General features: G+C 40.5%; 16 protein-coding genes and 1 pseudogene across 23 annotated transcripts; 10 read left to right on the top strand and 7 right to left on the bottom strand.

Moving 5' to 3' along the window:
• Window positions 1-126,361: 126,361 nt before the first annotated feature.
• LOC135699868 (putative mediator of RNA polymerase II transcription subunit 26) lies at window positions 126,362-220,371 on the top strand. 2 transcript variants are annotated; one of them, XM_065220238.1, is made up of 7 exons: window positions 126,362-126,543; window positions 127,276-127,562; window positions 215,245-215,429; window positions 216,410-216,626; window positions 216,699-217,248; window positions 217,336-217,367; window positions 217,481-220,371. In XM_065220238.1, exons 2-7 carry the CDS (start codon window positions 127,529-127,531, stop codon window positions 219,658-219,660), a joined length of 3,198 nt encoding a protein of 1,065 aa, XP_065076310.1. In that variant the 5' UTR covers window positions 126,362-126,543; window positions 127,276-127,528; the 3' UTR covers window positions 219,661-220,371. The 2 variants fall into 2 exon arrangements, with proteins under 2 accessions (XP_065076310.1, XP_065076301.1); XM_065220229.1 differs by having other exon boundaries at window positions 216,699-217,367.
• Window positions 220,372-220,644: 273 nt separating this feature from the next.
• LOC135700143 (uncharacterized) lies at window positions 220,645-240,600 on the top strand. The gene is made up of 5 exons (XM_065220564.1): window positions 220,645-220,847; window positions 220,932-221,009; window positions 240,039-240,122; window positions 240,198-240,348; window positions 240,451-240,600. The coding sequence occupies exons 1-5, from the start codon at window positions 220,733-220,735 to the stop codon at window positions 240,503-240,505; spliced, it is 483 nt and encodes a 160-aa protein (XP_065076636.1). The 5' UTR covers window positions 220,645-220,732; the 3' UTR covers window positions 240,506-240,600.
• Window positions 240,601-240,715: 115 nt separating this feature from the next.
• Window positions 240,716-245,048, bottom strand: LOC135699966 (prolyl 3-hydroxylase sudestada1-like). Of its 3 annotated transcripts, XM_065220293.1 has the most exons (6): window positions 244,794-245,048; window positions 242,476-242,706; window positions 242,212-242,412; window positions 241,941-242,156; window positions 241,402-241,880; window positions 240,716-241,339 (listed from the first exon to the last, which is right to left on the bottom strand). In XM_065220293.1, exons 1-6 carry the CDS (start codon window positions 244,909-244,911, stop codon window positions 240,866-240,868), a joined length of 1,719 nt encoding a protein of 572 aa, XP_065076365.1. In that variant the 5' UTR covers window positions 244,912-245,048; the 3' UTR covers window positions 240,716-240,865. The 3 variants fall into 3 exon arrangements, with proteins under 3 accessions (XP_065076365.1, XP_065076367.1, XP_065076376.1); XM_065220295.1 differs by lacking the exons at window positions 240,716-241,339; window positions 241,402-241,880; window positions 241,941-242,156; window positions 242,212-242,412; window positions 242,476-242,706 and adding an exon at window positions 242,913-244,478; XM_065220304.1 differs by lacking the exons at window positions 240,716-241,339; window positions 241,402-241,880; window positions 241,941-242,156; ... (1 more) ...; window positions 242,476-242,706; window positions 244,794-245,048 and adding exons at window positions 242,913-244,478; window positions 244,560-244,740.
• Window positions 245,049-247,741: 2,693 nt separating this feature from the next.
• Window positions 247,742-249,157, top strand: elm (calcineurin like EF-hand protein 1 elm). The gene is made up of 2 exons (XM_065220539.1): window positions 247,742-247,918; window positions 248,360-249,157. The coding sequence occupies exons 1-2, from the start codon at window positions 247,852-247,854 to the stop codon at window positions 248,860-248,862; spliced, it is 570 nt and encodes a 189-aa protein (XP_065076611.1). The 5' UTR covers window positions 247,742-247,851; the 3' UTR covers window positions 248,863-249,157.
• Window positions 249,158-249,197: 40 nt separating this feature from the next.
• Sec23 (transport protein Sec23) lies at window positions 249,198-479,135 on the bottom strand. Of its 3 annotated transcripts, none has more exons than XM_065220251.1 (4): window positions 479,132-479,135; window positions 260,630-262,859; window positions 260,454-260,471; window positions 249,198-249,649 (listed from the first exon to the last, which is right to left on the bottom strand). In XM_065220251.1, exons 2-4 carry the CDS (start codon window positions 262,853-262,855, stop codon window positions 249,560-249,562), a joined length of 2,334 nt encoding a protein of 777 aa, XP_065076323.1. In that variant the 5' UTR covers window positions 262,856-262,859; window positions 479,132-479,135; the 3' UTR covers window positions 249,198-249,559. The 3 variants fall into 3 exon arrangements, with proteins under 3 accessions (XP_065076323.1, XP_065076318.1, XP_065076325.1); XM_065220246.1 differs by lacking the exon at window positions 479,132-479,135 and adding an exon at window positions 262,916-263,068 and having other exon boundaries at window positions 260,630-262,857; XM_065220253.1 differs by lacking the exons at window positions 260,454-260,471; window positions 479,132-479,135 and adding an exon at window positions 262,916-263,067 and having other exon boundaries at window positions 260,630-262,857.
• On the top strand, window positions 263,559-290,033 carry MED27 (mediator complex subunit 27). 2 transcript variants are annotated; one of them, XM_065220474.1, is made up of 6 exons: window positions 263,559-263,773; window positions 263,838-264,101; window positions 264,172-264,259; window positions 264,324-264,545; window positions 264,622-264,757; window positions 289,830-290,033. In XM_065220474.1, exons 1-5 carry the CDS (start codon window positions 263,595-263,597, stop codon window positions 264,754-264,756), a joined length of 888 nt encoding a protein of 295 aa, XP_065076546.1. In that variant the 5' UTR covers window positions 263,559-263,594; the 3' UTR covers window position 264,757; window positions 289,830-290,033. The 2 variants fall into 2 exon arrangements, with proteins under 2 accessions (XP_065076546.1, XP_065076538.1); XM_065220466.1 differs by lacking the exon at window positions 289,830-290,033 and having other exon boundaries at window positions 264,622-264,884.
• On the bottom strand, window positions 265,039-289,774 carry LOC135700043 (retinaldehyde-binding protein 1-like). Its single transcript, XM_065220435.1, has 3 exons — window positions 289,757-289,774; window positions 265,961-266,156; window positions 265,039-265,886 (listed from the first exon to the last, which is right to left on the bottom strand). Exons 2-3 carry the CDS (start codon window positions 266,133-266,135, stop codon window positions 265,060-265,062), a joined length of 1,002 nt encoding a protein of 333 aa, XP_065076507.1. The 5' UTR covers window positions 266,136-266,156; window positions 289,757-289,774; the 3' UTR covers window positions 265,039-265,059.
• Window positions 298,547-299,827, top strand: LOC135699744 (formylglycine-generating enzyme). Its single transcript, XM_065220061.1, has 2 exons — window positions 298,547-298,623; window positions 298,692-299,827. The coding sequence occupies exon 2, from the start codon at window positions 298,698-298,700 to the stop codon at window positions 299,730-299,732; it is 1,035 nt and encodes a 344-aa protein (XP_065076133.1). The 5' UTR covers window positions 298,547-298,623; window positions 298,692-298,697; the 3' UTR covers window positions 299,733-299,827.
• On the bottom strand, window positions 300,063-301,281 carry LOC135699751 (uncharacterized). The gene is made up of 2 exons (XM_065220073.1): window positions 301,178-301,281; window positions 300,063-301,106 (listed from the first exon to the last, which is right to left on the bottom strand). Exons 1-2 carry the CDS (start codon window positions 301,203-301,205, stop codon window positions 300,148-300,150), a joined length of 987 nt encoding a protein of 328 aa, XP_065076145.1. The 5' UTR covers window positions 301,206-301,281; the 3' UTR covers window positions 300,063-300,147.
• LOC135699941 (juvenile hormone esterase) lies at window positions 318,509-406,542 on the top strand. Its single transcript, XM_065220272.1, has 7 exons — window positions 318,509-318,682; window positions 372,213-372,335; window positions 372,406-372,707; window positions 372,770-373,479; window positions 373,538-373,716; window positions 373,783-374,066; window positions 405,984-406,542. The coding sequence occupies exons 1-7, from the start codon at window positions 318,554-318,556 to the stop codon at window positions 406,171-406,173; spliced, it is 1,917 nt and encodes a 638-aa protein (XP_065076344.1). The 5' UTR covers window positions 318,509-318,553; the 3' UTR covers window positions 406,174-406,542.
• Window positions 411,603-413,970, bottom strand: Polr3C (RNA polymerase III subunit C). Its single transcript, XM_065220047.1, has 2 exons — window positions 413,750-413,970; window positions 411,603-413,026 (listed from the first exon to the last, which is right to left on the bottom strand). The coding sequence occupies exons 1-2, from the start codon at window positions 413,894-413,896 to the stop codon at window positions 411,650-411,652; spliced, it is 1,524 nt and encodes a 507-aa protein (XP_065076119.1). The 5' UTR covers window positions 413,897-413,970; the 3' UTR covers window positions 411,603-411,649.
• On the top strand, window positions 415,693-416,948 carry nac (GDP-fucose transporter nac). The gene is made up of 2 exons (XM_065220020.1): window positions 415,693-415,893; window positions 415,960-416,948. The coding sequence occupies exons 1-2, from the start codon at window positions 415,814-415,816 to the stop codon at window positions 416,885-416,887; spliced, it is 1,008 nt and encodes a 335-aa protein (XP_065076092.1). The 5' UTR covers window positions 415,693-415,813; the 3' UTR covers window positions 416,888-416,948.
• On the bottom strand, window positions 416,929-418,049 carry TBC1d7 (TBC1 domain family member 7). Its single transcript, XM_065220034.1, has 4 exons — window positions 417,858-418,049; window positions 417,615-417,799; window positions 417,149-417,553; window positions 416,929-417,081 (listed from the first exon to the last, which is right to left on the bottom strand). Exons 1-4 carry the CDS (start codon window positions 418,042-418,044, stop codon window positions 416,965-416,967), a joined length of 894 nt encoding a protein of 297 aa, XP_065076106.1. The 5' UTR covers window positions 418,045-418,049; the 3' UTR covers window positions 416,929-416,964.
• wfs1 (wolframin ER transmembrane glycoprotein wfs1) lies at window positions 425,273-428,674 on the top strand. The gene is made up of 3 exons (XM_065220133.1): window positions 425,273-425,497; window positions 425,715-427,872; window positions 427,934-428,674. Exons 1-3 carry the CDS (start codon window positions 425,401-425,403, stop codon window positions 428,397-428,399), a joined length of 2,721 nt encoding a protein of 906 aa, XP_065076205.1. The 5' UTR covers window positions 425,273-425,400; the 3' UTR covers window positions 428,400-428,674.
• Window positions 439,891-512,293, bottom strand: MFS17 (Major Facilitator Superfamily Transporter 17). 2 transcript variants are annotated; one of them, XM_065220327.1, is made up of 4 exons: window positions 511,560-512,293; window positions 449,466-449,878; window positions 441,103-442,466; window positions 439,891-440,901 (listed from the first exon to the last, which is right to left on the bottom strand). In XM_065220327.1, the coding sequence occupies exons 2-4, from the start codon at window positions 449,548-449,550 to the stop codon at window positions 440,641-440,643; spliced, it is 1,710 nt and encodes a 569-aa protein (XP_065076399.1). In that variant the 5' UTR covers window positions 449,551-449,878; window positions 511,560-512,293; the 3' UTR covers window positions 439,891-440,640. The 2 variants fall into 2 exon arrangements, with proteins under 2 accessions (XP_065076399.1, XP_065076391.1); XM_065220319.1 differs by lacking the exon at window positions 511,560-512,293 and adding an exon at window positions 479,831-480,400.
• Window positions 512,294-526,438: 14,145 nt separating this feature from the next.
• LOC135700062 (RNA pseudouridylate synthase domain-containing protein 1-like) lies at window positions 526,439-545,518 on the top strand. The gene is made up of 4 exons (XM_065220454.1): window positions 526,439-527,368; window positions 527,436-527,679; window positions 542,539-544,802; window positions 544,872-545,518. Exons 1-3 carry the CDS (start codon window positions 527,132-527,134, stop codon window positions 542,958-542,960), a joined length of 903 nt encoding a protein of 300 aa, XP_065076526.1. The 5' UTR covers window positions 526,439-527,131; the 3' UTR covers window positions 542,961-544,802; window positions 544,872-545,518.
• Window positions 545,519-551,193: 5,675 nt separating this feature from the next.
• On the top strand, window positions 551,194-552,410 carry LOC135699417 (uncharacterized; annotated as a pseudogene).
• Window positions 552,411-563,871: the final 11,461 nt, after the last annotated feature.

Below are 563,871 nucleotides of genomic sequence, written 5' to 3'. Positions count from 1 at the left end.
TTGAATCAACTGGGGAATAGAAGAGAAATAACGCATTAGTGAAAGTGACAAAGGTGCTACAGTTTGACACGATGGTGACATCTTTTCACTTCAACAACAGTCCTGTAATGGAGCCGCCAAATGACTTCTCCGATTTGCATTAAAAGTGTTAAAACCTAAGTAGGGTTAACTACCCCATTTTCGGCCTATTAAGCACAACCCGCACTTAGTATTTCTTAATCTAGCGTAGTTTAGCACCAAACGTAATGTTATTATTACTGATGGCTTCCAAATTTATTTGCCTTTCTGCACGCACCGTAAGATTTGATAAAGAGGAACCAATCGTTGAGATATTGTCAAAAGTCTAACACTGCTTCTTGACGCCAAACTCGGCCTACGGATTCTAAACTCGTTCTAACGCATTTAAACGCCATTGAAACGCAAATAAATTCACTTCGGCCTATCGGATGAAGATAAAAATTGATTCGGTCAGAGCGCTTCTTTTGTTTTTGGGAATAATGGGTGCAAACCTTCATATCACGCCTTCTGATTGACTTCGTTCGGTAGCTTATTAACTAAAGTATCGTACCAAACTCATAATTGACTTGTTAACTCAGAAATCATTGAATTATTTTGTGTTGTCTGCACGATAGGCCCGAAATGGGCGATTAGGCCGAAGTAGTTCTCTACCCTGTCTCAAAATCATTTTGCTGATTTTTAATTTTTTTTTATTCATTCATTCCTTTTTTCATATAATTTATACTTATAAAATAAGGTTTAAGGCATTTTAAATATTTTTTTTAAAAGCATTAATGCGTACCAAAATTAAAAATAAATTCATGTTTTTTCACTCTAAAAGATTCCATAGTTTTGAAAATTGAAAAAGCTTGCCTTTCTTAAAACCTTTTTTATTTTATTTTTTTATAAACCGGTCAAGGAAATTTTGAGGTTACACTTCCATTACATTTTTACTTAAAATAAAATATAAACATTTTTTGGGAACAGAAAGACATTATTTTCTTCTGCAACTTTGTATCAGACGTCATTTCGATCAGGAATGCCGTTTCCGCGTTACAGCTTTTAGAATAAATTAATGGATGCCATTTTGAAAATTTTACATGAACAATACCAAAATAATACCACACAGGTATTCTTTTGATATCCAAATATCACTTTTAGTTACTGACAAAGTATTTTGCATGCAGTTTTTTCGTAGTACTCTTTGGTCCTGGTCCTATCGAAGATGAACCTCGATCTAGAAAGGATCAGCATGTGGAATAGCGCTTCTTTTTCACTATTTATCATTCATATGTAACCACATTGTTAACGTCACTTTCACTTCTGGCGTAAAAACTGATGAGGATGAAAGAGATAGTGTTTTCATCATGTTTAAATCACGAGCCAAATAGATCATCTCACGACCGCACATATAACGAACTGTAAAGTCAAGTGATAGCACGCCCAACAATGCATTAGCTCCTAAATAACATTGACAGATTCTTTAAGTAGATTTTTTCTTTGCACCCCCATGGACATGTATGGATTCTTCCAGCTATTTCCAACACATAGTTCGATAAAAGAAGCTATTATCTAGCATCTAATACGGCAAATTCGGCAAGAAACGGATTTGTAGCCAAATTATTAATGAAAGAGAAAGTGGAAGAGGTGGATCGATCAATGTTACTTAGGACCTAATGCATTGTTCGGCTTGATAGTTTTTTCGAAGGGCCTATACGGTAAATGAATATGACTCATATTTGAATCCCGATCACTCAAATTCGCAAAAAAGTAAGTCACTCATAGAATGAGTAAATGTTTTCTCAAATATGATTAAACGTCACTCATATATGATTAAATGTCACTCAAACTCTACGAGTAAATTTTTGCGAGTTTGAGTGCATGGTACTCAAATATGAGTTAGTCTCATTTGCCGTAAAGTTTGTTTTGACGGGAGGATTGATTGCACGCTATTTTTAAACAACCCACATTTTAGTAGGATCTACTCAGATCCGTCAAAAGTAGGGCTACCGAAAATTGAGCAAACTGACAAGATGACAAATGAATAAAATCGGTTGGATTCGGGTTGATGTTTTCTATTCGTCATCTTGTTAGTCTAAACTTTGTTTACTCAATTTCGTGTACCCTACTTTTGACAAATATGAGTAGATCCTTCTCAAATTTGGGTTGTTTAGAAATAGCGTGTGTACCGTGTCGACCCCTCCTTTCACGCAAATATTAACATTTTGCCTGGGACTTTCCAGTGGAGTGAAAAGATAAGAAACTATCCACTTTGTTTTACGAAATTCGACATTTGTTTATGAGGGTTTCCTATAGAAGTGAACAGTTGCAGAGTCGTCATCAACGCGAATGGTTTCACCAATACCAAAACAAAGTTATCAAATAAAGTTCGTGGGCCATAATTGAAAACAAGCATCAAAATTACGTCCCTAATGTTCGGTCCATAGATATAAAGCGCTGAAAGCGTTAAATCTTTTAAATTAGCAGGAAGAGTGAAAAGTGAGATATTCATTTATTATTCTAGCATGCTACAAAAAGGTAAGTCCCTCCCCTTGGCTAGTTTTTGCACCTTGCTGTTGGTGGGCGGGTTTAATTTCATGCTAGTGGAGTGTTGGATACGGTAGGTTTATGGTCGGCGTTGCTGGCTCATGCCACGATAGAATGGCGTCATGGGCAGGCAATGGGGATTACTAAGCTTCCCCTCTCTGATAAACCACTGCATGAGAGAACCAAAGATCTAGTCTAGCAGTGATAGTATCACACTTGTTACTCCTTCAATTGAGAGCCGCGTCGTAGTACGCTTACGTATAGGCACTGACGTTGGGTGTGATACTGGCGGGTTTTGCCGCAAATCACTCTTATTTTATTTATTTTTACGCAAATAGATTTATTTGGGTTTGCAAGGCAATTATACTATTGAAATATTTCAGAAAGTGCCCAACGGTGCTCCTTCTATTTGCGTGACAAGCTTTTATTGTTGTTTTCATTGAAGTATTACTCAGGAAACAATGTTAAACATCATGTTTGTACATGGTATTGTAACTAATGCTTCATTTTGATTTGGGATAAGTGTTTGAACTATGGCTCGGGATTTCCACTGTGGTGTGCTTCTATTGTGACATACCCATATGTATTTTTGTGGTGCCACATAGTGGAAACGTGAGAGCGTATTTGGAACATTTACCCTATACAATATACAATTTAAAATTAGCTTGGAAACTAACTTCAAAGTGAAGCATTTTAGTCACTTGAAGTTGTCACCTGGGACGAACAAAGATATAATTAATATATGTCAAAGCCAGAAGTACTTGCAACACGTTAAATTTTAGTTTAAAAGCATGAGTTATGATTGTGTAGGTTGATTAGAGATTTTAGTTATTTATTAAATAAACTTCAATTAGAGAATTCAGAAAGTTAATTAACATAAGAGATAGGGGGCGGGGGTCCGCTTAGGGAGGCGACTTGCCTATGAAGTTGTATAATAAATCTTCCTATTTAGTGGATTTGTTAATGACAGACAATGTCAATAGCGAAAGTCATATCTTCAACCAGGCGCTTACGAACAAGTGAAGTTTTAGGAAAGATGTGTTAAATATGTTGATAGGTTTGAAATAAGAATTAGGATTGTTGTGCTTTAGTTTTTGGTAAGGTATTGTAGCAACCTTGTGCACACTGTCCTACCCCTAGAAGAGGATTATCCCTCAAATTTTTTTTTCCCGCATGATGAGCTGTCACTTTGACAAGTCTGCGTTCGTGCACATCCGGTTAAGCTCCCCGTCAGAGGTTTGAGCTAACTTCCGTCGCGGCGTGTTCTCTATTCTCAAACAGACTTCCACACAGTACAGACAAATAAAATTTCTCTCTATTAAATATAAAAACGTGTTCGTGTAAAATCGCCTCCGAACGTCGCGAATAATACCACAGTATTTTTCAGCAGTGGGATCTACTCGGATTTGCTACGATCGGCGCGGAATCGTAGAAATCTCCTGACAACGGTTCAAGTGGAAGAAATCGAGAAACTTGGTAGGAAAAACCACGGATTCCAACGCGTTAATCGGAATCCATCAGCGGAAAGTTCCGTCAAGCGAAATCGACGTGAACTCTATCGAAAACGGGTGGCGTAGCACTACACCCAGCGTCTTGAGGTAGCAGTAGTTGAATTGAACGAAGGGCAAGCGTCATAATGCCTCGAAGTAAGCGACGTTCTCGGAGCAGCACGAGGAGGAGAACGAAGAAGAAGAAGCGAAGAACGATGACGAAAAAGCGAAGGACGACGATGAAGAAAAAGTTAAGGATGAAGCCGGTGTTCGAGAGAGATTCTTCCATCCGGAGGAATTGAAACAGTTCAAGACCAACAATTGAAATGGCCTTAACTCCATTTTGTAAACAAACTTTGTAAGGCCATTTTCTCGCGAACCGAAACCTTCATTCGCAAACCTAAACCACAATCGGGTAGAGGAGAATTTCCCCTACCTGTTCTTTATGTTGGTTTACCTTTGCGGACTTCGGTTCGCGACAAAATGGCCTTACAAGGTTTGTTTACAAAATGGAGTTAAGGCCATTTAAATTGTTGGTCTTGAGTTGATTCCAGTTTTCAAGGAGGGTAGTGGTGTCACGGAATGGAGCTCTATTCGTGGAGTGAAAAATCGACATTGCTTTACGCGACGTGCCGACTGGCAGGAGCCGCTCAGCAATGGTTTTTGGGAGTCCGTCAGCGGATTTTGAGTTGGTACTGTGAATCGAACCAGGAGATGTACAAACGTCGCAGTTTCCCGCCAAGGACCAACAGCCAGAAATCCACATCCACAGTGAACAATTCGACACCGAAGAAACCGCAAGAGGAAAACCGAACATCTAACAGTGAAGCGATCCCGAACAAGCGAAACGATGAATGTTTTAATTGTCACGGAACGGGACTTATTTCGATTAATTGTCCCCAACCTCAGCCGAGATGCACTTTGTGTAAGAAGGTTGGACACGACGAGCAGAACTGTTTCAAGCGGAACCAAGGCGAACGTCAACAATCAAACGAATCGGCAAACCAGTCATCCGAAGCCAGCGGCAGCGGTAGCAACCCGGCGTACCCGATCAGTAAGCAGAAGGAATCGAAGCAACCAAACGATTGCAAGTTTCTTGAGGTGGATTCCAGCTCGATGGTGGCGTGTGGCGTCATCATTGGTGGACGGTTGAAGACGATAAAGGCGTTGGCTGACTCAGGTTGTCCGGTGAGTTTGATCAAACAATATTGTGTTCCTGATGATATTGAGCTTAGTAAGGCCAGTGATAGGGACCTAGTAGGTGTGAACGATTCGAAGATCCAAATAGTAGAAGCGTACTCGACTAGTATTTTGATCGATAGTTGTGTTTATGTCGCTAATTTAACAGTAGTTACCGACAACACGATGAAAGTTGACTTGCTTGTGGGACGAAGATTTTCAAGACAATGATTTCCGCGGATTAAAGTTTTGTCGCGAACATTCATATGACGTTGAAGTGATGAGGAATGTTTTTGATGGCGATGATGTTGATAGTAGTATTTTGCTTGTCGATGAAAAAGTTGATCTCGACATCGGTGATACAATCGAAACGAAATCGCTGAACGGTAAGGTTTACGAACTTTTCGAGCGTGATTATTTGAACCGCGAAAAACGTCGTGAGCCTTTGGTAAAGCATTGCGTGGAGATAAAGTTGAAGGAAGATCGTTACTATAATGCGACTCCTCTACGTCTTAGCGATTACGAACGTAAGCAGCAAAACAAAATCGTGCAGGATCTGTTGTCCGATGGAATTGTGCGTGAAAGCGAGTCTCCGTATTCCAGTCGCGTGGTTTTGACTCGAAAGAAGAACGGTGAATACCGTCTTTGCGTGAATTTCAAACCGTTGAATAAGTTAGTCGAGCGGAATCACTTTCCGTTACCGATCATTGAAGATCAGATCGTGAAGTTGCAGGGTCGTAAATATTTTACGTCACTCGACATGAAGAACGGGTTTTATCATGTTGACATTGCGGAAAATTCGAGAAAGTATCTTTCATTCGTAACGGAGGAAGGGCAATACGAATTCAATAAGTTGCCATTCGGTTATACGAATTCTCCATCGATATTTGCACGGTACGTGATGAAGGTTTTAAAGGAGTTCGTTGATACGGGTGAGATAGTTGTATTTATCGACGATATTCTAGTAAGTACGGTTACTATTGAGGAACATTTTGATTTGTTATCGCGACTTTTTTGTACCCTATCGGATAATCACATCGAGCTTAACGTGAAGAAGTGTTCTTTTTTAAAAACCGGCGTGGAGTTTCTTGGTTATTACGTAACGTTTAATCAGATTCGTCCGAGCGATCGACATATTGAGAACGTGAGTAACTTTCCAATAGCAACGAACGATAAAACGCTTCAACGTTTCTTAGGATTAATGAGTTACTTTCGCAAGTTTATTTATCGGTACAATTACATCGCGAGCCCCTTATACGAGTTACAGAACCGTCGCGGATCGGATTTCAGGTTCAAAGCGAAGCATTTTGAATCGTTCGAAAGGCTTAAGTAAGCGTTGATATCGAAACCAGTTCTTAGCATTTACAGCCCGAAACTTGAAACGCAGCTTCATACGGACGCATCGTCGAATGGTTTCGGTGGTATTCTCGTACAGCGTCAAACGTACGATAATCAATTTCATCCGACTATGTTTTTCTCGCGTAAGACAACAGCGGCCGAATCAGTACTTCATTCTTTCGAACTCGAAACGTTGGCTATCGTTTACAGCCTACAACGTTTCTGCGTATACCTCTTTGGAATCCATTTTACAATAGTGACTGATTGTAATTCTCTTAAAGCAACGTTGGATAAGAAAGACGTGAATCCGAAGATTGCGCGTTGGGCTCTTTTCTTGGAACAATTCGATTATACGATCGAGCATCGTCCCGGCGCGAAAATGCAACACGTGGATGCATTGTCTCGTATGTATTGCCACGTGGTAGAAGAAACAGATGTGTCATGTAACGTTTTTGAAAACGCGTTGTACGTGAACCAGATTAAAGATCCAAGGATTGTTAAGATCAAAGCTGATTTATGTACAAATTGTAATAGCGAACCCCGACTACTTTTCCAATAGGGCCTGTGTAGAAAAACGCTTATAAAATAAACATTTTAATACATTGCAAAAACGGCTTGCTTGATTGCTGTGGTGTCTTGGGGAAAGTTGTGCAAAATTAAAATGCGATTCTTGAAAAAATATATTTTATGGAAAATGCAAGAATCTTGAAATTTTCAAAAAACAATAACTTTTTTGTTCTAAACTTTGCCATTTAGTAGCAAACATTATGAGCTTCAATGAGGTTTAAAACGAAAATTTTCAAAAATGCACTTTTTGAGAAAATATTTTTTTAATAATAAATATATTTTTTTTCATTGATAAAAACGATTTTTTACAGTGTTTATTTTTTACACAATTGCCAAAATAATATCTACAACTTTGCTGAAGACACCAAATCAATCGAACAAAGCATTTCGGCAATATATATTTTTTAACTCATTAGTACTATATTTACACAGTCCCTTTTCAAAAAGTAGTCGTGATTCAATATGAAAAACTGAGAGCACAAAATGGCGCCTTTACTAAAGAGGAACAACTGTGCAAAGTTTCAGCGTAATTGGAAATGATCGGTCAGGATCGATTTGCGAACCTTCGTGAAATGCCTCATATTCGAATACCAACACGACTCAATGTATGACGGGACTCCTTTTTCCACCACTCGATGGGTTATTTTTTAACACGTGGCAGATTATCCTTCACCGGCTCACACATTAACACTCTTAGCACACACTCACACATTCATGGGACTCAAATTAGGTTAAATGATCATCAATCAACTGCGTCGTCCAAAATGGGAAGAAAATGTATCGAACTAGGTCGTCGCTCCCACGCACTTACCTGAAGGTACTTTCTGCCAAGTCACGAAGGTAATCCGTAATCAATGGTTACGGGATAAACGTCTGTCCGATCGCTTCCTTATGCAACGGTTCACACAGCACTGTGGTACCCTGAAATAAAAAAAAATGAAAACCTATCGTTAGTATAAATCCTGTATTCTCCTTTATTTCATTCCCTAAACAGCCAATGAAATTGGAGAATTCTCGCGTCACTTTTCAAAAGGTCCTAAGTAACAAATATAATCAAATCGAGTTAAGCGATACAAACTATTACTCTTCTATCAGTGTATTTACTTTCATTTATTTAAGATAATCATAGGTCAAAAATTGTCCAATGAACAGTTTGAAATGATGGGTACATGATTGTTACTTCGGTCATTCGGACTGCCTAGCATGATTGGTGCTCATTTTCCAAAGGCGGGGCCAATCTAAAGTTAGGTACTCCTCCAAGCTGGAGCACATGATTTTGATGCCGATGCTGCAAAGCTTGAAGCGAGGCAGCAGTTTGTGTTTTGCCAGTTCGGCACTCAGCTTGGCAGCATCCTTCACGGCGTCCGTGCATTCCGGGACCAGTTGTACCTGGTGCACTTCAATAAGGACTCCACCAGTGTGGCTTCTCTGCGCAGATTCACGCGCGGTTCAACATCGTGATTCAATGGGAGCAGTATCGCCCTCGGCACCGTGACGTGATACAGTGCACTAATTGTCTGGCATTTGGGCACGGTACGAAATTTTGTCACATGAAGGCTCGTTGTGGCAAATGTGCTGGGGCTCACAATACTACCGCCTGCAAGAAGGAAGAAGAAGCTGAACCTAAGTGCGTGAACTGTGATTCCAACCATCTGGGCAGCGATAGGAGATGTCCCAAGCGAGCGGCCTTCATCCAGATCCGACAACAGTCTTCCACGAGGAACCAACCTGGTCGCAACCGCAATAATTGTGCTCCTTATGTCAACAAGGACTCGTTTCCTGTACTTCCGGCTCGTCGTATGCCACCGTTCAGTTCAGCATCGCCTGTCGAGCCACTCACAAGCGACGAACTAGTGATCCTCGTGACTGAGGTGACCATAATCTTACGCACCACCAAGACACTACCTGAACAGCTTCGTGCAGTTATGACACTCGTGCAAAAGTATGGACCGTGAAGCCATCAAAATAGCCAACTGGATCGCTTGCTCGCTCAAGAGCAAAATCATTGAGTTCGTTGATTTCCTTAATGAACATAGCATAGACATCGCTGTCATCACCGAAACACACCTGAAGCCGGAGATAAATGTTCACCTCCCCGATTTTCGGCTCGTAAAACTAGACCGGACCAGCTCCTGCGGAGGAGAAATATTGGCTGTCGAGTGCTACCGAGCTTCCAGCTGAAGATGATCGAAGCGATGGGTGTGGAAGTCTCCACTCCTGTCGGCCCTATTACCATCATTGCGGCCTACTGTCCCAAACAAGTCACCATCAGAGACGGGTGGGTAGCAGACCCTCGGAGAGACATCATCAGACTAACTCGACACCGTGAGAAGTACATCATCGTTGGCGACCTGAACGCCAAACACCAGGCTTTGGGCAACAGTCGACGCAACCAAAACGGCACAATTCTGAACGACGACCTGCAAGAGGCTCACTACACCATGTTAGCGCTGGACTCTCCCACCCACTTGAGCCGGTCTGGCGTACACTCCACCATCGACATCTTCGTCAGCAACATGGGAGACAACATTTTGCAACCTGTGACCCACCAGGAGCTGAATTCGGACCACTATCCGGTGGTGGCCAATGTGGGCTCATCCGTCAACCGATTCCAAGCTTCCCGACGCAACTACCATCGCGTCAGCTGGGATCAGTTCCAACACTGTGTTGACTCCACTGTCCTTCCGGAGACGCCCGAAGAGGTGGAACGGTGTCTGCATTCCATCGAGGAGGCGATATCCCAGGCCAGGGAACAACACGTGCCAGTATCCAGACAGGTGAGCAATACTTTGAACCTTGACAGATCTACCAAAGACCTTATAAGACTCCGTAACACCATCCGAAGGCAGTTGGAGTTGCGCCAAATCCCATCACCTTAAACTCCAAAGGATCCAGAACAAGATCCTTAGGATGGTCCTAAACAGTCCCCCGCGGACTAGAAACTCTGAGATCCACCTCCTGGCTGGAATTCAGACATTAGAAGAACGGAGAGTATTCATCCTGGAAAGGTTCAGAGACACCTGCCTGAGATCAATTCATCAGATCATACGTGATCTAGCACGTTAAGTTAAGTTATAGTCGTAGTTAGGTAGGTTATCACTTTTTTCAATTCAAACAAAACACACCCCCAAAGGGGTATTCTGTAAACTAGTTGAGAAACGCTAATATTAAATAAGAATATCAAATTAAACAAAGATGAAGAGCCAGGTAGGCTAATCAATTAAAATGATAAATCAATGTACTATCATAATCAACAGAAATGAACAGAATTTTACTACTACTATTTTGTAGTGTCAGGTACGCTATTTCGTAATATGTAAAAGGGAATTCACAAATCGAGTTTCATTAAAATACATGGCATGTTAAGAGATTGAGCTCGTGAGAGAGAATTTACTCTCTCAAATTCCATTTCCGCACCGGTGCATTACATTCACTTATAATTCTCGCGTCACTTTTCAAAGAGACCAATGTAACATATCCACCATTTTGAGAAAATCGACAGATTATTATTTTAACTGTTTAAAAACAATACATTTTGCAATATTTTTTAATGAAGTCAGTGAATAATAACTTTGAAAATTCAGTAGAAGCGCTAAAATCACAATTTTACTTTGAATTTCATACTACAATATAGAAAAAAAAACACATAGGAGGTTTTGACAAGTCAAGTTGTACATCGGACATGTTACATTGGACGATTTTTCTCAATGACCTAATCAATGGGTGTTACATTGGACGTTTTATCTATATGATACTAGATTCCCTTTCAGTTTCGTGGAGATTGACGCGCCCTTCTTAACAAACCATCCTGTAGGAAGCTTAATAAGTATTGCGAATTGCGTTATTCGATTTGTTGGATCGTATCGTTGGAAGGAGATTCTTAAATTCCCGTGGATTTCGCGTAAGTGCCTCCCACCCCACCGTTTTTGGCCCTTCATACAGCGATATTGTGAATTCAGATCGGTAGCTCAAATTGATCTTGCTATTAAGTGGAGCTGCATACAAGACAAGATCTTCGAAGGGATGGTGGCTACCTTACATACATACATACATGATACTAGATTCCCTTTCACATATTTCAGAGTAGAGTACCTAATCAAATAGGATGTTTCCTAAAAGACAACAACGTGCACTTCTTCACGCATGATTTGCCATCTAGCAAGCCACTGAAGGTGGTTTTGCGTGGATTACCGTCGTTCGAGGCGGCTGCGGTGAAATCCGAGCTGTAGCGGCTTGGGCTCAAACCTGAGGCCGTGTACCAGATGAACTGGCGTTCCTGGTGCATTTCACGAAGGGATCCACCAGTCTTGCGGCTCTGTGATCCAAAATTCAGGTTTCAGGTCACCATCAGTTGGGAGCATTACAAACCCCAACATCGTGATGTTACGCAGTGTATGAACTGCCTCTCCTGTGGCCATGGCACCAAAAACTGCCATATGAAGACAAGCTGCGGCAAGTGTGCAGGAACTCACTCAACTGCGTCCTATGAGCAAGTTGATGACATCGAGCCAACGTGTGTCAACTGCGGTGGAAACCACCAAGCCTCCAATCGCGGATGCCCCAAGCGAGTGGAGTTCATTAATATCCGTCGGAAGACTACAATCAACAACCAGCTCGGTCGCCTCCGTAATCATCGTTCGCCTCCTGTACTCACGGAAGTCCAGTACCCAGCTCTCCAGCCCCGTCGACATATTCTGAACCTAGCCCCGCTTCCGCTCAACAACCAACAAGCCAATCCTGAGAGTATCCAAATGATTCCCAACAGTCTCGCTTCTGCTGCGGCCCAGCCAATTTCAGGTTCATCCACCGCCCCTGGTTTATCATACGCTGGTGCTGTCTCAGGTGAGCCTGTCGAAGATTCTCCGTTCACCTCGGAGGAACTTGTGACGCTCGTGGCCGAGGTCATCATCATCATGCGCACATGTAAGACTCGATCTGAACAGCTACACGCTGCCCTGTCCCTTGTCACTAAGTATGGACCGTGAAGCCATCTAGATCGTAAATTGGAATACTTGCTCTTTGAAGAGCAAAAACATCTAGTTGGTTGACTTTCACAACGAACGGCACATCGACATAGTCCTCATCACCGAGACTCACTTAAAGCCCGAGCTGAACGTCTTCCTTCCCGACTTTCGGCTCGTAAGGCTTGACCACACCAGCTCCGGGGGTGGGAGAGTGGCCATCGCTGCGAGACGGAACATCAGCTGCCGGATACTACCAAGCTTCCAGCTGAAAATTATCTAAGGCGTCGGAGTTGAGGTGAACACATCGCTTGGTTCAATCACCATCATCGTGGTCTACTGCCCTAAACAAACCATCATTAGGGACGGCTTGGCCGCAGACCTCCGAAGAGACATCATCAAGCTAACACGACGACGGCAAAATTTCGTCATCGCTGGCGACCTGAACGCCAAGCATCAAGCCTGGGACAATAGTCGGCGAAACCAGAACGGCACAATCCTTTACAACGATCTGCAGGAAGCCCACTACAAAATCCTGTGTCCGGACACTCCCACCCGGTTGAGTCGATCCGTAGCTCATGCCACCATCGACATCTTCATTAGCAACATTGGCGATAACATCTCTCAACCTATCGCCTGTCAGGAACTGAGCTCGGACCACTATCCGGTGGTGGCCGAAGCAGGTTCCTCGGCCAATAGGTTTCAAGTTTCCCGGAGAAATTACCATTGTTTCAACTGGCAGCAGTATCAGCTCTGTGTGGACACAGCAATCGATTACAACGTCCCACCGGAGTCGTTCGAAGAACTCGATCAGTGTCTGCAAACCATCGAAGAGGCGATATCCCGTGCCAGGGAGCAACACGTACCAGCGTCTTAGTCATACTCTGAACCTTGATAACCCAACCAAAGATCTTATCAGGCTCCGTAATACCATTCGTAAGCAGTTCCAGCGTTCTGAGCTGCCCAACTTGAAGACCAATGTCAATAGGCTAACCAAAATTATCCAGGCCAGGATGGTGGAACTCAGAAATAACTATTTTGCCAACAAGATTCGTTCCTTCCCAGATTGTGCAAAACCATTTTGGAAGATGGCCAAAATTTTGAAAAATAAGTTGGCCAACATTTTCTGATTTCACATAATCTTGGTCAAACCATGGTGAACCCCCATGAGCCTGCCGTACTGGAGGAAATGTGTCGAATCGCTGAAACCCCCGTAGTAGTGCATGATGATAGTAGACTATCGGCTGATGAGGTGATAGCAGCTATTAGAAGCAATAAAAACATGAAGGCCGCGGGTATCGATGGTGTAGTCAACCTTAAGTATTGATTTCTTCAACCATCTTGCCCTTATCTTCAACAAATGTTTGGAGCTTGGCTATTTCCCTGCATCCTGGAAGTTAGCCAAAGCGATTCCAATACACAAGCCTGGCAAAGATCCTTCTAGTGCCAAAAGCTATCGCCCCATCAGCCTCTTGTCCTCCATCTCGAAGCTATTCGAAAAGTTGATACTCAGCCGTCTGCTCGTGTTTTTAAATGATAATAACATCTTTCTCAAAGAGCAATTTGTGTTTAGGAAAGGCCACTCTGCCATCCACCAACTCGCACGAGTTACTTACATTATCAAGCGGAATAAGTCCGTTTCCAATACATCTGCCATGGCATTGTTGGACGTCGAGAAGGCGTTGGCCTAGTGTACAAGCTGCATCGATACAACTTTCCGATCGACCTAGTGAAGATCATCAAAAACTTCTTGTCGGGCAGATCATTCCAGGTCTACTTGAACTATGTCCCCTCTGATACGTTCAACGTTCATGCAGGGGTTCCTCAGGGTAGCCTGCTTGGGCCTATTCTATTCAACATTTTCACGTCAGACGTTCCTCCCCTGCCGGGTGGTGGCATCCTGTCAATGTTCGCAGATGACACCTCCATCATCTATAAGGGTCGAGTGATCCGCGCTCTGGCGAGTAAACTACAATCAGGCCTGGATGTTCTGTCCGACTATTTCAAGGGATGGAAGAGTTGTATCAATGCAGCTAAAACACAAACCATTCTGTTTCCACACTCGAATTCACCTCGACTTGTTCCATCTTGATAGCACTCCCATTTAATGGTCGAGTGAAGTAGTCTACCTTGGTCTCACCCTCGATAGCAAATCCACCAAGTGTAACATCTTGATCAGGTCGCTCTACCCTCTGATAAACAGGAAGACCACCCTGTCCCTCAAAAACAAGCTTGCTGTCCACAAGCAGATCATTCTGCCGGCTATTGAGTATGGTATGCCAATCTGGGAGAGTTGGGCTAAGTGCCACCACCTGAAGCTTCAGAGGATCCAAAACAAGATCCTCAGAATGATCCTTAACAGTCCACCGCGAACTCGTAATTCTGAGATTCATCACCTGGCCGGTTTTCAAACACGCGAGGAGCGAAAGACGTCCACGCTGGAAAGGTTCAGAGTCGCCTGTATGCGATCAAACCACCAGATCATTCGTGATTTGGCAACCTAGTTTAAGTAGTTAGGTAGCTTCCTGTGCCCTAGTAGGTAGATTATCATTTTTTTTAAATTCAAACGAAAACAATCCCATTAAAGGGTATCAAACGCAATCATCACATTAGAATAACCAATTAACTAGAACAAACATGAAGAGCCAAAGGCTAATCAATTGAAATGTTAAACCAAATGTTGAAACATAAAAAACAAAAAATAAACGTAAATTTTACTACTCACATATTAATCTAAATGCGTATATAAAGGTACCAGACATATTTTGCACTGCACTGTCCTCTGTGATCTATTAACGGAAAACAGATTATACGTAGCTTTCGATAGATGTCACTGCAAACGACAACAGTGACATCTGATGAAACATGAATGCAAATGCTTCACAAAATGATTAATTGTGAAATTTTTGAACTATAAATCATATTCCAAATCTCCTTTTTCCCTCTCCCCATCCATACAATTGTCATCCACTAACCTCGAGAAGACCGCGGTAATCGGTTCAAATCCTTTAACTTTAGATTTAAGACATTAATTATGTAAAACGCAAATGATAACTTGGCTCTGTAAAGTTTATTCGATCACAATTTCAGTTGTTTCATTCTTGTTATGTTTCGTATGCAAAGCGATATGCATTTACTGGAAAACGACCAGCGGCAACTTTATCCTGACAGAATATGAGAATGACATGATAAACTTTCTTCGTCAATAACTATGTCAACAGTTTCCTTCAATCTTCTTGCCTGACAACTACCGTTCTGATTCATATTTTGAACACTTAAGGCACTTATCTTTGAGGAGCTTCGAATTTCGGACACGTACGATAACATTCACTGTATAATCTAATTTTATTCGATTTCATACCTACGTTATATTTCGTTAATCTTATGAGATTATTAAATAAATGCATAAAACTGTCTTATCGTCTCTGTCTTTTCAACGTAAAAAAAATGTGATTGATACGTCGGACACTTTATCTTTTAAGAATATTGTGTAAGACCACGGGGGCTGATTATAGGAACAAGCGTGATAGGTTTTTAATGTTTATATAATATAGGTGTATAGGTATTTCAAGAAATCACCATTGCACCATTTGTTTAAGGCAATACATCTTCAATATTTTATCTCGCCGTTACAATGCATGAGCAAATCGAATTAAAATCTTTTGTCATCTCGATTGGATCGTGCTGTTATATGGCTGTCAGTCAGCTTTAAACGACTATTCTTATTATGATACTCACACTTAGTTGCGACCAAATTTACGCCTCGTTAGTTGCACTAATTTGAATTATTCTGAGTACAACTTTGTTCACCGAATTAAACACCACAAAAATACCTCAAGGCAATGATTTCTCCACCATACAGCTGAACACTCTTGATAAGGACTAACTTGATTTCACCGTCACGTCGCTCTTATAAAAGGGTTGTGATGAACCAATCTGCTCCGCAGCGTCGAATTCCGATAACGTTATCAAACCCACAATCTGGTACCGGCGAGCAGGGCTGAGCTTTGTCATGTCATTGACAGACTTTTACGCGCTACAAAATTGTTTTTCACATAGTCTTTCATTTTAATTGATCCTCAAAAAAAACCTTCATCAAAATCTCATTTATTTTTCGTTAATGACAAAGATTCACCTGGCAGCAAAAGGTGTAATTTCGTGCATTCTGTAAGAGAGTGTTTACTCATTCGTATGGAGAAATTTCTTAAAGCATAGGTAACTCAGCGCATAAATTTCTCCCAACGAATGACTAAAAGTCATTCACTCTCTGAGTCAAATTCGTTTTCAGTGTAAGCATTTGGCGACAAAAATCTATTTTTTGGGTTTGATTTCCGGTGGTAAATAAAGAAGTTGATTGTTGATTGGTTTATCGGTTTTATCAGCTCAATTTGAAATATCGATAACAGGCCTGTCATGGTGGTTACACATCGTTGCTTGATTTTTTTTTTATCAAAACTTACTTGGAGCAGTTCCACGCCAAACGACGAATCGATCAGACTCGACCTTCTCTAATGTGTATGAAAGTTTGAGTAATTGTTTGTAATGGGTAATGATTCACATTCTTGCTAAAATTCGGGCCATTCAGATCTTGCAAAGTCTCCAATGGCGTCCTTGAAATTTTTTAAAAAAATGGTATCACGAAGACAGCTTTTTTGATCGGAATGACGGCGTAGACAAAGTTGTAGAGAAAAATAATGTTTGTCTGGCAAAAATATTCATGTCCAGTAGCGTCTGGTAGATGACCTTTTCGTGGTGCGTTACTGGCATTAAAATATACCAGGAAGCCTAGTCCGAACTACTTCAAACTAGGGTAACAGGATTGTTTTGTAATCAAAGGAACACATATTAGTCCTTTTTACTTTTTATGCCTTCAAGACTCAGCTTTGTCCATCGAGGATGATCTTGAAACAAGGGAAAATTGAGTTAGGTAGTTATCTTTTAATCTACGTGATTCATAATCTATTATTCTCTGTTCCCTAGTTGGAAGTGGCTAAGACTAGGATTTTGATGCATGGTCAGGAATCCATTTTTGACTGACAAAGGGGCACATTTGGAGGGTGTTCCAATTCTACGAAGAGTATAAAAAGCGGGACCTTACAATTAGAGTCGGATCCATGCGATAAAGGCAAGAATGATAACTGAAAAAATATCGAATACTTCAACATTTCTCAATAATGATGGAGTAATACGACACTAAACTAAGGACACGAGGTACATCACAATGGATGACATAACTGGTCGCAGTTGGTTTATGCCCCAAACAGAGGAAACAAATTTTCAAAAAATATTTTTTTGACGTAGGATTGCGTCTTTTGGGGTGCCATTTAAAAAAACCAAAATCGACCACCCACCTCCGAACTTGAACATGAATCCGGTATTGGACTTCCGATCCGAAACTTTACCAGCCCAATCAGCGTCAACAAAGCATTCCAGTTTCTGGTCTTCATCAGCTCCTAGGTGCAACTCATGGTCGACCGTCTCCTTCAAATAGCGAAGTACCTTCTTGGCTTGAACCCAGTCAGCCGGCGTTGGTTTCGTTACACGACGTCCTAGGACAGAAGTAGATATTGCAATGTCTGGACGACTGCTTATGGCGATATACAACAGAGCACCAATCAGACTTTGGTATTGATCCTTCTCCACAAGCTCAGAACTCTCCTCCTGCTGCTGTTGTAAATAGGCGCTCGCCATTGGTACCCGTGACGCATTAGCCTTCTCCATTCCAAACCGGGCAAGAATCTTCTTGATGTACGATTTTTGGTTGAGCACATAGCCGCTACTTGCCTTACGCACTTGAATCCCCAAGAAACACGTAAGGTCTCCCAGCTCGGTGATCTTAAAATGTTGCTCCAAAACATTCACCAGCACTTGATACTCCGGTTCGGTATTACAAGCAACGATGAGATCGTTTACGTACAACAACACATATACGTATTGACCGTTGGACTGCTTAGAATAGAGACAGGGTTCCGCCTTTGACTGCTGAAACCCGACTCCCTTGAAAACAGAATCTATCTTCCTGTTCCAGACTCGGGCAGCCTGATTCAGTCCGTATAGGCTCCGTTTGAGAAGGCATACAGCAGTTGTATCCTCGCTCTCATACCCGGGAGGCTGTCTCATAAAAATCTCCTCTGCAGCTCACCGTACAGGTATTTTTTTTTTCTTTATTAAAGAGATTTTTAGCCTTTGGCTAGTTCATCTCTATCCCGTACAGGTATGCCGTCTTAATGTCAACGTGTCTTGCCAACATTCCACGGTTACTCGCCAGCGTCAGTACCGCTCGAAAAGTGGTTTGCCTCACCACCGGCGCAAATACCTTCAGATTACATCCTTGGGCGACGAGCCTTGCCTTGAAACGTACCACGTTCCCGGTAGCATCTTCTTTGCGCTTGAACACCCATTTCGAACCGATGGCTCTCCGGCCCACAGGTAGCCTAACTATATCCCATGTATCGTTTTTGTGCAAGGAAGCCATCTCCTCTGCAATTGCTGCTTTCCACTTGTCGCTCTCAGGGCTCGCCATGGCTTCTGCATAGCTTCTTGGTTCACCTGCTACAGCTGCAGCTAGACCAATTGATTTTCTGAACCTCACTGGTGGGACTCCAATGTTTGCCCTGGTAGATTTACGCAATTCCACCGGAACATCTTCCAGCTCCTCCTGAACCGATGCATTCTCAAATCCTAGAAAGCCCAAAGCATCATCGAATCCGAAATACTCATCATTCGAATAGAAGTCCTGATCGTTACATTCGTCCTCCGGTCGAAGTTCCAAATGATCCTCTTGCTTGGATTGATTTTCCAAACGCACGATCACCTCTTCTTCAACGTCCTGAACAGCTTCATCAGAATATTCAGAAACATCGGAGTCTTCACAAGTAGGACCGCTCTTGATTTGCGTCGTCCCTTGATCGAGTTCTACAAAACGCACATCTCGACTAACCATGATCCTACCAGTACGCACATCCAGGAGCCTGTATGCTTTGTGTTCAGAAGAGTAATCCACAAAGGTGAGTTTATTGGCTTTAATATCAAACTTATTCTTTTTCTGAGGAGGAATCCACGCGTAGGCACCACACCCGAAAACTTTCATACCTTTCAAATCGGGCTTCCGCCCGAACCAAAGCTCAAATGGAGTTTTCTAGACAGCTGCAGATGGCAGCCTGTTTTGTATGTAAGCGGCCGTATTGACTGCTTCTGCCCAAAAATGCTGTGGCAACTCTACGTCCAACAACATACACAAACCCATCTCGTTTAGCGTACGATTTTTCCGCTTCGCCACCCCGTTCTGCTGGGGAGGGGGGCATACCCGGCAGTGAATTCGGGTTTGATTGCCTCTTCCGCATAACATTTACGAATACTTTTGCTGGTGTACTCACCCCCTCTGTCCGAGCGTATGGTCTTGGGCTTCTTACCTAGCTGGTTCTGAGTGAATCGGACATAGTCCCGAATCTTGTCTTCGACCTCTGATTTTTCCTTCAGGAAATACACCATAGTATACCTACTATGATCGTCAATCATGGTCATATAGTACCTACAGCCGCCGGGAGTCACAGTCATTGGACAGCACACGCTTTTTTTTTTTTTTTTTTTACACTTCCCGAAACTGATCGGTAACGGAACCGACTGGGCCCATAACCTGTCGGAATGGCCACAATGGAAAAGGAAACTCGTATCACGGAAAGAATAAAAACACGTTGATTACTGTTTGCAAGAGAGAACACGAATAAGGTTTTATTTACCGTGAATAGAAAGGGATTATAGTTTCTCTTCGTCGATGATGTTGTCGCCTCACGAGGGGCTCAACACATCCAAGCAATCTAACACCATCTGATAGAGCAAGCTTACTTTATCGACTGGCATTGTTAGTTTGCGTGGCAGTGTTTTGATTCTCGAGAATTCTTTGTTTAAAGAAGTCATTGTTTACGTTTGGTTGTTCCACCTATTTCAATTGTTGGTCTAGAAATTTGGTCAATAAAGGGATGCAACTTCGTCCTATCGAAGATGAACCTCGATCTAGAAAGGATCAGCATGTGGAATAGCGCTTCTTTTTCACTCTTTATCATTCATATGTAACAACATTGTTGACGTCACTTTCACTTCTCGCATAAAAACTGATGAGGATGAAAGAGATAGTGTTTTCATCATGTTTAAATCACGAGCCAAATAGATCATCTCACAACCGCACATATAACGAACTGTAAAGTCAAGTGATAGCACGCCCAACAATGCATTAGCTCCTAAATAACATTGACAGATTCTTTTAGTAGATTTTTTCTTTGCACCCCCATGGACATGTATGGATACTTCCAGCTATTTCCAACACATAGTTCGATAAAAGAAGCTATTATCTAGCATCTAATAGGGAAAATTCGGCAAGAAACGGATTTGTAGCCAAGTTATTAACGAAAGAGAAAGTGGAAGAGGTGGTGGACCTAATGCATTGTTCGGCTTGATAGTTTTTTCGAAGGGCCTATACGGTAAATGAATATGACTCATATTTGAATCCCGATCACTCCAATTCGCAAAAACGTAAGTCACTCGTAGAATGAGTAAATGTTTACTCAAATATAATTAAACGTCACTCATACTTGATTATTTTTTTTTAAACTTTATTAGAGAGATTTCTAGCCGTTGGCTAGTTCATCTCTATGTATATGATTAAATGTCACTCACAGGCATCGAAAGCTCTCAATTAATAACTGTGGAAGTGCATCTAGAACACTAAGTCGAGAGCACGCAATAAGCTAATTTGCGATAAGCAATAAGCTTGAAATGCGAGGAAGAAGAAGAACAGCCTGACATAAGAGGTAAAAATCCAAAAAATAATTCAAAAAAAAAGTTCCCACAATACTATTCCAATACCAAAGTATGATAATACAATACCAAAACAATACCACACAGATACTCTTTTGGTATCCAAATACCAATTTTTGTTATTTACAAAGTATTTTGCATGTATTTTTTTTGGTATTATTCTTTGGTATTTTACCTCCTATGTCATGCTGGTGCAACGTTCGGAAAAACTCAAAAACTCAAAACTCATGCATGAGCTTATGAGACTATGAGTTTTGCCTCACAAAATTCAACGTCGCAAAAATCACCGATTAGTTTTCAGGTTCAAAAATTCATTTATTTATATTTTGGCGTTATTTATTGGAGAACTAACAAAACAGGCATAACCATGGTATCAATTGACGTTTGAGTAGTTTTTATGAGTTTAAAGTTGGAATTGTTTTTCGACGTTGCGAGTGTCAGTGCAAGGAACAAGCAGAGGAGATAACTTCGAAGAAAAAGAAAGTTGCACTTACCAACAAAAATTAAATAAACGCCCTATTCAATGCTTAAATCAAAAACAAATATGCAACAGAAGGATGTTTATGTTAATAAATAAAATACAAAGAATGATTAACTAAAATAAACTTCAATAAAACTATTGTTTTGTTACTAAAAGTATAGCAACCCTATTAGAAATTACATGTCGAATTCCGATAACGATATTACATAGCAAATCCACAAACTCGTACTGGCGAGCAGGGCTGAGCTTTGTCATGTCATTGACAGACTTTTGCGCGCTACAAAATTGTTTTTCACATAGTCTTTGATAGGATTGATCCTCAAAAAAAAACCTTCGTCAAAATCTCATTTATTTTTCGTTAATGACAAAGATTCACCTGGTAACAAAAGGTGTAATTTCGTGCATTCTGTAAGAGAGTGTTTACTCATTCGTATGGAGAAATTTCTTAAAGCATAGGTAACTCAGCGCATAAATTTCTCCCAACGAATGACTAAAATTCATTCACTCTCTGAGTCAAATTCGTTTTCAGTGTAAACATTTGGCGACAACAACATATTTTTTGGGTTTGATTTCCGGTGGTAAATAAAGAAGTTGATTGTTGATTGGTTTATCGGTTTTATCAGCTCAATTTGAAATATCGATAACAGGCCTGTCATAGTGGTTACACATCGTTGCTTGATTTTTTTTTTATCAAAACTTACTTGGAGCAGTTCCACACCAAACGACGAATCGATCAGACTCGACCTTCTCCAATTTGTATGAAACTTTGAGTGATTCTTTGTTATGGGTAATGATTCACATTCTTGCTAAAATTCGGGCCATTTAGATCTTACAAAGTCTCCAATGGCGTCCTTGAAATTTTTCAAAAAAAAAGGGTGTCACGAAAATGGCTTTTCTGATCGGAATGACGTCGTACACAAAGTTGTAGAGAAAAATAATGTTTGTCTGGCAAACATATTCATGCCCAGTAGCGTCTGGTAGATGACCTTTTCGTGGTGCGTTACTGGCATTAAAATCTACCAGGAAGCCTAGTCCGAACTTCTTCAAACTAGGGTAACAAAATTGTTTTGTAATCAAAGGAACACATATTAGTCCTTTTTACTTTTTATGCCTTCAAGACTCAGCTTTGTCCATCGAGGATGATCTTGAAACTAGGGAAAATTGAGTTAGGTAGTTATCTTTTAATCTACGTGATTCATAATCTATTATTCTCTGTTCCCTAGTTTGAAGTGGCTAAGACTAGGATTTTGATGCATGGTCAGGAATCCATTTTTGACTGACAAAGGGGCACATTTGGAGGGTGTTCCAATTCTACGAAGAGTATAAAAAGCGGGACCTTACAATTAGAGTCGGATCCATGCGATAAAGGCAAGAATGGTAACTGTAAAAGTATCGAATACTTCAACATTTCTCAATAATGATGGAGTAATACGACACTAAACTAAGGACACGAGGTACATCACAATGCATGAAATAACTGGTCGCAGTTGATTTATGTCCCAAACAGACGAAAAAAATATTCAAAAAATATTCAAAAGATATTTTTTTGACGTAGAATTGCGTCTTTTGGGGTGCAATTTAAAAAACCAAAATCGACCACGTTACGAAAAGTGGTCAGGCTTTGACCACTTATAACTCTGTCAATAGCGGATGGATATTAATTCTAAACAAGCCAATCGATTGTAATGCCATCTACAAATCTAATAAACTTCTAATATATAAATAAGATTTTTTTATACTATGCCAATATGGTCTAGATCTTGCACTACCAGGAAAAAAAAGCACTTCAAAGGATTAAGAACAAAGTTCTGAAGAATATTTTGAAGTTACCGCCCTGGTAAAGTACTACAGAAGTACATAGAATTTTGAATGTTGAGACTTTAGAACAAAATGTCCATCAAAATAATTAATAATTTCAGGGAAAAAATATTCAATTGCAACGATTAATTCCCTTTATACTTAGATAAGATATAGTTCTTGTTTTTAGTTTGATGTCAAACTACAAAACAAAAAAAAAAGTTTTTTACGGCATTTAAAAGGGCGTATGTAATTCTCAATATTTTGACAAAATTAAAGGTATGTTATTTTTTAAACTCGTATAAAATCAATTTGAATTTATTCATATTTTTTACTATATTTGGGTATATCTTTTTTATTAAAAGAGATACAGGCAACAAATTCCGGTAAAAAAAATTCGTCTAAAAGAGTTTTAAAATTCTCTAGAAGATAACATTCATGAGAAATTTCAAATAAAAAAGTTATTGCTAAAAAACTATTTTTTCCAGGAACACCCTAAGTCAACTCCGAAAAAATACTCTAAAATGAGAACGATAAGAGATAGAAAAAAATTTCTTCGACAAAATTGCTTGCAATTAACTTAGCGACAACTTTTTTAAACAACACATGTTTTTATTTTGTAAAACAAAAAAGTTAGTTTTAAAAATTCCCTTATTTGAGGACCACCCTGACGTTTGCAAACACCAAAAGAAGGGAATTTTTAAGAACAAAAACTTCTTCGAAGACACTAAATGTCCAAATATTGAAACAAATGTACTAGCACATTTTATATAAATTTGTCATTAGAGTGGTCCTATGAAATCCATTTTTTGCCAATAACTTTTTTATTTGAAATTTCTCATGAAAGTTATCTTCTAGAGAATTTTAAAACTCTTCTAGACGAATGTTTCATACTCAAATTTGTTGCCTGTATCTCTTCTAATAAAAAAGATATACCCAATTATAGTAAAAAATATGACTAAATTCAAATTGATTTTATACGAGTTTTAAAAATAACATACCTCTAATTTTATCATATTATTGAGAATAACATACGCCCTTTCAAATTCCGTAAAAAAACTTTTTTTTTTGTTTGCCCCAACCAGAGATATTAACATTTGAAAAGTGCATATTTTTAGTATAAAAACATCAATAATTCTTGATCGGCGAAAGATATTGACAAGTTTTGTGCAGCAAAAACTTGCGCCTTCTTAAGATCTAAAAGTTATCTCAAGACACCTTTGCTGAGAAATTTGAAATAAGAAAACTAGAACAAAAAAACTGTTTTTTCAAGAGCCACCCTAACTCAACTCAAGAAAATAGCTCTAAATCGGCCAATTTAAGAGATACAAAAAAGTTATCTTCAACAAAGTTGCTTGAAATTTGCTCAGCTATAACTTTGCCGAAGAATGTATACCTTAATTTATTCAAACAAAAAAGTTAGATTTTTGATTTTAATGATAATAGGAACCACCCTAGAATTCATTGTCATGAAAATGAGGGCCTAACTATAAGGAATAACTTTGTAGAAGAGACTTTTAGTCTAAAGTTTCAGTTTCAGGCTCAAAACATATCATTCCACCTAAATCTGCATTCTGGACCACTGTGCATTGTTCGGACCTACCTCTCCTTCCTGCATGACCAGCCATCATCAACATGTATTCGCGGAATCACCAAAACCAGTGCTATTCTAATGCTAGGACTACCAAAAGACAGAAATCTCCTGCACGAAATTTTCCTGGACGTCCATGAAGAACTTGGAATTACTCGAAACGACGCCTTGGCAGACCTGCAATCCTACCGTACATTCCTGTCCAGTGAACGCACGCAACGGCTACAATCTACTAGGGAGGCCGCCCTCAAATTTTACAATCCTGTAAATTTTCAACGCCGCTGACGCACCTTGAGGAAGACTCATTATTTCTATATAACGATGCTCGGCATGAGACTGAGGTAACTAATAATAACAATGACCATACTTTATCAACCGACGTATTTCCAACAATTTCTTCACACAGACAGAATGCAACTGAAATTTTGATTTATTGTCAAAATTTCAATCGCATGAAAAGCGCAGCTAAAATGAAGGAAATTTATCAACATTTATTATGCTCATCCTTTTCGGTCATTCTGGCAACTGAAACAAGCTGGGACGAAAGCGTAAAAAGTGAAGAAATCTTTGGAAATGCCTTTAATGTATTCAGAGACGACAGAAATTTTCATGCAACACAGAAGAAGTCAGGTGGTGGAGTTCTTATAGCTCTTTCGGCCAATTTTAACTCAGAAATTATCTTTACACCAAAATTTACAGAATTTGAGCATATTTGGGTGAAATCACACATAGCCGGTGAAACGCACGTGTTCGCCTCAGTGTATTTTCCACCAGACCATGCTCATAAAAGCACTTATGAAGCCTTCTTCCAAAGTGCTGAACAAATTCTATCTGACCTTCCTCCTGATGTTAAAGTTCACGTCTATGGAGACTTTAATCAACGCCATGCTGACTTCATTCTGGACTCTGAAAATGAATGTATCTTACTCCCAGTCGTTGGGGATAATGAAACATTGCAGTTCATTTTTGACAAAACTGCTAATTTAGGACTGAACCAAATTAACCACATCAAAAACCAACAAAATTGCTATTTGGACTTTTTACTAACGAATATTTATGAAGATTTCTGTGTCACCGAATCATTAAATCCACTGTGGAAAAATGAAGCGTTTCACACAGCAATCGAATATTCTTTATTTATGCGATCAACTGAATTTAGCTATCAGTACTGCATTTGAAGAATATAATGCAAAAACTGAATGTGAAATAAAGTCCTGTCCGAAGAACTTCTTTAATTACGTAAAAACGAAATTAAAATCTGACAATTTTCCTTCAATAATGCATCTAGACGAAAATGTCGGTGATAGTTCGGAAAAAAAACTGTAATCTATTCGCAAAATTTTTTCAAGAAATTTATACGACATTTTCTGAAGAAGATCGTGACCGCGATTATTTAGCATTTTTCCAGAATTTTCAAGGGACATTGGCCTCAATCAACTTCAAGTGCAGGACATTTTGCAGGCTTTAAAAAATTTAGGTGCCTCAAAAGGTCCTGGACCTGACGGAATTCCTCCAGTATTTATTAAATGTCTAGCAATGGAACTCACTGCTCCATTGTTTTGGCTTTTTAATATGTCCCTGGAATCCGGAACCTTCCCTAAAATTTGGAAAAGCTCATTTCTAGTACCTATCTTTAAATCTGGTCGAAAATCTGACGTACGTAATTATCGTGGTATAGCCATTATCTCTTGCATTCCTAAGCTTTTCGAGTCAATTATCAACGAAAAATTATTTCTCCAAATCAAAAATAGAATTACTGACATGCAACACGGCTTTTTCAAGGGTCGTTCGACCTCGACCAACTTACTTGAATTTATAGACTATTCATTGAATGCAATGGATAATGGAAACCACGTAGAAGCTCTCTATACAGACTTTAGCAAGGCATTTGACCGCATTGACATACCAATGTTACTCTTTAAACTGCAAAAAATTGGAATTAAGTCAGTGCTCCTGAAATGGCTTGAATCATATTTAACTAACCGCCAACAAATAATTAAATTCAACGGAAAGAAATCGAGCCCAATTCAAGTCACTTCAGGCGTCCCCCAAGGCTCTCATTTGGGACCTCTCCTTTTTATTCTATACGTAAACGACATATCTTACATTCTCAAAAAACTTAAATTGCTTATTTATGCCGACGACATGAAGCTCTTTTTGGAAATAAGAAATGAAGAAGACATCAATATATTCCGGAATGAAATACACATATTCTACGTATGGTAATTGAATGTAAAAAAATGTAACTTAATATCATTTAGTAGAAAAAGAACAACTTCAAACATTTCAATTGCATTAGGAAATCAAACTGTAGACAAATGTGAAAGAGTTAGGGATTTAGGAATTATCTTAGACTCTAAGCTAACTTTCATAGACCATTACAATACAATTATTCACAGGGCAAATAACATGCTAGGCTTTATCAAGCGCTTTTGCTATAACTTTCAGGACCCTTACACAATTAAAACACTATATATTGCCTATGTGAGGTCAATACTGGAATATTGCAGCATTGTATGGTCTCCATTTTCAATCACGCACGAAGAAAGATTAGAATCAGTACAAAAACAATTTCTATTATACGCTCTTCGTAAATTAGGTTGGACTTCATTTCCTCTTCCATCATATGAAGCACGCTGCATGCTTATAAACATACAAACATTAAAAGAGCGTCGTGAATATGCAATGGTTTCATTTGTAAATGATATCGTTTCGCAGCGAATTGACTCAACAGAACTTTTATCAAAATTAAATTTCCATGCACCCACTCGGCAACTCCGAAATCGAAATTTATTTGCCATAAAACATCATCGCACAAATTATGCAAAATATGGGCCATTAAACCGCATGATGGCCTCTTACAATAAACACTGCGAAACCATTGACTTTACAATGTCTCGGCATAAACTAAAGCAATATTTTTATTCCATAAGAAATAACAACTCATAAAAGAAAAGACAAGAAAGCTGACATTACTTTTTTTTATATAAATATATATTTAAGAAAACAAAACTGTATTAGTTGTACTAGTCTACGTTGGTTGGCGAAATAAATAAATAAATAAATAAATAAATAAATAAATAAATAGATTATAAAATAAATGCATAAAACTGTCTTATCGTCTCTGTCTTTTCAACGTAAAAAAAATGTGATTGATATGTCGGACACTTTATCTTTTAAGAATATTGTGTAAGACCACGGGGGCTGATTAAAGGAACAAGCGTGATAGGTTTTTAATGTTTATATCATATAGGTGTATAGGTATTTCAGGATATCACCATTGCACCATTTGTTTAAGGCAATACATCTTCAATATTTTATCTCGCCGTTACAATGCATGAGCAAATCGAATTAAAATCTTTTGTCATCTCGATTGGATCGTGCTGTTATATGGCTGTCAGTCAGCTTTAAACGACTATTCTTATTATGATACTCACTCTTAGTTGCGACCAAATTTACGCCTCGTTAATTGCACTAATTTGAATTCTTCTGAGTAAAATTTTGTTCACCGAATTAAACACCACAAAAATACCTCAAGGCAATGATTTCTTCACCATACAGCTGAACACTCTTGATAAGGACTAACTTGACTTCACCGTCACGTCGCTCTTATAAAAGGGTTGTGATGAACCAATCTGCTCCGCAGCGTTGAATTCCGATAACGATATCAAACCCACAATCTGGTACCGGCGAGCAGGGCTGAGCTTTGTCATGTCATTGACAGACTTTTACGCGCTACAAAATTGTTTTTCACACAGTCTTTCATTTTAATTGATCCTCAAAAAAAACCTTCATCAAAATCTCATTTATTTCTCGCTAATGATAAAGATTTGCCTGGCAGCAAAAGATGTAATTTCGTGCATTCTGTAAGAGAGTGTTTACTCATTCGTATGGAGAAATTTCTTAAAGCATAGGTAACTCAGCGCATAAATTTCTCCCAACGAATGACTAAAAGTCATTCACTCTCTGAGTCAAATTCGTTTTCAGTGTAATCATTTGGCGACAAAAATCTATTTTTGGGGTTTGATTTCCGGTGGTAAATAAAGAAGTTGATTGTTGATTGGTTTATCGGTTTTATCAGCTCAATTTGAAATATCGATAACAGGCCTGTCATGGTGGTTACACATCGTTGCTTGATTTTTTTTTTTTATCAAAACTTACTTGGAGCAGTTCCACGCCAAACGACGAATCGATCAGACTCGACCTTCTCCAATTTGTATGAAACTTTGAGTGATTCTTTGTTATGGGTAATGATTCACATTCTTGCTGAAATTCGGGCCATTTAGATCTTGCAAAGTCTCCAATGGCGTCCTTGAAATTTTTCAAAAAGTTGCAGAGAAAAATAATGTTTGTCTGGCAAAAATATTCATGTCCAGTAGCGTCTGGTAGATGACCTTTTCGTGGTGCGTTACTGGCATTAAAATATACCAGGAAGCCTAGTCCGAACTACTTCAAACTAGGGTAACAGAATTGTTTTGTAATCAAAGGAACACATATTAGTCCTTTTTACTTTTTATGCCTTCAAGACTCAGCTTTGTCCATCGAGGATGATCTTGAAACAAGGGAAAATTGAGTTAGGTAGTTATCTTTTAATCTACGTGATTAATAATCTATTATTCTCTGTTCCCTGGTTGGAAGTGGCTAAGACTAGGATTTTGATGCATGATCAGGAATCCATTTTTGACTGACAAAGGGGCACATTTGGAGGGTGTTCCAATTCTACGAAGAGTATAAAAAGCGGGACCTTACAATTAGAGTCGGATCCATGCGATAAAGGCAAGAATGGTAACTGTAAAAGTATCGAATACTTCAACATTTCTCAATAATGATGGAGTAATACGACACTAAACTAAGGACACGAGGTACATCACAATGCATGAAATAACTGGTCGCAGTTGATTTATGTCCCAAACAGAGGAAAAAAATATTCAAAAAATATTCAAAAGATATTTTTTTGACGTAGAATTGCGTCTTTTGGGGTGCAATTTAAAAAACCAAAATCGACCACGTTACGAAAAGTGGTCAGGCTTTGACCACTTATAACTCTGTCAATAGCGGATGGATATTAATTCTAAACAAGCCAATCGATTGTAATGCCATCTACAAATCTAATAAACTTCTAATATATAAATAAGATTTTTTTATACTATGCCAATATGGTCTAGATCTTGCACTACCAGGAAAAAAAGCATTTCAAAGGATTAAGAACAAAGTTCTGAAGAATATTTTGAAGTTACCGCCCTGGTAAAGTACTACAGAAGTACATAGAATTTTGAATGTTGAGACTTTAGAACAAAATGTCCATCAAAATAATTAATAATTTCAGGGAAAAAATATTCAATTGCAACGATTAATTCCCTTTATACTTAGATAAGATATAGTTCTTGTTTTTAGTTTGATGTCAATTGTTATACTGAAATGCCTGAAGTGAACCAAGGCTGATCCTTTCATGAAGACTCGATGGTCCCATGATCTCTAACAGACTTGCTGGAAACATAAATTTCATGTTCATACCAACATAAAGGTACAGCCTAGGTCCTAAAGGCAACTTATTCCTCGTCCATAAATTATTTTAATATAATGTGAAAAAAAAACCATTATCTTTGGTCAGATTATTTTCACATGATGTTAATATTTAGGGGGGGGGGGGGGGGCAGGCCGCAGAATATCAGTGTCCATGCAGCTTAAGGATTTACACCGTTAGAGGTTAACCTCAACCGGATGAACTTTTCAACAGTACAGTGGTACTATTTAACATATTTTTTTTATTTCTCCTCGATCAGGGGCGTGGCCTGTGCTTAATTTAACATTTTTGATTACATTCAAAATGTTTTTTTGTTACTTCATACGTGAAGTTTACGATTTTCAGAGTTGGGTGGAAATGCTATCTAACATGAAACTTTAGTGTGATAATATATTACCTTGAGAAAGGTCTGAAAAGAGTGGGTTGTTAGTTCCGCTAGAGTACGGCAGATGCCTGTAGATTTGAGGAAATACTTCAAGTCTTCTCATCGATTCATGTATGCGTTAGGTAAAGAAGTGTGCGTTTGACTGTACTGTCATATTAATAGCCTTTCGCTCATTTTCAACTTCTGTTCAATTTTTATACTGCCGTACTCTAGCGGAACTATCAACCTACTCTCATCAGAAATGTTTCTAGCTAATAAATTATCACATTAAAGCTTCATGTTAGATAGCATTTCCAACCAACCCATTTTTGATTAATTGTTTCCGAAACAAGTTTATGAGAGGCGCAAGCCATTTAATTTTTTTTCAGCATGTTTGTCAAGGGCGCTAGCGACTTAAAATTTTACGATTTTGATCATTTTTTCCCTGAATATGTTTATCAAATGCACAAGCCATTTCAGATTTAACATATTTAAAAAAAAATTCCATGAATTTGTCTACCAGGAGCGGTAGTAATTTTTATTAATATTTGTTTTTAATTTTCCCTTTGTTGGGTACGGTTCTTTTGGGAATTGATGTGTGTTGTGAATGGCTTTTCAGTCTTCATAAAATCAAAATACTGCTATTTTCTGTTTTGTCCAACGTTTCGGTCCGTAATTATCCGTAATGTTAATATTGAGTCCCTGAAGATGAGTCCCTGAAGGAGGACCGAAACGTTGGACATAAAATAAAATTACAGAATATTGATTTTGTCGAGACTGAAAAGCCATTTACAACACACTTTAATTTTTCCCTGAACGTTTATATCAGGGGCGCTAGCCGCTTCAAGTTTTAAGATTTCTATCAATTTTCACCTGAAAAGGTCTACCAGGGGCGCAATTTATTTCAAGTTTTTTTTTTTCCTTGAACATGTCCCCCAGGGCGCTAGCATTTAACGTCGTTTTCATCATGTTCTCTGATCATGTTTACCAGGAATGCAGCCATTTAAAAATTATTATTTTATTATATTACATGTATACCAGGGGCGCAAGACATTTTTTCGTAAACTCGTCTACCAGGGACACTTCAAATTGAACGATTTTAATCATTCAAACATGCCTACTAGGGGCGCAGCCATTTCAAACTGAACATTGTTTTCAATTTTTTCCTGAACTTGTCATTTAAAATGTACCGCTTTTTCAATTTCCACCTGAACATGTATATCAGTGACGCTAGTTATTGGATTGGATTGCAATATTTTACATATTTTGTAAACTTTTTTTTCGGTTTGGAACTAAGTAGTCGTCGACTACCCACAACCATAGCACTGGCTGGTATGCAAAGAATACAAACATTGTTCATCGTAAAGTGGAGATCCGTCTAAAATCAAGGCTACACTTTTGCCAAGGGCAAACAGCGGGGTAATTTGCTTGCCGCTCGACAGACGACCATGCGCATCAAACGAAAACCGTTCTTTTCAGGGCGATAAAAATAATTTCCCTTAAATCAACCACATCACCAAGCGGCGCCGGTGGTGTAGTGGTAAGCGTGATTACCTCTCACCCCAGCAGGCCTGGGTTCAATCCCAGTCGGCGCCGCCGGGATGTTCTGAGGCATAGCATCTCTGATCACGCCTTCCTTCGGAAGGGAAGTAAAGCCGTTGGTCCCCGGTTCATGAGTTGATGGGTCGATAGGTAGGGTCCAGGTGTGGGAGCTGCCTCCCTGACGTCGGTAGCATTGGTGCTCAGCACGGAAAACAAGATCGACGGAAAACAAACCAAAGGAAAAAAAAAAAAACCACATCACCAAAACGGTCCTCTTGAGGATCATAAAACATCAAAACGGCTCTTTTCAGGGCCACCACAATATTCAAAGAAAGAGTGAGTTTGGAATATTTTCTAACACAAGAATAATTACACATGAACTGAAAAAGAATCTTCTTAGTAATAAACGGAAAATGGACACTTATATGGCTGTCGGTCAGCTTTAACCGAATATTCGTATTATGATACTCACACTTAGTTGCGCCCCAATTTACACTTCGTTAGTTTCTCCAATTTGAATTCTTCTGAGAACAATTTTATCCACCGAATTGAGCACCACAAAAATACCTCAAAGTTCTTCACCGTACAACTGAGCAATGTAGATAAAGACTAAAACCGAGCTTCTGCTTGTGATTGCGATGAACTAATCTACTGCTTCTTCTTCTTCTTCGCATATCAAGCTTATTGCATATCGCATATTAGCTTATTGCGTGCTCTCAACTTAGTGTTCTAGATGCACTTCCACAGTTATTAATTGAGAGCTTTCGATGCCTGTACCATTTTTGCATTAGTATAATTGTGTGGCAAGTACAATCACACTCTATGCCCAGGGCAGTCGAGAAATTTTCCAACCCGAAAAATTCCTAGACCGGCCCGGGAATCGAACCCAGCCACCTCCAGCATGGTCTTGCTTTGTAGCTGTGCCTTTACCGACTGAGCTAAGGGAGGCCCCACTGCGCAGCGTCGAATTCCGATAACGATTATAACACACGGTTGTTCAATTTGAAATATCGATAACAGGCCTGGCCTGGTTTTTAATCAAATCTAACTAGGCGAAGATCACCAAATCGTGAAAACGGCTTCCCATTTTCTGGATGATTTTATTAGCTTGACATATAGACATCACTAACCAAAAAAAAGTTATTTTTTTTTGCCGTAAAATGGAGAAGAAAACATTAAACGCCCTGATAATTTCTTGAACGTCCTTACCCCCCAGATCATCGTGGAAATACACCCTCGGGATGTTTTGCTTGTAGGGTAACTGATGATGGTTGGACCTATTTAGGCCGGTTTCGCACGACGTCAACATTCATATCGTATTTTTTTTTTATGAATTCAACATATAATTATGAAAAATGCGTGATTAGGGGAAAGATCTACCTTTCTTGTTTCTAATAATAACATAAAAAGGTAAATATTATGAACAAATGATTTTATAAAACGTTTTTATTCAGCAAAGAATTATGATGTTGGTTGGACCTATCCTGATCTTGGTTGGACCTAAAAAATGATGATGGTTGGACCTATTTTTGCAAATGCTAGTTTAGCCCATATTTGTTCAAAATCTTTGTTTAGAGCTTATTGGTATCATGAAAAAATCCTTTTTATACAGTTTTTATGAATTTGCTATTTAAAAAAAATCAAGAAATTTGAGTTTAACTTCGTTTTTTAAAAAAGTTCACTTTCCACGCATTAGCTATTCATCATGGCTCATTTTCTCGGAAATCATTGACCCGATTTGGGAATTTTTTAACGTCAATATATAGGTATTGTGGTCCCATTGGAAGTTATCGAATATTTTTGGAATCGGTCTACTGGTTCCGGAGATATGGCCGGAACAAGTTCCAGGGTATATGGAACATGGACCTAATTTTGACATGGAAGGAATAAAACCTATCATGCTACACTTCACATTACTTCCAAATTCGATAACAAGATCAATAACAAAATTGAGTGCCTTGGACCACATTGGCCACTTCCGGGCATGTTCTGGGTGCCCCCGGGGAATTTAGGGGCTTAAAATGACAGAATATCAGAACTCAATTCCGATGGAATCCCTCCTTTAAATTTACGCCCAACTAGTGACTCAAGGTCTTTAGCAGCTTCCAAGATCTTTTTGGTCGTCTTGGGACTGCCAGAAGCAGCGCGCATACAAACCCAATCCCCTAGCTGGTTCTCCAAATCAACACTCAATACTATTTCCCTTCCATATTTCTTGCCGTGGCTTCCCTTAATTTTTGCATGAAGTGTCGTTTTCGAAATATTGTACCTTTTCTGTGCCTAATACGCGGTAAGTGATTTATTTCTTACTAAAAAACAGTCTCTTGAAGATTTTCGACCGTATAACTCTTTTCTTTAGCCATTTTTTTCAATCGAAGAAACTGATCACTCGGTCAAAACGGAATCGAATTTCAAATCAGCTGCGCATGAAGGATGTACACAAACCGAGCGCACCTAGCGGCCGTCTTAGGAAACACATAGGTCCAACCATCATCATGCGTAGGTCCAGCCATGATCATATTTATCTATTCGAATTTCGTCAATTATTCAAACATTTTAGTGAAACCAATGGATAAATGACGTACTAACGTATTTTACTGCATGAAAATAAAAATAAATGTAAAAAATATTACTTTTTTGTATGTTTGAAAGTAAGGCATGATGACGAGCTAATGCGTGGAAAGTGAACTGTTTTGAAAACACATTGAAACTCAATTGTTTTGAAGTTTTTTCAATAAAACACCCATGCAAATTGAAGAAAAGGAGTTTTTTATGATAGTAAAGTGATCTTTGAAAAAAAAATTAGCGAAGATTGACTTAACTAGCGATTGAAAAAATAGGTCCAACCATCATCAGTTTTTGGATAGGTCCAGTTACCCTAGTTCCGCCTTGGTTCTTCCTTCGCAAATTTGGCAAGAGTGGAAGTACGCGCGGAGATTAATTGGTCTTCTTTTTATTCGTCGTTTACCCGTGGAATATCAACCGGATGCATTTCAAACATCATAACCAGTACGTTTTGCACATTAAAACAATAAAACTCGGATTTTCGGCGCAAGACGTTATGGTAAGTAATAATGATAATGGAAATTAGATTTCAGTGCATTAAATAAACTGAAAACTTAAGTCATCTTACACTCAACTTGAGTGAAATCTAGTCAACATGTTCTTCATTTCTTTATTTAACGTCGGTATCCGTTCTGCAACATTGATGACAATCGAATGTGCAGGAAGGCAGCTTCCACGCCTGCGTAGGATATCGCACCCATTCAACACACACATGGGCCGGGACCAACGGCTGTACTTCCCTATGCCTCAGAAAAATTCCACCGACCTCGGCTGGGATCGAACCCAGACCCATTGGGGTGAAAAACTTCAAGGGACAGCCCTGTGGGGTTGTACGCAATGGTGACGTAGGACTACGTGGTCTTATATAATAAATGTTATTTGTTAACTGCAGCAGGAGCTTGTGTTTTGTGTAGGAAAAGGAATTTGAGCGAGGTTCCTCTGTTTATACTCTTTAGTATGACTATGATTGCCCTGAAAAGAACCTGTTGATATGAATTTTAGTTGGGACATAATCAGATATTTAACTCTTTTGGAAAATCTTGCCGATGATAGTGCAGGCTTAAGACCTTTGGAAGATGATGATGGATCAGCAAATTGAACCGGACAATCCCATATTCTTCGATTCAATGTATGGGCACTCGCAAGAGTCTTTGCCCGTCTGAAGCTGGACAGAGGTTGAACTGGTGTCTAAGACAGGTTAGAACAGGCCGCAGAATATCAGTGTCCACCCAGCTTAAGCTCCTCCCCTTTTTAGTTTTTCTCGTTAAACTCCTTCTCTCAACAAGTTGGTCAATCTTGGCCTTTAGCAAAAAGACGTTACTTTTTTCGGTGAATTGATGTGCCTGTCTCACGTCATGATTCTTCTCTTAACAACTAACAAAAATAATTTAACCCTCGAGTAGGTTTAAAAAAGCCGAGTCACTCTTTGCTCGACTGTTGAGCTGTTCAGTTCGTTTTCTTTTTCGCTCGAGTTCTCGCTTCGATTCGGTTTGTGCTGTCGCGTTGCGCCGTGGAAGCCAACACGAAACAAATGGTGCGTAAACGTACCAATGATTCAGCAGCGGGCCCTTCAAAGAAGGTGGTAATCCAGCACAGCGCGTCGCAGGATGACGCCGGAAAACGGGTACTGCAAGCCAACCAGTTTGCGGTGCTCCCCGAAGAAAATGGCGATGGTGACGTCGTTCCCATCGCTGCAAGAGAGCGGATTCCCCCGCTTTTCACGCCGGAGAAGGATGTTGCCAAGCTGCGTGCCGAACTGGCAAAACACAAGCTGCTGCCTCGCTTCAAGCTTTGCAGCATCGGCACCAAAATCATGTGCTCCAGCCTGGAGGAGTACAATCAAACAGGATGTTTCCTAAAGGAAAACAACGTTGACTTCTTCACGCACGATCTGCCATCGAGCAAGCCACTGAAGCTGGTATTGCGTGGATTACCGTCGTTCGAGGCGGCTGTGGTTAAATCCGAGCTGGAGCGGCTTGGGCTCAAACCTGAGGTGGTGTTCCCAATAAACCGGCGTTCCAACCACAACACCAGCTTCCGTGACCAGTTGTTCCTGGTGCACTTCACGAAGGGATCCACCAGTCTAGCGGCTCTGAGATCCAAAATCCGGGACCTGTTTCAGGTCATCATCAGTTGGGAACATTACAAATCCCAACATCGTGATGTTACGCAGTGTATGAACTGCCTCTCCTACGGCCATGGCACCAAAAACTGCCATATGAAGACTATCTGCGGCAAGTGTGCTGGAACTCACTCGACTGCGTCCTGTGAGCAAGATGATGACATCGAGCCAACGTGTGTCAACTGCGGTGGAAACTACCAAGCCTCCAATCGCGGATGTCCCAAGCGAGTGGAGTTCATCAATATCCGTCGGAAGGCTACGATCAATAATCAGCCCGGTAATCGCCTCCGTAATCATCGTTCGCTTCCTGCACGCACGGAAGTCCAGTACCCAGCTCCCCAGCCCCGTCGACATGTTCCGAACTTAGAACCACTTCCGCTCAACAACCAACAAGTCAAGCATGTGAGTATTCCTAACAATCGAACAGTCCAGCATCGTCTCGCTGCTGCTGCTGCCCAGCCAATGCCAGGTCCCTCCACCGCCCCTGGTTTATCATACGCTGGTGTTGTCTCAGGTGAGCCTGTCGACGATTCTCCGTTCACCTCGGAGGAACTTGTGACGCTCGTGGCCGAGGTCATCATCATCTTGCGCACCTGCAAGACTCGATCTGAACAGCTACATGCTGCCCTGTCCCTTGTCACTAAGTATGGACCGTGAAGCCATCAAGATCGTAAATTGGAACGCTTGCTCCTTGAAGAGCAAAAACATCGAGTTTGTTGAGTTTCTCAATGAACGAAACATCGACATTGCCATCATAACTGAAACCCACCTGAAGCCTGAAACAAACGTCTACCTTCCCGATTTCCGGCTCGTGAGGCTAGATCGAACCAACTCTGGAGGAGGAGGAGTGGCTATTGCAATAAGGAGAAACATCTGCTGTCGACTGATGCCCAGCTTTCAGCTGAAGATCATCGAAGCCGTAGGGGTGGAAGTTTCTACTCCTATCGGCCCCATCACCATCGTCGCGGCTTACTGCCCCAAACAAGTCAACATCAGGGACGGATCGGCAGCAGATCTGCGACGAGATATTATCAAGCTAACACGACGACGGGAAAACTTTATCATCGCTGGCGACCTGAACGCCAAACATCAAGCTTGGGGCAACAATCGGCGCAATCAAAACGGCACCATCCTGAACAACGACCTGCAGGAAGCGCAGTACAACATCTTGAGTCCGGAAACTCCCACCCGGTTGAGTCGGTCCGGTGTTCACGCTACCATCGATATCTTCATCAGCAACATGGGCAACAACATCGCTCAACCTATCACCTATCAGGAACTCAGCTCGGACCACTACCCGGTGGTGACTGAGGTGGGATCCTCCGTAAATCGATTTGAAGCTTTCCGACGCAACTATCATCGTGTTGACTGGGGTCAGTTCCAACATTGTGTCGACACCGCTGTAGACTACGATGTCCAACCGGAATCGTCCGAAGATGTTGACCGGTGTCTGCGCTCCATCGATCAAGCAATTTCCCGGGCCAGGGAGCTACATGTGCCAGTATCCAGACAGGTGAGTAACACTCTGAACCTTGACAGGCCTACTAAAGACCTCATTAGACTCCGCAACACGATCCGTAGGCAGTACCAGCGTACTGGGCTGCCTAACCTGAAGACCAATTGCAACCGTTTGAACAAAATCATCCAAGCCAGGATGGTGGATCTCAGAAATATCGATTTTGCAAACAAGATTCGCTCTCTCCCAGATTGTGCTAAGCCATTCTGGAAATTGGCAAAGATTTTGAAAAATAAGCCGAGGCCCATTCCTCCCCTTTCCTCTCCTAACCAAAATTCGGACCCATCTTTACTAATAACCCCATTTGAAAAGGCCAATGCTCTTGGACAACGCTTTTAAAATTCACATAACCTTGGCCACGCCATGGTGAGTCCCCACGAGCCTGCAGTATCACAGGCAATGGCTAGTGTCGCTGCCACCCCCGTAGTTGTCCCTGACGAAAGTAGAATATCGGCTGATGAGGTGATAGCAGCGATTAAATCAACAAAGAACATGAAGGCCGCTGGTGTCGATGGAGTGGTCAACCTCGAGCTGAAAAACTTGAGTGTTGACTTCTTCAAGCACCTTGCAGTGGTCTTCAACAAGTGTTTAATGCTTGGCTACTTCCCTGCATGCTGGAAGTTAGCCAAAGTTATTCCAATTCACAAACCTGGCAAAGACCCTACCAGTGCCAAAAACTATCGCCCCATCAGCCTCTTGTCCTCCATCTCGAAGCTATTCGAAAAATTGATACTCAGCCGTCTGCTGGTGTTTTCAAATGATAATAACATCTTTCTCAAAGAGCAATTCGGGTTTAGGAAAGGCCACTCTACCATCCACCAACTCGCACGGGTTTCTAACATCATCAAGCGGAACAAGTCCGTTTCCAATACATCTGCCATGGCATTGTTGGACGTCGAGAAGGCGTTCGACAATGTCTGGCATGATGGTCTAGTGTACAAGCTGCATCGATACAACTTTCCGATCTACCTCGTGAAGATCATCAAAAACTACTTGTCGGGCAGATCATTCCAGGTCTACTTGAACAATGTCTCCTCTGATACGTTCAACGTTGATGCAGGGGTCCCTCAAGGTAGCCTGCTTGGGCCTATCCTATTCAACATTTTCACGTCAGACGTTCCTCCCCTGCCGGGTGGTGGTATCCTGTCAATGTTCGCAGATGACACCTCCATCATCTATAAGGGTCGAGTGATCCGTGCTCTGGCGAGTAAACTACAATCAGGCCTGGATGTATTGTCCGACTATTTTAAGAGCTGGAAGATTTGTATCAATGCAGCTAAAACACAAACCATTCTGTTTCCACATTCGTATTCACCTCGGCTTGTCCCGCCTGCTAACGTCAAGATCCATCTTGATAGCACTCCCATTGAATGGTCGAGTGAAGTAGTCTACCTTGGTCTCACCCTCGATAGCAAATTGCTATTCCGATCCCATGTGGACAAGACATCCACCAAGTGTAACATCTTGATCAGGTCGCTCTACCCTCTGATAAACAGGAAGTCCACCCTGTCCCTCAAAAACAAGCTTGCTGTCCACAAGCAAATCATTCTGCCGGCTATTGAGTATGGTATGCCAATCTGGGAGAGTTGTGCAAAGTGCCACCACTTAAAGCTTCAGAGGATCCAAAACAAGATCCTCAGAATGATCCTTAACAGTCCACCGCGAACTCGTAATTCTGAGATTCACCACCTGGCCGGTCTTCAAACACTCGAGGAGCGAAAGACTTCCACGCTGGAAAGGTTCAGAGTCGCCTGTCTGCGATCAAACCACCAGATCATTCGTGATTTGGCAACCTAGTTTAAGTAGTTAGGTGCTCAAGTAGGTAGGTTATCAAATTTTTAAATTCAAACCAAAACAATCCCACAAAGGGTATCCTGTAAATTAGCGCTAAACGCAATCATCACATTAGAATAACCAATTAACTAGAACAAAGATGAAGAGCCAAAGGCTAACCAATTGAAATGTTAAATCAAATGTTGAAACATAAAAACCAGAAAATAAACGTAAATTTTACTACTACTACTACTAAAAAAGCCGAAATTTGAAATTTTCGTTCACTTTCGTTTCAACCTTCACCGACGACACATTTACCATCATATACAATGACCGGACGCGGCAAGGGAGGAAAAGGACTCGGCAAAGGAGGAGATTTAACCTAAGTTGGTCGTTACTGGTATGAGATCTACCACTACTAATCCAGTACCGACAATCATTTGGATTCATTTGTTGTGTTGGGGTAGTTCTAGTTAAGTAGTGCGTTTCCAATGATATTCCAGTCGAAATACAAGAGAATCAACAAAAACCGCCTGGGTTGTACGCGCCTTGGTTAATCTGAGGGCAATCTAAAGAGAATGAACAGAGAACCCCGCTAAAATTCCTATTCGGTAACTCGCAACAACTCAAAATTGAGTCGAACATGCTCATTTCAGTGGGAAGTATGGCTACTCAAAAGTGAGTAGACGCGCTTTTACTCAATTTTGAGTAAACAACGTTCTCGCGCAGAGTGAGCCAAAACCATTCTGAGATATTTTCAGCCGGGAAGTTTGTTTTTTTTTGTTCTGATAAAAAGTTGAAATTAGCAGCTCCAGATTTATTTAACAGGAGCTGAAGACGACTGAAAACCGTCTCAGCATGCAATTCCTACCAGGCTTGGGAATTGTCAACCTCATGACGATAAACTATGTAACAACGACAACAACAAAAGTCAACGCTCATCTGACAAGCACGATGCAACAAAATTCTGCTTGAAAGACTGATCTACGGGCTGTCTCTCGACGAAACATTTTCTATTCTTGTCTTGCTCTCATTTGGTCACGAAACATCTGTTGCGTAACGTTTTCCAGAATGACTTAGTTGTTTCACGTACGTCGGACGACAAGATTGACCGAAACTGTCGACATGGTTATTGACGAAATTTTCTGTCATGTCATTCTTCCATTCTGTCGCGACAAAACTGCCGCTGGTCGTTTTCTAATAAACGGATTTCGCTTTGAATGCGAGACATAACAAGATATAAATAACTGGAATTGTGTTGTTTTGACGTGATTTCACCTCTGACTCGAAGTAGCTTGAATCTTGGCGCTGAACTTCGTGTTTGCAATGATGGGTATTTTTGGAACGGACATAACTGAAAGCTGCCGACAATCGATGTTTGGAATCCAAGATGGCGGCGTCCGGTTTTAAAAAAAAGTGGGAAATACTGCCAAATACCCTTCAATATGTATATTTTCGGAATCGGGATGACGTCTAGAGACCGAAAATCGATGTCCAGCGCCATCTGGAAATCAAAGATGGCGGCTGCCGATTTCAGAAAAGTGGGAAATACTACCAAATACCCTTCAATATGTATATTTTTGGAATCTAGATGACCTCTAGAGACCAAATATCGATATCCAGCGCCATCTTGAAATCTAAGATGGCGGCTTCCAATTTAAAAAAAAGTGGGAAATACGGCCAAATACCCATCAATATTTATATTTTCGGAATCGGTATGACGTCCTGAGACCGAAAATCGATTTCCAGCGCCATCTTGAAATCAAAGATGGTGGCTGCCGATTTCAGAAAAAGTGGGAAAAACTGTAAAATACTTTACAATATGGATATTTTCAGCTCAAAGACGACGTGCAGATGCCGAAAATTGGAATGCCGAAATGGCGTCAGCCATCAATTTTCCGTCTAGTGAAGGGTATTTGACAGTCGGACATCGATTTTGAGCCTCTACATATCGTCCCCATTCAAAATATACCCATATTATGGGGGTATTTAACATTACTATCCAGTTTATCTGCAACCAGAATCTGCCATCTTGGAATTCAATATGGCATCGGACAGTAATTGCTAATCCGTAGATACCACCGCGAATCCCAAAATACCCACATTCATGTGTATTTGACAGTATTTCCAACTTTTCCTGTATCCTGTAGCTGCCATTTTGGATTTCAGGTCACTCATTTTCTATTTCTAGATGCAACTGTGAAATAACTGTAGGTTATTTGACTGTATTTAAATCTTTTTCTGAAACCGGAAGCCGCCATCCTGGATTTCAAAATGGTATCGGACATTGATATTCGGCATCTACATGTCATCTCAAAAATCTATATTATTGGGTATTTGACAGTTTTTCTAAAGCCAATGGCCGCCATCTTGCATTACAAAATGGTGTTGGACATAAATTGTAGTTTTTTTTTCCGAAAATACCCATGATGAAGAGTATTTGGCAGTTTTTCCGAATCTGAGAGCCACCATCTTGGATTTTAAAAATGGTATTGGACATCGATTTTCGGCATCATACACGCGTCCTGTACCGAAAATATTCATATCGTAGAATTTGAAAGCTTTTCAGAAAACAAAGGCCGCCATCTTGGATTCCAAAATGGCGTCAGCCATCAATTGTCGGGATGTACACGTCGACCCAGTTCCGAAAATATCCATCTTATAGGGTATTTGACAGTTTTTTTTTTCTGAAGTCACTTGCCACCATCTTGGATTCAAAACTGGCATCAGACCTCGATTTTCGGGATGTACGCGAAGTACTTGTTCCGAAAATACCCAAATTTGATAGTTTTTCTGAATCTGAGAGCCGCCATATTGGATTACAAAATAGTGTCAGACATATATTTTCGTCCAACCCGTTTCGTAAATAATCATACATATTGTAGAGTATATGACAGTTTTTCAGAATCTGAGAGCCACCATGTTGGATCAAACAATGGCGTCGGGCATCGATTTTTGGTCTCAAGACGTCATCCCGATTCCGGAAATACCCATATTGAAGGGTATTTAGCAGTATTTCCCACTTTTTCTGAAATTGGAAGCCGCCATCTTGGATTTAAACATGGCGTTGGATATCGATTTTCGGTCTCGAGACGTCATCCCGATTCCAAAAATATACATATTGAAGTGTATTTGGCAGTATTTCTCACTTTTTCTGAAATTGGAGCCGCCATCTTAGATTTCAAGATGGCGCTGGATATCGATTTTTGGTCTCTAGACGTCATCCCGATTCCGAAAATATACATATTGAAGTGTATTTGGCAGTATTTACCACTTTTTCTGATATTGGAAGCCGCCATCTTGGATTTCAAGATGGCGCTGGATATCGATTTTTGGTCTCTAGACGTCATCCCGATTCCGAAAATATACATATTCAAGTGTATTTGACAGTATTTCCCACTTTTTTTCTGAAATTGGAAGCCGCCATCTTGGATTTCAAGATGGCGCTGGATATCGATTTTCGGTCTCGAGACGTCATCCCGATTCCGAAAATATACATATTGAAGGATATTTGGCAGTATTTCCCACTTTTTTCTGAAATAGGAAATACCAATATTGAAGGAAATTAACATTATTTCCGGCCTTAATCTAACCTCCGTTTTAGAATGGATGGTTTCTTGTCGTGATCCTCCTTTTTAAACAACCTATATAGACTTTGTCTCAGAGAACAGAATGAGTGACATATGACTAGAATAGATAGTCGCGACTGGATGGATTCTTGATTTTGTCGTGGTGATCTTGTCGTGCGACAAGAAATTGTTGTTTGACGAGAACTTTCCAGGATGACCATTTTTTAATGTATCTTGTCGTGCGTCAATGACAAACGCGACAATTCCCATATCTGATTCCTACTTACCTTAATGCATTTCGGCCTGTGTTATGCAATAATTTCACCGTTTGCTAGGGTGTTTCCTCCGACACGGCTGGTATTTTTTTTCTAAGTCCCGGATTTGGCTGACTGAGTGCCTTTTACTCAATTTGACATTTCTCGTTTACTCAGATTTTGACAACCTAATGCATCAGACGAAATTGAGTACGATCGACTCACCCGGTGAGTAAGCTGAAGTAAGCTTGCACAAAACACAAGCTCCTGCTGCAGTTTACAAAAATATTTATTATATCATTCCACGTAGTCCTACGTTATCATTGCGTATAACCCCATTGGGCTGTCCCTTGTAGTTTTTTTTATTTAATAGCGTAATTTAGAAGGATAAAAAAAGCTGGAGTTTGTAGCTGGATTATGACTTACCTCTTGGAGCTCCTAGGGATGAAAAACAACGAGTTCTGGATTTTCAAATGCACGAAGCCTACTATGATCAAGTCGACATAGAGTGTATGTCAACTTGAGTTCCATATACATTTCTACCGAATCATTAACACTCAGAAAATATTCAAATCTAAATAGTATAAAAGCTACGCTAAATCGCAACTCTCCCGACCGACGCATAGCTCGGTATAAAGGGAGAAAATACATACTTAGTATAAAAGTTGTTTATACGGACGCGAGTATAAATCCATGTTATGTCCCTTTTGTATAGTTTGACTTTATGCTTGAGTTGCTTATTCTGGATATATCTGAAGGGTGATAATAATTGTTTGTTTTCTTTCACGGTTAATTAAATAAAGCAACTAATTATTTTTATTTCGAGAGAAAATTACAATATAATAATTTGTTACAGCGTAGCGAGTTTCAATCGATGTTCTGCAGAAGGAAGTCGTTATATCACTGCAGGATCTTCCATTTGGCCATTGCGCATCAGGTGAAATCGATCGCAGTTTATCAAAGGTGTCGTAAGGCATAAAAGCTCTGACAATATCCGATATGGTACGCAGGATCTTCCACTCCTCGCGAGCCAGACCTGGGAGAGTCACTGCAACAAGAATTTTCTTAGTGCGGCCTTCCGTGTTGATGTAGGTGCATTGTCTTTTGGTATAGGTATCTTCCGGCAGGATGGCGTGGGCCAGTTGCAATCCAACATCACCGTGGTGTCCAATCTGTGGAAAATAGTTCCTTATTGATGACACTAGCGTAGTGCACTAAGATTCAGATCCTAAACGCTTCGACATTGGCCAATCCTCAAGCAACTGATCCACGTTGCCCTTGGGACCGATTCATATTCGACTGTTTCCATTCGGGTTGCGCAGCATGCTGGCAATGCAACGCTGGTGTTCAACCCACAAGTGGTTCTACTTCCGCTTACTACCCAACCGTTGGATGTTGGTGTATTAACGATGAAAGCCGAATCACCGAGTGAATCACTTCTTCTGCGTAAAACGCAAACTAAAACCACGAATTAAAAGGAATACTTTAGTTGAAGGAATTAACTGCGGGTGACCGAGGGGGTTATGATGTTTTTCAACATACAAACATCCAAATTCTAAATTAACGGTATACACTGAACGAATCCCAGCCCAATATTCGGACTTAGTATAATTTTAAAGAAAATTTTAATCGGATCAATGTATAAACAGTGCTTAATCATAAAATGATTAAATTTTAATCTACGTACGTTTAGTAATAAATTTGAGTGAATACAGCTCATTTGCTCATTTCACACTTTCTTAAGCTCATGACTGTATACCGCACACCTCTATTACCTCGTTGTAAGTGGCTGTCGAATCCCATTGAATTGAAGTCGGAGCTGGGTGCTCTCGCGCTCTTCTGCCATGACCCCATCCTCAATGCTCAGCGCAGCGGGGTGTCGTGTAACAAATCAATAAGCTGCTCTGCTGGACATCAACATTGAATAGCAATAAGAAACAAACATCGCTCGTTCGCATCACTTGGTCCCAGCTCGTCCCAAAAAAAATGCTACAATTTCACTCTCACAGCGGGTAGGGAAGGGACGGTGATGTCGACAACGACGACGACTGTGACGACTTGCAAAATGCTGTGAAGGTACGTCCAGATGAAAAATAAACAGAGTATTTAGATTATTTCAGCTATTGCGGTTTGAGTAATAGTGGAACGCCCCTTTTTGTGTGTGTTGTTTATTTTTTCGATTGTTACTCCACATAAAGAGGTGAAATTATGTAATTCTGATCTGCTGACATGATGATTCAAATAGCAGTATTGCACGATTGAGGTGACTAGGTAAAGGGGAAAAGTTCGATCGTCAGACACTCCGTGATATCGTGATTGTTTGTTATAGGAGGGCACTTATCGATGTTTGCGAACAGAAAGTGGTTGATAAAAAAGTCAGTCAAATGAATAGGAGTGTTCATACTTTGCTGGACAGTGTATTTGTATTTATCAAGGCCTTGGTGTTAGCACATACTCGCATTTGTCATGGTAGCGCCACTAAAGCGTTAAGCAAGCCACCACATTTCGATCTTATCAGTAATTCCAGTTCCTTTTCAGGTCAATTTAGTGGACGTCAGCTCTTAAAAACGATTAGTGGTCAGGGCATCCCACTGGAGACACATACCACATCTGACGAATACAGAAAAAAAAGATGTTGAATATTACATCCAAACTGCTGCACATTGGTTATTCCACTTGTACCACAAATGAAGTGACAGACGGAGCGGCTCGAAAACTTTGGTGACGAACCTGCTATTGCAGTGTACCACATGGCGACACTACTGCTGGATTGCACTAGCATTTTCACCAAATGTACTAGAATGTTTTGGTTCTATCTCTTTCACTCTACTCAACACTGAAATGCATACAAAAATGACGAAATGATACACTCTTTGCCAGAGTTGAAAAATGTTGAACTTATATTTTGAAAATCACTATAAGATACACATCAGTGCAAAAATGTTCACTGAAATTCATTCCTTGCTTTCTTGACGCAGGTCACTATGATTTGACGTTTCAGAGAGTTTCTCCCTTTCGGTTTGTTTTGTTGTTATCTTTTTTCATTCAACACGCGTGAACTCTTGTTGTTCATCCACGGTTGACAGTTTTAGCAACAATCAATACGAAACTAACGATTTTAAATTGGCTCACTAATCCTGACCAGATAGAAAATTACTGTCCTGGGCAAAGTTGTTCTAGAGATTATAATATTTTCGCTGGTGGAGAGTAGTTCAGAATTTTCTCACTACGTAGCGCTAGAATACATGTGAAATTATCGCATGTGATATATCTCGAGATCATGACCAGATAGAAAATTACAGTCGTCGACAAAGTTGTTCAAAAGGTCAAGGCCTTTTCGTTGGTGGACAGTAAATAGTTCAGCGTTTTTTCACTTCGCGGCACTAGTATACATGTGAAATTCTCGCATATATAAAATATTTCTAGATCCTTACCATATAAAAAGTTACTGTCTTCGGCCAAGTTTTTTAGGAAGTTCAGATCTTTTCGTTGGTGGAGTAGTTCAGAAAATTCTCACTGCGTGGCGCTAGATGCAATTTTCGCATATTCAATAGCTCGAGATCCTGAGCAAATAGAAGTTACTGTCTTCGGAAAACTTGTTCAGAGTGTCAAGTAGTTTTGGCTGGTGGACAGTAGTTCAGAATTTTCTCACTACACGGCGCTAGTATAAACGTGAAATTCTCATATAAAATATCTCGAGCTCCTGACCAGATAGAAAGCTACTGTCTTAGGCAAAGCTGTTCAGGAGATCATAGCTTTTTTGCTGATTAACAGTAGTTCAAAATCTTCTCACTAGGTAGTGCTCGTAAATATGTTAAGTTCTCGCATGTGATACATCACTAGATCCTGACGAGATAAAGAGTAAATGTCTTTGGCAAAGTTTTTCAGGAAGTCAAGATCTTTTCGTTGGTGGACAGTTGTCCAGAATTTTCTCCCTACTCGGTGCTAGTATACACATCCAATCCTCGCATATACAATAGCTCGAGATCCTGAGCAGATAGAAAGTTACTGTTTTCGGCAAACTTGTTCAGGGGGTCAAGACTTTTTGGCTGGTGGACAGTAGCCTAGAAATGTTTCACCACATGGCGCTAGTAAACGTGTACAATTCTCGCGTATGCTAAACTCGAGATTCTGAACAGGTAGAAAATTACTGTCTTCGAAAAAGTTGTTCATGAGGTCAATGTCTATTGCTTGGTGCACAATAGTTCAGAATTTTCACACTATGTGGCGCTAGTATACACGCGAAATTCTCGCATGTAAAATATCTCGAGATTCTGATCAGATAGATTTCTCTAGTGGACAGTAGTTCAAAATTTTCTCACTACGTAGCGCTAGAATACACGTGAAATTCTCGCATGTGGTTTGTTTCGAGATCCTGACCAGATAGAAAGTTACTGTCTTCGACAAAGTTGTTCAGGAGGTGAAAGCATTTTTGGCTGGTAAACAGTAGTTAAGAATTTTCTCACCACGTGGCATGGATGTACACTTCTCGCATATGCTATATCTCGAGATCCTAATCAGATAGAAAGTTACTGTCTACAACAAAGTTATTCAGGAGGTCAAAGTCTTTTGGCTTGTGAACAATAGTTTAGAATTTTCTCATAAACTCTAGGCTTTAAACTCCTGAACAACTTTGTTCAAGACAGTAACTTTTTATCTGGTAAAGAACGTGAGATATTTTATATGCGAGAATTTCACATGTATACTAGCATCATGAAGTGAGAAAATTCTGAACTACTGTCCACCAGCCAAAAGACCTTGACCGCCTGAACAACTTTCTATCTGATCAGGATCTCGAGATATAGCATATGCGAGAAGTGTACATGTATACTAACGCCACGTGGTGAGAAAAAATTTAACCACTGTTTACCAGCCAAAAAGTCTTGACCCCCTAAACAACTTTGCCGAAGACAGCAACTTTCTAGCTGATCAAGATCTCGAGCTATTGAATATGGGAGAAAGGCACGTATATACTAGCACCGCATAGTGAGAAAATTCTAAACTATTTTCACCCAACAAAAAGATCTTGACTTCCTGAAAAACTTTGCCGAATACATTTACTTTCTATCTGGTCAGGATCTAGAGATATTTTATATGCAAGAGTTTCACATCTATAGTAGCGCCGCATAGTGAGAAAACTCTGAACTACTGTCCACCTGCGAAAAAGCCTTGACATCCTGAACAACTATGCCGAAGACAGTACCTTTCTAACTGGTTGGGAACTCGAGATATTTTATATGAGAATTTCACGTGTATACTAGCGTCGTGTAGTGAGCAAATTCTGAACTATTGAGCACCATGTAATAGGCTTTGATCTCCTGAAAAACTTTGTGAAAGACAGTAACTTTTTATCTAGTCAGGATCTCGAGATATATCACATGCGAGAATTTCACATGTATACTAGCGCTAGGTAGTGAGAAAATTCTGAACTACTGTCCGCCAGTGCCAAGGCTATGATCTCCTGAACAACTTTGTCAGAGACAGTAACTTTCTATCTTGTCAGAATCTTGATATATTCCATGTTGTAATCAATTAAGTCAAATCCCACGTAGTATGGTCACAGTTTTCGCGGTTTCCATTTACATTTTCCCTATTATACGCATTTTGTAGGTGTTTACACTGTAATCAAAGTTTAGCTTGTTTAGATCAAAACAAGTTTTTTGAGGAATACTCGTTGGTTTCAGATCGATTGGTAACTCAGCAACAAAATGGCAATGGAAAACTCATGTGTGTTGTACAAAGTACAACAGCGCGAGTAACGGAGGGTTAAAGGCCTACATTTTTTTTACGGATCTTCAAAAGTTTTGTTCGGTTGTCATTCCCCGCCCCTCCCCCTGAAACGTGACATAATTAGGGAACGGACCATCATGGGATTCAGTTTGTGTATGTTGTTGTGGCACATGATATGTTTGATTCCTTTCAGGTCAAAGTTAATCCAAAACCCCTTAACGCCGGATTTTGTAACAAAGGCAAACAATCACTTAAATATAGTCATTTCCCGATCTTGTCAGACTGAGTCGAACGATGTATGTTACTCGTCCTCGGATCGAAAGTCGGTTTTCCAAGCGGTTTATGCAAAATAATTTGCAAGATAGGTAAAAAAATATGACTCCGGATAATCGAGTTATTTTCTCCGGATAATCGAGCCTCCGGTTAATCGAGCCTCCGGATAATCGAGTCCGGCCTGTATCAGGAAAATTGCTGGATCAATAGAGAATGTGAAAAACTTCAGGGAATATTGTGCTGACATACCCCAGAAATCTATTTCTTCCAGATATTTCCCCATCTTCTCCTTGAAGTATCTTTCGACAGTTCTGTAAGCCCTCTGGCGTCCGACTTTTTCCAGAAGTTTCTTCCAATCTACTTTTGTAAGTTTCTCCCAGTGTCTGGTGAAAGTTTCTTCCGTCTTCTCCAAGAAATTCAATTGAAGTTCTACCGGATGTATCTTTCGAGTTCTCCCAGAAGTTTCTTTCGTGTTCCTCTGGAATTTTCTCCATAAGTCACTCTCCGTAGGTATTTTTTTCCGACTTATTGGAAGGTTTTTACGAGCTTCGCCTAACTTCCCCCTGGAAATGGTACCTCCGGGATTGGCTTCCGATTTCCAAACTTTTCTGGCTTATGAATTTTTTCCGAAAGTTTCTAAAAAATGTTGCCAATATTTGTCTTGGAAGCAAGGTTGCAAAGACTCATTTCAGCTAAAATAATGTTTTTCGGAATAATAAAACCAAAAGATGGTTTGATGGCATGTTTTACTTGTAACTTACAAGAAGAGGTTACAAAGTATGCGTTGGAAACATAAAACCTGTAAATTTTGCTTTCTATGAGTCACAATCAGCGATTTGCTGATCGCTGAGTGAGTGAGTGAGTGAGTGAGTGAGTTTGTGAAAAATCGCTGATTGTGACTCTCATGAAGTGAAATAAACAGGTTAAATATGTCAAACACATTCTTTGCAACCTCTTCTTGTATCCTACCAATTCAAAATTTGATCATGGCATCTAATTATTTCATAATTTAGAAAAACATTGTTTTAGCTGAAATGAGTCTTTGCAACCTTGCTTGGAAGATCTCCATCGGATGTTTTTTAGACATTTTTTAGAACTTCCTTCAAACTACCTCCACAAAATCTTCTTTATTCTTCCTCTGGAAGTTTTGTCGGTACCATTAAGAGACTAATTCAAATATTTCCCAGAAGTTTCTTCCGACTTACATGAAAAGTACATCCTTCGATTTTAGTTCAAAAGATTGAAAAAATAAAATTCGACAGTGAGCATTAGGGTGCTTCATTCTGAAAAAAGTGATGAATTTCTGATGGGCCACCCTCCAGTTCGATTCATAGCCCCAAAATATGAACCTGTGCAAAAATTGGTAAAGATTGATGAAGGTTTAGAGGTCGCGCCAATGATTTGAAATTTGTATGGGAATTACTATGGAAGAATTTAAAAAATCGCTTATATCGCTATAACTTTGCTTCTACTTGTCCAAATGTCGAAAAAATTTAGTATGTTATTGCTATGGCAATAAACAAAAAGCCTACAGTTGCTACGCTCAGTTTTGCAGCGTATCAAGAATTATAAAAAAGGGAAAAAATGGCAAAATAGGGTAAATTGACAGATGAATATGTACAAGGCAACAACGCCAATTTCATCGTAACAACAACAGGCTTGTTGATCATTGTCATGACAACCACATATTTTTTTTTTCAACGTTTGGACAACTACAACCAAAGTTAGAGCAATGTAAACGAAAATCAATAATTTCCCATACTAATTCACCAAAATCTCCATACAAAATCCAAATCATTGGCGCGACCTCTAAACCTTCATCAATCTTTACCATTTTTTACACAGGTTCATATTTTGGGGCTATGAATCGAACTGGAGGGTGGCCTATCAAAAATTCATCACTTTTTTCAAAATGAAACACCCTAGTGAGCATGCATAAGGGCGTATACGGGATGATCGATTTTCTTCATCGATTTTCTCTTTACATTGCTACAGCTAAGCGAAAGAATTTTCTGGAATTTGTTCAATGTAGTGTTGTAACAGATTGTATTGGCTTTCAAATGCACCAGCAAACGCACCGAGAATCGTTAATCCAAGTGAATTATTTACAAAAAGGAAAAATCATCGCGCTTAAGCTCTTATGCATGCTCACTGTCGAATTAATTAAACTAGTGAATACCGATAAATACCGATTTTTTAATCATTTAATACCGTTAATCATGAAAACAATCTGGCCACGCTGATCCACATTGCAAAACAAACAAACTGCAAATCACTTTCAGGGCCTACGTTGATCAATCAAACTTGGTGGAAAAAGAAGGCGTAGTGATGCTTTACCTTTTGTTTCAGTTTATTAGTCCGAGAAACATTTGAAGCGATTGATCTTAAACCGAATACCTTCTGGCGCCGGTCATCAGAGAGCGGGTGGCGGCATCGTTTTGTTTATTTTTTTTTTTTAAACCACTTTCTGGTCATCTTTCCCTGCGGTCCGCCAAACTCCGGCGTCCTCTCTATGACACAACGCGGCGGCACGGCATTCGAAAAGTAATGTTTGGCAGAGAAGGTAGGTATGGGTTTAATATGGACCGCCGAAGAGGGCTACCGCGAATTTTGCGCAATGTGGGAATTTTCGGTGGGCAAAAAAGTTTATATATATTAAGGTAGGTAGCCGAAAATGAATCGACTTACCCAGCGTTTTTTTTATGTCGCGCCGGAAATGTGTGAAATTTTGGATGCCTTCTCACGCGATAACCCAGATTTTTCCCATTCACGAGAGAAGGTTAGGAAAGGTGAGTGTTACGTGGTCATAAGATGAAATGGCGTATCGTAGCTGCGCCAGGTAAAAGGTTTTTTCTTCTTCTTCTTCTTTTGGTTATGAGATTGAATATTCAAACGTTTCTCATTTCAGCACATCAGACGGTTGGTTGATCCGATATCAGGCAAATTTTATGATCGAAAGAAGCAATTCACCGAAACGGTACCAGAGGCATTCCGCCAAGTTGTTACCCATATCAAAGATCGCCTAGTAACACAATAACCTCCGAATTCGTTTCAATGAAACCCAGAAGTATGCCGTCAGCAGATGAAAATCATGTATAGGTACCACGCAATCAAGCCACATCATCCGGTTCATCAATCCCCCTTTCAACCGTGCTCCAGCCAAGAAGTGCAAGCATAATTTTCATTGTGCTGTAGCTATCATCATAAATAAATATTTACATACACACAACCTGCCCTGCGGGGCATTCTTTCGTGTCGCGATCCCTTCCCACGGTTACGTAATCCCTCAACTTTGTAATTTTAATTCAATTAATGTTTATAACCAACCATCTTCAACGCCCGAGGCAAGAGCGAGGAACAAACGAGGGTCTCATCACCGTCGTCGTCATCGTCGTTGGCGCTGCTGCTGGCTGATGCTATCGAAAGAATGCACCTCGACCTTAAAGACCTGACCGGGCATACAAAGCAAGTTCGGTTGGGTTTGTCCAGCTGATTATGCAGGTAGTCATACAAGCAACACAGCATCCATGTCACCTCACCAAGCACTCTATGTCCCAATGGCTGGTTATATGAAAACATCATACAGAGGCCTTCGTCGATGTGATGTTCATCCCTGGATTCGTTAATCAATGGATAATCTGCTTCTTTATTTCACGGAGAGAAAAAAAACCAAAAGCACGTGTTCAAATTCCGACGAAACCTCAATCTGGCAAGACATAAAGCTACATCCATGTGAAATTTGCGAAAAAAAAACGAGATTTTAATTACGCACCTCAGCAGAACTATACCCTAACGAGCAACGAGAGTGCCGCTGCTGTCGATTTGCAATTCAAATTACTTCTGGAGGTCATCGAAAGAATCTTTCGTCAGTGCGAAGCGATCCAACGATGGCTTAGTTAAGTGATGTTCTGCGCCAAAACTGCGACTACAACTCCCGTGTACTTAATATGATTGATTGTAAGGCTGGCAGCAGTCAGTTGCGGGTTGGGTCCACGGGGACCCAGAGTAGTAATGAACTCGTGGTCCAGATTTCAGTACCGCTTGCATGTGAACATCAGTGACTCGATGGGAGAAAAATGAGTTATAGAACAGCAGGCAGTTAGTTAGATGATGCTTTTTTTCCGACTCTAGTTTAGCAGTCGAATTATACACGCGGTAATTACACGCATCAAGATGACGTGCTTCGAGCGGCGATGGAATGAGTACAGTTGAAGGTCGTCTTTGCCGAGTTCATCACAGATGTGAAAGTTGTAACCGCTTGTGTCAGTGACAAAAATGTTGCGGCTGTTCAAATTGGCCATTTTGATAAACCAAGTTTTGAATCGAGGTTTCTTTCTTTATCGGATCTTTTAAGCTTCGGTGATTTAAAGGCTTTCAGCAATTTTGGGTCAAATTTGGCAAGTTTGGAACAAAAATCATCATCTTGTGTTTTCCTCGTAGATTCTAGTTTGTTGATTTATTATCCAAGTCTAAGTGTACATCTTGAAAAATGTTATAAGTTCATCAGCTTCCTGGACGTCATTACGTCCCTACTGGGGCTTATGCCGGCCCTCAGCTTAGTGTGCTATGAACACTTCCAGCATGTATTATTTTTGCATTAGTATAATTGTGTGGCAAGCATGGGCGTAGCCAGGATTCAAATTAGGGGGGGGGGGGGCAAAAAAACTATATTTGGAGAATTATGTCAGACCCCGATAAGCTGAACGCCATTATATCAAATACTATTATACCGGACGGACTACTAAGTCAATCATCATTTAATCGAAGCTGAATTTTCCCAAGCAGAAAGTGAAAATTATTTTAAAAAAGTACAAGGGTCTATTGCTAGGGGCACGAACGGAAGCTTGACGTAGGACCGCTAGTGGACGGAACAAATATGTTGATCATTTAGTTCTTTTAATTGATTGATAATCCGCAACTCTTTCCGTTTTTTAATTGGGGATCGTGGGAAAATAAAAACAAAAATCTCGAATTTGGAAGAACATGGTTTACAAATTCGTTCTATTTTTGCAGCTTAAGTGCGGGTACAAATCGATTGAACTGTTTCACCACGGCGTAGGTATATGAGCAAATCAGTCTTCGTTCTATTTTTGCCAGCGGTGGTAGTGGGGCCGATAACCCATCACCATCCCTCTTCAATGTAGGAGCTTAGCAAAAATAGATGACGACCGATTCGTACCTTCTCAATGTTCCTTGCTCGCTTTCTCTTTCTATATACAATTTTCATACTGCCGTACTCTAACGGAACTATCAATTCTAGACTTTCATCTCCTCATCTATCGTATAAAAATGACCACTTTAGTCTGTTATTTGAAATTAGCATCTCAACTATGAATTAAACCTACCTTTTTTGTTGCAGAACTGAACCAATGACCAGTTTGAAGGTTGAAAATTCATAATTCACATTGCAATTTCTGAAGTTAAAATATTGGAAACAACTTAAATGACCATCACTTATTTTTACCTTGATTTACCTTAATTTGGATTTCATAAGATTTGTCACCACAATGAACAATTAAAACTAGAAATAACTAAAAAAAATATTTTTATTTCCGAGTTTTGGCGGTCTTGAAAAGAAACATTTTACTATTTTAGGGAATTGTTGGTATATTTGATAGTGATAAAATATTAAATTATTAGTACAATATAACGCTTCGTAAAATATACTTATTTCAGAATCATTCTTCTCTTATCTTCAGAGAATCTCTCCAGCGCTAGTTCCTCAAATTTTGAACGATCTTTTTTTATCATCTGACGATGAACACTCAGCAAGCAAAGAGCATTCAAACGCTGTTCAGCCATTGTGGACCTCAGCCAGGTTTTCACCCGACGCAATGTGCTGAACGAACGTTCGATGGTGCATGTTGTGCATGGTTGGGCGAGTGCAATTTTGATTGCTTTCGCAGTGGCAGGGAAGAATGGATGGGCTTCAGCAAGAAGATCTATAAGATCAAGCTCTTCGATGTTTTTGCCTTCTGAGTTCATGCTGATGTAATGCTGGTACCACAACTCCGCCTCTCCAGAAAAATGTTCAATATCATAAAAATTTACGAAAGACTTGGTTTCGCGCTCGAAGTCCTCAAATGTCAGTTTCAACATGTTTGCAGGATGCAACAGCGATACTGAATAAGCAGGAGTATTATCTTCACCGAACCGTGTTTCCAACGACATAATAAGGGAATCGAGGTAAGGAATCATCAATGCTCGGTTCCAATATTCCTTATCTGAGGATGCAGGTGGGTTTGCCCTGTGTTTTTGTCGCTGCGTGGTTCTTGGTTGAGTCATTTGAATATTTGCTTTCTCAGCTGTAAGACACGCTTCTGCCAAAAGTTTTTCGGTCACATTATCGGATTTTTCACGATGGCTTCTAATAATGCAGATAATATTCTGTACGTGTCTTTTGCATTTCAGCATATCCACTGATTTTGACTGCATATTATTTACTACTGGCTCAATCAATGCAGAGTATTTTGCAATCACCTTCAAACAAAACACGAATTCTGGTCTTGCAACAGCGCTATAAAGCTGATAAGCGGTTTTGCGAGTAGCGCTGTTGCCTTCCTGTGAAAGCTTTTCAAGAGCTTCAATTATGGCATCGATATGCAGGTTAAAAGCTGAAATGCTTTTGTATTTCTGAGACCAGCGAGTCTCACAGAGGCTGGGAATGTTCGGAATGTATTTCCTGCGAATCGTGGATTCCTTAAAAAAATTGATGATATCCTTCACTGTGTTCCGAACTTGCGACACTTGGTTCAAGTCATTGACCACAAGATTAAGCTTATGACTGGCACAGTGCACGAATATAGCTTTCGGAAATTGTTCTCTCAAACGTTTTTGTACGCCATTGTCTTTCCCAGCCATCGTTGAACACCCGTCATAACCCTGGCCCACACATTTCTCAGGGTCCAGACCAGTGCTTTCGAGGAATTTGGCAATACTGGTAGCAATTGTATGAGCGTCCATTGCATCTAGCTCAACGAATCCCAAAAATTCTTCACGGACTTCATTTTTTTCATATCAAAAAAACGAACACCAACCGACAACTGCTCTTTCCCAGAAATATCGCAAGATTCGTCAGCCAGAATGCTGTATGCCGCAGCCTGTTGTACATCTCCGATTAGCTCATCACGGACGACGTCACCACAGATGGAAATGAGCTGGTTTTGGATGTGTGGCGAGAGATAAGTAACGTTTTTCTTTGCATGAGAAAGATGATCATTCAGATCCGCGTCTCCTGATTCTGCTCTGAACTGAATCAGGTCTTCAAAAATTCCGGTATGGGTTTCTTAACCACGGAATGGCAAATCGTGAGTCCCACAAAATATAACGGTTGAAATAATAGATTTTATAATTTTCCTGTTTTCCTCCACGGATTTCTGGTGAGCCTAGATCAGTTGAACGTTAACAGGAATATTTTCCATCAAATTTTTGGCAGCCATAGATGCTGAATTGTGCCATTGAGACTGCATATGGTTCTTGCAAGATTCATGCATATGTTTGTATTTTGTGAATGGACGAACAATGAAGGCTCCCAAAACACCCTGGATCACAGTTGGTGGGAAGACCACGCAGAAAAGACACAGTGCTCCTTTAACTTCCTTTGAATAGACAAGCCATGGAGCGAACGTTTTAAGCCAACTAATCAAAAACTTCCGTTGGGGATCAATTGAATCCCCAGAGAAGTTATAACTTGCTGGAGGTACCCAATGGCGTTTCAATAACTCAATTTTTTCAGTCATCGTCATCGTAGCAGCATTTCCCATCCACATGCCCACATCACGTGGTGCTGATTGGTGTTGGGAACTCCCCACTGACACGGGTATCACATCAAGCTCCTTAACAACTTCGAAAGACATCGAAGACGATGTCGATTGAGGCTCATCTTCGATTGCGGAAATTTTATCACGTTTTCGTTTCGAGGCAACTGCATAGTAAACATTTTGATTAAGTCATTTAATCCGTAAAGGTCGAACCTCGCATCTTCAGAACACTAGATCTCGATGGTGTTTCATTGGAGAATTTCAAAATCAAGGCGAACATTTGTATCGAAAAAGATCCCTTCAATCCAATTTGGTTCCGCATTTCATTATAACTATTCAACTAAAAAATCAAAGCCAATAGGATTATGTTGAAGCTATGCTTAAAGCCATGTTCTGGATCACGAACTTTGGAAATTGGTTATCACGGACTACACAAAATTACTAAATTTTGGGCCCCCGATTGCGGACTACGACTCCATTACTCTCATGAATCTAAACTTGATTGTGCAACACTATGCACAAGTTTGTTGGAAAGTTCCCAAACTTAAAAAAAAAAATGTGAAATTCGGAATGAAATTGTGTTCGGGATAATCACGTTTTCATATGAAGATAAAGTTTAAAATTTTCTAATGTAGAGCTGGGAAAACTTTGAAATTTTAATATAATATAAGAACAGCTTCCAAAATAGTCGCATGACGTCCTAATGATTTATGTTTACCATATTTTAACAGGATGATCACTTCTCATGAAGTAATTTCTATTCTTCTAAAAAAAATCTGTTTTATCCAAACTGGTGCACATGACCGCTAAATATAGCTGTTTAAATTATCGTTTTGTTGATTTTCATGGCAATGTCTAATAAATTATTGTTATCTCGCTTAAGCGTGGAGAAAATATGCTAAAAGCATGTTAATTATAACACAACAATATCATTAATATGTGTGCGAAATATTTATTTATTTATCGGTTAATTACACAGGAACAAACAAAAAATTAATTCAAAATGTAGATTTATCAATGATTTTATTAGTAATTTTTGTAAAACGAGCCTTTAAATAATCGTGCAATTATAAATGTTAACAAAAAAAAACTTGATGGTGGTCGATTGGCCCCTGATTTAAGATTCTTAGCTCTTCAAATTCACCAATCAGTCGCTTTTTTAACGTACTTTTCGTTCACGTACCCTCCAAGTTGAGAATCGAGGTGAACGCATGAATGGTCATCCTTATCGAACGAATGGCAGTTCTTTGGGTACGTATCTTTCAGAAAAAAATGAACCTAACTAATGAACGAGAACCACTTCGAAGAAAATAAATAACAAACATAATCAGTCTACGAGAATGAACAAAATGACTCGGTGGTAGGTGCTGGAAAAGGTTGCTTCTCAGTTCTCTCACACTGACACAGTCTTGTTCGCAGGAGCGTAAGCAACCGGTTTACTGCATTGCAAACAGAAAATCAAAGCAAACCGTTAGTTAAAATACTGAATGAATTTTATTCATTACAATGCGTTTCCCGCCTCTCCGATTTTATTTCATATTCTCTTTGCTCTATCAAGAAGTGTTTAACGCTTATTTTCGCTCTATGGATTTTTTGTTGTTCTATGTCATGCCTTGTTAAGCAAGGCGTTAGTTTTTCATAATCATCTCCAATAGGAATAGCATTTCGCGCGCTAAGTTTGGGTCATACGCTGAAGGTAGGATTTGGTTAATCAGTCCTGTTGAATATATTATGTCGATATATAAAAAAAAAACTCTATTTAAATGCAGATACGCTCCTAAGGCAAGATGATTTGAAAGGGATGTGGATTGAATTATCGATAGAGAGCATATAGCATATGTTTAATTAATGCATTGTTTTGAACATGGAAAGCCGATGTGTATATAAAAAAATAAACAAATACAACTACACTTTAAAGGGTCACTGTTTGTACATTTTAATTAGGATATGGAAATGTAAAAACTACAAAAACAACCTCAAAAAAGTACTGAATAAATATATTTTTTGAAAGAGGTTTTTTTCAGTGAAACACCTTCCGAGTTCCGTTGTGATCATTTACGAATTAAAAAACAAGCAAAAGAAAATGCTTACCAACATCGTCGGATCCAGATGCCATATGCGAGCTTCCCACCAATCTTGGTACTATATCAAGCACCTTATCAGTGGACGATGTAGAAGATACTGCTGAATGGAACTCATTTCCTATTTCGGGAATGCTTTCGTTTTTTCGCTTTGAGCTAGCTGTAGCATAAAATTAAATAATTTATTAATTTCTTACTACGCTGAAAATAACAGTCAGATACTGACAGCTGAAAAACATCCGAATATCCATTTACGGTTTCTTTCACAACACTGCACAACTATTTTAATCCAGAAAAATCTGCTGATATTTGCGAGGCGTTCTTAACACCCGTTAATTAAACCGGTCAATTCGACCAAACAACAAGCACTTCTTTCACTACCAGCACTAACATGCTCGTCAATTAAATGGAACCGAACGATACCGACAATGTAGTGGTGCAAAGTTCATCGGTGAATTTTCTGTCAATGAACCGTCTTTTCATACAGCGAGTGATCCAAGGTGCTTTCTATCTGGTGATCCGGTTCGTATAAACGGTAATATAGGAAAATATGAATGAATGTATTTTCAGAAAATTAGATTAAATAAATGCACAGTTTTCTATGACGTAAATGGAAACGAAATGCTCACGAAATTCCATTACCATGCCATATAGTTCAAAATACACTTATAAATAGTATGTTATTAGCGGTTTTATTGTTTCTCAGCATGAGTAACATCAAATACCCTTCAATTCAGGATCAATGCTATGAAACATAAAACAGTGCTTATATTCGTGAATGTGAAACTAACAGGAAAAAAGAATTGCTTCGAAGCTTTGTTTTTGAACGAAAATAGTTAATTACAGATCTAATTGAGTAAAACATTTACGAAAATCAGGGTTGATTTCAATCTTTAGAGAATAAGACTGTAAGAAAAGAGCAGTTGATACATGGTCTATTATTTCAATTCAGGCTGACCATTAAACTATTTAAAAAATAAACATAAACATAAACACATTTATGAGTGTCCTTTAGATTTTTCATCGAAGCAGAGATCAAGGGTAACCTAAAAAATAAATAAAAGGGAAAAAATATATTCCAAAAAAATGCCACCGATTAGGGGGAGGGCATTTGCCCCCCCCCCCCCCTGGCTACGCCTACTGGCAAGTACAATCATACTACAGACAACCATAATGTTTTTCATTGAACACAAATTTAGCGGTACGCCTCTAGTGTTGGGAATGGAAAATCTTTGTCAGTGGTTTGTTTACACTTCTATAGAGAACACCCGGTGCAAGTTTGATCAAAGCAGTCGATTGCGTTCAGAAATAACGTCAAATAGAACTTGAAATAAGAAATGGTCCGGTTCCAAGCTGGCTAAAGTGCAGAAGATGCCGAAAACAACAGTTTGTCGAGTGCTCAAAACCTACAAGGAAACCCTGAGTGTGGAAAGGAATCAGCCTACCTACGAAAAAAAAACTGGACCCAGGGATCGTCAGCTGTGCAGCAAGGTGTTGAGGTGTGTTTAAGCTAACCCCAGTCTTTCGATCCAAGATGTGGCCAGAAAGTACAACGCCAACTTTCAAACGGAATGGAACATCCTTCCCAGGGAAAGATACAAGTCGTATAAAGCCAGTAAACATCCAAACCAGCAGATGAAGCAGAATTCGGTGGCCAAAAAGTGTGCAAGGCTCTTGTACGACCGTGTTTTGACGAAACATAAGGGCTGCACTTTGATCGATGGCGAAACATACACGCTCATTCATTTTTACTCTAAAGTGAGTAGAAATCCACTCACTTTCGGTAAAAGTGGAACTACTCTAAAGAGAGTAAACCCAAGTTACTTACTTTTGAGTAATGGATGCATTTGTCAAATTCAGAGTAACTTCTACTCAGTTCCGGTTTTCGGGAAATTACTCAGTTCTTGTAAAATATATCGGTATTTAAAATGAGTAATTTGAATTGACATTTAGAGAATGTGAGAAAAGTAAAAAACATATTTATTAAAAGATAAAATAATAACATTAAGGTTACATCTCGTTACATTGCAAAGATACCATTAATGTTGAAGACTTCTCATATGGAGAACATTGGTACGTCAGTCCTCTTGCCGACAGGGAATTTTTCGTACTCCTGAAATGAAAGTTAATTCGAACTTTCTACATATCATCGATCACAAAATCAGTTTAAAGAAATCTACCTTCTGGCTTGTTGATATAAAGTCGAGTATGAAGTACAAAGTAATGCTGGCGATTGAATTGCTCCAGACATTGAGATCATTCGAACGTCTCCCGATTCTACACAATAGTTGATTGGCATCTTGCCTAATGTTCCTCTTTCGCCAGGTCCAAAATTTCCTTCTGCTGCAAAATCCACACATCCTCTTTGTTCTGCAATGGTTCCTGTTTGGTTTCGAAATAGTTGGTTTCTGAAGATGCTGCAATGCTCTTCGATGTTGATTCTACAATTTTAAATTATTATATCTATAGGAATTTCATGATTGAAGAAAAAAACGGGGACTACAAACATTTTGTAACTCTTTGACAAATGCACGATGAGTATTTTTTTAGATGGTTACTCTAAAGTGAGTAATCATTGATTTAAGATAAACAGAGTAAATGCTACTCAGTTTGCTAAATCAATGTTACTCAGTTTTTTTAAATTTTGAATAAAAATACCAAACTGAGTAGAAGATACTCACTTAAGAGTAAAAATAAACGAGCGTGTACGTCAAACTCGATTTTATGCAGCTTCCCGGTAAAAAGTTGTGGGAGTGTGCCGGGAAGATTCAAGTTCGTATTTGCCGACAAGTTCGCGAAGAAGGCCATGATTTGGAAAGAGATTTGCAGTTGTGGCCTGAAAACGAATTCATTCGTCACATTCTCGACGATGACATCCGAAGTTTACATCGAAGAATGCCTGAAAAAGCGTTTATTGCCGTTAATCGGCAAGCATAGGAGCAAAGTCATCTTTTGGCCCGATTTGGTCAGCTGCTACTACTCCAAGGTGCTTCTGGAGTGGTATGCTGCCAACAAGATCGATATTTTCCCCAAGCTAATGAATCCTCCGAATTGCTCGGAATTTCGACCAATCGAAAGCAGCGACTTCGACGAAGCGGCGGGGCAAATGCGGGTAAAATGGAAGAAATGCGCTGATTCCGTGTCCGTTTCCACTGTGCGGGCGCTGATGGGCTCCATCAAAAGGAAGGTTCAAGATTTCGTTCGAGCTGGAGAAATGTAATGGACTTTTTAACACTCCGTTACTCGCGCTGTTGTACTTTGTACAACACACATGAGTTTTCCATTGCCGTTTTGTTGCTATGTTACCAATCGATCTGAAACCAACGAGTATTCCTCATAAAAACTTGTTTTGATCGAAACAAGTTAAACTTTGATTACAGTAAACACCTAACGTGGGATTTGACTTAATTGATTACAACATGGAATTTATCGAAATCCTGACCAGATAGCAAGTTACTGTCTCCGACAAAGTTGTTCAGGAGATCCTAGCCTTGTCGCTGGCGGACAGTGGTTCAAAATTTTCTCACTACGTAGCGCTACAATACATGTGAAATTATCGCATGCGATATATCTCGAGATCATGACCAGATAGACAGTTACTGTCTATCACAAAGTTTTTTTCAGGAGGTTTGGTGCTCAATAGTTCAGAATTTGCTCACTACGCAACGCTAGTATACATGTGAAATACTCATATAAAATATCTCGAGTTCCCAACCAGATTCTCCTCGGCTAGGGGCATCTCACTCTAAACTTTGTATTTCTCGCATTATACTCAGAAAGTTCTTACTGATATCTAAGATACCTGCAAATACTTAAAAATACTTAAGAAGTATTTAGCGCTAGTTTGTTACCACCGTTGCTAGACAGATTTCATTCGATTATTTACCAGGTGTCTTCCGAGAATTTGTGTGTTCGTATTTAGAAAAATCAAGTATTATTTTTTAATTTATTCCTTTTTTGAAGGAATCGGAGAGAAGACCATTTTGATTCAAGGAATATTACATTGCCAAACCGATTCACATGTCATTCAAAGGAAGAATAAGGAACTATTTGGAAAGTTACTATGGAAGAAACTGCGTGTGGAAGCAAATTCCCTGAGCAAATGTTTTATCCCAAAACAATGTCTCCATAAAGATCGATTTTTCGTCCATTAGGTTCTTGACCGTTGGACGATAACTTCAGACCTTTACGCTGATTGAAGCTGAATAAGAAGTTGTGAAAGCTTTCTGCACCATACGCAAAGCTCTATCTCCTATAGATTGCCGCCGAATAAGAAGAGAATCACATTTCCTCGGATTTGGAACCTTCCATGCTCTCTGCTTGAGGCTTATTAGGGTAGAGAGCTACTTCGGCCTAATCGCCCATTTTGGGCCTATTTAGCAGAAAACATCAAATCAAACCATGATTACGGCGTTAACAAGTCAATTATGCGTTTGGTACGATACTTCTGTTCCAAATCTACCGAACGAAGTCAATAAGAAAGTGTGATATGAATGTTTGCACCCATTATTCTCAAAAAACAAAAGAGTGAATTCAATTGCGTTTGAATGGCGTTTCAATGCGTTAGGCCGAGTTTAGAATCCGAAGGCTGAGTTTGGCGTCAAGAAGCAGTGTTAGATTTTTAACAATATCTCCACAATGTGTTTCTCTTTATCAAATCTTACGATACGTACGGAAAGTTCAATAAATTTGGAAGGCATCTGCAGTGAGAATATTCCATTTTGTGAAAAACTTCGTTCTAAAAATAGAGGTAAAAGGCGGGTTGTGCTTACTAGGCCCAAAATAAGATCTAAGCCTTAATGAGACTGGACATGGTCAAACCAACGCTCCGTGTTAATCTCAGAACAGTCCTCTAATTGATTCTATCATTCATCAGAAACGGCTATGTGTTAAAACTTTAATTTGGACTGTTTGGGGAATGGTTTGAAATAAATTCATACATTTTAACTTAGGATTATTTTACATGAAATTGGTACAAATAAGTAACGTGTTGGAACTAAATCGTTTTATTTGGTATATCAATGGTTTATTATAAATTATAATTTCAGAACAGATTAATAATTTTCTTATCCTTACTTACTGGTAAAAGTGAAAAATTCATGTACCAGCACAACAAATTGCTGGTAGTTATGTTTCATTGGCCTCTGGCAAATAACCAGTGCAGTCTTAACATCCTTCGCCGGCTTAAAGCCAAAAAAAATATAATCATGCAGCTTGCTGATAGTTCTTAGCCGAATTGACATTCAACATACGCTTTTATTTTGGCAGTTCAGTTTGAAATCTAGTTACACTACCGATCATAAGATTTAGGACACCCCAAAAAAACCATGCAAATGTGTTTTGTTCAATGATCTCTCATTTTACGTTCAATATTCGATCTCCAAAGGTTATTCTACTGCTTTTATTTCAAAATTTGGCCAACTCAATTCTGAAAAAATCAGTCACGATTCTTCAGAGTAATTTTTTAAAAATATTGTAACTTTGGATGAACTTTTAGCACAAAAAATTTGAAAACTATACTGAACAATTTGCCTACGAGGAAAGTTCCATTCAATACCTTTCAAATGATCCAAAGAGAACGAAAATTGGACGTAATATGACAGAGATATGAAGATAATCAATTTGTCATGTTTTTTTGGAGGTGTCCTTAAACTTATGATCGGGAGTGTATGAGTTCGGACGACAACGGCACCTTTAACCTCCAGGTAAGAAATATAATTCAAAAGTTTGATATCGTACTAAACAGCCAGTTCGAAATCATAAATAATTCGCTATCCCTGCTCTAACTGGTTCGCTGAAAGTAAAATGTTTTTGAAGAACTATTTCATAACTATAATTAAAATACTTACTTATAAACATGATCACACTACTTCATTTAATTTAAAACATATTGAAACTAGTATTATTATGCTTTAAACGTGATTAAAAGTAATACATTGACGGAATATACAACAACAAACAACTACATTAGTAACCGGTCACTACGATTAAAAATCCAAATCTCAAAATACTTGAAAATACTTAAGAATACTTATCAGATACTTGAAAATACTTGATTGATACTAGAGCTATAGTTTAGAGTGGGATGCCCCTAGGTTTTCAGCATAGTTGTTCAGGAGGTCAAGGTTTTTTCGGAGGTGGACAGTAGTTCAGAGTTTTCTCATTTTGCGGTGCTACGATACATGTGAAACTCTTGCATATAAAATATCTCTACATCCTGACCAGATAGAAAATAAATGCATTCGCAAATTTTTTTTCAGGAAGTCAAGATCTTTTTGTTGGGTGACAATAGTTCAGAATTGTCTCACTATGCGGCGCTATATATATGCCTTTCTCGCATATTCAATAGCTCGAGATCTTGATCAGCTAGAAAGTTGCTGTCTTCGGCAAAGTTGTTTAGGGGATCAAGACTTTTTGGCTGGTAAAAAGAATTTTCTCACCACGTGGCGTTAGTATACATGTACACTTCTCGCATATGCTATATCTAGAGATCCTGTTCAGATAGAAAGTTACTGTCTACGACAAAGTTGTTCAGGACATCAAGGTGCTAATATACATGTGAAATTCTCGGATATAAAATATCTCAAGTTCTTGATCAGATAAAAAATTACTGTCGCCGGCAAAGTTGTTCAGGATATCACAAAATTTTTACTCGTGGACAGTTGTTCAAAATTTAGTTTCAAAAAGTTGTTCAGGAGGTTAAAGCACCGACAAACCGACATGAATGACCATAGCAAAAACAATCAAATTTCTAACCAAAGCACACTACTGACATCTGGCTCCGTGTTTGCGGGAAATATTTAGCTAAGCCATAAACTCACATGCAAAAGTTATGAATTGGTTCGTTTCTGATCTATTCTGGACAAATTATTTTATCTAGATCAATAAATCCTATGGTTTTGACAGTTCGGATCACTACACATTTAACACACATAAAAATGTCATGTCGGTTTGTCGGTGGTTAAAGTCTATTTTTGGTGCACAATGTTTCAGAATTGTCTCACTACGCGGCGCTAGTATACACGTGAAATTTTCACGTATAAAATATCTCGAGATCCTGACCAAATAGAAAGTTACTGTCTTCGGCAAAGTTGTTCAGGAGGTCAAGGTCTTTTGGCTGGTGAACAGTAGTTCAGAATTTTCTCACTGCGCTGTACTAATATACAAGTGCAATCGTCATATATGCTAGAGTTCGAGATTCCAAACAGGTAGAAAATTACTGGCAAAGTTGTTTAGGAGATCAAAGCTTTTTTGCTGGTGAGCAGTAAATAGTTCAGAATATTTTCGGTATGCGGCGCTAGTGTGCATGTAAAATATTTGTATATGCTATAACTTAAGGTCAGGAAGTAACTGTCATCGTCAAAGTTGTACATGCGGCAAAGTTCTTCCGGTTGGGGAACATGCAAATGTGTTCTGTTCAGAACTCGTCCAATTTTTGATCTCCTTAGGTTATTTGAATGGTATGAATGGTGTATAACATAAGGGTTCTACTACTACTTTTAATTTCAAAAATTTTTTCAAGTCAATTCTGTAAAAATCAATCATGATTTCATTTTGAAAAATAGTGTAACTTTGGGTGAACCTTTGGTATACAAAATTTGAAAATGATATTGAGCAATTTGCTTCTTCGCATTTCCATTCAAAATCTTTAAAATGTTCGAAAAAAAAAATGAAAATTGTACGTTTTAGGGCGTGTCCTTCAACTTATGATCGGGAGTGTACGGTTTTATAAATTTCTCCATTCAACTGAGCAAAAGTGCCTCACTCTCTGAGTAGACCTCTCGATAAGACATTTTGAAATTAGCTTTAAATGAAAGGGATACTCTAAACATTCATTTGGTGGAAGTTTCAGTGATATTGATCCTTTAAGATAATCGGAGGCGAACCAGCCTAAGGCTGAAAGCCTCCTAAATAAAGCTAAATTAATTAATTAATCCTTTAAGATAATGTTTTTTTCCATCTGAGATACGTATTACCACTAATTTATCAGAGGTATACAAGTGGAACGACTCACCCCAATTTATGGTATCCACAAATCTGCATGAAAATCTTCACCAGTAAAAGAAATCCAGAATATATTTGTCTTATCCCACTAAGGCTGATGTAAATTGTATTTTTATTTTATGATATTTGATATGCGAGAATTGCCCGCCAAGTACATTTCTAGCTGTTTCTCGTATATCCTAGCGCGCGTATTGATAAAATTCTGTACTGTCAACCAACGAAAAAGTTTTGATCTACTGGACAACTTTGCCGATGACAGTTTAGCAGGTCTTGCAATATATCTAATGCGAGAATTGCATGTGTTTACAAGCGCAATGATGAGAAAAAAAAATTGAATTTCTGTTCACCAGTCTTGGCTCCCTGAACAACTTTGCCGAAGATAGTATCATCATAGAGGTAACTCTAAGACCTGAAGGTCCCGAAGAAACGTGCTCAACTTTTTGGCTCAGCTCTGGTACTATCTTCGGTCCCAAGCTAATCGATGCACCCATCGAAACATAGGAAAATCCACGAACCCCACATTTTATCTGTCAATCGATGCACCCCTCGAAACATAGGAAAATCCACGAACCCCTCATTTTATCTGTCAAACTTTCATAGCAAATCAAAACAAACATTGTGTAGTACTCGAATTTCGACTAGAATGGGGTACGTTAATCGATTTGCTTGGGACCAATAGGCTAGTCAAGTAGTGATCCAATTTTAAATCGATAGTTTCGTTTTGACTGGATCAGGATCTCATGATATTTTATATGTGAAAATTTCACGTGTATACTAGCGCCGCTTAGGAAATTCACAATTATTGTACATCAAGCAATAGGTTTTGACCTCCTGAACAACTTTGTCGAAGATAGTAACTTTCTATCTGGTCAGGATCTCGAAACAAACCACATGTGAGAATTTCGCGTGTATACTAACGCCACATAGTGTGAAAATTGTGAACCATTGTGCACCAAGCAATAGGCATTGACCTCATGAACAACTTTTTCGAAGACAGTAATTTTCTACCTGTTCAGAATCTCGAGCTATAGCATGAGCGAGAATTGTTCACGTTTACTAGCGCCACGTGGTGAGAATATTCTAGGCTACTGTCCACCAGCCAAAAATACTTGACCCCCTGAACAAGTTTGCCGAAAACAGTAACATTCTATCTGCTGAGGATCTCGAGCTATTGTATATGCGGGAATTGCATGTGTATACTAGCACCGAGTAGGGAGAAAATTCTGGACAACTGTCCACCAACGGAAAGATCTTGACTTCCTGAACAACTTTGCCAAAGAGATTTACTCTCTATCTGGTCAGAATCTAGTGATGTATCACTTGCGAGAACTTAACATGTATACGAGCACTACCTATTGAGAAGATTCTGAACTACTCACCAGCAAAAAGGCTATGATCTCCTGAACAGCTTTGCCTAAGACAGTAACTGTCTATCTGGTCAGAATCTCGAGATATTTTATATGAAAATTTCACGTGTATACTAGCGCCGCGTATTGAGAAAATTCTGAACTATTGTGCACCAAGAAATAGGCTTTGATCTCATCTGCAACTTTTTCGCCGACAGTAACTTTCTATCTGGTCATGATCTCGAGATATATCACATGCGATAATTTCACATGTATTGTAGCGCTACGTAGTGAGAACATTCTGAACTACTCTCCACCAGCGAAAAGGTTATGGTCTCTATAACAACATTGCCCAAGATAGTAACTTGCTATCTGGTCAGGATCTCGAGATTTTCCATGTTGTAACGAATTAGGTCAAATTCCACGTAATACGGACACCGCTTACGCGGTTTCCATTCACATTTTCTCTATTATCCGCATTTTTTGGGGGTTAACTCTGATAAAAGTTTAGTAAACAAGTTAAAAATTTTTTTAAGGAATACCCGTTGGTTTCATATCGATTGGTACCCAGGTAACAATTTGATGCTTAACAAGTGTTGTTTAATCGATTTTAATTCAGCCTTAGATTGAATAATTGCTGTACATAGACCACGTTAATCTTTGTTCAGCTTTTAAACATCTAAATCTGGTGATTTTAATCAGTCAAAAGCTTAACAGTAATATACATTATAAGCTGTTTAAGTCATTAAATAACAGTCTGTTCCAACCCTTGTTCAGCCTTCTGGTTTTATTTCAAAAATAATAATGGAAGACCGCTTCATATCTTATGCATTAATATGGAACTGCTTTAACTTGTTGCTGACTAATTGGATTTACATATTTATATTGTTAATATAAGTCTAAAAATTACCTTTGCATTTCGGGATTCGAACCGGCAGTCGCTGATTCACAGGCGTCAACCATACCTACTGTACCATTTAAGCATATGTGTGGCAAAAGGTATGATCATTAGCTTGAAGCACTTCAAATTTAAGTTGAATAACAGCAATCGGAAGTATTGTAAACAAAAACTGGTGACAGTAAAACATTCCTCTCATTTTCAAGTGCAGTTAACACAATGTGTACACAAGTACGTGATTTAATTCGATGATCATTAGGATGCTATTTTAGTGTTATAATTGAGTAATATTTTTGGAATTTTTGAACAAAACACAGGAATATAAATGTATAATTCCGACGTCGACGCAGCCCACATCTACCTGGAGCTATTCCTAAAAAATTCCTTTTCGGCTATCAAAATATGTAAAAGGCATTGCTGATTGGTGGAGTTGTGTTAAGCTTAAATAAGGCTTGTTCAATCTTTAGATCAGCTAATTTATTGAGGTTGGATTATGGGGATACAATTCACTTCATGCACTACTAATCAACTATATATTCAGCCTGATGTTAATCAGCTTTGTACATCATAAATCAACCAATAATCAGCTTCTGTTCTTAATGTTCAGCTCGACTGCAAAATGGCAATGGGAAACTCACACTGTTGTACAAAGTATAACGCGTGAGTACTCGTGTTACAAAAGTGGGCGCGAGTAACGGAGGGTTAAACTTATTGAATGACGAATTACAGGTCTTTTTGTGCGTCCCAATTTACTTTTAGTCAGCCTTTAGTACCGTCATCTGTGGTGCGCAGACTCAATTCTCTTGCGTTTGACGTTTGAACACTACCGCCATCTGTTGAGTGTACTATCAACCGGTGGAAACTAACGATTTTAAATTGGCTCACTACTTGACTAGCCTATTGATCCCAAGCAAATCGATTAATGTTTTGATTCGCTATGTAAGTTTGACAGATAAAATGAGGGGTTCGTGAATTTTCCTGTTTCGAGGGGTTCATCGATTAGTTTGGGACCAAAGGTAGTAGTAGAGCTGAGCCAAAAAGTTGAGCACGTTTCCTTCTGGTCTTAGAGTTACCTCTAAGGTACTACCCATGATAGTGTTCTCAACAGATGGCGGTAGTGTTTAAGTGACGATGCTTTACAGTGAATTTTTTTTTTCAATTCGTTATGTTTGACTGTGATCATGCCCAGGTAAGTCGAGAAATTTGTTAAAGAGGTGTATCGTCCATTCCAATTACCGTCAGGGGAGTAAATGAAGTTCTTAAGCGCTCAATTTTTGCACGATAATGCATCGTAAAGGCATCGTTTAGCCAAAATTGAACGCTCAGAGACTTTATTTAACCACCCGTTAAACACCCTACTTAGTCTTCCAGATAACTGGAAGGAGCTTGCTTGAGTATCTATAATTTGATGCAACTCGCTATAACAACCGTTTTCCCTGGGCTGAATCGCAAGATGCGATCGTATATACCATTAGAAATGAGATTCAGATCACCTACCAGAAATGCCTCAATTCTAAATAACCTCTTTCGTTTGACAGCTATTACGAAACCGCCAATCAGGATGTTTTGCCATCGAACGAATCGAGCGACCTCGGAGAGCGTCCTCCTCGGGCACCAATAATTGCCACATTCAGCCATTCGCCAAACAAGGTAACTAATTCTATACAATTTCGCCCGATGCTTTCTTCCAACCTTCCAAAATGCCGATTCAGCCGGCCTGCCTCAATTGAACGACCAACTTGAGTTAATCATCATAATTTATTTGATTATTGTTTGGAGGCCTCCTTAAGCCGATCACCCCGATGCCATTTTGGCTCTCTCGAAATTGCTTGCTCGAACTTGGCTGCTCCCACCCCCGAGCTCTCGCCGTCCCAGCCAGCTTCTGTTGGTGAACTTTTCGGTAATCGATACCGTTTGAACTTCTTACCGAACGTTGGCGGTCTTCCGTCCCCATCAACATCAGAAAAAAAGGGTTTGTTGTGGAGTAGATTCCAATCCCACCAGAAAACACCAAACACGCCGACGATCGACGTCCCCGAGGGTGCACTTCTCTGTGAAGAGGCGCAGTCAGCATTTTTGGTGTGAAATAAGCATCGCCATCGCTCAAACGAAAAGCCGGGGAGCTTCGCTTTGAACGTTTGGTGGCGTCTCAAGTGACCAGCCGGCCATGGTGTAAAATGAATAATTTTTGTGCTCTGTGGTGTGCAATCAGTAGAAGCCCAGTTGGGAATAAATCCTTTTTTTTTTGAGTATCTTTTTCCTTTCTATTGGAGAGAATTTTAAGCTTCACCGAGACACCACTCAGTGCTAGACCGTACTCTCGATATTTTTCCGACCAGATTTCTGATCGATAATTCTGGATTTCGATTGTGACCCATCCAATTCATTGTCACGAGTGCAAATTCGATATTAGTGAAGTACAGTCATTGCAGTAGCTAGAAAATGTTGCTGGAGAGATCCTAAGGAGCCTGTTGCGTTTATTTTGTTGTTATTAAACTAAGGTCAGATTGAGGAGGGGCGACTCTATCTAAGATGCAGGAAATTTTTGCTTTGCTGCTATGAGATGTACTCGCGCTATCTATTAAATAGAAGATGCGAGTCGATGGGTTTAGATGCAAGAGATGGAAAAAGATTTTTCGTAGGTTGATTCACTAGTGTGAGATTTTTCCACCTTTTAAAATCGAGATTTAGATGTGTCGCACTCCCTGAGAGAATTTCCAGAATATGCTATATCTTGGGATCCAGACCATATAGAAGGTTACAGTTTTCGGCAAATTTGTTCAATGGCAATTAAGGATTCTATCACTACGCGGCTCTAGTGTGCAAGTGAATTTCCTGAATATTCTATATCTTGATATCCTGGCGATATAGGAGGTTTCTGTCGTCGGCAAATGTGTTCAGGTCATGGATTTACGATTGGTGAACAGAAGTTCAGAATTTTCTCACCGCGTAGTGAGAAAATTCTGAACTTCGTCCACAAGCCAAAATTCACTTACCTATTGAACAACCCCAAGTCTGTAACAATATATAATGCAAGGATCCCACGTTATAGTATTGAGAAAATTCTGAACTTCTGTCCACGAATCACCTTTTATATCACCTGGATCACGATATACTCCGAGGAGGACCGGACAGCACACATGTGTTGTACAAAGTTACAACAAAGTGTTACAAAACTTGGTGGTCAATCTTTAAATTTGATTATATTTATTTTATTACAACGCTTGGGACCTCGATTGGGGGAGCCTCAAAAGCTTACTCATTTTTAACAAGCAATGATCATTAACTCAAGCCAGAGTTAGATAATTCCATATTTTTTTTTTAATTAAATTGGCTTTGAAACATGGCAAAGTAAGGCCTGTACTCGAAAAAAATTCACCAGACAAAAGTGTTAGCCAAAGATTTATTTTAAGTCGGATTTTCTTTAAACTTTCTGGGAATGAACTAGGGGAATTTACGTATTCTTGGAAACCTAAGCAGCGACCTTCTTTCTATAGCCTTTTTCTCTAAGGAACGCACACATCTGCAGTATTGGTTTGTTTACAATCTTTTGCTGCCAGCTGCTCTGACAATTTCAGTCGAAAGAATTGTCAAACACTGTTTTGAAACGCTTTTACAAAGCTCCAATCTTCTCTAGTGAGAGCGAGTATTGTCGGCAACCAGTTTTTCTTCGGCAACCGTTCCATTTGAACTGCATGTAAATCTGCTGTTCTATTATCGGCAACTCGAAATCAGCTACAATTTGTAGTGCGTGTGTTTCATTTCAGAAAACCTTGCTAGATTGCTTTTTTCTCAGTGGTAAAAATATAGTCAAATTGAAGCTGAAAGCATAAAGAATCGTTTGCATGCATTCAGCGAAGTGTTTTCGTAAGAAAATCCAGTGAAAATAGTGTTTCAATTTGGGTTGCCGAAAATAGTCCGGCATGCCGAAGCCGTCATTTCCCCTAATACATATGGATTATGTTTCGGCATAATTACTTTATTCATGATGCCAGCAGGCTTGCTTCCACTCAATTGCTATAAAAGGATGATTTTCTGAATTTTGGAATCATTAGATGTTCTAATGATGTTTTGTACTTGTTGAATACAGGAGGAGGTTGAAAGGCGGGTGTTTGACGCATGGAACCTGTCAAATTCGCTTTCAGATAGTCGCAATAGGCGATTTTACGACTCGCGAGCGCTCACTCTGAGTGAACGCTCACGAGTCGTAAAATCGCTGATTGTGGCACTCTGGAAGCGAGGTTGACAGATTTTGTGTGTCAGATATTTGCCTTTAAGCATCTTCTTGTATCTAATAGGTGCAAAATATCATTGTTAACGTCTAATGATTTCAAAATTCAGAAAATAATTTTTTATAGCAAGTGAGTGGAAGCAACCCTGGATGCCAGGTCCGGCCAAAATAATGTCTCGCCTCCGTGGGACCGCAGGAAGGTCAACAGATGCTTCTGGAGGCACTCGGTGTGGTAAATTTCGCTGTTGATGGTACCCATTGTGATGTACGGTTTACTCAGTTTACCGCATTGGCATATGGCCTGCCAGAGCAAGTATTTTTTTTTGGCGAATGTGTCCACTTTCTTCTTCCTTATGTCTTCCGGAACATCAAACCGTGATTTGGCAACGTAGAACTCCAGCCCCGGTATCTGCTTTGCGTCTGCCTTGATGTAGGTTTCGTCATCCATAACCACACACATCGGTTTCGTTAACCACTCTCGATACAGCTTCCTTGCACGGGATTTGGCTGCCGTGTTTTGTTGATCACGCCGGTTCGGTGCCTTCCGGACCTTGAATACACGAAGCCCAGCTCGTTTCATGGTTTGCTGAACGAACCAGGCGGAACACTTTGCCATTAGAGCCGCGTCGCGAATCGAAAGGTTCGGATTACGCTTGAAATAATCCAACACCTTCCGGGCCTTCACAGGGTCAGCTGTCTTCGAATTTTTTTTCCACTTCCAGCCCGCCGCTCGGTCGTCTGGGACTCCTTAAACGATTTTACCACCCGAGACACAGTTGTATCGGTGATTCCCAGTTGTCTTCCGATCCATCTCATGGTCGCAGTCGGATTTTCCATGACGGCGCGCAAAATTCTACAGCGATTTTCTTCTTGTTTCGATGACATCTCAGTAACTACTGAACCGATTGTTATGAAATTTTGCACATGTAAACAATTCACTCCAAACTAGTTATATCCAGATTTTCATCAATTTTTACCGAAGGATAAAAAAGTTACACACGGATAAAAATTGTGTATTATTTTCGAGTACAAGCCTTACCAAGGGGTAAGTCACTCAACACATTGTGCCGCAATTAGATTCAGCACAGCTTGGGCACATCCATCGGCACAATCTCGTAGGCATTTGATTGCTGTAAATAAAAGTAGAAGGGACTGTGTCTAGGGGCACGAACGGAAGCTTGACGTAGGACCGCTAGTGGACGGAACAAATGTGAACATTTAGTTCTTTTAATTGATCAATCATCAATTATCTTAACTCTTTCCGTTTTTTATTTGTAAGCGTATCAAATTTGTAGTATTTATTTCAAAGATAAAGTTTATGAAGAGAATCCAAGGGACTGTCAACTTGAGTATTTTCGATTCATCCACCCGACTTTAAAAGGTGTATTTTGATTTTTTTGTTATTTATGAATTTTTAAGTTTTGTGCATTTTGGTATTAAAGAGTATTCAATTAACCGCTCACAGGATTTCCTTCCGAATTACATGAATGGGGCGGGGCGGAAAGTATCGTTTGCAGCGTTGCCAGGTCATTTTCAGAAAAATCTGGACCAGGTAAAATATAAAATCTGGAAAAATCTGGAATGCTCCAAAAAATCCTCTTTTTAACATAATGCTATTGAAATCAAAGTGATTTGCCAATCTCCCGTAAAAATAGGTCAGTATGATCATCTGGAGTTTATTTAAAGTACTAGAATGGTTATATAAATTACATGTTTAAATAAATAATATGAAGCAAATAACTTGTTGGTATTGCTAAAATCATCCAAAAGTTCAAAAGTATTGACACGGTGTGCCCAAAAAGTTCAAATATCCATAAAGCAGCATTTAAAATATTGAGTTAAATGTGGGTAAAAAACAGCAAAAAATAAGGTTAGAATTGTTTTTTAAACTGTAACATTTTTAAAAAGAATGAAAAGAAAAAATCAAGGAAATTTGATGGGATGGATTTTTGAACTAATAGTCCATGTAGTCCTTACTAAGTTTTAAATAATTCTATTATTACTCTGAGGTTGATCAGATTTACAAATTAATTCTTGACATCATACAACACACAACACCCAGCAGACCAGTAGGCAATTTTATTTTTAAGCAACACTCACCGGGCTGAAGTGGGAATCAAAGCCTAACATCGTGGAACTCACACACAGTTTACCTCCACTCCACTCCACTCTTCGCATGACCATTACGAATAAATTAATTAGAATAATTTTATTATGTATATTACTAAAATAAAAGTCTGATAGCTTCATTTTTGAAGTCTCAAGAACTTCCTGCGTCCCAGATCATGAATTTTTTGTTAGTCTGGATTTACTTGGAAATCTTTACAGGATATCTTCGCCTTCTTTTTAGTTCAATTAGAATCATCCTAGAATTCTATCATTTTTTTTTCTATACTCCCCTAAAATAATCTTGAAAATATATAAACTTTTCCAGTAACATTCTAAAGGGTCACGCACATTAGATCCGGATCGGACGCGTTGCGGCAAAGTGACAGCTAAATCTATTGTCTAACTGTCAAATTTACGTCAACGCAACGCAAACGGATCTAATGTGGGTGGGCCTTAACAGTTCTTAGCATTACCTCTTGTAATCTCTTATAAATCACTCTCCATTTCCACAACTCCCTCAAATTGGTAATAATTTCCAAGAATTGGCTCAATTTTGTGTCCATTTTTCTCTATGAAATTCTTAAAATATTCTTAACAATTTTCTTGGTACACTTTTCAGAATGACCGTCACACTCTTCTCAGACCCATCCGATAATTCCCTTTAAACTGCTTCGTAGGTAAGGTCAGAATTGTTTTGAAATCCTTTTCAATATTCCTAAGTACTCAAGTACTTTGTCAAAATGGTTTTGAAAGTCTCCTAGAAATTGTGCTTAAAATTTTATTAAAATTAGTCTCCATAGAAACATTGGACAGAAATCCGTTGAAATTATTCTCACGATTCGTATCAGCATACTCCTTAAGTTTCGTTATAAGAATTTTCTATGATTTCTCTTCCGGATTGTATTCCCTTTATTGACAAAATCTCCATGGGATTGTCATCAGAGTTGACAAGACAATTGACACCGTCTTCAACCAGAGGTTGCACAGACTCAATATTTAACGCTAGACAACGGACAACACACCACACCCATTAGACCAGTAGGGAAATTTTCAGGTTGTAAAAATTTGCAACGGCTGGAGCGGGAATCGAACAACCAAAGTAGCTTGAAATTCTCCTTTGATTTCACAAAGAATTCGCCGCACACTTAATTGTGAACTATTTTCAGAATAACCTTAAAATTCCAATAATGTCCAACGTTGATGACCCTTTTTTTTTTTTTTTTTTTTAGTTATAGTCACTTTAACACTCTTGGGTCATTCGTGACTTTTCCGGGGGTGAGATTTGAACTCGTGACTTTGGCGTGAGAGGAATGGATGTTAACCACTGCGCCGGAGTCGCCCCCACTGATGACCTTTAATAATTAAAGTAGCAAGTTTAGCTTTTTATTTGTTATAAGAGGGTAAATTAATTTCAGTGATATTTTTAAAGCAACATGTTTAAAAAATCTGGGAAAATCTGGAACATATTTAAAAAATCTGGAAATATACGTTGTCTGTCTGTGTATCTGGCAAGACGACTAAAAATCTGGAAAATCCAGATAAATCTGGAATACTGGCAACGCTGATCGTTTGTGCAGAATATGTAAAAAAGGAGGGACTTCGAGAGATTGAACTCGTGAGAGCTAATTTTCTCACAAATTTGATTTTATTGGCTTTCTGGGGACTGAATATACACCCAGAGCGAATTATTCTCACTTCTCTCAAATTCTATATGGATTTTTAATACTTCCTACCAGCGTGTTCTGGAAAATGGTCGGACGATGAATAATCTCACCAATACATTCAGGCCTACAATTCCACATCTTCTATAGAGACCAGGTTGAGCCTTGATAGCTAGCTGCTTGCGGGAACTGATGACCTTGACAAATGTCCAAATAATACTCTTAACAAATGTATGGTGGTCCTGAAAAAGAACCATTTTGTAGTGATGGTTGAATAATGCTGAGCTGAGCACGACGAGCTACTGATTCCGATCCTACCCGACTAGATGGAAATAACAAGATTACATCACCGTGTGTTACGTTGTTAAACTGTTTTTCTTTAACAACGATTGTTATAAACTAGATGCAGGATGTTGTTAAAATATCTAAATTTATAACAAAATTTACTCGAGTCTTAACAAAAGAATAACATATTATGTAACAATCCTATAAAAAAAATATCAAACCAAATTAAATTTTTTTAAATAATTTTGCTGGTTTATAACATAATGTGATACATCGAATAACAGACTTCTAACACGCTGAGTTACTGGAAATATGTTTCTTTAGAACAAAATTATAATGAAATATGATAGATTCTAAAAGTGGTTTTGTGATATAGTGTATAATATGATTCATATATAAATAGAAACGCGTTTATAGTAGTTAACTGTTGGTATTTATTCTTAACATGGATCAGACCATCATGTTTACATATTAAAAGATAATCATATGTAAGTAAAAAACACATTAAACGACAAAGCAAGATAAAAAACGATTCTTCTCAAATTAGAAGGATGTCGGTAATAAACTTAAACAATTTCTTTAAAATTCAAAATCAAATAATCAAACTGTTGCAAACATGAATCACTTATTGCCATAGTAGGAAATAACCCGGGCCATTAGCCCATGGCAATCCTTTGCTTTGATTCCTGCGACAGCAACCGAATCTCCTTGGTACCGGCGATGCTCTACAAAACGTGCTAGAAGAGAAAAAAGTTTTTAAGTTTCACGATGTGGGTGGTTGAGTAAAAATCTTACATTCAATATACGTAGATTTATTCGGATCGAGGCGAACCTTCTCTGCATACTCCATTTCTTGAGATCGTACGCCTCCTTTGCGCCCATTCGGATTATTAGACGTGCGACCGGTAACTGTCAGATTTTGCAGTCCTTCGGGGCAAATATCAAGCATCAGCAACTTTACAAATATATAGTTCCTTCCTCCGGCAGTTTCCGAAAATTTCCTCAATTAACCCTTATCCGGAAATCCTTCCATCTCAGTGAAGACTTCATCCCGTGGCGTTCCAAGCACTTTCGCGTTCAAAGCATCTGTTAATGTAAGGCAACGAATGTTGCTTTCCTCGTTTAAACGTTTCAGCTGCCTGTTTTGAGTTTCCAGAATGTTGTTTTGCAGAATCAGGTTATCAATTTTTGACTGCTGTCCGAAAACACAAACTGTAAGCATTTTAAAAAATGAAAGAAATTTGTAACATAACGTTTAATATAATATAAATTATAATCAAATATAGATCAACTGAGATGCAAAAAATCTACCTACCTTCCGAATGGGATGTAGCCTCAAACATAGGAGCTGGTAAATACGTGTTCTGCTCAAAATCATCTGATAATGTTCTGATATCTGATTGTGGAGCTGATGAGCTTACCATGATGGTGCGGGCATATGTTTTTTTGCTGGTAAGGGATTTTTCACCAGCAACCAAAGCACTCACTGGGCCATATTCATCCGTTTGAGCACGTTGATCATCATTTCCCAATGAATCTGAATCGGACCGGGAATGCTGCAATGGTGAGCTCACTACACAGCCATCCCCTTGGATTGGTTTACTTTCGGAACCGTTGTCATCCCCGTCGCTCTTCATGTCAGAAATCCAGTCTCGAAGGAGGTTCGTACGGATGTCCAGTTGATGTTGGTTATCGTCGGCTTCCATATCAATCAATGGTACACGAATCGCGGCCCGTTTTGCTGCCAAAGTTCCTGCCGTGGTTGGCATTCTCGCTAGTTTCTGATTTGACGGGATTGACGTGACGGCGCGCCGTTTGGTACATGGAATAGCTGCTGTGCTTGCCATTTCCTTATGATTGCCAATCTGCTGAGTTGGTCTGGCCATTTTGTTTCGCACCTGTGGCTGAAAGAATGTTAGGTTAGATTTGAGGTTAAGGTGAAGAATCAAGTATTACCTGTTTAGGCTCCAGCAAAAACTCCAAATTTTTAGTTTTTGCCTCATTCCGAATCTTTTTCACCTCCTTTTTAGTCACGACCTTTTTTGTCACTGTTCTTTTAGATGTTTTTCCCATTTTGCAGGATTAATAATACACAAAATTACGCTAAAAACTTCCAACAGACTTTGCGGGGCAAGCACGAGAAGAAACAATGACGCTCTCTGGCTGGTGGTGGAACGGATGACAGCAACGATGATGCATGGTTGCCATCTATTTTATTTATTTTGAATTTGGAAAAAAAAATCGATTTTCATATTTTTTAACATATTAAAAGCAGTATTAAAAATATTCACGATTAATCATATTTGCGCAAATAATGGTAGAGTACTTTTTAAGTAGGTCATATGTCCTTTCGTCGGTTAAGGAAGTCGCTAGTTTCTTTTCCTTAATACCGCCACATAAGCATTATTTGGTCGGTTTGATGAATGGAATCATAAGCTGGAATAGTGAACTAAATATTGCGTTACGTTAAGTATAAGATACCACAGCAAGAAGTAGAGCACTTATTACGGCTGTTCGATGTGATCTCATCAGATAGCAGCCTTCCAAAAACTTTCGATACTTTTAAACAGATGTTCCCAAATGAGTATGAAATAGAACGTGTTTTTTTCTGCCATAACTGCCAATAGGGGTAAAATCGAGATATATTTTTTTCCGTTAGTGATCAATATCATTTAATTTTAAAATATTGTGTATTTCAGGAATAGTGGCACACCCAGTACAGAAACTGTGTGTCCTGTTACGAATTGTAATTCAACGCAAAAAGACTTTTTTGTAGTCTTTTCTTTGGAGCATCAGGCTTGGGAAACCGTTTTGAAATACTCAAAACTTATAAGAGATTACGAGAAACACATTATTGATAATGACATCTGTGACATAAATAGAGGTCTTCTGGCACAGGAAACAATGTCACGTGAGGATTGCAAGTTCATCACCCTTTCAGCAAACGAGGACAGCACTGCAGCATACAAAAGCACAACCAAAAAACCTCTATATCCTCTATTTCTAACGATCAATAATTTGCCTCCTCAGTTGAGATTTGATAAAAACAACCTCATCCTTGGTGCTCTGTGGTTTAACGCAGGAAAACCAGATATGGCCTTGTTCCATAAGAATTTCATTCAACAAACTCGACGACTTCGAGATGGAATTAAAATTGGATTAGAGTACTACAAAATACTAGTTCTCCAGGATTGTTTGGATTCAGTTGGTAGATGCGAAGTTCTCTGTTCAAAGTAATTTAACGGCAAATTCGGGTGTACTATGTGCCTTCACCCAGGAAAAGTGATGAACAAGCAAATCCGCTATCCCTATCAACAATCCAAACTTAGAGATAATCAGACCACAAGAAAACTCATGATGCAAGTTCATAATTCAGAAACAAAGGAACCTGTTCTTGGAATCAAGGGCTTGAGCGTTCTCACTGGCATTCCAGATTTTGACATTATCAAAGGGTTGCCACAAGATTACATGCATTTGGTAAACTTGGGTCTCATGAAGCTAATATGGGAACTACTTCTAGAAGGGGACGCTGAGAACAAATCGCAACAATACCATATCGGAAATTATAAAGCGTTGATAGAACAAAGACTACAGGCTATTCGAATACCAAGCAGCTTCCCAAGGCGGATAAGGAGTATAACCGAACATGCCAAATTCAAGGCTAGCGAATGGGAAACGATACTTTTCCACTGTATTTACCCTTGTTTCAATGACTTGCTCCCACCCAAGTATATGAGTCATTTAATGCTTTTGAGTACAAGTGTATTCCAGCTTCTTGAATTCAAAGTATCCAGAATCACACTTTCCACATGTGAAAAATACTTAGATCTGTTTGTAAGGGATTTTGAAAAACATTACGGAACGAAAAATATGGTGTATAATGTGCATTTACATGCATTACCCATCTTACAAAAACCGTTCGAAACCTTGGGGCGCTTTGGAATTCGTCATTGTATCCGTATGAAAATGGAAACAGCATGCTTATAGAATTTCAGACCTCGAAAAATCATCCTGTCCTTCAGGTATCACATAAATTCTTATTGAACAGGATATGCCATCAATGTTTGGGTATCAAGAATTTGGAGTCCCCAGCATCATAACGTAGAGTTTAGTAACAATAATCGATATATATTGCCGGAAAATGTGGAAGTCGAGTTAGAACTAAGAGATACAATTTTTTGCGAAATCGGAAAGTATTATTACAAAGGGATTAAAGTATGCACCAAAGATTTATGTAAGAGCTTTAACTACGATGATTCATTCATTTCTCTAAATGGTGTTTTCTTAAGTATCCATCGGTTGCTAATCGATTCTAGAAAAAATGCTTATGTTCTAGGAAATTTGTTATTTACAACAAAAGTTTTCGAAAACATGTTCATCTATGAGATGACAGAAAATCTAAAATTAGCTTGTATCAATGATACACTTCGATTATGTGTAAGTGTCGAAATACCAAATAGGGAAGGTGAGAGACGGGCAACCAAATATATTTCTCTTTGTAAATCAAAAACTCAAATTGATTAAAGTTCCAATTCCAAATAAGCAGTATTAGTTATTTGTTGAACGAAAATAGATCAAATTTTGATATAATTCTGTTCAAAAAATAATAGAGATAATAAATATTTATTGTATCATGATAAGATATATTTGTGTTAGAATGTTTTTGAGTGATGATGGCTCTGATCTAAATAATATCATAATAAGTTATTCGTATCAAATATTGTTAAAATTTTGTTATTTTTCTGATATGCTCTTCTAGTCGGGTAGCCTAGCGGTGGGACTTCTTCCTCCTTCTCTATGGTTGCTCATATGAGCTCTGCAGCTTGTTGGCAGCCTTTCGTTGTTGTTGTTGAAAGCACTCCTGCTGCTGCTGCTGCTGGACTGGACACCACCACTTACGGTGATTGAATGAGCACCGTTCAGTGGGACCGCATCGAATTCGATTGTTAAGTCTGTGTTAGGGAATGCGTTGTTTTCAGACATTCGGTGATAATTTTGATCACCATTGCAAAAGTTGGACATTTGGTATTTTTCCATAGTGACCTATTGAAAATTAACTAAGTGTTCATTTTAGCAGATTGGTAGAGATCTTTTTTTTTTTCCCTTGGGTTTGTTTTTTCCGTCGATCTTGTTTTCCGTGCTGAGCACCAATGCTACCGACGTGCCAGGAAGGCAGCTCCCATACCTGGACCCTACCTATCGACCCATCAACTCATGAACCGGGGACCAACGGCTTTACTTCCCATCCGAAGGAAGGCGTGATCAGAGATGTTATGCCTCAGAACAACCCGGCGGCGCCGACTGGGATTGAACCCAGGCCTGCTGGGGTGAGAGGTAATCACGCTTACCACTACACCACCGGCGCCGTTTGGTAGAGATCTATCTGTGGAGATTTATCTGGCCCTGATGTTTGTGTTGGTAGAGGGAAAAATGTAAACTTTGCGGGAGACGATGTCTTAACACTCGAAAGCAATTTTGTGAAATATGAAGTAAAATAAATCCTAGTTAGTTCTGCATGATGATTTTGTTTGATTTTATTTATTTGTAAAGTCGCCGGGAAATACCAGCTGGCGATTTGTTTTTTTATGATAACTCCCAAATTGAAAACAGGCAAAAACTCACAAACAGGCTGCTTTTTCATGGTATACAGTGTGATAATTCAATAATCAATAAATTATCTCAACATTTAGTGGCGAACCATTCATAAATTTTGGTTACATAAAAAAAATTCTATAATCCACATTAAATTTCATATGTAAGCGCCGATTGAAACAATCTTTTCGACGTCACTACAAGGGTTAAACGAAAGAAACGAATCGTGCGGGATGAAAGCCGAGGAAAAACTAATTGCACCAATATATTCAGGCCTACAATTCCACACCTTCTATAGACAGGTTGCGCCTTGATAGCTAGCTGCTTGCGGGAACTGATGACCTTGACCAATGTTCAAATAATATTCTTTAACAAATTTTTGGTGGCCCTCAAAAGGACCGTTTTGTAGTGATGGTTGAGTAATTCTGAGCTGGGTGTTCAATACGGATGAGGCTGTCGAGTTGTGTGTCGTTTGGAACGAGGGTGACACGCTTGGCATAGATGACCGACCCGCAGCGACTCACGAAGAGCTACTGATTCCGATCCATAGCATAGCGGTGCAGCTTCTTCCTCCTTTGATGGTTGCTTATGTGGGCTCTGCAGCTCGCTGCTTGCAGGCAGCCTTCCGTTGTTACTGGAGAACAATTTTCAACGCCACCACGCCGAAAGCACTGCTACTGCTGCTACTAATTTCGACGATCGATGACCACCACACAGTGGTGTGGTCGTTGGGAGCGTGTGGTTCTGAGTATGACGATGAGTGTGCAAAATATTACGCAATTCCATCCTCCCTATTCGCACGCACCCGAGGATCGGAGGCGAATGCCACTTCGACTTGTTTCGTCTACTTACTACTCTCTGAAGCAGCATATGCATGTAGGTAATTGGTGGATTTGTTAGTTAATTCGATGCTTTTGGGCAATGCTGGACATTTACCAGTTTTTCAATAGTTTCTTGTTAAAAATCAACATTCGGAAGCATTGTGCGATGCGTAGCCATATTTCTGATCGATTGGTGATAAAATTATTGAAATTGGACCAGGGGCAGCTGAGTTATTAACGTTCAAAACCTTTCTTAATTTGTTACTTGTTCCATTTTCGGTTTTCACAAAGTGTACCCCCATATATAAATGAAGACGTAGTTCTACGTCAAAATTTAATTTCATCAAAATTCAAGAAAATAAATTTCCATTGAAAAAATTCAACAAATCTTCTTATATTGTCAAAATAGAAAAATACTTAATCCAAATATAGTAAATGTTTTGAGATCAAGCTAATAAAGCTTTGAATATCCCGAATTTTAAAATAAAATCGTAATTCAAGACCTTGGGAAACTCACCTAGATTCTGAGACTTGCAGCATTTTTCGAGAGGAAAATTCTTCGAAATAAGCAAGCAAGAAGAAGTTAAGATTTTAAAATTTAGAAAAATCTTGACTTCCCAGTCATAGGAATATCATGAAAAATCAGTTTACAATTTAATCACGCCGGATGTTCAAGGTAACGGATTTTGAATGTCGAGATTCTGTTTTAAATAGCTGGAGATGCTTAACGTCGCTTTTAAGAGAGTAGGCTCTGCCTTTGAACAAGTTTTACGTGCATTTTCTTCACTTAGATTTTTTTTCTGCGAGAGAAAAATAGGAAGAAGATTTCGGCATATTTTTTTCTACAATCTGATAGTGATTTCCGAAGTGATTCAAAGCTTCAGACGGCAGCAGCTGGATCCAATATACAGTGGTGGACATTAAAATAGCACAATAGGCCGATTTTCATACAAACCACACAACTTTGGCATGTTGCAACTATGTTATGTTATGATCAATTGAGCTGAAATTTTAACGTAGAACTACATATATGCTCAATTTTGCGTGTACGTAATATCAAATTAGTGGAAGCGCTTGCCGGAAATTGACGGGCTTCTTGAAAATGGCCAATAAAATAGCACCTTTATAATTTGAAATTTCCGAAGTCTATTGTTTCGGAAATTTTTGACCATAGCGTAAATAACTTTCTTAAGCAAGCCGTCGTTTATTGGCAATGTGGTTGAAAATTTTAAAACTATAACACTTCGGAAATTTCGAATTATAAATGTGTTATTTTATTGACCATTTTAAACCAGCCCGTCAATTTCCGGCAAGCGCTTCCAATAATTTGATATTGTGTTCACGTAGAATTCAGCATATTTGTTGTTCTGTGTCAAAAACAAAACATAATTGCAGCATGTCAAAGTTGGCTAGCTTGTATGAAAATCGGCCTATTGTGCTATTTCAATGGCCACCACTGTATATAATTCCACGAATAGAGTACTCTCACACTACCCTGAGAGACCCACATATCACACCGGTCCAGAAACCGTTAACAAGGAGTTCAAGCGAAGAGTCAAGAAGGAGCTCCGAAAACAAACTCCTCCACTGAACGCCGATGTTGTTTCGTTTTCAACGACATCACAGAGAAGCGACCCACAAGTGCTGATCCTGAGGACTCCTTTAGTGACATTTCATATTAGATGTACCAGATATGGATGATGGAAATCTGAAAATTAGAAAAAGATCACAGATACAGGACTACAGAAAATCCTCTGTGATGAAAAGGAAACCCCAGGAATCAGTGGGGTACTCCGCTTTCTGCAAGTACAAATCGCTTGCCAAATTAAGAACTTCTTGGCGAACTTCGACATCTTCTGCGTCCGGAGGTTCTCGAGAACATTATTATTATTATTATTTATCTTTATTAGGGAGGCTTTCAGCCTTGGGCTGGTTCGCCTCTTCTCGAGAACATCACACTTATCCTTGGCAGTCACATACAGGTTTCCTGGAATCTGGTTGAAGTCCTGGTCGACTTCTGGTCGTACAACTTTACTTTTTGCGACCGTATTCTGTTTCTCGTCACGGTTTGGGGACTTTTGAACCTTAAACGTACCTAGGCCAGCTCGAGTTTTGGTATTCTGCACGAAAGTCTTGCTCACATGCAACTTTTTAGAAACATCTCGAACTGAGGCGTTCGGTTTCCGCATAAAGGCCCCAACCACGCGTTTTTGATCGTTATCGTTGACCTGACGGCTTTCTTTTTCCGGATCTTCGCATCCAATCAACAGTCAGACGTTCTAATTAAGGGACTATGCTGTTTTTGTTGTAATGAAGCCAAGTTCACCTTCAAGTAGTGCTAAACAGTAACACGAATAACTTTTATTTAAAGATCGAGACGATGGTAGTACACAAATAATAATTGATTCGATTGCCTGTCGAAATTGTATTGAACATATTATAAGTTTTGTCTAGTAAATTTCATTACTGTAAAAAAAACTGTTTAATCTATCATTTCAACGTTTAATAAGAACCCAACAACAGTCAGAAAATCACTGCACTTCACACTACGTGACCTTTACTGCAATCGTAATTTTTTTTTATTTTTTCTTTGGTTTGTTTTTTCCGTCGATCTTGTTTTCCGTGCTGAGCACCAATGCTACCGACGTGCCAGGAAGGCAGCTCCCACACCTGGACCCTACCTATCGACCCATCAACTCATGAACCGGGGACCAACGGCTTTACTTCCCATCCGAAGGAAGGCGTGATCAGAGATGTTATGCCTCAGAACATCCCGGCGGCGCCGACTGGTATTGAACCCAGGCCTGCTGGGGTGAGAGGTAATCACGCTTACCACTACACCACCGGCGCCGTTAATGCAATCGTAATTAACCATGGAGACAAAATGCATACACCCAATGCTCCCCAAAGTGCAATATATCGTGTCGAAGAATCAGCAATGCAGATCAGCAGTGCAAAATCTCTTCTGCAGCAGCAGCAGCAGACAACCTGGTGCCACCATACAGCTGGTAGCCGAGGTCACAAAATTGAATTTATTAACTCCAATAACCAACTCACAGCCAACCCTCCGCCGTGAACCTACTCATGTTCCATTGTGTCCGGATATTTTTCCGGTGCGTTACAAAACTCGTAACGCCTTCGACAGCTCCACGCCGCGCAGCCCTCAACAGTTTCATGCGAATGATCATTAAATGTCATTAATTACCCACTCGACGCTCAACGACGCGACGTCCTAAGCCCAAATGTAGAAGCAAAAAACTACAAAATGTGGGTGGAGCAGGCGGGGGGGGGTGGATACTCGACAATTCATTGTTCTGCCTGGCTTCGGCACATACAGACGCTCCTAAATACCTACAGACAAGTAAGGCACATTAACTGGAGTCTCGACGACGTCGGACGACGCGAGGAGGGCGTGCAGAAACATAAGAAAAAGTAAGAAGAAGAAAAAAACTAGATATTTCCACGACATTAGTCAGTCATTTAGCAGCCGGGGCAGTAGGATATTGTGTTGACGAGTCGAACCTGAAGAATCGAGCAGTGGTGGCTGCAGCACTTTACCGGGGCACACCGATTGGGTTACCACCACTGCGCTTGGCTATGGCATAGTGGGAGTGTGGGAAAAAAAATTAACTCCGGGCCGAGTGATGCTAAAAGGCAGTTTGGTTTGGTGGCTGATGATGCCTTCAGCCAACTCCGTACAATCAACAAGCGACAAACGACGACGAAGAACGATGCTATAATAACGGTGTGGTGCAGCATGGAACTGAACATGGCAGAATATGGTAATCATGGCAGTTTAGCACAGCTTGGTTAAGCAATTGTTTGTCTTCACCAATTTGAGCTTTTCTTCTTTTACATTTTTCCCACCCATTCCGGGATGCAGAATCGTTCTGAATGGGCTGGCGATGGGCTTTGGAGGAACTTGCTTGGGAGGAAAATTCCGAAGCAACCGGGAGAGCCACGTTCAATCGATATTTGAACAAAATTGACCCAAGCAAAAAAAAAAGTTGTTCAGATGGATTAGACCTATCCTAGAATAAACAGTTCCGATCACAATTCACTAATCATGTGGCGCAAGTGGTCATTATTTTCTAGTATTCTTTAACTCAACGTTTTGACTAGATAGAAGGTTCCCTTTCCTCGACAAAGTTGTTCACATGGACTAGACCTATCCTAGGGTAGACAATTTAGCTCAGATTTCCTTTAAAAATGCAGTGCTAAAATAAACAATTCGACAGTGAGCATTCATAAGGGCCTATACGCGATGATCGATTCGCTTCGTCGATTTTCTCTTTTGTTAATAACTCGCTAGATTTAACGTTTCTCGGTGCGTTTGCTGTTGCTTTTGATAGACAATACGACCTGTTACTACTCTGCATTGAACAAATTCTAGAAAATTGTTTCGCTTAGCTGTAGCAATGCAAAGAGAAAATCGATGAAGAGAATCGATCATCGCGTATTCGCCCTTATGCATGCTCACTGTCGAATTATGAAATGCTCCATCCAAATTGGATAAGGTCACGTCAGATCGATTCGTCATTTGACCAGGAACTGCTCATTATGCAGAACCACTTAGTCGAAGACTGCAAATCGATTCGAGTTCTGTACAAATGTGGATAAACGAGACTGTACCACTGAACTGGCATGGATGCAAGTTGCTCAGGTAATTAATCGTGTTCAGTATATATTTTTTTTGTTTATTATAGAGGTTTTAAACGAAACGGTTCATTCGCCTCTTTGAAATTATTGGTCCTTATTTTAAATCTTATCAAATAATTTACATTTTTCAAAAATTTAATGATTTTTACTTCTTCTTCTTTGTTGTTTCCTAAAGCCAGACGGTTCTCATAATGATTATAAAAAAACTTTTATTGCACTAAACCATTTGATTACACTTCTCACTTAATGTTAAAACTGAACTGATTGAATTTTGCCTCAGCGGTCATACTTATGCCCTACTTCTGCTAGCACTGCATAATTCTAATTTCTGCTGACGCTTGATGCTCGATGAACTGGAGTGGTTGCGTGGTCCGATGTGTTGCTACGCGGTACATTGATGGCACCGCTAGTTTATATGGAAATGTGTTCCGTGATTCCTCCGGGGGGTGAAGAAAGGACGTCCTCGTCCTTGTTGTGCTTGTTGTCGGATGTGACTTCTGATGACTTCTGCCTTTTGTTCCTTGACTTTGATTGTTGAATCTTGATGGTGAACTTTCGTTTCCGAAAACACACATAGATGATTACTCCTGTTATAGTGACTGTTGAAATTGACAGCCCTCCTAGCATGCCGAAAATCCAATTTTGATGATTGTATTGCTTAAGGTTAATAAATTCCAATTGATGTCGGTTCTCCTTGGTTAAGATGCTGAGCGTTGTAATGTCATGATGTTCTATAGTTCAGTTGATTATTAAACTGGGAAATGCGCCTTGCAGTTCCTTGGTACTACCAGATTCTTTTTGTGATGTGAAAATCTGGTCGTTTATTGTTATACTGCAATTGAAAAATTTTATCAAAAAATTTCCTGAAAGGGTCCTGTTGTGTGGTCCACAGCTTGAATCCATGTATAAACTTTTGGCGTTATTGATAAGAATGCTGTTGTCCGAAATCAGACTAGTAAACGTGTTAATTTCCTTCATTGCATTGCAATGGCTTATGATTCCCGTAATCATTGAGTGTGTGCAGTTATCCTCCAATAATTGCATGTATGTTGTCCGTTGAATATATTCTTCTGGGTTTGAAGTGGTAAAGATGTCATGATTTGATTTAACTACAAATGTTGGTAGGTTGGTAATGATGGTATCGTCGACGATTAGCGGAAAGATTTGGATGATTTCTGATTGAGATTTCTGTAGTTCTGGTATCTCCAGAATGTATAGTAGTAAATCGTTTTGTGTTGCGATTTTCGGGTTCACGTAGTCCAATGCTTGTTCTGGGTATCGTGTCTTAATTCCTTGCTCATGCAATAGTGATTCAATATGTAAAATTTCCTTTAAAGTAAGTAGTTTATTGTTGGGTAGAGAAATACGCGTTCTAAGTATTGTGTCCTGGATTTCCGTGATGATGCTATTAAGGGTGTCCATATACAGCAGTAATTTGATAGCTTCACATTCCTCGAGCAAGATTTTGTTTTCCAAGTTCTGCTGAGCAATAAGTTGATTGACTGTATTGCTGATATCGGCAATTCTATTTGAAATCATTTGGTTAACTTGAATTTGTCGGTTATTCTCTTGGATGAGATCGTTTGTTGTTCTATTAATGATGCGGAGGTCATCTGCATCAGGGCTTCCGGCTAGCCACTTCCAAGCTGATCCTAGGGCATCCCAGCGCCTTTTCCTTTTCCGTTCCGCTGGTTTTATCTGCAGAAGGTTACTATGCAGCTCCCTACTCTTTCGTATGACCAACTGGGAAATTGGTAAATTATCGTCTAATTTCCTAGCTATTTTGTTAATTAGATTTACATTTGTTTCAATGACGGTAATATTTATGGGATGGACAATTTTTATCAAGCCTGTTTGAATTTTGCATTCCTTGTGTTGTACTAAAAGTATTGGGTCCTGATGAAGGTTCCGTATTTCCATTTTTGATTCTGTGGTTACTATAACAGCCAAGACAATGATGATAAGGTAGCGGCATCGGTATATTCCAGTGTTCTGTAATTTAGATTTCTAAAGTTAGGACGTTTTCTTCAGCCTTTTAATTTTGTTTTTCTGTCTTTTAATGTTTCGTTCGTTTTTTAATGTTTTATGGGTAATATCGTGTGCCTTAGTTTTATTTGCCCTAGGTTGTCTTTTTGATCTGATATTAGGGATTACAAAGACTTCCTGATTTTCTGCGATTGTGGGGGGGTCTTCCTTATTCGTATTTTGTTTCCTTTGTTTGTTTTGTGACTTATACATGTTTATCCTAGCTTCTCGAAAAACTTTTTCGGCATTATTGACTATGTCGATTGGATTCACATTATTGTTATTATTAAAGACTATCTCGTTTGGGGTGAAGGAAGTTGCAGAATGAACTGAATTATTATATAAGGCTACAGATAATTTTACTATAGATTTTGTTCCCATATTTTCAAATTTGTGTTTGTTACTGTTAAATATTTCAATTATAGTTGAATGTGTCCTTTCTATCTGGCCATTAGACTCAGACGACGATGCATAGGCTAAAGACGATCCTGCTTGTAAAATAAAGTTCCTGAATTGAATGGACTGGAATGTAGTTTCATGGTCTGTTATTATCAGTTTTGGTATGCCAAAGGAAACGAAATGCTTAGTTAAGGCTTTTTGAACATCAATGAGGTTTTTAGTTTTCATATAAAATAGTTGTACATGCTTGGAGAAAGAATCAATGAGAGATAGAAAATTACAATTGTCCATTATAAAAATGTCCATGTGTACGCGTTCCATGGGCTTGTCAGTGATAGGACGCGGGGAGATTTTAATATTATACGGCTTGCGCTCATATTTATGCTTGTTACAAATCTTACAGGAATTGATGTACATATTAACGAATTTATGCATTTTTGGAAAGTAATAAGAACGTTTTAACTGCGACATTACTTCTGCAATGCCTCTGTGGGCTCTCTCGTGTTCATTTACTATTAAACGATTTTGTCTTTCCTCGTTCTGCACGTCTTCGACAAGGTTACTTGCAAAAACAAAATGACCTTTCTTGTCAAAGTGTTGTTTGAATGATTCTTGAATAAGAAGCATGATAGGAGGGGAGGTAGCTCATCGATTCTTCCGGTTCGCCTCCTAGCATCGTGCTATAAGGTACCAGGCGATAACCAGGGTAGTTGATCGATAGCTCGATGACGTCATTTCGTTGGCGTCTGCTATAGGAATTCTCATAGCAGGCGTTGACGATGGGACGTTGTCGAGTTGTTGAATAGCAACTATCGTGGTAACTCACCGATTACCTGTCGATCTGCCAAATTTGGAAAGACGTCTGCATTGAATTGTCTCATATAATAATATTCCGCCCACTATATCACAAGAAATTGCGAGTAGCTGAGTGGAATGGAGATAAGTTAAGCATTGGGTACAGGACCAAGTCTCCCCTGGGTGGTGCCAGAAGATGAGCGCAATAGAATCATCAAGTTGCCATAAGGCACGGAATGAGACTATTGAATGGCTGGGTAGTCAAAGTCTTCCATTCGTTAGTCATTTCAGGTGGATTAGAACAGGTTTAGGTTTAGGGTGGGCGTTGGCCAGATTTGAATTTTTCAGATATAATCCTAAATAGGACCTAGATTATTTAATACACTAGTAACCTCAACTTCTGTCACAATGTTTCATTGTGACTAATCAACACTCAATGGGTAAAATATCAAATTTGCGGTAAATTTGAAAAAAGGGAACTTGAAGTGTAGAGTGCACTGCCCACTGGACGATTCTGAAGCCTGACCAAGTGAGTGGGTTACGGGTTTATTTGATTGTACGTCATTTCCAAGTTATATATAGATACATTCATACCATTGGCATTTTGTATTTGAGATAAGACAGAGACAGGATGCGGAGGGGCCGCTTAGGGGGAGCGTAACCCATGTTATGGCTTCCATTTATTAAATAGTTCAGATAGGCTGGAAATGATAGGTTCATGGTGAGAAAATGTACCATATGGTGCCCGTTCACTGATCAAAATTAGATTCAAATCGTCAGGCCCTGCCCTGGAATAAGGGAATTGACGATGATTTGTCAAGTTTCATTTTGCATTTGCATATAATTGTAAGTTTAGGTTTGCTTTTGTAATTGTAAGATAGATAGTTTGCCTCAATTGAAACATTGAGTTAAACATGACGAATCATACCTCTAAAATAGTAGTAGTTACAGTGCCGTATTATCTAACTTTTGTTTTGTTTGTTTACATATAACTAATACTAATACCTCCTTATTTTCTCTCTAATTTGTCTACTATGTCCCACCATCACGATGAGAGATGAGCTACCGTACATGGTACACGCTCATGTACACTCCCAAAATAGTATGCCGCAAGTAAATATATCACAGAGGCAACTAAAGATCCAGAAACAAAAACCGAAAACGCTGAACGGCAGATTGGTTTACAGTGGTCAACCAGGGTGTGTGCTGATAAATTACAAAATTACAATTATGTACATCATTATTTCATACATCAGCTTGAATTGCGTTGATCGATATTACATTTTTTTTGGCTGTGCACTACACCACCGGAGCCAGCAAAGTTCAACAATCCATCGTTGCTTATGCCTTTGTTGTCGTTTGGAACCAGTTTTGCGAGGTAGGTGACGATTGTGCGTATTTCTCGCGTAAATTTTGAAAAGGGCCTAGCCTGAACAATACGTAAAGAGCAAATTGAAACATTGTACGTCGCGTGAAAGTGGAACTTAATGAAGGCCTAAGTACTTTTTCGTGGTTTTTAGTTTTCGGATTTGAAAGATCGTCGGTTACAGTGGCCTGCTTACTGAGCAGAAAAACGCGGTCCCAGGTCCTTACATATCAAAGAGATTTATGGTAAAATCGCTTGTGTATCGTGTATTTTGCGAAACTCGTTGTTGTCGTTGGTTCCGGGTTTGAATGGATACACAAATTTGAGCAACGGTATTATGTGATATGAGGGGCTCGGTGGCCTTAGAGCAACCGTTTTTGCTTACTGAGCAGAACATCATGAGTCTATTCTCAGGCCCATCCACAATCAAGATTCGTCAATCGTTTTATTTGTTAATATGACTACATGGTAATAACAGCAACTCGGTGATTAAAAAGGTGCTCGTCTGCCTAGTGGCAAACGTTTTTGCTTACTGAGCAGAAGACCGTGGGTTTAGTCCCAAGCTCCTTCGCGTTATATGATCGTTAGGACATCAATTCAGCTTATCGTTTACCAAAACGAACCCTGCTGCAAACCCAACCCTCTTATCCAACATCCCAGTGATTCCTCGTGGAAGTGCAGAGGTGTTCTCGGCTTCCATCAAAGCGAGTGTCATGTCAACACAATCCTTCCCATTCCTTTCTTGACCTGTGTTCGGGCGCGGCCGGCGCTGGTATTGCCTAATTTAAGATCACCAGTTTTTACACATTGAGGATGATTGCTAGTCCCAAGCATCGTCTATTGGTTCTCTGTGTAATTACAGCTGATCTGGCAATAACAGAGTAGCAACCGTGGGCGGTCAATCAAGCTCAAGCTCAAGCTCAAGCTCTTGAATAAGAAGCATGATAGGTTCGGACGCTAAAATAGCCGTTTGCTTACCATTATGATATAGTTTCAAAAATTGTGTTATGTCCTGCGTCGTGAAGTTGGGTTGTGTTACGATTGTCCTCTTATGGTTTCCAAATAACGTTTCCTGGATAACTGCGGTAAGCCCTGATGTCCGAAATATTAGTTGATTCTTGTAGTAGTTTATTGGTTTATCTACAAAGTGGATATAAAAATCATTAGAATCTTCTCCAGAGTGAATTGTATCGTTATCGTCGGATGGTTCATCTTCTATAGATATGGTTGGTTGTATGTCTTCATTGGTACCTAAAATGGAAGATTCTGCGTTATTATCAGTATAAAATTCGTTTAAATTAGCCTCGACTGGGCGCTCGGTAAGCGCGTCTTCTTTGCCTGCAGTGGAAGAATTTGTGTTACTTTCGATCTTTGTTTCGTTATTGTTAATCTCCAAAGGACGTCGACTTAAGGCATCGGCTACTACATTAGCTCGTCCTTCCTTATACTTTACGTCATAGTCATAATTTTCAAGGTCCAATCTCCATCTAAGAATTTTGGGGTTTTTGTCAGATGTCTTGATAAATGTCAATGGTTTATGATCGGTTACGAGGGTGAATTTGGCACCATAGAGGTAAGCTTTAAATTTGTTTACAGCCCATTTTATGGCTAATGCTTCTTTTTCATTGGTAGCATAACGGGACTCTGTGTCTGTCAGTGTTCTTGACGCGAATGCTATAGGCCTTTCAATACCTTTTTGCATTTGCGAAAGCACTGCACCCAATGCGTGGTCTGACGCATCCGTTGTTAAAATGAACGGTTTGTCAAATTGTGGGTATGCTAGTACCTGATCGGTTGAAATGATGTTTTTTAGTGAATTAAATGCATTTATGTATTATTAAGGTAGTATCCTTTTTTAAATACTTCGTCATATATCTAGTAATTTTTGAAAAATCTTTAATGAAACGACGGTAGTAGCTTGCTAATCCAAGAAACTGTTTTATCTCTTTTTTACGTTTACCAGAGGCATCTGGCTTTTTTGGTACTACCCATATCGGCGAGGAGTATGGGCTAGTAGAATGGGAAATTATACCGTTATCTAACATTTCTCGGATCTGTTCTTCAACGTCCTTTCTAAAATGGTGTGGATAACGATAACTTTTGGTGTAAACCGGAGCATCATTGTCGGTTATAATTTTATGTTTTATAGCAGTGGTCGAAGATAATTTTTCTCCTTTGCGCAAAAAAACTTGTTGGTTTTTTAAAATCAGATCAATTAGTTTTGATTTTTCTAATGAAGATAGATGATCAGTCCTGATGAGTTCGCCTATTTCCTCGTAATTCAATTTATGTGTTGATTCCATGGGGATAGGGTCAATTGTTTCGAAATTATTTATTGTGAGTTGGAGACCCGAAAATTCTGGTGGTTTCTGTTCAGTACTTAGAATGTTAATAGTAGTTTTAAAATTCTCTGCTCTGTATAAACCCGGTTTCACAAAGGAGTTGCTATTCAAATTTTGAAATTCGGGGACAAACCAGTCACCATTATTTAATGTTTTCAAAGTTACTGTGTGATGGTATTCAGGTGTTTTAGAAGGGAAGAATTTTAAAAATTTAATGTTTTCTCTTTTTAATAGTAGTGTTTCGGCTTCAAAATTAAGTTTTGACTTAAATCTTGCAAGTGTTTCTGCGCCTAATATACCGTCAAAAAATTCATGAAATTTAAATTCATAAAATGATAATGGAGGGAGGTGCTAAAAATTTTTTAGTTTTCCCTTATTTTCAATTGCATGATTTCCAGAAACATTTGTGATAGAAGTACTTATGGGTTTTGGACGAGTGAGTAAACCTGGGGAAATAATATTTTTATTTGCGCCTGAGTCGATCAAAAGTTTGATAATTTTGTTTGTTTCTGGGTGTTTTACTTCAAGATAAGGGAGAAAATTCATGTTTCGTTTTGTGTATTGATTTTCATTTGAAAATTTACTGCACCCTCTTGTTCTGATTCGTTTTCTGATTCTGAATCATGTTCAGAGTCCAATTCTTGGTTATTTATGAGTTTTTTATTGAGTGTCAATCGACTTCTGATTGAGGGATCGATTTCCATAGGTGTTGTTGAAGATTTAAATTCCGGTTTTTCAGAGTTTTCAGAATTCCTTTTAAAAGTCTTTTCTGAGAATGTTGAATTCTGTTGATTTTGGTTTTTAAATTTTTGTTGATTTTGGTAGCTGAGTTTTCTTGAAGGCAATTTATCAGACATACATGCTGCGGTTAGTTCTTTGGATTTGAATTTGCAGAGGAATGCGTAGGCATCCTCGATGTCGTTTGGCCGCGCGGCCTGAGCGTACCCAAAATAGGGTTCTCTTAAGCTGGCGATAAATGCAGCTAAGCAATCTTCATCGATAAACTCATTAATAGCTTGCCAGCTATTCTTGTAAATTTCCTTTTGCTTTGCCAGCGTTTTTATGTTTTGAACTAGGTCTTTCGTCCTTTGGTAATATTTTTGGACAGACATTCCGTCACTCATATGGTTCTACCAAAGTTGACATTTGTACGTGGACAGCTCTTGTCTGTCCCCGAGTGCATTCGTCAGAATTTCTTTTATGGCATTAAAGTCTTGCGGGTTACCAGCAAGGCAAATAATGTCTTTCGCTTTTCCTTGAATTTTGTTTGTCACCGCGGTGACGTACATATTGCAAAGGGTATCATTAACGCGATCCTTAAACAAATTTAAGGTATTTTCGGCTGTTGTCAGCCATGCCGGCAACTGTTTCCTATTACCCTCAAACACAGGTAAGGATTTAATAGGGTCTGGAATTTTATATAGGTGCTCCAGATTCACACCAGTATGATTTTGCTGTTCTGCGGGTGCTACGTTTTGCAAGTTGTCGATCACTCGCTGCTGACGGTTTTGATTTTCATTCAACTCTTTTAGCTGCTGCATAATGCATAATGCATAATGTTATATGTGAGTTAATTGCTCCATTTCTGAGGATATTTCGAGGTTTTCAATTAAGGGTAATGGAAACTTAATTGGTATGTGAGAATGCTCTCCTGATTCGTGGGAAGAATCGCTCTCTTCTGAATCAGAAGATTCTGATCTGGAGAATAGTTTTCTTGCTCTTTTCAAAGCACTAATCTCACGTTTGAATTTTGGCATTCAGGGGTTTTTTTTTTATTTAGAATCAGACGTTCTCTTAGAACTCGTCTGAATCTTCCAAAATAACAATTCTCTAAGAACTTTGCTAATTCTGGTTAGGAAAAAAGCTTCTCTAAGAACGGCCTTATTCCTTACGACAAGTTGAACTGACTTTTACGGTACACCTCTCTCTCAGAACGGGTATAACGTACAAATCGATTTTAATTTGTCGTGCGATGAGAACACAAAAGAGGTACTCACCTTGGTTGCTGTCGTGTGTCGCGGGTTCCTCTGTTGTCTGGTGACGTGCGGCGAAGCCTCTACTCCAACCACCACTCGGATGAAATCGGATGTTTTCACTTCTCACTGTGTTACTCGCGGGCCTACTTTAATTCGGATTTACGAATCCGTATTTTTGCACTGTTTTTCACGCACTTTTTAATAAAGACCGGACGGCTGCGCCAATTACGAGACGGTTCTCATAATGATTATAAAAAAAAACTTTTATTGCACTAAACCATTTGATTACACTTCTCACTTAATGTTAAAACTGAACTGATTGAATTTTGCCTCAGCGGTCATACTTATGCCCTACTTCTGCTAGCACTGCATAATTCTAATTTCTGCTGACGCTTGATGCTCGATGAACTGGAGTGGTTGCGTGGTCCGATGTGTATCGTCACCAGCTGTATCTGGTCCACGTTGAGAAGAATTCAACGTGTCTCAAGGATCTGCAGAGCCCTGTTCCACATCGTGCTGAAATAAGATCAGTACAAGCCCGTTCACCGTGACGTCACCCAATGCTCCAACTGCCTCCTGTTCGGGCATGGTACGAAAAATTACCATATGGTCTTCCGTTGCAACGATTGTGTCAAGCAGAACGCCCTCGACGCCTGTGAGATGATAGAGAACGCTTACTTAACATGCGCCAATTGTGAGGCTGCTCATTGGGCAACTAGCAAGTCGTGCCCAAAACGTGCGAAGTTCATTGCAATCCGCAAAAGGGCCTCCAGGCAGAACCAATCAGCCCGCAAAAGAGTACCGGAGAATAATGGGTAGTACTTTTCTGCCATTCACCAACGGCGTCCAATTCCGGTGCTTCCACCGCTTCCAATCAACAACCGATTTGCTGCTGCTGCGGTGCTCAACCCTCCGGTATACACGAATCGTCAAACGTTTGCGGCAACCGTTGCATCCCACAGTACCTCCCCCCCTCTGGGACTATCCAGGCGTCAGGATGATGCACCACCACCGAACAAAAACACAGATGCTCAGTTCACAGTGCCAGCGGAGCAACTGGTGATCCCCGTATTCTCCCAGCTTGTCACACGTTTGCACAGTTGCAAAACCCGTTACACTTTGGGCCTTTTCGTATGACCTCTGCAGTGTTGAAGCTAGTCAACTGGAACACTTGCTCGCTCAAGAGCTAGAGCATCGAGTTCGTTGAGTTTCTCAATGAACGTAACATCGACATTGCCATAATAACTGAAACCCACCTGAAGCTCGAACTTAACGTTCACCTTCCCGGTTTCTGGCTCGGGAAGCTTGTCCGAACCTATTCTGAAGGAGGAGGAGGGTCTATTGCGCTAAGGAGAAATATATGCTGTCCATTGCTGTCCCACCCCTATGATGGAAGTTTGTATTCCTGTCGGCCCCATCACCATCGTTGCGGCTTACTGTCCCAAACTAGTCAACACGACGGCGGGAAAACTTCATCATCGCCCAAACATCAAGCTTGGGACAACAGTCGGCACAATCAGAACGGCACCATCCTGAACAACGACCTGCAGGAAGCGCAGTATAACATCTTGGGTCCAGACACTGCCACGCGATTGAGTCCGTCCGGTGCTCATGCCACCATTGACATCTACATCAGCAACATAGCCCACATCTCGCAACCAGTTGTCTACCAGGAACTCAGCTCGAACCACTATCCGGATGGTGGCCGAAGTTGGTTCCTCGGTGTCAACTGTGATCAACACTGCTTCGACACAGCCATCGACGACGATGTCCAATCGGAGACGTCAGAAGACGTTAACCGGTGTATGCAATCCATCGAGGAGGCGATACCCCGGACCAGGGAACAACACGTGCCAGTATCCAGACAGGTGAGTAACACTCTGAACCTTGACAGCTCTACTAAAGGCCTCATTAGACTCTGGGACACCATTCGTAGGCAGTACCAGCATAGAGGTAACTCTAAGACCAGTAGGTCCCGAAGAAACGTACTCAACTTTTTGGCTCAGCTCTGGTACTATCTTCGGTCCCAAGCTAATCGATTCACCCCTCGAAACATAGGAAAATCCAATAACCCCTCATTTTATCTGTCAAACTTAAATAGCGAATCAAAACAAACATTGTGTAGTACTAGAATTTCTAATAGAATGGGGTACGTTAATCGTTTGCTTGGGACCAATAGGCTGCAAACTGCTTTCAGACAGCCAATGGAAATTGGCAATTTAATCCCATCGACGATGTCGATGATGATCGGTTCGTCAAATGGTTGCGATGGTCACTCTCGGAAATTTCTTCACAGTGACCGAGCTGCTCGTACTCAGTCATGAACTCGACGTATTGTTGCTTCAAATTCGAATCTTGTGCTAACCGTCTCTCCAAGATGTAAAACCTCTTAAGGGTCAGTGAACGGGAACTTCTTAATTTACTGACATTCTCCTTGAGAGGCAATTGGACGACGTACCTCCCAGTTTCGTCACGACGGTTGTAACGGCTCACACGTTACGAGGCCAGAATCAGACAACTCAGCTAGTACACCGCTGAATACGATCGACTCACTCATCGTCGGTGGCTAGACTCGCTCACTAATGGGAACTGGCAGAGCCACCTACCGGAATCTCGGCCGTCCGTGGTGTTGCAATCCTCACTGCTTCGTACCGCTGTATCGGCGTTCGGTCAAGGCGGTACCAAGTTGAACTATTGAAGAGTGTGTGTCCGTGGAAGCGGCGGCGAATTCGACGGCCAATTAGCCAAGGCACAGTTGGTGGACTGAACCGACACTCGAACGTGGCGGGCAAAAATAGCCGAGCAATCGATGGTGCGTATCCTTGTTGGCGTCAATCGAAATTCGCACCCGGTGTCCTGATGATATACGCGGTCAACTTTTGCACCGAATTCCCTTCGAGCCGAAGAGAGGCTAAATTCGGTAGTTGGCTTCCGAATTCCTCTCGGGAAGGCGTGGATGACCTTCGAATGGCCCTAGAGGGGCGAATGCTGGCACGACGACGAGGACAGGCCTACAAGCCGCCGAACTTCTGATTCGTCCCTAGTGTAGCGTGACAGGTCGCTATTCACTACACCCGGTGGGAACACCTTCACTTGAAGGATGATTGGTGTCCTTCAAGGAGAATTAATAAACGTTCGCATTACAAATATGAAAAAACGTGGCACTAGCACATAGTTAGGTTGTTATATAATGCAATATTACCTGCGACTCGAGGGAATAGTACCCGTGCGGCAAAGCACAGCAGCACGGTTTTTTTTTTCGTCTTTTCCTAATTAAATTAATTAAATTCAGATTAATTTTCCAAAACTACATGGTATTATTTTTTTTTACTCACTATTCAATTAAAAAAACTAATGCACAAGGGCCGTTTAATTTTCTCTTTTTTTCCACCTTTAACTTTTACTGAAAATATAATTCTAATTTCAAATTTAATTTCATTTAATGACACTTGTCCAATAACACTCACTATAGTTCCTGATTGGCATTCACTCACTGCTTTAATGCACTAACTGACTTTTTTCTGGTACGTCTGTTCTATTCGCCGATCAGATAAAGAAGAGGTTGATCATCGCCTCATGGTATCTATTCACCCCAAACTTAACCGACGCGGTTTCCCAGGCTTTTGTTCTCTCGGAATGTACATAATCAGTACGTCCTTGAGCTGGCTATTCGTTATCATTTCTTAGGTAGAGAGATGAGCCAAATACGATTACAAAACGAGTTGTTTTTTTTTAAATTTTGTGGTTCAACCTTCCACCACTAGAAGCGCTCAGATCAAACGAAAGTGCAAGAATAACCCTTGCTATTCCCATGCTTCAAATTAAATATTCTGCGGCATGGGGCAAAAAAATAAAGTAAGTTGTACATAATTTTAGCCTGGTATCATTTTGTAACATCGTTACACGGTGTGTTTCTTGAAAATGTTGCTCACACTCTATAGCTTCCGAGGATGGTTCCACACTTGCAACTTCTTCAATTTCCCAGAACCTCTTGACAGTTCGATCCAACTCCTCAAGGGTAAGTGAATGCGAATGGACTACTGCATCGGACATTGTGTCATCGCAAACCCCACCAACGACCCAGCCCAGTTGGGTTTCTCGCAGACTTGGGAGATGATCAGCCAAATGTATGTCTCCTGGCAGTAGCAATTTCAAGAACAGCTGATTTTCGAGCAACATATCTACCTTTCCAGTCTCGTAGAACATTGGATCAGCAAGCTGGATACCAGGTGGAATCTCCCATGGACATACATTCACCGTGGAAGATGGCAAATCCGCCGTTACTCTTTCAGTCACCAAACACTTCACGTTGGCATTGAAACCAGAATACCTTGAACCACGCAACTGCTTGACGCATGGCTCCTGTTGTTCTTCTTTCTTCTGCGGTTGGGTTGATGGTTTGGTCTGTTCTTCTTCGGGTGTCGGCTTAGGTTTATCCTCAGCGTGCAACAGACTATGATGCCGGCGCTTGCATTTGTTGCAAGTTCTGTCTGACGGACAATTACTACCACGATGACCCTTCCTTAGGCAGTTGAAGCACAGGTTGTTCTCTCTTACCTTGACTACTCGTTGCTGAATCGACAATCCTTTGAACTCCGAGCATGTATAATTGAGATGACCTTTTCCACAAAAGTCACATCTTGATTCCGAATCCGTGCCAACTGCTGTGAGGGACCTTTGACTTTGTTTGGTTGCAACTGCGGATGGTTTAGCTTATAAGTGAGGCTGCTTTGTGGATGAATTATCGCATCGCTCCATAGTGAAGCACTCTTCCTTAAGATACTTCATCATTTGATCATACCTGGGAAGATCGCCGTGCTTGACCGTGTGCTCCCAGCGCCTTCTGATGTCTCTGTCCAACGCGGCTGCAAGGACATGCACCAAGATGAGCTGCGATACTCCTATGAACTCCTGCTCCAGGAACTTCAGACTCTCGACGTGTTTAGAGCATTCATCCAACAAACTCCTCAACTCCTCGTAGGTTCCCTTGGACATCCTCTTTAGATGCAGCAAACCATGAATGTGTTTGTCAATGGTATGACGCTTGTTCTCGTATCTCTCCTCTAAGATCTCCCAGGCACGATTGTAGTTGCCTTCACTGATGGTTTTTGCATCGATTATACCAGCTGCACTTCCCATCAAAGCTTTGTCGAGATGATATAGTTTGACAGCTGGGGGATCAGGAGTTTTATCCACCAGGTCCTTAAACATTACCTTAAACTTTGGCCAGCTCTCGTAGCGACCATCGAAAGTGGGAATTGGTATCTTCAGAGGTTGGTGAACAATAATGGGAGCTTGAGGATGTGCGGTGGCTATGGTAGCTCCAAGCGCAGCTGTGGTAGCTTGCAGCTTAGCTAGTTGCTCCTCGAGCTTTACGGCTAATTTATCCTGAAGTTCATAGAACTGCACATAGTGCTGGTCGTGGTCTGCTAGATCTTGAGCAGGGACTAACGGTAAGATGCGTTAATTTAGGTCATTGTAGTCCTTCTGAACAGCATCTAGCTTCTTAATATAGTGTCGAATCTGGGCCTCACTTAATTGAGGTTCTTTTTCTTCATTGTCGAACAAATAGTTGAATAATCTGGTTGGCTTACCTTAAGCCAAACCGCGATGATGGACGAGAACGTCTACTTGCTCTGATGCGGTAAGATGCGTTCATTTAGGTCATTGTAGTCCTTCTGAACAGCATCTAGCTTCTTAAGATAGTGTCGAATCTGGGCCTCACTTAATTGAGGTGCTTCTTCTTCATTGTCGAACAAATAGTTGAATAATCTGGTTAGCTTACCTTTAGCCAAACCGCGACGATGGACGAGAACGTCTACTTGCTCTGACTTCGCCATCTCTTCTTGATGGTTCTTCTTATCCTTCACTTTTGGAGTCTTCGGTTTACCCACTCCTTCAGCTTTCTTCGACATGACCAGAGAATCACCGAAACAATCCACGCCTTATGCCCGAACCAAGCACGGAAAACAGCCAAGTCTATAATCACGGTGCCTGGGCGGAAATTGGTGTCCTCGTGGTCTCACGTCACTTAATTTTCTTCAGTTTGATATTTTATTAGATGGCGTCTTTTTCGCTCATCAAACACATTGCCTTCTTTTCTTCTTGTCCAACACTTACAAAATGGCGTCTTCATTGCCGGTGGCGGAGTGCCAGTCTTCACAATTTTCGCAGTTCTTCCGAAATTCAATTTCACTTCACACCATCGAACATCCGGTTCGGTAGGACCATTTAATGTTCAGTAGCGGACTGTAATTTCTCACAAGGAATTTCGGAAGGACATTTTGATGAAAAAATAACACTTAACTTCTGTACTTTACTCATATATTTACGCTAATACTATAAAAAATGAACTGTTCGCGACGAACGCTAGTGAGCTTCTGCTTGCACGAATGAAAAGCTCGGTTTTGCTCGGTAGCGCCAATCTTCTCCTCTCCTTCGGTGCTTTCAATGTGTTGCCAAGTTGATCATAGTAGGCCGGTCGCATAAAAAGCTCAAATCAAAAATTTTCTTCGAGCTGTCATGACACAGCCCGAACAGAGGTTCTTCTCGGAATATTCTCCAAAAATTCTTACCAAAATGAGCTTGAAATTATCCTCGGAATTTCCTTGAAATTTTCCCCAACATCACTTTGGAATTTCATTCAAAATTTGATTCTCTCGGTATTCTTTTCGAAATTATCTTGGAACTATCTGCAGGATTCACTAGAAATTATTCGTAAAATTTTCATGGAATCATCACCAGAAATCATTTCTTTTGGAACTTGTCTTCAGAATTCTTCTCGGCAGTCAAGTTTAAGTTGGCCGTTCATTCACCAAAACGTTGTAGTTTTTTCTGCCAGAAATGTTCAATAAAGCTTGCCCCTCCATCCACCAGAACTGTGCAATGTTTACGTCAGGAATTTTCAATTCAGCTATCGCCTTCATGCAGCAGATTGTTGCCAATCTTGCACCAGAAAATTTCAATACAACTTGCCCCAGAAAATTTCAATTGACCAGAACGATGCAAATTTTCCACCGTTAATGTTCAATAAAAATTGTTCTCCAATCTTCTGATTGGTGCAGATATCTGTTTTCCATTTTCCACCAGACATTTTCAATATTATTAAAGATTGTTGCTCTTCTGAGCAAAAGGATGCAAATTTGAGACCAAACATTTTCCGAAAAGCTTGCCCATCCGTTCACCAGAATGGTGGAGATTTTCCTCCAGTAGTTTTCAATATAGTTTAATTTAAATAAAGCTTGTGCCTTCATTTACCAGACCAGTGCAAGTTTTCCCCCAGAAATTTTCTGATCATTTCATTTATCAGAGCGATACAAATTTTGCACCAGAAATTTTCAATAAAGCATGTTCTTCCATTCACCAAAAAATGTCAGTGAAGTTTGTTTCACCATGCAACTTTGTGGTGCAATTTTCAGGCTTTGCCTCTTCATGCAAATTTTCCACCATAAATTTTCAATGAAGCTTGCACTCATCAGAACGATGCAAATTTTGCACATGAATAAACCTTGCTTCTACAAGTGTTGCGAACGTTCCACCAGAAATTTTCAGTTAAATGTGCACCTCCAAATGTTTTACATGATTCAATTTTTCCACCAGAATTATTCATTGATGATATTTTTACACCAGAATTATTCAATAAAATGCTTTTTCTACAATTTACCACCACAAAGGTGAATTTTTTCAACCTTAAATTTACCCTGTTCTTTTAACTCTCCATGAACCACTTTGAAAAAAACAAATTACACCAGATTTTTTTTTTGTATGCACCACTGTGGTGCAATTTTTTGACCAAAAAATTTTATTGAAGTTTGTCCATTTTCAGACACCGTCTCAAAGGAATTGATGCAATAAAAGGTTTTCAGTGCCCTTATAGTATGAAATGAATTTATTTACCTTCAAATCAAGTTATCAAGAAATTAAGTTATTTTATATCATAATTTGGAAATGTGGAAATACACATCTTATATAGACGCATTTCGCGCCAAATCGAATCGAAGCTGGCAGCACCCTCTCAGATGTCAATAAAATTTTCTGGATGTGTAGACTATGAATAAATAAGCAATTTTGCATACTCAGTTTTTCCAAAATTTAACTAGACTAACATTTGAGAAGGGCCAAACTTTTTCTGCCGATCTTTTTTCAAAAGAATATTATGGAAAAATGACAACTCCAACAAAAATATGTTGTAAGGATGACTTTTAGGAAATTGACCAAATTATCGAGAAAAAAAATACTGAAAAGAATTTCATTTGAGATGCAACCGAAATAAGTTACGGGCCATATCGTCAACGATGGTAGAAAAAATACATTCTATGGGATATAACCACGAAATCGATGAAACGATGAGCATTTATGAGTCATGCCGTAGCGTGATATCTCATAATAAAAGTCCAGTTGTGAAAAAACGCCGATCGGTTGGAAATGAAGTAAATATCCAACCGTCAACTAGTGGGCAGCAGCATAGTGATGATCCAGATCCATCAATGAGTGACCATCAATCCGTAGATGAGCTAGGTAAGAACAGTCATCCTGATGATTCTATCAAAGCGGCAGAAGATGAACCAAAAATATTTAACTTGATTGGAAAAAGGAAAAAATAGCATGTATGAAAATAGGTTTGAAACATTGAAAATATATAAATAAATGATATATGAAAAATCTTGTCTTTTTTCTCTCACATATTATCAAATTTTGTATCAGTAGTAGACAACAAAATAAGGGAATGATATTTTTTTGACAAGGTCTACATGTCCAAATAGTTTTATTGAACTCTGAGAGGGTGCTGCCAATTCCAAATATGATTTGGCGAGAAATGCATCATGAGCCCTTTTCATATGAAATTCTCGATAAATCAAAGTGAACTTAAGTGCTGATTAGACAAAATTGAATCGCAAATTGAGCTTCATTGGATTCGGAGATGATTTTGAGCTTCACTGGTTTAGTTTCGTGTGAAAATGGCAAATCAAAATAAAAATCAGTTCAGACATGAAAAAATTTTTGTAAGAAAAACTTTTTTTCCTTGAAAGTGCCCATCTCGCGATGTATGGACGGATGGTAGTGAACATAATTACCTATCTTGAGGCAAAGTTTCGTCCAAATCAAACATGGCCATTTTTTTTTTAAATCGACTTTAAATTTGAAAAATCGATTTTTTTCAGTGTAGGTCTCAAATGAATTTTTTCCAGTATTTTTTTTCGATAACTTGGACAATTTCCTAAAAGTCATCCATACAACACATTTTTGTAGGAGTTGTCATTTTTCCATAATATTTTTTTTTTGAAAAAAATCGGTGGAAAAAGTTTGGCCCTTCTCAAATGTTAGTCTAGATAAATTTTAGAAAAACAAAGTATGCAAAGTGGCATATTAAGTCAAGGTCCACACATCCAGAAAGTTTCATTGAAATCTGAGAGGGTGCTTGCCAGCTCCGAATACGATTTGGCGCGAAATGCGTCTATATAAAAGGAGGGACAATTGCCCCCACCTTGCCCCACCCTGTGCACGCCGGTGGTGCCAGTAGGTATGCCTAGTCACAATGTTGGACGCCGGAGAGGTGGCTTCTTCGGTGGGAGGTTATGTCCCGGCACCTTACACGAGGTGCTGGCGGGTCCTCTCAGGATTCTGTGACCCTGCGGGAACGATCGGGGTACGAATCCGGTTGGAACTTGTTCAGGGGACTGATTTTACCGCTATTTATTATTCCAGCAGTTGGTAGTGTACTGTGGTATTGTGTGGTGTACTAAACCTATGGGTATTAAATTGGCAATTATTATTCAAATTCAAACATACAGAAATACATCAACAAATGTTACAAACGGTAACAACAACTTGAAGTGGTTGCAGAGAAACAGGTCTTACAATTTTTTGGCACATTAACCACTCCTCCGGGGATAGTCTGAGCATGTCCGGATTTGGCCATTGTAGTTCTAGGCACTAGTTATAACTACTACTACATTCTTCGCATTTTTCTAGGGATTTTTTTCATCAAGCCGAATATGATGCATCTATAATATCACATATCATCGGATTTGGAACGGTTTTGTTCGATAATATAAAAACCTACGGTGATCAAAACCCGAAATACATGAACCGCAAATGGAAGATTTCCCGTATCGTCGGATTTGATTAACAACGTTAACTGGACGATCGTAAAATACTAGCATGATCACTGTGGAATAAAGGTTCATCGCTTACACTCCGCATAGCAAATGTTACTTTGCATTGCAATCTTTTGTTTACTTTCCTTGAGCGAAGCGGTTGGTCGATCGCGTCAAAGTCACAGCGTGTGCGGTTGGTCTTTTTTGCCATCATCAACCATGTTCTTAGAGGTACTTTTTTATATCAAACTTACCTACTTCTGCCACTCGGCGCGTGTGAAGTAGATTTGCATAAATTTACATACAATCATCCATCTTGTGTGGACTTTTCTTACACACCAAAACGGCACCAACCGTGGTCCAACTGTTGTTGCTGCTGCTGCCGTTGCCGTTAGGGCTTTATGATTAATATGATGAAATTGTAGCATGCAATTATAAGTCGCAAAATAGTTATATTTATAAAAAGTGGTACTTGACTCCGGCGAGGCGAGAAATATGAGCTGTGTCTATGGTTTGGTTCGTTTTTATCCGAAACGTTTTTTTCGTTAGTAGGCAATTTGCTCGTCAAACAGACACAAAGGGAAGGCGTCTCGAAGCCCATCCACTTTGTCAAATGGGTGACATTATCATCTTAATGGTGCGCTTATCTTGAGGAACAGATAAATTGACCCTTCAGTTCAGTGCGAAGACGGAGCGCGTATGAATCAAAACTGAAAATATTTATACGAGAAGATGGACCACCACGTGGTGCAAGAGTCTTTGCTGCGGACTCCTCAATCCATCATCTTGTACTTCGTTCCGTACTCCAAACTGACAGCTCAACCTTCTTCTCGATTACTTAATCCACGGTGCACCAATCCATATAGCAGGTCCATCATGGTGGCTGGATGATGGCCTGAATCGAGTCAACAAATAGAGTGAGAGGTTGCATTCCATTCTCCATTCGGGGCCAAGTAGACTCGGTGCTTATTTGCAGAATTTCACGTTTTATCGGTAATAAATTTTCCCATCCCCATCGGGATGTGCAATATGCGCTCGTCGTCGGATGGTTTCTCTTCTATTGCAAGCTGCCGTTTTATTTTTTTTTATTTTGGGATGATGCGAAGAACTTGTTCGATAGCGTGAAATTGATGCGCTTGTAGGTAAACCCGTTTGGTGCAGGTTTGTGATCAAACTACATTGCAACAGAACGTTTGAAGAAGAGTGGTCCATGCAGCGATGCATCTCTGTCGAAATTGCTGGATGCTTATCAAGCGGTGAGAGTGATTGTAACACACTTGCTGTGGAATCTTTCAAGTCGAGACGGCTTCACTAGTCAGGTGATGTAACAGTACTAGTTAGTCTGAAATCAGAAAGTCGTGAGCTCTATTTGAGAAAAAAAAACATAATTTGAATACGTTTATCGGCATGGAATTCGCAAGACAGGTCTGAAGTTTCAAAAACCTGGCTCTACTTTGCCATACGTTGAATTTCATTCAATCTGTCAGTGTTCCATCAACTTCAATCCAAAATTGATTGGAAGGATGAAAGAACATCTGGTGAAGTATTAAACAAATAAATCTAGAATACTGGCAACACTGCCTTCCAGCGCCAATTTCACAATTGTTTCTTGTTTCAAAATGATTAAATGCAGCGAAAACACCAAGACGATTTGGTGGAAATTCGCATTTTTATGATACTGTGGACTAACCAGGCTTTTCATGAAACTGGAAGCAGAAGAAACCAGTACGTTTAAATCATAAATTGGTACCGAATGGGTTAAACCAAAACTAACTGTATATTTATTAAATAGCAAAGTAAAATAACCCAACAAGCTTTTACAGAAAGACATTCAATTATTAACAAGTTACAAACAGGAGCACAATCAAACAAGTTTTGATTTAATTCCTTTTGATTAGAATTATTGTTAAATTTGGGACTTGAATCATGATTTTAGATCTAACTCCGCGATCTTGATAGTAAGTTAGTCCGAGATTTTGGAAAATAAATGTGTAAGTGCTACAATTCAGTTGCTTCTCTCTTCTTTTCTTCTTTGATTCCAAACAATTACTTTTCTCCTTCGTTTCACTTCATACTACTCTCCTACTTCGCTTTTCTTCACGAATTGCTTGCTCTTTCTACCATCTTTACCTGTGTAATTTGTTATTCTACAGTTCTTTTAATTTGTTATTCTAGTCTTCGACCTTGTGTTGCTTAATCTTTCTTTCACCTGTGCAATTTGTTATTCTAAAGTTCTTGTAATTTGTTATTCTAGAGCTTTTTGTACAAATCCGTTTCATGTAGGAAATTAAGCATTCGTGTTGTTCTTTCTTCCGTGTTGTCCAGAGCTTCACGTGGACTGGTGCTGATGTCATTTTTCCTTCTCTCTTCGTCGTATTTCCTGCACTCAAGAATGATGTGCTTTACATCCAACACCGTGCCACAACATTCACACACCGGTGGGGCTTCCTTCTTCAGAAGAAACATGTGTGTTAGTCGTGTATGGCCGATTCTCAGACGTGTAAGCATACGCTGGTCGGCTGAACTTCCTCGTTCTGTCCATCTGTGCGTGTCGAATTTTACCTCCCTCAGCTTCGATTCTGTTGTGCTAAACCACTGCCTATTCCACTGACCACGTATCGCATGTTTCACCGCTTTTATCGCATCCTCGCTTGGAATCGGTACGTCGATGGCTGGTTGTCTTCTAGCCTCATTGGCTAGTCGGTCAGCTTCAGAGTTTCCCCTGATGCCGGCGTGTCCAGGGATCCAGCAGAAACGGATGATTTTGCTTTGCACGATTATCTCTACTTCCTGCACCCAAGGGTGCCGCGAAGTTCCAGCCTCCAAAGCCAAAAGGCAGCTTGCGGAGTCCGTGAGAATAACCAACTCATTTTGGACATTAGGGATGGTGGCGGCCATTTTAATAGCGTAGGCCTCCACAGAGAAAACACTACATTCCTTCGGAAGACTGTAGGTCCTAGATAGCCTTTCGTTGAAGAATGCAGCTCCTACCGTGTCTTCACACTTGGAGCCGTCCGTGTAGACGATGGTTGAACTACGGAAGCGGGTTTCCAGTAATTTTCGAACAACTGAACGAACTTTCTCCGGTGGGTCTCCAGCGCGTATGCTTCTTTTCACATCCCACACTATCGTCGGTTTTCGTGCGTGCCACAAGCGATTGCTCTGCCTCACGAGTGAACCGACAGCAGAAAGCGTTGAACCGGTTAATTCTTGGAAGCGATTTGAAGCGCGTGTAATCAGTGGTAGGGTGCTGCTGTTTGGATTCTTTGCGAGCATTCGGATGGCAATGCGTACTGTGGTCTGTGCTGCTAGCAGTTCGAAGGGTAGAGTCCCAACTTCGGCCATCACCGAGTTAATCGGGCTCGTCACGAATGCTCCGGAAGCGAAGCGAACCATTTTGTTGTAGGCAGGAGCGAGAGTCTGTAAGGTTGCTGGCCCTCCTCGACTAACAAGTCCAATCCCGTAGAGCAGCTTCGCAGTAACTATGGCTGACCCAACTTGCAGCAGAGAAGTCCGATTGGCCCGTGGAAGTTTTGCACCGATCATCAAAATCCGTAACCGAGATTCGCATGCTTTCTTAACCATATTGCAGTGAGGTTTGAAGGTTAACGTTCGGTCCATGGTTACACCTAAAATCCTTAGCCGATTGGTCTTCGGCACGGAAGTTCCCTCGATAGAGATATCCGGCACGGGATCCCGTCGTGCGTTCGGACTGCAGTAGAAGACATGTGACATGTGTCGTATGAGAAATTGGTAGAGTTGCCAGCCTTCTTGATATCTACGTTTGCTAACCACTGCGCCACTAGTGTTTTTTAGCCTTCTTGATATGTTGTCTTCGATAAAACATAGAAAGTACGCAGCCATTCTCTCTCGCATAGTAAAGATTATCAAGGTGTGAGCGTATTCAGTTATGCAGGTAGTACTAGACCAACAATTGAAATAGACGGAATAACCCATAGAGTTTCCACCAGTTATTATAGCTCTATAGTCTGAACGTAGTATAACCAACAATCAATACAAAACTAACGATTTTAAATTGGCTCACCACTTTAGTAGCCTATTGGTCCCAAGCAAACGATTAACGTACCCTATTCTAGTTGAAATTCTATTACTAAACTATGTTTGTTTTGATTCGCTATGAAAGTTTGACAGATAACATTAGGGGTGTGTGGATTCATGCAGAACATGCAGGGGTGAGTGAAATAGCTTGGGACTGCTTGGGACCGTTGTTCTGGTACTGAGTGAGCCAAAAATAATAATGATTTTCTTCGGGACCCAGTGGTCTTAGAGTTACCTCTATGGTATAACGAATCAAAACAAACAAATCGTTAGTTTCGTATTGATTGTTGGTATAACCAACCGGTGGAAACTAAGGATTTAAAATTGGCTCATTCCTTGACTAGCCTGTTGGTCCCAAGCAAATCGATTAACGTACCCCATTCTAGGCAAAATTCTAGTACTAAACTATGTTTGTTTTGATTCGCTATGCAAGTTTGACAGATAAAATGAGGGGCTCGTGGATTTTCCTATATTTCGAGGGGTGCATCGATTAGCTTGGGACCGAAGAGAGTACCAGAGCTGAGCCAAAAAGTTGAGCACGTTTCTTCGGGACCTACTGGTCTTAGATTTACCTCTATGGTATAACATCTTAAACAGATTTTCAAACAAAAACGAACCAGTTACACATGTAAAATCCCTCAACTCTTTTCAGTTGCTTAACAGCGATATAAATGTGAAAAAGCTTAGACGTTCACCTCTTTGTTTACCCTTTTGTTCACCTCAAATATTCACAAGCATTCCAACAAGAAGCTCACTGAACTTCCGACGAGCAATTCAGAGATCTTCCGACGATAGGTTCAGTAATCTTCCGATAAGAGGTTCACAGACCTTCTGAAGAAAATTTCACAGAACTTCCCTGAAGTCCGCAGACTTTCATTAAAGATGCCTGAGGCTCCGACGAGAAATTCAGAGTATTTCCGTCAAGAAGATTAGAATATTAGAGAGAAAAGTTCCCAGAACTTCCGGCGAAAAATTCACAAACTTCATTCGATTTCCCTTACGTTCACAGAACTGAATTAAAGTTTCCTGAAGTTCCAACCAGTTAAACCAACAATCAATACGAAACTAACGATTTTAAATTGGCTCACTACTTGACTAGCCTATTGGTCCCAAGAAAACGATTAACGTACCCTATTATAGTTGAAATTCTATTACTACACTATGTTTGTTTTGATTCGCTATGAAAGTTTGACAGATAACATCAGGGGTGTGTGGATTCATGCAGAACATGCAGGGGTGAGTGAAATAGCTTGGGACTGCTTGGGACCGTTGTTCTGGTACTGAGTGAGCCAAAAATAATAATGATTTTATTCGGGACCCAGTGGTCTTAGAGTTACCTCTATGGTTAAACCATAGAGGTAACTCTAAGACAAGAAGGTCCCGAAATAACGTGTTCAACTTTTTGGCTCAGCTCTGGTACTCTCTTCGGTCCCAAGCTAAACGATTCACCCCTCGAAACATGTGAAAATCCACTATCCCCTCATTTTATCTGTCAAACTTTCATAACGAATCAAAACAAACATTGTGTAGTAGTAGAATTTCGACTAGAATGGGGTACGTTAATCGTATGATGATGATGATGATGATGATGATGATGATGATGATGATGATGATGATGATGATGATTTTTTTTTTTTTGTTAATTACTTTATTTGTACAGGCTCAATCGAATAAACATGATGATGATAATGATGATGATGATGATGATGATGATGATGATGATGATGATGATGATGATGATGATGATGATGATGATGATGATGATGATGATGATGATGATGATGATGATGATGATGATGATGATGATGATGATGATGATGATGATGATGATGATGATGATGATGATGATGATGATGATGATGATGATGATGATGATGATGATGATGATGATGATGATGATGATGATGATGATGATGATGATGATGATGATGATGATGATGATGATGATGATGATGATGATGATGATGATGATGATGATGATGATGATGATGATGATGATGATGATGATGATGATGATGATGATGATGATGATGATGATGATGATGATGATGATGATGATGATGATGATGATGATGATGATGATGATGATGATGATGATGATGATGAATGACGTAAAACCGGACACGACATAACTGACATATTTTCGTCTACCCGGGTTCCACCGAGTAGTTCAGAGGACCTCCCAAGAGATGTTCAGTGAACTTCTGAAGAGGAATTCACAGAATCTCCAACAAGAAACCTAGAAAACTTCCAAGAAATAAGTACAGAGAACTTCCAACGAGAAATGCAGAGAACTACTGACGATGAATTCCGAGAACTTCCTACTAGAAAATCACAGTACTTCCGACGAGGAGTTCATCCAGAAGAGCAGCTAAATCCATCCCGAATAGGCAACAAGTTTCTTGCCAAACATGGAACATGAAATAGGGGTTATACAGGAGGCTGGCAACCTGTACGTTTGACAGTAGGCAACATCACAGGCCTAACGTAAAATCGTGTTACAAGGAGAAAGACAAGAGCAGATGATAGCATCAAAAACATGGTCAGCGAGTCGGATTTCATCAACGTAAACAGAAAAATGACATTTGATTCTCGTGCATATGTGTATGTGTGTGAGATCGGTGAGAGCAGATTTTGTTTTGGCTGTGTTCTTTTTGAAAATCCAAGATCCATATTCAGTGACATATCTTAATAGTTCATAATAATTTATTATCGTCAACGTCAAAGGTGATATGACCGGGTGTCTGCTGGAGAACCAGGAACCTGGAATTTTCGGGGAGTTTTCAGGAAGTCCAGAAAACTTCAGATTAATTTGAAGATGTTTAGGGGCTGTCCATAAACTACGTAGACAGTTTAGGGGAGCCCCCCGGTTGACAATTATCCACGGACCATACAAATTTTAAACAAATTGTATGGACAATTGTCTACGCAGGGGGAGGGGGGTCGAGAATCCCAAAAAAACTGTCTACGTAGTTTATGAACAGGCCCTTAGGAAAGATTAAAAAACTTCGGAACAGGTCTGAATACTTTAGGACACATCAGAAAAAAATTCTAGAAACTTTAGAAAAGTTTTAAAAAGTTGATAACATCAACGCCATTTCATTAACTTCAGGAAAAAAAATTAGGGGCAATAAAGATGTTCCAAGAACAAAGAAGAATGGGGTCCGAAAACATCAAAGAAGTTTAGAGATCTTTAAGGAAGTAACGTGAACGTCAGAGCAGTTTTGGGAACTGTAGGACTGTTCCATAAACATCAGGAAAATTGCAGGAAGTTTTTTTTAAAATAGCGAGAAGTACAGGAAAACTTAGAAAACTTTATAGTTTTATTTCAGGGAAATAACAGGAACGTAGAAGAAGTTCTGATTATTTTATGATAGTTCCGAAAACATCAGAGTAGTTCTGAGAATTTCAAGAACGTCCAGAACTTCGGGAAAGTTTAAAGATCTTCAAAAGTAAGTCCCGCTATCCAGCACAGAAAAATTCCTGACTGGCTGAAAATGCTCAAATGTTCATGAAACATCTACAAAGTTCCCTTATCTCCATTCTTGAAAATTTTCTTAACTTCTACGAAGATGCATCAGATTCTTCCAAGTTCCATTATCATCCATTTTTTGTAAGTTCTCTCAATTTGACCAATATCTCAGAACGTCTATGAACTTCTCAAAGCTTCAAAAAAATCCTTGAATATGTACAATGAATTTTCCTAAACATCTGAGCAAAACAAAGTTACCTATACATCCAGTAAGTTCCTAAATCAAACCCTGAAGTTCTTAAAAGCATGCTCTCTGAGGATTTACGAAATTCACTGAGCTTCCACAATGTCGGCTGAACTTCTACGAAGTTTCAAAATTTCAGCACTTCTATGAAGTTTTACGAAGATCCTCGAATTGCTACGCAATTCGCTTAGTTTCTACAAAGTTCTCAAAATTTATGTGAAGTTCAATGCACTTCTACAAAGTTTCTGTGAAGTTCACTGAAGGCCAACAAGGGTTCCTAAATTTCTACGAAATTTGATGATCTAAATGCACTCGCAAAAAGTGAGACACATTGATTAAGCTTGTAACTTTTTAGCGTGTGGGTAAACATTGATGTAATGTTGACTGAAACTATCTAAGAGTGTAATGTTTACGCTGGCAGAATTGACCACTTTGTCAAGCAGTTTTGGCGTGACTTTCTGCCAGCGATGTCACAAAACTGGACGAAATAATTTCTATTTTGTTATGAAACGCACAAATTTTGACTACTTTTCTCGAGGTTCCAGAAGAAAAAATCTCAAAATAATGTTTTATTTCAAAGTTTGAGTGGCAGTAAACGTCATTTTAAGTGCTCGAATAAAGTGGTTAATTGTATCACAATCAATGTCAAGTGGTTATCAAGGATCGCATAGGAGCAAGAGCAAATCTGCCGAAAAATCTTATGCGCCGTCGTGGAAAATCCGACTGTGACCCACAGATGGATCGGGAACCACCTGGGAATTCATTCAAGGAGTCCCAGACAACCCAACGAAGGGCAGGCTGCGGCAGAAACCCACAGACAGCTGACCCGGTGAAGGCCAGGAAGGTGTTGAGTATATTCAAGCGTCGGCCGAATCGTTCGATCCTTGATGTGGCGAAGAAGGCGGATGTTTCCATCTGGTGTGTCCAAAAAACGATGAAACGTACCGCCATCGACTTCCACAAGGTCCAGAAAGCATCGAACCGGAAGACATTCAAAATACAGTGACCAAAATCCGCGTCAGGAAGCTGCACCGGGAGTGCCTGACGAAACCGAGGTGCGTCGTGATAGACGACGAGACTTACATTAAGGCGGACACAAAGCAGTAGCCGTGGCACGAGTTTTACGTTGCCACATCACGGTTGGCCGTTCTTGAGAAGGTAAGGAAGAAGAAGGTGAACAAATTGGCAGGCCATCTGTGGGTGCGGCAAGATGAGCCAGCCGTACATCACAACGGGTACCATCAACGGGAAAATCTACCGGGACGAGTGCCTCCAGAAGCGCCTCCACCCTTCCTCCCCACTCAGGGTGTGGGGATGGGAGAATTTCACTCCCGACCCACTAAACCTTACCCTGTGCGCTTGGCCCTTGACCTCACCGGAACCGCCCGAAGGCATTACTTCGTGGGAGGGGCCGCTGTAGCGCTATGGCGCCTCTCTAGCAATACTCTAACGATCTAGTCGGGCAGTAGGTAACTGCTGCTCGGCTCGCCACTGTCGTTGTAATACCGAAACTATGTGGGTAACCGCAGTCACCACCGCGCTCCAGTTCTCGGTGGTACCACACATCCTAGAAACGATGTTATCCGGACTGGTATCCGCTCCGCATATCGCTAGCATAGCGCTCGATACTGGCTCGAAACGTGGACAGGCGAACACGACGTGTTCGGCGGTCTCCTCGACACCAGCACATGTGGGGCAGATGGGAGTACTTGCATGTCCGAACCTATGCAGGTAACTCCTAAAGCAGCCATGGCCTGACAGGAACTGTGTCAGGTGGAAGTTTACTTCTCCATGGCGCCTGTTGACCCAGCTTGATACGCAAGGTATAAAGCGGTAAGTCCACCTCCCCTTTGTGGAGTTTTCCCACTCCGATTGCCATCTCGCGGTCGACACAACTCGCGCGTTGTTGCGCACCCCTGCCTGTGGCAGTCAATATCCAGTACCGCAGCCCACGCAGGGCCGCCGTATCTGAGGATAGATACTACGACCCCAGCGAGGAGCCTGCGCTTACTGGCATTCACTGCCGAGCTGTTTGACATCATACGGGATAATGCCCCTACAGCCATAGACGCTCTCTTGCAGGCGTACTCGACGTGGCAGCCGAAGCTGAGCTTATCGTCGAGCATAACCCCCAAGAGTTTTAGAGAGCGCACAGACCTAATTGTGCTTCCGCCGACTGTCAACGTCGCATGCTGCACTGACATGCGATTGTTGACTACGACCACTTCCGTCTTGTGATGGGCGAGCTCCAGTTTCCTGGTTCTCATCCATTCCTCCACAAGCCTGACGCAGTGGGCCGCTGTCAGCTCTACCTCCTCGAGGGATTCCCCGCAGACTACCAGCGTGACATCGTCGGCAAAACCTACAATTTTCACGCCTACCGGGAATTTTATCCTCAACAGTCCATCGTACATGACGTTCCATAACACCGGGCCCAGGATGGAGCCTTGTGGCACTCCTGCGGTGACTCTAACGCACCCTTCCTGTGGTCTCATGGAGGCGAAACGCTGTTTTGGCTGGATTTGGCATCCTATTACTACGAGCGGCCGGTGTTAGACTGGTACAGAGACAACAATGTTGTTTTTGTACCGAAAGACGTCAACCCACCGAACTCACCGGGTGGGCAAAAGTGTCAGAAAAAGTCGGCCCCACCATAGCCCAAAACCTTATGAGTGGTGTCAAGGGCAAGGTGCGGGAATTCGGTTATGGCACTTCATCCAGGTATTTCAAGCACTTTAGAGGTACCCGTTTTGCCCGCGAATCGGTTCCGGAAGATTCCTTCAGAGAAATAACGTTTTCTCCTGGACAAACACAAGCAGCATGCTTTAAAAATAAATTTTTCGGAACAGGTTCCCCTCGACAAGGAGGCATCGGACTTGTAGAAATATAGACCTGTGCACGGGTGAACTTTAGTTTGTTCATCTACTGAATTTTTTTTTGGCACAACAGTGGGGCCCTGTTTACTAAAAATGAACACATGAATAATGCTCGCGTAACATTTGAAAAGGGCTTATCAAGGACTGCGTCTAACCAGAGCCCAGTCTAGAACTGTCAATTGTGTGCAAGTACTGGTCTAAATTAAACAAGAAAAACAACAGTTGGACATTCCGGGAAAACCCCTTGGTCGTTTTACCAGTCGTGAACCAGAGATCTGATACACCGTGTTTTTTTTTTTTTTTATTAATTGGAAACTGAGTACTAAATAGACACACGACGGGTAATACATAATATATCAGCTGGATATTTTCAGTATCCAAGATATCCCCCAGGAAGCCCCTCTGCACTTACTTGAACCATGGCCTGAGTTCTGTTGATCATCATCATCAAGGAACTCTTCCTATGGCTACCTCGTGCTGACGTTGACAAAATGGACAGTATTTGCGGGCCGTCCGCCCGGAACTATGTAGAAACTTCAAACATAGCCTTGAGCGATTAAAGCCTGCCAATTAGGACGTCACATTGCACTGGAGTGATTCGTCAGGTATTAAACGACAATGCCCAAAGAGCACCCACACCAATGCGTTGCTATTCGCAATGCAATAACTTTGCGACCGAAGGTAATAATAAGCGAGCAATTGGGTTCGCTAGTTCTCTTGAACAGTTATTCAGCAACAGGGTCTGTCCCAGGTCTTTTTTTGATGTCAAGCTCATCGATGACTTCTACTACTTCTTTTGCGGAAAACTGAATAACGGGTAGGTTGATGTTGTGCGAAGGAACGTGAGCAAAACAATCGCGCCTTGGTACAGGTGATACTTTACTAAAAACGCTCTCGAAGAACATGGCGAAAAGGTTTGCAGCATCCACATTTGTATTAGCCTGGGCATCATTGAAGGTAACGTTGCATGGGATGGGAGAAGATGCTTGCCGCTTTTCCACGAAATCCCAGAAGCACGATGGGTTTTGTTTTACGCTGTCCTGGATCCTGAGTAAGTACACACTTAGAAATACCTAATTTTACACGTGACGGAATCCATCTTTGACATAAAGGAAAAGACGTAAACAAACATGTCATGTAAAATTAAGTGCTCCGAGGCTCAAAAGTTCGTTACTCGACGAAAAGTACGTTTGATTGAGCTGAATTTCGCGTCTATTATGACACAATTTTATGTCAAATTTGACGTTCTTATATGTCAGTTTCAGAGCACCTAAATTTACATGAATTTTTCAAAGTGTGTAGTTATCGTACGTCGATAAAGGAGCAGCTACAAAGCAAGACCATGCTGGAGGTGGCTGGGTTCGATACCCAGTTATGTCTAGGAATTTTTCGGGTTGGAAAATTTCTCGACTTCCCTGGGCATAGAAGTATGATTGGACTTCCCAAACAAACATATCAAAGCAAAAATAGTACCGGCATCGAAAGCTCTCAATTAATAACTGTGGAAGTGCATCTAGAACACTAAGTTGAGAGCACGCAATAAGCTAATAGGCGATATACAATAAGCTTGAAATGCGAAGAAGAAGAAGAAGAAGAAGAAGAAGAAGAAAAAGAAGAAGAAGAAGAAGTAGAAGAAGTTATCGTACGTGGATAATAGAATTGTTTTGTACTGCAGCTCTTTTTCGCGAAGGTAATTACGATCGCTCTCAGACCTCGAAAGGAAGAAACGGTGACGTGCTTTCCTCATGTCGTTTTCGTTTTTACTACACTACACCGGTGTAGTGTAAGCAGCAATAAGTGCGAGTCATTGACAGTTCATTATCATTTGTTTGTAAACAAAGGTGCAACCGATAGCTACACCCTAAATTTTTTCGGTGTTCTGCAGTGTAGCACCGGTGTAGCTACACCGAAAAAACGAAAACGACATTAGGATGTTCGGAGGTCCACCATGGCTTGCTGAAATCTGAATTGAACGATCGTCTTTTCCGAGGAACATAGTCGTTAAGCACTGCATAAAGCTTGTCATAGAATGCTGATAATGTTCTATCCAATGGCCCGGTTAGCGGTAAGGAATCCCAGTCAATGGCAGCTAGAGCCGTTTTCAACTGGCCAAAATCAGAAGAGCGGAAATCATAATAAAGATTATCGTCCGACTCGTTCTGTACTACTAAATCGTCGATACTCTCATCGAACAGCAAAACAAAACGCACGTGGTGATTGTCTACGGGCAACAGAGGCGTGGTCGGTTCAATGAGGTCTAATCGTCTGGAAGACTGACGAATACAAGGTCGAGAAGCCTTCCGTTCGCATTCACATATCGGTTAACTTGCTGCAAACCAGTAGCAAACATAGTTTCAGTGAGTGCCTGTTCATGCTCGGAAGAAGCGTTCAAGGGAATGAAACCATTTACACGGACGGCGACTTGCTCAAGGTGGTCACAATTCAACAGTGGAATAACCCCACAGTTGAGATGAGCTTTGACCGCAATTAATACTCCTCCTCCGCGAGAATGCTGACTAGTCAACGCACTACGATCACAACGGTAAAATGTATAGTCGGATGAGCACTATCAATATCGGCTCGAAGCCAAGTTTCTGTGAAGACGAGCACATCGTAGTCGCAGCTGGAAAAAAGCAAACGTAACTGCATAATTTTGGTTCGCATGCCTCTAACATTCTGATAGTACACAGAAATGAGGCGTTGAGAAGATGTTTTTTTTTTTTTCGTTTCGAATTCAGGAGCAGCGGGGGGATTATTGCCCTGGCATTGATGGGACGTTTTAAGGCTGACTGGGCTTGCTGTGCGGCCGGAACTGGAACATCTGTGATGCATCGACGTGTGGCTGAGTGGAAGTGAGTTGCTAAACTTATCGTCGAACTTCGAACTGAAATTGATCACAGAGTTTCGTGATTGTTTTTTTCGGCGATATTGATATACCTAACCACGAAGACTGAAGATTGAAGGTTAAAATCCAACTACAGACCCAGGTACTCAAGAAAACGGAACATCCATAAAAGTGGTCAATTCGTAAAAATGATCTAAATATTGATTTTCGTATGCTCATCTTATAAAAGTTGCGCACCAAAAAGCATAAAGGCATTTTCGGATGCCCATGTGGATTACCAGATTACATATTTTAGTTAGTGAATTTATCAAAAAACTGGTGAAACCTTTAAGAAGTTCTGATTGTTAGAAATGCGGGGAAGTTAAAAGATCTTTAAGCAAGGCAATCTAATAGATTTCAGGAAAATTTACTTTACAGCGAAGAGCTTTAGGGTAGTTCCATTAAATTCAGAAACCTAACAGTAATTTACATGAACTTCGGGTAAGTTCTGAAAATGTTAGGGCAATTCCATGAATATCAGGAAAACTGTGAGTACTTGTGGGACATTCCTAAAACTTTAGGTTCGTTTCGAGAACTTTATGGCAGTTCCATTTATTACAGTAAAATAAAAAAAAACATCAAGGAGTTCCGAAAATTTAAGGATAATAAAAAAAACTTCAGGGAATGAACTTAAGAACAGTAAGAAAACTGCACAGAAGATCCATGGAAGTTTGGAAATCTTTTGGGTAGTTCCATTAGTTTCTGAACAATTCCAGGAACATCATCAGGAGAACATCTAGAAAGTTCCGTAAACATCAGGAAACAATAGAGATCTTCAGAGTCTGAGGAATGAAAAGAAGTACTGAGATTTTCAGGAAGTTTTACAGGCTAACTGTGGGAACAAAAGGTAAGTTCCGAAAATTCTGGAAATTTTTGTGAACTTCAGGCAAACTTCAGGATTTTCAAATTGGTTTCAAAAACTTCAGGAAACTACAGGAACTTCCAAGAAAATTTTAGAAATTCAGGGATATAATTTCAGAGATGTGTAGATAACTTGAGGAAAATTGACATTTTAAAGAACTTCCAAGTACCGCAAAGAAGTTAGACTAGAGAGCTTAAGAAAATTTCAGAGATATTAATGGCACTTCCAATAACATCATAACTTCGTGAAATTCAATAAATTCCAGACTTTCAGGGAAGTTCGAAGATTTGTATGGGTAAGGTCCAATAAATTCCGGGCAATTTCATAAACTTCAGAAAAAACTTCTAGAATTATGTTGACAGTTCTATTTAGTTCAGGGTAATACCAAGAACTTCAATAGAATTGATAGTACTTCAGGAATGCTTCGACAGCAGAAGGACTGATCAGAGAAACTAAGAACAGTCCAACTAATTTCAAGGAAATTGAAGAACTAGAAGAAAACTAAGAAGTTCCAAGAAACTCAGGGAATTTCCGTAACTTTATCAGAAACTTCATCAAAGTACCAAGACCTTTATTGAAATTTCAGTAACATAAGAGATGTTACATGAGCATCAGGAAAATGTGCAGTTTAAAGAACTGCAAATCAATGCTTCAGCAACAATCAGATTATGTTCAAGAAAATCGCGAGATTTTTTAAAATGTTCAGAAATCTTCAAGAACGTTTAGATATCTTCAGAGAAGTATATAGGTTTCTTGGTAGTTTCATTATATTTTGGGAAGTTCTCGGAACTTCGTAGATGATTAGAGATCTTCATATCAGTTTCATTTATTTAAGGAAAATTGCAGGATATTTCAAGGAATTCAAAGGAATTATGGGATATTCCTAGAATTTCATGAATTTTGCGATGCTTCAGAAAAAAATGCGAGGTCTTCAGGAAATTTTAATAAATATGATTAAAATTTCCGGAACAATAGAAAAATTAATGAACTTCAGGAAAGATTCAAAACCTCACGGAAGTCCAAATAAAACTAGGTTTTTTAGGCGAATTGTCTACTTTTGTGGATGTTCAAAATCTTCTTGAATCTTGAATCTTTTTTATGAATTGATCACTTTTAAGCATAGTCCGGACCTCCCGAAAGACCGGGCTATGGCCAGCAGAGTTCGCATGCTGGTCCCAGATCCAAGTTCATTAATGTAGCATCAAAATAAGTGATTTAAAAAAATACGAAGCTCTAGGATCTTTTCTATGAATTGGCCCCCTTTACGGATGTTCCGGATCTTTCGAAGGACCGTTCCATGGCCACCAGAGTGCACATACTGGTTTCAAATCCAAATTCATTCATGCAACATAACAACAAGTTGATTAAAAAAAATCTAGATCCTTTTTTACTAATTTCCCACATTTATGGATGTTTCGGGTCTTCCAGAGGAATGCTGTGCTGTCCCTTGGGTTCACATTTTTGTCGCAGATACAAATTCATTCATATATCATAATTTACAAATGAACAACAAAACAAACATTTCATAGATAGCAACGCTTGGGCCGGTTGCTATCGCGCTGCTATATTTGTCAACCCGCTGTTCACCGAGAGGCAGATTGTTATTTCCCGCACATGAATAGCAACCCCCAGTGCGGTTACTGCGTTATGGTGGAGGTTGCTAAAATAGCTTAAGCAACGCATTGGTGCGGATGCTCTAATAGCAGATCAGTTTCATCAAAGAAACGCCGTTAGGTTGTTTATCTTGAGATGGAAGAGAAGAATCTCAGCTAGTTGAATGCTTCCAAAAGAGTGACCGAATACGAATGCCAAGTTTCGGACAACATTCAGCAGAAACCAGATCACTCAAAGATCGAAATCGAACATACCAATGCAAGAACAAAGACGCTGATACCACGAAACATTTTGGGTTGGGGTGCCGTATTCTAATAACAACAAATTCAAACTTAAATTTTATTATTTAATAACGTTAGCCGCGGACGTCAACCAAAACAAACGAATATATATATAATACAGTTAGAATAAATTAAGCCAACAAAATCAATGTCAATCAATGTTGCAATATTTTTGTAAGAAGATGGAGTACTCCTTCATTTCTTAGATATCGGATAACGGTTGGCCCTAAATTCGTGCCCAACGAGGAATCATTCTCGGAATCATATCTCTGCCGCTATCGAAAGCTTTCCATGATTTCGTTATTTTCAGCAATCTCCACTATTTCTTCCGCCTCAATAGTCAGCGGTGTTCTATCTTAGCACAGCTCTAGGCACAGCTTGTAGAGCGGATCAAATGAAAGCCTTTTGATATGGAACCGGACGGATACAGATATGCCACGCATTTCGCAATTGCAGCACAATTCTTGGATGATGATACGATATTCTTGGATGCTTCCTCTACTTCTGTAAACATTCATGGTGGTAAGAGATAATCTATGATAAAATATGCAGGGTTCCAAATCAGCTTTCAAGTTATAGTCAGCCAGCTAGTCAATATTATGGGACAGCCAGTTCTACGTGTTAATCAAATGGAAGTGGCCCATGATTGTGGGTGAACCACAATACTGGGGTGACTGACGCCAAATAAATTTGTCCATCTCGAGGATCAGATCAAGGAAACAAGAACGAGATAATTTCTCACACAAGCACATTGATTTCACACCAGGTTTAAGAGCGCACAATTAACAACTACACTATAAAAATAAAAATAAATGTTACTAGGATGAGAAGAAAACCGAAATTTAAAATACTTACAAGGGATGTCATATTACTTAACGAGTATAAGGACTAAAATTTAGAGTGGGATGCCCCTAGAGCTGGAATAATTGTGCAAATCTTAATGCAAAGAATAGCTTATGAAACAGAATTACCCAGACTATTATTATTTTAGAAGAATTGTTTATTGATTGCGTCTTAAAAACAATTTTAGTTAGGGCACAATACATATTTTCCAAGCAGTTATTGACATTCAGCATGCAGCCTTTGCAAGCCAAATCTTTCCGACTACTCCCAAACATCCTATCATGTAATGTTTCTTGTACATCGTGCAAGCAAAACATCGAGTTATTACTTAAAACACACTTACTGTGAAGATCCGAACAAATCTGCAATATCCGACGACGTCGGCGACGACGAAGATGATGCTGATGATGAGAGGGAGTGCGAGTGAGGGAAACGTAAAGAGCAACTAAAAATACACGCTCATACTACGAGATCCAAGCTGATCTAAGTTGCTTCGGTTCGCTTGATGGGCTCCTAAGCCTTCTATTATAAAAAAGAAAAAGAAAAAGAAAAAGAAAAAGAAGAAGCAACCCGAAGATCGCGCGCGCGCACACGAAGAAGAGATTCGCGCAACAACCCCCAAACGGCGGCAGCAACATCAATATGCCTTCTTCTCCTAAGCCTGCCTGACTCACTGCCTTGTAGCACATTCAGCCAAGTCAAGCCAAGCGCTGTTGTGGGGTGAGGAGGCTTAACTCTTCCTTTCATTTTCATCTGTGGGCTCATTCCGATGCTAGCCGTAGGAAAGTGCAGTCGATTCGCGCCGTAACGTCCGCCGCCGTAGTCTGTCTTGTTGTTCATTTTTCGTTCTGGCCGCCACTGGCCGCCTCACCATAATATACTCGCCTATTCAATCAGTGTGTGGCGCAATTCAGCATCACAATCGGTCCCCCTTTTATCGCGTTGGAGATTCACCACGGATCAGCTCGTGAGTAGAAGACGGTGCGGTAGAATTTCAATCGCGGAACGACGACTGCAAGTCGCTCCAAAGTGGATTGTGGAAATCAATTATTTCGACACCTGGAAGGCACCATCGGCGGTGGAAAATACAAAACAGTAGTGGTAGCAACTGCGGTAGTAGCAGCAGCAGCAGCAGCCTTGGAGGCATAGTTTTCTGTTTCAGTGCTTCAAATGGGAAAATCTGTGTGATAATTGTGTATCAAGCCAAGAAGAATCAAAACCGGTGGGAAACACTCATAGAGCAGTGAAACGACAATTAGTCAAAGCTCCCTTTTACACGGTGCAGTGCAGCGAACAAACACGAAAACAGTACATTGGAAAACACGGAAAATTGTGACCAAATTTTCTCACACGTACCACAAGTGCTTTTAACAACTGAAATTGTGCCTCCAGACTGCCGCCCGCCGGAAAGAACAAATTAATGCGATAATTATCAACAAACTAACCGCCGAACGAAACAAGCAATCGGAATCAAAGTCGTTCAAGCCGGCACACGCCCTAAGATCTAGATTAGCAAACGACAAGTGGTCTATCTACCGAACCAGTGTTGATGCGGCTCCACGTTGTCTGAGATCAGTTACGACTCGGACGGTGCTTAGAACGGTAGTCGCGCGCGCTCGTTTGGACGGAGATTGAGAGAACCCGAATTGAAGTGAATTTCTGTTTGTTTTGCCTTTGATTGTAAAGCTTTATTTTTCAGGACTTATTTTTATAGGATTACTCATTAGTTATCTTGACGGAGTGAATGAGAGCTCGTGAAGCGGTTGAAACATATTGCGCAGGAGAGAGTGAAGAGTGAATTATTGAATCTAGAAAAAAAAAACGCAAAACGCTGACTGAAAACGTTAGTGAAGAAGTGAATAATACCTCTCCAGGAGGGATTGGTTAATGTTGAACCTGCGGAAGGTCTGTTAAATTTCGACAAAGGACATCGGAAACCGAACACGACAGCAATGGACGCATCAGCAAAAATACTACTTTTCTCGGGTAAGTCGATGGTGTTCAATATTTGCAATTTGTTTCTAGCCATGACATGTTGGTAGTGGGGGTAAATCGAAAATCTGAAATTGCAACCGTCACGAAAAGGTGTAAGGTTTTGAACGCTTATAACTTTGTCATATATAGGTGAAATTAAAACCCAAACACACCAATCGACAGGAAATAACTCCCAGAATCTGCTACAGTAATCTAAAAGAAATGTTAAAAATTTACAAAATAAAAAGTTATAATTTTATCACTGTTTCAATGAAATAAATGTTCTCCCCAAACCAAGTCGTCATTATCGAGCACCATTTGGTTGCGCATCGCTTTGTTTGAACATGTAAAACTATATAAGAGGTCTGCTGTAGTTCCTCCGCTTAGGTAGGTTTCTGTGCTCAAGTAGGTAGGTTATCAAATTTATTAACTAGAACAAAGTTAAAGAGCCAAAGGCTAACCAATTGAAAGGTAAAACCAAATGTTGAAATTTAAAAAAACAGCAAATAAACGTAAATTTTACTACTACTTCCTCCGCTTATTAAAGCTTCGGACGGCGTGGCAAGCAGAAGCAGGAGCAAATCAGGTAAAGGTGGATTTTTTCCCTCTGCCTCTGCTGAACATTACCGCAGTCAGGCTAGAGCGCTGCTGTTGTGAATCCGCTCATTTTCGCATCGGACGGACGGTGCGGTAGAATAGCAGCAGTCAATGTGATAACGATGGGATTGAGAGGAAGTGGAATTTATGGAGATCGAACAGTTCGTCCAGTTGGACCACACATATTTTACAGAAAGAGTTATTGAGACTGTTTTTGGTCCCGTTCAAATAATATGAAACGCGACAAATGTTATTTTTATATAATAAACCCCCCGCAACGACAACCTAAAAAGAATTGACGTGAATTTTTTCACCCGTCAAAAAAGCCAACAATTCAAGTTGAAAGAAGATTTGCATGTCATGTAGCTACAAAATAGTGTAGAACATGTCTGGTACCTCTTTATATGCAATTAGATTAACATCTGAAGTCTATCCTTTTTTACATATTCTGCACAGAAGAAACTTTCTGTCCCGCCCCATTCATAAAAAAACGTCGAAAAATCCTGTCAGGGGTGGGGCTTAGAAAGTATTTTCTGTGCAGAATATGTAAGAAAGGAGAGTTCTGCAGAAAAAGGAGGGACTTCGGAAGTTGTAAACAAATTACAGATACATTACTGTAAGAATTGTCAAAATCCTAAGAATTAACACGCTAATGTTCGTGAGATTCTGCTTGAATTTAATTTTGATGATTTTGGGACGTCCCTGTGTTGAAGTGGGATCCAGAGGGACGGTAAAAATGCAGTTACATATTTAAGTAGAGCTTTACATTGTTGTTTGTTACAAAATTCATGCACCAAGTGGATTAGCGCGTTTCTGTGTTTTTAATTCGGTTCGGTCCAACACAAATTAAACTTCTGAAAATGGATTGGAGCGTCTTTCTGTAAATGCAAGAACGGCAAAGAGATAAGATATATTTCCTGAATACTTGTAGTTCAAGCTCCTCATTACGTGCTTAAGAGGCGGATAAATTTGGACGTTAAGCTGTCCAATGAACATTTTTAATTATGATCCTGCTTGGATGGACGAATTTTTGATTGCTTGAAATAGCAAATTATGATTAAATATTGTACATGGACCAAACTTTCTAATTTTGTGAAATCACAACTCTGAATATCCAATAACGCTGATTATGCTGATGGAAAGAAAGTGAGGGGGCAATACCAAGTAACCAACAAGCACATAGCATATGTGGAACTCGGTCATCAAAAATCGACCCCATTTCAGTGATTTCAAGTGGTATAGAAAGACATCGATCTGTCAAATTGATTACAGAGGAAATGGCTCTAATGTTGGCCTATGGATCTAAGATTGGGCCCATCGCTAAAAATATACTATTTATCAATTTTATCTAGATGAACGCGCCATTGGGACGGTACTAATGGATATTTTTGGCCGCTATTGAAAATTTAGTCGATTGCTGCATATATGTATGGGCCCAAATTAGGGTCATTTAGGCCGACATTACATCCATTTCCCCTACCAGGTGTAAAATGAAAAAGGAATCAAGGGGGTAGTCAATTGTATTAAAATAATAATAACCTGGTTTATAATTCTATGACTTCTTAGCACTTCTGAACTTATGTCTTTGTTTATCGTTAACTATTTACGTCCTCTATATATAACTATATTGCTGGATTTAACAAATTCATCACGTTGCTGTACACAGGAAAAAAATTATTAACGTTTGCATTTAAAAAAGTAGACATTATTCGCCGATATTTAATGCAATGACCTGCCACCCAACGATGGATCCTGATATTTCATTGTAAGCTACTATATGCTTACTGTTTACTGCCAAATTTCGCAAAAAAGTGAGGAAACTCCACGCGAATAATTGTCTACTTCTTTGAAATTTAAATTCGCGCGCGTATATTTTTTTCAATTTTTTATCTGTATCTTTTTTTCGTTAAACTTTTTCTAACTGATTGGAATCAATTGCTTAAAACTTTGATTTAATTTGGATTCGTATGAGGAAAAATGCGATCGCGCAAACTAAGAGTTTACTGCATACATTTTGAAGGCCAGTGAGAAGCAGTAAAATTTTGAAACAAGTGTCTCGGTTTATGCGGAAAATATACAGTGTCTTTTGCAAGCAGGACGATAAATCAAATCGAGCGCTTCGATACCTGTAATACCCATGGATTCAACCCTTGATATGTTTCTCAACTGCGGCCAATTGATTTTTTTGCTCAAATCCCAACACAAAGATCTACTCCAATTACTTTGTACTAAAAAACGTGGAAAGATTGATCAGGATCAAACTTTTTTCCACCACTATGGCAGAGATCCCAGGCCGGGACTCCCAGCTAGTTGTCTCAAAATTACCAGGAACGGCTATTTTTTCTAGCAACATTAAGCACTATTTAACAAAAGGAAGGTAATCGTTTGGATCTATTTCACGTAAGGTAACTGCACCAGTTTTGACACTAGTGTAGTGGTCCAGTTTTTGGCACTAAGGCCTAAATCAAATTTGAAATAAATTTTCATGATTTAATTTGCGTAGACTTATGGCAAACCATATGTATCTGTATCGAAAATAAAAACAGAAAATAATGTAAAAATGTGAAAATTACGTTAGGGCCAATTCGAGGACCTAAAGTGCCTAAATCTGGCACATTTACCCTAATTTTATCGCTAGCATTTGACGTGACGACATCTGTGATTTCTATATGGGGGTACACTTTGTGAAAACCGAAAATGGAACATGTAACGAAATTATGAAAGATTTTGAACGTTAATAACTCAGCTGTCCCTGGACCAATTTCAATAATTTCATCACCAATCGATCAGAAATATTTCTACGCATTGATCGCAATGCTTTTGACTGTTGAAAAATGGTAAATGTCAAGCATTGTTCAAAAGCGTCCAAATAGCTTACAAATCCACCAATTACGTACATGCATATACTGCTTCCCCAACACAGTCCTCAGAAAATCGTTTCTAGACGAAATATGTCGATGTAGCATTGCTGCTTCCCCATCACTGTCATCAGAGAGTCGTTAGTAGACGAAACAAGTCGAAGTGGCATTCGCCTCCGATCTTCGGGCGAATAGGGAGGATGCAATTGCGTGACATTTTGCATACTCATCACCATATTCAGAACCACACGCCCCCAACAAACACACAAAATGCTATCTAGAGTTATACTCTTGTAACCAAACTTGGAAGCAGTGGTGCAAGTGATTTTGATCCATTCTCTTCATCGACTTTCTGTTTCGTTAATAACTCGACGGCAAACATATTCATTGATACGTTTGTTGTTCTGGATGATAGAAGAGCATAGCAGAAATAGTTCGAAATAGGTTAGTGAAGCTATGGTCATCAAAAGAGGAAATCGATTAAGATAATTGACTTTCACCACTCTGCTTCTAAGCCCCTTATTTCACCGCTTTTGGTTCTTGGGTTACACTTGCTGTTTGCAATTCTGCAGTTCGACATTTTCGAAGGACCATCAAAAAACTATTTTCTAGGGATGCCCAAAATTCAGATTATTTGATTAACGATTAATCGTAAAGGTTTTTCCACGTAACCGACATCCCTTCTTATTTCTACTCGTTTGATTTAGCGCAGTAGAGAAAATAAATAAAAGTACTAATGTATCTGAACAGGCATAGAGAAGATCCATAACGTAAAACAGGATCTTAAATTCGTCAAAAAAAAAGTGTTAAGCGTCTGTCTGCTAAAAATCTGCTAAGAAGCTTTAGCTGGGTGGATTCATGAATCATGTCCGATTGACAAGGGACAAAACCGTAAAAAGAGGAAGAACTTCAGCTGATATGCCCTTAATTGTTGCTTTCGGCCTTATAGTACCTAGCTGACCGAAGCTCCTGCTGCAGCTAACAAATAACATTTATGATATAAGACCACGTAGTCCTACGTCACCATTGCGTACAACCCCATAGGGCTGTTCCTTATAGTTTTTTCTAATTATAAGAATATCTGAGTTTATTCTATCACTGTTTGACATATCTGTGTGCTCTAACTCACTATCATTAGATTGTCTGTGGAAGGTTATCAATGATCCCCATGGTAGTGATCACTTACCAATTATTATTTCAATCAAAAGTGATCGTCTAAAAACAGATCAGTCAATTCAAGTTCCTTTTGACCTCACGAGGAACATTGATTGGCAAAAATTTGTATCGACGGTAACTCTTGGTATTGATTCTACCGATCCTCTACCACCACTGGAAGAGTATCGTTTCTTTACCGAACTAATCTACAAAAGCGCATTAGAAGCTCAGAAACGACGTGTTCCAAGTGCATCCCTCAAAAGAAGACCCGCCACCCTTGGATGGGATGACGAATGCACAAAGTTGTATCTTGAGTAATCCGAAGCCTTTAAAGATTACCGTAGACATGAAAGATCTGAGCTTTTATAAAAGTATCTAAAGCTTGAAAAAAAGCTTAAAAACTTACTAAAAGCAAATAAACGAAATTACTGGCGTACTTTTATCGAGGGACTTTCTAGAGAAACCTCGATAACAACGCTTTGGAGAAAGGCTCGCTATATGCGAAACCGCTAATCTTCCAATGAGAGTGAAGAATACTCCTCGCAATGGATATTCGACTTCGCTAAAGAGGTTTGTCCAGATTCTGTTCCAGCACAACCAACTTTACGGGATACAGCCCAAAGTAACGGTTCTCTGGATGAACCATTAACGATTCTGGAATTTTCAATGGCACTTCTTCCATCGAATAACTCTGCTCCGGGAAGCGATATGATCAAATTCGACCTTCTAAAAAAACCTCCCCGATATCGCTAAAAGACGATTACTTAACCTATATAATTCATTTATGGAATTCAATATAGTTCCATCAGCATGGAGACAGGTTAAAGTAATAGCCTGGGAAACCAGCGTCTGATCACAATTCTTACCGTCCGATTTCTATGTTATCATGCCTGAGGAAATTATTAGAAAAAATGATCCTATTAAGACTTGACCATTGGGTTGAATCAAACAATCTACTTTCAAATACGCAATTTGGTTTCCGAAAGAGTAAAGCAACAAATGATTGTCTAGCGATGCTTTCATCTGATATTCAACTGGCCTTTGCGCACAAGGAGCAATTGGCTTCAGTCTTTTTGCATATTAAGGGCGCATTTGATTCGGTTTCCATAGACATATTGTCAGAAAATTTGCGCAGTAGTGGATTACCCGGTATTTTGAATAATTTCTTGTATAATTTGCTGTCAGAAAAACAAATGACCTTCAATCTAGGTCAACTGATAACTTCTAGAATAAGCTATATGGGCTTACCCAAAGGTTCATGTTGAAGTCCCTTACTTTATAATTTCTATGTCAAAGATATTGATAACTGCTTAGATAATCTATGCAGGCTTAGACAGCTTGCAGACGATGCCGTGGTTTCCATGAGAGGTCCACGTGCGGAAATCTTGCAAAGACCATTGCAAAATTCCCTAAATAATCTGTCTTTCTGGGCAAGTAATCGTTTTCACCGCAAAAAACAGAATTGGTAATGTTTACAAGGAAGCGGTTCCCATCCCAACTGTGTCTAAATCTTTTGGGCTCCGCAAAGTGTCACACACGACTGAGCCTAGTAAATAAACGAACTAGTTTTAAAAACATTCGTCCAATAAACACTCACGCTGTAGTGTTCAAAACTTGAAGTTCTGCAACAGTAAAAACATTTAAATTTTCGGACTTCAAATATTGACCTAAATTGTGGAAATCAGTTTGAAAATCTCATGCGATCTTGGAGAATCTAATGTTTATTGAATTTAGGTGTTAACCGCTTTTCTGCCTTTGAAATCGTGGCCATTTGAATAGCTTCATGTTGCCAGGCATTAGCGATCGTTAGTTGTAACGAAAGGAACTCGGTGGTTTAGCAGCGACCAATTTTGCTTGCTGAGCATAATAATGTGGATTCAATCCCATTTTCTGGATCAGTCTTTTTTTTTTATTTTTTTTTTTTTTTTTTTTTTTAGTAGGGGCGACCCCGGCGTAGTGGTTAACATCCATACCTCTCACGCCAAAGTCACGAGTTCAAATCTCCCCCCGAACAAGTCACGAATGACCCAAGAGTGTTAAAATAACTATAATAATAATAAAAAAAAACAAAAAAAAAATGTTTTTAGCCCGCAAACTTGATTTTCTACGAATCAATTTCATTAGTTTGTGTTTCATTGTAGAACGTTCTATGGATCATTTGCAATATGTTATGGGTAATTCGTGCAACTATCAATTGAACACTTGTTTGATTTTTTGATATTAGTATATTCCAGATATTCTGAATATATAACCTTCGACTTAGCGTAGTTTCCAGCACTTGAGTCCTGGTGATGCGTCTATGCTCTGTTATTGAACGGATTTTCCACGCATGTTTCCTTTTTATCTCTATAATGATGCGGAAAATAAATGTCCCTCCCCTTGGCTAGTTATTTAACCTGGACGTTGGTGGGCGGGCCTAATCTTATGCTTCATTGTGGAGCAATGGAGACGGTTGGTTTAGGTCCGGCATCGTTGCGCATGCGATGAGGATTACTGAGCTTCCCCTCTCTGATGAACCATTGCATAAGAGAACCAAAGTTCTAGCCTGAAGTGATAGTATCACACTTGTTACTCCTTTATTTGAAAGCCGCGTTGTAGTACGCTTACGTATAGGCACTGACCTTTGGTTGCGATATTGGCGGGGTTTGCCGCAAATCACTCTTATTTTATTTATTTTTACGCAGATAGATTTATTTGGGTTTACAGGAGAACTATACTATTGAAATATTTCAGAAAGTGCCTAACAGTGCTCCTTCTTCTTGCGTGACAAGCTTTCGTTGTTGTTTTCATTGAGGTATTACTCAGGGAACAATGTTAAACACCATTTTTGTACATGGTTATGCAACTAACCTTATATGTGCTTCATTTTGATTTGGGATAAGTGCTTGAACTATGGCTCGGGATTTCCATTGTTACATAACCATACGTATTTTTGTGGAGAGAAATAGTGGAAACGTGTGAGCGTAGTTGAAGCATATACCCTATGTAATTTAAAAATTAGCTAGGAAACTAACTTCAAAGTGAAGCATTTTAGTCACTTGAAGGTGTCATCTGGGGCGAACTAATATATATCAAATATAGATCAAAGTCAAAAACAACTTGAAACACGTTAATTTTTAGATGACATTCACAAGTGCAGGTACTTAATAAAGCATGGTAGGTAGATTAGAGATTTCAATTATTTATTAAATTAGACTAGAGATATCATAATCATCAAACGAACTTAAATAAGAAAATTTAGACAGCCTAGTAGCATTAAGTGGATTAACAGAAGAGTTAGGATGCGGAGGGTCCGCTTAGGGAGGCAACTAGCCTTTAAAGCAACTGGCAACTAGCCTTTTCATGTATTGTCTGATTATTTTGATTATTACTTTAAAATATCAATTTGGTATATATGTGAAACGGATGAATCAGTGGGAGATGGATTTTCGGTTTCTTTACATTTAGCATCACTATGTTTCATTTCCTCATAACCCCCCAATAAACGGCCTCTTCAATCCCTTCCTTTTCCCATGGCGTTCAAGTGGTCCGCATAGACTATTCAGCCATTACCCGTCCTTTATACTCGGCTTTGGATTGACTTGCGCTCCCATTGCCCCACCAAACGCTGCAAAATGAAAATGAAAATGAAATAATCATGCGGAAAATAAATGTTTCATTCTTTCGAGAGATTTCGGTTTCTAAAAGATAACACACGAATTTATACAGATTTACAGATAGTAGAGCTGGAGCATTCTGCCAGATTATGTTCATGTATGTTAATTTAGAGTGAACATGTGAGTAGTACAAGCATTTCCTTTCTTTCGACGGGAGCATATAACTAGTTCTTCTCAGCATACTAAGGAATTTAACTATCTTTGAGTGGATACTTTCTACATGACTGTTCCATTTTAGATTTTGTTGAATCAATAATCCTAAATATGCATGAGTTTTTACTCTTTCTAACTGGTTTCTAGAGACATCTACAAAAATTGCCGAGCATATTTTCTTCTGATCTATGTTCGTCTGAATATTATTTATCACACTAACTACAGCACTAGTGGTGTTTGAACGTGACAGGAATCCGAATTGATTATTGCTAGTCAAATTATTGCTAACAAAAAGTTTTTCGAACGGCTTGGACAAATTGGAGAGGATCGAAATCGGTCTATAATTTTCAATACAAGATTTCATACCTTTTTAGAGATGGGCGTAACACGTGCTTTTTTTCATTGTTCTGGGAACACTCCTTCTATCACTGAGCGGTTGAACAAAGTAGTTAACATTGGAAGAATTGTATTGGCATTCTGTTTAACAAATTTTACTGGTATTATATCTGCACCAGCAGAACATGAGCTTTTCATCTCTCGTACATAGTTTCCTAATTCATTGACCGAGGCCGGTAGTATCACGATTGATCTAGATAAGCTTCTATTTAATGTGCATACTTGATGTTGGGTATTAAATTGTCTTAGAAGTGCTGTTTGAAGCTTACACGGTATGTTAAAAAAATGTTCATTCAAAGCATTACATATTCTAGTCTTATCGGTTACGACTATGTTTTCCACAACTATTTCAGTTATGCATTTCTTGATATTTGAAGATTTTTTTATGAAATACAATGTCATTCATAATGTTCCATACTTTTCCAATGTTTTCACGATTGTTTTCTATGAAAGCTACATAATATTCCTTTAGCCTTATTGTCTTAGTGACAAAGTTTTTTTTTTGTGTGCAGTAATTTTGTTTAATTTGAGGATTATTAAGCCATTCTAATGTTCATCGATAGAGCTGTTCTCTTAAACCAATTTGGTTAAGAACATAGTCATCTATCCAAGGTGCTCTACGTGAATGTTTTTGTTGGAGCTCAACCCGTTGTGAGTTGCTTACAATTATATCCGAAGCTAAGATGCAAAACTCATTCAAATTTATTGCTTGTGGAGCCATCCGACAAAGGTCTAAAGAAGCTTGTTCAAAATTGCACTTAGTAATTTCGATAACTGTATCCTCTCTTGTGGCATTCGGGAAGCCACATAAGTTTAAAATATGAACATTGCCCTATGATCAGTGAAGCTGATATCATGCAATCCAACTGCGAATTCATAATTAGTCATATCTGTTAGTCCATGATCAATTATTGATGCTGACAAGCTATTGCCGTAGGTAAAGCTGGATGCATCTGTACGGTTGAGAAACGAATATCCATTTGATGTGACCATTTATTGATACTGAATAGAAACGGGACTTAGTAAATTGACATTATAGTCACCTACGCACAACATTCTCCATTGTGACTCTCCAGTAGGTTGTCTAAAAAGCTTATACTTTCTGTCACATCAGCACGAGGTGGTCTATAAATAACTCCGATTTTAAGTTTGGAGAACGAAGCGCAACTACAATTAAACTACCCTCAAGAAACTCCTGGCCGCACGGAAGATCATCCACGTTTCTCTAGTGAGATTCTTGTTTATGAAGACTTGCGTATGTTGACTCTTTCTATTCGGAGATGAACGGCTTAGATAATGCTGCTGGAACGGGTGCGGGAACCGGTCCAGCAGCATTATCTAAACCAATCTCATCAAGGTACAGAGATTTCCCCTTACGCGCTCGGAGAATGTCGTTGCGGACCTTAAAGTTGTTGAACTCGACATGTAGGGTAGGGAACTACTTCGGCCTAATCGCCCATTTTGGGCCTATCGAGCAGAAAACTTCAAATAAATCCAGGATTTCAGAGTTAACAAGTCTATTATGCGTTTGGTACGATACTTTAGTTAATAAGCTACCGAACGAAGTCAATGAGAACGCGTGATATGAAGGTTTGCACCCATAATTCCCAAAAACAAAAGAAGCGCTCCGACCGAATCAATTTTTATCTTCATCCGATAGGCCGAAGTGACTTCATTGGGGTTTCAAAGGCGTTTCAATACGTTAGGCCGAGTTTAGAATCCGTAGGTCGAGTTTGGCGTCAAGAAGCAGTGTTAGACTTTTGACAATATCTCAACGATTGGTTTCTCTTTATCAAATCTTACGGTACGTACGGAAAGGTAAATAAATGTGGAAGCCATAAGTAATAATAACATTCCGTTTGGTTCTAAACTGCGCTAGATTAAGAAAGACTAAGTGCGGGTTGTGTTTAATAGGCCAGAGATGGGGTAGTTAACCCTATCATGCCGTTTTTAGCACGTCGGGTCCTATCAATATCAGGAGAGTACAACTGCACCCCGACAGCAGCAGCGATTTTGGTAACGATGATGGTTTCGCTGAGAGCGAGAGATTTAGGCACACCGTTGATGATGAGTTCATTCCTTAACGTAGCTTGCTCGGCCATTCGCAGCCGCTTTTGGATGTCACTCACAGATGAATTCAGCGTTTTGAGTTGACTATCATGTTCCTTCATTTTAGTAGAAACTACCATACAATCTGGGCGGCAATGAAGTCCTGCGAGGTTTTTACTTCTTGCACAGACTTCTCCATTTCGGTTCGAGCTGCAGTGAGCGCACTTAATGACGCACTAAATTTCAGCATCATCTGATCAGTCTTCTTCAGGCATTCCATGTTTACCTCACACTTCATTAATCTTGTTGACAGAAACTCGCAGAGTTTTTATGGATTGGAGTAACTCATCCATTGTTTCATTGTTTGTCTGCGTGGACTCACATTGAGTTGAACAGTAAAAACAGTTATTTTTCTGCACCTTATTGTAGCGTGCCTCAGACAAACCAGCACACTTCATATGCAGAGAGTTGCTGCAAAACAAACACTTAACACTCTTTGCATCGGCCTTTGTTTCTATATTACAGGCGTGACACTCATCCATGGCTGTTCGTTTGTTACGGCCACTCATAACAGTAGTTGTGTTTGGGGGATAATTGTAATCCTTAAATTCACGATTGAACACAAATCGTAGCAAGTAATGTTCACTAAATTTCTACAGATCACAGTGAGCTATATCAAACGCGATGCTTCAACTTAATTTTAGTGGCGGTTTTATCGCGAAATTGCAGAAAAATCGTAGAGCGATCGGTAATATGGTATCACTCTCGAACGCGTCACCACTACTCTCTTACATTCATTTACATTCATTTGCCTCTAACTTTTTTCAACAACAGAATTCCGTCAAATGATGTATGAAGCTTTTGTAGGTTTTGATATTAGCTACAACTTGAAAATAACTCAAATCTGTATTTCTTATGCATTACGAACCAGAGTGAACAAAACCGACCATTGTTTTTAGTGAATGTAAATTACATTCACTGATAAACAATAACAAGTTCTTCCCGCAACAACTAAAATCTGTATCTTTTATGCATGACAATCTACATGCATAAAAGATACAGATTTGAGTTGTTGACTAATATAAAAACCTGCAAAAGCTTCATACATCATTTCACGGAATTCTGTTGAAGAAAAAAGATAGAGGCAAATGAATAAAAATTAATGTACGCAATGAATGTAAATGATTTTCCATGCCTGATTATAACTCATATCCATCCACCAGATGGAGTGTTCCTGCCTTCAGAAAAGTTGTTCAACTGGACAAGACCTCTCTACTACCGCTCATCGCAAGCCGTTCACATTTTTTTAAAGATTCATTACACTGCGAACTCAAAAACTTTGTTATTTTTTTTTCCCTCGATTTGTTTTCCTTCAATCTTGTTTTCTGTGCTGAGCACCAATGCTTCCGACTCCAGGGAGGCAGCTCCCACACCTGGTTCCTATTTATCGACCCATCAACTCATGAACCGAGGATCGACGGCTTTACTTTCATTCCGAAGGAAGGCGTGTTCAGAGATGTTATGGTTCAGAAAAAGCGCAACACGAGAAAAGGGCCTATCATTGTTGATCGATTCTCTTTTGCGAATAACCCGACTGCAAATGAATTTTCCATTCCGTGTGTTGACTCAGGCACAAGCTAACATCATCTTCTATCGAACTGTGCTGCGAGCTTAGCGAGAAATTCGTTTATGTTGTCGTGGTAAACCGAAAAGAAAGTCGATTAAGAGAATCGATCAACGAGGATAGGCCCTTTTCAAATGTTACGCGAGAGAACATCCCGGTGGCGCTGACTGGGATTGAACCCAGGCCTGCTGGGGTGAGAGGTAATCACGTTTGCCACTACACCACCGGCGCCGCTTAAAAAAAGGTTTGTTCTGGAAAAGTTTGGAAAACAAGTTGTTATGTAATAGAAGCAGTGTTCACTCGGCTGTCGACAAAAGCAGGCCACTCTCGATATGTGCTACGCGATCGTCTGTTTTCTCGGCTGCAACCATTGTGTGGTCCTCCTCATTGTTCTTCATCAGCAGTTCTTTCGGTCGATGCGTCGTCGACTTTCGAAAGCAACCGTTTCGTGATGAGTGTGTGAGTGCTGATCACGTTTTGCGTCCATTGCTGCAATGGAAGCGCTCTGACCCCCCGTTGGCGCAACTGCCATACAATGAAATCACTGGAAGCGGCTCCAGTTCTGATGGAGAAGGAGGCTTTTGGGATAGCGGAAGATAACGTGTTTATTGTGTTGTACCTTTCGATTATAGTTTTAAGATGTATTGTATAGTGACCAAGAATCCTCGGCTCTGTAAAGTTAATTCGTTTAAGCCTTATCAAATAAATTAATAAACAACAAATGTAATAGCTTGCTGATCTGTGCTATGGGACGGACTTGCCATGAGCGGCAGTCTAGCAGTACATAGTTGATGCTAATTTGCAAATAATATTATTCTATGGGTAACTCAGGCCCTTGTTCAGAAAGAAGGATCCTACTTTCTGCAAAATCGTTCAGCTATGCAACTTAAATTTTCTGAAAAAAATTAAAAATTCCAGAACAATTTCCATAAATGTGTTTAAAGGTCATACAAATAGATAATATGAAGTAGCACAATGCATTCTCGGAATATCTCATAATTCCTTAGTACTTCAATTCCAGCAATCTTCCTCAAATTAAGGAACTGCTCCGAAGAGCTCTGATCTCACATCAAAGTTCTGTAAGATAAAGTTGCAAATCTTGAATGAAGGATCCTGTCTATAGAATCAGTTTTATTCCAAATGGTTGAAGTTTTGAGAAATTTTAATTTTTTCAACTAAGGTCGAACTTTTGCCTCACCTTACTCTAACAGTAAAGCTTCAAGTTGTGGTTTGAAAGACGATGGAAAATTTTTGTGATCCTGAATTAGAAATACAGCTTTATCCGATTTCGATCTAGAAATACAGTTTGCAAATGCGATGTAACGATTGAGCTAAGTCCCTCTCCTCCATGAATAACAAATTGTCACGTTTCTTCGAACCCTTTGCCTAACTTAAAGCTGAAATTTAGAGTAGATTTGATTGAATTGTACTTCAAGCTTAGCGTGGCAATGGGCTAATAACGTTAGAATTCACATAACATTTTTACGATAGTCAGTTTACTAAAATAACTGTCTATCTTCTTATTAACCAACTTCGTCAGGAAGCAGGAGCTGATGCAAAGTTCACGAGATGCTGGAGGTTGACCCCGAAAGCTCCCAAGCCCCCGCAACTTTCCATCCATCTCATACATTCCCAAAAACAATCCCACCGGCGCACTGTACGTGCAAATCAATCACATCCACGAGCGACAATTACATAAATTTGGCCTGAAATAATACACGAGTTCAAAGGTCAAATGTACATATGCCAGCAGAGCTGCAGACGTGCTGGGGTCTCAAATGTGCACACCAGCACCGTCGTCACTTGAGAAGTCACCATGAGAAGCACCTTCCTAGCGTTCCCATCGTCGTCGTTGCTGCTTAGCCTTATGAAGTCAGTCGCAAAACAACGGCCACGTCGAAAACTGCTTACATCCCTAATCGCAGGGCTTCGTTGCCTCCCGCTGTTGGTTGGTATAATTTTTCAAAAACCCATAACTCCCCTGTGGCCGTCCTGGCAGCCGGCAAGATTGCGAATCGTGCGGTGATTTGAATCAACCACCACTCGACATCTAATAAAATAGAAGCGAACATGATTTATAAAACGTAATCCATTACAGATGAAGTTCCCTATCATTTATCTCCAAACGAGGGGGGCGCCGGCTAGTCGATCTAGAGACTCCCGGCACCATCCGTTCCATAGTCGTGACGTTCAATTTTTTTTCCCGCAGCTGACAATCGGTTGCATAACTCATCGTTGGATGATCATTTCTTCAATTTCTTCCCTCCATTAGTGCACCTTCGGTGGGCAAATAAAACCGTTCAAGGAAAGCGAAAGCTTTTCCTCTCCGCGAAAAAGGCGTCCTTCAAGCCACTCAGCTTCAATTTGGATGGTCTTGAAGAAATCCACTCCACGGCTGTCAACTTCCCATCACCTCTGCCGATGGCCCCCATTCGGTTCAGCGCCAATTTTGATCGTCCGTGACCTTGAGCCGTTATTAAAAGTCAAAAATGATTCATATTCGGTTGCTCAATCAGACGCGAAACATTATCTGCAGCAATTATTTAGCTCACCCCCAACCCACCAACGGAACCGACGACGACGATCGAACGGTTCCTCTTTCGGTTCAGCAGAAACACCACCAACAACGGCTACCATTAGCGCCTGTAATTAAACAAATTTACTTGACTGACGCCGCTGCCGCTTGACCGGAGCTTGCCGGCTTGTTGTCGGAGCTTTATGATGCTGTTTCGAACAACCAACGCTACCGAATTATGAGCTTGCTTGCGTCACGAGGAGAATTTGTAGTGCATTCGAACGGACGCCCATTGAGGAAGATCGAATTCGGTGATAATGTGGTCTGAAAAGTGTGACGAAGGTTGATCGGAAAGAGAACAGGAGCTGGGCGCAAGTAACGATGTACGTCACATGGGATGTGACAAGAAGGTGCGATAGCGTGGGGATCTAATGAACTTTCTCTCACACAAAAGTAGTTAAAGGGCTCTTATTTGCCCGTCATTATCGAATGCAAAATACTAAGTGCATCAGCTACAACCCATTCAATAGGGAATATGGATTTTAAATTAAAAAATACTCTTCTAGTATTCACAAGTCTCGCATGTAGAAGTCTTCAGTGCATAACGATGTAACGCATAACTTACATAAGCGCATTCCTCCCCTGTGCCCAATTATCTCCCAAATGTACAAAACAACATCTCGGCGATAGCCATGTGCAGCTTCTACGGTAATGAGCAACCATTAATTTTACACCAAGCGTTAATGTTCGAATCCCTTCGTAGCTTGTGCACGCTCATCCCCAACAACCCACATGACCCTCTAGCACTTTAAAGGGCTCCGTGGCCTTTACGACCCTTGACCGAAAAATAATGTCCACGCTTTTTTCCCCTCCATTTCCCGGTTCACTAGGATGCAGAAAAAAAAAACCGAAGACCTCTGCGGTAGGTTCATATCATAATAGTTAGGATTTTCCCACATCTCACACCTCGGTCGGAAGAGCATGCGAGGCATTTCTACGTGCATAATGATCATGACGACCGCGACGACGACGACGGCTACCCAATTGATGATGCACACAGCTAAAAAATTAACCGCATCCAAGTGCGTTGAGAGAGATAGAAAAACAAAAGTTGATTAATTGTGAGCGTTTGATGCGATGCGGGCCAGTTGCACAATCCGAGGTTATTAGTTAATATGTTTTGTTTTACCAGATTGATTGGTGTTAGTAGAGTTTTGTTATTTTTTTAACTTTCGCTAAATAAGCCGCCCAGTTAACTGCCCAACAAGAAACTGATCAACACGTTGTTTGTAAGTTTTCTTAATTGGCTTCTATGGGTAATTGCAACAGAAGTAATTGAGCTATTGCTAAAATAAGCAGCAAACAATGAGACGATTACATTGTATCGAGATTGGCACTGGGGAAGATGTAAGATCGGATCGAATCGAGTGGGTTAAATATTTGGTTGATGCATGGATAAATAGATTAGTAGACTTGAAACCGTTTAATTAGCTGACTTTGTAAGAGACACCAATTCTCCAGAAGATTTTAAATAGAAATCCTTAAAACTGAATTAATAGGTTTCATAAGACTCTTGGTCAGCGAAATAAAGTATCGAAATTCATAAGTGCATTATGACGAATTAATTTCAGAAAGCTGCCTTATGACTAAATATCGTACCATGAGCGCTTCTAATATACCTTTAGCGTCTTCACCTCCCTAAGCGTTGACAGACGTGTGGTGTAGATACACTGAACCAATACGACATATTCTTGTTGTGTGAAAGTCTAGTTAACTTGCGATTTAAGAAAATCCAATGAAAATTGTAACAGGTCGGGTACTCCCTGCCCAGCACTAATGACACCCTCCTGTACCCTCCTCATCAGGGTCGGCATATCGCGGTCAAGAAAACTCTCAATTTTTTTACACACACAACAAACACTTCGCTACAGGTACCTTTATTCTTCCCACTTTCTTATTGTCTATCTCCTACCTCGTTTCACCTAACTTCTTCTTATTCTCCGCAGCCACTCCTTCATCTTTCTCAGTTTCCTTCTGGTCACTTTTCTTCAATATTCACACTCCAGTCGGTTCCTTGCCTTCGAACCCTCGACTTGGTTCTCAAGCCGGTCGCGTACTTTGGTACTTTCCGCGACGGCTCTTCTATCTCGCTCTTTCTCTCTCCTCGCTATCCTCGTGGCGTCTAACGGTCGATGGGGCGTTTGTTCAGTATTCCGGATACCTTGGTATCGGGGTCTAACCGCACCGTATGCCTAATGACGGACACTACGGGGTCTGACCACACCGATTGATGAGATCCTTGGTCAGGCCAGTTTGTCCTGTATTAGTTTGTCGGGAGTTCAATCTTAGGCCCGTCCCCTTCCTTGCAATTTTTCACTTTGCCTTATTCTATACCCACTAGATTTTAATGAAAACAAATTCTTCTTTAACACCGATCGCATCACTTACCACAATGTGGGTCCTGATCTTAAAATAGAAATTGGATGAGTGCGCGCGCGTGTGTGTGTGTTGTGTTTGTGTATTATAATCGCTCTACCAAAAAACGATCCCTGCGTGTGCGTGCAACCTTTCCCCACATCCAACATCCCAGTGATTTCTCGTGGAAGCGCAGAGGATTTCTCGGTTTCCTTCACAGCGAGTACCACGTCAACACATTCCTTCCCATTCCCTAGTTGACCTGCATTCGGACACGGCTGGTATTGCTAAATATTAGATCTCCAGTTCTTACACATTGAGGATGAATGTTAGTCCCAAACATCATCTGTTGGTTCTCTGTGTAATTGCAGCTGATCTGGTAATAACAGAGCAGCACCCGTGGGCGGTCAATCTGATGTGATTTTTTTAGTTTGTCCGATATCAGTTTGTCCAGCTGGGATCATCGTCTTGGTTATCGTCTTGGTTCGAATTCCACTGCTTGTTGTGTTGTTTCTTCACCTTCAAAACAAAACATTTGAACTGTCAGATTAGCGTGTTGCCAAGAATGCCATTATTCACAAGCAATCAAAGTCAATCTGATTCGGACGTTTGCATTAAAAAAAATGAACTTTTTTCGGATGGTGACAAAAAAAAGCTAAGAGAGATAATTTCTTTTGATAAATTTTCCATGGAAGGTAATTATTTAAGCTTACTTGCAAAAAAATTCTAAGCCCTTGCGGGCGGCCTTCCGGCAGTTAACCGGAACATTCGCCATGGCAGACGAAAACATGCGTGTAGGCATGTTTTTGAGTTCTTTCTTCGTTTTATTTATCAATTCCTCCTCAATTTTCACGACAAAATTGTTGGAGTAGATCTTACGCTTCAGGTTAGCCCCGAAATTCTCGATGGGACGCAGCTGGGAGCAGGGCGTCACAATATCAGCTTCAATCGACCAAATCGATGCGACGAAGAGACTGCTGGCTTTCTGTTTCTGTTAAAGTCGAACAGCTTCGCAGCATTCTAGAACCTCAGTCGGCGTGCACAAACAAATGTTCAATCGCTTGTCTCTCTTTCTCCCGTCGCTCCATTGGTCTTCCTTTCAAGCTTCGTCGAAATGGATGAGCGAAAGAGCGCTCGACTTTGATAGTTTTCTCTTTCATGAAACACATCAACAGAGGTTTCATGACGTATATGACGGAAAATGAAATAACACATTTAAAGCATTTCTCATGTCAAAACACTTGAAGATTACACGTCATATTTCTAATTTATCTTCCATCCATATATTTATCTAAAAAAAATGATCGAAAACGGGACATAACGCATTTTAAACAAATTGAAAGAGCGGCGATAGAGTGTTCGTGAAAGGGGATTGAAAGCCATAATGAAGTTCGTTTAACTAGAAAATCGACGTTATTTACATTGAAAGCGATGAGCAAAGCAACGACGCGAAGTTCCACAGCCAGCCTTTCCTTCCAAGCGTCCTTCTTTTTTATTTTCGTTTCTTGCTGATAGTCTAGCTAGGCGTTATAGAAATGAAGCGTCGAACACGTATGTATGAGAGAAACAAAACACGAGTTCATTTTAGAGCTTCGAAATTGTAGAGCCCTGGCTGGGAGACGTTGAGCGGGTTCGCCGACTTGGGTACCACATCGATATTCAGCCGCTCCATCTCCTCCAACGATCGCTTCGAGTAGTGGGCCGACGCCAGATCCGGCCAGAACACCGCGTCTTCGCCCTTATGGTATTTCTTGATGAAAGACACAACTTCCGGCAGGCAATTCGTATTATAAATTTCCCCGTTCACGGCCAGTCCGGAGCGAAAGAAGAGCGGCTTTGACATCCCCTTCTCGCTGATTGTCAGCCACAGCAGCACCTTTTTGCGAAACTTGGTGTGTGTAATGAACTTCACCATCGTGGGGGAAGTAAAATACGAAGTGCCCTGCCAGGCGTTCCCATCCAGGGTGAGATAGGTCTCGTCGTCCATCACAACCACCACGTCGCGATTCGCCGGGAAAAACGAGTTGACCATCTTATTCAGCCACTGCCGCTGCGTCATTGTCTGCAGCTCCGAAACCAGTGGACGTGACTTCCGCTTCCTGACATGTTTGTTCATGTTCGCCAGGTACTTTTTCACTGTTTGGCCGGTTGCACCGACCTCCCGGCCAAGCACACGCAGCGATGTAGCCACTTTTCCCTCGGTCTTCCTCTTCAACATCCTTTGGAGCTTCGTGTCGCTCAGGGTCGTCGGTCGTCCGGAACCGGGCTTTCTTTCGATGCTTTGATTGTTGTCTAATAGTGCCAAGATGTTGTAGATGCCGGAACGGGCGTATCCGGCGTCCACAAAGTGCCGCACGATGTCCGTTTTCGACGCGGTAAGAGTTCGACTGATAGAGCTGTCAAATTTTGTCTGCTGACTCATGGGTTACTATGATTGATGCTGCATGGGTAGTTTCATCAGTGCGGGTGAAGGTAAACCTATGAAAAATCGACCATTTTTGTCAATTTTTTTAAATGCAAACGTTACATGACGAAAAATAAGCGCAAAATAAATTACTCGATGAATCAGGGGGTAAGTCACTCTACCACCTTGTGTTAAACACATCATGCCCTCTGACAACCCCTCCTTCCCCCCTGTGTGACATACGCCATTGGCTCGACGAAATGATATTCCAACATCCCACTTGACGATATAGGGGAGATGACTCTAATATTGCCTATGGATCTACGATTGGGCCCATCGCTAAAAATCTGCTATTTTTAAATTTTATCTAGATGAACGCGTCATTGGGACGGTACTAATGGATATTTTGGTCGCTTTTGAAAATTTAGTCGATTGCTGAATTTATGGGCCCAAATTAGGGGCACTTAGGGGGCACTATTACCAAATATTCGGTGCTATGCGCAGTAAAGTCAATGAGTTTTACTTGGCGGCAACCTCATCGGATTATAGATTATCGTTCTGACTGAAACTTCAATTCGTCCGAATGTATCCAACTCCGAATTAGCTGCTGGATACTCTGTTTACAGATGTGATCATAGTAATGCAACCAGCCAGTTCATACGTGGTGGTGGTTGTCGTGAACTCAGATCGAGGTTGCCAGCCTCGATCTTTTGTCACTGGAACGACGCCAGCCAAACCATCCCACGTTGATCAGCTACGTCCATGCGCTTTAAAATTAGACACAAGAATGCGAGACGAGCAACTAGCCAACCTGAATCAGCTCGATGAACCAGTCATCCATCCTTTTGCACTCTTCTATCCCAGAGCATCATAACAATCATTTGTTCTATCTCCCTCGTCTGATGTCTGATGTCGTCTCGAAGCCGATCTTCGTTTTCCATGACACGCATCACATTTATGTATTCGGAGCTTTCCGAAGCTCATACTCAACTGCTCTCGGCGCATATGAATCGTCCAGTTATGTCATGTGTGTCGACCCCCAGTGTTTCCAAATGCACTTTGACGACTTCACACGAAATTAAAGTAAATTAATTTTTATTTTATATCAACCATATCACATACACTACAGTGGTGTTCTGATAGCTGTTAAAAATGCTCTCCCTTGTATGCCCGTCGCTCTATCAAACCAACGTTCATCTTGAACAGATACACTGAAAATGTATATTCGTTATTAATTTAAAACTTCAAAGTTACAGCATTAGATGGTTACATTTCTCCAGTTCGAACGAAATCTCGAACCTTCCTCTTGATGGAGCTCATGAGCGCCCGCACAGTGGAAACGGACACGGAATCAGCGCATTCCTTCCATTTTGCCCGAATTTGCTGGATGTCCTTGACTGCTCCACCGCTTCGTCGAAGTCGCTGCTTTGAAATTGCCCAGAATTTTTCGGTTGGTCTAAATTCCGGGCAATGAATCCTCTCATTAACTTGGGGACAAAATCGATCTTGTTGGCAGCAAACCACTCCAGAACCACCTTGGAGTAGTGGCAGCTGGCCAAAGGACGACTTTGCCCCTATACTTGCGGATGAACGGCAATACACGCTTTTTCAGGCATTCTTCGATGTAAACTTGGGATGTCATCGTCGAGGATGGGACGAATGGTTCCGTTTTTAGGCCACAACTGCAAATCGCTTGCCAAATCATGGCCTTCTTCGCGAACTTGTCGGCCAACACGAACTTGAATCTTCCCGGTACATTGACCGGGAAGCTGATTAAAATCGAGTTTGACGTTTTTCATCATCGATCGAAGTGCAGCCCTTATGTTTCGTCATGTTTACTGGCTTTGTACGACTTGTATCCTTCCCTGGCAAGGATGTTTCGCACCGTTTGAAAGTTGGCGTTGTACCTTCTGGCCACAACTCGGATCGAAAGACCGGAGTTGGCTTTAACGCACCTCAGCATCTTGCTGCGCAACTGACGAGCCCTGGTTCCAGTTTTTTTCGTAGGTTCGCTGATTCCTTTCCACACTCAGGGTTTCCTTGTAGGTTTTGAGCACTCGACAAACTGTTGTTTTCGGCATCTTCAGCACTTTAGCCAGCATGCAACCGGACCACTACGGATTTTCCAGGTGTTTGTGCACAATATTTTTCTTCTTCTTTCGAGTTCCATTTGACGTTATTTCTGAACGCGATCGACTACTTTGTTCAAACTTGGATCGATTGTTTTCTATAGAAGTGTAAATAAACCACTGTCAAAGATTTTCGATTCCAAACACTAGAGGCGTGCTAGTGGTGCACGAGGGGCGTACCAATTTACTTTTAGACAGCCTTTACATGCAAGCTACACGGCGCATGAGAACGACCCAAATTTGAGTTTAGTTCACTCATAATCGCCAAAAGTGCAGGAACTCAGCGATGAGTAAATTTGTCTCATGGTTTCCTGTAGAAAACCTAAAAAATCTGCCAGAAAATGAGGAAATTCACGAAAATTTTATTCAGTCTCGGAGTAGTACCAATAGACTGAGTGCATCCAATATTTACTATTCTCAAATTCGGGATTTTTTCCCTGGAAAAACTTGGGAAAACATGAGACAAATTTTACTTATCGTTCCTGCACTTTCGGCGATTATGAGTGAACCAAACTCAAATTTGGGTCGTTCTCATTCGCCATGTACCACAATAAATCAAATTACTGGTCGCGGTGGTTTTATGTCAGAGAAAAAAATACATGCAAGCAGCAGAAAAAGCAAACGAAATCGAATTACCGTTCCATGAGTGCTTCTTATTTGCGTTTAGCCATGTATCATTTCTCGTAGCACAGATAGAGCGATGGATATAGCACATATCTGGCTGATCGCAAGGTTCATGATTCGAGTCCGGTCTGAAGCCTTTTTTATTTTTTGTCTGTCCTTCCAATGATGAAGTTATTTTTACCCATCCTCACTAACACACTTCACATTTTTCGGTCCATACAACTAAAACTTGTGACCCGCTGGTTGGGTGTAGTGATAGCGAGTGTGACAGCTCTAACGAAACTAGCTTCATACAATGCACAAATTAGTTTCGTTGCAGAAAATATGTAGAAACGAAATTTTATTTTCAATGCAACTACACTAGCAACTGGTCACTTCGATGAAAATAAACCAAGATTGAAAATACTTAAAAATATTTTAATATTAATTTTAATTAATTTTGAGAAATATACCGTCACTATACATGATCTGAAACGAGAGGGACGACTCTATCTACGATGCAGGAAACATTGTGTTTTGCTGTGGCTACCCGAGCAAAGTTAGAGATCAAATTGAAATCAGAATTTGTTGTTATGATGTAACTTATTTTGAATACTCCATTTGATCTCATTTTGGTTGACTTAACGGTTAACACAGCAAAAATGAGAGCAAAATTTTACACTGTTGAATCAAACGGAAAACTAATTCTGCTTTCAATGAAATCAATTTGATTACTGATTTTGCATTCATAATGTTTTACTTAATACGGGCCTGTCGTAAATGGTTAGCATCCATGCTTCTCATGCTGAAAGATTTGAGCTCAAATGTCACCTCGGGCTAGTCACGAATGACCTAAAATGTGTTAAATGTGTTAATGTAAAAACTAATAAACAATAATCGTTAGTTCAACGACAGATGAGCTTTAATCAAATTTTAAACAAGAAATTAACAGCAGAACTTCAAGTTAAGTTGCTTTGATTTAAAAAGTCTTGACTGCATAATGAAAGCACAATATGATATCAGACTTCTGTCGCGACAATTGAAATCAAAATGAGTTTTCATTATGATAGGAACTGCAAACTTTAATATCGATTTGCTTTCATTTTGTTAACCGACTTTGCTCGGGTAGCTGCGCGTACGCTGAAAGAAGATTTATCACGATTTTGAAGATTTCCTGCAAAAAGATGATGCGCGATGCATGTAGATGCGAGAAATGCAAGAAGATTTTTCGAAGATTGATTCGCTAGTGTGAGATTTTTTGAGCATTTAAAATTGAGATTTAGATGTATAGCCCCCCTCGATCTGAAAGGCCTTCGTTTTCTGAGTACAACGATATCTTTTTCAGTCCCATTTACTTCAACCTCGATTTTTAAATCAAGATTTAAAGCAAAATAACTACTTCACCGTTTGACACAAAACTAGCAGATTGACAGCTCGCTTCCATATAAAGTAACACCGAGAGGCGCTCAGACGGTGATTTTAGCTAATGTAATGAGCTGTAATAATAATGTAATAAGCTTATTTAAAATAGTTCCAGTGCTCAAAAATTGTTGAAATTTTGGATTTCGGTTCTATTTGACTTCTCGTTTGACATGCCTCAATACCCCTAAAGAACCCAATTGATATTAGGACTGTGTTCCATTTGGTGAATTTTCACTTAAATTTGACAGATGGAAAATTTTCAAATAAACCTGCTATTCCAGCAGACTCATTTCTGACAGACAAGGAATCAACTGTGACAGACGCTTTCTCGAAAATCGGCCGATCAATAACTGAGGGATTTTCGAACATCTTAATTTATTTTCGAAGCGTCAAATTTAAGTGAAAAATTTCCAAATGGAACACAGCCTAGATCTAAATTTTAGAGTGGAATGCCCCTAGGATGAAAGTGTCTATTTCGAATCTAAATAATTGCTAACTGAGAAATATAAGTGACGATTGACTCACGGAAGGCAACCCTAATAAAAATTGTATGGTTAATTTGCTTAACGACGTGTTCTGGGTATCATCCAAACCATTTGCGGAATAGTTCAATGATTTGGGTTATCGTTCGTTTATGGTTATTTTTTATTAGGGAAGCTTGTGAAAATTGGGTTGTTTAGGGGTATTGAGGTAAATACATATTCGTTATTTGCATTATAAATGGAACTGAAATCTAAATTTTCATCAATGTTGGTACACTGGAACTATTTTAAATAAGTACGATTACATTAGCAAAAATCATTATTTTAGCGCCCCTTGGTGGGACTCTGTATGAGAGCGAGCTGTCAACGAATAGATTTAGTGTCAACGATCAAAAGTTTAAATATTGATTTTAAAATCGAGATGAATGTCTACAGGATCGATGAAAATATGGTTGTACTCAAAAAGTGAAGCTCTATCAGATGATGTATAAAAATCGGTATATTTTTCGAAGTTAAACAACCCAATTGTTATGAAGCGCTATATGTCAAAGTACACTGCATTTTATTTTGCACCGGTATAAACTCGTACACGGAACCGAAAAATTACCCAAAATTTAGTTCTTTTCACTCATCTCCCATGTTCCGTTCAATAAGCTAATTTTCAGTAAACCGATTATAGTAGTTTACATTTGACTACGGCAAAAATAATTACTCGTGAGTATTTTCTACCCAAACTTAATATCAATTGACTCAAATTTGAGAATATCTCATATACTCACTAGTAGCTTATTGAACGATAGTCATGAGAAACTCGAATCTCTCGTTCCATTTTTGACAACAACAAAGAGTGAGGGTGGAATGCAAAACTCAAAATTACCAAAAATTAAGTAAAAAGAACTTAAATTTGGGGTAATTTTTTTCTCTGTGTAGCGTTCGGTTTTGCAATTATAGGGCTGTGTATTAATTGCCGAGTTAAATTTAACTCGTGGTTAAAAGTGACATTTCGAAAGATATTTTCAATGTTCGAAAATCCCGGTGTTATCGATCGATCGGTTTTCAAACAGAACTCAGCCACGGTTGTCAAAATTTAAATTCTAGACTGTCAGAAATAACCACGCTCGGATAACTTTCCATCTGTCACTTTTAACCACGAGTTAAATTTAACTCGCCAATTGGGACACAGCCTGATTGCTCCACAAAAGACAATTTCACAGCAACCTGCTCAAGTAGCTCGCATACATCTAAATCTTATTTTGCCATCGATTTGAATTAAAGCTAATCATTTGATTTTGTTACTCTTTTCCATTTTAGGTAAGTAACACCAACACAAATCGTGGATCTGAGAAAGTCATACAGTTCAACATTCAGGTATTCAACCAGTTCACAATAAGAAATTTATGTTTAGTCAACTTGCCAGTCACTTGTCTGACACTGATATTCCATCGATGCGATTAGATGGTGAGAATCACGACGTTGATGCTGACAATTGCTAGACAATTGGCTGACTCCTTTGTTAGAACCCTCCCAGTGATGGATGTGATGACCGGAGTCACCAAAATTTACAGCTACAACGGTCGATAAGTTGTCATGTTGTAGTATAGCATAGTATAGTATAGTACCCAAGTAACATTTTTGTTTTTATGAGGGTTCTGTAGACCATGATTTAGACTTGTAGAAAGATTTAAAGCCTCGATAAAACTTGCAATATTTCTTTGGTATAGTATACAATCAATTCTCTTGTCTCTTAATTTTGACAGCATCTTTAAAACACAAAATGGTTTTAGGGTATTAAACAATAATGAAAGTTTGGAAGTACCTAAAGGACCACGCACTTATCACGTAAGATTAAAAAAAATAAATGTTCCAGGCTTCATGGCGGTCGACAGACGCTCCCAAAACACTTTTAAAACGTTTGTCACGGTCGATTTGGCCACATCCAGCAATTTTGCCAACTTGGCGTGTAGGATCGTCGGATTCTCTTGCTGCGCGAGCAAAATTTTGACACGCTGTTCCTCTGGCTTGGACGTCATTTTGAAAACTGGAGAGCGAACGGTGAAAACTCATCATAGCAACCATTGTATATACATTCAACTTCCAAATGTAGCATTTCAGGTTTTTTTAATGGATTTTTAATAGAAATACACCAATTTGAAGTTGACCAATTTTTGCGCTTTCCAGACTTTATTTAATAAAAAATGAGTGTTCCGGATTAACGGTACTCAAACTTTTTAAAAAGTTCTTCAAACCTTTCTTAATTTCTCTGAAGTTCTCGAAATTTATCTTGCACTTAAGGTTCTCTAAACTTCTCTAAAGTTCTCCAAACTTCTCTAACATTCTACAAACTTCTATAAAATTCTCTAAAGTTCTTCAAATCTTTATCAATCTCTCTGAAGTATTCAAAATTTCTCCAAACTTTTTGCACTTAAGGTTTACTAAACTTCTCTAAGGTTCTCCAAACTTCTCTAAACTTCTTCAAATTTTCATGGAGTTCTCTGAAGTTCTGCAAATTTGTTGAAAGTGTTCTAGACTTCTTTAAGGTTCAATTTACTTTGATGCTTTTTCGAAAAATTCAAGAGCAGTTTTTTTCGACGCATTAGTTCAGATTGCAAAATGCTCGCACTATTCGATTCCTTTTGCTATTCTACACAAAATGACGCGAGCTTTTAGCAATCTGAAATAATGCGTCGAAAAAAACTGCTTTTGATTTTTTCGAAAATGCATCAAAGTAAATTGAACCTTAAAGATCTCAGAAGGTCTCTAAAGTTCTTCAAACCTCTGTGAACTTCTCTGGACTTTTTCGAAATTTTTTGACCTTTTTCGAACTTTTCTGAAATTTTCTGAACATCTCCAAATTTATCTGAACTTCTCCAAACATCTCTAAAGTTCTCCAAATGTATCTGAACTTCTCCGAATTTCTCTGATCATCTCCGAGCTTCTCTTAAGTTCTTCGGAAATCTTCAAATTTGTCCGAACTTCTCCGAACTTCTTTAATGTTAATTATCAATAATTATCACTGTCTAGCATGCTCAAAATAGCACGTACATTTTATCATGGTCTTTAAGCAGCATTCAGAATCGTCACACATATTTATTATGTTGGAAAATAGGCGAAATATTTAATAAAAAAAAGTAGAAGGGTCTGTGCCAAGGGGAACGAACGAAAGCTTGATGTAGGACCGCCAGTGGACGGGAACACATGGGAAGAGCATTTAGTGCTTTTAATTGATCGATCATCTTTTATCTTAACTCTTTCCGTTTTTTAATTGTAGGCGTACCAAATTTGTAATATTTTTTTCTAAGAGAAAGTTGATGAAGAGAATCGATCAAAATCACTTGCACCCCTGCTTCCATGTTTGGATACAAAATTACAACTGTGGAGACCATTTTGTGGGGTCGTTGGAGGCATGTGGTTCTGAATATGGATAAACAGGCACAGATAAATTCTATTCCAACTCTTTACTGTAATAAACTTGTTGGCCCTGAAAAGGGCCGTTTTGTTGCCAAAGTTAGTGATGATTTAACCTTGCATGAAAACAGTGATAAAATTATCACTTTTTATTTGTACATTGGACAATTCTTGACATTACCACTTTTTCAATAGTTTCTTGTTGAAAATCATCAATCAAAAGTAGTGGTATTGATGCGTGGAAATATGTCTGATAAATTGGTGATAAAGTTATTGAAATTGGTACAGGGACAGCTGAGTTATTAATGATCAAAATCTTTCATAATTTTGTTACATGTTCCATTTACGGTATTCAAAAAGTGTACCCCATAGAAATCACAGACGTAGTCCTACGTCAAAAAATTAAATGTTCGGATTAACGAACCCGTTCGGTAGTTGGTGCATTACGATACTCCATCTTCTTTTATTTAACGTCGGTCTCTGTTCCGCAATCTAGTGCCAATCACCGACGGACATCGATTGCCATCCATTGACGGCAATCGAATGTACAGGAAGGCAGCTTCCACACCTGCGTAGGATATCGCACCCATTCAAACACACATGGGTCGGGTTCAACTGCTTTACTTCTATTCCGAAGGAAGGCGTGACCAGAGATTTTTATGCCTAAGAAAAATCCCACCGACCTCGGCTGGGATTGAACCCAGACCCATTGGGGTGAGAAAGCGGTCACCGGCATTAGCTCAAAGCTGAAACCATGCTATCCGGTTAAATGATGCATCAACTATTCTGTAATACCTGGGACATTGCGACTTTTCCGGCCGACTGGATGCAGTGCATCTTAGTGAAGGTCCCAAGGAAGGGGGATCTGACTGTGTGTGACAATTGGCGAGGCATCATGTTACTGTGTATTGTTCTCAAAGTTCTGTGCAAAGTTATCCTGAATCGGATATAGGAGAAGATCGACATGGCTCTCCGGTGGCAGCAGGCAGGATTTCATGCCAGAAGATCTTGTGTGAACCATATTGTCACGATCCGCATCATCCTGGAGCAGGTCAATGAATTCCAAGAGTCCCATTATTTGGTATTCATTAACTACGAAAAAGTTTTCGGCCGACTCAATCACGAGAATCCGTGGGGCGCCCTGAGACGCAAGGCAGTCCCGGATAAAATCGTCAACCTCATCGAAGCGCAGTATCAGGCAAACCGGGGGCTGCTTTGGCAGCCTATCACCACGAAGCATCTCAACGACTTCGATTACCACCAAATCGTTGGATGTCAACACGGGCAACTCTTCCAACTTTACGGTAGCGCGGGTAGCAGTGGAGAAGGTCGAAAGTTTCCAATATCTTGGCAGCCAAATAGCGTTGGACGGCGGGACCAAGAACGACATAGGTGCATGAATCAAGAAGGCTAGGGCTGCCTTTGCGAGTTTACGAAACGCATGGAGATCAAACCAGATAAGTCAATGCACCAAAATCCGAATCTTCAACTCGAACGTGAAATCTGTGTTGTTATACACCAGCGATACGTAGTGTATATCAGCGGAGAACTCATTCATAAGCTTCAGGTCTTCATCAAACGATGCCTGTGGTATATAATTCGTAACTTGTGGCCTCACAACTGGATCTCGAATGCCGAGCTCCATCGTCGATGTCATCAGAAGCCGATGGCAACAGAAATTCGAGAGCGAAAGTCGAGGTGGGTCGACTTCCGAAAGTGGAAGTCTTTCACGTTGACCCTTTGTACCTCCGGGTGTGTATTTTGAGTTGGGGAGTTTTTGATATTTTGTTGGGATTATCCTCTGAAGTCTCTTTGAGCTCTTCACAGAGATTTTTTTTTAATTCTCGTATACATTTCCTCGCCACCGCCTTAAAGTTCTCTTCAGAATTTCCATGTAATTTTGCTTATAACTACAATTAAATTGCCCAAGTATTAATCTAAAGCTTTCCTTCCAAAGCCTTCCAATTTATTTTCAGAATTATTTTCTAGTCTCCTCAGAATTTCTTTAGAATACTTTCCAGAATTCCCTAGGAGTTTTCTTCGGAGTAACCTTTGTCTTAATGAGGCTTTGGATATCTTTTTGAGATTTCCAACTTCAAAATATTAACTTGATTTTCGCCATCCCTTACTGTGTCCCGCACTTTGCGTAGAAGCTTGCAATACGGCCCGCCATATGCCTTCAGCTGAGCACCACCGAACTAGGAAGTCAAAATAAACACACTCCTTTGCGACACAATATGTAAAGTTTGATACAAAATTAATGACATTAAAATGATAAATAAGCATTTCTCACACAACAAAGTACTATAATTGACATATCTCACGCTGTAGTTCAACTGCTCAAATCTATTAAAATTACTATAATTAAAGCAAATGCTAAAACAAACACATTCATTGCCCATAAAATCACGGTTTGATTAATAAACAAAAGCATGTCCAACCACTCACTGAATTCGAACGAGAAGCATTTCAAACACCGATCACCATAAAACCTTGCCGCAAACCCAATCTTGTTCCATTCGACATTTAACATTAGAAAATTCCATTGGCCCGAGTTGCGCAACCTTCGCATTCTTTCTCATCACTCGGTTCAATCGCACAAGCGAAACTAAAACTGTCCGGCGCTGATGATGACCGACAAAAGCATGGCTGTAGTCGAAATGACCGACACCGTACATAACGTTCACATGGCGGTAGGTACCTGTCGGCACCGACAAACACGATGGAAAAGCAAATCCAAACAAAAACAAATCGGCAAAAATCGAAGATGATTCACCAACCGCAGACTCTGCGGAGCCCCGATAATTGATGGCGATGATGGGAAAATTGAAAGCCGACGAAACTGCGATTGAATGAGCGGCGGATCAACGGCCGATCGCCCGCCGGTTCAACCACAAATCGAGACCATTGATTGTAGTCGTAGGTCAGGAATTTGCCTGTCTGTTTCGGTCGAATTCGATTTGGTTAGTTAGTGATGATACGAATCACTTCGATTTGGTATGCGATCACGAGAGAGAAAAACGGGGTCGATTGTGCAGAGTGATGTGATAATGAACGCGACAGTCGGTTCCAGTGGAGTTAACTGTTATAAGGGGTTCGTCGCGAGCACGCGCATCGCAATCGCCGCAAATTGATCAATGAAACCGTGGGAAAACAAGTGTCTTTTGCTCAGAAGCCGGCTCGTGTTGTGGCATTTTATTTGTTAAGTAAGATGGTTACGGTTGGTGGATTTACTGGATTTGTGTGTGAAAGTCGAGACATTTTCCAACGCCAAATATTCCTGGACCGGACCGGGAGTCGAACCCAACCACCTCCAGCATTACCTTACTTTGCTCCTGTGCCTTTACCGACAGAGGTCACCAGTTCAATATAATAAAATAATGTAAAGCCGTATTTGACAAAGTTGGTTTGGAATCTAGTCTGTGACTTCTGTGCGAAGAACATTCTGACCTTAGCCTAAATGGTAAATGTAGACCAAGAAATCTAGTTTAAGTAGAAGACCTCATCCTGCTAAACAACTTTACCAATGACAGCAACTATTGAGAATCTCAACATGTGGCAAAGAATATAAAAGGCTACTTGCGGAACGGTCGCAAGGTACAGACAGATCATAATTTTAAACGTCTTTCTTCAAGACATCAAACCATTAAAATACTTTTCCAGCTCAAATTTTGCATTCTGGACCACTATGTGTAGTCCTGGAAAGTTTCGAATAGACCATTTATCACCGACAAACATGCAATTTGCAATTACAGCTCTTATTGATAATGATTACTGGTTCCCATTTAGTGCTGCGGGATCATTCCTCGCTTCATTTGGTCTAGCCAACTCAACAACCTATCATTTTCCCATTGATCATAGAACAAACAAAAAATCGATCACTTTCAGCGTCACTGCTTTTAATCGATGGGATCAATTTTACGGCAAATCATACTTTGTGCCCATTATAGAGTCTAGCAACGCTCTGACAAATCGTGTCTCACCGCGCCCCCACCCACATCCGCGCACTCAGCTGACAAATGGTGAACCAATTGTACACCTCGTCCAGTCCAGCAAATCACCGATTTCCACTTCTGCTTCTTAACAATTCGTTCTCATCATCCACGACGATGACGATCAAAACAACACAGATTTGTAAATTAGGGTGGGTCAACTTAGCAACCCCCTGCTTTCCACTATTCTTACGATGTGTATTGAAGTCCCCAACAACGGTGTCAAGTTTGAACGAATTTGATTATGATCTACACTTGCGGGAGAACATAAGAGATGAACTAGCCTACGGCTAAAAATCTCTGTAATAAAGATTAAAAAAAAAAACTTGCGGGAGAATTTTAAATTTTGTATGGGAAAATGTATGGGAAACGGAACGGAACTATTCATATGCTTGTGAAAAATAGCTCAATTTCGACCTAACCTCGGACTTCGATTGGGCATACTAACAACTTTGTCGAAGACCGCAAATTAGATGTGGACGATACGCTCATGAACTGAGCTAAAGAACTAGTTCACCATGATGAACTAGTGAACGAACGCTCACCCGCTCAGCTAGGTGTACCATAGAGGTAACTCTAAGACCACTGGGTCCCGAAGAAAATCATTATTACTTTTGGCTCACTCAGTACCAGAACAACGGTCCCAAGCAGTCCCAAACTATTTCACTCACCCCTGCATGTTCTGCATGAATCCACACACCCCTGATGTTATCTGTCAAACTTTCATAGCGAATCAAAACAAACATAGTGTAGTAATAGAATTTCAACTAGAATAGGGTACGTTAATCGTTTGCTTGGGACCAATAGGCTACTAAAGTGGTGAGCCAATTTAAAATCGTTAGTTTCGTATTGATTGTTGGGTGTACTGAGCGAAAGCCTGAACGGGAGCTGAACGATAGCGTCTGTCTGCTATGTGACAGTTGAGCTAGAGCTAGTTCAGTGACGGGAGCAGTGTTGTCACATCTTCAGATTTTTCTGGAATGGTACAGATTTTTAGACAATTTTCAAAACAGAAATCTTTAAAACAGATTACAGATTTTTTTTAAAACAAATATTGTGTCTTTCACGAATATTTAGACTATAGAGACGAAATTGAGGGAGCTCGTAGATGGTTCAAATGTCAAAAGCTACCACCTTTCCCTATTTACGTCATGTGTCTTGATCATTAAAATTTTGTAAATAAAAGAAACGTCAGTTAACATCGATGTTCAACTAAAAACGTAACTATTTCATAAATACTATTGCGTAAAATGGCATCTATTATTTCCGTTGTGAAAGATCAGAGAGCGTCAGTGAATACCATATATCATGTTTTATATGGATATTATGTCCTTGGATTGTCCAAATCGAGGCTAGCAACAATTTATCACAAACACAAGTCCACAATCACAAATTGGATCATGCGATACGAGGAGGACGGATTCTATTCTCGCCGAAGTTACGAAAGGGATGCTGTGAAATTCTCTCCCGAAAAACGACAATGGTTGATAAACCTGTATCTACAAAATCCTACGCTATATCTACATGAATCTAGAAAGCGGTTCCAGCAGGAGTTCAAGACGACAATATCTATTTCATCCATTTGGCGCATCATACATAACACTGGTTTGACCCTGGGACGGGACTTGATATCCGAGCCAGTTGCTGATTGGTCGATTTGACAGTAGCAATCGTCTGATAAAAAGAACATAGGGATCATATCAATCTGCCTGGCAGTGATGCCGGAATCATTGTTGACGTCAATGGCGTTGTTAATTGTTTATATTTGCGAAAGGAAAGTTGGAAAATAGGGTCCAGGGCGTGCTTTAAGAGATGGATATTCTTGTTTGTTTATGGTTGTTTTTATTGTGTTAAACAAAAATGATGTACAAGGTGTTAAGCTGCGGTAGAAAGTCCGAATCAAATTAAAATTAAAATAGAAAAATCATTTTTCAATCCTGGCATCATTGGTCAACTCCGTCAAACACCATGCACTAATTTTCGACGGGCATTCATTAAAAACATTAAGAAGAGTGAGAAGCTGGATTGTCAAGTCCCGTCCCGGGCTTGACCTGGAAATGTTTGGAACGTCGTGCAATTCAAATCAAGGAAAGTGATGTAATCCGTTTTTTCAACGAAATTTCGTGCATTCAGTGGGACTACCACAACCTCGTCTTTTTAGACGAGGTTAGTTTCGATAACAGATCCATGTTACGCTCCAGGGGCTACGGAGTTCGAGGCCACCGCTTAGTGTTTCGAGGAGAATTTGTGCGGAAGCCTAGGGAATCCTTGCTTTGTTTCATTGGGCAAAACGGAATGCTTGAAGCCTTCTCTACCAACGGAACATTCAACCGACTAAACTTTTTTGAATGCTGCCGACGATTTGCTCTGGAAACGGGCCATGTTCAGTGCTATGCGGGTAGACATTCCATATGGATATTGGATGGAGCAAAAATTCACTGCAGTGCGAAAATCATAGAATATCTTCGATCAATTGGAATATTCCCTATCTTTCTACCTGCGTATTGCCCCTTCTATAACCCTATTGAAGTCGTTTTCGGATTATGCAAGCGACAAACTCAAGCTATCTATCAGGAATGTGTAAAGAAAGGAATTAAACCAGTAGTAGCTGAAGTGATGGCTACCTTTAGAAATTATAACATGTCTAACTTATTCAGGAAGTGTGGTTACCTGAGAGGAGGAAAATTTGATCCTTCGGTTGCAGATGTGTCTGATTTCAAGAATATTGAAACAGACGAATGAAACATAATCAATGCAGAAAAGTTCTAATTTCATTGATCTTTCGTATTTGAAAACCAATAAAATAGCAAATATAGTAAAACAATGTATTTGTCTTTATTCATTAAAACAAGTTATCTCAACTCTCAATTCCTCCATGTCAACTACCTGTCCAGCAATATGTCGACTGAACTCTCCTTCGGAAACTTCCATTGAAGTTTCCATCGCACTTATGAATGAATCACTCATGCGTCCACGCTGCTCCAATGCTTCGATGCGATGCTTCACGAATGAAAGTTGTAGCTGCATATTCTTGGCTACCACCTCAAGTGAGGAAAACGCTTCCTTCAGCGCTGTGATCTCTTCACAAAACGACGCATTTACATTGTGAGCTACAGCCAACCCACGCTTCACACTTTTAATTTTCGAACCGTCCTGTGTTCTGAAAAGATGTTGCAGATGTTCTCACGCGTATGAGCTGGCGAAGCAAGTATGGCTGATGCCCACATTGTCCATGCCATTTCGTGTCCATCCCAAAGATGACCATGTCGTTGACGCAAATCCTTAGATAAATCGACGACCACTTGGGTTGAGGCTGCTCCTGCCTTATCGCGCTCAGATGGGTCAATCAAATGTTGCTTCACTGAATTGAAAATCTTACGGGAACTTACGGACAGTGAATAAACATGCAACAGCAGCTGAATTTCTTTTCCTTTCCAGTTCTGAAGCAACGTGGTGGTCAGTTTGTCCAGCGAAGTGTACTTACGATTTTGCTTCTCGTAAAAAAATGGCAAACCTCACCAAATCTTCTTCTTCCGGAGAATCCTTATCCATCCATGCTGGCACCGTGCTTCCATCGTCTTGCTGATTAAAAATTACTTCTCGAAGTAGATGTGGTCTGCATAGCTCCCATAATTTCGTCTTAAAGTCATTGAGCGACTTTCCATCTACATTCCAGTGCGCAATATGAGCTCCGGAGGACTGACCTTTAAATTCACGCAGAAACACCAGCAGTCGACAGTTGAACAACGCTGGAGATTTGTTTCCTTTCGGCTGAGTTACGTGCTCAGGTGCATCAGGCTGCTCATGGCTTGGATCACTGTTGGGGTCGCTCCAGTCATAGTCGAGAACCTGAACGTCTTCGAATAACGGGTCATCGAGTTGATCCGCCATCGGGTCTTCGTTCTCATTGCCATCCTCCTTGTCTACATCCTCACCATCATCGTTACGGGATGCCCTTCTGGAAGCCATTCGTTCCTTTTGCAGAAGGTTCCTACAAAGATGATATTATTACATCGGTTGAATTTTAGTTTGCAAATCACCAATCTTACCAATTTTGTTGTAAAACAGTTAAAACAGTTTAAAATAAATCACTTAAAAGCTAACTTTTCGAGCGGCTTCAAAATTTCACGAAAAACAAACAACAACAAACTTTTTTTCATTTTTTTTTTCACTCGATTTCCATTCTGTCAACAATGTTCAAGATGTACGTAGAAAGGTGAAAGAAGTGAGAGCGAAATCGATAGCGAAATATCGTAACGACGAAATTGATATCGGTCGAGTCTAAATGAAGAAAAATTTCGCAATATGCATGTGAAAAATAGGTCAATACAGATGCATACAGGTTTTGGGAATGTCGATAGCGTCTATTTGATGTGACAGCTAGTTGTACTGAGCGAAAACTTGAACATTAGCTGACCGGTAGCGTCTGTTTGCTATGTGACAGCTGATCTAGAGCTAGCTCACTGATTCACAGCGCCAACGGAAGCTGGACGAGAGTGTTGCTCAGAACGAAAAATTGTTCGACAGGGTCATTGAGTTTTTTTGCTTTTGCTTGGATCTTCCCCTTCCAGTAATGCATGGAAAGAGCAAATCAGTTATGAAAGTTCGCTTGCATGCATGCTATCGATCAGTAGGCACTTCTGAATTACGCGTTGATTGTTCAATTACAGACGGCCTGAGTTATAGATTTAAAAATGTCGATTTGGCGTATCCAAAATAACTGTCAATGCGTGTATCTAAACGGGCAGATCGACTGTCACGCTAATTTGTATAGGGAAGTATTGTATTTTTCCTGGTGTAGAATAACATTTTCAAATTTAGGAAATCTTACTTATTGTAGCAGAAGAAATTCTCTTTTCTCGTTTTCCATCTAGTGCAACTTTTTAATACTGCACGCATCGAGACGAAACTTTCACCACTAAAACACGTGTACTTTCAAAACAAATCGCTGTTAAAACATTCCAAATCCGACCACTAGAGGCACTGTTATAAGGCTTTATAAGACAAACGTGACGGGTTTAATTTTATTTAAATTTCGCGTGACGTACTTAATGAATGTTCCCTAACTCAATAGTTCCAACTGGATCGGTTTCTTTGTGGTGAAATAATAGGTTTCTCGATTGTACATAATCTTCTCTTCAGAGAATCAATACATGTAGGATCATAATGTCTAGTTTTGAATGTTCCAAGTAAGCGTCTGTGAGAAACATATCAGGTGAATTGAATGTTGTGATAGTCAATTTTAAGAACCGTTCCAAATTTGGTTCTGATCGGAGTTTTTCGCTTCGAAATTTGACTACTAGAATGGTTTCCTGCTGGAACTGGATCAACAAATCACGCTGGATACGGTCAGTGGCATGCAGTTAATGCTGTTAATAAAATAAATATTAATATTTTATTACATGTATAAAAATCCACACAAAATCAGATCAAAGTTGAATCCACACGTCAGATAAGCAATCAAATTAAATATGTATAGCAACCAAGCAAACAAACTATCACTAGATATTTCATAAGTACTTACTATTACTATTATTTCCACATATGTATAGGTATATCGATAGAAATACAAAGTTTATAGTGGGATGTCCCTAGATTCGTCCTTTTGTCCATTTCGACTCTCCATTCAACCTTTTTTTTCATTTCAACCGTTTGTCAACTCGATATTTTATCCATTCGTCTTTTTTTTCCACTAATTATCCCCGATCGATTAAATTTTCATAAATCTCAATACCCGTCCGTACCCGACACGAAACCGATCCAAAATATCCAGCTAAAAAAACTGCAATTTTCGAAATGCTAATCAAAAATTAAAACTATTTAACAACATATTTATTTTCGAGTCATCGTTTCGTATTCAGTATTTTACAGAATAAAGGAGTGAATATGAGAGTAAACATTAGTTACCGGTAGGCCAAAAACGCTGGTTAAGATGCAAATAATATTACCCGAACCCGACCCGTACCCGACTTGTTCGTTTATTTTGTTACCCGTACCCGACCCGAACCCGACATATATATTTTTTCAGATACCCGTACCCGACCCGAAACCGAAAATTTAATTTTTGAATACCCGTACCCGAACCGAACCGGTCGGGTACGGGTACGGGTCGGGTTTCGGATAAAAATACCCGTACCCGACCATCTCTACTGCGGAGTCACTCGAAATGATTGTCACAAAAATTCAACTAGTACCTTAAAAAAAAAATTAAGATTCGTTCGAACGATAAAGTATTAGGATCAACACTCAAAATGTTATAGGAGAAAAGTTGGCTTCGGCAACACCTTAACCTATTATCGTCAGGGGGGGGGGGGGGGGGGTAAACAACGTCCTCGAGAGCTTAATTTTGGCACGTGGATACATTGTGTTTCAGAGCAACTATTGGCCAAATTTGCGTGCTCTAGGACTTTGTTTACCCCCTTGACGATAATAGGTTAAGGTATTGCCGAAGCCAACATTTCCCCTAGTAGGGAGGGGCCCTACTTAAATTAAATTGTTAAGTGAATCTTTAAAGGCTGGCCACTTTTATTCATACCAATGAAAAAGTACGATTAATTCTTTGAAATAATCACTAATGATTGTAAACATCCTCAAAAAAGAAAACTTAAACATCAATATAAACGGCTATGAGGGAAAACAGCAAAAGCTTATTTGACCGTTTGACTTGATAAAGAATGTACTCGTAAAAATGCAACAGACAAAAATGACCAACCTCCTCTCGTAGGCTAAATGCCCGCACCTTGGACTTAACGCTGTTAACCTATGCAACACTTGCGTCATTTTTCTCACACATTTGCATCCACTCTTTCTTCGAATCTTTGTCCTTTTTGAAGACCTTCCCTGTTTTCCGGAGCTTGCCCTTCATAATCGCCCAGAATGTTTCTATTGGGTAAAGATCTGGCGAGTTTGGCAGATTTGCCTCCTTCGCCACAAAAACAACATCGTTGGCTTCGTACCAGTCCACCGCCGGTTTCGCAAAATGGCACGATGCCAGATCCGGCCAAAACAGAGTGTCACCTTCGTGGGACCGGAGGAAGGACAGCACGCGCTTCTGGAGGCATTCTTATTATGCCGGTCGTTATGTACGGCTTGCTGAATTTGCTGCACCCACAGATCGCCTGCCACACTAAGTACTTCTTGGCAAATTTTGTCGGCCTTCTTCTTCCCGAACATCTCCAGAACATCCAGGCGGGACTTGCCGACGAAAAACTCCAAGCCGGGGATCTGCTTGGCGTCCACTTTCATGTACGTCTCGTGGACCATTACGATGCATTTCGGTAGCTCCAACCACTCGCAGTACAGCTGCCTGGTGCGGGATTTGGCCACCGTTTTCTGTTTATCGGTTCGGTTAGGCGCCTTCCTTACCTTGAAGACATGAAGTCCGGTCCGCTTCATTGTCTGCTGGACGAACCAGACGGAAGAATTGACCTTCTTAGCCACGTACCGAATCGAAAGGTTCGGATTGCGCTTGAAGTGATCCCTCACCTTCCTTCCGTTCACGGGGTCGGTTGTCTTCGCTTTTCTTCCGCTGCCAACTCACCACTGGGTCGTCGGGTTCTCCTTGAACGACACGGGACAAGGGTAAATTGTCCACCTATGGGACTGGACACGACCACTCTCATAATTTTTTTGTCGAAGCGCTTGGAAGCCACCTCGATAACCACTTGACAGATTGTGGCGATATGTTGCACATGTAAACATTACACTCTAAACTAGTTTTATTCAAAATTTCATCAATTTTTACCCATGCAATAAATAGATATACGCACGAGTACAAACTTTATTGATCAGTAATCAAGTAAAAACACGAAAAAAAATCGAATCGGAATGTTCAATTGACTCTGTTACCGTTTGGGTACTTCGCCCTATGGAAAAAGCTCGAGCAGAGCGATAGCAGTGCTATTGGCGTTGACGGCACCGTCGAAAAATTTGCTCTTTCAGCATATATAGACAGTTTCTTATGGGAATTTTCGGTGGAGTGAAAGGATAGTACAAAGTCCGCCATGTTTCACGCACAGTCTGACGATTGCTTATGGATTTTCTCATAGGAGTAAAGAGCTACAGAGTCGCCGTCAACGCCAATAAACAGCGAGCACTCAACCGAACGAGACAGCAAACCAGTAGTATACTGCTGTTCGGTGCGCTCATGGCTGAGAACCATGATAGTTTATAATCTTTAATTTTTGATCTAATGTTTGCTTAGAATTAATGATATTATCAGTCATATTGTTGCAAAAACTAAACAGTGAATGAATAGTAGAGCACTAATGGCTCATTCATATACATAAAACAGATAGGAATTAGGGAACTGAATTACATAAACTCCAGTATGAACGGTCGAATTAAATACAGAAACATACCAACTGTTATACACCTACACTTAGCATACAGAAAACAACACCCACCACCCGGATCATGGAGGAGAAGGGAAATTTGGAATGGGACTAATGGATCAAGAAGGAAAGGGACATTTTGGGAAAAGGGAAATATACTGCTACCGGTCCGAAGAATAGCACTAATTCTTTTCCACGCCAACCTTTGAGAGAACAAGTTCACCAAGTTGAAGAACAAAGTGTAAAAAAATAGTGAACAGTCAAATACGGGTGGAAAAAACAAAGCTGCCTAATCTATTGAAACCGTAGAATCAGGACCCATTGAGTTTTACCTCAAAACCGGGTGTAAAGCCTGAGTCAGGCCACGGTCTGTGAAATCAGCCCGAGAACGCACTAGGCCAGGTAGTGCTCGATCGACCGGCTATACGTGCCAACGAGCCGACGTTCAACCTTGGTAGGAAACCTGGTACCGCGTCCTCGTGCCATCCTGAGAACCTCGTGCCATCCTGTACTGATACCACTGTCCGTGGCAACCGTGCCATTCATCGCCCTCAACCAGCAGTCCCCTGCGTCCAGCGCAAGTGACGCCGACGCCGCCTACGTGCAGCAATATCAGCGATCATCCGATCGCACTCGTAGCCGCCCGTCCGATTCCCAGCAGCAGAGATCCACGTGCCGGCCGGCCCTTACACACACACACACCTCCAGAATTTGTAATTAGGTTTTAATTAATAAAAGTTAAATAGTGAAAGATTAGGTGACCGTGTTTGCATTTGCTGATCAGTGTCCCCTATTTGTCCGGAGCCGACCTTGAGAGCTCCGTCTCTCAAGCTACGTAACCTTCGTAACAATGTACATAAGATGCGCAATCGATATTTCCTTACAAAAACTGGGTCTGACAAAGCTAGACTCCGTGAGCTTGAGTTGGAGTACAAAGTCATTCTTTCTGCAACACATGAAAACTATTTGCTCAGTATTCAGTCAACCGTCAAGCAAAATCCTTCACGCTTCTGGGACTTCATCAAGAAACGGAAAGCTGGAAATGGAATCCCTGGCTCAGTCCACTTCGATGGAACTACTTCTCGGTCAAGCTCAGAAGCAGCCAATCTTTTTGCTACTTTCTTCGAGAGCGTGTTTAGTAAAGCATCACCCGTGCAACGTCAAAACTGTTTTGAACAGATACCGTCCCATAACATTAATCTACCGTGTATACAGTTTTCTCCAGACGAAGTACAGAAAGTTCTCGATGAGCTTGATTCAAAGAAAGGACCCGGAACAGACAGCTTGCCTCCTGTGTTTTTGAAGAACTGCGCCGCTACGCTGGCGACGCCCATCGCTGCTGTTTTCAACCGCTCGCTCCAAGACAGAACGTTCCCAAATGCATGGAAAATGGCGTCCATAGTACCGATCCATAAATCCGGAAGTTACAAGTGTGTCACCAATTATCGAGGTGTATCCATACTTTGTAGTCTCAGTAAGGTATTTGAGAAACTGATCCACACCGTTTTGTACAGAGCTGCTGCACCGATCATCTCCAACAGTCAGCACGGCTTTATGAAGCATCGTCCAACAACATCGAACTTAATGTTTTATGTATCAGCGATATCCCGTAGCTTAGAATCGAAGCAACAAGTGGATTCGGTTTATGTTGATTTTGCGAAAGCGTTTGATACAGTACCGCACAATCTCATCGCTGCCAAAATGAACCACATTGGATTTCCGACATGGATCACTGAATGGCTCTATTCATACCTGTCTAATCGCAATGCTTTCGTGATGGTGAATTCCGCACGCTCCAGGACTTTCAACATACCATCTGGCGTGCCACAAGGCAGTGTTCTCGGTCCTCTTATTTTTATCATTTATGTTAATGACCTGTGTGACATGCTCTCATCATCCAAACTTTCTTTTGCCGATGATCTAAAATTTTTCCATGTGATTGTTTCTCCCACTGACTGTGTCGCGTTGCAAGAAGATATACATCGTGTGATAGTCTGGTGCGGTGACAACGGCATGCGCGTAAACAGCAAAAAGTGCAAAATAATATCCTTCACTCGCTGCAACAACGTTATTCACCATCAATATTACATGGGGCCGGATTCTCTAGAACGTGCAATTTCAATCTGTGATCTAGGTATTACGATCGATTTGAAGCTAAGGTTTAACGAACACATAAACATCGTAACTGCTAAAGCATATACTGTGCTTGGTTTTATCGTCGTCATGCTTCTGGTTTCACCGATGTTTATTGTCTCAAGACGCTATTCTGCTCGCTGGTTCGCAGCATTTTAGAATATGCTTCCCCGGTTTGGTCTCCATTTTACGTTACGCATATCCTTGCGGTTGAAAGGATTCAGAAAAGTTTTATAAGGTTTGCATTGCGTCAGCTCCCCTGGAATGATCCAGTCAATCTTCCAAGTTATCCCGACCGATGCAAGCTGATTGATTTGGAATCCCTCTCTGCCAGGCGTCTCAAATTGCAACGACTGTTTATCTTTGACCTCATAACAGGAAACGTGGACTGTCCTGAACTTCTGGAACTGATTCCATGGAATACTCCTCCTCGACGATTCCGTAATTCCCCGTTACTTGCAATTCCATTTCACAGAACGAACTTTGGATTCAATAATTGTTTTAATTCTTGTTTGTGTTCCTTTAATGATGTTTGTAGCGAGTTTGATTTTATTTTGACCAAACATGTGTTTAGTGCTAGAATAAGGCGTTTAGATTAAATTAGGTTTTAAGTAATGAGTCTGTACGACGTAGTCGAAGATGGTGATCAAATAAACACCCGTTCGAAATCGAATGTATCTTTTTAACCGCAATAGTATAATAATAACTTTTTTCTCTCAGAAGTCGAATCGATTTGCGGTCAATGAAAATTTGTTCTCCATAGTATTCCCAACCTAAGTTCAACTTTTGGTCAAATTTCTTTGAATTTTTGACAAGCAAATTAATAGTTTCGTTCCGTTTCCTATACATTTTCCCATACAAAATTTAAAAATCCCTCGCAAATCCAGATCATAAGCAAATTTGTTCAAATTTGGCACAGTTGTTTGTTACAGATCGAAGTAGCACTGGAGAGAAGGCGATTGTGATCCGCGATACAAATTTGACCCACCCTAATGTGTATATATAGGATTGCGAAGTCGCGCAAGTCGCCTGGAGGCAAACTGTCTGGCAGCCACCGCACCGTTTATGATCCATCATCGCGTGCTCCCTCCCGACCACTATGGTCTTTGCATTTTTTTTTTGCGATGACAGCCGTGAGAAAACTGTGTACCTCGACACGGTGTTTGGATTTTGTTTTTTTTTTTTTTTTGCTGCTGGAAGAGCAAAGCGTTAGGTCTCCAAGCTCAATTTAAGTATCCGCGCCGTGCACGATTATGATACGCAAACGTGAAGCCTCAATCATAAGAAGAGTGTGATGAAAAAATGGTTTTCTTTCGAATTGAATAGCGTGGTGAGAGATGGCCGCGTATGACCTTGATTTCAACAGTCGCCACCCGCCGCGTGTCAAAATGTCGTGGGGTGCGCGCGATTGCACCCTGGGCCACCCCAACAATGGTTGGTTGGAAGTATAGCTTCCGAGGGGTCGTCGGATTTTTATTCGTTATTGGAAGTTTTGAAATGCATATTTCAGGGTGATCTGGCAAATCTCTCAGGATGACAGCGATTGCGGGATATTCAAAAAATCGTGTAAATATTATCAGTTTTAAATTATTTACAAATCTTTAAAAAAAATCATAACCCATATGGTAAAACTGGTTTAACCATAGATTGAAAAATCCAACGATTTTGCATACTTAAATCAGATTCAACCGAACGCCCCTCGTCTGTGCAATATCTCCACTCCACGCAGACGGATCGCGTTCGTACGCAAATCACACTTTTATTATGTTGCATCGCGCCATTCATTCTACTATTAGTCAAGTGGTTACACAACCATAAATCACACTTAATCATCTTTACGAGTAATACGGCCGTAAAGTTCCACCGTGTAGCCTTACGGTGCATTCACACAGTCCGCCAGCGGTAACCTAGCTACAATGTGGTGTTGATCAACCTTTCAAACAGCAACCGAAGGCAAAGGAGCTCTCCGGCTGTCTAAATAGGATTTTAATTTGTGGCGAACCTCTCTCGAAATTAAGCCCGAAATGGGGCTTTATTGGGATCTGGTCACCAGGGGGATAGGATGATGATCGTCATGGTGATTGTAACTCGTACGACACGAGTGTCGTATACTAGGGGTGATGGGGCTAAAATGGACGCCTTAAGGAGATTGATGTTGTTTATGATAGAAATAAGTGTATTTTTAGCGTCTAGAGGATGTTAGTTTATCTGATGTTTTTTTGCTATACCATATACAGATATTAACTTAAAAAATTTAATATCCTACATTTTTAAATCAAAATCCAAAAATGCTTTCGCGTTGCTTTTTTTTGTGATGTGGAGCAGAAGATTATTTAGTAGTAAAGCAAAAGGCCGAAGGAAGACAAGCCTATGCCCTATCAGAGACGTGTTGGGAACCCACGATCTCTGCTATATGCAGTCAATTTATGTGTTTCTGCAAATGCTGGTACACGCTAACCCCGAAGTACCCATTAATGAGTAAAAAAGTACCCATTTCAAAGAAAAGTGGCTTAACTCATGAAATGAGTAAAACCAACTTTACTCATTAATGAGTATTTCACGAGTACTTCATTAAATGGGTATTTTTTAATCATCGTGTTGTTCGGTAATGGGGAAAAAGTACCCATTTTTTAGAAAAAAAACAAGCCTTTAGGACTCATTACCATCAATAATAAATACGTCAAAATTCATCTTAAAATCATTACACAAAGCTCAAATTAAAATAATCAAACAAATCACTTTTTTTATTAGTGCAAATCAAGCAAAAATTAATTGAATATTTGATCTATAGATTATAGATAGCTGCCGATGCAAGTTCCCTGAGGTCTGCTTTTGTCGGTTTGCTGCGGTAATAGAAGGGTTTTTTTATGCGATACTTGTCCATCCTATCCTCCTCCTGCACTTGCTTTACTTCCATCGGCTTAACATCCGGCAAATGGTCATTAACTTGTCCAGCTTTCTGGGGGTGATACTACAGGATGTCTGCCTTCAAAGCTTTTAATAGAAGCTGTATTGAGCCACACCAGCACCATAATGGAACAGGATTCAGATAACCTGAAACTAACGCAGTGCATCCGGAAACAAAATAAGATAATGCTGAATGAATTACAGAAAAATCAAAATAAACGAAAAATATTCTACCTTTCAGTTTTCCGTACTCTTCTGGGTTCAGTTGGTCTTTTAGGGCTTCCATTTTCTCTCTAATCCCGTTTTATATAACTGATTTGCACTTGCGAAATGCCGTCACTTTTGCACTGAATCAATAATGAATCTCTTTTAGTCATGTGTATTCCAGAACAGGTTTTCAAAGAAGGGGAAAAAGTACCCATTTTTCAATATTACGAAAATACTCATTTTTTGACATTTTAGAACCAGTTCTAAAAATGTGTACAAGATACTCACTTAATGGGTACTCTAGAGTTAGCGTGTATAAGAATTTATTTTCTTTCTCTTTTGTCTCTGTTCATTAGTTTTTGTTAGTCTTGTCACCCCGTCTCGATGAGTCTCGTCGTCGCCCACTGGTCACCATAATTGGTCGGACTCCAGGCGAATCTAGAACCGCACAACCGTTCATACTGGCGACAACGCTCTGATAAGACAACGAAACCCCATCCCCAAGCTCCCCCTCGATCCTATCCTTCAACAATGTACCCTACTAGCCTCGGGTAAGCCGCGAGTGTTTGGTGCAACTATTACTAGACAAAGAAATCAGCGAATTTTGTTATAAACAATGAAAAATGAATTATCGGCTCCGTAAATCTAACGCAATTGAGCCTTCAAAATAAACGTACTAGATAAATAAAAAATAGTTAAACAGCTGAAAGTTAAGTGGATCTAGATAGCATGTTTGAAATACGCGAATTACATTTGAAAAAGATCTCAGTTAAATGATCAATTTTCATGCTGTTTGATTTAACTTGACTCTTGATTATTTCATCTTTCATTGTCAAATGAACTTATTTTCACATTGAGCGAAGCTGTTTGCACCAAATTCGCGCAGTTTTTCTGATATTCCTTGATTGTTCACCCGGTTCATTTAAGCGTATGCGTATCAATGACGTTTATACAAGGTTCGGGCCAACAGGCAGCTTGCTGATGTTAGAAGCAAAAAGATTGTAAACATTCCTGATCACTCAAGTGACGACGTCACTCAACTATAACATTCCATACTGCGAACAGTGAGATTTACGTCACTGCCAACAGCTGTTTCGTGTAAAAAGCTAAACATAGCAATTTATCGCAATTTAATGTCGGATGGATTCTTTGGGTATTTTTGGAATCGGGGTGACGTCTAGAGGTCGGAATTGATGACCCATTTGTAAATCCATGATGACGGCTTCCGAATTCAGAAAAAAGTGGATAATACTGACGCCGACCCATCAATATCTGGGGTGGGACGTGCTGTCAAATCAGCCTACTGATCATTCTTGTATGAAATTGGTTCCAAACGTAAACAAACCCTGTAGGTTTCTTATGGCTTGTTTACGTTTTTTTTGAAGGGGGCCTCATAGCCTAGTCAGTAAAGGCACGGTATTACAGAGCCGGAGGCGGCGGGTTCGATTCCCGGTCCGGTCGAGGGAATCTTTCGGGTTGGAAATAGAGTATCATTGTGCTTTCCACACAATATACAAATTCATGCATTGGTATTGATTGGCATCGAAAGCTCTCAATTAACAACTGTGGAAGTGCATTTAGTAGAACACTAAGATGAGAGCACGCAATAAACTAATATGCGCTAAGCAATAAGCTTAAAAAGCGAATAAGAAGAAGAAGAACGTTTTGAACCAATTATGCGAAGTAGGCGATGATTGTTCGTATTTGACAGCCACCTCCTCCCCTTGATCGATATGCACGGTTAGAAAAAAAGTACCCAAAATTAAGTTCTTTTCACTCATCTCCGGCACTATAGTGCAGGAACCCAAAAGTAGGTAAAACTGGTCAAAGTAATTTTCATTTAATTGTGTGCAGTTCGTATGGAATTTTCCACTGGCTTTTTAACCAAAAGTAAGTTAGTTGTACCCAACAGTAGGTAAATATGATTATACTCAACGTTGGGTTCCCACACTTTACTACCCCTGTTGGGTGGTTTTGCTCCTCCGGTTTTGAAAACATTAGAAGGAGAAAAGGAGACAAACTATTACTATTATTTCTAGATAGAGCTGGAATTAGGGCGTAACAGCTTTTGTAAACAATGACTTCTATCGATGATTTATAGAAATTCAAGGCTCTCCCACGCAAACCAACATCCTCATCAGGTAGGGAAAGACTTCCCCTGTCCGACGGTTGTGGTGGTCTGCGTGGGCGTACCTTGAGTTCCTAGAAATCATTGATAGAAGTCATTGTTTACAAAAGCTGTTACGCCCTAATTCCAGCTCTATCTAGATTTATCTTTATTAGGGAGGCTTTCAGCCTTGGGCTGGTTCGCCTCCATGAAGGAGACAAACTAGTCAAAAGTAGGTAAAAGTAATCTTTCCGTTGGGTGCTTTTTTCTTACCGTGTGGAAGATTTTGGAATCGGGGTGACGTCTACACTCAAAAAATATTGAAATCTAAATAGTATAAAAGTTACGCTAAATCTCAACTCTCCGTACCGACGCAAAGGTCGGTATAAAGGGAGAGAATGCAAACTTAGTATAAAAATGGTTTATCCCTGCCATAGTATAAAATCGAAATATACTTTCAATGCATACATATGGTTTATTCCAGGGAATATATTTTCTGCTTCTTTTTTGTTTCATGTTGAATATTATTGTTTTCAAATCAAAATTAATGTTGTCTTAGGAAGGTACCTAAATATTTTTTTTTTAATATTTATTATTATGAAAAACACGTACAGTTTTGAAATTTTCTTTTGGCGAACTCGTACTAACGCAGTCTTACTAAAGAAGAACTAACTGTCTAGCTGATCACATGCGTAGTAGAAATCCTGCTTATCGACCGGGACCGACACGTTCTCAACATATGCGAGCCCAATAAGTCCAACCCGTTGTCCTCATATTTGGTGGTATTATCGACACAGCGCCACCAATATGATAAAGCTTACGGTGTTTCAATGCATTGAGTAAATAGTACTTGAGCAACTTCTGTTAGCAGACTCTGACCTTGACCGAATGATTCGTCAAAAATGCTGTGAGAACCACATTTTGACCAGTGGGATAATCCATCGCTGGGAGGCAACGTCCCGAGCGAACGTTGAACGCGCCCACTGAAGCGATATTCCATTCGCAGTCCTGTCCTTATACAAAAGTGTATCCTGAAGGAACGGTAGGGTAAATTCTTCGTCAACATTCGGATAGGCCTCGATTGATTTGACGACATGACGGTGGGCGATCGGATTGATCACCAGATCGGATTACTCGATTTTGATGAAGATCACGTTCGGAGTGTAATATCTGGGAATGAGAAGCGAAGCAGGATATTTTACACGTTGTTTTCTCGGGAACTAGAGATTACATCCATTGAGCAAATTACGGTCTACTACCGGGAATATAGAATTATCTGGATACTGCAACGATCAATTCCTTTCAAGCGATGATCTTTAATAATAATTTAAAAAATACTGCTACTCAACTATCCTGGCACACAAGTCAAGCTATCCAAACCAGCAGGATTGGAAATAATCAAACAATTATAATTTGAATTGCATTTATATAAAACACCAACCGCACGACACCAACGCGAGATAATAGCAACAAGGAAATGATTACGAACGACTACGAGCGCCATCGCGTTTGATTTTGTAATTGTTTATCATTTTAGTATACACTGATCGAATTCCACTACGATAATCGGACTTAGTTTAATTTTGACGAAAGTTTTAATCGGACCAATGTATACATTTTGATTAACCATAAAATGCAGAAAATTTAATCTTTATTCGTTTTGTAATATTTTTGAGTGTATAGAACGAAAATCTTCCAGTTTATAAAAAGTGGGAAATACTGTCAAATACCCACTAATATAGGTATTTTTTGAATTGAGATGATGTATGGAGAATGAAAATCGATATCCGACATCAATTTGAAATCCAAGATGGTGGCTTCAGATTTCAGAAAAAAAATGGGGAAATACTGACGCCGACCCATCAATATGGGTATTTTTGGACTAGGGGTAACGTCTAAAGATTGAAAATCGATATGCGACGCCATTTTGAAAACCAAGATGATGACTTCCTGGTTAAGACAATGTGGGAAATACTGACAAATACTCATCAATAAGGGGGTGATGCACATATTATGTCACGCTCTCAAGATGTCATCTAGAGAATGGAAATCGATCACCGACGACATTTTGAAATCCAAGATGGCGGCTTCCGGTTTAATAAAAGTGGGAACTACTGTCAAACACCCATCAATATGGGTATTTTTGGAATCGGGATGACGTCTAGAGAATGAAAATCGATATTCAACGCCATTTTGAAATACAAGATGGCGGATTTGGTTCAGAAAACGTGTAAAATACTGTCAAATATCGATCAATGTGCGTTGTTTTGGAATCGGGGTGATATCTAGAGAACGGAAATCGATGTCCGACGCCATCTTGACATTCAAGACGGTGACTTCCGATGTCAGAAGAAGTAACAAATACCCTACAAATGGCGTCGAATATCGATTTTCAGCATTTACGTGTCGTCCCAACAAACATTGAATGTTGAATAAGAGCTTATTCAGGCAAACGTAAGCTTCTTCAGCTAAAAAATAGCTTATTCAGCTGTTGATCAACTCAAATTGTTTGTTGGGGTCCTCGTTCCGAAAATACCCATATCTTAGGGTATTGTTTAATGAAAACCAATGGCCTCCATCTTGGATTCCAAAATGGCAAATTTCAAATGGCATCGAATAACGATTTTCGGCATCCATGCGTCGTCCCCGCTTCAAAAATACTCTATTGTAATAAAGTAATGAAATTGGGTAGCTAGCGGAAAGCTTAAATAAAACAGCAAAAAAAAAGGTTATCTTCCATTATTCCCTATCGTAGGATATTTGACACTTTTTATGACACCCGATGGCCGCCATCTTGCATTTTAAAATGGCGTCGGATATCGATTTTCAGCATCCACACGTCGTCCCCGCTTCGAAAATACTCATGATATTTGACACTTTTTATGAAACCCGATGGCCGCCAATTGGATTCCAAAATGGCGTCGAATATCGATTTTCGGCACCTTCACGTCGCCTCCGTTCCAAAACATCCGTATTGTAGGGTATTTGAGACCTCGGCAACCGATATTGTGCCAATACTATCCGAATACTATGTTTTGGTGCCTGACGAGGCGACGCGTGACGAATCGAATGAGCCCCGAATTGAAGTGAAAGTGGAAAAACGAAGAAAGCAGTTTTCGAGTCATTCATTGCGTCAATTGAAACAAGTCGTTGCTGCAAATGAAATGAACTGATGATCTTGACGAAAGAAACAAGCGATAGCCAAGTCATGTTGAACAGGAGGAATGTACGTCGTGATTCGATATCAAGAAACACAATGTCTTACACGAAAACGATATTGCTAGAAATGAAGCGATTCTGCGGAGGGCCAATTTTCTTTTCTTTGTTTCGAAAATGCAGAACCCTGGTTTCCGCCATCGTCTCAAAGTTCCGTGCCATGATGTCAATGTCATCGGCGAAGCCAAGAAGCTGGATGGACTTCCTGAAGATCGTGCCACTCGTGTCTATCCCAGCTCTTCTGATCACACCTTCTAACGCGATGTTGAACAGCAGACATGAAAGTCCATCACCTTGCCGTAACCCTCTTCGAGATTCAAAGGGACTCGAGGGTGTCCCCGAAACTCGAACAACGCACATCACTCGATAAATCGTCGCCTTGACCAATCGCGTCATTTTATCCGGAAATCCGATCTCGTGCATAATCTGCCATAGCTGATCTCAATCGATTGTGTCGTATGCGGATTTAAAATCGATGAACAAATGATGTGTGGGCACGTTGTATTCCAGGAATTTCTGCAGAACCTACCGAATATCAAAAATTTGGTCCGTGGTAGCGCGGGCACCCATGAATCCCGCCTGGAACTCTCTTGCAAATGGTGACTGGCGGTGGCATAGAGAGTACCTTGTAGGCGGCGCTCAGCAGTGTGATCGCGCGGTAGTTGCAGCAATCCAACTTGTCGCCCTTTTTGTAGATTGGGCGTAAGACACCTTCCATTCACTCCTCCGGTAATATCTCCTCTTCCCAAATCTTGGCAAAAGGTTTTATCTATCAAATAACTGATCTAATTTAAAAAAAAATTAGTCAACTTCGACAGACATTGCTTTTGATCATTTTCAGTCGGATTAGGTTTTATCTGTCAAAGAGCTGCTCATGTTTTCAAAAAGAGAGATTTATATTTTCAACATTTTTAAGTCAATTGCTGCATAACTTTTATCAACCAAAAAGCTGCTCATCGTGTTTTTAGAAGGAGTCATCTCCAATAAAGAGACATTGATTTTGAGCATTTTCAGGATTGCTGTCATTTTGAAGGAGGAGTCAACATTGGAGTAACTAACGGGGGTGTCAAGAAGGAGTTTAGAAAGTATTTTTGTTCCGATTATACAAAACAGGAGGGGCTTCGGATGTTAACATAAATGCATATGTACCAGACATGTTTTGCAGTGTCCGGTACTCTATTTTGTAGTCTGTGAAAGGGATTTATGCGATTTTTGACTGCACTGTCCTCTGTTAACAACTAACGGAAATCAGTTTATCCGAATTTCCGACAGATGTCACCACAAATAACAGTAGTGACATCTGATGGCCATTAAGTGCAGAAACCATTTCCATCAACCATTTCTCATGGATGGCAGAAAATTTCATAACATAAAAACACTTTGAATGCAACAACTCAACCCGAGCAGGAAAAAATAACTTATTAATACCAAATTCAGGTATGAAAATTGCATAACTGGCAACTTAAATATGGTATTAGTGAGGCTGACATAAGTGGTAAAATACCAAAAATAATACCTCAAAAATGTTCTTCGAATAACGAACTAATAAATAATTTAGTTTTAAAATAACAAACGGATAACAGACACTTTTTTAAATGCCAAAATACCATAGTTAGTTATTCTAAAGGTCTTCTAATACCAATTCAATAACTCTTTTAAGTGTTTTTGCCTATAAACTGAAATATCACATTTTGTTATTTTGGTATTCATTTCATATTTTGCAAAATATTTCGATAACTGAATAATATCAAAACAAGGTTTTATACCACAAGCATACCAAAATCTGGTATCATACCACATTAAGATATTCATTTGTTATCGATTATATAGCTATAAGTTCCTGCTCGGGAAGGCGAGAGTAACCGTCAACAATGCTGATGATGGTACAGCACGCAACAACCACCCTACTGCTTTCTCTCTGAGATGACTAAGTTGGTCATGACGAGAGGAGCAACACAATACTTAGGTAAAGAATAATTGCATTAAAACAATCCGTCAACTGGAAATGCTTCCGACAACGTGGAGTTTTGAGTATTGATGAAACGTCGCTAGAACTATTTCACAGCCGCAGACAGTATATTTATGAGCAAGTCAAACGCGCACTTTTTGGCCTGTACATCGTATGAGTTAAGTACAGAAGTGTGCATTTGACTAGTACTTTCGCATTAATGGCCCTTCGCTCATTTTCAACTTCTAGTCAATTTTCATACTGTCGCACTCTAACGGAGCTATTTACCTACCCTCTTTGGACCATTCTCTAGCTAATAAATTATCACACTAAAGCTTCTTGCTAGACAGCATTTCCAACCAACTCTGAATAACTGTAGGAACTTTACAGAAGTTCTGAGGAATACAAGAAAATGCTGAGAATTGTAGTGAAGCATCATAACAAAAACTGCGGCAAGTTAACATCCTGAAAATATGGGGAGTATACTGGAAGCTCTAAGAACCTCATGGAGTGACAGCTTACACTTCCAGAAATTCAACCGAGACGCGCGGTAGAAAGCCTGATGGAAGCTCCCAATCGCCCCAACCCAGTCCGGCATATCGCAACCTCCGTTCATCACAGCCGTCTCGGTGCTGTGGTTGGTGGTGGAAAGGGAGTCTTCCACCATGCTTGCACAGGCAAGTACTGTTTTGATTCGAGCTTTTCGTTGCGTGACGAGTTTTCCCGCACCCAGGTTATCATTAGCTGTCCGGACCATGATGAAGTGAATCCTGTTGCTGCTGCACTTCGGACAAATAGACGCATCGCAGGAACGAACGATGAGTATTTTCAACCGGGACGCACCGTAGAAAGCACTCGTCCTCGGTTCCTCTAACTCAGTCGTGCCGATGCCAGCCAGCGTACATCAATGTCGTCCCGGCCCTGAGCTTAGATGTGGATCGGGGGTCTTCCAACTTGCTATGTCAGGCAAGTACAAATATTATTCTGAACATTCGCTGCCTGATGCTGAGTTGAATTTCAGCACTCTGGATGTCACCGATCGAGGAAATGCTTCTACTCCTGTTAATTGGAACCTGGGACGCGCTGTAGAAAGCATTGTGGAAGCCCCCAATCCCTCTGACCCAGTCCTGCCATCTGCCGCCTCCAATCTTCATAGTCGTGCCGGGCCTGTGGTTGGATGTGGAGAGGGGGTCTTCCAACCTACTCACTACGGCGAGTATCCACTTGAGATTGTTCATGTCCATTCGCCACCTGATGTTTCCATGACTTCCAGGGAAAACGCCTTACCTCGTGCGACCACCGATCGTAGTAAACACGACGTCATTTTCTACTACCAAAACGTAGGCGGAATGAATTCTGTTTTCCTTGACTACCATCTAGCTGTATCGGACCGGTGCTACGATGTCATCGTTTTTGTCGAGACTTGGCTCGACTCTCGAACGCTTTCCATCCAGGTGTTCGGATCCGAATACGAGGTTTTCCGCTGGGACAGAAATCCGAAAAACAGTCGAAAATCTACTGGAGGTGGTGTTCTCGTGGCAGTTCGTCCGGGTTAAATGCGAGAGCTATTGAAAACGTCTTGTGGAACTGTGTGGAACAAGTTTGGGTGGCCGTAGAACTGAGCGATCGCACACTGTACCTATGTGCGGTGTATATTGCACCTGACCGGGTTCGTGACAACGAACTTATCGATACCCATTGCCGGTCCGTTTTCACCATAATGGAGAGTGCGACACCAACTGATGAGATAATCGTTCTGGGTGACTTCAATCTACCCGGCGTTTCCTGGAAACCATCTCACAGCGGCTTTCTCTACCCAGACCCTGTACACTCTGTATTTCATACAGGATCAGTTAGCCTTCTCGACTGCTATAGTACAGCAACACTATCTCAAATAAACCACGTAGTCAACGAAAACAACCATAGCCTGGACCTCTGCTTCGTTAGCGTTCAGGACACCGCTCCTTTCATCTCCACGGCACCTTCTCCACTAGTAAAGCAAGTACATCATCACCCTCCCTTGGTTGTCACTGTTGCTGACAATCACGATCGGGTCTTTGACGACATTTCCACGACCGTGTCATACGATTTCCGGAAAGCCGATCACCGTAGTATCGTCAACGTGCTATCTAGTATAGATTGGGAGAGCATCCTCGATCCTGATAATGTTGAAACCGCTGCGCAAACATTTTCACATGTCTTGGATTATGTCATTGACAGGCACGTTCCGAAAAGAGTTCACCGTAAAATTTCTCATCCTCCCTGGCAGACGAGTGAACTGCGTAGGTTGAAGTCGACCAAGAGAGCCGCATTAAGAAAATTCACTAAGTATCGTACGCTTTCGCTGAAACGTCACTACGTTAGGCTCAATTATGAGTTCAAGCGAGTTAGCCGTCGATGCTATTCGCGATATCAACGAGGGATTCAGAGGAAACTCAAGTCGCACCCGAAGTCATTCTGGAATTACGTAAATGAGCAGCGCAAGGAATCCGGCCTACCTTCTTCAATGGTGTTGAATGGAGCAGTTGCTTCCACTCCTCAGCAGATCTGTCGCTTGTTTTCTGAGAAGTTCGCCAGTGTTTTCACGAATGAGAGATTAACTGACGAACACGTTACCCTAGCAGCTAGTAATGTTCCACTGTACGGTCAAACACTGCACTATGGGCAAAAATGGGTCCAACATTACCCAAAATTCAATATCTCAACAGCACGCTGAATTCCGGTCATAAAAAACAACTTTTCCGAAGAGAAACCGTCCGAGGAATCGATTGCACGTAGTCCCATAGACCGGAGAGCCTTGTAGATATGTGTTTTGGACCATTTTACCCCATTTTCCCCTTCTTTTTGGAGGAAATGTTTTTTCACAGCTCTATTTTTCGTAAAACATAAGCACTTTATGCATGGTTTTAGAATACTATGTCTTTAAACAACAGTTCATGGGATATAAGGGGAATACGGGGTACAGTTTATAGGGGAGTAAGGGGTTAAAGTGAAAATAAAATCAATGTTTTTTAATACAGAATTCATTTTTTTTTAATATCATAATATTTTTTCTGAAAAAAACTTTTAACTAACTTTCATTTGGTATTTTGAGTTCCGTCATCGAGCAAACAGTTCAAAAGCTATAAATTTTTGAAAAAAATCGAAATTTTTTTTTTTACCACCCTAATATATAAATAGTCACCCTAATGACAAAATAAAAACCACGGGTCTAATTTGTTGCGATTAGGAACAAAACTACCAATTTTTACAAAATTCTGAGAACCACTATATCGTTTTGCTGTATACAGACAAAAAAAGTGAAAACTCGTTTAAAACAGATAGCACTAAATTAAAACTTATTTAACCCCAATTAACCTTAAAATTTCGAAAAAAAAATCTTATTATTGCAGGCAACCTTTGGGTTCATTCAAACAATCGCATCGTTCAACATTTTTATGAATTAAAATAAATTTAGCGAGGGTTCACTTTTACCCCTTACTCTCCTATAAAGTTTACCCCGTATTCCACTAATATCTCATGAACTGTTGTTTAAAGACATAGTATTCTTAAACCATGCATAAAGTGCTTATGTTTTACGAAAAATAGAGCTGTGAAAAAACATTTCCTCAAAAAAGTAGGGGAAAATGGGGTAAAATGGTCCAAAACACATACCTTCAAGGCTCTCCGGTCTATGGGACCACGTGCAATTGATTCCCCGAACGATTTCCCTTCGGAAAAGTTGTTTTTCATGGCCGGAATTCAGCGAGCTGTTGAGATATTGAATTTTGGGTAATGTTGGACCCATTTTTGCCCATAGTGCACTGGGTGCGATGAATGTCAACGTCGAGATGATTTCCACTGCCGCATCACAACTCAAGTCGTCCTTCAATCCAGGACCCGATGGCGTTCCATCCGTATTCTTGAAAAAGCATATCGCCAGCTTGCTGATGCCCATGCTTCACTTATTTCGATTGTCACATTTCCATCTTGTTGGAAATTCGCACATATGTTTCCTATCCACAAAAAGGGCAGCAAACGGGATGTGGAAAATTATCGTGGAATTACGTCGTTGAGCGCAGTTTCGAAGTTATTCGAGTTAGTCATCATGGAGCCTCTACTCTCTCATTGTAAGCAGTATATCAACACTTGGCTTCACTTCCGGTCGTTCTACTTCCACAAATCTGCTGTGTTTGACATCGTATCTTACGGAAAGCATGGCAGAGAGGACTCAAACAGACGTCATATACACCGACTTGTCAGCTGCCTTCGATAAGCTAAACCATGCCATCGCGATTGCCAAGTTGCATAGACTTGGGGTCAGCGGCAACCCCTTGCGATGGTTTCGTTCATATCTCACTGATCGGCAACTTATGGTTGCCATTGGTGACAACCGGTCCAATATCTATCTAGCTACGTCAGGAATACCTCAAGGAAGTCACCGGGGACCTTTGATTTTCTTACTCTACTTCAATGACGTGAACTTGGTCATCGAAGGCCCACGACTATCGTATGCAGACGATCTTAAAATCTACCTACGAATCCGCTCGATTGATGACTGTCACTTCCTTCAACGTCAGTGTAATTTGAACCGAATGGTGGTTAACCCCCCTAAGTTTTCAGTGATCACTTTTACTCGGAAGAAAGAACCAATCACATTTGAATACAAACTTATCGGCACTGTAATCGACCGTGTGAACCATGTGAAAGATCTGTGTGTTATTCTGGATTCTCAACTTACGTACAAGCAGCACATCTCGTACGTTGTCGACAAGGCGTCTAGGACACTGGGATTTATCTTCAGCAAAGAATTTCTCCGATATCTACTGTTTGAAGTCACTGTACTGTTCCATTCTGGAATATGGTTCTGTGTTCTGGAGTCCAAACTACAACAATGGTGCTGAGAGAGTTGAGTCCGTTCAACGCCGTTTTCTTCGATTCGCTCTGCGGAAGCTGCCTTGGAGAGACCCGTTACATCTGCCCAGCTATGAAAGTCGTTGTTAGCTGTTTGATCTGGAGCCTCTCCGAACTAGAAGAGACACCTCTAGGGCCCTGTTCATTGCGGACACTTTACAAGGTAGAATTGACTGCAGTGCAATCGTGGGGCAAGTCAACATTAACGTCCCCGTGCGCTACGTAACAACGTTATGCTGAGATTGCCACTTCAGCGCACAAACTATGACATGAACGGTGCAATAGGTGGGTTGCAACGAGTGTTCAATTGAGTCTCGGGCATCTTCGATTTCCATATGCCTCGACAGCTGCTACGAAGATACTTCTCATCATTCTTTTCTGGCACAGTTAACCGTGAATGATTGTGTGTTTTATTTATGTATTTTATTCTTAGTTTTTATTTTTTAATTACCTATAGAAGTTACTTAAATCATCATTGGGGCTATACACAGCCTGTTGATGCAGACAAATAAATAAATACATACAATAAAAAAAGAGAACATCAACGAAGTACCATTAATTATAAACATGCGAGAACTTTTAGCAGGCACCGATACCTTCAAGAAATTCCAGAGAACTTCCAAGAAATTTAGATATTTTTTGATAATTCTATGATATTCAGCGAAGCTCAGAGTACTTTGAGGACGATCAGATAACTTCAAAACATTTACCTTAAGGAAATTTGCATCGGCTTAGTTTCGTGGAAATATGGGATAACCCGAGAATTCTAGGATTCATCCGAAAACTTTAGAAGCATCAAAATACATATATCAGAACATTTGCCGGAACATTAAACAAATTTAGAAAACTTTAGGAATGTCCAGATAAGTTCTGGGAAAATTGAAGACTTAATGCAAAGTTCCGTGAGCATTTATAATGTTTCTAAAACTTAAGGAAAATCATGGAACCCAAAAGGGTGCATGGGTATTTTGTCAAGCAGGTTATTTTTGATTTTTACTGATTTTAACGAATGTCTACTTTTCTTAATGTTCTAGACTGGACGAACAATGTCTACAATTTATATTATATCGACATTAAATGGGTAGCATAATAAGACATCTGCGGGCTTTACAAATTGCCCAATAGTTCAGGGATTTTTCTTAAGAATATTTTAAAAAGGTCCACAAAGGGACGAGAATGTATTGCTAAAGATCTGCATTTTTAAAAATGGGTGTTCGGTTCCTTAGTGCAAATAATTTAAGGGGCGATAGAAGATCATATTTGAAGTAAACATTTGTTCTACGCATATGATAAATCTCAAAGATTACTGAGTTATTGAACTTTTTTTCTGTTTTCGTCTATGCATAAATTGGCTTTAACTCAAAAACTATGCGAATTTAGCACTAAATTCTTGCCTCCATTGGACAGCTTGGTAAATTTCCTACTTAATAGTGTCATTTCTACTTTAAGTACACACTAAGATTATTTTACCAAAATCTCAACAGCTGAACGTTCGGTAAACAGTTCGGTGATTTTTCACAGATTTCCTGCAATTTTTCAACGAATATCTGTGAAAAATCACCAATTGTTTACCGTTGAGATTTCGGTAAAATTTCACAGATTTCGGTAAAATAATCTTAGTGTGTAAGCTGCATTTAGACACATTTTAGGGATAAACGAGCCTAAAACTTGTGTTTTCCTACGGATTTCCCCTTATTATTTAAAAAAAAATACGAATTAAAACGTATTTTTTGTCTAACCAAAAGGTGCCTCTTAATGCGCTCTACAACTCTCTCTTCGACACAAATTTTCTTTCTTTTTTAGTTTTGTCGCAATTTCGTACTAAACACATTATGGGTCGTTAATTAACGGTTGCGTAAAACACGAATTCAACCCCACCTTGCGTTGTTGCTGACGTCTGTTTGCAGCGCGCATAGCACACTTGATCGCCACGCGGAGTGACGGTCTGATAAGTGTGACAAGAAAAACAATGCTGTGGACGGTTCAATTGAACGCATGATGTAAATTGAAAATGTTCTGTTTTTTTTCTCGATACCAATGTAGATCAGTTCATTGAACTAATTGGGTACTTTCCAATGATTAATCAAATTGAAACACTGATCATCGTTTCTTTCATATATTTTTAAATAGTTGCTCTATGTGTCCTCCATTTTCTTGGATGCAGTACCTGAACCTCGTTCCGGTCTCTTCCACAAGGTTAATATTATTCATCTTCTCTTGTATCTGTTCGCGTGTGTTGATTGTCACCGAATACACATCTTCCTTTATGCACCCCCATAAAAAGAAGTCCATGGGAGTCAAATCCGGACTCCTTGGGGGCCAAGCAATCGGCCCATTCCGCCCAATCCACGGTTCCCGATAGTTGGCGTTCAGAAAATGTCTTACCACATTTGTGGAATGAGGTGGGGCTCCGTCCTGTTGAAACACCAAGCGCCGTCTCACAGCTAGTGGGGCATCCTCCAGAAGAATTGGAAGCTCGTTTTCTAGAAATTCCAAATACTGTTATACACTGTTTAGCGAACCTTCGATAATGCTGTCGGTCAGTTATACCCGGCCATACATTGACGGAAAACCGGTACTGTGTTCTTGTTTCTTTGACCACTCTTGGCTTTTCAGTTGCCCACGTGTGGTCATTGTGGGTATTGAAGTATCCTGCACGGGTAAAGGTGCTCTCGTCCGTCCAAAGACGTCAACAGCAACGCACGGTGGGGTTGAATTCGTGTTTTACGCAACCGTTAGTTAACGACCCAACATGATGTGTTTAGTACGAAATTGCGACAAAACTAAACAAGATAGAAAATTTGTGTCAAAGAGAGAGTTGTAGAACGCATGGAGAGGCACCTTTTGGTTAGACAAAAAATACACTTTAATTCGTATTTTTAAATAATAAGGGAAAATCCGTAGGAAAACACAAGTTTTAGACTCGTTTATCCCTAAAATGTGTCCAAATGCAGCTCACTTAAAGTAGAAATGACACTATTAAGTAGGAAATTTTCCAAGCTGTATGATGGAGGCAAGAATTTTGTGCTAAATGGCATAGTTTTTTAGTTAGATTTATAGCATGCATAGATCAAAACAGAAAAAGTTCAATATCTCAGCAATCTTTGAGATTCGATCATATGCGTAGAACAATTTTTTACTTCAAATATGATCTTCTATTGCCCCTTAAATTATTTGTACTAAGGAACCGAACACCTTGTATGGTTTTTACAGATTTTGCCCGTAGAACTCTTAAGAACGATATTGCAAAAATAACATCATTTTAAGTTTTAGAAAAACTCTGAATATTCCGATTGTCCTGAAATACGATTAGCAATAAGAGGTGCATGATCAAAACAGTGATATTTGACGTTTTTGCGGCGAAACAAGCATCTGCTCATTTTACCCCCACCTCCCCTACCTGTATGATGATGATGATGTACCATCATACGTATATGTTGCAAGCGCCAAGCCGCCGCCCATCTCCAGTGAGCAAAGACACATCAACCCTCACGCTTTATTGACACTATCCAACCGACACGCGGGGGTTTATTGAGGAACGGCCGCACCGTGAAGTATGAATCATGTCTGACGGATCTCGCGGTAATTTAGTAATTATAGATGTTATGAGGTGGATTAGTGATTTGCCGGAATGAACGTGTGCGTGTGTGTGTGTGTGTGTGTGTGTGGGCTATTTAGAGGAGACACCAAGATGAGAAGGAGTTTAACGATCGATGTGCAAGGTTTATTTTACTGTTGTTTTTTTTTTTGGGCATATGGGCCTTCCAATCTCCGAGCTGCTGCAGGTTGCAATGCACACCGAGATGACTAACGTAATTGCTGGGAAATGACACCGAATTAGGCGTGAAAGGGGCACCGTTGGTGCCGGTGGAAGTCTTCAACGGAAGCTTGAAGATATTTAGGTGGGATTAGCTTAAAGCTTTCCTAATCAAAAATACTCACGACTGGTTTGTAGATGGATGAATCATTACTTCATCTCCACCACTGCGTGTTTTCACTGAAGGTGTACTCAGTGGTGTATCAGTGAAAATACGGATAGTGGAAAGCCACCGACATTTAATTCCTCGCGGAACGTCAGCTAATAGGAGTTATTATTTTTCAAGTTTTGACATGTTATAATTTTTATAACTAAGTCAAAATTATATAACAAATTGCACTTAAGGCGACTATTTTAATATTTTAATATTTGAATATTTTTTTAATATTTGAATAGATCAAAGTATGCTTTGGCCACGAGTGGATGTGTTTATTATTGGGCTGTCAATTTTTTCGCTTGTTTCCTCTAAATTTTCAAAATATTCCTAATAGTTTTGATCACATTAACCCGAACTATGTGAAAATATGAAAGCAAGCGGCTAAAATCTACTGAACTAGGAGTTTCACGGACTGAATAATGAAGATTTCAAGTTTTCTGGCATCAAATTCAAAGTCGTAAACATTGGAAACATTGAGTAAGATCATTCCATTATACTGTACTCAATATTGAATATACCATGCATTACGTTACATATAAATTCACTTAGCTCGGAGCGTTTAGAACGGTATGTCTTCGCATCCTTCCACTCTTGTAGATTCACGATTTATTCAAATTCGACACATTCCAGGGATCTATCATTTGATGTTCTGCTTATAGTCACCTGAAGTCTCGAAGAGAAAATCTTAACGGTCTCATTCAGATCTTTGACAGGTTGCCCTGAAAATATTCCATAGACAGGAAAACGCCGCCGTCCACGGACCGTTGAAAAACGTGCAGCAGTGGCGACAACGAACTGTTCGTTTTGAGGAACGCCGATGGAATTCCGTCAGGACCCGGATTGTACGACGAATTGAGTTTCGAGGAAGCCCTGGAAAACATCTCGGGATTGATGTCCATTATGTTCATGGACTGGCAGCCAGTCGGGCATGGTCGTCACTCAGTCTCTCGTCCGTGAAGAAACTAGCAAAATTTTCAGAGAACGGCTGACGGATATCTTGCGTAGATGAGGCCAGGCTACCATTATGTATCATAGACGATGGCAGACCAGCTTCGTGACGTTGTTCGTTGACAAACTTCCAAAACTGCTTGGGACGTAACTTAAGCTTTCTCTGCAATCCACGTTGATACTGAAGAAAGCACCGTTTCGCAACTCGTTGGTATTCGTGATTAGTCCTGATATAGTGACGTTGGAGCAGCGCCTTAGAGCAGCGCTCGTTATGGATTTCCGTCGACGAAATTCGCTCATATGCCCCATGGTCGTATGATGATGAATCTTTTTCGGAACGTGTCTGTCAATGACATGTATGTATGTATGTATATAAAATTCAACTTCCACTGTCCGGCAGTGTTTTTATGGAAGAAAAATGTTGGCATTATTATCTATTATTATCTTATACCGATCCCATTGCAAACAATTTTAGCCCGGAAGTTCAAAGGTGATAGCTCTGTTGAGATTCAGTAATCCATTTCAGAATGCCTGGTCACTCACATCCATTCCACTTTTCGATGTTTTTCGTATCTCTTCTTGAATCCCCGTATTCGATTTCAGTTCGTTAAAATTGTTTCAAAAATTGTATAGAAATTCAAATGGAAAAGTCTCAAAAGACTCCACCAGTTGCTCAATATTATCCAAAGCCGTCACCAAACTTCCTTCTCTCATTCTTTGCGAGTATGCGCTATTTTCACTCTTCTTCTAAAATTTCATAAGGCACTTCACCCAGGTTTTTCAAGCACTCTAGAGGTACCCGTTTTGCCCGCGAATCGGTTCCGGAAGATTCCCTCAGAGAAATAACGTTTTCTTCTCGACAAATTGCAAAAAAATTAATTTTTCGAAGCGGGTTCCAAGGACACATTTCAACAGTTTTTTGTATGAATCACGAACACTTCAAAACACGTTTGAAATCATCACTCGCGTTTGAAAATTGCATAAAATCATAGAACTGCATTCGAAAAAATACAGCTGCAAAAACAAAACACGTATACTTTTCACCGCGGCCTACCACGATCCAAACGTGTCTGTCAATGATATACACTCAAAATAATTGACACGTTTTTGTTGCTTGAAAAATCACGTAGAGTGTCACATTTTCCTGTTCTCACTATTGTACTTGGTGTACAGAGAATTTACATTCGTCACTTATATATCAAAAGATTTTCCATTCGAAGCCACTGAGATTTTCGTTGAAACTTATGTGATTTCCACGTACACACTTAATCTAGCTCGGTAAAATCTCCAACAGCCGATTACCTCGGCATTTACTTTAGCTGATATATCTGCAAAATATCTGTTTGGTAGCTGATGTATCAGCAAAATGTTATTTGTTAGCCGAGTCTCGGCAAATGTTTTACTAAATCTCAGCAAAATATTTTGCAGAACTGCTCGGGTTGGAATCATGGCGAAAAAATTTAAGTGTGCTTGTGTGTTTCACGTAAATCTTAAGTGATTCGACCCGCCTTTAGAATGGTTACATGTCAATGTTAATTTTGTTGGCTTAACTACAAATTGTAAGTAGAATGGATTGGGATTTTTCATTAGCAATAATTAAACATATGCTCCTTTATAGTTTCGCTGAATAATTGACGGCAAGGAGTACGGAGGTTTGAATTTGAGTTTAGTTCACTCATAATCGCCAAAAGTGCAGGAACTCAGCGATGAGTAAATTTGCCTCATGTTTTTTCAGGATTTTCCAGGGAAAAATTCCCGAATTTGAGAAAAGTAAAGATTGGATTCACTCAGTCTATTAAAGGGTGATACGGTCAAAATTTGGTCAATATCAACTTGACGTATTTCTTTCAATTTTGCATTTAAAAAACCTGAACACCCCTCATTTTGAAGGTGTGTGTGTGTAGAATGTTGCTCCTATTTTGATTTTGGAATTCACTCTTCAGTTGTCAAAATGCCGTCCAAGCAAGAAGAGCAGCGTATCAAAATTTTGCTCGCGCATCGCGAAAATCCGAGCTACTCGCACGCAAAGTTGGCAAAATCGCTAAAAGTTGCCAAATCAACCGTTACAAATGTAATTAAAGTGTTTGGGGAACGTTTGTCGACAGCCAGGAAGTCTGGATCGGGGGGAAATCGAAAACCGGAAGCCGCTGAGACGACAAAGAGAGTTGCCGGTAGTTTCAAGCGAAACCCTAACCTCTCTCTCAGAGATGCCGCAAATAAGCTGGGTGTATCGTCTACAACCGTGCATCGAGCCAAAAAACGAGCCGGACTATCGACTTACAAGAAGGTAGTGACTCCAAATCGCGATGATAAACAAAATACGACGGCCAAAGCGCGATCCCGGAGGCTGTACACGACGATGCTGACGAAGTTTGACTGCGTGGTAATGGACGACGAAACCTACGTCAAAGCCGACTACAAGCAGCTTCCGGGACAGGAGTTTTATACGGCAAAAGGAAGGGGAAAGGTAGCAGACGTTTTCAAGCACATGAAACTGTCAAAGTTCGCAAAGAAATATCTGGTTTGGCAAGCCATCTGTACCTGTGGCTTGAAAAGCAGCATTTTCATAGCTTCCGGGACTGTCAACCAAGAAATTTACGTGAAAGAGTGTTTGAATAAACGTCTGCTGCCTTTCCTGAAGAAACACGGTTGTTCCGTACTGTTTTGGCCGGATTTGGCATCTTGCCATTACGGTAAAAAGGCCATAGAGTGGTACGCCGCCAACAACGTGCAGGTGGTTCCCAAGGACAAAAACCCTCCCAACACGCCAGAGCTCCGCCCAATTGAGAAATACTGGGCTATTGTCAAGCGGAACCTAAAGAAGACCAAAAAAACTGCTAAGGGCGAGCAGCAGTTCAAGGCAAACTGGCTTTCTGCGGCAAAGAAGGTGGACAAGGTGGCTGTACAAAATCTGATGGCAGGGGTCCAGTGTAAGGCCCGGCAATTCGGATTTGGAAAAGCGGAAGCCTAACTGAATATTTTTCCTGAATTTTATACTAATTGAACTTGAAAAAGAAATTTAATTTGATTTTTTAAATAAACGATTTCACCGATTTACACGCGTTTTCCCTTGACCAAATTTTGACCGTATCACCCTTTAGTACTACTCCAAGACTGAATAAAATTTTCGTCAATTTTCTCATTTTCCGGCAGATTTTTCAGGTTTTTCACAGGAAAACATGAGACAAATTTTACTCATCGCTGAGTTCCTGCACTTTTGGCGATTATGAGTTAACTAAACTCAAATTTGGGTCGTTCTCATTCGCCGTGCGTTTAGGCTATCTGATTTGTTGGTCTGATTCGAGCGGACTGCTCGATAATTTTGTCGGATGCAATGTTCGGATGCGTTCACACTTTTTCGGCATGATGATTAAGGTCATTTTAGACTATCTGATTTCTTGGTCTGACTTTGACCGCCGCCATAATGAAAAATCTGCTCGAATTTACTTTCGACACATTTTGTCGAACCCCCCTGTTTGCTGGAAGTTCAATAAATTTCTCAGTAGATCTCCGAATTTCTCTAAAGTACTGTGAATTTCTTTGTGGATTCTTGGATTTCCATAAAGTTCTGCAGATTTATCTGAAATTCTTTTAAATTATTTGAACTTTGCTGAAGTATAAAAAATTTCTCTGAAGATTTACGAATTTCTCTGAAGTTGTGTAAATAGTTCTAAAGATCGGCGAACTTTCCAGAGGTTCTATAAGTTTTGCTGAAGTTTCTAAAAATGTACGAACTTTCTGAAGTTCTACGGACTTCTCTGAACTTCTTCAGATCTATCTATTTCCAACTTCCATATAGTTCTGCAAAATCTTGGACTTTCGTAAGATCTGCAAAATTTCTTGCAGTTCTGCAGATTTCTTTTAATATCTACTCTTCTGAACTTCTGCAAATATTTTTAAAATTCTATAAAGTGGTCTGAAGCTCCGTAGTTATATTCTCAAGATCTACGAAAAAACCTTTGAGGCTCAATAAATTTCTCAGTAGATCTGTACATTTCTCTGAAGTTTTGTAAAATCCTCTGTAGGCTTTCGGGCTACCCTGAAGATCTGAAAATTTCCTTGCAGATCTTCTAAATTACCTAAAGTTCTCCAAATTTCCTTTCCTTCCTTTATGTTTCAAATGTTTCTCTCAAGATCTTCAAATTTCCCTGAAATCGTTTAAATATTTAAAAAAAATCGAAGTTCTGCAAGATCCATTAAAGATTCTAAAAATGTATCAGAAAATCTGCACACTTTCTTTTATTTTATTTATTTATTTGTCGTCAATCAGTGTAGATCGTTTTACAATTTAACTTAAACGCTAATTGTTACAATTTTACTTCAAGTACTTGCAAAACATTTATATTTTATTAGCTAACCTCGTGAAGAAAGTTTTTTTAAGCGTACTTTTATTCATTGTTATGTCAATATATTCACAGTATGTATTATAGCAAGACATCATTCTATTCAGTGGGCTGTTTTTGGCATAGTCTGTTCTTTGATTGTTGATGCTAAACAAATTTCTATTCCGCAGTGAGCAAGTGGGAGCATAAAAATTGATATTTTCCAAAATCTCTGGGCTGTTAACTCTTTGCGAAATCACATCGTTTATAAAAGCAATCATTGCGAACTCTCTTCGCATTTTGAACTCATCTAAATTAATTAGCATACAACGCAATTCATAAGATGGAAGTGGAAAACTCGTCCAACCCAACTTTCTTAGAGCAAACAACAAGAACTGCTTTTGAACTGATTCAATGCGGTTTACATGTGTAGGTATACAAATTTATTTGAAGATCTATGACCATTTTTGTAATTTTTTGAGAAGTTCTGTAATTTTTCACAGTTCTGTAGCTTTTTTCTGAAGATCTACGAACTTTTCTGATGCTCAATAATTTTTCAGTAGTCCAAACTTCTGTGAAATTCTTTACATTAGACTGTAGATTCTTGGACTTGTCTGAAGTTCCGCGAATTTCCCTGAAGATTTGCAAAATTTACAAAAGATTTACAAATTGTCCTGAAATGTTTGAGCTTGCTTGAAGTTTTCATTTTTTCTCGTGTGAATTTTTCTTAATTTCTTTTAATTTCTGTAAAATTTTCTGAAGTTTTATAGTTCTGTTCTCAAGATCTACGAACTACCCTGGCGCTCAACAGTTTTCTCAGTAGGTCTCCACACCTCTCTGAAGCTCTCAAAAATTCTTAGTAGGCTCTCGAACCTGCTGTATGGCACGCTTATTCTTATATAATACATGCTTCGTATTATATAAACTCTGTTTTGTTGATGATCAAAGCCATTACGGAATCTTCCGGCCAATCACACTGGAAAATAAAAATCAGTCAAATCATACACAAAGCAATACTGAATAGTGAAATCGGCTAGGAATTTGGTTAACGTTGCTGCTGGATTCCATCAAAACACATATCAAATGTTCTTTAGTGGTTCAAATCCGTGAAATTGTAGAAAAAGGAAAATATTTTCATCATTTCGACAAATTAAACTCAAAGCTTTTGGCATATTCAACTTCAATACCATAACCGTACGCTCGTATCTATCTCGTGCGCTTAACTCTACTCATTAGGTTCTGGACAACATCTGGCTGCACCTTCTTCTGTACGGAAACCCACTTTTTCTTCATGTCTTCCTCAGATTTGACCTCCTTGGGATGCTTCCGTAGTGCCTGCTTCATAATAGCTCAGTATTTTTCGATGGGCCTTAGTTCCGGTGTGTTGGGGGGGGGGGGGGTGTCATGTCCTTGGGTACGAAAGTGACCCCGTTGGCTTCGTACCACTCCATGGCAACATTTGATTAGTGGCACGAAGCTAGATGAAGCTCGTAGGGCCCTCGTGTTGCTTCAACAGAGGAAGCAGATGCTTCTGTAGACACTCCTTGAGGTAGATCTCCCCGTTTGCAGTCCCGGTAGTCACATACGGCGCAATCCGTTTGCCACATGAGCAGATCGCTTGCCAAATCATGTATTTTTTGGCAAACTTTGAAAGTTTCTGCTTCCTTACTTCCACCGGAACTTAAAACTTGTGCTGGGCGGTGAAGAACAGCAGCCCCGGAACCTTCTGAGAGTCCGCCTTGACGTAAGTCTCATCATCCATGATGAGACAATGAGGCTTCGTCAGCATCTGGGTGTATAGTTTCCGGGCAGTCTCTCCCGGTCCTTGGCTCTCTGAACGAAAGACTTGGACAGATTCAACTTTTTAGCCACATCCCTGACCGAAGCATTGGGATTCCGCTTAAACGCTTTCACGACACGCTTGTGATGTTGATCACTAATAGAACGCATTTCTTCTTCCGTTCGATGCTCAGAGTTTCGAAGTTACGTTTAATCACACGACTCACCGTTGACTGCACGATTCCGAGTTGTTTTTTTTCGTTGGATTTGTTTTCCGTCGATCTTGTTTTCCGTGCTGAGCACCAATGCTACCGACGCCAGGAAGGCAGCTCCCACATCTGGATCCTACCTATCGACCCATCAACTCATGAACCGGGGACCAACGGCTTTACTTACTAGGAAGGCGTGATCAGAGATGTTATGCCTCAGAACATCCCGGCGGCGCCGACTGGGATTGAACCCTGCTGGGGTGAGAGGCAATCACGCTTACCACTACACCATCGGCGCCGCTATTCCAAGTTGTTTTCCGATGTCCCGATGAGAGAGTTGACGATTTTCCAGGTGCTTGCGCAAAATCAATTGGCGACGTTGCTTTCCGGGTGACGCCATTTTTTCCAACTTTCGAAAAACTGACAGCGACAGAAATACAATGTATACAATACACTCTAAACTACTTCTACGCAAATTTTTCAAGAAAAAAATACCCACCTACATGGGTAATTTTCTACAGCGTTTTTTTTTTTCGTGATGCAATTTGATGTGGGACACCCTTTAAGCGTTATTTTCTAGTAACCTCGCTTTAATCCTAGAATTTACAGCCACCATAACACCACAACCCTTAACTTTCCAGCTATTAGCAGCATTCCTATCGCAACGAAAACCTTCGCAATAGTCACCGAACACCTGATCGATACAAGTAGGTTGGAGACGAATTTGAACAATTTTAGAAGCCAATTCATCTCTTTTGAAATGTAATGATCATTTTTTCATTAGCACCCTAATGTGTATATTTATAGAATTATTTATTTTTCAATTCTTTGGGGAACAACCCTAGGTTTGTGGAAGGGGCCAGGCCAGGTCATACGAAAAACACTTTGTTTCGACTTCCCTAAAGAGGCCCCAGCTATTTTCTTCATAAACCACCTGTTAGTACGACCTAACCTCTCAACTACCCATGACCCTTATTAATAACAAAGCCAAACAAAGGAGAGGAGCCGGTGACATTGATGGTTCCATAATAGGAATATGGAAAAAGAATTTAATTGTGCAGCATTGCACGCGCTCCTTCAAACTGAATCTGAAGAAACACTCTTACTATGACCCAACGACGACGACGACGACGACGATGGTTACCCAATTCCTGAACATCGTTCTTCGTAGCATTTGCTCTCTGTGCTGACGATGACGACCCTGTTTTTATACATGCTAACACGAGTTTGGTTCGAGGTTCGAAATGTGCAGTAAAACCCAAATAAAAACAACCCCAAGGCACACGCGATTCACAATTAACCCCACACAAAGTGCAGCAAAGCACACGTAGCGCATCTTCAAATTCCATTTCCATTCCAAATCAACCGACATCACCATGCAACTGCAATGAAGAAGCTGCAGTTACGAAAATCCACAACACTGTGTGGCATCATAGAAAGGTAGATGAGTTTTTTTTCTTTGCTCAAGCTGTCTTAAGTTTGTAATAGACATTCCAGTTCAAACGAAAAAAAAAACTGCATTAAAATGTAGGCTAGCAGATGCAGGCAGATCTATGAAAACCATTGGCTCGCGCCGTGCTGATGAGATGGCCTATTCAGATCGGCCGTTGGAAGAAAAAAAATCCCCCATGGTGCTAGTTCGGTCAGTCAAAACCCTGCAACAACACAGCCCGGATGAGTGTTTTCAATCAAAATGAAGTTATGGCCTGGCGTGGGGCCTGCCACCTGCCTGTCTTCAGCGGGGGGAAGCGCTTAATAAAATCGAATAAAGTTATACAAATCAGCCGTTGTGCAGTCCGGGTCGATTTTTTTTCAGGTTAACAGCAGAGTCCTGAGCAAAAATTAGCATGCTTATGGCGCTGAATCGGCTTCAAATGGGTGTAGATGAGAAAATGGAAATTGTTTTAAGTCAGAGTCCATGATATATAAAATTGCCGATACATATCCAACATCAAGCCAACAACAGGATATTATGTTCACCATTTTTAACAAACGTTTATGTTTTTAAAACTAGAAATTATATTCGCAAGTCACTTTTTCCCACAACTCGAAACAGCTGGATTCCGATTCTATTAAATCATACCGCACTCGTAATAACATTCTCTGTGTTGCATATTATCGGCAGCAGCCCCGCGAAGGAGATATAGAGATAGAGAGAGAGTGAGAGTGCAGTCACGACCGTTTCCATTGCCGAGAGTCACACCATCACAGCCAGCACGGGGAAACTTATGAAGATGCACCCTGGTGCACGATGAAGCTATTTGAAGCTATCTTCGGTCCAACCTTCTCCTAGTCGCGGCACTCGCTCGCAGATGACACATGAATAGATCGTGCGGAGGCGGAAGGCTGAGAGCTAGCAAACTGCCGGAGCTGATGACGCGACAGTTGAATGTCAAAATATAACCTATTCCTCGTCGAGATTGCGGCAGGATCGGATGGCTGGGAAGGGGCAGGAGTGCCGAGTATCATCTCACGGAAGAATACCTACCTATAACAGCAAACGGTCCTCGAAGTCATGACTTGCGCATGCAAATTTTAGCATTATCCACCGCTCGTGGCCGGGACTGGGGATGGATGCTGAATGGTAAACAGGAGGCGACGTCAGATGATCCGTGCTCTATTGTTATACATAGTTTCCTCAAAAGTGAAGTTAGGTGAAGAGACACATGTTCCCATGCATTTACCCTAATGTTCAAAACTAAAGCAGTTAGGACTTTTCTAATTGTTCCTATCTTAATCGCTTTAGTCAATACGGTATATACTGGACTGATGCAAAATTTGACTTTTTTGCTCCACAGTGCTTAAATGGTTTCAAATTGGGTCCTGATTAGCATCCCAAAGTTACAACTCATTTGGTTAGAAACAGACTTCGCACAAGCCATTTGAAGTTTGCATGTTAATTACTATGGGAAATCTCAACTTTTTGTTCATTGCCTTCTAGTCTTTTTCCATATTGAGCTGCGAAACAGTTCGATAGCCATTCTTATAGAAAATTTTCTCAGCTACAACTTTGCTGAAGATCGTTTCTATGTATTTAAAACGAGACAGGAAAAAGTTATTAATTATTTAAGAGATTGGTAAACTTATGACATGATCAAGCAGCTGCTCTGTAGGCAACACTGTATTTTACAGTGTGACATAGTAGCCATGATTTCTGTGTCCTATTCAACGCCCCAGAAACACCAATGTTGCCTGCTGAGCAGTTGATTGAGCATGATCATAAGACATCAGCGCATTGAACCATTGATAACTTTCGATGCTTGCATTTAATCAAAAAGTGATCTTCAGCAAAGTTGTAGCTGGGAAAATTTCCAACAAGTACAGTTGAAAGCTTTTGAAGCAGACCGATATGGTGAATTATTAGATAGACATGAACAAAAATCTTGGTTTTACCATAGTAATTCCCATACAAACTTCAAATGGTTTGTGCGATTTCAGTTTCTCACCAAATGGGTTCAAATTTTGAGAGGTTAGTCAGGATCCGATTTGGAATCGTTTAAGTATTGTGGAGCGAAAATTTCAAATTTTGCATCACTCTAGTATATACGTAAGAATTTCTTTTGAAAGGAACTTTTTAAAATGGCTAATTTTCCTTAGACGATGTATTCACTGGTAAGTCCAAACTAGAAGTGATCTACTCGACCCACCCGTGACTATCTAACAATCTAACATAAATGCTAAATTGATGAGGTCAGCTGGGAACAGTTGGTGTTGCCGCGATGTCTTCCATCTAAAGGGTGTCCACAGTTAAATCACGTTCAAAAATTTGTAACATTTTGCCGTTTGGGTTAATTTTAATGAAATTTTTAGCCTCAGCTTGTATTGTTTGCACTGCGTGAGTTTCATTGTGACGTTTCTAGTAGTTTTGAAAATTCAGTCGAAGTTACAGCGCGGGCGTGAGAAAACACTCACCTCAACAACCCACATCTTTCGCACCAAGCCAACGGAAAGAAGATAAGAATCCAACAATCTACTGTTTCTCGTGTCATAAAACGTTTCGGAGAACGTTTAACTGGCGATCGGAAGCAAGTGAGTGCAAGAAAAAGTGTTCCGTACTGCGTTTAAGACCACAAGCGAGTGGTTGCTGCCTTCAAACGCAAACCCAACTATTCCGTTCGGGATGTCACGAAAAAATCTGCACATGACAAAAAATTTCGTGCAGAAAGCCAAGAAACGAACAGGACAACGTTGTTTCAAGGTTCAGAAAGCATCGAATGGCAATGAACGACAGAATAGGACAGCTAGAACGCGGGCACATAAGCTTTATACACAAATATTGACAAAACCACACTGCTGTATCATGGACATACTTAACATACTTAAAAACGGACTTGAAAACAAATTCCGGGAAACCAGTATGTGACTGCAAAAGACAAGTTCGATGTTTCAAAGTCCCTCAAGGAAACAGCAAGTGTCAAAGTTCCTCAAAAAATCATGATTTGACAGGCGATTTGCTCGTGCGAAAAACGGAGCAAGCCTTTCGTAACAATTACAACCAAATGTCCAAGTCTACATGAATGAGTGCCTAAAGAAACGACTGCTTCCGTTTCTCAAATTTTTCAACGTTCCTATAATTTTTTGCCCGGATCTAGCCTCTACATGTCACTACTTCAAGGACGTTCTGGAGTGATACAAAACGAACGGGGTCAATTTCGTGCCGAAGGATCTCAATCCACACAAAACACACCGGAGTTGCGGCCGATCGAAAGATACTGTTGTCACTACCGAGCAGGAAATGTTGAAATCATGATTGAAAGCAGAAAAAATACCGATTCAACCGTTGTACAAAACCTTATGAGTGGAATGGTAGGCGCTGCGTGGGAATGTCAGTTTGGGTCATAACTGTTAGTTTGGGATATCATGAGACAAGTATATACCAATCCTCTGTCAAGAAGGAGGGTTGCTGAAGCCACCACCATTGGTGGTGCCAGCAATGCAGCCTGCAGTTTTTATGCTATGTTTATATGGGCATTGACGATACGTATGCGTTAAAAAATGTTGTGTGAATAATCATTAATGAAAGTTGAATTTTTCATGATTAGCTTGCCTGTTTTTAAAATTATTACAATAAATATTTAATTCCTACATGTACGCGCTTGTTGAACATTTATCACGATTATTTTGCCGCGCAACATATCAAACATCTTTATGGACGGAGCATAATTACCCAATGTTTGCATCAGCTGTCTTAGATTGGCAGATAATCGAGCGAAAGAACCAACAACTTTGGCTTCAAGCTAAGAGGAAGAAGTGACAATTGGCTTCTTCCTCTTTTATTTCTATCTCTATCTCTATCTCTATCTTTATCTGTCTCTATCTCTATTTTACGCACATGAAATCGGCCAATCAGGAGCTGGTTCACATTTGACAGAAAAGTGGTTCATTTTCGCCCCCGTATAAGGCTGTCCACGAGACAGTTGCGATCAGCTGACTTTTTTGTTTACCACGAACTTTTGACAGATCACAGTAGAACTGAAAGTTCACTCTCATATGAATTTCTGCTGTGTTTATGTTTACATTTAGCACCATTAACACCAGTCACTCACACACTCTTGATTTCTAGCTGTCAGTTCCACTGAGAAACGTCTCTTGGATTACTTTATTGTCACCTCTTCTCTTAGGCTTCAAGTAGTAATCCTATATATGTACAGAGATTCGCGTCAATATCTTTCGCCGATCAAGAATTATTGACATTTTTATACTAAAAATATGCACTTTTCAAATGTTAATATCTCTGGTTGGGGCAAACAAACAAAAAAAGTTTTTTTACGGCATTTGAAAGGGCGTACGTTATTCTCAATATTATGACAAAATTGGAGGTACGTTATTTTTTAAACTCGTATAAAATCAATTTGAATTAAGTCATATTTTTTACTATATTTGGGTATATCTTTTTTATTAGAAGAGATACAGGCAACAAATTCAGGTAAAAAACATTCGTCTAAAAAAGTTTTAAAATTCTCTAGAAAATAACATTCATGAGAAATTTCAAATAAAAAAGTTATTGGCAAAAAATGGAATTCATAGGACCACTCTAATGACAAATTTATATAAAATGTGCTAGTACATTTGTTTCAATATTTGGACATTTAGTGTCTTCAAAGAAGTTTTTGTTCTTAAAAATTGCGCCTTCTTAAGATCTAAAAGTTATCCGAAGACACCTTTGCTGAGAAATTTGAAATAAGAAAACTAGAGCAAAAAAACTGTTTTTTCAAGAGCCACCCTAACTCAATTCAAGAAAATAGCTCTAAATCGGCCAATTTAAGAGATACAAAAAAGTTATCTTCAACAAAGTTGCATGAAATTTGCTTAGCTATAACTTTGCTGAAGAATATTTACCTTAATTTATTCAAACAAAAAAGTTAGATTTTTGATTTTAATGATAACAGGAACCACCCTAGAATTCATTGTCATAAAAATGAGGGCCTAACTATAAGGAATAACTTTGTAGAAGAGACTTTTAGTCTAAAGTTTCAGTTTCAGGCTCAAAACATATAATTCCACCTAAATCTGCATTCTGGACCACTGTGTACTCTTCCTCATCGTAATCGACGAGATCATGGTTGGAGCCGTTGACCGTTTACTGAACCGTGGGTTGCTGTGGCAGCCTATTACTATGGAGCATCTCAACGTCTTCGATTTGGCTGATGATGTTGCGTTATTAGCACAACGGCGCCTTGCCTTGTCGACCTTGTCGAACGCGCATCTGAAACAGGTCTAACCACCAGCGTCAACAAGACCAAATTGTTGGATGTCAACACGGAAAACCGTTCCAATTTCACGGAAGCTGGGCAGGCAGTGGAGTAAGTCGAAAGCTTCCAATATCTTGGCAGCCAGATAGCGTCGGACGGCGGCACCAAGAGCGACATAGTTGCACGGATTAAGAAGGCGAGGGCTGCTTTTGCCAGTTTGCGAAATGGATGGAGAGCGAATCAGATCAGTCGACGCACCAAAATCCGAATTTTTAACTCAAACGTGCAGTCTGTGCTGTTATACGCCAGTGAAACATGGTGTGTATCAGCGGAGAACACTCAGAAGCTGCAGGTGTTTATCAACCGATGCCTGCGGTACATAATTCGTGCCTGGTGGCCCCACAATTGGATCTCAAATTCCGAGCTTCATCGTTTGTGCCATCAGAAGCTGATAGAGACAGCAATTCGTGAACGGAAGTGGAGGTGGGTCGGCCACACGACGGAGCGGATACGAAATCTGCAAGCAAGCACTGGACTGGAATCCAGCAGGACATCGCAGCAGAGGCAGACCCAGAGGCTCGTAGCGGCGGAGCCTAAACAGAGAACTTAAGAACGTTGACCGAAATTTGACTTGGGCACAGGTCAAGGCCAAAGCTAGTAATCACCCAGGATGGAAATCTTTTACAAAGGCCCTTTGCACCCCTGGAGGTGCGCAGGATCATTAAGTAAGTAAGTAAGTGTTGGCAGCTTTTGTAAACAAACATATCACGTTGCCAAATCGTCTGATAATATTTCCGCAAATCTCTGTATATAGGATTACTAGCTTCAAGCAAAATGTTCGTGGAAGACGTTTCTGCCACCGGAGTGCTATATACCTCCGGTAATCTAAGCGGCTTTTCATTTAGATCACCGTGGCCCATTTTAATTTGACTTTCTCGTAGCCCTAAATCAAATAAACTTACCTTACCAATCAGGCTAAGGCCTTGATGTCCTCTGCTGTCCGAAGAAGTCGTCTCCACACTACTCGATCCCTGTCCACACTTCACCAGCCTCGTAGTCTGCGAAGGTTCCGCAGGTCGCCTTCTACTTGATCGATCCACCTTGCCCGCAATGCGCCTCTTCTTACTGTTCGTGTTAGGTCGCTTTCGAGAACCATTTTCACTCGGTTGTCCTCCAGCATTCTTACGACGTGCGCACCCCACCGTAGTCACCCAATTTTTACAGTGTGGACGATGGATGGTTTTCCCAGCAGCTGTTGCAATTCATGGTTCATTTGCTTCTTTCACGTTCCGTCATCCATCTGCACCGTAGATGGTACGCAACACCTTCCGTTCGAAAACACCAAGTCCAAGTCCTTGTCTCGTAGCCGTAGAGGACCACCGATCTCAACAGCATCTTGTAGATAGTCAATTTCGTGCGGCGAGCGTCCTCCGGAGTCCAAAGCAGGCACGATTCCCTCTTTGAGCTTTTCTGCTGGTATCATTTTTGACGGTCACCAGTGAGCCCAAATACACGAACTCGTCGGCCACCTAGATTTCGTCACCGTCAATCTGAACTCGGGTGGGAGGCTAACATTGTCTTCCCTAGAACCTCATCCTCACATGTACTTCGTCTTCGATGCGTTGATGGCAAGTCCAATGGCGGATTGGACTTGCCATCAACGCATCGAAGACGAAGTACATGTGAGGATGAGGTAGCTTCAGCTTTCAGTCTGATGTACGTTTCCGCCGTCGTCTCAAATTTCCGTGCCATGATGTCAATGTCATCGGCGAAGCCAAGAAGCTGGATGGACTTCATGAAGATTGTGTCACTCGTGTCTATCCCAGCTCTTCTGATCACACCTTCTAACGCGATGTTAAATAGCAGACACGTAAGTCCATCACCTTGCCTTCGAGATTCAAAGGGACTCGACTTGACCAACTTGACGTCAAGGTTTGTTTCGATAAGATGATATTACTCAGCATTTCAACTCAACAGGAAAATGTTATCATAAGCTTCAAACTGTATCAATATTTCCTTGCGCTGAACAACAATTTCTCAGATAACATCCAACTTGTGGAAGATGAAAAATGTAATGTTCAGGAATGCCGTGATATTCAATCTAAGACGATCAATTAATTCATTTCATATCGCTTGAAAAACATTATGTTGTAAATTAAGAAAAAAAAATATCCAATTGCAAACCTATGATGATGTAAGATTTTCCCAGTTGATAATTATGTTTTTTTGATGAGATAATTGATAAGAACTTAATAATAACAACAGAATCCAGAAAATACGTATTTGACTAATAATCATGGAGTTATTTTCGGAAAAAAAATATCGATTGACTTTTCACTCAGATTTCAATGCCTCCTATCTGTTTCCTTCTTAAAATAACAGTAAAAACTGTTTTGATTTTTACAGTTCAAAATGGTTCGAAAATCATTACGTCTTCGACAGACATAGCTTCAAACTACGGCAACAGGATTGTTTTGTAATCAAAGGAACACATCTTAGTTCTTTTTACTTTTTATGTTTTCTTGATATTGACATGAATGGACTTTGTCCACCGAGGATGATCTTGAAACAAGGAAAACAATGAGTTAGGTAGTCATTTTTCATCTACGTGATTCCTAATCTTGTATTCACTGTTCTTTAGTTTGAAGTGGTTTAGACTAGGATTCTAATGGATGGTCATTATCGGTGTTGTTGCTTGAATTTATAGCGAAGGAATCCGTTTTTGACTGACAAAGGGGCGTGCCTTTGGAGGGTGCTGCATCACTCGGAAGGGTATTAAGAGCGGAACCTTTCAACTGCAGTCGGATCCTTGCGATTTTAATTGGACTATTAGAAAAGCGAGTTTCTGGTAACCTTAATTGGTTGGATTTAAAACGGTCAGATTACCGGGGGTCCACGGTACTTCATCATTTATCAATAGTGATGGAGTAATACGACATGTACTAAACTAAGGACACAGGGTATACCACAATAGATCAAATGTCTGGTCGCAGTGGATTTATGTCACGAACAGATTTTAAGATTAAAATTTAACATGCACAGATATTGAGGATAAGAGAGATGGATATATATTTTGTTCCCACGTGTGAATAATTTTCAGTGTAAAAAATCAGAACGATTTGATGAATTTTAATTACACGGGAATAATTGCAACTCTGCAAAAAAATTCGTTTAAATCTCGAAAAAAAAAACAAATATTTAATAAGATGTTTATTGACCATTTACCTACCACTCACTTGAAGGTCAGGCCGAACCACTCCATAAAGAAGCGGTAGCTCAGGGTAGCACCGGCTGTATGCAAAGGCATCTCGTGGAGGGATGTTAGAGGAAAATAATTAACCTATCCGTTGCCGTCGTTGCGCATCGCAGGTTTCGCGGCTGCTTTGGCACGCGATCCATCCCGGGCGGCCTCTGGGGTCATTTGACTGCTTTTAACCCCACGGGTCATAATAGACAAAACACATAATTACAATGCCCTGCTGGTGGTGGCGGTGGCAGCGGTGCCGGTAGCTTCTTCACTACAGCGAAAGGTCAAACCTAAATGGTTAGGTACCACCATTATTGGCCGTTTTGCGAATTTGGTAACGAGCGATTGTTCATCGGAGAATAGACAATCGTTGTTGGAACAGTTTTAAATGAGTTTCTTGTTAATATGAATCAATATGTTCGTGATACGACGAGCTTAATTTTGAACTCCACAAACTCCAAGTGCATGCAAAGTAATGGAAAAGTCATCCTAAACAGTACAACCGTGACATAACCGATGTCATCGCCATCCCGTCGTTCTCCTTCGTCAGTGGCTGTCCTCTTCATGCCAACCTGTCACGTGATACAACCAGGCGGCATCATATTGGTTGTGCCTTTCTTTTACGAGCGACGAATCCACGAGACTGTCAAATGATATGCAATTCGCTTAAAAATACATATTTGCCTGTGACGTGATAAGCTCCCATGCCGATTGTAGGTAGATGGATAGAAAGGAAAAGATTGTCGTTATTGTACAGCGAAATCGTGATAACCGGAAGGTTAGTTGAAAGGGAATGAGAATAGCACTTGGTTCGGTATGAGTTGACTCAATACGTGATGTGGGCTGATGGGAAAACTGCTGCTTGGGAATAGTTAAGCGCATAACATACTTTACATAGTTGTATTTTTTGGTAGCTGATTTTTTTTTTCAATTGTGATTTCAACAAAGATATCATGATGACAAAAGTCTATAGTATGGAATTTTGATTTTTTTAGATATCCGGGATTAGTAACAAAATGTACTCTTCAGAAATCTATTCTACCTCTAGCAACTTGAAGACTTTTCTTGGTCCAGATTCCGGCGGGTACTTCCCAAAACTGAGCCGATTTTCTTTCTAGGTGACGATTTGCGACCTCTAGGCTGCTCGCAGTTTTGGCAGCCGCCATATTGGACGCCATTTTGGATTTTTGGACTTGAAAAAATTCCCAGTTGTAGAGCAAGAATGAATAAAGATTTGACAAAAAACTCAGGTCTCTAACTCTTACCAGTTCCCTGGAAAAAATCCAAAGTTTAGGTCAATTGAACCGGAAATCCCCCTTAAATATTGTAAGTTCCGCGATTCCCCTACGCAGCGCTGATTTTGCATCTCTTTGACGTTTCTATACATTCTATCGAGGGAAGTATTGTGATTGAGGTTGAACTTTATTTTTTGAGATTTAATTAATTTTAAATTAGTTTGCGTATGAAAAGTATAAATCAAGAGCAAATTTTCATTATGTCGTAAGTAACATTCGCACCAATCCGAGAAAAATAAAGTTTTGTTTTGATGACCGAAAAGTTATTCCTATTTTCAATTAAACTCGTATAATCTCATAGTGATAGCAATGTTTAACATATATAGCAGGGTTCTAATCATACAAATGCAATTCGCTAGCTTTCATGTTAAAAAATACTGGTTTTTAAGTCAAAAGCTATTATACGTCGTTTGGTGGCCCCTATTGTTACTTAAGTCAAAGTGTATTTACCAGGATATTCGGGAGAATTATCAATTACGTCTCCTTACGTGCAGCCCATTGATCATTTTAGGACCACCGAAATCATCTTAGCAACAAACAGTTCGATTTATTCACTTTAATAATGAGAAAGCGAAACGACGAACGTACACTTTTCACGGGTTTCTCAGCGCTGTTACTTAAGTCAAACGGCATCTCCATAGAAATCGGGTGACTTAAGTAACATCTAAAACTATTTTGATCGGAAGGTGATTACGTCAAAAAGCAATTTCACTGGTAAATAAATTTAAAAATGGGATGTGATCCTATATTCGGACAGAATATAGTGTAACAGCAGGAGCATCGATTGACACTGATAGCTCGACTTGGTTTACCTTTGTTACTTTCGACGTAATGAAAATTTGCTCTTGAAATCATCAATCAAGTCAGGCATATTATAATCTTTTACATCAATTTTAAAATGAGGAACCACACCTGGAGCTGCTAATAGTTTTCCGTAATCCGATGCCATGTTAAATCTAAATCGTAATTGAAATGCAGCTGAAATATGATAAATCAGTTTAAACCAGACATTAATCCAAAGACACGAATGCATCAGCAGATGTTAAGTGTCGGCAATAAAAAAAACAACAACAACAACGACATTAATCCAGACGACAATTCAATTATCAATATGGTAGATTGATTACGCTTCATAATCGTTTTTGTCACGCTTTGATCGGAAGGAAACCAACAGAATTGGAACAAATTTTCTCTGACGACGCTGTCTTAGAGAAACCAGAAGGAACTGACATTTTGTCACTGTCAAACCGACAACGGCCAATTCAAATGTGCAGTGTCCGGACTGTCAAAACCAAAGGATTTTTTCCAGAATATATCAGACACGAACCAATTCATAACTTTTGCATGTGGGTTCATGGCTTAGCTAAATATTTCCCGCGAATACGGAGCCAGTTGTCAGTTGTGTGCTTTGGTCAGAAATGTTATTGTTTTTGCTATGGTCATTCATGTCGGTTTGTCGGTGATTTTGTCACGTTTTATTTGGTGTATTTTTACATAAGAATGCCGTACATTTCAAGGGAAATCTTCAAATAAAGACTACCGATACGGTTAAAAAAGTATTCGTTTTACCGGGACGCTAAAGCAGACGACACTTTAAAGTCGTTCGAAGTAAACACAAAATTGCGGGTTGCCAAACCTTGCAGACAAAATAACTTGTTGGCCATGCAACCAGATTTACTTTTATTTTCACCGCGCGTTTCTTATAAAACATCGCCTCTGCCTGGGACCAATCGGTTAGTCAAGTCATTGGCGAATTTTAAATCATTAGTTTCGTATTGATTGTTATATCGACCATATTGGCCACCCACGTTCCAAATTCCCCCGGGGAAATGGCCAGAGACTCGAACCAAAGCGATCATGTGACATATAAAATAACAAAAATATTCAATACCCAGATCAACTTTGTTCATATTGTTGGATGATGGAGCATTCATCCATTCATCCAAACAACCTTAGAAATAATTCGGATACTGTTTCAAAAAGATACGATGATGTTTTTGGTAGCCAATTTCAAATGGCATTGTCTATAATAGGGTAAATGTTGGCTTCGGCACCCATTGACTGTTTTCGGCAACCAAAATTTAAACGTTAATTTCACTATGTTTTCCCATCAACGCACTTCCCTGAATGTGTCCAAACGATTGTTTAGCCTTTCAGCTTCAATCTGATTATATTTGAACGATCGAGCAATCCAGTAATGCTACATTTTTCTTCAAATAAAGCATACGCACTACAAAATGGGGTTGATTTCGAGTTGCCGATAATAAAACAGCTGGTTAACACGCAGTTCTAATGGGAAGGTTGCCGAAGAAAAAGAGGCTGCCGACAATAGTCACACTCACCTGAGAAGTTTGGAGCGTTGTAAAAACGCTTTCAAAACGTTTTGAAAAATTCTGTCGATTGGAATGGATAGAAAAGCAAGCAGCAGATGAATGTAAACAAACAGACACATCATATATGTGCGTGACGCTGAGAAAATGCTAGTAGAAGTGCAGACGCTGCTTAGATTGACGAAAATACGTAAATTCCCCTATGTCACAAATAGAAATACTCAGAGGGAGAGATGGGCGGCAGCAGGGTTTTGTATGTAAATTATCATGCAACCCTTGCTAGAAGCTAGTTCTGATGAGGCCCGTATATAGCCAAAAAGCTGAAACAACGTGCCTATCGTTACTTGGGTAGTTGAAATATTATTATTTATTCTAAACTAAATACTAGGGGAAATGGATGTAATCAGACCCCCTTCACTCTTTGGAATTTATAGAGACAGATAACAGCGCCAAACGGTTTGTGACGAGACAACGTTGAACTGCTGCGTTGTAAGAAAACACGCACACCAATATCTATGCATGTACGAACCCACACAACTGAGCGGACGGGTACAGTGCAAATCAAAACACGAAGTGGCGTCATCACTCATTCAGCTTCGGCTATTCCCGTTTGCGTTTGTTTTCATCGACGTTGTCAAATACTTCCTACGTTATAAAATAGGAAAGTAATGATTATTCCAACGTAATTTTTGAACGGAATGCTTGTTGCGTTGGCCAAAGAAGATGGCATATTTTATTACGTTTAGCAATGATTTCGATACGGTGCATTTCCAGTGGCTGGGGTGTTGGAATAATTCTTTAGAGAGAGGGAAGGGGTTTTTTCCCATTTTTACATCTATGCTTATTAAGAATATGTTCAACAACAGCTCCGCAAAACATCAATTACTATTAGAGATTTGCATCTTACTGATACCGGTGGTATATTGGAAACTCTTTCGCTCGAAAGCAAAACATATATACATCATGATGCGCGCTTGGATGTGTGATTGTCTTCTCAAGTGTTGCATATAAACTGGTAATGATTGAAAATCGAAGCAATCACAAACAAGTAAGAATCTTGCTATCGCAATATAACGAGGGGTGCGACACATCTAAATCTCGATTTTAAATGGTCGAAAAATCTCACACTAGCGAATCAATCTACGAAAAATCTTTTTTCATCTCTTATATCTAAGCCCATCTACTCGCATCGCTCTCCACCTTTTTGCAGGAAATCTTCAAAATCATAATCAATGGTGTTTCTATCTATTAAGCGCGAGTGCATCTCACGACAGCAAAGCAAAAAAATTAATGCATCTTGGATAGAGTCACCCTCCTCGCAATATAATAATGATGACTTCGAGGACGATATCGTCCTCTTCCCTCGGCTGATCATCAACGTCCGCGTTGACATCTGCCATGCTGACACCTGTCAATTATTGAGCCTTCGTGGTAAAGTTGGCGGGGAACGCTTAACAGTTTCAATGTGCACTCAACAGATAGCACTGCGATCACATAAGGGTGGTAACTATATGCCTTATATGAGGAATTGATTAGTGGGATATCTTGTTAATTAGATATCTTTGGGATAATCCTTATGGGCGGGGTTGCAGCGCACGTATGAGCGGCGCGCTTCGACCGTCATCAAATGAGAATTTAACATAAGCGCGACAATAATACATTACTTCAAAAATGATTTTCAAACGGTTGGTTTTGTGCCGTTATTTGAAGTAGTTGTTCCTTTGTTGGCCGTAGTAGCAACCGGTCAGCACTCGTGTTTCTTTCAGTTACCGTGGGAACGTAATTTGTGATTAGCTACGGTCCCTTTCAAATTGTCTCATTATTTATGAACGGCCCTTATATTTGAAATGACGTTTCACTCATCTGGTGATTTCCGATTTATAGTCGAATAATCGATTAACGAACAGAAAGTAAAATAATTGTAATCGGTTATATCATGTCGATATTAGTGAAATTACTTCTGGTATTATCAAACACCGAGGTAAAAGATCGTAAGAATTCCATAAGAACCACTTATTAATTTTAGTCACAAGAAATCAATATGAATTTCATAGATTTGCCTTATGAAAAATAATGTCGACAAAAAAATAATTATACGGAGCAGACCGAACCGTGGACGTTGTTACTACGGGTCCTGTTCCTGTACCACTCGTCTTTCAAAGTTTGGGTAAACGGGATGGCTAAAAGCGTACAAGAGCTACCTTATGTAAGACGAAATTTTTTCATAAGTCGCGCTTATGAAATTCATATGTGTCGTTTATAAGTCGAGCCTTATGAAATTCTTAAGTCTATTTGCCTCAGTGAATGTATTTACGTACCCGGCTCTTATGTGGTGTTTACATATACGCTGGTTCACTAGCGCTAGTGTACTAGAACTGTCAGTATCTAAAAGCATGATATTTCAGAAACAACTGTTATTCGCGCTAGTTTATTGAGCTGGTTCAGCTAGTGAACTAGCATAAGTGTAAACAGCCCGTTATTGCTGATGTTGTTCCTTTACATCATTCTCTTCCGCACACTCCGCAGCTCTCCACCTCACAGCTCAGCTCCGGATCCGAATCATCGACCCGAATAATTCACTGGGAGCTGTTTAGGATGACAGCTTATGGACCCGTCCAGGATCCTGTTTTTCTCTCGATTCTTTACGATTCAGCTCCGATGATGATATGGAGCTGAAGCCGAGAATAGTGAGAGCAATTCTGCTGGAGAATTATGCTGGGTTTAGACAGGCCAAGTCAATTGATCAAGTCAGTTGAATTCAACTGACTTGAACGCGAATTGAACGTGTAAACCGTGCCATTCAACTGACTTGATCAACTGACTTGAATTGAAAAAAGTTGAACCAGGCTCAACTTTTCAAGCCAATTGAATTCACCTGAGTTGATCATTTGACTTGCCTAGTCTAAACCCAGCTTTATGGTGTATTCAGATCTGAGCGGAGTAAAATTTGCGTTGGCATGAGAGAGAGAACTAGTACTTTCCTCTCTCTCTCTAAACAATGGAAAATCTTCAGAATAATGCTTGATCAACTTGAGGTATTTAGCGGCGCCGGTGGTGTAGTGGTAAGCGCGATTACCTCTCACCCCAGCAGGCCTGGGTTCAATCCCAGTCGGCGCCGCCGGGATGTTCTGAGGCATAACATCTCTGAACACGCCTTCCTTCGGAATGGAAGTAAAGCCGTTGGTCCCCGGTTCATGAGTAGATGGGTCGATAAAAAGGGTCCAGATGTGGGAGTTGCCTCCCTGGTGTCGGTGGCATGGGTGCTCAGCACGGAAAACAAGATCGACGGAAAACAAATCAAGGAAAAAAAAACTGAGGTATTGAAAAAAATATTCAGAGAACTTTATTGAAATCTTCGATTAGCTGGAGATCTTTCAAATACTTTTGAAATATAAGATAAACATCATCTAAAATTTTGACAAGATCATACGAATATTACTGCATCAACCATTTCATTTTTCAAAAGTTTTTAAAATTATTTCTCAACAGAAAATCCGTAATCATCAACAATGTTATCTAAAATTCAACGACGTTTCCTGAACTTGTATAACCTTCATATTCTTTATTTTAAACAAAGTTTCTAGAACTTAAACTCAGTTCCCTAAACTCAGAAAAAGAACCCTGAACTTCTTCCCAATCGATTGAACTTATCCAAAGTTCCCTGAGCCTCTATGAATCATCCTGAGTTTATGCAAAGTTCTGTGAAATCTGGGAAAGATGTGTCCATTTCTATGAAGCTCCCTGAACATCTACGATTTGTCAATAGCTTACACAAACTACAACTGAATTTCTATCAGGAGTTTTGAACTTGTACATACATATTTCCTATAACTCATACATTGTTCCCTGAATATCTCATTATTCCCTAAAGAGAAGATCTCCAATTTCAAACTTCTACGAACTTCTACTAATTGTCCTGACCATATAGGCAGCACAAAATTTCCAAAGTCAGGCTGGAAGTTCCAAAAAATCCTGAAGTTCTTTAAAGATTTCTGAACCTCTACAATATTCTTTGAGCATCTACAAAACTTCCAGAACTCTTACAAAGTTCGCTAAGGTTCTATAAAGTTGACCGAGCTTCTGCAAAGTTCCCTGAACTTTTACAAAATCCCTTGCTCCCTATGAAGTTTTGTGCAGTTCTTCGAATGTCTATTAAATTCGCTTAGCTTCTGCATAGATCGCTGAACTATTTCAAAAAATCCATAAATATTTTGAACTTCTACGGAATTTCGTAAACTATTCCAAGGCCAATCTTTTAAGAAGTGCCCTAAAATTGAAAGAAGGTCCCGGAGGTTTAATAAGGTTTAATGCAACATAAAATGATCCTTGAACTTCATCGAAGCTCCTAAATTTGTACAAGTTCCCCGCTTCTACGAAGTATTCCAGAATGTTTTCGAAGCTCTTTTAATTTATCTTAAATTCCCTTTGTACGGTTTCCGAGATGTTCATACAAAGTTGCTGAAGTTTTAAGAAGTTTCCCAAATTTCTTAATTTCGTTAAATTTCTACAAAGTTTGATGACAAATTTTCTACGTTCTTCTGCGTTTTATGTGTTTCTACTAAGTTCACTGAATTCCTACGAAGTTCGCTGAGCTTTTACTCAGCTAGCTGAAGTTCTTTATATGTTGTAGCAAATGTTAGGAACTAATCATAAATTATGTTATTTCAAAATTATATTTGGCTGAAATGTTAATTTTAACATAAAAAAAAATAAGTTGAAGTAATGAAATTGGGTTGTTAACGGAATGCTTAAAAAACAGCAAAAAAGGTTATCTTACACTTAATTCTACTTAATTAATTTTGGTATCCACGACAGATACGTATTTCGACTATAATGTCATTCCCACTAAAGACTTATCAAAATCTAATCCCCTTATCGCAAAATAGTTTTAAAAAAATACGCCTAAATGTGGGCAATTAACATCAGTTTGTCACAGTAAATCATTTCTATAATACAAAATCGTTAATTTTAACGAAACCTGATTTCAGATTCGGATTCAGCGACCCACAGTTAAGTAAAAAAGTAATTTCGCCATACACAGCACCAGAATAAATGATCATTATGATCGGATTTTGAGGAACAAAAATTCCAAACAAATTATCTTATGAAAAATGTATTATTAAGAATCGAAAATTGAACTGCGTAGTGATCAACTTCACCACCATCAATGTGACCATAGAACCTTGAAGGTACCATTGTGCATAGAAAATGGAGCTTTGCTCATACGATCATTTAGCAAGAATCTAAGAATAAATAATATCCTTACTAACCGTACAATTTGCTTTCCGTCCACTTTCAGCGCTCTTCCTAACGACAGCAATCATCAGCAACGATGGCCAGGTCCACTCCGGACCGCGTTACAGTCTGGACAACATGCCCAAAACCAGCTTCACCTGCCGGGACAAAATCCTCGGCGGTTACTACGCAGACTCCGAAACCCAGTGTCAGATGTTCCACGTGTGCGTCAAAGTGTCCGGAATTGGCGTAAGTTACCGATGGGACTGTGGCATTCCTGCATTGCCACACCACCACCGGACGACGAGTATCACTGCTTGTTTTGTTTTTGTACAATCATCATCACTTAACTACTAAAACCAAACACTAATCAACCCCTCCCCCGTCAAATGCTTGACCTAGGTCTACATACTTCATACACAAGATGAAACAGAAGCGAAAGGAGACAGAGAGAGAGAGAGAGCGTGATCGGCACGATTTTCCCTAGAGACTCGATTGACCTTTAAAACCAGATGAGCGAGAGTCGGACGGTTTTTGTCCAATTTTGGTTGCCTCGCTGATCGACGATCGGGAGCTTAAACTCAGTGTCTCCAAAGTCGTTAATTGATTAGGGAACTGTTGTTCGGATCGATGAATCTGCCCTTGCGGTCCGATCATAAGGTGCTAATTTTCATTGCATAACCAGTTCCCACGGTTGGCATGGCTTAAGAACGGTCCACCGAAGCCTTGGGAAGGCCATCCAACTCGATTGATTCTTCTTAAGGCACCTTTTTTGCATGCCCATTGCGCAAAAGAACCAACACCGGCATCGACGCGGCGACGACGACCAAGACGACGCGCTTATTTCACACCTCATTTTATAATCACGACCACCATTGTTTTCAACGCTCGCTCTCTAGTACACTATAGGAGTAGGTAAATAGACCAGCACTGCCAGCAGCACACGCTCATAAGGCACGCCACGACCGCGCGCTCGCCCACCCAAAGACCCAAAGACCCACACAGAGCGTATCAACCAGAGACCGCTTGCATCGTGCACAAGCTCCGCAATTTAAATTTTTCTCACGAATTAATCTGTTTTTCTTCTCTCATTTTTCTTCCCCTCTGTTAACTGTATGGCTCTATTGTATTCTTCCCATGCCGCGTGTTTTGGAAATTGATCTGCGTGGGCGCACGTGGCCTTGTGCAAAATTGCGCCACCGAACAACCACTACTCATTTTCCCAACAGGTGCAAGACTTCAGATTCCTTTGCCCCAATGGTACGGCTTTCGATCAGGAAGCTCAAATCTGTGCCGATTGGGGCGATGTCGACTGTGAAGCAGCCACGCTCTATTACGGCAGTGACAATTTCGACCTCTACCGACTCGGATCCGGTTTCGAGAGCAAACGGGCTCCATTCGCCGAAGAGGAGGAAGCCACTTTCCACCTGCAGCGGGCAGAAACCAGTGGGTGCCCTCAATTAGCCGTGGAAAGAACCAACATACATTCAACACTGATTACTTTCTTTTCATATACAGATGACGCTAGGCGTAGCAAGCAGTACATCGTGAATCAAAGCTCAAAGCCTCAGCAAACCCCTGCAGCAGTACAGAATTTCAACCAAATCCCTTCGGTTCAGAGACCCCAGCATCATCGACAACCTCCGGTATATACGACTAGGACCAGTACCACAACGACGACGACAACCACGCCACCTCCGTTCACGACAACTGAGAATTACAACAACAACAAGGCGAACAGCCAATATCAGAAGCAAATCCAGCAGAAACATCAGCAACACAAGCAGCAACAGCTAATTTATAATCAGCAACAGCAAGCCCAACAACAGCAGTATCGACAGCTAACTGCTCAAGCGGCTACAGCTACCCCGTCCGACCATCGTCGTCCTGACGAAAATCGATCCACCACGCCGACTAGCTTCGTCAACAATCAGAGACCGCAGCAACAGCAGCCACAGCAACAACAGCCACAACAACAGCAGCAGCCACAGCAACAACAACGCCAGCAGCAGCCACAGCAACAGCAACAGCAGCAGCAACAACAACGCCAGCAGCAACCACAGCAACAGCAACAACGCCAACAGCAGCAACAGCAGCAGCCACAGCAACAACAACAGCAACAACAACAACAACAGCAACCACAGCATCAGCAACAACGCCAACAGCAGCAGCGTACCGATTACAATAGTAAATATTCAAATGGCCACGCTTGTCATCATTATCACCACTACAACCTCGAATCACTCATCCCTGGCAATGCCGTCTCTTGTTCGATTATGTTTACTTGTTCCCTTTTACAGATGATGAAATCTTCCGTGGATCGCACAGTTCGCACTTCTTCAACAACCGCAACAACGGAAAGGAAGACTTCGAAGAGGACTACATTCGGAAGCCCGCGTCCAGCACAGCTGCTCCGGTTACGACACCCGCCACCACCAAGTCTCAAACACGAGGACGCAACCGTGGTAGGGGAAGCGTTCGGGCCCACAACCTCAACATCGTTCGGAACGATGTCAAACCCACTCCCCCACGGCAAACACGACTTCAGTCAACCACTCCGGAAGACTTCGTAGATGTACCAAAGATTCCAAATTTCAACCGCGGATCCAACAACTTCCGTCAGCAACCAACGACCATTCTGCAGCCCCAGAACAACACTCAGGTCAACTTCAAGGAACCACCGGCATCGACTCCGGTGCCATTCTCCCGAGCAGGACAACGACCCACTCAAAACTCCGGAACCAACCGAAACGGTAATGGTTTCTTCCAGCAACAGCAGATCAACACCACTCCAGCAAGGACTCCACTGATTCCACAGTACCAAACTACTCCTGCGCCATTCCCTCAGCAACAGCAGCAGCACCAGCAGCAACAGCAGAGATTCCCTTCAAGCACTCCCGCTCCCGCTCCCGTAAGGGACTTCCGGATCTCAGTGTCCACACCAGCCAGTCATATAAACGAACAACTGGGTAACTTCAACAATCAACCGCAGTTCTTCCATGGAAACTTCCCGAATCCATCCACCACAACCCAGCTACCGAATATCAACTTCCAGTTCTTCAACCGCAATCCAAGTAACGATTTCCGAACATCCTCCACCACCTCTTCGACAACTACTGTCGCACCTGCTCAGCAGAACTTTAACTCCAGAATTACCCAAGCGCCTCAGTTCTTCAATACCGGCTTCGAAAACAAAGCTACCGAACGGGCGGTCACCGAACTGTTCACAACAACCCAGGAACCTCAGCGAAACCGTGCTCAACCACGCACCTTCAACGTAGAGCAAAGCCGTCTCAGTCAGTTCAACTACAACGAGTACCAAGGCAGCCGTACCAGTACCACTACTACCACTACCGCTGCCCCCACTACCACCGTAGCATTCGAGAGCTACAAACCATCCACCTACAACCCGCTCAGCTATCGACCACAACCTCAGCAACACACCATCCGACAGCATCCACAATCCCTGCAGCAGAACCCCTATGACCCCAGAACGACGGCCGCTACTCCCGTTTCAAGCACCACAACTCAGCGGCCAACGGTCACCAACGAACGCTACCAGACGATTTCCCGAAACAGCAACGACAACTACACGCCTTCGTCGATCAAGAAATTCTCCACCCTAGTCCCGAAAGATCAGTACAACCCAACGACCTTCAAACCGAACGCCCTTAGCAAGAAAGCCCTGCTCCAGTTCATCATCCAAAAGCCCGATAAACCTCAGGAAAAGATCAACCCCGCCCCACCTCGAAGCACCATTTACGTCCCGACCGTCCCACCAGTAACGTCCACCACAACCACTACCACCACTACTTCTGCACCTCCAACCGCACGAAAACAGCCAGTCAACTACTTCCAACAACCCCAGCAACGCCCGGTCCCTACAACCACCACCACCACCACCACAACCACCCAACGCCCTGCCATCGAAGCCAACGAAGACGACGGCCAGTACCACCCGGAACTGTACGAAAAGGACTTCTACCGAAACCGCGTCAAGGTCAAATTCAACCAGGACCGCAAGCAAACCCACGATCCCCTGACCTCCTCCCGGAACAACTTCTTCCAACAGTCGACGCCCGTCTCGCAGTCGCTGTCCTCCAGCGACGAAGACGAAATCTTCCGAACGGCTCACTCCCAGAACATCGCCGCCAGCGGTAACGACCTCATCCTGGAACGGGCACGTCAAGCCGCTGCCAAGATCAATGAATTCCTCTCGTCCTCGTCGGTGAAGCCGACCGTCCCGGCCGCCCCTCCAACCAAGAAGTCATCCGCCGCCAGTAGCAGTAAAGTCAGTCCACGACCATTCTCCAAAGCTCCAACGATTCCACCGAACGCCACCAGCACAAAGAGACCTGCCGGCGATAAGGACGAGTATGACTACGCCTACTACGACACCGGCAGTCCCGATGTACCGGAGTACGACATCATCGAGGACTTCGGTCGGACGTCCAGGAAGTCGGCGAAGAAGACGAACTAAGGTCTGCGAGTCACAGAAGAAGTCGCCGAATCACGAGGATGCTACCGAAAGCGGGGAAGGGAGGGTGAGCAAGGGAGCGAACGAAGCGCAGTTGTATAGATTTTAAATTAATTTAAATTAATTCTTTATTTTCAAGTTTTCTCGTACGAAAAAGAGCGGGATGCGATTTCCTTGTTTTAGGGTGAGTGAGAATCGCGAGCACCCGGGATGCAAAACACACTGCCATTATTGTGATTATCACATTGATTTTTTTTTTGCTGACATTCATCCAAAAACGACAACCATTTGGGTTATGGTTGGAGGATTCAACCAATCGTTCTTGTTCATAGTGCACCGAGCAGACAATACGTATAGCGCGAACGAGAAGGTACAGCGACTGGGCCAACTGGGCAAAACGAAGCCAGTATTCATCAGATGATTTTTATTCTATTATAGTTACCATTCCTCCTATCATCCAAACGAAATTTGCTATCATCCGTCATTCTGTAGAAGTGTTTCATTAAATTATTACTTTTAGAGAGAGAGAGCGAGAGAGCGCGCGCGCGAGAATCTTCCTCGTTGTAGACACTGAATCCTTCCAGATGAACTGTAATTTTACGCCTTACTTCTTCGTCTGTCCAACTAAATCAAATAAAAACAATTGTAAATATCTTTCAAATGAAAGCGAAGTGTACGACATAAGACAAAATAAAAAAATAACGATTATTAAAACAGTTTACGGTTTTCTTTTGTCTACGATCCGAACATTTCCCGTACAGCAGAACCTATGACGTCATCATATGATAAAAGTGATACCGTATAGGATAACAGATCTGTGTATGACATCCCGGAATAAAGACTTGAACGCAATAAACATCACTGTCACTTTCAGGCGCTTCCAGCGCTCGCGGAAGGACAATACGTAACAAGGATTCCATCGGGGAAGGAAATGGTCTATATAAGTCAACATCCACCGTGGCTTCCCATTCAGTAGTGTAACGGATACCGAGCGTGGAAGGAGATAAATACCGCCCAGTTACAGTCTGCAGTTTGTCGAGAGTACAGTGAGACGAATCTGTTTCCATTTGAGGAAATGGAAATAGGTAGGAAGTACCTCTGGATTGGAGGAATGCTCCAGCTGGCAGTGGTGCTGCTCAGCTGCCAGCAGTCGACGCTGGCCAGCCCGGATGGGATTAATTTCTATAAAGGTGCATTTGTCAATTCGGTGTAGTGTGAAGGCTGTGAAGTGTTTGCTAATCCTGTATGTTGTTTCTGTATCGTTGCTTCCGTAGATTGGCTTCGCGGTAAGAACGAAGACGAGGAATACGCTGCCATGATGAGCGCAGAGGAGCTTAGCGAGCCGAAATTGTGTACGTTAAAAAGAAGATTGCAAGAGCTTTCGGTAGCCGTTTGTTTGAAGAGGCTCAATTTTTGTAGCTTTACGGAGCCGAACCAATGTGCATCGTGTCTCAAATGAAGTTATTGGGTTATTCAGCTGATTGTGGTCAAGTCTTGAACGTACAGGAATTAAAAAAGCAGTATAGTTTGTTCAAACAAACCAAAATGGTCACCAACTGATGTTGTGAGTGATGTTACTCTTCAACGAAAGCTTATCATTCGTTGCTATACTGTTTTGACCATTTTAACAGTTGTTGATAGAGAGCCGTCCAAGTCATCCGTTGTATATTCCTGTATTCGATTGAGAAGGATTTTGCATACAATTTTTTATGTTGTAACTATTGGAAAACAATCAAAAGACGTTAGTAATTACCTGGGTGCTGCGGAGTCGTTCGATTTTATTTTGCAAGCCAATGGAAAACTGCTTGAATTTTTTTTTAAGTTTAACATTGTCTTGCCCGTTTTCAGTTGATTCCTGACAAAAGCTCTGAGCCAGGAGGGCTCAAGAACCCACGACTCTATCAAAGTTTGTTTACATACATGTTTCGCTAAAGTATGCTTTACTGCAATTGCAATTGCTCTGCTGTTTTTTGTCTTTAAGATTAAAATGAAGAATGTGTTATGAAAAAGTATGGATCATTGATATGCACAGTTCGAAAAAGTAGTGTAAATTTCTGTTCAATATGATGCACATAAATGGAGCGTCACATATCATATAAGTTTACATTATATATCATGTAAAGTTTTGACACATTTCATGCAATTGAGCAAATATTGTATACAAAAGCCCATCTTTGTAAACAACATTGTTTGCAAGTTGTTTGGTTGCGTGAAATGAAATACAAGTCTACGTGATTGAATGTTTACATCACAATTAAAATTCAGAATTGTTATCTGTGTGATATTACAATACTTGACGATTGATAAGAACAGTGACTGCAATTGTTACTTCTGAATAGTTGGCTTCCGTTTGACAGTTCACACTGGCTCCCAAGTGACAAGCACATTGAGTGAGTCCGCAATACTCCGGTAACTACTCGTTTTTGTCAGCCCCCTTTTTGAAAATCTTTACTAAGGTTCTACGAAACCCATGCACTTTTCAAGTGGTCTTATTGCATCAGTATACTTTAGTATACTTTAAACAATCATCTTGAAGGTAAATGAGAAAGTTTTGGAATTACGGTTCGTGCGAAATTATTGAAAGATAAAAGTCTGGTGCGGGTCATTACTGTCTTGATTTTACCAAAAACTGTTTTCAAAACAACGAAAAATATTGTGGGTGGGATAAAATTCAGAGGTTCGATATAATTCAAAGGAGTTAGTAAATTCAAAAATCCTTCAAACTCCATCGAAGGTTGTTGGAACTACGCTCTCTGTAAGTTATCTTATCTTGCCTGCGTCATCTTGAGACTTTTTAAAGGGCCGATCGATTTTTGTCGCCGACTGTCTCGACTCATTGTATCTGAAACAGCAAACTAGACAGGAGATACCTTTTCATCCGCACTGAATTAAGGCAATTCATCAACGAAAAATAGGCCCTTTCTCGTGCTAAGTAAGCAAACCATGATTTTTTTAAAGATTCCCATGCAAAAAATAATCCCAATACATCTTTCTGTTGATTTTGATTTAACAAACCTCTTCATCACTGTTCAAAGGTTTATGGTTTCAACGTTTTTATTCTTTTTCTTTTAACGTAGGACTACGTCTGTGATTTCTATATGGGGAACACTTTGTGAAAACCAAAAATGGAACATGTAACAAAATTAAGAAAGATTTTGAACATTAATAACTCAGCTGCCCCTGGACCAATTTCAATAATTTTATCACCAATCGATCAGAAATATTTCTACGCATCAATAGCAATTCTTCCGACTGATCATTTTCTACAAGAAACTATTGAAAACGTGGTAATGTCAAGCATTGTCCAATTTACAAATAAAAAGTGATAATTTGATCACTGTTTTCATGAAATAAACGTTATTCCCAAACCCGAGTACCAATTGGTTGCACATCATTCTGCTTTAACCAGAAAAGATATAAAAGAGCGATGCTGTCTAGCCTCAACTCATTTTCGCTTCGGACGGCGTGGTGAGCAGGCAACAGTTGCAGCAATAGCAGCAGTAGAAAGGTTGTGGCAGGTTAGGTAGTCCACTCTTCTACCTCTCAAGCAACAATGACTGGTCGTGGCAAAGGAGGAAAATGTCTTGGTAAAGGAGGTGCCAAGCGCTATCGCAAGCCCAACAAACAATTGAGAGCTCTTATAAAACACCTGAGTTTATCAAACGTTGAATAATAGCTTCCAGAGTTGAACAAGAATGTAGTTGTATTGCCATTTGATTAAAAGTTTTAAAAGCTGTTGGAGCACTCTTAAATGATTGTTTACGTTCGGTTTAACTATATGCTTTATAAGACCTACGATAACTTTTATAGCACCTTAGTTAAACTGATTCACAAGAGCTATACAGAACGTGGAATAAACGCATCAAAACAAACCATTGGGAGCTCTTATAAAACACTTGAGTTGATCAAACGTTGAATAATAGCTTCCAGAGTTGAACAAAAATGTAGTTGTATTGCCCTTTTTGGTTAGAAGCTTCAAAAGCTGCTTGGAGCACTCTTAAATGATTGTTTACATTCGACCAACCACCAACCACAATTTTGTTGCTAAAAATAGCACAAGTGATAGGCACGTTTATATGACCATAAGGCAATGACTGCAAGAGAAGTCACTCAAGATGAGCTTCATATACTTCTCTCATATGATCAAAATATGTATTCAAGAATAGAGCAGATGGAAACAGAAGCGGCTGGCAATCCGGAATTATGAGTTCGAATCTTGCTTCGAGAAACCCTCGGTCAAGTAGAGGTAAATTATAAATAGGTGTTATTAATAAATGCAAACATTAATTTAAGACATATATCATATAATCAACGATAACGTTTCTAGATAAATTCTCTCAATTAATTATTAGAGAGATTAATTGAAAGAATGTCAATCAAAGATTAAACAGATGCTTGTTACTACTTCCTTCATGATCACAGAATGTGAATTATGGCACAATTACATATTTTTTCAATGTGAACAAATAAATTAAATTAATAAAAACTGTACAAGCAATTATTTTGGCGTACCATGACAATTTTTAAACTAATTTTAATCTGTGAATATTGTGAGTACTTACACAACGGTTATTAAGGAGTCATTAAAAAGTGCTATAAACGCTTTTCACCGCTTGCTGTACAATGATTATGCAACAAACGCCTCTTAGGTTTACTCTCTACTAAATTTCAAAGCAGCTGTCAAAAAGTGTCTACAAACTTTGTATAAGAGCTTTCGCCAAAACAATAAAGCTTGAGTTTAAATATGTATCTATAAACGATGTATAAAAGCTGCTTCTATCCGGTTGTTAAGGAGTCATTGAAAAGTGTTATAAACGCTTTTCACCGCTTGCTGTACAATGATTATTTAGGGGTCATAAAAGAGTGCAACAAACGCCTCTCAGGTTTCCTCTCTACTAAATTTCAAAGCAGCTGTCAGGAAGTGTCTACAAACGTTGTATAAGAGCTTTCACCAAAATAATAAAGCTTGAGTTTAAATATGTATCTATAAACGTTGTATAAAAGTTGCTTCTACTCCTATACCGCGTAGACATATAATGCTGTAGTTGAACAGGTTCTCCAAACCAGTGTAAACAAGAGTTTTACAGAAGTTGTAATAAACTAATTGTACAGTTATTATTCAGCATGCAGTTGAATAAAATCACAATGGAAGCGTTTCTTCAACAAGAAATTGATTTTGGGTAAACGTTTTACTGAATACGTTAGACAACACCTTTGTGTTGCAGTTGTATAGGTTCTCCAAACCAGTGTAAACAAGGGTTTTATAAAAGTTTTGGTGAACACATTGTGCAATTATTATTCAACATGCAGCTGAACAAAATCAAAACGAAAGCGATTCTTCAACTGGAAATTGTTACTTGGGAGGTTCTTCGGGATAACCGCCATCCGTCGTCTGGCTCGCCGTGGCGGTGTCAAACGTATCTCCAGTCTGATCTACGAGAAAACTGTTACAAGTTCTCCGGTAGTGGTAGAGCAGAACTACCATGGGGCGGACTAAGACTCAAACACTAAGGCCAATTGCACCATCAAATCTTCAAAGGAACACAAATCATCATTTTGTAGTAGCAGCGGCGACGGTGGTGTAGTGGTAAGCGTGATTACCTCTCACCCCAGCAGGCCTGGTTTCAATCCCAGTCGGCGCCGCCGGGATGTTCTGAGGCATAACATCTCTGATCACACCTTCCTTAGGAAGGGAAGTAAAGCCGTTGGTCCCCGGTTCATGAGTTGATGAGTCGATAGGTAGGGTCCAGGTGTGAGAGCTGCCTCCCTGGCGTCGGTAGCATTGGTACTCAGTACGGAAAACAAGATCGACGGAAAATAAATCAAAGAAAAAAATCATTTTGTAGCTTATATTTGGTGCCCACCATTGGCCCCTTACATTGTGTACATTTATGCTCTCATTGTATGCCTGTTCTTTCCAACTAGTCCAATCTGTCTAGCTAAAGTTACTCACGGTACCGTGGACGTGACCTATCAGACTGCCGACTTCTTCACGATCTCTGCCCGTTCGTACGCTCGGCGCTCGTCAGCGCACCTCCTGCGCACTTTAATTAACAAAACATTAAAAAACGTATATCTTATAGTCAATATCTTAACTCCTGCCGGCGAAAAACAGAAGAAAACTTTCGACGAAGCGCATCACGGGAGAGATGAAAGTCGAAAACAGATGCAACTCTGTTGAATGTTCTCTGCAGTCCACAAATCGCACCGTACGCTCCATAATTTGTGCGATGTAAAGGCAGTCTTAGCATAAGGTTATTACGAAGCAGTCGGGATTGAACATTCAGGTCAATTTGCCTCAGGATAGCCTCACAATCTGTCCTTCCTTGTAGGATATCGACCACGGTTAGGGCTCTGTTTGTGTCTCTTCTAGTCCGGAGAAGTTCTCGGTCGATAAGTTGACAACGGCTTTCGTAACTTGGTAATCGAAACGGATCGTTCCAAGGCAATCTACGCAACGCAAAACGAAGAAAGCGACGTTGAACAGATTCAATTCTCTCGGCACCGTTGTTGTAGTTTGGGTTCCAAACCGCTGAACAATACTCAAGCGTCGATCGAACAAGCGAACAATAGAGAGATTTTAGACAGTAGAAATCAGTGAAGTTTTTAGCTATCCTAAAAATGAACCCTAAAGTTCTTGACGCCTTATCAACAACATATGCAATGTGTTGCTTGAAAGAAAGCTGCGAATCCAAGATCACACCCAAGTCTTTCACCTGATTCACGCGTTCGATTGTCGAGCCAAGCAGGTCATAGCTGAAAATTATCGGTTGTTGTTTTCGTGAGAACGTAATAGCGGAGCATTTGGCTGGGTTCACTACCATTCTGTTTAACCTGCACCAACTAGCGAATACATTCAGTTGACGTTGAAGAAAGTGACAGTCAGCAATGGAGCAGATTCGTCGGAGGATTTTGAGGTCATCTGCATATGATAATCGAGGAGCTTCGATGACCAGATGCACGTCGTTGAAGTACAGTATAAAAATTAACGGTCCCATGTGGCTTCCCTGAGGTATACCTGATGTGGCGAAGAAGCTAGCTGATCTGCAATCTCCTATGGCAACTTTTAGTTGCCGACCGGTAAGATATGATCGAAACCAACTCAGAAGATTACCGCATACACCGAGCCTGCCGAGTTTAGCAATCGCAATAGCATGGTTCAACTTGTCGAATGCTGCGGATTGGTCTGAATAAATAACGTCCGTTTGAACACGATCCGACATGCTTTCGGTTATATACGATGTGAGACACAGCAGATTGGTAGTTGTAGAGCGGCCGACAGTAAACCCATGTTGATCAGCACTCAAATACTGCTTGCAATGGGACAGCAACGGTTCCATAATCACTAGCTCGAATAGCTTCGAAACGGCACTTAACGATGTAATTCCTCGATAGTTATCCATAGCTCGTTTCCTTCCTTTTTTGTGGACGGGAAACATTTGCGCAAATTTCCAGCAAGATGGAAATATGCCACCTGAGAGAGACATTCGGAACAGGCGAAGAAGCGGAATTAACAAGCTAGCAATATGTCTCTTCAAAAATACAGATGGAACTCCATCAGGTCCAGGATTGAAGGATGACTTGAGCAGAGTCACGGCTTTAGAAATCATTTCTGCATTAACATCAATTGCACCCAGCGTTTGATCGTTTACTGGAACGTTCCTGGCAGCCAGGTTAATATGATCGTCAGTTAGTGTCTCTTTAGTGAATACACTGGCAAACTTTTCGGAAAAAAGGTGGCATATATCCTGAACAGTGGCAGCAACTTCTCCGTTGAATTCCATAGACGATGGGAGGCCGGATTCCCTGCGTTGCTCGTTCACGTAGTTCCAAAAGGATTTCGGGTGTAGCTTAAGTTTGCGCTGGATGCCTCGTTGGAAACTTGAAAAGCATTCACGACTGACTCGCTGGTACATGTGATTCAGCCTCACATAATGTAGTTTCAGAGGAAGCGTGCGATACTTCGTAAATCTTCTCAATGCTGCTCTCTTGATTGACTTCAACCTACGTAGCTCTCTCGTCTGCCAGGGAGGGTGAGACACTTTGTGGTGAGTTCTTTTCGGGACGTGTCTGTCAATGACATATGCCAAGACATGTGAAAAGGTTTGCGCTGCAGCCTCAACGTCATCTGGATCAAGGATGTTCTCCCATACCATGCTAGACAATACATCAATGATGCTACGGTGACAGAAAGGACCTCGGTAAAGGCATTGTCGCCTGTTACTGCTTTAGAACCACCAACAAGTGGTTTGCCTGTGAGCGAGCCTTCATCGTGGCGCCGTTTTAATGGCGGTTGACGCATGAAATCAGAGTTTGTCGGAGTTGTCAATGCGATTCGTTTTGATAGCTGAGCGATCTGCTGTTCTTGCTTAGCCATTTCCTTCCTAAGCTCAGCGTGTGCGATTTCCTGTCTCTCGGTGATAGAATTAATCACACTGCCAAACGACGAGACGGCAGTTTTGAATCGAGCACATTTCATCAGCTTCGCGCGCTTGTTACACATCCAAAACAGGTTCGGGCTAGTGTGGACAATGTTCAGAAAAGTTTTATTCAGCTTTGTGCCGCCACACTTTAGGTGAATCATCCTGTCGCAAAAAGCCATGCAGGAGACGCCTTTAACTGGCTTAGCGCATTGGTCACAGGCGGAAGTCATGCTGACTCAGTTTCCAAAAGTGATTTAGAAACAGCGGTGGAGATGCTCTAATACGCAAAGAGGAATTGGATTCTCGAGATCGCCCAACACTTGTCATGTACAATATGTCCGATTGGATAATTTTTTCACTGTTTTCATAACACAAAATCTAATAGCGAATTCGTTTATTATTCAGTTCCAACCTGGATCGGGTATCAAGATTGGGTCTGCTTGTTTTCTGACAAATGTCAGTTTGCTCGTTTGTTTTTAAAACCTAGCTCAGGTTGAGGTTCGCACTGACAAAAAGTTCGGTTTCGCACTGGGTTGGAACTGGTTCCAACCCCGATAATAAACGAATTCGCTATAAGAGAAGAGGTGACAATACTGGGGCGAAAATGAACCACTTTTCTGTCAAACGTGAACCAGCTCAAGATTGACCGATTTCATGTGCGTAAGATAGAGATAGAGATAGATAAAGATAGAGATAGTGATAGAAATAAAAGAGGAAGAAGCTAATTGTCTCCTCTTCCTCTTAGCACAAAATATGCTCTAATTAGCCGATTATCGTAACGAACTACACTTTCCACTAACAACCAGTACAATATTACAAGTATACCGAACGGAAAAAAAACGAATAACGATAGCCCGTGTGATAAAAAAAATGACAAATTTAGCAGCGCAAAATCACGACGATGTGAATAACAACAACTCTATATTCCACATTTCACGTTGTTCTACTAACTTTAGTAGAAGAATTACATTACATTTAAATTAATTTGGCTCCGCAAAGCTACCGCATGTGAGCCTTGACAAATAAATGAAATATAAAAAAAAAAACTAACCCATCGTGGGATCGTTTCCTCCTGTCATCGGTCCTGGTTAACTGGACTTGCTTCCAGTTTGCTATCGGTATCCACTGAATGGCGGTGGCGGTTCTGAAGCGCACCAACGAATCCTCGGGATCACGCTTCCGATCGGTTTCGCCTGCCCTAACGGCGTTTTTCGTGCCTGACGGAAAAAGTAAATGCCCGCCAGTGACGGCAAGTTGGTGGTTTCAAGATTTCCCCTTACCGGTAGTGATTAACGGGTTGCCGGTTGCTCTCGTATCCGCAACTGCAATGGCCAAACTGCTTCCAACCGCTCGTTTGCTCTCGGCCAAATGGTTCCGATCGGTACCGCCTGCCCTGATGTCGTTTGTCGTGCCTGACGGAAGAGGTGAAAGGATTTCAGTGACGATGTGTTAACGGCTTCGACTCGACTCTGTTTTACAGGTTCTGATTAACGAGTTGCCAGTTCCACTCGTGTCCGCCACTGCAACAACAAGGCAACTTCTCACCGCACGTTTGTTGTTGGCCAACGTTGTTGGGTGACGTCAGCGTTCTGTCTCGTGCCAGCAGATACTCGGGACCAAGCCTCCGACCGGTGCTGCCCACCCGTATGGTGTTTTTAGCCGATGGTTACCCTACCGGTGACTAATGCCTCGTGTTTGCCTCGCAATGGACAAACGACTTCTTCGTCCAGTGTTGGCTCCCCAACTTTCCGAAAACTGCAATTGCGAATGAAACCGGAATCGTGCGAGCTGCTGCTGGAAATTTTCCTACCGGGCGGTATCGCCATAAAGGTAACTCTAAGACTAGAAGGTCCCGAAATAACGTGCTCAACTTTTTGGCTCAGCTCTGGTACTACCTTCGGTCCCAAGCTAATCGATTCACCCCTCGAAACATAGGAAAATCCACTAACCCCTCATTTTATCTGTCAAACTTTCATAGCGAATCAAAACAAACATTGTGTAGAAGTAAAATTTTGACTAGAATGGGGAATGTTAATTGATTTGCTTGGGACCAATAGGCTAGTCAAGTAGTGAGCCAATTTAAAATCGCTAGTTTCTACCGGTGGTATCGCTGTGTGCGTACCTTTTGCTCGCCGTTGTTCGCCGGGCTGCTTTGCATCAACCTGGTCTATACAAGGTGTGTAATTGATGGCCTGTGCGTATTGGTGCAGTTCGTTTTTCACTCGGCTTTCAGTCGGCTTCGCACGATTTGCTTCTTCCGTACGCTCAAACACGCTCGTAGTTACGTCATAATGTTTGTTTCAATCAGCGTTTGCATTGGAAATTGAATATGAATTATAGAATTTCTGTATGAAGCCAACATATATGATTTTTTTTTCCACTGAATTTTGAGATAATGTATTGATTATTTTATTAGCACACTGTATACCAAGAAAAAGCAGCCTCCTGGTCAGTTTTTGCCCGTTTTCAAGTAAGTAGCTACTATAAAAATACAAAACGGCTGCTGATATTTCCCGGATACTTTACAAAAGCATACAAGCAAGAGCAATCATCATGCAAACATATCTAGAATTTGCTGTACTTCATATTTCACAAATTTGCTTTCGACTGCTATGACGTCGTGGTCATCCTCTCCAGCAATGTTTACGTTTTTCCCTCTACCAACACATACGTAAGGGCTAGATCTCCACACCTTGTATAGACCAGGTTGGCTTTGCATCGCCGCTTGCGAAAAGGCCTTTTCCTTCGTTGAGCGGTACTTCTGTATGACAGTTTCGATGCGCGTTTTGAATTGTCGGTTGGCGAGGGTTGCTGAATTTATTTGCTTAAATGCTAATGATGACATACTCCGGTAAGGTTCCGGTAACAAAACACATGTAAAACTAACTACATCGTAACAAAACACGAGGTGTGCTGAAGGTGTTCCTGAAAAAATTTGATCCGTGATGCTGTCACCTACTCTGAACACGCCAAGCGTAAGCGGCCATGGATGTCGTCTACGCTATGCGACAGACGCACTCTGTACGGTTTCGGACGTTAAACCATCACCAACTTTGGCAACAAGCTTATTACAGTAAAGAGTTGCAATAGAATTTATCTGTGCCTGTTTGTCCATATTCAGAACCACACAAAATAAAATGCTCTCCAGAGTTGTTATCTTGTAACCAAACTTGGAAGCAGGGGTGCAAGTGATTTTGATCGATTCTCTTCATCAACTTTCTCTTTGAAAAAAAAAATTACTACAAATTTGATACGCCTACAATTCAAAAACGGAAGTAGTTAAGATAATTGTTGAACGATCAATTAAAAGAACTAAATGCTCTTCACATGTGTTCCCTCCACTAGCGGTCCTACGTCAAGCTTCCGTTCGTGCCCCTAGGCACAGAACCTTATACTGTTTTCACAACAATCACCTCTCTCTCTCTAAATAGGGTACGAACAGCCCCTAATTGTGTCCGATGACTTAAAATCCCAAATGGAATGTGTAGTATTGGCACGATGGGTTTATTAATTTGCAACAGACTTTCCAAGATGCATTATTCGAACAACGCCATCCTCGTCTGGGAACGGTAAGTTTATGGCAAATAACAACTTCGAATGCCGGGTGGCTGCATCAACTTTAAGGCAAACTGCCTTCTGCCGTAATTTGGCAGACAAAATTTGCCTTATGATTTTAACTAGCGCCTCTGTGGATTAACGGAGGCACAGTGTTCCAGGCGATTCTCAGACCACACGCCTTCCACGGTGAGCCCAAAAGCAAATTGGCACCTTCTCGTTCTGGATACCTTATGCTGGGTTTAGACTAGGCAAGTCAAATGATCAACTCAGTTGAATTCAATTGGCTTGAAAAGTTGAGCCTGGTTCAACTTTTTTCAATTCAAGTGAGTAGATCAAATCAGTTGAATGGCATGGTTTTCACGTTCAATTCGCGTTCAAGTCAGTTGAATTCAACTGACTTGATCAATTGACTTGCCCTATCTAAACCCAGCTTTATGGAAAGCTTGGACTCCTTTACCATTTGCCACGTACCCTGCAGCATATCGCCCCTAGTGGAGTGTACTTTCAATGGTTTTGCACGTATTGCCGTTTTCTGTTCCCCGTCACTAGCCTCCTCGACAATATATAGCCTCTAGGCCACTTCCGGGTGGCAGGCATTTAAGTGCCGTTTCAAGTTCCCCGGATTGAGCACCTTTTATACGTAGACGCATTTGCGATCCGCGTCTGTATTAAACTGACTATCTCGCCGCGAGTATTAAACTGACTCACCGTGAACGTTCATTGAGGCTTGCTCTCTTATCGGTTCACAACAGTTTGTAAAGAGCGATGAGAATGGAACGAGAGTGAATATAAGGCAGCACGAGTACTATTTGTACTAATACTAATGAAGACTCGCGCACAACTCGCGTTAATGACATCGTTCGTTCAGGACGGTAAGCGCTTTCGAGTCGTACGCTGCGAGTATCAGTAACCTTGATACCATGTATTTTGATGACGCTCTATCTGTGATTTCCCTCTCACATACTACAAAATATAGTACCTGACACTGCAAAACAGTAGTAGTAAAATTTACGTTTATTTTCTGGTTTTTTATGTTTCAACATTTGGTTTAAAAATTTCAATTGATTAGCCTTTGGCTCTTCATCTTTGTTCTAGTTTATTGGTTATTCTAATGTGATGATTGCGTTTAGCGCTAATTTACAGGATACCCTTTTATGGGATTGTTTTCGTTTGAATTTAAAAATTGATACTTGAGCACAGGAACCTACCTAACTACTTAAACTAGGTTTCCAAATCACGAATGATCTGTTGGTTTGATCGCAGACAGGCGACACTGAACTAGAGGTGGGCAAAACAGCTCATCTGGCTGAGTGGATCAAACCCATCCACCTCACTAAAGGGAGTCGATTCTTTTGAACAGCTCACATTGAAATTATAGAAATTATGACACAAATTCAAAATCGGAAAATTAAATAGTCGTTTCGGTGCTTAAGACCGCATAAAACTGTAAAAGTAGTCTAACCTAATAAATCCGTACCTTCTCAATGTAAAACGCCACTAACGCAACAACTGATCAACCATCGCGTAATCCAAAATGCGCGCAAAATGTGCCAACAACATATCAGTAAAAACAAAAAATGTATGCGAGAGCTACACCTATGTATGTCATACGCGATGATATGATTCACATCGTGGCACAGGATGTTACGCCTTTTCTCAAGCTATGTGATCCAGTCTACATACAGATTTTATTTGTGATGTTAATTCTCTAGCAGAATTTCTCTCACTATTCTCGGCTTCAGCTCCAGATCATCAGCTCACATCCGGATCTGGAGCTGAATCGTGAAGAATCGAGAGAGAGAAAAAGATCCGAAGAGCTGGACGGGTCCGAGAGATGTCAATCTAAACAGCTCCCAGTGTCGAGTAGATGGTTCGGATCCGGAGCTGAGCTGATAAGCTGGAGAGCTGTATTTCGCTATTCGGTTATTTGCTTTTGTGCTTATCATCCGCTCCCCCAGAGAATGATGGGAGGAGAGGTGAGAGCACATATGCTGGAGGAATAACATCAGCAATAAGAGCCGGGTACATGAATAAATTGGATAATACCAGTAGAAAATTAACATCGTATAGCACATGTGCATATGTTCCAAACAGCCGCTTGGAAGTTTGCTTTTACCATTGGTGCTGACGATCAGTAGGCACATAGTGTATAACGTGCGCGATTTGGTTTACGCGGTGACTGGTTTGAATGGTTTAGACTTGTGATATCAGTGAGCTGATGAGCTACGGTTCCTAAAAAATGAACCACGGGTCATCAGCTCACTTTAGAGAATCGGGTCTATAGAACAGCTCGGGAGCGGATCGCCCATCTCTACACTGAACCATTCCAGCGTGGAAGTCTTTCGCTCCTCGAGTGTTTGAAGACCGGCCAGGTGGTGAATCTCAGCATTACGAGTTCACGGTGGACTGTTGAGGATCATTCCGAGGATCTTGTTTTGGATCCTCTGAAGCTTTAGGTGGTGGCACTTAGCACAACTCTCCCAGATTGGCATACCATACTCAATAGCCGGCAGAATGATCTGCTTGTGGACAGCAAACTTGTTTTTGAGGGACAGGGTGGACTTTCTGTGTATCAGAGGGTAGAGCGACCTGATCAAGATGTTACACTTGGTGGATGTCTTGTCCACATGGGATCGGAATAGTAATTTGCTATCGAGGGTGAGACCAACCGGTAGAAACTAACGATTGTAAATTGGCTCACTGAATGACTAGCCTATTGGTCCCAATCAAATCGATTAACGTACCCTATTCTAGTCGAAATTCTAGTATTACACTTTGTTTGTTTTGATTCGCTATGAAAGTTTGACAGATACGGAGGGGTGCATCGATTAGTTTGGGACCGAAGAGAGTACCAGAGCTGAGCCAAAATGTTGAGCACGTTTCTTCGGGACCTTCTGGTCTTAGAGTTACCTCTATGGTGAGACCAAGGTAGACTACTTCACTCGACCATTCAATTGGAGTGCTATCAAGATGGACCTCCACGTTAGCAGGTGGAACAAGCCGAGGTGAATTCGAGTGTGGAAACAGAATGGTTTGTGTTTAAGCTGCATTGATACAAATCTTCCAGCTCTTGAAATAGTCGGACAGAACATCCAGGCCAGATTGTAGTTTACAGAGCACGGATCACCCAACCCTTATAGATGATGGAGGTGTCATCTACGAACATTGACAGGATACCACCACCCGGCAGGGGAGGAACGTATGACGTGAAAATTATGAATAGGATAGGCCCAAGCAAGCTACCCTCAGGGACCCCTGCATCAACGTTAAACGTATCAGAGGGGGCATTGTTCAAGTAGACCTGAAATGATCTGCCCGATAAGTAGTTTTTGATGATCTTCACGAGGTAGATCGGAAAGTTGTATCGATGCAGCTTGTACACTAGACCATCATGCCATTCATTGTTGAACGCCTTCTCGACGTCCAAGAATGCCGTGGCAGATGTATTGGAAACGGACTTATTCCGCTTGATGATGTTAATAACCCGTGCGAGTTGGTGGATGGTAGAGTGGCCTTTTCTAAACCCGAATTGCTCTTTGAGAAAGATGTTATTATCATTTGAAAACACCAGCAGACGGATGAGTATCATCTTTTCGAATAGCTTCGAGATGGAGGACAAGAGGCTGATGGGGCGATAGCTTTTAGCACTGGTAGGATAACTTCCAGCATGCAGGGAAGTTGCCAAGCTCCAAACATTTGATAAGGGTAAGATGGTTGAAGAAGTCAATACTCAAGTTTTTCAACTCGAGGTTGACTACACCATCCATACCCGCGGCCTTCATGCTATCACCTCATCAGCCGATATTCTACAATCATCATGCACTACTACGGGGGTGTCAGCGACTCTAGTACGGCAGGCTCATGGGGGCTCACCATGGTTTGGTCAAGATTATGTGAAAACAGAAATGAAATGTTGGCCAAGAGCATTGGCCTTTTCAACTGGGGTTATGAGTAGGGATGGGTACAAGTTCCGTTCAACAGAGGAAAGCGGAGGTATCGGTCTCGACTTATTTTTTCAAATTTTTGGTCATCTTCCAAAATAGTTTTGCACAATCTGAGAGAGAGCGAATCTTGTTGCTGAGTTCCACCATCCTGGCCTGAATAATTTTTGGTTAGCCTATTGACATTGGTCTTCAAGTGGAGCAACCCAGAACGCTGGAACTGCCTACGAATGGTGCTACGGGAGCCTGATAAGATCTTTATACCCCGTTCACATTACAGCCTATATCACGTAATATAGGCTGTCTTGTAATGAGCACTCATACATAGGATTTCCAGTGAAAACTAGATGTATGAGTGCTCATTGCAAGACAGCTTATATCACGTGATATACGCTGTAATGTGAACGGGGTATTAGTTGGGCTGTCAAGGTTCAGAGTATGACTCACCTGTCTGGATGCTGGTACGTGTTGCTCCCTGGCACGGGATATCGCCTCTTCAATGGTTTGCAGACACTGATCGACGTCTTCGAACGACTCCGGTAGGACGTCGTAATCGATTGCTGTGTCCACACAGTGCTGATACTGCTGCCAGTTGACACGATGGTAATTTCGCCGGGAAACTTGAAACTTATTGGCCGAGGAACCTACTTCGGCCACCACCGGATAGTGGTCCTAGCTCAGTTCCTGACAGGCGATAAGTTGAGAGATGTTATCGCCAATGTTGCAGATGAAGATGTCGGTGGTGACATGTGCTCCGGATCGACTCAACCGGGTGGGAGTGTCCGGACACAGGATGTTGTAGTGGGCTTTCTACAGATCGTTGTACAAGATTGTGCCGTTCTGGTTTCGCTGACTATTGCCAACAATCAATACGAAACTAACGATTTTAAATTGGCTCACTACTTGACTAGCCTATTGGTCCCAAGCAAATCGATTAACGTACCCCTTTATAGTATAAATTCCAGTACTACACTATGTTCGTTTTAATTCGCTATGAAAGTTTGACAGATAAAATGAGGGGTTAGTGGATTTTCCTGTTTCGAGCGGTGAATCGATTAGCTTGGGACCGAAGATAGTACCAGAGCTGAGCCAAAAAGTTGAGCTCGTTTCTTCGGGACTTTCTGGTCTTAGAGTTACCTCTTTGCTATTGCCCCAGGCTTAATGCTTGGCGTTCAGGTCGCCAGCGATGACAAAATTTTGCCGCCGTCGTGTTAGCTTGATGATGTCTCTTCGGCCGAGCTGTCCTTAATGTTACCCAGACAACCAGAAGTCGTATAACAATGTACAGAAAGTATCGTAAATAACTGCAGTTTAAGTCAACATCGCATATAAGTATGACATACATCGCATTATGTTTAAGTAAAATCATATAGAATGCAAATTTCCGACTTATATACAACGAATCTTTTTTTCATCGTACTGTATCACAAATTAAATCGGATTACATCGTAAGGTTTTTCAAATTGAATTTGTTATTACAGATTGAATCGTATATAATGTCAAATCAACTCGTTTAAAACGAAATTAAAATTTGCACGTATATGGCCTCCACTTTTGTAGGTATAGGCCCTTTTTTTGCATTCTATACGATTTGTTTGTTTGTATATATGTTTGTATATCACAAAAACAACTTTGCATATACGTACATTCTGGTTGTCTGGGTAGTTTGCTTGGGGCAGTAGACCGCGATGATGGTGATTGGATCAAGCGATGTGTTCACCTCAACTCCGATGGCTTCGATAATTTTCAGCTGGAAGCTTGGTAGTAGCCGGTAGCTGATGTTCCGTCTCGCAGCGATGGCCACTCCCCCTCCCCCGGAGCTGGTGCGGTCAAGCCTTACGAGCCGAAAGTCGCAAAGGAAGACGTTCAGTTCGGGCTTCAAGTGAGTCTCGGTGATGACGGCTATGTCGATGTGCCGTTCGTTAAGAAAGTCAACACACTCGATGTTTTTGCTCTTCAAGGAGTAAGCACTCCAATTTACGTTCTTGATGGCTTCACGGTCCATACTTAGTGACAAGGGACAGGGCAGCATGTAGCTGTTCAGATCGAGTCTTGCAGGTGCGCATGAAGATGATTACCTCGGCCACGAGCGTCACAAGTTCCTCCGAGGTGAACGGAGAATCGTCGACAGGTCTACCTGAGACAGCACCATCAGTGTATGATAAACCAGGGGCGGTGGATGAACCTGGAATTGGCTGGGCCCGAGGGGGACGACTCTATCTACGATGCAGAAAAAGATTGTGTTTTGCTGTGGCTAGCTGCGCGCACGCTGAGTAGATAGAAAGAAGATTGATGACGATTCTGAAATTTTCCTGCAAAAAGATGATGCTCGATGCAAGTAGATGCGACAAATGAAAGAAGATTTTTCGAAGATTGATTCGCTAGTGTGAGATTTGTTGAGCATCTTAACTTGAGATTTAGATGTGTCGCCCCCCTCGGCTGGGCCGCAGCAGCAGCGAGACGATGCTGAACTGTCCGACTGTTGGGAACCATTTGGATACGCGCAGGATTGGCTTGTTGGTTGTTGCGCGGAAGCGGGGCTAGGTTCGGAACATGTCCAGAACTTCCGAGGCGAACGATGATTACGGAGGCGACCGAGCTGGTTCTTGATTGTAGCCTTCCGACGGACATTAATGAACTCCATTCGCTTGAGACAACCGCGATTGGAGGCTTTGTGGTTTCCATCGCAGTTGACACACGTTGGCTCGATGTCATCAACTTGCTCACAGGACGCAGTTGAGTGAGTTCCAGCACACTTGCCGCAGTTTGTCTTCATATGGCAGTTTTTGGTGCCCTGGCCATAGGAGAGGCAGTTCATACACTGCGTAACATCACGATGTTGGGGTTTGTAATGCTCCCAACTAATGATGACCTGAAACAGGTCCCGGATTTTGGATCTCAGAGCCGCAAGACTGGTGGATCCCTTCGTGAAGTGCACCAGGAACAACTGGTCACGGAAGCTGGTGTTGTTGGTGGAACGCCGGTTCATCTGGTACACCGCCTCAGGCTCGATGGCAGATCATGCGTGAAGAAGTTCACGTTGTTGTCCTTCAAGAAACATCATATTTGTTTGTACTCTGCCAGACTGTAGCACATCATTTTGGTACCGATGCTGGAAAGCTTGAAGCGAGGCAGCAGCTTGTGTTTTGCCAGTTCGGCACCCAGCTTGGCAACATCCTTCGCCGGCGTGAAAAGCGGGGGAATCCGCTCTCTTCTTGCAATGGGAACGGCGTCACCATCGCCATTTTCTTCAGGGAGTACTGCATATTGGTTGACTTGCAGTGCCCGTTTTCCGGCGTCATCCTGCGACGCGCTGGGCTTGATTAGCACCTTCTTTGAAGGGCCCGCTGCTGTCTCCTTGGCACGTTTACGCACCATTTGTTTCGTGTTTGCAAGTTCAAGTAAACTTACCAGAACGCGAGACAGGGGCGACACTTCCACGGCGTAACGCGACAGCACAAAACGAAACAAAATCGAAACGAGAACTCGAGCTCAACAGTCGAGCAAAGAATGAGCCATGAGTTGAGGCTAGACAGCGGCGCTCTTTTATATCTTTCCAGGATAAAGCAGAATGATGTGCAACCAAGTGGTGCTCGATTATGACGACTGGGTTTGGAAAGAACGTTTATTTCATAAAAAACAGTGATAAAATTATCACTTTTTATTTGTACATTGGACAATGCTTGATATTACCACTTTTTCAATAGTTACTTGTTGAAAATCATCAGTCAGAAGCATTGCTATTGATGCGTAGAAATATTTCTGATCGATTGGTGATAAAATTATTGAAATTGGTCCAGGGGCAGGCGAGTTATTAATGTTCAAAATCTTTCATAATTTTGTTACATGTTCCATTTTCGGATTTCACAAAGTGTACCCCCATATAGAAATCACAGACGCAGTCCTACGCCTAAAAACTAAAAAGAGCAAAAAGATCACTTTTACATTGCGAAAATTGTTAGTTGGGATTAATCTTCCAATGATAAAATTTTACCCTTCTTACTAATATAAATTACGATGAGAAAAGATAGATGAATTCTCATGTGATTTAAGGTAACGCATTTTGGAATTTTTAACACTACTTAGTTAGAAACTGGAGCCGAGATGTCCCGGAGCATGGCCGGATGTGGCCAGTATAGTCCTGTGCTCTGGTTATTACTAGCATTGAACTGGTTTTTGAATGCTCATGTCATTTGATTGGTTTAATTTATTTCAGGCAGCATTTAGTTTAATGGCATTTACAAACCAGAACATGATCCAGCCATACATCTCCGGATCCATTTCAATATTCCAAAAATATTCAAAATGTTCAATAAGACCATAGTACCTTGCCCCACCCAAATCTTTTTGAAGGTGGACGCAGCTCTGATGATTGTAAAGAACATGATCACATGTCACAAAACTTTAATTATATAGTAGGTACCTATTTATATTCTATTCTTCATTTCATGCAACTCAGTCTTCTACCGAACTCCGCTATCGGGCTTCACCGATTTCAATCTCAACAATGCTTACGACAAGCGTACCTTCAACAAGTACAAAAGTAAGTAATCCGAAACCTCTCCCTCAATCTCCAATGACAAATACCCAAATCCATTCCAACCCCCGCCCATTGCAGATATGATGCTCAACAAAGACGCCCCCGAAGTGCTGACCGAAGACCGCGAAGAACCAAGTAAGGGAACATCACGCATCTTTTTCTCGCGGATCACCCCGAAACGAGATCCGGGAGCGATCCTCAGCTGGGCCATCCCCGCCGCCAATAGGGTGTATGTTACGCTAGCTTGAATTCGATGTTATTCTTCCGTCAAAAAAAAATCAGTTTCAAATTTTCCAATTCATTCAAATAATTCTGACTTACCCTCTTGCAGACGTGTCATCAACACTAACTATCGGCCTCCAGGAATCAACCGCCCGGCAGCTTAAACGACCCGCTCCACCGTTCGTGAATCCTCCACAGTACCCCACCATTTCTACAACCACCGCGGATGATCTACACTTGACCAAACAGTAAACAAACAAAAAAAACGGATGTTATCGTTGTCACTTGCTCGTGACGACCACTTTGCCACGTTCTCCGCCTCTGTAAGGCCTCTTCAAAACCAAGTGTAACAAATTGACAAATGTCAACATCAATATGGATTTTAGACTAAGTTCTGTTCTGTAAATAAACACAAACACACACTCGTTCAAATTAGGGAGTTCAAACACATGCAAACGGATCGACTGGCACCAATTTGATGACCCCCTCCCCCCTTTCCAACCACCAGCTCGTCTGCCTCTGCTTTATTCAGTCTTCTGCTTGTTTCCACCTTGCTTACCGAACCGTTTCCTCAAAAACTTAAGGATCGAGTTGAAGGAGAAGATCACCGGAATCATGATGGGCAGGAACAACGGAATGTAGATGGCGTACTTTTGCTCGCTGGGGAAGTACAGCAGGGCCAGCATGCTCGGATCGAAGAAAGCTCGCTCGGCCGACACGTATGCCCGCCGCGCTTCGGCAGCAGCCTCCGCCAGTCGATTGGCCAGCAGGTGCTGCTTTGCCAGAATGATCCGCTCGTGGGCATCCTTGATGGCCGCTCCGACCTGGTCGTTGATTACGATGTAGTCGATTCCACCGAGCAGCTGAATCAGCGACTGCAGGGTCAACGTTGCCGAGTGGATTCGGTAGATGGTGTTGGAGCGGACAAAGTTGTCCACCTCCCAGATGCGGGGTTCGATTGAGTTGAACGGGATTATGCTAGAGTCTAGTAGGGGGATCTAGAAAAAACAAAAACCTTTAGTAAAAGCTAGGCTAGATAGAGTTCTGCGACGAAACTTACATTATTCTCGAGATCGAAAATCTTTCGCAACTGGTACAATAGCACTGGCATCACATCCTGGGAGCTGATGTAGATTTCAGCATTGCCCGACGGGTTCTCCATGCACTTTGCGATTGCATCCTCGGAAGGATTCGCCAGCACGATTCCGCCCCATTTGGCCGAAGTGAACGCTTCTACGTTGTTGGTGGAAGCACGGCTGCCATCTTTGCGGTAGATTCGTAGAGGAGCAAGTCCGCACGGAGGAACGTACACCACCAGATGGATCGCCGGGTCGTTTGAAATTTGATTACCCAGCTTCTTCTCGAACGCCGTGATGACATGCGGCAGGGCATCCTCCTGAATGGCATAGTGTCTGTGTAGTTTGCCTTCGTCCGGAATCTGCTTCTGGGGATTATGAATCTCAACCTGGTAGACCCATTGGGTTTTTACCGTGAAGTTGGCGATCGTTGACAGGCCATTCAGAAAAGGGATAATGTAGTCTGGAAAGTTCAATTTCTGTAATCTGAAACTGTTGAAGCCCAGTGTGAATTGAAACTTACTTTCGGCAGCAGCACGGGCATTCCAGTGAATCTTCTGAATGTCTGGCCGAGGATTCAGCACCGAAATCAGTATCTCGTAGTGCGGTTGCATCGGTGCCGTATTCAGCCTCAGTTGACGACCCTTGCTCGTTTGCATGTCCCTCGAACCCAGGATAGCTTTGAGCTTGTACTCCTGAAGTATCCATGACGACAGCACTTGATAGATCTTCAGGGAGGCTGGAAGAAATATTCGTTTAGTGAAATGACAACCCAAATGACAGTGAAAACCTACTGGCACTCTCGGAAATGAAGGCCGTCCGTTCGGAAGTCACCAGAACATCGTCTTCCAGTTTGCCCCACTCGATGAGTGCAAACTCTCCCAGACCTAGGGGATAGCGCGTTAGGATTGCAGCCTCCAACGCTGCTGGAGTTTTTGTTGATTCAGCAATGGTCGGATCTAGCGAGAATTCCTCCAACTGAAGATTGAACACAACTGGAATAATTTTTTAACCTTTAGTCAACCGTCAATAAGTCGTTTGTTGAACCTAGAACTCACAGTTGTTCTCAAACTTTTTGCCAAGTTCAAACAGCAGAATGTCCCGCCGTTCTTTGGACTTCGTGAACAGTCCCATTCGGATGGTAGCTTTGATGGGGACGTCGTCCAGTGATTCAATTTCCGAATACGGCAGTGGGACGCGATAGACTTCGGTGGTTTTCCACCACATGGGAACGCCAATCACGATGATAACCACGACGAAGGCCAACGTGGCGTAGAAGTGGATGGAGTCTGTTGAGTACGTGTGATAGTGTATGAAAATGTACGTAGCGATAATTTTGCCCTTAGTTAAAATTATGTAAATACTACGCTAAATGTACCAGATTTTGAACCAAATAGAAACGTCAGATTACGCCAGCTTATGCGAAACAAGCATTCGTAATAGGGATAGTTCTCTGAGCCCAATTTCCGGCCCCACAAACAAATCCAAACCAAAGTTTCGTCTCAATCAAAAGCATACGCATCGTTTATTATTTACTCCCTATAGCTACAAGCCAGAATGTACGTGTACGGATGACCATTTCTTCCTCCGGCCTGCTCCTGCTCCAGGAACACATTCTTCGACACGTACTTGGTAAACTTGGTCGTTCCTTCGGCCCTATAGACCAAATTCAACACGTTGTCCTTCGGGTACACGGTCAACAGGACCGGATCGGCTTCGTCCGGTTCCTCCGAGTTGCTGCTGGGATGCTGCTCCCCATCCGGGACGAGATAGGTCACCACGCCCACATTTTCCTGTGCGTTCAGATATAGCAGCACATCCAGGGTGCAATCCGAGTAGGACGTCGGATCACCGATGACTGTGTAGCAGCTTTTCTGCCAACGCTGCAACTCGATGGCACAGGTGGGTGATTTGGCCTTCGGACCGGCCAGGTCCAGCTCAGTGTACTCGTGTAGCAAGCGGAAAATGTCCCGACTCGTGAACAGTTTGTACAGGTCCGACAGGGGACCGGACTTGACGGTGCTGAAATCAAGAATTTCGTACTTCCGCAGATGGGCCGGACCTTTGATGACCCACCTGAGATCGGTGCTCGTTCGGAGAGTTTCGGCCATCACGTCGAAAATATCCGGATTGAGGAACTCCCCCAGCGATATTTCGGAAAACATTTCCACCTTCTTTTGAACATTGTACTTGACTTCATCGATCAGGAAGACGTTGTTAATCCACTCGGGGAGTTGCATCCCATCCGGTTCGGAACCGAAATAGTGAGTGTCGATGATTATGGAAGAATGTGGAACACTTTCCTGGTCGACGGGTCCGTGGAACCAACCGTTGATCGTCAATCTTGGATATTCGAAGGTCGTTACTTCCCCGACCTGGTGAAAGGACTTCTCGCAGACTTTGAAAAAGACCAGCTGATTGTTCCGAGGGTATATACAATCGGTCACCGGGAACACGGGAAGGATATTCTCATCAGCTTTGAACAGCTCCAACGCTCCACCGTGTTCAGCCGACCACTGCCGGTGACTCTCCCATGGACTCAGATAAAACACGAACGCAATCCTTCGATCGGTCAACAGATCGTCGTGCACCAGCAAGTAATCTCCCGCATTGTACATCGAACACGATGCCGAAACACTACTCAACCGGATCCCAGTCAATTCCTGCATCATCGGAAGCACCTTCTCTTTCAGATTTTTGTAGAACCCAGCCAAAAACTTCTTCGTTACCGCACACAAGTCCATCGTTTGGTAGAACTCATACAGATCCATTTGCTTCCGCTTCCAATCCATCTCGGTGAATTCCCGTTCCAACTCACGAGTCACTTCGCATTCCTTTTCGTTTTCCTCTAAAAATCCCTGCAAAATAGCTACCTGAAAAGGATCACTTTTCAGCTGGTAATCATTCCCCCGTAGGGCTTCGTTCTTAGACCAACTTTGGTTGAACTGTTCCCGAAAATCCTCCTCCAAGTATTTCCCACTAATAGCAACCGACGGTTGGTCCAATTTTTGTATTTTGTTGCGACTGATTTCCGGCTCATCCTCTGCAGCCCTTTTGAAACCTACAACGAAAAAGACACCAATGGAGATTCGCTTGAGAATAGATTTTCTAGAAAAGGATGCTTGAAGTGAATCACACTCACCCATCATTTTTCCAGACTTTTCAATGACGCGAAATAACACTTCTTGAACTTTCTTCACATATGAGAAGTAAACAGTTTTGGATAGAGATAGGGTACTTTTGAGTCGGATCCGGCAAAAATGTTGGTATTTTCGTGTGACAAGTTGGAAAATCTTACTTTTCTAACATGCTCGAGTGTCATAATTTATCAGAGATTATCACTTTTTAAAGGACTTTATTACCGATTGGCACTTACCATCTTCCGAATCCAATGTTTTCGTGCTCTCTTCCGCCGTTGGATCCTTCTCCTTCAGTTCGGCGTCCATTTCACCGGAGGCTTTTTCCTTCAACCGAGCACTTTCCGTTTCATCCATTTGGATTTAATGAAACTATCGATGGTAATGCCGCCACAAGTAGTGGAAATTAGCTTCTGTAATTTTTGTCTAAAACTCGGAGAAAATAGAAGCCGCTCCCAGAAAAAGTGAAACGAATCGCGTGTTTTTGGTTCTAGCTTTTTGACAGTTCGTTGAATTCGAGTCGCATCATCAGCAGGGCCGCATTTGGAATGATCGTGTGGTACGAAACGATTCCGAAGGGCATCTAGTCTAGAAACCTTTGAAGCGGTGGGAAAATTGGAGCTATCCTCCCAATCCCGAAAATTTAACACCAAATTTAAGGGGCAAGCAGTCGAAACGACAAACTTTTTCATACAAGTGTTCATACAAAAAAATGTTTCGTTTCAACTTGCGCAATTGGGCCCAAATATTCAACATCACTAAAACGGATTGCAGGATCATAATCAGTTAATCAGTGCTTTATCGTGTGCTTAACTGAAAAACAGCAAACGGTATTTTTTACCAAAAAATTCACATAACTTTCTTTTTATGGCATAGACCTTGACATAGACCTGTTGGCTCATAATCGCCCGAAACCTTCATCGGTAACAAACAAAATCTACTGAACACTCAAAAAATATTGAAATCTAAATATGTAGTATAAAAGTTACGCTAAATCGCAACTCTCCGTACCGACGCAAAGGTCGGTATAAAGGGAGAGAATGCAAGCCTAGGCTGTGTTCCATTTGGTGAATTTTCACTTAAATTTGACAGTTCGAAAATAAATTAAGATGTTCGAAAATCCCTCTGCTGTTGATCTTTCTATTTTCGAGAATATGTTTGTCAAAATAGATTCCTGGTCTGTCAGAAATAAGTCTGGTACAAAAGCAGGTTTATTTGAAAATTTTCCATCTGTCAAATTTAAGTGAAAATTCACCAAATGGAACACAGCCTTAGGGCATCTTTAGCGGTGGTCTGTTCTAGATTTAAATCTATGTCACTTTTGGACCAGTCAAACTAAAATAGACCAAGGTAAAATATAAAAAATGTGAACCTTCACACTGGTTGGTCTATTTTTAACCGCTCTATTGTAGCCATTTTGTATCTTGTTCAGTACTCGTTTTTATCTTACTATACTCGACTCGGTAGATAATCTTAAAACTACGTGCATTCAAACCGCAATTTTTCAACAAAAGAACGATAATTGAAATCCAGAACGCTCCGAACAATAGAATCTTGTAACCGGTGAAAGGCCGGTCTAGTTTTCCTGCAACATCATTAAGTTTCTGCTGGGACTCGAGTGTTCAGTTGAACAACATTGTCAACGCCACCCTCCAGAAGTACTAGTCACCGGTGTTGGATTATGCTTTTCACGTGAGTTATATCGTCTTTTAATTATTATTCTTTTCTATCTAATAGGAAATAATCTTTCCAGTTCTCTGCCCGTATGGTCAGCACTTGTAATCTGAACACCCGCTTCGAGAGCATCCTTAGAAGTGTACCGAATATTTGCCCATTGAATCCTGGTCGGCGGAGACAAGCCAGACAAATTTTGGTTAATTCGGGATAAGGACACGGAAGTGTGCTTCATGAGAAATAATTTAATTATTAACGTTAGCGACTTTCGAACGGATGGTGTTTGTGTGGGTTTTGTGAAATATGTGACATCGTCCCCCCATCGTTCCAGATTCGAGACATTAAATAGTTTTGACGAACCGATTCCCCACTGCAGCATCCGAATTCCGGGCATACTTTTCATCGAAGACATTTCTTTCGGAGACATTTCTTTCCCTTCGTTGAAATTTATGCCCGGAATTCAGCTGCAGGTTTGCTAAATCTCGATGAACATTTCAAAAGTCCTATGTACTTTGATCGATTCTCTTCATCGACTTTCTCTTTCGATATCCACGCCCACATTTCGTGCTATTTTTGCCACAAAGTTTTATAGCAGAAGTTACTATTTTGCGCTTAGAACATTGAACACAGCAGGGAATGCTTTTGATGTTGAGTTATTAGCGACAGAGAAAGTCGATTAAGAGAATCGATCAATGAAGATAGGACGTTTTGAAATGTTTATCTAGAAATAATCTAGCAAGCCTGATCTCCCTGAGAGGATCCCCTACTACATTTGACAGATATTTTGTTTTCATTTTGTTTTGCCTTGCCGTCGTGCTGAATCTTGCGCTAGAAAATCGATGTTCCGGATGAGAAGGCTCTGTCGAGAGCTCTGTATCTTGATCAAAAAGGCTTCGAAGATCGAGCTTTTTGGCTCAGCTCTGGTACTATCTTCGGTCCCAAGCTAATCGATTCACCCCTCGAAACATAGGAAAATCCACTAACCCCTCATTTTATCTGTCAAACTTTCATAGCTAATCAAAACAAACATTGTGTAGTAGTAGAATTTCGATTAGAATAGGGAACTTTAATCGTTTGCTTGGGACCAATAGGCTAGTCAAGTAGTGAGCCAATTTAAAATCGTTAGTTTCGTATTGATTGTTGGTATAAAGCTTGCGTCGAGTGAAAATAACTCTGAGTTTGTTGAAAAAATGCCTGTGTATTATACATCTAAGACGACGCCATTTGTGATTTTTCCGAGGCTTAACCATAAAATGAATAAATTCTAATCTACCTTCGTTTAGTAATATTTTTGAGTGTGCATTTCCCTCATCGGACGTGAACCGTCTGCCAGCCCTATCCTAAAGCCGGGCGAAACGGGCGTTTCTGAATGGCCCAGCGATTTTTTTTTATTATGTGAACGCACGGCTGCCAGCTGTCGTGTTTTACAGTTGTTTTTTTTTTCTCAAAAACACTCGCCCCCCTTCGGCTTTTGGAGCTCGTCATTCGGTCAAAGTCACGACAGCTAGTTGGAAGTGACTGGTATTGTGGTCAGCAAAGATTAGGGTTCAGTGTTTTTTTGCTTGTTTGTGCCGAATAACAACCTTTGAACTTGAAGCTTCTCGTCAACATAAACTACCAGTTATGGGAAATAAATCGTCACTGCTGCTCCGGGAGGAGGAAATTACACAAATTCACGAGGAAACTGGATGTGAGTATCGAGGAGGGGCGGTTGGGGGCGGTGTTCCGTCGGCCTTGGAAAATTCCCAATCAATGCTGGGTGTTTGCAGTTTTCATTTACTGCTAATGGATGGGGCTTTGTACCGACGACTCTTCGTAAAACGGTAATAATTGGGGACTTTATTGTTGGGAGGTGCTGTTCACTGTGTCGAGGTGACACGAGTTTGATAAGTAGGCCTACCTGTGTGCTATGGTTTCAATATTCGAGGACTTGAGGTGCCTTATCATCGGTCGCTTATCACAGCGATGTGTATTCACCTAGTACCGTGTAGTGGATTTTGATTGGCGTTTTTAATTACGTTGTCTGAGAGGCGATGTGTGCAATTAGCATGTTTGCTTGGTGGATCATTAGCTACCACAATTGCTAAGCACGATCTCACGTGATTGGTTTGTTTTGTTTTTTTTTTCGCAGTCACCCCGAACCAGATCGAACGTTTGTATTCGCGTTTCACCTCACTGGATCGCAGCGACTGTGGAACACTGACTCGGGAGGATTTCCTACGGATTCCGGAGCTGGCCATCAATCCACTGTGCGAACGGATTGTCCATTCGTTCTTTGCCGACAGCAGTGATGATCGGGTCAACTTCCGCCAGTTTACCCAGGTGCTGGCCCATTTCCGCCCCATCAAGCCGAACAAGGAGAATAAGCTGAACAACCGTGAGGAGAAGCTACTGTTCGCTTTCAAGATGTACGACCTGGACGACGATGACAACATCTCGCGGGATGAGCTGCTGAGCATCCTGCAGATGATGGTCGGTGCCAACATCAGTCAGGATCAACTGAACAGCATCGCCGAAAGGACGATCGTCGAGGCGGACTCGATGGGCCAGGGCAAGATCACGTTCGAGGACTTTTGCCGTGCCTTGGAGCGCACCGATGTCGAGCAGAAGATGTCGATTCGGTTCCTGAACTGAAATCGACGCTCGTGGTGTGATTGGTTTGCCAATTTGGGGCAATCTTAGTTCACAGTAGATGTTCGTTTTTCTTTCTGTTTCAGGGCGGTAGGAGAGTTTTTCGTTTTAGTTTTAAAGTTGGAACTAATACACACGACGAGCGCTAAACAGATATGGGGGAAGATGGACGATTGTTTGGGGATATTTCCAAAGAAGAAGATAATTAAATGTTTGTGATGTAGTAGCTGCATGGTGTAAATAGTGGAATAAAAGAAAGAGTATTACAAATAAATAATTAATGTGTGTGTAACCAAAACCAGGAGCCGCGATTTCTTTCGAAAGAAAAGTCATTCACGGGTTTGACCCTTCTCAATTTATTTACTCAAACAGTTATACAGTTTCGTTTTCAACATATAAATCATCTAGTTAAATATTTTCATCAATTATATTTCCACTTGCTCGCTTATTCGCTTCATCGACGACTTGAATCGATGGCGGTCTGCGCTGAACACTTCTCGATCTTTAATTGAAAAGCATCCCGTCGCGCACATTTCTTTATCTTTCTTCTTCCTACACATATACCTACCACAAGCACAAAGATTAAATTGACGCTGAGACAACCACACAATCATGTCATCGGAGTAGCTTGATAAAATGGGATAGTTATCTGACACACTTTTAAATGGGGACGAAAGCGATTGGCAAAATCCTTCCTCTATTAGGTGGTGGAGGAGACGGCCAGTTTCTTGAGGTGTTCCATGAATACTTGTAGCGACACGTCGTCGGTGAGGACCGGAGCACCGCCATCCTGTTGGTGGGGAAAAAAAGAAACATTCGTTATTTTTATTTTAAAGGCATGCTTTTAATCCCATAGCCATTACTGGAATGTTTAGCAATTATGTATCAATTTGATAATTTATGCAGTTTGTTACTGAACCACTATGAAAAGTACCATAATTTCGCGTAGTTTTGAAAAAATACCAAAATAATGTGTTACGTGGTTATGTTAAATTGAGCTGAATATGTAGATAGGTATTATTGACTAGTGAATGGAAAAAGCATACGTTTAGGTGCCACGCGAAATTATGGCTTTTCGGGGTACTTACGTAACTTAAAGACTAAACAAATGTTGATTATTCTTCTGGCACCTAAGAGGATCGAATCTACGATTACTAATAACTGGAGAAAATTTAAATAGCTTTAAAACCTTACTACTTGATATTGAATACGAAGATTCCAAGCATTTTTGTTGGTGCAGGATTTAGGCCACCCGCTAAACAGAAACCTACAAACGAGATCAATCCGCATAGATCAATACGACGAATTGGGGGAAATGGGACAAGGCGGTCACTCTGGCCTATGGGCATCAACGCACTTCACAAAAATATACCTAGTATAGGGGATGTTTTTCCTTGATTTGTTTTCCGTCGATCTTGTTTTCCGTACTGTGTATCAATGCTACCGACGCCAGGGAGGCAGCTCCCACACCTAGACCCTACCTATTGACCCATCAACTTATGAATATGCCACTGGAGGCGATGAAGCAGCAATATGTCTCTTCAAAAATACATATGGAACTCCATCAGGTCCAGTATTGAAGGATGACTTGAGCAGAGTCGCGGCCTTGGAAATCATCTCAGCATTAACATCAATTGCACCCAGCGTTTGATCATTTACTGGAACGTTCCTGGCAGCCAGGTTAATATGGTCGTCAGTTAGTATTAGTCATTAGTGAATACACTGGCAAACACTGGCACGGAAAAAGGCGGCATATATCCTGAACGGTGGCAGCAACTTCTCCGTTGAATTTCAATAGACGATGGGAGGCCGGATTCCCTGCGTTCACGTAGTTCCAAAAGGATTTCGGGTGTAGCTTAAGTTTGCGCTGGATGCTTCGTTGGAAACTTGAAAAGCATTCTCGACTAACTCACTGGTACATGTGCTCAGTGTCTGTTTTTATTATTTACCATCACGCACAAGGAGTACTGTTTCAACCCACTGTAGATGAATTGCGTTCAGTTTGAATATCTTGGCTGTGACGAACGAGCAAAACGAACAAATGAGTTCATTATACATCATCGAATACGCGTTTGTTGATATTCACCAGTGCTTGATTATCCAACCAAAAATTGTCAAAATCAGAAGCGAACAAAAGTTCACCCGTGCACTCGTCTATTAATGGACGACTGCACCGATGGATTTGAGTTCACTCACTCGAGAAAAAGTGTCCATAGACGAGTGCACGGATGGATTTGAGTTCACTCACTCGACAAAAAGTGACACAACAGCGGGGCCCTGTTTACTAAAAATGAACACATATGTGTTCATTTTTAGTAAACAGGGCCCCGCTGTTGTGTCACTTTTTGTCGAGTGAGTGAACTCAAATCCATCCGTGCACTCGTCTATGAATCATAAACACTAAATGTCCATGAATAATGAACATTAAGTGTTCATGATTAGTAAACATTGCCCGCAGCTTGTGTCACTTTTTCACGAGTGAGTGAACTCAAATTCATCAGTGCAGTCGTCCATTAATAGACGAGTGCACGGGTGAACTTTTGTTCATCTACTGAACAAAAATTGGCACAACAGCGGAGCCCTGTTTACTAAAAATGAACACATGAATAATGCTCGCGTAACATTTAAAAAGGGCCTATCAACTTTTGTTAACAACTTGCTAGGTCCTTTTCACCAGAACCGAAGTACGCCCACGCAAACCAAGAGCACTATCAGGAAGGGGAGAATTTCCCCTACCCGATGGTGTTGTTAGTTTGCGTGGGCGTGTTCGGTTCGCGCGAAGAGGACTTAACAAGTTTTGTGTACAAAAGTTGATAGGCCCATTTCAAATTTTATGCGAGATTATTCATGTATTCAGTTTTAGTAAACAGGGCCCCACTGTTGTGTCAATTTTTATTCAGTAGATGAACAAAAGTTCACCCGTGCACTCGTCTTTTAGGTACTGCAGTGTGACGTCATAAATGAACTCAGTGTTATGCCTTGTTCAGACTGGAGAGTTATAACAACAATCAATACGAAACTTACGATTTTAAATTGGCTCACCACTTGACTAGCCTATTGGCACAAACGAAGTGACAGACGACTTACTGGCGAAGAAATCCATTTAAATAATGTGGTTCACTGTAATAGAATTTTCTTGGAAGCTTGTGCCATCATCCACCAGATGGGTTAGTTTTTTTGTTTTGATTTGAACAAAGTTGATTTTGTGTACAATGATTCTTTGACAGTGTGCAAAGAGTGCGTATCATTTTGTCATTTTTTTTATGCATTTCAGTTTTGAGTAGAGTGAAAGAGATAGAACGAAAATATTCTAGTACATTTGGTGAAAATGCTAGTTCAATCTAATAGTAGTGTTGCCATGTGGTACAATCCAGTAGTAGTGGTGTTGCCATGTGGTACACTGAAAAATAGCAATAGCAGGTTAGTCACCAAAGTTTTTGAGCCGCTCCGTCTGTCACTTCGTTTGTGCTATTGGTCCCAAGCAAATCGATTACGTACCCCACTCTAATCAAAATTCTAGTACTACACTATGTTTGTTTTGATTCTCTATGAAAGTTTGACAGATATTTAAAATGAGGGGTTATGGATTTTCCTATGTTTCGAGGGGTGAATTGATTAGCTTGGGGCCGAAGATAGTACCAACCGGTGAACACTCGTGTTTATTTCAGTTACCGTGTGGACGTAATTTGTGATTAGCCCTGGTCCCTTTCAAATTGTATCATTATTTATGTACGGTCCTTATATCTGACATGACGTTTCACATTCATCTAGTGATGGCCGATTTTCATTCGAATAATCGATTAATTAACATATTTTTAATCGGTTATATCATGCCGATATAAGCATTAACTTCTCCAGAGGATCATCACCGATCGTTTCAAACATGTGCTGCACTCTTATTGGTGGAAAAATGGCAGCACAGTGAACAAAAAATATTCGATTAGTTGTTAATCGAGTAATTAAAAAATGGGACATCTCTGATTTTGGTGTGATTGTTTTGCTAAAAAAGTGCGCAAGATTTCATCTCTACCGAGGGGGCAGCCAAACGACAAAATTACCTTGCATACGGGGGGTATTCATTGGATGAAAGGGACCGCGAAAGAGGACACAAAAATAGAAAGTTTTTCTTCCGACAGTTTCATCTTAGTATTCATCTTTGATAGTACCAGAGCTGAGCCAAAAAGTTGAGTACGTTTCTTCGAGACCTTTTGGTCTTAGAGTTACCTCTATGGTTATAACATGTTATAACGGTTGTCAAATAATTACAACACAGAGACCACCATCAAGATAGCGCTATAACATGTTATAACTCTGTAGTCTGAACGTACTATTAATCGGCTTAACCTTTTTGACAGTTCAGTGGTACTGTTTACAAGCACTTAGTCGTTTTTCCGAAAAAAAAATATTCTAAAATTTCCGAATTTTAACATGAAAATTGTCGAGGAACAGTGCGTTGAAAGGAAGTTGCTTGTGGATATTGCAGAAGTGTGGTTTACATCTCACTGCAGTCTGAAAAATTATCGAGAAAATCCACCCAAGAAAAAAATGACTAAGTCCACGCAAACAGTACCACTGAACTGTCATCAGATTGAGGTTAACCCCGACGGTGCAAAACCTAACTGAAAACAACTCAGGCGATATTGGAAGATTGCCGCAAAAGCTCAACGCAGATGTCGCAACTGCATGATGATGATAATGTTGACAGACTGCATATAAAATTCGTGAAAATTAGCATTAAATCATAATTTTCATCAAGCCTGCGTGAAATCCTTCCAATATAACATTCGAATTGGAGAAGAAAATGTTTTCACGATCAGACTGATGTGCATCTTTAACTTTTCCAGGTGAACTTTCATAAGATATATTCATTTCATTTCACGGCTCCATCAATGCTGCATCGTACATATGATGGTAAACAGAAGTAAATTGCTCAATTACTCAAAATAAAGATGATTTGTCATCTTGTTATCACTTTGAAGACCATCTACCATCATTTTATAGCATGGTGCGTTTTCCGTCGAAAATTGTGAGTATCAATATTTTTGCCTTAAAACGGCCAAAATGAACATTTATTGAATATTGGCGTCCTATACAACCAATTCTCCATTACCACCAGCATGATACAACCTTTCCTAAGTAAATTCACTTAATTTTCACTTTCATCTTAGTGGAAATCGCACATATTCACTATTTTCCGAAAAATGCAGCTGCGCAGGAGGTAACCTCTACCTGTGGGTGCAAACTTGTTATGCATAATTTTCCATGAAAACATCTCCGATCCATACCGAAATAATAACAGTTAGTTTGCAAGCACGTTTTCTTACACGATTCAAGCAAAAGTTTCCACCCGAAATAATAAGTTTTTCTTTATGTACCGATTTGCCCCAAAAATCGTCTGTTTTACTTGGAGAATTTGGAAACTATCCTCCTTCTAGTAGTTCTTACTTCGAAATATAGGTGGCGAAAGCTTGCAAAAGTTTCACTGCAAGACGCCAATTGATGAATCTACGCGAAACCACAGAGAACAGACGTTCAAGCTCGGTCAGAAACTTGTGTAAAATAAGTGGGAACGTCGCCGTTACGTGGTGTTAACATCTCCTGATTTTCTCTAAAAATTTTCCACTTTCGACCAATTTGTCGCTAGTATCGATAAATTTTCTGTTGAAAATTGCCACTTGGCGCTACTAGCACTTAGTGTCTAGTGTAATTTGTGCAACGCCAGCGCCATCATGTTGTCAAAGAGGGTTTTTAAGTGGGGAAGTCGCCGTTAGTGGCGCTTAAGTCAAATAGGAATCTTTACACAAGTTTTTAGAGAAATTTTGTTCGAGCCTCCATGTCTGTTCTCTGTGGCGAAACTGCACCAGTGCATGCGACACCTAGGTGATGAAATGATGAAATCCAAAACCACAAAAGTGATGATGTACTAAAAAATATTCCATACGATTTGACAGCTAGCAAAACGTCATTATCATTTTCACATCATTTCCATCTGCTGGCCAACCGTAACGTAGATTCATCAATCGAGCCACGAATGAACAAAAACAAATGTTGACTTCGATACTCAAAGCACAGACAAACAGACATAACACATTGAATATTTCTCACTGTAAAACATCGTCGCTAAAACCACAGACAAACAGACATAACACTCACAATTTGTTCATCGAACATGCATTTAACGGACAATTTAAAAGTATAGTAGTTGGTAGCACCGCCACCTGTGGCGCTCATAGTCGAGTCCCTTGCGTTTGACGTTTACACACTACCGCCATCTGTTCTGCGTAGTGCCCACCACAGTGTACTCAACAAATGGCGGTAATGTTTTAGTGACGATGTTTTACAGTGAGAAATATTCAATGTGTTATGTCTGTTTGTCTGTGCTAAAACATTACCGCCATCTGTTGAGTACACTGTGGTGGGCACTGCGCTGAAGAGATGGCGGTAGTGTGTAAACGTCAAACGCAAGGGAATTGCCTATGCGCGCCACAGGTGGCGGTACTACCAACTACGATACTTTTATATTGTCCGTTAAATGCTTGTTCGATGAACTATTTGCGAGAGTTATGTCTGTTTGTCTGTGCTCAAAGGTTGCCTTGATCAAGATAATGTTTTTACGTCAACATTCAAATTCATGCAGGTAGTTTGTCTATATGTTTAGGTTGTCTTTCTTCTTTTTCAGCTAAGTTGAGTATTAGGTTTTGTACCGTCGGGGTTAACCTCAATCTGATGACAGTTTAGTGGTACTGTTTACGTGGACTTAGCCGATTTTTTCTTGGGTGGATTTTCTCGATAATTTTTCAGACTGCAGTGAGATGTAAACCACATTTCTGCAATGTTCACGAGCAACATCCTTGCAATGTGCTGTTCCTCGACAATTTTCAAGTTAAAATTTGGAAATTTTTGAAATTTTTTTTCGAAAAAACGACTAAGTGCTTGTAAACAGTACCACTGAACTGTCAAAAAGGTTCAGCCGATTAACACTGAGTTCATTCGTGACGTCACGCTGCAGAACCTAGTTAGGCAATCGATTTTTTCCAGGCCTCAGCGATATTGTGTTTTTTGGTCACGATCAAACTCCAGCTGATGTTTCCGGATTGCATTGTGAAATTGAAAAAGTTGTTCGAAGGGGCAGAATCAGCGAATGAATGAAATTTCTTATGAAAAAAAAAAATCTAAACTTTGTAAGGAGAATCCCGAAATCATTACAATGCCATAATAAAGTATCAAATATTCACACAGCAATAGTTTTTAATAAAAATAAACCGAATAGATTATTTAAATAAAAAAGATTGATTATTTTTGTTTTACGAAATAGTTCGGTAAAAACTACCGAACCGCTCGGTAAAAAACTACCGAAACGTTCAGTAATGTTGACAGTTCATCAACAAAATTGTTTACGGATCGTTCGGTAGTCTTTTCGATTACCGAACTGATTACCGAACGTTCAGCTGTTGAAAGTTCGGTAAAAAATTACAGAATACGGTAAAAATTTCTAAGTGTGTGCGCTGTAGTTGTCGAGAAGGCTAATAGCATAGAGGTAACTCCAAGACCAGATGGTCCCGAAGAAACTTTTTGGCTCAGCTCTGGTTCAATCTTCAGTCCCAAGATAATCGTAACCTCTCGTAACATACAAGAATCCACGAACCCCTCATTTTATCTGTCAAACTTTCATAGCGAATCAAAACAAACATGGTGTAGTACTAGAATTTCGACTAGAATGGGATACGTTAATCGATTTGCTTGGGACCAATAGGCTAGTCAAATAGTGAGCCAATTTAAAATCGTTAGTTTCCACCGGTTGATAATAGCTCCTGCGTGAAATGTTGAGCTATCAGGATCTGGATACAGGAATCCACTATGAGATGGACTCCACGAAAGGCCTGCTAGATTGAAGTCACCTAAAATGAATATCTCATCAACTGGAGTGGCACCATAGAGGTAACTCTAAGACCACTGGGTCCCGAAGAAAATCATTATTATTTTTGGCTCACTCAGTACCAGAACAACGGTCCCAAGCAGTCCCAAGCTATTTCACTCACCCCTGCATGTTCTGCATGAATCCACACACCCCTGATGTTATCTGTCAAACTTTCATAGCGAATCAAAACAAACATAGTGTAGTAATAGAATTTCAACTAGAATAGGGTACGTTAATCGTTTGCTTGGGACCAATAGGCTACTAAAGTGGTGAGCCAATTTAAAATCGTTAGTTTCGTATTGATTGTTGGTGGCACTCTCGATTACTGTGAAAACTGACCGACAGTGTGTATCGATCAGGTGGAATGTACAGAGCGCATAGGAATAGTGTGCGATCACCCAGATTGATGGCTATCCAAACCTGCTCCACATAGTTCCATGAATCGTTCTCGATGGCCTTTGCCTCCAACCCGACACGGACTGCTACAAGGACACCTGTCATAAATAAGTCTGGCGGAATACGAGGTGTGTGGCATATATTAGCGCTAGTGTAAGCAGGTCTTAACTTGACGCTTAACGAGTCAGCAAGCCATGTGTGCAGCCCTCCGTTGTAAGCGTAGCAGTTCAATGCTGGTAAACAGAGGTATCTATGGCAACGCATCATAAACACACACGGGCAACTCTCCACTCACTTACGAAACCAGCTCTTCACAAGGTAAGTTGCACAGGAGGGTTATTTGAAAAAATTTCCATCTGTCGAATTTAAGAGAAAAATCCCGAAATGGAACACATCCTTAGGGGTATTGAAGTAATTGCAATCAGATTATGTATAGTAACCGATATACCCAACTGATGTGACGGAATCTCTGATTTATCAATTCTGCGATAAAGATATTCAAGCCCGTTATTTGCTTAATTTGTCCAGATTATGAAATTCATTTTTTTTTTTCCTGTGATCTTGAAATTGTCATAGACCTTCTACAATTGCATGAAGTTTCGAAAAAAAATCGAGATTCAGTATTCTGACTATTTTACTTTATGATCTAGATAGTTTTCCAAGCCTATGATGTTAAAAATCGTCTAGGAAAATGTTCAATCCCTCAACATTTTTTTAAAGGCCAGGCAATTAAAAAATATTTGTAAATCGGGTATTTGTTCAAACATCAAGAAAAAAATTCATGTTACAGAATCTTGAGTATTGTAAGTCCAGTTTTTGTTTAAATGTCACATCCAAGATCAGAAAATGTTTTCTATTTTTCATGAGCATTGGTCAAGGACTGTAAACTTATATTCCAAAACTCTAAAACTAATCCCTGAATCCGTAATTTTTCACGATCGAGATTTTAAGTTCTAGACACATTCATATGTTCTTTTATGTCCGTGATCTTCCATCCTGGAAATTTTCCTCGTTCCAGAATAATGAGATTTTTTCTTAGACTGCGATCTAGAAAAGTTGTCTAGCTCTACGGTTACGGTTAGCGATATTGCAGTCAATTTTAATTGTTTATGGGAAAGTTAGAAGATACAGGCATACCTCGATATAACGTAACCAACCGGTGAACACTCGTGTTTATTTCAGTTACCATGCGACGTAATTTGTGATTAGCCCCGGTCCCTTTCAAATTGTATCATTATTTGCGTACGGCCCTTATATTTGAAATGACATTTCACATTCATCTAGTGGTGGCCAATTTTCATTCGAATAATCGGTTAATCGATTAACGAACCGAAAAGTAAAATATTTGTAATCGGTTATATCATGCCGATATAAGCATTAACATCTCCAGCGGATCATTACCGATCGTTTAAAACATGTGCTGCACTCTCATTGGTGGAAAAATGGCAGCACAGTGAACAAAAAATAATCGATTAGTTGTTAATCGAGTAATTAAAAAATGGGACATCTCTGATTTTGGTGTGATTGTTTTGATAAAAATGAGCGCAAAATTTCATCTCTACCGAGGGGGCAGCAAAACCACAAAATTGCCTTGAATACGGGGGTATTCATTGGATGAAAGGGACCGTGAAAGAGGACACTAAAATTGAAAGTTTTTCTTCCGACAGTTTCATCTTAGTATTCATCTTTGACGTAACTGTCACTTTTGACTTCCATAATTCCATTTAACAATTGAATCATATACATTAATATTACCAATAGATGGGAGATTATCTCATCTGTCCGATGGTGTTATTACTTTTCTTGTTTGAATAATCGTTTGCGAAAAATCGGCAGTGGAAGTCAAAAGTGACAGTTACGTTATATCGAGGTATAACTGTACTGATAAGTAAGCACATATCATCGGAAAGAGGACGTGTGTGTGAGAAAATTTGCGAACAAATCTAAGGGCACCGGTGGGATTCGAACCCACAATTCCCATTCAGTACACGGGTGCATTGCCAATTATACAACGGTGGACCTATGAACGAATTAAAAGGAAATAAACTAACACACTCAAAGCTGTTCATAAAATAGTCACATTCGAAGTGTTTTTTTTTTGCTATCGAGCATGAAGCTTTAGTGTGAATTTATTAGCTAGACAAAGGTCTGAAGAGGGTAGGTTGATAGTTCCGCTAGAGTACGCAGTATGAAAATTGACTAGAAGTTGGGCCATTAATGCGACAGTACTAGTCAAACGCACACTTCTTTACCTATCTGATGCATTCATGGAGGAAGTGCGCGTTTTGTGGAATAGTGCTAGCGACGTTGCATCACTACCTAAAGCACCACGTTGCCGAAAGCATTTCTAGTCGATGGTGTGTTATAATGCAATTCTTCTTTAGCTAACTATTGCGTTGCTCCTCTCGTCATGACCAACGTAGTCATCTCATAGATAAAGCAGTAGGGTGGTTGTTGCGTGCTGTACCATCATCAGCATTGTTGACGGTTACTCCCGCCTTGAGTAGTTACATTCAAAGCGTTTTTTGTCACTTCATACGTCTAGTTCACGATTTTCAGATTTGTTTGGAGATGCTATAAATAGGTTGCAATCAAATTCCTGGTTCAGTGGCCACCCTGGAATAAGTAATTGGTCGCCATTTGCCAACTTTGGCGACAAAAGGTCGTATGAATAAAAATAGTTTACCGTCCTTTTCCCGTGCTTTTCTAACGGAACTCTTTTATTCATATGTCCTAAAGACTGCAGATGCTGCTCGTCGAACATTTCAACAGGGATAAAGTGTACATTTTTCTACAGCGCACAAAATCGAAAATACACAGGCATAACTTTTGTCATCGTCTGTGCTCCATCGAAAGTTGTGCTTCGGAAATATGAAAGCGGTAGATACAGCATGACTATTTGTCTAGGAAGAATGCGTCCCAAACAAAAATAATATATTACCAATAATTCCCTAGCGATGGTTCCTGTGCTGTGTAGCCTACCATTTTAAAATTACGTTACCCCTTCTAACTAAAAATTCTGTTAGTCTAGAATGGATGCCTTGATGATCTAGTTTAATGGTTAGTCACAATGCTAAATGAGTTTACAAGCAATCGATGGGTTATGGCGGTCCAACATTCCAATATCTAAGAGTTAGTGTGAGTGATGTCGTATGATACCCAACGGATGAGTTACGGGACTGCTACAGCAATGAACCAACAACGTCTTCTACCTCAACTTGATCCCACACACAATCACCGAAATACCCGAAATAGAGAACAAATCAAAATTGATATCTACCGCCATGGGAGCAGCCGTCTGAACCCACCCACAATGAATGGAGTTGTTGTGGAATTTGCAGCACCGTAGTCGAACATCCAGCAGGGAGAGTCAGGGTCCAGTCAGATAAAAAAAAAACGAAATCAAACACACTCAGTCACACACAGCTTCATTGTGGCGGAAGCAAGCAAACTCACCTGACCATACGCGTACATGTTGTTATGCGTCTGCGAGGGGTTCACCTTGGACAGCAGGAAACGGGCCTGCGATCCGCCCTGCTCCGTGTCGATGTACCGCGGCATGGGGAAGCGGGTTTGCAGGATTTCCTGGGCGTCGTCCACCGGCGCCTGCAGCAGCTGTTTGAAGTTCTCGTACTCGGGCATGTCCTGGTACTTGCGACTACGCCACTGGGCAATGGTTTCGCCGTGGAAAATGAGAATTTGGAAGAAGGTATCCATCAGGAGGATCCGATCCGGCTGGATGGAGGAAGTGTCCAGCAGTACGGGTTCGGGAGGCCCGTTGAAGGAGTATGAGTACAGGATAGGTTGGATCATGATTAGGGACTGAGTAAGATCTTCTCTCATGAGCATGTGACGGTAGAAGGTGGTTTCGTCGGGAGAATTGTTGAAGACCTGCAGGAATTGGGACCGACGGAGGTGGTACATGAACTGTGGGAAGAGGGAGAAATTTTCCGCCAGCCGGAAGGTGTTCGGGTCGTCTTTGCTGTATTCGCCGAATTTCTGACAAAGGCGGATGAGTTGCCGATCGACCCAACGGAGGGTGTCCGGACCGTCGTCAGATTCTGCTCTGTAGACGACCATTCGAGACATCAGTACAGCAGCGGCTTCCTGATCGAATCCGGCACTGATCATGTGCAGGTTGGAGGTTGCGTCAGCCCAACTTCGCGCCACTGTTGTGACCCGAATCCGCCGTTGTCCACTGGAATGTTGATACTGACTAATAAACTGGAGACAACCTCGTCCGCCCTGCGGGATCGGAGCCGCATGTTGATTGGCGACTTCGAAGAAAAATGCCATCGTGCTGTTGGGGGTGATTGTGCACAGCTTCCATTGGGCCGTGTTGCCCATCCCGATTTCCGAATCGGAAACGGAAGCGTTCTTAACGTTTAGCGACACGCACGATCCGATGCCGCCTTCGATCTTCAACTCTCGCGAACATTTAATCTCCAAGGTTCCGTTGAAGGCCATCTTTAGGTCTCCCTTCTGGTCCACGGCAAATACTCTCTGGTAGGTTTGTTTGAACAGGGACGAGTTGAACGAATCGCCCATAACCATGTGACCACCGGTGGAGTTACAACACTGCTTCATCTCCATCAGGCCAGTTTGATCCAACGCACAGGAGTAGATGTCGATGCAGTGCCCGTTGGTGGCCGTCCTCAGCGCTAGCGATTCATAGTGTTTAATTGCTTTCTTCATATACTTTGCATTGTCCTTCTGGATGTCGTGATGCGAACGGATCGGGTGCTTCAGTTCATCATCAACAACTTGACCGGGTCCCTGCGAGCATGGTCCTCCGAGGAACGTCATGATCCTTGCTCCCGTATTCGGGTAGGTACATTCCAGTAGACCAACGGCAATCGACAGAGCCGCACCAGAAGATCTCAGGAATCGCTTTCCTTGCGGAACTGGCCACGGATCTCGCTGCAGTTCTCCCAGTAGGTCAGTCAGTGCCATGTCGCACTTGTGAAGTGGCTGAAGGAAACGATTCGCTGGTGGAACCGGCCCAGCAGGCACACGCATCTGCTGCTGTCCCTGGCCTGGCTGATTTGGACCCGGACCTCGTCCGATTCCCAACATATCCTGAATCTGCTTAGCCGACAGATCTTTCGTTCCACGGAATACGTAGCTTTTCGAGCAACCATCGGTTCCCAGCTCGTGGACCTGAACCATCTTGCCGAAGGTAATCAGCCCGACCAAGGCATTGGCCGGAAGCAAACTAAGCGACATCTGCAGCGAATCCTTTAGGGCGGTCAGTTCCTCCTCGTCCATGCAGGTGTCCACCACGAACAGAAACACCGGCGGTAGGCACGGTGCCCGAGTAATGGTGTACTCAATCGTACTGAATCCGGCAATCAGTTCCGCCGGCTGGTGTTGCTCGGAAATGGCCGCATACTGCGGTGGGAACGGGTTCCTCTGGAAACAGAAGTTACACACCCACAACTTGGCCCGGTAGTCCACCTGGCACATCGGGTTCAGAATCGCCCGGCAAGTAGTTCGGGTGCATACGACCGGATCGTACATGATCGGTGGCAAATCCGGTCGTTCCTTCAACGGCTGGTACAGGCAACCCAGTGGGACCACCAACCGGCTAGTATCAATCCGGCTCGATGGCCAAACGTTCCACGTAAACCGGATGCCATCGCGGTCTTCGTTTTGCTGGATGAATTCTTCGTACGTCGTCATCCCTGTGGAGAGGGGAAATTCAGGGTCAGGTTCAGAAATCTCGGAGTTCAACCGACCTACCTTTAAATTTTCACCGTTCTCCGGTGCACCAATAACAGTTCGCAACTTTTCAACACTTTTCAATCAAATTAGCACAAAACCAGCATAATTAACTGGCCAAAAACTTCCAAGAGTGCCACTTGGAATCGATTGCTAAGGAAAAAAGTCCACGACGAAAGCGAGAAACACGTCAGACCGTAGCTGTCAAGCGGTTTGCGTTTTCGCTTTTTCGCCACAAACACGTCACTTTCGCCCGCGATGACGCCCTTCAGAATTGAATGGAAAACTCGTGTATCACCGCGGCTCTCGTATTGTTTATGTTTATCCTCGTAAGTTCGGCACAGTCAAAAGCCGATCTTTGACGTTTGTTCGTTTTTGATGGGCGAGCGCAGCATTTACTCGCACAACTTTTCAAATAGTCCTATCGGTTCTCTTCATCGATTTTTCTTTCATTAATAACTCGGCTACAAAAATGTTTCCTGACGTATTTTTCATATATGATGCTGAATCATAACACTTTTCATTGAATTGAGTGTCGAAAAATTTCCGCAACTGCCTTTCGACGGTCATGGCGATTCAAATGGAAAGTCGATGAAGAGAACCGATCAGTATTGGTCTATTTAAAAAGTTGTGCGAGATTTCTTTCACCGGTTTACATGTTGTTTTGCGGGAGAATTTAGTGTAATTTTTCAAGGTGATAATGAATTTGGAACCGATCAACAATGCCCTGTCGCATCTGCGGATGCTCCGGTCCAGTGTGGGACAGGTTTTCGAAACGCTCGGCAACGGCGTTCGAGCCGAACACGGCGAAGAAGGCAAGGAGCAAAAGTTTCTCCAGGAACTGCAGGAGCTACTGAATGGGGTCAATTCCAACTTGCGGTGAGTTGAATATGATTCAAAAAGGTTGTAAGGGGTTTGTAATCAATTTCAAGTTGCAACGCAGGGAGTTTGAAACGTGCATCAATGACTTGACGCCACCGCAGGGGCCGTTCAATTTGGCCAACACGGCATACCTCTCGTTGGAAACCAATCTGGAACGGCAAGGCCTGTATCCGCATCTGGTGCAGAGCTACAAGTGGCACGACAAGCTGCACGAGTACAGTACCTTTGCATCGACACTGCTGCAGCAGAACTCACTCAAGCGGTCCTACTACACAAACACCAAGCGGAGGCGGTCACTTCCCTCCAGCCACCTGGCAACACCTCAGTAAGTTTGATAAAAAAAAAACATCCCTCAATTACCGATAGTTCACAACCAAATAATATTCTTTTCCTAGAACGGTAGACAACCTAATCGGCAGCATCCACTACCCGAACATGAACCTGAAGATTGTCCGCCCGTTCATGACCAATGCGATTCTTCACGTAAGACACATTTCGAAACCTAATTTCAGCAAAATAAAAATGAACAATATTTCCCCACCAAAAGATCACAATCGCCCGCGTCCTGCGAGCGGCGGTCATCCTCAAGGGTCTCCTAATCGAATGGGTCACCGTCAAGGGGTACGACGAGTCCCTGTTGGATGGCGTTGACGAGCACTGGACCGTGTCGCGGCATCAGGTTTTCCGCAAAGTGCAGGACCACGCCCACGCGGCAATGTTGCACTTCTTCTCACCCACGCTGCCGGAGCTGGCGATTCGAAGTTTCATTGTAAGTTGTGCCCCTCAAGACAAAGTTGAGCAGAGCTTATACTTAACGTTTTTTTTTTGTGTCTTCCCCACCGCAGACATGGTTCCGAAGCTACGTGACACTGTTTGCCGATCCGTGCAAGAAGTGCGGAAAGCATCTGCACAATACGCTGCCACCGACGTGGAGGGACCTCCGGACGCTGGAGCCGTTCCACGAAGAGTGCAAACAGTAACGTAAGTTAGCTATTCCCATCCATTTTCTTCCTTAAGTTCGTGTAATTTTATTTTGAGCAATTTTTCGGGCTCGTTCACAAAAAAAAAAACAAAATGAAATCAATCAGAAGGTGAAGATAGTTTGAAACCTACCGGATGAATCTTTATCACAGCCCTGTGTTCTTCATGCTAAGCAATAATTAACAATCGACATTGGAGCCTTGTAAACTTATTTATTACACTCTACAAGAAAACGGTTACATGAAAAAACTTATCCTATAAAATAGTACAATCCACTCCCACCCCCCACGTGCAGTCAGCACTCAATCCACCTCCAGCTTTCGAAAGCTTCCCGCCAAGCCGTACGTGCTGTTGTCCTTGAACCCGGAACATCCGTTCAAATTCTGCTTCAACGAACTGACCGATCCTTCCCGGGCGGCTTCCGGATACATTTCCAAATGTACGGTCATATTGTCATCGTTCAATATAACCGGTCTGTGCGCTTCCACCTCGGCCTTCCACAACCGGATCATTTCCTCCATCGGCGTAACACCTCCGTACTCCTTCGGCAGGAGGCTCTTATCCATCTCGATGTCCTTGATATCGGTGTACAGTCGGACGCGGTTCCTCAGCTTTTCCGAAATCAACGTCAGGCCCCAATCGACGGCAATCTTCAGCGCCGGATTAATGTTGCACCCATGCATCTCCCGGTGCCGCATCGGCAGCAGCCGTTCGCCATTCTTCGCAATCCTGACCGCTTCCTTGATTGAAAATAGCGTCAAATACTGTAGACCAATGCCAGTTCCAACTCCGGCATGTACGATTCCCCGGATCTGATTCTCCTCGTCCGCTAGTAGCGTGTCGTAGCAGATGGCATGAACCCGTACCATGTCCTCGTTGGTGTACTCGTTAAGATCGAACACCCCCGGCCGGTAGAACATCACCCGACGGTTGTTTTTGTCCCGGTTGGGCAGGGCAAACATGTAGCCCAGGTCCAGCAGCTTGGTCAACCGAGGTTGACGGTAGTCGAGATTCATGAACAAGCTACCATCCCGGACGAATCTGAGCAGCAGAAACCGTTCGATGTTTTCCTGTGCCAGTGGAATGCTGAACTTCTTCGCCCGCAGGAACTTCAACAGGAAGTTGGCATCTGAAAAGGACACAGTAGTATTTTTTTTAGCAAGCTTGTTGACGTTGAGGACGAAGCCGTAATGCGTGTCTTACCCATTCGAACTTTGACGATCCGGGGGTTCTTCTCAGCCCATTCGCGTAGCATTTTGAGAGCATGTTCTCGCCGGTCGTCCGTTTCGTTCAGCTCTTCCGCCGCTATTCGTCGAAGTTCATCCGAAAATGGGAACTTGTAATCGTCCGCTGCCGTGAGCGCCTTCGTGAACTTCATCGCTGAGTTCAGTTGTGTGACCTGGTGTGGGAAAGAAGGTAATATTCGATCAATAATATTCTATATCTGTTAATGATAGAGAGGGCGACATTCTTGCGCTAGTAACGGAATGCATTCCACGCGACGAACCAATTGAATTGGGCAGACTGTTCTTGAAAGGCACACGTTCAAAATCGTAGTGGACGAGATTAACTACTAGAACGTAAAGTCGTTAAAGTAGTTTGCAAAGACACCACGATTGCATTAGTATGCTGTTGTGGATCATCGAGAGATAACGGTCCCAATTGCCCCAACCCAGTCCCATCTGTCGCAGCCTTCGTTCTTCACAACCGTCTCGACCATGCGGTTGTACAGTTCTTGTACTTCTAGTTTTTTCGTTATGCCGAGTTCTGCCGCACCCAGATTTCCAGTAGTCACTCAACCCAAACTGATGTTGCTTCGATCGACGGATCAGTTTGTCATCAACCTTGCGTAGGCTATATTGATGCACACAAAACGTTTGATATATTCGTTGCGTTGCTGAAAAGTCTGGACTTATCTTCGGGAATGTCTGGAATGTATGGATTCATCGTCGAGAACGTCTGGAATCTTCTTCAGGAATGCCTGGAATCATTTTCAAGCACGTCTAGATCCTCCGTCGTAAACTTTTGGAATCATTTTCAGGAATGTCTGGAACCTCCTTAGGATACGTCTCAAATCTAAGTCAGTCTGGAATAAGTTTCGAAAACTTCTAGAACCTCCGTCGATTACATCTGAAATCAACTGGAACCTCCATCGGGAACGTCACAAACCTAAGCCTGGAATGGCTGGAATCCAAGTCTGGGAATGTCTAACATCTCCGTCGTGAACGAACCATCTCCGGGAATGTCTGGAACCTGCTTAGGAATCGTCACAAATCTAAGTCAAAAACGTTTGGAAACGCTTCCTTATAATTCCCATCCTCGGAATTCAATTAACACTCTTCGCAGAATTCCTTTGGAATAGTACCCTCAAAAATCAATTCGTTTGGATTTTTACGGATCCCCGAATCCTCTTAACAATTGACATCGAATTTTCCACAGAGCTACAAAATTCTACTTTGAACTTTCACAGTTCTTGTTAAAACTCTCCTAGAAGAGGTCTGCCCAAAACTCCATTGGTAATTTTCTCTGAAATACCTTGCTGTTTTCCCTAAAATCTCTTCAAGACTTCTTTGATAAAAACATTGAAAATTCGCTTGATAGTTCTTCAAAGTGACTTTATCATGAAAATCTAGTCCAGTCTAAACGCCCAAGCGCAATGACAGCGGAAAAGCCTAAGTAAGCCTACTCGTCGGATTGAAAACTAGTTAGAACCAAATCGACTTAGGTTAGGCATCTTGACGTAATTTGTGACAACTGTCGTTTGCCGTTTCCGTTCCGCTTCCGCCCACATTGTGTTTTGGCCTTAAGGGTCTTGAATTTTGATTCAACCCCTAAAATCTTTCATTTTCGATTAAAATTTTATGTTTTTCCTGATTTGATATTAAAATTCACGGGATTTTTTTCCGGTGCCTTAGAATTCCCGGCTTTTTCCCGGTTCCCGGTTCACTGGTCGCCCTGCCGTAAACTCCGTCTCGAATGTCCGTCTGTAAAGTTTGGAGTCATCTCCGGGAACGTCCCGAACCTGCTTAGAAAACATCTCGAATTTAAATCACGAACGTCTGGAAGTATCTTCGGAATCATCTGGAATCTCCGCTGAACACGTCTGGAAACTTCGTTGGGAACGTTTAGAATCTAAGTCAGGAACGTTCCTGTTCTTCGTCTTGAACGTCTGGAATCATCTTCGGGAACGTTTCGAAACTATGACAGGAACGTTTGAAATGCAGTTCGGTGACGACTGAAATCTCCATCGTGAACTTCTGGAATCCTCTTCGGGAACGTCATTTATCTCTGTCGGGAACGTCATTTATCTTGGTCAGGAACGTCTGGCAACTCCTTTCAAACCTCGTTCCAAACCGTCTAAAATCATTTGGAATCTTCGTCCAGAACGTTTAGAATCTAAGTCAAGAACGTTCCTGTTCTTCGTCGTAAACGTCTGGAATAATCTTCGGGAATTTATAAAATCATCTTTGGGAAAAAATTTGAACCTCCATCGGGAACGTCAGGATCTTTAGGAACATCTGGAATCTCAAATCGAAGTCAAGAAAGTCTGGAATCATATTGGTGTTCATCTGTAATCTCCGTTGTACACGTTTGTAATCTTCTTCGGAAACATCTGGAACTTCTTTGGGAACGTCTGCAATCTCTGTCGTCGGAAATGTTCGTCTGGAGCATCTTCAGGAAAATCTGGTATCCGCGTCTGGAAACTTTAGGGAATGTTTGGAACCACCTTAGAAAACGTCTCGAATTTAAATCAGGAACGTTTGGAAATCGGAAACGTCTGAAATCATATTCGGGAACGATTCGAATCTATGACAGGAACGTTTGAAATGCAGTTCGGTGTTGACTGAAATCTCCATCGAGAACGTCTGGAATCCTCTTCGGAAACGTCAATTATCTCGGTCGGGAACGTCTGGAAACTCCTTCCAAACCGTCTGAAATCATCTGGAATCTTCGTCCGAAACGTCTCGAATCTAGGTTAGGAGCGTCTGAAATCTCCGTCGTAAACGTCTGGAATCATCTTCAGGAAACATTCTGAACCTCCATCGGAAACGTCAGGATCTTTAGGAACATCTGCAATCTCGAATCGAAGTCAAGAAAGTCGAATCGTATTGGTGTCATCTGTAATATCCGTTGAACACGTTTGTAATCTTCTTCGGAAACATCTGGAACTTATTTGGGAACGTCTGCAATCTCTGTCGTGAACGGCTGAAATGTTCATCTGGAGCATCTTCAGGAAAATCTGGAATCTGCGTCTGGAAAGTCTGTAGTCATCTTCGGGAACTTTTGGAACCACCTTAGAAAACGTCTCGAATTTAAGTCAGGAACGTCTGGAAATCGAAAACGTCTGGAATCATATTCGGGATCGTCTGGAATCTCCGTTGAACATGACATTTGTAATCTTCATCTGGAGCATCTCGAATCCAAGTCAGGAACGTCTGAAATATCCGTCGGGAACGTCTGTATTCCTATTGGAGAACGACTAGAATCTCTATCTGGAATCATCCTCGGTAACGTTCCTGATCTTCTTCGTAAACATCTGGAATAATTTTCGGGAACATGCTTGGAAATGTCAGGAATCATCTTCGGAAACGTCTGAAATCTCCGTCTGAAGCGACTGGAAATCATCTTCGGAAACGTTTCTGGTCTCCGTTGTAAACGTCCAGAATCATATATACGTCTGGAATCATCTTCGAAGTCGAGTTCAGATTAGAAACGTCAGAAATCTCCGTCTTAAACATCTGGAATCATCTTTGGAAATGTCTGGTGCCTCCTGAGGAAACGTCTCGAATCTAATAGCGAATTCGTTTATTATTCAGTTCCAACCTGGATCGGGTATCAAGATTGGGTCTGCTTGTTTTCTGACAAACGTCAGTTTGCTCGTTTGTTTTTAAAACCTAGCTCAGGTTGAGGTTCACACTGACAAAAAGTTCGGTTTCACACTGGGTTGGAACTGGTGTTAACCCTGATAATAAACGAATTCGCTATCCAGCTTTCCATGCTCGGTAATGGCGGCCTGTTTGTATGAATAAATGTATCCTTCACTGTACTTTTTGACACTATCTGGATGTTCGAATTTCAACCCCTTCCCTTTCCCTCTCCCAGGAACAGTAGAAAATGGAACAACATACGCCCTCGAGTTAGTGTCAAAAAGCACAGTGAAGGATACGTTTATTCATACAAACAGGCCGCCATTACCGAGCATGGAAAGCTGGATAAGTCAGAAACGTCTGAAACCAAAATTGAAAAAGCCTGGAATCATACTAGGGATCGTCTTTATCGTGAACGTCTGAAATGTCCGTCTGGAGCATTTCGAATCCATGTCGGGAATGTCTGAAATATCCGTCGGTAATATCTTTACACGGCGAATGAGAACGACCCAAATTTGAGTTTAGTTCACTCATAATCGCCAAAAGTGCAGGAACTCAGCGATGAGTAAATTTGCCTCATGTTTTCCCAGGTTTTTCCAGGATTTTCCAGGGAAAAATTCCCGAATTTGAGAAAAGTAAAGATTGGATTCACTCAGTCTATTGGTACTACTCCGAGACTGAATAAAATTTTCGTCGATTTCCTCATTTTCCGGAAGATTTTTTAAGGTTTTCCACAGGAAACCATGAGACAAATTTTACTCATCGCTGAGTTCCTGCACTTTTGGCGATTATGAGTGAACTAAACTCAAATTTGCATCGTTCTCATTCGCCGTGTATTCATCTTTGAGGACGTCCCTGATCTCCGTCGTAAACGTCTGGAACAATTTTCGGGATCGTCTGGAGCGACTCAGATCCTTCTGGGAAACGTTTCTGATCTCCGTTGTAAACGTCCGGAATCATATTTTGCGACTTCTGGAATCTCCGTCGGGAACGTCTCGAATCTAGGTCAGGAACGTCTGAAATCTCCGTCATGAGCTCTGGAACGTTTGAAACTTCCGTCGGGAACGTCTCGAATCTTTGTCAGGAACGTCTGAAACCTCCGTCTGAAATCCAAATCGGGAACGTCTATAATCTTCAAAACGTTTGAAATCTTCGTCAGAAATGTCTGGAATCTTCGTCAAAAACGTCTCGAGTTCAGATCGGAAAGGTCTGAAATCTCCGTCGTAGACATCTGGAATCCTATTTGGGAACGTCTAGAATCATATTCGGAAACGTTTGGAACCTCCATCGGGAACGTGTTTAGATCAGGAACGTCTGAAATCTCCATCATAAACATCTGGAATCATCTTCGGGGTCGTCTTGATCCTCCTTAGGAAACGTCTAGGATCTAAGTCAGAAACGACTGAAACCAAAATCGAAAAACGTCTGGAATCACACTGGGGATCGTCAGGAATCTCCGTTGAACACTTTTGGAATCTTCGTCGGGAACGTAAGGAATGTTCGCCTTGAGCATCTCGAATCCAAGTCGGGAACGCCTGTATTCATCTTCGAGAACATCTCGAATCATCCTCAAGAACGTTCTCCGTCATAAACGTCTGGAATAATTTTCAATGACTTCCATGATCTCGTTCTCAAACGTCTGAAATCTCCATCTGGAGCGACTGGGATCATCCTCGGGATCATTCGTAATATCAGTTGTCCGTTATCTCTTTAGTATGACGCGCTTGACATAGATAGCCCACAGCGACTCACGAAGAACTACATATTCCGATCAATAGCGGTGCGGCTTCTTGCTCCTTCTATGGATGCCCATGTGGGTTGCAGCTCGCTACTTACAGGCAGCCTTTCGTTGTGTACTGGAGAACAATGTTGAACGCCACGCGTCGAAAGCACTGCTGCTGATGCCGACGACCAGACACCACCACACACGGTGATTGGAACTGAATCCGATCAGCGGTTGAGGTCAGCCTTGATAGCTAGCTTTGCTTGCGGGGAGCCTTTCGTTGTGTACTGGAGAACACTACCACTCACCACGCGGTGGAATTCAACTTTCAAATCTGTGTTAGGGAAATCGCTTTTCGCAGGCAATCGGTGATAATTTTAATTATCATAGCAACAATTGCACATTCGTGTGATTTTCAATAGTGACATTTTGATAAATCTAGATAGAGCTGGAATTAGGGCGAAACAGCTTTTGTAAACAGTGGCTTCTCTCGGTGATTTCAAAGAATTCAAGGCACGTCCACGCAAATCAACATAACCATCGGGTAGGGGAAGTCTTCTTCTATCTCATGATAATGTTGATTTGCGTGGGCGAGCCTTAACTTTCTAGAAATCACCAAGAGAAGTAATTGTTTACAAAAGCTGTTACGCCCTAATTCTAGCTCTATCTAGAAATGATAAAGTCTTAATTTTGCGCAGATGCGTAGAAATATTTTTGATCGATTGGTGATAAAATTAATGACATAACGGCGCCGGTGGTGTAGTGGTAAGCGTGTTTACCTCTCACCCCAGCAGGCCTGGGTTCAATCCCAGTCGGCGCCGCCGGGATGTTCTGAGGCATAACATCTCTGATCACGCCTTCCTTCGGATGGGAAGTAACCCTAATAAAAAATAACCATAAACGAACGATAACCCAAATCATTGAACTATTCCACAAATGGTTTGGATGATACCCAGAACACGTCGTTAAGCAAATTAACCATACAATTTTTATTAGGGAAAGCCGTTGGTCCCCGGTTCATGAGTTGATGGGTCGATAGGTAGGGTCCAGGTGTTGGAGCTGCCTTCCTGGCACGTCGGTAGCATTGGTGCTCAGCACGGAAAACAAGATCGACGGAAAAAACAAACCAAAGGAAAAAAAAAAACAATTGACATTGGTCCAGGGGCAGCTGAGTTATTAACGTTCAAAATCTTTCATAATTTTGTTACATGTTCTATTTTCGGTTTTCACAAAGTATACCTCCATATAGAAATCGCAGACGTAGTCCTACGTAAAAAGTTTCAAATGTTCGTCAGAGATGTCTGAAATCTCCGTCGGGAGCGTCTCGAATTCAACTTGTGTACGATTGACTCCTCCGTCGAAAACGTCTCGAATCTAAGTCAAAGAATATCTGGAATCCAAGTTGAGAACGTCGCGAACGTTTATTAGGAAAGTCTAGAATTCCCGTTAAGGACAACTGGAATCTTTCGGGAACTACTTGAATCCTCCTTAGGGACGTTCGGAATCACTTCAGAATGCCTGTATCTCCCGTCTAGAATTTCTGGTGATTTCTGCTAGAATTATCACCGGGTATGCCTGGAATTCTCCTTAGGAACGTCTAAAATCTCCGGTGGTGGCATCTGTGGAGTAGCCGAATTTCTAAGATGCCAGTTCTAGAAGCTTGATCTTGGAAGAAAGTGGAAGTCGTACTCACGAATCCGCTAAAGCACAGCGTTCAGACTACGATCATTATCCTGTTGAGTTTTACCAGTGATCTGTAGATGTGTGGAACCTCGAGGAAGTTCCTGTTTCCACTGATATTGTTGGAGTCAGTAATGTTCTAACCAAATCCAATCGCCTAGTAACCCATTAGTATACGAACGAACACAAAACAAAACGAACCAACATCCGAGAGGCACAGCGCTACAAGAAAAAAAAATCAGCGACCGAAGGAGTTAGAGAGCGATCAACAAACGTCCACACTGCCACTCGTCTCGAAGCAAACTCATAGGATTGGTTTTGCGAAAAAGAGCAACAGTTGCCCAGTTAAACCTAGTTACTAATGTATAAAACTCATAAAACTCCAAATACACCTGGAATTAGGGCGTAACAGTTTTTGTAAACAATGATTTCTCTCGTTGATTTCTAGAAAGCCAAAACTCGCTCACTCAAAGCAACGTCACCATCGGGTAGGGGAAACCGTCCCCTTCCCGTTGATTATGTTTGGTTTGCGTGGGCGTGCTTTGAGTTTCGAGAAATCATCGAGAGAAGTCATTGTTTACAAAAGCTGTTACGCCCTAATTTCAGCTCTAGCAAGAATTACTATGGTCGCATAGCCTGCTTAAGCGAATCCTGCAAAGCACAACTATAGCGAGCAAAGCTGATGATCAAATTGAAATCAAAATTTGCTGTTATGATGTAACTTATTTACCAATACTCCAGTTGTTCTCATTTTGGTTGACCGTTAAACATCGACCGTTCATCGACTCTAAAGTCAGATTCAATGAGCACATCTCCATGATTACTGCTAAAGCATTCGCCACATTAGGTTTCTTGAAACGAAACACAAACGCATTCCAGGACATCTACGCGCTGAAATCACTATACTGTGCTCTCGTCCGCAGTCTTCTAGAGTATGCTGTTATTGTGTGGGCACCCTTTCACGCTATTCAAGCTAACAGAATCGAAGCCATTCAGCGAAACTTCGTAAGATACGCTTTACGTGTTCTGCCCTGGAACGATTCGGTAAATTTGCCACCTTACGAAGAACGGTGCAGGCTGATTGACCTGGACACGTTGGCAGCAAGGAGGAAACTACTTCAGCGACTCTTCGTGTTTGGATTGCTTAACGGTGACGTGGCTTGCAACTCTCTTGTGAGCCAAATCTACATCAATGCTCCTCAAAAAGTCCTACGTAGTTACACGCTTCTGTGGCAACCTACCCATCGGACCAACTATGGATTCAACGAACCGTGGACTTTGTGCTGTCGTGTGTTTAATGAAACGTTTGATGTATATGATTTTAACATTAGTAAGTCTACTTACAGACATAGAATTCGTCACCTAGCCTAGAAAATCACATTATGTTGAAGATTTAATAAAATAAATAAATAAATAAATAAGGGATTTGCTTTCATTTTGTTAACCGACTTTGCTCGAGTATCCAACAACGTAGCATCTATAAGGGGTCGTCGGTAAAGCGCTGGTCTCCCGTTAAGCAGTTGTTGCATCAACAATATCCTTCCTTTCCCCGTAGCGGAGAAGATGGGCGTGGTCGACAATGGTAATTGTCATGCTTTCCCTGTTCTGAACTTTGATTGGAGAACTATTCATGGTCGTTGCCAGTATGCAATCTACGAATTACTCCATTACAAACGTAACGCAACGCAACGTAAACCCAATCGTAAGATATAGATGATTGCATGCGTTCAAGCGGATCAAGCTTTACACTAGGGTGGATCAACCTCGGGGTCAACTTTACAACTCCTTGTTCCCCACTTTCAATGCGTATTGGAGTCCCCAACAACTGTGCAAAATTTGAACGAATTTGATTATAATCTCGATCTGCGGGAGAATTTTAAAATTTTGTATGGGAAACGGAATACGCCTGGAAGTATGCGCGGAGTAATAGGTCTAAATTAATACAGTACAATAATGACCCGATTTTGTCAACCCTTCTGCTCCCCAGACATTTATCTTTAAAAAAACTCGCATAGCTGGAATTCCAATTCTTTCCGATTCATCTTCAAAATGGATGTTTAATGTATACTTTGGTGCAATAGGAACGCTGAAAAAGTGCATGGGTTTCATAGAACATTAGAAAATATTTTGAATAGGGGGCTCATTACCGTAATCAATTTATATAATAAAATACATAACGAATCGCAGTCAAACTCATTTTGATTCATAATTTCATACATTGTTTAGGTTAGTCAAATGATAATAATAAACAAGTTTACACGGTATGTTAACCGTCACTAATCACTATTCCCAATCTATTTCCGAGATTTGGTAACATTTGATTTTTTGTCAAGTCAATGAAAAGGTTCGATACGTTTCCCATACATTTTGCCATACAACAGGTCATAACCAAATTCGTTCGTTGTTGGGAACCTCCATACACATCGGAAGAGCGGTAGGGAACGGAGGATTGTGATCTACCATATATACTTGATCCACCCTATTTTACATATAGTGAATATTTCAGGCATAACATTTGATAACGGCACAAAAGCATTTGTAAACAAACTTTCTAAGGCCCTTCACACGCGAACCAAAGTACGCCCACGCAAACCAACAACATCATCGGATAGGGGCAACTATCATCTTTCCGAAAGTGGTATTGGTTTGCGTGGGCATACTTTGGTTCGCGTGTAAAGGGCCTTAGAAAGTTTGTTTACAAGTGCTTTTGTGCCGTTATCAAATGTTATGCCTGATTTTATATTTGATTAAATTTCATTCAATGTATCGATATTTCGTATTCAAAATACCTTGAACTGTTTTTGCTTCGTTCAAGGTCGATACGACCCCCTTTCAATTCTGTCCAATTTGTGCAAATCAGTCAACAACAAGTCAAGTTTTTAACCATTAACAGCAATGGACTGCTCTGAAAAAAAAAATCCACTGTCAACCTAAATCGAAACAAAAAATGTGCCCGAATTTCGTGCACACTTTCGCCCTTTTTTATGCGTTGACCTTCACTCTTGGATCAAGTTTTCACTTTCTTGGTAAAATAAAACAGAAATATATATACATATAATGGAAACGGTGTCCACTACGAATAACCAGTTTAGTTGTAGATAAATACGCAATGCGGTGACGGGGTGTGAATGAAGTTCAACGGTTGACAGCGGCAACGACGAGGTTTGCTATTGTCTCAGCTTCAGGTGATTAATCAGCAAAAAATATGGGTCAACCATCTCACAACGGATACTACCATTATTGCCTCATGGACTTGAACGCTTTTTGCGCGACGGATCATGACGAAAGGGCACCACTGGCGGATAGGTTCATGGTGTCGGCAACCGGCTGGGCATTGCGCAATTTCTCTGACTTTGCAGGAAAACTGCACTGCAACAGCTGTTGAAGGTATCTGCCTACCTATGCACTTTCATACACATCATCAACACAAAACGGACAAGTCAACAAAAGAAGTTCTTATTTCAAGAGCAACCTGTCCTCTCTGAAACCGGAGTCTCTTGTTCGCTTATAGGTACCCCAACATAGCTGCTGCCAGTGTCGGCCGGTCGGACGATGCGGTTTCCCATTCAAGTGCTCGTGCCGCACGTGGACAAGGGGTGCTAAGGGTTTTGTAATGCAATTTTTAACGGACATTAATGTGCTGATTTGCACACATTGAGCTTTTCAGAAAGAGATGTGTCATTCTGGCAGAAATGGCGAAATTTGTTCTGCTGTGAGGTTGGTGATTTACTATAGGAGTTGCAACAGAACTTTAGTTGGTCGGCCCCCACCGCTCCGCACTTCTCTTTCGATGCTTAATGAGTTTCCCCACAACTGTGTCAAGTTTGAGGAAATTGGGTATCAACATTTGTATGGGAAACGGAAAGAAACTTTTCATTTGCTTGTCCAAATTTCGCTCAGTTTTGTCCAAATTTGAAAGTAAGATTGAAAAAATGTTGATGTTGGAACTTGTTTTGCTGTGCACAAGTCGCATCGGTTTGTGGTTACGGCAAAGTTGTTCTGCATTTTATGTTCAATCCAAGGGTCAGGTTTGGGCAAAATTGAGCATATTTGGGAATTTTTGACATGCACATGAATAGTTTCTTTCAGTTCCTCATACAAACTTTAAAGTTCAAATCCAGATCGTAACCAAATTCGTTCAAATTTGGCACAATTGTTGGGACCTCAATATACATCGACAAAGGTCCACCATATAATATTGACGCACCCTATTGGTCACTGATATAGGGGGAAGTCCTTTATGCTCGGACACTTTTTGTTTTTCAGCAATAACTAAAAAAGTACTGGATTTCAGGTGTTTACTTTCCCATTTATTTATAGAGAAACAATATCGTAAGTAAAAATAAAAACAAGCAAAAAAATAAACCCTTTGCAATTTGAAATAAATCGTGGATACAATTTATGTGGGAACCAAATCATACGCAAAGTGTCCCCTATGGCCGGACACAGTATCCTCTATGCTCGGACACGAAGGTCTGCTTTGTTAAAGCTTACACCATTGGCACAAAAAGGCCAAGGGACGCTTTAATATTCCTGCGCAAGCCTTGTGGGTCCAGTCTTTGCACGTTGAGCACCTTATGAAGCCTTCCTTATCCGATTTCTGGCAGACTAGGCAAACGCGCTTAAGAGGTTTTTTTGCCAAGTGGTTTTCTTTGTTGCTCTTGCATAATCTTTTGGTTTGATTCCGCTCTTTACGAAGATCTTGCATGGACTCCTTAATTCTCTTTTCTTTTTCCTTTTCCTCTACCAGCGTTCTGTTGGAAAGTGATGTCAAAACTGTGCTTTTTTCTGACTTCCGCTTCCTAGATTCCGAACGCTTCTGGACGGCATCGGGTAGTGGTGACAGTTTTTGAATGCTTGCGGTAGCACAAGTAGCAGAATAGGTTGATGGATTGACAGCGGCATCTTTTACGAAGATTTCTTTTGGACCAGTTGCAGACTCTTCCAACGGAATGTTTGTAAAATCACATGGTAGGAAGTCGATATCCGAGAAAATGTGTTTATTGAACGGATGAATTCCCGTACACTGGAAACCCGAAACTGCAAGATCTGTTCGTGCTACCTTCACGTATGCCTCACCTACGAGGCCAGCAATATCGTAGTCTGTAATCCGTGCTCCTGCATTTTTCCGCATCCACACTTCACAGCGTTCATGGTAAGCATTCTTGAACGGTTTCATGAAAGTCCGGTCTAGTGGTTGCAGTTTGTGACTTGTATGTGGCGGAAGACTTAGAACATGAACAAAATGTTCTCTACAAAAGTTAATCACTTCCAACGTCTTATGGCTGCTGTGACCATCAAGTATTAGAAGAACAGGTGATTGTTTTGAAGGATGCGAAAAATTTACGAAATGTTTAAGCCATTGTAAAAACAAATCACCATTCATCCAACCTTTTGGCTGAGCAACTCCTGTGCTTTGTGTGGGGGCGTTAATCATAAGCCTAGCATTCATATTATGCCTTGGAAAGACAAACAAAGGCGGAATGTACTGTCCGATTGCACTCATACAAAACAAGGTAGTGATATTTCTTCCACGTTCCGCAGATGCCAGTTTACCAACCTGACGAACGGCTTTAGGAGCTAAAACCTTCTCATGCTTCGGCACACAATTGACTCCAGTTTCGTCGCAATTGTAGATTCTGGACGGTTCAAATTTGTACTTAACCATAAGATTTTCAAGATTTGAGTAAAATAACTGGACCTGAGGACGGTTGAACCCAACAGCTCTCATTAAGCTAGTCGACTCAGGAGTTCTCAAAGAAAATCCATGCCTTTTCATGAAGCTGTAGTAAAAAATTTTCCCGGCTGTGCCTTTTTTGGTGTTGAAGCGATGAGGAACCTTGAGCTCTTCCGCGAGATCATAGACCAGTTTCAAAAACTCCTTCTTGTTAAGTGGCATACATCTATTCGACAAATCCGTGACGTGATGCGCAAGCTGCTCCTCGTATTCAGTTGAAAACGTCTTCTTGAATCCACCGGCTTTGTGATCCAGAACGATGTCCTTACCGGTTCTGAGGCAGCTGATACGATCTTGCAGTGTGCTTTTAGGTATGCCATATTTTACGGCGGCCTCTCGTATACTCATTTGCTTTGAAAGTATTTTGTTGAGAGAAGTTCTCAAGTCTTCCAGAGACCACGAATTTTGTTTTTTGCGTTCCATATCTACTACTCAACGTCATTACTTCCTCCTGTAACAATAAAAAAAACTTAAATTCTACATTATATCCACATTTTATGTTGACAACTTTATTGTCCGAGCATAGAGGACAGTATGGTGTCCGGCCATAGAGGACATACAACAATTTCGAAAAAAAAAAATGTTTTCCTCAGAATCCTATATTTTCATACAAAATTCGCATTACATTCAAAAGAAAACTTACCAAAGCCGACGTACAGAAATATTACACCTTTAAATTTAGGAAATATTGACGAGTATACACTTCCGCGAAATTTCCTCGTCTCTTTTTTTCTTTTCAGGCTAAAACTTTTGACAGCTCTCATTTGTTTACCTTTGCTGACCGTAACGTCATAATTTGTACACGGTAAAAACATACAGCTTACTATTGTTTCATCATGTCCAAATCTTGTTATCACTCTTTGTTTATGGAATATCACTAGTGTCCGGACATAGAGGCCGTCCGGCCATAGAGGACTTCCCCCTAATGGAAAGTTTCATTTTTGAAGTACAATTAGTCAACAGATATAATTGACTATATATTAGCGTAGGGCAGGTGTGCCTCGTAACGTGGGTAGATCACCTTTCCGTGGTACGTTACGGGATGTAAGATCTATCACCGATTTCTAGTCCTGACTACTTCAAACTTGGGGAACAAGATTTTTCAGTAATCAAAGGAACACATCTTAGTCCTTGTTACTTTTTATGCCTTGTTGATAGTGACATGACTCGGCTTTGTCCACCGAGGATGATCTTGAAACAAGGAAAAAATGAGTTAGTTAGTCTTCATTTATGTGATTCCTAATCTTCTATTCGTTGTTCCCTAGTTTGAAGTGGTTAAGACTAGGGTTCTGATGCATGGTAATAATCGGTGTCATTCCTTAATTTTGTTGCTATGGAATCCAATTTTGACTGACAAAGGGGCACGTCTTTGGAGCGGGAATTTGCAATAAGAGTCGGACCCTTGCGATAAATGCAAGAAAGACAATTGTAAAAAAATCGAATACTATAGTGATGGAGTAATGCGACATGTACTAAACTAAAGGCACGGGATATACTACAATAGATCAAATTACTGGTCGCAGTGTTGTTAGGTCCCGAACAGAGGAAAAAAGTAGAAGAGTCTGTGCCTAGGGGCACGAACGGAAGCTTGACGTAGGACCGCTAGTGGATGGAACAAATATGCTGATCATTTAGTTCTTAACTCTTAACTCTCCGTTTTTGAATTGGTGGCCCTGAAAAGGGCCGGTTGTTTTTCAAATGGTGGCCACACCAGTGCAAGTCGATGCCGACCGGATGACGGCGGCCCAGTCACCCAGTCATGCAGTCCGTGGCTCGAAAGCAAATGACGAAGAAAACAATTAGGCAAGCGTTTTTATTATCGCTGCTTTTCTCCTAGCGATAGACCGAGCATTGAGCTCGCTCATGTGAAGTTAACCCTACACGATTGCTTTTATTGACAATAACCGTATTGTCAATACATTCTTTATTGACGTCAATACATCGGTATTGACAATATTTATGTAATCACATCATCAATATTATTGTCAATAATTCCCCTTCGCGTCAATATATTGATATGTGTGGGGTTCGTTTGAGGATGCGCAATGTGTCGTGTGTTATATTTGCGCTCTATCGTTGCGTCCGTGTTTGGGATTTTTCGTTACATGTCTGAATTTTGTTTTTTTTTTAATGTGAACCCCAGTATAGAAATTAAAGACGTAGTCCTGATGTGAGAGACTCACATCAAAATTTTCACTTTTGAAATTGAAAATTAGCCTTTTTCTGTACGTTTTGGTGATCAAAAGGCTTAGAAAATTATAGAAAAAGTGGTCTTCTACAAAATGATAAGTCGCTTCAATAATAGAATTGCTTGCAATCAGGAAACAAGTTGATTTTTAGACTGCGTAAACGCAAGCTCCACCGCTTAACAGTTTCTTTGTTGTTGCAGGATCGTTGCATTATCCCGGGATGCAACGGTGACAAATGTCCACTTTTTTGAGTTCCAAACTCGGGGAGCAACAAATTTGCGCAGTCGAGAAAGGTTGCCAATGTTTACGGGACAGTGACAGAGTAGATATCAAGAGCAAATTTTCATTATGTCGTAAGTAACATTCGCACCAATTCGAGAAAAATAAAGTTTTGTTTTGATGACCGAAAAGTTATTCCTATTTCCAAGTAAACACATATAATCTCATAGTGATAGCAATGTTTAACATATTTAGCAGGGTTTTAATCATACAAATGCAAATCGCTAGCTTTCATGCTAAAAAACACTGGTTTTTGAGTCAAAAGTTATTATACGTCGTTTGGTGGCCCCTATTGTTACTTAAGTCAAAGTGTATTTACCAGGATATTCGGGAGAATTATCAATTACGTCTCCTTACGTGCAGCCCATTCATCATTTTAGGACCACCGAAATCATCTTAGCAACAAACAGTTCGATTTATTCACTTTAATAATGAGAAAGCAAAACGACGAACGTACACTTTTCACGGGTTTCTCAGCGCTGTTAGTTAAGTCAAACGGCATCTCCATAGAAATTGGGTGACTTAAGTAACATCGAAAACTATTTTGATCGGAAGGTGATTACGTCAAAAAGCAATTTGACTGGTAAATAAATTTAAATATGGGATTTGATCCTATATTCGGACAGTATATAGTGTAATAGCAGGAGAATCGATTGACACTGATAGCTCGACTTTGTTTACCTTTGTTACATTCGACGTAATGAAAATTTGCTCTTGATATGCTCCCATCATTTTGTTGAGGCAGACTTTTTAGAATATTTGTCCCAAAGTTCTCCTTTATGCTGATCTACTGGTGTAGCCCAGGCACACAATATGCAAGGTCTCTAAATCCGCTAGCACGTAGTCCTCAACATAATCCAGTATATTCAGAAGACTGACTTGGACGTCGATTTCGGGATGGAAATCTGCAATCATACAAAACATATCCTAAATAATCTCGGTGCATCAAAAACGCATTTGCATGATCTTTCAATGACATTGCAATGAAAATTAACATAACATTACATTATTCCACAAATTTCCTACATGTATCATCCATAATAATGATCGTATCTCACTATTTTGAACTTTTTTTCTCAATAATTTATCATTCAAACTCTGGAATTTGAACCGCCTGTCATAAATTTATCACACATCGACTAGTACTATTTCTCGCCACTAGTGATGCATAAATTTCACTTTTTTTTCCTGTTGGGTATTTTGACCACTGCGACCAGTACTTAGATCAATTGTGATATATTCCCCGTTTTAATATTGCTTTATCAGCATGTCGTATCACCATTTTATGAAGCGACCGACATAGACTGACCGAAAGCATTTTCCCAGTTAGGTATTACATTTCGAATGAATTGTAACTGAATTCCTAGTATCAAAGGGTTCTGTCAGCCCATTATCCAGAAAAATACGGCTCTTATTGAAGATTGCTTTACAAGAGCATAGCAGGTGTTCAGAGTCTTCTTTTTCTATGCCACATAATCGACACATGTCATCTTGAAGTTTTCCTATTGGCTTCAAGTGATATTTACATGGACAGTGCCATGTTCTTAAAACAGTGTACATACTGAGATCTTTCTTTGATAGTTCAAGAATTTTGCTAGTCATTGAAATGCTCGGATTAATAAACCGTTTCGACTGCCTAGCAATGAGAGTGTTGTTCCAATTGGTCTCCACTTTCATTTTATCCCATTTCTTGAACTCCATTCTAAGAGAGCAAGCTGTAACTCCACAGAATGGTTCTGGTCCTATAAATTGTTGAGATGATCCAAGCCTAGCTAGTGTGTCGGCTTTCTCATTCCCTTGAATTCCACAGTGACCAGGAACCCAAAATAGGTTCACTTAGTTTTGACAGGCCAATTTTTGGAGTGACATTGCACATTCCCATACAAGTTTAGAATTACATGTTGCTGATTTCAAAGCATTTAGTGCTGCTTGGCTATCAGACATAATGCAGATATTCGAATGTCTATAATTTCTACGCAAGCAAATTTTAGAACATTCAAGAATTGCTTGGACTTCTGCTTGGAACACGGTAGGCCAGTAGCCCATAGATATTGAGATATTTATACCTGGACCTGTTACCCCTGCTCCTACACGATTATCCAATCTAGAGCCGTCTGTATAAAAGACAATTGATCCTGGACGAATGTTTGGTCTTCCATTGTCCCACAAATCGCGATCCGCATCTGCTACACTGTAAAGACGATCGAAGTGATATTTTTTCTTCAACCAATCTTCATTTTGTAACACAATAGAATCAATATTGAACATTTTTAGGATGCTCATATAACGGCGCCGGTGGTGTAGTGGTAAGCGTGATTGCCGCTCACCCCAGCAGGCCTGGGTTCAATCCTAGTCGGCGCCGCCGGGATGTTCTGAGGCATAACATCTCTGATCACGCCTTCCTTCGGATGGGAAGTAAAGCCGTTGGTCCCCGGTTCATGAGTTGATGGGTCGATAGGTAGGGTCCAGGTGTGGGAGCTGCCTTCCTGGCACGTCGGTAGCATTGGTGCTCAGCACGGAAAACAAGATCGACGGAAAAAACAAACCAAGGGGGTAGGATGCTCATATGTCCTCTAAGATCACCTTCAAAGAAGTGCTGTGACCGTCGGATCCTTAATGCACTCCTTTCGGCTTCTAATTGAATAAATTGATGCAACGGAAGCAGATAAAGAAGAGCATCTAGTGCCATACTTGGTGTGCTGCTCATTGCACCAGTTATTGAGAGAGTAGCTAGCCTTTGCAGCCTCCCCAGCTTTTTCTGAGTTGATTTTTCATTGGTTGTAGGCCACCAAACCAATGATGCATAGGTTATTCTGGGTCTTACAATCGTCAAATAAATCCAGTGGATCATTTTATGTTTTAGTCCCCATTTCCTACCAAAAGTTTTTTTTTCTTACCAAAGAGCATTTGTTGCCTTGCTAATGACTTGCTCTAGATGCGAATTCCAATTTAGTTTGCTGTCAAGAGTAACTCCCAGATACATGACTGTGATTGAAAGTTCTAAAATTATTCCTTTCAGTTTAATACTATTTATGGACATTTTTCTTCTTCGTGTGAATGGTACAATAGTTGTTTTAGATGGATTAATATTCAATCCTTCGCTAGTGCACCACAATGAAACATAATTTAAAGCAATTTGCATTCTACTTGAAATGACATAGTCATATTTTCCACGCACTAATATGACTATATCATCTGCGAAGCCAATAATCTCGAAGCCCTGTGCTTCTAAGTTTTTGAGAAGGTCATCAACTATTAAAGACCACAGTAGAGGTGAAAGAACACCACCTTGAGGACACTCTTTTACAGCTGTTACTGTTATGGATGAGCTTCCAAGGTTTGCTGAGATTTCTCTTTTGCTAAGCATTTCGTTAATCCAATTAACTATGCTTTTATCGAACTCATGTTTTATCATAGCGTTTTTCATTGAGTGATAAGATGCATTATCAAATGCTCCTTCAATATCAATAAACGCTGCTAGGGAAATTTCTTTTGATTCAAAAGATTTTTCTAGTTTTGTAACCAGAGTATGAAGAGATGTTACGGTTGATTTACCAGTTTGATATGCAAACTGATATTTATTAAAAGGAATTGTAACCAAGTACTTTGACTTTATATACTCATCTATTATTTTTTCCATTATCTTTAGGATAATGGAAGATAGGCTAATCGGTCTGAAGGATTTAGGAGACGTTTTATCCTTTTTGCTAGCCTTCGGAATAAATATAACCTTAACTTGATGCCAGTTTATTGGAATATAGCTTAATGTTAAGCTTGCTCTAAACATGTCTGTAACAATAGGTGTCAATGTTTCTTTCCCTTTCTGGAGTAGTACTGGAAAAAATCCGTCCCTACCTGGTGATTTGAAAGGTTCAAAAGAATCAATCGCCCATTCAACTCGTTTCTCTGTAAAAATTATTTTGGCTAGATTTTGAGCATCTTTCCTGGCTCTCTCTGATCCAGTCGACTCGTTCATTGTTTCCTGAACATACGTCCTGGTTTTTTCAGCGACAGTTTTTGCTGCACATATATTCTGGTCTTCATTTATGTTAGAAGTTGAACATGGAAAGTGTGTTTTCATCATTATCACCATCACCACCATTTCATTTTTCAAATTATCCCTTTTCCCTCTCCCATCCATGAAACTGTAAATCTCCACTAACCTCGAGACGACCGCGAATACTCGGTCAATTCCTTTAATTTTAGATTTTAAGTTTAGATTTAAGACATTAATAATGTATGACGCAAAAGATGATTTGGCTCTGTAAAGTTTATTTGATTGAGCTTGTACAAATAAATTAATTTACAAAAAAAAAACTCATTAGACTTTTACTATAAGATCAATGGTGGACATATTCAGCCCCTATGATAACAATGGCCTCTTTCAGATGTACCGGGTGCCTCCGGGAAGTGAACAGATTCTGGCATGCAGCGAAACACATCGTGCGATATCTCAAATCACATGGAAGTCAGCTTAATGATTAGTGCAAGTATTTATATTAATTTTCCATAAAACCTCATTGAAATTTATTTATGGAAGAGAAAAAGTGCGTATGCTTGATCGAAAAAGTGAAATTTTGAAATGTAAACAAAATTTTTCACTCACTTTTCTCGACGATAGCTGAACCGATTTGAGTGGAACTACTTTTACTTTATATGCTTGGTTCTCCCATAAAACTCTAATGAATTTTATCCCGATCGCACATTGGTTTGCATACACGGACAGAAAATTGTTTGCATGGAACCAAAAAAAAAAACTTTAGTTGTATTTAAACAAACAATTCCGGTTGAAATTATATTGCATTTTGTTGTTTCAATAATACTTATTCATATAAATTCAAAATAGGATTCTTTTTGTTTTAATAAGCCACTTTTCAACTGCAACCAGTGTTCGGAAAATCATTCTCAAATCTCATTCATTGAGCCTCCCTGCGAGAATAAACTCGTGTGCGAATGCGGCAAACAAAACTCACGCTTGAGATTCTCATGCATATTCACGCACTCACACTCATAACGCCGAAAAACCACCACTCAAATGTTAATTGATATCATGCCTATGCATGTTGCGTTAGTTTTCCAACCCCTGATGCGCAAACAATAGTAATAACAATGAATAACGCCAAAATATAAAGCAATGAATTTTTGAACCTGAAAACTCATCGGTGATTTTTGCGACGTTGAATTTTGCAAGGCAAAACTCTTAGGCGCATAAACTCATGCATGAGATTTGAGTTTTTGAGATTTTCCGAGCACTGACTGCAACTATTGTAAAAATAACAATATTTTATTATTAAGCCAACAATAGTTAATTTTAAAATAGCATTTATTTGGTGTGTCCATTCCCGGGGCCATGAATGCAAAAACTAACTACCAACCATTCCATTCGTTTTCACCCGGATAAAAATGTAAACAATAACAAAACTTGCAAATTTCGGGAAAAAAGTGCAAAATTTCCGAAAATCTTGAGACTAGAGGTAAGTAAGTATGCTGCAGTTCGAGCTGCAGTTGCTAAATATAATCAATTTTCTGTTTTTTTCCTTGATTTTTTTTAGTCGATCTTGTTTTCCGTACTGAGTATCAATGCTCCCGACGCCAGGAAGGCAGCTCCCACACCGTGACCCTACATATCGACCCATCAACTAATGAACCGGGGTCCAACGGCTTTACTTCCCTTCCCAAGGATGATCAGTGAAAAAGAAAACAAAACATAAAAAAAAATGGCCATATTATTTCCGGAGTGATTTGAGATTTGGGCGTAATTGCATTTGTAAACAAACACGTCAATCACCGATTTCTCGCGAATAAAAGCTCAATCTCAAAAAGTATTAACACTATGAGGTAAATGAATGATTCCTCTATCATTTGGTATAGTTTGTTTGTGAGATTGAGCTTTTATTCAAGAGAAATCAGTAATTGACGTGTTTGTTTACAAAAGCAATTACGTCCAAATTCCAAATCACTCCGGATTTTTGAAACAATTAAAATATTTTTATTTCGACTGCGTGAATTGTCAGACTTCATAAAATAAATATGATTGAATCAACAAGAAATCTCTTTTAAAAACAAACATATTTTTGTTGTTGACCCAGCTGCCAAATTTGACAGCTTACATCAAAACCATGAAAGCTGTTGTAAATTCGAAAAGCTTTTTTTTTTTATTTAACAATACTTGGGTTTTGAGGAACAAAAATACTGGATTGTTGAAACAATAATGATTTCTTTTTGCAGCCAAAACAAAATGAAATTCTTTTTGATTTTACGTCAAATATAATTACGTTTGAAATATTTTTTTCTGCGTGTAGATATGACCAAAAAAGTGAAATTTTGAAATAATTCAGTAAAACTTACTTACTTTTCTCGACGATAGCAGAACCAATTTGAGTGAAACCACTTTTATTTTGTTTTTTTTTTCGGCTCTCTCATAGGACGCCAATGATTTTTATACCGCTCGCACATTGGGTTCCGGAGATATGGCATTTTTTTTTAAAATAACTAATTCAGTAAAGCTCAAGCACTTTTCTCGACGAAAAGTTGGAACTTTTCAGAATTTTTTTCTCTGGAAGTGGCAGAATACTGGGGGCATTGTAAGACGGATTATGATCAATGGAATAGGATGGAAACACACTGTCCGTTTTATTCACTTTTTCAGTGACAAACAGCAAAAAAAATGTTATATCGATCAATGTAATTCAAGCTGATGTATGAAATAATGATGTAATAGCAAAAAGCAGATACAATATTACATCAATGGTTGTAATTTTGTTCGTAAAATCGATGTACATCGTACAACGTTATATTACACAACCGATGGATTGACCTGGTTGCAGCAGTTTGGATGTAATATTCAACAACCCTTTTTTTCTGTGCAGTGACTATGACAGAGACAGTCAAGTTATAGACCGACCAACGTGAGTTGACGTATCCAAAATAAAAAAAAACCGTCAAATCGTATAGAAAATGTTCGTTTTGGATACAACATGGCAGCACATTGACAAATCTATAACTATGACTGTATATAATAGTGACAGCTCGTTCATGTAGTGGTTTTGAAAACGCGCGAATTTCTTATGCGTGTTGTAAATAAAATGCATCGCACGTGTAATTTGATTAAAGATTTCAAACAGTGTAACAAAATAAATTTTGAAATTTTCCCTTGATTACAAAAGTCTGTGAATATCTGTGAAAAAACTAAAAAGTCTGTAAATGTCTGTAACGAAAAAAATGTCTGTGAAAAAATAAAAGTCTGTGAATTCACAGACATGTCTGTGAATCTGGCATCTCTGTACTCTGTCATGATTACCTGAGATTTGTCAAATAATGTAAATATTTACACCGATTGCATCGAAGAATTTACCAATTTAATAATGCACAGTGAAAGCATGGAATCCCAGAAAAAAACATCCTTTATTTGGATGAGAATCATATGGATGCTCATCATCTGATGACGAATTCAACCATACGGCAATCATCCGTAATTCGAATGCATATTGCTAAAGGGCTCGAGCAATGCAATAATCATTCGAAGTATAGTCCGGTTCTCTCTTATCCTTGGCATTCGATACTGTAAACCAATTTAGTTGATTAACTGTAGTCACATCTCACTGCAATCAGTTTTCAATTATCCCAGATGATCCCGATATCGCAAGCGTAATAATCAACGACAGCTTCCCGGACTCTTTTATTGCTGCCAGTGATGTGTTACTTAACATAGAACCCTTGTAATAACCATCCACGAAACACGAAACTGTCAGAGGTTATCGTATTTCATGAATCAACTCATTATTACTTAATAATGTGTTCCTGTTTCTAACTATACGCCAATTTATTCAAACTGACCTTATCTTTGATTTGCTCATCCTGATTCCGATTAAGAGTAATATTTTACAATTGAATATCTATCCTACCATTATTTGAACGTAGGTGGCAATTCTCTAACCTTTGCTACAGTGGTGTGCTTAGAATCACATATAGATTTATATGGAAAATATACCTCAACCGGAAACAGTATCGCACTCAAAAATCAATAAGATTACCACTCAACGCATTGATTTATTGCATACCTTTCTGCTTTCCGCATCATCCAACTAACCTTGAAATTTACCCATACCGAACAATATTGCTACTAAGACGAGTTCCTCGCACAGCCGTGCCCTTCGACTGTCGTCTGCTCCTAAGATGTGTAAATATTAGCTTGTAATAGCTTTGCGTGCGACACCGCCTTGCTAGCAAGCGCCTGCCATAATCACCATCCCATGTATATCGAATGGGTTAAGACCTTGAGCCAAGGGATTGAGCATCGTGGCGTGCAGTGCATTGTTTGTCTATTAAATAATTGTAAAATATTGCAAATTGTTTACCGGCTACTATAGAAACTCTACGCGTTCCTAAGGTGCAATACAGCGCGACAACATTCACCTTAACATCGATCATGCATCAACCGTTAATGGCAAGTGTTAAAGTTCAACCCCATAACGATTAGTTAGAATTACTCTATTGAAAAATCTTCCCTGTTCCAACCTTTACCTGTTTTCTATCTAATAACTATCTTCAAGATAATCGCACTAATCACTCTCTTCCTTATGTTTCTACACACTAGATCCACCACACAAAATTCTTCCACCGTCGAACCGAAAATCTTCGAGGAGACACTTTTGGTTAACTTATTTTTAAAACACACCGCGAACCTGCGGGAACTACAACGAAAGGGAAAACACGATCCGTCTCAAAGCGATGCCACCGCAAGACTGGACGGTTGATCTCTAAGTGATCTCATACGAACCCCCTCAGTGCGAAGCGGCCCGGACTAAACTGTATAATAACTGTGACTGTGATGTAGTAGTATTCGCACACACGGTACACAATAAGCGTCTCACAATAAACAACTGCAGCAGATATTTGGCGGAGAAGGAGAACGACTTGTTATTCAATTAGACACTCGTTCGTGAGCGATTTTGAAGAAAGGATAACCACTCAAAAAAAAAACTAACTTTTAGTTCAAGTAACACCAAATCTGGAATACATACTTCCGCCGCGAAATAGCGTTGTGTATGCTGAGCTACCACCTCGGGGAAAATGTGGCCTTGCAGATGACGGTAAGCAAAATTTTTGATGAAATGACCAAAACAAAGTGGGCGCGCAAAACAAGCAGCATGGCTTTTAGGTGGAAATAGCAATGAAAGCAGTGAAGTTTGCAAAGAAAGCAGTTTTCCACAGCTTGTGGCTGACATTGAAACCTTGACATTTTTGTGGCTCTGCTGTTCGTGATAAATGTGTCAATATTAGTGTAACTACATGGACTGAATAACTGAACTGTTTTGGCCCACGCACATTGCATTGTTAGGTGATATGAAATCAAAATATTGCTATGTTAGAACACTTTCAGAAAATTTAAATAAAAATGTTGAAATTACGTAACTTTACATAGAAATCACCCTAAGTGTGTGCAGTTTTGGAATAGTATCCGAAACATCAATGCTTTGTGCTGCCAAAATCGAGAGATTACTGTAATAATAATATTGTGATTAAGTATTTCTCAAGTTCGGCTGGAAAAACCGTACCATTGGTACTGCGGGTTCCTGTAAGCATAAAATCCCAATTAGCGGTCAAGAGTCCGTTAACTCCTATCGTTACAACCCCGCGGTGCCGGCTGGGGGAGCAGTACCGAGTATAACCAATGAAAAGATCGGGTAACCAACCCCGGAGGAACCTTTGGTAGTATGCTGATATGGATGGGAGGCTCCTCGCTCCGGAAAGTGCGGCTTTCACACCAAATATAAATTTTGCTGATTTTACACTTGATGAAATATCAGCGAACTTTTCAGCAAAATAATGCTCCAAGCAAAATAGCGAAGAAACGATTTTTTGAATCAACCTTCTCCGAATTGTATGAAGCTTTGCGTAATTGTTTCTTATGGACAATGATGCACATTTGATGAGAAACATCTTTAGATGGGCAGTATAATGATTCATTTTTTTTCAGCATTCTTTCAGTTTAATTCAAGAATAGTCTAATGCATGATAACACTTAAAATTGAATGTTATTGTTGATTCATGTTACCTAATTAAGTATTTTTTCAGCTTTTTTTAGCTCTGTTCAACCTTTTTCAGTTCTTCAAAGAAAAAACATCTTCAGATTTGTATTGCACATGTTGCACCCTTTTAGACTGCTGCACAACAAATTTTGTCACACCAAAATATTGTCACACTTTCTGTGGATGACTCACAGTAGAACCCATAATTTCTGTATATTTGGGTTTTATTTCAATGTTATAAAATTCAGTTTTTTAAAGAAATAAATCAACTTTTTTATCAAAGTAAGGCTGCGGAGTCTTTAAACTTCATCCAACATCAACAGTTAGATAGTTTTCGAACAATTCTGAGCACAAATATCGAAATAAAATTCTTTCATAATTTTTATGTTTTATCACTGGGTACGATTTATACGGCCTTCACTGTACACTGCTAATTTGACGTTTCTTTGTTTTGGTTGTGCATCGTTTATTCAGTCGATACGAGTTGAATGTTGATTTGTTTTGATTTTTCCGTTCGATCGGTAAGTATTTTTCCTTAAGATTTCTCCGATAAACAGAAAATTTCAATTGATCAGGAAAGAAAATGGATAGCGGTGATTCTCCAGAACAAGCTATGGGACGATACGGATGACCCAGAAGCCAATCCAGAAGTTGAATATATCATTGATTACGATGACGCCGGTTGGATGGAACAATCAAGCTACGTTGGATCCGCTCAATGACACTAGTGATGATACTGCGGAGGACAGTGCAATTCGGAATGTGGAAAGGACGGAATATTCTTTCAACGAGACGAGCGAATTGGATCAATCAGATGAACATATGTTTGCCTGCACTCTACTGGCCTATACGCGTCAGTTCAAAGGCCAATCTTCTGGATCACTGGATCTGGCACGGTGGCAGATTTCGGCAAACACAACAGAAAGTTTCATCCATAGAGTATGGGATTTAGCCAGATGCACTTTAATAGGGAGGTAATTTTCGACCAAAATGCTGATGGAACAACAAATCCAGCTTTATAGAGCAAACTATCTAATATGTTGAAAGAAGTTAAGTCGAGTGAATGTTCCCTCTGTGTAGCAACATTCCACCATCCCAGTCCGGCCTATCATACATAGACAAGAAAAGGGGGCTTCCGAATGAATTCCCCGCATCAAATCAGCCTTTTACCCCTTTCCACATATCCCCGGTTTCGTAGCATTCCGCGGTTATCAAATGATACCTCGTCCAAAAACAGAAGATTGGGGTAATCCCATGGTAGTGAACTCAATTCCATGAAAAATCTGTAAACATCATCTTGTCTGACTTCCATTGCTGTTTGCCATACAGTGCAAGTTTGGCCCTCGAAAGACCCCGAAAATAATACCCATAGAGTGCATAAAAGATCTGTATTTTCAGTTAATTATTTATTTTGTCCCGATGAATATTAATTATCAATTTATTTGTGGTGTTTATTTATTCACCTATTGCTGTTGACATAACAAATGAACGTGATGCACACACATATTGTTATTTTTTTTTAGATGCTAGATGTTGTTGTCGAGGTTGATGTCATCTAAGCTGTCAATTTGCAGTGTGATATTTTTTGACATAAGGAAAAATCGGCCAGATAGTCTAAAAGGAAAAGCAATAAGCAATAGTATACTGATTCATTTTTTTCAGCATTCTTCCAGATTAATTCAAGAATAGTTTGATGATGATAAATCTTCCTAATATTCACATTACAGTGTGACCCGATCCTGTCAGCCTCTCCGCGCATCAGACTGTTATTTTTCAATAGCTCCACATAATTGTAATTTCATATCTTCCTCCTTCAACATGGAAGTTTAAGATACACATACCTTGCTAGCTGACAAAATGGGGTCATTGCTGTATAATTATTCTCTTTTTTCAGCCTTCATTTGTATAATTTGAATAGGTTTTCTTGATAGTTGGGTTTGCACGTCTTCCTCATCTTGATCCTCGAACTCGTACGGAGCAACAACCAAAGGAGTTTCGTCACGGATCTGGGTGGCAAACGGAAAACTGTTTTCATCGAACTTGACATCTCTGGCTAGGAATAACTGCTTCTTCTCTTTGTTCCACAGGCGGTAGGCGTTCGGCGCATAGCCGATCATCACAGCAGGCTTGCTTTTCGGATCCAGTTTCTTCCTCTGTGCCGTGGACACCCAAGCAAATGCTTTACAGCCGAACACACGTAGTTTACTAACGTCCGGCTTGTGACCAGTCCACATTTCCGCAGGAGTCTTCCAATCAGATACCGCGGTGGTTGGACTTCTGTTCGTCAGGTATACCGCCTCTAGAACCGCTTCATTCCACAGATTCTTCGGAGTTTGGGCTTCAATCAGCATCGCACGCACCTTTTCGACGATTGTCCGATTGAACCGTTCGGACACTCCATTCTGCTGTGGTGTGTACGCTGCGGTTGGCTCGACTTGGATCCCCTTGGAAACGTACCAATCACGCTGGTCATTGGAGCAATACTCGCGCCCTTGGTCGACAGTCAGCTTCGAAATCGAATGTCCCAGAGCGGCACTCGCCATGGCCTCGTACTCTCGAAACTTCTGGAACACCTCGGACTTCTTCTTGATGGGATATACTACTGCAAAGTGCGTGTAATCATCAATAAAGGTGACGAAGTACCGAGAATCATCCCAAGCCGCTGGTGTAATTGGACCGCACACATCGGAGTGCACTCGTTCTAGAGGTCTTGTAGCACGGACTCTAGTACCCGTGAATGGTTCTCGGCACTGCTTTCCGAGAACACAAACATCACAAAAATCCAATTTATCTGGTTTCTCGGGAATACCTGTTACCATGCCATGCTTCGCGAGTGTCTGCAAACTCTTGCTCCCCAAATGAGCCAGTCGACGATGCCACAGGTTACCAGTCACAGCTCCACACATGTTGGCCGCCACCGTATCGACACGGAGATCGAGCTCGTAAAAATCGCCCAGCATGGGACATCTCGCAATCAGGTCACGACCTTGCTTCATGATCGCTTCCTTTTTCGTGAATGTGACATCAAGATCCGCTTTTGCCATCTTCTTCACAGATAGCAAGTTCGCTCGAAGATCTGGTACGAAGAGGACGTTCTTCAAGCTGATATAGTTACCTTCCTTGTTGACGCCGTTGATCGTGCCACTGTGCCGGGAAATCAGGGATTGATCATCCTTCGCCACGTTTATGACGACAGGGTGCTTCAGCTTCGTGAGGTCGGCGAAACAGTGCTTCACATTCACAAGGTGGTCCGAGGCTCCGGAATCCAGCTTAAAGGAAACTGCTCCCTCGTCCTTTGTTTGGGAGCATCTCCCGGTCATAAAAGCCACCGCCTTACCTCCAGCAGCAGCGTTAGCTTCAGCGCGCCTATCTGTCTTCAACTTCACACGACAGTCCTTGGCCTTGTGCCTCTTCTTCTGGCAACGGTTACACTTTCCGGTGAACTTACCAGGCTTCTGCTTCGATCCTTGGAATGCTGCAGGTTTCTCTTGGCAGGAATCCGCTGCCCGGTCGGTTTTCTTGAGCTCCTCGGCAAGAAGGCGCTCGCGAACAACATCCAGTTTTAGGTTTTCCTCACCTAGATTTTCCAGTGCCGTAACCAACGGATCGAACGACTCGGGAAGGGTAGCAAACAGCTGGGACACAATATCGTTCTCTTCAAGCTTCGCTCCGGCCATCTTCAGTTGTCGGATCAGCTCTTCGAAGGTTTTCAGGTGATCTTTCACAGACGAACCTTCCATCATTCGTAGCTTCGCAAGTTGCTTCCTGACGAATGTCTGCGACGAGACGGACTTCTTGGCGTAGGCGGATTCAAGGCTCATCCACATCTCCTTGGACGTCTCCTTGTCCCGCACCAAATGCAGCAAATCGTCATGAACAAATGACGTCAGCAGGAACGCCGCCTTACCGTCATCTTCCTGGAACTTCGTGAGCTCGGCCGCTTCCATCGGAGGATCCTTCTTGATGATATCCAACAGCTTCACGGACTTCAGATACTTCTCCACTCGAAATTGCCAATTGTCGAAACCGGTGCCCGAGAACTGCGGGATCCCGTGGACCAAATCCTTGCGTGAGTCGCCCATAACCTCTTGATAGTTAGAAAGAACCGGAACAGCAAAGTTTAAAAGTAGAATGGATTTTATTTAACGACTAGCTTGAGTGGAGTCTTGAACAGGAATGAATAGTTTTTCACCGTTGTTTATTTAAGAAAACTTAGGTTGCTAGGGGTGACGTTCGGTCTCCAAGGAGGTGATCAGCACACTGCGTTACCGATTTACTCCAACAGGTTTTAAATTGTATGTATGTAAAAGTTTCTTTTTAATATCAGGTCAAAACTATCCATTTTGTTCAAGCTAAACCTTTCACACAACTAAACATTGATGAACAAAATTTACCCTGAGAATATAGCGAGGAATATAGTAATATCGTAATATTTTGTATTTATTTTTAATTTAATTTTTTTCTCGAATCAATTGCATGTATGATTTGTGCTTAATAGATAGCAGACTTAAGCAGTGCCGACGCGTAACTACTTTGAAGTACCTGTTCAACATGATCAATAAAAAAGTTCTATTTCTAAAAACTTCAGATAAGGCCTTCGAACTTCATGCAAGTTCTACAAAATTCGGGAAAGTCTTACGAGTTTCAGGAAAATCCTGTGAACTACTGTGATGACCTACGACGGTCATGGAATCTCTCCGAACCTTCAGAGAAGTTCTAAAAATTTCAGAGAAGTCTTACGAACTTCAGGGAAGTCCTTTACAATTGGGGGAATAACTACGAATTTTACAGAATTTTCTACAGATTTAATGCAACTTCTACGACATTTAGGCATTGCTTAACCCTTAAGGATAATCCTATGACACTTATGGATTTTTTCCGAGCTTCAGAAAAGTCTTCAATACTCTTGGGAAGTCCTCTGAACTTAACATAGTTCTCCAAGCTCAAAAAAGTTCCTAGAGTTTCCGAGAAGTCAATTGAACTACAGGTAGTCCTACGAAATTCATGGGAGCTCTCCAAACTTCAGGGAATTTCCAAGAAATTAAGGAAAGACACACACACTTTTGGAAAACCCTTCGATATTTAAAGCCTTATGAACTTCAGGGTAGCTCTTCTAAATTTAGGGTCCTCATATATTCAGTTAAGTCATAGAGGTAACTCTAAGACCACTGGGTCCCGAAGAAAATCATTATTATTTTTGGCTCACTCAGTACCAGAACAACGGTCCCAAGCAGTCCCAAGCTATTTCACTCACCCCTGCATGTTCTGCATGAATCCACACACCCCTGATGTTATCTGTCAAACTTTCATAGCGAATCAAAAAAAAAACATAGTGTAGTAATAGAATTTCAACTAGAATAGGGTACGTTAATCGTTTGCTTGGGACCAACAGGCTACTAAAGTGGTGAGTCAATTTAAAATCGTTAGTTTCGTATTGATTGTTGTTATAACTGCTTAGTCTGTGTCGTGACAGCGCTTAAGACCAGAAGGTCCCGAAATAACGTGCTCAACTTTTTGGCTCAGCTCTGGTACTCTTCGGTCCCAAGCTAATCGATTCACCCCTCGAAACATAGGAAAATCCACTAACCCCTCATTTTATCTGTCAAACTTTCATAGCGAATCAAATCAAACATTTCGTAGTACTAGAATTTCGACTAGAATGGGATACGTTAATCGTTTGCAGGGGTGAGTGAAATAGCTTGGGACTGCTTGGGACCGTTGTTCTGGTACTGAGTGAGCCAAAAATAATAATGATTTTCTTCGGGACCCAGTGGTCTTAGAGTTGCCTCTATGCCACTACTACTGGATTGTACCACATGGCAACACTACTAATGGATTGTACCACATGGCAACACTAAATGTACTAGAATGTTTTGGTTCTATCTCTTTCACTCTACTCTAAACTGAAATGCATAAAAAAATGACAAAATGATACACTTTTTGCACACTGTCAAAGATCATATTGCACACAAAATCAACTATGTTCAAATCAAAACAAAAATACTAGCCCATCTGGTGGCTGATGGCACAAGCTTCTAAGAAAATCCTATTACAGCGAACCACATTACTTTAATTCAGGCATAACATTTGATAACGGCACAATAGCATTTGTAAACAAACTTTCTCAGGCCCTTTACACGCGAACCAATACCACTTTCGGAAAGGTGATAGTGGCCCCTATCCGATGATGTTGTTGGTTTGCGTGGGTGTACTTTGGTTCGCATGTAAAGGGCCTTAGAAAGTTTGTTTACAAATGCTTTTGTGCCGTTATCAAATGTTATGCCTGAATTGATTTCTTCGCCAGTTAGTCGTCTGTCACTTCGTTAGTGATTTTATTTACTGTTCATCATTTCCGCATTCGCCATATTCAGATAACATTTCTGAAACTTATGAGTTTGGTATGGTTTTGTCACCACCAGCACCAAATTTTCGGGGTACACTGGCAATATACTGGAGTCCAACTTGACCGACAATATCCCTCGCAATATCCTTAAAGAACCCAATAAAAAACCGCAGGTCTATTTTGTCCCAGCTGTTTGTTGTCCGTCTTACCACAAACGAAGTGACAGACGACTAACTGGCGAAGAAATCAATTAAAATAATGTGGTTCACTGTAATAGAATTTTCTTGGAAGCTTGTGCCATCATCCACCAGATGGGTTAGTTTTTTTTGTTTTGATTTGAACAGAGTTGATTTTGTGTACAATGATTCTTTGACAGTGTGCAAAGAGTGCGTATCATTTTGTAATTTTTTTTATGCATTTCAGTTTTGAGTAGAGTGGAAGAGATAGAATCATAACATTCTGATACATTTGGTGAAAATGCTAGTTCAATCCAGTAGTAGTGTTGCCATGTGGTACAATCCAGTAGTAGTGGTGTTGCCATGTGGTACACTGAAAAATTGAAATAGCAGGTTAGTCACCAAAGTTTTCGAGCCGCTCCGTCTGTCACTTCGTTTGTGGTCTTACCCCGAACCCATCTTCTAGTACCGCATCTAACTACTCTGCATTAAAATCATTCGTCACACCCCTCGATTTCTTATCATTTATATCAACAAAGCACAAACAAACATCGCGAATCGCGATAAATTTATAGCGAATTCGTTTATTATTCAGTTCCAACCTGGATCGGGTATCAAGATTGGGTCTGCTTGTTTTCTGACAAACGTCAGTTTGCTCGTTTGTTTTTAAAACCTAGCTCAGGTTGAGGTTCGCACTGACAAAAAGTTCGGTTTCGCACTGGGTTGGAACTGGTTCCAACCCCGATAATAAACGAATTCGCTGTTAGATTAATAATCAATTTTGTTTTCTTATCTTAACTATCAGCTGTTTGAATTCGGATACGACGACCTTATAAGCGGGTAAGCCTTTGAACTTATAAAATGCAGTTTACAATGCAATGATGATATGAATTTCAATTTTTCTACAGACCGTCATGGTTTTTCATGCTCGCCTTATCGCATTGGCCCTATTGAGTGTAGTGGTGGACCCGGCCACTCCGGATTGTGGCTGCAACAAGCTCAAACAATCGGGACCGGGTCAAAAGCCTCCCTCGGAGAAAGTGATTTTTCCTGGCCAAAAGCATCATCATGAAAACCAAAAACAGGAGAGCATGGCCCAGCTGGTAAAGCATTCGAGAAAAATCGAAGGGATGAGCCTGATCCCGGGAGGAAAGTATCTCATTGGAACCAACGAACCATTTTTCATCAGCGACCACGAAGGACCCGAAAGGGAAGTCGAAATTAAGGCATTCTATCTGGATCGTTACGAAGTTTCCAATCGTGAGTTTGAGGATTTTGTTGAGAAAACGAGCTACATAACGGAGGCGGAACAGTTCGGCGATAGTTTTGTGTTTCAAGAATTGTTGGATCCGAAGGTCAGGGAGCAATATAAGGACTTCCGAGTAGCGGCTGCCTTGTGGTGGTACAAGGTTTCCGGGGCTAGTTGGCGTTATCCGGAAGGGGATAAGTCCAGAGGAATCGAACATCGGACGGATCATCCGGTGGTTCACGTAACGTGGAACGATGCCGTGGCTTACTGTAAATGGCTGGGAAAACGACTACCGACGGAAGCGGAATGGGAAGCTGCTTGCAGGGGTGGAAAGAAGCGGAAGTTGTTCCCATGGGGAAACAAGCTGATGCCGAGGGATGAGCACTTCGTGAACATCTGGCAAGGAGAATTCCCAGAGAATAATCTAGCCGAGGATGGATGCGTGGGTACTTGCCCGGTGGACAAGTTCAAGCAGAATCAGTTCGATTTGTACAACATCGTCGGAAACGTGTGGGAGTGGACTGCCGACTTGTGGGATGCGAAGGAAAACGTTAAGCCGCCGAATCGAGTGAAAAAGGGTGGATCGTACTTGTGCCATGAGTCGTACTGTTATCGCTATCGGTGTGCGGCGAGATCTCAGAATACGGAGGATAGCTCTGCGGGAAATCTGGGCTTCCGTTGCGCGGCTGACGAGGAGTGAGTCTCATTTCCGCTCCAACTCTATAATGATATTTTACGTCAAGATCTTGATTAGCTTCAGTATCTCAAATGAACTATGCGCATTTTAATTTTAAATTGCTATGAATCTGATCATGGTACGAATGCTATTTTATTTTGTTGTTGCTAGGTATCAAAATTGTAACAATATATATGAATTAAATTAGTGGAAAAAATGGCTTGAACATTAATGCATCACCTGGTTCTCCTTTAATAGTTCAGGGATCTTCTGTGACCGACATTGAGTACTTTAACAGTTTTACAGTCAATCGACTTTTAACGTCGATCGTTTCCTTTATAATTTATAAAGATATATAATGCAGTTGTTCTTTCGATGAAACACAACACAGCATCCGCAAATAACGCTCTCTGTTTAATAATATTGATCCCATTACAACTCACATATTGTTCAACCATGACAAATCGTCATCCACCGGTTGTGCCACCTCCTTCTTCACCTTCTTCTTCCTCGAGGGAGACTGTGCTTCCTCTTTGATCAGCATTTTAATCATATCGCCAGTGGGACCGTCAGCCGACAGTTCCAGCTCATCATGCTTGCGTTTCTTTGACTTTTTCTCGGCAACGTGCTCCTTTTGTTCTTCACCGGCGTCAGCAACTATACCCAAATTTGCATCCTTCTGCAAATAGCACGAGTCCGCCCGTTGCTGTGCCAGCGAAAGAGCTTTCTTTACCCGTTTCGGTAGTTTGAGGGCCGCCTTATATTTCAACCCGAGCAGTGGATGACGCACTCGGATCTCCTCTGGAAATGGAATCTCCTCGTCGACGTCGATAGCCGCCGTCCTCTGACCTTCGCTTCTGACGAACTTGGTCGGAATCTTTTCTATCTGAAGAGTTTCACGAATTTGTATCGTACCCACCGGTACGAAAGATTTGAACTCCGTTCCGGACATGATGGTGACTGGTTTTTGGATGGCATTCTTGACAACGAATCCTTCCAGTTGCTGTTCCGTGTGTGGCGAATTAATCTTGCTAACCGTTTCCAGCGGGAAGCTCTCCAGTTTAGCTCCATGCAGCAGTTTCCTAGCATTGATGGACGTTGGACACTTGACTATCCAAACTTCGTCATCGGAATCGGTCAGATCGATATCGACACTGTTCTTGGCTTTGCTGCGTCTAACGAAGGGAAACTTGTTGAGGTACTTTTCCACGGTATTCTTAACCGAGCTCGGGGTGTTCGATGCCATGCTGGCTTGCGAAGCTGGAGCCGGATCTTCCGATTCATGAGATGCGCTGCTATGATCGCTATCACTATGGTTGGATTTGATTTTTTTGGCCGGAGGCGGGGAGCTTTGTGTAGAAGCAGCCAGTGGGGTTTGTGGGATGTCGCTATCGGATTCTGGGAAAATGCAGATAAAAGCACAGCAATGTCAGAGTTGATTGGTTGGTAAGACATGAAACACTATTTACCCGAAGAAGACGGCTCAACTTTCACCATGTTTATCAGATTAAAGGCAATGAAAACGCATCAAAATTAACTATTTTTTACAATGTAAACAAACGTGCTCAGCTCGTTCACGTTGGAAACTACTGTCAACGACTGCGATGCGAACGAAGCACGTAATCAAAACAGAACTGATGCGAAACACGATGAAAACAAGACCCGAGGGGCTGCACGATACGAACTCAGATGGGACAGATGTATAATCTAGTACTTCTTTCTAGCTGATACACTCACCAATGATATGCCTTCCAACTTGCGTGAAAGTTAGATGGCGGTTCACGGCCGTGGTTTTTCCCTCAACTCGCAAAATCTTATACACGGTAAGAAAAAAGTTCCCAACGGCAAGTTCACTTTTACCTACCTAGGGGTAGTAAAGTGTGGGAACCTAACGTTGAGTATAATCATATTTGCCTACTTTTGGGTACAACTAACTTACTTTTGGGTAGAAAGCTAGTGGAAAATTCCATACGAATTGGGTTCTTTAAGGGTATTGAGGTAAATGCATATTCGTAATCTGCATTTAAATTGGAACCCAAACCCAAAATTTCATCAATTTTGGTACACTGGAACTATTTTAAATAAGTACGATTACATTTGCAAAAATCACCTTATTAGCGCCCCTCGGTGTCACTTTGTATGGGAGCGAGATGTCAGTTTGTTAGTTTAGTGTCAAACAGGGAAGTTATTATTTTGCTTTATATCTTAATTTAAAAATCGAGATGAAAGTGTGTGGGTCCGTAAAAAATATCGCTGTGCTCCGAAAACGAAGCTCTTTCAGATGATGTATAAAAAACGATACATTTTTCAAAATTAAAGAACCCAATTGTACACAAGTAAATGAAAACTACTTTGGCCCGCTTTACCTACTTTTGGGTTCCTGCACTATAGTGCCAAGATGAGTAAAAAGAACTTAATTTTGAGTACTTTTTTCTTACCGTGTAGGTCCACAGCCTAATAGCAACAATCAATACGAAACTAACGATTTTAAATTGGCTCACCACTTTAGTAGCCTATTGGTCACAAGCAAACGATTAACGTACCCTATTCTAGTTGAAATTCTATTACTACACTATGTTTGTTTTGATTTGCTATGAAAGTTTGACAGATAACATCAGGGGTGTGTGGATTCATGCAGAACATGCAGGGGTGAGTAAAATAGCTTGGGACTGCTTGGGACCGTTGTTCTGCTACTGAGTGAGCCAAAAATAATAATGATTTTCTTCGGGACCCAGTGGTCTTAGAGTTACCTCTAGGGTTTGGTTTCAAGATTTTCGAGAGCAACAACATTTGAAAAGGGCCAAACTATTTCTGCCAATTTTTTTCAAAAAAATATTATGGAAAAATGACAACTCCAACAAAAATATGTTGTATGGATGACTTTTAGGAATTTGATCAAATTATCGAAAAAAAAAATACTGAAAAAAATTTCATTTGAGACATACACTGAAAAATATGGAATTTTCGATTAATCCAAGTGATTAGTTGCTGATTAGACAAAATTGAATCACAAATGGAGCTTCATTGGGTTCTGAGATGATTTTGAGCTTCACTGGTTTAGTTTTGTGTAAAAATGGTACGTTAAAAAAATCAGTTCAGACATGAAAAAGTTTTTGTAAGAAAAACTTTTTTTCCTTAAAAGTGCCCATCTTGCAATGTATGGACGGTTGATAGTAAACATAATTACCTATCTTGAGGCAAAGTTTCATTCAAATCAAAAATGGCCATTTTTTTAAATCGACTATAAATTTTAAAAATCAATTTTTTTTCAGTGTAGGTCCCAAATGAAATTTTTTCAGTATTTTTTTTTTCGATAACTTGGACAATTTCCTAAAAGTCATCCATACAACACATTTTTGTAGGAGTTGTCGTTTTTCCATAATATTTTTTTTGAAAAAATTCGGCTGAAAAAGTTTGGCCCTTCTCAAATGTTAGTCTAGATAAATTTTGGAAAAACTAAGTATGCAAAGTGGCATATTTAGTCAAGGTCCACACATCCAGAAAGTTTCATTGAAATCTGAGAGGGTGCTGCCAGCTCCGAATACGATTTGGCGCGAAATGCGTCTATTACCGTACGAATTGACCTTCAAGGGTGCAATCACCCGGCGCAGAAAGAAACTCCTACTTATTTTCCCAAAACAAAAATTACAAGGGACAGCCAGCGCAATGGTGACGTAGGACTACATGGTCTTAACTGCGGCAGGAGCTTGTGTTTTGTGTAATAGGTAATAGGAATTCGAGCGGGGTTATCTCTGTTCATACTCTTTAGGCTATGAACCATTTGCCGAGTTAAATTTAACTCGTGGTTAAAAGTGACATTTCGAAAATTATTTTCTATGTTCGAAAATCCCCGTGCTGTTGATCGACCGGTTTTCGAGCCACAGTTGTCAAAATTTAACTTCTTGTCTGTCAGAAGTAACCACGCTCGGATAGCAGGGTTAATCGATAACTTTCCATTTGTCAAATTTTAACCAAAAGTTAAAAAAATCCACCAAATGGTTCAGAGCCTTAGTATGACGCGCTTGACATAGATGGCCCACAGCGACTCACGAAGATTCCGATCAATAGCGGTGCGGCTTCTTCCTCCTTCTATGGATGCTTCTCTGGGCTGCAGCTCGCTGCTTGTAGGCAGGATTTCGTTGTGTACTGGAGAATATCACTCACCCCGCGGTGATTGAATAAACACCGTTTGGTGAGACCGGATGGAATTCAACTTTGAAATCTGTGTTAGGGAAATCGCTTTTTGCATTCAACCGGTGATAATTTTAACTATCATAGCAACAGGTGCACATTCATGCAATTTTCATTAGTGACATTTTGACTAATTAATGATAAAGTCTTAATTTTGACAGATGCGTAGAAAAAATTCCTATCGTATTAAGAATTAAAATCCATCATCTCTGGATCAACATCAAGCCACTTTCATGCCACAACCGACTTTGGTTTATGAAATTGCACCGCCCCTCCTCCATGTTGCCTTCAAGAACATGGTATGTTAGATTTAAATATATCTAGATAGAGCTGAAATTAGGCGTAACAGCTTTTGTAAACATTGATTTCTCTCGTTGTTTTTTTTAGGAATTTGAGGCACGCTCACGCAAACCAACATTACCGTCGGGTAGTCTTACCAACCGGTGAACACTCGTGTGTATTTCAGTTACCGTGGGGGCGTAATTTGTGATTAGCCTCGGTCCCTTTCAAATTGTATCATTATTTATGTACGGTCCTTAATATTTGAAATGATGTTTCGCATTCATCTAGTGATGGCCGATTTTCATTCGAATAATCGATTAATCGACTAACGAACCAAACAGTAACATATTTGTAATCGGTTATATCATGCCGATATAAGCATTAACTTCTGCAGAGGATCATCACCGATCGTTTCAAACAAGTTTTGCACTCTCATTGGTGGAAAAATGACTGCACAGCGAACAAAAAATAATCGATTAGTTGTTAATCGAGTAATTAAAAATTGGGACATCTCTGATTTTGGTGTGATTGTTTTGATAAAAAAGCGCGCAAAATTTCATCTCTACCGAGGGGGCAGCAAAACCACAAAATTACCTTGCATACTGGGGGTATTCATTGGATGAAAGGGACCGTGAAAGAGAACACTAAAATAGAAAGTTTTTCTTCCGACAGTTTCATCTTAGTATTCATCTTTGGTCTTACCCTACCTGATGGTTATGATATGACATCATCGAAAGAAGTCATTGTTTAAAAAAGCTGCTACGCCCTAATTCTAGCTCTATCATGAAATGGGTACTTAAATCAGATTGATAAGCTTGACAAATGTCTAAAAAATACTCTTTTACAAATAAATAGTGGTCCTGAAAAGGACCGTTTTGTCGTGATGGTTGAGTAATGCTGAGCTATTAGGGTGTTAAACTCAGATGAGGCTGGTGAGCTGTATGTTATTTATTTGGAATGAGGGTGACTCGCTTGGCATAGATGGCCCACAGCGACTCACGAAGAGCTACTGATTCCGATCAATAGCGGTGCGGCTTCTTCCTCCTTCTATGGATGCTCATGTGGGCTACAGCTCGCTGCTTGCAGGCAGCCTTTCGTTGTGCACTGGAGAACAATGCTGAACGCCACGCCTCGAAAGCACTGCTGCTGCTGCTGCTGATGCCGACGACCGGACACAACCACACACGGTCATTCGAACTGAATCCGATCAGCGCACAGTGGGGATTTTGGTAGCAAAAAGGCTTGAAATTGTCTGCCGCTCAAACCACACATTGTAACATATGACTTCCTTCAAGAAAAATGTCATATTTTGCCCCAAAATCCCGTATTTTCTGTAGTTCTGTCCAATTATGATACTTCACTGATTCAAATAGTCAGAAATAGAATTGTAGCCACCAACCAGAAACATCCTGTCCGATTAGTGTATAATAGCACAAAAGCAGATTCAAGAGAAGCTTTTCATATTACTGCTATTAGAGTTACCTCTATGGTATAATCATCGACAAACCGACATGAAACTTAAACTTAACTCTTGATCGAGAACAGGGATGGAAAATCATTTACATTCATTTCGTGCATTCATTTATATTCATTTGCCTCTTACTTTTTTCGTCAACAGAATACCGTAAAATAATGTATGAAGCTTTTGTTGCTTTTGATATGAACTACAACTTTTGTTAGTAACTAAAATCTTTATCTCTTATGCATGACGAAATAGAGCTGGCAGAACATGTTATTGTTTTTTAGTGAATGCAATTTACATTCACTGAAAAACAATAGTGGGTTCTTATCGCTCTGATTAATCATGCATAAGAGATACAGATTTGAGTTGTTTACAAAAGATGTGTTTGTTCTATTTTATAGAATTCTGTTGATGAGAAAAGTTAGAAGCAAATGAATGTAAATGAATGTAAATGATTTTCCATCCCTGATCGAGAATCTATAACGGCCGATTTAAATGTGCAGTGATCCCATCTGTCAAAACCATAGAAATGTTTATCTAGATAAAAATAATTTGTCCGAAATAGATTGGACACGAACCAACTCATAAATTTTGTACGCATGTTCGTGGCTAGGATAAATATTTTCTGCGAACACGGTGGCAGATGTCAGTTTTGTGCTTTGATCAGAAATTTCTTTGTAATTTGTATGATCATTTATGTCGGTTTGTCGATGGTATAATACTCTTCCGGTTACCATTATTCAACTTAAATTGGACGTGTTTCATGTTAAAGACCTTACCTTTTGCCACACATATGCTTAAATGGTCCAGTAGGTATAGTAGACGCCTGTAAATCGGCGACTGCCGGTTTGAATCCCAAAATGCAAAAGTAATTTTTAGACATATAATAACAATATAAATATGTAAATCCAATTAGTCAGCAACATAACATGGTAAAGCAGCCTTATAAAAAATATAAGATATGAAGCGGCCTTCCATTATTTTTTCGAAATAAACTATAAAGCTGAACAAGGGATGGAAAAGACTTTTATTTAATGCCTTAAAGAGCTTATAATTTAAATTAATTTTACGCTTTCGGCTGACTAAAATCACCAGATTTAGATGTTTAAAAGCTGGACAAAGGTTAACGTGGTCTAAGTACAACAATTATTCACACAAAGGCTGAATTAAAATCGTTGAAACAACACTTATTAAGCATCAAATCGTTACCTGGTAGGGTAGGTAGCGCTCGCGAATTGTTAAATCACTGATTGTGCCTGTCTAGCTGCAGATTAGCTTATAAAGACAAAAATTGGCTTATACAGCTAATTTTTGCCTGTATCAGCAAGTCTGCAGCTAAAATTGTTTGTTGGGATATTCTAATAAAAAAACCTTAATCCTGATAAATAAAAGGATAGCTAAATAATAACCATCTGCACTATGCCTTACTAACGTCCGAAAATAACTCGTCTTTGCAGGATCTAAAGACTATCATGTACTTCGTCAAAGCAACATACTTGACAAATCTTGTCATGTTAATAAATATTTCGTTTGGACTTTGTTCATGTGGAAACTCTTTATTATTATTAGCATTATTATAAGCTTTATATTCTAATCCCCAAAGTGTTCCGACAGGCAATTGGCGATTATTTGCCGATGGAAATCAAGTGCCAGAGAGGCGGCTTCAGCACCTGGCCAGGCCTGGGAACCACGTGAGTCCAATTTTTATCTCCAATTAAAATATATTTTACCTAAAAATAATAGATGAAGTATCAAGTTGGTTTATGGAAAAGCGCTTGTACTCACTTTTAATATATTTTTTTGCGCCACGGAGTATTCCCACTTGCTGTATTTTTTTATTCCAATAAAAACATTTCAACCGATCAATGCATATGGGCCTATCTACATTGATCGATTCTCTTCATTGATTTTCTCTTTTGTTAATTACTCGGCGCATTTGGCTGTGTTTGTCATATTAGTTGCTCGATAATAGCTTCTTCCATCGAACTGTTTGTCGAAAATAGCCGTAAACGATTTTACATGGCTGTGGCGATCCAAAAAGAATCGATCAAACGTAGTTGATGTAGTTAGAGCTTTATGCATGGTTCGGGTTGATTTCAAATTAGACGGTTATGCTTGTTAGAACAAAACACTTCTGTATGAAAACCGAAGTGGCATGATATTTCTTGTCTTGACAATCATAGTGACATGCTTTGATCGACAATACAAAATGACAGACTATTTATCAGCAGTGAATAAGGCACTTGTGATACAGTTTTTGTCGCACGTCGTTTGATGCCGATTTTGCAATGGTCGTCATGGTAGCTCAAACTTATGCAGTGACGGTAACTATTTTTAGCACTGGTTTTAGGTACTACTCGTACTACTGAACATGAAGTTGGTTTGCGAACAGTACCAACTGATAGTTGAAAAATGCGATCACATTTGTGTTAAGCTTTCCGCGAAATCCGCGCCAAACGCCGCGCTAGCTGTAATAACCCTGTAATTGGCAACGAGGAAATAATGGAAATCCATTGTTTCACACTCGATCTTTATTAGATCAATGCCAAAGCAACCATACCAAATTGTTTCCTCATTCCTCGTGGATTATCTTCTTTTTTCTCTCCTTCAACATTTGATGCTGCAGCTGCACTATACATATGGGAAAATTAGCCGATGGATCTAAAGATTGGGTCCATCGATAAAAATGCATTGTTCTTATAAAATGCCTAGACAACACAAATGAAATGTATGTAAGGGCCCAATATTAGGCTACAATTTACGATCAACAATTAAACAGACTTCATCAGCTTTTGTAAACAAAACTTCCTGCGGCCTGTTTTCGTGAATCGGAGCTCGTCTAGGCATACCAACAAAACTATCGGCTAGGGGAAGCTTCCCTCTACCTGGTGATGTATTGGGTTTGCACAGGTGAGCTGTGATACACGAGAAAAGCCCGCAGGAAGTTTAGTTTACAAAAGATGTTGAGGCCTTTTCAATTATTGTTGATCTTGAATTGCAACGCTTCTCCCGCTTATTCTCTCTCTCTTCAACTCTCACCGAAGCATTATTTTACCGGCTACTACGAGCGCGTGGCACACTTGACTCGACTCCCGACAACACGTGTTCCGATGAAATTTGCGCGCGCTCTCTCGCTCTCCGAATAAACACAAAAATGCAACGCGGTTGCTCGTTAGAGCGCACTCGTAAGAGGCATTAGCCGATGGTTTTACGAGAAGAGCTGAAAGAGTGTATCAGCAACGAACCTTGTAATCTCTTCGACGCATAGCGGGTTTTAGTATGCAGTAGCTATATGGTGGTGTGGTATACTAAGCAAATGCATCCGATAAAAATCGTTCAGTTTCACGCGATCTGCGAACCGGGACGGTTGTTTTTCTTGTTTTGATTGCTTTTTTCGGGGTAGAGCCTTGTGGTGTTTTAAACTATCGGGTACGTTTTGGCTTATGTTTTGATTGATCTTGAATTTTTCTCCTCGATTGTTTGGGGAACAATATTTAAAAAAAAAACAGGAATTGCGATTAACACATATAAACTTGATTGGTGGAAATTTAGCAAACCAGCCAATTCATTTTCAAAAGGCTATCGCCTTCGGTGTTGTAAATTTTGCAATCTAGAGGTGTTGGTATAATTGGCACTTGCGCACCCGAAGCGTGAGAGATTGAATTAGTGAGTATAGTGACCCAGTGCTGCACACGAAAAGGAGACCAAGACGAATAGTGGACTGAGAAGAAAAAAAAAATGGATTGGTATTTTCGAACGCTAAATTAGGAATTTTTCGAAGAGTCTGTCCAAAAGAGTGTTGTGCTACCTGGTTGTTGCTGTTGCATACTACACTACCTTACACTAAGTGAGGCTGTGTTGTGTTGTATTTACCGACTAGAAAAAGGTGGTCCGAAGAAATCGGCAAGCAAAACACGCACCTCGCCAGACACGCGGATGGGAGAAGAAAGAGAATGACAGCGGAAAATTGTGTTAATAGCGGAGTGCTTCGGCGAAGATTAAGTAATAGTGTGTATATACAACAAAAATATGAACAAGTAAACAAGCAGAACGAAAGATGAGAGAAAGATGATGATGAAGTAGAAGAAGAAATGCAATCTGCACCGATCGACAGACACACCGAACACGATAAGACCTATAAGCCATTCAACGAACGACTGACGGACAGAAGTGATGCAGCGTGATTTGATATTTTTGATTCGAATGAAGATGCGAAACGGATTTAGCACCAAACTGCGACTCATGCAGCCTCCCAATGACAACAAGGGTGGAACCAGCGAAAGTGTTTTGCATATGTATTCCACAGTTTGTTTGCAATTCAAACATTTTTTTGCCCGTGATTTCATGATACACGGGCCGATTCGATACATGCTCCGTTCGGGTTTCGATGAAATTGAAAATATGAAAACGGTGGAGGCTGTGTGCGTATGCAACGACGAGGATTGCTAAATGATATTGTAAACTGGACAAGATTCTGGCAAATATTTACTCAATTGGAAATGACAGTCTCTGTGCCGACAATACCTGCAATTATTCAAGTTGAAGTGCGGGCGTATAGCGGCAATCTGACTGCGCTTTCTGTATAGGAACTTTAGAAAACGGCAGCCTCCACCGAAGCAAGTTTAGAATTTCGAAACTGATTCGAGCATCCGACTACTTTTCGTAGTAATCCTTGGCTTGAGGCTGTGACGTTTAGTGCACTCTGATCAATCAAACCGGTTAATGGGAAAGCGGAGTTATGGTATTCGGTTTTACGATGTTAGCGGTGGTATATCCTGCTATCTCAGATATAATCGTAGCTAACCGAAATATGAAAGATGAAGGGGTATGGGAAAACTTAATTCAATGAACTTCTGATACCTATGCTTTGTTTATTTTGTCAATTCTGTTCACTTGGGGCATATCCCTCTACTTCCCGCCACCTTTTAGCGGGGTAAACTTTAGGAGCTGGGACAAAAAAACATTTTTTTTTAACAAATTGGTTGCAAATCATTCTGTGAAGTTACCCATGTCATAAAAATATGTTCTGATTTTCAAAAAAAATATTGAAAAAATGCTTTTGACCTTTAAAAAAATTCCTTCCTTATGGCATTTAGACTAAATAGATTTTTCAGAAATTTGAGTCAGTATTTGCTAGTGAGTTCTACTTTCAGCTGGCCAAGTTTGGTTAAAATTGATGCAATCGTTCGCAAGAAAGTTGTAAATTAAAAAAATAATACAATTAGAGATGCTTAACTTCAATATCAGACTTAAAAAGGACATTTTATACGATAGATAAAGCGATGAAAATTGAAAATTGTATATAGAAAGTTGAAAGTGAGCAATTGACAACTTTGATGAAGGTACGAATCAGGTCGAGCTTCCCTCATCCGTTGATGAGGGATGGTGAGGGGTGTTTCCCTCTGCCATCCCTTGCTAAAGGGATAATCGCCGATTCACTCATGTAGCAAACAGTTCTATCGATTGGCCTCAATTTCGAAAGTAAAAATGCCGAATTAAAAGAAAAACGGGGCAGCAGAGGGATATTTTGCTTCGGGAAATTGGTGTGACCCGGGGCCAAATCAATTTGTTTCAAAGGAAGTTTAATTATTTTGGAAATTTATCAGTATGCCAAGACTGGCGCAAATTTCAAGCATTCTCATAGCTTCCCCTAACCCACTTAACGTTAATAGTTCCTTTTAATTTGTTAAGCTTCCTTATTGTATTCATGTTGCTTGTGGTATGGTATTGAATTGTGGTATTTGATGGTATATTTTGGATTTCACATTTAAGTGCTCTGAGACTACGAGCGTCAATTTTGACATAAAATTGAGTCAAAACAGACGCGAAATTCAGCGCAATCAAACGTACTTTTCGTCGAGTAACGAACTTTTCAGTCTCGGAGCATTTCTTGCACAATTTTTCAAATAGACCAATCGATTCTCTTCATCAACTTTCTTTTTGGATCGTCATGGCCGTGTAAATTCATTTGCGGATATTTTTGACACACAATTCGATGAAAGAAGTTATGATCCAACATCCAATACGAAAAATACGTCAGGAATTAGTTATTTCTAAGTATGTAGGATATTAATTTTAGAAAAGTGAGCGGAGGTAGACGGTGTGGGTAGCACCTCCGTGAGCGATGCTCTTTCTTTGCCTTGCCATTTACCGTGGGATACAAACGGTATGGATTGGTTAGGGGAACGAATTGAATGGAGTAGCGCTCTCGCGCTCAGACTGAGCTGTCAAGAATTTTACGCTATGAAGTTAATTTGATTATCCTCTATTGTTACATGATGCAGCTGAAGTAACGTTGGTTGTCAAGATTCGCCATGTACAACACACCATAATAGGAGCGTATTAGGGTACTTTATTTTGAAAAAAAGGATGAATTTCTGATAGGCTACCCTCCAGTTCGATTGGTAAAGATTTGATATGTGTATGGGAATTACTATGGAAGAATTTAAAAAAATCACTAATCTCGCTTTACTTGTCCAAATGTTAAAAACAATGTGTGGGGTTGTGTACAAGACATGATCGCATGGTTGACGTAGACTACGGTAAGCTATTCAGCAACTTCTCGTGCAATTTTCTTGATATTGAATTAAAATACAGTAGAAGTAACCTATTTTATCGGTCCTATATACATATTTTGGATTTCATACTTAGTAAAACTTGGCTAAATTCAGGACCTCAATGTAAAAATAGGAACACCTGTACCTTCCCGTTAGACGTAGTCTACATCAAAAATTATAAGTTGTTGTTAAAGTAATGGCCAAACAGCTCATTGATGTTACGATCAGTTTAACAGCATATCAATAAGCAGTGTTGGAAAAGTTCGCGATATTTCACGAAGTTCACCAAGGGAAAAGTTCGCGAGTCATAGTGAGTTTTCGCGAACTTTTCCATCACTGACAATAAGTATAGAAATACGAAAGCAAAATACAATATAGGGTAGATGAATATGAGCAAAACAACAACGCCAATTTCATCACAACAACAACAACAGGCTTGTTGATCATTGTTATGACCTGGCCTGAGTGTCCCTAATTTGGGCTGTGTGCGTAATCGGGTAAAGTTTGAGTAAGCGCCTTTCAAGTTCACACACAACTAAACAGCAGGATAAGAGCTGTATAGACTTACCTTACCAATCAGGCTAAGGCCTTGTTGTCCTCTGCTGTCCGAAGAAGTCGTCTCCACTTTACTCGATCCATGGCCACAGTTCGCCAGCCTCGTAGTCTGCGAAGGGTCCGCAGGTCACCTTCTACTTGGTCGATCCACCTTGCCCGCTGCGCGCCTCTTCTTCTTGTTCCTGTTGGGTCGCTTTCTAGAATAATTTTCACTGGGTCGTCGTGCGGCATTCTTACGACGTGCCCAGCCCACCGTAGTCGCTCAATTTTTTCAATGTGGACGATGGATGGTTCTCCCAGCAGCTGGTGCAATTCGTGGTTGATTCGCCTCCTCCACGTTCCGTCATCCATCTGCACTCCACCGTAGATGGTACGCAACACCTTCCGTTCGAAAAAACCAAGGGCGCGTTGGTCCTCCACGAGCATAGTCCAGGTCTCTTGGCCGTAAAGGACCACCGGTCTAATCAGCGTCTTGTAGACAGTCAACTTCGTGTGGCGGCGAATTTTATTCGACCGGAGCGTCCTCCGGAGTCCAAAGTAGGCACGATTCCCTGCCATAATGCGTCTTTGAATTTCTCTGCTGGTATCATTTTCGACGGTCACCAGTGAGCCCAAATACACGAACTCATCGACCACCTCGATTTCGTCACCGTCAATCTGAACTCGGGGTGGGAGGCTAACATTGTCTTCCCTAGAACCTATTCCTTTCATGTATTTTGTCTTTGATGCGTTGATGGCAAGTCCAATCCGTCTAGCTTCAGCCTTCAGTCTGATGTACGTTTCCGCCATCATCTCAAAGTTCCGTGCCATAATGTCAATGTCATCGGCGAAACCAAGGAGCTGGATGGACTTCCTGAATATCGTGCCACTCGTGTCTATCCCAGTTCTTCTGATCACACCTTTTAACGCGATGTTGAACAGCAGACACGAAAGTCCATCACCCTGCCGTAACCCCCTTCGAGATTCAAAGGGACTCGAGAGTGTCCTCGATACTCGAACAACGCACATTACTCGATCCATCGTCGCCTTGACCAATCGCGTCAGTTTATCCGGAAGTCCGTACTCGTGCATAATCTGCCATAGCTGATCTCGATCGATTGTGTCGTATGCGGATTTTAAATCGATGAACAAATGATGTGTGGGCACGTTGTATTCGCGGCATTTCTGCAGAACCTGCCGAATCGCGAAAATTTGGTCCGTGGTAGCGCGGGCACCAATGAATCCCGCCTGGTATTGCCCCACGAACTCTCTTGCATATGGTGACAGACGGCGGCATAGAATTTGGGAGAGTACCTTGTAGGCGGCGCTCAGCAGTGTGATCGCGCGGTAGTTGCAGCAATCCAACTTGTCACCCTTTTTGTAGATTGGGCATACGACACCTTCCATCCACTCCTCCGGTAATATCTCCTCCTCCCAAATCTTGGCAATTACCCAGTGCAGCGCTCTAGCCAGTGCTTCACCACCGTATTTTAATAGCTCCCCAAGTAACCAACAAGCCCGTTAATCGCCCTTTTTGGTATATAAGGCTGCTATACGACTGATATAAAGTTCGGAAACCCTATATTTACCTTATATCGCAAAAAGGGCGATTATCGGGTAGTTAGCGGGCTTGGTGGTTACTTGGGTCACTTGGTAGTTGATCTACACCAGTTGCTTTGTTGTTCTTCAACCGACCGATCTCCTCCTCAACTTCTTGAAGATCAGGGGCCGGTAGCCTGTCGTCTTCTGCGCGTGCTCCAAGGTCTGTTGCCGTGCCACCTTCGTTTTCTGCTGCTTCACCGTTGAGGTGCTCGTCATAGTACTGCTTCCACCTCTCAATCACCTCACACTCTTTCGTGAGAAGGTTACCGTCCAAGTCCTTGCACATATCGGCTTGCGGCACGTAGCCTTTGCGCGAACTATTTAGCTTCTCGTAGAACTTCCGTGTGTCGTTTACGCGGTACAGATTTTCCATCGCCTCGCGATCTCGGTCTTCCTGCTGACGCTTCTTCCTTCGGAAAACCGAGTTTTGTCTGTTCCGCGCTTGTCTGTATCGATCCACATTCCATCTCGTGCGGTGTTGCAGCATTCTCGCCCGTGCTGCATTCTTCTCCTCTACTAACAGCTGGCATTCGCCGTCAAACCAGTCATTTCTTCGGTCCGGGATTGCAGTACCTAGTGCCGCTGCAGCAGTACTACCTATGGCTGAACGGATGTCCCTCCAGCCATCTTCAAGAGAAGCTGCGCCAAGCTGCTCTTCCGTGGATAGTGCAACTTCCAGCTGCTGCGCGTAGTCCTGGGCAACTCCAGCGTCCCGTAGTTGCTCAATGTTGGGTCGCGGCGTTCGACTTCGACGTGTGTTATGCACCGTCGAGAGTTTTGAGCTCATGTATACTGCAACTAGGTAGTGGTCCGAATCTATGTTCGCACTGCGGTACGTGCGGACGTTCATAATGTCGGAGAAGAATTTCCCGTCGATTAGAACGTGATCGATTTGGTTTTCTGTGTGTTGGTCAGGTGATCTCCAGGAGGCTTTGTGGATATCCTTGCGGGGGAAAAAGGTACTTCGAACTACCATACCCCGGGAGGCTGCAAAGTTCACGCATCGTTGGCCGTTGTCGTTCGATACGGCATGCAGGCTGTTTGACCCGATTGCCGGTCTATACATTGCCTCCCGTCCCAACTGTGTGGTCATGTCACCGATGACGATTTTGACGTCCCGTTGCGAACAGCCGTCGTACACCTGCTCCAGCTGCGCATAGAACGCTTCTTTCTCGTCGTCGGGTCTCCCTTCGTGTGGGCAGTGCACGTTGATGTAGTTGAAGAAACGGCCCTTAATCCTCAACTTGCATATCCTCGCGTTGATCAGCTGCCAACCAATCACGCGTTGGCGCATCTTACCCAGCACTACAAAGCCGGTTCCCAGCTCGTTGGTGATGCCACAGCTCTGGCAGAAAGTAGCCGCTCGATGCCCGCTTTTCCATACCTTTTGTCCCGTCCAGCAAAGTTCCTGCAGTGCTATGACTTCGAAGTTGCGTGGTTGAAGTTCGTCATAGATTAACCTATCGTAACCCGGGAAGCCGAGCGATTTGCAGTTCCATGTTTCCAATCGTAGTCCTTATTTCGTCGCGTAGGTCTGTGCCGATTGTTCCGATCCGTATTTCTTTCTTCGGTATTTGCAACTTTGTTTTTTTTCAGGGCGGCTTGTTGGGCCTGCCCCAACCCCCTGTCTCGGCGGGGGACCATCGTGCACAGCTCTGTTAAGAGTCCCACGCTGGCACTAGGACGGTGATCAGCCGCTCCTAACATGGAGAACAGACGCCGTTTTGAGCCGCACCTCCATGGTGAACAGACGCTCGGGTTTGGTGAAGCATTTCCTCTATCACCGTACTATGGTTACCGCGCCAGTGTTCGCGTCGCACCTCTTCACTTTGCTATTGCCGGACTGGCAACATTGCCCAGGCTACGCCACCCAGCTGTGTCCATGTTTCAGCTGGTAGTCTTTTGTTATCATATGACTCGAGGAGGCGTGAAGTAGGAACTTGTGAGGACCAGGGCTAGGTATTCCGCTCCTTCCAGGTTGTCAACTCACCATTTTGTAGCCCTGTATAGAAGCTGTATAGAAGAGCTGTAGAGCTGTATAGAAGCGTAGATAGATATGCAATAAGAGCTTATCCCAACTGTCACAACAGCCATAAGTAGCTGACTAAGTACACCAGATTTGCTTGTATAGAGGTTGAGTATAACATTCGAATACAGTTTGAGGCTATAGAAATTAAATGAGTAAACCGTTTACATTGCGAAAATTGTTAGTTGGGTGATTTAGAAAATCGAAATTTGAACCACTCTAGTGGCCACTCTGCTCTGTGTTTATAGTGTCAGAAAGGATACTTCCTCATCTTTTGACTGAACTTTTATCCCTTGGCTAACCATTCCTTCATTCCGGATTAGTTTATATGAACAAAATCTTGCGAGGGCCAGTAATTGGTCTATACATCCAACCGGGAAATGCGAGAAATATTTTAAGCATATTATGGTGATATTTTTAGGATAATTCAGAGAAGCATTCCAAATGAATTTCTAGCATAATTCAATGAGAGTTCCGGGAGAATACAAAGCGCATTCTGAGGAGAACTACAAGTGAATTTTCAAGAGAAATCTCCTTTGAATATGGAATATGGACTATTCTGAGGTCTGAAGAACTAATTGCATGTTCCCCAAATTTTCCTGAAGTTAATGAAGCTGCCTTGAAGTTCCTTCGTAGTTTTAGAAGCTAGCCTGATGCTTACTCACTCAATTAAAGTACTTAAAAAATAAAGAAACATTCAAGAAAACATCAAAATGCTACACTCAATAGTTTCGTCGCAAATAGCCATGTCCCACTATTTTTGATTTCGTCCCACTGTGCGTCGCCCTTCCGTTGTTGAAATTCACTGGTTCAGGAGTTCATCGGAGCACGCCTAAGGAGCGTGTCTGTGAACGATCTCAGCGGATGGATACGTCACCATTCGGCTTTTGGCAGCTAAATCACGAGTCGCTCCACTAAACAACAAATCCATAACACGATTGGAACTATGCGCAGCGCTGCTCCAATGCCCGGTTGCTCCTTTCCGTCTGCACCAAAATTGGGACCAAGGAAAGCATATTTCTGTGGACCGATTCCACAATCGTGTTTCACTGGTTATCGTGAAGTCCATCCACCTGGCAAACGTTCGTGGCGAACCGTGTCGCTGAAATTCAGGAGTTAACAACCAACGGGCACATGGTACTTGCTTTTAATTAATGGAACTTCGTTAATGTTCTCTGATCAACATGGCTAAATGTTCGCTATTTTTTTAACTTCTTTGAATTTCCATGATATTACACTTTTAAAATACTCTCACCTTTTCCGGATAATTTATATAATTTATATTGCGTTACAGAAATTCTCTCGGAGCTTTGCTGATGTTTCCAGAAATTCCCTGAAATTCTCGAAAAATCTTTAAGGTTTCTGAAATTGAAATTATCTGTCTTGATGTTTTCGGAGCTTGAGAGAAGCTCTCAGTTCTATTGAAGATCTCGGTTCTGCACTGAAAATGTAATTCTATGGACTTCTGTAAATTTTCATTCATTCTCTAAAGGTATCTGTATGTCCCTGAAATTCCCGGAACATCTTAAGGGTTCTCGAATTTGTTTTAGCTCATCATGGAACTATCCTGAATTTACCTAAACTCACGCTTTTAGATCTTTAAACTGTTCCAAAAGTCTGGACTAAAGTTGCGGGAACTGCCCTTAAGATCTCTGAAATTCTCCAAAGATCTCTAGATCTAGCATTTCTGAGGACACACTGAGAATATTTCACAGATTTCTGTTAAATTTTACCAAAAGCTCAATAGCTGAACGTTCGGTAAACGTGCACGGCTATAAAATCATCTCGTGAAAGTTTTGTACGAAAATATTAATTCTGGGAAAACTTGCTTGTACGCTACAGCCCATGGTAAGAAGTGCCATAAAATTTGTCATAAGCATCCACACTTACGTTTGATGTGCATACCATTTGTTTTGCGTGTAATAAACCGTGAAATCCGATCGCAGCTCCGCCGAACATTAAAGTGTTAAAATTCCATCATAGTGTTTTTTTTTCGCGCCTTTGTATTCATTCTTTCAAAGTGCTTCATCTTCTTTTTCCACCGCCATCAGTGCTACTCGTCAATCCTGCCGCTGCTGCTACACTGCTACCGCTCTGCTGGTGCTGCTGAAGAGAACCGATCTTGAGAATTTGCTCGCGTGCACTCAACCCAACAAGTGATCCAAAGCATCCAAGTAATGCACGCGGAAAAATGTTCGTAATAACGAAGTTACTCATATTATCACTGCTCTTGATTGGGGCCCACTCGAGCTATGCGCTGGCACCGTCGACGTTTGGCGATGCCCTGGCCAGTGCCGGTCAGTTCTCCAACAAACTGAAGGTAAGTTGTTTTCACATATGTCGCACACTCTAATATTGGCGACTATTTATTTGCTTGATTTATACTCTGCACGGCATGTTTTGCAATCTGATGGAAGTATGTAGCGTCGTAGTCGTTGTCGTCGTCCTCAGGCAAATAGATGACTGTGTCGCGCGTTTGCCAAAGATTCAAGGTTCGTCGTCTGACGCTGGTGGGACTAGCGTTGAAATCTTTTGTTTTACTTGTAGACCAAGCAATTTCTAAGCTCTCTCTCTCTCTGATGGATGAGTTTGTTGATCATTGGTTGTCGCCTTTGATGGAGTAATCTAAGTGAGCGGGGCCGTGGCTTTCGTGAGAGAAGTGACCGTGTTAAAATTGGTTCAAATTTGCATGACGTGGTTGCCCGATAGGTCGCTAAATTTAAAGGAGCCAATTTGTCTTATGTATCTAATAGATTTTGAGGGCTAAAGCAAACGGTTTTGAAGTTAAATTACATGATTAAACATCAAACTTTGCTCATTTTATATATTAATAAATCATGTTTGTCTTGACCTAACTGTCGAAGACACAGTGCATCAGTCATTTTGCTATCAATGTCAATGTCATTCATTCAAAGCACATTGTAAGATCCTTTTCTTCACGAGTGAATGATTAACTAAGCCTGGTTTTAAACTAGCTGTAAGATTTGTCTAAGAGCGAGAATAATGGCAGTCCTCAAGTGTCAGTCCATTCACGATCATTATCGCTGCTGGTTAACATGCACGACACGCGCAATCCTTTAGTGCATTAAGGTGCCGTTAGTAGTCTTTAATATACTCAACTGGTGGTTATGAACATGTTATCCACACGTTCGATCGGTCAGTTTTCTTGATCCCCCATCATGGCACATATAGCAAAAAGTGACAACGTGCTTTTTTTTAATTTATCGCTTGCTTCTATTGAGCTAAAAGGAATACCTACTGGAGAAACGAAGAATTCTCTCCATCCTATAGAGATTATGGCTTCATGTTATAAAGGTCTTCGAAGAGTTAGAGTATAGATTCAAGCAAATATAAATGTTCTACACAACAGTAGTGTATGTAAAGAGAGCACCTTGGGAACGGTACAGACTCAAGCTTGGATGTATTAGGATGTATTATATTTCCGGCAGAACTATGAAGGCGATTGTAGTTCGTTTGTAACACGGTGGCTTGTTCAGTTATGAAGATATGAATGTTGCGTTCTGTGCTGCTTGAAGCCATTTGGAGGAAGCAAATTAAATGAAGAAAGGCCTGATTAATACAACTACCGCTGACAAGCGCCATTCTCTTCTAATGAATATTGAAATTCGCTTAAGGCTCAAATGGCAATCAATCAAGCGTTTACTTGTATTTGTTTTCCACTTTGATGGTATTGGTATTATCGACAATTTCATAAATCATGTCAAACTAATACAGCTACATCATACATATTTTTAAAATGTTGATACGTGGGTTGTATTGAAATCATGTTGCTTAATAGGTTATTCCATTTCAATTGAAATTGTCTGAAATTTCTGCTAAATATACTGAATCTTTCTTGATATTAATTATAATCTATGTCTTAGTGAGATTCTCCTATTGTATGTTATTTTCTAGATTTGCTTATTGATTCTTCAGAAATGCTTAGGGAATTTGCTAGAATCCTTCTTAGAGTACTTCGGAAATTCAAAAACTGAGATTTTCCATAATTTCTCTATGGATTTGCTAAAATTCCAAACAAGATTTATCTCCTCAATTCCTCGTGGAATTCATCGGAATTCGTTGTTAGTTCTTTATCTCCTTTTAGCATTCTATGGAATTTCGTTTGGGATTACTTAAAATCTTTCTAGGAGATATTTGAAGTTTCTATTCGACTGACAGCGACACTTGGAATACTATAGGATTCCATTTGATTTTCTGCAGAATCGTGCTTGAGGTTCTTGGTTAGCCCTTCTGGGATTCTATAGACAAGCATCAACAAGCTAACAAAACTCACCAGCTGCAAATCTCAAAAATCTGTGGAGAGATTGAGTTGCATGATTTTTGCTTTACACCCGAAAGCAACCGAAACTTCAATAACGGCTGGCAGCAGTCACATCGTGTCTGCCATTGGTGAAGACAAAAAAGAGATAGCTTTATTATACCTTCTCTTTCTAAGAAAACGAGATGCAACGGAATCATTTTTGCGTCGATTCAACTCTCAGTTTCAACTTTACATGTTGTGAATAGTCTCGCAATATCAAAGGAGTTTGTAAAATCAATATCAAGCATGATATTTTGCTCAAATATCACACGTGATATTGATAGCGTATGACAGTGGAATAATAGCAATTTGCTAATGATCATGCCATATTCACCTTCTTCGATTGATTGGTTCGTTGTGGATAGGGATATTTGGCAATCCCTCTGGAAATCCTCCAGAGCCACAATGGAGATTTATTTCTAAAATTATTTTTGAAATTCACCGGAGTTCATCGTAAGGCTCTTATGTATCTTTTTTTGGAATTTACTGGCATGTCTCCTGGGTTTCTCCTAAATTCCTATTTGTATAATACAAAACCCAGCTTGAAGTTATTCTGTATGCCTCGCAGAATTACATGGATTTTCAATTGTGGTTCATATAGTTAAAACTTGCTTTACCAAATGATGCTGTTGATTTGCGTTGATGAGCCTTTGATTCGTGAAAAATCTGCATTTGAAACCGTTTAAGTTCGGCCTAATTCTCACAGTGACCAAGAACTATCACTTCTGTTATATTGAAATGTAAACGATAAAACTTGTCTTGTAAACATAGTACAATCAACCGGTGGAAACTACCGATTTTAAATTGGCTCACTACTCGATTAGCCTAATTATAGTATATTGTTCTGTAATCTAAGCTTATGACTTCTGATTATAAATGGGCGTAAAATATACTCCACTGTGGTTCTTCTTAGAGTCAGGAGGATGTTGAAACTATTGGCTGAAAAATAAAAATTCAAGGCGGCTGAATTTGAAAATTAATTTCTTTTTATAAACCGCAAAAAAAAACAAATCAATCGGTTGTATCTTTGATTGTGTTAAATGGTTTTTAATAATTAATGAGTTGTTTAAAAGAATAATGTTTTTACAACAAATGATTTAAATTTGTGTTAATTTTGTTAATTGACATCAATAAAAAATCCGAGGGGTGACACATCTATATCTAGAGGTGTTCGAAAATCTCGCGCAATTGAATCTGTCTACAAAAATCTATGATTCATTTTACGCATCTAAATCTATCTACTCGCATCGAATTCTATCTTTGAGAATGAAATCTACCAAATCAATCTACGTATCATGTATTGTATTTACATTCATTTCGTGCATTCATTTTTCATCAGCAGAATTCCGTAAAATAATGTATGAAGCTTTTGTGGATTTAACAATTGACTACCACTTTTATGAAAAGCCCAAATCTGTATCGCTTATGCATGACAGGCATTATTTTTGCAGTTATTTTCTTTGACTATGACAGACTTTTTAAGCCTTTATGTATGGTGATTACACTGTAAGGACCGAGAAAACTCTGTAGGCCATGATCACATTGGAATACAATCTGTGAGTTTGACAGTTTGATGGTTGGCAGTGTACAGAGGAGCGATTAAGGTTTAAAGAATTTACTTCCAATTTGAGTGATAGAATGCCGGTAATGTAAGGGTTCCAGGTTTCCAGATTCGACCACTTGTGGGTCCCCGTTCAACGATAACGCTTGGCAGTTTTTGGCTCACTGCTTATATTTTCACCGCAATTGTCCGTTTTCACGTCACTTGTGATCACACAACCAAACTGATCCAAACCAACCAAATCGGACACTAAAAATAACAACGTAAACAAACTGCCAAATGTCGTGATACCTACGACCAGAGTTAATGTACACGTGCATCCATCCCGCGTGATAGAGACACGCTTTCAATCAGATCGTAGGTGCCTGGTACATTTCGAGACGAATTATTTCGCGTCTCTTTTTTATTCCTACGTGCCTCATCCGTGTCACATGTGCTGTGTCTCATGAGCTAAGCTCGGCGAACTCCAGGGAGATCGGCAGCGTACCTAACTCCTGCGTGCATGCTAAAAGTGGCTGGTTGGTGATAAAGAAAACAACGGAGAACTGTTGATCGAGTAGTCCTGTCACACTCTAGTGTTGCTGGTACAGCTGATTGATTTGAACCAGATGGTATTCAGTTTTTGAAGGTTGAGAGATTGTGGTTTTATAGAAGTTTTTCAAGCGGAAGATGAGTTAAACGATTATCATCGATTATCAATTGCTGGCGGGGTTATTTGCTACCGATCCATGGCCATGGAATTTTCGTGGTTCATGTATTGCTCGACCAAGTTCAAACGATTTAAAATCAGCTCCTGATCATTCTCACAAAATTTGATCTCATTAGAATGTGAGCTCATACTGCACTTGGCCCTTTGAAGTTTATGTGGGAATTGAACGTTAGGATAATTAGTTATTAATTGATTAGGAAGATGATGTTCTTCTGACATGCTCCATTTACTACTCAGCAGACAACGTTGGAATAATTGGAACAAAAAATCCAGGCTATTATGTCATAAGGGCAAGATGCAGTGTTGCCCTGAAAGCAGCCGATTAATCGTACCAGAAAGTTATTAACTTAGAAATAAATTAATAACTAATTTTCTAGACATTCAATTAAAGCGTGGTTTTCAACAAAGTTGTTGCTGGGAAAATTTCACGTAGGGAGGGGGGGGGGTCTCCAATGGACAAATTTTTACGTAAATCATTATGGTGTAGGACTAGAACGATGAGGACAAAAAGTACACTTCTTATAGCAATTCCCATATAAACTTCATAGAGCCAGTGCAGAATGAGTTCGCCATCAAATTAGCTCAATTTTTGGAATATTGATCAGCCTGATTTGGAACCAATTTAGCTTAGTTGATCAAATTGAAACCATCATAATATAATAGGTACTTTCCAGCTGGCAGATAACCAATAGTTCAGAAGGCCATTTAAAAAATGTCTTCGCTGTTGAAATTGATTCGTGTGACTTCATCCAGCTGTAATTTCAGCCTTTCAAGCTGTAGTCGATAATATCACTAGTTAATTCAAACATGTACTTAAATTTGAGAACTGTTCAAATATATTTAGAAAAAAAGCATGGTGTGTTCATCCCAAGTAGTAGTCAACCTGAAAATATGATGAGAAATAAGAAAACTGGATTGTAAATTTTAGGATGAATCCAACATATTTGTCATACTCTGAATTGAAAACCATGTTTCCAAAATGTTTTTTTAGTAGACCCAATATCTTTGAAAGCTCTGTGGAGCCGAAGGACTAAACAAATAATAAAATGGAGATCTAAATCAATTTCCTTCTTTTTTGGTTTGCAACGCATCGAATCTCGACAGATCCGCAAACCGTTTCTGCCGAGGATGCTGGGCTTCGTTTTTCCATGCTTTATTGGCCTCCTGAGTGCACGTCCATTATCACCACCTCTTCATGCTGGACCTCTACCACTTTCTCTTTTGATTTACTGGTGCTGTCTGACAATGCATCTACAGCCACTACACCACACAGCAAAAAATAAATTTTCATATTACATCCAAGAGGATGCACTTCAATCTTGTCGAAAATCTCATGTAATTTTTATGGCCACAAAAATAAACAAATGCAGTAAAAGCGGCGTACTGTCAGTTCATGCACTGTATGAATGATTTTTTTTTTTTGTTTTGGCAAGTAATATTACACCATACTTTTAACACGATTGAAGTGCATCCACTTTGCAACATTTATAAGTGTTTTACAAAAATGCTCATAACTTTGACAATTTCCAAGCGATTTCATCCATTAAAACTCATTTTCTCCGGTTTTGAATGGACTTTAAGAATAAATTATGGAATAATTTTTTGAATCTTTTTATCCCATTAAAAATGTTGATTAAAACAAGATTTTTATGGAAAATTCGCAGGAAAAATAAAAAAATGCTGTAAATTTTTAAATGACTTCAAAATTAAATTTTTAATTAAGACATAATATTCCAGTGAACGATAGCAAATTTATTTAGGTTCATTTTCATAATTAAAGATTTAAAATTAGTGCACTAGTTCCAAAGATATTGACATTTTAGTAATCGTACTTTTGTCCAAAATTCAAAAAATCAATTTTTTTGTATATCTCAAAAATGGCTATACTTTAATTTTTTCTGACCACGGCATTGAATTCAGCGTAGAATTTTGCATTGGAAATGATCATCACCTTACCGAGTTCAAAAATGCTGTAAACTAGTGCTATCAGTACTTGTATAAAATGGAAGGCAAAAGTTGTATAAGAGATATCTATGTAGTGAGGAGAACATGGTTTTCTAGGTAACGCTTAAAGCGGTCATGATTCCTCTGCATTATGAAATCATGAATTTCCATATCAAAATCATGAATCATTGTTATGATTTCATGGGATGGCAAATTTTTTATTCATGAAAATGGAATCGGAATTTTTCCCGTGTAGAGTTTCATCGAACTACTTCGGTAACTTTTTTTCTACACACCTAAAAAGTTATATGACAACTACATGGCATACACCTCGCAGCTCGTAATTGACAGTATGGGCTGAATACTGTCATACTGTCGCTAATGTGATTAATAACGCTTATGCTTTGTTTGACACTAATGTTCCGTTAACTGTTTTCACTAGAACACTGCCCTGATTTTGAATGTTTCTTTGGTATTATTATTATATTTTGTTTTATGCATTAATACCAAGATTCATGCATGAACAAAATTTAGTGAAATTATTTGAAGTTCTGAGATTATGGAAAAGTTCAGAAAACTTCGTAGAAGTGGGAACTTTATACAAGCTTAGGGATCTCCGTTGAAGTTAATTGTTTAATGTCAGGGAATCTCTTTATTTTTCAGGGACCTTTTTTATAACTTCGGAGCACTTTGATGAAATCTCATAGACTTTAAATAGTTCAGAGAATTCCGCACAAATTCAGGAAATTTCGTGCGTCGAACTTTGCGGAAAATCAACGAAAAACGTAGACGTGCAGCAAACTTTGATGAAGTTTTCCTGAAGATGAAGATTTTGGACCACCGTTTCAAAATTTCAAGGAACTTTGAAATTTGAATAAATTTGCTAAAACCTCTGGAAATTTTGTAGATGTTCAGGAAACGATGCATAAATAATGAAATAATGAAATTGGGTTGTTAGCGGAATGCATAAATAAAACAGCAAAAAAAAAGGTTATCCTTCCATCTAATTCCCCTTAATTAATTTTGGTATCCATGACAGATACGTATTTCGACTACAATGTGCAGTTTTCATCAGTGTCATTCCTACTAAAGAACTTATCAAAATCTAACCCCTTAAGTACTCATCCTATAGGTAAAAAAGTTATACCTGTGATCTTGACTTACATTGTTGTCGAAATACGTATCTGTCATGGATACTAAAATTAATAAAGTGGAATTAAATGGAAGATAACCTTTTTTTGCTGTTTTATTGATGCATAAGTAACAAGATATTCTTTCAGATATGCTCCCTAGACAGCCAGGAAGTATAAAAATACCAGTATTGGCTGATGTTCTTCTGATCTGAATCAGAGAGTTGCTAAAAAAAAGGATGACTTAAGAATGTGCTTAAGTTTTTGAATATCATAGTGTTTCAAATGGATAGATCAACTTTCAACACGGTATTTGTAGGTTGCTTATGGCTTGTTTACGTTTGGAATCAGTTATGCGAAGTAGGCGACGATTGTTCGTATTTGACAGCCACCAACCCCCCTTGGATTTGATTGGTTTATCTGGTGCAGGTTGTAGCGATGGCTGTACGACTTTCGGGTCAACCGTTTGTTGTAGATGGTGGCGCTTGGTGGTCGCTTTGTGGAATTGGTACCGATACTCACTGTTGGTATGCAAAGGCAATATAATTATCTGAATACTCGATCACATGAGGCACGTTAAAAAAATCTGAACATTATTAATGTAATGGTAACAAAGTAAAAGTGAAAGCGTAAAGGTAATACGCCAAGAAAAAAATGTTCTGCATAAAATTCTTCGACCCATTGACTTATCATAACATTGCTGTATTCGTAGCATTCCGATATAATCTATTCAAAATACGTAACATCCCTTCTAACAATGCATACCAATTGTGTTGCCGATGAATGGATAAATTACGTTGAAAATTTGTGAACGTCTTGCCACGGTCAAATCCCCGTTCTAAACAATACCGATACACTTTTTGTAGAATTTTTGTTCATTACATATTTTGAAAATAACGTGTCAAAAGATGTTAGTCATGCAAGTGCATTTAAGTGTTGAACTGGAAAAAAATAAACAAAGAATATTCTAATTGACCGGCAAATTATTGGCTTTGGCTGTTAGAGGATTTCTAGAATTCAAGCACTGCAAATATATGCTACCTTTCCTCTAAAATAGGAATGGTTTGTGGTAAAGCGTATGAAATGTCGGTCAAAGCAACCAAGTTTCAACAGCCTGTATTTCGTTTACCTACAGCTTCCAGAACTTAGAGCTCTGCTGTTCTAGCATTAATCGTAGCACATGAGATGAGACACATGAGATCAGCGCGAGACTCACGCACGCCAGGATTTTTGGGTGTCGCATTTGTTTCACGCTTGTATCTTATGTCGTTTTCGTTTTTGCTACACCGCTACACCGGTGCTACACCGCCGAACACCGAAAAATTTTAGGGTGTAGCTATCGGTTGCACCTTTGTTTACAAACAAATGATGATAAACTGTCAATGACTCGCGCTTATTGCTGCTTACACTACACCGGTGTAGTGTAGTAAAAACGAAAACGACATTATTCTCGCGTGTTTCTTTCTCTCTCGTCACATGTTGTTTTCGTTGCGACGGGAGACGGTTTGTTGAGAGTCTCGGCAGCACATTTTTGCACGCACGAGGAAAATGTAACTCTGCCTACGACAAACAAGTTCTGCAGAACAGTTGCAGAAACCAAGGGGTGGTCACTCTACACACTTATTTTGTGCCAACTTTTTTCAGTGCCTAAGGCACTTTAGTAAAGTCTGAACGACTGTCGAGCAATTGGCAACCCCGTATCGAGATACGGACCTTGTGGATGGATTTTATCCAGACGATCCTGCGATATTCTAGGCTGTTGGTGTAGTATCAGCCGCTGTCGTGGAGCGATAAAACCAGGCAAAACATACTTGGTATCAGGGATCCAACTTTTCGTTTTCGCGAAAAGAATATAAGCTTTTTTCACTCGTCATGCGAAACGATATTCGCTGAGAAGCACGAGTGGTGAATTTCATACCAACCTTTTCTCACAATCGTTTTCGTTCCCGTTTCTCACTTTTCTTCATACTGGAAAGGGCATTCATTCTTACTTGTACAACTGCTCGTGAGAACGCAGAGCAATATCACACAGGCTTGGTCCAGCAGACACAATTTTCGGTCTCTTTCACTCTGTTTAAATGTAACAAGGAACGTGACGTCGTTCGTTGTTACCGTTGAGGAATGACAGAGTAAGAGAGACGGCAAATTCTGTCTGTTGGACCTGGTATATAGGACATTGAGCTACAATCTTCTTCTTCTTCCTCGCATTTCATGCTTATTGCGTATGGCATATTAGCTTTTTGCGTGCTCTCAACTTAGTGTTCTAGATGCACTTCCACAGTTATTAATTGAGAGCTTTCGATGCCTGTACCATTTTTGCATTCGTATAATTGTGTGGCAAGTACAATCATACTCTATGCCCAGGGAAGTCGAGAAATTTCCCAACCCGACAGACTCCTAGACCGGACCGGGAATCGAACCCAGCCACCTCCAGTATGGTCTTACTTTGTAGCTGTGCCTTTACCGACTGAGCTAAGGGAGGTCCCAAATTGAGCTGCAAACAAGTCCTCGAAATACCTAGCATACTTTTTAAAGAAGTCCGATGTTTAGTTCATCAATTAAATTTCAAGTAAATAAAGTATTTATCATACGTTAGCAAAATTGTGTAGTTCCATTCGCTATATATACAATCGGTTCAATCATAAATCAAAGCTAAATGAATTTGGTTCTTTGATAATTGATTTGATTTTTTTTTTGCTTTATTAAAGAGAATTTTAGCCTTAGGCTAGTTCATCCCTAAATTGATTTGATTGTGAAATACGGTTCATACGGTTCTTCCGCAGTAACGGTTTGACGTTTGGTTTCGATCCACTAATAGAGATTGCAAAAGTACAACTATAGTAGTGATTTGTTTTCATCGGGTAAATTTTCTGCAACGGAAGAAAAATCCCAACGAAAACATTTACGTATACGTATAGTGTGCATACAATAAACGTCAGCAATCTCTATCTCGCTTTCGTTTTTAAATCGGTTCTGCACCGGTGAAGCGGCACCAACAAACGCGATGCATTGTCAACTCAACATAAATTGCTTGTAAACAAACGTAAAACAGGTTGCTGGATTCTCATTATATTCGGTGTACGGTGAGGTATTTAGTGCCGGTGCAGCTACACCGGCAAATGTCAAAAACGATGTAAGACAGCAATCACAGCAATCCATACTATTCTGTTTACTTTTGTGCTTTGAAAGTAGTGTATTTAACATTTATTCTGCGGCGAATACGTACAGCGTAGATAATAATAGCGAATTCGTGTTTATTATTCAGTTCCAACCTGGATCGGGTATCAAGATTGGGTCTGCTTGTTTTTTGACAAACGTCAGTTTGCTCGTTTGTTTTTAAAACCTGACTCAGGTTGAGGTTCGCACCTAGGTTCGCACTGACAAAAATATCGGTTTCGCACTGGGTTGGAACTGGTTCCAACTCCGATAATAAACGAATTCACTATAAGATATAATAGAAATAATTTAACGGCGCCGGTGGTGTAGTGGTAAGCGTGATTACCTCTCACCCCAGCAGGCCTGGGTTCAATCCCAGTCGGCGCCGTCGGGATGTTCTGAGGCATAACATCTCTGATCACGCCTTCCTTCGGATGGGAAGTAAAGCCGTTGGTCCCCGGTTCATGAGATGGGTCGATAGGTAGGGTCCAGGTGTGGGAGAGCTGCCTTCCTGGCACGTCGGTAGCATTGGTGCTCAGCACGGAAAACAAGATCGACGGAAAAAAAACAAACCAAAGGAAAAAAAAAGAAATAATTTACTCTATTGCATAGGTATTTGCTCCCGCTATAACAAAGACTTTATTTCAGCTATTACCAACGTATCGTGTGTTTAACGCTGAAAGTAATCCTGGCTCATGAGCTTATCCGCTGAGAAGATACGGTGCACACACGATAAATCGATGGCTTCGGCTAGCTTAAATGTCCTCTATATCTATAGGGACCCCTCAAGACCGATTCGGATACATCATCGTGAAAACGGAGTGTTGCTGGTTCCTGTTAGGACTGCTGCCAATGTGGACAATTTGACAACAATAGTTGGATGCCTAGCTCCATAAGTTAATGTGATGCAATTGTGTGACTTCCGAGATGAGTCTGATTTTGACTGAAGAATTTAAGCAGCACCCGTGAAAATCGTGCCATTATTCGATAAGCTTGATAATTTCTTCGGAAACAGTCATCGGAGCTGGAATAGTGTCTCACTTAGGCTTTTGACGTGCAATATACAACAGTACACGATCTGTCAATGCTCACGAATTAATTTATGATACTAAGATAAGCATAGCTTAGTATGAAAAGGTGGACATTGTATAAAAGAATGGTGCATGTGAATAAAGGTATACTGTAAAATTTCAGGCATATTTCATTCTATCGGCTTCAAGCAAATGAGTGTCGTTTGGTAATTAATTTTACCTGGTCGATAATGGGAAATATATTTCGCCAGTGTCTATTAAGTAGGTATATCAAAAACACATCAATTGAACTATGTGTGTTAATGAACCTAATATCTTTCAACAAAAGAAAGAATGATCATAGTGAATAAAAGTGTAGACATCGTAGGTACCAATAAGGTACAGTCAAATTTCGCTCGTTGGGATATGTTTAGGTGGGCTACGTTTTAGTTGGGCTCCCGTTAGTTGGGCTGTAGCCCACCTAAATCGAAGTCAAACGTCATTTTTGGCAGTGTTATTTCTTTTTCGAGGGGCTCATGTATGAACAATTCGGATAGGTTTAGCCCAACGAGCGAAAGTTGACTGCACAGGGGAAGGTAGAGCAGAGCGCCAAATGAAACTGTATTAGTAACCCAAAAAATAACGTAAACGCAATGTGTGACGTAGATAATTGCATGTACGTACAGTGTTGTCGCTCATTTGCGCGTGTCTTATTGCTTCACCTCAGTAATCCATCTTATTTCGTATGCACCTGAGTATGTATCCCTTATTTTCAACAGCTCTAGTTCTCTCAATATTGAATCATACTAAATGAAACATTTTTTTTTTGTTTTCCATGGCAATTAAAACAAACTCTTGATGTAATAAAATACTCACATCGCTTTAAACGGGTCATATTTATTATTTCAATTAAACATTTTAAGAGAATCAAATTCCAACTAGAAAAAAATTAAAGCAACCGATAACAATCATTCTTGCAAAGCTGCACAGAGAGCTTCCTGAATCATACTTTTGTTGGCTCTAATCTTAAGGACGTTCTCGAGATTTTGATACTTAAGACGGTTTCTTGGTTTTGTCTGCACAATGTTATATTGACTGAAATAACGTTCTACAGTACATTGCGTAGCTGCTACACCGAATACAACCCTGGCCAGTTTCCACATATCTGAATCTTCATTGCGTTTTTTAGCCCAGTAGTGCACGATACTGAATTCTTGAATATCAGCATCTACCCGTTGTTGGTACACTGAAGATTCCTTAGCCTAATTTCTAAGGTGTTGCTTTTTGGAATCGTTGCATAACTTTCGCCGAGTCTCGAAGACAAGTAACTATTGAAGCTAAACTTGCCCTGTGATTTAGATTGCGGCATCGACAACCTCCTGAACGCTCCGACGTTTTCTTTTATTTTTGTCATCCATTTCCATAAAAAAAAACGCAAATGCACAAAAATATCAAACGATGAAAAAGCACCATGAACTTTCCACAGGAAGAAATTTATGATATAGCCTTCCGCTCAGTCAGTGAGAAAGAGAATTAAGCTTTTTGCGTGGTGAGAATCGATGCTATGAGTGAAAAATGAACGTCATCGATTTTCAATGTATAAGATTTTTCTCAGTAGGTTTTACGAGAGTGAGAGAAAATATTTTTTCAGTGAGGATTTAGTGAGAGAAAAGTTGCAAAGCTTATTTTCAGAGAAAAATATGATGAGTGAGGATTTAATGCTCACGAAAATGAGTGAGAAGTTGAGAGCCCAGACAGGAGGAAATGTGGCCGGGACCGAGGACGGGACTCCCGTCACGGGAGTCTGTGTAACCCGGAAGGGAACTTTGTCGAGGGTTAGGGTGATAAGGGAGCATCCATTAAGTACGTCGCGCTTATAGATGGGGAGGGTTTTTTAAAATCTGTGACAACCAATGTATTAAGTATAGGGAAAAAGCGTATTAAATGGATCGCCGCTAAACCAACAATCAATACGAAACTAACGATTTTAAATTGGCTCACGACTTGACTAGCCTATTGGTCCCAAGCAAACGATTAACGTACCCCATTCTAGTCGAAATTCTAGTACTACGCAATGTTTGTTTTGATTCGCTATGAAAGTTTGACAGGTAAAATGAGGGGTTATTGGTTTTTCCTACGTTTCGAGGGGTGAATCGATTAGCTTGGGACCGAAGAGAGTACCAGAGCTGAGCCAAAAAGTTGAGCACGTTTCTTCGGGACCTTCTAGTCTTAGAGTTACCTCTATGGCAAAACTATCTTGGAGGAGCATTTTATTCATATCGCAACCGGTAATATTGGGATTGATTGAGGATGAAGGAGGGGTGTTGGTATGCAAGCGATGTTGATCATTTTCAGCACTGCTCCAGAGATTGCCCTGATTTTTCCATGCCGGATGGTCGGAATGATTGTACGCAGTCCGGTGCGGAATGATGTACCTACTGATTCAGACAGGCATTCGGATGTGTGCTGACTGTTTTGAGGAATCCAATCCGATTTTGGAGAATCTATGGCGGGACTTGATGGTGATTCACAATTCCGGAGTGATTTGAGATTTGGGCGTAATTGCTTTTGTAAACAAAGACGTCAATTGCCGATTTCTCTTGAATTAAAGCTCAATCTCATAAACATACCATACCAAATGATAGAGGAATCATTCCTCTACCTCATACCGTTATTAGTTTTCAAGATTTTGCTTTTATTCGCGAGAAATAGGTGATTGACGCGTTTGTTTACAAATGCAATTACGCCCAAATCTCAAATCACTCCGGAATTGTGGTTTGTAAAAATTGGATTGTGGCAACATCAATAACAATTTTTGACACATGTACACTGAACAGGCGCAGACAAAGTTCAGTGTTGCTAGTAACTGTAAAGATTTGAAACAATTTAGCCATGGGTGCCAAACAGTGCCAATGAGTGTGTCCAGGTGTGCCCAAACTTGTGTTGTTGACAGAAACAGACAAATGTGTCTGTACAGCCAACAATAATTTGTCAACAGATCATCATCACACTGTCACAGATAATCTGTACGCTTTGAATGTCCGCAGTTCGACAGTCACAGATATTTTGACTTGAGTGCGTCTAGTATAAGAGAGGAGCGGATTCAAAGCAAACTGTCTTGGCAACCTATGCCTAGATGATTTCTAGCAACATTGCCAATTCAATCAAGATAGGCGCTGCTCGATTGGGTCTGGCTTTGATAGTTCGTTTGGCTCAAAACCAGCCAGTCCGCTCCTCTCTTATTCTAGACGCTCTCTCATTTTGACTGTCTGCAGATAACTGTTAACCGATTCAGGCTTGCTAAAACTCCTCAAACTCACTGAAGGGTTTAAAATTCTCTTGTCCTGTGAGTTTAGCCAGCCCTCACCTCGAGTGAGTGGCGGTAGGAATATGGGAGAAGTAAACAAAAACTCCTCGAGATAGAGGGAGCGTGAACTTCAGCGAGAAGATGATTTGACGTGAGGTGCGCTTTTCGAGACTCCGGATGACTTTTTTGTTCAACGCAAGAAGCTCAGAGTTCACCCAGAGTGAGAGTAAGAGCGTGTGATAGAAAACATTAACATTAATTAGGTTTTGCACCGTCGGGGTTAACCTCAATCTGATGACAGTTCAGTGGTACTGTTTACGTGGACTTAGTCGATTTTTTCTTGGGTGGATTTTCTCGATAATTTTTCGGACTGCAGTGAGATGTAAACCACACTTCTGCAATGTCCATGAGCAACATACTTTCTACGCGCTGTTCCTCGACAATTTTCAAGTTGAAATTCGGAAATTTAAGAATATTTTTTTTCGAAAAAACGACTAAGTGCTTGTAAACAGTACCACTGAACTGTCAAAAAGGTTCAGCCGATTAACACTGAGTTCATTTGTGACGTCACGCTGCAGAACCTAATGGCAGCAAACCTCACTCTCATTTTATCCCCTTTGCTCACAAGCTCTGAAGGTCAGCGGAATTGTTTGGCAGTAGGCATTCTACTCCTCATAAAAATGCTATCAAGTCTGAACCGATTACATTGGAAGCCAGATAAACTGTACAGGTTTATACAGAGAAACAGGTTAGTCTGACCGTAGCTTTAGAAAGCTCTGCATATGCTTATTACAACAAATGTTATGGCACTTCTTACAATGGACTGTAGTGTACAAGTAAGTTTTTCCGTACTGAATATTTTCGTATAAAACCTTCACGAGATGATTTTCTAGCCGCAGTGCATTTGGGGAAACAAACTTGATTCGAAACGGTCAGCAAACCAAAGTCTTTGAAGTTAAAAAAAAGTCAAATTAATTTTAAGAAAAATCCCTGAGCTTCAACGAAGTTCCGTAATTTTCTACAAAATTCTTTAAATCTTTCTAGGGTTCGCTAATTTTCAATTATGTGTGATGAAGTTCAACAAAGTTCTCTGAACGTATACAAAACATTCTGAAATTTTACAAAACTCTCTAATATTCTATGAAGTTCACTGAACTCCTATAAAGGTTGCTTAACTTTAACAAAACTAGCTGAACTTCTAAACAATTTCCAGAAAGATTCCAAAACTTCTACGCAATTCAATTAATATCTATAAAGTTTTCGAAAGTTCTACGATGAGATCAATGAATTTTTTCTTCTAAAAATTTTACAACGCTCTATTTACTTTTAAGAAGTTCTCCGAAATCAAATGATGTTCTTTAACTTTTACGAAAGAAGGTTCCTGAACTTCTGAGAAGACTCAATTTTCTAAAGCTCGAATATTGAACTCCTTTCCCCATCCGCAAATTTTAAAAGTAGCGGGGACGACATGTGAAGACATCTCATAAATCTCGTAGATCTGAGCTGAAAAACTACCCCTTTAAAACAGAATAGTGAGAACTCATTGCGATATATTTTTCTCTTTCATACTACCCTTATGGAATGTGATGATAGCATCGTAAAAATGAAACAACCAGAGGGAGGGGCACAAAACTGAGAATTCACCACCTAAACAAAAATCCAAAGAATAGCTTTGGTCACACGGTAAATTTTACAATCATCTGCATACTCAAGTAACCATAGGCACGTTGTTTCGCCTTTTTGGCTATATGCGGGCCCCACCAGAACTTGCAAACACTGGTATAGCCGTTGTTCAGCTGTATATAGCCAAACAGGCGAAATATCGTGCCTATGGTTACTTGGGTACAACAGATATCTGGAACTAAAATGGTCACACACGTCGTTAATAAAGAAATCGAAAATGAGCGGTCATAATTGACACTTTTATGGAACACTCGGATGGTATATTGAACACATCGGATCTGGCATTTGAACCGTAACAAAGGCCTTCCTGGGTGATAAATAAATCATCGGTGGAAGACCAAGGCCGACTCAGCATTGTGACAGCAAGGTCGTGAGGAACTTTTTCGAAAGCCTAAGAGAAGTCAATATATGCCTGTTGACGCTTCTCGATGCTACCAATAAAGAGTGTTGGTGTAGCTGTAGTTCATCAAGTTGGAGATTGTCGAACACTTTTTCACGAATCCACGTTGGAACTCCACACACTTCGAAAAAGACATTCAGTTCAGTGCACTGAGACCGACACATGCAAGCGGCCCTTTTGACATAAGAATCAGTTGAAAAGGACGATAAAATCAATTCAATCGAACGTACTTTTCGTCTAGTTGCATTTGTTTCAGTTTCAGACACTTAATTTTACATGCCATGTTTGTTTACGTTCCATGATTTATGCGAAGCTGAATTACATCTCGTGTAAAAATAATAATTTCTAAGTGTGCAAGATTGTGGATTAGACAGCTGGGTCTTGTCATGTGGACGACCTTCAAGGCATAGGTCGATAGTTTTCAACGCTGTGCATGTTACCGGACTTGAAAATTGGTGTCATCCAGAAGTGATCAATTGAAGATCAGGAGTGGCCGACGACGCTGCACAGTTCCAGTTCTAAAAGACGGTGGAATATGATCCGGGCCTGGGCATTTCGATGCGTCGCCCGGTCTTTGCAAATAGCGTCATGGCTGAAGTTAAACTGCTGCAGATTAATGTCGTAGCTCGGTAACTGATGGATGTACTACGGTTGAGGAGTTTGATCAGTGACCGGGATGGCAGATGTGACATTGGTGGAGAAGCTTCGATTGCTACAGTAGATGACTTCTATCGGAATTCCAACTGATCTTATGCGGTAGTTAACAAAAGACCAACCATAACGATGATGGATTTTTTTTTTAAACGCTCGCAAAAGCGATATTCGTGTATACTATTGTACTCCGCTTCGTCTAGTTGAACGGCAGACTTTTTTCAACAATCCTAGAGCGAAAGTAACGTTTACGATGTACAATGATTGTTGGAAATTGGAATGGGTGACGGCTATTAGGAGTCCCCAGGCGTGACCTTTCTTACATTAGTTCTTTACGCTAAGATGGTGGCCCTTCGAGCTACGAGAATGGCAGCATTTACTAAATGAGGCTTACCAGGCTCAAACAAGATTGGATTATTATATACGCCATAATAAAATCCTTCGTCTTCAACACGGTATCACTTTTTCATGGCAAGCTAAAGTACTAGCCATGACCCTGAATTTCTTAGCTCTTAATTGAACTGATCAGTCGGATCATAAAACAAAATCAACAATGCTCCAATATGAGAGCTAACACTGATCAACGATTTGACCACGAGGGCCACCAGCACCAACGACCAAGGTGAATATAAAAAGTCAAGTGCATTCAGCCGGTAACTAAACAAGCTTCATTTTCCGCTCAGTATAAAAAGTATTTCCGCCCTGCCCAATATGCTTATGTTGCCACTTAGAATACCATCTTACTACAAGAGATTCCGCTACCAACCGGGCTCCAATGCTCATTTGTTTGTTTTGCTTCTTCGCATGTACCCACCTATATTAACACAAGAAACAACAAAAAACAAATTAAGTTGGCGGCCCTGCGCCACCAAGTGGTGCTCTACTGAATTATTGAATTGAGTGATCCGCAATCAATTGAATGAAGGAATGCAGAAGTCAAGTGGCAAAAACTCCAACCACTTGCTATTTTAGTGGAACAGCAGCACTAATGTTCCCATCCCGAGCAGCACCGCCATGAAATGGCAATGACAGTGAGCGTCTCTTCCTCTAACGTCAACAAAAAAATAGCAATATGCACTTCAGTCCTCCGATTCAACAATTGGAGGAAAGGATAAATAAAACGACAAAAAAATATGTTCTCACAGCAAGCGGTATACAGTAATTACCCGATTTTGACGCGCACGGCGCATCAGACTTATCTGGCAATTATTTCACATTACCGTAATTCCTAGTTTTTCTGATTCATCTTCTAGATGGATGTTTAAGGTATGCTGTAGTGCAATAAGACCACTGAAAAAGCGCATGGGTTTCGTAGAACATAAGAAAAGATTGTTTTAAAGTAGAAGGGTCTGCGCCTTGGGGCACGAACGGAAGCTTGGCGTAGGACCGCTAGTGGACGGAACAAATGTAAAGTGAATTTAGTTCTTTTAATTGATCGATCTTGTATTATCTTAACTCTTTCCGTTTTTGAATTGTAGGCGTACCAAATTTGTAGTATTTTTTTTTTCAAAGAGAAAGTTGATAAAGAGAATTGTTCAAACTTGCACCCCTGCTTCTAAGTTTGGTTACAATATTACAACTCTGAAGAGCATTTTGTGTGGTCGTTGGGGGCGTGTGATTCTGAATATGGACAAACAGGTACAGATAAATTCATGCTCACCACGCCGTCCAAAGCGAAAATGGGTTGAGGCTAGACAACAGCGCTCTTCTATATCTTTTCAGGTTAAAGCAGAATGATGTGCAACCAAGTGGTACTCGATTATGACGACTGGGTTTGGGAAGAACGTTTATTTCATGAAAACAGTGATAAAATTATCACTTTTTATTTGTACATTGGACAATGCTTGACATTACCACTTTTTCAAAAGTTTCTTGTTGAAAATCATCAGTTGGAATTGATGCATGGAAATATTTCTGATCGGTTGGTGATAAAATTATTGAAATTGGTCCAGGGGCAGCTGAGTTATTAATGTTCAAAATATTTCATAATTTTGTTGCATGTTCCATTTTCGGTTTTCACAAAGTGTACCCCCATATGGAAATCACAGACGTAGTCCTACGTCAAAAGGGGGCTGGCAAAATCGGTTCGTTACTGTACAGCGCATATAACCTACCTGTGCGAGCGAATGTGAGAGTAATTATACCAGCCACATACGGTTTTTTTTTTTTCTATTTCTTGCGGATCTGACGGTCGTCGATGCGGTTTGGCGGTTCTTGGACGTTGACGGAAGCGATTTTCCGGTATGCGGATATCCAACATGATGATTTGTGTCCATTTTTAGCAAATGAAACCGGCCAAATTACGCTCATTAGGTGTTCATTTGTTTGTTTATTGGATAATTGGATTAATTGGCTGTGTTGATTCTCCTGTCCGGAACTGTAAACAGACTGCCACTGGTATCGGATGAAGGTGGGTTTATAAAATTGTTTTGTGATATTGTTAATTAATGTAAAAACGAATCAATGCCATGCTTTGACAACCGATATGAAAGCGCATGAGAGATAACTTGGTCGGACAATAGTGATAGAACCAGTTTTGCTCATATTAACGATGGCCATGAAATTTGCCCGTTTGGCTACTGTCGTGATTGTTTTTCGATTATCGCAAAAATCATTTGCTACGCCAATCGTGTATTGACGTTGGAGGAACAAAAACCATGAAAGTGAAATTTGTCTGGAAGTGAGAAATCTTCTCCAGCGAATAAAAAAGTCCCTTATTGCCGTAAAGATGTCAATCTTCATAGGTGACGTAAATCAATTGGAAATGTAGGTCAGATGTGTGATGATATTTGTCATTGTCATTAAAAGATTTCACGCGATATTGACAGAAATATGTTTGACATTGTCACGGAATGAATTGACAAGGACATGCCGGCGCCGGTGGTGTAGTGGTAAGCGTGACTGCTTTCTAAAACCCCAATGGGTCTGGGTTCAATCCCAGTCGAGGTCGGTGGGATTTTTCTGAGGCATAAAAATCTCTGGTCATGTCTTCCTTCGGAAGGGAAGTAAAGCCGTTAGTCCCGACCCCATGTGTGTGTTTGAATGGGTGCGATATCCTACGCAAGTGTGTGGAAGCTCCTTTCCTGCACATTCGATTGCCGTCAATGGATGGCAATCGATATCCGTCGGTGATTGGCACTAGATTGCGGAACAGAGACCGACGTTAAATAAAGGAAAGAAGAAGAAGAAGAAAACAAGGACATAGGGTAAATGGCTCATGTTGGCCTATGGATCTAAGATTGGGCCCATCGTTAAAAATCTGCTATTTATCAATTTTATCTAGATGAACTTTGGGACGGCACTAATGGATATTTTTGGTCGCTATTGAAAATGCAATGGCCTGAATTTATGTATGGGCCCAAATTAGGGCCATTTAGGCCGACATTACATCCATTTCCCCTAATTCCCATTCCTTTTTCCATCGTTGACCAAGTGTCACCTTGTAATAAAACCAGTTATTTAAATGATTGTTATCAATGCTGTTATATAAAAATAAGTCTCTCGTCGTAGCAAATGGTAGCACGATTGCCCAACGCTACTGTTAAAAATGAGAATCGATGCAGTGAAACCGGCCATTTTACGAAGCGATAGCATCACAAATGAGAAGACATTTTGATTAATTTGTGTTGATATTTGCCTATATCACAATTTGCATTATTCTATAAATATTCATTCCTACATCTTAGATAGAGTCGCCTCCCTCGATGGGCTGTAGGTTGTAACCAGCGTTGCCAGATATACCGATTTACCGGTATTTGTACCGATTTTCGAACTTGATAGTATATCGGTATCAAGGATAAGGTTCCTCAGAATACCGATTTTTGAGATTTTATACCGATTTATACCGATTATTTAAATAAACAAAATGATTACTGCCTACCAGCACTCAACTTTCACAGAAAACTATTGTAAGAGCCTTTTTTTCTTTTGGCATATGTCATTTTTTATAAGATGCTCAAAAATTAATTCCTCTTAAAATATGGTTGATACTCTTTCGACTAGTGTTTCCATTTCAATGGCGTTTTCGGCTACCCAGGTATTAGAAAACAGCTGATGGATCATCTCAGTTATTCCTGGTCCAACAGAATGTAAATTTTATAACTATAAGTATTTTATTTTGTTACTGCTGTGAATGATAGTTGTTTTATTCATTCTTCTTCATTGACTTCATTTCGTCCACTTTAACTTAGTGAGCACTTCAACAGTTGTTAATTTTGACATCAAAAGCTTGTACCATTTTTGCATTAGTATTACAGTTTGCCAAGTGCTACTCTTATACCCAGACAAATCTAATCTCAAATTTTTCAACCCAAAAATAGTCGAATCTCGAATTCCCTTAGTATTTATACTGGCCACCAAATGCACACATGGTATAGCATGGTCTCGAATTAATAAAAAAGTGAAAAATTCCACACAGGGTTGAAGTCATATTAATAAAGAAATTCAATAAAATAATTGCGACACGAATGTCACAGAAGTGATAAAGTGTCACTAATAAATAATAATAATAATAATAATAATAAAATAATTGAAGCATCTTGATTAAAGTTTAATAAATGAGTCTACAGCTTTGGAACTATACTTTACTGGACAATTATAACTTTATGGTTTAATTGCTAAGTAAATTGTAATGCTCGTCATCCTTTATTAGGCTTCATTTTTATATAGTTTTGGTAGTTCCTAATATTTGTTCCTATAATAAAAGAAATAACTGTTTCGTATGGATTCTACAATTCTAAAAACAGGAGCTTTTATTTGTTTCTGAGCAACTGTTAAACCACAGACAAACAGTATCGTAGTAGGTAGTACCACCAACTGTGGAGCGCATAGTCAACTCCCTTGCGTTTTACTTTTACACGCTACCGCCATCTGTTTTACAGTTAGAAATATTCAATGAGTTATATCTGTTTGTATGTTAAATACATTTTTCTTAAATCAATCCCGAGTGATACCTGGTTATATGTGTCCGGATTCTAAGAGAACCCGATTTTAAATTATTGGACATAAAATCATCTTCTACGTCTAATAAAGTTTTTCAAACGCGGGATCGTGATGTGTTTGAAATGTATTACTAAATAAGTTAAATTAATTAAATGCTTACGGATATTGAAAATTTGTACAAATCCGGGATCTTCCTATTTTCTCAAATCCTCCAGCTCAAATTGTTGTTTGGGTTTTGGAACTGATCATTTTTCTATACCCGGATTTTATTTTTTTCAAATCCGAGGTCTCGATTTATTATATTTTAAGCAATTTTTTCAAACCCCAGGATATTAAAAGTTTCTTATTCTAGAACCGCTGGGTTCGCCCTCAAACACACGAACACGCGGTGTCATTCTAGCAAAGGTAACCAACCAATCAATCAGCTCGCACCATCCAGATCTCCCAAAACGTGTCCCCTACAGGCCCTGTCCTGACGCTGTTGTAGAACATTAACAGGTATTTCAACAACCTCTGAAATTTAGAACCACTTGTCAGAGATTTCTCGCCTGCCAAACTGGCAATGCCGATCTGGCAATGCTATCTGGACGTTTACATTTATCACCCCACAGTCATCGGTATTCAGGTACCACTGCCTTTTGAACCGATCGATATACTCTCCGATCTGCCGATCGTCGCTGTCCGCATTAGCCATCCGTATCCGGTCTCAGTCGTCTCTTTGTACGTCCAATATCATCAACCTGCACACCCAACTGGGTAACATACTAGATAATTTCAACGGTCTTATCCTACTCCTGGGAGATCAACAAACCGTCGTGGCATCGACGAGCTTGAAGTGGTACTAGTTCTGGACCTAATTCTACTTAACGACGGCTCACCTACTTTCACAAGCGGCCAGCGAGAGTCTGGCACGACCCAATGGGCAGTTATCATCACCCCATCACCATCTGACCCAACGACCTGGTGGCTGCTACAACCCGCAGACCACGATGGCTCTACAAGCAGGCTGACTGTACGGCTTTCCAAGGCACAATCGAAACGTTGTGTGAGGAGACTAGATCCTACCATCGACGAGCTCAAGGCAGCTACCCCGGCAGAAAAGCTTTCTACTGGAGGTCACCCGAAACAAAAACAGGCGTCAAGACCAGACGCAAAGAGCCAAAAAAGCCTTCCAGCACTACCGGCGCAAACGAAACAAATGCCGAGATGTCAGCCGTACCACATGGCGAGCAGCTGGACTGAGTTCTTAAACACTATCAAGCCCAGCCAATGAGCCTTCGAACTGTGGGGAGATTCAACTCCTGAACAGTCAACGGCGGAAAAAAGAGATATCAAGGGATAGCCCTAGAGATCGACGGCACCACAATGACAGATCCCGTCATCTTCGTCGACCAGCTTGGCACGAATTTCCAATCCCTGTCAGCGATAGACGGCTATTCTATGGAATTTCGCCGTAAACACAACGTGACCAGTCCAGTGACTCCATCACCAACATCACCGTATCCGATGACGACACGGATTCTACCATTAATCAACCCTTGGATCTCAAAGAGCTTGTATATGTCCTCCATAGAGCCAAAGGAAGCTCCGGCGTTCCGGACGAAGTAGGCTACCCGGTCCTAAAAAATAAACCTTCCCACGATCAAACTGCTCGAACTGTAAAACAGCAAAAAAGGGTTATCTTCCATTTAATTCCACTTAATTAATTTTGGTATCCATGACAGATACAATGTGTTGAATCGGAACCTACCTAACTAATAAAAACCAAAGATTTAAGTAAAGTAAAAAGTCAATCTTTGGTTTTTATTAGCTAGGTAGGTTCCGATTCAACACATTGTAGTTTCATTTTTATACCTGTGATCTTGACTTTTTTACCTAGGAGATGAGTACTTAAGGGGCCTCATAGCCTAGTAAGCAAAGGCACGGTATTACCAAGCCAGAGGCGGCGGATTCGATTCCCGGTCCGGTCGAGGGAATCTTTCGGGTTGGAAATTTTCTCGACTTCCCTGGGCATAGAGTATCATTGTGCTTGCCACACAATATACAAATTCATGCATTGGTAATTGGCATCGAAAGCTCTCAATTGATAAATGTGGAAGTGCATTTAGAACACTAAGTTGAGAGCACGCAATAAGCTAATATGCGCTAAGCAATAAGCTTAAAAATGCGAACAAGAAGAAGAAGAAAGAATGAGTACTTAAGGGGGTTAGATTTTGATAAGTTCTTTACTGGGAATGACACTGATGAAGATTGCACATTGTAGTCGAAATACGTATCTGTCAATCATTACTTCATGCTCTAACCGGTTAAGTAACTCTCTCTCCGGGCAGTGGAGTCACAACCTGGTTCTGCCCATCTTTTTGAATCAGGTAGATCGCCGGGGGATCTCCGCTCAATCTCACTGAATTACTGCAGCTCCAAAATCATGGAGCGGATGATTAACCGTCGACTCATGAGCAAGAAAATAACCTTCTCGACCACCGTCAACAAGCGTTCTGTTCAGGACATGGTACTAACACGTATTTCGGGACACTCGGTCAGGTCCTCCACGACGCAATGAAAGATAACAAGCAAAATCCCACAACTAGCCGACTGGGGGCTAAAAGGCCACATCCTTCACTTCACCAAAAACTTCCTACACCACCGGACCTTCCAAGTCATCATCGGGCATTCACCGTTCGAATACGTTCCGCGAGGAAACGGGTGTGCGGTCATCCTGTTCCTGGTCAGAATGTACGGAGTGTGTGCTCATGGCCGTCAAAATATAGTAAAAATCCTCCGCATTAAACTGTCTCAAGCCGTCAACCAAATTCACCGGATTTCAGCTGTCGGCTGAGACGAGCACTTTCACGCACATCCCTGACGTCACCGATCACCATCGGGTCTACAGCCATCCCTCAGCATAATTTTGGGAATTCGAATTGACCGCGGTTTATCGTTCGTACCGCCCTTTGATGAGGTGAAATGTAACTGTCGGTTAGGGTTGAACCTTATTCGCTCGATCGCCAGATACCACCCATACCCGGACCCGAATCGCCAAAGCGATCATCGATGCGCGGCTCATCTACGGGCTCGAGTTAACCTGCATGGCCAGAACAGCCCCCGTCGAGAAACTCACTCCTGTGCATCAAAGAGCCATCCGAATCACCTCCGGTCTACTCGCGTCAACTCCGGGTTTGGCAGCATGCGTCGACCGTCTCATTACACTCACCATCAGACGCCGAGCCGTCAACTTACTGAAAAAAAAGTAGAAGGGTCTGTGCCAGAGGCACGAACGAAAGCTTGACATAGGACCGCTAGTGCACGGAACAAATATGAACAGCATTTAGTTCTTTTAATTGATCGATCATCTATTATCTTAACTCTTTCCGTTTTTGAATTGTAGGGGTACCAAATTTGTAGTATTTTTTTTCAAAGAGAAAGTCGATGAAGGGAATCGATGAAAATCACTTGCACCCCTGCTTCCAAGTTTTGTTTTTACAAAATTACAACTCTGGAGAACATTTTGTGTGGTCGTTGGGGAAATGTGGTTCTGAATATGGACAAAAAGGCACAGATAAATTCTATTCCAACTCTTGTTGGCCCTGAAAGGAGCCGTTTTGTTGCCAAATTTGATAATGATTTAACCTCCGAAACCGTACAGAGGCGCGTCTCTGTTTGGCGTGTTCTGTGTAGGTGACACCATCACGGATCTCATTTTCCAGGAACACCTTCAGCACACCTCGTAGATCAGACCAGAGATACGTTTGACACCGGAACGACGAACCAGACGACGAATGCCGGTTATCACGAAGAACCTTGCGATGACGCTTGGCGCCTTCTTTACCAAGACCTTTACCTCCTTTGCCACGACCAGTCATTGTTGCTTGTTAGGTAGAAGAGTGGACTACCTATCCTGCAACTGAGTTTGGGAAGAACGTTTATTTCATGAGAACAGTGATCAAATTATCGCTTTTCAATAGTTTCTTGTTGGAAATCATCAGTCGGCGAGCATTGCTATGGCAAACATACTTTTGAACATAAAAACCAATAAATGATCCATAAAATATTGGAAAACGTTCCATTAAAAACATCCAAATGATCCATAAAACTTTGGAGAAAATCCTTAAAAAAGTGTAAATGAACCATAAAAAATATCAATATGATCCATATTTAATGTAAAATTTAGCAACACAATTGTAAAAATGTACCGCTAAATTTCTAACCAATGAGCATTGAAATTGTACGAATTACCCATAAACATATTGCAATTGATCCATAATACATTCAGCAGTGAACCTTAAACTAAAGAAAGTGATCCATAGAAAATCATGTTTGCGAAAATCAATATAGCCATGTTCGTATTAATGAAAGCAACTTCCTCAGAGCAGTCTCGTTTTGGACAGCTTGAAGCTGAAATAGGTTTTATTAAACTACTATAAAATAAAAACCAATCTTAATGCTTATAATAAAACCTATTTCAGCTTCAAGCTGTCCAAAAAAGGGGCCGCTCTGAGGAAATTGCTTTCATTAATACGAACATTCTTGAAGAACAACATCGGATATAACCTCAAAATGTCAGAGGGATCAACACCACCGTTGAGTGAAGAACAGAACAGCGATAGAAGTAGATGATATGGTCCAGTGTGATGTCTGCGATTTCTGGACCCATTATAGTTGTGCTGGTAAGACAACAGCTGTAAAGGAGGTTCCGTAGACGTGCTCTAAGTGCACAAATATGCTGAAGGTGGCAAAAGAAACCAAGAAGTCTGTCCCAAAGAAACCACCTAGCAGAAATAATAGAGGAGTGATGCCGCAACCGAATCTGGACAAGGAAGTAGGTCAACCTGGAAGAATCCCTAGACCAGCTGCTGCAGGAGAAAAGCGCAAATAAGAAAGCGCTGGAGGAAGAGAAATTCCTCCATGAAAAGCGATAGGAGGCTGAGCGGGTGATTTTAAAACCGAGAGTTATCTTCCGTCACTCTTTCAACAAAGATTTGGCTAGATTTAGCATTTAGGGATTCAATTATTATTTTAGTTAAGCACGCAATGCACGAATGAGCTACTTACTAGTTACTTAGGGTAAATCATGTATATAGCGTTTAGAAACAAATTGTAGGTTATCAGATTTTAGGATCAAATTGTAGTATCTAGATTAAGCAAATGTAGGGTTATTAAATTCAATATTTGCACGAATTCCACCCTCAACTAACCTACTTCAGTAGCTACATAGAGGTAACTTTAAGACCAGAAGGTCCCGAAGAAATGTGCTCAACTTTTTGGCTAAGCTCTGGTACTATCGTCGGTCCCAAGCTTATCGATGTACCCCTATAAAACACGAGAAAATCCACGAACCCCTCATTTTACCTGTCAAACTTTCATAGCGAATAAAAACAAACATTGTGTAGTACTAGAATTTTGACTAGAATTCCGGATCTACCATATTCCCATTAAAGTTTTGCGGCCACCGATGACTGAATAATAGTGGTGCTGTTCAGAGGGCAATCGAAATTATTCTGCAAATACGAAAATTTATTCAAGGCGTCCAGAAAGACAAAATCGAACCAAGATGTTAAAAACTGTTTGAATGACTCGCTGCTGATGGCTAATAGTACGTTCAGACTACAGAGTTATAACATGTTATAGCACTATCTTGATGGTGGTTTCTGTGTTGCTATTATTTGACAACCGTTATAACATGTTAAACTCTGTAATCTGAACGTGGTATTAAGCTGACTTTCATCAAATCAGTTGCTGTCGAAGTTGAGCCATTTCTATGCGAATTTCAGACGGCGCCTTTTTTTGTACAACGTGATGTCTGCAATGGTTAGAGGCATTATGGAAAGGTTCATTAATATTGATCATCTGAACAATATTGCACAGGTAAATGGCACAGGTTATTGGTCGGCGTATTCAGAACTATTGTTGGTTTTTGAAAATGATTTGCTGCTTATCGCATGGCAACGCCTATGCAGAGAGAGGTTTTTCAGTAAATGCAGAATGTTTTTTTTGAAAACATGAGGGAAGAGTCAGTCGTAGCGCGACGTCAGATCTATGATGGTGTTGCTCATGCAGGCGGGTTGGAAAACTTACAAATTTCGAATGAACTTATTCAGCGAGTTCGAAATTCGCATTAGCTTTTCATGTAGATAAGGATCGTCGTATGAAAGAAGCTCTCGATTCCGACAAAGCGAAATTGTTGAAACGCCAGAGAGAAGCAGAAGCGAAACATCTCGAGAATAAGCGAAGAAAGTAATTGGAAAATGCTCAAAAAGAAGCCGAGAGTTTGCAGGAGAAAATTGTTCTGCTCAAATCATAAACATTTTTAATAGTAATCCGAACATAAATACATATTCAACTTGTAATTTCTCGTTGTAATGTGAACTCATTGAAAGAATAAAATGTTAATGATAATTAAACTTAAATTAATTTGCCATGTCTGCGGTTATCATATTAAGGTCCAGAGAGTACGAAAACTTACTGACTTATGTATGAGCAGTGCATCCTCAGGTTCGGTTGTTCAAGCAAGAATAATCACTGCTCTGTTCTTTGACTATATCTTTTAGTATTACTTCTACGTGAAGTCAACGATTTACATAGTTAAAGATGCTAATTTCAAATAACAGACTGTAGTGGAAATTTTTATACGATAGATGGAGTAGATGAAAGCAGTTGATAGTTCCGTTAGAGTACACTCAAAAAATTTATCACATATCTAATGGATGAAATCCATGTGAATTTCACTTAGCTTTTCTGTGATCACATAGCAGCAAATCCCACCACAAAATCACATGAATATTATGAGGTCGATGAAATTCATATGAAAAATCACATACAATTAATGTGATTGCATAAATGTTATGTGTAATTCAGATGAATTCCATTAATTTTGATTATGGATTAAAATCATGTGCGTTTCCAATGGAAGCTACATGAAAACTTTTTTCGGTGTACGGCAGTGTGAAGATTGCATATAGATATTGGAATAGCGAGCTAGGACAACTTTTAAGGAAGGTACCAATCGGTTTTTTCATCTCTCTTTACCAAACTCCCCCTTTGGAGAGGGATGATGAGGGGTGTCCCCCCCCCCCCCGCCGCCACTGCTCTGTTATTTTTTTCTATAATTTAGGGGAAATGCAGGTAATGTTCGGCCTAAGTGTCCCTAATTTGGGCCCATACATAAATTCAGCAATCGAGTGGTGCTGATTGAACCAGCGACCGAAACGGATGTGTTTTGTTTCTTCTGTGCTTTTTTTTTGCTGGTGAAAACCTTTTCGAATGCGTTTTGTTCTCGAGTGACTGGAGGTGAACTGGTGATCGCATTTAAAAGTTTTGAATACCGTGCGTGTTTTTTTTTTTGATCTCTTGTTGCTTATGCAATGATGCTTGGTGTGGTCTTGCGTTTTTCTTTGTTGCCCCGTACAACCTCTATCACGCTGATATATTTTTCTGTTGCTGCGATGAGCAACTTCTTTGTGTGGTGTTAAAGAAGACAGTCCGAAAATACATTACCTTGATTATGCGTGGAGTGCGTTCTTTTGTACGTACGAGCTAGAAGAGCGTTATCAGTGATTGCGGTGGTTCAAGGAAAATTAAATAAAGCATTTCTGAAAACATGACGCTGCAAAGTCTCTAGGCCAATCGGGTGAGATCTTTCCATTTTATCTATTTATATTTTATTTTTTGTCACTGATTTATCAAATGCTCTATATTGACGAATAGAGTTGCCAAATCATTCACCCTCCCACTAACACAACTCTTTCCTTCCTGTGACACCTATGAAGGTAGTATGGGTTCCCTGCACCTTCTTAAGTAGATGTTGGATTAACTTTCCCTCCCTTCCCCTGCGATTGTAAGGATGTGGCCAGGTGTATAATGCGATGCTTGTATTGTAGATTTTATTTTCGTGTGGGGAAAATCACTAATCCCAAGTGATATTTTCTGCGTCAACACTCGATATTTTCTGCAAAACGTATTAGTTGACCATTATATAGCCACCCACGATTTGTACAATCGCATATGCTATGCTATGCTATGCTATACTAGAATTTTGACTAGAATGGGGTACGTTAATCGATTTGCTTGGGATCAATAGGCAAGTCAAGTAGTGAGCCAATTTAAAATCGTTAGTTTCGTACTGATTGTTGGTAGCTAGTTCACTACAAATAACTACAATTTAATTAAACGATAGGTATATTAACAATTTTAGGCAATTAAAATAATTTAGCTGTAAAACGTTTTTTAGATGGTTTAGAATTGTATCTTCTTTTCCTCTTTTTTTTCTCGTTCATACTCCGACCTATCTAAGGTTTGGTTCAACGGAACTGTGAGTTCACAGTTCCGTTGAACCAAACCTGACGTCTGTCATTTCTGACAGCGACCGTTACCGTAGCTCTCTGAATCTCCCACAGGGTTGTCACTGGGTTTGGCGGTACAGGGTTATCCCGATATTTCGAACAGCCATGATCCATAAATTAGACGTATATTATTCACGTTTTGGACACTGTATTATTAATTTTGATTCATAAACCTTGAAAAATTGCCCCATTACTGCTGAACTACTTAGATTTACTGTCCTGCCGTGTTTTTAGGTAGATGTGCGAGCGATGGTCAAGCGTCTAGAGTAAGCTTCCAAAAGAAGTTTCTATAATAATCTTCTTAAGAAAAAATGAAAAATAAATGTTAATTTTATGAATCATACCTAGGGTAGGTGTTCCAGTTGTTGGTAGACGTGCTTATTTTGGTGTGTTCCAATTATATTCTATATCGAGGGGGGCGACACATCCAAATCTCAATTCGAGATGCTCAACAGATCTACCACTAGCGAATCAATCTTCGAAAAATATTCTTTCATTTCTCGCATCTACTTGCATCGCGCCTCATCTTTTTACAGGAAATCTTCTGAATCGTCATCAATCTTCTTTCTATCTACTCAGCGTGCGCGCAGCTAGCCGAAACAAAACACAATTTTTCCTGCATCGTAGCTAGAGTCACCCCCCTCGGTCTATATACATATGTTTTTTTAATTTGATCAATAAACCTTGGAAAATTGCTACATTACTGCGTAGCTACTCAGGTTTACTGTTCTGCCCGTGTTTTTTTTTTTTGTCAGAAGAGCAGAACGATGGGCGAGCCTCTAGAATAAGCTTCTTAAAAAGTTTCTAAATGAAGCTTCTTAAGAATATTATTATAGAATCTTCTTTTGGAAGCTAATTCTAGACGCTTGCCCGTCGCTTCGCACATCTACCTTAAATACACGGGCAGGACAGTGAATCTAAGTAGATAAGCAGTGGAGCAATTTTTCAAGGTTTATGGATCAAAATTTAAAAAAATAGTGTCCTAAACATGAATAATATACGTCTAATTTATGGATCATGCCTATATTTTTAAGTGTGCAAACTTGATTTTTTATGGATCACTTTCTTTAGTTTAAGGTTCATTGCTGAATGTTTTATGGATCAATAACAATATGTTTATGGGTAATTCGTACAATTCCAATGCTCATTATTTAAAAATTTAGTGGTACATTTTTACAATTGTGTTGCTAAATTTCACATAAAATATTGACAATATTGATATTTTTTATGGATCATCCACACTTTTTTAGGGATTTTCTCCAATGTTTTATGGATCATTCGGATGTTTTTAATGGAACGTTTTTCAATATTTTATGGATCATTTTATCAATTTTAAAGGGCAAACTTAGGGCTGCCCATTGCTATTGATGCATAGGAATATTTCTAGTCGATTGGTGATAAAATTATTGAAATTGGTCCTGGGGCAGCTGAGTTATTAATGTTCAAAATCTTTCATAATTTTGTTACATGTTCCATTTTCGGTTTTCACAAAGTGTACCCCCATATAGAAGTCACAGACGTAGTCCTACCAACAATCAATACGAAACTAACGATTTTAAATTGGCTCACCACTTTAGTAGCCTATTGGTCCCAAGCAAACGATTAACGTACCCTATTCTAGTCGAAATTCTAGTACTAGGCAATGTTTGTTTTGATTCGCTATGAAAGTTTGACAGATAAAATGAGGGGTTATTGGTTTTTCCTATGTTTCGAGGGGTGATTCGACAAGCTTGGGACCGAAGATAGTACCAGAGGTGAGCCAAAAAGTTGAGCACGTTTCTTTGGGACCTACTTGTCTTAGAGTTACCTCTATGGTCCTACTGTATCGAGCGACGGAGTGTTCCTCCTAGAGGAGGCGAACCAGCTCCTCGCTAGGGCTGTCGATCAGGCGCTCTCCCGGTCCACTGGGTTGGAACCAGGGGTTAAGAATCTGCACAAAATCTCCCAACAATTAAAAATACCTTTAAGGCAGGCTCTAAACCTCTCGCCCAAGTATACAGGGACCTAATATACCGTCGCTACAACTACCATACGATCCGCTATTCCGACGGCTCGATTGCACAAGGAAGAGCGTGTGCCAACGCCTCCCTAACCAATGTAACATTTTCTCCACCAAGGCAGCCTCCGCCTAGGTTGCCATCACCACACCGTCTAGCAAACCTGTCGTTCTGTTCACGGATTCCGCCAGCGTGGTAGCCGTCAGTGACGTCGAGTACCCCACACACCCGTGGATTAAATCCTTAATCCGGACCGCTCCACCCAACACCACCGACGCATGGATACTCGGTCATTGCGGGATCCAGGGCAACATCGAAGCTGACCACCTCACAGCTTCAGGTCGACAAATAAGCAAATCAACGAGAGAAGTTCCAGACCTGGATCTAAAAACCTTGCTATCGAAAATTACATGGGAATCCTGGAGCCGGTACGTAATATCTTTAGCCTTAAAATTAAAGATGAGACACGCCACGCTCTCAAGAGGTGTTCTCCAGGCTTACGTCAGAACATACCCGTATCTTACATAACATAACCGGAAACGGCGAATTCCATCGACCCTGTCCACTGTGCCAGATCCATCACTTCATATGCTACTGCCCGCAATATCAAGTAGCTGGATATCCACGGCAGCATCCGAGACGCCGTCAGTGAAGATCATAGCCAGTAGGTAGGCCTGTTCTCTCAAATATAACTACAGCCGACCGAGACATCCCCGCCGCAAGCGGACCCCTCAATGATGCCTGCTGTCAGACCCCTTAATTCCAACCATGGCCACGGATAAGGACAACTGCCTGTACACCCCAACCGCACCGCCATAAAAAAAACCACGACCCAGGAAACCCCCCGTCGGCATAAAATGAGACAACAGGAAAAGACAACAAACGTACCTTACTCTGTCTTACATAAGTATTCCATACTAAGGGGAGCAGAAGTGCCCCTCCGGACAATTCTTTCAATTTTCAACTCTATTATTTGGGGAACCCCCTTCAAGGGTTAAGGAGATGAACCAGCGCACAGTGGGGATTTTTGCAACAAAAAGGCTCGAAATTGTCTGCCGCTGAAACCACACATTGTAACATATGACTTTCTCTGGGAAAAACGTTAGGAAATAAATTTTTCATATTTTGAATCGGCGCACGCTGTGATAAGTGCATGTTTGGAGCCTATTTTGCCCCAAAATACCATATTTTCTGTAGTTTTTTCCCCCTTATGATACTTCATTGATTTTACGTACCTTTTATCAGAAGTAGCCAATATGTCTTCTAGTAGTCAGTTTGTGCCTTTTAAAAACTATTGAACACATTTATAGGGGAGAATGGGGTCAAATTAACCACATTTTTTTAATAAAATATAAAAGTTTTCCGAATTTCAACTCAATATTAAAAATTTAAATATGAGAAACACAAAACACTCAGAAAGTGGATTAAATTGTCTAAAGGACAAAACTGATTCAAGTGCATGTTTTGAGCTTATTTTTCCCCGGTATCTCATATCAAAACAATTCACTTTATTTGAAAGATTTCTGCCACTGAAATGCTAACACGAGATTTAGGTTTTCTTGAAGTAAAAAGGAATCTAAGCATCCAATGTGCTTGTTTGCATACTGTGGACGAACAAATAAATACATGTTTAGAACCTGATTTACCCCAAAATCCTCTACCAATTGAAAGCATTTGAACTGGTTTATTGGCATAAATAGACAATATCTCTCTTTTAAAATTTCCAAATATACCATTTAGAAACCAGGAAATGAGCTTTGATTAACTATTGGAAATATTTATAAGAGAATGAGGCGTCAAATAAGCCATGTGTCAAATATACAAGTCCCTAGATTCGCAAATTTTAGGCTTTTTTACGGAGGTAACGCTTATTTGCCGTGGCAGAAACGATCGCGAACGATGTTCTATTGAATTCGTCTTTTTATGAAAAGCAAAGGGCTGCGTGGTGCATCAAATTGACTGCATGTTACAATACTTAGATCTATTGTGACATGAAATGTATGTTTCATGGAGAGCTACTCATAGTAATAGAGAGATAGGAAGCGGATAACATTTTCATTTCTCTCGTATAGCTTGATTAACCGGAAATTATCATTACGGTTAGTTAATTTTATTTTGTATCGTGATTTTATGGATACTGCAGGTGTGGTGTATCAATATTTCTGTTGAGTAAAATGAAAAATTATAATCCTCCGGAATTTAAGTGTAAGTTTTATTCAGTAGCATAGTGGCATCAACTCAAATTTTGGGCGCATCGTAAAATAAGACAATTGCCAATGCAAATTTTCATCATTTAGAATAATTATTATATGATAATTTAAGTTGAATTATACGATAATTTAAGTTAAGAAAAACCCTTATTCAAGGTTATTTGTTAATCATTTGATTTGGTTGACATCTACATTGGTGGTGCATTGAAAATTCCAGGAAAATTTATTTCCACGAGGTCTAGATTTCCAACGAGTTAACAAGAATATTGAGTAGGGTAAACGCTCCTATAGTTGCGGTACGTAAGAAGCATTAGGTTCCTCAGTTGTGTATTGAGTCATACAATCATGTACATCATAGGTAGTTGAGGAGAGTTGACTGCGGCGTCCAAACAAATTATCAACAAATTGCTCCTGGAGTCATCAATACCGTCACAAAATGCCAACAGGTTTTTAGATCTTGGTCAATTCGCCTTCTAACCAGTGAAATTATTGATGCCTAGATAGTACGAGCAAACTGCGCAAAGTTGCCGTTAGTAATCACGCACCAATGAGCCACGGCATCGGTGCCGGTAGCTTTGCATCATTTCCCTCCACATCACGCACGCATGTTAGGGTTACGTTATGTAATGTGGGTCTAGTCCTTTCATTCGGCCTATCACGCAAATAAATAATTAATTAAGGAATATTACACAAAAAATAAGGAAAATATTGATCACTGATGATTGATAAATGTGTACCACACACAAATCAATTTATATCACAACATTTCAATACATTTTCAGCTCTCGTAAGTAATAAAACTGGTTGAGAATATCACTCTGTTCGGAGTTTTTAGCCGCCATGACTTCTAAGGTTAAGATGGGAAGGTTGCACTGACGATCATCAAATGGCCTGATTATGGCATTTATTGAATGGAATTACCTGATAATACACACTAGACGTAAAACTCACAGTTACTGTTTGAATATTTTATGTTTATTTTAATTGTTTAACAACGTTTTCACAAGTAAATCATGGACCCAACTTTAGGGACACATTTCTTTTCTATGTTCCTAACTTTGGCCCATGAAATTCATTTGACAGCATATAGCAATAAGAGTAACGTCAACAATGTGGTTTGCATTTGGATGATAAGGAACGAACAGGAAGGGAGATTTTTTCTGCCAAATCTGTATAATGAACATCACAATGTTTTGATTTAGATATTCTGCGGTCGAAAGACGATAAGCGAAATTTTTAATTTTTAATTTTTAACTTGAGTGATTTAATGTAGTTTTCGTAAAATTTTCTCTAAGAAATGTTTTGAGGAATGAAGAGTATTAAGTTAACAGTGATAGTGATAAAAAACCCGTTACCAAGAGCGTTTTTTTTGAGAATCAAACAGGATAGGACGAAGTTGCATCCATAAATAGACCCAATTTGGGGACAATAGACCGATATTACATACATTTCCCTGGTGAGTTTTTGTCTTAAAAAAAGTAAGTTTTTCAACTTTTTGCGGTTTCTGATAGCAAACGACATGATAAGCATATCTAAGCATACCATTTAGCAGTAGAATATCGTTTGCAGGTAAATTAATTGATGAGTTATGATTAAAAACGTAATCTATGGCTGCATATTAGACCGAGGTTAGGGACGTATACCCTACCTACTAGATAATTAATGCCACCTCTTATATCCTAGTTCGTCGCAACTTTTCCGTGCCACCAGAAACTTATGAAGTAAATGCGCCAAAGGGTTGACGTACAATGAACATCGTTTCTGTCCGTGCCTTCAAGCATACGGACGGAGGTAAGCATCTTTGCTGGGAACTCTGAAAACGAGGTCATCTCGTTAATTTGTCAAAATGTATCCGAATACTTTCAATGACATTGGCATTGAACGTTGTACAATAGCATGTCTAGTATTATTTGTTTAAACCGTTTAAACTAGCGCCGGATGTAGGATAAAAGACGCGATTGTGGATTTGAATGCAAATTGAACGATCGTTATGTTATGTAAATTGCGGCTTTGTTTTCCTATTTCTCGAAATTTACAAACCTCTGGATGGATTGATGGATTATAAGTTGTAACTGTATTGTATGGAACCGGAAATCAACTTCGAATGCTTGTTAACTAATGCAGATACCATCTAATGAGCACCAATAATTGTTTCATGTCCAACCAATCAATTCTATTTTGATCAGCCGTTCTCACGAGAGCTATTTAAACTGCGCTGCATCACCGTGGTTTATACTATAGGACAGAGAAACCGGGTAACCGTTTTTCACATTCTTGAACCAACAACGAAATTAAATTCCAATATTTGCTCTCCTTTACTATTTGCAATGCGACCGTACAAAAAAAAAACGAAAAGGTGCTAATAGGTTTTCAAGTTTAACCATCTATATGCCGTGCGTGATTGGAACACAAAATGGTGTGTCAATATGACCTAAGTTAGAGTACAGATTTCGCCTGGCTTTCAATCACACCACACGCAAAACTGGCTAATGGAATCGAGTCCTCGTCATAGGTTTGCTTAGCCACATATTTCCGCTAGCAAAGTTGTAATTGACACGATATTCATTCTGAGCCGAGTGTTTGCCTTTCCTCAGCTGTTGCAATGTCAAGCCAACAAAGTGCAAGTTGCATTCGGCTGAAGTTGAAGGCTATATCTGTTGCTGTAAGCCGCGTAGTGGCGGAGCTTTTTCAGGTCGGATTTAGGTTCAAAGTCAAAACCATAAAATCACACATTGTCTCTTAGTAGGTGCTAAAATGTGCTACAGCGCATGATTGGATGACGGTTAATTTTATCTACCCATCGCTGTTACTCGACTGTTTCTTAGTTGACTCAAATCTTGGCTGTTTTTTAAATACACAAAATTTGCTCGATTGGTTAGAAAACAGTTTATTTCTCGGCTGCAGGGTTGGCATGCTTAACTTTTCGTACAAATTGCTCATTTGTTAATAACTCTGAATCCACTTAACGAAATATGGTTTTGCTTGAAGTAACTGCACAGTAAACTTGTATTAAACGGTTTTCATTTTTGGGCCATAAAATCGAAAAGAGAAACAATCGCTGCTTATTTCGGGCATTCAATGACAAAATGCATTGGTGTGAGCTCAAATTTTGTGATTTAACTGCTCTACGCGCGTCTACGGTGCACTCTGATCCTATTCTATCAATCGCTTAAATTAAATCCAAATTTCATTACGTGAGTGAAAATTTATCAACAAAAGAGCAATTTGTGTATAAAAATGAGCATACAACCGAAGACATCATATTAAGAAGACTGGCAACTCTTCCATTTTCTCATACGAACGCTATGCGACAGCTACAGGAATTTGATAGTACAGATTACATCCTCAGAAGAAAGGTTTGTGAATTTGCTCATTTTTCTATGCGTTGCTTCCACCTTCACTCAAGCGCAGCGCTATTGTATCTGTCGCTTGGATTCTGGCAAAGTTACCAGTCTTTACCAGTTGTTGTCTTCGATAAAACCATGCTCGGCTGTTTTCCAACAAACCGTGCTTTAGAACACTATACTGGAATGTAGAATAAATGATTCAGTGTTCTTTAGGGGATTCATGTAAGTAGTGTGGCACCGTGGTACTTTTAAGCTGGAATTGACATCGCAGGCACGGCATATTCTATAGGAGGAGGAAAAGGCGGGGCATAATTTTCAAAATACCTGGACTTAGTATGTGGTATAAGATTATAGTGCTTAGAACAAAAATCAAGACTCTGGAACTTACAACAACTTTCAAGATTCGAGGACTTGGAATGAAAATTTGAAACGCGGCACTCAGAAATAAATAACATTCTGCGGCTTATATGTATTATCAATTTTCTGGTACTTTAGAAACTATTGGATGTCTCGGACATGAAAATGTGTTCAATATTTTAGACTCGGGAAAATATAAGAGCAATAACAATTTGTATGCAATCAAGAAAATCTTCAAGGAACTCGAAAAATCAAAGTTTCAAGGGCTAGGCATTATGATTAAAAAAATATATAATCCATTTTTTTAAAACGCCCATTTCAAAAGTTACTCTTGAGAAAAAAAAATATTTAAATGAAAAATGCAATTATTGGTAGCAGCGAACATGTGAGCAACGGAGGAAGGAAGGAAGTGGTCGAGACATAACTGACATTTTTTTTGCGTTTTGGGCTGGAAATGCTCTAAAGTAACAGGTGGTTTAAGTTATTTATTCAATATTATTTATTTATTATTATAGTCTACCTAAATGTAGTCACTCATTATAAATTAAAAATTGGCCGACAACAAACGATGACGAAATCTGGAGGCATTGATGTCAAAGTCAAATAGGTCGGATTCTTCATCGAATTGATGAATCATAGCGACAAAGGAACTATATGCAGCATAGTTGGTTGCATGTACTTCTTCATGTAGCAAGGCTCTCGGATGGAGTGTTCGGGCAGGAGCATACAGATTAATTTTACCAGTAACTCAGGAAAATCGTATGCTGCGAGCAAGACTTTAGCAACGAAGACGACCTGCGATACGTTTCGTCGCTCAGCAAGAGTATCCAAACCCAGCAAACGACAGCGGTCAGCATACGCAGGTAAATTCAGCGGGTCACTCCAAAGAAGTTAGCGCAGTGCGTATCTGACGAATTTGCGTTGAACAGCTTCGAATCGTGCACTCCATACTGCTTGGTAGGGATTCCAGACAACACACGCGAATTCCAGTAGTGAGCGTACCAATGAACAGTAAAGGGCTTTAAAGCACAGAGGATCGTGGTTGAGAAGTGGCGAGTGTGTGTAAGCTTTTCATCCAACATGAAACCGAAGTCTTTGACGTGATCGACACGTTCATCGTTCATAAATAAAGAGAAGAGCAGTGGTCCCAAAGTGCTACCCTGTGGAACTCCTGATCTGTTCGAGAAACAGTACGATGAGTAGTTTCCAATGCATACAGTAGCTTCACGTTGCACGAGGTACGATCTAAGCCAGCTGCAGAAGGAAACAGAACATCCAATTCGTTCACACTTTGATAGAAGATATCAAACGCAGCTTTAAGAGCAGTGTAGATGGCATCCACTTGAAGTTTCTTGCATACATTTTTCATACAGAACGACGTAAAGCTGACGAGATTAGTTTCCACGGAGCGGACAGGAAAGAATCCATGTTGACATGTACTTATGTAAGGCTTGCAGGAAGCAAACAATCTATCATTTATCAGCGACTCAAACACCTTAGATTCAACCCCGAGCGAGGTAATTCCACGGTAGTTTTCAACATTGCGTATGTCTCCTTTTTTGAAGACAGGGAGCATAGGTAGTAGAGCGTTTCCATAGGGCGGGAAATTTCTGCTGACGAAGTGACAGGTTGAAGAGCAAGTACAACTAGGGTTACTTCCACTCACTTGCTATAAAAAAATGTTTTTCGGAATTATGAAATCATGAAATAGTATAATGCTAATTAGTACTTGCAACGGCGCCGGTGGTGTAGTGGTAAGCGTGATTACCTCTCACCCCAGCAGGCCTGGGTTCAATCCCAGTCGGCGCCGCCGGGATGTTCTGAGGCATAACATCTCTGATCACGCCTTCCTTCGGATTCATGAGTTGATGGGTCGATAGGTAGGGTCCAGGTGTGGGAGCTGCCTTCCTGGCACGTCGGTAGCATTGGTGCTCAGCACAGAAAACAAGATCGACGGAAAAAACAAACCAAAAAGAAAAAATAAAAAATAGTATAAATTTTACGAATCGTGAGCGCTCACTCTGAGTGAACGGTCACGAATGTTAAGTTCGCTGATTGTGACGCTCTGAAAGCGAAATTGACAGGTTTTATGAGTCAAACACATACTTTACACTCTCTTCTTGTTACTTACTAGTACAATATATCATTATAACATCTAATGATTGCATAATTCCGAAAAATATTTTTTTATAGCAAGTGAGTGGAAGCAACCCTGAGTACAACGGATCAGCTAAGATATCGGAGCATTTTTTAAAGACACCAGATGGAATAACGCTTGGACCTGGTGAAAATGATGATTTTCGTTTGGTAAGGGTACATCGTCGATGAGTGAGAGCGCAGAAAGCTCTAGCTCGCACTCATTTCATGTTGCGGAGAGTAGCGTTAGACCAAGGCGGTTTTCTTGGAGATAGGCACTTCGGTACTGAAGCACAAACACAGTCGCGCAAAAGGCAATTATAGCAAGCGACTGCTGTATCGATATCAAGGTCATTCAACATGTTTCAGTCGATCCGGGACAAGGAAATCGGTCGTCCGAAAATTGAGGGGTGTTCAGATGCTCGAAATTTCCATACCCGGATTTCCCAGTGTTAAATATTCCAAAATCCTTTATTTATCGGCTGGTGGGCCTACCAAACCTTTAAATCGATTTATCTCCGTTAATATGGCTCTAATCGCGAAAAGAGGGGTGTTCAGAAGATCGAAATTTTCATACCCGGATTTCTCAGTATATAATATTCCAAAATCCTTTGTTTATCGGCTGGTGGGCCTTCCAAACCTTTAAATCGATTTATCTCCGTAAATATGGCTCTAATCGCGAAAAGAGGGGTGTTCAGATGGTCGAAATTTTCATACCCGGATTTCTCAGTATATAATATTCCAAAATCCTTTATTCATCGGCTGGTGGGACTTCCAAACCTTTAAATCGATTTATCTCCGTAAAAATGGCTCTAATCGCGAAAAGAGGGGTGTTCAGATGGTCGAAATTTTCATACCCGGATTTCTCAGTATATAATATTCCAAAATCCTCTATTCATCGGCTGGTGGGACTTCCAAACCTTTAAATCGATTTATCTCCGTAAAAATGGCTCTAATCGCGAAAAGAGGGGTGTTCAGAAGATCGAAATTTTCATACCCGGATTTCTCAGTATATAATATTCCAAAATCCTTTGTTTATCGGCTAGTGGGCCTTCCAAACCTTTAAATCGATTTATCTCCGTTAATATGGCTCTAATCGTGAAAAGAGGGGTGTTCAGAAGATCGAAATTTTCATACCCGGATTTCTCAGTATATAATATTCCAAAATCCTCTATTCATCGGCTGGTGGGCCTTCCAAACCTTTAAATCGATTTATCTCCGTAAATATGGCTCTAATCGCGAAAAGAGGGGTGTTCAGATGGTCGAAATTTTCATACCCGGATTTCTCAGTATATAATATTCCAAAATCCTCTATTCATCGGCTGGTGGGACTTCCAAACCTTTAAATCGATTTATCTCCGTAAATATGGCTCTAATCGCGAAAAGAGGGGTGTTCAGATGGTCGAAATTTTCATACCCGGATTTCTCAGTATATAATATTCCAAAATCCTTTATTCATCGGCTGGTGGGCCTTCCAAACCTTTAAATCGAATTATCTCCGTAAATATGGCTCTAATCGCGAAAAGAGGGGTGTTCAGATGGTCGAAATTTTCATACCCGGATTTCTCAGTATATAATATTCCAAAATCCTTTATTTATCGGCTGGTGGGCCTTCCAAACCTTTAAATCGATTTATCTCCGTAAATATGGCTCTAATCGTGAAAAGAGGGGTGTTCAGAAGATCGAAATTTTCATACCCGGATTTCTCAGTATATAATATTCCAAAATCCTTTATTCATCGGCTGGTGGGCCTTCCAAACCTTTAAATCGATTTATCTCCGTAAATATGGCTCTAATCGCGAAAAGAGGGGTGTTCAGAAGATCGAAATTTTCATACCCGGATTTCTCAGTATATAATATTCCAAAATCCTTTGTTTATCGGCTGGTGGGCCTTCCAAACCTTTAAACCGATTTATCTCCGTTAATATGGCTCTAATCGCGAAAAGAGGGGTGTTCAGATGGTCGAAATTTTCATACCCGGATTTCTCAGTATATAATATTCCAAAATCCTTTATTTATCGGCTGGTGGGCCTTCCAAACCTTTAAAACGATTTATCTCCGTAAATATGGCTCTAATCGCGAAAAGAGGGGTGTTCAGATGGTCGAAATTTTTATACCCGGATTTCTCAGTATATAATATTTCAAAATCCTCTATTCATCGGCTGGTGGGCCTTCCAAACCTTTAAATCGATTTATCTCCGTAAATATGGCTCTAATCGCGAAAAGAGGGGTGTTCAGATGGTCGAAATTTTCATACCCGGATTTCTCAGTATATAATATTCCAAAATCCTTTGTTTTTCGGCTGGTGGGCCTTCCAAACCTTTAAATCGATTTATCTCCGTAAAAATGGCTCTAATCGCGAAAAGAGGGGTGTTCAGATGGTCGAAATTTTCATACCCGGATTTCTCAGTATATAATATTCCAAAATCCTCTATTCATCGGCTGGTGGGACTTCCAAACCTTTAAATCGATTTATCTCCGTAAAAATGGCTCTAATCGCGAAAAGAGGGGTGTTCAGATGGTCGAAATTTTCATACCCGGATTTCTCAGTATATAATATTCCAAAATCCTCTATTCATCGGCTGGTGGGCCTTCCAAACCTTTAAATCGATTTATCTCCGTAAAAATGGCTCTAATCGCGAAAAGAGGGGTGTTCAGATGGTCGAAATTTTCATACCCGGATTTCTCAGTATATAATATTCCAAAATCCTCTATTCATCGGCTGGTGGGACTTCCAAACCTTTAAATCGATTTATCTCCGTAAAAATGGCTCTAATCGCGAAAAGAGGGGTGTTCAGAAGATCGAAATTTTCATACCCGGATTTCTCAGTATATAATATTCCAAAATCCTTTGTTTATCGGCTAGTGGGCCTTCCAAACCTTTAAATCGATTTATCTCCGTTAATATGGCTCTAATCGTGAAAAGAGGGGTGTTCAGAAGATCGAAATTTTCATACCCGGATTTCTCAGTATATAATATTCCAAAATCCGTTGTTTATCGGCTGGTGGGCCTTCCAAACCTTTAAATCGATTTATCTCCGTTAATATGGCTCTAATCGCGAAAAGAGGGGTGTTCAGATGGTCGAAATTTTCATACCCGGATTTCTCACTATATAATATTTCAAAATATTTTATTTATCGGCTGGTGGGCCTTCCAAACCTTTAAATCGATTTATCTCCGTAAATATGGCTCTAATCGCGAAAAGAGAGGTGTTCAGATGGTCGAAATTTTCATACCCGGATTTCCCAGTATATAATATTCCAAAATCCTTTATTTATCGGCTGGTGGGCCTTCCAAACCTTTAAATCGATTTATCTCCGTAAATATGGCTCTAATCGCGAAAAGAGGGGTGTTCAGAAGATCGAAATTTTCATACCCGGATTTCTCAGTATATAATATTCCAAAATCCTTTGTTTATCGGCTGGTGGGCCTTCCAAACCTTTAAATCGATTTATCTCCGTTAATATGGCTCTAATCGCGAAAAGAGGGGTGTTCAGATGGTCGAAATTTTCATACCCGGATTTCTCAGTATATAATATTCCAAAATCCTTTATTTATCGGCTGGTGGGCCTTCCAAACCTTTAAAACGATTTATCTCCGTAAATATGGCTCTAATCGCGAAAAGAGGGGTGTTCAGATGGTCGAAATTTTTATACCCGGATTTCTCAGTATATAATATTCCAAAATCCTCTATTCATCGGCTGGTGGGCCTTCCAAACCTTTAAATCGATTTATCTCCGTAAATATGGCTCTAATCGCGAAAAGAGGGGTGTTCAGATGGTCGAAATTTTCATACCCGGATTTCTCAGTATATAATATTCCAAAATCCTCTATTCATCGGCTGGTGGGACTTCCAAACCTTTAAATCGATTTATCTCCGTAAATATGGCTCTAATCGCGAAAAGAGGGGTGTTCAGATGGTCGAAATTTTCATACCCGGATTTCTCAGTATATAATATTCCAAAATCCTTTGTTTTTCGGCTGGTGGGCCTTCCAAACCTTTAAATCGATTTATCTCCGTAAATATGGCTCTAATCGCGAAAAGAGGGGTGTTCAGATGGTCGAAATTTTCATACCCGGATTTCTCAGTATATAATATTCCAAAATCCTCTATTCATCGGCTGGTGGGCCTTCCAAACCTTTAAATCGATTTATCTCCGTAAATATGGCTCTAATCGCGAAAAGAGGGGTGTTCAGATGGTCGAAATTTTCATACCCGGATTTCTCAGTATATAATATTCCAAAATCCTCTATTCATCGGCTGGTGGGACTTCCAAACCTTTAAATCGATTTATCTCCGTAAATATGGCTCTAATCGCGAAAAGAGGGGTGTTCAGATGGTCGAAATTTTCATACCCGGATTTCTCAGTATATAATATTCCAAAATCCTTTATTCATCGGCTGGTGGGCCTTCCAAACCTTTAAATCGAATTATCTCCGTAAATATGGCTCTAATCGCGAAAAGAGGGGTGTTCAGATGGTCGAAATTTTCATACCCGGATTTCTCAGTATATAATATTCCAAAGCCTTTATTTATCGGCTGGTGGGCCTTCCAAACCTTTAAATCGATTTATCTCCGTAAATATGGCTCTAATCGCGAAAAGAGGGGTGTTCAGAAGATCGAAATTTTCATACCCGGATTTCTCAGTATATAATATTCCAAAATCCTTTATTCATCGGCTGGTGGGCCTTCCAAACCTTTAAATCGATTTATCTCCGTAAATATGGCTCTAATCGCGGAAAGAGAGGTGTTCAGATGGTCGAAATTTTCATACCCGGATTTCCCAGTATATAATATTCCAAAATCCTTTATTTATCGGCTGGTGGGCCTTCCAAACCTTTAAATCGATTTATCTCCGTAAATATGGCTCTAATCGCGAAAAGAGGGGTGTTCAGAAGATCGAAATTTTCATACCCGGATTTCTCAGTATATAATATTCCAAAATCCTTTGTTTATCGGCTGGTGGGCCTTCCAAACCTTTAAATCGATTTATCTCCGTTAATATGGCTCTAATCGCGAAAAGAGGGGTGTTCAGATGGTCGAAATTTTCATACCCGGATTTCTCAGTATATAATATTCCAAAATCCTTTATTCATCGGCTGGTGGGCCTTCCAAACCTTTAAATCGATTTATCTCCGTAAATATGGCTCTAATCGCGGAAAGAGAGGTGTTCAGATGGTCGAAATTTTCATACCCGGATTTCCCAGTATATAATATTCCAAAATCCTTTATTTATCGGCTGGTGGGCCTTCCAAACCTTTAAATCGATTTATCTCCGTAAATATGGCTCTAATCGCGAAAAGAGGGGTGTTCAGAAGATCGAAATTTTCATACCCGGATTTCTCAGTATATAATATTCCAAAATCCTTTGTTTATCGGCTGGTGGGCCTTCCAAACCTTTAAATCGATTTATCTCCGTTAATATGGCTCTAATCGCGAAAAGAGGGGTGTTCAGATGGTCGAAATTTTCATACCCGGATTTCTCAGTATATAATATTCCAAAATCCTTTATTTATCGGCTGGTGGGCCTTCCAAACCTTTAAAACGATTTATCTCCGTAAATATGGCTCTAATCGCGAAAAGAGGGGTGTTCAGATGGTCGAAATTTTTATACCCGGATTTCTCAGTATATAATATTTCAAAATCCTCTATTCATCGGCTGGTGGGCCTTCCAAACCTTTAAATCGATTTATCTCCGTAAATATGGCTCTAATCGCGAAAAGAGGGGTGTTCAGATGGTCGAAATTTTCATACCCGGATTCCTCAGTATATAATATTCCAAAATCCTCTATTCATCGGCTGGTGGGACTTCCAAACCTTTAAATCGATTTATCTCCGTAAATATGGCTCTAATCGCGAAAAGAGGGGTGTTCAGATGGTCGAAATTTTCATACCCGGATTTCTCAGTATATAATATTCCAAAATCCTCTATTCATCGGCTGGTGGGCCTTCCAAACCTTTAAATCGATTTATCTCCGTAAATATGGCTCTAATCGCGAAAAGAGGGGTGTTCAGATGGTCGAAATTTTCATACCCGGATTTCTCAGTATATAATATTCCAAAATCCTTTGTTTTTCGGCTGGTGGGCCTTCCAAACCTTTAAATCGATTTATCTCCGTAAAAATGGCTCTAATCGCGAAAAGAGGGGTGTTCAGATGGTCGAAATTTTCATACCCGGATTTCTCAGTATATAATATTCCAAAATCCTCTATTCATCGGCTGGTGGGCCTTCCAAACCTTTAAATCGATTTATCTCCGTAAATATGGCTCTAATCGCGAAAAGAGGGGTGTTCAGATGGTCGAAATTTTCATACCCGGATTTCTCAGTATATAATATTCCAAAATCCTCTATTCATCGGCTGGTGGGACTTCCAAACCTTTAAATCGATTTATCTCCGTAAATATGGCTCTAATCGCGAAAAGAGGGGTGTTCAGATGGTCGAAATTTTCATACCCGGATTTCTCAGTATATAATATTCCAAAATCCTCTATTCATCGGCTGGTGGGCCTTCCAAACCTTTAAATCGATTTATCTCCGTAAATATGGCTCTAATCGCGAAAAGAGGGGTGTTCAGATGGTCGAAATTTTCATACCCGGATTTCTCAGTATATAATATTCCAAAATCCTTTGTTTTTCGGCTGGTGGGCCTTCCAAACCTTTAAATCGATTTATCTCCGTAAAAATGGCTCTAATCGCGAAAAGAGGGGTGTTCAGATGGTCGAAATTTTCATACCCGGATTTCTCAGTATATAATATTCCAAAATCCTCTATTCATCGGCTGGTGGGCCTTCCAAACCTTTAAATCGATTTATCTCCGTAAATATGGCTCTAATCGCGAAAAGAGGGGTGTTCAGATGGTCGAAATTTTCATACCCGGATTTCTCAGTATATAATATTCCAAAATCCTCTATTCATCGGCTGGTGGGACTTCCAAACCTTTAAATCGATTTATCTCCGTAAATATGGCTCTAATCGCGAAAAGAGGGGTGTTCAGATGGTCGAAATTTTCATACCCGGATTTCTCAGTATATAATATTCCAAAATCCTTTGTTTTTCGGCTGGTGGGCCTTCCAAACCTTTAAATCGATTTATCTCCGTAAATATGGCTCTAATCGCGAAAAGAGGGGTGTTCAGATGGTCGAAATTTTCATACCCGGATTTCTCAGTATATAATATTCCAAAATCCTCTATTCATCGGCTGGTGGGACTTCCAAACCTTTAAATCGATTTATCTCCGTAAATATGGCTCTAATCGCGAAAAGAGGGGTGTTCAGATGGTCGAAATTTTCATACCCGGATTTCTCAGTATATAATATTCCAAAATCCTTTATTCATCGGCTGGTGGGCCTTCCAAACCTTTAAATCGAATTATCTCCGTAAATATGGCTCTAATCGCGAAAAGAGGGGTGTTCAGATGGTCGAAATTTTCATACCCGGATTTCTCAGTATATAATATTCCAAAATCCTTTATTTATCGGCTGGTGGGCCTTCCAAACCTTTAAATCGATTTATCTCCGTAAATATGGCTCTAATCGCGAAAAGAGGGGTGTTCAGAAGATCGAAATTTTCATACCCGGATTTCTCAGTATATAATATTCCAAAATCCTTTATTCATCGGCTGGTGGGCCTTCCAAACCTTTAAATCGATTTATCTCCGTAAATATGGCTCTAATCGCGGAAAGAGAGGTGTTCAGATGGTCGAAATTTTCATACCCGGATTTCCCAGTATATAATATTCCAAAATCCTTTATTTATCGGCTGGTGGGCCTTCCAAACCTTTAAATCGATTTATCTCCGTAAATATGGCTCTAATCGCGAAAAGAGGGGTGTTCAGAAGATCGAAATTTTCATACCCGGATTTCTCAGTATATAATATTCCAAAATCCTTTGTTTATCGGCTGGTGGGCCTTCCAAACCTTTAAATCGATTTATCTCCGTTAATATGGCTCTAATCGCGAAAAGAGGGGTGTTCAGATGGTCGAAATTTTCATACCCGGATTTCTCAGTATATAATATTCCAAAATCCTTTATTCATCGGCTGGTGGGCCTTCCAAACCTTTAAATCGATTTATCTCCGTAAATATGGCTCTAATCGCGGAAAGAGAGGTGTTCAGATGGTCGAAATTTTCATACCCGGATTTCCCAGTATATAATATTCCAAAATCCTTTATTTATCGGCTGGTGGGCCTTCCAAACCTTTAAATCGATTTATCTCCGTAAATATGGCTCTAATCGCGAAAAGAGGGGTGTTCAGAAGATCGAAATTTTCATACCCGGATTTCTCAGTATATAATATTCCAAAATCCTTTGTTTATCGGCTGGTGGGCCTTCCAAACCTTTAAATCGATTTATCTCCGTTAATATGGCTCTAATCGCGAAAAGAGGGGTGTTCAGATGGTCGAAATTTTCATACCCGGATTTCTCAGTATATAATATTCCAAAATCCTTTATTCATCGGCTGGTGGGCCTTCCAAACCTTTAAATCGATTTATCTCCGTAAATATGGCTCTAATCGCGGAAAGAGAGGTGTTCAGATGGTCGAAATTTTCATACCCGGATTTCCCAGTATATAATATTCCAAAATCCTTTATTTATCGGCTGGTGGGCCTTCCAAACCTTTAAATCGATTTATCTCCGTAAATATGGCTCTAATCGCGAAAAGAGGGGTGTTCAGAAGATCGAAATTTTCATACCCGGATTTCTCAGTATATAATATTCCAAAATCCTTTGTTTATCGGCTGGTGGGCCTTCCAAACCTTTAAATCGATTTATCTCCGTTAATATGGCTCTAATCGCGAAAAGAGGGGTGTTCAGATGGTCGAAATTTTCATACCCGGATTTCTCAGTATATAATATTCCAAAATCCTCTATTCATCGGCTGGTGGGCCTTCCAAACCTTTAAATCGATTTATCTCCGTAAAAATGGCTCTAATCGCGAAAAGAGGGGTGTTCAGATGGTCGAAATTTTCATACCCGGATTTCTCAGTATATAATATTCCAAAAACCTCTATTCATCGGCTGGTGGGCCTACCAAACCTTTAAATCGATTTATCTCCGTAAATATAGCTCTAATCGCGAAAACAGGGGTGTTCAGATGCTCGAAATTTTCATACCCGGATTTTCCAGTATATAAGGGTACAAAATCCTTTATTTATCGGCTGGTGGCCCTTCCCAACCTTTAAATCGATTTATCTCCGTAAATATAGCTCTAATCGCGAAAACAGGGGTGTTCAGATGCTCGAAATTTTCATTCTCGGATTTCCCAGTGTTAAATATTACAAAAACCTTTATTTATCGGCTGGTGGGCCTACCAAACCTTTAAATCGATTTATCTCCGTAAATATAGCTTTAATCGCGAAAACAGGGGTGTTCAGATGCTCGAAATTTCCATACCCGGATTTCCAAGTGTTAAATATTACAAAATCCTTTATTTATCGGCTGGTGGACCTACCAAACATTTAAATCGATTTATCTCCGTAAATATAGCTCTAATCGCGAAAACAGGGGTGTTCAGATGCTCGAAATTTTCATACCCGGATTTTCCAGTATAAAATATTACAAAATCCTTTATTTATCGGCTGGTGGCCCTTCCCAACCTTTAAATCGATTTATCTCCGTAAATATTGCTCTAATCGCGAAAACAGGGGTGTTCAGATGCTCGAAATTTTCATACCCGGATTTCCCAGTGTTAAATATTACAAAATCCTTTATTTATCGGCTGGTGGGCCTACCAAACCTTTAAATCGATTTATCTCCGTAAATATAGCTCTAATCGCAAAAAGAGGGGTGTTCAGATGCTCGAAATTTTCATACTCGGATTTCCCAGTGTTAAATATTCCAAAATCCTATATTTATCGGCTGGTGGGCCTTCCAAAACTTTAAATCGATTTATCTCCGTAAATATAGCTTTAATCGCGAAAACAGGGGTGTTCAGATGCTCGAAATTTCCATACCCGGATTTCCAAGTGTTAAATATTACAAAATCCTTTATTTATCGGCTGGTGGACCTACCAAACATTTAAATCGATTTATCTCCGTAAATATAGCTCTAATCGCGAAACCAGGGGTGTTCAGATGCTCAAAATTTTCATACCCGGATTTCCCAGTATAAAATATTACAAAATCCTTTATTTATCGGCTGGTGGGCCTACCAAACCTTTAAATCGATTTATCTCCGTAAATATTGCTCTAATCGCGAAAACAGGGGTGTTCAGATGCTCGAAATTTTCATACCCGGATTTCCCAGTGTTAAATATTACAAAATCCTTTATTTATCGGCTGGTGGGCCTACCAAACCTTTAAATCGATTTATCTCCGTAAATATAGCTGTAATCGCAAAAAGAGGGGTGTTCAGATGCTCGAAATTTTCATACTCGGATTTCCCAGTGTTAAATATTCCAAAATCCTTTATTTATCGGCTGGTGGGCCTTCCAAACCTTTAAATCGATTTATCTCCGTAAATATGGCTCTAATCGCGAAAACAGGGGTGTTCAGATGCTCGAAATTTTCATACCCGGATTTCCCAGTATAAAATATTACAAAATCCTTTATTTATCAGCTGGTGGCCCTTCCCAACCTTTAAATCGATTTATCTCCGTAAATATAGCTCTAATCACGAAAACAGGGGTGTTCAGATGCTCGAAATTTTCATTCTCGGATTTCCCAGTGTTAAATATTACAAAAACCTTTATTTATCGGCTGGTGGGCCTACCAAACCTTTAAATCGATTTATCTCCGTAAATATAGCTCTAACCGCGAAAACAGGGGTGTTCAGATGCTCGAAATTTTCATACCCGGATTTCCCAGTATAAAATATTACAAAATCCTTTATTTATCGGCTGGTGGCCCTTCCCAACCTTTAAATCGATTTATCTCCGTAAATATAGCTCTAATCGCGAAAACAGGGGTGTTCAGATGCTCGAAATTTTCATTCTCGGATTTCCCAGTGTTAAATATTACAAAATCCTTTATTTATCGGCTGGTGGGCCTACCAAACCTTTAAATCGATTTATCTCCGTAAATATAGCTTTAATCGCGAAAACAGGGGTGTTCAGATGCTCGAAATTTTCATACCCGGATTTCCCAGTGTTAAATATTACAAAATCCTTTATTTATCGGCTGGTGGGCCTACCAAACCTTTAAATCGATTTATCTCCGTAAATATGGCTCTAATCGCGAAAAGAGGGGTGTTCAGATGGTCGAAATTTTCATACCCGGATTTCCCAGTATATAATATTCTGTAAAAATGAACAGGTCTAATAAACATGCCAAAAAAGATCCCTTCTTCACAGTTTAGGCCAATAAGCTATGGGAATCGTTCTTTGAAGAACGATCACCGTCATTTGCTATTAGGCTTGCTAGCCATCTTGACTTCAAAGCCGACCCTTTTAAGACTTCATAACTTTGATAATAAGAGTGCAAACATTAACACTAAGAACAATGAAAAATGCCAAAATATAAAGCAATGATTGTTTACCCGAAAACCTCATCGCTAATTATTGCGCACTTGAATTTCACAAGACAAAACTCGTAGGTGACTAAACTTATGCATGAAATTTGAATTTTCAGGAATATCTCCGAAGTTTCGTGTAATTTTCCGAAGTTCCATGAAGATCTCCGAAGTTCCATGAAGTTCTCCGTGAACTTCTTTGAAATTCCGAAAATTTTTCACAATGCCATTGATTCCCCAATGTCCATGAAATTTTTTGAACTATCATGATATTCTTTGAAAGCCTCTGTACATCCACGGATTTACTCTAAATTTTAATAAGTTCCTTGAGCCCTGGTCTTCTACGAAGTATTCTGAACAAATGATTAATTTCGTAACCTTCTCGGAATAAAATCACGCCTCTTAAATATTGTTTAAGTATCTTAGAAAACAAATCCAAAGACCTTCAAGTTATCAAAGACCTCTATAAAGTCCTCTTATATTTTTTTTTTTTCAAGAATGCAGCAATGCTTTTTCCTGACATGGGAAGGGTCTGGATGATTTTAACACACTTGGAATGAAATTCAGCTGCTTAGATTTTATTCATTGCAAACACGGAACAGTTGTTGTTCAATATCTTTTTTCCTTTGAAAGTGCCCATCTTGAGATGTGTGGACGACTTGTAGATAATGGTCTGTCTTTCTGTTGAAAAAACTAACTAACTAAATAATTTTATGCAGTGTAGTAAGATATATATATTTTATATATTTTCTTATGACAGCTCATGTAATATTCAACAAATCATCTTTTGAAAACATTTTTGTAGGATCAATTTTTAGGAATAATTTTTTGTAGATGTTGGAAAAATAAGTTCGGCCCTTTTCAAACGTTGGTTTTGATTTTTATAAATAATATTAATATGCAAAGTTTCTTAATGGACTGTTTACACTAACACTAGTTCACTAGCTCAGCAAGCTCAACCAACTAGTGAAATTCGTGAGTGCACCTTATGATATGTATGGATTATCATCATTCTCGACCAGCATTGAAGAATTCCTGGTTGAATTTATGAAGAAATTTTATGGGTTTTTAAATTAATAGAAGCGCACAATCAAGCAAATAAAAATCCCCTAAATAAAACAAAACTTTCTTTGATGAAGAAAAAAACTAACTTTCACAGATCCATCAACTGAAACTAATTCAACTCATTACACCAATTGCAGGAAACAGTCGCATGGAAAACGTTCGCCGGTATCGCACGCGATTCCGATTCGCTCAACTCGCTGGTGCGGATCATCCCACGGACCACGATGGGCTTCGTGCAGGAAGTCGTCAATTCGTTCCGGGTATATTATTTACACATTTTTTTTTCTAATTTCCTCGTGAATGTAAGACCCTTTTCCCAATCACCAAAAGCAAAGGGGACCACGTGTTATCGTGCTGACCCGAATGGGAGCTCTCGAGGGTCGCATCCAGAAGGTGAAGGGCGGTGCCCAGGGGGAGTTTCTCGCCTTCAAAGGAATCCGCTACGGACAGCCTCCGGTGGGGAAGCTTCGCTTCAAGGCTCCACTTCCCGCTCAACCGTGGAAAGGAATCAAGAGTGCTCTGCGAGAGGCATCCGTCTGTCCCCACAGGAGCATGATCTTGGACAACTACAAGGGCAGCGAGGATTGTCTGTTTATAAATGTTTACTCGCCGGATTTACCCGGCGGGGACTAGTAAGCGTTGATGGGTGTTGGTTTGAAATGAAGGCTGGAATAACGGGAACTCATTCTTACAGCAATCCAAATTTTCCGGTGATGGTCTGGCTACATGGCGGAGCGTTTTCGTTCGGTTCCGGAAACTCATTTCTGTACGGCCCGGATTACCTCGTGCCGGAAGGAATCGTGTTGGTCACTTTCAACTATCGGTTAGGTCCCCTTGGGTTCCTGAGTGTCGGAAAAGATGCTTCGGGTAATGCCGGCATCAAAGACCAGGTGTTGGCTTTGAAATGGGTCCGGGATAATATTGCCGCTTTCGGTGGAAACCCCAAGGACGTCACAATTTTCGGACAATCGGCTGGATCGGTTTCCGTGCACTTGCTAATGATGTCCCCGCTGGCGAAGGGATTGTTCCACAAAGCGATCGCTCAAAGTGGATCGGCGATGAATCCATGGGCCATCGCCAGGAGCCCGAAGGAACGCGGTTTTCTTCTGGGACAGCAGCTGGGCTGCTTTACAAACAGCACGGACGAGCTGCTGAGCTGCTTGCGAAAAGCTTCTCCGCAGAAGATTGTCAACGCAGCGTCACAGACGATCACTCAAGATGATGTTAAGCGAAGTATAGGGTTACCATTTGTACCGTCGATTGAAAATTGGACCGGCGAGGATGCTTCCGAAGAAGAACCACTGATAACCAAGGACCCGATGGCAATTATGAAGAGCGGGAGCTACAACCATGTGCCACTGATCACTGGTTTCAACTCAGACGAAGCAATGTTGTTCTTGAGACGTGAGTAAACGAACATTTTGATATACTTTTTACGAAATCTCATAATTTAACTATGTAGGAGTTCGAAAGGATCCAAACTTGCTGCAGAGCATCGATGGAGACTTCCAGAGGATGATACCAATCGGTCTGCATGTTGAACGTGATACAGCCGAGGGCGAACTGGTGGCACAGCGTATACGGGATTACTACATAGGTGATCAACACATAACCAACTCCTCAGTTCAGAACATGATGAACGTAAGATCCGTATCTGGCTATTGTAACAACCGAGTGCACTGACAGCTTCCTCAATTCGTTCCACAGATGATGTCCGACATCATGTTCATGCATGGCATCACCGATCTGGCCCGGTTGAACGCTGCCGCCACCGGTCAGGAGTCGACCTGGCTCTATCGGTTCGCGTATGATGGATCGCTAGGTATCTACAAGCGGATATTGGGGATCGATTGGCCCGGTGCTTGCCATGGTGACGAACTGGGATATCTGTTTCACTTTGGAGTGCTGAACATTCGGCTTGACAATTCGTCGACCGAACTGCTAACCATGAACAAGATGACCCGGTTATGGACCAACTTTGCCAAGTATGGGTAAGTACGATGGTGAAAAATTCGGTTTACACAACTCTCCAAAACATGCATGTTTTATGTTGGACCCAAACGATTATTTACTATTACAACTTGTTTTTTTCGGAGTTGCTCCTTTGCATCTTTTTGTATACCCCCTTGTCCGCACGTTGGTCATAAAAATCCCCAACCTACAACCACTGACGGAGTCCGATTAGATAATCGTTTGTAAATCTTGATTTTTATGACCTCAATTTCGGTACATTTTGATGGAACACAAATTGACATCTAGACGCACAGCTCGAGGGTTCAAATGTCACATCTTGTAACAAAGTGATCAAAGCAAGCCATGGCGATAGGATGTAGTGTAGAGAGTATAAGTTCTTTTTCGGCAAAGTAGGCCACAGACCTACATCCCTGGTGATGCAGCAGTAAAAGATTTGAATGCGCGAGCGTTAATTGCAGCAGCGGCGGCAGCAGTCACAGCAGCCCCATATTTGAAGGGTAATGAAAAACGGTTGCCATCTGGCAGCACGTTGTGCTTCAGTGGCGAAACTGACGCGTTTTTGCTGCAGGCAAGTTGGTTTACAATTTGGATGCAATTGCTTGTGGTGTGAAATATTGAAAATAAAAATGGAGGCTGCAATTGCAAGTGTTAACTTTTGCGTCACTGTTCCGCTGTGGTTTGGTTTTCCATTGTTGGTATGATACAATTCGCCTTGCTACCGGCGGATCTACCGATGGGGATTTTCATCTGTGATTTGTAAGTTGAATAGCGACTGGTTGAATTTCAGCAACGTACTTCCTACCGTCCGAAGTATTTCCAGTGACGACGACCAGGTCAGGTTTTCGTCGACAGTTAACCGGGAAATCAGTGGAAACATGTCAGAAGGGTCTAACTCAAAACGTAAACAATGACTTGGATCGTCGATTTCTTACGAATGACACACACCCACTCACACTAACTAAATCATCTGACAGAGAAATGTTTGTTCTATGAGCTGGTGTAGTCTGATTCCGTGGGTGTGTGGTCATTCAAGAGAAATCGTCGTTCAAAGTCATTGTTTACGTTTCGAGTTATACCCTTCTGACATGTTGCCCTTGAAATGTAAATCTTCATTACAGATCTTCAGCGGATTTGTTATAAGGTGGTGAACCCTCAGTTTTGTACCCCTGTCTCTTTTACTTTTACGATTCACTCATCACATTCCATGACGGTAGCGTAAAAGTGAAAGTGATATCGCAACCAATTCTCCTGTTTTTGTTTTTTTAGTTTAGAGAACTTCATTGAAAGCCAAATTTTTTGAAGCTTAGCCAACTGCGAAGCTAAGGGAGTATCGTAAAAGTCCGATAAACTTCTTAGAACTTCAGAGTTTGATTTGGGAACTTACTGGAAGATTATGGAACTTTGTTTCACTCAGATGTTTAGGAAAAATCGTAGAAAAGGTTCAGGGTCTTCTCTGAAGTTTGGAGAAGGTCATGAATGTCTTGAGATCTTGATTGAATTGAGAGAACTTGTAAAAAAAACTTTGAAGAGGAACTTTGCTAGGAGGATTTACAGGAAATTCTTACAGTTTTAGCAAACTTGGTAGATATGTAGTTTATATAAGCTACGGAAAAATCTTATATATTCTGGGACCTTCGTAGAGGTTGACCGAATTTCTCAGAACTTCCCACAATATCCAGGAATTTCATATAGGCTTCGGGCATTGGGAGCTTCGTTTGAAGTGAGCTTAGGCAAAAAACTTTATGGTAATACAGGACCCTTCGTAAAAGTTCAAGAAACTTCAAGCAATTTGAATAATATATCAATGGATATTTTTTGGTTGATCAAGTAATATTGTAAAGATCTTCAACTGTTCAAAAATTCAAATGTCATCCCTCAGGTATTCTCCCAAAATGGCAATCAGTAAGTATTCAAAAAATATCCAGCTCTCCAAATCCAGAGGTTTTCGGTTAGTAGTCAAATCGAAAAAGTATTGAAAGTTATGAAATTAAATTATTTTTTTAGAGTTGGTTGGAAATGCTATCTAACATAAAACTTTAGTGAGATCATTAATTAGCTAGACAAAGGTCTGAAGATGATAGGTGGATAGTTCCACTAGAGTACGGCAGTATGAAAATTGAATAGAAGTTGAAAATGAGCGAAAGGGCCATTAATGCAACAGTACTAGTCAAATGCACCTTAAGGGCCACCCACATTAGGCTCGTTTGCACGTTGCGTTGAAGTAAATTAGACAGTTAGACAATAGATTTAGCTGTCACTTTGCCGCAACGCGTCCGATCCGGATCTAATGTGCGTGGGCCTTAACTCGTACAATGTACGAGGAGATTTGAAATATTAGTACTCTAGCGGAACTATCCACCTACCATCTTTAGACCTTTCTTTAACTAATAAATTATCACACTAAAGCTTCAGAAAGCATTTACAACCATCTATGAAAATCGTTTACTTCACGAAGTAACATGAAAACACTTTGAATGTATTTTTTTTTTTTAATTTCTAGACCATCAATAAATCTCACCAAAATTTCTCATCTAATTTAAAAAAGAGAATTTTATACAACAAAAAAATATATAGGACTACCTGGTACGGGTTCCGATTATAGACACTGTATATAGACCGGACAATGTAAAATCATGCAATCTGGTAGCCCTGATAAATGTCGTTAACTTGAAAAATAAATCTGGCATCACTTGAATTTGTTCAAACTTTCAGGGAGCAGCTCAATAAGCCAAGAAAAAGATTTTTGTTTTTGCTTTTCCTTTGCTTTTGTTTTGATTCCATTCGTGCATAGAAGAGCTGTTAAATAAAAGTGCTGTGTAAAAATGAATTGCGCTCACCGAAATTGCGGCAATAGCACGCGATGTGAAGTAGATTCCGTGGGTTTCTTCCGTTTTCCGAAAAAGGATACCATCAGACAGATTTGGCTAGCATTCTGTGGCCTTCCGGATAGCTTTCAACTACAAGAAACTCATCGGATGTGTAGCGTAAGTACAAAAAATAAACTATGTTTTCGTCATTGCTAATTGAAGCGAATTTTTTCAGTTACATTTTCTTGCTAGTGTCCTCTACTTCGATACCAACGGAAAGACACGAAAAATTAAGGACGTAGGTGCAATTTTCGCCTCTGAGAGTTGGAAAATCTTCCATAAACAGTTCATTGAAGTGCTGATGCGTATCATCCTTCCCGGCAATGCGAAAGTTCTCGAGTCAATCACCGTTACCGAAGCACTGTGTAGCTTCTTGCTTCGATGTTAATGTAATTTGCATCCAAGAATAATCCAACACTACGGGGCAACCACGGTTTCCAGCGGGTTTCCAGTACTCCAGTAATGTCTCCCCCACTCGTTTTTCAGTCGTCGTTCGTGCTCTGCCGTACGTTTTTCAGTCGTCGTCGTACATCATCAGCTGGAAAATTGTGAAAGATGAAATAGAGACTCATACTAATTTGAAATTATACCTACCGTACTGTTGACACTCCCATAAAATGTTTGCTTCTGACAGATGGACCTCGTTTAGCCAGGTGGTTGGGAACGTTTCCCATGGGAATTGAAAAAAACAATTCAAGAAATAAAAATAATAAATTCAAGAAACTTATTGATGAATCGAGAGCAGAGATTCAAATGCCAGTGGCCGGATGTTGTTTTAAAACATATAGCTGGGTAGAGTAAACGCAAACCGTAGTGGATGTTGAAATTGTAATCCTGTTGAGAGAGAGGAACCTTTTCACTATCACAAATCCAGCCGCTTACAAATAATATGTTGGAAAAACTTACATTGAGAGAAACAAAATTTTACTAGGAGTTCGCCTCTTTGTTTATGTTTAGCTTTTTGTCAAAACAACACTAGATCACAATACTTGCTCCTTTGAAGCAAACCAAAGGATGACAGTCCGTTTGGATACACTTTTTGACAGTTCGTTTGGCTGCATAAGACAAACGTTGTCCAGTCTATATACAGTGTCTATAGTTCCGATAGGGCACAAAAGGACACTTCCAAAATCTCATGTACTGGTACCGTCAGACGGCTCAAAATGTATGATTTTTCATCCAGAAGTAAATAGACATCATACCATGGACCAACAGGTGGATCTGGCCACATCTGGATACTGATTTTGCTTGAAAAATATGAATTTTCTTGCCTTTGTTTACATCTCCTCAACACCGCTCACAAATTGGTGTCTTTTTCTCACAAATTGGTGACTTTCTCATTATTTGTTTACAATTGCTTGATTGAGCTAATCCCTCCCCTTGGCTAGTTTTTGCACCTTGCTGTTGGTGGGCGGGCTTAATTTCATGCTAGTGGAGTGTTGGATACGGTAGGTTTATGGTCGGCGTTGCTGGCTCATGCCACGATAGAATGACGTCATGGGCAGGCAATGAAGATTACTAGGCTTCCCCTCTCTGATAAACCACTGCATGAGAGAACCAAAGATCTAGTCCAGCAGTGATAGTATCACACTTGTTACTCCTTTAATTGAGAGCCGCGTCGTAGTACGCTTACGTATCGGCACTGACGTTGGGTGTGATACTGGCGGGTTTTGCCGCAAATCACTCTTATTTTTATTTATTTTTACGCAGATATTTGGGCAAGGGAATTATACTATTGAAATATTTCAGAAAGTGTCCAAAGGTGCTCCTTCTATTTGTGTGACAAGCTTTCATTGTTGTTTTCATTGAAGTAGGTATTACTCAGGGAACAATGTTAAACACCATTTTTGTACAATGGTATTGTAACTAATCTTATATGTGCTTCATTTTGATTTGGAATAAATGTTTGAACTATGGCTCGGGATTTCCACTGTGGTGTGCTTCTATTGTGATATATCCATACGTAATTTTGTGAGACGACATAGTGGAAACGTGTGAGCGTAGTTGGATCATATACACTAAATAATTTAAAATCAGCTAGGAAAGTATGAAGCATTTTAGTCACTTGAAGGTGTCACCTGGGTCGAACTTAGCTATAATAAATAGGTATAGGTCAAAATCTAGAGTACTTGAAACACGTTTAGTTTTAGATTACAAGCACAAGTGCAGGTACTTAAAAAAGCATGGGTTATGATTGATTAGGTGAATTAGAGATTTCAATAATTTATTAAATTAGACTAATGAAATATCATAATCATCAAATGAACTAAAATAAGAAACTTCAGAAAGCCTAATCACATTAAGTAGATTAACAAAAGAATAAGGATGCGGGGGTCCGCTTAGGGAGGCAACTAACCTTTAAAGTTGTAGAATAAATCTTCTTATTTAGTCTTGAACTTTAAAAAGAAAACGCAGGCAGACCAATAGCATTAAGCTGATTAACAAGGAGAGGAATAGTTTAGGAAATAAGTAAAAGTAGAGGTATGTGACAATTAATAGCTTTTAAACTTTTGGAGGTATTGTATTCCCCTGAGTTTGTTGTACTCGATTACTATATTATTCTCTCAAAACGCGAAATCTCTTATATATGCGGTTAAAGCATTTGAGTTAACTTATTTCTTAGTGTTAAAGTACTTACATTTGTAAACAGCAGTCAATGTTAATCTATGAACTAAACCCTACGTAACATCGATCTTTCCTTATGTGGTATTGATGCATGTTTAACTTTTCGCGGCTGTCGGAATCAACGCGCCTACGTCTACGGTGCTTACGCAGAAGTGATTCGCAATGCAGTAGAACTCACCAAAAGTTTTTTTTGAGCTTCTGTAGTATAGAATTTGTTCGGTGCGGTCACGAAATCTTGAAATGATTGATACGTGCGGTAAAATAACTAAATTGAAACAAAGCTCAACAGTAAAATAAGTAGAATATTTAGGGAGGAAACCAAAATTAATCAACTTGCCAACATAGGCTATCACATTTATTTTGATGGCACTCTTTAAGTGATAATAAGCTGTTTTTTTCTCTACGGTTGTCTCGCGTGGCGTTCAAAATTTGCGCGATTTTCGTATCTTACGTAATCTAGATGTTTAGCTCTTAACGGTTTTACTGACTCGAGGTCGTTCCTTAAGCGGTGTTGTTACAGGTAAAACCTTTGCCGACTGTCGGATTCAACGCGCCTACGTCTACGGAGCTTACGCAGAAGTTATACGCAATTCGGTAGAGCTTGTCAAACGCTTTTGAGCTTATGTAGTATGAAATTTGTTCGGTGCGGTCACGAAATCTTGAAATAATTGATACGTTCTTTAAATTAACTAATTTGATACAGAGCTCAGTAGTAAATAAGTAGAATATCTAGGGAGGAAACCAAAATTAATCAACTTGCCAACATAGGCTATCACATTTATTTTGGTGGCACTCTTTAAATGATAATAAGCCTTTTTTTCTCGCTTCGGTTATTTTTTTTTTTATAATGCGTTTATTTTTCCAGGCTCATTTGCTATAGCTTTGCGGAGCCAATATTAATTGATAAGATTACAAAATTACTTAAAACTAACGTTAGTAAAGCGGGGGCCGATTAACAGTTGGAGAAGTCGCTTCGGTTATCTCGCACGGCTTTTGGAATTTGCGCGTTTTTCGTAACTTACGTAATTTAGATATTTCGTTCGAAACGGATTTACTTATTCAATCGGTTTACTACGCGGATGTATCTACGCGCACACGTCACAGCATTTTTTCTATAACTATCTTGAAACAATACATACGGAATCCAGTGTTCAAGCGGCCAACATAGGCTAGTCCTTCTGCTGTATTGTCAAAGATAGAAGCAAAATTTATTCAAATGGGTCAAGTCTTGAAAATTAAGCTGTCACGCAGCTCCAGCTTGAAACCCCAAAAAAAAAACAATTGCTTGATTGAGCTAAGATTTTGTAAAATTAGGAATAACGTTTAAATGGTTATCAAGTCAAACGGTCGAATATGCCAGGCTGCTTTCCTTCAGGCTCGTCTTTTTTGACGTACTTTTTCATTGATATTAATAAATTTGGCCAGCCTTTAAGATATACTTGTTTTATTACTTTACAATTTAATTTAAGGATTCAATTTTGACTGTTGATCGTAATACTTTATCTTTCGAACGAATCTGTTTAAGAGACGTAAGCCTTGGATTTATTATGACATCCATTTTCAGTAACTCCGCACCACTCAGTCCTTTTTTTTTACTTTATTACCCAAGCAACACACATCCATCAAAATAGGTTGCTGCAACTTGATTGTGACTGAAATAAGGTGCATACAAGTAACCACAACAGTTAAATGACAAGTGCTAGGGTAAAGAGATTTTTAGCCGTTGGTTAGTTCATCTCTATAAAATAAGAGGCCCCAGAGGAGGGGGGGGGGGGTTTCCGCCAACAAATTTTGTTGCGGAGTTGGCTTACAATTCACATGTTCTCAAATAGAAGCACTTAAAACAGATTCCAGTAAAAAGACTAACAATACAGGCAACGAGAAAAAATACACAATCTGGTACATCAAAGTTATGCAGGGTTTTGAAAAAGATCGGAGCTCCACCGTAGCAGGGGTAATCTCCCGTCCGGCAGAGATGTCCCGTCAGCCAAAAGAAAGTTAAAAGGACCTAAATGTTATTGTATAGCCCAGCGTCCTTGAGGAAATAAATAACTGTCGCTAAGGTGGAAGGTTCGTCGCCCAGTATTTCCCTAATGCTGTTGGGAAGTGCGTACTGCTCCCGTAGTTGTTGGTATTGCGGGCACAGGCATAGGATGTGTTCCACCGATGCAGTGGTTCCGCAAACGTAGCACATTCTGTGGAACTGCGTCCCACCAGAACTATGTGAGATCCTTGTATGGCCTGTCCTAATACGAGAAACCACCTTCTGGTCCCGTAGTTTCGACATATCCGTCCAGTTGCTCGTCGTTCCTTTAATTATTCGGATGAAGAGGGATTGGGATTGGCACCACTCTGCTCTGTCCTGTAGTAGCACTTCGTCGGTGTAACGGGGGCCAGCTGGTTCAGACCCTGCCAGGCTGTCGGCTTCGCTATTTCCTGGGAAACCGCAGTGCCCAGGGATCCAGGAAAACACCGTGTTCGGAGGTGTGGCCTCCACAATAGCCTGTATCCAGGGGTGAGTCAGGGTCTCAGCTGTAAATGCTTGTATCACGCTGTACGAATCGGATAGCACCAGTATAGGCCGGTCCGAGGGTCTTGTAACGGCAACAAAGATGGCCGCTAGACTGATGCAAAATTTGACTTTTTCGCTCCACAGTGTTTAAATGGTTTCAAATCGGGTCCTGATTAGCCTCCAAAAGTTACAACTCATTTGGTTCGAAACAGACTTCGCACAAGCCATTTGAAGTTTACATGTAAATTACTATGGGAAATCTCAACTTTTTGTTAATTGCCTTCTAGTCTTTTTCCATGTTGAGCTGCGAAACAGTTCGATAATCATACTTATAGAAAATTTTCTCAGCTACAACTTTGTTGAAGATCGTTTCTATGTAAAACGAGACAGGAAAAAGTTATTAATTATTTAAGAGATTGGTAAACTTAAGACATGATCAAGCAGCTGCTCTGTAGCCATGATTTTTGTGTCCTATTTAACGCCCCAGAAAAACCAATGTTGCCTGCTGAGCAGTTGATTGAGCATGATCATAAGACATCAGCGCATTGAACCATTGATTACTTTTGATCCTTGCTTTTAATCAAAAATGGTCTTCTGCAAAGTTGTAGCTGGGGAAATTTCCTACAAGTACAGTTGAAAGCTTTTGAAGCAGACCGATATGGTGAATTATTAGATAGACATGAACAAAAATCTTGGCTTTACCATAGTAATTCCCATACAAACTTCAAATCGTTTGTGCCATCTCAGTTTCTTACCAAATGGGTTCAAATTTTGAGAGGTTAGCCAGGATCCGATTTGGAATCGTTTAAGTATTGTGGAGCGAAAATTTCAAATTTTGCATCACTCTAATGGCCGCAGCTTCGGTGGAGAAAGCCGAGCATTGTGGCGGTAGGCTGCTACTCATCGATGCTGAAATTCCAGCTACTTCAATTCCGAGCCCGGCTCGGGAAAGCGATCCGTCCGAGTATATGTGGACATGGGTTGGGTAGTCCGAGCCTAGGAGTTCGGCTACTGTGCTTCAGCGCTGCAGAGTTATCTCCAGCCTTTAACCTGCTCTTTATCCGACTCTCGATTTTTGGTGGAGGTATGCGCCAACTTTTGTCTGCGTACCAGTGGACCTTAGCCACTGGGGGGAGCTCCGAATTGGCAGTCCTGCGGAGGAGTCTGTTCCCCTCATCGAGGAGAGGTCCTGTCATTTCCGGAGGTCATTGCTGTAAAGGCAGCGGCTCTTGTTGCAATTTCTGCGGTTATACGATGGCGGAAGGGCAGAATACCAGCTTCGATGCATGCGGCATCTGCGGGCGTTGACGGAAGAAGACCGGAGACAATCCGAACGTAGGTGTTGAACGTTGGTGCTAATATCTGGACGAGTTTTTCGGTGGCGATGCACGTCATCTCAAGACCGTACAGTAGGCGACTATCGATGACGGTTCTTGCCACCCGGAAACAAGTGTCGCGATTGTTAGACCGGGCGAGAGATGGTGCGGATCAAGTTGATCCTACTGCGGCAGTCGTTCTTGATCACCTTAAAGTGCTGCTAGAAGTTGAGGAACCGGTCAACAAGTACCCCCAGAATACGGACCGTCTTCTTCAGTGGTATGGGCTGGCTTTGAACTTTGATAGGTGGCCCTCTGATACGGTGCCGGGATGAAACCTACCGCGCTGGCCCACCTGGCTACAGCGGAGACTGCTGCTGTTGGGCCGGTAGTTATGATAAGTACATCGTCAGCATACACGAAAATGTAAACATTGTTCGGCAGTCCTCCGAAAACTCCGTTCATGGCCACAAGGATGAGGATAACGGCGATAACTGAACCTTGTGGGACGCCCGTCTCTTCTGTGAAAAGCTGAGACCCCGTGTTGCCAACTGCGACTCTGAAAAAACGATCGGTCAGGAAATTTTTGTTGAAGTTGACAAGGGTCCACACAGCCCCCAGTCAATAAGCTGCTCTAAGACGAGGGGCGTCCACGTTCTGTTGAAGGCCTTCGATATATCCAGTGAGACGATCTCGGTGTGAAGACCGCTATCGTTGGCACTCTTGAGAACCTCCCCTAATGTTGCGAAGTAAGTTGACGTTCCGTACCCTTGACGGAAGGCGTGCTGTCGATGGTCTAGAAGGTTTTCGGCTTCAAGTAAATGCTTTAGCCTCCTGTTGACCATACAGCATGTCAAGGCTATTGGCCGGAACTTGCTAACTTCACGGGTTGTTCCATTGGCTTTTGGGATGGGAATGACTAAGCTCTCCTTCCACGACTCAGTCCTTTTATAGCCCTGCCGGAACCGGTTCTGGGTATCCAGGTGTGGCCAGATGCACCTTTTGGTACCTGGCATGGAAAATCATTTACATTCATTTCATGCATTCATTTACATTCATTTGCCTCTAACATTTTCATCAACAGCATTCCACAAAATGATGTATAGAGCTTTAGTAGGATTTGTTATTAGCTACAACTTTTGTCCATAACTCAAATCTGTATCTCTTATGCATCACGAATTAGAGCGGATAGACCTTGTTACTGTTTTTCAGTGAATGTAAAATACATTCACTGAAAAACAGTAGTGGCTTCTGTTCGCTCTGGTTCGTCATGCATAAGATATACGGATTTACGGTTTTTAACAAAAGTTGTAGCTACTAACAAAACCTACAAAAGCTCCATACATCATTTTGCGGAATTCTCTTGATGAAAAAAGTTAGGGGCAAATGAATGTAAATGAATGCACGAAATGAATGTAAAAGATTTTCCTTGCCTGGGTACCAGTACATGACGTTTTAGAAATGTCCTTTTGTGCCCTATCGGAACCGGTGTCAGGTAACCTCAGGAAAAATCCTGGACAGAGTGCCATTCTAAGAACCTTTATGTTTATTTTGAGGCCAATACATCAAGAATCGGCTCAAAAATCGCTTTATGGAAGCGAGTTGCTGTCTGGGTCTGTTTTGACCCGCTAATGTACAACTTGTAACTTTTTTTTTGCAGCACCACTCCTAGAGGTCGCTGAAAGCTTCTTTTGACAGCAAAATGTTCGTTTCCGAATGTTAGGAAAAGTCAGGAAATTTCAGGTCTCTATCATATTTCGTTACAAAGTTACAGCTTTTTTGAAGTGACGCCGACAGTGGAACGAAATCAAAAAAAGTGGGACATGGCTATTTGCGACGAAACTATTGAGTAAAGCATTTTGATGTCTTCTAGAATGTTTCTTAATTTATGGAGTACTTTAATTAAGTAGTGAACATTTTTGATTAGAGGGGTATACACTAACATAAAAAAATAACTTTATGTCTTGTTGAAGTTGATGAACATCTATGAACACTAGACTGATGCAAAATTTGAAATTTTCGCTCCACAGTGCTCAAACGGTTTCAAATCAGGTCCTGATAAGCCTCCCAAAATTTAAACTCATTTGGTAAGAAACTGACTTGGCACAAACTATTCGAAGTTTATATGGAAATTACTATTGGAAAACCAAACTTTTTTTTCATTGTCTTCTACCCATTTTCCATATAGCTTTTTCGAAAATTTCTATAACTTTTATTACGGGAAATTTTCTTAGCTACAACTTTGCCGAATATCGTTTTTCAGCCAAATGTCAAATTATTTTTTTATTAATTGTTTAAGAGATTGATAATCTTATGGCATGATCAAGCAGCTGTTCTGTAGGCAACACTGTATTCTGCAGTGTGACATAGTAGCCATGATATTTGTGCTCTATTCTTCGCACCAGAAACACCAATGTTGCCTGCTGAACAGTTGAATGAGCATAATCATAAGACATCAGTGACTTGAATCATTAATAACTTTTGTTCCTTACATTTGATAGAAAAGTGGTTTTGAACAAAGTAGTAGCTGAGAAGATTTGCTACAATCACTGTTATCATTTTTAAAAGCATAGTGATGTGGTGAATTGTTAGATAGATATGATCAAAACCATAAGTTTTCCCATAGTAATTCCTATACAAACTTGAAATGGTTTGTGCCAAGTCAGTTTCTTACTAAAGTAGGTCAAATTTTGGGAGGCTAAACAGCCGAAGTAACAAATCTAGAGCTGCTTGGCTATATTCAAAATTTATAAAGGTTTTATTGCAGCTGCAACCATTACCTACAGCTTTATCACGGTCATATACAATGCAAGTCATGAAACATTCTTATAGCTATCTACAAAATCCCTATAAAGCTAATTAAAAAACCAACTGATGCTTATGCTATTTTCACTTATGAAAGGTTTTATGATTGCTTTGAAGTATACAAAAAAGTAATATGAATTGCCCTTATAAAACCAAAAAAATTAATCCTTCCGTTGCTTTATACGTAAGCGCAATAAAACTAGTTGGCCATGAAACAGTTATTTTAAAACAATTATAAGCATTCAGTTGCAACTTGTCAGAAATGTAAATAGGTGGTTTATTTTTACAACATAGAAAAGAATCAAAACATTCCGGTACTTCCAAGCGGAGCGCAAAGAAAATCAACAAAATTGTTAGCATGAGCATGAAAACATTTCGTGTATACGTATACGCGACGTAGTGTGCGTAAGAAAAACGTCAGCAATCTCCATGATTCTTCCGTTCTCGCTCGCATATACATGGGGTGACACGGTCGAATCTTAGTCGAAATACATGGAATGGTGACAGTCCTAGGGCAAAAAGGTTTAAATCACGCATAACTTTTCATAAAGGTTAATGTACCATTCAAAACTTTTCTAAATGTTTGTAAAATTCATCGGTTGCACCCGTAGAATAGGAATATACATTTGCCCTCAAATAAAAAAATGAATTCAAGCTGAACATTGCATTAGGTCCTAAGTAATATTGACAGATTCGCTTCGTCAACTTTCTCTTTGCATCCCCACGGTCATATAAAGACATTCCCAGGTATTTTCAGCACATAAATCGATAAAAGAAGCTTTTATCTAGCATCCAATACGGCAAACACTTCAAGAAACGGTTCTGTGAATAAGTTATTAACGAAAGAGAAAGTCGACGAAGAGAATCGATCAATGTTACTTAGAACATAATGCAAAGTTCAGCTTGAATTGCTCTTGTAAAAAGAAAATAGTTCTCGTAATAAAATCATGCATTATGCTTTTCTGTTCTGCTTTCATCCCATGCACACTGGGCCAGGAATGCAACCTAGCGGAGCAAAATTAATAACTCCGAAACGAAGCATTTCCGCGACTTGGTGTCTTCGGCAAAATTTCTCGTCATAATAAGGACCATCTATTGACATAAACAAATAGTTCAAAACTCTTCCGCAAAGATGGTGCCACAATCTAACTTCTTTCTCTGACGTTTTGGAGACTTGATGTCTTGCGCAAAGTTGTTTATCTTGACAAAATGAACAGCTCTTTCAAAGACGTTAAATTTCCACTGTCTACTGGTTCCAAGTTATATGGAGTTAAATAAAAAAATTTCGAATAAATGGTTTTTTTTTCTGTTTCGGTTTTTTTGCTTACAGCTTTATAATGTTATATTTTTTCTCTTATGCAAATACATTAAATAAATAGCTTTTGTGAAGAATCATACTGGATTAAGCTTCAAATTTCAAAGATATTGTTGAAAAAACGAGAAAAAAAACACAATTTTTGAACATTAATATCTCCCAAAGCGCAAAAAATCGCATCCTGACATTTTCAGCAAAAATTAAGCAATACTCGATAAACAAAATATCAAAATATGAAAATTTGAAGCTTAATCCAGTATGATTCTTCACAAAAGCTAAAATATAACATAAAGCTGTAAGCAAAAAAACCGAAACAGAAAAAAAACCATTTATTCGACATTTTTTTCTTTAACTCCATATAACTTGGAACCAGTAGACAGTGGAAATTTAACGTCTTTGAAAGAGCTGTTCATTTTGTCAAGATAAACAACTTTGCCCAAGACATCAAGTCTCTAAAACGTCAGAGAAAGAAGTTAGATTGTGGCACCATCTTTGCGGAAGAGTTTTGAACTATTTGTTTATGTCAATAGATGGTCCTTATTATGACGAGAAATTTTGCCGAAGACACCAAGTCGCGGAAATGCTTCGTTTCGGAGTTATTAATTCTGCTCCGCTAGGTTGCATTCCTGACCCAGTGTGCAATGTAAGCATTAGACATTTTAAGAAATTGCGCTTGGTGTTTTTCTTGCCTGCACTCAAAATAATTGTCACGTCAAAGTTACGTGAAAAATCACATAAATCTAAAAAAGTATTGCTTGTTCTGAGGCTACCTGACACAAGTAGAATTTAGTTGTAAGCATCTGATTTTTATCTAATGTCGTTTTCATTTTTACTACACTACACCGGTGTAGTGTAAGCAGCAATAAGCGCGAGTCATTGACAGTTTATCATCATTTGTTTGTAAACAAAGGTGCGGTCGATAGCTACACCCTAAAAATTTTCGGTGTTTGGCGGTGTAGCACCGGTGTAGCTACACCGCAAAAACGAAAATGACATAAAACACATTTCACATCCACCTTATTAACCGATAACATTTACGTGAAAATCACGTACGTTGGGAACATCATCCTGCCGATACTGACAGTTCTATTTTCACGTACTTTCAACGTAATTCACACGTATGAAAAAATAATCAACATGGCCACGGTACAAAACGCACTGCAAGAGCTGTTAAGTGATTTAGAGATCTCCGGTCATTTGTTGCAGATTTTGGACGGTAAATTACTTATTCCGTGTCAAAAATAGGTTCAATACAGATAATTCTAACCCACTGTGAAATAGTCAATAAGTATTTATAAGTAATTCATTGTCATTATAATAATAAACATTGGACAAATTAACGGCTTTTTTAATCCTGATTCTGTTCAGTTCAATAATTGCGTAAAAATCATATATCATTTAATGCTTGAATTAATTGCTACGTAAAAATCAATACAATTATAACAACATTTACTTTACTTTAAATCACTGCAATTCTTATAAAGAAAACAAAATTCATCAAAAATGTTATTACTTTTGATTAGATTTTAGCATAAATTGTATCACAATTACATTGAAAATTTACTGAAAGATTTCGTAGATAATACTAAAGAATAACGTAATATTTACGTGAAACTCCACTGGAAAGGGTGGGAATGGAAACGTTCTTCGCTACATGAAACTCACGTAAGTGTTACGTGAAAAGTGCGATGGAAAAAATCCACATATGTTTTCACGTAGCTTTGACGTGACAATTATTTTGAGTGTGCTGTCCTCTGTCGCCATATTGTCATTATGAAAATGCCATTAGCCTTGGAATAAAATCCAAGAAATTTCAATGAAATAATGGCTAAATAAGATATCCGAAATGATTTCCAGTGTGCATTGGTATGAATTTATGTATTGAGATCTATTTTCTGTAAAATTAAGGTGATTCCATCAAATTCATTTGATTTCTGAAACAATCTTTTTTGTTAACTTGAATTATTTTGGAGGCGCATTTATTTAACGCTCATATTATCTCAATATACACGATAACATTTCAAGCGCATATGTTTTGGAACTTCTAAAAAGTAATATATTTTCTTTAATATTTTCACTAATGTCGCCATGAAACAAAATTGATTGCATGGTGATCTTGACACCAACACTCAAACCTATTTTTACCGCTAAAGATTTCCATTTGGAAAAAAAGTTTCAGCAGAACAGAACAACAACAAGCTAATTTATGGCGGTTGCTTTGAAGCCAATAAAAATTAAATTGGCTTTATAACTGATTTTCACCAAAGCGTAATAAAACTCCTTGGATACAATATTACTCTTATAGAGGCTATGAGAACCTTTTGTAGAGTATGAGGCTTCCTGACAAAAGGTTTTAAGACAGCTTTATTGTGATTCTCAAACATGCTTTATAAACCTTATCAAGAGTGGTCCACTAAGCTGTATGACGATCTTATAGCGGTTATCAAAAGGTTGTGCTGGAGCTATTAATTTTATTGGCGGTTTTATGAAATTGATCTCAATAACCACTAATAGAGTGCAATAAAACAAGAAATGCTACTTGGGAGGACCCAATTTGGAACCGTTTAAGCACTGTGGAGTGAAAATTTCAAATTTTGCATCAGTCTAATGAACACATTGTAGATGAAGTCAATTTAAGAAACTTTGTCCAAGACGTCAATTTTCTATCTCTCAAGTGGATGAAGTTATAGGGTACCATAACTTTTTAGTTTGAATTTTAAATTTTTTTTCAATTTTCTACAAAGTTGTAAGTGCTCTTAAAATACACATTTTTGCTGCACAAAACAAACCGCTATCTCTTTATGTAAAGAATTTACATCCGTATTTATATTTATTCAACACTAACTTTAAAGGGGTGTATCTTGCAGGTTAGCAGGTATTAACAGCTAATCTCAACCTTTTTTTAATCAGCATCTTCTACTCTACTGTTACATAAACAATTTATAGGGGGATCCAAATGGATGCCTAATGAATTTTCTAATAAATTACCTCAAATTTCAGGGGGTATTACCAACAATCAATACGAAACTAACGATTTTTAATTGGCTAACCACTTTAGTAGCCTATTGGTTCCAAGCAAACGATTAACGTACCCTATTCTAGTCGAAATTCTAGTACTACGCAATGTTTGTTTTGATTTGCTATGAAAGTTTGACAGATAAAATGAGGGGTTATTGGTTTTACCTATGTTTCGAGGGGTGATCCGACAAGCTTGGGACCGAAAATAGTACCAGAGGTGAGCCAAAAAGTTGAGCACGTTTCTTCGGGACCTACTTGTCTTAGAGTTACCTCTATGGTATTACCGTTTGTACTCCATTTTCATCCTATAACTTCGTCCACTTGAGAGATGGAAAATCGACGTTTTCCGCAAAGTTTTTCAAAATGTCTTCATCTACAATTTTTCCTTAAATGATCATCAATTTTAACAAGACATAAAAAGTTATTTTTATCTCAGTGTATACCCCCCTTAAGCGAAAAATTTCACCACTACAATAAAGTAATTGAAAATTGAAGCAACATTCTAGAAGACATCAAAATGCTACACTCACAGGGCTGGAAGCGCTGATGGGATATAATAGTAGTGACTCTAGTGACTAAAATTACGGAAATAGTGACCAAACAGTGACTTTTGAATAATAAATAAGTAACCAATAGATACATTCATATGAAGACTCAGAAACTCAAATAAGGTTTAATATTGAAATAAACTGTTTTTGTCATGGAACTTAAAATGACATTTCATGAATTCCTCTAATTATATCGAAACTCTCAACGGAATCTGCTATTAAGAGCATTTGAAGTGCAATTTCCGGATTTTCCCAAAGATTTTTTTAAATGTTACTGTTAAATAGGGTTTAATAGATCATTACGACGACAGCATTTTTTTTTGTCGAAGATCTTGAATTTGATTCTGCTATAGAAATCTTTAAAATTTTGATGTGACTTTTATAATTCGCTAAGAATATTTTATAAAAAAAATTCAGAATGATCTCAAGAACTTTTTTAGAATTACTCCACTCCTCTTAAACTTTGCTTCTAAAACAAGCTTAACAAAAATAATATTGCATTCTGGAAATTCTTTGCAGAACACTCTACCAGCCGATGGCTGAAAGTCTCTTTTTTTTTTTTATAATTCGTTTATTTTTCCAGGCTCATTTGCTGTAGCTTTGCGGAGCCGATATTCATTGTTTAGATAACAAAATTACTTAAAACTAACGTTAGTAAAGCGGGGGCCGATTACTCGCGGCTATCTCGAGGCTAGGGGTAACAAATTGTAACAAATGGATGGCAGGGTAGGGATTGTGAACACAAGGTTTGGAGAGCAATGTGCTCTTGATCTCGAACTAGGCGACACTCTGATGAAAAAGACAAACATGGGGGTACACCTGAAAGTCTCTTTAATTGATAAGATAAAAAAGATAAGAGGTGCAGAAAAATGGACAACATTCTTGGAAATAGATTATTTTCGTAGTTGGAGATGCTGAACGTGGACATTTTAATAAAATATAGAGTTGATAGTTCCGTTGCTAGCTTAAAACAATTTTGAGGAAGGTACGCATCAGGTAGAGCATCCCTTTTACCAAACTCATCCGTTGATGAGAAATAGTGAGGGGTGTTTCACTCCGCCACACTGGCAAAAGGGATGATCGCCGATTTGCTCATGTACCACCGATGTGCGGAAACAGTTCTATCAATTGTTTCACACTCAAATCGCCATCTGACGTAAGCATCTACCTGATTGCTATACCTGATTCGTAACTTCATAAAAAATGTCCTTTGCTCGCTTTCTACTTCTACTTTCTGCATACAATTTTCACACTATCGTACTCAACTCTATACTTTCATCTCCTCATCTATCGTATAAAATTTTCACTTAAAGTCTGATATTTGACGTTAAGCATCTCCAACTATTTAAATCGATAACTTCATGCATACATTAATAAATCATAATTAGTTAAAGTAGGTTATATTTGAGTTTTTAATTATTCTTCCAGGATTTCCATGAAGGTTCTTCCCATTAAGCCATTTTAAATCTACTTGAATTCTCCTTAGAATTTTCGAAACTAACATCAGAAATATCACAAATTTCTGCTTATTCTTGAACTTCTCCCCTGAATTATATTGGAAATTTCCAATATCCTCAGAATTCCCATGGTATTTTCTCAGAATTCTCAAAACAAAAATCCATCTCAGAATACCCTTGAAACTCTTCGAAGAATTCCTTTGAGAATGAACATTCAAAAGCCGATTCCATTGGAATTCTTCTCGGAATTTATTTCGAACTCTTTAGAGTTCCCTTGTAAGTATCCTCAGAAATCATCCCAGAATTCTTTTATAACTTCCTTAGTGCCAAGTACTCAATTTAAAAATGTTGATATTTTTCTATTTCACTCTATTTTAGTTGTGAAAAAGTGACTTTAGCGACTATTTTTAGGGAAATAGTGACTTTAGTGACTTTTTGGTTTGAAAAGTGACTTTTTAGTGACTGACTTCAAAATAGTGACAAAGTCACTAAAAAGTGACCTGCTACCAGCCCTGCACTCAATAGTTTCGTCGCAGATGGTCCTTTTTTTATTTCGTCCCACTGTGCGCCGGATCGAAAAAGATCCCAATGGACTAGGAAGGTTAAAGTTCAAAGAACTTCTCAGAAATTCTTCACAGCTATGGAAGTAATTAAGACTTTCAGCATACTTTTTAAAATTTAGGGTTTGACTTAAGAATTTACTGGAAGTTTTGGGATCACTGTTTCAAAATTCATACGAAAGATTCAAGGTAATTTCTGAACTTTGGAGAAAGACAGAACGTGTAAAATAATAATTATGAAACTTGAAAGAAGTTGATGGACCTTCATAGAAGTTGAGAAAATTTTCAAGAAGTAAAGATAAAAAAAATGTGAATGTTCGAAGGACAATGGAGCAGTTTACTCGCCTTTTCGTATTTTTTTTAAAGAAATGCCTCCATTGCCGCTTGTTGAATAAGATGTTGCATATGAATAGTTGGGATTTTTTTACTAGTAAATAATGCTCAGGCTGGACCACGCCGCCGCCGAATGCCAAACGGTTTGATGGCTTGTTTTCCAATTCCAAACAGTCTGAAAAAATATATTAAGTACTGAACATCTTAAAAAGATAACTGCATAAGGAAGCTCGTCGAAATTTATTTAAGTCTGGGTTAACTGGAAACCTTTCGGCCTCATGACCATTCGGCCCAATGGCCGGACACCGAAATTTTAATGGAAACATTCTAAAGATCTCGATAAACTTCCACCCAAAATTCAAATCATTTGTTGATGCCCTTAAAAACAATTGCTTTTTGTGTAGCAGATGGCAACCGTAGCATCTTGACTGGCCATGAGCATAAACTGACAGCACAGCTGAGTTGGAGAAGAAGTAAAAAAAACAAACAGCAACAGATGAACATTGTTATAAGCACAACAAAGTGTCTAGTCTGCAAAATATGAAAATTCAGAGGGTAAACATGAAGTGTCCTTCAAAGGAACTGATCTTAACTAAAAGCACAAGATATGCAGATGGCAAGTTGAATGCGATTTACCGTACATGCATTAAACATGATCGGCACTATGCTGTGTGCTATGGATGTAACATAGGTATGACACCGAAGCGAAGACCCTCAACTGATTTCATGAAAAATTTCGAAAGAGATGTGAAGAAATAAATATCTACTAAAAGCTCGTACCAATCAGCTGATTCACACGCTCGCACGCCATAGTTCTTCCGAATGCCGGACGAACGGTTAAAACTAGTTTGAAGGCCTGTGCACTTCCGCCGCTGCTGGTGTCGCTCGGTCATTCGTTCATTCATAATACGCAATCGTACAATTATATACATATATATGTAGGTAGTCTACGGTTGTAGACAACGACGATGACGACGACGACGAGACGTCAACGTACAAACGTACCCGTTGCCGGTCGCTCACTTCAGGTGAAAATGAGGGGGAGACGGGCATTTCGGTGTTTGAGCTTTCTTATGCTCCGATCGTTCGGGCGGGTATGTTCATTTTGCCAAGCGCATAGCTTATTCCAAAGTCAAGGTTAATTAATTCCAAACGCATTGACGCACGGCTAAGATAGAGAGAGTGTGTGGGTAACGACTGTAGCACAAGACGGATTGGGCGGTTGAACTTAACGCTACTGCTAAATAGCTGCGAACTTTGTTGATAAAGTTTGGGAGCACAAGGATCAAATCAATTCGTATTCAACGTAAACAATATCCTCAGATAGAGGCCGTTTGTTAGATGTTTATGCAATTTTGCTGTTTTGCGACACACTTACCCAAAATACTTATTATCATTTTACAACCGGCGATAATTCATCATTACTGTCGAACAAAAAACCGCCCATTAAAATGTTGCAAAAAGGCACAATTTCCTATTTTCTTTCAACCCCATATAGTTACCATACGCGTGCGTTACACCACCGATGATCATCGTTAACAACTATTGTCGTATAATGTGCCCGGTATTGCCGCAGAATGACATTTTCCACAAAGGGTACAATCGGTTTTAATAGTTAGCTACCATGGTTACAGCAAAAACAAGACAACCAGTTATCGGTATCCCTTTCCCGCCGAGCCCATAGTCACTTAATTTACCACTTATTTAGTGGTCGTCGACCCATCAGTCAGTAGGCCACCTACTTTTCGCTTTCGGTTGCGTCCCCTTTCACTGCCGGTCGTTGAGTGAATGTTGTTGCTAGTTGTAGTTGCACGTAGGTAGTAGATACCTATGGACCCCTATGATGTAATCCGGCATTTGTAGCGTGTTGAACAGCAGCGAGCGATTACCGGAGCTTGCTGCCAGTGCGCGCAAAACTGGATCGATCGTATTTATGTACGAAGAATGTTTACATGATAAGGCAGTGTACGCGTGTGATAGAGTGACATACGAATTCATATGTCTGAAAATGAGTTCAAATGAGGTTAATTCAATGAACCGGGCTTAACAGGATGCCTTTCGAAAGCCAAAGATGATCGATACCTCCGAAATAATTTCTAAAGTACAGGTCAAAATCATAATTTATAATCGCAGACAAACAGACGGAATTGCTTCACTACCGCTCGCTGTTAGGCATATTGTAATGGACTGTGTACTCTTAACAGCTTGATTGGTTATATAATCAGAGCTACTTGCATTCATTTTACATTATTTTACTGTATTATGGAATGTTATAATTTAGTATTTGTAAGTTAGAAACAGAGATTGCAAGGAATATGCTGTACATCTAAATCCTGCCAATTTTGCTTGGAAAGGGTCATGAATGAAGAATGCGTGAGATAAAAATATAAAATTTTAAGGAGAGGAGCACCGCACGAGATTGAAAATGGAGCGATACAAACAAGCGCGGAACAGACAAAAATAGGTGTTTGGAAGAAGGAAGTTCCAGCAGGAGGACCAAGCTGCCTTTGGCTAAACTTGGTGAGTTCGTTCCGTTTTATTCATCCAGTAACGCTGGTAGATAAAATTTTCGTGTTGCGTTGCTGGAGTAGGATTTTTTACCAGGCCTTAGTACTGAACAGGAGTTTCCAGTAAGCACGCATTTTGGACCTTGTTATTTTGTTGAGCCTTGTCAGTAGTGGCAAGACTCGGGTAATGACCGCTCTTTTTTATATTGTGCATTTCATATCGAAAATAACGTCGCGTGAAAGTGAGACTTAATGAAGGCCCAAGTGCTTTTTCGTAGCTTTTAGTTTTCGGATTTGAAAGATCATCGCTTGCAGTGGCTTGCTTACTGAGCAGAAAAATACGGTCCCAGGAATATTCATATTAAAGAGAGTTATGGTCTAGTCGCTTGTTTATCGTGTATTTTGCGAAACTTGTCATCGTCGGTGCCGGGTTTGAATGGTTACAATAACTCGAATAGCGGTATCATGTGATATGAAGGGCTCGGTGGCCTTAGAGCGACCGTTTTTGCTTACTGAGCAGAACACCAAGAGTCTAATCTCAAACCCATCCACATTCAAGATTTGTCAATCGTTTTATTTGTTAATATGACTACATGGTAACTACAACTTGATGATTTAAAGGAGTGGCAAACGTTTTTGCTTACTGAGCAGAAGACCGTGGATTCAATCCCAAGCTCGTTCGCGTTATATGTTCGTTCAGACATCAATTCAGCTTATCGTTTACCAAAACGAACCCTGCTAGGAACCCACCCCTCTTACCCAACATCCCAGTGATTTCTCGTGTAAGTGCAGAGGTGTTCTCGGCTTCCATCAGCTGGTATTGCCTAGTTCGAGATCACCAGTGTTTACACATGGCGGATGATTGCTAGTCCCAAGCATCGTCTATTGGTTCTCTGTGTAATGACAGCTGATCTGGCAATAACAGAGTAGCAACCGTGGGCGGTCGATCATGCTCATGGAAGAAGCGCCAGCAGGAGGACCAATATCGCCAGGTGAAGGAACATTTGTACCGCGTAAACGACACACGGAAGTTCTATGAGAAGCTAAATAGTTCCCACAAAGTCCACAAGCCGATATATGCAAGGACTTGAACTGTAACCTTTTCACGAACGATAGTAAGGTGATTGAGAGATGGAAGCAGTACTATGACGGGAACCTCATTGGTGATGCAGCAGAAAACGAAGATGGAAGACGACAGGTGAACGGCCCCTGATCTCCAAGAATTTAAGGAGGAGATCGGACGGCTGAAAAACAACAAAGCAGCTGGTGTTGACCAATTACCAAGCAAGTTATTGAAATACGGTGGTCATGGGTGCCGGCACTACCACGGACCAAATTTTCGCGATATTGCTAAGTTTTCTAAAGTTCTACGATGTAGGTATATATAAAGATCCTTGAAGTTCTACCAATTGTTCTTTATTTCTAAGAACTTCTCTGAACTGCCAAAGGCTTTCCCAACTCACAAATTTCAAAAGTATGAGTGAAGACATGCCAAGTAATAACCAAGCCCGTTAATAGTACGATAATGGTCTGGCTGATATAAGGCTTCAAATTTTTACATTAGCCTATGCTGATATTAACTGGTAAACGGCTGGACAATGCGTACCATTGATACTTCGCGTATCTGCAGGTATAAAATAGACCCCACTAGCGGTCATTAGCCTCTTGTCCAGTAACTCCTATCCCTACCTCCCCGCGGTGCCGGCTGGGGTACGAGTAACCATAGGGAAGATCGGGTAACCAACTCCGGTGGGACCTTGGTCGTATGCTGACAGGGAAGGGGTGGACTCCTCTCTCCGGAGAGTACAGTCTACGGGACTGTAAACAGTGCTGTAAACGATGGTTCCCCGGCGAGGCAATGGGGTGCAGGCCCTACAAGCCAGCCGTAAAAAAACAAAAGTACAGGAAACAAATAATGTAAATACGGACCGGAACAATCGGCATAGACCCAAGCAACGGAAACGGACTAACGATTGCAAACTCGGAACTTGGACCTGCAAGTCTCTCAATTTCTTGGGAAGCACCCGCATTCTTTCCGATTTATTGAGGGTCCGCAAGTTCGACATCGTAGCGCTGCAGGAGGTTTGCTGGAAGGGATCGTCGGTACATATGTATAGGGATGGTTATACCCAGGGTTACTGATATTCGCCTCGTACTATTCGAAAGCGTTTATCATCTCCGAACGCTTTGAACGTAACGGGCTTAAAGCTTGCGTTCACGAACGAACCGAATACTGTCATTGATGAGAGCCTCTGTGAGTGACCGGTGGGTGATGACTTTTCGTGCTGTTCGTGCTGTCTTTCATTCCGTCTTGTTTTATTATTGTCTTTCTTCAATCCGTTGTATTCGGACGCGATAAGTAACGACAGTGAAGATTCTTCACCGCGAATAGTTTTAATATTCGCCGTGAATATTATTTCATAGTGTTAACGATGAGTGAAAGTGTTAAGCGTCGATCTGGAGCTTTAAAAAGAAAGATTTCTGACGCGGTGGAAGTGATTCGCGATTCGTCTAGCACAAAATATTGGTGCTTGGCGAACATAGATGCGGAACGAAGGTGTTGCTACGAGCAAACAAAGTTCAATGCCGCTAACTTCAAGCGGCATTTCATCGGTTGCCACCCGGATGTGGCCCACCGGATGGAGCTTGTAAATGAGAGCAGTAGCCGGGAAGAAACCACCGCAAGGCGCCCAAGATCTGGGTCAAAAGTGCTTGTGGAAACGACCAGACATAATGTTCTTCTTGGAACTTTGAAAATGGTGACGGAACATTAACGGCAGGTTTCCGGAATGGCAGGGTACAAAACTACTTCTTGGCCCTTTGTGGAAAGCTTGCGGCCTTACAATGGGCCGTATGAATAAAAAGAGTTTACTTTACTTTCCCGGGCTTTTCTTACGGGAAAAGTAAAGTAAACGCTTTTATTCATAAGACCTAATATCAGAGATAATGGAAGAAACTAGAAAGTATCATTCAATGCAGATCATCGTCAGGTACATTCACCAGGGTTGGCCTTGTTCGGTTGATCGTGTGCCAGATAACGTCAAAATTTACTACAATTGCCGCAACGAACTGTCTACCCAGGACGGTTTGATATTTAGGAACGACCGCCTATTAATACCGTATGTTCTCCGGAGAAAGCTTGTGGATTGCTGTCATATCAGTCACAATGGTGTGGAGGCCACACTGAAGTTAGCAAGAGCGAATTTGTTCTGGCCAGGAATGAGTTCGCAGATCAAGGATGTCGTCAAGGAATGTGCAATTTGTGCTAAATTTGCTGCATCTCAACCGAATCCACCAATGCAAAGCCGTAAGATTCCAGTGTACCCTTTCCAGATGGTTTCGATGGATGTGATTTTTGCTGATTACCATGGTCTAAAACGGAAATTTTTAGTTACAGTGGACCATTACTCGGATTTTTACGAGATCAACTTGTTAAAGGATCTGACGCCAGAATCTGTGGTAGCTGCATGTAAGGAAAACTTCACGCGTCACGGAATTCCACAACTAGTAGTGACGGACAATGGTACAAACTTCGTGAATCAAAAGATTGTGAAGTTTGCCGGCGAATGGATTTTTGATCACGTCACGTCTGCACCTCATCATCAACAAGCCAATGGGAAGTCGGAGGCTGCCGTGAATATATATCTAAGAGGTTGATGAAGAGGGCTGAAGAAAGCGGATCAGATTTTTGGTACGCTCTGTTGTATTGGCGCAATAAATATTCCCAGAAAGATTGGATCCAGTCAAGCAGCTCGTTTGTTTTCCCGTTCAACGCGATGTGGTGTACCGACAGGTGCAACAAACTTGCAACCAAAGGTAGTGGAGAATGTCCCATCTGCAATCGAAGAAAATCGTAAGCGAAATAAGTATCACTATGACAATAAACCAAGATCGTTACCTGTACTACAAACTGGATCACCGGTTTACGTTCATCTCCATCCAGAGACTTCGAAGCTTTGGACTCCTGGAACTGTTTCTGATCGATTGAACGAAAGATCCTACACGGTCAACGTGGACGGAGCCGAGTATCGTAGAAGTCTTGTCCATTTGAAGCCGCGTAAGAAACCCGCTACGCAGCACGACCGTTTATCGCCATCCAATTTTTCGAGCCAACCGACAGAATTTTCAACTTCAACCAGTTGAACCGAAAAGAAAGCACCAACTTCTCAAACGATGCCACAAACCACTGGCTGTTTTTTATTTGTGCAGTTCCAGATGCTCACGCTTCCTTCAGAAGCATACGCTGCGAATATTATTCGGCTGCGAATCAAGTTGCTGTCATATTCGCCGAATCATTTTTCGTGTAGTAAGGAACAGTTGGTGAGTGACGCTTGCTTGATTGCGAAAGGTGGTAACTCAGTGAATGACAGATCACAGTAGGAGAAGCGGAAAACAGAAAAGGCACGGGCCATTCGTTGCTCACAAGTATTAATGCACGAAGAGAAAAGCTTTTAATGCAGCAGAACAATACCGTTGGTGAGATGTAGAAAAGGCGAAATACAATTCGTTGCGAAGATCAGCAACCCTGGTTATACCATCTACCAGAGCTGCGGCAATACACATGAGCTGGGTACAGCTTTCATCGTGATGGGCGAAATGCAGAAGCGCGTGATTGGCTGGTGGCCAATCGATAGCAGAATGTGCAAGTTGAGGATCAAAGGCCGTTTCTTCAATGTTAGCATAATCAACGTGCACTCACTTAGCAAGTGACGATGGCGATAAAGACGCTTTTTACGCGCAGCTGGAACGGGAATACGACAGCTGCCCAAGCCATGACGTCAAAATCGTCATCGGAGATCTTAACGCTCACCAGCTAACGAACGCCAACGGCCTTAGACTCATCGATTTCGCCGCCTCTAAGAACATGGCCATACGTAGTACCTACTTTCAGCATAGCCTCCCATATCGGTACACCTGGAGATCACCGCAGCAGACAGAATCGCAAATCGACCACGTTTTGATCGACGGAAGGCACTTCTCGGACATTATCGACGTTAGGACCTATCGCGGCGCAAATATCGATTCGGACCACTACCTTCTAATGGTCAAGGTGCGCCAAAAACTTTCCGTTGCCAACAACATTCAGTACCGACGCCCGCCACGGTACAATCTGGAGCGACTGAAGCTGCCCGAAGTCGCAATTGAGTACGTGCAATGCGCGTATGATGACCGGATGATGGAGAGCTCACCGAAGCCCCTCTTGAGGACTGCTGGAGCAACGTGAAAGCAGCCATTAATAGCGCTGCTGGAGGCGCCGTTGGGTTCGTGGAGCGGAATCGACGGAACGATTGGTTCAACGAGGAGTGTCAGACGGTTTTGGACGAGAAGAACGCAGGGCGGGCGGCGGCGTTGATGCAGCAAGGAACCCGTCATAATGTGAAGCGATATAGACAGAAGCAAAGGCAGCAAACCCATCTTTTCCGGGATAAGAAGCGCAACTAGATAAGAAGCGCAACTAGATAAGAAGCAACTGTATCGTTCTCAAGAAACACGCAAGTTCTACAAGAAACTCAACGCATCCCGCCAAGGCTTTGTGCCGCGAGCCGAAAGGTGGAAGCAGCACTACGATGAACATCTGAACGGCGCAGAAGCGGAGGACCAAGGCGGTAGGAGGAATGGCTTCATTGGTACAGCGGACATCCCACGATAGGTGAAGTTAAGGATGCTATTCGACAGCTTAAGAAAAATAAAACTGCTGGGAAAGATGGTATCGGAGCGGAACTTATCAAAATGGGCCCGGATAAGTTGGCCACTTGTCTGCACCGACTGATAGTCAGGATCTGGGATACAGAACAGCTACCGGAGGAGTGGAAAGAGGAAGGGCATATTACTTTTTTAAGTATATAAAAAAGGCGACAAACTAGAATGTGAGAACTACTGAGCGATCACTATTCTTAACGCGGCCTACAAAGTGCTTTCCCAGATCATCTTTCGCCGTTTATCGCCGCTAGCAAGCAGATTTGTGGGAAGTTATCAAGCCGGTTTTGTGGACGGGCGATCGACAACGGACCAAATCTTTACGTTGCGGCAGATCCTCCAAAAGTGTCGTGAATATCAAGTCGCTACGCACCACCTATTCATCGATTTCATCGATAGCTATGGAAGATTATGGACGAGAACGGTTTTCCCGGGAAGCTGACCAGACTGATCAGGGCTACGATGGATGGTGTACAGTGCTGCGTGAAGATATCGGGTGCGTTATCGGATTCGTTTGATAACGAGAAGAAAAGAAATATCGATGCTACAGTTTTGCATGTTAGATAGATTAGATTAGATACTTAGAGATAATCTCTCCCGCCGAGACGTTCTTGCTCCTTATATACATACAGCTGACGACCGATCGCTACCGATCGAGTCAGCTGTGTGGCAATAGACAGATAGAAAAATATGAGTTACAATAAACCGTCGCGGAGGAAACATCTCCATAGTAATTTCGTCCTGTAATAAATGTATTTTTGTGTTCGCGTAATAAAGGTGTTTGTATGTAAACCGCGAGTTTTCCATGTGTCCGAAAGATTTCCCGCGACGGGCGCGAACATTTGTTTGCTTCTACTTTCGATTGGCGATGACCTTTCGCACTAGGTTCCGGGCGTTTGTTGGCCAGAACCGCTCTCTAACGGACGAAACCATGAGCTGTTGTCCACCATGCACCATCTTTCGATGGTAGTGAACGACGACCATGTACGTAAATGGATGACGGTGATCCAGAATATATGGGTGCTTGCGACGGGTCGCAATCGATGCGTGGCGAAGTCGGCCGCCAACGCAGAGTATTCCGTCTTTGAGCTCCGGGTGTAGTGACAAAATCTTCGACGACTCTCGAACTTCTCTACCGTTTGTCATATAAGCTAACTCCAGCGAGAAGCTTTCTTGTTGGGAGAGCTTGACCAACGCATGCAAAGCATCTTCCAGTTCGAGCGTTGTGAGAGGACCACACCGTCGATTGTCACGGTTCGCCGGTTGCGAATTGTAGCGGAATCTGTGAAGCCAAGCAGTCAGTCGTACGAGATGTGTATACGATGATCTGAGGCTGAAGATATCGCTTGGAGTTACCACTGGAAGTGCTGTCGCCATGCTCTTGGCTTCGAGATCCAAGGGATCGAAGACTTCTTCATCTATCTGATGAGCAGATGGCCACTTGTGCTCGTCCAACTTTAGCCAATGCGGACCGTTGAACCAAAGCGATTCATATTGTAGCTGCACTGGGATCATTCCACGGGAAATTATGTCAGCTGGATTCTCTAGTCCAGCTACGTGGTTCCAAACGCCTTGTTTCGTGATGTGCTGAATCTCCGAAACCCTATTTGCTACAAACTGCTTCCATCTTGACGGTGACGAAGAAATCCAACACTTGACAATCGTGGAGTCCGTCCAGAAAAAGCATTTCGCGTTGATGCCGAGACTGCTTGTGACCTTCTCGTAAAGGTGTGCCAACAACAAGGCTGACGACAGTTCTAGGCGTGGAGTGGAGAGTCGCTTGTTTCCTTTCTTCAAGTTGTCAAGCGGTGCAACGCGTGACTTCGCTGTTAACAACCTCACACTCGCAAAGGAGGACTTCGACAAGGCGATGGTCTTTCCTGCCTCCTGTTCAACATTGCGCTAGAAGGTGTTATGAAACGTGCGGGCTTTAACATGCGGGGCACGATATTCAATAACTCCAGCCAGTGCATCTGCTTCGCTGACGACGTGGACATTGTCGGAAGAACGTTTCAGACCGTGGCGGAGCAGTACACTAGGTTGAAAAGTGAAACAGAGAAGGTTGGATTAAAGGTGAATACGTCGAAGACAAAGTATCTGTTAGCTGGAGGAACCGAGAGGGATAGGGCTCGCATAGGCAGAAGCGTGACAATCGACGGAGATGAGTTCGAGGTGGTGGATGAATTTGTGTACCTCGGATCATTGGTGACGTCGGATAACAACTGCAGCAGAGAAATTCGTTGGCGTATTATTGCCGGAAGTCATGCTTACTACGGACTCCACAAGACCCTGAGGTCGGGTAAACTTCACCTCCGTACTAAATGTACCATGTACAAGACGCTGATAAGACCGGTAGTTCTCTACGGGCACGAGACGTGGACGATGCTCGAGGAGGACCTGCAAGCACTGGGTGTTTTCGAACGACGAGTGCTTAGGACCATCTTTGGAGGGGTATGTGAGAACCGTGTATGGAGGCGAAGGATGACCCACGAGCTGGCACAACTCTATGGCGAACCCTATCTATCCCCAGAAAGTTGCGAAAGCTGGACGGGTACGATGGGCGGGACACGTTTTAAGAATGCCGGACAACAATCCCACAAAAATTCTGTTTGCCTCGAATCCGGCCGGTACAAGACAAAGAGGAGCACAGCGAGCAAGGTGGTTAGACCAAGTTGAACAGGATCTTGGAAGTGTGGGACGGTCAAGAAATTGGAGACAAGCAGCCACGGATCGAGTGAATTGGCGTAACATTGTGATTCAAGTGCAATCCTGAGGGATGTCGAACCAGGATAAGTAAGTTATATAAAACTAATTCACTTTTTGCACTAGTGGGCTCGATAGTTACTTGGGATGTGACGACATTTCATCGATCTCGATTGAACATTTTTTCTAGATACACCGGGCATCTCTGGTTGCAAGACAAAATTGAAAGTTGATCAATAGGTTAAAGTAAAATCAAAGCGTTTTGATTTAAGGCGGGCGGAGTCTAATGCAGCCCATCAACACTTCAACCTGGTTGTAAACTTAATTTTTCGACTGGTTGTTGGATCTCCTTTCAACATATTCGTCAACCAACCAAACATTTTGCAACTGCATCAAACACAACCCAATTTGCTATTCGCCTAGTGCGTCAACCCATTTAAAATACACGCGATGTTTCTGCAACTTCCTCATACCCACAACCTCTAGTCCTATATCAATCAAGAAAATTCAAAAACTTCGAAAAAATCAAAGAGCTTTTAGTTATTGATTAAAAAAATTGGTGTGCTATTTGATTTCAATACCATTATGTGAATTTAAATTTTTACGTCAAAATAATATCAACGAGTATTGAAACATGAAAGTCGAGATAAACTAAATTTGGCTATTTCAGAGCATTCCATATTTTACATTTTAACTGGACCAGATTTTGATAAAACTGATCTGGTAACGCCGATCATGTTTGACAATATTCCGAGCCCATTAGTCATAGTAACGGCAAATGACTGTTTATCTTCGCTGCCTACCAACATCTTACGATCAGATCCAATCGTAAACGCAAACAAGCTGCTAACAATGTTGATTGAATTATCCATTAGAACTGCAACAGTATTCTTTTTTCCCACAACCCAACTAATGCGACAATATCCACTTAACAATTACCCACGGCATCATCAGCAGCAGCAACAGCAACACCGCTGTGATTAATAGTCCCATCATCCGATACGGTTGGGTGTTGAAGCAAAACCAACCCAAAAGAAGTGCATTGGTACCCATGGTTACATGAGCTGCTTACATCGAGCACTTCATTTGCAACTCAAGCATTCGTCCGGCCGGCCATGGCATTCGCTTTTTGTTTTATCAGCGATCGCACCGATCCACCCATTTTGCTTACTTACTTACTTACAAACTTACTATGTACAGTCTATGATCCTACTACGCGGGTAATTGGCAGTTGGGCTAAATTCTACACCAGCTTTTGAAGTTCTGCAGCTTGAAACGAACTAGCTCAAGCCCTGTAAGATATTCGGGGGGAACTTTTCCGCGCAGTGGGATTCTTGACTGCACGTTTCCACTGAATGTCTTTTTAGCAATATCCACTAACTTCGAACCCAAAGGGTATACCTACTAGGCACAGCAAGTGATCTTCAAGGCCCCCGTTAAAACTCGAAACAAGCTTGCATCGATATCACAGCAGCCAAGTCAATGCAGCGGCACCGGTCGGTTGTTTGGCTACAAAACTAATCGATCGTCTAATCCGCGGAATGGAGCTTGCCTCGTTCCCAATTAAACATCTTCCAACTTGCTCCTCTCCTGAAATATTCAATTCAAAGTGACGAAATCGCGAATTGATCAACTACTAAATTTGTATGCATGAATTTTTTCTCTTCACAGCAATCCTACTCCGTATGGTGAAGACGACCCGCAGATCGGACTTCGTTGGCCTTGTGTCATTCCGCACACGATCAACGACCTGCCCTACCTGGAGATCACGTCCAATCTGGCGGCTCGCAACAATCCGCAAGCGGACCGGCTTCGCTTCTGGGACGAGACGTATGCAAAGTACAATGGTGACATATTTTAGGGCAGCCCACCGCAAGGGATATGTGGTAAGAGAGTAGGTAAGTACCTAACAAATAGTAGAACAAGCAAACGAGCAGCTCAAGTTAGTTAGAGTAAGCAGTTCAAAACACTAGCTCAAAGCCATAAAAGAAGGTGAGTAGCTACGTGTGTATTATTGTATGCTTTCTGGCGCATTCGCGCCCCATTACCGCTTTGCTGCCCACGATAGTTCCCTTGATTCTCAACGGAACGGACAGACCTCAGAGCGACTTTCTGTTGTAAATTAGTTTATGTCCGTATTTAGTACGTTACTTCTATTAATGTTGAGTTGTTTCGAAAATAGTTTTAGGCGCAACCCAATTCGACTGACTGACTGACGAAAAAGAAAAGATGTTTAATATATGTTACTATTGAAAAGTTTTGCGTTTTTGTGATTGTTCCGAAAAGAGTCCTTTTTCAGTGATGCGAATGATGAATTTCATCCAAAAACGTTGACACTACTCTCACCGATTCCAATGAAACATTGTGGGCGTAAAGACTTTGCCTACTTAAGCAAATTGAAATACTGCTTTTTTTTTAGTTCAGTTTCGAACCCCTTTCGGATACGGTTGTGTTTTAAGTTTGCTCTCTGTTGCGTTCGCTTTCATAGTTTTCGGCTGCATTTTTGCATTTTTGCGCTGGCACTCTGTCTCCTAGATGGATATACGTGTGTGATTGGTGGTTTTCTCGCTTTCCGGGAAGTTTTAGAAGCGAGGAAGAAAACGTGATTCATCATGTTTGTAAGCATCAGAAGGGATGTCACTATCTGCGTTGTTTGACTTTTTTCACCCAGACCAGAAATTTGTAGCATCGCGAGTGATAATTTTGTAACTGTTCGTTTTTCCCGGCAAGTTCAGTAGCAAGAGACCCCTCGAGGTTTGCTTTCGCGAGAGTGACGTTTATTTTCATTGCCTCCCAGGAGGCCGATTCACACCGTATTCGGATGTCACGCTTTCGGCGTGTAGTTCTATAGAGAGTCTCGTCACAATGTGCGAGTTTGAACATGGTCCGGTTGGTTAATTAGCCGGGGAAAGTGCTGATAATGTGTCCGCCGCGAGTTTTGGTGGTGATTCGGTGGCCGACGATGCCGTGAATCAGCGAGTATGGCTTGCAAAAGTGCTCGTCTGCTGGTCTCTCGGTCGGAGATTGTGAGCAAGCTGAAGGATGCCTCGCTGGATACGCCCAAGACTGGACGGGCGCTAGCTGGTGGCCGTGAACGGTTCCTGGGGAAAGCACTAGACGCGAACATCAAGAAAATTTGTTTTAGTTGAAGGAAGTATTACAACAAATTTCAAGAAAATATAGAGAATTTCAAAGGAGATAATAGATTTTTAGAAAGCTTCATTATATTTAGGGAAGATCCGAATACTTCGAGGATGATCAGAGGACTTCACAGCAGTCCCATGAACTTCAGGAAAATTGCAAAAAAATTTAAGGAGTTCCGAGGAATTACGTAATATTTTGAGAGTTTCAGAAATGTTGCGCAAATTTCAGGGGCATTGAGGGATCTTCTGGGAAGTTATATGAATATCAACATAATTTCCGGATCATTTGAACATTTAGGGACCTTAAGGGAAGCACCGAAAACTTCAGGAAAGTCCATAAAAGTTGAGGGAAGGTTAGAGGAAAATTACGCTAGCTTCAACAAAATTAAGGAAACTTCAGGAAAATTAAGGAAACTTCATGACAGTTCAAATAACTTCAGAAGAATAGTGAGAACTTTTATAAAATGCTTTTTGGTAAGTCTAGAGAACTTTCAAAGTTGGGGGAAGATTAGGGGAAAGTTACGCTAGATTCAACAAAATTAAGGGCACCTCGAGGAAGATCTTGGGACTTCATGGCAGTTCAATTAACTGCAGAAGAATAGTGGGATCATTTATAAAATGCTACAGAACTACAAAGAAGTTACAATAACATCAGGAAAACACGTAAAACAAAAGTCTAGTCTGTTGGGGATGTTCTAAGATGTTGAAGAATTAGATCCGATAATTTATGGGCAGTTCCATACATTTCAGGACAATTTAGAGATTATTAAAAAAAAATTAGGGAACTTCAGCACCAACAACTTCAGGGAAGTCCAAAAAAGTTGGGAGAAGATTAGGGGAAAGCTACGCTAGGTTCAACAAAATTAAGGAAACTTCGAGGAGGATCATGGAACTTCATGGCAGTTCAATTAACTTCAGAAGAATAGTGGGAACTTTTATTTTGCTGTGATGTCTAGAGAAATGTAAAGAAGTTCAGAGATGTTTCGGGCAGATCAAATAATATCAGGAAAACGCGTAACACTTCTGGAACGTTTAGCCTTTGGAATTTGATCCGATAATTTATGGGCAGTTCCATGGAAAATTTTGAGGGAACCTTAAAGAAGTTCAAATAACTCCAGTGAAGTTATGAATTTTCCAGCAATGTTCGAGAACACAGGAGTTCAGAGAACTTCAGGAACTTCATAGAAGTTCAGAAAATTATAGGGGATATCCGAGAACTTCCGGGAAACTCTGAGATCTTCAAGCTCAACGTGAACATCAGAAAGCTACACCGAAGTTCAGAGGTTATCAATGAAGTTTAGGAACTCTTACGACTGCTCCATTAAGTCCATGGCAGTACTAAGAGCTTCAAAAGAAGTTCAAGAATTTTAGGAAAGTTCCGAGAACTTCAGGGAAGATTATAGAATCTTAGGACAGTTGCATTAGCTTCGGAGAGATAACAGACATTTTAAAGAAGTGATGGATTAAATAGGAACTTCCTGAAATAAAAAAAAAATGTGGAAACTTTTGGGAAGGCCAAAGTAGCTCATAAAAATCTAAATATTTTAATTGAAGTTCCGTGAGCATCCTGGTAAAGGGTGATACGGTCAAAATTTGGTCAAGGGAAAACGCGTGTAAATCGGTGAAATCGTTTATTTAAAAAATCAAATTAAATTTCTTTTTCAAGTTCAATTAGTATAAAATTCAGGAAAAATATTCAGTTAGGCTTCCGCTTTTCCAAATCCGAATTGCCGGGCCTTACGCTTGACCCCTGCCATCAGATTTTGTACAGCCACCTTGTCCACCTTCTTCGCCGCAGAAAGCCAGTTTGCCTTGAACTGCTGCTCGCCCTTAGCAGTTTTTTTGGTCTTCTTTAGGTTCCGCTTGACAATAGCCCAGTATTTCTCAATTGGGCGGAGCTCTGGCGTGTTGGGAGGGTCTTGTCCTTGGGAACCACCTGCACGTTGTTGGCGGCGTACCACTCCATGGCCTTTTTACCGTAATGGCAAGATGCCAAATCCGGCCAAAACAGTACGGAACAACCGTGTTTCTTCAGGAAAGGCAGCAGACGTTTATTCAAACACTCTTTCACGTAAATTTCTTGGTTGACAGTCCCGGAAGCTATGAAAATGCTGCTTTTCAAGCCACAGGTACAGATGGCTTGCCAAACCAGATATTTCTTTGCGAACTTTGACAGTTTCATGTGCTTGAAAACATCTGCTACCTTTCCCCTTCCTTTTGCCGTATAAAACTCCTGTCCCGGAAGCTGCTTGTAGTCGGCTTTGACGTAGGTTTCGTCGTCCATTACCACGCAGTCAAACTTCGTCAGCATCGTCGTGTACAGCCTCCGGGATCGCGCTTTGGCCGTCGTATTTTGTTTATCATCGCGATTTGGAGTCACTACCTTCTTGTAAGTCGATAGTCCGGCTCGTTTTTTGGCTCGATGCACGGTTGTAGACGATACACCCAGCTTATTTGCGGCATCTCGGAGAGAGAGGTTAGGGTTTCGCTTGAAACTACCGGCAACTCTCTTTGTCGTCTCAGCGGCTTCCGGTTTTCGATTTCCCCCCGATCCAGACATCCTGGCTGTCGACAAACGTTCCCCAAACACTTTAATTACATTTGTAACGGTTGATTTGGCAACTTTTAGCGATTTTGCCAACTTTGCGTGCGAGTAGCTCGGATTTTCGCGATGCGCGAGTAAAATTTTGATACGCTGCTCTTCTTGCTTGGACGGCATTTTGACAACTGAAGAGTGAATTCCAAAATCAAAATAGGAGCAACATTCTACACACACACACCTTCAAAATGAGGGGTGTTCAGGTTTTTTAAATGCAAAATTGAAAGAAATACGTCAAGTTGATATTGACCAAATTTTGACCGTATCACCCTTTAGGTTCAAAAACATCAAAATGACAAAAGTGGTGCAGACCAGTAAGGAGATGCTTTCATGAATGGTTCAAAACGTTGGTTCTGGTAGGCATACGGTTTCAGAATCAGTTTGTGACCGGACCAACAAACAAATACAAAAAAAGAAGCACACAATCATCAAAAACAAAACACTGGACTTCAGAGAAATTTAGCAAACTTTAGAGAAGCTCAAGGAACTTCAATGTAATTTATAAAAGATCAGAAAGACTCGCGGTACACCTATGCGAAGTTTAGGAGAACTTCAGTGAGTGTTCAAGAACTTCATATACCCAACAAACAATTCGAGCTGATTAAAGGCTGAACAAGCTATTTTTTTAGCTGAAGAAGCATATAAGCTGAATAAGCTCTTATGCTGCTTCCAATGTTTGATGGGAAGGCTCTTCGGAGACGAAACTTAGGGCAATAGTAGAGAAGTTCAAATCAACCATAGAGTAGTTAAGGGTTCGTCAAAAAGGTTTGGAAAACTTTGAAAATGATTAGGAAATCTTCAAAATGCATTGTAAACCTTTATTGAGATAGAAAAAAATTTACAGGAAATGAAGGGAACTTCAGTTGTTTATAGATGAGAGATCAGAGAACCTAAACAAAATACAAGGAACATCAAAAATGCATAGTAATGTTACTTCGTGAATGATCAGAAAATTCTAAAAAAAAGTTCAAGATATTCTCAGGGAGGTTCACAGCCAGCGTTTTAATCGATAACCATCGATAACGTGCAATATTGAAATTTCCTTAACATTCCTAGAAAATTTTACATTTCCAGGTAAAAAATGAGCCCAATGCACTAAAAAAGTTTCATTACATGTTCAAATTAAGATCCGAGTGAACTTGGGAGGATTGTCTTTCAAATTTGTCGTAAAGGCCCAAGTGGTAGCGGTGGCGAAACAGCCGCGGCAGGAAATTGCCCGATCTGAGTAAGCCTACTTTGTCTGATGGAAAACATTTTAGAACCAAATTGTCTTCAATAAGTGGAACGGAAACGGCAAGTTTGACAGATGTCACAAATGTCTAATTATTAGACATTTGTGACATCTGTCAAACTTGCCGTTTCCGTTCCACTTCCGCCCACATTTCGTTTGAGCCTCAACGCAGGTTTCCGGTTTTCGTCGATCTGATTCGAGCCACTCTAAATGCAGCACAACAACAACAACAAACCTTTCTTTTAATCGCTTTATCCATGTCGTCTAAAGCTCCCTTAGCTTGCCCCCTAGCCTTTTACACCTATTAACGGCAATTTCGGATAAAATAAACGTCCTCCCACTTTGGATTCCGCATTCGAATTTACTACTTCCTCTGATACTGCTGGTACAGTTTCAACAGGAAAATCGTCTCATCGATCCCAATTTCCGCGCTGTACAAACTCTTCACCCGAATTTTCACCTTCTGCAGAATCTCCTTCTCCGGCGGTGTCAACGTTTCCTGTATCTCCGCAATGTAGTCCGCCGATTCGCCACGGTCCTTCATCGCTTCCACAATGCTTTCCAACCGTTGGCTTTTCTCGATCAACCGCTTGTTGACCGTCTTGTCGTGCGTCGATCGTGTAATGGAATTATACAACGATTTGTAGCAAATCTCCAACAACATCGCAACAATTTGCGTTTGATTTACGTAGAACAAAAAGAACGACTTGGGTGCCCCGGCGTTTCCTCCGCCCGCCTTGCGGAATGTCTGAATCTGGAGGAAGTTCTCCTCCAGCAGCTTGTAGGTGAGTTGCTTCGCTTCCTTGGCCGGAATCATCGCTTCCTTTTGGATGTCTTCCTGTTCGATGTACTTCTTCAGCCGGGTCACCCGAAAGATTCGGGCCGCCTTCGAGCCGTACTTTTCGGTGATGACGTTTTCGATGCAACTCCACGTGAGTTGTTCGAAAATTTTCTTCATATTGAGCGTGTACTGACCGCCACCGGTGTCACCGAATTTGCTGACAAAGTTGACCGACTCGATAACGGCAACGTACTGGTCTAGGAATTTGATCATCTCCAGATTGTTGGACTTTTTCTCGCAGAGTTGCTTTAGTTCTACCATTGGAATGGGGTTGGAGACCATTTCCCACGGTTTGGTTCGGGTGTACATTAGCTGAAGGAGATACTGGAGGCATTCTCCCGCAGTGGTATCGATCAGTCGTTCGATGGCGCTGGTCATGATCGTATCGCGGAAATCCAGGTGGAACTTTTCAAGATTTACGAGCCAGTGAATGCCTTCGTCGGGTGCTTTGGTGGTTTTGCCTTCCTGGAGGTCCAGCAGCATCCGAAGATCTAATTCTGGCATCTGAAAGAGATTCGGACTGTCGTAGTCCAGCATCACCACTTCGCTGCCCGTGTCGAGCGGTTTCGGTTCCGGTGCTCTAATGAAGTAGTTTTTCGCAACCAAATCGGTAAACTTCTCCCGGAACTTGGTAATGGTGTTCTTGTCCTTCACGTCGGCTATGGCCGTAGCCTTTAGGATGACGTAGGACGCCGTTTGGCATCCGGCTCGCAGCAGTTCCTCGGTTAAGGTGGCCGATTCCTGTCCGTACTTGGTTTGCATCAGATGCCAATAGCGAGGATACCGCAGCACCATCAGCACCTTCTCGTAGTCCAGAATGTACTCCGTGCCCGTACCGGCCTTGTTGGGTTGGTAGCGTGCTAGACCGAATTTCATCAGAATGGCCAGCGCTTTGCAGACCTAACGGATTTCGTGAAGGCATTGTGAGGTAAAATTCCATCAGGACTGTTGTAGGGTAACTGATTTTAGTTGGACTTATCCCATGATTCATCATCATGGTTGGACCTATTTTTAAAAGTGCTGGTTTAGTCAATCTGTGCCAACGAACTGTTTGCTAAGAGCTCATGAATATGATCAAAATGCGTTTTTTATTTCATGGTGCACATTTATTTTATGGGAATTTTAGCATGCACTTACTTCGTGTCCTATTATTTCAATTGTTTGAAGCAAGTCCCAGCGTTAAAATAGCAACTTCTTGATGTGGCCTCTTTAAGAGATGTTCCGAATTTTCTGAAAGGCCCGTTTGTGGTAATTTCAAGGTCCACATGCAGTCAAAAATCATCAATATTAATTAATTTATCACGAGCTCTTTTGATAATATATAAATTGAAGCTTTTAAAACTCTTTTTGAAAAGGGCCAATTTTCAAGGACGCTCCGCACATTTCAGAATAGAATATGTGCATATAATCAAGGAAAACCTGAAGTGGTGTTCCGTTGAAAATCTTAATTATGTGTGAAATACCACATTTAAAAGAAAACAGAGGAAATCTGCAATGTTTAGTTCAAGAATGTACACGTCCACTTTAAAAAAAAGGTACTTCACAGCAATGCATTTAGACGTAGTGTGAAAATGCCCTAAATAGGTCCAACCAAAGTCATTTACCCTACATATAGCTTCTTACCTCGGACTTGGTTAGCCCGGTGCTTTTGATGATCATCGGCAAGGTCTTTGCCACGGCGGAGAACAGGTCGTCCGCTACCATTCGAACCACCTCGCCAAAGTGCTGCTGCACTATGCAGGAGCACAACTTGCCCAGCTGGATGGACATTTCGCTCCGTAAATTTCAACGTAAAATAACGAAATTTTAGCAATAATCAACACAACACGTTTTTAACACTGCTGGCGGACGTGTTTACTGTTTTTATTTTCTTCTCTCTTTTGACGTTTCTCGAGAAAACAAAAACCGGTGACGGTACACTGAACCAAATTGTCCATACATCAATGTATGATTATTGCTTCACTTGAGCCCCATACGGATTATTTTTCTATTTGTGAAAGATTATCATTCTCTGATTCAGCTCTCAAAGCACAGAAGAACTGAATAGCATTAATTCTAAAACAGGATGATTTTCGTTCTGCACGCTGTAAACCATTAGCATGATTATCATCCATTCTTAGGAAGACTTGAAATGAACAAACCGTATGATTAACATTGAGATAGATACGGACTCGTCATACAGTTTCAAAATAAATTGTCATGCAACGTTTAAATGAAATATAAGTGCAATCTGAATGAAAAATTTATGGAAGCAGAAAGCTTATTTTACTGTTTAAAAATTGTGATCATAACGAAATATATCTCTTCTAAATTGTTGGAACTGTTAATTAATGTTGTAAATGAAACACTTCTGTTTTATAAGCTGCACAATTGTTTTATTCATTTATTTGTTTTATCTACACTAAATGCTGCACTGGGCCGGCCTCGCCCCTGGCGTCCCCATCGAACAGTGGATTCGCCGGTTCGGACTCGTCATTCACGGAATCGAACCCAATCACGTTCTGTAGGAACTTGTGCAATTTAGGATGTTGGCTCGGGTTGTTTGTGGCCTCAAAAAGCAGTTTGAAAATGTTGTCCAAAATCTGCTAAACGAGCTCATCAGCTGGTTGGTCTTGAAGATATCACTGGAAGATAAATTTGTTTTGTTAGAATCGTATTGCTTGAAACCAAGGACCTCCCTCCCAGTAACTTACTGAAGTCTAGGAATTTGAATCAACCAGCGGATGTTGTTTTGATTACACGTTTCTGTCGATGGCCACTTGGCCAGTTTGTAAAACTCCACTCGTTCGGCGACTTGCCGTAGTACGAAAGAGGCAGTTCGGCGTTTTGGTACTTGCTTTCCTCAAAGTCGCTGACCACCTCCTCGAGGGGGGGCTGGATCGCGAACAATCCACGGGCACTGAAGCATTCGAATCAAACGGGAACGGAACGAGTAGATATTTTTTTGCCACATGAATCCGAAAACTTTTTTCTCGTTCGCTTTTTGGTGACACTCCGCGTGGTATGCGAAAAAACTGTGTACTGCTATTCGAGAGAGACGCAACAAACTGCAAAAAAATGGTAAGGCCAAAACGCAATAGGAGACTGAAACGATATGAAAATGAATCGTATGACAGTTGTTGTATGATTTTCGTTATGGGGTTCACTTGGATGATTTTAGTTCATTTTTGTTCTTGAATTCATTTATTGTTAATACCTTTCAAAATTTGAACGGTACTTCATTAAGTGGTTGATGTTATTTCCTTTTATGATATGTATGAGGAATCATCCCATTTAATGTCAATTATCAGTCAATCGGGTATCTCATATTATTTTCGATGTTAAAGAAATCGGATAGCTCTGAATGATTAATCATGCAATGACGACATGGTAAATTCGCTCAGTGTAGTGAGTGCATCATCTAAATGTGAGTGCCCCACATAAACAAAACAGCCGTAAATCGCAAAACTGACCAACATGCACACTGAGTGCCTAACTCATGACAGCGGTTTGTTTTGTTCTTTGATTCTGATTCTCTCGATTTTCCACCCTCAGGCGTACGTGGATTCGTGGCTGACGCGCAGTGCAGTGCAGTAATTAAAAGTGTTGATGCCTAATGGATCTCCTAAGCTTTTAATTTTTGATTTATTTGAAGTCTCACAATCTTAACAAGTCAACAAACAAATTTGTTTGAGCAACTCTGACGTCATGTATCAACCACTGGAAACCGACAAGGAGAACCTATTCAAAAAGTACCTTCGGATACTAGCGGTGGTTGCCGCATACTGGTAGGTACTTCCTAAGAACATAAAAACATCTTACGAATGTTACAGAACACTGCCATCAATTTCCAGGGTTATATCCATACTGACCGTATTCGTCAACAAAGCTCTGCTAAGTGGTTTGGATCTGGACGCACCACTTTTTGTAACATGGTTCCAGGTGTTGACCTCGTCCAGTATCTGCTTTGTAATGAGTTCACTAAGTAAACGGTTCCCAAGGATGTTCAATGTTCCTTCTGGAAATCCACTGGACAAGGAGGTATTCCGCAAGGTACTGCCACTGTCACTGCTGTTTACGGCGATGATCGCCACGAATAATCTTTGCCTGAAGTACGTCGGTGTGGCATTCTACTATGTAGGGCGCTCGCTGACAACGGTGTTCAACGTCGTTCTGACCTATCTGCTGCTGGGACAAAAGACCAGCGGTAACGCGGTGCTGTGCTGTTTGCTCATCGTCGTCGGATTTTGGATCGGAGTCGATCAGGAGAGTTTGACGGAATCGTTTTCGCTCATTGGAACAATCTTCGGTGTGCTCGGTTCTCTGAGTCTGTCACTGTATTCGATCTACACCAAGAGGACCTTGCAGTTTGTCAACCAGGAAGTATGGCTGCTGAGCTATTACAATAATGTTTACTCGGCTGTTATCTTCATTCCGTTGATGCTGATCAACGGGGAGCTACCGGTGGTTATGAATTACGAACACCTCGCAGAACCGTGGTTCTGGGGCGTGATGAGCATCGGTGGTGTTTGTGGCTTTGCGATCGGTTTCGTAACGGCTCTCCAGATAAAGGTAACGTCACCGTTGACGCACAACATTTCCGGAACGGCTAAAGCGTGCGCTCAAACCATACTGGCTACGACCTGGTTCAGCGAAGTCAAATCATTCCTCTGGTGGACATCCAATATCGTAGTGCTGGTCGGAAGTGCGTTCTACACTCGGGTAAAACAGCTTGAAATGAATCAAAGTCATCGAGCACAAATGAACAGCCAAAAAGTTTGAACAAATCATATGTAATTCCTATCTTAATGAGAACAAACTAATGTGTGTAATAAATCCTAATTTTATTCGGAACAACCTCAAATGAGTGCTTTCACTTTGGATTGCAGGATAAACTCGTTGTGGCCTTTATTCTGCTGCCACAGTTCGATTGCCTTGTTCACTATCAGGTCGGCCGTTTCCTGTTCATCGTTGATCTGCAAGAAAATAAACATAAAAGCTAAATCCCACCATAGAACCCCCACCCCTACTAGAAAAACTTACGCTCTCTATACACTCCAGCAGAGATTTCATATCCATGCACCGGAGGACTCTCCTCCGAAGAGTGCGCAATATTTCAATCAACACGAATATCACAATCTTGATCGAACCTCCGCAGATTTTGTCCCATATCCGGATGATGGCCAGCTCTGATAGAACACCAGCAAAGAAGGAACCATACCATTTCTCCAGCGGCAGAACGGGCAGTATATCGCAAGACTTCAAATGTATGTACAGACCGTTGTCTTCCTTCTCCAAAATCGTGCCGGTCAAATCGGACAGCTTGCCCATTTCTTCGAGAATTTCCTGACTGTACTCGTTGAATCCTTTGGCCATCCAGTAGATTTCGATGTCGTTCTCGAAGATTTGCAGCAGCACTTCGGTGATGTTGCAAAAGTGGCTTTCTAGCTGTTGATTGGAAAACAAAATATAGTTGCTGGTGATGCTTCAAGGAACATGACATTCTTACATTCAGATCGTATCCGAGGCAGAGCTGTTTGGTCTCCAGCAGCCACATGGCATAGAGAACGCGTGGCTTCGGCGTTTTGTCATCGACGATTCGCATCACCTGCAGGGCACGCAGAAGGTCCTCGTACACTGCCTCCCGTTGGGTCATTACGTATTTGCACGAATCCGTGTAGGCCGGTGTAACACCTATGCAAGAACAACAAATCAAATCAAGTGGTTTTGATGATTCCCTGACTGATCTCACCGAGCAGAAAACTCCACAGCACATTCCGGTGGATGTTGGGTACGGTGAAACGGATGCAGAACTGCTTCAACTTGAGCACATTCAGGGGTTTATCCTTTAGTAGTATTTCCAACGATTTACGTTCTTCCACACTGCGACAGCCGACTTTTTCGTAATAAGTCGATCGAAAATTTCGCTCGTCTGCCATGTTTTTGTGTATGCACGAAAGGAGACAAAACAAAAACGCCCAGTAAGCAAAACAAAGCAACGCAATTGCAGTTGAGTGACCCACAAGGGAGTTCCTGCGAACAGCTGATCGAAAAAAGTTTATGAGATCCGTTCCCCTGTGGATGAAAGCATGGTTATATATACAGGAGGAACACTGCAGTAAATTTCTGCAAAATTTAAAAATAACGGCACCCGATAGACCTGTGCACGGGTGAACTTTAGTTCATCTACTGAAATTTTTTTGACACAACAGCGGGGCCCTGTTTACTAAAAATGAACACATGAATAATGCTCGCGTAACATATGAAAAAGGCCTATCAACTTTTGTAAATAATTTGCTAGGTTCTTTTCACGAGAACCGAAGTACGCCCACGCAAACCAAGATCACTATCGGGAAGGGGAGAATTTCCTCTGCCCGATGGTGTTGTTAGTTTGCGTGAGCGTATTCGGTTCGCGCGAAATAGGCTTAACAAGTTTTGTGTACATAAGTTGATAGACCCGTTTCAAATGTTACGTGAGTATTATTCATGTGTTCATTTTTAGTAAACAGGGCCCCGCTGTTGTGTCACTTTTTGTCGAGTGAGTGAACTCAAATCCATCCGTGCACTCGTCTATAACCGGATGACCAATGCACGAAATGAACTCACGAAAAAAAATTGACGTTTGGGCGGTGCCGGTGCATGCCCGCATAAACAATAACCATAAGAAGCGCCAAACCACCAATTCGGGTTATAATCCCAACTTTATGTGGTATGGTCGTACACACAAAAAAAATCGTTGCTAAAATTTAAAAAAAACCATTGTTATAATTAAAAGTTTGCATTGATTCTTTTTGGTAGAAAGCAGTTAGCTTTCAAAACAAAAGTCAATAAACTGTCAATTCAGGGCCAACATTTCAAAGGGGCGTAATTGCTTTTGTAAACAATTACTTTAACCGTCAATTTCTCGCGAATGAAATCTTACCTCTACAAAATTACATTGCTTGCTGATAGAGGAAACATTCCTCTACCTGCTGGTGTCATTATTTTTCATGAGTGAGCTTTTATTCGCGAGAAATCGACGACTAAAGCCATTGTTTACAAATGCAATTACGCCCCTTTGAAATGTTGGCACTGAATTCAAAAAAATTTCGGCCATTAATTTTAAAAGTTTAAACTTTCAAAACGAATTGTACCAACAATCAATACGAAACTAACGATTTTAAATTGGCTCACCACTTTAGTAGCCTATTGGTCCCAAGCAAACGATTAACGTACCCTATTCTAGTTGAAATTCTATCACTACACTATGTTTGTTTTGATTCGCTATGAAAGTTTGACAGATAACATCAGGGGTGTGTGATTCATGCAGAACATGCAGGGGTGAGTGAAATAGCTTGGGACTGCTTGGGACCGTTGTTCTGGTACTGAGTGAGCCAAAAATAATAATGATTTTCTTCGGGACCCAGTGGTCTTAGAGTTACCTCTATGATTGTAAAATAGCCGTTCGCTAATTGGGGCACGACTGCACCCCAATTATCGAATGGCATTCGCTAATTGGGGGGTGTCGACAAGTGTCAAAGTTGACCGGGGGGCGCTTGACTCGTTTGTTTTGGTTTTCAGTCTTTCGTCTGCTTAACTGATGCTGTGAGCAGCTACTTAGTTTTTGTCTTGCGTGAGTGATCCACACCGTTTTGTACAGAGCTGCTGCACCGATCATCTCCAACAGTCAGCACGGCTTTATGAAGCATCGTTCAACAACATCGAACTTAATGTGTTATGTATCAGCGATATCCCGTAGCTTAGAATCGAAGCAACAAGTGGATTCGGTTTATGTTGATTTTGCGAAAGCGTTTGATACAGTACCGCACAATCTCATCGCTGCCAAAATGAACCACATTGGATTTCCGACATGGATCACTGAATGGCTCTACTCATACCTGTCTAATCGCAATGCTTTCGTGATGGTGAATTCCGCACGCTCCAGGACTTTCAACATACCATCTGGCGTGCCACAAGGCAGTGTTCTCGGTCCTCTTATTTTTATCATTTATGTTAATGACCTGTGTGACATGCTCTCATCATCCAAACTTTCTTTTGCCGATGATCTAAAATTTTTCCGTGTGATTGTTTCTCCCACTGACTGTATCGCGTTGCAAGAAGATATACATCGTGTGATAGTCTGGTGCGGTGACAACGGCATGCGCGTAAACAGCAAAAAGTGCAAAATAATATCCTTCACTCGCTGCAACAACGTTATTCACCATCAATATTACATGGGGCCGGATTCTCTAGAACGTGCAATTTCAATCTGTGATCTAGGCATTACGATCGATTCGAAGCTAAGGTTTAACGAACACATAAACATCGTAACTGCTAAAGCATATACTGTGCTTGGTTTTATTCGTCGTCATGCTTCTGGCTTCACCGATGTTTATTGTCTCAAGACGCTATTCTGCTCGCTGGTTCGCAGCATTTTAGAATATGCTTCCCCGGTTTGGTCTCCATTTTACGTTACGCATATCCTTGCGGTTGAAAGGATTCAGAAAAGTTTTATAAGGTTTGCATTGCGTCAGCTCCCCTGGAATGATCCAGTCAATCTTCCAAGTTATCCCGACCGATGCAAGCTGATTGATTTGGAATCCCTCTCTGCCAGGCGTCTCAAATTGCAACGACTGTTTATATTTGACCTCATAACAGGAAACGTGGACTGTCCTGAACTTCTGGAACTGATTCCATGGAATACTCCTCCTCGACGATTCCGTAATTCCCCGTTACTTGCAATTCCATTTCACAGAACGAACTTTGGATTCAATAATTGTTTTAATTCTTGTTTGCGTTCCTTTAATGATGTTTGTAGCGAGTTTGATTTTATTTTGACCAAACATGTGTTTAGTGCTAGAATAAGGCGTTTAGATTAAATTAGGTTTTAAGTAATGAGTCTGTACGACGTAGTCGAAGATGGTGATCAAATAAATAAATAAATAAATTGAGTGAATCGATTGAATATTTTGTTGAGTTATTTCCGGCGCTGGTAAATATTTGTGCATTCATACGTTGTTTGTAATGTTGTAGCAATTATCCTCCTGAAATTTGTTCAGCTTTCACAATGGAAGGAGTATCAGCTTCCAGTTCCGGAGTGGATAATAAGCAAGTCGTGAAACGGAAGCACACTACGCTTACCTTGGCTCAGAAGGTGAGAATAATCGAGGAATTTGAAGCAGGAAACGGTTCCCACGAAATATTAGGCAAAAGGTTTGGTGTCGGAGCATCCTCGGTCGGTCGATTTTTGAAAAATAAGGAGTCAATTCGGATGAAACTAGAAAAATTCAGAGAACATGGCGTGGAAAATCGAAAAACGTTGAAGGGGCAGAATTTTCCCTTACTGGAGGAAGCGCTTTACCTATGGGTTTTGCAACAACGTGAGGCTAATATTATTGTCACATTGGATGTGATCAAGGCCAAAGCAGAACAACTGTTCCAATGCTTTCAAGATCTTGGTGTTTATCTGGATCTTACTTTTTTGATTTCGGATGGCTGGGTGCGCCGTTTTAAACAGCGTTTCGGATTACGTGTTTTGGTGGTGGCAGGAGAGAAAGCTTCCGCGGATAAAGAAGCGTACCTTAAATTCAAGGAAGTGCTCATGAAGAAAGTATTGGAAATGAATGTGACAAAAGCCCAAATTTTTAATGTAGATGAATCAGCACTTTTTACCAAGCTGATGGCATCACGCACTATCGCATTATGGGACGAGACAGTCGCTTCGGGACGAAAGCTCAACAAAACCCGATTCACATTCATGCCGTGCTCGAACATGGATGGTTCTCTCAAAATGAAACTGATGTTCATTGGGGTAGCCGAGAACCCCCGTGGATTTCCTCGCGGCTTTCAGCAATCATTACCGGTATCCTACTACAATTCCAAAAAAGCTTGGATGACACGTCAGTTGTTCCGTACCTGGTTTTATGACGAGTTCATTCCCGCTGTCCGGAAGTTCTCTGCTGAGCACGATTTGGAACCGTCAGCGCTTTTGGTTCTGGATAACTGTACTGCTCACTACGATGGATGCGATGATTTGAAGAGTGATGATGGATTAATTCAAGTGATGTACCTTCCACCAAATGTGACAGCAGAATGCCAGCCGATGGATCAGTCGGTGATCAACGCAATCAAAACCAGGTACAAACGGAAGCTGATGCTTAAGCTTGTTTTGGAAAACGAAGATTTGCCCTTGGAACAACGACTGAAAAATGTGTCCTTACGGCAGAGTATTGATTGGACGAAATCAGTCAGGTTATCATTGAAAATTCCTGGAAAAAGTTGTTCGATGAGTTTCCAGGTTGTGAATGGAGCATGTCTGAACAGGCGGAGGATCTTTTTGCTGATTTCAAGTCCCTTGTAGCATCAATTGATGGCATAGCCGGAACAAACACAACCGACGAGCAAATCCAGCTTTGGCTTGAGGATCGAGTAGTAGATTCCAATGGTACAACAGTTTCAATAACCAGCGAAGTGCACAGCAAAAAAAGTTGTTGAATATTACATCGAAACTGCTGCAACCAGGTCAATCCATCGGTTGTGTAAAATCACATTGTACGATGTACATCGATTTTGCGAACAAAATTACATCCATTGATGTAATATTGTATCTGCGTTTTGCTATTACATGATTATTTCATGCATCAGCTTGAATTACGTTGATCGATATTACATTTTTTTTTTTGCTGTGTGTTCAGGGACGAAGAAATAGTCAGCGCAGTTTTGAATAAAGCAGACGATTTAACTTTCACGGAGGAAGAATGGTTGGATACCACCCCGGAGGCTTTGAACGGAAGTGCCCTTGCTACTGAAAACGAAGAACCCGAAGACATCGATTTTCCAACCGCGATGAAGTCGCTTGATAACGTGATTCAATTCGTACAGAACAATCCCGCTCAGACTTTGAAACTGAAAACCCTGCGAACTGAATTGCTGGAAGCAGAGTGGAAGAGACGCAATCTGTAACTGTTTTGTTTTAATTTGCTTGTTTTATGAATTAAATTGATTTTTTACAAAAAATATTTTATTTTTCGTTATTTTTTATCAATCATTGAAAGACCCCCCAAAAATATGACATCAAAACGTCAGCATGATTTTGACATCAGATTTTGACGGATGACTGCTTTTTAATTGGGTCGCGCCCCAATTAGCGAACCCCCAATTAAAAAGCGCCCCAACCAGAAAACCCCCAATTAGCGAACTTCCACCTACTGTTGAAAGAAAAATATATTTTTTTTTTCTATTTCTAATCAAACTTTTAAAATGGCATGTGGTATTTTCTAGAGTCGGTGTTAAATGAGTCACGCCAAGAGTGAAGCCAAGTCTACCTATTGAACCGACAAACCGGCTACCTATCGGGCAAAGACAACAAACATTACGATGCTATGAAAGGTCCACGAAAGGTATTGCAATAAAATATAATCGAAGAAATGAGCACACACGCAGTGCGCATTAAACTGTCATGTGAAACGTTCGGTACAGCCGCATTTTTTTTTCTCTCGCTAGAAGTCATTTGAAGTTGTTGTAGAAGTCCTCTGTTGCCAAATGAAAAGAATGGGAATCTTTCGAAAACCGTGATGCGAGTTCAACTGTTTTTCTCTTGGCGCGACTCATTATACACCGACTCTAGTATTTTCAATCGTAAAATTAAATATTTTCAGTTAACAACCATTATTTTCAATTTAATCACGTCGCTTCACATTTTAAATTCTAATATGTGTTTTTATTTGGTTAATACATAGATCCAGACATATTTTTATCACTTGACATAAATAACAATAACAATAAATCATTATGACTACCCGATTTTCAAAGACGTCGTGGCGGTGGGTGGCTTCCTTCCGGACATCAGCCACTGATTTAGCAAATGGGGAACTATTTTATTTTATAACCACTGAAAATTACAAACAAGTTTGAACAACTCTTGAGGTTTTGTCCTGGATAATATAATGCATAATTACCTGGATACTAGATGAATTCAATCCGTTGAGTCAAGTTTGTCCAAATCTGGTGCTCTGAACTATGATGAAGTCCAACATTGGCCCTGCGAAACATCTTCAAGAATGTCGGAAGCTGAAAGCGATAATCTGCATCCCGGTTAGCTTTCCGGTTCCGGTTCTGCAAAATTAAAATTAATGAAAACTATATATGGATTATTCTCAAAAATTCTCACCTTAATGAATTTCTGCCTGGTAAATCCGGTGGAAGCTGGGGTGGAAGCGAAGTGAGTGAAGTGTAAACTCCATTCAATTGGAAGCTGTTTCACCTTGTTTTGTGTCACTCGTCAAATTTAGCGCCAAACTGAAGTAAAGTGCTGCCAAAAACATCGCAATAAAGAGGTATTTTTGACAGTTCAACAACTTTTATTTCAAAAAATCACTTTTAAAATTACGAGTCGAAAAGTAAAAGAAGCACTTTTAAATAAAAAACAAATAACTTTCGTTTTGAATATCTTCAATATTAAAACCGAGGAGGACGACTCTATCTACGATGGAGGAAAAAAATGTGTTTTGCGGTGGTTAGCTGCGCGCACGCTGAGTAGATAGAAAGAAGATTGATGACGATTCTGAAGATTTCCTGCAAAAAGATGATGCGTGATGCAAATCGATGCGACAGATGAAAGAAGATTTTTCGAAGATTGATTCGCTAGTGTGAGATTTGTTGAGCATCTAAACTTGAAATTTAGATGTGTTGCCCTCCTCGATTAAAACTACAGTTTTAGAACACATTGTAAACATTGCTGTTCCACACTCATAAAATTCGATACCTTTTTATTGGTGAATTTCCATGTAAAATTCCACATTATTTTCACATAAACAGAATCCACTCAGAAGTACACATGTAATTTATGAGTCAAATGAATAGTATGTGTGGTTACACATGAATTTTATGTGTACACATAAGAACTATGGGTCCGACACATCGATATCATTTGTTTATCACATTGCAAACATTCGTGTGTGGGACGCATAAAAATTAGCATTGAATTTTTACTAGTGCATACAATAATACAACATGGCTGAATCATAAATTTGACACATTAGAACACCTATATGTAGTCACCTTGTTCATCCCTTGGTCAATTATTGCGCACTTCAGTCGCAGGGTTTGTCATATACAAAAAATGCAAAAGAAAACAAAAGAAAAACATCCATCAGCATCTGTCAAACATTTCCCATCTTTTTTTTTGGTGCCACAACTGTTGTTCGCTCGTCGTCGGGTTTCCATCGTTTTTCGTCAATAATTTAGTGCAGTAAGTGCAGCTACTTTCGCGGCTAATAATCTACTGATACTTCGAAGCCAACACGCTTATCACCGCCATGGCAAGCTGGGCTAACCGCCCTCCAATCGGGGATGTTTCCTCCACCGCCGTGAATAACAATCCCTCTTCGGTTCGGAAGAAATGGAACCTTGAAGGTATGAGATTCAAGTTCAATTTACATGCACCCATCAAGGTGGGCAATGTCCAAAAATAGTTACTACTAATTTATGGATTTTAATGATCAGCATTTGAGTGCGATCTCAAAAGTTGATTATTTTTCGCTTAAAATAGCATCGATTAGCGAACCGCGGAGGATGATCTCACCGGTTGATCAAGGTGGACGTAATTAATAACCATCTGTTTGTGTTGCAGATAAAAAGTCCTTGCGGAACCTGAAATATCACTTTGCCGAAGATGGTTGTTCGGAGGTTCAGTACACGCTGGCCAAGCAGCTGCTTGAAGAGAATGCCGAAACGGAGCCGGCCCACAATCACGCCCAGGGAGTGCATTGGCTGCTGCGAGCCGCCCAGCAAGGTCATGAGCAAGCCATTGATTTGTTAAGCGACTGCTACCGCAGTGGTCGTGGAATAAACGAGGCGAACGAGGAAGATGTTAGGAGTTGTCTGGCGATGAGTCCGGGGGAGAGATCTGCCCGTAGAGCAGCTCAGGAATTGTTTGCCTCGCTTTCCAACGGTGAAGAGTACGTAACAGCCGCTCAGTTGGAAAAGCGCATGAGAGAGATTTACAAATTGGACAAAAAGAGAAAAAGAACCCGTCCGGATGGAGCCGAAACCGGGGAGGATCGCGTGGAAGCTAGTCCCGATAGGAATGGTTCCTTCAGCGGCAGTCGAATGAATAGGAGTTCCGGGCAGTTTCAACCGGTTAATCACATCTCAGAGGCGAATTTGCTGTCCGCGGCAGTCAACTATTCCAACGGTAGACTGCCGTTTGTTAGCAATGCTCTCACTCTATCGGTGCCAAATCCTCAGAGCTTGGATCACGTGCCCTGTTTCCACAGGCCATTCTTTCACCCGATAATGTTCTTCTCGCTGCTGTACCACCGACTGTTGGCCATGATTGCACCCTTTCCGGGATCAGGATTTAACGGAATTCAACTGATTTTACTACTTGTCACATACTCGCTTTTTGCCAGCGACAATCTGGTCACTCTTGTCCCCGTTGGAGCGTATTACCTGAGTCTGATCGTGATGGTTCTGTGCAGCTTCAAGATGTTGAAGTCCAAACATGACTTTATCGATTTCCGGATGTGGTCCGGACTGTTTCTCCGGTACGGCGACGAGCATCTCAATACGAACGACTCGGAAAATCAGTACCTGCGGAATAATCTCCGGCCGTACCTGTACTTTTTCGTGGCGTTCTTCACCAACGTGATGCTTCAGCCCAACATCAACGATCAATGGCTGCCGTTTTCGGAAATCACCGTTGTTTCGTTCGTTCTGACCTTCGTCACTATGCTGGCATTCATGTACACATCGCAGGATCCGTTTCCGGACTATCTGATTCTGTTCTCATTCGGCTTGAACGTTCTGGCCAAGTACCCGTACGAGATGGATTCGGTGGTGACCACGGGATGGCGGTTCCTGGATTTGAAAGTGCCAGCTTTTTCGACGTTCGTCATCGGAAATGGAATTGAGTTCTGCTTGAATTGCCGTGCGCTGCTCTACCTGATCATTCCTGCATTTCTGGCGTTCATCGGTCGCAGGAACAGCTGGAGAGGAATCTATCAGTATTTGATTCCACATTGCGTAACGCTAGCGTGGCTTCAGATCTGTATAATCGGTTCGCAATCGGCGACGATGTTTGGTTTGGTCCGTGGAGCCTTGGGCCTGTCCGGACTGCTGCTGTTCCTGCCTCTGTTTGGTATAGTGACACTTCTGATACCGGTATTCGCTACTATTGAGTGGCTTTCTCTAACTGACTCCACCGTCCGGCTGTGGTCGTCGATCAGCGCAGCCATCATTGCTATTTTAATTTCGTTCTACATGGCCGCCTCCCGGCGAACCGAGAAGTACATCACATTCCTGCAGATAGCGATATGTGTTATAGCGACCATATTTCTAACCCTCCCGCACATGATGTCCAATTTCGAAACGCTCCACGCTACGGAAGCTGGATTGTATGAATCCGGTACCGTTTCCTCGTCCGATGCCAAGAGTCCAACCATGCCACCGAACAGTCTCAGCTGGGAATCGTACTATAAATTTTGCCATCAACCTGCATGGGATCGGTTGGGGAACAAGATCAAAACGCAACTAAGATGTGCCCATCTAGATGGAACGGCCGTTCGTTGGGAGGGAAACGTGATCGATCTGGAGATTGCCAGCCGGAAGAACTTGCGCGCGGATTTCATACAAAGCTATTTGCCAAGGTTTCTAGCCGATCGGATCGCTTGTTTCTACGGCGAAAGGGTGGAACCGGAATGTGACCCCTCCGAAGACCACCAGCACTGTGAGGAGATGAAGAATTTCATGCAACAACAGACCCGCTGCCACATGGACAAATGGAATACGTAAGTCATCCCCCATCCTGCGTATATAATTATATATTCTATTTTTTCTCTTTTATTTCAGATACGAGTACGAACTCAAAGTTCGCATGCCATCGCTGGGACTGCTCTCCAAGCCCGCCGAGGTTACGCTGAAGGCGCAGCACGCCTTCGGAAACTTCACCCAGAGCCTGAACAACAGCGATCGCATTTGGTTCCTTGGAATTCTCCGGAATTTCCTGAAACCGGCATCGGTGCACACTCCTCCGGCTGGTGGTGGCGATCCTTCCGACGGAAATTTCAACGACCTGCACATGGATCTCAGCGGTGCCGGTGCCGGGGCTCGGGTCGATCGAAGCAACATGCGCCTGGGACGGAAGAATCCACTGGTCGAACTGCTCGCGATCGGTTGCATCAACTGCCAGGACCGGGATCTGACATCAATGCACGTGGCCGACGGGTTGAAGGTAAATGCACGGGTGCGCGACCTGCTGCGCGGAATCAAGTACCTGCTGAATGTGATCTTCAATCCGTTGGTGATCTTCAAATAAGAAACTGGAGAAAGTCATTCGCCTTTTCTTTTTATGTGGTCTGTCCTAATCGTGTAATGTTAAGTTTTCACGTGAGTTTAACCGATATCTGTACTGAGAGTTTCACTGATTTACATTTAGTTTTATTTATGATTAGCTAGATGACCTAGGTAGTCGTAGGAAGAGAGATTGCATTTACAAGAACGGTTGAGAGAGGAGATAATTCATGTTTAGATCATTCGACTAATGAAACTGCTGTGAACAAGTTAACACAATAGAGGAGAAAACTGTTGTTAAAGGTTACGTGATGATGCTTTCCGTCATTTGTGACTAACTTTTCTGTTCTTTTTTACCTACCTTACCACCCAGAAGATGATACATAGCTATGATAGGGTGAAAGATTTTGATTTGAATTAGGATCCAAAAATTCGCAATTTTTTTTCCCAAGTACCGATAATGTAAGCTTCCAGCTACTTCAAGCTGCAGCATAGTTTATCCATTCAACACAACTAGGCATCGAACACATTTCCTAATAGTAGATTGTTTTTCACGATTTACATGTTGTGTTTGTATTTCCCTATTTTTATAGGTATCAAAATATGCGTTTGCGATTGTTTAAATCAAGATTCAAACCACTTTAGTTTAAATCAAAATCTTGTACCCTAATAGGTTAATCAAAATGCATATAATAATAATAATGATTGTGAATGGAAGATGTCAATTATTTCACGCGGAAAGAACATTTACAATCTATATGCCACATTCTACCAGGATGTAGGGGAAAGTAGGGCAGCTTGGGCCACCTTAAGAAAATTATCACTAATGATACCAAATTCAGTGGAAAATTGGAATGATTTTCAACCAAATGGGTAGTTTCAAGGCCTTACTTACATCCTGAATACAAATGGAATATTAAAAGGTAACTTTTGAATCTCATGAAAGAAAATTTAACAAATGTTCGTTTTGAAACCGAAATAAAACCGCTGGGTCCGTGTAAATTTTCAACTGATATACATTAATTTTTAATACTTTTTTTGGAACTTTTACTCAAAATTACTAAAAAAAAACATCTACCGTGTACATTTTACCTACACTGCTAATAAAATTCACTTAATATTCACCTGAAAAAGTACGTAAATATTTTCCATCGTACTTTTCAGGTAAATATTACGTGTTTTGGAATGAAATGTTGTTTCAAGTGATTCATATGAAAATCAAGTGATTTTCACGTAAATTTTATCGGACATTCCGATGATCGTCAAATTAGCTTCACTTAAAAGTTACGTGAATTGTTTAGTAATCGTCACTGGATTTTGTAGTAATATTTATGTGAATTTGTGGTATGTTTCATGTGTTTTAATGCAGTGGTATTGCATTATATCATCCGGATTTTTTTTTAAATAAAATTTAACTTATTTGTTGAATTTTTACTTTATTATAATCAACATAAAATTGTTCTTTTTAGTAACTATCGTGAGTATCAAACCTATTCTTAAATCTATACCCAGTGCAACAGGTTGTTGTTAAGTTGATCGTTCTGCATTTGTTTGCTCCTCAATGCTCTATAATAATTGCTGCTTCTGAATAAAGTTAAAGTTGGTTATTGGTTTATTTAAAACATTAAGTTTGATCCTTACATTTACTTTCCTCCAACAACTGATGACTTCGAAAAGGACATCATGTCTCCAATAGACGTCTTTTTGTTGTAAGCACTCCTGTAGTTTGGCGATTAAGCTTGTGAGGACTGCTCAATCCGATTTTACGCTCTCAAATTATTTTGGGTATTGAAAATCAGGATTCACATATTGATATTAATCAAACTTACGCTCACAAACATTAAAAATCCCCAATCTCCTAGTAACAAAAATCACATATTTTCAACCGGCGCCATTTTGAACTAACAAATACGCAAAAACAGTTTTCACATCATGAGGTCACTTAAAATTTACGTGAACTTCACTTAAAATTTATCTGTATAACACTTGAACTCTATCAGTGAATCTAGTGGAATTCATTACCATGCCATTGATATTTATGTGCAGCATGTAATTCTTATTGGATTTCTATTTTTGAAAGGTTACATGATTTTTCAGGTGAAATTTACGATTGATTGAAAAATGTCAGCCGCCATTTTGAAAAAAAACAATATCCAAAATGGCCGAATTTTAGTAAAAATGCTTTACAATATTGCTGAATAAAAGCAAAAACAGTCTGCAGTTAGCATTTTCGTTCCGTGAGTATACTCTATATATAGGCGAATTTCCGAGCTGCGAAAAATTCCACCGGCTGAAGCGAGAATCGAACCCCCACGGGTGACGCCACTAACCGCTGCAGAGAACACTCAGTAGACAAAAGATATAAACATCGATAGAACTGGAAGTTATTTGAATTGGTATATATTCAAACTGTCTGCTCGGTAACAACAGGGAAACCAGTGTGCCGATAAGTCCGCTGGTCTGATCGCCAAGGAGTTTGTGACAGGGTTCTATTCGGTTATGTGTTCATTTTTAGTAAACAGGGCCCCGCTGTTGTGTCACTTTTTGTCGAGTGAGTGAACTCAAATCCATCCGTGCACTCGTCAATGCAACCCAACAATTAGGTACTGCATCGTGACGTCATAAATGAACTCAGTGTTAATCGGCTGAAACTTTTTGACAGTTCAGTGGTACTGTTTACAAGCACTTAGTCGTTTTTTCGAAAAAAAAAAATTCTAAAATTTCCGAATTTTAACTTGAAAATTGTCGAGGAACAGCGCATTGCAAGGATGTTGCTCGTGAACATTGCAGAAATGTGGTTTACATCTCACTGCAGCCTGAAAAATTATCGAGAAAATCCACCCAAGAAAAAATCGGCTAAGTCCACGTAAACAGTACCACTGAACTGTCATCAGATTGAGGTTAACCCCGACGGTGCAAAACCTAATAGGATGCTGCACGCTGACGTCACAAATGAACGTGATGAACCCGCATTCATCAGTTTGACATCCAGTGATGGTTTGCTTGTTAGTCGATTCAAGTGAATTTGAAGTTTAAAAAAAATAATTAAAAGATATGATATCGGACTATGTTTGTTTGAAAAATATTTCTCTCCAACAAATCTAAAAAAAACATCTACCGTGTACATTTTACCTAAAGGGTGATACGGTCAAAATTTGGTCAATATCAACTTGACGTATTTCTTTCAATTTTGCATTTAAAAAACCTGAACACCCCTCATTTTGAAGGTGTGTGTGTGTAGAATGTTGCTCCTATTTTGATTTTGGAATTCACTCTTCAGTTGTCAAAATGCCGTCCAAGCAAGAAGAGCAGCGTATCAAAATTTTGCTCGTGCATCGCGAAAATCCGAGCTACTCGCACGCAAAGTTGGCAAAATCGCTAAAAGTTGCCAAATCAACCGTTACAAATGTAATTAAAGTGTTTGGGGAACGTTTGTCGACAGCCAGGAAGTCTGGATCGGGGGGAAATCGAAAACCGGAAGCCGCTGAGACGACAAAGAGAGTTGCCGGTAGTTTCAAGCGAAACCCTAACCTCTCTCTCCGAGATGCCGCAAATAAGCTGGGTGTATCGTCTACAACCGTGCATCGAGCCAAAAAACGAGCCGGACTATCGACTTACAAGAAGGTAGTGACTCCAAATCGCGATGATAAACAAAATACGACGGCCAAAGCGCGATCCCGGAGGCTGTACACGACGATGCTGACGAAGTTTGACTGCGTGGTAATGGACGACGAAACCTACGTCAAAGCCGACTACAAGTAGCTTCCGGGACAGGAGTTTTATACGGCAAAAGGAAGGGGAAAGGTAGCAGATGTTTTCAAGCACATGAAACTGTCAAAGTTCGCAAAGAAATATCTGGTTTGGCAAGCCATCTGTACCTGTGGCTTGAAAAGCAGCATTTTCATAGCTTCCGGGACTGTCAACCAAGAAATTTACGTGAAAGAGTGTTTGATAAACGTCTGCTGCCTTTCCTGAAGAAACACGGTTGTTCCGTACTGTTTTGGCCGGATTTGGCATCTTGCCATTACGGTAAAAAGGCCATGGAGTGGTACGCCGCCAACAACGTGCAGGTGGTTCCCAAGGACAAGAACCCTCCCAACACGCCAGAGCTCCGCCCAATTGAGAAATACTGGGCTATTGTCAAGCGGAACCTAAAGAAGACCAAAAAAACTGCTAAGGGCGAGCAGCAGTTCAAGGCAAACTGGCTTTCTGCGGCGAAGAAGGTGGACAAGGTGGCTGTACAAAATCTGATGGCAGGGGTCAAGCGTAAGGCCCGGCAATTCGGATTTGGAAAAGCGGAAGCCTAACTGAATATTTTTCCTGAATTTTATACTAATTGAACTTGAAAAAGAAATTTAATTTGATTTTTTAAATAAACGATTTCACCGATTTACACGCGTTTTCCCTTGACCAAATTTTGACCGTATCACCCTTTAGAAAGACTTTATTTTTTTCTAAAACTTTGATTCAGACGTCACTTCGAACAGAAGTGTCGTTTTCGAATTTTAGTAAATATGCTTTACAATATTGCTGAATAAAAGTGAATACAGTCCGAGGGGGGCGACACATCTAAATCTCAATTCTAGATACTCAACAAATCTCACACTAGCGAATCAATCATCGAAAAATCTTCAATCATTTCTCCCATCTACTTGCATCGCACATCATCTTTTTGCAGGAAATCTTAAGAATCGTCATCAATCTTCTTTCTATCTACTCAGTGTGCATGCAGCTAACCACAGCAAAACACATTTTTTCCTGCATCGTAGATAGAGTCGCCCCCCTCGATACAGTCTGCAGTTAGCATTTCCGTTCCGTGTAGTATACTCTATATATAGGCGAATTTCCGAGCTGCGAAAAAGTAAACCGGCTGAAGCGAGAATCGAACCCCACGGGTGACGCCGGTAACCACTGCAGAGAACACCCAGCAGACAAAAGTACAAAAGATATAAACATCGATAGAACTGGAAATTATTTGAACTGGTATATATTCAAACTGTCTGCTCTGGAACATTAGGGAAGCCAATGTGCCGATAGTCCGCAGGTCTGAAATACCTTAACATTTCGTGTTTACTCACCTAACAAAACACTCTCAAAACATCAAACAAACATATATAACACTACACACATGTGTAGTTTTAGTACTATTCGGCACACTTAGGTTTCCTTTTTCTCGATACTGCAACTTTTTCTAACAAAAAATTCCACCCAGGCATAAGGGTAAATGGAAATCGTCTATTGAAATGTGAAGAATCAAAGTGACGATCAGTGCTGATAACCCAAATAATAGAACTATTCCACGTCGTTAAGCAAAATAACCATAACAAGTTTATAAGGGATGACCTTATGTGGTCCAGCAACCTCCGACCAGTTGCACTTCTTCTGGCAATCTTTCGGGTTTTGTTTGTGCCATCACCACTCAGAAATTTTCATACTATAAATTTATGTAGAATCTAAGTGAAATTATCTTACATGAAATTCATTTGAAACTTATATATATTCATCTAAGTTTCAAAGCGTATTACATTGCTTTTAATACGATTTGTAATAAATTTTATTAACGTCATATACTTTGCAGACAATTTTTAATATCTGAAGGTTACGTGTTTTTTCCAGTGAAATGTATGTGACAAATTTTTTGAGTGAACAACATTCTCTTGATCGAGGCAGCCGGTTTTAAGTGGACCCTACACGATTGCTTTTATTGACAATAATCGTATTGTCAATACATTAAATATTGACGTCAATACATAGGTATTGACTAGGGGCATCCCACTCTAAACTTCATACCTAATATCAATAAAATATTTGTAAATCCCGCGTAAGTATTCTTAAGTATTTTTTAGTATTTTAAGCCTTGGCTACAAATTTCCATCGAAGTAACACTTATTTTTTGATGACCGGTTGCTAGTGCAGGTGTTTGTTGTTCACTTGTTGTTGTCGGTCGTCTTGTATTTATACAAATAGGAGTGTTAAGTATTTTTATTATGTGTATAAATTAGTATTATTTAATTTATATTTTTCAGCGATTCAGTTTGTAAAAATGCTTCAAGACCTGGTTACAAAGAATGATGTTTTCAGTACAAGTTTAACGGTATTACCTATCGACTGAACTCAAAGTGTGTATTGGCTCACATAAACCCTTTCGGTGCACAAAGATCCTGCGATGATGAGTACTGGTGTTTTCAGATATAAGCGTGCATTTGGCGTTGACGGCACCATCGAAAAATTTGCTCTTGCACCAAATATAGACAGTTTCTTATGGGAATTTTCGGTGGAGTGAAAGGATAGTACAAAGTCTGCCATGTTTCACGCACAGTCTGACGTTTGCTTATGGATTTTCTCATAGGAGTAAAGAGCTACAGATTCGCCGTCAACGCCATTAGCTGACCGGAGCAAAATTTGCGATGGTATGAGAGAGACAACTAGTACTTTTCTCTCCCTCTCTCTCTCTCTAGTACCTTCGCAAAATCTCGCCTCGCGCGTGAAACATCGCTCAGGACGGAATTCACCTTATTTCTAAACATGTTAATTACCGTTGACCTATCTAGTAGCGAATCATCTGACTACGATTTTGTTTTTGCAGTATCGAGGAACTGAAGCCGTGAAAACGTGTTGCAGGCCTGCGCAAATGCAGGAAGAAAAGTTTGTCGATCTGCCTGGTGTTGAATGGGAATAATCGTGATTCGATTCTGACCGGAAGCTTTTGGCCCTTTTGACTCTCCTTTTGAATAAACTACTTGTAACGATGTCTCAGGCCCAGACCGCGGAAAAGTCAGGATCGAAAAGTTCGGTAGGCTGATAAAACTCTAGTACAAGTCAATAGTAGTGAAATTGTGCGACATAGTTAGTGCCAAGGAAAAACGATTACCGTGCTATTGCACGTAATGCTAGAAATTTTAAAGAACGATTTTCAGTGCACATAGTTAAGCTTTTTAAAAAACGTGCCTTAGAAGTAATTCCAACCGGTGAACACTCGTGTTTATTTCAGTTACCATGGAGACGTAATTTTTCATTAGCCCCGGTCCCTTTCAAATTGTATCATTATTTATGAACGGCCTTATATTTGAAATGACGTTTCACATTCATCTAGTGATGTCCGATTTTCATTCGAATAATCGTTTAATCGATTAACGAACCGAAAAGTAAACTATTTATAATCGGTTAGATCATGCCGATATAAGCATTAACATCTCCACAGGATCATCACCGATCGTTTCAAACATGTGCTGCACTCTCATTGGTGGAAAAATGGCAGCACAGCGAACAAAAAATAATCGATTAGTTGTTAATCGAGTAATTAAAAAATGGGACATCTCTGATTTTGGTGTGATTGTTTTGATAAAAATGAGCGCAAAATTTCATCTCTTCCGAGGGGGCAGCAAAACCACAAAATTACCTTGAATACGGGGGGTTCTCATTGGATGAAAGGGACCTTGAAAGAAGACACTAAAATAGAAAGTTTTTCTTCCGACAGTTTCATCTTAGTATTCATCTTTGGTAATTCCGTACAGTATTGTACCTTGTGTGTACGGTTGCCAGAACTTCCTTCGAGTGAAGGTGCACCCCTAGGACGCCACGGGGTCCGTTCTAATCGTTAGCCACATAGAACGGGCGTCTTCGGCCGATGAGGCATACAACATAGCCAGTCCTAACCTCGCACTCTCATTGACGAGAATCATCAACGTGGTCCGGGTATCCCAACCGTCCGTCGCATCGCTTTATTCACCACCCGCGGTTTTGCATACTTTCCGCCAGGTGAAGACCCTAGCGTTGAGCTCACCATTCGCCATTCGAGTAACGCCCTGTTGCGGCTAGTCGCCGGCAGGTAGCCAAGTAGTCAAGTTCGAAGTATTACCAACAATCAATACGAAACTAACGATAAATTGGCTCACTACTGAGCTGTTCGTTTGTACACTGTACACAAACATCATCCTCTGATCGAATGAAACCTCAGTCCATTAAAAACAAAACACCGAAATCGCTGTTTCGAATGATACCTGCAACCGGATGACGGTTGTTTTGAAATCAGATGATTTTCCTCTAGAATACTGGATGAAAATTGTTATGAGAAGGGATAGGGCCTCAGTTGAAATGCGTAATGCTCTCTGCAGAATGACTGTCATACTAAATGGAAATGCATTTGGTATTAATTGGTTCAGCCCCATAACGCAAATCATTCAAAACGATGATGTAAATAATTCTATCGAATGTCATTTGCTTATCTGAGCTGACAAACGAGGTGGAAGCATATGCATCGCTATCAGAACTGTTACGAGCATAGGTAAAGGATGAAAACCAATGTTTGGCTAATTCGTGGTGGAGGAGGTTTCCTCCACCACGGAAAAATTTACTATCCTTAATGGAATGGCTTATTATGGTTATTCAGTATGGAAATGTAGATATTCAAATTATAAATCTAATTAAAAGCACTTGCATGTCAAACTATTCTTAAATGTTTCTCCTCGGAGTGTCGTATGTTCTATAGCTAATTTTCAAACGAAAATCATCCTGTATTTGGATGACAGTCATATGGATGTTCATCATCTGACGACGAATTCAACCATAAGAAAATCATCCGAAATTCAAATGCATATTGTTAAAGGGCTCGAGCAATGCAATAATCATTCGAAGTATTGCGGATGTTTTGGATCAGTGTAGTTTGACTTTCTTTAAAAACCAATTTGGCTCTAGAACAATTTTAAACTTGTTCTGCATTATTCACATGTTGCAATTATTGAAAAGAGCTCGATATAAGAAAGCCACAGAAAACAGACGTTGAGGCTCCAAAATTTCTCTAAAAACTTGTGTAAAGATTCCTATCGACTTCCCCACTTAAAAATCCTCTTTGATAACATGATGGCACTGGCGTTGCAAAACTTACACTAGACACTAAGTGCTGGTAGCGCCAAGTGGCAATTTTCAACAGATAATTTATTGATACTAGCGCCAAATCGTATTGGATGGGAGGCAACAATTGCCGAACCCCCAAACGGCCGAAACCAGCAGCGCAAAGCTTGTTTACGTGCTGTCATAGCGAAAGCACAACTTAGGCTCTGAACCATTTGGCGATTTTTTTTAACTTTTGGTTAAAATTTGACAGATGGAAAGTTATTGATTAACCCTGCTATCCGAGCATGGTTATTTCTGACAGACAAGAAGTTAAATTTTGACAACCGTGGCTCGAAAACCGGTCGATCGACAGCACGGGGATTTTCGAACATAGAAAATAACTTTCGAAATGTCACTTTTAACCACGAGTTAAATTTAACTCGGCAAATGGTTCACAGCCTTAGGCTGTGAACCATTTGCCGAGTTAAATTTAACTCGTGGTTAAAAGTGACATTTCGAAAGTTATTTCTTATGTTCGAAAATCCCTGTGCTACCGATCGATCGGTTTTCGAGCAGAACTCAGCCACGGTTGTCAAAATTTAACTTCTTGTCTGTCAGAAATAACCATGCTCGGATAGCAGGGTTAATCAATAACTTTCCATCTGTCAAATTTTAACCAAAAGTTAAAAAAATTCGCCAAATGGTTCAGAGCCTTAAAATGCGAGACGCTTTTCTATGCGATCGGTGCGTCTACTGCGATCGCCCATTTTGCTGTTTATCGTTTCTTCTCTTGAACTGTACACATGTGTTTAATAAATCAGTTTACTTTTATTATCAAACCAATTAATTCCGGTGTTATTATTTAACCTGCTAGCTCAGCCCAATAAATCGGTCGAAAGTGATAAAATAATAGAGGAAATCAGGAGATGCTAGCGCTACGTAACGGCAACGTTTCCACTTAACTTTACACAAGTTTCTGGTCTCTGTGAGATAGCTTAATACAATTGAATAGAAATGCCAAAATCTTACCGAGTAGTTTAGCTTTTCTGATTTCGGTACAGTTTGGTATAGTTTCTGAGTATGGATGCCCAGTTTGAAATAACTCATATTAGCACAAAGTAATAGTTTTATTGCTAGGGAACTTTCTTTTGGGATCGTCTTTTCTTCATACAATTCTCATTATTCATACTATACTAACCCTGATCAGTCTTAGAAAATGTTATATGTTTAAGCTCCGTTCTAGATTTGTTTGTTATTCATATCTTATACTTTGCAGCTCGCGAGAGGTTACCACATATGGGTTCTTTTTCTCATCCACAATAGTTTGGGGGGAGGGGGCGATCTGAGAGCTGAATAGAGGCAAATAAAATAGGGAACACAACACCATGACCCAAACGACTAACCAACGCATGCGGCTCACACTTAACTTGTTCTATTTCTTTCTTCCCCTCATGTACCAATATTACCTACCTGTGAACAAATGGATAAGAGTAAACAGTCAGAAAGGATTAGGCCATTTGGAAACAGCCAATTTATACTGAACGGAACTGGTAAGTAGGATAAGAATTGTAAAAGGTGTGTGCTTGCATGATTTACCTATTTTAGAATTACCTATAAGCCACATGAGAACCTCATTTCCTTCAATTACTACTCCATTACAGCACACACCTAGTAATGATCACTAACATTCATATAGTTTCAGCATTATCGACATTTATAATCAAAAGGTGAGTTGCAAAGTATAATTACCATGCATAGATATAAGTTAATGTACCAGAACCTGGACGGACATGAGCCTACCCAGGGGAGGACCCGGATACGACCACCCATGTGTGTCTAGAGTATCGCACGAGCTGACGAGTGCAACGGGAAGGACAGTAGCTGTATAGACTAGGGGGTTAGTCCCTAGATAAGCCAACTTAGCAGTTGGCACAGCCTATACACATAACAATTACAATTACAATTGAATATTAGGATCTAAAGCGTACTCGAGTGCAAAACGTACTGTTCAACTCCCTTATCTCTTTGAAATTATTTGAATCTAAACTCTCACCATAGAAAAATAAAAACCTATCAGTTCTTTCCGTGATAAATCTGCTAATTAACTCTCCAATAACGGCGTACCAACTGGCAATGTGCTGCGTAGGGTTCCTGTTGAACATAAATATCAGTCCTCCTGAATTGGAGCCTGCCTTAGGCCTAGAAATCATCAATATTTGAAACTCTAACTGCGAAACGGAGCCGAGGATCGTTAACCCTTTGTCTGTTGGTACATACTTCAAAAATAAAGTTCATGGCGAAAATTCTTCAAAACGTGTATTAAAACAAATTATGGCCCTTATAACCGATGCCACTTCACGGTGAAGTGACAATTTAACACTCATGGTGAAGTGACTCCCATTTGATTTACACTGCTATCACTTCACCGTGAGTGACAAGTGGTTACTTTGCTTCGTTTTCACCGTGAAATTACACTCGTAATAAGGCCCTAGGCTTCCTCTTCCCTGCGCTGCTTTTGCCCACACACTGACAATTCTTTCCAAACTGGAACAAATCTTGATTTATAGTGGAAAGAATTGCTCAATGCAAACTGGACCTTGTGCAATGTCTCGATTTTTGATTTAAAATCAAGTCCCTACAAGATCAAGACAATCCCGAAAAAAAAAATTAAAATACTTTTACGCTATGTTTGATGTTCAAAATTTATTACAAAAGATTTATTATTTTCTTTCTCTGCCAATATCTACGAGTGAGATCCTGTTAACTAGAAACCTAAACAACAAGTTTTACTAGTATAATAACTGTTTTATTAAGACCTTTCGTGGTTATGTGTTTAGTGTTATTGTTTTCTCTGCATGTGTGAAGAATATAGGTTAACTTTACTTTCGGAAATATATAATATGTACACGGCACATCTCTCTTTGTTCCTATCCTAATACCCTATCGTTTAGCATTTCTTTAAGTAACTGTGCATGCAATCATTAAATTTGTCTGTCTCTAATGTATATAGTTTCACTTTTATTACTTATTAATTGTTGGAATTCTGTTTCAGTAATTATTATAAAGTAACCTACATTCGTAACATTGCTTAACCCTACGTTGAAAAGTGCACTGTTCATGTTTAATTTCCGTTCAATGTCAGAAAATCCGATTATTTACAACTTAGCATCCCGCACTTACCTAGTCGCTATCTATGTGCACCTTGTGCAACATGTCTCACTTTTTGCCAATCAACTCTCTCGTTGTCACTCCACACTGCCCATAAAGGCATAACTGTTCCACCTCTGCTTGAGGTCCTATTCATATGGGACAGCTATGCTTTTATGGGCACCACATTCCACAAGCAAATACATTATAATCTCATATTATCAATCCACTAAAGTTTGTTCCGCTTTTCTTTTCCTAAAAAAAACCTATCCATAAAACCCACCCTCCTAGTTATCACTGCTGTCATTCTCATCCTCGTCGTCGTCGTCATTGTTGAACTTGAACCCAGCGCCGCTAACCGATGACACCTTGAGCATCGGTTGATTTGCAATCACAGCCGAATCGTCCGTCGAGATGACCTCCGAATATGTCACCGGGTAGTTCCATGGCTGGATTTCGGCCGTGCCGAAAAATTGAAACACCAAGTAGCAACTGATGGCCACCACCGAGCTGACGCCGAACACGTGCAACCATTGGTTGAGATTTTGCTGCAAACGGAAAAGCGAAACAGAGTTTTATCGCACACAATCACGCAAACGTTTCGGTTCAGTGTTGACCCTATAATCCCATACCCAGAAGAACACTACAAATGTTGCAACCGTTGCAACATGCTTCGACTAGTGTCGATAAAACAGAACTTATGGTAGAAGTAATAGGGGATCATAAATTTGAAAATGCTGAGAACTTACCGCATCGGTCACCATGACCCCGGTCACGAGGGGCTGCAGGAACGATGCCGTCATGTGAATGGTCTGCGCGAACGCCAACACTGGTCCAGCCAGATTCGGTGCAATGTCCACGATATTGGCCATAGCACCGGCGTACGAGGCCGTGATGAACGTAACCGCTACGAACCACAATACCAGCACGATCACGATGTTGTACCCCAGGTAGCCAACCAGCAGCACCAACACCCCGGGAACGATCTGCGACAGGGCGGTAAACAATTTCCTCACGTTCGTCAGTGTCATCAGCTGTTTGTGCACCAGGATGTCCGCAATGTAGCAGAACAGTACCGACGATAGGTACGAACACAGGAATGGTGTTCCGCTGAGCAGTCCGTTCTGCTGGATGTCGAAACAGAGGATCTTTTGCATGTACTCGGGGCCGGACATGATGAAGGTATAGTGAACCCAGATCCGTCCGAAGGTTGTCAGTCCGATAGCGTACACTGGCATCGAGGTGAAGATCTTCCGCCAGGGGACCTCCATGCCCTGGCCGTTCTTGATGTCTTCGCTCACATTCAGCTCAATGTATTCCAGCTCTTCGGCTGTTATCCGAGGATGTTCCTGTGGGGTATTGAACGCCAGCAGGTACCAAAACAGACACCAAATCATTCCGATCGTTCCGGTGGTGTAGAAAACCAATCTCCAACCAAAGTGCGCAATAATGAACCCACACAACGGGTACGTTAACCCTATGCCAATGCTAAATCCTTGAAAGCTGGACATGAATCGACTCCGCTCGACCGGTGGTATCCAGTATCCCACGATGGCATACATGGCGGGCCACGTGAGTCCACTGGCGAATCCTTGAATCGAACGTAGCAAAATTACCACTCCATAGTGGATATCCGCAGCGTACGGAATGCACAAGCTGCAAGCTGCCGTGAAGAACTGACTCCATCCGAATACGCTCTTCGTGCCAAAGTACTGCGTTGCCACTCCGCCGGCCACCTGCGACAGCACGTAGCACCAATAGAACGAGCCCTTGATACTGGCTTGGACGGTCGAGTCCCAGTCGAAGTTTCCGTAAAGATTCTCGTTCGACTCGGACGAGTCGACATTTTCCAGCAGATCGATATTGCTGCTGCCGTTGGCGGTGAAATTGCTATATAAATCGGAGTAATTGCCACCACCGACACCATTGGCCACCGGGACTGACCCCGCCAGGGCCAGCGACGACGGAGCACAGTGGCTGTTGACGGATGAGTTGGAGCTGCTGTCGCGGACCATTGCCACCAGGGCGAAGTTGATGTCGTTGCGCATCATGAACGACACCAGAAAGCCGGACCACGACAGGAAGTAGAGAACCAGCCGCGCCGGGATGCGATCTGGAAATAAGGAGATTCGGAATAATTATATGTACCTGTAGTTCGGATGAGGACAAGGAGTAATTTTTTTTTGAATTGATACGTGATGATTTTAAAGATCCCATAATCTGACGAGACGGAGAAGATCATTTTTGGATTTTCGGACCCGTTTAGGTTTAATTTTTTTTTTAGAATTTGATCATGCATGACCGCACGGCAAATGAGATCGACCCACATTTATGTTAAATTTTCTCATAAATCGCAAAAAGTGCAGGAACTCAGTTCTGAGTATACTGTGCAATGAGCGGTAAACAGGTGAGTCCCAAACTCCATCATCCATTTAAACAGCGTAGAATTCTCTGCATTTTTTGCAAAGAGACATCAGAAAAGGTTCAAGTTGGAAATGTGAAACCTATTTTCATTATTTAATATTAATGTGATTTACATGATTTATTTTTGTCTCCCTTGCTCTTGGAAATTATTTTTATTGATCTTGAGATTAACATATGAATAAAAAATACACCCTGCAAAAGGAACCTCCAATCCATTACTGACAAACAGATAAATATGCACCGGCAAAATTAAACTGCTTCGATTTCCTTTTTTGATTAGGGTATGTGAGCCATAAGAATCAAAATATCCTTCCCATGTAGACCGTTGTTACTTAGCCATGATGGCTGGGATAGTCATTTTTTGAGTATTTTTTTTTTAATGTCGCTGAATCAAGCTAAGAGTGTATAGAATCAGAGTATAGACCTTTTTGACGTTTAATCGTCTTTCTCTATCTAGCACACATGAATGAATGGACGGTTGGTTTTCCCACTAATCTGTTTCCCTCTTGCTCGCACTCGTTCGATTTAAATGGTGCAATAGTGTGCGCCGATTAAACGTCAAAAAGCTCTATAGGCATTGGCTGTCAGAATAAGTTCATTTGTTTACATCATGGCACGCTTCGATCCTGGCACGCTCGAAACGAAAATTCCGGTCTATCGGCTCCTGGCAGTTTTCGATCAAATTCCTAGGCAGGAATTTTATACCTCGGTTGACCGGAAAATCAACAAGAAGTCGAAATCCTTCAAAAAGTTCCTTGCCTGGCAAGCAATCTGCAGTTGTGGGCTGAAACTTCTGGGACCATGAACTAGCAAATTTAACAGGATGAGTGCCTACGGAAAAGATTCCGCTTTTTCTGAGGCAGCATGAGATGGATTGCCTATTCTTGCCGGATTGGCAAGCTGCCACTACTCAAATTCCACAAAACAGTGGTACAGCTAAAATGGCGTCACAGTGGTTCCCAAGGAGATGAATCCAGTCAATACTCCGGAACTAATGCCAATTAATCATATCGTCCGGCCATTTTCCACAGAGATGGCACTGTTCCACGGGTAGTAAGTGAGAAAAATCCTCATATTGAAATTGAGAGAAGTGGATATAACTCTCTTTCGGTGCATATTCAGGTAAAAAAAAAGTGGACGACAACCTAAAGAAATTAGTCATGGATTTTGTCGTTCAATTTTATCCCGGAAATCATTGTTAAACAAGCTACAATTAAATAAAACTGATTTTTCCCCATACAGTTTTACCTGGTTTACTACCAGTCCCCAGAGAGCCAAAAAATTCAAATTTTAGAGAGAAAATTTGCTCTCACTAGTTCAATTTCTCAACATTTCATGTATTTTAATGTCACTCTATTTGTGATTTCCCTCTCACAGACTACAAAATAGAGTACCTGACACTGCCAAACATGTTTGGTACATCTATATATATATATACTAGCTGAGTGTGCCCGGTCTTGCTCGGGATTCAATATTAGCTTGAGTTTATGCGCCGATTAAAAAAAAAAGCATGCTATATTGTACGTAGCCCCCCCTCCCTATTATCTAAGGGGCTACCCCCTATGATTATCTCCTTATACCCCCACACTCGCCCCCACATGCCTAATTTGGTTCCATTTGCTTGATTAGTTCTCGAGTTATGCAGAAATTTCTGTTTCATTTGTATGGGAGCCCCCCTTACAGAAGGGGGAGGGGTCTCGAACCATCATAAGAACCTTCCACGGCCCCAAAAACCCCTGTATACAAATTTTCACACCAATCGGTTCAGTAGTTTCTGTCTGTCTGTCTGTCTGTCTGTCTGTCTGTCTGTCTGTCTGTCTGTCTGTCTGTCTGTCTGTCTGTCTGTCTGACAGACAGACAGACAGACAGAAATTAATTTATATATATATATAGATAGAATAGATAGATAGATATATGCATTTTGATTAACATCCGAAGTCCCTCCGTTTTTACATATTCTGCACAAAAGATACTTTCTGCCCCACCCCGTTCATAGAAATCCACAGGAGATTGTGTGAAGGGTGAACTATTTTGTGTGCAGAATGTGTACAAAAGGAGGAACTTCGGATGTTAATCTAAATACATATATAGAGGTACCAGACATGTTTTGCAACTGCACTGTGAACAATTAACGGAAAACAGATTATGTGTAGTTTCCGATAGATGTCACCGCCAACAACAGCAGTTACATCTGACGGAAAATGAATGCAGAAGCTTGTCAAAATGATTCATTGAGGAATACTGGTCAATTGTGAAGCACATACTGAAGAAAAAGGGTGGAACTGCAATTGACCTGAAGAATTTCAAGCGGAGTTGGAATGGTCAACTAAGTTGTCAGTTAATCAATTATTTATCTATTGATTACGCCAAATTCCACCACTAGGTATCGCTAGTTATGATAGACAAGCAAACTACGCAGCATTAAATGCTTTTATCACAGACAATCAAACATAGATATATAAATAAATTTTCCCTAACAATATCGCCACGCAGCTCACTAACGATAAAAGCTTGCTTGCCAAGTCTCAAACAATGCTGTATAAAAATTCGATAGAATGTATAGAAACATCAAAGTGATTCAATGCCAGCGCTGTGGTGGGAGATTCGCGAAACTAATAATATTTACATTGAACGTTAAATGTATGTAAAGGGTGTCCACAGTTAAATTGCATCACTTTCAAAAAGCTGTAACATTTTGCCCTTTGGGTCAATTTTAATTAAATTTTGGATGAAATAGCCTCATTGTGTAAGGCTATCCACGAGACAATTGCGATCAGCTGACTTTTTTGTTTACCAAGAACTTTTGACCGATCACAGTAGAACCAACCGGTGGAAACTAACGATTTTAAATTGGCTCACTATTTGACTAGCCTATTGGTCCCAAGTACATCTATAAGCGTACTCCATTCTAGTCAAATGTGATGGATGGCGGCGTCCGGTTACAGAAACAGCGGGAAATACTGTTAAATACCTTTCAATATGGGTACTTTTGAAATCAAGTTGACTTCAAGAGGCCGAAAATCGATGGCCAGCGCCATTTTGAAATCAAAAATGGCGGCTTAAAATTTCAGAAAAAGTGGGTAAAACCATAGAGGTAACTCTAAGACTAGAAGGTCCCGAAATAACGTGGTCAACTTTTTGGCTCAGCTCTGGTACTATCTTCGGTCCCAAGCTAATCGATTCACCCCTCGAAACATAGGAAAATCCACTAACCCCTCATTTTATCTGTCAAATTTTCATAGCGAATCAAAACAAACATTGTGTAGTACTAGAATTTCGGCTAAATTTATTATTAATTACGGTAATCGATTTGCTTGGGACCAATAGGCTAGTCAAATAGTGAGCCAATTTAAAATCGTTAGTTTCGTATTGTCTTCTTCTTCTTCTTCTTCTTCGCATTTCAAGCTTATTGCATATCGCATATTAGCTTATTGCGTGCTCTCAACTTAGTGTTCTAGATGCACTTCCACAGTTATTAATTGAGAGCTTTCGATGCCTGTACCATTTTTGCATTAGTATAATTATGTGGCAAGTCCAATCATACTTCTATGCCCAGGGAAGTCGAGAAACTTTCCAACCCGAAAAATTCCTAGACCGGACCGGGAATTCCCAGCCACCTCCAGCATGGCCTTGCTTTGTAGCTGCGCCTTTACCGACTGAGCTTCGTATTGATTGTTGGTAAAACTGTCAAATACCCTTCGATATGGGTATTTCCGGAATCAGAATGACGTCTAAAACCCGTAAATCGATGTCCGACGCCATTTTGAAATCCAAGATGGCGGCTTTCGGTTTCAGAAAAGTGGGAAATACTGCCAAATACCCTTCAATAAGTATATTTTCAGAATCGGGATGACGTCTAGAAACCGAAAATCGATATCCAGCGCCATATTGAAATCCAAGATGGCGGCTGCATATTTCAGAAAAAGGGGGAAATACTGCCAAATACCCTGCAATGGAGATATTTTCGGAATCTGGATGACGTCTAGAGACGGAAAATCGATGTCCAGCACCATCTTGAAATCCAAGATGGCAGCTTCCGGTATCAGAAAAAGTTTGAATAACTACCAAATACCCTTCAATATAGATACTTTCAGAATCAGAATGACGTCTAGAGAATGTATTGGGAAAACCTTCTAACTCCTGAGATCCTCTTGGATCTTGTGGGAAGTTCTCAGAATTTCTGGGAAGCTCTTGCAATATTTGGGAAGATCTAGGAAAAAGTGGAAAGTTTTTGGGATATTTAGGAAAGTTCTCTAAATTTCCTAGCATCTTACATTCTGGCTATTTCCCGAAATTTCTGGTAAGTTCTGGCATCTTCTGGGAAGATTTCGAAAATTCTGAGACATTCTAATAATCATTAAATTATTATAAAGTTTTTCGAACTTCTGAGAAGTTCTTGTGATTTCTAGAAAAAATCTCAGAATTTATGGAAAGTTCTCTGAATTTCTGAGAAAATCTTGGAAAATTCATTTAGAAGTAAGACACAAGATCTACTCTTGATTGGCGAAAAAAAAATCTACGAAATTCACCGATCTTCCGGAAAGTTCTCGGAAATTTTGGAAAGTTCTCGGAATTTCTGGGAAACTCAATGATCACTCAGAAGATCCTTGAATTTCCCGGAAATTGTCTCTTGAAAGGGACATCTAGGTAGCTCACCGAAATTGTGAGTAGTTCTTGGATGTTCGTCAAAGTGCACGTAAGAATCTGTCGGAAATTCTTGGAAGTTGTGGGAAATTCTGGGCAGTTCTCGGAACTTTTAGGAAGTTTTTCTGGAAACTTCTCGGTACTGATGGGAAGTTTTAAAGAAATTTGGGAAATTCTCGCATCTTCTGAGGAAGTTCTCGGAATTTCTGCGAAGTTCTTTTATCTTCTGGTTTATGGAACTTTTGGAAAGCTCTCAGAATATTTGGTAAGTTTTCGGAATTTGTTGTGAATGCAAGGATTTTTTTAAGATCCCAGATCTTCTGAGGATTTCTCGGAACTTATGGGAAGTTCTCAAAAAGTCGGGAAAGCTCTCAGAATTTCTGTCAAGTGCTTGGATCTTCTAGGAAGTATTCAGAATTTCTTAGAAGTTCTGAGGTCTTCTGGGAATTTTTTTGGAAAGTTCTAGGAATTTATCGGATCTGCTAGAAAGTTCGAGGGCCTTCTGAGGAACTCTCGGAATTTCTGGGACGTTCCGAGATCTAGTAGTACTGGGAGAGGAACACAGAACTTCTGGGAAGTTGTTGGATCTTATGTGAAGTACTCGAAATTTATGGGAAGAGAACTTCTGGACCCCGTTAATCTGAACGATCCTTCATCGAGGCTCATTTTTAATTTGAACTTCTATATAGTAACCCTATGACCATCAGAAAAGCAATTTTCCGGTAGCCTTGCTGTATTGTTTTGATTCTGCATTCCGTTTCGCATCAGTCCATTTCGCTTTTCTCCATTCTATGTGCTAAATGACGTTTGAGCAATTTTTATCGGGATTCAAACAAAAAAGTGTTCCGATTAAACGGTCAGATTAGCGAAACTTCTGGAAAGTTCTGGAATAGTTTTGGAATTTTTGAGAAATTCTCGCTTTTTCTAAGAAGTTCTCGGATTTTGTGGAAGCTCTCGGTAATTCTGGTAAGCTTTCGGAAGTTCTGGTAATATTTAGGAATTTTCGGAATTTCTAGGAAGTTCGTGGAATTTGTGGGATGCCCTGAGATTTTCAGGAAAGTTTGTCGAAAATTTTGAAAAGTTCTCGGAATTTCCGGGAAATTCTGGAATTTCTAGAATGTTCTGCGAAGCCCGAGGACCACTGGAACAGTCCGAGAATTCTTTAACTATACCTAGATTTTCAGGGAAAGTTTCGAGAACGATTTTTTGTATATTCATTTTCGTATCCATTTTTGCATTTACATAAGATAACAAATATAAAATGATGAAAATATCGATAAATAATGAGAAACATTTTTGTTGTTTTCCAAAAAACTCAAAAAACAGTAGGCTGCGGAATTTTGACGTCTTCAGAAAAGTTGTTAATTTTTATGTTATAAACAACTTTGCCAAAAATGTAAAGTCTCTTGAATGTAAGAGTTAAACGTGGTTAAACGTTACACTTTGGCGCCATCAGTTTTGAACTCTTTGTTTATAGCAAAAGATGGTCCTAAAACTCCTAATTATAACAAGCAACTTAGCTGAGACACCAAGCCCCGGAAATGTTTCGTTTCGGAGTTATAAATTTTGTCCCGCTCGATTGCATTTCTGACCCACTGTGCAATCACAGACAAACGAAACGTAACTCTTTGAATAAGTTTTTTTTCTTGAAATCATTGTAAATCCGGACCTCCGATGCCTGCGCTGCGATGAGTACTGTCAACATTCGCTCGTTGGGTTAAACCCAAAGCCCATTTATTGAAAGGCTTTCGTTAGTTGGGCTGATCTGTCAAGCTGAAAATTGGTTGAGAAATACTCCGATTGATTATTATCATCACAATCTTTGAGCAACTATCCAAATTGTTCATCCATGAGCCCCTTGAAAAGGGATCAGCACTGTCAGAAATGGCGTTTGACTTTGATTTAAGTCCCAACTAACGGGAGCCCAACTAAAACGTAGCCCACTTAAAGATAACCCAACGAGCGAGCGTTAAATGAAGTGTTACGTCTATTTGTCTGTGGTGCAATGGAAAAGAAAGAAGAAATATTTATCACACAGCATTACCTGATACGGCCCGTCTCCATCCTACTTTGGGAATCTTGGGCCGCGGTTTAGTGGTGGGCAGAAACTTGATCCCTTTCTCGTCCATTGTTTTGTTTTGCTGATGCCTTCCTGGTAGTAAACTGCTTGTTTAAAATCTTAGCTCGGTACCGATTGTGTACAACTTGTGCAGCTAGCTACGAACGTATTCAAAACGTCAGTTAAGACTGTAACTGTCCGGGGCAGATGCCTTCGGGTCGCCCAAGCAACAGAAGGGCGTTTATCGGCGATGGCTTTCTTGTCACTTCGCTCGTCATCTGGGTATCTGGAGTGCGTTTGCGTTTGCGGCTCAAGCACGTGCCGATGCAGTTGGATAGCTCGGCCTTTGCTTGTCTATGGTACTGTAGAAGTGCAGCATTGTATGGCAGGAATGGTTTCTGCAATGGAATATAAATGAGAAAATTTTTATAACATTATTTCGATTTTCATTGAATCTAGTCAGAAATCTATGGTGAGAGAATAATAGCAAGAAGCAGCAGCGTAGCAACTAAATTGGAGGCCAACAAACTTGAATCTAGTTACTTTTTTTCCCAACGATTTCACACCGAAGTGCGAAGAAGTATGGTAAACTGAAAGGCGCTCGCCGTTTCCGGTTGCCAAATTCCAGATGAGTGGCAGCCAGCCAGTCCATTTGTCGTCATGTAGCTGTTAATTCTAGGTAACGCTTTGTTTGCGAAAACAGTTCAGTGCTAACATTTGAAAACGGCACAAAAGCCATTTGTAAACAAATGGTTTGTGGGCCCTTTACTCACTACTTGAAGTACACCCACGCGACACAACAGCAACATCGGGTAGGGGAAATTTTCCCCTTCCTGACGATGCTGTTGGTTTGCGTGGGCGTTCTTCGGGTAGCGAGTAAAGGGCCCACAAACCATTTGTTTACAAATGGCTTTTGCGCCGTTTTCAAATGTTAGCACTGAGTTGATTCATATGGGTGACGATTTCAAAAAGAGTGACGACTGATCGAATTTGGATTTGTATCGTGGCAATCATTTAAATTGCCCCGAATCAACGTGATGGTTCACGTTCGTTATACCACAGACAAACAGACGTAGATCTTCAAATATTTTTTTCTTAAAAATATCGTCGCGGAACGCACTATTAACGACGACATCGCAATGCTTGCCAATGTCGCAAACAATGTTGCATACAAGGTCGATAGAATATATAGAAACGTCAAAGTGATCCGATGTCAGCGCTGTGGTGGGATTTTCGCGAAACTAATAATATTTCAATTTAATGTTATATGCGTGAGCGACAATTGAGGACAAAGAGTCACGTTTGTTTGTCTGTGGTTATACATTACATATATGTTAGCTCAATTAACCCGCTGAACATTGATGCGTATACAAATATTTATTTAATTCAAAGTCGACGACAGTCTGCTGCGCAATCAAATGAAACCGTCTAATTAAATCGTAATTGATAGGCGGGTCTTTGTTGCAGCATGCTGCTAAATGTGCTCCAGCTGTAGAAAGTGTGTAGTCGGTCGTCTGCCGTAGTCTGGGGGCTAAACCCGTATTTGTTGCACGCTTCGTAAAAAGGGTAGATAGGGGAAATTTCTCTAATGTTGGCCTATGGATCTAATATTGGGCCCATCGATAAAAATCTGCTATTTATCAATTTTATCTAGATGAACGCGTTATTGGGACGTTACTGATGGATATTTTTGGTTGCTATTGAAAATTTAGTCGATTGCTGAATTTATGTATGGGCCCAAATTAGGGACACTTTCCCCTATATCAAATTTTCCGAAACATCTCTCAAGTTCTGGATAAAACATTCCTGGAGTTCTTAGAAGAACTTTTCTGAAGTTTTGGGGACAACTTCCTAGATATTCTGGGAAGAACATTCCTAAATTTTCTTAGAAGAATTTCCCTTGAGTTCTGGGAAAAATCTTTTCTAAAATTCTGAGAAGAACTTCCTTTCAGTTCTTGGATAAAGTTGCCGGAAGTTGCGGAGAGAACCTTTCTATAGTTCTGGGAAGAATTGTCTCGAAGTTTATGTTCAGGTCATCCTGTTGATAAGGTGTTATTCTGAAGAGCTTCAACTTCCAGGAATTCAAACCCATGATTCCAGTATGACAAAAAATATTTAAAAACCTACAGATAATCAGAGAGTTCTCTGAAATCCTCAGGATATTTTTTCAAGCTTTCAAAATCATCTGGTCTTATTCTAGAGATCTTCATCTGTTCAAAAAATTATATCTGATTTTCACCCATGGTACTAGGATGATCAGAAATTATTTCACAAACCAACAGATGATCATGGGCCTCCCAGAAGTCCTAAGGATATTTTTTTCAAGTCCTCAGGTTGATCCGGTATTATTTTGAAATTTTTTTTTAAGTTCGCATACTTCCCTGTTACTTGCAGAGAGTTTTTTAAGTTCGTAGAATGTTCCTGGTGGAAGCAGACTTTACTGAAGTTCTCCGATTTTCCATGAAGTTCGACCCATCTTTACTGAAGTTCGCAAAACTTTCCAGGAATTCTTGACTTATGAAGTTGAAGTTCTTAGGTCTACTTGAAGTTCACAGACTTCCCTGAAATTGCCAGATTTTTCCTGAAATTTGCAGAATTTTCAACTTTTTAAAAATTTCCTAAAATTCACAGGTAGCGGTGAGCGTGATTGCCTCTCACCCCAGCAGGCCTGGATTCAGTCCCAGTCGGCGCCGCCGGGATGTTCTGAGGCATAACATCTTTGATCACGCCTTCCTTCGAAAGGGAAGTAAATCCATTGGTCCCCGGTTCATGAGTTGATGGGTCGAAAGATAAGGTCCAGGTGTGGGAGCTGCCTCCCTGGCGTCGGTAGCATTGGTGCTCAGCACGGAAAACAAACCAAAGGAAAAAAAAAATCACAGGAGTACTTGAAATATTTCAAAACTTTCCTGAAGTCCGTTGAAATTTTCCAAAGTTCGCAGAATTTTCCTGAACCTCATCGACTTCACTGAAATTGGCAGAATGCCATTCTAATTCACAGAATTTCCCAGAAATTCACGGGCTTCGCATAGATTCACAAATTTCCGTGAAACTCACATACTTTCCTTAATGTAGTACAATTTTCTGAAGGTTTATAAAGTTTACAGACTTCCCTGATATTCCCAGACTTTACTGAAGTTACCAGATTATTTTCAGAAATTTGCCGAACTTTCCAAAAATATGCTGAACTTTCCTGAAGCTCACAGAAGTTTATTCGAGTTAATAAAGGTTTTCTGAATTTTTCAAAACTTTCCGGTAGTTTATTACAATATTCAGAAGTTTTCGGAATATTCCTGAAAATCCCTGAAGTTCGCTAAACTTTCCTGAAATAACCAGAATTGTTCTGAAATTTGTAGAATTTTCTTGAAACTCACTGAACTTTCATGCAGACCGCTGAATTTTTCTAAATTTCACAAGATTTTCTCGAAGGCTAAGCATTTTCCAACAGTGCCCATGTGTGGCCTTGACCTTTTTTGAAGTGCGCAAAATATTCCTGAAGATTGCAATATTTTATTATAGCGTTTAGGACAATATTGTAGTTGTGCACTGAGGAAACTCGCAACTTTTTTTTATAAGGAATAGTGTTTTATTTTTATTTCTATTGTGTTTATTATGGAAGGCTCATTGTTTCTAGGAGCTAAACGGAGCCGAAGGACTGATTTTTGTTGTGTAGATTTAGGGGGATTGAGTTCTTAATTTTTCTTCTTTTGCTTCGTTTCGTACTCGTAAAGATCATCCCAAGGCTTCTACCGTTGCTGGCACCAGGTCAGTTGAGGTTCGGTTTCGTTTTCCGTTACCGGGGTTGCCACGTAAATTTTCATCCCCTCTTCATGCAGCACCTCTATTCCATTCTTTGATTCCAAGGTACTGCTGTTGTTTACGGGCCTTCCGCTTGGGGCAGGAATTCATCCGGTCCCCTTTTCGCCTTACATAGGAAGCATTTATTCTTATTCCCCGAATAGAATATATTCCCCTTCCAATTGAGAAAATTAAGCGAGGAGGGAATTTCCATTTTCACGTCCATGTAAACACCTCGCACTCCTGTGAACACGTCGTGGCCTAATGCAACAGGAAATATTTCCCGAATGACACGCTTCACTTTTCCGTATTTTGCTAGCACCAACGTTAGATCACCATGTGGTACTTCTGGTGGAACGTACGACATTCGTATCTCCACTGCCTTTCCATTAGCAAATTGGAAAGTTATTTGCTGCGGGTTATGCACCAGTACATAATGCTTTAGTTTTCTACTTTATGAAGATCGGCTTCTCTTCAGCAATTCGATATGTGGCGTATATATGTCACCATGATTCGCGTGCAATGATTTAACGAAGTTTGCAATCTCGCCCATGTGTGGCCTTGAACTCCCATCTGAATAGGAAAAACACAAAGTTTGCTGTATTTCGACCATTATTGCCAAAAATGTTGCTCCAACAGCGACGACGAAGAGCACTGATCGAGCTGCGGACTATTAACAAAGCGCACGAAAACAATATCGTGACCGAGTAAACAACCGTCGATAGCGTGGTGGACAACGAGAGAAACAAGTGTTGCTCTGTTCACAGCCGAAAGCAAACTGAAGAAATTGTTGGCAGAAAATTTTAGAGTTTGCAGTCTTCCTTGAACATTTCAGAAGTTCATAGACTTTAAAGATAAAAGTTTATTAAATTCGCGGAATTTTCCTAAAGTTCACAAAAGTTCCCTAAAGTTTACTAAACCTTCGTGTTCACAGTTTTCTACGAAATTAATATTTTCCTGGCATAAGCAGAATTTCACTGAAGTAACCAGTATTTTTCCTAAAGTACGCTAACTTCACAGAATATTTTTGAAGTTCCCAGACTTCCCTGAATTCAGTAGAATATTCAGAAGTTCATAGACTTCCGTAAAGTTTGCAAACTTCTTTGAAGTTCACAGACTTCCCTGATATTCCAAGATTCCTTAAATTTGTAGAATTTTCCTGAAGCTTTCAGTACTTCCAAAATCTTGCTAAATTTCCCTCCGATTTGTTTACAAATGCTGTTAGGCCCTTTTCTATTATTTCTCCAGGACTTTGTAAACAAACATGCTGCTGATAATGATTAAGGGGGGGAGGTGAATGTCAATTACGAACACAATCGTCCCCTACCTCGAATAACTGGTTCTTCTTCTTCTTTCCTTTGTTTAACGTCGGTATCTGTTCCGCAATCTAGTAGTGCCAATCACCGACGGACATCGATTGCCATCCATTGATGCACACACTTAGATTTTTTGCCGAGATGGGCACCACCGAGTAGCTCGGCACTTCATTTTGCTGGATCGCAGTGAAAAACTTGCCGAGACTCAGCAAAATTTATGTTTGTTAGCTGAGATCTCGGCAAAATTCCCGTTTGTTAGCTGAAGCTCGGCAAGTTTTTCACTGAGATCTAGCAAAATAAAATGCCAAGCTGCTCGGTGGTGCCCATCTCGGCAAAAAAAATCTAAGTGTGCAGGAAGGCTGCTTGCACACCTGCATAGGATATCGCACCCATTCAAACACACATGGACCGGAACCAACGGCTTTGCTTCCCTTCCGACTTCCTTTATGCCTTAGAAAAATCCCACCGACCTCGGCTGGGATTGAAACCAGACCCATTGGGGTGAGAGAGCAGTCACGCTTACCACTACACCACCGGCACCGGCCGCATAACTGGATTCAAACGTCAACAAGCCATAAGCAACGATGGTTTGTTGATGTTTGGAACCAAATTCACATATGGAAAACATGCTTGGCATACACAGTTGTGGTCACGAACTGCTCATTTGCTAATAACTTTGCACAGAGTTGACGAAACATAGTTCTTTTTGAAGCAGTAGATAGAATAAAGTTTAAGCTTGTTATAGATACGTAAAAATAAGTAGATTTTAATTCTAGTAATAAACTGTATTTGTTTTTGCGTGTAACCCTCGTCTAGGGTGACAAGTAATAACCCACCCTTTTAACGTGTTTGTCATGAGCGTGTGATTTGTCTGTTATGATTTGTTTTTGTTTTGGTTGCACGCTCGGCAAAATACTCACCACTGCTTTATTTGTAAATATTTTAATTTGTTATTTTCATAGTAGATTTTAATCTTGTAGGCTTGTTTTTAGGAGTAGAATGTAGCTTAAAAGTTATCATTTTGAATTGTCTCGCGTCTATAATAAAGATAGGTCCCGTTTCTCCTCCCGCTGCAAAAGAAGGCGAAACACATTAGCAGCATAACATTCGAGCGCAGTTGCAGAAGAACGAAGGCGGTTGTTGTCGAGGTTGTTGTATTGTCCGTGATTGTCAGCGAGCACGAAAAACCAGGAGAAAGTTACGAGCCACGGTTGGAATTCGACGCGTTTTATTTGCCCCGTCCGTTTAAGTGAAAACAAGAAGCTGGAGTGCCGTTTTCGTGGCGTGTGTCCGCTGGAGGGATAATTCCCAGCACCGGCGCGTGGAAGTGACGTCGTTTCCCCGCAAAGTGTCGTGGTTTGTGTGCATAAACGAAGGGTGTCGGATCGCCGCCAAGGGAAGCTAAGCTTCAAGGATTTTTCCGCTTCCCGGCTAATCACTAAGGATCCCCGAACAATGCCGTCCTCACTGCGGTGGCTCAGCCAGTAGAGCCAGTCTCGCCACCGCAGTTAAGAGCCAAGGAGGGACGAAGCAGGCCGAACCGAAGGATCGTTCGCCTGGGTAGTGCACTGCGGTGACTACCGGAACCATCTACGGCGAGTAGTGGGTTTGGTGATTCGTCACCATCGTCACCAGAGGGGTTTCGATAAAGGAGCCTTGCTCATCCCCCCCGCCAAACACCAAAGAAGTGTAGAAGGAGACGCTCGGCACAGACCGTGTCTGGAGCCGACGTGACGTGAACCGCCGTGAACAACAACCGCCGCCGCCGACGTCGAAGGGCCCCAGCGTGTGTCACAGAGAATCAGCGAGGAGAAAGGGAAGATTAGATTATCAATAGACGTCTTAAATTGCATTTTTCTTTCTCTTTTCTATCGTTAACGCCCAAAATCCGAACGTCTTTGGGGGAAGAGATGCATTGGTGTTGATTCAAATGTTAAGATTGATCTACTTTTTGCATATCTATAGTAAGCTATGATCCTAATCTATCAATTACTTTAAAGAAAAACAAATTTCAACAACTGAGTGAAAAGTTATTAACAAATGAGCAGTTGGTGTGTACAACTGTGTATGCCAAGCATGATGGAACATCAATGAGCGTAAACAGGTGAGGCCTAGTGAACCATTTAAAAAGCGGGAGAATGAAAGAGACGGCAAATGGACTGCACCTTACCTATTCAAATATCGTGGATGGATGATCAGTAGGCAGATTTCACAGCACATCCCGCCCCTGATGACCTAAGAGAATAGGTGACAATACGGGGGCGAAAATGAACCACTTTTCTGTCAGTCCGCATCGTGCTCTCTTGCCGTGCGGATCTATTTGCTTTTTGCTCAAGGAAGTGTTACTACTACCTAAAGCTACAACAAATTTAAACAGCACTTTTCAGTGCTCAACCTGTAAAATTTCTACCTTGTTCAACTTTATTCCTCTTCGATCCTTGTTTGGACCCTACCCGAGGTAATCCTTCTTGGATATCGATTTGGAAAATTCCTCTTCGATCCTTCAGATTCTTATAGTAATCTGCTTGGAAGTCGATTTGGATAAAAATTTACTGCCGCCATGGCGCCTAAACGCAAAAGAAAGGGGCAAACTCTTGACCCCCTTCTGAAGAAATTAATTTGAGTAATCAATTTGATTTGCTCACGGATGATGAGAATGATCCATCATCCAAGAAAAATTCTAGTAAACTTTCCCGGCTTAATGCCAAGAAGGAAAAGATTCCCGCTATTGTGATAACCACTTCCGATTTCCATGCTCTTCGCATGGAACTTTTGAACTTCGTGAAAGTTAAGTTTTCTCTACAAATTGGACGTCGGGGTGAATGTCGTGTATTGGCTGAAACCTTGGACGGATTTAAATGTCTTCTCAAGTATCTTACTGAGAAGAAGCACAAATTTTTTACTTACGACACCAAAACTGAACGTGTGTTCAAGGTTGTCATGAAAGGACTGCCCAGTGGTGAATCCCTGGATCAGATCAAAGATGAACTGGCAAAATTACTTGGAGTTGTGCCACTCCAAGTAATCTAAATGAAAATGAAATCCCGTCCTGGCGATTCGCGCAACGGGATTTCTAATGATTTTTATTTAGTTCACTTCAAGTCTAGTGAACTAAACAACCTTAAGGCCTTAGAAAAAGCTAGCCTAATGCTCCATGTCCGAGTGAAGTGGGAACACTTCAGGAAGACTGGAGGAAATTTCCAAAACCTCACTCAGTGCCGTAAGTGCCAGGGATGGGGTCACGGAACTAAAAATTGCTACATGCCAGCTAAATGCATGAATTGTGGTGATTCCTCTCACGCAAAGGACGACTGTCCTGTGAAGGAAGATCCTAAGAAATTTAAATGTTCAAATTGTGGTGAAAACCACAAATCCAATTTTTGGGAATGTAAGACTCGCAAAGCGATCCTACAATCTCGTTCTAACCGGCAGGTAGGAAACGCTCCACGTTTCCGACCAGGTACAAATTCCTCTGCTGTTAACAACGGTCAGCGAGGAACAAATTCTACATTCGTACCCGTAGGTACAAATATCACCCCTGCTTCAAATTTTTCATCTGTACCTACTCCCCTCGCTGCTAACAATGTTCAGCGAGTTAATGGAGCTACCTATGCTGCTATTGCAGCGGGTAGAAATCAATATACTAACCAAAGTAATTCTAACGGAAATTTTGACAATTTTAACTTAGGAAGCATTACTGCTCCTAAAATGGAATTTTTACAGAAATCATTAATTGACATGATTTCTGATATGCTTAAATCTAACTCCATGTTTGATGCTATTCAAACTGGAGTAAAATTTGCAAATAATATTGTCATGACTTTAAAATTCAGTAATGGATTTTAAAGCATTAAATATTGTAAATTGGAATGCTCGATCTCTTAAAGATAATGAAGATGAGCTATTTAACTTTTTGAGAGTTCATAACGTGCATATTGCCGTTATAACTGAAACGTTCCTTAAACCTGACCATAAGGTTAAGAAGGACGCAAATTACTTGATTTATAGAAATGATCGTCTTGATGGACCCTGTGGTGGCGTTGCCATCATTATTCATAGACGAATCAAACATACAATTCTTTCTTCATTTGAAACCAAAGTTTTTGAAACTTTGGGAGTTTCTGTTGAAACAAAATTTGGACAACTTACGTTTATAGCTGCCTATTTGCCATTCCAATGCGTAGGCCAGAAAAAGAATTTTCTCAAGGGTGACCTTCAGAAACTTACCCGTCATAGGTCTAAATTCTTCATTATTGGTGATTTTAATGCAAAACACCGCTCATGGAATAATGCTCAAAGCAATTCCAATGGTAATATTCTGTTTAATGATTGTTCTGCAGGTTATTACACTATTCAATATCCAAACAGCCCAACATGCTTTTCTTCTGCAAGAAATCCCTCCACTATTGATTTGGTCTTAACTGATTCATGTCAACTTTGTAGCCAACTGGTTACCCATGCTGACTTCGGTTCTGATCACCTTCCAGTAACTTTTGAAATATCCCAAGAAATAATTTGTAATCCCAACAGTTCTACTTTCAATTACCATAGAGCTGATTGGGAGCAGTATCGAACATTTATGGAATATAACTTCGACCCAAACATTCCTTTGCAAACCAAAGATGAAATTAATTATGCTCTTGAATCTCTGACTACTTCTATAGTTGCAGCAAGAGCTGCCTCAGTACCAGAATGCGAGGTTAAATTCGATTCAATTATAGTAGACGACGATCTTCAGCTCTTGATCCGTCTTAAAAATGTCCGTACGAGACAATATCAAAGAACACGCGATCCTGCCATGAAGGTTATCTGGCGGGATTTGCAAAAACAAATTAAAAAGCGATTCTCTGCCCTGAGGAACAAAACTTTTGAAAATAATATTTCTAAATTAGACCCGAGTTCCAAACCCTTTTGGAAACTCACAAAAATTTTGAAAAAACCTCAAAAGCCTATTCCAGCGCTTAAAGAAGGTGGTAAAATTTTGATCACAAATTTGGAAAAAGCTCAGAAACTTGCTAAGCATTTCGAGAGTTCCCATAATTTCAGTTTTTGTCTTACTAGTCCTATTGAGAATCAGGTTGCTCGGGATTATCTGAATATTTTCTTTCGGGAAAATATTTTTGATGATTCCTGGGGGACTGATTTGGACGAAGTGAGGTCTATAACTAAAAAGTTTCAAAATATGAAAGCTCCAGGTGATGATGGAATTGTCTATATCCTCATCAAAAAACTCCCAGAGAGTACCTTGTCTTTCTTGGTAAAATTATTTAACAGATGTTTCCATTTGGCATACTTTCCTGATGAATGGAAAAATGCAAAAGTTGTTCCAATTTTGAAGCCGGATAAAAATCCAGCTGAAGCTTCTAGCTACCGCCCAATAAGTTTGCTTTCTTCAATAAGTAAACTTTTTGAAAAGATAATTTTGAATAGAATGATGCTTCACATCAATACGAACTCAATTTTTGCAGATGAGCAGTTTGGATTTCGCCATGGGCATTCAACTACTCATCAACAATTAAGAGTTACCAATTTAATTCGTTCAAACAAATCTGAAGGCCACTCAACTGTAGTTGCTCTTCTAGACATAGAAAAAGCATTCAACAGTGTTTGGCATGAAGGTTTGATTGCTAAATTGACAAAGTTTAATTTTCCACTCTATATTATGAAATTAGTTCAAAATTATTTAACTGACAGAACTCTGCAGGTAAATTATCAAAATTCCAAATCTAATCGACTACCTGTTAGAGCAGGAGTTCCTCAGGGTAGCATTCTTGGGCCTATATTGTATAACATTTTCACTTCGGACCTCCCTGATTTGCCTCAGGGTTGCCACAAATCTTTGTTCGCTGATGACACAGGCATTTCCGCGAAAGGAAGAAGTCTTCGTGTTATTTGCAGCAGACTGCAGAAAAGTTTAGATATTTTCTCTTCTTATTTACTAAAATGGAAGATTTCTACCAACGCTTCCAAAACTCAACTTATAATATTTGCACATAAGCCTAGAGCTTCCTTTTTGAAACCTAGTAGTAGTTACATAGTCACTATGAACGGAGGTCCAATTTCCTGGTCAAACCAAGGGAAATATCTTGGATTAGTACTTGACCAAAAATTAACTTTTAAAGATCACATTGAGGGCATTCAAGCCGAATGTAATAAAAATATAAAATGTTTATATCCTCTTATAAACAGGAAATCCAAACTTTGCCTGACGAATAAACTTCTAATATTTAAACAAGTTTTTAGACCGGCCATGCTTTACGCTGTGCCAATATGGTCTAGTTGCTGCACTACCAGGAAAAAAGCACTTCAAAGGATTCAGAACAAAGTTCTGAAGATGATTTTGAAGTTGCCTCCCTGGTACAGTACTAGCAACAATCAATACGAAACTAACGATTTTAAATTGGCTCACTACTTGACTAGCCTATTGGTCCCAAGCAAACGATTAACGTATCCCATTCTAGTCGAAATTCTAGTACTACGCAATGTTTGTTTTGATTCGCTATGAAAGTATGACAGATAAAATGAGGGGTTATTGGTTTTTCCTATGTTTCGAGGGGTGAATCGATTAGCTTGGGACCGAAGAGAGTACCAGAGCAGAGCCAAAAAGTTGAGCACGTTATTTCGGGACCTTCTAGTCTTAGAGTTACCTCTATGGTACTACCGAAGTACATAGAATTTCGAATGTTGAGACTTTAGAACAAATGTCCAACAAAATAATGAATAATTTCAGGCAAAAATCGTTGCAATCCTCAATTGCAACGATTAATTCCCTTTATACTTAGATAAGATTTAGTTTTAGTCTTTAGTTTTAAGATATCAATTGTTATACTGACATGCAGGTATAAAAAACCTGTTTAAAATACTGAATTGCCAAGACAGGAACAATGTAAAAATACTTAGATATATATCATAACAATTAAGGCTGGTAAGTTACTGTAGTAACTGGAGCACCTAGGTTAAAATGAAATGTAATTTATTTTGAATTTGAAACAAATAAAGAGTTAAAAAAAAAAACCACTTTTCTGTCAAACGTGAACCAGCTCCTGATTGGCCGATTTCATGTGCGTAAGATAGAGATAGAGATAGAAATAAAAGAGGAAGAAGCCAATTGTCACCTCTTCCTCTTAGATGATGACGGGACTGCATCTTTGACAGTTGGATATGTATGAATTGGTGAAACTACTTTCACTTATTTAATTCACAAAGTTTGAATGGGTGCGTGTAAGATTAAACTCGCCGCTACGCACACAAGCGTATTTTAAATTCATTTGTAGTTCTTTTCGACGCATCATTTCCGATTGCAAAAAGCTCGCGTCTTTCTATTCTTTTTGCTTTTTTACACAAAATGACGCGAGCTTTTTGGAATCTAAAATGATGCGTCGAAAAAAACTACAAATGGATTTAAAATACGCTTGTGTGCGTAGCGGCGAGATTAATCTTACACGCACCCATTCAAACTTTGCGAATTAAATAAGTGAAAGCAGTGAATTTTTCGAAAATGCATCAAAGTAAATTGAACCTTATTGGAATGTTGCTCCCACGGTTGATGTCTTCGCTTCGCGCACATTTGGACATAGCGGCAACGATCAGTTATCAGTCAAAATTGCAGGAAAACTGTCAACCAGTATTTTGGGTGCACCAACAAAGGTCATTCGACACCTTAAATTGCATTTGCATTCAATGACTAATGGTAAAATTTAATCTTTAGGGCCGCATTTAACTAAATTCGAACTTATTCCGGAAACAGTACCAAAAACCGGTCATGCGACACGTAAAATTTCATCAGCATACCATGACTAATCAATAGGTGGTAATATTTAACCGTTAGGGCCACATTTTGCCACATCCAGGCATGTTCCAGAAATTAACGGGGAAGTAGCCAGAACTTGAAAAGTACCCAAACTGGCCATGCAACACCTAAAATTGCATAAGCATTCAACGACTAATTCTTCTTATTCTTTTTCGCATTTCAAGCTTATTGCCTATCGCATATTAGCTTATTGCGTGCTCTCAACTTAGTGTTCTAGATGCACTTCCACAGTTATTAATTGAGAGCTTTCGATGCCAGGTACCATTTTGCATTAGTATAATTGTGTGGCAAGTGCAATTATACTCTAGGGAAGTCGAGACATTTTCCAACCCGAAAAATTCCTAGACTGGACCGGGATTCGAACCCAGCCGCCTCCAGCATGGTATTACTTTGTACCTGAGCCTTTACCGAATGAGCTAAGGAAGGCGCCTGAACGACTAATTCATTGGTGGTTATAATTAATATTAAATATCACATTTAGCAACATCTGGACATGTTCGAGACTTATTACGTATTCCGGAAACCCCCGGGAATGTGGCCAGAACTTAAAAAAGTACCGAAAAAACGTCATGCGACACCTAAAATTTTATCAGCATTGAATGACTAATTCATAGGCGGTACAATGTCATCTTTAGGATCACATTTTGCCGTATCTGGGCATGTTCCGGAAATCACCGGGGAAGTAGCCAGAACTTGGAAAGTACCCAAACCGGTCATGCAACACCTGAAATTACATCAGCATTCAAATACTAATTCATTGGTGGTAATATTTAAAATTAAAGATCACATTTAGCCACATTCGGACAAGCTCCGGACTTAATCTGGAAACTACGGAAATGTGGCCAGAACTTGAAAAGTACACCTCAAATTGTATCAGCGTTCAATAGGTGGTAATATTTAATCTTTAGGACCACATTTAGCGAACTTGTTCCGGAAATCCCTGGGGAAGTAGCCAGAACTTGAAAAGTACCCAAACCGGTTATGCAACACTTAAAATGGCATAACGATTCAAAGATTAATTCATAATAATTAATTTTAAAGATCACATTTAGCCACATCCGGGCATGTTCCGAACTTATCCCGGAAATTCCCAGGAATGTGACCGGAACTTAAAAAGTACCAAAAAAAGTCATGCGACACCTAAACTATCATCAGCATTCAATGACTAATCAATAGGTGGTAAAATTTAATCTTTAGAACCCCATGTTGCCACATTTGGGCATGTTCCGAAAATCACCGGGAAGTAGCCAAAACTTGAAAAGAACCCAGACCGACCTAAAATTACATTCAACATTCAACGACTAATTCATTGGTGGTGGTTATTAATATTAAAGATCTCATTTAGCCACATCCGGTAATGTCCTAGACTTATTCCGGAGACCCCCAGTAATGTGGCCAGAACTTGAAAAATGCCAAAAACTGATCATGTGTCATCCATAGGCGGTAAAATCTCATCTTTAGGACCACGTTTTGCCACATCCGGACATGTTCCAGAAACGCCCCGGGGAACATGAATGGACCAAAACCGGTCACGACGCGTGTTCTATGGAAAATGCAATTGCAAATGAAAAACTGTTTTCAGCCGCGTGACTCCAGCGCAATAATAGCTCACAATTGATTCAATTACATACGACTAGATGATAAATTCCTCATGTCATCCGTCATTTGTATTACAAGCATCAAAGAATAATACACCTCTCAGCGCGGGATTAAATTGACCGTAGAAGGAAATTATAGCTCGAAAGCCGGATTGATATTGTGCAAATAAATGCCAGCCGTAATTGACAGCGAATGCCATATGATTCGAATCATATCATGATGATGTGCTTAAAGTGACTTACAAAGAAGCTAATTTGGAATTTGCTGCCCTTTTTGTGTCCCTCCGGTTTGCATAATGTTTTTTCCTGCAATTACGCCTCAACACCTAAAAGCTGCATTCGGTTTCACGCGTACTTGTCTAGTAGGTAGTGTGTTTTGTACTTTTGCTAAATTTGTTTACGGAACGCGAGGATACACACTTTTTGCTTTCGTTGCACCACAGACAAACAGAAGTAAATCTGCAAATACTCACTCACTAACGACATCTCGCCAAGTCTCAAACAATGTTGCATACAAGTTCGATTAATGTATAGAAACGTCAAAAAGATCCGATGCCAGTTCTTTAGTGGGGGATTCGCGAAACTAAAGGGTGATACGGTCAAAATTTGGTCAATATCAACTTGACGTATTTCTTTCAATTTTGCATTTAAAAAACCTGAACACCCCTCATTTTGAAGGTGTGTGTGTGTGTAGAATGTTGCTCCTATTTTGATTTTGGAATTCACTCTTCAGTTGTCAAAATGCCGTCCAAGCAAGAAGAGCAGCGTATCAAAATTTTGCTCGCACATCGCGAAAATCCGAGCTACTCGCACGCAAAGTTGGCAAAATCGCTAAAAGTTGCCAAATCAACCGTTACAAATGTAATTAAAGTGTTTGGGGAACGTTTGTCGACAGCCAGGAAGTCTGGATCGGGGGGAAATCGAAAACCGGAAGCCGCTGAGACGACAAAGAGAGTTGCCGGTAGTTTCAAGCGAAACCCTAACCTCTCTCTCCGAGATGCCGCAAATAAGCTGAGTGTATCGTCTACAACCTATGCATCGAGCCAAAAAACGAGCCGGACTATCGACTTACAAGAAGGTAGTGACTCCAAATCGCGAAGATAAACAAAATACGACGGCCAAAGCGCGATCCCGGAGGCTGTACACGACGATGCTGACGAAGTTTAACTGCGTGGTAATGGACGACGAAACCTACGTCAAAGCCGACTACAAGCAGCTTCCGGGACAGGAGTTTTATACGGCAAAAGGAAGGGGAAAGGTAGCAGATGTTTTCAAGCACATGAAACTGTCAAAGTTCGCAAAGAAATATCTGGTTTGGCAAGCCATCTGTACCTGTGGCTTGAAAAGCAGCATTTTCATAGCTTCCGGGACTGTCAACCAAGAAATTTACGCGAAAGAGTGTTTGAATAAACGTCTGCTGCCTTTCCTGAAGAAACACGGTTGTTCCGTACTGTTTTGGCCGGATTTGGCATCTTGCCATTACGGTAAAAAGGCCATGGAGTGGTACGCCGCCAACAACGTGCAGGTGGTTCCCAAGGACAAGAACCCTCCCAACACGCCAGAGCTCCGCCCAATTGAGAAATACTGGGCTATTGTCAAGCGGAACCTAAAGAAGACCAAAAAAACTGCTAAGGGCGAGCAGCAGTTCAAGGCAAACTGGCTTTCTGCGGCGAAGAAGGTGGACAAGGTGGCTGTACAAAATCTGATGGCAGGGGTCAAGCGTAAGGCCCGGCAATTCGGATTTGGAAAAGCGGAAGCCTAATTGAATATTTTTCCTGAATTTTATACTAATTGAACTTGAAAAAGAAATTTAATTTGATTTTTTAAATAAACGATTTCACCGATTTACACGCGTTTTCCCTTGACCAAATTTTGACCGTATCACCCTTTAATAATATTTCGATTGAACGTTAAATGCGTGAACGACGATTGAGCAGGAAGAGCTACGTCTATTTGTCTGTGGTTGCACTTTCCACGTTGATGAATGCTACACTACACACGTATAATTGAAGGTCACGGTCATTACGAGCTGTGCTGGGTATGTCCGCTACCAAAACGGTTCTCGCTAGAATTTACTCGTCATGGTGAACAAAAGTTTCTGACGGTCATTACTCGATGGGCTGATTGCTTTAACAATATTTACTGTAAGAGCATAATGGGCTAACTCTTACCTAATATGATTAGAATGTTGCTCAAAGTTTGCTATTCATGCTTTGTTTAATAACTTATAGGTAGAGTGGACAGTGGAAAATTACTGTGAAATGGAAACCCGTCGAAAAAAAAAAACGAAATACGCCTCATCCACTTATCGTCGTTCACCCCGACCTAGCGAATAATAAGAATGCGAGTCGCTATTGTACCAGCTTGGCGAAGATGACGTTCGATACAGGAAAAGCGCCGGGTACCGAGGCACGTGTTTCTGTTTACAGCATTTAGTTTTTTGATGTTTGCCAGCTTGTTATCAATAGACTGAGAAAAGCGTATATTATGATAAATATATGATGTTTGTTATGCATTTTAGAATGAATGGAAACCTTTCACACACAGATACAGCACGATAAATGCTGACCGACTGCACAGTAGAGATGCGGAGTTGCAATGCGAGAAACCCTTGAACTTGATTTGCTGACATGTCGAATCCATTTATCAACGACAATGCGGTTGACTTTGTCCCGACTGGTTTCATGGGCGTACTTGGAAAGCACGTGTAGACGGAAAAAACGGGTTTTCAAGCAAGCGAATTATGCATTACCAATGCGAAACTGAGCAACTGCAACATTGAAGATGCTTATTTTCAACAATTCTGACAGTCCTGAAGTCAGGGAATTCCAGAAAAATTGCTATGATTCACGTGTTATACGTTTTAAGCTGTTTGTTGGTTCTGTTGTTGTTGTTGTTGTTTATGTTTTTGTTGCTTTTGAAGCACGTCTAGACTCCCAGGTCTAGAAAAATGGAATTCCTAAGCATGATTTAACTTGAAGCGTATTACAAATGTGAATTTCATTACTGAAACATTGGAGATGTTTATTTTGCCAGTTCATATTTGAACCGTAATACCGAGAATACAAAATAAAGTTCACTTTTCCCATAGTAATTCCCATGTAAAATTCAAAGGGCCACTGCAGTATGAGTTCGCATCCAAATGAGCTAAAAATTTGGGATAATTACCAGGACCTGTTTTGAAATCTTTTAAGCTTGGTGGAGCAAACTCCAGGCTTTAAGCACGAACCGAAGTACGCCTACGCAAACAAACAAGATCATCGGGTAGGGGTGGTTTGCATTGGCGTGCTTCACTGAGCAAGTTTAGGTTATCCTTTATCTGTGTTCAAATAAAAATCTATCAAATAGCGAACGCTGTAAGTCGAGACATTGAAAGTCAATTAAATTGATCATATTCACATATTTTGAACTCACAACAAAAATGATTTATCCTCGTTTTTACAAGACATAAGGTTGTATTTAAATTTGCAAACATTACTGTTCTACTAGATACTTTTTTTTTGTAATTACTTTATTTGTACAGGCTCAATCGAATAAACTTTACAGAGCCGAGTTATCCTTTGCGTTATACATTATTACTGTCTTAAATATAAAGTTAAAGGAACTGGACCGAGTACTCGCGGTTGTCTCGAGGTTAGTGGAGATTTACAATTTTTTTGATGGGAAAAGGGAAGAAGGAGGTTTGAAATGTGGTTTACGATACAACTATTTAATTAATCCTAAAGCATGAAATTATTTCTATTCATCTTGAAAACAAACATTGAAAAAAAAACCCACACGTACAAAATACAAACTAAACACAAGGTTAATCAAACTTACAATCTAAGGTTAATATCCTTAAAGTAAACATATATGAGTTTCATAAACTCCAGATCGCGTCTAGCCAAAATATCCCGAACTGGAACATTAGGTTGTCTACCTCGAGCCCGAAGGGAATCATAAAAATGTGATCTGACTCCACGATACTCCGCACAAGACCAAAGGATGTGATCAGCGTCCTGGTAACCTTGTCCACATTCACAGAGATTGCTGTCTCCCAACCCCACACGGAACAAGTGAGCGTTTAGACAATAGTGATTGGACATGAGACGAGACATCACGCGTATGAAGTCTCGACTCAAGTCCAACCCTTTGAACCATGCAAACTTCGACACCTTAGGGATAATTGAATGTAGCCATCGTCCCAAGCTCTATAGGCGATTTGTCGATCATAAATGTCGCCTTCCATAGCGCCCACCTTCGCAAGTGAGTCCGCCTTCTCATTGCCCAAAATTGAGCAATGCGAAGGGACCCACGCGAAGGTGATGATGAAAGAGCGCACGGATAAAGCACTAAGCAGTTCTCGTATTTTCAAGAGAAAATACGAGAAGTGCTTTACCGGCCTAATGGAACGGATAGCCTCGACAGAACTGAGACTATCCGTAAAAATAAAGTAGTGGTCTGGAAGAAGTGAAGCAATAGTTTCCAAAGTGTAGTGAATTGCTGCCAGTTCAGCCACATACACAGAACAAGGAGCTTCAAGTTTTCGAGAGGCGCTATGAAATTCATTAAATACACCAAAACCAGCGGACTCCTCTATTAGAGATCCATCTGTGAAAAACGTTCTTGCAGAATCAACATGGCCAAACTTTGCAGCGTATAATGACGGAGCAATCATAGGACGATGATGCTCTGGAATTCCGCGGATTTCCTGCGTCATAGATAAATCAAAATTAACTGAATTGCCGAAATCGAAGAAGACTACACGATTGGGAATATTTCTTGAAGGGCTGACATCCTGTGTTAAATATAGGTAGTACAAAGTCATAAAACATGTTTGAGGATTTAGCTCCAGAAGCTTCTCAAAGTTTTCGATCACCAGTGGGTTCATTACTTCACAACGGGTGAGGAGCCTCAGAGATAACTCTGAAAAACGGATGGATAGTGGCAACATGCCCGCCAGCACTTCGAGACTCATAGTATGAGTCGAGTGCATGCATCCTAACACGATACGAAGACAACGATACTGGATCCGTTCCAGCTTGATGATGTGCGTTTTAGCTGCCGACTGGAAACAAAAACTACCATATTCTAGAACCGATAAAATCGTTGTCCGGTACAACGTCAAAAGATCTTGTGGATGAGCTCCCCACCACGTTCCGGTAATTGATCGAAGGAAATTGATCCTTAGTTGGCCCTTTCGTCTCAGATACTCAATGTGGGATCTCCAGGTGCATTTGGAATCGAACCAGACCCCGAGATATTTAAAAGACATGGAATGAGTGATCGGTTTACCCAAAAGTTGAAGCTTCGGTTGTGCTGGGCTATGCTTCCTAGAAAAAACGACCAACTCAGTTTTCTCCGTGGAGAATTCGATACCTAGCTGAATAGCCCAAGTAGACAAATTGTCCAAGGTATCCTGTAAGGGTCCTTGCAGGTCAACCTCTTTTGGCCCTGTGATAGACACTACGCCGTCATCTGCAAGTTGTCTCAACGTGCAATTGTCACTAAGACAGACATCAATTTCTCTAACGTAGAAATTGTACAAAAGGGGGCTTAAACATGAGCCTTGGGGGAGACCCATGTAGCTAAATCGAAAAGCTGTAGAGTTTCCATGAGAAAAGCTCATATGTTTTTCTGACAGCAAATTGTACAAAAAATTATTTATTAATGGAGACAATCCACAAGCGTGGAGTTTCTCTGAAAGAACTTCAACGGATACTGAATCAAAAGTCCCCTTGATATCCAAGAACACAGAAGCCATTTGCTCTTTTTTAGCAAAAGCCAACTGAATTTCCGAGGAAAGCAACGCGAGACAGTCGTTCGTTCCCTTACCCCTACGGAAACCAAATTGAGTATCTGAAAGAAGGTGGTTCGTCTCAACCCATTTGTCGAGGCGAAGAAGGATCATTTTCTCCATCAATTTCCGAATACACGACAGCATCGCGATGGGCCGATACGAATTGTGATCCGACGCGGGTTTATCAGGCTTTTTAATGGCTATCACCCTCACTCGTCTCCAATCGTCGGGAACAATATTGAGCTCCAAGAACTGATTGTACAAGTTCAACATGCGCCTCTTAGCGACGTCTGGGAGGTTTTTCAGCAAGTTGAACTTGATTCTATCAGATCCCGGGGCAGAATTGCCACACGAAAGGAGAGCGAGTGAAAGTTCCACCATTGAAAAAGGCTGACTGATGTCGTCTACCGAATTCGCGGTTTCGCGAGGAATCAACTGCGACGGCACGGAATCCGGACACACTTTTCGCGCAAATTTAAGAATCCATTGATCCGAACATTCCTCGCTTTCGTTGTTAGTAGACCGGTTACGCATTCTTCGCGCCGTACTCCAAAGCGTATTCATAGACGTTTCGCGCGACAATCCGTCTACAAACTGCCGCCAGTAACCCCGTTTTTTGGCCTTGATGAGGCTCTTGAGTTCGCGTTCAAGAGATGTGTATGCGTTGAAATGCTCGCGTGTTCCGCGTTTCGGGCAGAACCTTCCGGAAAACTGAAAGAAACTCCCTCCTCAGCCAAGTCAGAGCCAGACTCGTCATCTGACAAAAGAGCGAAGGGATTTGTTTCGTTGGTCGATGGCTTGGCTGTCTTAAGCATTTCTGCAAAAGACCGCCTGGAACGTTCCTTAGGGGAGCGTTTCATTTTGTCCCCGAGCTGTTTGTACGCCGGGCACGACGAGAGAGCATGAGGAGGAGTTCCATTGCAGTACACGCATTTTGGTGCAGTAGCTGCGCAGGCGCCATCCTCATGCTTCTCCCCGCATGTGGAGCAGCGTGCCTTGTTGCCGCAGTGGGAGGCCGTATGTCCCAACCGCTTACAATTCTGGCAGTTCATGACCCGAGGTACAAACAACCGCACAGGAAGACGAAGTTTTCCCAGCTCGATGTATTGAGGAAGGGCAGATCCAGAAAAGGTCACCCGAAACGAGTCTGTGGGGGTAAAACTCTTTTTACCCTCGCTGAGCGATACTGACTTCATTCTATGAACGGCCAGTATCTTTACCGGAGGAAGCAAGGGGTTCTTGAATCGGCCAACCGCTTGCTTCTCCAGTATCTCGGGGTTCAGGCTCGCCTCAGTGACCACGCCTTGGATCTCCACATCAGAAGCTGGAATGTACACCCTATATTCCAGTGTGAAAAACTGGGAAACAGCAATTTCATTGGCCTGTTTCAGGTTAGCGACGGTCACACGAAGTTTGTTGTGCCTAACCTTCGTTATTTCAAATTATTTCGAGAATCGCTTTGTCAGATCATCAGATATCTGAACAACATTCAAGGGTTTGTTTTTGGGCTGAAAATAGACAACCCATGGGCCAGTCGAGTCATTCGGGTAGGCCCGCAATCTGGTGCTTTTCTCATCCTGCCCATTGACAGACTGAGACGACGAACCAGGGATGACATCATCATTATTCTGAGATGAATGGTCATCCATGTCGTCTTCTGACAAAACATCCATTTTGTTCAACTAGTGGGAGCGCAAAACGCTCTCCCACTGAACGCAAAGACACAATACACAGAAAACACTACAAACACAGAAATACAAAATGAAAATTTAACTAATAGGGGAGGAAAAGAAACAAGAAAAAAACAAAAACTTATCTGATAATCCTATACTACTACCACCGAGCGTTATATGTGTAGGCGTTTACGCAGATGGCTGGAAGAGACGCGCTGCGTGGATGACCTTCGTTGTGGTGCACTTGATCGAGGCTCGGTACTCAGCGCACACAGGCGCACGATGATTGATGAACGATGTAGATGTAGAAACGGGTGCTCACACTCGATGATGATGATACGTGAGCGGGTATGCGCGAGCGCGTATGCGTGACCACGCAACGATGATGCCCAAATTGGTTTGCGAAATACCAATAGCACGGATTAATCGTTCCGAAAATGGCACTTTGTACTAAAAAAAAACTCACTTTTCGATCAATTTACCGGGAACTATGCCAGGAGTCACTTAGTGAGAAAAAACTGATAATTTATATCAAGCGAATACCGAGAAAACTTCCAAAACAACGGAAAGTCGACCGTACTTCTTGCTAGGACGCAGTGAGATACACTAGATACTTCCACAGTTATTAAAACTGAGAGCTTTCGATGCCTGTACCATTTTTGAATTAGAATAACTGTGTGACAAGTACAATCACACTCTATGCCCAGGGAAGTCGAGAAATTTTCCAACTCGAAAAATTCCTAGACCGAACCGGTAAATCGAACCCAGCCACCTTCAGTATGGTCTTGCTTCGTAGCTGCGCCCTCACATTAGAACAGTCAGAACAAGTAATTGCAGCTAAGTTTAATGATTATTTCGTAGATAGCGTTTCATTGATTAATCAATCTATTGAATTGGTCGATGAACCTGACGAAATAAAACAGCCAGTTAATAGTAGTTGTAGATTTGAAGTTTTTCACTCAATCACATTAGATGAACTTAGAGTTATTTGTTTTTCATTAGGAAAATCGGCTGGAGTAGATAATGTTAATGCTAGAGTTATTCAAGATTGCTTTCATGTCATTGGCCACATCTTGCTGGACCTTATTAATGAATCATTACAAACTGGACATGTGCCACAAATTTGGAAGGAATCCTTAGTGGTTCCTATTCAAAAAGTTGCTGGAACGATTAAAGCCGAAGAGTTTCGTCCCATCATTAGAGAAAAGCTAACATTAGAGAAAATTTTAGAACTTGTTGTTAAAGGCCAGCTGTTGGAGTATTTAAATAGTAATAGTTTGTTGATATCAGAACAATCGGGATATCGGGAAGGTCATTCTTGTGAAACCGCGTTGAATTTGGTATTAGCGAAGTGGAAAAATAACTTGGAGTGTAAAGATACGATTGGTGCTGTTTTTTTGGATCTGAAACGCGCTTTTGAAACAATTTCTAGGCCCTTATTGTTAACATCAATCAAGCGCTTTAGAATTACGAGTACTGCATATAAATGGTTTGAAAGCTATTTATCTGACAGAACTCAACGGACTGTTTTTAATGATTATGTTTCCAGTCCCGTGGGGAACAACCTTGGAGTGCCCCAGGGAAGTGTATTAGGGCCCCTTTTATTTATTATGTATATTAATGACTTGCGACGTGTTTTACGGTTTTGCGACATTAATCTTTTTGCAGATGATACTGTGTTATTCATTGCAGCTAAGGATTTAGAAGTTGCCGTCTCACACTTGAATGAAGATTTGCAGTATCTAAGTAGATGGTTGAAGTGTAAGCAGTTAAAATTGAATACAAGTAAAACTAAATTTATGGTGATTTCGCGGAGTCGATTAAATGAGAACGTCTCTGTTGTAATTGATGATGAGACTATAGATCGCGTTCAGGAGATTAAATATCTTGGCGTGATTATTGATGACAAACTTAAGTTCAACTCTCACATTGACAATGTCATCAAGAAAATTGCCAAGAAGTATGGAATTCTATGTCGATTGAAAAACCGATTTAACTATTGGCAGTAAAATACAGCTATACAAATCAATCATCTCTCCTCATCTAGACTTTTGCCCTTCCATTTTATTTCTGTCCAATGCAACACAAATATCGAGATTCCAGCGCATGCAGGATAAAATAATGCGTTTGATTTTGAGATGTAATAGATTCACTTCCTCAACTTTGATGCTAGACGCCTTACAATGGTTGTCGGTGAAGCAAAGAATTGTATATTTGACTATGGTGTTCATTTTTAAAGTAGTTAACGGTTTGCTGCCTCGATATTTGTGTGATCGAATTGAAAGAGGAAGTGACTTTCATAGATATAATACTAGAAACGCGGTTGAAATAAGAACACCACATTTCTTGACTTGTGCTTCACAGAATTCATTATTTTTTAAAGGAATAAATGTTTTCAATTCGATGCCTCGACACATTAAACGTTCAACAACATTAGCAGAATTTAAGAGACATTGCATTTCACACGTTAAAACTGTCTTTTGAACGGTTATCCAGCGATTTTTTTTTATGAATTGACAAATTATGTATCTTGACGAAGTTATTTTTAACGGATTATTTTGTATCGATAGCTGTTATAACGACTTTTTAATAATTATTGTAGCACTGCAAAAACTATTTTGTTCGCCACGATGGTGATGATGGATTTTTGATATTTGATTTAATAGTAGTAGTAGTAGTAAAAAAAATAGTAGTCTACAAAGGTTTGAGCCTCGCGCGCGTATTACGGATATAGAGGACTGAATTTAACATTTGATAAAAAAATGCAATTTTGAAGCTTATTTGGAAGATACTTTGAGTTAGTAGTAAGTTTTCTGGCAAATGTTGGGGGTTCGTGAGCATTCCTGACATTGCTGAAAATTATGATAGCATCAGATTGCGGGGTTACTAGTGTAATAGGATGCTTTGTTGATTGTTCATTAACTCTTGATTGCTTGTAATACTTATGAATATTTTAGGTGGACAAAAAGGCGAACTAAGAGGTGGACGCCTAAGCTTTTCCACATTTATATAGCTGTGAAGCAACTGTAAACTCTAGAGGGAATTTATATATGTAACTGAAACCAGTTCGATTTTGTTTGCCAACCTGGTTAAAATGTCATATTCAATTATCTTACAGATAAATCGTCCAGCTCAAACCTTTGTAGGGGTAAGAGGTGGGACCATCATCATCATCATCATCCAGGGCTGGTAAATGTCATTTTCAATGAAAGATCTCACGCGATTTTTAAGCGAATGAGAAACGACGATAGAGATATTCTTAAAAAATTTCATCGTTTTTTTGTCATGACAGAACGTGACAGTGTTGTTTGTTGTTGTCAAATACGGAACGAGATATTCTATTTTCTCATGACTATCGTTCAATAAGCTACTGGTGAGTATATGAGATATTCTCAAATTTGAGTCAGTAGACTTCTCTGACGCTTGTGAAATGCACAAGTATTAGTGCGGAACTTTGAGTAAATTATAAGTTATAGTGCAAGAAAACCTTTGAATTTACCCAAAGTTCTGCACTAATACTTGTGTAATTCACAAACGTCAGAGAAGTCTATTGAACTTAATTTTGGGTAGAAAATACTCACGAGTAAGTAATTGTTTCAGACGAGTCAAATGAAAACTACGATAAGCGGTTTACTGAAAATTAGCTTATTGAACGGAACGGGAGATGAGTGAAAAGAACTTAATTTTGGGTAATTTTTTGGTTCCATGTACAGCGTTTTTTCCGTGATGCAATTTGATGATTTGACATCCTCACGACCAAGGTGACTACATATAGGTGTTTTAATGTGTCAAATTCATGATTCAGCCATGTTGGATTTTTGTATGGGACAGCGACCGAGTTTGTTTACAATTTGCTCTAAAACCGCACTCCCCCCCCCCCCGCGACCTCCTCGCCTATATCGTGGCAAAGCTGTATCACCATTTATATACCCACCATGCTCACGACTATGTTAAGACATTCCCAGCTAATTTCAGCACACAGATCGATGAAAATGCTGTTCATCCATATTCTTGTTTCCGTTCGAACCGTATGAACCAGCCCAGTGGCAGGCGCGTAGGCAACATGTTATACCGTGACAGCGGGCCCAGCACAGCAAAATAAACGATTTGAGCCCGGGACATGCTGCCTACTGTCAAACGCTGCTGTTGGTATAGACCTTGTCACTGGCCTGGTATGAACCGTATGAAAACATTTTTTTGTATTATAAAACCACAGACAAACAGGCATAACACATTGAATATTTCTCACTGTAAAACATCGTCGCTAAAACATTACCGCTATCTGTTGAGTACACTGTGGTGGGAACTACACTGAACAGATGGCGGTAGTGTGTAAACGAAAACGCAAGCGAATTGACTATGCACGCCACAGGTGGCGGTACTACCAACTACGATACTTTTAAATTGTCCATTAAATGCTTGTTCGATGAACAACTTGCGAGCGTTATGTCTGTTTGTCTGTGATAAAACGGTTCGAACGAAAACGAGAATATAGGTGATTATCTAGAATTTTATACGACAAACACGACAAGAAACGGTTCAGTACCCGAGTTATTAACGAAAGAGAAAGTCGATGAAGAGAATACATCAAATCTACTTAGGACTGAAATATACGAGCGTCAATTTTGATTTAAATTCGAGTCATAATAGACGTTAAATTCAGCTCAATCAAACGTACTTTCGACCTTTTCAGTCCCGAAACACTTAATTTAACATGACATGTTTGTTTACGTCTCATCCTTTATGTCAAAGATGGATTCCGTCACGTGTAAGATTAGATATTTCTAAGTGTTTAATGCAATGACCAGCGTGAAATCATAACACGAAAACTTCACTTCCAATAGAAATGTAGGAAAAATATGCACGATAAAAGTTTATGAGTAATTTTGGGTAAATATCCCTGAAAACTTAAATAACAAAAAATAACCCGCTTCAATATTTTTAATATTTTTCATTGAACAAATACTTTTCTGAGCGAAATTTTACCAAAATATTGTATATACAAAAAGTTCAAAAGTTATTGCTCTATATTATTTTGTTATTTTTTAATTGTCCAACATGAAAAATTCACAGAAGATAGCATTTTTAAAAAGATTTTTATTGAAAAATATTCAAACAATATTGAACAAGGTAATTTTTTGTTATTTAAGTTTTAATCACTTTTTGGATTTGTTACCCAAAATTTTACCAATTTTACCATGTATATATATTTTTTTAAATTAAATTATTTTCATCTACAACTTTGTCTCAGACGTCAAATGCATTTTCGAGTTAAGATTTGTTTAAAAATATCACATACACCATTTTGAACTTTTTTTTTCGAGATTCAAAATGGCCAAACTTTAGCTCAAACACAGAGAACAGAGGTCCAAGTTCGATCAGAAAATTGTGTAAAGTTAAGTGGAAACGTCGCCGTTACGTACCGCTAGCATCTCCTGATTTCCTCTATAAATTTATCACTTTCGACCAATTGGGCGTTAGTATTGATAAATTATCTGTTGAAAATTTCCACTTGGCGCTACCATCATTTAGTGTCTAGTGTAAGTTTTGCAACGTCAGTGCCATCATGTTGTCAAAGAGGTTTTTTTAGTGGGGAAATCGCCGTTAGTGGCGCTTAAGTCAAATAGGAATCTTTGCATAAGTTTTTAGAGAAATTTTGTTCGAGCCTCAATGCAAATATATTATATTAACAATATGATCCACTCTTTCGCTTAGCTGGCGAAACAAATTTTTAGCGATGAAAGCACCTCTGTAGCCAAAAAGGCTACCAATGTATTTGTTTATCATCACGAGGGGTAAACCAAATGAAAATTTGTTTAATATTTCAAATGAATGTATTTCAGCATTTTATTTTATTTGATGACAACAGTGACATGTCAGACAAATTTTAAAGTAATATACACAATGTAATTAATGAAAATAATGTGACTCTTACTTTTGTAATAAGTGCTATATTCGCACTCGTCGATTGTAATTGAATGATTGTTGCTGACCTTTTTCAACGCTAGATGGTGCGTGAAGCAATATTTTGCGGGTCACCATTGCAATATTTGGAAAAGGCATGAATGGATCATATTGTTAATATGATATATTTGCTCAATGTCTGTTCTCTGTGGCTCAAATGTAAATGCAATCATGGTACACTGGGGCAAGTTGAAACGGTAAGTGTATCTCTTAGCGGAAGTGAATATTCACTGTAATTATTTTGGAGAGGCCTTGTGTATTACTGCAAACTACTAAATTAGAAATAATCTTAGTGATTATTCACTTTCGCTAAGAGATACACCTACCATTTCAACTTCTCCACGGTTTTCAACCTGCCCCGGTGTACCTTACGCAAAGTTGCATACAAATCGGAGAAGACCGAATCAATTATTTAAGGGAAATCGCTCTAATGTTGGCCTATGGATCTAAGATTGGGCCCATCGCTAAAAATCTGCTATTTATCAATTTTATCTAGATGAACGCGTCATTGGGACGGTACTAAAGGATGTTTTTGGTCGCTATTGAAAATTTAGTCGATTGCTGAATTTATGTATTGTCCCAAATTAGGGGCATTTAGGCCGACATTACATCCATTTCCCCTATTTGCTATTTTGCCTGGAATTTCTCCCTCGCAAGCAAGACGCAATTTATGCAGTTGCTTTATATTGCGCAACATGTCTGGCAAAAAAGAAGAACAAACTAACGAACAAGATTCAACCTCGGTATGTCCTTTTGCAAAGCGGCTTAGGGGAAAGTGAGGCAATATGACCCGCTTAAAAACCAGCTTATTGAAGGTATTTTACAAAAGATCAGGCTTAATGCTTAAAGCATACTTAAACTATCCATATCATTTAAGTCTAACAAAATACTATTCTCTAGAGCAAATATTCGAAAAATGTTAGACTAGCTAAAAATGTCAAAACTGTTATAAGGTATCTGAATCAGAAAATTAAGTCGATCAGTTTCCTTACGCAGATTTATAAATGGTCTTTGGTTTCTTATACCGTTCCGATTCAAATTTCGGACGATTCAAATTTCGGACACTTTCATTTTTAATTAAATATTACATCCAGTTAGAAACAAAGTAATAATGTTAGATGATCGTGGAGGGCACTAGTCAAAAAAATTTAAAATTTACAAGACATGTGGATCATATTCGACCGAGATAATCAACTTTTAAAAGTGTCCGAAATTCGAGTTTAAGTGTCCGAAATTTGAATCGGCACGGTATGACATGATGTTTTTTTTTTCTAGATGTTAATACACATTATAGATATTTCAACTTAAATTCATCAATTAAGCATTATTCCTTTCATAAATATGATTGTATCCTAGAAAATCACGTTTTGAGACAGCTGCTTTGGTAAAAAATTAGTCATTCACAAGACTGAAAAAATATAGGCCTTAAATAGGCAGTACTTCTGAAATTTAACTTATTCTACAGAAAATAATTGTTTAATCTTTTTATGCTAAAACTGTTCATTGTTGACCGTTCATAAAGCTTCAAGAGAACATAATATTCTTACCCGTTGTTTACAAGGTCGCTCATACCACCCCGACAGAGTGCTCATTTTACTCCAACCGTTTAATGTCGGTTACAAAACGAACATTCTTCAAATCTTCTTGCATAAGATTCAAAAGTTTGTATTCATGATGTTAATAGGGCTTGAGACTATCCATTTGGTTAAACATCATTCGAATTTTCCACTGAATTTTGTATGATTAGTGATGATTTTTTCTTAAGGTGGCCAAACTGCCCCACTTTCCCCCATATACAATGTAGGAATAAGCTACCAAAAGTGCCCACTTTCAAATGTCGTTTTTTTCCGAAGGACGCTTACCAATTTAGGCGAACCGAACCTTAAAAAAAACGTGCAAAAAATCGAATCAACCATCAATTTTACGGCCCTGATCGGCTATCAGCAAGCAATAATTTATCACACGACATTTCTTGTTTTCATTTCTCGAGAACTCGACATCCATTAGCTCTTAGCTTGCAAGCGAGCACTGCGCTGCTGCACGTTTTATTTTTTTTGCAAATATTTTGCTTATTCACCATTCCCGTCGGCAGGTATTATATTATTTTTATTAGGTGTTCACAATATCGAAAACGACGATGAACGACGGCAACGAAGATCTGATGTAAACAAAAATTTGCTAACCACGCCGGCTTTGGTTTATGGCGCAACTCGTTGTGTTCCCACAAACTGTCGCCGTTGCCGCATCTTGTTGTGGTCGCACTTTTTACCAAACCTGCCGATCTGTGCAAAGGTGCTATCGCACATCGGACAACTTCACCATTTACATAATTATTTACTTTTTATTACCCTTCCAACAAGCGTTGGTTGGAATTCCCCTGAAAATAAACTAGAATTTTGAGCATTGATTCGTCACCTTGCTTTTGCTAAATAATTATCACTGTCACTGTCGCAGGAACCACGCGGTGTAAATCGATGACGTCTTGCCTATGATTCACAGCTTATCACGACATCACACGACTGCGACGAATGGGTGGGTGGTGTGTTTTGGTTTTGTTCACTTTGCCTTCTCACTCTCACCGATATTCACTAGCACTCTGTAGTGTAGGAAAACGTGTCTGCGGATTTAAGGTTCAAGATCACATCCGTCAACAAGCGACAGTATTGAGATGGTGGGTAACACTTCTTATTATGCACGACACTGCACGGATGCACAAACAGATCGATGATCGGGATTATGTCAAACTGGGCTAATCTTTGTGACACGGCACTTGTCGTTCATTTTTTTTTCACTTTTGCTTAAAATCGAAACACTTTAAAAATTTCACTTGCAACGCAAAACAAAAACAAAATAACGCAATAAGGAAACGTGGACGGGCAGTTCTTGGCACGATGTGCGAGATAAGACCGGCGCGCGGCCGAGGAGCAGCTCGTACTCAGTTCGACACGACGCGGAGAGTAGCAGCGCTCGACTGAACGGCGGCTGGTTGGAGCCGGCTCCACCAAACTCACAAACAGCAACGTGTTGAGCTGTGTCTGTTGGTAGGTAGGTACCGACGTATGCCGTTTGTATAGTACAAGATAATATACTATGCCCGCCAGAGAGCCGGGGACGGAGTGAGTAGTAAGTGCCGCGATGACGACGATTGACGATCGATGCGAAAGGGAAATGCTTTATTGCGATTATTGGAGCGACATGTGCGAGTGAATGTGTACGTTACTGGTAATTTACGGACGCATGGCCAGGGTTCCCGTGTACCGGTCGAAAGTGGCTGGTATTGGTGAGGAAATAACGCAAAATAGGAGAGCATGTTAAGGTTCAATTTCAGATTGCAAAAAGCTCGCGTCATTTTGTGTAGAATAGCAAAAATAATAGAATGACGCGAGCTTTTTGCAATCTGAAATGATGGGTCGAAAAAAAACTGCATTTGAATTTTTCGAAAATGCCTCAAAGTAAATTGAACCTTAATGCTATGTTCAAACCACGGCTTAGAGAAGTGTACCAGTTATGGCACTAGGGGTCCTCTAATTGGCTAACACGGTCTAAAACCTCAAAATTATAATTAAATTCAAAAATTTACTAGATAGTATACATATATGCTGGTATCGCTGCGGTATGATTGTTTCTAACAAGGATAACATTAAAGTGGTTTATACGAATAATCATCATGCCTGTGATCCGTTGCGTGTGAAAGTGCAAGTCCACCTCGGACAACGAACAGATCACTAACAAGAATTCCTTCCACTGAACTAACATATCCTGATTCAAATTTTTGGTAGGCTTCTAGGAGTCTCTTCCTGCTATTGATAGGGTTTTCTGGAAAATATGGATTATTATTTTTTACTAGTTCGTTTATTTACTAGGCTCAGTCATGTGTGACACTTTGCGGAGCCAAAATCAGAATCCTCCTATTTATGTGCTACCTGCTCCTGCCCAGCCAGGATTTGGTCAACCGTCCGAGAGTAGTATCTGAAGGAGGCTTTAGGAACCAGTTTCCTACCTAGTTCCTTCCAATCGAAATTGTTACCTATTAACCTCGAGACCGCCACAAGTTATTGGCACCCAATACTAACCTAGAACTACTGCTGTGTAAAATGTAAATTCTAGATAGAGCTGGAATTAGGGCGTAACAGCCTTTGTAAACAATGACTTCTATTGATGATTTCTAGGAACTCAAGGCACGCCCACGCAAACCAACATAACCGTCTGGTAGGGGAAGTCTTCCCCTACCCGACGGTGTTGTTGGTTTCCGTTGGCAAGCCTTAACTTTCTAGAAATCATCAAAAGAAGTCATTGTTTACAAAAGCTGTTACGCACTAATTCCAGCTCTATCTAGAATTTACATTTTACATAGCAGTAGTTCTAGGTTAGATTGGGTTCCAATTACTCGTGGCGGCCTCGATTCCAATTTCGATTGGATGCGGCTAGGTAGGAAACTGGTTTCTAAAGCCTCCTTCAGATACTACTCTCGGACGGTTGACCAAATCCTGGCTGGGCAGGCGCAAGTAGCACATAAACAGGAGGATAATAAGACTGGGACACAATGACTGGAAGTTGTTTGGAAAGGAGGGTATGGTCAGACAAACAAATGAATTCGTAGATCACCTGCATGTAGGGGTTCCCAATACATCTCTTACTTCACGGAAGGGTTGTCTACCTCAGGCCACTAGGGTATCCAACAGTCGTGCTCTGGAGGCGTCATTACCCGGGCTATACCAAACTGCGTGATCGATGTCATCATAACCGGGTCTACACCTACATATATTGCTGTCAACGAGGTTTATTCTGTAGAGATGTGCGTCTAGCGAGTAGTGTTGAACCACGCTCTCGAAGAAACATTTGGAATAATGGAATGTAACCACCACCCAAGAGAATTACTTGTCCAATCGTTTTGCCAACTTAAAGGAGAGCTCTGACGTACTAATGGAAAAAAAATCATAGTGTGAACTTTTTCTACCATAAATCTCGCTGTTGTACGCCTACCTTTGCGAGAAAGCCTGCCTTCTCATTGCCTGGGTTTGAGCAATGTGAGGGGACGGAGGGGACCCATACAAAGGTAATCATATATGATCTTTCTACCAGCAAACTCATCTGCTCCCTTACCTTTGACAGGAAATAAGATGAGTGCCTACCTTGTTTCATCGACCGAATAGCCTCAATCGAACTAAGACTATCCGAGAAGATAAAGTAATGGTCTATGGGCATGTCGGAAATCATCCCCAATGCGAAGTTGATTGCTGCTAGCTCAGTGACATAAACGGAACAAGGCTCCTGAAGTTTCCGAAAGGCGATTGACTATTCATTGAAGACGCCGAAGCCAGTGGATCCATCAATGCGTGATCCATGATTGGTGGTTAACCGTTGATGGAATGTCCACTGCGTTCGTCTGTTTATGTTGGTATCTCCGTGTAACTCTTAATGAGGCCTTTCTTGATCCCGGATGAAGAATTGAGCAGCATCGTTATCCAAACATACGTTCACTCCACTCAGGATAAAAAAAAAACTAAGACCAAAACGAAAACAAAGGCGCCACTATCTGTCAAAAGTGTTAGGTTAAATGATTTGATGATCTGGCCTATAGCAGTGTTATGCAATAAAAATAGGGAATTAGTGATCAAAATCATTTTAAAAAGTGACTAAAAAGTTCCCAAATTATTATAAAACATTCGGAAATATAATCGTAAAAATTAATTTGTCAGTCATCCAAAATTTCGTCAAAAATTTGTTTTTAACAACTAACAAAACTGTGTAACACAATTTTCAACAACAGAGATATTTGGCCACATTTTTTTAAATTCTTGTCCGGTCCTGAATCAAAACCTAGAATAAACGAAAACAAATTTATTGGACTTTGAAGCATCGTGTAAATTTTCGATTTAAATAGGCCCGATGTTCTCTGAATCAAATTGCCCCTTAAATGCTGCACAGTAGGCCTGGCCATTTTGGTATGTGTGACGCATCTTCGATGTGAAATATATATTATCATTATTATATCATTTCCCAGGATGCTTTCAGGAACTGGCTGTGTTGGTGTTAGATTAGATTTAATTGAATTAGATTCGGTTTCTTCAGCCGAGTACAAGACACTGGAGAAGTCAAATAATGTAGCGAAATTAAATGGAAATTACTAATCCTTCTCCCTTTCTTTATACAGGACGACGATAAGACACCCACATTCATCAGGATCTAAGAATAACCTCGTCTTCGAAGTCTCGCTGGTATTCCCTTATAATTTTCTTCATCATACTCGTGAACCTCTTCTTTAGAACACAATTTCAATTCAGTCTGCAAAAGCTCGTCAAATTAAGAATAATTCTTGCATAATTCTAGGACTTCCCCGAAGAAGTGTCCTGAAAATTCACTAGGAGTTCACCTCAGTATTATTTTAATATTCTCCTGAAATGCCCATAGATGTATTTTAGGAATATTTTTTTAAATCTGCTAGGAAATCCCAAGAATTCTTTCAACTGTTGCTCCTATGGAACTCTCCTTTGAATTATAAAAAAAAATTAAACAAATATATTTTCCTCAATATTTTTTAGGAATATTCTAAGAAATCCTTTGGTATTAATCTTTGAATTTTCATCGAATATATTTTTGAATTACCTTTGAATATTGCTCCTTCCCTTGGAATTCAACTCCCAACTATGAAATTCTCATCTAAGAACTTACCAGCAGTTCTCCTAAAAGGTGTCCCACATCAAATTGCATCACGAAAAAAAAAACGCTGTAGATTAATTGAATACCCATTGGGTATTTTCACTTGAAAATTTGGACAGAAGTAGTTTAGAGTGTATTGTTTACACTGTATTTTTATCGCTGTCAGTTTTTCGAAAGTTAGAACAAATGGTGTCACCCAAATAGCAACGTCGGAAAATCCTCAACCTCTCTCATCGGAACATCCGGAAAACAACTCGGAATCGTGCAGTCAACAGTGAGTCGCGTGATTAAACGTTACTACGAAACTCTGAGCATCGAACGGAAGGAGAAATGCGGTCAGAATGGATGTTCTATTAGTGATCAGGATGACAAGCGTGTCGTGAAAGCGTTTTAGCGGAATCCCAATGCTTCGGTCAGGGATGTGGCCAAACAGTTGAATCTGTCCAAGTCTTTCGTTCAGAGAGCCAAGGACCGGGAAGGACTGCATACGTACAAAGTGCAGAAGGCTCCAAATCGTGACGAACGGCAAAATACGGTGGGAAAGTCACGGGCCCAGAAACTGTACACCCAGATGCTGACGAAGTCTCATTGTCTCATCATGTATGATGAGACTTACGTCAAGGCGGACTTCCGGCAGTTTCCGAGGATACTGTTCTTCACCGCCCAGCATAAGTTTGATGTTCCGGAGGAAGTAAGGAAGCAGAAACTATCAAAATTTGCCAAGAAGTACATAATTTGGCAAGCGATCTGCTCATGTGGCAAACGGAATGCGCCGTTCGTGGCTACCGGGACTGTAAACGGGGAGATCTACCTCAAGGAGTGACTACAGAAACGTCTGCTTCCTCTATTGAAGCAACACGAGGGCCCTACGGTCTTCCAGAATCTTCTTGAAATTATCATCAAAATGTCTTTAGATTTCTCTTTTGTATTATCTTGGTGTTCTCATCAGAATTATTATCGTACAATCCTCCTTCTCGTTCAAATTTTCTTATATTTCCTTTAGAATTACGTCAAAAAAAGTCATGAATTTTCATTAGAATTTATTTTGAATCAAATTTAGGGTTGCCTTGGAATTCTACCCCGAAGATATGAGCTACTACACAAATTAAAATTAAAAATAATTTAAAATATTTTCTATTTATTTCCACCAAATTTTCACAGGTTCCTGAATGGGTATAGAATAAGAGTTCTACTACCACTTTAATTTCTAAACACAACCGACCCGATGCTGAGAAAACTAGTCATACACACTTAAATATTTTCGCCGAGATTCCAACAGCCGAGTAATTCTGCAATTTATTTAACTGAGATTCAGTAAAACAATTGCCGAGACTCAGCTAACAAATAACATTTTGCTGAGCTGTCAGCTAACAAACAGATATTTTGCAGAGATATCAGCAAAAGAGAATGCCGAGGTAATCGGCTTTTGGAGATTTTACCGAGCTAGATTAAGTGTGTACAGTGCGTCAGAGTATTAGAAAATGTTTTTTATTTAAGGTAAAGTTTTGGTATACAAAATTTGAAAAAAATAAGCAAAATACACACAAAATAATATCCATTCAATATATTTCAGATGACCTTTAAAGTATTAAAATTTGACGTAAAATGGCAGAGATATGAATAAAAGCATGGTTTTTTTTGGGTGCCCCAACCTTCTAATCGGGAGCGTATCTCTGGAATCCATTCTAAAATCTGTTAAAAATTGCTTTGGAAAAAAAATCAAAAATTATCTTAATAGTTCTTCAAAGTCTCATAAAGTAACGTCGTAACGTAACGCGCTAACGAGCTTTTAGTACTACTGATTTGTTTGCGTTTCTATAAAGATTTTTTGACACGTGTTTTCTAAATTATCACAGTTAATTTCGATGGGAAACGTATAGCAATACTCGCTTCGCCGTTCGGCTTTGGAGGTTGATCGTATCTCGTTGTTACTGAAGTGTTCAAGTGTTTTGAAAATTTCTTGCATTGATTGAACCTAGGATTGAACCTGTTATGAGACATTGGGCACTTGAATTAGACCTTGTTGACCGGCTTTTTAAGAGGCGTTACATTAGTACACTAGTTGCGCTGTCAGCTTGTATTGTATTCATTATTGAATAGTACTATTTATCGCTTTGTTTGTTTTCTTCTTCTTGTTGTTCGCATTTCAAGCTTATTGTTTAGCGCATATTAGCTTATTGCGTGCTCTCAACATAGTGTTCTAAATGCACTTCCATAGTTATTAATTGAGAGCTTTCGATGCCAATACCAATGCATGAATTTGTATATTTTGTGGCAAGCACAATGATACTCTAAGCCCAGGGAAGTCGAGAAAATTTCCAACCCGAAAGATTCCCTCGACCGGACCGGGAATCGAGTCTCCGGCTTGGTAATACCGAGCCTCTACTGACTAGGCTATGAGGCTCCTTTGTTTGTTTTGCTCTGTGCATTTTCACACCCGGTTTATTATCACCGACGAACCGACGTGACAGCTCATACAAGCTACTTTCAAATTCGTGCCCAAGACGCCATATTTAAAATACGTTAAACACTACCGACATCTACTCATCCGATCGCGTCATACCATGAGCAAGGACACGAGCCCACGTATATTTTATATTGCCTTGGTTTGCGTCTCACCTCGTTTGACAGATCTGATCGCCCGTTTGAAAGTTCGGTTCGTCGGTGTTATTATTGCGGACACGACAAGCAATAACTCAAAACAGCAGTCTCAAAAAATGTGAAGTGCACCATTGTTTTCGATCTGCTAACGTTTGCTCACAGACAAACAGACATAACACTCACCATCACATTCTTCCCAAATAAGATTTTAGTTGGGAATGTGCTTGCATTTGTCATGGTGGCGCCACTAAAGTGTTAAGCAAGCCACTACATTTTGAACTTATCAGTGATGCCAGTTCTTTTTAAGGTCATTTTAGTAGATGTCAGCTCTTGAGAATGATAAGGGGACCAAGGCATCCCACTGAAGACATATACAGTAATGACCCGATTTTGTCAGCCCCCTTTTTGAAAAACTTTTCTAATGCTCTACCCATGCACTTTTTCAGTGGTCTTATTGCACCAAAGTATGCTTTAAACACCTATCATGAAGATGCATGAAAATGATTTAGAATTGAGATTTTATGAAATTATTTAATGATCAAAGTCTGATGCGCGGAGGGGCCCACAAAATCGAGTCATTACTATACCACATACTAATTTGACAAATACAGAATACATATTGTTTGCTATGTAGCTTAGCTTAGCTTAGCTTAGCTTAGTCTGACTGCACGTATCGATAGTTGCACTCCGTGATTGATCTGAACCAGTGAAATTGTACAAAGAATCAACTGAATGGGGCTTGGTAGTAACCTGCCATTCTCAGTGTACATGTTCCAGTGACTCCTACCTTTAAAGATCAATAACGTCACCGGCCACGTCCTTGCAATCAGGTGGGAGAGGGAAGGAATGTTAGTGTGTGACTTTTGTTGTTTTGGGACCGTGTTTACCTCTGCATCCCACAAAAGTCACAGGAAGGAGGTTTTGTTAGTGGGTTAGGTTCGTTGGATCAGGATTCACCTTGATAAGTGATGCGATCTTTTGTTTTGTGTAGTTATTTATAAGTGTTTTCGATTTATGCTCTAAACAGCCGGCTGTCTAGAGATGTAGATCATTATTAGATGTGTGTATACCGATTTAAACCAACAATAAGGATACTGTTGGGGCCCCTCACAAAGTGTGATGATGGTTTATTTTATTTTATCAATGACCAAAATAATTAATTATAAGCGGTTTGAACCGATTTAAACCAACAGCAAGGATGCTGTTGGGGCCACTCACAAAGTGTGATGGTGGTTTACTTGATTGAATATAAAATAATTATTAGAACCGATTTGACCCGATTTAGACCAACGGCAAGGATACTGTTGGGGCCACTCACAAAGTGTGATGGTGGTTTATTTAGTTCGGAAGAAAATGAATATGTATACTTCTTTTTTTTTTTTTTATATAATAGAACGAATTTGTACTGATTCAAAGCAAAAGCAAGGGTTCTATTGGGGCAACTCACAAAGTGCGATGGTGGTTTATACTATAAGGGCATAAAACAAAATCAAGAGCCATTTCGGTTTCCATAGCTTCCTAGACACTCGGCCGCAAAATAATCTTATCCGACGGAAACGTCTCGATCATCGCTGCACAATGGTTTATTATAGCATTTATAAAGTAAATTTGAATACCTTATTGTTTATTTATTATCCATTTTGACTTGACTTGGTACCGTTCAGTTTTATGATGACAAAGTTGCCTGGAGAAAAGTGACAGTTCAAAATGTTTCGGAAGGGAGTCAGCTAGTGTCGTCCAAGTTCAAGTGCGGAAAAAATGCCATTTAAAGTGGTACAAACAATTGAAAGATGCGAAACATGCCTAACCGTAATTCTTTCTGGTTGGAAAGAAGCTGGAATCCTACACTGGCCGGAAAAAAAACGCGGTAGCGAAACTCTCTCAAGACGAGTTCTCCATGCCAAACCCAATGTGGGAACGTATCAATTGAGTGAAAAAAAGAGAGTTTAAGACTCGCTTGGAGGCTGAAGCAGAATTGGAACAGATGTAGCCAGTTTCGGATACGGAGACGAACGAAGGGAATAATCCACCACCGTCAAAGAAAGTTTGCCCCGAAGTCTACAAGTCCCCCAGTCGGAAGGGAAACACAATAAGAGACTTTAACGAAGTTTTCCTTATTCCTGGGCAGGAGGTTGACACCTGTGAAGCTGACTGTAAAATCCAGAATCAGATGAGATTATAATATATGCGACACAAATTCACTTTTTTATAGGGGAACATGTGATGTGAATAGAACCCACCATCAGTGCAAGGATTACATATGACTGCAGATACTTCACTGGTTGTAAAGTTCTGCCTGATGGTTTGTTGCAGCTGGGTGAATCAACTTCATTGAAGACCTTTGGAAGACAAACGACAAGATGTACGTCTATCAACACGTGACAAGGGACTGGCAAATCCACGAACACTTGTCCAGTCTACAAATCCATTGAAACCCTTAGGCTGAACCCCCCCCCCCCCCAAACCCAACATATAATAATGTTTGATTGATGAAACGTATTCAAAAAAAGGATATTTAGAGAGAACAATCTTCAACTGGAACGTACTCACCAAATCAATACATCCGGGAGCGCATTCTCGATGCTTAATTTTCTCTAGTCATTTTTAAACAATTCCTCCTCCAGCGAATCCAAACACACAATAACTAAATATCACTTTTCTTCTTCATGTCACTCTGTGCACAAAAGCAATGCACACCGCAAAAACCTAATAATAGATCAGCGCGGTCGAGTCACACTGTCAACAAAGGGAGCGAGAGCACACCAGGCACCAAAGCAACAGGGGAAAAACATCAGCACAAATCATTCTAAATAGAATTATCGCGTCCGGGACATAAAACTATTCAAATGCGAGCACCGAAAAACTACACGGCAGCACAAAGATAGCCCGAGCTCTAAAAAAAAGCACGCAGCGGAGCAAAAACACACAACCGTTCTCGGACGCTTCTCAAAGCGGACTCAGAATACATATTGTTTGCTATGTATACATTAAAGTCATGAGCGGTGTTAGAATTCATTAGTGAAAAAAAACGTTTAAAAACTTGTTTCCAGCCAAAGAAAAATCACACTAAATATTCAAAACAAATCCTTAAAAAGGACTGAGCTTCTGAGAATTTCTTCAACGGATTCGTATTTCTGCTAAATTCAATCAATTCTATAGATCTACGGAAAATTTCGTAGAACCGACATCACTGACTTCCATCTGTTTTGTTGTTATTCAACACAGCTGACGCGGTGACAGAACAAGGGAAAAGTAACTAGTTAAAAAATTTCATGAACGAGGGATGCTCCGGTTGCCAAACCATGCTTGGGAATGTGCATAATAGAGGGTGATAGCAACAATCAATACGAAACTAACGATTTTAAATTGGCTCACTACTTGACTAGCCTATTGGTCCCAAGCAAACGATTAACGTACCCCATTCTAGTCGAAATTCTAGTACTACGCAATGTTTGTTTTGATTTGCTATGAAAGTGTGACAGATAAAATGAGGGGTTATTGGTTTTTCCAGGTTTTTCCTATGTTTCGAGGGGTGAATCGATTAGCTTGGGACCGAAGAGAGTACCAGAGCTGAGCCAAAAAGTTGAGCACATTATTTCGGAACCTTCTAGTCTTAGAGTTACCTCTATGGTGATAGTGTGCCTGCAAAATACGCTTGACGATATTTTTTGAAGAATTTTCTTCTAAGAGTTATGTATGTTTGTCTGTGGTTTACTGGTGGTGCTGTTGAATTGAACAATTTGACGTTTGAGCGGTGCGCCGTGTTTACTAAAAACGAACACATGATGTAATGCTTGCGTAACTTTAGAAAAGGGCCTATCACGCGAACCGAAGAACGCATACGCAAACCAAGAGTTGATGGTGTTGATGGTTTGCGTGGGCGTACTTCGGTTCACGCAAAAGGGTTTAATAAGTTTTTTTTTAAGTTGATAGGCACCACTCAAACGTCAAATTGTTCAATTCAACAGCTCCACCAGTAAACGTTAGCAGATCGAAAACAATGGAGCACTTCACAATTTTTGAGGCTGCGACAAAATGGTCTTACAAGCTCTGTTTACAAAATGAAGTTGAGGCCTTTTAAATTTTTGGTCTTTATGTGTTCATTTTTAGTGAACACGGCACCGTTATAACTTCAATTTTTTACGAAGGTTTACGTATTCCGGCAACATATTAGGGGTGCAATTTCAAAAAAACCAAAACCGCATTACGAAAAGTGGTCAGGTTTTGACCACATTTAACTTTGTCAATATCGAATAGATTTTAATCCTAAAGAAGCCAATTGATTAGGAATTTTGCTACGAATCTGCTAAATTGAACGCTTTAATAATTTTCAATAGATCAATACTGAAAATTACAGAAATGTCCATCTGTTGCAATAGTGATCAAAATTATCACCGATGTCTGCAAACAGCGCTTTCCCTAACACAGATTTCAAAATCAAATTCGATCATGTCTCCCTGAATAGTGCTTATTCAATCACCTTGTGTGGTGGTGTTCGGTAGGTCGTCAGCAGCAGCAGCAGCAGCAGTGCTTTAGACGCGTGGCGTTAAACATTGTACACAACGAAAGGCCGCCTGCAAGCAGCGAGCTGCAGCCCACATGAGCGTCCATTCACCGAAGAAGGAGGAAGAAGCCTCACCGCTACTGATCGGGATCCATCTTCGTGAGTCGCTATGGACCATCTATGCCAAGCGCGTCACCCTCGAGCCTATACGTAAGCGTACTACGACGCGGCTCTCAATCAAAGGAATAACATGTGTGATACTATCACTGCTAGACTAGATCTTTGGTTCTCTCATGCAGTGGTTTATCAGAGAGGGGAAGCTTAGTGATCCCCATTGCCTGCCCATGGCGCCATTCTATCGCGGCATGAGCCAGCAACGCCAGTCATAAACTTAGCGTCGCCAACACTCCACTATAAAGCATGAAATTAAGCCCGCCCACCAACAGCAAGGTGCAAAAACTAGCCAAGGGAAGGAAAAAGCGATTTCCCTAACACAGATCTCAAAATTAAATTCCATCCGGCCTCACCGAACGCTGTTCGTTAAACCACCGCGTATGATGAGTGGTGGTGTTCTCCAGTACACAACGGAAGGCTCTCTGTAAGGAGCTAGCAATCAAGGCTGCCCTCAACCGCTGATCGGATTCAATTGCTCGTCGTGAGCCGCTGTGCAAGCACTGAGCATGCCAGACCGTACCTATGTTTATGCCTTTTGATGCAAATTTTAAGCCGCTCCTATTAAGAGAATTATGCCAAAAAAATCTTGCCGAATTCTCTTAATAGAAGAGGCTTAAAATTTGCATCCAAAAGCATAAACGTAGGTACCGTCCGGTAGGCTCAGATTATAATACATATTTCATTTCCGCACCGCTATCATCTCCAAGAACATCGATGACAAATTTCCACAGCATTGTCCTAAACTGGCTTCTAAGCTTTCAACCCATCGGTCCTTTTCAGGACCACAAATGACTGATAAAAGAGTTAACTAAAGAGTAAGCGCTTGTATCCAAGACATATCGTCAAGGCTTGGCTTGTAATACATGGACATCGACAGAGTATCTCACAAACAGAACTCTCAAATTGCTTCCGAACCTATCGAACTTTTTCACTGATAACGAATTTGCTATACTTTTGTAATCCTACGTCAAATCTACGGTCGTGTATTGGATACAACCTCTTACTTTTTTTTCGAGCGTTCATTCCGTGGTCAATTGGATAGAGAAATGCGTCTCGATCTCCTCAGTGGTCTCAAAAATTGAGAAATCGATTGATGTGTACGCCCTGGTTCGATTCCGGCTTTAGCGAATGTTCAATCTACAGCAGGACGATAATAGCGATTTTAGGGAAACGCTTAGTGTTTGCTATCTAACTGCTCTGTGGTGCCTTTACTAGTTGTTTGCCTGTATGTTACTCTCTTGTTTCTCTATTGGATGAAGTACCCTAGTCTAATTACCAATGCTGTAAATTCTCAAAATCATTTGAAAATTTTTGATGAAAATGAGAAAAGTAGCTATTCGCTATCAAAGGGGACTTCCTTTGAATGGGTGATATCAGTTGCTTAGTCATTTGACCAAGGCATGGATCATTCTCATTTGAGAAACGCTTGATATCATTCAATTGAGTGTCGACATTCCGGCGAAAAAGCTAAACCAACCCGACACCAACCTGACTTCTACCAAACCCCAACCCGATGTTGACCCGAAAGAAACCCAAAATCGACCCGACAACAACACGACATTAGGTCGAAATCTTCCTTAAATTAGCTTTACATTGATCCGACATCGGGTCGACTTGTCTGTTTGGGATAATTTTGATGGGTTTCTTCCATACTCCACTGTCATATATCAAATGATAGTGAGTGACTAAATTGACAGTGACAATAAACTTCGAATGAGAAAGGGGCTCTTCAAATTATGGTCATGTGAGAATTCGTTTTCACAGAATTGATTCAATGGTTGTATTGGTTCATCTTCAATCGAATGGTATGAAAATTTACAGCACTGCTAATTACTAATTTCATTTTGGATCTTCGAAAGATCCGACAAATGCGTTCTGTGTCGGACTTATCGAAACAAATTTCAAGACATGAACCGCAAACGTTGGATTGCTGTGGTTCTGCGACACCTGCACGGTTAACTTCAATCCTATCGTCATGAATCGGAAGGTCATCATCAGTAAGACAATGCGTGATGTACTTCTACGCATTGATTGATTATGTCTTCAAAAGGGTCAATTTGGTGTTTGGTTTGGTTTGAACATTCCAAAAGTTTAAAAAAAAATCCAAAATCGAACAAGGATATTTTGAGATATTTGGGTTTTTTAACATTTTTTTTATATTTTTACTCTAAAAAATAAAGAATAGCTTATTTTTCTCAGAAAGACATTATTTGCCTCTATAACTTTGTGTAAGACGTAATTTCCAGGGCGCCATTTTGAAAAATCTGCAAGATCCAAAATAGCCGAATTTAAGCAGAAATATGACATTGCCCATAATGCAAACTGGAGAAGGTCGAGTTTTTTTTTTCTGCTCTAGAAAACTACAAGGAAGTCCAGAACATTGGGGAAGATTAATGATCTTTAAGAGCAGTTTGGTAGTGGCTCGTTTTTGTATAGAAAATGGGTAAAACGTGACCCTATTCACTCATTTACAAATTTGCGCTAACCAAAGCTTCACTACTTTGAAATACAAAGTCTAAGCTTTAAGAGGAGTAGTTAATATTGTACCATTTTCTCCACTATATGCAGTCAAAATAGGGTAATTTAAAGATAAAAAGTGCTATAACTTTGCAAGGAATGCATATTGCTACATACTAAAGGGCGAACACGAAATTATTGCGACACATTCAACAGGGCATAACTTTTTTACCATTGGGTAAAAATCAACCAAATTTTGCACACTTTCTCATTGATGTGTATTGTGTACATGCTGTCAAACTCGAAGTCGTGTTTTTCGATTCAACGAAAATGGAGGTGAACCAACGCGAGTTGAGAGAACAAATTCTTTCCAAACACCTGGAATTTTCTGACCTGTCGCACCGGCAGTTGGGAAAAATGTTGAACATTCACCATTCAACCGTCTCCAGAGTGTTGAAGCGGTTCCAGGAGCGGTTGACGTTGGACCACGGCAAAGGAGCTGGAAGAAAACCGGGACCGGAGAACAAAAAGACGGAGGGAAAGGTGAAGCGGATGATTAAAGCAAATCCCAACGTCTCAAGCCGTGATTTGGCTAAAAAGATCGGCATGTCGCAGAGCTACGTCCAGAATGCAAAGAAGAGAGCTGGACTACATACATACAAGGTACAGAACTTCCCAAACCGCGATGAGCGGCAACAATCGACGGCTAAAACTCGGGCAAGGAAGCTCTACGAGAAGATGCTGACAAAATATGGCTGCTGTGTGATGGACGACGAAACGTATATAAAAGCCGATTTTAAGCAAATTCCGGGGTTGGAGTTTTTCACCGGCAAGAGCAAGTTCGATGTGGACGACAAATTTAAGAAGAAGAAAATGTCGAAGTTCGCCTCCAAATATCTCATTTGGCAGGCCATCTGCTCTTGCGGACTGAGGAGTGAGCCTTTCGTGACAAAGGGCACAGTAAATGGCGAGATCTACAAATCGGAGTGCCTCGAGAAGCGCCTTTTGCCGTTCTTGCAGCAGCACGACGAAGCTCCGCTATTTTGGCCAGATTTGGCATCATGCCACTATTCTAAAAGTGTCCTGGAGTGGTATGAGGCCAATTCTGTCCATTTTGTTCCAAAGGACATGAATCCGCCAAACTGTCCGGAGCTGCGCCCGGTGGAGCAGTACTGGGCAATAATGAAGCGGGAACTTCGGAAGAGCAAGAAGACAGTCAAAGACGAGAAGGACATGTTAAGAAAATGGAAAAAAAACTGAGAAACTGGTACCGGATGACACTGTAAAGACTTTGATGGAGGGCATCAAGCGAAAATGCGTTCAATTTTACACTCAAGGCTCCATCGATTAACTTTTCTTTTGATTTTTTAAGTACATATATGTATAAAACTACCCTAAAATTTTGGTTTGATTCTAAACATTATAAGAAAATTGGCATGACATTTTCGGTGTCGCAATAATTTCGTGTTCGCCCTTTATCTTCAGCAAAAACATGTAGTTTCGTTTACATTTTTTTACAACACTATTAGCTTAAAAAATATTACTAAATTTAAAGGAGTAACCATAGAAAACGGTCCATATCTTCTAAAATATTAGACATAAACAAAGTTTCATATTTTGAGTAGTTCTACAACTTTGCTCTGGCGAAAAAGTAAGTACTTTGACTATATGTTTTGTATTACCTCTGCGTGAAGTCAACGATTTACATAGTTGAAGATGCTAATTTCAAATAACAGACTAAAGTGGTTATTTTTATACAATAGATGAGGAGATGAAAGTATAGAATTGATAGTTCCGTTAGAGTACGGCAGTGTGAAAATTGCTCACCATCCCTCTCCAACGGGGGAGTTTGGTAAAGAGAGATGATCAAACCGATTTGTACCTTCCTAAAGTTGTCCTTGCTCGCTTTCTACTCTCTATATGCAATTTTCACACTGCCGTACTCTAACGGAACAATCAATTCTATACTTTCATCCCTTCATCTATTTTATAAACACTTTAGTCTGTTATTTGAAATTAGCATCTTCAACTATGAAAAAGTAAGGTTTGTAATTTTTTTCATAGTAGGCCATGCTAAATTTTTGAAACTGTAGGATTGTTGGCGATACTTACGTGTTGCAGTAGTAACATAGCGGTAACTCCAAGACTAGAAGGTCCCGAAGAAACGTGCTCAACTTTTTGGCTCAGCTCTGGGACTATCTTCGGTCCCAAGCTAATCGATGCACCCCTCGAAACATAGGAAAATCCACGAACCCCTCAATTTATCTGTCAAACTTTCATAGCGAATCAAAACAAACATAGTGTAGTACTAGAATTTCGACTAGAATGGGATACGTTAATCGATTTGCTTGGGCTAGTCAAGTAGTGAGCCAATTTAAAATCGTTAGTTGCCACCGGTTGGTAGTAACACCATAGAGGTAACTCTAAGACCACTGGGTCCCGAAGAAAATCATTATTATTTTTGGTTCACTCAGTACCAGAACAACGGTCCCAAGCAGTCCCAAGCTATTTCACTCACCCCTGCATGTTCTGCATGAATCCACACACCCCTGATGTTATCTGTCAAACTTTCATAGTGAATCAAAACAAACATAGTGTAGTAATAGAATTTCAACTAGAATAGGGTACGTTAATCGTTTGCTTGGGACCAATAGGCTACTAAAGTGGTGAGCCAATTTAAAATCGTTAGTTTCGTATTGATTGTTGGTAACACACTGATCAATAGCACACTGCTCTAGTACTAGGATTGCACTAGCGGAATTTTTAAGAAGCCTCTTTCTTCAAATGTGTTAGAGCCCAGAGCCGATGGTGCGATCCAACACAGGGTTTATTGACATACGAACGTTTAGGATGCGCCCACGCCGCTTGTTTCCCAAGTAAATGTTTAGAACAGTTCCCAAAGCTTCCGTAGATCCTTGAACCATCTTGAACTCAAACGAGCACAGTTTTTTTTTTCGGTTCCCTTACACAATGTCATCATAGTCTATAGACACATGTCCCATTAATCATTCAACTTAATCAAACATTCATGGCCGCGCGGGGCACAGGAAAGTTTTACCATCGCTAGTGTGTGTGTGTGTGTGTGCGTGCGTGTGTATGTTCACACTCGCCATTATTAGTAAGCAACCACCGTTATCAATTGAAAATAATTAATACCACTGATAACATCATTGACCCCTCCAATCGTCGTGGCCTTTTTGGATTTGCTTCGCATTTGTACTGTCGTAGGTACATAGTAAGGTGCTAACTTTGTGTACTGTCATACACGGTAACCGCAAAATACTCAGTTTTTTAGGGAAAGTGGGACTACCCAAAAAGTGAGTTACATTTATGTAACTCATAAATTAGTAATTATTTCTACAGAAATGAGTAAAATTTATTAAATTTTGAGTAACAGTTACTCAAATATGGGTATAAATTTTACTGATTTTATAAGCAGTCCCACTTTCCCTCAAAAATATATACTTTATTATCATTATTGATAAATTTATATTAATTTATTGAGTATCTTACGGTTACCGTGTAGTGCGTTGGCAGATTTCAGTCCGGAAGGCGCACTTTCACAATGTGACGAAACAACAGGAATGTATTTCAAGTCACGCGAAGCTTTTGGGGACAGCTCATGCACAGACATGACACGCCTATACAGCAGAGCACGTGGTCCTTATCTAACGACCTTCGCTGTTTGCGGTTTTAGGCGCACTTTCTGCGATTCGCCTCTAACCAGTTCTGATATCGGCACCATATTGATGAATGACTTTGCGATTCGAATGTTTTGCCGATTCATTATGATACTGCTGGGACTCGTTGCATATTGATTATGAAGGGGAAATGCCGGCTTTCGCAATACCTGTACCTGTACCTGTATTATCGGCAGAGGGGTAATGCGTAAAGGTTTTTCTGAGTCTGTCATTAACCCTATCAAGTTTAATAAGCTATTAGAGATTAGTTAATTTTGTTGATGTGACAATTATTGTTTCTTATGTGTAAAAAGTATGTAGAACTTTTAAAGTGTACAGTTTTAACAATCGTCATAACATTCCCACATAGTGAGTCATCGTTTACAACCTAATATCAATGTCGCAGTGCTCATCATTAGGAATGTACAACCACAATTTCCACTGTCGTTTTCAGCATACCATACACACATAATAGCATACACCTAAATTGAATCGTTCCTATAAGACTATCTGTGATAAAAGATTAGATGAATTCTAATATTGCATGGGTCCTCCCCCCAAACGGACCACGTGGTATATGCCTCATACTATTTCACAACCAAACGCAAGAATTTTCCATCTCTATTATTGCTCCACTTCTACCTACAACTATAGTATACGCTATTAGGTATATGCTGTATGGTTCTCACGTTGTTGTTGATTAGACGGAAAGAATTCCAATTCTCGGAAAACGATCCCACTCACAAGCGTGCGTAGAAGGGGTGACAAACTGACACCGGCAGTAGTTTTGTTCATTTTAGGGCTGTGTTGGGGCCTTTGGGGTACCTTAAATGGATACACGCCCCAGATTAGTCTAATCTAATTAAAGTAATCTACAGCGAATGTACCCCCCGTGCTGAGCACGCTAGTGTCCACTGATGGTGGAGTTCATGGGGAGGTGGTTGGCCTCCTTTTTATTGCCGTTCATTTATGAGGACGACGTATTTAAATGAAGCCTTCAACGATAAAGAATGACGTCATTTGGACTGGACTTTTTGTTCCCGTTCTTTCGGTTGAACTTGACGACGAAATCGACCGCATTTAAAATCGACGCAGCTCATTCGGAAGTCGGCTCGTAACCAGTTTAGAATGTTCCCGAAAAGGAAAAATGCATGTAGGGTAAACGCTCCTATAGTAGCGGCAAGTTAAAAGCGTTAGGTTCCTATAGTTGTGTATGGAGGCTCCATACACAACTAAAGGAACCTAACGCTTCTAACGTACCTCAGCTATAGGATCGTTTAATTTACCTGAATTAAAGTTGTCCCTGATATATACAGACCTATACATACCGGGCAACAAATCGTTATAACAGCAGTCAATACGAAACTAACGATTTTAAATTGGCTCACTACTTGACTAGCCTATTGGTCCCAAGTAAATCGATTAACGTACCCCATTCTAGTCGAAATTCTAGTGCTACACAATGTTTGTTTTGATTTGCCATGAAAGTTTGACAGATAAATTGAGGGGTTCGTGGATTTTCCTATGTTTCGAGGGGTAGGACTTAGGAGGCTTAGGACCGAAGATAGTACCAGAGCTGAGCCAAAAACTTGAGCACTTTGCTTCGGGACCTACTAGTCTTAGAGTTATATCTATGGTTATAATGTATAAGAATGACTTATGTTTGCAGGGAGCATCGATCAAGGAAGTCACCCTTTAAGAGGGAGGGGGTTTACAAATGTGTGACAAGCAATGTATTAGGTATAGGAAGAACGTGACGAATGCTCCCACAGAGGTGCAGGGCTGTTACAAGGCCTTCAAAATTTGATCCGTGAAATCCGCGATTTCTCAAAAGAAATCTGCGACTTCAAATACTAATCCTAGTTCTTTTAATTATTCGAAAATCTACTATCTTAACTCCTTCTGTATTTGAATTGGTGGCCCTGAAAAAGCAAATTCACTCGCCCGGACCTAGTACATAGATGACTTTAGTACATTTGAAATTTTAATTATTATTTACAGTTCCTAGTCCTATCAGGCCTGTTTTAGAGTATGACCACCTTGGTGGGATTGGTTTGTTTTAAATTCTAAAAAGGAGACTACTTACAACTACTATGTACAACTACAACTAACCTATAACTACCAACAATCAATACGAAACTAACGATTTTAAATTGGCTCACTTCTTGACTAGCCTATTGGTCCCAAGCAAACGATTAACGTACCCCATTCTAGTCGAAATTCTAGTACTACACAATGTTTGTTTTGATTCGCTATGAAAGTTTGACAGATAAAATGAGAGGTCAGTGGATTTTCCTATCTTTCGAGGGGTGAATCGATTAGCTTGGGACCGAAGAGAGTACCAGAGCTGAGCCAAAAAGTTGAGCACGTTTCTTCGGGACCTTCTGGTCTTAGAGTTACCTCTATGTAACTACTATATACACCTAACCTACTATATAAACATTGCTTATCAAAGCATGTTCTGGCATTGCATTTCTGCACAAACCTAGTCTTTATGTCATCAATTTTGAAATCTAATTTTGGAAAGTTCGCTTCTTGATGGAGGTCTGAAATTCTTGTGTCAAAGGGACGATCAAAGATCATCCTAAGCACTCTGTTCTGGATTTTGTTCCTGTGAGTCTGTGCACATGAGAGGCGGGATCTGCGGCAAATCAGCGGATACAGACACCTAACCAAGGCAGAACACTTGACTACAGTTGTCTCTACATGCGAACGAAAGAGGAGCTTTCCATCAAACAACATCCCGAGATAGGTTACTTCGGTGGACCACTCAACACTTGTGCCATCCATGATGTAGTAGGCCTAGATGTAGTAGGCCTTGCCTGACTGTCATAAGTTAGAGATGGATTCTTTATCCGACCACCAACCAAGATAGACGTAATAAATAGTAGCTTTTAAGAACAGCTTGTTTTACTTGTTGGCCTTGGTTACGGATATAACAATTGGCGACGAGGAAAATTTTGGAAGCACCTCGAACCTCGAAGCAAGAAAATGTCTGACGCTGATCTTCGGAACGCCATCCTGCAGCTAACGAATCTCATCACGAGGCAGCAGCAGCAGATTGAAAACCTGGAAAATCGGGGAAATCCGACTGCTGGCATTGAGAAGATTATTGAGTCCTTGGCAAGCGTGATCCAGGATTTCCAGTACGATTCGGATGGAGGAGTTTTCTTCGATGGCTGGTATGCGAGGTACGAGGATGTCTTTACAAAGGACGGCCAATCCCTGAATGACGCCGCTCGTGTGAGATTGCTTCTTCGCAAGTTAAGCACGCCTCTGCACGAGAAGTACGTCAACACCATTCTTCCCAAGCATCCGCGGGACTTCACCCTGGACGAAACCGTCACGAAACTGAAGAAACTGTTCGGTCGACAGAAGTCGGTTTTTCATTCCCGTTACCAGTGTCTCCAAAAGTGACGCGGATGACTTCACATCGTATGCTGCCATGTCGTACACCAACGTTCTGATCAATTCACCAATCAACTCAAGCAACAGTTTCCGGAAGTTTTTCGAAGCACGCTGGGTAGATGCACAAAAGCGCAAGTGAAGTTGTACCTCAAGCCTGACGCACGTCCTGCATATTGCCCGAAACGACCAGTAGCGTACGCTGCACTCGCCAAGGTGGACGCAGAACTTGAGAGGCTCCAGCAAAACGGTATAATTTCTCCAGTTCAATTCTCGGACTGGGTCGCACCAATAGTTGTCGGACAATGTATCAGTCCGTGTATGTGGCGATTATTCGACGGGGCTGAACAACGCGCTAGAATGTGACCATCATCCACTGCCTCATCCTGACGACCTCTTTGCGGAACTAGCTGGAGCACGTTACTTCACTCATCTCGATTTGTCTGACGCTTACCTACAGATCGAGGTCGAGGAGGAATCGCGAAAGCTACTCACGGTCAACACGCATCGTGGACTGTTCCAGTACAACCGACTACCCCCCGCATCATCGACAGCATGGTGGCCGGCATCCCTGGAGTCAAGCCGTATTTGGACGACATCCTCATCGCTGGTCGCACCAAGCAGGAACACGATCGCAGTCTCTACGCTGTTCTCGAGCAGATCCGTGAGTATGGCTTTTACCTACGCCTCGAAAAATGTCGTTTCGCACTCTCCCAGATCAAGTTTCTCGGACACATCGTGGATAAGGACGGTATTCGGCCTGACCCTTCAAAAACAGAAGCCATTTCCAAGATGCAGTCTCCGAAGGATGTCCAGCAACTCCGTTCCTACCTCGGTGCTGTCAACTACTATGGTAGATTCGTTAAGCAGATGAAGCAACTCAGGGCTCCTTTGGACAGCCTCCTCAAGAAAGATGCACGCTGGAACTGGACCAAGGATTGCCAGAAGTCTTTCGAGCAGCTCAAGGCCATTCTACTTTCCGACCTGCTGCTTACACACTACGACCCGTCCAAGGAAATCGTTGTTGCAGCAGATGCATCGAAGTACGGCCTTGGCGCTGTCATCATGCATCGATTCCCGACCGGTGAAGTGAAGGCAATTGTGCACGCCTCACTGACCCCAGCAGAGATGAACTACGGACAAGTGGAGAAGGAAGCATTGGCCCTGATATTCGCTGTCACCCGTTTCCACAAAATGCTGTATGGACGACCAAACCGATCATCAACCGGTACTCAAGGTTTTCGGCTCAAAGAAAGGTATTCCTGTTTGCACAGCAAACCGTTTGCAGCGCTGGGCCTTGACTCTTCTGCTGTACGATTTCGTCATCTAACACGTTTCATCGACGAATTTTGGCTATGCAGATCTTCTATAACGGCTAATGTCATCGCAGCATAGACCAGATGAGGATTACGTCATAGCCGCCGTGTGCGTCGAATCTGAAGCAAAAGCAATTCTCAACGACACCATCAGCAATCTTCCAGTCACTCACCAGATGATTGTGGCTGAGACGCGAAAGGATCCAGTTCTTCAGCAAGTGGTGAATTTCCTTAACGAAGGTTGGCCAGCAAATGCGAAGCAAGTTGCTGATCCTGATGTCAAGAAGTTCTTCGCCAGTCGAGATGGACTTCAAGTTGTCGACAACTGCGTTATGTTCGGCGATCGAATCGTCGTCCCATCAAAGTTTCGAAAGCGTATCGTTCGTCAACTGCATCGTGGACACCCAGGAATGGACCGAATGAAGTCTCTGGCCCGAAGTTACATCTACTCGCCTAACGTTGACGACGATGTGGAGCAATTTGTCCGTCAGTGCACTGCATGTGCTGAAGCAGCGAAGTCCCCGACAAAAGCAACCTTGGAGTCATGGCCTCACCCGGACAAGCCATGGCAACGTGTCCATATCGATTTTGCTGGTCCGATCCATGGATACTACTATTTCCTCATGGTAGATGCTTTCTCTAAGTGGCCCGAAATTTTTCGCACTCAATCCATTACCACAAATGCAACCCTGAATATGCTGCGTGAAACGTTTTCTCGTTACGGCAACCCAGACACATTGGTCTCAGACAACGGAACGCAATTCACCAGCGAGCAGTTTCAACAGTATTGCCGTGCAAATGGTATCACCCATCTCCGCACTGCTCCCTACCACCCGCAGTCCAACGGCCAAGCGGAGCGATTCGTTGATTCACTCAAGCGTCGCCTCAAGAAGCTAGCCAAGGGGGAAGGATCACCCACACTGGAGCACCTGCAGACATTCCTTTCGGTGTATCGTTCAATCCCAAACCGAAACACACCGCTGTAGACGTCTCCAGCAGAAGCATTCCTCGGAAGACCAGTGAGCACCACTTTGGACCTACTGAAGAAACCTGTTCCTGTAACTGAAGCTGTCAAGAACCACAAACAAAACGAACAGTTCAATTGGCGGCATGGAGCAGTCAAGCGTGAGTTTGAAGAAGATGACCTGGTCTACGTTGAACAGCATCGCAGAAACGCCAAGTCCTGGATTCCTGGTCGAGTCATCGAACGGAAAGGTTCCGTCAACTATATCGTTGCACTGGACATGAACGGGAGACCGAAGCTGGTGAGGTCGCATGTAAACCAAATGCGCCCTCGTCACACTTCTGATGATCCAGAGCAAGCGACGCAGCAACTACCATAGGTGATCCTGTTGGATCACTCGAAGCTGATGGTCAAGTGGCAAGTACGTCTGGCGAAAATCCTTTTTCGACAATCGATCATGAACCTGCTGCTCAAGATGGTGAAGTTCTCCACAAAAGCCCGCACAAAAGCCCGTGTCATCTGAAGCAGTTGGAGACTTTATTCGACGTTCTGTACGAGAATCAAGAATTCCAAGATGACTCTCTTCCTATGACATTTTCTAAAAGGGGGAGATGTAGTAGGCCTAGATGTAGTAGGCTTTGCCTGACTGTCATAAGTTAGAGATGGATTCTTTATCCGACCACCAACCAAGATAGACGTAATAAATAGTAGCTCTTAACAACAGCTTGTTTTACTTGTTGGCCTTGGTTACGGATATAACACATGATTACAGTACAAGAGGGAGCCGGTTTTAGTTAGGGTGATTGCCGATGGAGGAACATGATTGTTTGTGTTTTGGAGGCATTGATTTTGATTTTCCACGTGGTGGAATAATCAGCAAAGGCAGTTATTTATGTTCTTGGTATAAATTCTGACTCTTTAGAGAACATATCAAAACTCATTATGAGATTCTAATGAGTAAAAGCGGCATAGCTATTCTGAAACATTATTTTAAAACATATATGCATTTTCATATGAAATGCAAATTAATAGGGTGCGTAGAACGAAACACCATACAATAAATTTAATTTGAGGTTTTAATTTTAGGAAAAAAAAAATTCTGAAATAATTCTTCTTAGGAGTATTTCAAAAGAGTTTTGAGGAAATTTTTAAGGTAATGAAAATTTTAAGAAAATTGAATTCTGAATTTTGAGGATAGTTCTAATCAAATGTTCCATTACAAAGATATTCCGGTGATAATTTTTAGAAAATTCAACGTATAAAAAGATATTTGAAGAAATTTCTAGGAGCCACCCTAAACTGCTTATTAAAAAAAACATAACTCATCAACCACAAGAGATAGAAATATGGTGCCTTGAGCAAAGTTACTTCAAATTGAATGTTCTACAATTTTTTAGAACACTGCATTGGTCTATCTCAAATAATAAAATGTTTGTATATGCAATTCACTAATTGTATGGCCACGGAATGCTTCACCGTTTATTTCGAACAAAATGAGAAAGGGACCTAAAAATCATTTTTCACATTTATCGTTGCATATACTGATTTTTTTTGCAAAAGTATTGTTATAGACACTTTTAGAGCTTTTGATGGCGCATATTTTTGCTCAGGAAATCATATTTTTATCTCTTATGGTTCATGAGTTATGATTTTTTTTAAACAAACAGGTGCCGCCTAGAAAATCGTCTTTCTTCAAATATCTTTATGCATTCAATTATCGTAAAGACTTTGTTCTAGAAACTTCCATATTACGCATATTTTTGATGAAATAACTAAGTTGTTATCTCTTTTAATTAGTTTTTGCTGAAATACGACTTGTTTCCAAATTAAATTAAATGGTTTAAACAAAAAACACTCTCGCAGATTTGTCACCAAAAATGAAAAAACGATCTTTCAAATGGAATTAAAAGTTCTAAAATTGGTGTGCTCCATTTAGAGATATTGAAAATTATTATTTTTTTTTTCTTAGAAAATCACCTTCAACTTTCTAATAAAAAAAAATTCCTCATCAAAAGTTCTAAATGTGTCCACAACAAAAAAATTACGAGAAATGAACGTATGAAAAGATATTCAAATTCGAATTTATAGGGGCCATCCTAACCTGAAAAATCATAACTTATGAACCATAAAGGGAAAGAAATTCGGTGTCTTCAGCAAAGTTGCTTCAAATTGATTGTTCTACAACTTTCTAGAACATCTCCAATAATAAAAAAAGTTTGTATTTTCAATTCACCAATTTTATGGACCACCCTATTTACACTAACATAAAAAGATCCTAAAACTGACGGTTTGGGCGCAAACATTTTTGGCTTCCTAAATACGGCTTTGGGACCCTTGTGCAGTATAGGATCGGCCCAATGAGCTCGATCGTAATCTGTTATTGTTGACAAAGAGGTTGACAATGAAGAAAGAAGATCGAAACGAGAATACCGAAGATGTATCGGATTCAGTGACCGAAGACATGGATGAATCGACGAACAGAAGCGGAGAGAAACAGCCGGAGAAGCGGGTCCCGAAAAGGTTCCACGAAAAAGGACTACCGAAGACGATATTCAGGACCTTGACGATAGAATCAACCCAGATCAGTCAAAACTGAACCTACCCAAAAATGGGTAAACTATGTTGGGAGTGATAAGTTGACACATGGAAACATCTGTCATGAACAGACATGACATGAATCTGATCGACTAAAGAGCCTGAATTTATAAAGAGACGACATCTTATCCATTTGACAGGTCTTCTGCTCGATTGGAATGACTTTTCATATGACTCTGACAGACAATCGATTGTTCCAATTTTGACATGTCGCCTCTTTATAAATTTAGGCTCTTTATGATCGACTTTGTTCATTTGTCAACTTGTCACTCTCAACATAGTTTACCCATTTTTTGGTAGGTTCAGTTTTGACCGATCTGGGAGGATTCTACCCAAATTTGGGTAGTTTTAGTCGAAATAGCGTGTAAGTAATCCTTGGTGGCGGAGTTTCCGATGGTTCGGTTACAAGACGCGTTGAAAGCTAGAGCGTTGGAAACAGTTCGGAACCGATTGCTGCTACCAGAAAACGGGCCGCTTATTATTGAGAAGCTGTGACAGAAAAAAAATGCTGAGGAGGATTTATCAAAATAGGGGAAATGGCTCTAATGTTGGCCTATGGATCTAAGATTGGGCCCATCGCTAAAAATCTGCTATTTATCAATTTTATCTAGATTAACGCGTCATTGGGACGGTACTAATGGATATTTTTGGTCTCTATTGAAAATTTAGTCGATTGCTGAATTTATGTATGGGCTCAAATTAGGGGCATTTAGGCTGACATTACATCCATTTCCCCTATATGGGAAAAATTCTGAAGCAGTTCTGAACAACACTCCAAGTTAATTTTAAGATAAAATCCAGGGATTTCTGTGGAGAGCAAAAGTTGCAAAGGAATTTTAATGATAATTCAAAGGAAAAGCTTAGGAAAGTTTCAAGAAAACTCCAATTAGAATTCCAAGATAATTTCGAGTAGGGTTCCAATAGAATGTTCTGGTAAGTTTAGGGATAATTCTGTGGTAATTATTAGTATGTAATGTAGACAAGCTTCGCTATGGTGAATAACAGAACACTAATAAACTGCCTATAAACGCATATGCCCATATGGAAAAAGTAGGCATTGAGAAAATGGCAGTCGAAGTTAAGAAGTGCAATTCCCATGTAAATAATTGAAAAATCATAGTAAATGAATTGAAACAATTATCAATTTAAAATCAGTTGAAATGAAGCTTGGGGCCTCCCTTAGCTCAGTCGGTAAAGGCACAGCTACAAAGCAAGACCATGCTGGAGGTGGCTGGGTTCAATTCCCGATCCGGTCTAGGAATTTTTCGGGTTGGAAAATTTCTCGACTTCCCTGGGCATAGAAGTATGATTGGACTTGCCACACAATTATACCAATGCAAAAATGGTACAGGCATCAAAAGCTCTCAATTAATAACTGTGGAAGTGCATCTAGAACACTAAGTTGAGAGCACGCAATAAGCTAATATGCGATATGCAATAAGCTTGAAACGCGGAGAAGAAGAAGAAGATGAAATGAAGCTTGCATTTTTTGTTATAGGTATCAACGAAAAACATGGCAAATAAAAAAACAGAACTGTAACTTGACCCCTGGACGATAGCATTTCAGGATGGGGCTGATATGTGATTACTATGCTTGAGCATGATGCATGATTGAAGACCCGCAGTTGCTACTCTGTTATTGCCAGATCAGCTGTAATTACACAGAGAACCAGTAGACGATGCTTGGGACTAGCATTCATCCTCAATTTGTAAAAACTGGTGATCTTAAACTAGGCAATACCAGCGCCGGCCGCGCCCGAACGCAGGTCAAGAAAGAAATGGGTTGGAACGTGTTGACGTGACACTCGCTTTGATTGAACCCGAGGAGTCCTCTGACTTCCACGAGAAATCACTGGGATGTTAGATAAGATGGTTGGGTTTGCAGCAGGGTTCGTTTTGGTAAACGGTAAGCTGAATTGATGTCCTAACGATCCTATAATGGGAAGGAGCTTGGGATTGAACCCATGGTCTTCTGCACAGCAAGCCAAAACGTCTGACACTAGGCAAACGAGCATCTGGGATTAACTAGTCTTGAATGTGGAGGGGCCTGAGATTAAACTCATAATGTTCTACTCAGTAAGCAAATGTGGTCGCTCTAAGGCCACCGAGCCCCTCATAGCACATCATAGGATGCGTAATACCCAAAAACCACAGATCAGCAATGATCCGATTAACAAGCAATTTGACAGTATGCCAGTTGCGTCAGAGCATTATATTTCTATAATGCCGAGTTGATGCCGCGATCTGCCATTTCAAGTCGAGTGATTTTTTTTTTTATGAAAACAAAACAGAGAAAAAATGGTGACTGCAGACAATCTTCATCACTGCAAGGAGAACACTAGGAAGCGATCTACACTTTGTCCGCAAGAGAGCCGTCCCGAATAGAAAAAATAAGAGAAATCCATAGTGACTGGGTGGACAAAAGTATAAAGATTGTGACATCTAAGGTTTTGTAGACATCATGGCTGGCATTTAGATTTTGGTTACGACAGCCACTGTCGGAGTGTTGGAGTTTCTCGAAGGATGAATTTGGCGAGATCAACATGGTTTATCTTAATCGTAGCTAGGGAAGAGCGCTAGTTCGTCGTAATCACCCATTTTCGTTCTATCGATCAGAAAATATCAATAATATCAATGATTTCACTGTGCACAAATCAATAATATGTTTGTTCCGATGCGTTAGTTCATTAGCTACAACATAAATCCTGTTTGAGCGCATTGTATGAATATTTACGCTCATTGTTCTCAAAACAAAAGAAGCGCTCATAGCGAATCCTCTTTTTCTACGTTTATCCGTAGGACGAAGACAATCTAATGGCGTTTCAATGCGTTAGGACGGAATTGAAACTCGTAGAACGAATTTAGAATCAAGAAGCAGTATTAGATTTTAAGCAATATCTCAATAATTTGTGACTCTTTATCAAATCCAACGTACGCATGGAAAGGTGAATACATTTAGAAGTCATCTTTGACAGAAATATTCCATTTTTTGTTTAAACTCGTTCAGAAAAGAGAGCGAGTTGTGCTCAATTAGCTGGTTCGTAGTCAGTGGTCTCATATGGGTTAGTCAGCTAAGGCGTTATGGTAATCATTGAATCTTGATCAAGCAAACAACATGGGTACGAGTAAAAAAGATAGCAACCAATATTTTTGTTTTCCTTTGCTTCATTCTATGTCAATAAAGCAGAGCATGCAATTATTTCTGCTCCTTTGGACATTTCTCCCCTAGCATAATATCAGCAATCTTTTGAAGTTTTAACACCTACAAACCGACTTGAATGATCATACAAATTACGAAGAAATTTCTGATCAAAGCACAAAACTGACATCTGTTGCCGTGTTCACGGAAAATATGTATCCTAGCCACGAACACGCGTACAAAATTTTTGAGTTGGTTCGTGTCTAATCTATTTCGGACAAATTATTTTTATCTAGGTAAAACATTTCTATGGCTTTGACAGATGTGATCCCTGTACATTTGAATCGGTCGTTATGGATTCTCGATCAAGAGTTATGTTTAAGTTTCATGTCGGTTTGTCGGTGGTTTTAACACAAGCTTAACACTGGCCGATTATTTTGTCTTTTTCGGGTTTATAACAGCATTATTGAATTTTATAAGATTGATCTTCTGTAAATGTAAGAAATTAAATGCGCATGTAATGCTGATACCACAGACAAACAGACATATCACTCGCAAGCTGTTCATCGAACACACATTTAACGGTCAATTTAAAAGTACTATAGTTGGTAGTACTGCCACCTGTGGCGCTCATAGTCAATTCCCTTGCGTTTGACGTTTACACACTACCGCCATCTGTTCAGCGAACTGCTTACCACAGTGTACTCAACAGATGACAGTAATGTTTTAGCGACGATGTTTTACAGTGAGAAATACAGTGCAACGTATAGAGCGCTCAAGCGCAATCTCACGAACACTAAAATCCAACATCCATATATAACAATGAATAAGAAGAAGAACCAAAAAGGTATAGCGATATCACAACTACTTAAAAAGGTAGCGTGCGGTCTCAAAACTCTATAAGTGCTTACTGGTTACTTGGGAATGTATCAACATTATTCTTATATCTTGTAAACAGCTTAATCTATCCATAAAATCTTTTTATATGTTTAGGACTTAGTTCAAGCAAATATATCTGTAGGATTCCATGTTATCTATTGGTACTGAAATCACCGACAAACCGACATGACACTTAATTCTGACTTATGCCCGAAAATCGTAAACGGCTGATTTAAATGTGCAGTGATCCGAACTATCAAAACCATAGGATTTTTTGATCCCATAAAATTCCCGGGTTTTTCTCGGTTTTTCCGGTTACTTTTCATATTTTCGATTTACCAGGTTCGCTGGTCACCCTGCTTTTAGAATAAATTAGTAACCTATTCCGTTCCGATACAAAGACGCTCTTGTTGGGCGAAAAACGTGTCTTCGAGAAAATGATAGAGTGGGTTTCTTTCTTGGAATGGAAGGGTGCTCAATGGTCCACTTCGTCAAGCATTTTTGGCATGACTTTCTACCAGCGATTTCACAAAACTGGACCAACAAATTACTATTCTTTTATGAAACACACACATTTTGGTTATTTTTCTTGTGGTTCCATAAGAAAAAATCTGAAAATATTGTTTTATTTCGAAGCTTGAGTGGTAAGTAAACCACCGACAGACCGACATGAATGACCATAGCAAAAACAATAAAATTTCTGACCAAAGCACACTACTGACATCTGGGTCCGTGTTCGCGGGAAATATTTAGCTTAGCCATGAACTCGCATACAAAAGTTATGAATTGGTTCGTGTCTGATCTATTCTGGACAAATTATTTTTATCTAGATCAAAAACTCCTATGGTTTTGACAGTTCGGATCACTGCACATTTAAATCGGCCGTTTACGATTTTCGGGCATAAGTTAGAATTAGGTGTCATGTCGGTTTGTCGGTGAGTAAACGTAATTTTAACTGTTCGAATGTAGTGGTTTATTACCAAGATCAAGTGATGGTATACTAATCATAAAACCATTGTCTCACCTCTGTTTGTTTTATATATTCAAATAGAACAGTTATTATTTTATGGACAGCACATGCCATTTTAAAATCTGCTGAGCAATATAATACTATTAAGTTGCTCATTTTGACTACCGCGAATTACCGCTTAGAAAAATAAATTCTGATCCGTTTTGTTTTTTTTTTATATTAATTTATTTGTACAGGCTCAATCGAATAAACTTTACAGAGCCGAGTTATCATTTGCATTATACATGATTAATGTCTTAAATCTAGAGTTAAAGGAATTGAACCGATTACTCGCGGTCGTCTCTGATCCGTTTTGTGTTAAGTAAAATAAAAATAAAAACAATACATTTTTTTTTTTCAGCTTAGAAAAGGTTTCATACCAAACGGCACAACTGGCAAAACCGGACTTCACCAACGCACTATGCTTAAATTGTGTTAATCGATAAAACCCGGGCGGCAGCCGCCAGTATCAAATAGAGAGGAAATGTGCCTGAAGAATTGCTTCCACTACACCACCACCCGACCAACGAATCAGGTGAACGATAAATACAAAAACATAGCCCGAATAGTTTGAATTACCGCACGGATCATCCGCAGCCACACATTCTTGCGTGGCACCACGAGCCACTACCGCCGTTCAATTCACGAAAGCATTTTTTTCCTTTGCCCACAGCAAAACCCTGAATGTATGCCACTCGACTAGAGAGGAATAAGGAAGCCGTATCGCGGAATCGTAGCCATTATTATTTAAACACACTTACCGCACTAAGCGCTACTGTAGCTGTTGCTAGTGATCGTGGTGGCAATGATGCTACTGCTGATGGTGGTGCTGGTCCCGAGGTGTGGGTTACTTGCGCACGTGTCAGCACTTTCCTCCAGCAGACCAACACCCGGAACAATCTCCTCCTCTCCGCCACCAGCTGCAGTATGGAACCACACTGAACTTGGTGTCCTTGGAATGCGATCGATTTTCCAACTGGTTTTCAATAGCATTTTTTCACTCAACTCTTTGTGTTCCGAAAAGCCACCTTTCCCTCTAGCAGTTGAGCCACCTCAAATCTCACAATCAAAATTTAATGATTCCGGGAAATATTGATTGAAGGGAAACTTTCTACTCTAAACGCACGAATTTACAACTTCCCACGCTTTGTCACATCCCGACCAAACTCAAAACCGGTACCGGATCGACATCCCGAATTTCATCATATTTGTTAATGCACATGGCTCACTAATCGATTCTAGATCACAGCAGCTTTAGCATATGTGAGAACAAAATTTCCTTCTATTTTACGATGACGAACGAAGCAACCTACGCGACTAATGATGCAACCAAGAACTCATCATTGCCGCCCCTGGACTGAACTGGACGACTGACTGAAACTAGCAGCTCAAGCCCTGAAAGGATGGCCACAACAAATAATCGAAATGTAGGCTACCGCGTCCAGTACACCCACATAGAAGTGGGATTCCCAAATGAACGGGTCGATTTGCAGCTGGAGACTGACATTAGCATAGGATGCAAAAGAATAAACTGCGGACAACTGAAGAGCGCGGGGGATAATAGGTAAGTACTTGCCGGCGGCGACACGGGTGACAGAAAAGTGCTGACGCGAATAGCCTTGCGCGGCACAAACACAAACAAGCGAGTGAACCGGACAGCTGAGCGCCCTATAGGACACTTTGGAGAACATCTCTGTTTTCTGTTGAATCTGTCAGTTGCACTAACACTCATACACCCTACACCATATCCACAACCTACTGCGAGTGGGTGGCGATTTTTGATGTTTTCCCGAAGGGTTTTCCCATTTTCCCACCACCTACTACCAATACATAGGTCGCTACTGACAGCGTTACACGGTCAATGGGAATAGCTTAAAATTGAGTCGAATTTGACTCAAATTGCAAAAAGTGGGGCTACTCAGTGAATGAGGCCAATTTGCCTAAATTTTCCAAACGGCCGATTACATCAACCCAAATTTGGAGTATTGTTCGTTCTATTTTTCTGGAAAAACTATTCGAATATGAAGAAAATATAGAGAGCTTTCACTCTGCCTATTAGTATACTCCTAGACTGAGAACAATTTTTGTCAATTGACCACTTTGTCAAGCAGTTTTGGCGTGACTTTCTACCAGCGATTTCACAAAACTGGACCAACTAATTTCTATTTTTTATGAAACGCACAAATGTTGGCTACTTTTCTCGAGGTTCTAGAAGAAAAAATCTCAAAATAATGTTTCATTTCAAAGTTCGAGTGGTAGTAAATGTCATTTTATCTGCTCGAATGAAGTGGTTAATTTTCCTCATATTCGAGCAAATTTTTGAAGAAAAAGCGAAGAAAAGGAAAAAAATCGATCTCATCGGCCGTGCACACAAATATTGATAGAGCTGGAATTAGGGCGTAACAGCTTTTGTAATCAATGAGTTCTCTCGATGATTTCTCGAAACTCAAGGCACGCCCACGCAAACCAACGGGAAGAGGAAGACATCTCCTACCCGATAGTGACGTTGATTTGAGTGAGCGAGCCTTGGCTTTCTAGAAATCATCGAGAGAAGTCATTGTTTACAAAAGCTGCTACGCCCGAATTCCAGCTCTATCTAGAAATTTACACCAATGAGACAATTTTTTTCATCGCTAAGTTCCTGCACTTTTGGCGATTATAAGTGAACTAAACTCAAATTTGGGTCGTTCTCATTCGCCGTGCAAGGAAAACTTCTTAAATATGCACGGGCAATGAAACTAACTCAAAATTGAGTCGAAATTGTAAAAAGCGTTGGTTTTTTAACTTTCAAAATGGTGTCATTGCAATTTCTCACAAAATTAAGCACGGAAACGGCATTTCTGATTGATATGACGTCTGAGACAAAGCTGTAAAGAAAAATAATATCTCACTAAGAAAAAATAAACAAAAAATGGTTATTATTTAATTAAAGTACAACTGAGTTGTCTTTGTCTCTGATGTCATTTCAATGAGAAGTGCTTAGTGGAATACCTGTATAATGAAAGAGAGAAGGATTAGTAATTTCCATTTAATTCCACTACCTTATTTGCTTATCCTTGACAGATACGCGTATTTCGTCTACAATGTGCAGACTTCTTCAGTGTCTTCAGACTTTCATGCCGCGGCTGACTTTGGTTTTTGAAATCGCACCCCCAATGTTACCTTAAAGTATTGGGCGTTTCACACCAAATTGGACTAATAAGCCCGTTTTCACTTATTAAAAAGTGTGATAAAACTGCAAGTTTACGTCTAATCGTCTTGGTGTCTTCGGTGCACTTATTTCTTATGATGCAAGCAATAAAATGCTCCGAAGACATCAAAACGATTTGACGGAAACGTGCACTTTTATCACACTTTTTGCATTTTTGGAACAGTCCAGTTTCAGATGCAATCAGCAATACCTGGTAAGTTAGATTTAAACATAGCTGGATAGAGCTGGAACTAGGCGTAACAGCTTTTGCAAACAATGACTTCTCTTGATGATTGTTAGGAAATCAAGGCGCGCCCACGCAATCTAACATTACCATCGGGTAGAGGAAGTCTTACCCGACCTGATGGTGATGTTGATTTGCGTGGGCGAGTCTTGACTTTCAAGACATCATCGAAAGAAGTCATTGTTTACAAAAGCTGTTACGTCCTAATTCCAGCTCTATCTTGATATGGAAACTGACATCCGATTGATGACCTTGACCAATTTCCAAAAAATACTCTTTTGCAAATTTATGGTGGTCCTGAAAAGGACCGCTTTATCGTGATGGTTGAGTAATGCTGAGCTATTAGGGTCTTAAACACAGATGAGGCTGGTGAGTTGTATGTTGTTTGGAATGAGGGTGACGCGCTTGGCATAGATGGCCCACAGCGACTCACGAAGAGCTACTGATTCCGATCAATAGCGGTGCAGCTTCTGCCTCCTTCTATGGATGCTTATGTGGGCTGCAGCTCACTCTTTGCAGGCAGCCTTTCGTTGTGTGTTGGAGAACAAAGTTCAACGCCACGTGCCGAAAGCACTGCTGCTGCTGCAGATGATGCCGACGACTGGACACCACCACACACGGTAATTGGAACTGAATCCGATCAGCGGTTGAGGCCAACCGTTGTGTGCTGGAGAACACCACCACTCACCACGCGGTGATTGAATAAACACCGTTAGGGAAATCGCTTTGCGCAAGGCAATCGGTGATAATTTTAATTATTAAAGCAGCAGTTGCACATTCAGGCAATTTTCAATAGTGACATTTTGAAAAATGAAAAAGTCTTAAATTTAACGGATGCGTAGAAATATATCTGATCGATTGGTGAAAAAATTATTGAAATTGATCCAGGGGCAGCTGAGTTATTAACGTTCAAAATCTTTCATAATTTTGTTACATGTTCCATTTTCGGTTCTCACAAAGTGTACCTCCATATAGAAATCACAGACGTAGTCCTACATCAAAAGTCATGCCACGTGATCTTGTTGGTCATCTAAGCATCTTACAATACTTCCAAAGAAGACCAGTGATGAGTATGAATGGAGACTGGATGAAACCAGAGGACAAATATGAAATTCCCTTCAACGTATGTGAAACGGCACGTTCGGATTGGGAAACTGGTGTTCCTAACGTTCGGCCCCGGGACAAATATTTCAGTTGCGATGGGACATTTTCCAACAGTGTTTCAAGCGGAAATTGCGGCCATACTTGAATGTGTACATGTTTGTCTGAGGAGGAAATACAGATGTGCAGTATTTGTATTTTTTTCTGATAGTCAGGCAGCGCTGAAAGCACTGAGTGCTTACAAATGTACTTCAAAGATCGTCTCGGAATGTATTCTTTCGTTTCGGCAACTGTGCCAACGGAACTCAGTAAACTTATATTGGGTATCAGGACACTGTGGCATTGAAGGGAATGAAAGGGCAGACGACCTAGCAAAGTTAGGTTCCAATTCACAATTTTTTGGCACAGAACCATACTGTGGAATATCATACTGTAAGGTAAAAATGGAACTCAAATTCTGGGAAGAGCAGAGGGTGATGGCCAATTGGATGACTGTCACAAACTACAACAAATCGAAAAGATTTATAACTCCTAATATAACATACACCAAAAAGCTCTTAGAGCTCAATAAAAGTGCTCTTAGTATATACACGGGCCTGGTAACTGGGCACTGTCCTAGTAGATATCACACGAAGAACATTGGTTGGGTTCAGAGTGATAACTGTCGTTTCTGTAATTTGGAACGTGAAACCTCGGATCATCTGCTCTGCAGTTGTGGTGCATTACACAAGCGTAGATCTAAATTTCTAGGATGTATTAGCTTACAACTTAGTGAAATTTGGTCTGCAAATCCTGGAAAGGTAGTTGGTTTTATAAACCATATTATACCGCACTGGGAAAAGATGTGTCCAGGCAATTAACCGTCCACTCGTTAAATAGTGGTCGGTCTGCATGATACAAACAATTGGAGGCGAACCAGCCTAAGGCTGAAAGCCTCCTAAATAAAGCTAAATAATAATAATGATACAAACAGCAAATAGGGGTTCAAATAATGGACGCAGTGGTTTTACCAACAATCAATACGAAACTATCGATTTTAAATTGGCTCACTACTTGACTAGCCTATTGGTTCCGAGCAAACGATTAACGTATCCCATTCTAGTCGGAATTCTAGTACTACACTATGTTTGTTTTGATTCTCTGAAAGTTTGAAAGATAAAATGAGGGGTTCGTGGATTAGTGCATCGATTAGCTTGGGACAGAAGATAGTACCAGAGCTGAGCCAAAAAGTTGAGCACGGTTCTTCGGGACCTACTAGTCTTAAGGCCGGCGCACAATGGATACGTTTTCTGGTTTTTTGACAGTTAGCCCTTGCATTATCTGTCAAAAAACCCGAAAACGTATGCATTGTGCGCCGGCCTTTAAGAGTTACCTCTAAGCGTTCACACAAACCTTTTATGCATTCTTATAGGAGCTATGTGGTTTGTCTTATGGAATGTATAAGGCTGATGTTTTGGCAAAAATTAATAATAGAAACACAATAAAATAATTGATTTTTGTTTCGTGCACCGAGTAACTTATTATTATTATTATTATCTCTATTTAGGAGATTTTCAGCCGCAGGCTGGTTCATCTCCGGGAGCCCCAGAAGGGGGCTTCCCTAATTAGATAGTTGAGATTTTGGAGAACCCAGAAGGGGTTCTCCTAGAGGTTGGTGGAGCTCCAGAAGGGAGTCCCCTTAGTACAGAGTATTTTTAAACAGAGTTCATTATAGTTCCTGTCTTGGTTCTTAGCGTGGTTGGCGGATCATGGTGTGAATGGCGGTGGTCGTTGTCGAAGGCAGTCAGGTAATCGTCATGTGATATCCAGGCTTACTCCAGTGGTGTCCATGTTCGAAGTGTAGTCATTTTGTATAGATTGATTATATTTTATCGAACAGTCCAGCATCTTTTAGGAAAACTATTAGGGCTGCTTCCGTGGACGGGTCGTTAGAGAGGGCGGTACGTATGCTGTTCGGTATTCCATAGAGGAGCCGGATGTTATGGAAGCAGGGACAGTTAACAATCAGGTGTTCGACTGTCATAATCGTGTTGCAGGAGTCGCAAAACTTCCGAAAAGAGGCAGCACTACCCATGTTGTGGGTCACTCTGGTGTGTCCGGATCGAAGCCGGGATAAGACCTGTTGTTCCCATCGGCTCGTAATGTCATTCCATTTGGAGGTGTCGTCCTTTATTTTTTTCAGGAACGGTCCCCTTTTTGCGAACCACTCCCGGGCCCAGGCGTCTCGGAGGGATGCTTTCACCCATTTTTTTACGTCCTGACTGGGTACAACTGTGGTGGCCATCTGGCCGGAGCGACCTGTGGCAGCGAGATGATCTGCTTCACAGTTGCCCCGGATACCGCAATGGCCACCGAGTAACTTAACTTTTTTCAATAAATTTTGAGTTGGACTCGACACAGCTACTGAGTAACTCTCATCGGCCGTGCAGCGAATGGAATACACGCATACTCTTACATGTAGAAAGCATACGTCAAAATCTCTAATGGGTTCGGACACATAAGTCGAACTGATTGGAAGTCGTTGGTGTGGTGTCCGAGGCTCTTGAGCGTTTCCTTGTTCATTATTTTGCTAAATTCCTTCTTCCTTCTGCAATCTCTAACGTCATTCCACATCCACACACTGAAGTTTCATGGTATTCTTATCATTTTAAGAGTGCTTTGTTTATAATGTTTGTATTCATGGCTTTTGTTAACCAGCCTCCGAACTTCTTACAGGGGTTGTCAAATAGTGTGTAGTAGTGACTAAAATGACGGAAATATTAACCAAATAGTGACTGTTAAATAATAAATAAGCAACCAATAGTGACATTGACATGATAGCTCGGAAACTCAAACACGGTTTAATAATTATGATGTGATGTGATGTGAAAAGAAGTCACCATCAGTGCAAGGATTACCAATGTCTGCAGATACTTTACCGGTTGTAAAGTTCTGCCTGATGGTTTGTTGCAGCAGGGTGAATCAGCTTCATTGAAGACCTTTGGAAGACAAAACGACCAGATGGTAATCTGTAATCACGTGACAAGGGACTGGTAAATCCACGAGCCCTCGTCCAGTCTACAAATCCTTTGATTCTCTTATGCTGCGGGTATTTAGGGAAAATGGATGTAATGTCGGCCTAAATACCCCTATTTTGGGCAATTGATATATATCAGATTTTTAGCTATAGGCCAAAATTAGAGCTTTATAGGCCAACTTTTCCAGCATTGTGCTGTAAAGTAGCTGAAAAAAGCTGCAGATACAGCTACACGTAGAAGCTAGCAACATAGTTTTGGAGAGCGTTAACTCAACTTTTTCACAATCATTATTCAATTTGTCAGACGCGCTGAATAACATCACCCAATAAACGCTAATGTAACTTCTATGCAAATATTAATCAACTTTCAACTTTTAGCTTCAAAACAAAACTAATAAAGCGAATATATTACTTATTTGATGGCTTCTACACAACCAACCACTCTTGTTGAATAACATAAACATCAAAAGTGCTTTTTCAACAACTAAACAACCTGTACTCAGCTAATAAACTGTGTTAGCGCTACTTTGGAAGCTTTTTTTTACAGTCAACTAGGTTTTGACGTAGGACTACGTCTTTGATTTCTATATGGGGGTACACTTTGTGAAAACTGAAAATGGAACATGTAACAAATTAAGAAAGATTTTGAACGTTAATAACTTAGCTGCCCCTGGTTCAATTAAAATAATTTTATCACCAATCGATCAGAAATATGGCTACGTATCGATAACAATGCTTTCGAATGTTGATTTTCAACAAGAAACTATTGAAAAATTGGTAAATGTCCAGCATTGTCCAAAAGCGTCGAATTAATCAACAAATCCACCAATTACCTAAATGCATATGCTGCTTCCCCAGCACAGTCGTCAGAGAGTAGTAAGTAGACGAAACAAGCCGAAGTGGCATTCGCCTTCGATCCTCGGGCGCGTGCGAATAGGGAGGATGGAATTGCGTAATATTTTGCACACTCGCCGTGTACGCAAAAGGAAAAGAGCCAGTGTCGCTACTTGATAGCAAACTACTCATAATGGGAGGAGTCTTTGTAGCTTTTATATCACTTGGTTGCACATAATTCTGCTTTAACCTGAAAAGATATAAAAGAGCGCTGCTGTATGGCATTAGCTCATTTTCGCTTCGGACGGCGTGGTGAACAGCAATAGCAGCAGTAGGAAGGTGGTGGCTAGTCCACTCCTTCACACCTAACAAGCAACAATTGAATGGTCGTGGCAAAGGAGGAAAAGGTCTGGTAAAGGAGGCGCCAAGCGTCATCGCAAAGTTCTTCGAGATAACCGCCATCGGTCGTCTGGCTCGCCGTGGTGGTATCAAACGTATCTCCGGTCTGATCTACGAGGTGTGCTCAAGGTGTTCCTGGAAAATGAGGTCCGTGATGCTGTCACCTACACTAAACACGCCAAGCGTAAGTGGCTATGGATGTCCTCTTCAATAAAACGGTCCTTTTCAGGGCCATCAAACTTACATCAGTAAAGAGTTGGAATAGAATTTATCTGTGCTTGTTTGTCCATATTCAGAACCACAAGCCCCCAACGACCACACAATGCTCTCCAGAGTTGTAATCTTGTAACCAAACTTGGAAGCAGGGGTGCAAGTGATTTTGATTGATTCTCTTAATCAACTTTCCCTTTGAAAAAAAAAAATACTACAAATTTGGTACGACTACAATTCAAAAACGGAAAGAGTTGAGATAATAGATAATTGATCAATAAAAGAACTAAATGCTCTTCACATTTGTTCCGTCCACTAACGGTCCTACGTCAAGCTTCCGTTCGTGCCCCTAGGCACAGACCCTTCTACTTTTTTTTAGACGTGTGCAGTTTTACAGCTATTACACTGCTTCTTTACAAATCTGAATTAACTAGTCGAGAAAAGTGATTCATGTGCACTGTTATAAAGCCTCTACTCAGCGATCTTGTTGTAGAATGGCATGCACATTTGTTTATGTCAGTTCAAAGTGTTGGCGTAGCCTCGGGCGTAGCGAAGTTGGTAGTATCAACAATCAATACGAAACTAACGATTTTAAATTGGTTCACTACTTGACTAGCCTATTGGTCCCAAGCAAACGACTAACGTATCCCATTCTAGTTGAAATTCTAGTACTACGCAATGTTTGTTTTGATTCGCTATGAAAGTTTGTCCCGAAATAACGTGTTCAACTTTTTGGATCAGCTCTGGTACCATCTTCGGTCCCAAGCTAATCGATTCACCCCTCGAAACATAGGAAAAGCCAATAACCCCTCATTTTATCTGTCAAACTTTCATAGCGAATCAAAACAAACATTGCGTAGTACTAGAATTTCGACTAGAATGGGGCACGTTAATCGTTTGCTTGGGACCAATAGGCTAGTCAAGTAGTGAGCCAATTTAAAATCGTTAGTTTCGTATTGATTGTTGGTAATACCATCTTGGAGCTGTCCTTTCTCTAGGTTGAGCACGTTATTTCGGGACCTTCTAGTCTTAGAATGAGTCTTAGAGTTACCTCTATGGTAGTATCAAGGTTCGCCAATGCGGTCGTCTCGAGTTCGATTCCAGGTTCCGGTACAGTGAAAATAATTTGGTGGTGTGCTTATAAATAATTTCGATTAATTTAATTCACAGTAAAATAAACATGATAAATTCCTCGAACAAAAAAATAAGGCGTAAACAATATTTAACCTGGCCGTTAAGAGAAAGCTGTGTAGTGATTATTGGATAATCGAGTAAAGGTTGAATATGCGCCTTTCAAGTTCACACACAGCTAAACAGCAGGATAACAGATGTAAGGAAGCGTAAATAGATATGCAATAAGAGCTTGTCCCAATCGTCCCAACAGCCATAAGTAGCTGACTAAGTTCGTCAGATTTGCTTGTAAAGATGTTGAGCAAAGGTTTCCTCATATCATATAACATTTGAATACAGCTTGAGGCTGTATAAATGAAATGAGCAAAGCGTTCACGGAGAACAAATTATAGCAGACGAAATTATTTTTCCGGTCAAAATAACTATATTGTTCAATTGTTTTAGAGATAACCCGAAACTATAGTTGATTTGACTATATATAGAGGGCAACAACTATAGTCCATAGTTGGTTCCTCGGTTGGCTCAACTATATTTTTCAGTAGATGAACAAACGTCAAACTTCAAAATACAACTATGCTTTAGTTGATTCAAGAAAACTTTTGTTGCGTAAGCAAAATTGTAAATATGTTTATTAAACAAACTGCTCTTCATTATCGACATATTAAGGAAGTTTGTTTTGCTTCTTTATGGATTTCAAAAACACAACTGCAAAATCATAAAAAAGGTGAACAAGAACATTCAACTAAGATTTGAACCTTGTTCATCTGCGTGAGAGCCAGCTGTCTTATTGCCTGCTCTATGCATCACAAGTTAAAAGTTTGTGGATTTATGATGATCACTTGAAACCAAATTATATAACTAAATTACATTTGACGGTTGTTGTAGTTGATCGAAGTTATAGTTGAATTGAGTATAAGATGAACAGTTGAATCTATTAGGTAGATATGATTGAGTTGATGGTCAAATTTATGTTTGAATAACTATAGGTTTCTTTCAAACAACAATATTTTTCCATGTGAAAGTAGCTATTAGGATTGTTATCTTAACTTAACGAATTTGTTCTCCGTGTTTACATTGCGAAAATTGTTAGTTGTGGTTTTAAGATATATGATTTACAGTAATGTTCCACCAAATGCTCAAAAATGTGCAGACAATCTATTTGGCATTCAATGATGATTTAAAAGACACAAAAAAATGGGATGAAAACTACATTAAGTATTAATCGTGTCGTTTTAGAGGATCGTGTAAATTTAGTTTAAAAAAATAAAATCAGATCCAATCTCACCAAGTTAGTCCAAATGAATCCACAGAAAGCATCCGTGCTATTGTTGCATTATAGTTCCAATCAAAGACGGTTTGCTTGATGGGAAACAACATAAATTAGTCCCGTCCTATGTAGAACCAGTGTGAAGTGTCCAACTGTAGTGATCCTCCGGCTTGGGATAAAAGATAATCGGCTGTAGTCGATTGCTGGTTCCGAGTGAAGGTAGCCAAGTATCAGGTTGTAACGCTTGCTTTTTCTCAAAAACTCCGATTTCAGCGTTACATTGTCTTAGTCCCTGCCGTTGAAATTTGGTTTAACCTATGTTAGCCTACAAACGACTTAAGCGCCACTCCGTTTTGGAGGCCGTTTGAGGAATGTTTGGTTCAGGGATGCCCGATCTGAAACTCTGATTCTCAAGGCGAGTTATTTTTGTTGCCAAACCGAATTCTACGACGTACGGAAATCTAGAGTCCAGTTCAAATTCAATTCGTGGACCAAGTCAAACACGACGTAAATTTAAAAGTTAACCGACTTACTTGAGTTACCCTTAGTGGAAAGTAAAAACAATACCTTTCATGGTAAAGAAAAGATTTAATACGACCGATAAAGAATTAAGTCCTAGAGAATTTTAGCTTAAAAGTGTTAGATCTATTTATCTTCGAGCTCATTATTTTTTTCAGGGTGGACAATTCTTCCCCTAACACCAGGTGTGCACTAACCTGTGTGGTAACGTTACCATTCTTATTGCGTCCGTCGAGTACCTGCATGTAACGATGTTCCCGTTGTACCGCTTTCCGAGGCTTGAACCTTAAACGTGTTCGAAGCTCAACAGCGTAACGCTTTAGCGAGGATGGATGGTGGGTGTCTCGACTAGCTTCGAATTTACTCTGCTTAGCTGACTAATTCGAGCTAGGAATTTTCCGGGGGGGGGGGGGGGGGGGAGGGAAGTGGGTGGTAGGCGAATTCCAGGAGTAGAGTTGTCTCTGGTCGAGCGTGGAATGTTCGTGTTTCAGCCACTAACGTGCTGGCTTCTCGATACGTATGCTGCCCACCGTACACGGAAAGATCTTTTCGTGTCGACTCGTCCAACAAGAGTCGGTTAAAGAAGGTTCCACTTTTCCCAACACCGACGGCGAACCAGACACAAGGTTTAGTTTACAGTTTGCCCCTTTCGGCCAGTATTACTAAACTAACTTTAGCGTACTATAAAATTCAACAGGTTACAATGAACATTAAAGGTGCTAATTTCATGGCATTACATAATTATTGTGTATTTATGGCGATCTCATAATTCGAGTTCTAAAGGTGATCATAAACTATCTACAAAATAAGATTTAAACTAATGAATATTTACACTTTCACAACTTCAATAGATTTTACTTATTTCAAACTGCTTTGCCACAAATCTTTTATACAAATTATCACTAGAACTCACTTCTTCTATTATTTTAAATTTTCCGAAACACGTCTTGATGAATTGAACATTCCACTAAAAGTGAGGCAAGCTATAGTTCTTTGTTCACAATGAACCCTGATTTTTATTAGACGAACAAATTTGGTTATGTCCTTGAGCTGGCCTTTTGAAATATTGTGCGTCGTAATATCATAGAGGTAACTCTAAGACTACTGGGTCCCGAAGAAAATCATTATTATTTTTGGCTCACTCAGTACCAGAACAACGGTCCCAAGCAGTCCCAAGCTATTTCACTCACCCCTGCATGTTCTGCATGAATCCACACACCCCTGATGTTATCTGTCAAACTTTCATAGCGAATCAAAACAAACATAGTGTAGTAATAGAATTTCAACTAGAATAGGGTACGTTAATCGTTTGCTTGGGACCAATAGGCTACTAAAGTGGTGAGCCAATTTAAAATCGTTAGTTTCGTATTGATTGTTGGTAATATGGTGGATTATTAATAAAGAAGTAGGGTAGAGAACTACTTCGGCCTAATCGCCCATTTTGGGCCTATCGAGCAGAAAACTTCAAATAAATCCATGATTTCAGAGTTAACAAGTCAATTATACGTTTGGTACGATACTTTAGTTAATAAGCAACGGAACGAAGTCAATGAGAACGCGTGATATGAAGTTTTGCACCCATTATTCCCAAAAACAAAAGAAGCGGTCCGGCCGACTCATGTTTTATCTTCATCCGATAGGCCGAAGTGAATTCATTGGCATTTCAATGGCGTTTCAATGCGTTAGGCCTAGCTTAGAATCCGTAGGCCGAGTTTGGCGTCAAGAAGCAGTGTTAGAATTTTGACAATATCTCAACGATCGGTTTCTCTTTATCAAATCTTACGGTACACACGGAAAGGTAAATAAATTTGGAAGCCATCAGTAATAATAACATTCCGTTTGGTGCTAAACTGCGCTAGATTAAGAAAGACTAAGTGCGGGTTGTGCTTAATAGGCCGGAAATGGGGTGTTTAACCCTATATCTACTCCCGTGATAATCAGATTGAAACAAATCGAGCAGTAAAGGAAATGAGAAAAACGGGTCAAGCAGAATGTTGCTTATCCCGTCTGTAGGCTAATCAAAGGCGCAAACTAATTCAAATTATAAAGTCAATCTATAGGGTTCTAAACTTATCGTTACAAGGTCCAGCAACTCGCTATTTCTTGACGCAAATACAACGAACAATGGAATATCTTGGATCCAATGAAGGTTCCTTTTGAAAAGGATAATCGCGTTCTTGACTATTTTCGAAAATGTTAACCGGATTAATAACCAAATAAGCATAAAAAAAACTCCGAAAATAAAAACGAACGATATGTTCGTACACACGTGCAGCCTCTTCTGTACACGGTTTGATAATTAAGTAAAACTCTGTTTTGTCAAGATACCTAAAATCATATTTCATAGATTCCTCAAATTTTATCGATCCTTTAAACGGGATCTCTTATGAAGAACTTTTCGAGTGGTTTAAATAATTTCCTTTTGATTAGTTTATACATAATGACTAGAAAATTTGTAATTTTCCGGCTTTATTTGTCAATTTTACTGGTTGTCCGCTATACATTTGAATTAATATCTAAACAAAATAAGCTAATTCGTTACATAGATCATTGCTAGGAATCCTCAGAGGAAGAGATGAGCAAATGGGAAATAAAATGTAGGGATTTGCGCGCAATATTCATGCGTTTGACATATTCTACATTTTGCCTAAACATCAGCCTTATACCATAGAGGTAACTCTAAGACCACTGGGTCCCGAAGAAAATCATTATTATTTTTGGCTCACTCAGTACCAGAACAACGGTCCCAAGCAGTCCCAAGCTATTTCACTCACCCCTGCATGTTCTGCATGAATCCACACACCCCTGATGTTATCTGTCAAACTTTCATAGCGAATCAAAACAAACATAGTGTAGTAATAGAATTTCAACTAGAATAGGGTACGTTAATCGTTTGCTTGGGACCAATAGGCTACTAAAGTGGTGAGCCAATTTAAAATCGTTAGTTTCGTATTGATTGTTGCTGGTACTCTCTTCGGTCCCAAGCTAATAGATTCACCCCTCGAAACATAGGAAAAACCAATAACCCCTCATTTTATCTGTCAAACTTTCATAGCGAATCAAAACAAACATTGCGTAGTACTAGAATTTTGACTAGAATAGGGCAAACCACATAGATCCTATAAGAATGAATAAACTGTATGTGTGACTATTTATACATTTCATTTGACACATGATCTTTTTTAACTTTTGTCAGTGTATACATCATCTTTAAGGGCTTTGTTTTCAGAGCACAACTATATTTTGTTCAATCCCATAGACTTCCATCTCGATTTTTAAATCAAGATTTAACGCAAAATAAGAACTTTATTTTCTGCCACCTAACTAACAAATTGACGACTCGCTCCCATACAAACTTCCACCGAGAGGCGCTAAGATGGCGATTTTGCAAATTTCTCGCACTTATTTAAAATAGTTCCCGTGTAACAAAATTGATGAAATTTTGGATTTCGGATCCATTTATAATGCAGATTACGAGTATGAATTTACCTCAACACCCCCAAACAACCCAATTAGTAACCAAATTTCTGAAATTTAGTTTCGCATCTGGAAAAAATAGTAATTAAAATAGGATTCTGAAGAAAAAAAAATCACGATATTATATTCTGTGCGATCAACCAGCAATTCGAGATGTTCGACCAGGACCCCCCTTTCGGTAGCACAGTTTTCACGAGGCGCGAGCGCGACCAAAGCAAAACTGTCAAAAACATCACTCGAAAAGGAATATCGCATCGAAAGGAAAACCTTCGATGACATCAGCCGTACAGAGTCGCGAGCGAAAGGATATTCTACCACCCCGTAAAGAAAGGACTTTCAGTCAGGATCGGGAGAGAGAACGATGATGTTGTAGTAATCGCGAGTGCTCGAGTACGTGTGGAGGATTATTGCAGTACGGAACTACATTTTCGAGTGGTGTCGAAGAAAATTTCCCAATTTGCCAATCTGCTGGCACCGTCCGCGACCGTATCCGGTTGGTGATGAAAGTTCGAAAGGCGGAGCAGTGTTTGCCGTATTGCGATAGCCACGATCGAATGGCCCACAGCGCGAAAAACTGCCAGGATTCGAGAGTTCCCCTGGGCCAGACGAATTTTGCTCGATGCTAGTGGAATAATTTTTGCAGCAGCAGAATTCCACACTACCAAGAGAGTGGGAGCGAAAGGATTCGAACACGGGAAAAAAGCGAGAGCAGTGGGAGAGTTTGAGAGCGAACACACAAAACACGGACGAACGAAAGGAGCAAAACTAGGAAGACCTGGAAGCACTCTGAATGCATTCTGAATAAATAATTTGACAGATTTCCCGAGCTGCGAGCTGATAGGATAGTGGAAAACTCCGTAGGAATATTTTTTTGGTTCAAGCTTTTCGATTATAGTAACCTAGCCGCTAGATATATAGTAAATAAAATTCGAGGGTCCAGCCAGTATGATCGATGAAATCGTGGATCGGATCATACAGTTCTTCTCTACCGGACTGGTGGAGAAAATCATCAAAGCTCTTCTGGTCCTATGTGACCGCTTCGTGAACTTTATCCTATCGCTGTGTGAAGGAAACAACTACAAGAAGAAAGACGAAACGGTAGACGTGCTGTACAGCAGCGGGAACTTTCTCGTCATAAACAAGAAGCACGATCTGCTGATCAATTCGAATGATACGAAAAAGGTAAACTAGCAACATGTAGATGAGCAGAAGCAAAGAACCGAAAGTTAACTGAAAATTGCAATTCCAGAAAACGGTCCAAACCATCATGAGGAAACAGTTCCCGGAGTACGTACAGGATAATTTGACGCACGACTTCTACTTTGCCCATCGGTTGGACTTTGCCACCAGTGGGATACTGTGCATACCGCTGAACAAGAATGCATGCAAGGAGGTCTGTCAGGTGTTTGAGGAGCAACGGGCGCGAAAGTACTATCTGGCGCTGCTGCGGGGTCACACGGACTTTGACGAGGAAGTGATCGACATTGCGATTGGTAAGTGGACAGGGATGTTTAGCTTTTGAACTGCCATTCAACCGGCATGGATTTTCTTTTTTCTCGTCAGCAAGAATGACATCATCCAATTTAGTTGGGTGTCGCTAAAAAATGTTATGAGGCGAAGAAGGATGTCAGAGTTTCTTGTACTTACCAGCCATTGTTGAGTGTGGTTGGTCCTAGCTCTAAATGTTTGGACATTCGTGCATTAAAGATATTCACAAACATTGCACGCACCGTGGTTCCTTCAAGCTTGGAGGCTTTTTGGATTCCACTACTACATATTTTGAATTAACATTTCGGGCACAAATGTTGTTTTCGTTTTTGCGGTGTAGCTCCAAAAGTGTAGCTGTGTCAACAAGCGCGAGTTATTGACAGCTCAACATGATTTGTTTAGTTGAAGATGCTAAGCGTCAAATAACAGACTTATAGCGAATTGTGGTCATTTTATACGATAGATGAGGAGATGAAAGTCTAGAGTTGATAGGTCAACAACTTTGAGGAAGGTGCAAATCGGGTTGATCATCTCTCTTTACCAAACTCCCTAGTTGAAGAGGGATGGTGAGGGGTGTTCCCCCAGCCCCCGCCACCACTGGCAAAAAGAGATGATCACCGATTTGCTCATGTACCTACGATAGGTGAAAACAGTTCTAACGATTGTACCGCACTCAAGTCGTTCTTTAAAGGGAGGCAATTTAATAACGATTTCCTGGCTGGCTGGCTGGATATTGCAAGAAATACACGGTGATGTCAGCGTTCCTGAGTATCTGATTAAGGAACTGGCTTATAACTGAAAAACTGAATGGTAATCTTAAAAACTAACCCAACAACTGCGAGCGTCATCCTGTCAACGTTGCAATTTAATAACGTTTTCCGGCTTAGTATAGTAATGGGATCAAATGTTATGCCGATCAATGCATTAACATTGCTTAACCATAAAATGTTTAAATTTTAATATTTCCTAGTTTAGTTTAGTTATACCCTCCCCATGGACATGGAGGTTGACGGTACTGAAGCAAAGGGTTATGTTTAATTTCTTTATATTTGCAACGATGATGATTTCCCATAGTGACACATATCACCTTCTTAATGCTTCAGTATACCTCAAACGATTAATTCTTGGTTGTTAATAGAACTTCCTTGATGCAATCGGCTGCTTCATGCAGACTGAGCAATTCTGATTATAGTATCAGATTTGTTCTGTATACAGAGGAACTGGGAGGGCTTATTAGAAACTTCTCACCAATAAAGTAATGACCTTCTAGTAAATTTTGCATATCATTCTATTAATATTTTATTTTATTTAAGCATATTATTTTTGTTACAGTCAGGGATGGAAAATCATTTACATTCATTTACATTCATTTGCCTCTAACTTTTTTCATCAACAGAATTCCATAAAATAGTGTTTGAAGCTTTTGTAGTTTTTGATATGAACTACATTTTTTTTCAATAACTAAAATCTGTATCTCTTATGCATGATGAATCAGAGTGATAAGAACCCACCTTTGTTTTTCAGTGAATGTTAATTGCATTCACTGAAAAACAATAACATGTTCTGTCAGCTCTATTTCGTCATGCATAAGAGATACAGATTTTAGTTATTAAAAAAAGTTGTAGTTCATATCAAAAACTACAAAAGCTTCATACATTATTTTACGGTATTCTGTTGATGAAAAAAGTTAGAGGCAAATGAATGTAAATGAATGCACGAAATGAATGTAAATGATTTTCCATCCCTGGTTACAGTCAATTAGCATTAGCATACAATACAAGAGATTTAATATTACTTGCTCAGTTTTGCGTAAAATAATCAATATGTATTTTGCTTGTAATTACCTTTGATTTTTTTTTTGTGATTTCAAAATTTTCCTAGTTTTGTTAGAAGTTTCGAAGCTAACACATGTCCACAGGCCTAATAGAAAGATAGACAGACAAAGCGTATCATGAAGAATAGTTGCATGCAGGGTTGCTTCCACTCACTTGCTATAGATGAGTGATTTTCGGAGTTTTGAATTCATTAGATGTTGTAATGGGGGTTTGTGTTGTTGGATGCGGGAGGAGATTGGAGGGCGGGTGTTTGACGCATAGGGCCTGTCAATTTCGCTTTCAGAGTGTCGCAGTCGGCGGTTTTATGATTCGTGAGCGCTCGCGATTCGTAGAATCGTTGATTGTGACTGCCGGTGGATTTGGCGGGTTTTGTGTGTCGGACGCTTGCTTTTTGGCCTTTTCTTGTGTCTAACATGTGCAGAGTATCATTATAGCGTCTAATGGTTTTGAGATTCCTGGTTGCGTGAAATATACTTGTGAGAATATCTTTTTGAGATTTTAGTAGTCACGTTTTGTTTGTAGTTTATATGTTATTTCTTTCATGTAATTATCGTAAATAATAGTTATTCAATAATAGATAATTCATCCATATATTCAATAATAAATTTACGAATGACTATAATTTGGATACCTAACAATTGGACAGAATCACTAGCAAGAATAGGTTGTGTTCGCCTTCGAAAATATCGATTCGTTTTTTCAGGGTTGTAGTTTTGGTTTTCATCAGTGGCCCGGCTCTGATTGTGAACGATATAGGTAGTATTTTTAGGTAACTATTTAGCTTTTAGCACAACTTTGCTACTACGAATCCACAAAAGACATTAAATTGGAGGCGGATTCTGGTACGGAATTACAGGCTGCTATTCTGAGCAACTTATCTTCATAAAATTAAAAATTACATTTAGGTATTAATTAGCAAATATGAATAGTAGTTAACTTTAACATAATTTTGATAAAACAATCATTTCATCCAGTTCACTTTAAAACAAACAAGTATGAAAGGAGATTGCTTAGAATAAAGATAAAAGTAATAAGCGCAATATTAAACGACATTAAATTTGAATCTGATACGGTAGGCCATATAACAGAGTCGATAGCCATTGCAAATCAACCATCTCTACACACTAATCCAGCATTTATATGTTCGGTATTTTTTTGTACTGGGCTTACACGGTAAAATGAAAGTTACTGAAAGTTCAGTTTAAATCAGGTGAATAACCGACGTTCTGTAAAACACAAACTGAACTTCGGTATCGTTTGATGCAAAATACTGTACACAGAATATTTATTTACTGAGAAAGTCGTTAATTTCCAAATTTTCGTGATTTCACGAAAAGTCAGTAAAAATAATTACTGTGCACAAAGTAGTCTTTATTTTTTTACCGACTGGTCAGCAACATAGCCACCTTGTTTTACCGACCACGAATTGTAAAACTCTAACCTGTCAATTTTATTCCCGCCGCCATTTAAGCTTCAGTAAAATCCGGGAGCAAGTGTAATCGCGCAGTTTTGTTAAAATCGAGTTTAAAATTTGAATTGCCGGCGCCGGTGGTGTAGTGGTAAGCGTGACTGCTTTCTAACACCCCGATGGGTCCATTAAGTCGTCATATTAATTGGCATATTATAAGCGGTGAATTGCACCAGGATTCATGCTTTTATTACTGCACATTCACTACTTTTAATATAACTGGGTAACACGGTATAATAATGAACCAAACAACTGTCTTCTCAGTTAAATGCAGCAAAATAAACAAAAAGGAAATACTGGGTTTTCCAGTATACGCAACTCGAACTAATTACTGAATGAACAGTTATTTTTGACAGATTGACTTTACGGACAGTTCGGTAATGCAAATTATTTCTGTGATGATTACTGGGCGATCCGCAATTCAAAAACCCAGTAAAATTTTACTGACTCCAGTAATCTAAAGTTAGTGTGTACCTGCTTTTTTTCCTAACTTTCACTATTATTGCTGTTACTCTGACTATCCCCTATGTTCAACAGCTTTCCTTACTATCCGGTATCGTAAACAGGATTCATTTAACCCCTGTGGTTATTATTCTGTGATGCCAAATCTATACCTCTACCCTGGTGCAGTATGGACAGAGATTTTTCGCTGGTGACTTGGCCCTATGACCCCCTTCTGTGCTTGAAAATAAAAATGAAAATGAAATGAAATGAAATTTTTGAGTGTACAAGCACCACCGAGGGGCGCTAAGGTGGTGATTTTTGCTAATGTAATCACTTATTTAAAATAGTTCCAGTGCTCCAAAATTACAAATGTGCATTTCCTCAATATCCCTAAGGAATCCAATTTTTTGATTAGGAAAAGCTTTTTGAAATTAAATAAATCTAAATTGGGTTCTTTGTGGGTAATGCATAGGGGCTGTTCATAAACTACGTAGACAGTTTATGGGGGGGAGGGGGTTTGACAATATCCACGGCCCATACAAAAAAATGTATGGTCAATTGTCTACGCAGGGGAAGGGGGGTCAAGAATCGTAAAAAACCGTCTACGTAGTTAATTAACAGCCCCATATTTGTAATCTGCATTGAAAATGGAACCGAAATCCAAAATCTCATCAACTTTGGTGCACTGGAACTATTTTAAATAAATGTGATACACCCCAGCAGGCCTGGGTTCAATCCCAGTCGGCGCCGCCGAGATGTTCTGAGGCATAACATCTCTGATCACGCCTTCCTTCAGATGGGAAGTAAAGCCGTTGGTCCCCGGTTCATGAGTTGATGGGTCGATAGGTAGGGTCCAGGTGTGGGAGCTGCCTTCCTGGCACGTCGGTAGCATTGGTGCTGAGCACGGAAAACAAGATCGACGGAAAAAACAAACCAAAGGAACAAAAATAAATAAAAATAAAGTGATTACTTTAGCAAAAATCACCATCTTAGTGCCCCTCGAACGTAGTTTGTATGGGAGCGAGCTGTCAATTTGTTACTATTGAGTCCATTTTTTTTTTTTTTTTTTTTTTTTTATCTTTATTAAGGAGACTTTCAGACATTGAGTCTATTGAGTCAAACAGTGAAGTGGTTATTGGAGCTTAGCCGGCGCCGGTGGTGTAGTGGTAAGCGTTACTGCTTTTTTAACCCAATGAGTTCAATTCCAGCCGAGGTCGGTGGGATTTTTCTGAGGCATAAAAATCTCCGGTCTCGTCTTCCTTCGGAAGGGAAGTAAAGCCGTTGTTCCCGGCCCATGTGTGTTTAAGTGGGTGCGATATGCTACGCGGGTGTGGAAGCTGCCTTCCTGCACATTCGATTGCCGTCAATGGATGGCAATCGATGTCCGTCGGTGATTGACATCGAAATTGTGGAACAGAGACCGACGTTAAATAAAGGAAAGAAGAAGTTATTTGGCTTTAAATCATAATTTAAAAATCGATAACGAAGCACTTTCAGGTGATGGATTGCCATCGATATATTTTTTTTTTAAATTAAAGAGCCCAATGATATTTGAATTATTCCATTGCAAACACAACCCAAGTAACCAACAAGCCCGCTAATTCGCCTTCTTGCAATATAAGGCTGTTGCACGGCTAACATAGGGCATGCTAAGCTTTATATTAGCCGCATATTAGCCTTATATTGCAAAAAAGATAAATTAGCGGGGTTGTTGGTTACTTGGGAATAGTTTCGCAATAAAGTCACACTAATGATTTTATGATGCTGACCGAAGTTTTATTAAGAACAAATGTAGATAAGGTTCATCATTGCCTCCTGCGCTCATTTTATGCCTGATTTGGCTCTATTTTTAGCTATAAATGAACATGTAATGGGCTTTATTCTCAGTAAATATCCGGAACACTAAATCCAATCATTCCAATGATATTTGCAATCAGTAAAATGTGGTTCTAGTGGAAGTGTAACGGTGTTACAAGAATATGATTACATTAAAATTAAATTTAAGGAAAACAAATTTGAATTCAAATGAATTATATATAAATGATACAAGTCCCCTCGAAAAGTTTGGTAGCGGGTAGCGCTAAAGCTAAAAAAATATTCACTGCCGTTCATAGGGGGTTACAGGCAACCAATAAGAAACGAACACGTCCTCGCGATAGAATTTTCAATAGAAGCCATAGGGAGCTTCATGATAAAATTCCTAGCATCGGCCTCAGTCCGGTTTAGTCAATTCGCATGAAAGGGTGTTCCGAAGTAAGAAAGTGGTGAAGAATAGAATACAGAGGAGAAAGTGAAAATTATTAAAATTAGCAAAAGTGAGTTAACGGGTATTTCATCCTAGAGGCAAATTGAAAATTATACTAATTCTTATGGATAGATCTTTTTATAGTAAAATTAGTAATCCCACCATGAGTGAAAAACGTGTGTGAATGCTTGTAGAGTTGTAATCAGGTAACTTTAGAACATGAACTTATAAAAAAATTGCCTTGATGTTAAATCTGTTCGTCGTTTGAAGATTTCCTTCAAACGAAGGCCGCTGGTTGGGGCATAAATTCATAAGCTCACCACGTGGAGAAACACCCACCGAAAACCGGAGAGAATCGCTAGAGAGCGATCAAGGTCGTACCCCCGTCAACTTTCGTACGACAGCCGAAGTAGGAGACGACGATTCCACCGAAAGCACGCCGCCGGTACTGGTAGTACCCCATCATCTCCCACTCTTCGCCACCGAAGGGAACGACAAAACCGTTGTCCGTTCAGTCGTACTACCGTATGGCCCCGAAAAACCTGTGAGACGTCACGAGGTAGGATTCCCGGCAGTGCTTTCTCTCCTACGGCGAACAGGGACCACGATAACCTACAAGGTCCCCTCAGCGAATATCTCTGCTAGGTGTGAGACACTAAGCTGAAATCCACCGTCAATAAAACGGACAAGCACTGTATGGTGTCCATCGTCCACCGCCCGCTGCCAGCATAAATCACGTAGGGCGGTGATAGTTCATCGTTAGAACTTTCACCACGAGGTTCATCGCAACGTAGCATCGTACCGGTACGCAACGTAACGCCGGCAAAGTCATCGCATGTCTCCCGCCACCCACCGGTCATCAGCCAACGCCAGTCACCGAGAAAACTACAAGAATCAGGTGATGTACTAGAAGGGGATAGTAAAGATAAGATGAACCATAACGAAATGGACTAGAGTATGTTAAGCTAGGGAGAATAAATGCAGGCGAAACCGATACGGCGTCTTGGCTAACTTGATCGAATCCATGCAAGTAGTTTTGTTGGTTTATTTTAAATATAATCGAAGTGACTTGAATTAGTTTCTGGACGTTTTTGTTGGTTGATTGGTTGCACGTGTCTTTAGGTGTTCGGAAGTGAACCTATATCAGAGTCTCATCGGGCATTCGTAACATCGCGACTTTGCGACAGCTTTGCTGTCTGGCGCGGAAGCAAAGATCGTTTTTGTTGTGCTTCCACGCTTGTTACAGAAGCTGTCCAGCAATACGTTTTGCTGGAACTCGATCTCAGAATTTGGTGTGTACAGCCCTATAGAGAACTTCGTAGAAATTCAAGTAGCATCTTATAAAATCAGGAAATTTTATCAGACTTCGTAGAATTTCAGGAAACTTTCTAGCAGTGCAGCAAATATTTTAGAAGTTCAGCTTACTTTGATTTTTTTATTGCGTTCATTTAAAAGACCCCCTCGCCTATTGGGCACTGCTTGGGCCGATGACCATTATTTACAATTAGATCCCTTCCCGCTTTTATTTTTCAAATAAAACGTATTACCCTCTATTTGATAAGTTCCATTATTTTCATCTAAACGATCTGTTTGCTGACCAGTCTGGATCAAAAGGGGCCATCAACATTTGTAAACAAACCGTTCCAAAGCTCTTTACTCACAAAGCGAAGGCCACCCACGCAAACCAACACCAAACTTCCACCTACTCGATGATGGTGTTGGTTTGTGTGGGCGGCCTTCGATTTGAGAGGAATGGGCTTTGGAACGGTTTGTTTACAAATGCTGATGGGCGCTTTTCTATTGTTGATCCAGCAGTCTTCTGGGTGCACTGATAAGCACGAACTTTCTTTTTTTTGCGTTCTCCTTGTGCTTCGACAGCCGGCGTTTGTTGGTATTTTCAATGAAATCCTTTGTTGCGTTTGATGAGCTGGTGCTAGAATTTTCGTCGTTACTTCAACGTTTGAAGTGTAATGATCCTCGGTTTGATTGTCGGTGTTTCGCTGTTGTTCTTCTGCTGAGAACCCGGTGAAAGCAGGAGATGATTGACCCGATGTCGTTGGCTGGTTTTGTTCGATATCCATCGACGGGAAGTCAGCGAGACTGACTACCCCCTCGGTTAGTGGAGCTGCTGGAGCGGTGCTATTGTTCGATGTGGCTACATCCAAACATTTATGTTTGGGATGTGCTGCTCGGCGACAATGACGGCACGTTTCTGGTTGCTTGTCGTACGTTATCAACGATGTTTCGTTGTCGATCGTGATGTATGATGGAATGGCGCTTTCGAGTAGTATTCGCAAAACTCGAACACCTCTCAGGAATCCTGGGAAGTAGTCCTTCCATTTCTCATGTCGACTGGAAATCACTGTCCCGTACTTTACCATGTGGTTCATAACAGTGGCTTGTGGCCATGCCAGAGGAAGGTCATGCACTCGAACGGTCACTGCTTCACAATCCATATATACCGGGATTTTGAAATAACTCTTCGTACAGAGAAACGCGTGTTTATATAGTTGTGCGCCTTTTCATATCGCAAGGCAACTTCATTGTTTATCATCTCAATAAAAACACAATTTTGGAGGTTATGAAACTGAATGCATCTAACGTCCAAATTTTTCCACTTTTCCCGCATTGGGACGATCTGGAAGGACACTGAAGTCAACAACAAGTGTGTTTTTACGAACTACACTCATTTTCGCTACAATCTTTCACCAAGTTAAGCAGAGCAGAAAGAGCACACGTCCGATGAATACGAGTAATGGCTGTCGAATGAGCTTACTTTGATGAAGTTAAGTGAACATCGGAGAACTTCATTGAACTTTGTAGAAGTGAAGAAAATTCTGTAGAAATTCACCAAATTTCGTGGACCAGTTTACGTAGAAGTTTAGTGAATTTTGTAGTACTGAATTGAACTTTGCAACAATTTAGCGAACCTTAGATAAATTCTGAAAATTCTTTGATGTTCAAGAATCTTTCTTTAACTTTAAGGAACATCGTAAACATTCAGGGATTTCTTAGATGATCAGGGATAAGCGGCGCCGGTGGTGTAGTGGTAAGCGTGATTACCTCTCACTCTCACCCCAGCAGGCCTGGGTTCAATCCCAGTCAGCGCCGCCGGGATGTTCTGAGGCATAATATCTCTGATTCCCTTCAGAAGGGAAGTACCAGGCCAGCGACAAGGCCTATACCAACAGCAGCGTTTGACAGTAGGCAGCATGTCCCGGGCTCAAATCATTTATTTTGCTGTGCTGGGCCCGCTGTCACTGTATAACGTGTTGCCTACGCGCCTGCCACTGGGCTGGGAAGTACAGACGTTGGTCCCCAGTTCATGAGTTGATTAGTCGATAGGTAGGGTCCAGGTGTGGGAGCTGCCTCCCTGGCGTCGGTAGCATTGGTGCTCAGCACGATCTCTGTCCCATATCTGTCGTGTAGACCAGAACCAGCCTCTGGAAGTAACTCCTCAGAATCCTGCACAGGTAGTCAGGGACCCTTATTTTATGCAGCGCTTTGACAATGGCTTTCCAGCTACGCTGTTGAACGCATTCTTGACGTCGATCGTTATCACGGTGCAATATCGATCTCCTCTTCGCTTCTGTTTGGACGCCTTCTCGGCTCTCTCGACCATTGTCCGAATTGCATCCACCGTTGATCTCCCTGTCCGGAATCCAAACTGCCTCTCCGACAATCCAAAACAAAAGCTGATAGGGATGATTAGGTTGAAGCATTGTCCCTTACAATTCAATGAAATAGTGAGCATTCCGTGTACCATATTGGACTCCCGGTGTCTCAATTCTCGAGCGTTTTAATCTTCGAACTAATTCTCCAATTCGTCCTTCTGTAACTCGGGTTTTCTCTTTTGCAGTTCGTGCTTCTTCTGGTAGCCTCGATATTCCTGGTTCAGCCTGGCCTGGTCCTGATCCTGTGGGACTTCCTTCTTGGTCTATCCGGGTCATGCTGCGCCTTGATAAGAATTATGACTTTTCACCTGTCACTTTTGAAAACCATTTAATAACAATTCAAGACCAACAATTGAAATGGCCTTAACTCCATTTTATAAACAAGCCAATCGCTTCCAGTCGCCTTGGACGTTCAAGGACCTAATGTCCTCCTCAACTGCACAAAGCCAACGCGTGCGTGGCCTACCCCGAAGCCGACGTCCTCTTCCGGGTTCCCTGCTGAATATTGACTTCGCTTGACGCTCTTCCGACATTCGTGCCACATGTCCAGCCCACTGTAGCTTGCCGTGTTTTATTAGCTTCACAATATCCATGCCATTATATACTTGGTACAACTCGTGATTCATGCGACGCCGCCAGATGCCATTTTCCAGTTTACCGCCGAGCATTGTCAACGTCTTGTACAGCGCGAATTTCGTTTTCGTACGCAAGCTGCGGGATTTCAGCTGGCTACGCAACCCGTAGAAAGCCCTGTTCGCGGCTGCAATACGCTTTTTCACCTCGCGGGTAACATCATTATCGCACGTCACTAAAGTACCAAGATAAACAAATTCCATCTGAATACTGAATCGTACGCTGCCTTGAAACTCTATGAACAGATGATCAGTCTGCAAGTTGTATTCCCGGAACTTCTTAAGGGTTTGACGCAGGGTAAACATTTGATCCGTCGTTGATCGACCCTCACGTTGGTGGTTCCACACAGCTTGACCATCGTCGTCGATGTGTGTTCTGTTTGTAGATGCTCTCTCGTTCTCTCCGTTCAGCAACGTCTCGAAGTACTCCTTCCACCTGGCAGCCACCATCGTTTTATCTGTCAGCAGATTACCTTCACGGTCATAACACATGGTGGGAGACGGCGCTGCCTTACTCCACACGCCATTGACAGTTGCGTAAAACCTTCGCATATCATTCCGCTCCATATTTTCTTGCGCCACAGCAATAACGCGTTCCTCGTACTGCCTTTTTTTCCTGCGATGGGTTCGTTTCTCGGCTGACCTTGCTACCCTGTACCGCTCTCTGTTCTGACGGGTACCAGACACCAACATCCGGCTTCTGGCGACGTTCTTCTCCTCTGTCACTCGCTGGCACTCCTCGTCAATCCACCCGTTTCGGGGGCGCCTCTAAGCTGTACCTATCACCTCTCGTTCTGTTGTGCTCACCGCTCCGTGGACAGCTTCCCACAGATTGTTGAGATTCTCGTTCACGTTGATTTCCGCTATCCACTCATTCAGCTTCTGGTGGTACTCGGCAGCAACACCATCTACTGTCAAACGCTGGATGTCGAAACGCATCGATCTCCGGTTTCTCGAACTCGTAACGGTCGATAGACGCGCTCGAATTTTCGCGACAACGAGGTAGTGATCCGAGTCGATATTAGGACCCCTGAAGGCAGCTAACCGAAGCATGAAATCCAACAAGGCTCCAGGGGTCGATCGCATATCAGCAGAGATGCTCAAAGCTGACCCCATGCTATCCGCACAAATGTTGCATCAACTATTCTGTAATATCTGGGACACCGCGACTTTTCCGGCCGACTGGATGCAGGGCATCTTAGTGAAGGTCCCAAAGAAAGGGGATCTGACTGTGCGACAATTGGCGAGGCATCATGTTACTGTGTATTGTTCTCAAAGTTCTGTACAAAGTTATCCTGAATCGGATACAGGAGAAGATCGACGCGACTCTCCGACGGCAGCAGGCAGGATTCCGTGCCGGAAGATCTTGTGTGGACCATATTGTCACGCTCCGCATCATCCTGGAGCAGTTCAATGAATTCCAAGAGTTCCTTTATTTGGTATTCATTGACTACGAAAAAGCTTTCGACCGTCTCAATCACGAGAATCTGTGGGGCGCCCTGAGACGCAAGTCCGTCCCGGATAAAATCGTCAACCTCATCGAAGCGCAGTATGAGGCTTTCACGTGCAGAGTTCTGCATAACGGAGCCTTGTCCGACCCTATACGGGTAGTCGCTGGTGTGAGACAAGGATGTATACTATCACCGCTACTGTTTCTCATCGTAATCGACGAGATCATGGTAGGTGCAATTAATCATGTTTTGTTGTTTTTGAGATCATCCACATCCAGAGGGCCAGTCACTTTCGAATGTATGGGAATGGTAGGAAACCATTTGGAAATGCATGAAAATTTTCAGTTTTTATTCATTATCGTCTTTATGGGCAGTTTTAGATGCACAAAAATTGCACGAGTACATTACTATGGTGATAAGGTAAACACTCGTTTATCTGTTTCCTTCTGTGAAAGCATGTTTAGTCACAAATCGTGGATTTTCTGATATTCTCCATACTGCAAAAATGATTTTCCTACCACTGAAGGGGCGACATCTCTCGGATCTTCAGTATAGCTACTACTCAAATCATATAATTAATTGACCGTGTACCGAACCGTGGGCTGCTTTGGCAGCCTATCACCATGGAGCATCTCAATGACTTCGATTTGGCTGATGATGTTGCTCTACTAGCACAACGGCGCTCTGATATGCAGAGTAAGCTCAATGACCTAGCCGAACGCTCCTCTGCGGCGGGTCTCACCATCAACGTCAACAAGATCAAATCGTTGGATATCAACACGGGCAACCCTTCCAACTTTACGGTAGCGGGGCAAGCAGTGGAGAAGGTCGAAAGTTTCCAATTACTTGGCAGCCAAATAGCGTCGGACGGGGGGGCCAAGAGCGACATAGGTGCACGAATCAAGAAGGCTAGGGCTGCCTTTGCGAGTTTACGAAACGTATGGAGATCCAACCAGATAAGTCAACGCACCAAAATCCGAATTTTCAACTCGAACGTGAAATCTGTGTTGTTATACGCCAGCGAGACGTGGTGTGTATCAGCGGAGAACACTCAAAAGCTGCAGGTCTTCATCAACCGATGCCTGCGGTATATAATTCGTGCCTGGTGGCCTCACAACTGGATCTCGAATGCCGAGCTCCATCGTCGATGTCATCAGAAGCCGATAGCAACAGAAATTCGAGAGCGAAAGTGGAGGTGGGTCGGCCACACACTTCGACGGGGTGGAAACGAAATCAACAAGCAAGCGCTGGATTGGAATCCGGCAGGACATCGCAGCAGAGGCAGACCCAGGGGCTCATGGCGGCGGAGCCTCAATAAAGAAATTAAGCAAGTCGATAGGAATCTGACCTGGGCCCAGGTCAAGGCAAAAGCGAGCAGCCGCCCACGATGGAAGTCTTTCACGTTGGCCCTTTGCACCGCTGGTGGTGCACAGGACCCTTAAGTAAGTAAAGAAGGTCCTGACATCTACGACATCCGAGAAATGCCGACCATCCACCAACACGTGGTCGATCTGGGAGCAAGTTTCGCCATTAGGGTGTCTCCAGGTGTGCTTTCGGATATCCTTGCGTGCAAAGTGGTGGGTGCTACTGATGGCCATATCACGAGCAGCAGCGAAGTTTATCAGCTTCAGGCCATAATCATTCGTTGCAGAGTGAAGGCTCTCTGTTCCAATGATTGGGCGAAAGAATTCCTCTCTTCCGACCTGCGCGTTTGCATCTCCGATGATAATCTTCACGTCGTGTTTAGGGCACTCATCATAGGTTTTATACAGGCTTTCGAAACCAACTCCGTGTTCTGCTCTATCGCCACCGCTGTAGTAGATATGGTATTTGAACGATGTGTTGGCGATAGGATCTACCGCCCTGAATTCACGTTCTCCAGATCTAAGCCACCGTACTTCTTGAATAGCAGCCACACTCACATTCACCTTTTGCAGTTCACGGGCCAGAAGGCCCACTCGTCCAGGTTCATTTAACGTTCTAACATTCCTTGAACCGAGTTTCCATTCATTGTCCTTATTTCGTTGCCGTTGGGTCAGTTGCCGAAAATTCCGTTCGTTTTTTCTTCTTCTTACTTAATTTTTCTGAGTACTTTTATAATTCAGTATGCTACCGTACCAGGGTCGCGATTCATCGATACATCGTATTGATGGGGCTGCCATCTTAGGTTTAGTTGACACGATTCAACATTTCTTTTTCAGCCGGTGGATCCCAGACAGACGCTGTTCGAGCCGCACCACCTGGTGGACAGACGCTCGACGATTCGCACCTCCTCAGCCTTGCTATCATCACGATATGGGTTAATCGTGATGACATTGCCCACACCCCACTACCAGCACATATATGGGCATATACTGGCTGTCATCATCCGACACGTGGAAGCGTGAGGTAGGAGCTTGTGAAGACCATAGCTATGTTGGACGCTCTTTCCCCTGTGGTCCTCACCATTTTGGGGTGTCCTACCTGTTCATTATGTTGGTTTGCCTTTGCGGACTTCCGTTCGTGATAAAATGGCCTTACAGTTTGTTAAGGCCATTTCAATTGTTGGTCTTGAATTATAAGCGTTTAATGTCATCATTAATAAAAAGAAGGGACTTCGGATGTTAATCTAAATGCAAATATAGAGGTACCAGACATGTTTTGCAACTCACAGAGGACGAACAATTAACGAAAAACAGATTATGCGTAGTTTCCGATAGATGTCACCGCAAACAACAGCAGTCACATCTGATGGAATTAAATGCAGAAGCTTGATTAAATGGTTAATTAGCTTGGGACCGAAGGTCTGGTATTTCCTAAGCCATAAAATGGTGCATGTTGACTCGGGACCCTCTGGTCTTAGTGTTAGTCTATGCTTATACGTCTGAGGAATCAATTCTCAAGACTTCTCTTAATGCCGAATTGCCCCATCAGTGTGTTTTGGGTAAATAGAAGATCAGAATAAGCATTACAAGCAGTACATATTCTTCCTTTGATTCCTTTGTTTATCCGTTCGAAATACAAGTCTTGGGGAAATTACCTAGCGCAAAGCCAACCGTGGGAGAAAGTTGCCGGATATTCATTACATAATATATTTCCACCTCCTAACGTCGCTTCTTTCGGCTTCTTCTTCCAGGCGAGGACATCCGATTCAAGGACACCAGCAAGAAGATGTGCACTATCCTCGAGGATGAACTGTGCCAAAATCCGCGCCGCAGCATCACCAAGGTGCTGGTGCTCGATCGGGGCTACTACAATGGGAAACCGGTCACCAAAGTGCTCTTGCGACCAATAACCGGCCGGCGGCACCAGCTGCGGCTACACTGTTCCCAAATTGGGCACGTGATCGTCGGGGACTACACGTACAGTCTCAAGATCGACACGTCGCCGCCGCGTATGTTTCTGCATGCCTTCCGCCTAGTGCTGCCCAATTCGTTCGAGAACATCGACATCCAAACCGACGATCCGTTCACGGAGAAGGCCCTCAAGTACAAGTGGAAGGTCGTCGAGCAGGTGAACGGCATTGCGAATGCGTTCGATCTGATAGATTCTTTTTAACATTTGTGGGAACCATGTAGTTACCAACTGCGTAGGACTCGCACGTTTACGTTTCGGCTGGAGCAATTTCGTCGGCGGTTAAATGTAAATATTCGATCGATTTCGCGAATTTACTCGCTTTAGGTTCTAGCGTCGTCCTCTTCTCGCAGTTAATTAAAAAAAAAAAAACATCCGAAATGGCTACCCGATGTTTACGTTGGGCATCGATAACAATCCCTGGGGAGAAGCCCCAGGAGGGAGAGGACGGCTCGATTAGGTTTTTTCTTGAATCCGCGAAATTCTACTAACTCCATTTAGACGTATTATGTAAATGATGACGAATGACCTAACATATATGGCAGCGCATGATAGACGACGTACCCGGGGGAACTCAACTCAAATTCAAACTGTAGTCATTTTTAAGCGACGATTAAGGTGCCGGGGAATGGTTCATTCCCACGTTTTGGCGGGAAGTGTGAGACCGTAGGTGATAGCAGGTGCAGAAAAGACATTTCAAGCAGCGAAGATGTACTTAACCTAAGATGGACATGTTCAGCCACATTCACACTAATGAGAATCTAATAACTAGTTACACATTTGATCTTATTATTAGTTGAAGTTTAGAAGTATTTACTTAAAGAATAACAAAGGTACTTTAGATTAAAAAAAAAAAGTGCGAATCCGTAGATGATATCGATGATAAGAAAATGACAGACTTAGAGACGAGTATAGATAGTGATTCAATTCCCAATCAAAAACAGAACAGATGTGCTAGTTTTGGGATTTGCTTGCCGTTCTTAACTTTCTCTTTATACGTTCAAATTAGCGTTGCCAATTTTCTATGATCAACATTCGATAGCTGTGTTTTCCGTTCGTTTTTATGTGATTGGTTCTACCAGATTTAAGGGAAGGTTTGCATTTCTTTCCACCAATTTTAGTGTAAGAAGGCTTGTTCCCGTACATTAGTTTCTGTACAGAAAAGTTGTTCTCGTACTTTCTGCGCGTGCCTCCCCTCTGCAGAAAGAGAGGAGCGTTCCTATAGTTTCGCTTCCTTTCTAAAACTACCCAATAAATGGCACTTGTATATTGTTAAAGAGGAAATTTCATCTTCGATGCTCAAATCGCGAACGAAAAGCATCGAACAGCGTGTTAAAACAGATCGATTCCGTTTCCAAGACATTTGTACGTCTTTTGCAAAGTGCTGAACTACCAAGAAACAAGTGTAACAAATTTCACTCTAGACTAGATTACAAATTGAAAACTAATCAACGCAAACGGACAAAGTTATAAAAAAAATCGCAGAATATATATCGCCCAGCACTAATTTTTATATGAAAAATGTCAGAAGAAAATTGAGGGACGATGTCTCTGAACCAAAAAAAAAAAAGAAGCGAGGAGAAATGAACAGATTCTAGAAAGCTCTCTTCTTTTTCACTTGTAAAACTATTCGAAAAGCTTAGAAAAATCGAAGAGCAGGCAAATTTTGCGTTTACATTGAATCGAACTTCTAACTTACTGCGTTATCGTTTTCGAATTTTCCGTAGTTGTATAACACATAAATAGAATGAATCAGAAGAAAAAAAAAACAATAGAACAATTTAGAAAGAGAACAGTAGGTGGTTTGAGCTGAAGCAGTTATTTCGTTCCTTTGTATTGTTTCATTAGAGTTGAGTTATTGTTATAGTTGTGAATCGTTAGGCTGCCGCCCGAAAATTGCGATGTCCAAGCACGACGAGGAAGCCGGGTTACGAGATTATCCTGTACCGAGTACGTTTAGCCGAAAGCTTTTTGGGTCTTCCTGTCGGGAGGAGAATCTACATCTGAATCGACGGGAGGATCGGTGTTGAGGATTTACTACAGAATGTAAGTGTGTTCAGTATCGGGAAGAAATTCATCTGTTGCTAAATGACTCTGTTTTTTTTTTCATTTCAGCACGTTTTAACCAATATGGCTGATGTATGAATTCTTTGCCACACTGCCATTTTACTCTTCTTTTACGAGTCTCCTTATACGACGTCAAAGAGAACAAAGCAGCAAAAGGAACAACTCAGGAAGGTTTAGTTAATTTTCCGGAACGAAGCGGCAGCTTGAATTGAAATGTTCAGTTGTGTTTAATTTCGAATCTTATGGATAAACAGAAGTTAAACGTTTCTCGTTTGAATTGAATTTCTCTTATTGCGCTCTTAACTTACAAATACGAACTCACACACACACACACACTGTTGTCAGTCAGTCAAAAACATTACGAAAGCGAAGTGAATGACTCATTCAAAGAGTATTGCTACAAGCTTACAAAGAAAAACACAAACATACACACGGGTACGAAACCCTTTCAGAAACACAAACAAACAAACACTCCCACACACACACACATACACATACATTTGTTGAATGGAACCAATCTCTCAATCTGCCTGGCAAACAAACAGGAACAATAGCGATAGTTTCGTCGGGAGAAACCCAACAGAAAACAATTGTACGTAAAACCAAATGTAAAGTACGACACCTCCTTGTTTGAATATCAACAACAGAGAAAAGAACAGGAAATAAAATAATGCTTTTTTGAAGTCATTGAAGAATGCTGGTGGCGCTGTATTTTATGTGAAAGAAACATTCTACCGTCAACGGTAATTGAATATGCTATTTAACTTCTACCTAAGGGGTAAGTCGCTCTGCCACCTTCTGCTTCGGGTTCTCTGTGTAATTACAGCTGATCTGGCAATAACAGAGTAGCAACCGTGGGCGGCCAATCATGCTCATGCTTACCGTGCAGGCAGTCCTAGCATCTTTTTTGGCCTATTCTGCGCAGCGTGTGAAGTGAGGTGACACGCTGTCACTTGTGAAGTGACAATTCAGTGCTAACATTTGAAAACGGCACAAAAGCCATTTGTAAACAAATGGTTTGTGGGCCCTTTACTCACTACTTGAAGTACACCCACGCGACACAACAGCAACATCGAGTAGGGGAAATTTTCCCCTACCTGACGATGCTGTTGGTTTGCGTGGGCGTCCTTCGGGTAGCGAGTAAAGGGCCCACAAACCATTTGTTTACAAATGGCTTTTGCGCCGTTTTCAAATGTTAGCACTGAATTGTCACCTCTGTCGAGGCGACTCTCCGTGCAAATCAAATGGAGAGTCACCTCACCCGAGGTGACAATTGTCACTTCACCATCACCGCGCAGAATAGGCCTATTTATTTTCAAAAAAATGTCAACATTCTTAGCAGTGGTGCTAGAATTTATGAAAAAAAATTGCTTTTCACGTGGCGGAAGGATGTTTGAAAGTGTGGTTTTGTCGAGGGGGACGAAAGTAATCTGTTTTAAATTTCTTTTAACGAATGTCAATAAAATTTGCTTAATTTTCTCGAATTTGTTTTGGATAACTTCGATTTGTTATAAATTAACGCGCGCCTTTCGATATTATCCGATTTCATCCACTATTCATCGATCATCATGAATGTGTTAGAATTAACGAGCATTATGCTGATATTATTTTTAGTGTGTAGCGTGATGTGAACTGCTTTTGTGATTGTTTCAAACCCTTCAAGTTCCAACTCTGGAAGCAACGAAAATATCTGCCAGAGGGTTGGTGACCTAATTGACTACCAGCATTGATGGCCAAACGTGACCAAACCATAGATGTTCACCATGTTGCCATGTTCACCGGATGCCAGAGTAGTGCAAATCATAGTCTGTGATCTTGAAGCGACTATACCCAAGGCAAAGATGAATGCAATTCCCCTTTTTTAAATATTTCTAGAAGATTTACTTTACATGAGCCAATTAAGAATACATTCACTTGTTGCGAACCGCCATCGTAACGCACAGACGCAAGCCTCCATTTCGCCATTGTCGTGACCACAGCTCCAGTCACCAGGCGCCAACTTCCAGACCCGTCGAACCCACCGATCCGCCATTGTTGACGGACTGATCAAGCCACGGACCGCCAGCAAACACCACCGGTTCGTACCAAAGCAGCTGAAACCCATAGAACACACCCCACAATAGCCCAATAAAACCTCACAATCCACACCATAATTCCAGGTAAATAAATTCCTAGATTTTTTCAACCCACACTTTAGCTTTCAACTTGGCTTTCAATTTATTTAACATTATTTCTACGCACTTATAAATGATTACCGACTTCGGTATTTTTGACCGAACTTTCAACAGCTGAAGTGTTTGGTAAACATGAGGTATTTTAATTCATTACTTTTAAGATTTCAAACTTGATTTCAAAATTGGAAAATTGCCGTAAAAGCTCAACGCAGATGTCGCCACTGCATGATGATGATAATGTTGACAGACTGCATGTAAAATTCGTGAAAATTAGCGTTAAATCATAATTTTCATCAAGCCTGTGTATTTTTTTTCCAATATAACATTCGAATTGAAGAAGAAAACGTTTTTACAATCAGACTGATGTGCATCTTTGACTTTTCCAGTTGAACTTTCATAAGATATATTCATTTCATTTCGCGGCTAAATCAATGCTGCATCGTAAATATGATGTAAACAGAAGTAAATTGCTCAATTACTCAAAATAAAGATGATTTGTCATCTTGTTATCACTTTGAAGACCATCTAGCACCATTTTATAGTATGGTGCGTGTTGAGTAAAGCAAGTTCCGTTGCGTTTTCCGTCGAAAATTGTGAGTATCAATATGTTTGCTTAGAAAAGGCCAAAACGAACATTTATTGAATATTGGCGTCCTATACAACCAATTCTCCATCACCACCAGCATGATACAACCTTTCCTAAGTAAATTCACTTAATTTCCACTTTCATCTTAGTGGAAATCGCACATATTCACAATTTTCCGAAAAATGCAGCTGCGCAGGAGGTAACCTCTCGCTTTGGATGCAAACTTGTTATGCATTATTTTCCATGAAAACATCTCCGATCCATACCGAAATAATAACAATTAGTTTTCAAACACGTTTTCTTACACGATTCAAGCAAAAGTTTCCACGGGAAATTATTAGTTTTTCTTTATGGACCGATTTGCCCCAAAAATCATCTGTTTTACTTGGAAAATTTGGAAACTATCCTCCTTCTAGTAGTTCTCACTTCTAAATGTAGGAGGCGAAAGCTTGGAAAAGTTTCACTGCAAGACGCCAATTGGCGTCTTGCAGCGAAACTTTTCCAAGCTTTCGCCACCTACATTTCGAAGTGAGAACTACTAGAAGGAGGATAGTTTCCAAATTTTCTAAGTAAAACAGACGCTTTTTGGGGCAAATCGGTCCATAAAGAAAAACTAATAATTTCCCGTGGAAACTTTTGCTTGAATCGTGTAAGAAAACGTGTTTGAAAACTATTTGTTATTATTTCGGTATGGATCGGAGATATTTTCATGGAAAATAATGCATAACAAGTTTGCACCCACAGGGAGAGGTTACCTCCTGCGCAGCTGCATTTTTCAGAAAATGGTAAATATGTGCGATTTTCACTAAGATGAAAGTGGAAATTAAGTGCATTTACTTAGGAAAGGTTGTATCATGCTGGTGGTAATAGAGAATTGGTTGTATAGGACGCCAATATTCAATAAATGTTCATTTTGGCCTTTTTTAAGCAAACATATTGATACTCACAATTTTCGACGGAAAACGAACCGGAACTTGATTTACTTAACAAGCACCATACTATAAAATGATGCTAGATGGTCTTCAAAGTGATAACAAGATGACAAATCATCTTTATTTTGAGTAATTGAGCAATTTACTTCTGTTTACCATCATATTTACGATGCAGCATTGATGGAGCTGTGAAATGAAATGAATATATCTTTTGAAAGTTCACCTGAAAAAGTCAAAGATGCACATCAGTCTGATCGTAAAAACTTTTTCTTCTTCAATTCGAATGTTATATTGGAAGGATTTCACGTAGGCTTGATGAAAATTATAATTTAATGCTAATTTTCACGAATTTTATATGCAGTCTGTCAACATTATCATCATCATGCAGTGGCGACATCTGCGTTGAGCTTTTGCGGCAATCTTCCAATGGCAAGACTCGATTATTTAAATAAGGTTGGCAGTGTTTTGAAATTAAAATTTAGTGTAGCAGCGTTTCAATGTGGGTCAAAGTTTTACCGAACGTTCAGCTGTTGAATGATCGGTAAAAAATACACAAAGTCAGTAATAATTTCTAAGTGTGTATAGAAATCCCACTGGTTTTACCAATTCCCCAATAGTTTACTATCTCGGTTAGGATTCTTGCGCTTTTCCATGAATAGAGCATTCTACGAGACATTTCTGGTTAAATTCATGAATGAACGCATAATACTCTTGTAAATCTTTGAAGTAAACCTGCCGACCGAGAGTACGTGTCGCTATAGCGAAGCTATAGGAATAACCGAAGAAATTCATGTTACAGTAAACAAGCCCGGTCTAACCGTGAACGAGGTAGTTTTCACAATACCGCGCCTACTGGGGGTTATTCGGAGAGTTGAAGTGACTTTTGTCTCTTGTGAAGTGAGAAAAATCACGACGTGGTGACGTGACTCTCTGTGCAAATCAAATGAAGAGTCACGTCACCACGACGTGACTTTTCTCCCTGCATTAGACCAAGCGCACTGGTGCGTTGTTAAACGCAATTTACTAACCACCATCATAACACGACACAGCACGACACCGCACCGGCAGTTGCCAAACAGGTTGGGAAATAGAAACTTACCGTTTCGGTGAACAGTGGGTGTGCTGATTTGGCAACCCGATCCAACGTTGCTATTGACAAATCCAAGTTTCAATCGGCCACCGTGGCGCTGCAATCGCAGCGGTGATAAGTCCGAAATAATGTGTCAAACTGAATACATTTTTGAAATTTCAACCAAAAAACTATTATTTTGTATTTATTCTAGCGAGTTTCTGTGGGAGTCAAAACATGATCCGAGCAAAAAAGTAGTTATCGTGCTTTGTTTCGAAAATATCTTCCAAATAAACAAACATCATCCAGATCACCCGATTCGTCCACCGACTAAATCTATCGCCACTTAAAAATGAATTTCAGTCGGTGTATTAATCAGCAGATTAAATCGTTTTTCGTCTGGTGCTACACCGAGCAATCGGCCTATTTAATAGATTTTCGTCGATGGATTTAGTCGGCCAACTTTGTCTGCTGTTTAATCGGCAGATGATTTCAAACCTTAACATGTTTTCTGTAATTTACCTGTCTTGAAGTAGCTTTTTATTTAGGAACAACCCGCATAAGCGCGAACCATAAATTGACCTTACCTAAAATGGTTATAAATTGTTTATAATCTCTGCCAAACTTCAACTGAAATGGTTATGGAACTTTACATGAACGTTTAATGATAAAGTTTTAACCTTAAGTATTATAGTTTTTTGGAAGTGGACCTTACAAATAATGGGTTGTTAAGAACCATTACCATTCAAAATTCTTGTTTTCTCCATACATTTTCGGAAAGAAAACTATACTAAAACCTTTTAACTTATGGTTTGAGAACATTAATGGTAATGGTTATGGTAACCAGTAAGGTCCATGAATGGTTTTGTAACATCGATCAACTTTATGTGGAATATATCGCGAATTGGTTGCCTGCAAATTACTGATTACCAATTCACGATATATTTCACGTAAAGTTGAGCGATAATACAAAACCATTAATGGACCTTACTGACTACCATAACCATAACCATTAATGTTCTCAAACCATAAGTAAAAACGTTCTAATATAGTTCTCTTTCCGATAATGTATGGAGAAAACAAGAATTTGGAATGGTAATGGTTCTTAACAACCCATTATTTGTAAGGTCCGCTTCCAAAAAACCATAATACATAAGGTTAAAACGTTATCACACAAACGTTCATGTAAAGTTCCATAACCATTTCAGTTGAAGTTTAGCAGGGATTATAAACAATTTATAACCATTATCGGTAAGGTCATGTGATGGTTCGCGTTTATGCGGGAATGCATTACAAAACAATTTTATGCATTTTGTACAAGGTTCATCCATGCTGACAAGAAATTTGCATGAAATTACATTGAAATTAAACAATTTTGCAAACAATCAATGAAATTGTCAAGGGCTGTCACAGACTTATCACCGTCGGTTAGTGCTTATTCCTGCCACCAGGCGCGCAGGAGTTTAAGTTGGATTTCTCAATTCGAAGAAACAAAACAAAACAAAGTGAAACGCCAAAAGGTTTCTACGAATCTCGAAGCTCGTCTAGCGGTAAAATTTGTTTTCAAGTGTTCTGTATTTAATTTGGCAGAAGTGAAACTAATGTGAAAATGAGTGCGTCGAAGCCACGGGGAAAGAATTGGACCCATCTGGAAGACGAAGCGTTGTGTCGGGCATGGCTTGATGTGTCTCAGGACGCGATTGTTGGGACAAATCAAAAAGCCGAAAATCTGTACGGGAGAATCTACGAGAAATTCGTAGAAATTTGCACAGACAACAGCGTCACAGCCCACCCGGAACTACGAGCTCCAAGCGGCATAAAAGGCAGGTGGCATTTTATTAACAAATCCGTCAGCAAGTGCTGGATGCATGGCACAAATAAATGCTCACCAGCGAAGCGATGCTTCCCCGGAAGACAATCTCAAAGAGGCGTTGACGCTGTATGCCACCAAAGAGAAAACACCGTTTGTCATCATGCACTGCTACAGGATTTTGGAAAATGTACCGAAGTGTAGTACCATATTCTGAAGGTATTTTTAATTTTTTATACTAGCAAACATCAACTTTAGGCCCCTGCACACGTGTGGAAAATCACGCATCGCTACTACCGTGGCAGCGAAAACGAGATTTAGAAATACCTATTTTTATAAGATTCGACGCCCACGCAAACGCGGCTGTGTTACCGTGTTTTTAAAAGTGCATCAACTGATTTGAATTAGGATATTTTAAACCGCACTCGCGTTGCCAATACGGTACTACTTGGTACTACTGCATGATGTGTCGGAAGTGTGCAGTGGGCTTTAAACATTTAAAACTATTACAGCAAATCATTTTGTTGCATTTCCATTTTATTTTGCAGGTGCCAGCCGTGAAGCGCTCAATTGAACAAGTCTCAAACGACGGAGTTGAAGAAATTGACCTAGTCGAAGTAGGAAAATCCTCCACGGGAATCAGTAATGCAATCGATCGGCCCAGGGGAAGAAATGCTAGTAAAATTCAGAAAGTTAATCGCTCGGAAACACTTGAACTCGCCACAGCCGGTAAACTATTATCTGAGGCTGCCAATACAAGGGCAAACGACGGTATCCAACGGACAAAGGCGCTCAAGAGAATCGCGAATCACTCGATCAAGTCGGTTGATTTTAGCGAGTTGAGTGATGTTGTCAAGCAATACTATATGCTGGAGCAGCGTCGTATCCTGGAGGAAACATACCAAGAAGTGGCGTATGCTTCTGAAGAATCCACTATGGAACTCACGGATGCGATGTATGTTACTGAAGATCACGTCGGGGAAGACAATGACAACCCCGAGGAAAATGATGAATGATCATAATGATAATTTATGATAGCTATGGTGAAGAATATGAAATGCAGGAGTTAGAAGTTCTTGATCCTATTAGTGAGTAATTCATTAATAATTTGCACTGATCAAGAGGACTAACGTGTTAAAATTTGTAGTTTTATTTTATTGAATACTACTATCGGAATATGTTAATTGTATTTTTTAACATATTTAAAATAAACAAAATAATTAAATACATTGCCTGAAATTGAAAAAAATATAATTTAAATTTTTGAGGATTATTTAGAATTCTTAAAGGCTCTTGATTGGGATTCCTGGGGAACCTTGGTTAATAATTTATGACAAATCATTCTGGCAGGGGAAACCACATTCACTGGTGATCAACCACATTCACTCGTTTTGATGGATATTAAACATATAGGGAGGTTTTAATCAGCTTGTTTGTTCAACAAATATATAGTCACTTGGACTCTCGGAATAACCCCCGCTGACTGACTTTGACCGGTACGGTAAGGGATTACGTTTTACGGTAAGATTACGGTAAGGGATTACGTTTTGCTTCGCAGTGGGCACTAGCTTCCACCTCGGCTTCCACAAAGCAATTTCGTAGCGCTGAATTCATTTGCTCTTAAAAGTATATATTCTTAAAATCTACAATACTAGAGCTTCCTAAATGACCATCATTTGGCGGAACCATCTCTATCTCCGAACGGTCTTAAAACACAAATCTTTAATTCTGGTGTTACGACGTTGAACAATTCAGTGCCAACATTTCAAAGGGGCGTAATTGCTTTTGTAAACAAAGACTTTAGCCGTCGATTTCTCGCAAATAAAAGCTCACTCCTCCAAATTAACAATGCTAGCTGGAAGAGGAAATATTCCCTCGCATTCCCCTACCTGTTGGTGCAATCAATTTTCATGAGTGAGCTTTTATTTGCGAGAAAGCCATTGTTTATAAATGCAATTACGCCCCTTTGAAATGTTGGCACTGAATTATCACTCGACCACAGTCTCACCGAAATGTAAGTTAACACCTCCGGTCTAGGATAATCTGGATGTGTAACCCCCTCGGTTTTGCGGGCGTCCTCAATTTCTGATAATTAATTTTTCAGTGTGCATTGGTGGGTGTTTTCAGGGCTGCATTCATATATAAATCCCGCCGACATTGACATTTTGCCAGCAACTGTCAAAAAGTTTTGACGGGACGGATCGCCATATATTTTTCTTGCTAGCTCGATATTTTCTTCCCAGACAGGATTGTGTGTCACATTCGCAGAATCGTTCGGACGTAAGAATCTCCTCGTTCTAGAAATTATCCGTTTATTTTATTTCTTTCATTAAAATTACATTTTGTATTACAGTTTCTGTTTTTGTGATCGAATCACGTTACTCCCGCACAGCGAAAAGTGAAAATGATTGCCTCCCGCCTGACGACCGTCGCCCGTACCGCTTTGGTTCAGCACCAGCGACGCGGATTCTACTCGGTCACCCCCGGATTGCCCCAAGTTCGTGTTCCGCTCGGCGTAAGTATCCACTTCATGCGAGGCTTCCTGCAGATGGGGCCAATTTGATGTGTCTAACTGCACTGAGCTGACCGAATCACGCTCCCTTTAATCGCGGAGCAGAAAATTGTTACGTAATTTTCACCTCCTGGATTTTTCGTTTTCCGTTTCCCGATTTGCAGGAGAAAATCTGCCACGGCATTGCCATCTTCTGCGGTCTGTTGGCCTACCCGGTCTGGGTGGTGTCCCACATGCGCGAATACAAGAAGGGACGGCAGTAAATGGAGGGCGATTGTTTACATCGCTTCCTACAACGGTGAATGCTGTATAATAGTAAGAGAACGAGGTTATGGCGGCGATGAAGCTGGTGCGACTGGGTGGCCATTCGTAATACAACCGACAAACACACCCGCTCCAGTCAGTTCCAAAGTTGTATTAAGAAGATATGCTGTGGAGGAATAAATTGATCGGAAACTAGAGTTTGGAAGGTGGTTTTAGGGAATCCGAAATCAACTAGGAATCAAAATTTTGAGAGAATACTGATTTGTTGTTTTTTCAACTGAGCAAATCGTTCCTGGGGTAAAAGTAAAAGCAACAGTGTATATCATGTATTGATTCACTTAAGCATTTTTTAGTTGTTTATAATCGCAACATACATGAATACTTAAAAACATACTAAAAAAGTGGTTTTAGAAATTGATACAATAATCTGGAAATACCATAATCGGGGCAATATGACGCTCCTTGGCGTCTTATAAATGATGATAGCAATTGATGCAGAAGAACGTCTTCGTTTTTGACAGCCTCCAGTTCCGATCGTAATTGTAAACAGGTCCGTGACCGCTTAATATACTTCGGAACGTTGCGGCTTTTAAGTGATTTTAATGAAATTGCATACACTTAGGCGCAACTATGCATTTTTAGCAACACTTTTTTGTAATTTCTGTTGAAAACACACTTCGCACAAGGATCTTAGCATCTGATTCGGATTCAGGGAACCAAATAGAATAATTTCTTATTTAGCTACTAGAAATTTAGTTGCAAGTCATTTGACGGTGTTGACCAATTTGACCCCACATCGATATTTTCGGTTTAGCCTTCATTTCTATCTGTCAAATTTATACTATTACTGCTTTTAAAACATTTATTCGGTTTCTAGTTAGGTCTAGTAGGTTCGGTGAAAACGGTGGATTCCTGTATCCGGACAACGACCGTTCTTCTTTTGGATCATTACAGTATCGCCACTCTGAAGAAAATCAACCACGTGGTTAATGAGAACAATCGTAGCTTAGACCTTTGCTTCGTCACCGCTCAGGATACTGCTCCGCATTTGTCTATGGCTGTTTCTCCGTTGATAAAACCTGTTCCACACCATCCTCCTTTAGTTATTGCACTTGAAGGCAACTAAATTCCTGAGGTCATTCCGACCCCCACGAGGCCTCCTACAATTTCCGAAATGCTGACCACGACAGTATCGGGGAACTTCTTTCGAATTTGGACTGACACACGATACTCGTCGCTGCCGACGTCAATGCAGCTGTCCAAACGCTCTCGCATATTATGGCTTACGTCATTGAGCGACACGTTCCGAAAAAAGTTCCTAAACAAGGTAATCATCATCCTTGGCAAACAAGTGAACACCATATGTTAAAGTCTTCCAAAAGAACCGCGCTAAGAAATTACACCAATTACCACACACTACAATTTAAGGACCATTATGCGAGGATCAATCATGCGTATCAACGAATTAGTCGCCAATGTTATCGGCGTTATCAAAGAGAGGTTCAACGGAAGCTTCAATCTCACCCGAAAACTTTTTGGAATTATGTAAATGAGCTACGAAAGGAGTCTGGCCTTCCATCGACTATGGTACTGAACGGCGAAGAATCTTCATCCCCTCAGGACATTTGCCGTCTGTTCTCAACCAAGTTTGCGAGTATATTCTCGGATGAGAATCTACCTGACGAGCACGTTTCTCTGGCAGCCAGTAATGTTCCAATGTCTGGTCAATCTTTGGCAGCTATCAACATCGACCTCGCTATGATAACTAGGGCGGCTTGGCAACTGAAGTCTTCATTTAAGCCTGGACCTGACGGAGTTCCTCCCGTCTTTCTCAAGCAACACATCGATAGCCTGGTGGCTCCTCTCTGCCTTCTGTTCGAAATGTCCCTCTCCACACGGATAGAAATCTCCTTATACCTTTTGGCAAATGTCCATTGCTGATTATTCATAAAATGTATAAGTCAACTAATAAGCAGACACCTTGCAAAAAGTTAATAAAGATCATGTGTCAAATGAAATGTATAAGCGGTCACTCATACCTTTTATGCATTCTAATAGGACCTATGTGGTTTGTTTTATGGAATGTATAAGGCTGAAGCTTTTACAAAAATGTATAAGTGAAACACATGAATTAAATAATTGATTTTCGTTTCGTGCAGTGGGGTGTTTCCTTCGTTTCCTTCCTGCTGGAAATCAGCTGAGATGTTTCCAGTGCATAAGAAGGGATGCAAAAGAAACATCGACAACTATCGCGGCATCACATCGTTGTGTGCCATATCTAAACTGTTCGTGTTGGTCGTTATGGAACCATTAGTCTCTCACTTTTTGGGGCCTCCCTTAGCTCAGTCGGTAAAGGCGCAGCTACAAAGCAAGACCATGCTGGAGGTGGCTGGGTTCGATTCCCGGTCCGGTCTAGGAATTTTTCGGGTTGGAAAATTTCTCGACTTCCCTGGGCATAGAAGTATGATTGGGCTTGCCACACAATTATATCAATGCAAAAATGGTACAGGCATCGAAAGCTCTCAATTAATTACTGTGGAAGTGCATCTAGAACACTAAGTTGAGAGCACGCAATAAGCTAATATGCGATATGCAGTAAGCTTGAAATGCGAAGAAGAAGAAGAAGAAGTCTCTCACTTCAAGCAGCACTTGAGCGAAAACCAGCATGGTTTCATGGCAGGGCGGTCGACTACTTCCAACCTTCTGTGTCTCACCGTATACATTACGGAGAGTATGACAGACCATATGCAAACAGATGTCATCTACACTGACCTATCAGCCGCCTTCGACAGGTTGAACCATCCTATAGCGATCGCCAAACTGGATAGGCTCGGAATAAACGGCAGTATCCTACGATGGTTCGCATTAGAAACACTGGAATAAGAGACCAGCGGAGAAAAAAAAAAAACATGAATTTGGCAACAAAATAAACATCAAAGCAATCCTGGCATCACTTGCATTTGTAACTGCTTGCGAGTGACTTCGCCAATGCACCGACGATCGAGTTCATGAGTGATTGTTAAACGATTTTAATATTCCTCCCTAATTGAAGCAAACCATTTGTAAACATTGCAGACTGGAACCGCTTTTGACAGTTCGATTGGAATCATAACAGTGTCTCCGCTGGTCTCTTATTCCAGTTAAAGAGCCTGAATTTATAAAGAGGCGACATCTTATCCATTTGACAGGTCTTCTGCTCGATTGGAATGACTTTTCCTATGACTTTGACAGATAATCGATTGTTCCAATTTTGACATGTCGTCTCTTTATAAATTCAGGCTCTTTAATTCCAGTGTTTCTAGTTCGCATCCTATCTATCTGATCGTCAGTTGGAAGTTGCAATCGATGACTGCCGATCTCCTTCGTTCCCTGCCACTTCGGGTATGCCGCAAGGTAGCCGAGCCATCGCTGACTGCCACCTGCCCCAACTCCAACTCAACATTTTTGCTAATTGGTGCCAAATGAACCGCATGGTTGTAAATCCAACCATAATTGGAAGAAACATCCAATTATATTCAGTTATATCAACAATCAATACGAAACTAACGATTTTAAATTGGCTCACTACTTGACTAGCCTATTGGTCCCAAGCAAACGATTAACGTATCCCATTTTAGTCGAAATTCTAGTACTACACTATGTTTGTTTTGATTCGCTATGAAAGTTTGGCAGATAAAATGAGGGGTTATTGGTTTTTCCTATGTTTCGAGGGGTGAATAGATTAGCTTGGGACCGAAGAGAGTACCAGAGCTGAGCCAAAAAGTTGAGCACGTTATTTCGGGACCTTCTAGTCTTAGAGTTACCTCTATGGTTATATCATCATTTCCTATATCGAAACATAGGAAAATCCACTAACCCCTCATTTTATCTGTCAAAATTCCATAGCGAATCAAAACAAACATTGTGTAGTAGTAGAATTTCGACTAGAATGGGGTACGTTAATCTTTTGCTTGGGACCAATAGGCTAGTTAAGTTGTGAGCCAATTTAATATCATTAGTTTCGTATTGATTGTTGGTTATATCCTAGAAGGCGTTGACGTACATCGTGTGAAACACATTAAGGATCTGGGAGTCATCTTAGATTGTCAACTCACATACAACCAGCATATTTCGTATGTGATCGAGAAGGCATCCAGAACGCTCGGCTTCATTTTCAAGATAGCTAAAAGTTTCACGGACATCTACTGTTTAAAGTCGCTTTACTGTTTGCTTAGAATTAGTGTTGGAATACACTAGAGTATAGAATCCCAATTACCAAAACAGTGTACAAAGAGTAGAGTCTATTCAACGACGATTCATTTGGTTTGCCCTTCGACGATTGCCTTGGAGGGATCCTCATCGCCTTCCAAGCTACGAAAGTCGGTGCCAGTTAATTCACCTGGATCCTTTGTGGAGTCGAAGTCATACATTCCTGGATCCTTTGTGGAGTCGAAGAGATACGACAAGGGCCCTGTTTGTGGCAGACATTCTACAGGGCAGAATCGATTGTCCTTCTATTCTACAACAAATCGACGTTAACGTTCAACCACGAGCACTCCGTAACAACGCAATGCTGAGGATACCTTTTCGTCGTACAAACTATAGTTTGTATGGTGCTATCAATGGGCTACAAAGGGGTTTTAATCGTGTTGCTTCCTTATTTGATTTTCACTTGGCACCCGAGACGCTACGTCAGAGATTCCGTGATATATTTTTAAGAATTAGGAATTAAGTTGGACTTCACGACCTTTGCAGCTTGTTACAAGTGATGCAAAATATCATGACACTCGTCTTCGCATCAACCGACTATCGCTTACAGATCATTTTGTCACGCAGTGAGAGTTAGAGCCATGGCAAACAACAATCACCAGTAAAGCTGGGTTTAGACTAGGCAAGTCAAATGATCAACTCAGTTGAATTCCATTGGCTTGAAAAGTTGAGCCTGGTTCAACTTTTTTCAATTCAAGTGAGTTGATCAAGTCAATTGAATGGTATGGTTTACACGTTCAATTCGTGTTCAAGTCAGTTGAATTCAACTGACTTGATCAATTGACTTGCCCTGTCTAAACCCAGCATAATGGTCGCTGCTCACAAGCAAATCGTTACACTCGCTGCTGATAATGAAAAGCACAACGAAAACAGTGAAGACTTCTGCAGTACGATGAGAAAAATCGAAACGACAGAAGAAAATGAAAACAATGCCTTCGCATTCTAAGTTCGTCTCGGCAGGCGCGAGTGTGTGAGTTACAAACAAAGCAGGCACCATGATACGGAAGCTGTTGGGTTCACTCACCAACACACTCACATAAGCAAGCAAAGCAGCAACTGCTTCAAAACGAGCACAGATGAGTGTCGTGATTGTCGGGAATGACCAGATCGGTGATGGATCACAACCGAAGACGACATTTACCAGTTACTTTTTACTTCTTTCGTCAACTTGATGGATGGTCATGGAGAGAGCTTCGACGAGCACATTGATAGGAATGTACAAAGCGTTACTACCATCAGCTGTTTGATGATGGTGATTGTGATAGGTCGCAACTCTGCTTGTTACTGCCTGACTATATTGTATTTCCTACTGTGTTACCTGACTTATAACGAATATACGTTGTATACGAGTACCCCGAATACAACGTATGACTCGTCTAATTTTGCATAGCATTTGCGATGTAAAATTAGACGAACTATACGTTGTATTTGGGGTACTCGTATACAACGTATATTCGTTAAAAGTCAGGTAACACAGTAGTATTGCTTAATCCATCATTAGGACTGAACCAAAGAAAGGAACAGCAACTTCATGCAAACGCTGAACCAGAAAGTGTTTACTCTGAAGATTGAAAAATTAACAACGAATTTTTCTTCCTCTAATCATTTTATATTTACCGTATTCGTTTATGCCAGTTCAACTTGGTATAAAATGGAATAATTTTTGACTACGTTTTGAAATGACCGTTAGCTTAACAGTTCAGCCTGCTTAATGCGAACTGTTGTTTTAAAGCGCACAAATATTTATACAAACAAGTTTTTTTGTGTTTATGAATATACTGGACATATCTAGGTTAACAGTTCAAGAGGTCCTGTCTGCATTTATCCATTAATTTCAGGATTCATTCAAAAATCTAATTGAGTAAAGAAAAAATGTAATCTTCTTTGGCTATTATGCCAAACTAGAACTTTATGGTCGTTCTCAACAGAGGAGATTAGAGGCAAAGGGGTGTAAGTGATTTTTATTGATTCTCTTCGTCGACTTTGTCTTTCGTTAATAACTCAGCGGTAAACATATTCCTTGATGCGGTTGCTATCCTGCATGACAGTTAAAAACCTCTTTAACAAACTAAATAGCAAAAATAGCGTGAAATCGGTTGGTAAAGCCGTGATTATCAACAGAGAAAGTCGATGAAGCGAATCGAGTAAAATCACTTGTACCCCTTTGCCTCTAACCCCCTCGACTTAGTGTTCTTTGAGCACTTGCACTGTTGTTAATTGAGAGCATTCTTAGCCTGCACCATTTTTGCATTCCTATACTGTGTTGCAAGCATCATATCCTATTCCCAAAGAAGTCGAGAAGATGTCCAACCCGAAATATTCTTTTACTGAACCCGAATGAGAACACAGCCACCTCTAGCATGGTCTTAATTTTAGCTGTGCTCCTTTATCCGCAAATCTAAGATACCATCAGATTTTTGGAACATATATGTTTTCTTTAGGCCTAACCAACAGATTCCAAATTGGTAACCATGCCCCCAAACTTGGTGAGTGCGGAAGCGAGAGAAGATTCCAGCTCTACATTAATGGCGGTAAACTCCAACTAGGATTAACTTTTACAAGTCCCTGTTCGTAAAATCTGCTAAATGTTAGCTTATGATTGTATTGATTAACACCAACGTCGATACCAAATCAGCCGGACATTTGGGATCGGGATTTCATCCGAGTATAATATTGTCGGTCCACTTGAAAACTGGATAATCAGACTAGCGAAAAACGATTTTTACTTGTTTGTATTCACCCAAGTGGTCCAGAATGCAGATTTAGGTGGAATGATATGTTTTGAGCCTGAAATTGAAACTTTAGACTAAAAGTTTCTTGTACAAAGTTGTTCCGTATAGTTATGCCCTCATTTTTATGACAATGAATTCTAGGGTGGTTCGTATTATCATTAAAATCAAAAATCTAACTTATTTGTTTGAATAAATTAAGGTATACATTTTTCGGCAAAGTTATAGCTAAGCTAATTTCAAGCAACTTTGTAGAAAACAACTTTTTTGTATCTCTTAAATTGGCCGATTTAGAGCTATTTTCTTGAATTGAGTTAGGGTGGCTCTAAAAAAACAGTTGTTTTGCTCTAGTTTTCTTATTTCGAATTTCTCAGCAAAGGTGTCTTGAAATAACTTTTAGATCTTAAGAAGGCGCTAATTTTCGCCGCACAAAGCTTGTCTATATCTTTCGCCGATCAAGAGTTATTGACGTTTTTATACTAAAAATATGCACTTTTAAAAAGTTAATATCTCTGGTTGGGGAAAACAAAATAAAGTTTTTCTACGGCATTTGAAAGGGCGTATGTTATTCTCAATAATATTAAAAAATTGGAGGTATGTTATTTTTTAAACTCGTATAAAATCAATTTGAATTTATTCATATTTTTTACTATATTCGGGTATATTTTTTTTATTAGAAGAGATACAGACAACAAATTTCGTTATAAAACATTCGTCTTAAAGAGTTTTAAAAGTCTCTAAAAGATGACTTTGATGAGAAATTCCAAATAAAAAAGTTATTGGCAAAAGATAGATTTCATAGGACCACTCTAATGACAAATTTAAATAAAATGTGCTAGTACATTTCTTTCGATAGTTGGACATTTAGTGTCTTGGAAGAAGTTTTCGTTCTAAAAAAATCCTTTCTTTTGGTGTTTGCAAACGTCAGGGCGGGCCTCAAATTAGGGAATTTTTAAAACTAACTTTTTTGTTTTACAAAATAAAAACATGTGTTGTTTGAAAAAGTTGTAGCTTAGTTTATTGTGAGCAACTTTGTTGAATTTTTTTTTCTATCTCTTAACGTTCTCATTTTAGAGTAATTTTTCGGAGTTGACCTAGGGTGATCCTGGAAAAAATAGTTTTTTAGCACTAACTTTTTTATTTGAAATTTCTCATGAAAGTCATCTTGTAGAGACTTTTACAACTCGTTAAGACAAATGTTTTATAACGAAATTTGTTGTCTTAAGATCTTAAAGTTATTTCAAGACACCTTTGCTGAGAAATTCGAAATAAGAAAACTAGAACAAAACAACTGTTTTTTAGAGCCACCCTAACTCAATTCAAGAAAATAGCTCTAAATCGGCCAATTTAAGAGATACAAAAAAGTTGTTTTGCAAAATGTTAGATTTTTGATTTTAATGATAATAGGAACCACCCTAGAATTCATTGTCATAAAAATGTGGACATAACTATAAGTAACAACTTTGTAGATGAGACTTTTAGTCTAAAGTTTCAATTTCAGGCTCAAAACATATCATTCCACCTAAATTTGCATTCTGGACCACTGTGCAATGATGCGCTAGTCAGTGCACTATACCTTAGGTTTAACGTATAAAACAAGTCATTTTTTTTTTATTTATTTCACGGGTCATATTTTCTAGCTTTCATCGTGAATCGACAATACTGGTTGAGGGATACCGCCATAAACATGTTTCAATGCGATAGATTGTACAAATACAACGTTGTGTAAATACAGCGCATTTTGTCAGACGTTATGTTTTACATACAGATCGAAAGTAAAATCAATTGGCCCGTGTCGGAATTTTAGGTTCTCTACTTTACCGTATACGTTAGTATACGAATGAATTGTATTGGTAGTAAAATATTTCATTTTTTATAAAACCGCTTTAAAGCAGCCAAGCTGTACTTGTACCTGTCATTGAAACTGGTATAATGCTACCAATATTTTCCGGATAAAAAGCGTACTTTCCACCGCTAGGTGGCACTCTAAAGTACATCGATTTTTTTCACTTTTCGACGCAGAGATGAGCTTCCTTTCTTTGACTGAACCCAGTCTGATGATGTAGAAACAAATAAACAAATAAACAAAATTAAACCGAGTTCGGTATTATTTCCTAAATGTGCGAGATTTAAAAAATGTCATAAAAACGAACAAAACACATAAGTGTACGCGTACAGAACGGTAGACACTGATTTGAATTCCGTAAGTTTGCCAATTTCATATAATGTAGAAATTTACATCTATTCTCATATTATTAAGCGATCAATTTGCGACCGGAGTACGGTTCCTATGTGCGACTTTATCGACAGGGAGCATACATAAGGGCGTAAACGCGAAGATCGATTCTCTTCGTCGATTTTCTCTTTAAATTGCTACAGATAAGGGAAGCTATTTTCTGAAATTTGTCCAATACAGTACTGTAACAGGTTGTTGATGGCCAATGCAACAACAAACGCACCGAGATATGTTAACCCAAGCGAGTTAATAACAAAAGAGAAAATCGAAGAAGAGAATCGATCATCCCGTTTATGCCCTTATGCATGCTCACTGCCGATATGCTGTTTAATTAAATTGTAAAACAAAATTTCAGCTAATCAGCCTAAATTGCGACAATGTCAATTATTATTTGTTAATATGTTGCATATGCGTAGGTGCAATTCTCTGTTGTTACTTTCTCAAAGGAGGGTATGCAGTGTAAAATTTTAGTAGACAACCATTATCAC

This window comes from Ochlerotatus camptorhynchus, unplaced genomic scaffold, assembly GCF_037179485.1.
Source record: "Ochlerotatus camptorhynchus isolate MF236.1 unplaced genomic scaffold, CSIRO-AGI_Acam_v1.1 ptg000010l, whole genome shotgun sequence".
Taxonomy (NCBI): domain Eukaryota; kingdom Metazoa; phylum Arthropoda; class Insecta; order Diptera; family Culicidae; genus Ochlerotatus; species Ochlerotatus camptorhynchus.
This window is presented reverse-complemented; position numbering and strand designations above follow the sequence as displayed.

Bases quoted from the DNA above. Each gene is read 5' to 3' on its own strand.
- LOC135699868 (XM_065220229.1), top strand. From the start codon at position 127,529: ATGGACGCATCAGCAAAAATACTACTTTTCTCGG. The intron at 215,430-216,409 runs GTAAGTTACCGA...TTTTCCCAACAG, and splicing joins TCAAAGTGTCCGGAATTGGC to GTGCAAGACTTCAGATTCCT. The intron at 216,627-216,698 runs GTGGGTGCCCTC...TTTCATATACAG, and splicing joins CCTGCAGCGGGCAGAAACCA to ATGACGCTAGGCGTAGCAAG.
- LOC135700143 (XM_065220564.1), top strand. From the start codon at position 220,733: ATGGAAATAGGTAGGAAGTACCTCTGGATTGGAGGAATGCTCCAGCTG. The intron at 220,848-220,931 runs GTGCATTTGTCA...TTGCTTCCGTAG, and splicing joins TGGGATTAATTTCTATAAAG to ATTGGCTTCGCGGTAAGAAC. The intron at 240,123-240,197 runs GTAAGTAATCCG...CGCCCATTGCAG, and splicing joins TACCTTCAACAAGTACAAAA to ATATGATGCTCAACAAAGAC.
- LOC135699966 (XM_065220293.1), bottom strand. From the start codon at position 244,911: ATGGATGAAACGGAAAGTGCTCGGTTGAAGGAAAAAGCCTCCGGTGAA. The intron at 242,707-244,793 runs GTAAGTGCCAAT...CGTACTCAACAG, and splicing joins AACATTGGATTCGGAAGATG to ACTCCATCCACTTCTACGCC. The intron at 241,340-241,401 runs GTAAGTTTCGTC...TGTTTTTTCTAG, and splicing joins TTTTCGATCTCGAGAATAAT to ATCCCCCTACTAGACTCTAG.
- elm (XM_065220539.1), top strand. From the start codon at position 247,852: ATGGGAAATAAATCGTCACTGCTGCTCCGGGAGGAGGAAATTACACAA. The intron at 247,919-248,359 runs GTGAGTATCGAG...TTTTTTTCGCAG, and splicing joins AATTCACGAGGAAACTGGAT to TCACCCCGAACCAGATCGAA.
- Sec23 (XM_065220251.1), bottom strand. From the start codon at position 262,855: ATGACGACGTACGAAGAATTCATCCAGCAAAACGAAGACCGCGATGGC.
- MED27 (XM_065220474.1), top strand. From the start codon at position 263,595: ATGAATTTGGAACCGATCAACAATGCCCTGTCGCATCTGCGGATGCTC. The intron at 263,774-263,837 runs GTGAGTTGAATA...GTTGCAACGCAG, and splicing joins GGGGTCAATTCCAACTTGCG to GGAGTTTGAAACGTGCATCA. The intron at 264,102-264,171 runs GTAAGTTTGATA...TTCTTTTCCTAG, and splicing joins AGCCACCTGGCAACACCTCA to AACGGTAGACAACCTAATCG.
- LOC135700043 (XM_065220435.1), bottom strand. From the start codon at position 266,135: ATGAAGTTCACGAAGGCGCTCACGGCAGCGGACGATTACAAGTTCCCA. The intron at 265,887-265,960 runs GTAAGACACGCA...TGTCCTTTTCAG, and splicing joins GATCGTCAAAGTTCGAATGG to ATGCCAACTTCCTGTTGAAG.
- LOC135699744 (XM_065220061.1), top strand. From the start codon at position 298,698: ATGGTTTTTCATGCTCGCCTTATCGCATTGGCCCTATTGAGTGTAGTG.
- LOC135699751 (XM_065220073.1), bottom strand. From the start codon at position 301,205: ATGGTGAAAGTTGAGCCGTCTTCTTCGG. The intron at 301,107-301,177 runs GTAAATAGTGTT...GCATTTTCCCAG, and splicing joins AGTTGAGCCGTCTTCTTCGG to AATCCGATAGCGACATCCCA.
- LOC135699941 (XM_065220272.1), top strand. From the start codon at position 318,554: ATGTTCGTAATAACGAAGTTACTCATATTATCACTGCTCTTGATTGGG. The intron at 318,683-372,212 runs GTAAGTTGTTTT...CACCAATTGCAG, and splicing joins AGTTCTCCAACAAACTGAAG to GAAACAGTCGCATGGAAAAC. The intron at 372,336-372,405 runs GTATATTATTTA...AATCACCAAAAG, and splicing joins AAGTCGTCAATTCGTTCCGG to CAAAGGGGACCACGTGTTAT.
- Polr3C (XM_065220047.1), bottom strand. From the start codon at position 413,896: ATGTCCATCCAGCTGGGCAAGTTGTGCTCCTGCATAGTGCAGCAGCAC. The intron at 413,027-413,749 runs GTAAGAAGCTAT...GAAATCCGTTAG, and splicing joins CCGGGCTAACCAAGTCCGAG to GTCTGCAAAGCGCTGGCCAT.
- nac (XM_065220020.1), top strand. From the start codon at position 415,814: ATGTATCAACCACTGGAAACCGACAAGGAGAACCTATTCAAAAAGTAC. The intron at 415,894-415,959 runs GTAGGTACTTCC...ATCAATTTCCAG, and splicing joins GCGGTGGTTGCCGCATACTG to GGTTATATCCATACTGACCG.
- TBC1d7 (XM_065220034.1), bottom strand. From the start codon at position 418,044: ATGGCAGACGAGCGAAATTTTCGATCGACTTATTACGAAAAAGTCGGC. The intron at 417,554-417,614 runs GTAAGAATGTCA...TCCAATCAACAG, and splicing joins GCCTCGGATACGATCTGAAT to CTAGAAAGCCACTTTTGCAA. The intron at 417,082-417,148 runs GTAAGTTTTTCT...ATTTTCTTGCAG, and splicing joins TGCTGGAGTGTATAGAGAGC to ATCAACGATGAACAGGAAAC.
- wfs1 (XM_065220133.1), top strand. From the start codon at position 425,401: ATGGCAAGCTGGGCTAACCGCCCTCCAATCGGGGATGTTTCCTCCACC. The intron at 425,498-425,714 runs GTATGAGATTCA...TTTGTGTTGCAG, and splicing joins GAAGAAATGGAACCTTGAAG to ATAAAAAGTCCTTGCGGAAC. The intron at 427,873-427,933 runs GTAAGTCATCCC...CTTTTATTTCAG, and splicing joins CACATGGACAAATGGAATAC to ATACGAGTACGAACTCAAAG.
- MFS17 (XM_065220327.1), bottom strand. From the start codon at position 449,550: ATGGACGAGAAAGGGATCAAGTTTCTGCCCACCACTAAACCGCGGCCC. The intron at 442,467-449,465 runs GTAATGCTGTGT...CCTTATTTCCAG, and splicing joins ATGGAGACGGGCCGTATCAG to ATCGCATCCCGGCGCGGCTG. The intron at 440,902-441,102 runs GTAAGTTCTCAG...TTCCGTTTGCAG, and splicing joins GGGTCATGGTGACCGATGCG to CAAAATCTCAACCAATGGTT.
- LOC135700062 (XM_065220454.1), top strand. From the start codon at position 527,132: ATGATCGATGAAATCGTGGATCGGATCATACAGTTCTTCTCTACCGGA. The intron at 527,369-527,435 runs GTAAACTAGCAA...TTGCAATTCCAG, and splicing joins ATTCGAATGATACGAAAAAG to AAAACGGTCCAAACCATCAT. The intron at 527,680-542,538 runs GTAAGTGGACAG...TTCTTCTTCCAG, and splicing joins AGTGATCGACATTGCGATTG to GCGAGGACATCCGATTCAAG.